This window comes from Mchenga conophoros, linkage group LG22, assembly GCF_057382185.1.
Source record: "Mchenga conophoros isolate Kocher_MC1m ecotype Shallow Benthic linkage group LG22, M_conophoros_male_GT1.1, whole genome shotgun sequence".
Classification (NCBI taxonomy): domain Eukaryota; kingdom Metazoa; phylum Chordata; class Actinopteri; order Cichliformes; family Cichlidae; genus Mchenga; species Mchenga conophoros.
In genome coordinates this window covers 27857621-28434336 of record NC_140546.1, presented here as the reverse complement: position 1 = coordinate 28434336, position 576716 = coordinate 27857621, and the positions used below count along the sequence as shown (strand labels likewise).

General features: G+C 40.9%; 5 protein-coding genes, 4 long non-coding RNA genes and 4 other non-coding genes across 20 annotated transcripts; 7 read left to right on the top strand and 6 right to left on the bottom strand.

The window, feature by feature from the left end:
* Nucleotides 1-2209: 2209 nt before the first annotated feature.
* Nucleotides 2210-6285, bottom strand: LOC146549658 (zinc finger BED domain-containing protein 4-like). The gene is made up of 3 exons (XM_085261698.1): nucleotides 6113-6285; nucleotides 2765-4149; nucleotides 2210-2628 (listed from the first exon to the last, which is right to left on the bottom strand). Exons 1-3 carry the CDS (start codon nucleotides 6283-6285, stop codon nucleotides 2210-2212), a joined length of 1977 nt encoding a protein of 658 aa, XP_085117824.1.
* A 42050-nt stretch (nucleotides 6286-48335) lies between these two features.
* LOC146549657 (uncharacterized) lies at nucleotides 48336-50353 on the top strand. Its single transcript, XR_014890411.1, has 3 exons — nucleotides 48336-48812; nucleotides 49971-50025; nucleotides 50282-50353. It is a non-coding gene; the product is annotated as an uncharacterized LOC146549657 (long non-coding RNA).
* Nucleotides 50354-152994: 102641 nt separating this feature from the next.
* Nucleotides 152995-161632, top strand: LOC146549656 (uncharacterized). Its single transcript, XR_014890572.1, has 3 exons — nucleotides 152995-153116; nucleotides 160891-160999; nucleotides 161371-161632. It is a non-coding gene; the product is annotated as an uncharacterized LOC146549656 (long non-coding RNA).
* Nucleotides 161633-166103: 4471 nt separating this feature from the next.
* On the bottom strand, nucleotides 166104-426203 carry LOC146549654 (receptor-type tyrosine-protein phosphatase U-like). Of its 6 annotated transcripts, XM_085262642.1 has the most exons (32): nucleotides 425907-426203; nucleotides 344017-344145; nucleotides 295052-295323; nucleotides 281615-281696; nucleotides 275339-275454; nucleotides 269933-270104; nucleotides 265885-266178; nucleotides 258183-258503; nucleotides 253399-253508; nucleotides 239102-239303; nucleotides 234671-234773; nucleotides 232018-232297; nucleotides 226858-226894; nucleotides 219464-219602; nucleotides 215687-215716; nucleotides 215089-215249; nucleotides 214568-214755; nucleotides 209955-210027; nucleotides 208030-208106; nucleotides 205492-205509; nucleotides 202337-202373; nucleotides 195803-195900; nucleotides 191897-192013; nucleotides 191582-191736; nucleotides 188886-189021; nucleotides 187248-187397; nucleotides 185802-186116; nucleotides 182009-182134; nucleotides 170339-170395; nucleotides 169451-169608; nucleotides 168143-168278; nucleotides 166104-167149 (listed from the first exon to the last, which is right to left on the bottom strand). In XM_085262642.1, exons 1-32 carry the CDS (start codon nucleotides 425974-425976, stop codon nucleotides 167087-167089), a joined length of 4422 nt encoding a protein of 1473 aa, XP_085118768.1. In that variant the 5' UTR covers nucleotides 425977-426203; the 3' UTR covers nucleotides 166104-167086. The 6 variants fall into 6 exon arrangements, with proteins under 6 accessions (XP_085118768.1, XP_085118763.1, XP_085118764.1 ...); XM_085262637.1 differs by lacking the exon at nucleotides 170339-170395 and having other exon boundaries at nucleotides 425907-426201; XM_085262638.1 differs by lacking the exons at nucleotides 170339-170395; nucleotides 205492-205509 and having other exon boundaries at nucleotides 425907-426201.
* Nucleotides 245190-250132, top strand: LOC146549655 (uncharacterized). Its single transcript, XR_014890446.1, has 2 exons — nucleotides 245190-246906; nucleotides 247648-250132. It is a non-coding gene; the product is annotated as an uncharacterized LOC146549655 (long non-coding RNA).
* A 30234-nt stretch (nucleotides 426204-456437) lies between the features above and the next one.
* gmeb1 (glucocorticoid modulatory element binding protein 1) lies at nucleotides 456438-473004 on the bottom strand. 2 transcript variants are annotated; one of them, XM_085262775.1, is made up of 10 exons: nucleotides 472877-473004; nucleotides 469111-469310; nucleotides 468919-468971; nucleotides 467764-467879; nucleotides 466919-467022; nucleotides 463948-464096; nucleotides 462605-462736; nucleotides 462332-462469; nucleotides 461915-462052; nucleotides 456438-458970 (listed from the first exon to the last, which is right to left on the bottom strand). In XM_085262775.1, the coding sequence occupies exons 2-10, from the start codon at nucleotides 469248-469250 to the stop codon at nucleotides 458114-458116; spliced, it is 1827 nt and encodes a 608-aa protein (XP_085118901.1). In that variant the 5' UTR covers nucleotides 469251-469310; nucleotides 472877-473004; the 3' UTR covers nucleotides 456438-458113. The 2 variants fall into 2 exon arrangements, with proteins under 2 accessions (XP_085118901.1, XP_085118902.1); XM_085262776.1 differs by having other exon boundaries at nucleotides 462605-462730.
* A 252-nt stretch (nucleotides 473005-473256) lies between these two features.
* LOC146549652 (U11 spliceosomal RNA) lies at nucleotides 473257-473389 on the bottom strand. The gene has a single exon (XR_014890594.1). It is a non-coding gene; the product is annotated as a U11 spliceosomal RNA (small nuclear RNA).
* Nucleotides 473390-474266: 877 nt separating this feature from the next.
* On the bottom strand, nucleotides 474267-481771 carry rab42a (RAB42, member RAS oncogene family a). Its single transcript, XM_085263505.1, has 2 exons — nucleotides 481450-481771; nucleotides 474267-479598 (listed from the first exon to the last, which is right to left on the bottom strand). The coding sequence occupies exons 1-2, from the start codon at nucleotides 481662-481664 to the stop codon at nucleotides 479160-479162; spliced, it is 654 nt and encodes a 217-aa protein (XP_085119631.1). The 5' UTR covers nucleotides 481665-481771; the 3' UTR covers nucleotides 474267-479159.
* A 557-nt stretch (nucleotides 481772-482328) lies between these two features.
* LOC146549647 (uncharacterized) lies at nucleotides 482329-484504 on the top strand. Its single transcript, XR_014890571.1, has 6 exons — nucleotides 482329-482430; nucleotides 483068-483118; nucleotides 483366-483424; nucleotides 483600-483643; nucleotides 483900-483968; nucleotides 484135-484504. It is a non-coding gene; the product is annotated as an uncharacterized LOC146549647 (long non-coding RNA).
* Nucleotides 483156-483293, top strand: LOC146549650 (small nucleolar RNA SNORA16B/SNORA16A family). The gene has a single exon (XR_014890579.1). It is a non-coding gene; the product is annotated as a small nucleolar RNA SNORA16B/SNORA16A family (small nucleolar RNA).
* LOC146549649 (small nucleolar RNA SNORA44) lies at nucleotides 483702-483832 on the top strand. The gene has a single exon (XR_014890587.1). It is a non-coding gene; the product is annotated as a small nucleolar RNA SNORA44 (small nucleolar RNA).
* On the top strand, nucleotides 484001-484072 carry LOC146549648 (small nucleolar RNA SNORD99). The gene has a single exon (XR_014890596.1). It is a non-coding gene; the product is annotated as a small nucleolar RNA SNORD99 (small nucleolar RNA).
* On the bottom strand, nucleotides 484497-496320 carry LOC146549646 (CTP synthase 1). 2 transcript variants are annotated; one of them, XM_085263503.1, is made up of 18 exons: nucleotides 496134-496320; nucleotides 491710-491892; nucleotides 491461-491631; nucleotides 491269-491369; nucleotides 489772-489888; nucleotides 489405-489488; nucleotides 488409-488489; nucleotides 488174-488325; nucleotides 487942-488074; nucleotides 487533-487621; nucleotides 487335-487429; nucleotides 487160-487222; nucleotides 486242-486285; nucleotides 486056-486152; nucleotides 485921-485976; nucleotides 485637-485733; nucleotides 485394-485538; nucleotides 484497-485315 (listed from the first exon to the last, which is right to left on the bottom strand). In XM_085263503.1, exons 2-18 carry the CDS (start codon nucleotides 491876-491878, stop codon nucleotides 485231-485233), a joined length of 1779 nt encoding a protein of 592 aa, XP_085119629.1. In that variant the 5' UTR covers nucleotides 491879-491892; nucleotides 496134-496320; the 3' UTR covers nucleotides 484497-485230. The 2 variants fall into 2 exon arrangements, with proteins under 2 accessions (XP_085119629.1, XP_085119630.1); XM_085263504.1 differs by lacking the exon at nucleotides 496134-496320 and adding an exon at nucleotides 491977-496077.
* Between the last annotated feature and the right edge of the window lie 80396 nt (nucleotides 496321-576716).

Below are 576716 nucleotides of genomic sequence, written 5' to 3'. Positions count from 1 at the left end.
CCTTTCCTGGACACGCTCAATGGTAACACTGGTCTGCCCTCACTGATTAGAGGTCCTCAAATGACAGTGGAGGTGATTTGGACTGGAGGTGGCCCTGCTGCAATTGACATCCTACCAGAAGAAATGAACAGATATGCAATTTGTAGCTCTGTTATAATGGCTACTCATTACACATATTGTGAGGATCACTTGAAATGCAAAATGGGGAACAAATACACATGTTCACTGCTGAAAAGGAGCTTGGTCATCATAGCATGCTTTACGAATTTTATGATTTTTATTCACTGATTTTTCTGCACTTGGATAGCCAGGAATGTGCTTAATGTTTCAGTGCAAATTAGGATAGATTTTTCTTATTTTCCAATCTTCTAAGGCAAAATGAATGTTATTTCCTCCGTCACTTTTTTTTTCTAAAGTAAACCTCACAGTCTGGTGTTTGCATGGACCGTAAAGGAAGATGTGTTGTGAGTATTTTAACAAGGTCACATTTGCATCCCTATAAATACATACACTCACTGATCATATTTACTGAACCTGAAATATTACTGCAATAATAGTATTATCTTTAAAAGGAGACAACATCCTCAGTGAATAACAAGTTAAAAGTAGATTTATGTGTGATATGTGATAGGACTAAGTGTGGATGATCAGCCACAAACAGTATATTATTTAAATGATTTAAATTTAAATAATACATTGGGAAGACTGTAAAGACTCCCCAATCATGTCCTTTAAGGTATGTATGACATCCTTGCATCCTTGATTTGGTTTTCATGCCCTTTGTGGTATCTGAGTTTGACATGGATAAGAAATTTGACAAAAATTAATATACAAGTTGGACTTTTCTATCATTTTAGTTTTGTTATTATGGAATTCTGAGAAATGTGGAACATGTACTTGGAAATATTTTACCTGAAAATCTTGGTCCTCCTCTTTGTCCAGTATTTCCACCATCCATCCTCTGCCCATGTTTACCCCCTCTTAGTCTTGCCCTCTAATTTTGTCTCCAAGCATTTAATTAATTTAATTAATTGATTTGATTTGCATTTAATTATCCAAATGTTATCAGATGTACTTAAAATATCTTGTTCAAATTAAAAGTATCATACATTTTACATTTCACTAACCCAGTTGAGTGGAACCAGTTGACATAACTGGGTGGATTAAATACAACATTTTATTTCTTAGATTGTACTGGGATTCTCCTTCTTTGTTTTTTGGTATATAAACTTATCTGCCTTCACAATCTCAACAGCATTTTACTTTTACACTTAACTGTAACACATCTTTTTTTACTGTCCTAATCTCTACATCCACAAAGACAGTGTGACTCTGACCTTCTCCAAGTGTTTCTAGGATGACTGTGATATGCAGAGCTCACTGGTGTCAGTGATTCAGGGTAGACTTGTAGTCAAGACCGCCTAATCCGAGACCAAGACAAGACCAAGACCAGAGGGTATCGAGACCAAGACAAGACCGAGACCAGAGGGTATCGAGACCAAGACCGAGACCAAGACCAAGTCGAGACGAGACCAAGACCGAGACCAAGACCGGGACAAAAAAGACTAACTTTTGTGTGCTTTTAAGGGCTGACATGATGGTACTGACTGGCCCCAAAGTGATCTGACAAAACAGCGATCACCTCCAACAACTGTAAAATATGAAATATGTAACTGGTTTCAGTTATACTTTATATATAGATAAAATTGTAACATCAAACTGAAGATTATAAACTTGAAATTGCATCATGTCCTATTGTAGTAGTACTAGCCAAATTACACTGTATGATATCAACTTCCCTAAAATTGATAAGGCCTGTCAACACAAAGTGATATGCAGATGTTATTTAAAAGTCAATGGTCACATTTATTTAGTCAAACAACACCATTTTAAGTAAAATTCTGTAATCAAACAATATAAAGACATGTGCACACCTCACATAAATCAGATGCAAACTACAAATATTACATACCAATACAAATTGTGCATTAATAAGAATAAGAACAAGTGCTTAAAAGATTCTGGCATCTTGATGTCTTCAGTGGCATGAGATTACAACACACTGGCCAATGAAATCAAGCCTGTTGTTCAGTAGGGCAGGAACAATAGAACACAGACATTATGAACAAATAACAAATATCTTATGAACAAATATATAATGAAGAAACAGCATATTTTCAGAGAGGAGGGAGAGAAAACAGTTCACATTTTAAAACAGTGATTGATTGCACTTCAAGAAAACTAAAGACTGCAACATCTTATAGCCTAGCCGTGCGCGGTGGGGTCTCATTAGAATGCCTCCTCTACTAAAAACCCTCTCAACTGGGGCAGAAGAGGCAGGGACAGAGAGGACCTTCAAGGCAACACTGTGTGGACTGGGGAAACGCTCTTTGTTTTTTGACCAAAAGGTGAGTGCATCACAGTCAGAGTCATTTATGCTGTCTAGGTACTTGCTTATTTGTGCATCAGTGCTCGAGTCCTGGCTTGTGCTGCGTTGCAACCTAAATGCCTTGTAGCGTGAAAGAAGACGTTGTTTTGGGGGTGGCGCTGAGTCACTATCTGATAATTCTGTGTGTTCTTCTGTTGGTGCTGCAGGTCCGTCTCTGTCTATTTCTGTGATCAAAAGGTCTGGAAAAGGGTGCACACACACACACAAAGACAGGATTAGACAGGATGCTTCTAATGATGCTATAAAACCAAAGACAGTGATAATAAGTGAAACAACAAAAACAACAATAACAATAAATTATTATTATACAGTCACCTATTAATGACTTTTTAAGGTCATCTCTGAACCTCTTCAGTGCTGGTCCGGTTTCACCATTTTGGACATCTAAATCTACCCAGGTCAGTCCAAACTGGGGGTCGAGCATGGTGGCAAGGAAGTAGATCCGATGGCTAAACGGCTCTTCTGGATCCTTTTCGTCCATGCAAATCTGCCTGAAAATTCCAGAGAACCGTTTCTCTAAGGATCTTTTCAGTGCCCTGACTATAGTTATGGCCTGGGGCATTTGTACTTCCATCTTTATAAGTTGATTCTTCAAGTCCAGAACAGTGGGGACCACCATGCTAATAGTCACCTGATGATCACCTTCTGTAAGGTCTGTTGCATCAGAAAAAGGCTCAAGCAAAGCACAAAGGTCTTTCAGCTGAGCCCACTCTCGGGTTGAAAACACTAAATTCTCTGTATTGCTGCACATTTCAGTGATGGCCCCGTGGTCAAGTGTGATCAGAGCCTTTAACTGTCTGTAGGTGCTATTCCAGCGGGTGTTGTTTCCTGCTGGGATGGACTTATTGGAGCCAAAGTGTGCCTCAAACAAGTCTTTGTGGTTACTACTGCTGTGCAGCAGGTTTGTAAACTTGCTGGCTTTGGCTATGGCTCTAGCTATTGCCTTTACCTCTTTCATCCCATCACTGATTACAAGTTGCAGCGAGTGGGCGAAGCAAGAAAGACGTTCACCCGTTGACCATGGATCAGAACCTTCTGCATCCTCCCACATTGTTTCATCATCGAGGTCATCACTGCTGTCACCTTCAGGGTGCTCTACTTCTGGCATCCTGACTTTAAAGGCCCGCTTCATATTGGATGCATTATCCGTCAGAATGTAGCTTATTTTATGGCCAATGCCATACTCCTCAACTATTCTGTCAAATGCTGAGGCGATTCGTTCGCCGCAGTGCTTCCCTGTGAAACGCCTACAGTCAAGCAAAAATGATTGTAAACTGTAAGAGTCCTTGTTCTTGTAGGCAGCATGAGCAGTAACTCCCAGGAAAGTACGAAGCCTCCGGTCAGACCAGAGGTCTGTTGTTATTGCTACATTTGGCTGGACTTCCAGGGCTTTGATTATGTCACCCTTCAATTTAGTGACAAGGTGAGGTATCAGCTTCTCTGTCAAGGTGGTTCTAGACACAGGAGTGTATTTGCTATCCAAGACATTCAGGAAGTGTCTAAAATGTGGATTCTCAACGATAGACAGGGGGAGAGAGCATCCAACTATAAGGTCCTGGAGGATGGACTGGGTGATGGCCTGTTGCCTGGGTGAATTTGGGGAAAATAAGTGGATGCTTGGAGCAAACAATGATAATTGAGGCTGTGTGGGATTGACCGCTATCACTGATGTTGCAGATCCTGCTTTGTACTCCAAGTACCTACAAAACAGGGAAATAGGAATCTGTAAAACATCGGTTTCTATTCAACCACAAAAACTACTGTATCTTACAAGCACAGTAATTTTAAACCTATCAATGAGGGCAGACCTTTGCATACAAAATAACCTAATCTAATCCAGTGTGACACATATAGATCATTAGGCACAACTAGTAATAATGAAAATACTGGAGTGTTCAGGGTTGCAAGACCTTAAATAACAAGAACAGAAAAACAGTTGAATGGAATCTACAAAAGACAAAATGTCTGTGCATTAACTTTGCAGGTTGCATTAAGCCTCCTCCTGCCAGTCAGCTATCAGACACAGCTGTATTGACAAGAAATGAACTACTCAATAAAGTCTGAAGTTACACCAATACAAAATAACTGTCTAATAATGCTAAAATAGCCCCTACACACTGGACTGGTTTAGTCAAGTCAAGTCAAGTCAAGTCAACTTTATTTGTCAATTCTGCCACATGTACAGGACATACACAGAATAGAAATTGCGTTACTCTCAAACCCTAGTGATTAGAAAAATGCAAATAAAATAATTAAAAAGTAAAAATTTAAATACATTTAAATAAATACAATACAATTTTACGTATAACAAAAAAAAGCTATGCAATATACAATATACAATATTCAAGTAAGAAGGCATAGTGGTGCAAAATAGGCAAATAGTGCAAATGGGGATTTAGTAGTGTACGGTAAGAGATAGTGTAACAACAAAGGCTTATGAGGTCCAATGCTTAAGCAGTCCAATGCTCCACAAAGTGACTGGAGCAGGCCAGTGAGTGCGTCAGAGAGTGAGTGTGTGTGTGTGTGTGACAGAGTTCAGTGAGACCGTGGTGGAGAAGAGGGGAGAGGGGGGCAGAATCGGGAGGGAGTTTAGCTTCCTGACAGCCTGATGGATGAAGCTGTCCTTCAGTCTGCTGGTCCTGGCCTGGAGACTCCGCAGTCTCCTCCCTGACGGCAGCAGCTTGAAGAAGCTTTGCATTGGGTGCGTGGGATCAGCCGCTATGCAAAGGGCTTTTTTAGTGAGACGGGTGCTGTAAATGTCCTGGAGGGAGGGGAGAGAGACACCAATGATCCTCTCTGCAGCTCTCACTATGCGTTGGAGGGTTCTATGGCAGGACGCATTGCAGGCTCCAAACCACACAGTGATGCAGCTCGACAGGATGCTCTCGATGGTGCCTCTGTAGAAAGTGTGCATGATGGGGGCTGGAGCTCCTGCTCTTCTTAGTTTGCGGAGAAAGAAGAGACGCTGCTGTGATTTCTTGGCCAGTGCTGTGGTGTTGTACGTCCAGGAGAGATCCTCTGTGATGTGCACACCCAAGAACTTGGTGCTGCTCACTCTCTCCACAGACGCTCCGTCTGTGGAGTAGGGCAACATAGTACAAAACACCTAAGAAAGTCATAGTCAAAGGTCCTTAAGTTCGATTTAAGAACCTTAGGACTCAGTTTTGCGATCCATGCTATCTGGACCAGAGCCATAGACCGCTCTGATCTGGGCTTCACTGTCGAGAACGCCACTGTTAGCCGAGCAATGTTATAGGGACACTCTTGAAACGCCCGTCCTTACTTACGAGTCAGCAACCACATAAATATGCCCAATAAAGTCCACAACAAACCACACCATACCAGCCCTTAGAGTGCTCACTGAAATGGTTTCGATATATTTCTGCTCAACGAATTCACCAAATTACCTAAAGTTAATGTAAATTGTTTAAGTAGCTGATAGCCACTGCTAGCGCTAGCTACCTGTACATAGCATGTAACGTAACGTTAAGTTAAAGTTAAGTCTGCAGGGACGGTTGCAAAAAAAACTGTCCCTACATAATTTATAATGTTTGAAGAACACATTATAAATAACAATATTACATAAACATGACCTGGTCATCTGAGGTTGGAAAGGTAGTTAGAAGAGTTTGAAGATGGATAGATGGTTACTGGCTAGCTTACCTTTGAGGGTGTTTGCGCTCCAGGTGCCTGGTGAAGGTTGAGGTAGTCCCGGCTGTCTCGGTCAAGGAGACTTTGCAAAACCTGCACTTTGCCGAATGCTTCTTTTTTGCATTTACCAAAAACTCTTTGTGTTCTATGAACGCAAACTTTATGACAGACGAAGTCGCTGACATTTCTGTAACTTACTGACCGGGCATACTGCTCAATCTAACGGGTTGCATTTAGTTGTGTTTGAAGGGCGCGAAAGGCGAAATAATAAAATGCCACAATGTGGAGGGATTTGAGCATGGCTGAGCCACTGTGTGTCGCTGTGTGACAGCTGAGCAGCGAAAGGAAATTAATTGAGGAGCCGGCTCTCGCTCAATGGGAGTCGACTATTCTGATTCACTACAAAGCACTCTCTAAGCACGGCTCTCAGAGCTAAAGCTTTTGCGCATGATACATTATCGAACGTTACGCTGTGTGTCATGGATACTGTTGACTCCAAATCTCCCGACCACTATGTTGACCCGAGACAGCGAGACCAAGACAAGACCGAGACCAAAGTACGTCGAGACCAAGACAAGACCGAGACAAAAGTACGTCGAGACCAAGACAAGACCGAGACAAAAGTCCGTCGAGACCAAGACGAGACCAAGACCACGTAAAAGTGGTCTCGAGACTGGTCTCAAGACCAAGACCGGTCTCGAGACATCCAACTCTAATTCAGGGAGAATCATGTTCTTGGTTGGGTGGTTACCTTGAGTTTAGCCACAATCTTTATCCTCAACTGAGTACATACATCTGTCATTGCAGGTGGATGTCCATTATCTTGTCTACCAACATAGGCTCATTACATCCATAATGCTCCCTACTGTTCCTATTGTGCTGATCTCCATCTTCAGTAGTAGCTGTCTTATATTTATCTTACTGCACTTGGGTTTTTCCTCATCCATGGTTAAGCCAACCTTAACATTATTTATTCATTCACAGCTTTTGGGGTGGAAACATTTTGGGGAGTTATTGTTTGTTTGTTTTTACTCATTTATTGATTTATTTTTGAAGTTAAATAAAGCTCCTCAGTACATAATAAGAACTAGTTGGCTGACAGGTACTAAGGGCCTTAATAATCCAAAAGACAGTGCTTACCTGATAATTACCTTTGTGTTGTGGGAATAACTGTCTTTTCAAGCTTCAAATGTTTGACTTTTACTTCTGGGACCACTCTCAGGTGCATTGGGGCCATACTGGTCCCCCCCCCCCCCCTTTCTTTTGTTTTATTTTTCTATTTCATCAAATTTCATGTTCCATTCAAAAAAAGTTAGAAAAGCAAAATAACATATTACTGCAACAACCCCAGATAGCAAGACGACATTGAATTGATGTTGATTTTTCATCCGATCCGTCGTTATGGTCAGGGTTGAAATGCCACTGATGTAACAACATTGAAATACTGTGGTAAACCGACGGTCTTACTATAGGGACATTGAAATGATGTTGATTTACCGTTGTTTTTTTGTCATTGATATTTGATCTATTTGTAGTCGACCAGGTGACAACAATAACGTCGAGAAAACGTCTATTTATAGTTGACCATCATTCGGCGCCGGTCACCATCAAAAAGCTATCGATTTGTAGTTGAGCATTAAATTGCATTGGAACTGAGCGGGTATAAAGTACCGGAGAAAGTAGATTTATTGTTTTTTTGTTATCAAAGACTTTGGTCTAGTTCACCAGCTTTAAAAAAATCGTGTCGACGTGCAATTTATGTATAGTTGACCGAAAAATTAAAGCAGCGATCAATTGGACTATTCCGCAGCACCCCTCTCACAGTGGTACATCCCTCCAGATAACCATTGTCTTGTACAGTAGAGCGGGACATTCGATTTACTCTCAGCGGAATTGACCGGAGAAGGCACCGGTTCTGACATAAACAGTAGTAACCAGACCGAAAAGCAGCGCACTGCTCGAAATGCATCCTTCATTTCCCTGAATTTTAAGGCTGTGGCAGTGTAGACTTCGTGGCCCAACATATCCCAGAATGCATAGCGCGACGGTGGGTGTGAATAATTTTGCCGAAAAAAAACGGCGGATGAGGGGCACTCGAAGAGTAAACTTTAAGTAAGTACTGAATTTTATGTCACTTATTTATGTGCAAATGTTTAATAACGAAGAACATTAAAACATTACTGTTGGCCACATGTCGGCAAAGTTATGTGACATTAGTGACGTTTGTACTAACTTGGTTTTAAAGCCTTTACTTTAAAATATACGCCGTTCAATAGCTGAGCTTAATCTTACAGAGAATGATCAAAGCTCATGTAGAAACAAACAAAGATTTTCTCCTTCATTTCTGTCAAACAAAGCTGTATGACACGTTTCCAGCTGTTAGTATCATGGTTGCTAGGCAACCTGGGCAGCGCAACGGAGGCTAGACCGTCCCATTTCACAAGCCTCACACTTCCCGCCTTAGCTGTCTTTGAGTACGCGGCCCTTGAGGATCGTTGAGGCTGCGTACTTTAAGGCTGCAGACCCTGAATTGGGATACAGCCCTACTCTCAGCGGAATTGACCGGAGAAGGCATCAGTTCATGCACTGCACTGGCCTGCACCATGATTAGTATGAGGTAAGAATAGGGATGGGTACCAGTATCCGGTGCCATTATGGCACCGGTTCTGACATAAACGGTAGTAACCAGACCGAAAAGCAGCGCACATTTTGGTGCTTTATTTCGGTGCTTTTTTTCCCTGAGATGTCACACACTTTAAAATTTAGCCAATCATTTTACCTTTCCAAGGATAGTAGGCGGGCCCAGGTACGTACGTTCTTTTAGAGCAGAGCTACAGATTAAAAATGCCCAAGGCGAAGCGGTCAAAAGTCTGGCTCTACTTCACAGCAAAAGATGCAAACTCAGCAGCCTGCAACAAGTGCTTTAAGGTGATACTGTGCAAAGGAGGTAACACCTCGACTCTGATGAAACACCTGGCGACGCATAGCGTTTTTTTAAAAGCCGAGAAATGCACCGTATTTGATAGCTTGCTGCAAGAGCTCACACCGAGCACATCTACTGCGGGTGTGGTGCCTGTTATCAGACCCGGAGTTAGCAACATCCCCCAAGAACCCGTAGATTAGACTCCTGGCCCCTAGCCCTGCCAGTGTAGCAGAAATGATGACGGATGATGATGGCAGCAGCAGCCATTCTTCTCTGGGTGAGTCCCTTAATGTTGTTCGTGTGTAATTTACGTTGAGTTGGCTAACCACGTTATTACATTAATGCATATAAGGTGAACTAGCAAACACCGTCGTAGTTACATGCGGCTGTCTTGTTGTTTGATGGCAGATACTCCCTTCACCCTGGCCAAAAAGGCTAAAATGACCAAAGAAAAAGTGGGAAACAGCTAAACATGAGAGGTTTTTGGATAAAGTTTGTGTTTTTTTCCATTGTTTAAACACTGCTTTCAGCCAAGAGTGATGCCATAAATCCCCTATAGCTGCAGAAAAGGCTAACATTGTTATCTTTTTTACAAAAAAACCGCTAAACATGAGAGGTTTTTGGACAAAGTTTGTGTTCTCCATTCTTTAAGCACCGGTTCGAGCACCGTTTAAGCACCGGCACAGTTTCAAAAGTACCGGTTTGGTACTGGTATCGGATAAAACCTAAACGATACCCATCCCTAGGTAGGAATGAATTAATTTTCTTCTATTCATTATTTCCACTGTTATGTCTGAATAATGGTAAAAAAAAACTTGTTAATGTTCAGTTTCGGACAAAATGGGAGCCCGAAATTGTGTCTACTTTCATCTTACGATCCGGCAACAAATAAACTGCACTGCGAACAAAGTCTATCAACAAAGAAAACATTTTCGTTTCATACTTTTCCGTTATATTCCCTTACAAAGCTAGCCTAACGCTTCCAGGGCCGTCGCCTCGGCGCTTGACCCAGACTTTCGCTCTGTAGTTGCTTTTTAGCATAGTACTATAAAAATTTGTAAATCTGTGATATATGATTGATAAACATAAAGGTAACTGTATAAATGTGTTCAATGACTTTGTTACTTTTAATGATTGGAGAGCACCCGCTTCAATTCGCACTCAATTCAAACTTTACGTTGCACGCTCACCTAAGTTTACATTGCACGCTCACCTACCTTGCGTTTGCACCTTTTGTCCACACGTAAACTGCGTTTTCGTTAACTGAAAACTGAGAACTGATATTTTTGAAAACTCCGTTTTAGCATTTACGTGTGGACGAGGAAAACGGAGTTGCCTATATACATTTTAAGCTATTATTTATTATTTAGTTCAGTCAATAGATCAAATTTTGTAGTGACTATGAAATATATTGTAATTATCTGTTTCCTGTTTATCCTAAACAGGGCAAAAAAGACTCCAAATTAAAAAAAAAGATAAAAATGAAAGACTGGTGCATTGTGCAGTTCAGCACTGGTGGTACAGAAATAGTCCCTAGTTCATGGATAAATGGGGAGAAATTGTCATGGCCTCCATATCCTCCGCGAGACACAGTCAGGATCCACACCGCAGTAAAGAGGAGAGTTCATCCTGGTGCAACATTCACAAACATATCTTTGATTGTTCAGAATTTATGATCTTGTTTTTTGTACATATCTGTGATGCTTGCATACAGCAATATCACCACATAATATAGTCCAAAAAGTGGAAGTTTGTAAACTTTTTAAAAATGCAAAGCCGTGTGCACTTCAAAAATTCCTTGTATACTGTACCTTCTTGCACATCTCCGTTTCCTGTGTGTGTTGTTATAAATCAAACTGTAAATTTAGGAAAAAATATGCCAAAAGCACATTTGTAATTATTTTTGACCGTTTTTAACTTCTTTCCTTTAGACCAAATCCCCTGTACACGTATACTGACTCAGAGGATGAGCAGCCCACAAAAAAACGGTTTCCCTAGGCCCCTCAAGTGACAATACCAGGTAATAAAATACTGCCTAGTGTCTGTGTACATATCTGTGCGTGACACAAGGAAACTTTTTTAACAAGTTGTCTGTATTCTTAAATACTTAAAAAAATGATCTTTGTCTAAACAGCCCTCACCACTCCGCAGTATTCCCCCCAGCCCGCAGGCATCATAATGCCCCGCCCAGCTTCCGGCACCTTTCGCCACTCCGGCAGAACACACAAAACGACACATCTTTGTGATCTCCCCAGCATGCAGAGTCTGATGTCGAGGCCTCCCTATAGATGGTATGCTTTTAAAATTGTTTTAAAGCTGAATCACAATGTCATTGTACTCTTATCTTCAAAACACCAATTCATACTCCTGAATGTCATCTTGTTGTGATTTTTTTTTTTCTGTAGATTCCAGAGACTCTGTGAGGCCACTATTACAAGGCAAGTTCGAAAATCTTGGAATTTCAGATTTTACATGGTATAAATGGTAAATGGCCTATATTTGTACAGCGTTTTAAGTCCCTAAGGACCCCAAAGCGCTTTACACATTTAGTCATCCACCCATTCACACACAATTCACACACTGGTGATGGCAAGCTACATATACAAATATCAAATATATGTGACAGGCAAAAACAAACACTTTTAGCAGTTAGAACAACTTATACTTGAATGCAGAATGTTACGCCATCACTTATGGATATATTCGTTTTTCGCCTCTCACTGCTTAAGCCATTAATCTTTCTAGAATTGTTCTTTGAAACAGATGCAACTTCACAAAAGATGTTAACTATGCTGTCTGACCGGACCAGAGCAGTTAATGAACTCCGTGAGGAGGTCAGAGCCATCCGCCATCCCTGCTGCAATGAATCGGTAGATGCTGGGGTACTGCCTCTGGATTTGCCCTTGCACAACATTGAGGAGCTAAACAATGCAGAGGCAGCTCTTCAATCACAAGAGGCAAATAAGGCAATGGTAAGTATATAAAGGTTATGTACACTTTGTAACTATAAAGTGTAATAGCTGTCAGATGTGATTTAAATACATAACGACGGCATGTTGATTATACACACAAGCACTTGCATACACATTTAAGACACGAGACACGCTAATTCCATCTCTTAAAATGTGTCTATAGGTGAGACGCTTTGCCTTGATTGGAGGGACCACACTGGAGGTGCGAGTCCGCCGTGTAATGGCTTATGCCATTACAAACGAGCTGGCCTCGGTACTCAACTGGGCAGGGAAAAAAACCAAGGACCAGACAAAGCAAAAAAGGCATTTAAAGATACAGCACTGTGCAGATGCATATTTGGTAAGTTTTACCATTTATTGTAGTTTTATGAGCCTAAAGTGAACAAAAAAGGGATCAATTCATCTGCTGGGTGTGTTTCACATTTCCTATGTCCGGTTTTTGCTATATTACTTTGTCTTTCTTAATAACAAGACTTTCATGTCCGGTTAATCTGGAGATGGAGTCTTTGGTCTTCAGCTTGTTTAGTCCTTTAGTTTGCAGATTTACGCCTGGTGACTTTCATGTTTATCAGCCTAGGAGATTACATGCTTTCTCCCCGCTGAAGACAGTTAACAAGAGCTTATTCATGTGCTCTAATTCACTTTTTTTGTTTGTGTGTGTGTGCGTGTGTGTGTATTTTTGTCCTAGATGGCCTGATGCAGCAGTTAGGGGCGAACTCTATGTCCGAGTTTGTCTTTGCACAAGCAGTCCAGAAATGGCTCCGATACTCCTCAGATCGTATGGGTGGCGCAGGATGCACATCATCCATCCCCATCCCAGAGTAAAAATTACAAACTTACATTACATGCAATGCTTTCTTATTTTAGGATATTAATATTGACATGATACATTGTGAGACATTTTTTTTAAAAGGGTGTCCAATTTGAGGAAGTACAATTATGTGTTTAGGTGGTTTAAGTATTGATGGAAACATGCAGTAGTTTAGTATTGGTTAAAATACCTATAAAGAAAGGTAGATTTCCAGTCATGATTTTACAGTTGTTTTAATAAAAAGCAACTGCGAAAGAGGTGGAAAATTAACACCATAACTCAACAGTGTTTCAATATCAGAATCTGACATTGTTTCAATGTCAACAGTATTAGAAAATATAACGCCGAATCAATGTCACGTTTCAACATTGATTCAATATCAAAACCTGACGTTGTTTCAATATTAAAAAAGGGTGCAAGAGTGACATTGACCTCAACGTTGATTCAATGACATCGCCTGATATTGACTAATTGAAACAATGTTTCCTTGCTATCTGGGACAGCACCATGGGCCCATGGGCATGAACTTCTACAAGAAATTATGCTGGAGAAAATTACATTTCCTGGCCTCCTGAAGTGAAATAACAGTTCTCTGGTCCATGGCAAGCTGAGGTGTTAAGACCTCCTACTGCATGAAAAAACAGTTCTGCCATCCAAATTGTAATGAGATCTATCATCTAAAAAAGTTTGTAATTACTAGAGATGGACCGATACCACTTTTTTATGTCCGATACCGATATCATAAATTTGGATATCTGCCGATACCGATATGAATCCGATATAGTGTTTTTTAATCAACAAAACTGTTTTTTAAATATCTTGCTGCATTTTGTATAAGTTCATACTCAAGTTTAAAACAACAACTACACTAAAGCTATTATGTTATACCTGTATGCAAAAAAAAATATTTCATAGTTCAGCAATACTGATCAATCTAATAAACTTAAACCTACACCATCCTCCCTATTCTGGTATTTTAAAGAGTACTTAGCATAAATATTAAGCAACCTAACTAATAGGGTTCCAACTCCCAGCAACAACAAAAATAAATAAATAAAAAATAGGGAACCACCCCTCACGCTCCACCTCATGATGCTTAATCGACGTAATCAACCTTAATTTGATGCAGTGTGAAAAAAAAATGCACAGAAATCAATTATTTTTCAAGAAATATTAAATAGATTCAACATCTTTCTTCAACAAAATTGCAGACTGCACAGATGGTACCTTCCCAAAGGAAAAAGTACTATAGCTTACTAGGGTATATATATTAGACTTAATAGTTACTATATACAGTAATTGACTTCTATTCATTTTACATCAAATTAAAACTTTGGGTTTAAGATTTGGATAATTATTTATTAAAAGCTAGACATTTTAAATGAGAATAAGAAAGAAAAGTATGTCTTTGTGCCCCCTTTTCCCTGTTAATCCCCTATCGGCCTCCCTGGCTAAACTTTGCTAGATCCACCCCTGCACAGTTACCAGCGTCAGCTACGTAGAAAAAGATCCTGGAGTAGAAAGTAATATTAAATACATTCTAACAATAGCTGATCAAGCTTAAACGTGCTGCTGTTGTTCAGCCGCTGGTTTCCTCTTTCTGGTGCAAAGTGGGCCAAAAGCAAACTAGAGACACAGACTCGCGACAGAAAAGCCGATCAGCTGATCGTTAAGCAGTTTCATGATTGAAGTAGCAGCAGGAGAGGCAGTCGCTCCATATATCGCTTGTTAAGCTTAACGCAGGAATGCTTTACAAACATTCAGAGATGGACTTACACACTTGCTTTACTTTTCTCGGGATAACTTTGTCGGAGATGAAATGCCGGGTTGCTAGCGAAGCTCCAAATGCTATCCAGACCACCGACAGGTCCCGCATGCCACAGCCGCTCTATCACGTGATGCATACTGCTCCGACGTGCTAACGTTCTGAGGTGAGGTACGGCGTGTTGCAAGTTTTGTGAGGTGCTTTCGTGATATTTAATGGATCGATTACATTTTTTATTTTTCTACAATATCCGATCCAGTAATTTAGGTCAGTATCGGACCGATACCGATACGTAATATCGGATCAGTCCATCTCTAGTAATTACTGGATTGGATATCGGAGCGAAATAAAAAATGTAATCCGATCCATTAAATATCAAAAAGCACCTCAAAAAAATTGCGACATGGCGTAACTCGGCTCATAACCGTAGCACATCGGAGCAGTATGCGTCACGTGATAGAGCAGTTGTGTGTATTTGGAGCCTCGCTAGCAATCCGGCATTTCATCTCCGAGGAAGTTATCCAAGAGAGAAGTAAAGCAAGTGTGTAAGTTCATCTCTGAATGTTTGTAAAGCATTCCCGCGTTGGAACATATATGGAGCGACTGCCTCTTCTCTCTCCCTCTCCTGCCGCTACTTCAATCATGAAACTGATTAATGATCAGCTGATCGGCTTTTCTGTCGCGAGTCCGCCTCTCTTGTTTGTTTATTGCCCACTTTTTAGGGGTGCAACGATACACAAAATTCACCCCTAATATATATATATATTAGGGGTGCAACGATACACAAAATTCACGGTTCGGTTCGGTTCGATACTTTGGTGTCACGGTTCGATATTTTTTCGATACAAAAAAAATGTTCATGCCTTTTTAATTTGGCATTTATTAAAATTATAAATATATATTTTAACTCAAAAGTACAGTTTTTAAATTTAACCCTAACCCTTGTGCATGTTTTTTATTTTGACAGCGAATGCGCACCTGCGGACCACTTATGTGCACCCCTGGTTATTTAGCTCGTCATATTGCAGCCACAGAAATTATTTTGTCCATGAAACCATAAAGCTGCACTTTCTTTTTGCCTTATAGTCTGATTTGTCATAACTTTTCCGTTTTGTGGTAAGCTTTTCTTTGGCTGTCACTTCTTCACCCTGACCTGTCTTATTTGGCTCAGCAGAACTGAAATATATATCCTGCTGCTTTTACACACGCACTCACATAAGCTCAGCGATTCTCTGCGCGATCAACCTCTCACAAGTTTAAGCTTGCTGTGGGAGATTTCACTTGTCATGTTTGCGTAGTAAGCTAACGATTAATAAGACAATGTCAGAGGAATTGGTGCACAAATTATCATCACTCACCAATCAGTACTGTCGCTCGGGCTCGGGCTAGCGATTTTGCGAGCCCTGTATCTGATTGAGGAATCACTCATCTTTGGAAAAGAGAGTTTATTACAGAGAAATGGCTCTTTCCAAAATAAAAGCTATACTATCAGCTTCTTCTGGGCTATATTCTCAGCAGTATATTAAACATATCAGGTCCCCATAAGGAGACTCATGTGCTAACGGCTGTCTAAATGACTCGGGTAAAGTTTGTAGCATGCATGCTTGTTGTTTTTGTCTTTGCACTAGGATGATGTTGGCGTAAATGTGCAGTCATATTCGTTGTGTTCCCAGTAGTGCTTTCAGGTTAACCTCGTTAAAATGACCTTAACGCCACAAGACGGCAAACCTCCGTTAACGACTTACCCCTGATAGCCCCGTGCATGGGGCTAGACGGCCAACACGTTAACGAGCTAACTGCGCTAACACACTAGCTCCCACCCATGTAATTGAGCATTGCGTGGCACATCCAACATACTGTTTTACTTTAGTCCATGACGCGCTTACCTTCAGGGTCATACGTCACATGAAAACCAAAATAATTCCAAACGCCAGATCTGAATGAGGGTGGGGGAGGTTCAATTTGCCATGTTGCAAGGAGAGCTTAACTTCTGTCTCGCTAGCTTGCCCTGCGCTCTTCATTCTGACTATGCTGTCTGTGTGGAGCGCTCAGTGGATCTGCGCTCGACAGTGCAGCCTAGGCGGAGTAGTCGAACGCAGATTCACTGAGCGCTCCACACAGACAGCATCGTCAGAAGGAAAGTTGATAAAATAAATTACAAATGTTGTATTGTTCGATACATATGTGTACCGAACCGAAAGCACTGTATCGAACGGTTCAATATCGATATGAATATCGTTGCACCCCTAATATACACTCAACAAAAATATAAACGCAACACCTTTGTTACTGCTCCCATTCCCCATGGGATGGACGTAGAGACCTAAAATTCATTCCAGATACACAATATAACCATCCCTCCCAAACAGTGGTCACAAATCAGTCCAAATGTGTGGTAGTGGGCACATCTGCTATATTGAGATAATCCATCCCACCTCACAGGTGTGCCACATCAGGATGCTAATCTGACATCACGAATAGTGCACAGGTGTACCTCAGACTGCCCACAACAAAAGGCCACCCTGGAATGTGCAGTTTTGTCTCACAGCAAAATGCCACAGATGCCACAAGCAATGAGGGAGCGTGCAATTGGCATGCTGACAGCAGGAATGTCAACCAGATCTGTCGCCCGTGCATTGAATGTTCATTTCTCAACCATAAGCCGTCTCCACAGGCGTTTCAGAGAATATGGCAGCACATCCAACCGGCCTCACAACCGCAGACCTCGTGTAACCACACCAGCCCAGGACCTCCACATCCAGCAGGTTCACCTCCAAGATCGTCTGAGACCAGCCACCCAGACAGCTGCTGGAACAATTGGTTTGCACAACCAAACAATTTCTGCACAAACTGTCAGAAACCGTCTCAGGGACGCTCAACTGCATGCCCGTCGTCCTCATCGGGGTCTTGACCTGACTCCAGCTCGTCGCCGTAACAGACTTGTGTGGGCAAATGCTCACATTCGATGGCGTCTGGCACGTTGGAGAGGTGTGCGCTTCACGGATGAATCATGGTTCACATTGTTCAGGGCAGATGGCAGCTGAGAATGTCCCAGTTCTTGCATGGCCAGCATACTCACCGGACATGTCACCCATTGAGCATGTTCGGGATGTGCTTGACCGGCGTATACGACAGCGTGTACCAGTTCCCACGAATATCCAACAACCTCGCACAGCCATTGAAGTGGAGTGGACCAACATTCCACAGGCCACAATTGACAATCTGATAGACTCCATGCGACGATGTGTTGCACTGCATGAGGCAAATGGTGGTCACACCAGATACTGACCGGTTCTGGGTCCCCAGACCCCCAATAGCGCAAAAAACTGCACATTCCAGGGTGGCCTTTTGTTGTGGGCAGTCTGAGGTAACACCTGTGCACTATTCATGATGTCAGATCAGCATCCTGATGTGGCACACCTGTGAGGTGGGATGGATTATCTCAATATAGCAGATGTGCCCACTACCACACATTTGGACTGATTTGTGACCACTGTTTGGGAGGGATGGTTATATTGTGTATCTGGAATGAATTTTAGGTCTCTACGTCCATCCCATGGGGAATGGGAGCAAAAACAAAAGTGTTGCATTTATATTTTTGTTGAGTGTATATATATTATATATTATATATATATATATATAGAGAGAGAGAGAGAGAGAGAGAGCAGCTGGATAGCGTAGTGGTTAGACTACACGCCTTTGGAACAGAGGATCGCAAGTTCGATTCCTGCCTGGGGCGTCTGTATCCAGTAAGGGTCCTAAGGCTAGACCCCCTATGCTAAGCAAGCCTACCGCAGACATGAGCGAGACAGATAAATATGAAGGCATGCCGGCTCGGACGTCGCCCGGATCAACAAGGTCCGCGTCAGGTGTTGAGGAACCAGGGCACCCTGACGAAAAGTGGGCTACTGGAACAAGAAGGCATCGGTGGGCAAGAGACGAAAACAGGGCGTTGTTGGAATGCTACTATGCAAGTAACCCCGGCGGAAGGGGCTACATGAATAGGATGAGGGACCTATGGATTCTTCGATACCCAACATCCACAATGACGGCGAAACAACTAGTAGCTCAGTGTTCCAACATTCGAAAGAAGGGACTGCTCTCACAGCTAGAGATTGACGAGGTACAACACAAATGCTACGGCAAGGAGGAGTCAGGACGCCAGGTCAGGGGGGAGATATCATCACCCCCACCCGAGATTGGGTACATAGCCCCAAGTGCGATAGGAGAAGGATCGTTGAGTGCCAGAGGAACTGACCTGAAAAATAGGATCATGGCCAAGCTTGAAACCTGGATCCCGCGTAGCCGGTTACCAAGATTACGTGAAGTTCCCTCAGAAGGTCTGCTAGATGATGTTAATGCAGCACTACGGGCAATACCTACAACCACGATTACCGACACTACAATACGGCAACAGTGATCAGTGAGATGCTTGGCTACAAGTTGAACAGCGACAAGGGGCAGTACCCTCCATGGAGAAGGAGGCTAGAGGGCAAGATCAAAGTAGCACGGAGGGAGGTTAGCCAACTAACGGAGTTGCAGAAAGGTGCGACAAATAAGGTGCCTAAGAAATACAGCAAGCTGTCCATACCTGAGGCCTTGGAAACTGCCAAGCAAAGACTCACAGCCTTGGCCAGCCGCTTGAGGAGGTACACCAGAGAGATAGAAGGCAGGAGAATAAACCAGCTGTTCTCCACAGAACCAGCAAAGGTGTACTCTCAGTGGCAAGGGAACAATAAGAGAACAGCACCACCAAGGCTGGAGACGGAGCAATACTGGAAGAGCATATGGGAGAAGGATGCAACCCATAACGGCAATGCTCAGTGGCTAGAGGATCTGAGGGCTGACCACAGCGACCTCCCTGAACAGGGTCCAGTAACCATCACAGTGGCAGATATCCAAGAAAGGGTCTCCAGTATGAAGAGTTGGACAGCACCAGGGCCCGACATGGTTCACGCCTACTGGCTGAAGAAGCTGACTGCACTCCACGAGCGTCTGGCAGCACAAATGAACCAGCTGCTAGTTAACGAGAGACACCCGGAATGGCTAACTGAAGGCCGGACGGTCCTGGACCCCAAGAAGGGACCGGTCCCCTCCAACTACTGACCAATAACCTGCCTCAGTACTACATGGAAGCTCCTGTCAGGCATCATATCGGCTAAGATGAACAGGCACATGGGTCAATACATGAGTGGGACACAGAAAGGAATTGGCAAGAATACCAGAGGCGCAAAACACCAGCTACTGGTAGACAGAACAATCAGCCGAGACTGCAAGACCAGACTGACCAACCTGTGCACTGCCTGGCTTGATTACAAGAAGGCCTATGACTCAATGCCCCACAGCTGGATACTGGAATGCCTAGAATTGTACAAGATCAATGGGACCCTAAGAGCCTTCATCAGGAACTCAATGGGGATGTGGCGTACAACACTAGAGGCCAACTCCAAGCCCATAGCACAAGTCACCATCAAGTGCGGGATCTACCAAGGAGATGCTCTGTCCCCACTGCTGTTCTGCATAGGCCTGAACCCCCTCAGTGAGATCATTAACAAGACTGGCTACGGATACCGACTACAGAACGGAGCAGTTGTCAGCCACCTCCTGTACATGGATGACATCAAGCTGTATGCCAAGAGTGAACGAGACATCGATTCACTGATCCACACTACCAGGCTATACAGCAATGACATTGGAATGTCGTTCGGACTGGAGAAGTGTAGTCGGATGGTAACAAAGAGAGGGAAGGTAGTCAGAACTGAGGGGATTGAACTACCAGAAGGCAACATTGCAGACATAGAGGACAGTTACAAGTACTTGGGGATCCCACAGGCGAATGGGAACCATGAAGAGGCCGCTAGAAAAGCTGCAACCACCAAGTACCTGCAGAGGGTCAGGCAAGTCCTGAGGAGTCAGCTGAATGGTAAGAACAAGATCCGGGCCATCAACACGTACGCCCTGCCCGTGATCAGGTACCCTGCTGGGGTAATAGGCTGGCCAAAGGAGGAGATAGAAGCCACTGACATAAAGACAAGAAAGCTCCTTACCATGCATGGAGGGTTTCACCCCAAGTCCAGCACCCTGAGGCTGTACGCTAAGCGGAAGGAAGGGGGCCGGGGACTGGTGAGTGTCAGCACCACAGTCCAGGATGAGACAAGGAACATCCAAGAATACATTGGGAAGATGGCCCCAACTGACCGAGTGCTCAGTGAATACCTCAGGCAGCAGAAACCCAAGAAAGAGGAGGGAGACGAGGAACCATCATGGAAGGACAGGCCCCTGCACGGTATGTACCACCGGCAGATAGAGGAGGTGGCTGATATCCAGAAATCCTACCAGTGGCTGGACAAAGCTGGACTGAAAGACAGCACAGAGGCACTAATCATGGCAGCACAAGAACAAGCTCTGAGCACAAGATCCATAGAGGCTGGGGTCTATCACACCAGGCAAGACCCCAGGTGCAGGCTGTGTAAAGATGCCCCAGAGACAATCCAGCACATAACAGCAGGGTGCAAGATGCTAGCAGGCAAGGCATACATGGAACGCCATAACCAAGTGGCCGGCATAGTGTACAGGAACATCTGTGCCGAGTATAACCTGGAAGTCCCGAGGTCAAAATGGGAGATGCCCCCAAGGGTGGTGGAGAATGACCGAGCTAAGATCCTGTGGGACTTCCAGATACAGACGGACAAAATGGTGGTGGCTAACCAACCGGACATAGTGGTGGTAGACAAACAGAAGAAGATGGCCGTAGTGATCGATGTAGCGGTTCCGAATGACAGCAATATCAGGAAGAAGGAACACGAGAAGCTGGAGAAATACCAAGGGCTCAGAGAAGAGCTCGAGAGGATGTGGAGGGTGAAGGTAACGTGGTAATCGGAGCACTAGGTGCGGTGACTCCCAAGCTAGGCGAGTGGCTCCAGCAGATCCCAGGAACAACATCGGAGATCTCTGTCCAGAAGAGCGCAGTCCTGGGAACAGCTAAGATACTGCGCAGGACCCTCAAGCTCCCAGGCCTCTGGTAGAGGACCCGAGCTTGAAGGATAAACCGCCCGCAGGGGCGTGCTGGGTGTTTTTATACATAGAGAGAGAGAGAAAGAGAGAGAGAGAGGGAGAGAGATACACACACACACACACAGTAATAAATAAATAAGTATAGTATTATTTGGTTAAATGTCCCTTGTCAGTGTTTTAATAGTGTCAGTGACACTGTCTTCATAGGACAGTGACTACAAACATAGTTTTATACAATGATGCATTACTGTAGATTAAACAGAATTTCAAGTATTTAAGATTAGCTCAAGCTAAAACATCTGCATCAGTAATATACAACTACTGAGTCTAAGTGCTTTTACTTTTAATACTCCATGAACAGTTTCCCCAAAATGCAGTTTTCTGTAGACAGAGTATATTATTGTACAACATATATTTATATATATTCCATACAATTTGTGATTTATGTGCACTGACACTCTTTTGCTGTTATTTTCTGTTGTTCAAGATCCAAAAATATTTAGTCCGAGCTCAGACTTCAAAAATCTGGTTACTTTTCTGTGTATGCTACTAGGATACTATAAATCTTAATCTATCCCTGCATTTCCATAAACATGAAGTTTTTTAGATTTTTATTCAATTCCATATAGACTCCTGCTATTCTAAATATGCATTTCAGGATCAAATATGTATTACCCCACTGAAAAAGAGTCTCAGTCAAATCTTTTTGTTTAAGAAGTATTTGCTTGCAGCTGATTAGATTCTTAACAAAATGAAAATTAAAGAAAAACTGTGTATTTAAGAACTATATTTAAAGTTGAGATTTTTTTTATTACAAATAGGTTAGTGACAGGGGATGCATACCACCATTATTGATGAATTTGATGGTATACCACAGTATTCAGAATAATATTTTTTTTCCTTTTGGGAAATGATGATCTGAACTGCTCATGTAAGATGAAAAATGCCAGAGAACTAGAGCTTGAAACATTCACAAAGCTATCATATAAGCTTTCTCTTTCAAGTAGTGGACACCAGCTGCCAGATTCCAGTCATGCAGTGACTAGTAATTAACATGGATGGCTGCATTTTAGCCTGCTAATTTTATGACAAACTAGCACATTAAAATCTCCCTGCTTCAACTAAATCCCAACATCAACCACGATAACTGAGAGAAGGTTGCAGAAAGCCATATTTCAGCAGGACTAAGACTAATTGGAAGAGATGGATGTGAGCGGAGCTTAGATGAGGCACTTCTGAAAGCATAAAAGTAAATAGCAAGACAAAATGATTCCCATGACTGCACTAAGTCTTCCTATTTAAAACTTATTGCTTGGGCTTTATTCATTACCACAAGAGTGTGTCTCTCTCACCACACATGCCCGTTTAGTTTACTTTTATTCTAGTCCAACTTTGTTGCAACATCTGCTTGTAACACTCCATTAGATTGGTATTAGGCCTTGTATCTCATCTCTTTCCTCTCAATGCTTGCTTCGGAATTAGTCTCATTTACCAGCACATCATCTGGTGATCCTAAGGATTAAATGATATCAGGCTGTAGCTGTTTGTTGTTCATCTTGCACTATACAGACAATAAAATGTAGCACAAACACAAATGTGTTTGCGTTTGAGAATTCTTCAAAAGAAATCAGTAAGCTTCCAAAAAGCCTTTTGTATCCAGCTACAGGCACAACAGTCAATACCTCCTGCTTTTCATCTAGTGGTCCATGTCTTAGGGAAATACAACAAACGCATGCCTTATACTTTATTTGGTTCTTTCTATCTAGCAGTTTGGGTTGTTTTTCTAGATTAGCTGCGAGAAACTTTTATTAAAGGGGAAGATTTTGAAGTTAAAGTTGAGACTATTCGATAGCAAGGAGGACTCTATTATCCCCGAATGACCTTTATTTTAATCAAATTGGATGTACCATAAACAACTGCACCTCCTGCTGCATGTAATTTTCTCCATTCAATTATAGTCCATTCTACCAACAGCAAAAGGAAGCTTTGGTTCTTAATTATTTTCATTTTTCTTCAATTGGAGCTGCCTACTGAATGCCAAGGAGGTCAGCATCTGAAATGGATTTCATAAAGTGATCTCTTGTAGTTCTTGTTTTTACAAGAACACCTTCACTATCTCTACTTTTATGATAAGGTTTAAAATGTTACTTTTTGATAAAGCATATAGTTAGGGCTGGATCAGGTGACCCTGAAATCTCCCTTAATTATACTGCAATAGGTGTAGACTGCTGGGGGGATTCCCATGATGTATTGAGTACTTCCTCTTCAGTCACCTTTCTCACTATGTGTTAATAGACCTCTCTTCATTGAATCATACTTGTTATTAATGTCTGGCTCTCTTCCACAGCATGTCGTTTATCTTGTCTTCCTTCTCTCTCTCCAACCAGTCGTGGCAGACGTGCATCAGAAGAGTATATCCTCTCACACACATTTAAAATAGCACATTATCCTTACGGAGCACACCTTGTTTAGGTGATCCATATGCTATACATGTCTGTGAAGATTTTCAGTCATCCAGGTCATCGTAGTCAAAGGAGCCTGCAAAGAAAAGCGTCTGGACTTCTTTAAGTTGCTTGAAGACGTTTCACCTCTCATCCGAGAAGCTTCTTCAGTTCTAAGGTCAAATGGTGGGGAGTCCCAGATTTAAACCTAGTGGGAGTCGTAAACCACCGCCTCTGTTCAAAGATGGTCGCTCACAGTGGACATAGATGGCTTCTTTCACTCTTCTTTCAAACCATCTGTCCTCTCTGTCCAAAATGTGAACATTGGCATTCTCGAAAGAGTGTCCTTTATCCTTAAGATGCAGATGGACTGCTGAGTCTTGTCCTGTGGAGGTGGCTCTTCTATGTTGTGCCATGCGCTTATGAAGTGGCTGTTTGGTCTCTCCAATGTAGCGGTCTAGGCATTCCTCGCTGCACTGTACAGCATACACCACATTGTTAAGTCTGTGTTTTGGAGTTTTGTCTTTCGGGTGAACCAGTTTTTGTCTGAGCGTGTTGCTGGGTCTGAAATGCACCGGGATGTCATGCTTGGAGAAAACTCTCCTGAGTTTTTCTGATACACTGGCTACATAGGGGATGACAATGTTGTTGCGTCTGTCTTTCTTATCCTCCCTCGCTGGTGTCTGATCCTCTTTTCTGTGCCTCTTTGCTGACTTTAAGAACGCCCATTTAGGATAGCCACACATTTTGAGTGCTTCCTTTACATGCGTGTGTTCCTTCTTTTTTCCTTCAGGCTTAGAGGGAACATGTTCTGCCCGGTGGTGTAGGGTCCTAATTACTCCAAGTTTATGTTCCAGAGGGTGATGGGAGTCAAAGAGGAGATACTGGTCCGTGTGTGTGGGCTTCCGGTAAACTTCGATGTTGAGGTTGCCATTGAGGTTGCCATTCTCTTCCATATGCACAGGAAAGGCAAACAGTTATCCTTTGTGTCTTCCCTGGTGAACTTGATGTTTTTATCCACAGCGTTAATGTGCGCAGTGAAGGATTCCACTTCTTGTGTCTTGATTTTGACCCAGGTGTCGTCTACATATCTGTACCAGTGGCTGGGTACTCTTCCTTTGAAAGAGCCAAGAGCCTTCCTTTCCACTTCCTCCATGTAAAGGTTGGCTACAATAGGTGACACGGGGGAGCCCATGGCACAGCCATGTTTTTGTTTGTAGAAGCCTTCGTTGTATTTGAAGTATGTTGTGGTAAGGCAGAGGTCTAACAGTGTGCAAATCTGATCGGGTGTGAAGTTGGTCCTGTCCTCCAAGGAGCTGTCTTCTTGTAGTCGTTTTCTGACAGTCTCCACGGCCTCCATGGTGGGTATGCAAGTGAAGAGAGAGACTACATCAAAGGACACCATCGTTTCATCTGGATCCAGGGTAAGTTTCTGGACCTTGTCAGTGAAGTCGGTGGAGTTCTTGATGTGGTGTGGGGTGTTCCCCATGAGAGGAGCAAGGATGGTAGCAAGGTGTTTTGCAATGTTATAAGTGGCTGAGTTTATGCTACTGACTATGGGTCTGAGTGGGACAGCTTCCTTGTGGATTTTAGGAAGTCCGTAAATACAGGGTATGGCATTCCATGGGTAAAGGCGGTGATATGTAAGGCGGTCAATGATTTTGTCCTTTCAAAGTCTTGAAGGCAAGCTATAACTTTCTTTTTGTAGCTGCTTGTGGGGTCTCGCTTTAAGGCTTCGTAGGTATTGTTGTCACTGGGGAGAGTAGTGATCTTTGTATGGCAATCTGTAGTGTTTAGGACCACGGTGCATCTTTCCTTATCAGCTGGAAAAACAGTGATGTTGTGGTCTTTGCTCAGAGAAGCGACGGCCTTCTTTTCTTGTATTGTGAGGTTGGATGGAGAGACTTTGGCACTGGAGAGGGTGGCTGAGACTTTCATCCTGATTTGCTCTGCTTCTGTCTGTGATAATTTATTAATCCGTATGGCGGTTTCTGTGGCTGTGATGAGGTCCACTATGGGCAACTGTTGTGGAGAAATGGCAAAATTGAGTCCTTTAGCTATTAGCATTATGCGGCTATCCTAAATGGGCGTTCTTAAAGTCAGCAAAGAGGTACAGAAAAGAAGATCAAACACCAGCGAGGGAGGATAAGAAGGACAGACGCAACAACATTGTCATCCCCTATGTAGCCAGTGTATCAGAAAAACTCGGGAGAGTTTTTTCCAAGCATGACATCCCGGTGCATTTTAGACCCAGCAACACGCTCAGACAAAAACTGGTTCACCTGAAAGACAAAACTCCAAAACGCAGACTTAACAATGTGGTGTATGCTGTACAGTGCAGCGAGGAATGCCTAGACCGCTACATTGGAGAGACCAAACAGCCACTTCACAAGCGCATGGCACAACGTAGAAGAGCCACCTCCACAGGACAAGACTCAGCTGTCCATCTGCATCTTAAGGATAAAGGACACTCTTTCAAGGATGCCAATGTTCACATTTTGGACAGAGAGGACAGATGGTTTGAAAGAAGCCATCTATGTCCACTGTGAGCGACCATCTTTGAACAGAGGCGGTGGTTTACGACACCAACTGTCTGCCATCTATAATCCAGTTTTGAGATCCCTTCCCAGACGCCTTAACGCCCACTCACATCCTGGGCCATCTGACCTCTGTTATTTTCATCACCTTTAATTCAGTTTGAAAGCAATTAAAGCATTTTTTCATCAACACTTCTTTCACATATGAATATGAATATGCACTTCAATTCTTTAACCACCAAATAAAAACTTTTTGCTGCAATTTTAAGACTTAGGTTTTTCTTAAAATCTTACTGACTTTGTAAAGAGTAATACAAAAATTTTGACCTAATGTAAAAGAGAAATTATTCATACACAAAAGGGAAAGGTGAAAAGGTGATACATGTGAATCTATATACATGAGAAAACAAAGAAAATATATATAACATGAGAACATATGACCAGTTACTGTATAATCAAGTAAAAGCACAGTGCATACATTCAGCAGCCACTTTATTAGGTTCTCTTGTTCAGCTATGTGCTTAGTGCACATATCTAATCAGCCTATCACCATTTATTTATTTAGCATTCAGACATGTTGACATGGTCAAGACAGCCTCCTAAAGTTTAAACCAAGCGTCGGAATGGGGACAAAAATGTGACAACACATTGCACCTTGATACAGCAGCAGTAGACCTCACTCCTGTCAGCTAAAAACAGGAAACTGAGGCTACATCTCGTACAAACTCGCCAAAACCTCGACAACTGCAATCGTGTCATGTTAGTCATGTTAGAACAGGAAGGGGCTATCCCCAAATTGTTCCCACAAAGTTAAAAATGTCTTGGTATGCTGAAGCATTAAGAGTTTCTTTCAGAACTTTGGGTTTGAAAATCTTCTTCATTTAACCCCTATACACAATAATCACCTTTTCCTCCCCGCCAGATTAGACTCTGAATCTGCTCTTTGGCAGAGACGAGGCCTCCATAACTTTTCTGACATGTACATAGACGGTGTCTTGGCAAGTTTTCAGGATTTGTCACACAAATTTGACCTCCCTTGGTCCAGCTTATTTAGATACTTTCAAGTTCGCCACTTTCTTCAGCATCACAACCCTGACTTTCCAAATATAACTCCATTTACTGCTGTAGATGATCTGTTGAAACTGACATTTAAGCCTAAAGGCCTTATCTCAAGACTTAGTAATTGTATAGCCTGCTTTAAGAATATAACAATACCAAAGATCAAAGCAGACTGGGATAATGAGCTGGGGGTGGACTGGGAGAGTGCTCTTTTAAGAGTAAACAACACCACTTTTTGTGCCAAATTAAACATCATACAGTTCAAGATTCTACATCGCATTCATTACTCCAAGGCAAGACTGGCTAAAATATTTCCTTTTTTTTTTTTCTCATTTTTTTAAAGACAGGACAGACATGACTGGGGGATAGGACTGGGAGAAAGAATGAAAGAAAGGGAGGGAGAGAAAGAAAAATAGAGGGGAGAGGAGATTTGGGGGGGGGGGGGGGGAGGAGAGAAAAACAAACAAAACACCTGGATCACCTGCATGGAGATAAAAAACCAGAAGAGAAAACAAACAACAAAGAGCAATATAATAAAAATAACACCATCACAATAAACTAGCTAACAATAGATAGCGGTAGATACTTTTTTAATTTCACCTGTTGAGAATGAAAAAAGAAAACAAGCAGAAGAAAACGAGAGCAATAGAATAAACAACATCAGGGTGATATATGGGTGTCACAATACGGCTGTGTGCAGGCAAGAGTAGGACCCAAACGCAAACTCCTAGAGACAAAAAGTAAACTCAAAAAACACAGCTTTATTGCTGGCGTGGAGTGGGACACAAAAAACAATACAAAACTAAACTGGGAAAACTAAAGCACAAGGAGCCACAGGGAAAAATCACACAGCTATGAGGGAGGACGCAACACTGACAAAGAGAAACATGGGGCTTAAATACACTGAAAGATAACGAGGGGGAATGATCCACAGGAGGAGAGCACAGCTGGGAGTAATTAGGCAGGACGAGACAAGGGAAGCAAAACTAGAACCATTAACATAGGACAGACTGTGAAAGTAAAACAGGAAACACACTGACGGAACTCAAGACATGTAAACCTAACAGACTGGGGAGACAGAACATAGGGACCTCAAACATGGAACAGAAAGGCACAGTAGACACAACAAATAACAATGCCACAGGGGAAGAGTAAAACAAAATGCAGGAACACAGGACCTCTTTCAAAATAAAATGGGAAACATAATGAAACGCAAATATGACAACATAAGAAACACAGACAAGAAGCACATGAAAGACAAGGGAGACTTAACAGGGGTTGGAAACACAAGGGGAATCTATTAAACAAATAAACTTAGATAACCTAATGAACAAAATAAACTCAAACTTAAAACGCTGGGTCAAAAGACCCAGGATCATGACAATGGGAATATAACTGTAAATACTAAATATTAAACATTATTGCGCAGCACATAGGATCGACAGCGCACAGTGTGGTTTGAGGTAGGATCCAAAAAGGGTGTCGTTTGTGTGTGTGAGCACCCGTGTGTACACCTGTGAGCATGAACGTGCTTGTATTTAAAAGGCTCCTTCATGTAATGATCTGCTAGAGGGTGTGGGGAGCCACAACCCCGTCCACCAGGGCATGAAGCAGGTATGGAGGAGATCAAAACTCCAGACATCCAGAGGCCCTCAGAACACAAAAGACCAAGGAAGACCAACAGAGGGGCAGCCGCGCCACTGTCCCAGAAAGAGCTGACGAGAGTCCCAGATGAGGGGTCACTCAGCAGCCGCGGAGCAGAAGCCAGGGGGGGTTGCAGTGATGTGCCCGTGAGCTCCGCTGGCAGCCAGCTGTGCCAGAGTGACCGAGCCCCAGGCCCAGAGGCCGAGGGCACCCCACCCCCGAAGTGGCCCGAGCGAGCCCCAGGGTCCAGGCCCCAATAAGCAGCCACCAAGGAGTGAGCCGGTGTGTACCTGGACGCCCATCCCCGGACACCAAGAACCAACAACGCACCGATGTCTGAGGGCGTCTGCCACTGGTAAGGGAAGTGGTGGGGGAGATAGGCCTCCATATCTTGGAGGACCTGGGATGTCCCCAGAGAGGTGGCGTCTGATACCCGACCTGACATATGGACACAGACAAACAGGCACACACAGATACAAACATTCATTCCCACCCTCATGCTCTCATATGCAATTACTCAACACTCACCCAACGTGGAGACAGACATAAAGAGACACTGTACACACACAATCACACTCCGCAACCGTACTCTAAGCCCCGGGTCTAGGTACCCTTGCCCCTGGAGGGGGAAACTGCACCCAGACCCAGGTGGTGTTACCCTTTTCCCTTTGGTGGGGAGAAGCAGACCGCCCCGACTCCACAGCAGCAGGGAAGCCACACATTCCAGACCCCAGTCGGACGGCCAACTTTTCCTCCTAGCCCCCCCGCTCCAGCAGGCCGCAGAGAACGGGGGTGTGTGAAGACTCCAAACCTCCCTCTGCCCGCTCATATGTAGTGTTGATGCATGTGTGTTCTAAGGTGCCTTTAAAACCCAGGAGGGCATGGAGCTACCTGCCCAAGCGCAGCAGGTAAGCGCATAGCCCCTCTTGCTAGCCCTCAATGTCTACATGTATTTAAAATTGAGAGGTGGGCAACGAGGCCGGGGGTGAGGCTGTACACCCTGATGGTCTTTTGGATTCCGTGTAGCGTGCCAACTCCCAAGATCCTATATGTATGTAGGGCTGGGCCATATTATACCGTTCACGGTAATACCGGTATAATGTTAGGCAACAATAGAAAAATGAAATATCGCGATAGAATATAAGTAAAACGCGCATGCGCAGTGCCTTTGTTTTCATACGCACATGGTCGATTGTTGAGTGAAACAGATGAACCAGAATTGGTTTGTAAAAATGGTGCAACTTCAGTGATGTGGAACTGGTTTGGTGTTTGTCCGTCAGATACACGACAAAGCACATTTTTTTGCAGAACATGCAAGCGGCCGTCGTTATTGTCGTTTTTTTCGGACTAAGATGCTCTTAAATCTGGGAGTAATCTGGGTCCTTAACTCCGTATGCTTCAGGTCAAACGAACACTGCAGCATCACTGAGAGTTAAAAACTGTCTAAATTCTTTCATCTTTAATAAAACGATCAGCATTGCTGCTTTACCAGGTGTAACTATGAAGTTTAACTTCGAGGCATCCATGAAAACAAAATTTATTACATTTAACGGAGTTAGAAGTTAGCGGAAGTTAGCTCGCTAGTTTCGCTAGTTACCTAAGCATGATATTGCATGTTCTGACTGAGAGATTTCTGAAAAAATTCAAACGTACAGCTCTGCTATCACTTCCAACATAAATGAAGACAGGAAACTAAACAGCAGTGACGTTTGTAGGGTTACTGAAGTTGGGCTAGCTGCTATATAATGATGTGCTACGTAATCGCTAGCAACACAGCTATGTTAGCATAACATAAACAGTGAAGCTGGAGGACGAACACTAACACTTTTCCACTTATAAAAGTTAACGTGAAGGTTCCTCATGGTTAGAGACAAATGGAATGGCATGGCAGGATGCTGTAAACGGACCAAACTTCAGTCAGGATAACAACTGAGATAATCCATCCACAATACAAGGTTAGTCATTAATATACTGCAACAACATGGGAATAGAGCAGCTGCCAGAGAATTCAACATTAATGAATCAGTGGTACAGAAGTGGAGGAAGCAAGAAGAATGAGTTTAATAAAGTTTGATTTATCTGACTGCTTTGTTTCGCTTAATGTGCCTTATAATCCTTATGGTACGAAAAATACGTATTGCACACTGCAGTTTAATGTTGCAAAGCACCTCTTTTTAACTTCAGTGGATATTATACATGGTTATGCTCAGGATATGTCAGCCCATTTCTACTGGAAATGCCTTTTGGTTAAACTTTCAGCAAGGAATTTGCATTTGCACTGTTACATTTTTATAAAGCTTTAATGTACATAAAAACCAGCTTCTTGTTTAAGTGAAAATAAATGGAAGGTTGTCTTTTTGCGCTAGTAATGTTGTGGAGTTGTATTTTGTCTCGCATCAATTATATCGTCAGTTATATCGTTATCGCAAATTTTCAAATATATATCGTGATAAATATTTTTGGCCATATCGCCATGCTCTATATGTACGTGTTATGAGAGTGTGAGTAATGTGAATGTCTAAGTTGTGAGATAAAATTGAGGCACAGGGAGCCAGAAGGAGACAGAAGGGGGATGCCTCCCCTGCACCCTGGTGACACATCTTTACCCCAAGGCCCTGCATGTGTGGGTGATTGTGATGGAGCGGGAAGAGGGAGGCAGCTGGAGATGGGGAGGGAAGGAAGGGAGGGGCAAGTGACCCCTCCCTGGGGCCAGCTCCCCCGCTGACCCCAGTAGGCACCCCATACTCTGCAACCCGCCAGGGAAAGGGGGCCCAGACCCATCTGGACCGGGGCCCAGTACAGCAGCGCCGCCCGACCCCACCTCAGAGAAAACTGCACCCACCCCGTCATCCACTCATCTTCCAGACTACACAAGACAACAGACGCCCAGGCTGAGATCTTCCTCCACCTCTCCTGTATCTCCCCCTCCTGCAGAGTGAGTTCCTGAAGAGAGGAGCGCTCCTGCAAGATGTAACAACCTCCCCCACCAGTTGAAGAGCCCCCCAGGTGGCTCGATGCACCGGCGGCACCCTGCGCCAGGACTGGGCCCCCATACACCCACCCGCCCATAACCCCAGCAACACACCAACCAGGACCCAAGCCCCCGAGGCCCAGCCAGGGCCCCAGCCCAGAGACGGAGCGCCCCAAGAGCGCCTCACGCCCGTCCCGGACCCACCCAGGGGCAGCCAGGCTACCAGGTCAGTAACCCACGTCCGTCAGCACAGACCCTCCCCTTGCCCCGCTGCACGCAGCCACGAGGAAACCGCCACCTAAGAGCCAACAGAGCCCTTAATAGGCCATGACCGCTACCCCGGGTTGAGCCCTCCAAGGAAGATGCTCCTGGGGAACCCCCCGACGCCCTAAGCCTGTCCCTACCCCCACACCAATCACAACAGCGAAGGTGGGACTAAACTATGACCCCCCACCCCCACTAGGTGATGGAGCTGATCAAAGGAACCCAGAGCAATTGATCTGATGTGGTGGCAGAGGCTGTATCAAGACTAATGTAATCTAATAGATAATTTCTTTATTGGTTGGAATTAAGATTATTATTATTTTACCAGTTCATGAGGACTGTTTTCTTGGCTATGCATAGGGCAGTGAAAACCATATGGGCTATATTCTTATCTGTAGTGACATTATCTAAGCTGCCCAACAAACACACTAAAGGGGAAGTTGGAATGTTACATTTCACACACTTTGATAAGTCTTCACATCTCGCGCCAAAACTTGGCGCGAGATGGACAGAACCAAAGAGCGTGGATATAATTGTCCGGTGAATTGGTTTGGCAGTGTGAGCAGTTGTTGGTAGACGTAAAGCGCATCTTGAACATCCGATGACCTGTTTAGTGCACTCTATGTAGTATTTTGTATTGAATTAATTGAAGACTGGGATTTCTAATTAGATGAAAGGTTTTTAAGCAAATCTGAGACCAGAAGTTTTGGTCTAAATTAACTGATAAATCCGCTTCCCATTTTGCAATAGAAAGTGATATTGATTCATCTGTTTTAGAAAGCATTCTGTATATTTTGGAAAGTAATTGGGAGTATTAAGAGTAAGAAATTGAACCACACTTGGTGGTGTTTGTAGTTCAACTTGACCCGGTTTAAATTTATTTTTTACTATGGATTTAATTCGTTGATATTCTAAAAATCTTTTCTTGTTGATCCCATATTGTGTAACTAGTCTGTCAAATGAAATAAATTCTGTTCCTTCTAATATATGTTCTAAATATTTGATTCCTTTACCACTCCAACCTGAAAAGTTTATCATATTATTGTTTTGTAATATGTCAGGGTTGTTCCAGATAGGTGTACGTTTGCATGGGATTAATGAAGACTCCGTCAATTTTAGAAACTCCCACCATGCTGTCAGAGAAGAGCTGATGTTGACGCTTTTGAAGGATTCATGTCGTTGGATGTTTAAGCTGATAAATGGTAGATCTGAAATCTCTAGATTATTGCAAAGTGCTTGTTCGACATCTAGCCAAGGTTCATCTAATAAGGTATGTTTTAGCCATCCTGAGATAAACTGAAGCCTGGCTAAGAAGTAGTGCTGAAAGTTAGGTAGTTCTAATCCTCCTTTATCCTTGGTATTTTGTAGTGTTTTTAAGCTTATTTGTGGGGGTTTATCTTTCCAAAGGAATTTGGACATATCATATCACCTCAGAGATATTGGTTTGTGAGTTTTGGAGAAAGAGTAACACATCATCCGCATAAAGGCTGATTTTATGTTCCACGTTCTTGCATTTTATGCCCTTAATTACTGAATTCTGTCTAATTGCTGCTGCTAGTGGTTCAATAAAAATTGCAAACAGTGAAAGGGAAAGTGGGCATCCCTGCCTGGTGCCCCTCAGGAGACAGAAGCTGAAGCATTTTTGGTCATTTGTTTTGACACAAGCTGTTGCAGAATTATATAATATTTTTAACCAGTTAAAGAGGATCCAAAACCAGATTTGTGTAAAGTTGCAAATAGAAATTTCCAGTTAACTCTGTCAAATGCTTTTTCTGCATCTAAAGAAAATATTGTAGTTTCAAGGTTTTTACTATATGAGTAGTCTATCAAATTAAGTAATCTACGTGTATTTGTTGATGAGTGCCTACCTTTTATGAAACCAGTTTGGTCAGGATGAATTAAGAGGGGGGTTATTTTCTCTAGTCTCTTTGAGAGAGCTTTGCAGATTATTTTAAGGTCTACATTTATAAGGGATATTGGACGATAGCTTGAGGGATATACAGGGTCTTTGCCTGGTTTTAGCAGGAGATTAATGTTTGCAGAATTCATATTTGATGAAAGTCTGCCCTTTTCTTTGATTTCCAACAACGTTCTGTAAAAAACTGGTGCTGGAATCGTCCAGAATTCTTTGTAGAATTCTGCAGGAAAGCCGTCTGGACCTGGAGCCTTATTATTGGGCATACTTATCAGGGCTTCCTGGAGTTCACCTGATGTCAGTGGCGAATCTATTGCCATTGCTTGAGTGTCTAATTTTGGAAGAGTTATGTTGTCTAAAAACTGATCAATTTCCTTTTTAGATGGGTTTATTTGTGGTGAATACAATCTTTTATAGAAATCCCTGAAAATGTTGTTTGTTTGTTTCGGGTCATATACTGTGTTCCCAGATGAATCTTGAACAGCACATATAGTTGTTTTTTCTTTATTTATTTTTAGCTGGTTTGCTAGAAATTGACCGGATTTATTACCATGTTCATAATTTTGTAAGCGTAGTCTTTGTACTAAGAATTTTGTTTTTTTATCAATTATCTCATTTAATTCTAGTTTTGTTTTGCGTATTTTGTTCAATGTTTCCTGATCTTGGTGGGACGCGTCGGCTTCTTCTAGTGATTTAATATTTTTTTCTAATTCCTGAATATTTTTGTTTTCTTCTTTCTTTTTATGTGATGAGAAAGAAATTATTTTACCTCTCATCACAGCTTTCCCTGCTTCCCATAGAACAGATGCTGAAGTTCCGGGACTGTCATTATAAATATGAAGTCCACTCTTTTTAAAAATATTTAATAAAGTCTTCATCTCCAGTTTTTACTTGGCGTAGTATTATTCTTGTGCATTAGTGTTAAAGATACAGGACCATGATCGCTGACAGCTATAGGGTGAATCTCAGTGTCTGAAATGTCGTTCAGCAGTGAGCTGCTGACCAAAAAATAATCCAGACGAGAGTAGGAGTGATGAACATGTGAGAAAAAAGTATATTCCTTACTGGTGGGGTGAAGGGAGCGCCATGCATCGCAAAGACCAAAGTCGCTCATATACTGTTTGATTATATTTGTGGACTGCCAATTGCGCTGAGTTCCCGCTGTATTGAGCCTATCCATTTCTTCGTTTAGTCCAAGGTTGAGGTCGCCTCCAAGAACAAGTGTGCCATCTTAGTGTTCAGAGAGTGTACTGAAAAAACCATGAAAGTTGAATGATTAAAAATCTGCCCTCTGGATCTATAACTGTATCGAGTACTGTGAAATTAATATTTTTGTGTATTAAAATTGCTACTCCCCTTTGTATAGAATTATAACAAGCTAAGAACACATTAGGAAACTCAGGTGTTTTAAGTTCATTTGAACCTCTAAGAGGTCTGTGGGTCTCTTGTAAAAGGACAACATCTGCCTGTAGTTTTTTGAGTTGGTTAAATATTTTTAACCTCTTTTCTCTGGAGCTAGCTCCATTTATATTCCATGTAACAAACCTTAGTGCACCCATAGATGTCTGTGTATAACTAGGGGTGTACGCTGTGTGTGTCGCTTAGACAGGTGGAGAGAATACATCACTTTTTTGTAAATAAAGAGAGAAAAAATGTGTGGCGAGATGCTCCCTGAGTTTGACTATGTGTGTGCATATTTACTAATATGAGTACGCTTGGCTTAAGTGTGTGTATCCTATAGGTCTGTGTGCACTGTCTGACTGATGCAAATGTGCTGCCGTTGAGCGCATGATTGTGCATGATCGTGCTGTGCGTATGTGTCGAAATAAAGGATGTTATTTGTGGATGAGTGTGGAAGCAGGTGATCGAAGCAGAGAAAGAAAAGAAAAAAGAAAAAAAACCAAGGACAAGGGTGAGCGGCATAAAAACAAGAGGGGGAAAAAACGAGAAGAAAAAAAACGGAAACATTCCAATTAAACGATTGGCGGAGAGTGACGGCGTAAATTTTGCTATGATATTACATTTAAGATGCGATATGATACTGGTAAGTTAAACAGATGTTAATGCAAGTTAGTGTGAGTGGATATGAAAAGTGTGTAGCAGATTCTTATCTGGTCTGAAGTTAATACACAGCAATGACAGCGCAGGAGCCCTTCTGGATGAAGCCGCTTCAGGTGGGTTTTGATTAAGCTTTTTATCCGTAGTTAGCTGAGTAAGCATTGTCTGTGAGACATTTCACCGACTCCCTTAGCGTGGCATTTTCAGCAGTGAGCGTTTCCACCTGCTGCTGGCTGAACTCCAGGGATTGTCGCAAGGATTTAAATTCCCGGTGAAGAATCTCCACCAAGGACAGCCTTGCATCGAAACTGGACAATCGTTGGTCGATTGACTCCAGTATGTCGACAATATCTTTGCCGGCTGCCAATGTTGTGCTGGGGGAATCTGCTGGGCGAAGTCTTTTCGACGACGGCGTGTCAGGTTTGGCCGGGGAAGCTGCACTCTGGGCCTTCTTCATCACGAGATCCTGGAAGCACTGATCAATGTAAACTTGGAGAGCCTCTAAACTCTCCCCATTGTTCTCCAGGGTGTTGGAGATGATTTAGACAAATGTTGTTAGTTATAAGACAATTGATAAGTGTATTTGGTAATACTGAAGCTTAAAGGAATTTGTTCAAATGTAAACTACCATTCGCTTTAAATTTCTGCCAAAATCTCTGGCATCTGACATCAGTTACAACATGAGTTGCTTACCTCGTCCGTCACTTCCGTCACTTACCTTCACTTCCGTCTCACTTCTGCACACCCATGTGTGGCTGACTAAAATATTTCCAAACATAGATGCAAGCTGTGAGAGATGTAGAAATCCCTCTGCAGATTTAACACATATGTTTTGGTCATGTCCAACTTTAAAAGCCTACTGGTCAACAATTTTCAAAACATTGTCCGAAGCATTGAATGTTGAGCTTCAACCCGATAAAGCTATGGGTATATTTGGTGTCACAGATAGAAGACATAGAACATTAAGGAAGAGTCATAAAAACATAATCGCAGTACAAGTACTGTATCTACAAATAAGAAACACCTTATCAAACAGCCAATGTTAAATTTTAAGCATTTCCTTACAAGAAACCTGTCACAAAAGCATTCCTTTAGCTGAATCAAATATAAAATGCCAAAGATGATTCTTAAATTGCAATTTGCTGCAAACTTTGCATATTTTTCATAATGATATCTGTGAAATATACTATAATAAATGACACAAGCAGGGTGATCTACCTACCACCTCAGAGATTCCAAACAGCTGTGGGTGTGCTGGCTGGATCATCTCTCAGAAAAGTCTTTGTCCTGATGACATATTGAATGCATGGTAATGAAAAAGCCTCCCCGGTGCCTTTGTGGCATCGAATGGACCATCAATAACATTGACTAACAGAGAAGGAGACGCAGAGAAGGAAATTACAGGGTCAAAAAATACAGAGGCAGTAAGCTGGTGTTTTTATTTATAATTTTTTTTTAGTCTGCATCTACATCAATAAATGGACTACTATGAGTTTATCCTCAGCCTTTTATACAAAGTTATAAACTGGGTCAGACTCTTCAAGGTATAAAAGAACATGTCTGCAATAAAATTAAATCAATATACCTGTCTCATCAGCTTGAATAGCATTGTCTGAGACACTCAAGTCTATTTAGATTTACATTCATCAATCATTCCATAGCTTTAACTTAAAGTTTTTGTAAAAAAATTTTCTCTGTCCTTACTTTAAAAACACCCCAGTCCCTTTGAAAACACACAAATGGCCGCTTCACTTGTTAAACGAGCAGAAAACAAAATGCACCTGATCAGGTCTACTCACAAATCCTCTGGGCTAAGTGCAAGGGCAAGCTGAGGGGCAGGCTTGATTTGTGACCATGCGGCCTCCACTCGGCAACGTGGTTGGAATTAGCGGCATACCCAGGTTGCTGAGTACACTGGGACGAACCCACAGAAATCCTATCCACAGCAGAAGGACCCAGAGAATTCCTCTCGGTCCATCGTCACAGGGTAAAACAGTCCATAACAGGAACGTAGACACTGCATCCACGGCTATTGTTTGACTATTCTCCTATTAGCTCTGGTATACAACCTCCTCCGGTAATGTGCCGCTGCCGACTCTCACTAGCTTAGTTAGTGTTTTTTTCTTTCGGCTCGCTTAGATCCCGCCTTCCTTACGTCTGATTGGACAATAGGTTTACATCAACCAATGGGATAAAAGAAAATACAAGATTGACAACCCAAAATGAACTTGTAAAACAACTTGCAGCAAATACAAAGTTTTTTTTTTCCCTTGTTTCACATTAGATAACAAATCTTTGGTTTACTTGTAACTTTTAACTCCATGAATGCTTAAATTATGATTGACTTCCATTTATTGTGATTTTAAACACTTTTTTAATGCTTCTGAACTCGTTTTTTAAAATACATTTATGAAATATTTACAATAAAGTCTTTACATGACAATATTTATATCCTTTTAACCTGTAGGGTCTAAAATAGATATTTGAGACCAGGCTACACGGGGAGGCTAGAGCCTATCCCTACCCTGTCTTAAGGCAAGATGCAGGTTACACCTTGTACAGGTCACCAGTCTGTCGCAGGGCTAACACATACACAGCACAGACAACCATTCACACTCACATTTATACCTATGGGCAATTTTAGAGTTTCCAATCAACCTATGCCCAATAACTGCATGTCTTTGGACTGTGGGAGCTGGGACCCTGAGTACCCTGAGAGAACCCATGCAAACACGGGGAGAACATGCAAACTCCACACAGAAACACCCCGGCCTGATGGTGGAATTGAACTCAGAACCATATTGCTGTGCAGCAACAGTGCTAACCGCTATGGTATAATGTCATCAGAAAGCGTTTGGCACAGTTATAGAAGAAATATCACAAAAGCAGTTTTACAGATGTTTTCTGAGCTTCAGGCAAAGTCTTACATGCTCTCATTTTACTCCATTATCATCACCTGACTTTAGTAGTGAATCGTACAAGGAGTGGGGCAGGGAATGGTACAACCTCCTTTTTTTGATCACAGGTCAAACATGACACCAGTGCACAAAGCAAGGTCCATAAGACCATTCAGTGGTCTTAGAGCATGCACAAACTTTTTTTGAATGAAATAATATCTAGACTTTTACAAATATGTTTTTCTATGTACAGCCAGTCAAAACTCAAATCCAGTCAAAAATCCAGGTTTTGTGGGGGTCTTTTCTCTTTTTTTTTTTTTTGTTTGGGGGGGGGGGGGGGGGGGGTTGCAGTTTTTCACAACCCATGCCTGTCACAAATGTGATATGTTTTTAGGTTTAAATGTTTAACTATGAATTGAATCAGTTCTAACTATAATACAATTGAAAGTGTTATAAAGTGCTATAGCAACAAATTGTCAATGGCTAAAAAAAAAAGAAATGAAGTGTTTGTTTTTATTGAACAGCCAGATGCAATCTTTTATTCCCCACCATAAAAAAACAAAATATAGCATTCAACTCACTCCTTGACTCAATTTGATTAAAAATGTGAGGAAAAAGTGGGGACTTCTTATGTCTCACATTTCAAATTCAGTTTATGGTAAATAGTTAAGTGTCTCAGTATTTACCATAAAGCCATGCCAAAGAGTAGCTATATTTGCTGTATTTTATTTATTTATTTTTGTTATTCTTGCTGTTGTGGATCGGGGTTCTCTGTGGACAGTCGACCAGCAGCTGAGCCTCTCAGATAAGCTTCCAGCCAGAGAGAAAGAGAGGGAACAAAAAAAGACGAGTGAAATAAAGAGCAGGCCAACAGCGCTGTATGATTGAGAAGGGCTCTGTTTCACAGTAAAAAGCAGGCGGAAGAGGGAGGAGGTCGCAGTCAACAGAATGGGAATGGCAAAATAGTTGGTGGGGGGTGGAGATAAAAGGCACAACATAGTATTAGGATATGGCCTGTGGGAGTTATTGGGGGGTGGGAGCAACTTTCGAGAGCATGTCGGTGACTGCAACCTTCAGTGCCGCACTGCAGGGAAGGCAAGTTTGGTCTTACTCTAATGGTGGTGACAGCAAGCACTGAATGCTGAGATGCTCCCTCTGTCTGTTTGACTTTCTGTCTTTCTCTCTTAGAACCACTCCAAGCCTATTTTTGTTGATGGTTTGATTGTCATGGAAACAACATATTGCACACACACACACACACGCTTACACACACATATGTGTGTGTGTAAGCACGTGTGTGTGTGTAAATTTATCATTTACTTAAACTGCAGGAATGTATTAATGAGGAAATGAAACACTAAACATAAATGCATTGTAAATGCATTTGTATAAAAATTTATAAAATTGTAAATGCAAACATTATGGAATCCTGTTCTCAAAAATGGACATAGATGTAACACTATCCTTTTAACACTGTTTCTTTAGCTTTAAGTTGTTCTATGTTGTTCTGCTAGCTGCACTTAAACGGGAGGAAACACTTGTTAGTTTTAATGTTCAGGTTTGTAAAGCACTTTATGAATGCGGACTGTGTGGAGGACAGCCTGTCTAAGTTAGGTGAGAGGTGGTTCACCTGGACCGACAAGCTGGAGTCAGAATGTGATTTTTTTTATCCCCTGGAGATCCCCTAGATTAGAACTATGATAACTTTTTCTGGTGGTATGAATCAGCGATTTTGACCATATGAGAAATTAGGAGTAAGTGAGTCAGGAAACAGTAAGTAAAGCTGCACAGATAATTCTGTGAAACACCTGAACCTAGGTTATTGCTGAACATCTTAACCAATTTCTTCTTATCTGAGGTTGACAGTTTCTTCTTTGTCTCAAAATTCTCTGACATCTCCTGAAGTGATCTTGAACACAGTATGCAGTGATCGGTCCTTCTAGACTGAAAACAGCAGAGGCTGGTAGCCCTTTCACCAGTTAAAAATATCTGGTGGATCATGAAACAAAAGATACAACATAGTAGACAAAAGCAAATGCTATAAATTGATAAGCATGGCCTCGTCCCAACTTTTTTGAGACCTGTTGCTGTCATCAATTTAAAATGAGCTAATTATTTTCTTAAAATGGCAGTAATCTTAGTTTAAACCCTTGGTATATTTTCTATAATTTATCACTGGCATCAGGACAGTATTCTGAAAGTACTCTGTATCAATATATAGCCTATGTATTGTTATCATAGCGGAAATCAGAAATAGTGCAACCCTAAAGCTTACTAGCTTACTTAAGACATAGTGGTAACAACACCCTACGGATACAGCATAAGTATGCAGGTACTTCAATGCTACTGTACTTGACAGCATCACATCAATATTTATACACTAATTTATAGTATGTGTTGTTCAAACATGCTTATTTTCTTCTTACTGTGTATAAATGACAAAGAAGAGACAACTAAAAAATGTGTTTTTCAAAATTTTGCATACTCGTATTTATCCTAATGAATAATGCATATGAACAATATATACACTGAACTTTTACAGGGTAATTGCAGCAATTTTACGCAATTCAAAAAAAAAGAATTCACATGTCTGTTAAAACCACAACTTTATTAAATACTTTAAAAAGGAATGGACTTCATATTTAGACTTTAATGACACTCCCGGAATATCTGCTTCTGTTCTATGGGAAGCAGGGAAAGCTGTGATGAGAGGTAAAATAATTTCTTTCTCATCACACAAAAAGAAAGAAGAAAACAAAAATATTCAGGAATTAGAAAAAAACATCAAATCACTAGAAGAAGCCTACGCGTCCCACCAAGATCAGGAAACATTGAACAAAATATGCAAAACAAAACTAGAATTAAATGAAACTATTAATAAAAAAACACAATTCCTTATACAAAGACTTCGCTTGCAGAATTTTGAACACAGTAACAAATCAGGTCGATTTCTAGCTAACCAGCTAAAAATAAATAAAGAAAAAACAACTATATGTGCTGCTAAAGATTTATCGGGGAACACAATATATGATCCTGGAAGAATAAACAACATTTTTAGGGATTTCTATGAAACTTTATACTCACCACAAATAAACCCATCTAAAAATGAAATTGATCTGTTTCTTGACAACGTAACTCTTCCAAAATTACTAGACAGTCAAGCAATGGAATTGGATTCGCCACTGACGCCAAGTGAACTCCAGGAAGCCCTGATAAGTATGCCCAATAATAAGGCTCCAGGTCCAGACGGCTTCCCTGCAGAATTCTACAAAGAATTCTGGACAATTTTGGCACCAGTATTCCACAGCATGTTGCAGGAAATCGAGGAAAAGGGCAGACTACCACCAAATATGAATTCTGCCAACATTAGTCTCCTGCTAAAACCAGGCAAAGACCCTTTATTTCCCTCAAGCTATCGTCCAATTTCTCTTTTAAATGTAGACCTTAAAATAATCTGCAAAGCTCTCTCAAAGAGATTAGAGAAAATGACCCCCCTCTTAATTCATCCTGACCAAACTGGTTTCATAAAAGGTCGGCACTCCTCAACAAACACTCGTAGATTACTTAATTTAATAGACTACTCATACGATAAAAACATCGAAGCCATAATATTATCTCTAGATGCAGAAAAAGCATTTGACAGAGTTAATTGGAAATTTTTATTCGCAACTTTACACAAATTTGGTTTTGGAAACTCTTTCATAAACTGGATAAGAATATTATACAATTCCCCAACGGCTCGTATCAGAACAAATGACCAGACATCCTCCAGCTTCTGTCTCCTGAGGGGCACCAGACAGGGATGCCCACTCTCCCCCTCACTTTTTGCAATTTTTATCGAACCTCTAGCAGCAGCATTTAGACAGGCTACAACAATTAAGGGCATAAAATGTAAGAACATAGAACATAAAATCAGTCTCTATGCGGATGATGTGTTGCTTTTTCTGCAAAACACACAAACCAACCTCTCTGAGGTAATTACTTTAATAAACTGGTTTTCAAGAGTTTCAGATTATTCAATTAACTGGCCAAAATCTACAGTTCTCCCCATTAACTGCTCCTTCCATAATTCTTCCTCTGCCCCACTGCAATCCGGAAATATTAAATATTTAGGTATTAATATCTCTCCTAAGCTTTCAGACTTAACTAAACTAAACCACATCCCACTTCTAAAGAAAGTAGAAGGCGATCTGACTAGATGGAAATCTTTACCCATATCACTCATGGGAAGGGTCGCCACTATAAAAATGATGGTCTTGCCAAAAATAAATTACTTATTTTTGATGATCCCTAACAAACCATCACAAGATTGGTTCAGATCTCTGGATTCATATATTTCCAAATTCCTTTGGAAAGATAAACCCCCGCGTATTAGCTTAAAAACGCTACAAAGAACCAAGGATAGAGGAGGATTAGATCTGCCTAATTTTCACCAATACTTCTTAGCCAACAGGCTTCAGTTCATCTCAGAATGGTTAAAACATACCTTCTTAGTTGAGCCCTGGCTAGATGTTGAACAGGCACTATGCAAGGATCTAGAGATTTCAGACCTACCATTTATTAGCTCAAACATCAAAAGACATGAATGCTTTAAAAGTATCAACATCAGCTTTTCTCTAACAGCATGGTGGGAGTTTCTAAAAATAACGGAGTCTTCATTAATCCCATGCAAACGTACACCTATCTGGAATAACCCTGACATATTACAAAACAATAATATGATTAATTTCCCAGAATGGAGTTGTAAAGGAATTAAATACTTAGAACATATATTAGAGGGAACAGAATTTATTCCATTTGACAGACTAGTTGAACAATATGGGATCAACAAGACAAGGTTTTTAGAATATCAACAAATTAAATCCATAGTAAAAAAGAAATTTAACCTCAGTCAAGTTGAATTACAAACACCACTAAGTGCGGCACATTTTCTTACTCTTAAATCCCCCAAATTATTATCTAAAATATACAGAACACTTTCTAAATTAGATGAATCAATATCCCTTCCTACTGCAAAGTGGGAAGCAGATTTATCAGTCAACCTAGACCAAAACTTCTGGTCTCAGATTTGCTTAAAAACTTTTAAATTAATTAAAAATCCCAGTCTGCAATTAATACAATACAAAATACTTCATAGAGTGCACTATACAGGTCATCGGATGTTCAAGATGGGCTTTACATCTTCCAACAACTGCTCACACTGTCAAGGCAATACACCAGACAATTACATCCACGCTCTTTGGTTCTGTCCACCAGTGCAAAAGTTTTGGCGCGAGATATGTGAAGACTTATCAAAATGTCTGAAATGTAACATTCCAACCTCCCCCTTAGTGTGTTTGTTGGGCAGCTTAGATAATGTCACTTCAGAAAAGAATATAGCCCATATGATCTTCACTGCCCTATGCATAGCCAAGAAAACAGTCCTCATGAACTGGAAAAATAAAAATAATCTTAATTCTAACCAATATAGAAATTATCTATTAGATTACATTAGTCTTGACACAGCCTCTGCCACCACATCAGATCAATTGCTCTGGGCCCCTTTTATCAGCTCCATCACCTAGTGGGGGTGGGGGGTCATAGTTTGGTCCCGCCTTCACTGTTGTGATTGGTGAGGGGGTAGGGACAGGCTTAGGGCGTCGGGGGGTTCCCCGGAGGCATCTTCCTTGGGGGGCTCAACCCGGGGTAGCGGTCACGTCCGGTTGAGGGCTCTGTTGGCTCTCAGGTGACTGTTTCCTCGCGGCTGCGTGCAGCGGGGCTAGGGGAGGGTCTGTGCTGACGGACGTGGGTTACTGACCTGGCAACCTGGCTGCCCCTGGGTGGGTCCGGGATGGGCGTGAGGTTCTGGGGGTGCTCCGTCTCTGGGCGGGGGCCCGGGCCGGGCCTCGGGGGCTCGGGTCCTGGTTGGTGTGTTGCCGGGGTTGTGGGCGGGTGGGTGCATGGGGGCCCGGCCCTGGAGCAGGGTGCCGCCGGTGCATCGAGCCGCCTGGGGGGCTCTTCAACTGGTGGGGGGGATGGTCACATCTGGCAGGAGCTTTCTTCTCTCAGGAACTCTCTGCAGGAGGGGGAGATACAGGAGAGGTGGAGGAAGATCTCAGCCTGGGCGTTTACCGTCTTATGTAGTCTGGAAGATGTGTGGTTGGTGGGGTGGGTGCAGTTTTCTTTGTGGTGGGGTTGGGTGGACTGTCCAGGGCTCTGTGGAGCCAGGGGGCGCTACTGCACTGGGCCCCGGTCTGATGGGCCTGGGCCCCCCTTCCCTGGCGGGTCGCGGAGGGTGGGAGTGCCTACTGGGGTCAGCGGGGGAGCTGGCCCCAGGGAGGGGTTACCTGCCCCTCCCTTCCTTCCCTCCCCATCTCCAGCTGCCTCCCTCTTCCCGCTCCTCCACAACCACCCACACATGCAGGGCCTTGGAGTGGGGGTATGTCACCAGGGTGCAGAGGAGGCTACCCCCCCCCCCCCCGTCCCCTTCTGGCTGCCTCTGCCTCAATTTTATCCCACAACTTAGACATTCACATTATTCACACTCTCATTACACATACATATAGGATCTTGGGGGTGGGCACAATCACGGAGTCCAAATCACCATCAGGGTGTATACCTCACCCCTGACGTCGTTGCCCACCTCTCAATTTTAAATACACTTAGTCATTGAGGGTTAGCAGGAGGGACTATGCGCTTACCTGCTGCTCCTTGGCAGGTAGCTCCATGCCCTCCTGGGTTTTAATTGCACCTTAGAACACATATGCATCAACACTACAATGAGCGGGTGGAGGGAGGTTTGGAGTCTTCTCCCACCCCCATTCTCTGCGGCCTGCTGGAGCGGGAGGGCTAGTAGGAGGAGTTGGCCGTCCGACTGCGGTCTGGGGTGTGGGGCCTCCCTGCTGCTGCGGAGTCGGGGTGGTCTGCCTCTCCCCACCGCAGGGAAAAGGGTAACACCACCTGGGTCTGGGTGCAATTCCCCCCTCCAGGGGCAAGGGTACCTAGACCCGGTTTGTAGAGTACGCTTGGGGAGTGTGATTGTGTGTACAGCGTCTCTTTATGTCTGTCTCCACGTTGGTTGAGTGTGGAGTGAGTGCATATGAGAGCATGAGGGTGGGAATGGATGTTTGTGTCTGTGTGTGCCTGTATGTCTGTGTCTATATGTCAGGTTGGGTATCAGACGCCACCTCTCTGGGGACACCTCAGGCCCTCCAAGGTTTGGAGGCCTATCTCCACCCACCACCACTTCCCCTGCCGGTGGCGGACTCCCTCAGGTGTCGGTGTGTTGGTGGTTCTTTGTGTCTGGGGGTGGGCGTCCGGGTACACACCGGCTCACTCCTTGGCGGCCGCTTGTCGGGGCCTGGGGCCTGGGGCTCGCTCGGGCCCCTTTGGAGGTGGGGTGCCCCCGGCCTCTCGGCCTAGGGCTCGGTCACTCAGGCGCAGCTGGGGGCCGGCGGAGCTCACGGGCGCGTCACTGCAACCCCCCCTGGCTTCTGCTCCGCGGCTGCTGAGTGAGCCCTCATCTGGGACTCTCCTCAGCTCTTACTGGAACAGTGGCGCGGCTGCCCCTCTGTTGGTCTTCCATGGTCTCTTGTGTTCTGGGGGCCTCTGGATGTCTGGAGTTTTGATCTCCTCCATACCCGCTTCACACCCTGGAGGACGGGGCTGTGGCCCCCCCACACTCCCTAGCAGATCATTACATGGAGAAACCTTTGGAATGCAAGCATGCTGATCCACACAGGTATGCACACATGGGTATTCACAGACGCGGACTAAAGCTTTCTTGGCTGCTGCCTCAAAGCACACTGTGCGCTGTCTATCTTGCGTGCTGCACAATATCGTTTATTACTTAGTAAATACTGATATCTATGACTAGCTAGTTTATTGTGATGGTGCTTTGTTTTCTCTATTATTATGTTGCTCTTTGTTGTTTGCTGTCTCCTCTGTTTGTTTGTTTGTTTGTTTGTTTGTTTTTTCTCCATACAGGTGACCCAGGAGTTTTTTTTTTTTTTTTTTTTTTTTGTCTCTCTTCCCCCCCCTTCTCACCGTCTCTTCTCCCCTTGGGTTTTCTTTCTTTCTCTCCCCCTCTCTCTCTCATTCATTCCCCCTGTCCTATTTATTAAAAAAAAAAAAAAAAAAATGACAAAGGATGAACTGAAGCTCTGCCATCACGTAATGTCGCATACTGCTGTTTCTGATGTCATTTAAAAAAAAAAAAAAAAAAAAAAAAAAAAAAAAAAAACACAACCTCAAGATTATGCATATTTAGCTTTAAATGATTTATTTAATCCCTTTTCTAGTATAGTTTGCCAAGGTTTACATTCTCAGTAACCTTGCATTCCTTCCTTATTTCTTTGTTGCACTTCAATGAATTACTCCTCTTAAATGACAACGAAAATGCAGAGAGTTGAAACAAACAATCAAGAGAGAATTTCCAGACACAACCTGAATGCAGGCGTGTTAACTGACTCATAATGGAAACTGTCGCCACTTCATTACACAATCTTGGAAAGCTAGTAAGGGACCAATACACGGCTAGTTTACAGGGACTGTTATGAGCTGAATTTAGGTCAAAAGATTTGGATTTTGAATTCACAACCAAATAACTTACTGAGTGCAGTTCAGTACTTTTATCTACACAAGGTTCAAAAAACAGCAAGGACTTGTGGCTAGTGATATCACTGGGATTTAATAAGGCTTGGTCTGGTGGCCTTGACTGTGCACTAGGGCTGCCACAAACGATTATTTTGATAGTCGACTACACTGTAATCCCTAACAGTTGTTCTAGCTCATAACTAATAAGCTCATAACACTCAAATGTCGTTTTGTAGTTGAGCAAACTATAAAGTATTGAGCTCTGTTGGCTTTTATGCAGCTTTAATTGAATAGGGCTCAATATTTTTTAGCTAAATTTTTTGGAACGCTCAAAAAGTTTAAGAAGCATATATTAGTGACGTTCTGGTGGGTGGAGTCTTGTCGCTCCCTCAGGAAAGCTTAGTCAGCCATCTTGAATTTACCTTGATACGGGGAAGTTTTGGCCAGCCCGTGTGGATTAAGAGTCCCCAACTTCAACCCACCACCTTATTTTTTTTCATCAACTGCCCTAAATTTGGTAAGTCTAACGTGTTTTTGTTTTGTTTAAATTTAATTTCGATAAACATTCTTTTTTATTTTTTACTGGAAATATATTCGTACTTTGTGCACAGTGAATGTTTGTTATAAATGAATTCGAATCCAAGTAATTGTAATTTTAGAAGTTTTCTAATGTGACAAATACGTAATGTTATTTCAAATTAGAATGATGTAACGTTTTGGCGGTTTTCCGTGGGGGACAACATTTCCCATAATGCATTGTATTCTTGCCCGGGAAGTTGACGGTGGCAGTTCTAGCTCCATGCATTTGAACTTTCTACTAAAACTTTCCACTGGTTGTCGTATTCGCCGGTAACGTACGTGCGTATTGTGAGTATACTTATTTCAATAAGTGTCCGTGTTACACAGTCAGTAGTTTACGCTGTTGAGCTGTGTGTGTGTGCTAGCATGAAGCGAACAATAATAAACAACATGAGTGTGTTATCATGATGGTAATTAGACACGTTTGTATTTTTTCGTAGTCTCAAATGTGTGGTTGTGAGATAATCTCGAAATCCTTTTAACAGTTTAGAGGGGTATTCCACTAAGCGAGCTCTACAAGTCAAGGCTTGCGGAAAAATGCATCGCCTGATTCAGCCTAACATTATACACTGGTCGAACTCGGTGCTACGAACGAAGTTCAGCTAAATTGTTCGCGCTAATTCGACAAGGCTCAACCAGCCAGACTGAGGCGCCTCCTTGACACCTTTAAGCCAGACCCTATCGATCTTTGCTAGATAAATTGAAATGAAATGAAAATAAAGAGCCGCGTTCTGCTCCCAGGCTAAGAAAGAATCATTGATGCAGACTGTGCGGATCACAAATACTCCCTAACCTGTAAGGCTGGGGTGTCCAAACTTTTTTCACTGAGGGCTACTTACTAGAAATTAGGTAAATAACCTTAACTTTAGTGTATTAAAGTGTATTAAAGATCACAAAATCACTTAAAAGTGGTCGAATATGTTATATTGTTGAATATAATTAAAGACAAAACTGCTTTCATCACAGCTTTCCATAAATGGATCTTTATTGATTCATTCAGAAAAAGCTTTGGTAGCTTATTTTCAGAACAGCAGCCTCAAATTTCTTCTTAGACAGAAGATTTACAGCACAGAGAAAAAACAATAAAAGGGAAAATAGGACGGGTAAATTTCAAGTTTGTTATTTAAGTTATTAAGCTTAGCAACACACCTATCAACATTAGTTTGAAACGGTTAACATTAACAGACTGAACTGGACTTAATAACAGGAGTGCATATAATCTTAGTAAATTATTGTGGTGAGTATCAGCTGCGCTGGGTATGTAAATCGGGCCATCCAGCTGCGGTGCTGATTCGACGTCACTCGTGCCAAAAATCCGGACAAATGTCACTTGATCAAGGAGCAGATCTGCATCAGATGAGATCAGCTGACTACTTGTGTGTGTGTGCTGTGCAAGAAATGTTTTTGAACATTAATAAGTCGTCTTTGTGCACATATTGTTTACAGATATCAGACTGCAAAGAGCGCTACAGAGAGTCAACATTTCACCAGTTGTCAGTGGGTGAGTTTTATAATTTGTGTCCCAATTTAAATAAAAAATAAATACAAAGAAACTAGAGAATTTTGCCTTGAATTATTCAAAATTTTTAGATTTTTTTTGGGTTACCCTTCTAGATTGACAGGTTTAGCCCGTTACACAAAAAGTTTGGACACCCCTGATCTATAACAATGACAATCAGAACATGGCTATCCAACACTTTGTTTTTACTCTGCATTTGTGTAAATACTATTCTAATAGATATTGTGTGTTCATCTAGGAACAGCATGATGTAAATACAAGACGGGCCCTCGTCCTTCGTGCACTTCCTGTGTACCTGCGTGAAGATGCCTCCACGTTATTCAGGACTTGTGATGTAAGTGTACTGGCCTCAGCATCAACCATATGACATTGCTCAGAACTCAAGGAGAACCAGGGTGTACAGTGGGGCAAAAAAGTATTTAGTCAGCCACCGATTGTGCAAGTTCCCCCACTTAAAAAAATGACAGAGGTCAGTAATTTGCACCAGAGGTACACTTCAACTGTGAGAGACAGAATGTGAAAAAAAATCCATGAATTCACATGGTAGGATTTGTAAAGAATTTATTCGTAAATTAGGGTGGAAAATAAGTATTTGGTCACCTCAAACAAGGAAAATCTCTGGCTCACACAGACCTGTAACGTCTTCTGTAAGAAGCTTTTCTGTCCCCCACTCGTTACCTGTATGAATGGCACCTGTTTGAACTCATCATCTGTATAAAAGAGACCTGTCCACAGCCTCAAACAGTCAGACTCCAAACTCCGCCATGGCCAAGACCAAAGAGCTTTCGAAGGACACCAGGAAAAGTATTGTAGACCTGCACCAGACTGGGAAGAGTGAATCTACAATAGGCAAGCAGCTTGGTGTGCAAAAATCAACTGTGGGAGCAATCATCAGAAAATGGAAGACATACAAGACCACTGATAATCTCCCTCGATCTGGGGCTCCACGCAAGATCTCATCCCGTGGGATCAAAATGATCATGAGAACGGGGAGCAAAGATCCCAGAACCACACAGGGGGACCTGGTGAATGACCTGCAGAGAGCTGGGACCAAAGTAACAAAGGTCACCATCAGTAACACACTACAACGGCAGGGAATCAAATCCCGCAGTGCCAGACGTGTTCCGCTGCTGAAGCCAGTGCATGTCCAGGCCCGTCTGAAGTTTGCCAGAGAGCACATGGATGATACAGCAGAGGATTGGGAGACTGTCATGTGGTCAGATGAAACCAAAGTAGAACTTTTGGGTATAAACTCAACTCGTCGTGTTTGGAGGAAGAAGAATACTGAGTTGCATCCCAAGAACACCATACCTACTGTGAAGCATGGGGGTGGAAACATCATGTTATGGGGCTGTTTTTCTGCCAAGGGGACAGGACGACTGATCTGTGTTAAGGACAGAATGAATGGGGCCATGTATCGTGAGATTTTGAGCCAAAACCTCCTTCCATCAGTGAGAACTTTGAAGATGAAACGAGGCTGGGTCTTCCAACATGACAATGATCCAAAACACACCGCCCGGGCAACAAAGGAGTGGCTCCGTAAGAAGCATTTGAAAGTCCTGGAGTGGCCTAGCCAGTCTCCAGACCTCAACCCCATAGAAAATCTGTGGCGGGAGTTGAAAGTCCGTGTTGCTCGGCGACAGCCCCAAAACATCACTGCTCTCGAGAAGATCTGCATGGAGGAATGGGCCAAAATACCAGCTACTGTGTGTGCAAACCTGGTAAAGACCTATAGTAAACGTTTGACCTCTGTTATTGCCAACAAAGGTTATGTTACAAAGTATTGAGTTGTATTTTTGTTATTGACCAAATACTTATTTTCCACCCTGATTTACGAATAAATTCTTTACAAATCCTACCATGTGGATTCATGGATTTTTTTTTCACATTCTGTCTCTCACAGTTAAAGTGTACCTCTGGTGCAAATTACTGACCTCTGTCATCATTTTAGGTGGGGGAACTTGCACAATCGGTGGCTGACTAAGGCTACGTTCACACTGCAGGCGAAAGCGCATCAAATCCGATTTTTTTTTACCCTATGCGACCCATATCCGATCATGCTATGACAGTGTGAACGGCGCAAATCCGATATTTTCAAATCCGATCTGGGTCACTTTCGTATGTGGTACTGAATCCGATACATATCCGATGTTTTAGAAAGCGACTGCTGTTTGAACGGTCAAGTCGCATTAAATCCGCCTTTTACGTCACCGACACACTGAAGCCAATTATCAGCGCCAGAGAAGCGCCCGAGAAGACATCGCGAACGCTTCCTGGCCATCCAGTGTAGATGTTAGTGAAACTGTTGGGAAGACAACGTAAACATTTTATTTGTACTGTATAATCTGCAGATTCTGACAGAAATCTGCAACTATCCTTTGAAGCACCGCTCCTCTCTTAAACAGCAATAAGGATCATTATTAGGTTAATTACATTATTATGTAAATAACAAAATAACTTAAAGCAAAAATTGGGAAACGTGAAGTCCGAAGTCTTTATATTAAGGGCCATCAGTCAAACAATACTGTTGCTCTGGGTCTAAACAGAGCGCGTTGTGTGTGACATCTTCTTTTGCGCATGCGGGCCGCTTTGAGCGTTCACACTAGAGCGCGTTTGCTGTCGCATTTTATTTGTAGTGTGAACGAGCAGACAAAAAAATCGGATTTGATCAAAAAATCGGAATTGAGCATTAAGACCTGCAGTGTGAACGTAGCCTAAATACTTTTTTGCCCCACTGTATATCAGGAAGGATGTTCAACACAGTCCTCATCTGACTTGTTTTCTCCCATATATCAACTATTGTTGAATAAGATTGCAAGAAGATTGTTACGCATAAACCAGAAAACATGAAAATAGTTGAAAGATTATTATACAAAAAAAATCTGCAGATAAAAACTATCTCCCTTTTTAAAATTCAAGTGTTCTATTTTTTTGGAGGTGCCATGTTGTGGTCAGAGAAATGTTTGGTAAACAACAAAAACAAATATCTTGGCATATATTTATTATTGAAAACATTTATTTGCACATATGTTTTGAAACCAAACCCAAATTAAGATTATTGTAATGCATCATGATGTATCGCAATATCAAATTAAATCGTTGACATTATAATCCTAAAAGAAACGTGCGACTTATGAAGATTCACACCTCTAATCAATAGCATGATTTGTGTCCTTGTGGGGCTGAACTCATTCTTGTATTATTTTTGTTTTGCAGTCAGCAGATGGTCCAGACCTCACTGACACTCCTGTGGCTCTGCTGACAGTTGTCACGGATGACACTACTGATTCGGCCCTCTTCAGTCCCGAAAGCATCTGCATTGTCGTTGAGGATGAAATACTTGTGAATGGTCCCACAAATCTGGCTGAGTCATTTCTCCTGCTCTTTGGGTACATCTATGCATTAGACCTACAATACCCAAAGAAACTTGAGCTTACATTCACATTTATCCAAAAGGTTGTGATGTGCCTTGAGGACAACAAACCACTGAAAGGGCGTCTACTGATGCTGAAGAATGATTTGTTCAATGAGTGAATCACTCAGAATGGACTACTTGTTAAGCTGAGTATTGAGGAAGCTTTTTTGTTTGTTTTTTTCCTAATCATTTGCCTCTTCTACCTCACATTTAAGATGAATGACTGTTCAGTTCACTATTCATGTTTAATGTTCTGTTGCCTAATACGTAAATGCACTGCCTTGATGTTTGTTCCCTATAAGTACAGCAGTGGAAACCAGTACTGTTTTTTTTTATGTATTTTTAAAAAAGAAAGTGAGCTGCAGCTGTCAAGGTACAGTAAGTGTTAAATGCATCAATGTTCTAATAGCTGCAATTGCTGTTAATACTGAAAATGTTATTGAATTTTAGAATTGAGATGGAGACCCTTGGAGTCTTTTTCTCTTGTTTTATTTATGAAGCACTTTTTTATGAGTGAGCTCTGTTGTTTGTGCCTTTTTAAAAGCACATTGTGTTTAATAAAAAGTTGTTAAATTGTTAGTGTTGTTACTTTCATGTTTTCTAACACTTTTAGCTGATTATAATTTACTGGGTAAACAGTTTAGAATTATTTGTAAGTGTATTTCCCACAGTATTTTAAAAAATATTGAAGATTTTAAGTGTTATTTCCCATATTATAAGTTAGAAAATATGAAAAAGTTTGAGTTTATTTCCCACATCGTATGAGTTGCAATATGTAAAATATTTTGAGTGTCTTTCCCACCTTAATTAAGTTGAAAAAATTGAACATTTTGAGTTTATTACTCCCTAATTATAAGTTGAGGAATATCAACATTTATGAGTTAACATTGAGGTAATTTAAGGCAACTGCAACTATAATTTTTATTGTAGTTAAACTTAAAACTTTTAAAAACATCACTAAAAAATTGTTGTGTAATCTGTTACACAACAATTTTTGAGTTCTGTGAACTTATTAGGTTTTACAGTGTAGTCACCGATTATTTTTGCGATTAGTCGACTAATCAGATCATCATCCATTGGACGTACAGCGTACAGCTTATTGCACCAGCAGCATCTGGTCTTATATAACTATCATTAGCTTACAGCTTGAAGTGTTTGTGCTAACTAAAAATAAAGACAAGATGGTAGTTTATTAATTTTTAATGAAATTTGCAGATTGTTTCGGTGAAGTTTAATAAACTCCTTGCTTTCTAAAATATAACAGGACACCGGAGTATATTCTCCAGCGTCTCACACTTCTGATAATCAGCTGTCTGCTTGACAGTTTTAGCTGTGCAAAAACTATAACTTTAATCTCAGCCAAACCGATTTACTCAGGAACAAATAAAATACTAAAGAAAGCCAAACAATAACATTTTTAAGTTATCTAAGTGACTTATATATATGTTTAACCTGACTAGCAAAAGACGGCGGTGGGTTTGAAAACGATTTGCCGGGAGTCCGGTGTTCTCACGGCTCTAGTTAGCCTTGCCCCCACCTAGCTAACGAGCTAGTGGGTAACAGACGTCTCCGAAAACGTCGAAGCGCTTTTGAAAATATGTGGTGTCCTGATAAACTGAGCAGATATTTGAGGTTTACACAGCTACATTCTCGCCTGAAAATATGTTAAACGTTTATTTTGTGACCCAGAAAGAATAATAAGAGTAAAGTTAAAACTAACTAGCTGCCGCCATTGTTGACAACTGCGCTGGGCTGCGCTATGAATTCTGGGACACAGCTTCTTCTTCTTCGGGGTTTAACGGCAGCTGGCATCCTTGTACATGCAGTGCTGCCATCTTCTGTTTCAGTCCGTTATTACACTCTTAAGTAAGTAAGTAAGTAAGTAAAATTTATTTATATAGCGCTTTTCACAGATAAAAATCACAAAGTGCTTTACAACACAGAAAATGGGAATATAAAACAATATAACAGTAAATAAAACAATGTAAGACAATAAAACTATAAAAACAGCATAAGAAGAAATTAATCAAATGCTTTTCTAAATAAAAATGTCTTCAGCTGTTTCTTAAAACAATCAATGGAGTCCGTGCAGCGAAGAGACAGTGGGAGAGAATTCCACAACCGTGGTGCCACAGTCTGAAAGGCCCGATCACCACGAGTTTTAAAACGAGTGCGTGGTACCACCAACAGTCTCTGATCTAATGACCTTAAAGCCCGAGAAGATGTATGTGATTTCAGCAGGTCAGATAAATATTGAGGAGCCTGACCATGCAGGGCCCTAAAGGTTAGAACTAAAATTTTAAACTGAAACCTAAAATTTACAGGCAACCAGTGAAGGGAGGCCAAGACTGGAGTGATATGCGATCTTCTCTTGGTGCCTGTTAAGAGACGTGCTGCAGCATTTTGCACAGTCTGAAGACGATTTAAGGCTGATTTGTTAAAACAAGTAAAAAGGCCATTACAATAGTCTAAACGAGAAGAAATAAAAGCATGAATAATCATCTCAAGTTCAAGCTTTGATACCATTAGTCTGAGTTTAGAAATATTCCGTAAATGATAAAAACAGTTTCGGACCAGCTGCTTAGAATGCTGCTCGAGCGACATCGAGCTGTCAAATAAGACACCGAGATTTCTAAGGCTTGATTTTACGTAAGGGTCTAAGAAGCTGATATGTTGTCTAATTTCTGGGACCATATGGTCTGGAGCAATAATTAGAGTTTCTGTTTTATCAGAGTTTAGTTGGAGAAAATTGTCATATAACCATTTGTTGATTTCTGTCAGACAATTACTTAAATTAGACAATTTATAAAACTCAGACATTTTGAAGGAACAGTATAGTTGGATGTCGTCAGCATAGAGATGATAGGAGATATATTTATAGCGCTTAATAATTTGGCCTAGGGGAAATACATAAAGTAAAAAGAGAATTGGACCCAGGACAGATCCCTGAGGTACCCCACACGGCAAAACTGTTGATTCTGATGTGACATGATTCATGCAAACAGTAAAAGATCTCTCAGACAGATATGATATAAACCATTTTAAAACAACACCAGTAATCCCAAACAAGTTCTCGAGTCTGTTTATCATGATACTGTGATCTACAGTGTCAAAAGCAGAGCTGAGATCCAGCAGGACCAGCACTGTGTATTCTCCAGAGTCTGCTGCCATCAAGATATCACTAGATACTCTAAGTAAGGCCGTTTCAGTGGAATGCAATTTACGAAAACCAGACTGGAAAGTGTCCATAACAGCATTTTTATCCAGGAAATAGTTAAGTTGTTCTAGTACTACTTTTTCTAAAATCCTACTACTCATTCCTGCGTCCTTTGTGATCTTACAAAGCTTCAAACGATGCGTCGACTATTAAATTAGTCGTCGACGATTTTAATAGTCGACATAATCGTGACTAGTCAACTAATCGTGGCAGCCCTACTGTGCACGTGGTTCTGGTCCATGGTGCAGAGCGAGCCTTTGCCCGTCTTCAAATTTGTCAACATCACCTGAGGTGATGTTTTATAAAGGAGCAGGACTGGAATCAGTGGAGGTTCGTAGCCTAAAGAAGCCTCAAAGGGAGACAATCTTGTGGCGGAGGAAGTCAAAGTGTTGTGAGCCTTGGGCCAAATATACCCAAGACAACTGAGAACTGGCCAAGTTTGACGATATAACAAAGAGAGGCTTATAATTCATGGTTCATTTTCTCTGTCTGACCACTGGTTTGAGAGTGAAAACCCCAAACTAGGTTAAACTTGAACTACAATATTTGCAGTTTTTAATCAATTACAGTGAGAATAACTTTTTTCCCATTCATGGAGGGAAGCTCCGTGACAAAGTCTAAAGTTATGTGTGACTACAGCCTGAGAGTAACAGTTAAAGGGTGACACAGTCCAGTGTGAGATCTTGAACTGCTTTTGTTTTTGGCATAAACTGTGCAAGCTGCTACATACTATCTGACATGTTGAAAGAGAAAGCCACCAGAAAAAACTCTTTAAAAAGGACACCATTCTACTCACCCCAGTTGGTGGGGCCGCCACCAGGGTCAGGCTCTCCTCAGGAGGGTTGCTCCTCAATCTTCAATGCAGGAAGGGAACAGAATGGTTTCTGGGTTTCAGTTCTCTTCTTTGGGAGCATACTGGCTGGAGAGAGCAGGTTCAAGATTACTGGAAGCAGGATGGTAACTAATGGTAACTAGACAGAGACATGCCAGCCAGAAACTTCTACCAAAAGAAGCCAGCTCATCTACAATTCGGAACAATCAACATTGGAACTCTGACTGGATGCAGCCGAGAGCTGGCCCAGGTACTCAAGAAGAGGAACATCGACGTAGCCTGTGTTCAAGAATGCAAATGGACCGGAAGCAAAGCGGCAGAGATTGGAGAGGGATATAAGCTCTTCTACTGCGGAGAGAGAGCCACTAAGAATGGAGTGGCCATCGCACTCAGCAAACACCTGCTCCAATCCCCGTATAAGATTGAGTGAACATCTGATCGATTAACGTCTATCAGAATCGAACTAGGAACAGCTGACGTTAATGTTGTGACCTTCTATGCACCACAGACTGGATGCAGCGATGAAACAATAAATGAATTTTGGGACAAGTTGGACAGGATCATACCGACCATTGCCCCAGATGAACACATTCTAATCGGAGGCGATCTGAACAGCCACGTGGGATCAAACAGGGGCGGCTACCCACAGTGCCATGGGGGACAAGGCCTCGGCGTGAAGAACGACGACAGAATACGTATCTTTGATTTTGCGGCGGCGCACAATCTGGCCGTTACCAACACATTCTTTAAGAAGCGGCCATCGCACCTAGCCACCTACACCAGCGGCAGACATGCAACTCAGATCGACTATTGGATGGTTCGGCGACCTCAAACAGGTCACGGACACCAAAGTAATTCCATATGAATCCGTGGCCGCCCAGCACCATCTATTTGTCATGGATATGAAGATTGTCAAGCCAAAGCTGCCCAGATTCCGGACAGGACCAAAACGATTCAAATGGTGGAAGGTGAAGGAGCACAAGGAGAAACTGACAACTATGCTCCTCTCACTTGCAGTAAACACTGACCAACCTGTTGAGAAGATGTGGACTGAAGTGGGGGAGCACAGCCACAACATTGCGCAGGACACCGTTAGTTCAACAAAACCGGGCAGAAAATACATTGAGAAACAGGTCTGGTGGTGGAATGGCTGGCCTTATAGCTGGCCTATAAGACTTGGTGATTGCGAGTGCATGAAGATCTCACCCGATAGCGCTCGCTGAAATCGGCAGCAAAAAGGGCAGTGGCCTCCGTGAAAAGATGACACTACCAAAATCTTTATGACCAGCTCCAAACCGCAGAGGGGGCCAATAACATCTATCGACTTGCCAAAGCCTGCCACCGCGGAAAGCAGGACTTTGATACAAACCATGTTGTCCAAATCAAAGGAGCCGATGGGCAGGTTCTGTGAGACCCCCGAGACATCCTTCAGCGCTGGTCAGATTACTTCGCTGGAATCAGTAATGACGAATAGGCGGGATAGGCGGATGGCACACACACACACACACACACACTTACACAACACACAGGCAAGGTACTCTTTGTGTGTATGTAGACGTCTTATGTTAATGAACCTAAGTATATTCATATGAGCTCAATAAAAGAACAATGTTATGGGGGAGCGGACGAGAGCAACTGGTGGCAAGCGAAGGTACGGCGCTTGTCGTGGTTCTCTCCCTCATGCATGAGTAACACGAAGAACTTTGCCTACTTGTGTCTTGCTTTTGCTGTGTAATTAAATTGTCTTGAACGTTCCAGCGAATAGGTTCAAACTACAAACCTATCATTAATTGGTCCTTCGACACCGGATCGCTAGAATTGACATTCACCGAGGAGAAAAAGAGACACGCCGAAAGACGTCAGCCAGGACTTATAGAAGTTCCTGCAGTAAAGTCCCGAGACGTGAAAATTCGTCATCGGGCCGGTGGATTAGCTGTCTGTTTTTTTCTCCTCGCTGGATGATGATTGACGGGATTCGAGATTAATGCAAGAACAACACCAAGTAAGTACTGTACAAAGAAGAGCGCTGTAGCTGCGCGGGTTCACGCGAGTACGGCCACACGGTTTGACGCGGGCCTATGCCGTGCGGTTTCACGCAGGCAGGTGCAGCTCGGTGACTGCGCGGGTACACACGAGTCCAGGAGCTCAACAGCCGTGCGGGTTCACACAGGCTGGGGAAAGTTATAGGCCTATTTTGTGTTGTTTGTGTACGTCTGTGTCAGGCACGTGGTCTGTGAGGCCAACTGTTGTTGTTATCATGGGTTCCCGAGCAAGTAAGACTGCATCACAGGGAGACCGCACATTCATGCAAGAATTCACTCCCGGCAGCGCGAAATATTTATATTCTCATACAAACCTGTGATTTTGAGGGTAAATTGGTTGCTGTAAAATGTTTAGATTCAAATGTTAGAAGTTTTCAGAAAACACAGCAGCCTTGAAGAGCGTGTGGAGAAGGCCAGCCCACATCAGCAGCAGTTAAAATATGCTCTGGTGAATGGCTTTCCCCCACCCCTTGCTGACACAAAATGTTTAGATTATTCTTTAGCTTGCCCTGATCAACAACAGCCTGTGTTCCAGACCATAGATTTAATTGAGGTGGATAATTGTTAAAAGTAATCTGCATTAAGCTTAGGGTTGCTCAAATTCGGTACAATGACATATGAGGTGAAGTGATATAGGTAAATATTTTAACTAATGACGTGCATAGAGGCACTTGACCTGTTTGAAAAACTGTCATCCTAATATGAGCCATTTCTGAGATATAGAGCATACCTATGAAAACACCTAATATGCTGAAACCTGTATGAAACAGCTGATAACTACATGATGGAGAAGCTGAATTGAATATGAAAGTGGAAGTCTTTGCCACTGTGGGGCAAAGCACGCAACCACTGTGTGAGGTTGCGTTGCGGTCTCTTCTGATGTGTAGCTCATCGCAAGCTGCACATTATTAGATCGGGAGCTGGCTGAGAACTTATCAAAGAGAGGGAAATAGAAGTATGATAACTCGAGTATGTAGCGTATCCGTGAGTTTGTCTTTCATATGCGCAGCAGTTTTCCTGGATCTTGACTTATGTGTGTAGAGTGTTCATAGCATCAGCATCATGTTTCTGTTTCTGTTTCTTGGGTTGAAAAATAACTATATAAACTTGTGGTCATACTTATAGATCACCATGGCACATATCACCAGCCATATGATTTATTTACGCAGATGAAAAAAGTGAGTGTCAATGTGCCTGACGTCGCAGTGTGTGTGTGCGTTGTGTAAACATCATTGTCTCTAATTGTGAGACCGTTGATTCTGCAGGTCACCAGCTATCGTAAAGGAAAAAAAGAGACAAAATTTACATTGTAGATGAAAAATAATCATAGGAAAAAGGTTTTGTGTTTATCAGCCAAGAACAACTACAATCTCATTTTCTGCTTTTAAGAAAGGAGAGTTCAAAAAACAGAGAGAGATGTGTGTGTTGGTTAAGCAGTGATGATAATAATGAAAATGTCTTAGTTTTGTCACTTTCAGGTGAAAAACAGACCTGAATCAATTTTCCACATGCAGCGGTCGGCAGAAAGTTATAGTTTAACATCATTGGAAACGTTCAGTCCAAGTTTCTGGCTGAATTATTTACAGCACCATGTGTCCCTCAACCTCACAAGCGAGCTCTCACTCCTCCCTGAAGACTAGGAATGCAGTTCCAAAGAGCAAAAACATGACAGATAAAGATACAGCAGCAGAGTCCTGAGCAAAGAGACCCAACAAGCAGCAGCAGTGTGGACAAACAGCATCGGAGAAGAAGAGCAAACCCATCATCCTGACTGATTGGATGAATGGCACTGTGTTTCCAGCAAACTTCAAATTCACTATGCTGTGACGAGAACTTTTGAGGAGACTGTTGGAGTTTGACATTTGCCAGTTTTGAGAGAATTCAAGAATACAGGACAAAGCTGAAAGAGAACTGCCGGCTATTGGACTGTTGAAGTGGGAGACGAGAATGGAGTGAAAGGAGCAGGTGAGAACACAGAGGAATGCTGTTGTTTAATGTGGGAAATCAAAATTTGGGTTAGCAAACCTGGGAAAAAGAAAACTGACTGCTTAAGTGGGAAAATTGTGAAGGAGTCTGAAACACTGCAAAAGGAAACATACAAAATCATACACACAAGCAGAAACGCAGCCCGTTTGCTGATGGAAAAGCACCGGGAAAAGAACAAGACAGTGCACATGGTCTTCCTGGATCTGGAAAAGGCATTCAATAGGGTCCCCCACAAGCTGATTTAGCGATCATTACGAACTCATGGTGCCCCGGAAGCCTATGTGAAATGGACTCAGCTGCTCTACCGTAATGTCACAAGCGAGGTCCGATGTTCAGCGGAAACATCACCAGCCTTCCCAATTACCGTTGGCGTCCACCAGGGCTCGGCCCTCTAGCCCCTGCTGTTCACCCTCTGTATGGACACCGCGATGGCTGATCTGCAATCACCAGCCTCCTGTATGCAGATGATGTGTGCCTATCAGAAACAGAAAACTGCCTAGCCCTGCAAACCCAAACACAAGCATGGAAAGACGGCATGCGCCTGAACATCAAGAAGACTGAGTACCTTGAATGCGGCCCCCAGACCAACAGTACTATCACTATCGACGGCGAGCCGCTGACTAAAGTTGCCCAATCCAAGTACCTCAGGTCCCTTGTCACCTCAGACTGAGAAACTCTACCAGACACCAGACTCCGTGTCAACACAGCGTGGAGGAAGTGGCATCAGGTGAGTGGAGTCTTATGTGACAAGAGAATGCCAATCTATCTTAAGGCGAAAGTCTATAAGTCGATTGTGCGCCCAGTGGCACTCTACGGGTCAGAGTGCTGGCCAGCAACGACCAAACACGAACAAGTTCTTCACACCATGGAGATGCTGAGGTGGCCTCTGGGTCTCACACGACTTGACCGAGCGAGGAACGAAGATGTCAGGAAACAATGGGGAATGACACCGATCACAGACAAGATGCGAGAGGCGAGGCTCCGATGGTACGGCCATCTTTTCCGTAGCGATAAAAATTCTATCGCAAAGACAGCCCAGCAATTAGATCTGGATGGAAACAGGCCACAAGGAAGACCAAAAAAGCGCTGGATGGACCCAGTCAAGGATGATATGAAGGCTGTGAATGTTACACCAGAAGACGCCCTTGATCGGAAGTGGAGGAAGGCATGCAAGATAGCGGACCCTGCGTCGCGGGATATAAACCGCTAGGAAGAACAAGTGATGGACAAAGACAGAGGTTCAAAGGCAGACTTATCAGTTGGAGAGGATACTTATTTTTTTCAGTTATTTGGTCAAGCCAATTTCTTTTTCCTTTTTTACTCTACAAAGGCAAATTGCGACAATAGTCAAAGAAATTTATAGACATGACATGTTGTGTGTCTCCCCTGCTGGGCCAAGCTGTACAGATATGTAGGTGGGAAGAGGAGCAACAGAAAAGAACCCTAAGCCAACACCAAACCATGAAGGGGACAAGAACTATATGAATGATCTAGGACAACAACTGTGTATAAGTGAACACATACTATCTAGTGTATGCTCAGTTAGGAGAGGCAAATGAGGGAAACAGAGGTTGGTGACTCTGCTTTTAGAAGAGAGCCAGTGCATCTGCTTTTTCCCCCCTGTTCTGTCTTGGCTTTGACAAGGAAGTTGGGGAATTGTGGTGCACAGAAGGATTACCAACCTGCTGCAAAGCAAACACATTTCTCATGAGTTGCTGTGGTGATTTGAATGCAAATTAGGATGTCTGTGTGCACTCTGAAATATACTGCCACCTGTGATATCAGCTTTGCAATGCTTTTTCATCCAACCTCTGTCCCAAAAGTGCTTCCAAATTAAATATTCAACGTGAACAAATGTGAGAACAAATGGTACATTACTTCAAGCTTTCAGATTCAAGTTTAACAATAACAGCCCTGTGAATTCTAAACCACTGTTATTGTTTTTGTTTGTCTGCAGGCAAAACTTACTAAATACATAACAGACTTTGGCACAGACATTAACCTGTTTATATTTGATAAGAAATCCATTTATCTCTTTGTCACGCGCTCTAAGTAAAAATAACAAAGTTTTGTCAGTTCACAACTACACTTCCATGTTAACAGTTGCACTGAGAAACAAAGGGAGAAATCTTATCTCTACATATGAATTAGTTTTGCATTTTAGCAAATAACGTAATCATCAAATGTTAGTCAAAGAAATTTATGTACCTGTATTTGTTTTGGAAGTCTGAGCAAATCTGTGGCACTGTTTCACAAAAACAATGGCAACTTTAATTATCTGTTATCAGCTGTCAGTTGCACTAAGAAGTTATGTTGAGCCAATCTGCACTTGTGAGATACTGCTCCAGCCAAGAAAATTAGAATATTTCACTAACGCAAACCACTAATGTTAAGGCCTTGAGCAACAGAGAAAGTATTAACATTTATGTCTTATCAAAAGATAATATAAAAGATAGTCTTGTTAAAGGCATGTTTTGATTGGTGTTTGTTTGCCTTTTTTTGGATTAAAAGTAAGAAGACATCATGATTAGTGGACAAAGGCTACATAATACAAAGAGTAGTTTTGTGTGTAAAAACGATTGAATATTGGTATGATATGTTCAAGTTTTCACTGTCAAGGCAGATTTCTTTTAACCTATTCTTTACACCTAACCTTTTCACAAGTAGGTTATGTTTTGGATTCAAAATCAAGGGCTACATTTCTTTTCCTGATGATATATTCTAAGGGCAGTATACATGTTCTGCTGAGGTAATACTTTTTTATGTAAAGCTGCTGAATTGTAATTTAATAATAGAAATGAACAAAGCTCTGCAGTAAACTCTACAGTCATAATAGAAACTTTGGAATATTACATGTTGTGATCCTTCTTGATATCCTTCTTACACTGGGACTGATTTGCACCACTGGTATTTCAGGTTAGATCATTATTACTCAACTATTATTTATTACTAAGAATAACCATTTGATACATTTCAATGAAATTTACTTTGATTAGCCACTTAACATTAAAATAATCTCCACATCTTCTTCAAAAATATTTCAGTTTAAAAATATTTATTTCTGGCTTTAGCCATGTGATGTCAATTATGTCCAACTGGTGATTTAGGTTTTGTCAAGCCAGCTGAGGCAAACATATCCTGCCTTTTGTTAGCTACACTATCTATACTGAGCCACCTATTCTTTATACAAGAGCTTTTACTGACAAAGGAGGCCATCTTTAGTTTACTTTGGGCTTCATATTTTGCCACAAAATATACACTTTTTGATGAGACTTTAATATTTTTTCCTCAGTGCTCTGTAAATTCTAATAATATGTATACTAATAAGACAAATAAAATAATAAAAATAAAACAAAACAAAAACATAAAATAGTATTAAAAATAATAATAATAATATGATAATAATAATATATTAAAAATCCTTCAAGTTGTTGAACTTAGCATTAAGTTCAATGACATTTTGAACCCCATAGATCGGGGTTCAAAATGATGAAAGGGCTGAGGGGGCAGTCAATATTTCAATGCTGTATACATTCATTTACTTTGGGTTAACCTGCCGCTGCTGTGGTGAGTATTTGTGCTAATCCAACTGCTGTCTATGTGCTCATTTTAACCTTCTAAGACCCGAATACTTCCATGGCATGCATTTTTAATTTCTCTTTGCTATTTGGGACCTGATGAATGTAAAAACAAAGAATTACCAGATTTTTATGTTGTTTTTTTTACCTGATTTTTGTTTCTTAAAAAAAAGAGATCCACATATGAGGACATTCTGTCACAGGTTGACCTTGAGGATCCACATGCAGGACTCCGGAGTTGCGAGTTAGCAATGAAAGTTTATTTACAATTTCTTCACCAAGTGTATTTACAGGCTGTGCAGGGATAGTGCTATATACAAGATGTGAGGGGGACAGGGCTCTGGGGGAAAAGGGGAATCACACACACGCTCCACTCTGACATCTCTCTCCACTAGTGACCAGTCATTCCTTCCACACACCACTTGGGGAAACACAGGGATGGGCCCAGGGAATCTAGGTACAAAGATACACACCTTAATATCTAGCACGCAGGCACGAGAAACCTAGGCTTGAACTTGGTACTGACGAGAGTTTAACAACGATCCAGCGCCGAACAGCAGATCTCTTCCCTCTTAAGTAAGAGCTGGTCTTGATGAGGTCCAGGTAACCCTAACCCACCATGAGTTCCACCGCGGCAAAACAGGAGAGACAGAGAGAGAAAGAGAGAGAAAGAGAGAGCAAGAGACAGGAACATGACGATCAGCGCCTTGCTGATTCTGCGGGTCATGACACATTCGTTTTAAATTTTGATAGAACAGTGGCCCTTGTAGAGCAAAATTTAGTATTTTGGTCTAGACAACTACAGATTATATATTTTATTTCCTAACACAACCCAAAATGTGATGTCCACATAGTGTGACTCCTCGATATATTTTGGCAGGTTATTTTTGAGCACTGTAACACAGAGCAACAAAATACAAGTTTGTATGCAAATAATAGTTATTACAATATTTGTGTATTTATTTGTCTTTTGTTGACAGGAAGAAAATGCTCTTGGTATTTAAGGCACTTAAAGAGCTAGAGATTGTTATACACCTTTGTGTTATTCACTTGTATGATGGAATTTATAGCCAAGGGCTTACAGCAAAGATTTTTTTGCTTTTCTTACGTTTTCTGATTTAATATATAAGTAAATATTCCCCTTTTGTCCCTTGCACAGAAGAATGATAAATATTTATGAAGCTCATATATCTGAGCTGTGGTCACAGAGCATGTAACCATGAAATAGAGATATGCCTACTACACACAAAATCTGTACAACAAAGGAAAGAATGAATATTAAGCATGCACTTGGTACTGCAGGTCTCTGTAACGTGAGAATGACAAGCACATCACTGAGCAATAACAGCCACCAGATTCATCCCAAGCTAGCTGGACCCTGACCGATCCACCTCTGACATTGATTCTCCATCTCTGCAGCCATCATCCAAAAGACTTACATTCACTCTTTTGAAGAGGTGTTTTAAAGGAGGTGAGGTGCACTGATGCCAGCATCCAGTTTAATTAACATGTGGGCATATACAAAAAGTCCACAGATTGTTTTTTTTTTTTTTTTTTTTTTTTTCATCATTGTTTTTATTGCAGATTTTCCTTTAACACGACAGTGTCTCGACAGTAGACACAGAACAACAAAACAGTACAAACACAAAACGTACACAACAGCTCTTAAATAAGGCATAATACAAGATACAAAATACAAAATATAACATACAAGAGGTGGTGAGTCAGTCTTACAACGCCCGGGTGGTGATCACGTGTGTAGTAGTCCTTTGAATAAGATAGCGGAAAGGTCCGGTCCAATATAGTCCAAAAAGGGGTGCCACATCCCATAGAACTGACCCACACTGTGGTGTATAACGTGTGTGAGGTATTCCAGAGGAATCAGTTCAAAAACTATTTTGCGCCAGCCACAGACAGTGGGAGTCCTATCGTTGATCCATTGTAAGAGGATATTTTTCCTGGCTGCAAATGTTAGAGTGTTATACAATCTTTTGTTGGCCGCCGCTTTCAGGCGGTCACTTGGAAGACCTAGAATCAGGGACAAAGGGTCCATCTCTATATCAACGTGGAAGATTTTCCCCAGTTCACCTGTAATGTCAGCCCAGTATTCTTGAAGCTTATAACAGGACCAAAAACAGTGAGTTAAAGTCCCTACATCAGTTTTGCACTTAAGACACACAGGGGAAAGAGAGCGGCTGAAGAGGTGTCTGCGGTGAGGGGATACGTGTAATCTGTGTAAAATCTTAAATTGGATTGCTCTTGTCCGAGTACAAATTGAAATCCTTTTTGCGAGAGACCAAACGGTATCCCACTTATCTTCATCTATGGTTACCGACAGTTCCCTCTCCCACACACCTCTAATCCCCTGCGCATCAGTGGTAGTCAAAGCATTAAGCACATGGTAAAATGAACTCAGAGACACCGTCAGCTGTTGCCCAAACAAAACCCTCTCAACATCAGATATTTCAGGGTGCTCAGCAAGGGTTGTATTGTGAGTGATATAGTGTCGTATTTGCAAAAAACGAAAGAAATCCTGTCTAGGCAAGCCGTAACTGTTGGTAAGCTGTTCAAACGACATGAGTTCACCACCCGAGAAAAGGTCACCAAGAGACTTAATATTCTTATCAGACCATCGTTGAAAGCCGGGGTCCAAAGAACCCGGAGGGAAAGCAGGGTTATTCATTATAGGGGTAAAGGTTGATGTTATTCTCGATCTTCCCTCAAGACGGCGGACAATTCGCCACGCTTTTAGGGTGTTGATTGTTACAGGATTTGTACAAAGGGCCTTAATTCCGTTAAAATCATTACAAAATAATAGATCGCTCAGTTTGCATTGTGACAGAGCTGTCTCAATATCCGACCAGATTGAGGTTTTACCCCTAACCCAGTCGCTCACAAATCTTAAATGGGCAGAAAGCTGATACAATCTAATATTAGGTAGATCCAAGCCGCCCCTGGAGCTTGGCAGATGCAACACTGCCATCTTGAGTCTGGGTCTGCGCTTGTTCCAGATGAAAGAGGTGAGCCAACCATTTATGTCCTTCAGTACTCTCTTAGAGAACAAGACGGGGATCATTTGGATAGGATACAATAGCCTGGGCAGCACATTCATTTTGATCAGGGCAATGCGTCCTAGCCAGGAGACAGGAAGTGACGCCCACCGCTCTAGGTCCTGTTTGAGTTTGCCAAATAAGGGTGTGAAGTTGGCTTTGTACAATTGGTCGAGAGACGGGGTAATAAAGATCCCCAAATACACAAATCCATTAGGAGACCATTTAAAAGGAAAGGAAGGAACAGTAGCCGGCATTGTGAAAAGAGTACCGAGAGGCATGGCCTCTGACTTAGCCAAATTGATTCTATAGCCAGAGAAATGGCTAAACCTGTCAATCACCTCAATGAGACTGGGTACGGATGTTACAGGGTTAGTCAAAAGAATCAAGATGTCGTCCGCGTATAAGGTTATTTTATGACACAGCTGTCCAATCTCTAAACTACGTATTGTGGGCGTCGCCCTTATGGCCTCAGCAAGAGGCTCTATGGCCAGAGCGAATAGAAGGGGCGATAAGGGGCAGCCCTGCATAACTCCCCTATGAGTGTTGAAGTAATCAGACCTAAGTCCATTAGTCAGGACTGCTGCCTGTGGATTATTGTAGATAACTTTGACCCATTTTATAAAATTCTCCCCTAAGCCGAATTTGCCCAGAGTATACAACAAATAAGACCACTCAATTCTGTCAAATGCTTTCTCCGCATCGAGAGAAAGCACCAGGCCGTCAATAGATTTTTGCTTGAAAGCTACAATAGCGTTCAGTAAGCGTCTAACATTGGTGGCTGAGTTTCGACCCTTTATAAAGCCTGTCTGGTCCTCCTTTATCAGCACAGGTAAAAATTTTTCTAAGCGGGTGGCCAGAATTTTAGAAAGCAGTTTCCTATCTACATTCAAGAGGGCTATAGGTCTATAGGATCCGCACAAATCAGGACACTTCCCTTTCTTTAGAATTAGGGAAATGTTGGCTTCCTTCAGTGTCTGCGGGAATTCACCCGTAATGAAGGAGTGGTTGAACATATCAAGAAGCGGTTCCACAATAATATCCCGAAACTGTTTATAAAATTCACAACAGAAGCCATCAGGCCCTGGCGACTTTCCACTTCGCAGTGATTTAATAGCCTTAAACACTTCGGTCTTAGTTATAGGGCTGTTAAGGGCAGTCTTCTGTTCCTCTGACAAATTTGGTAAGTCGAATTGGGTGAAGAAATTATGCATCAGCTGCACCCCCTCCGGGACTTGTTGAGAAGAGTACAAGGCTTCGTAGAACTTCTTAACACAGTCATTTATCAGTTTGTTTTCATATATCTTGTGGCCACCTTCATCAGATATCGCTGCAATGGTATTCGATTCTGCGCGCTTCTTAACATAGTACGCCAGACATTTACCGGCCTTATCTCCATGCTCGTAGAACCTCTGTCTGGTGTATTTAAGTTTCTTCTCTGCATCTCTGGTAAGAAGGCAATTCAGCGCTGACCTGAGTGCGGTTATTTCTTGCCATAATGGTGGTGATGGGGAGGCAATATATGTTTTCTCCTTATCCATCAATTCGCTCTCTAAAGATTTTTGTTCCTCCATCCGTTGTCGCTTCTTTGTCGCAGAATACGAAATAATTAGGCCCCTCGCATAAGCTTTGCATGTCTCCCACAAAACAGAGGCAGTAGTAGCTGAGGGGGTGTTGATATCCAAAAACGCTTTAAATTCTGCAGAGAAGTGAGAGGTAAATTCCTCATCCTTAAGAATAATGGTATTAAGCCTCCAGTGGCGGGACCTATGAAGCGCAGCTTTAAGATCGAGATCCATGATTACCCTAGCGTGATCTGAGATGATTATACTTGTTATGTCGCACGATACTACTGAACCTAAGTCAGTTTTCGGGAGAAAAAAGTAATCAATTCTAGTTTGGGACCTATGCGGAGCCGAAAAAAATGTGTATTGCTTATCGGAGGGGTGAGTATATCTCCAAGCATCCACAAGTCCAAACTCGTCGCATAGAGCATGAAGCGCTTTGGCCTGAGGAGAAGGAGTTGCAATGCTGTGTGGAAATCTGTCCATAAGCGGATTTAACATTAAGTTGAAATCACCACCAATAATAACGGTAGAGTTAGGAAGAAATGGGGCTAATTCCAGAAACATTTTGGTAAGAAAGGTAGTTGGGTGGGCAGGTGGAAAATAAACATTCAGTAATAAGATATTTTGGCCTTGCAAAATCCCTTTGACTATCACGTAGCGGCCCTTCAGATCCTTAACGCAATCAGTTACTAGAAAAGGTACATTTTTCCTAATCAACACTGCCACTCCTCTACTTCTTGTAGTGAAGGATGAAAAAAACACTTGTCCATATAATCCTTGTTGCAACTTCAAGTGTTCATTATTATCAAGATGTGTCTCTTGTAACATAGCAACATCTACACCGTCCTTTCTTAGACAAGTAAATATCTTCCTCCTCTTAATAGGGCTGTGAACCCCTCGTACATTCCAGGTGCATATTCGCAGCCTACTCATTATTAGACTTATTCATGTATCACACAAAGCATATTGAGCCAAAGGGTTCACCACACCCTGGTTGAAAAAATAAATAAATAAAATAAAAATAAAAAAGGCATGAAAGAGCTGTGTGACGGAACATTCAAAGAACAGAGATTTGGCAACAGCCCTACTAAACATGTAGGGAAAAACCAATCTCCTCCTGCCCGTCGGGAAAGCCGAAGGGCATTGCACACGCGTAACTCACGCCTACCCATAGACGAAAACACAGTCCGTCCGGTGCCCGATGGGGTGGAAGATTTCACCTGGTCGCTTATAAGCAGCGAGGACGAAAAAAAAGAGACATATATGCCTAGATTCGGCAAGTACTCACACCGGTTAATTAAGGCATAGTGTGAAGAAAAGGAGTACTCCGGTGATTACGGGGATTCAGGGCAGCGAGTCCGCGTAGGACGCAGCTGCCTCCGGTGTGTTAAATCTCTTCTCCTTGCCGTTGGCAAACAGCCTCAGTGTGGCGGGGTAGAGAAGTGCATAATCCACATTCTTCTTCCTCAGGCAGCTTTTCACCTCGTCGAAAGCCTTGCGTTTCTTGGCTACCGCCGCTGAATAATCATTAAAGAAGGAGACTTTGATCCGACTTGTTGGTTGGTTCGGCTGCGTAGCCAGGCGCCGAGCTGCGGCCATCACACGTTGTTTATCAGCAAAGTTGTGAAGCTTCATAATGATGGGTCTGGCGCGCTGGCTGGGGCCCGGCCTCGGTGCTAGAGAGCGGTGAGCGCGGTCTAGTTTGATCTTCCCATTTTTAGTTGTGAGCTCGAGATAGGAGGGGAGCCATGACTCCATGAAGGCGACAACATCATTTCCCTCCGTGCCCTCGGGAAGCCCGACCAGGCGAAGGTTACATCTGCGGCTGCGGTTCTCTAAATCGTCCATGTGGTCTGCCATGTCAGTTACTTGTTTTTCGAGTCGAGCCACTTTCGCCTGCAATACACCTGCCGTGTCTTCCACGCCTGAAATCCGTATCTCGGCGTCTCCCACCCGTGTCGCCAGAGCCTGGATCCAAGACGTCTGTTCACGGATTGCGGCCAGCACAGTATCAACTTTAACATCCAATGAAGTTGTAATGCTGTCAGTTATCTTACTCAGAGCCGCAAGGATATTCGGGTCGATATCACTCCCAGTTTCCTCAGCGTCAGCGGAGATTTCTGTGTCGCTGGCGTTAGCTTCTTCAGGCTCAGCCGCCATAGGACCCACAATGTCGCTAGCTTGCACAACCGGAGCTGTCTTTTTCTTAGACCTGACGTTAGGCATTTTAGAAAAATAGTCGTCCAGACTCATTATAGAGTTACTCCCACGCACATTTGTAACGTTTCACCAGGTGAACACGTATTTTAGACGGATAATCGGGGGACCTCACCGGAGCACAGCGAGACGGGTGTTCGCGCTACGACGCCATCTTGCCAACCGTCCACAGATTGTTTTTGAGAGCTATTAAGTTTCCTGGCTGAAAATGAAGTTCAACTTTCGACCCATGGATCCTCGGGGGCAGAGCCACCCACACGCTAAATTCCAGCGTGCAAATTAATAGGGGAGACATCTATCAAACATTAATATAAGCACACTGCAAATCCACAAACACGCTTTGCAGGTAGACAGTATGATCAAACAAGGCCTATGCAGACTATATTTAATGTGTACTATGGTGTTAATGCCCAGAGTGAGATTAATTTGCCAAAAGAAGGAAACCCAAGTAGAAAAATTATATATTTTCTACAGCTCTCAGGAAATCTGCTTATTTTTTTAGCTCTATGTGTCTGTGTTGTGTGTGTGCATATGTGCGTGTGTGTCTGTGTGTGAGTATCAGCTTGGTGTACATGTGGAAAATAACTTCATGCCATGAAAAAAGCTCTCAGAATTTTTTTTCTGCTTTGTTCATAGTTTTCTTTTTCCGTTTTGTATTGCTGACATGGTGTGATTTTTACTTAATGTATATCATTTAAGAGCTTAATGTCAGAAAAGTCTGTGGTAGTTAAAGGTGGTATAAACAAATATTAGAATTCAGTATCAAATACCAAGTGAGGGCACTCAAAGCTGTCCTGCTGAAATCCCATGAAAGCAAGTGGATTTGCTGTTTGAATAAATGTCAAGGAAATGACTTTGTTCTGACATTTTGAGAGCTCTGTTTCATTCAGACAGTGTTTTGTTGCACAAATCTCTCTTTTTTTCCCCAAGACATTTTTGTTTCTTTCTCCCCAGGAACATTCTTTTGTTTCTTGCACAAAAAATGCAGACATCAGGCAGACCTGAGAAAATCATGAATGCACAACACTGAAAATTGCCCTGAAATAAAATCCATCTTCTTATAATAGTTTAAAAAAAACAAACAAACAAAAAAACCAATGAAGCATCTAAGATGACAGAATGGTCTGTATCTGCTGTCCTATCTGTAAAACAACATCAGTCTGCAAACATCACCCACCTCCTCCATGTGTTCTCAGTTGTCATGTAGGACACCATCAATAAAGTTAAAACACTGTAATAGTTTATTGCTGCTCTGTTTATCTGTCCATCGCTTTCTTATTCAAAGAGTGATAGAGCTTCAGTGTACACAGTGACACACTTTTAGTGTGAGTATTGGAGCAACAACAGGCTGTCTGACATCACTAGATTTACTAAACCTTTGGCCTTACTTCAGGAAATGGACGAAGCAGACTCTGATGGAGGAGCGGTTTCATTTGTCCAGCAGGCCACTGATACCTCCTCAGAAGAATCTGAAAAGGAGACGGAACAAGAACCCAACATGCCTCCACGGCAGAGGCCCGTGGTACTGGAAAGCCCAGCCAGAGCCAGACGGCAAAAGATGGCACTGTGTGGGTAGAGGAGGACATTGGAATGCCCAGTGCAGTAGCAAATCGTTCGTGCTTCACTGCGCAAGCTGGACCCACAGAGTCTGCTTTGTCATTGCCATAGTAGATATGGTATTTATATAAACCCATTTAGAGTGAGGTTCATGTAAATTTACCATTCTCTATTTGTTTATCTTCCGACAGTGTAAAATTACAAGTGTGCTCCAAAGCTTCCTTTGCTTTGATATAAAATGAATCAAAGCACCCCCAAAGATTACTTTTTTGACAATATTTGCTGTTTGTGTGACACACTCCTAAAAATATAAAAAGCATACAGTACTTAATTGAGACGTAACATTTTAACAACAAAAGTATAGATAACCCCTCCCCCCTCCCAAAATGGTTTGTTCCAGCTCGGCTCTCCCCTGCTCTGGCTCTAGCGCCCTTTCTGCCAGAGCGATGGTGGCTGAGATGCAGCGGAGCGGAGGTGTAAGTGCCTGGCTTAAAACGGGACATATTAGCTGCATTTAACCTTCAGTTACTCTTTATATAGTTAGGTAGGAGTCAGACCATGTTTCTATTTAGCTGAAAAATATTACACCCAGGTAACCTGCTGTGTTGAAAATGTGTTTCCCGACTATGTTAGCTACCCTACAATCCGTCCTGCTCTGTAGTAAAATCAGCGACATTTGACCGTCCTGTTGCTCCCATTGAAATGTATACAGCCTATTTAAAGTCAAAAACTTAAAATTGTCCGTAGCCTGCTGTTGTTACCACTGTCCTGTTTGAAATGGATACTAACTAGCTAACTGACTGAATGCCCATTAACCTTATAACTCCTGTTGTGTGTGTGTGTGTGTGTGTGTGTGTGTGTGTGTGTGTGTGTGTGTGTGTGGTGTGTACACAGAGAGACAGCCAGGCTCATAATGGATATAAGGAAGTTTTTTCAAAAAAGGAGCCACATTCAGGTAAAACAGTAAGATCAAATGATCCATCAATAAAGGATAATGTTGGATCAGTGTTTCAATATCTATATCTTTTATTAGATGTACACGTGGTTATTTGCCTTTTGGTTGAAAGTACTCTGAGAGAGGACTTTTTTTATTAGTGATCTTAATAGTATTTTTTCATATTAATGTAATTTTTAAATCTAATTGAATACAATCTGTGTGTGAATGTGAGTGTGAATGGGTGGATGACTGGATATGTAAAGCGCTTTGGGGTCCTTAGGGACTAGTAAAGCGCTATATAAATACAGGCCATTTACCATTTACAATCTATTTGTGTATGATTGTCAGTCCAAAGAGGGAGAGAGGAAAGAGGAGGAGAAAGTACAAGGTCAGGGAGAACCAGGTAAGAAAACAGACAGGGAGTACTAACAGGCAAAACAGTAACTGTTAAACTGGCAAAGAAAAAACAAACAAACTACTGTAATTTTACTCATCTAATCTGGAAGTTGTGTTCTCCCTATATTAAAGCTGCTATACAGAATCTGCAAAACAAACTGGGTTGTCAGCCCTGGCACTGCATTACCATATTGAGCTTCAGTCAGAGGAAGTCATGGTTGCCAAAAACCTTTTGAAGCGCAATTGTGAGGCAGGTGCCATTCCAGATATGTTGACATTGTACAATCTTCTGGATAATCAGATCTTCCCCACACTGACAACTCTTATTCCGGTTGCCCTAACAAACCCAGTTAGCAGCTGTAGCTGTGAAAGGTCTTTTAGTGTCTTTCATCAGCTCCATACCTGGCTGAGAAGGACCATGGGTCAAAGCAGACTCCAGTACCTGGCTGTGATGTCAGTTGAGAAAGAGATGCTTGAGAGACTTGACCACCAAAATGTGATAGACAGATTTGCCAACCTCAAGGTGAGGCGACATAGGTTAAAAGAAAAGAAAAAATCTGCAGAGCCATAGTAGTATCTGCAGCAAAGATTGTTTCATGCATTGTATACATTGTACCATAGGCCAAGGTGTCTCAATTTTTCTAATTTTTTTATTAATATTTTGTACATTTGTACATTTCAAGGACTCTTCTATTTTTGGAGTGTATTTTTTGTGTATCTGTATTATATTACACATACGCATTAAAAGTGAATCTCTGTCCAAAAAATGCACTCAGTTTACTTTTTACTCATTATTCTCCCCCAGTAATTAAGGTTAGGATTTGTTTTTTGTTTTTTATTCCAATCCATTCTTCTTTGGCAGTAGTAGTCTTTAGCAGCATTTAAATAACCTTTATCAGATTTGATGGTTTTGTTACAGACTTTTCAAAAAAAGTGTTTTGCTTTTCTTTCACAAATGTGGGTATCAAATTGAGTTAAAATGTACAAAACAGTGATGTCATGTTTTGTGACGAGGACCCAGGCACAGAGAGACTTGATGAATTTAAGAATCTTATGATTTAATAAAGAAATTTGCAGACTTGCACAGAGATGGTAAAATTATGATGACTGATAACGGAGATGAAGACGACAGACGACGAAGACAGGGAGGAACAGGGGTTTAAATGCTCCAAGGAGACAGTCAGAGAGACCTCGGGACAACTGGAGACATTTAAGGATGCAGGGACAAACAGACAGGGATGACATCTCATCATGACGAGTAAAGTTTATCTTTCCTGGCTGGGCAGCTCTCAGCACCCTCAAAGCTCTGATTCTAGAATTGCCCCTGCTGTGAAATGTCTCGTTTCATTTAACCACAAGCTCATTGATCATGTCAAGTGCATAACTTTTGTAGTGAAGATGTTATGCATATCAAATTTCAAAAAAGCAAATAGGTCAGTAGGCTAACATGATTTCAGTATATGAATATATACAACATTTGATATCGCCTGCTGCTATTTTTATGTATTTACACAATTTCCAGACTGTGACTACAGGTTGTGAACACTGATTGGGCTGCCACTAAGAAATGATACTCCGTATGGAGATTTTCATCCGACTTCCATCTGACCCATTAAAACAATCCTGAATGGGCAATATTTGTAACCGATATTTGTTGAATACCAGTTTTTACATGGTTACTATGTCTCATCTCAATGTCTCATAGAGATGAAACCTATGAGACATTGTGGGACACAGTAGTACAAGATGCCCCTGGGGCAACAAACAGGCTAGTACCACCCCTGATTGCAGTCACATTATGTAAGGTGTGAGTGAGGGTTAAAATCTTTGGGAAGAGATCCAAGACTGCATTGTATGTGCTAGCTGGTGATATAAGCCAATACCTCTGTATTAGTTACTCAGAGTGCGTGTAGTAGGACATCCTCAGACAGGTGGATGTAGTTAACCAGGTAGAGCAGGTCATCTACTAATACAGTCCTGATCAAAAGTTGAAGACCACTTGAAAAATGGCAAACAATCATATTTTGCATGGTTGGATCTTAACAAGGTTCCAAGTAAAGCTTCAACATGCAACAAGAAATGGGAGTGAGTCAAAACATTTTTGAGCATGCAGTTTATTGAAAACAACGCTTAAACTGAAACAGGCTGTTCAGCTGATCAAAAGTTTTGGACCACACGCCTTTTCTTCCTCCTAGCGTTTTTCCCGCTCGGTTGCAGGGTCCGCTTTTCTGCAAAGTCGTCTCCACTTGGGTCGGTCAAGGGCGTCGGTCAGATCGGCTTCGATCGGCTTCGATCTTCTTCACGTCGTCCTTGATTCGGTCCATCCATCTCCGCTTTGGTCTGCCTCTAGGTCGACGTCCTTGGGGGCTGAGCCGCAGTGCTGTTCTAATCACTGAGTTCTCATCGCTCCGTACCACATGTCCGTACCACCGCAGCCTCGCTTCTTGCATCTTATCTGTGATTGGCGCGATTCCCATCCTCTTTCTAACGTCGGTGTTCATGACGTGGTCCCATCGTCTCAGGCCTAGGCACCATCGCAGCATCCGCATTTCCATCGTGTGAAGGGCTTGTTCGTGCTTTGCGGTGGCTGGCCAGCACTCGGATCCATAGAGGGCGACGGGGCGCACTACACTCTTGTAGATCTTTGACTTGAGGCGATTGGGCATTCTTCGGTCACACAGGACGCCGGTGACTTGGCGCCATTTCATCCACGCTGCGTTGATCCTGGCTCGTACATCTAGTAGGATATTGCCGTCATTGCTGATCATCGATCCGAGGTATTTGTTGGTGTTGAGCCTCAGGCCGAAGTCAGCTAGGCGAGTCTTCCACTGCTGCGTTTGGTATTGCAGTTCTATTCGCGATTCATCGGCCAGGAAGACATCGTCGGCGTAGAGAAGTGTCCAGGGATGGGGTGACTGGAGATCCGCCGTCGCAGTGTCCATGCAAAGGATGAAGAGCAGCCTTGGTGGACGCCCACATTGATGTTAAAGGGCGGTGATGTTCCCACTGGGCTTCTGACCACGCTGGTGACTTGTCGGTAGAGGAGCTTTGTCCAGTTGACGTAGGCTTCAGGAACTCCATGTGATCGCAGGGAGTGCCAGATGAGGTCGTGTGGGACACGGTCAAACGCCTTTTCCAAGTCGAGGAAGGCCATGTGGATGGTCTTGGACTTCTCTCGGTGCTTCTCCAAAAGCAGGCGGGCAGCATGGATGGCGTCCGTCGTGCCACGCCCCCTGATGAAGCCACATTGGTTGGGCGTTAAGTTGACGATTTCTCGCATCCTGGCGTCGATGATCCGTTCGAAAACCTTCATGGTATGGCTTAGGAGTTGGATCGGGCGGTAGTTGGAGCATTCGGCCACATCGCCTTTCCCTTTCCAGATGGGCACCGTTATGCTGGTTGACCAGGCTGCTGGGACGGTCCCGTCTCTGATGATGCTATTGAACAGGCTGGCGAGGACTAAGGCGCCTTGGCGCCCGAGCAGCTTCCAGACTTCGGCTGGTATGTCGTCTGGTCCGGTCGCTTTGCCATTCTTCATATTTTTAACGGCTGTTTCCACTTCCTTGATGGTGATTGGCGGGACAGGTCCTGGGACGGGCGGGGCACTGTGGATTGGCTGGTGAGGGAACTCCACGTTGCAGATATCGGAGAAATACTCGCTCCAGCGATTGAGGATGGCGGGCGGGTCGTGGAGGGTTTGATGGTTAGCATCCTTGATGTGTTTGACCTGGCCAAGGACCACACGCCTTTAAAAGGCCAAATCTGTGCAAAAACGAGTAATCGTTGTAATTTTCTGTCAGGTAGACACACTGTCATGCCGTTCTGATGGCAAAGGCAAAAAAACTTTCCCCTTTTGAACGTAGTCGGATTGTTGAACTGCATAAGCAGCACCAAGGTGGGACACAGAAAAACAGTGATTTGGAATTTCTTAAATGATCCTGAGGGTTATGGAACAAAAAAAGTCAAGTGGAGCCCACAAAATAATTTCCACAAAAAAATTGTCTGTTTACGCAAGACTCTTGCAACATTTGTGCAGTGGCAAATCTACAAGTGTGTGGAGAGTTTCTGTAAGTCAAAGGTTCATTAACCCTGAGCTCAGGCTCACAGATTCAAGCTGTCTCTTGCTCGATATGTAGCATCAGGTGGCATGTTACTCAGTCTTCAAGCATGACAGTAGATGACTAGCAGTACTGGTGGTTTTGCCAAAGCAAGGCAGATTCAGATAGATGAATGAATTTATCACATGCCATGATACATATTTATATTTTTTCAGTAGTTGTCATAAGTATTGGAGCTTGGTAAAAAATAAAATGTTCTCCTCAAGTAGCAACAGCTGTTCCATTCAAGGTTACTCAGAAAGCTCTTACATCCAATGTCAAAGTGGAGGTCAAGTGACAGAAAGGAGCTAGCTGAAGTAGTTAGCTAAAAAGCTCACTGTATACGATCAAGTAGAAATCTAACTAGAAGCCAACATGATGTTGTCATGGCTGTGTCCAGGCAGGCAGGATGATAGACCCAAGTGCAGGAAGCAAAAGTAAACCAAAAAAAAAAAAAACTCAACTTTTTTGCTGGCACGTGTTACGGCCCTAGCAGGGCCTCCTCCTGAAGGTGCCTGTGTGGGCGTGTCCTTCAATCTCTTCTGCCTGAGATGCCACCTTTCTCTTTTACACAGCTGACTCACATCAGTAATTAAAGGGATTTAAGCTCAGGGACAGGTGAGCTCTGGTCCAGGACCAGTTTTATGGTTATGTTCAATTATATGCGGATGCGTCGAAGGATTCAGCCAGTCAAATTACAAGCTATTGTTTGTTCAGACTTGAGAGCATCATTGCTTAGTTTACAGTGTAGTCACTCAGATGCGAGAACAGATATTCTAGCAGAAATTCGGCAGACACTATTCAGGATAAACATGATGGGTCTTACAGTTGTGTTTCTATGGATTCCAGCCATTATGGAATAATGGGGAATGAAATGGCAGACAGAGTGGCGAAGCAAGCCACAAAACATGGGACATGTCAGGCTGTTAGTTTTGGTCAAGCTGAAGTGAAGAGTATCATACGGCAAGAAATGAGGGGTAGATGGCAAAAGCAGTGGGAGGAGGAAAGGAGTGGACGGTGGTTGTATACAATACAAAGGGGGGTAGGAGAAATGAGGACCACTGGAAGGAGCAGGAGAGAGGAGGTGGTCATATTGAGATTGAGATGCAGGAGCTTTCCTCTCTTCAGGGGCTCTCTCTGCAGGAGGGGGAGATACAGGAGAGGTGGAGGAAGATCTCAGCCTGGGTGTTTATTGTCTTATGTAGTCTGGAAGATGAGTGGATGGTGGGGTGGGTGCAGTTTTCTCTGTGGTGGGGTTGGGTGGACTGTCCCGGGCTCTGTGGGGCCGGGAGGCGCTGCTGCACTGGGCCCCGGTCTGGATGGGCCTGGGCCCCCTTTCCCTGGCGGGTCGCGGAGTATGGAGGTGCCTACTGGGGTCAGCGGGGGAACTGGCCCCAGGGAGGGGTCACTTGCCCCTCCCTTCCTTCCCTCCCCATCTCCAGCTGCCTCCCTCTTCCCGCTCCACCACAACCACCCACACATGCAGGGCCTTGGAGTAGGGGTATGTCACCAGGGTGCAGAGGAGGCTACCCCCCCCGTCCCCTTCGGGCTGCCTCTGCCTCAATTTTATCCCACAACTTAGACATTCACATTACTCACACTCTCATTACACATACATATAGGATCTTGGGGGTGGGCACGATACACGGAATCCAAAGTACCATCAGGGTGTACGACCTCACCCCTGGCGTCGTTGCCCACCTCTCAATTTTAAATACACGTAGACGTTGAGGGCTAGCATGAGGGACCATGCGCTTACCTGCTGCTCTCTGGCAGGTAGCTCCATGCCCTCCTGGGTTTTAAATGCACCTTAGAACACACATGCATCAACACTACAATGAGCGGGTGGAGGGAGGTTTGGAGTCTTCTCTCACCCCCATTCTCTGCGGCCTGCTGGAGCGGGGGGGCTAGGAGGAGGAGTTGGCCGTCCGACTGCGGTCTGGAGTGTGGGGCCTCCCTGCTGCTGCGGAATCGGGGCGGTCTGCCTCTCCCCACCTCAGGGAAAAGGGTAACACCACCTGGGTCTGGGTGCAGTTCCCCCCTCCAGGGGCAAGGGTACCTAGACCCGGTTTGTAGAGTACGCTTGGGGAGTGTGATCGTGTGTACAGCGTCTCTTTATGTCTGTCTCCACGTTGGTTTAGTGTGGAGTAAGTGCATATGAGAGCATGAGGGTGGGAATGGATGTTTGTATCTGTGTGTGCCTGTATTTCTGTATCTATATGTCAGGTTGGGTGTCAGGCGCCACCTCTCTGGGGACATCTCAGGCCCTCCAAGGTTTGGAGGCCTATCTCCCCCTACCACCACTTCCCCTGCCAGTGGCGGATTCCCTCAGACATTGGTGCGTTGGTGGTTCTTTGTGTCCGGGGATGGGCGTCCAGGTACACACCGGCTCACTCCTTGGCGGCCGCTTATCGGGGCCTGGAGCCTGGGGCTCGCTCGGGCCACTTCGGAGGTGGGGTGCCCTCGGCCTCTCGGCCTGGGGCTCGGTCACTCAGGCACGGCTGGCAGCCGGCAGAGCTCACGGGCGCGTCACTGCAACTCCCCCTGGCTTCTGCTCCGCGGCTGCTGAGTGAGCCCTCATCTGGGACTCTCCTCAGCTCTTACTGGAACAGTGGCGCGGCTGCCCCTCTGTTGGTCTTCCATGGTCTCTTGTGTTCTGGGGGCCTCTGGATGTCTGGAGTTTTGATCTCCTCCATACCCGCTTCACACCCTGGAGGACGGGGCTGTGGCCCCCCCACACTCCCTAGCAGATCGTTACATGGAGAAACCTTTGGAATACAAGCGCGCTGATCCACACAGGTATGCACACGGGTGTTCACTGCTCGTAGACCCAAATTACACCTTTCTTGGCTGCTACTTCGAAGCACATCTGTCCTGCGTGCTGCACAACAACATTGAATATTTAGTATTTACTGCTGTTTACACTTAGCTAGATTAATGCGATGGTGTTGTGTTTAGTATGTTGCTTTGTTTTTTTTGCTTGTTTTCTATTCTTCTCTCAACAGGTGATCCAGGAGATTTTTATTTTTTTTCTCCCCCCCTTTCTCACTGTCCCTCTCCCCTTCTGTTTTTCCTTTCCTTCCTCTTTCTTTCTCCCTTTCCTATCCCTCACTCATGTCTGTCCCGTCTGTAACATCTGAAAATAAAATATAATAAATAATAAAAACAAAGATCGACCAAATGGACCAATACGGCAATGCCACGATGATCCATTTGGCAAAGTAAATCCATTGGGTATCCTTGTTGGTCTTCAGACAACAATTCTGATGGCTAAAGAACCAAATGGGACAGGCAAAAAAAAAAAAAAAAAAAAAAATACACAGCAGTTTGTTCACAGTTGATACCAGATATTTACATACACTTTAGGGAAAAAACGTTTTTTTTTCTGTTAAACTTGTTTTGTTTTAGATAAATAAATATTGAAATATCTTTTGAATTCCCTATACAACCGTTGCAAGAGCTTGGTTCGCATTGCCGGCAATAAGTCGGACTCGTTCCCGGTGGGTGATGGGCTCCGCCAGGGCTGCCCTTTGTCTCCGGTTCTGTTCATAATTTTTATGGACAGGATTTCTAGGCGCAGCCAAGTGGCGGAGGGCTTTCGCTTTGGTGGCCTCAGAATCTCATCTCTGATTTTTGCAGATGATGTGGTTCTGTTGGCTTCATCGGGTGAGGGCCTCCAGCTCGCACTGGAACGGTTCGCAGCCGAGTGTGAAGCAGCGGGAATGAGGATCAGCACCTCCAAATCTGAGGCCATGGTTCTCAGCCGGAAAAGGGTGGAGTGCCCACTTCGGGTCGGGGATGAGTTCCTGCCCCAAGTGGAGGAGTTCAAGTATCTCGGGGTCTTGTTCGCGAGTGATGGGAGAAGGGAGCCGGAGATCGACAGACGGATTGGGGCTGCAGCTGCAGTAATGCGGACGCTGCACCGGTCCGTCGTGGTGAAGAGGGAGCTGAGTGTAAAAGCGAAGCTCTCAATTTACCGGTCGATCTATGTCCCTACCCTCACCTATGGCCACGAGCTGTGGGTAGTGACAGAAAGAACGAGATCGCGGATACAAGCGGCAGACATGAGCTTCCTCCGAAGGCTGGCCTCTCCCTTAGAGATAGGGTGAGAAGTTCAGCCATCCGGGAGGGGCTCAGAGTAGAGCAGCTGCTGCTCCACATCGAAAGGAGCCAGCTGAGGTGGTTCGGCCATCTGACAAGGATGCCTCCTGGGCGAGGTGTTCCAGGCATGTCCCACCGGGAGGAGGCCCCGGGGCAGACCCAGGACACGCTGGAGAGATTATATCTCTCGGCTGGCCTGGGAACGTCTTGGTATTCCCCCGGATAAGCTGGAGGAGGTGGCTGGGGAGAGGGAGGTCTGGGCCTCTTTGCTTAGGCTGCTGCCCCCGCGACCCGGCCTCGGATAAAGCGGATGAAGATGGATGGATGGAATATCTTTTGAATTAGTTTTTTATATTAATCAATCTAAAAAAATAAACATTTAGTCTGATTTGATGTTACAATTAAAAAAGTGTTTGTGTTTTTATCTGAAGAGTATGTAAATATCTGGTTATCGCCTTGAGACGACTTTTGTTGTGATTTGGCGCTATATAAATAAAATTGAATTGAATTGAATATTTGATGATGTTGGTGTTTGGCTTGATTGTCAGCACAAAGAGGGAGAGAAGAAGTAACGGAAAAACTGTGGACTTTATACCAGTTTTTAAATTGTGTTGATAGGCCACGTAAAACCAGAGTTATGATAAAAAAAATATGCAATGTTTGGTTTTCTTCCTGAATATTATCGTTGTTTATATTTACTGCAGGAAGAAACGGTAAAAACTGCGTTTTATAAGGAAAACGCTTGAAAGCACTCTCTGCCTGTGAGCAAAGACGAAACCAAAGCATCCCCACCCTTTCCCATTGGTCGAAAAATGTACCATGTCGACCAATCAAAACATGGCATTTAGTTGTTAAGAAACGGGAGGAAGTTTTAGGAGTGATGCGGTGTTTTGAGATGTGAGAGATTTGCAACGTTTAGCACAAATCTTGTGTAGTTAGTGTGTAGTGTAGTCAATAGTTTTGTTGTGTGTGTCAGAACAATGAGGCGACAGTGATACATCTCCTGCTGTCAGGCCTGCAAGTATCAGGCTGTTGTTCTCCTTTATCTCATAGTGGACAGAAATTATTTTTGGAGTGGCACAAATAATTTGTTTGGCATCAGATTTGATGCAGAACAGCTGATTGTTCTGTAAATAGTTTGAAATGTTTGTTTAAAAAAAACGCCTTGGCTGCATTAAAAAAAAAAAGCTGCGAAAAATTTTGTTGTTTGCAAAACTCAGTAACTTTTTTGAACAAGTAACTATATAATTAATTGTCCAACATTGATCATTATATTCTGTATTTTGCAGACAGAGAGTTACAGACTCTCTCACAGACCACAGACTCATAATACAAGTCAGAGCTTTATTTAAAAAAAAGAAGAAGAAGAAAGTTGTGTTTTCAAAATTGGAGTTCAAGTTATTTTTACTTCCAATAGTGTTAACATGCTACACAGATCATGAACAAGATTTTTTTTTTTTAATTTTCATCGTAAGTGGGCTAAAGCAGTTAATTAAAAGTAGTCTAACAGAAATGTAAATGCTGTAATTTTATTATTTTAATAAACCATGTAACTCAGTCTTGGTCTCGTCTCGGTCTTTGTCTTGGTCTCGATACCCTCTGGTCTTGGTATTGTCTTGGTCTTGGTTTAGGCGGTCTTGACTACAAGTCTAGTATGAGTGAGAGCTCAGCTTTGTATAAAAAGGCTTGTTCAGCCAAAGTTTACTGAGACAAAAGTGAGGCCTTATTGGTGGGTAAATGGTGTTCAGAGAACATTACAATCCTGCCAGGAAATTTCTGTTGGGGAAGGAATGATATTAAGACATTGGGGTTATTTAAAGGTAATGACCAATTTCAGAAAAAGAACTGTAAGGTATACAGGGAAAAAGTTGAGTCCAAGTTGTCTAAATCAGCGGTCCCCAACCTTTTTTGCGCCACGGACCGGTTTATGCCCGACAATATTTTCACGGACCGGCCTTTAAGGTGTCGTGGATAAATACAACAAAATAAAACTAGTACCGGTACTGAAAAAAAGAAAATTTATTCATAACACACGTGAAAAGACCCAGGAAAACCGAGTAAACGATAAAATAACGCTGAAAACCGATAAAAACCCTGAAAACTATACATGTCACACCTGAGCCTCAACTCTCGCAGCCCGGTACCAAACGACTCACGGACCGATACCAGTCCGAGGCCCGGGGATTGGGGACCGCTGGTCTAAATGATCTGGGCAGCACTGCCTAAAGGCATCTGTACTCTTTTTTTTTCCTGTATCACAGGGGGGACAAGGACCAAGACCTCTGCATTCAGATTACACACCACTCAGAAGCTGCTTTATGGATGTAGTTACTGTTGGCTGCCTTTAGCTCGGCTGCTTCTCCAGAAAGCTGGACGTCTAGGACTGGATAAGCATCTGTTTTTGCATAATACGCCGATTTGACAGGTTTAATACCATCTTATCATTCAGTGTTGGATGCTTGGAAAATCTTGAAGATTTTCCGTGATCCTGACCCTAGACCTGGCCTGTGGCTTTATGAGGAACCATTGTTTCACAGTGATTTTGTTGCACGGGAGTGTTTTATGTCAACACCCACAATAAGGACCAAGTTCAGAGAAGGAGGAATCCAACCAACCACGGTTTTTCACAGTAGAGTTTATATAGGGTTTATAACAAGGGTTTTAGTCCACTGTGGCCTAATGTGAAAAGTACTTGCTGGATGAACTGTAATATTTTCTTCATAGACTTCAGATAGTTGATATGCAGTGAATATGAAAGTATCAATAAAATCCATCTAGCCTTTTTCAAACCTTCAGTGCTGTCTATCACAACTTATCCCAAATGGTGAGGCTGGACTGCGATGTGGTGAAGACTGGAGCACAGCACATTCATGCTTTAACAAGAAGGATCCCAATATCAGTGTGGTAAAATGAGTTATTAGAGTCCTAAGAACACAATCATGATATTTTTTATTAAAAACCCATAAGTTAAGCAATACAGTTCAGCCAGAGGAGAGTTTCAAACATGAACAAAGCTGAACATTAGTTAGATATGCAATCAACTACAAGTGTGACCAATCACCAACCAGTCATTGCACAATAAGACTGAGTGATTAGAGACCACGTAACATTCTCTCTATGCATTAATCATGCTAGCATAAATAAGTTTGTCAAAAACTCATTAGCCTTGATTGAATATCCATTACTTATCAGTGTTTTCATTAAAGATGTGAATGTTTATTTAAGAAATGCTTACTAACTTTTTACTCACATTCACCTTTACCCATGGTATAAAGTTTCTTGCTTTACTTTGCATGAACTCATGTTTGAGCTCAAACCAGTATAACATTTAGAATTAACCTCTCCCCCTCCTTACTGAAATTTAATATAATCAGTTATCTTCACTTAACATGATCAGTCACTGCAAATTTCAGCCAAATAGTTCAAATAGTTAATTTGATTTTAGTAACAAGTACTGTGAAAGAATAATTAATAGCCAATATAAAAGTTTGGTGGAACAAAATCAGTGTTTACCGTGTGGAATTGGAGTTTTAATAGATCCTATTTGTGATGTGGTGGAACAGCAGCCTGGCATCATGGATGTGGAGTTGATAAATCTGCAGCATTTACATAATGCTATCTTTAATTATGGACAAACATCTCTGATGAATGTTTCCAGCACCTTGGTGAATTTGTACCATGAAGAATTAATGCGGTTCAAAGGGGAAAAAAAAGACTTAACATAGTAGTAGCCAGGTTTTTTCATAAGCTTGTCCTTAAAATCACCTGTCTTAACAGATCCATTTATTATAATAATAATAATAATAATAATAATAATAATAATAATAATAATAATAATGGATTGCATTTATATAGCACTTTTCTGGGCCCTCAAAGCGCTGTACAATTCCAGACAACCAAATCAGATGTCTGAAGGACCTCATCTCGCTCCTTTCAATGTGGACAAGTAACAATTCTATGCTAAGTCCTTCTTGAATAAAAGAAGCTCAGTCTGCTGATTGTTTCCATGATCTCATTCTTTCACTAACAAATGCTCATGGCCATAGGTGAGGGTAGGAACATAGATCCACTGATAAATCAACAGCTTCATTTTCAAAGTCAGCTCTTTCTTCACCACAACAGATGGATATAACATTTACATAAACACATATGTGGCATCAATCCATCAAGCTTCCACTCCATTCCCACCTCTCTTAGGAACAAGGCCCTGAGATACTAAAATTCCTGCACTTGGGACCGCAACTTGTCCCTGCAACTGAACCAGGAAAATGCAAGCAGGTCACCTCACACAGAATGCAGCTCCAGATTTGAATAGAGCCTCAGCCCTCTCCAAAAGACTGACTATCCACTGAGATGAACCCAGCTCCATTTCCATAAGAAGAGATCACCTGGAGAAAGGCTGTAGGATTTGTGACAGGACTCCCCAGAATCAAAACATTGGTGTTGGTGAAGATAAAGACTGAGATTTGGATGGAGCTCTTACTATGGTGTCTGTGTGGTGGAGATGGGGAGGAGGCGGGCTGCACAGATGAAAATGAGAATGCCAGAGAGCACAGATTTAAACCACACAAAGTGGAGGCTCATTGGTTCAAAGAAGGTGGGAAAGAAAATGACTGGACTAGAGTGACTTGCAAGTATTGATACTGACAGCATGGAGAAGTGGTAATGATATGAAGAACAGGAAAGCACCCTAACACCTAAGAAAGCTGACAGATTATGGCTATAGATATTTCTTATTGAATTTAAGAATAATCTTCATCTAGCTGGTATTGCTCACCCCTACACACTAGAATGGACTCCTTTCCCACCAAAGAGGTGACATGCCGTGTGCCAAGAGCAAGTTTCGACAGCTGGAGATATGATTGCCAGGGCCTCCACCCTCAACTGCAATGCACCCAATGCCTATAGAGTTACCACGCTAAGGTGTTCAGTACAGTGGCGGCTAGAGACAAAGCACGTACAAACTCCAAAACTCGTGCAAACCCCAAAACACATGCAAACCCCAAAACACTTGCAAAATCCAAAACACAACGGAAGTGCTCCAGGATGCTAGGGGTAGTGTTGAGCTTTTGTTACCTAGTAACTACACAAGCCAGGAAGTACCAATGACCGGATTTGGGGTTTGCAGCCTTAAAGGCCGCATTTTAAGGCTGATTACGTCATAGCGACACGACAAAGGCTGTCCCAATTCAAACGCTGCTCGAAATGCGGCCCTCAAATGCGTCCTAAATTCCCCTGAATTTTAAGGATGGGTCGGTGTAGCCTTCATGGCCCAACATATCCCAGACTTCATAGCGCGGCGGTGATGTGGATATTTTTGCCGAAAAAACACGGCGGAAGCGGAGCGGACAAAGAGTAAACTTTCAGAAGTAAGTACTGAGGATGCTGTTTGTAGATTACAGCTCAGCATTCAATACCATCGTTCCCTCGAAGCTGGACAGGAAACTGCAGGATCTAGGACTGAGCAGCTCCCTCTGCAGCTGGATCCTTAGCTTCCTGTCTGACAGACGCCAGGTGGTCAGACTGGGCAGCATCACCTCATCCCCCATCACACTGAACACTGGTGCTCCACAGGGGTGTGTACTGAGCCCTCTCCTATACTCACTCTACACCTACGACTGCATGTCCACTAACAACTCCAACATCATTGTGAAGTTTGCGGACGACACTACAGTGGTGGGTCTTATCACCAACGGTGATGAGACAGCTTACAGGGAGGAGGTCAGCGCCCTGACCCACTGGTGTCAAGACAACCATCTCACCCTCAACGTCGCAAAGACAAAGGAGTTGATAGTGGACTTCCGGAGGTGCAGAGAAGTACACACCCCCATCACCATCAGCGGCGCTGCTGTGGAGAGAGTGAGCAGCTTCCGGTTCCTTGGCGTACATCTGGCTGAGGATCTTACGTGGTCAGTACACACAAACAAAACAGTGAAGAAGGCGCAGCAGCGCCTCTTCTTTCTCAGGAGACTGAAAAGATTCGGCATGAGCCCCCGCATCCTCAGGACCTTCTATCACTGTGCCATTGAGAGCATCCTCACTGGATGCATCACCACCTGGTATGGCAACAGCACCGCCTACAACTGCAAAGCTCTCCAGCGAGTAGTGCGGTGCTCTGAACGGATAATTGGAGGTGAGCTTCCCTCCCTCCAAGACATCTACAGGAAGCAGTGCCTGAGGAAAGCGGGGAGGATCATCAAGGACTCCAGTCACCCCAGCCATAAACTGTTCAGACTACTTCCATCAGGAAGGAGGTTCTGCAGCATCCGGTCCCGTACCAGCAGACTGAGAGACAGCTTTTTCCATCAGGCCATCAGACTGCTGAACACGTCATAGACACCTCAGCTTCACTACTGGAACTTCAACATTATGCACTCCACACTGTATATAAATGCCATTTGTTTTGCACATATTCAACTCTGTATATTTTATATATTTTATTATTATTATTATTATTATTATTATTATTATTATTATTTATTTTTATTTTTTTTATTTATTTACTTATTTATTTATTTATTTTTACTATTTAATTTGTAAAAATGTGTATACACACACACACACACACACACACACACACGTAGGAAAATATTTAGTATACACATCCAGAAATGCATACACTATTATATATTGTACATATATTTATTAGTTTCAGGTTGGCCATTCTTGTATTTTGCTCGTTTGTGTTGTTGTGTTTGCACATCTCTGTTGCTTGTGGGGTTCGCACACAAGAATTTCACTCGCATGTGCTGTGCCAGTGTGCCTGCACATGTGATGTGACAATAAAAGTGATTTGATTTGATTTGATTTGAAATATTATGTCACTTATTTATGCGCAAGTGTTTTATAATGAAGAACATTAAAACATTACTGTTGGCCACATGTCAGGAAAGTCATGTGACATTAGCGGTGTTTGTACTAACTTGGTTTTAAAGCCTTTACTTCAAAATATTCGCCGTTCAATAGTTGACTTTAATTTTACAGAGAATGTGATGATTTTATGGATAATTAAAGTCAGTCATATATCCACAAACACAACAAGCTGAAAGTCAGTGATGCTGCTCGGTTTGCAGTCCTGAATATCACGGCACAAGCAGGATTCACTACACTGTTAATGTTAGCTATGTTATATTGCTGCCTCTGTTCGGTGGTGTCGAGCCAAACGGACTTTAACGTATGTTTGAACGAGCTGACGGTTCACTCGTTAAGCTGAAAGAAAGATGCTTTAATCACAGCAGTCACACATGTGTCCACTGTACCATCTGGGAACTCTTCTTGTTGAGCACTCGTAATAACACAAACACTAAATCCTCCTTCTCTTGTGCTGTTTTGTAGCAGTGTGTACACCTGAGACTGTCACCTGTCTGTCTGTCCTGCACTCTCTCTCTCTTTCTTTCTCTCTGATTGTGTAATAAAAGTATGAACATGTATTTATAAGTTACACTTGTGTTTGAATCCTGCAGCTTATCACACATTTGATTTCCATGTGTGACAACTGCAAGTGTCCAGAGTGAGGACAGACTGAGGGACCCACTGCTGCACATCATCTGTGAGACTTTGCACCCCTGATGATCCACCAGGACAAACTCAGCAGTGCGTACCATTTCTGTCAGCTGTCAAACATTCATAATCAACATCTCTATCAGAAGACCAAATTTAAATCTCACCAGCAGTAGAATCAAATCCAGTCCATCAAGAACATAAAACCCAAGGGTGCTGTGGACACTTACTCAGTAAAATCGAATACTGGACTAAAGAAGACAGTCTAATGAAAATGTCATGGCTACTACTTGCTTCTAGCCTACTTTTAGGCTAAAGCCTAAATCTACTTCATATTATACACAAGAGCCATCCTATTGCCATCTGGTGTGAAAGATGATGTGATGCAGTTACATTAAGATGAAGCAGAACTTGAAAAACATTTTTCAGTATCCTGTGGAATCCATGACACCAAGGACTAAAGCTGTTTTGAGAGCAACAGAAATCCAACCTCTGCTATTAGTATGGTATTCCTAATAAAACTGCTATATGAATGTAAACAGTCTTTTCATCTCTGATGTTGAAAATACTCTTATACTTTGCTGATTACTGCTGCAAGATTACCTTGTCGTGGTGGCATCAGTGCCTTTGGAATTTATAGATGCCACCCAATGTGAACATACCGCTTGAAGCCACAACATTACATTCCTATCTTTTTTTAATCACATCTGGAAGGTATGTGAGAAAATTATATTTGCGTGCAGCAATCAGTGCCATGTAATTTGTTAGCCCAATGGACAGGATTATTTCGTGTGCTGTTTGCATGTGTACATGCACAATTCTCGGACTGATAAGAACAACATGCTCTGGACAAATGAGTAAAAACTTGGGGACCAACAGTGCGCAGAAAATGAAATTTTAAATTGTCTGTATGCAAGGTCCATAGATTCATGTGGGACAAATGCTTCAAGTACCACTAATTGATTTCAAGTTGATTGGAACTGTCCCTGCCATGATGAATGATGTTGGGTAATGAATTGATCACAATCAAACTATATGCAGCCATGGGTGTAGGGAACAATTTAGGATTTTGGTGGTTCTACTGTAATCCCTTATCGCCTGTGCATCCATCTGATGAAGTGCAAGGTGGTTGGTTGCCCTGTGGCCACTGTCTAATCAATCATGGCTGGGTCAAGTGTTTGAGGCTGCAGAGTGTAAGCCAGAAAGGGTCTCCAGGGGTGTTAATGTGAACCACGAAAGGCTCTGATGGAATCTGGGCACAGTGTGCACAGTGAGAGCCTCTTTTACCCCTCTTAGCTACTGTCACTGCAGGTGTTCTGTGAACTGTCTTTATTCGACCTCACAGCCTGAGCTAAACACCGTGTTTGTTTCTGAATGCTTATGTTTTTTTTCCCCCTCACAGATGCCCAAAAAAATAAAAGAAATATATATAGAGAAAAACCTATGTGCTGGGAGCGATTTGTGAAGCTCTGTACAAAAGAGGAATAAACAGCAGGTCATCTGAACTGCTAGTGTGATGAGGAAAAATAAGTTTTCTGCTTAGTTCAGCCATGACAAATTGAGACTCTCTGCTCTGTGACCCGAGTTTGACACATCAGCTCTCTTCATGTTTATATACCTATTCAGTTGTGGCCTGATGTGACCTACTATCAGTAACCTCTTAAACCTGCCACTTTACATTGGTTACAGTTGTCTGAAACTTAAAAGGAAGCTCCATTTTATGAAACATTTACATTTTTTCAGCAACCATGCTACGTTCCTTGATGTTTACTTATCCATCAGTTATTGCACTTACACCAAAGCAAACCATTGCTTCATACAATGCTCATGATTATGTGATAAGCACTGAACTTTGTGTAGTCATTGTGTTTACCTTCATATACTAGAAATGGTGATGAGCATGCATCTGTTGTATGTGAGTGGTCTGGGTCCCATTTGTGGGAAATATTTTTGCTAATGACCATACAGCATATGGTGAAGATTGGTTATTAGCATTCCTGCAAAGATTATTTTTGCATTCCAGCATTATAAATAATCACAATTCACATTTGCATGCATACTATAAACCATAAAAGCAGATGGTGTCACTATGGGTTCCCTATAGTTTGCAATTTATTTTTTACATTTTTTAAAAGAGTAGGGATAAATACATCCATGGCCTTAATAAATTAGTTAATAAACAAAATCATTCAAATACTGCATTTTATATTTACTATGTTTATTTTATTTATTCTTTCATTTGTTTCATATCAAACAATGATATGTTTGATATGAAACATAATTGTGACAAATATGCAAATAAATAAGATCAGAAAGGGGGCAGATACTTTTTCACAGGATTGTAAGTAACCATTTATTTCATCATTTAAATACAAAAAAAATCGGAAACAGAAAAAGTCATAATTAAAATAAGCAGGTCAATGTGCAGAGCAAAGGACCCTGGGAAAGGTTAGAAGAGGCCCAGACTACAAGCAGGCATAAAGTGCAGTGTTGAATGTACATTAGTATATGTGAGGGGGCAAACTCTTCAAGATGGGTGGTGACCATGGTGGCCATTTAGAAGTCGGCCATCTTGGATACAACTTTTGTTTTTTTCAATAGGAAGAGGGCCATGTGACACATCAAACTTATTGGTAATGTCACAAGAAATAAGTTAATATACGTACAATTAGAAATGTTCAACTTTGATGTCCCCTGGTGATAGCATCAAGGAACACATATTTGGTGCTTTCAGGATCCATTTGCACTAAGGCATTTTGACATCAGCCACCGACACCCTAAGAGACTAAAACACAAAGTAGTTTGTGTCTGTACTCTGTTACAGAGCTGGAGATCTGTGGGTGCGTTTAACTGAGAATATAATTTGCATATATGCTGATAGCCTTTGTTTTCTTTTTTTAAATAATTAAATGACTGGTTACAGACATGAGTCTCTCTATGAATATGATGAAACCATCACTTATAATATTCTGCTAAATCACTTCAGAGTGTGTGTGTGTGTGTGTGTGTGTGTGTGTGTGTGTGTGTGTGTGTGTGTGTGTGTGTGTGTGTGTGTGTGTGTGTCTGTCTGTCTGTCTGTCTGTCTCCACTAAGGTGGACTAACACTGTCATACTTTCTAATATCTCTCATATATGAATACTTTTCCGATGTTTTAAATTGGTACATAAAGAAAGGGAAAGGTTATAAGATGAAGTGACCTCAAACATTAGTTCTCTTTAAAATCTCTCTCAATGTCTATGTTTGTGTGTCATGCACACATACTGAAATAGGCTAAAAGGGCTAAAAAACAAACAAACAACAACCACACACACACACACAATCCTAGAGAGAAACAAGAAACAAAATTAGGGTTGCAAGTAGAGATGGACCGATCCGATATTACGTATCGGTATCGGTCCGATACTGACCTAAATTACTGGATCGGATATCGGAGAAAAATAAAAAATGTAATCGATCCATTAAATATCACGAAAGCACCTCACAAAACTTGCAACACGCCGTAACTCACCTCAGAACGTTAGCACGTCAGAGCAGTATGCATCACGTGATAGAGCGGCTGTGGCATGCAGGACCTGTCGGTGGTCTGGATAGCATTTGGAGCTTCGCTAGCAACCCGGCATTTCATCTCCGACAAAGTTATCCCCGAGAGAAGTAAAGCAAGTGTGTAATTCCATCTCTGAATGTTTGTAAAGCATTCCTGCGTTAAGCTTAACAAGCGACTGCCTCCTCTTGCTGCTACTTCAATCATGAAACTGCTTAATGATCAGCTGATCGGCTTTTCTGTTGCGAGTCCGTCTCTCTTGTTTGTTTTTGGCCCACTTTGCACCAGAAAGAGGAAACCAGCAGCTGAACAACAGCAGCACGTTTAAGCTTGATAAGCTGTTGTTAGAATTTATTTAATATTACTTTCTACTCGAGGATCTTTTTCTACGTAGCTGACGCTGGTAACTGTGCAGGGGCGGATCTAGCAAAGTTTAGCCAGGGGGGACGATAGGGCATTAACAGGGAAAAGGGGGGCACAAAGACATACTTTTCTTTCTTATTCTCATTTAAAATGTCTAGCTTTTAATAAATAATTATCCAAATCTTAAACCCAAAGTTTTAATTTGATGTAAAATGAATAGAAGTCAATTACTGTATATAGTGACTATTAAGTCTAATATATATACCCTAGTAAGCTATAGTACTTTTTCCTTTGGGAAGGTACCATCTGTGCAGTCTGCAATTTTGTTGAAGAAAGATGTTGAATGTATTTAATATTTCTTGAAAAATAATTGATTTCTATGCATTTTTTTCCACACTGCATCAAATTAAGGTTGATTACGTCGATTAAGCATCATGAGGTGGAGCGTGAGGGGTGGTTCCCTATTTTTTATTTATTTATTTTTGTTGTTGCTGGGAGTTGGAATCCTATTAGTTAGATTGCTCAATATTTACGCTAAGTACTCTTTAAAATACCAGAATAGGGAGGATGGTGTAGGTTTAAGTTTATTAGATTGATCAGTATTGCTGAACTATGAAATATATATATTTTTTTTTGCATACAGGTATAACAGAATAACTTTAGTGTAGTTGTTGTTTTAAACTTGAGTATGAACTTATACAAAATGCAGCAAGATATTAAAAAAAAAAGTTTTGTTGATTAAAAAACACTATATCGGATTCATATCGGTATCGGCAGATATCCAAATTTATGATATTGGTATCGGACATAAAAAAGTGGTATCGTGCCATCTCTAGTTACAAGGGTTACAAAGCCATTTCCTGACTGATAGAGGCTACGGGACTCTAGCCATTAAACACAATGGAGGAAACTTGGAACAGTAGTAAACCTTTCCAAAAGTGCCCAGACTACTAAAATTACTCCAAGAACAAATCAAAGACTCATCCAAGAGATCACAAAATGACCCTGAATAACACTGAAAAAAAACTAAAGGCCTCACTTGTCTTAGTTAAGATTAGTGTTCATGATTTAACAATAAGAAAAAGACTGGGCAAAAAGTGCATCCGTGTGGATGGTGAAAACCAATGCTGACCAAAAAGAACTCATTTGACAAAAGAACCATTGTGATGTTCACCAAGATATTTGGTAAAATATTCTGCGTACTGACGAGAATGTCATGATCCTGGGTCCTTTTGACCCAGCGTTTTGTGTTTTCTCTTCGTGATTGTGGTTCTGTTATTCCTCTGGTTAGTGTTTACTCTGTTCTGCCCGTGTGTTCCTGTATCTAGTCCGCGTTTCTTAGTTTGTGTCTTTTCTTGTGTAAGTTCCTGTTTTATTGTGAAGGTCTGTGTCTTATGTGAGTGTTTTCAGTTTGCCTCCCTAGTCTCGTCTTGTTAATCACTCCCAGCTGTGTTCCCACCTGTATGTAATCTCCCTGTGTTCTCTGAGTGTATTTAAGTTGTGTCTTCTGTCATAGTAATTGCTGGTTTGTCTGTGTTGTTTCCCCTCGGTCTCCCTGCGTCTCTCCGTATGTATTTCCCCGGACCTCCCTGCATCCTCGTTTCTGGTTTGTGTTATTAGCTTACCCAGTTTAGGTTTCCGGTTTCTTGTTTTTCCACCAGTGCTGTTTTGTACCCACCGTGGTAAATAAATATTCACCTGCACCAGAGCTGCCGCCTTTTGGGTCCTTTTCTACAACTCCACACGGCTTGCCCCCGGCAAACCGTGACAGAGAAGAAGGTTGAACTAAGGTTTTGGGTCCTGTTACATCAAAACTAACAACATTTCATAAAAAGAATATCATACCAACAGTGAAAAGTGGTGATAGTTTAATAGTTTGGGGTTGATTTCCTGCCAGTTATCGCAAACACGTGTTTGCAGTACTTGTGCAATCAGTTATTAGTTTTACTTGGCAATTACTTTTTCACTTAAGCTCAGGTAGGTTTGAGTAGCTTTGTTCCCTCAAATAAATCATAATATGAAAAACAGCATTTTGTATTTAAGTGGGTTGTCTTTTTCTGATTTTAAAATTGGTTTGACAATCTGAAATGTGTGACAAACATGCAAAAATCTGAGACCTTACAGCACTGTAGCTGTCCTCGTTTTGAAACAGTAATGTGTATTTTAGTACAGCACTCACTTTGAATGTTGTTGGTTATTATCAAAACACACACACACACAGCTGCAAGCCACAATTAGTGCCTGTCTGCTTGTTTGGTGTGAAGGCATCCAGATTAGTGACTGTTTTTTTAAGGTTAAGATAGACCCAAGACCCATCAGAGTAGACAGAGCTCATTAAAAACTCACATACAACTTTTAAAATCTGCTTTCATGTTGCTATCTGTTCTTTGACTTGGCTGTAGTGATGTACACTGAAACAACACTGTAGTAGTTTCTGTGCTTCTCTCAGCTTTTACATGAGAGTGCATCATTATAGAAATGTCTACCTTGTGGCTAAAGCAGGGCTTCCCAAAACTTTTCAGGTTTGTTTTAGCTCATGTTTATAGTTGTTAAATCATGAGCATTCATATTGAGAGCACATACTCAAACAATCAGCACCTGGAGCTACAAACGCATTAGTATAATGAATAAAAGGAAATCAATACTCTGAAAAAGTATTAACTCCACTACAAAAAGCAACTGCTAAAATGTACTACAGATAAAAATTAACGAAAAGCACAAAGATGAAAAACATAAAACATACAAGAAAAGAATCAGTCATATTTAATAATAAGTTTAACGAAGTGTGAATGTGAATGATGGTCCGTCTCTGTGTTACTCCTACGTTAGATTGGTCACCTGTCTGGAGTGTTCCCTGCTTCTCACCCTATGTTAGCTGGGATAGGCTCCAGCACCCCTGCGACCCTGATATGGGAAGAGAATGGATGGATAAATGGATAAGTCTGACAAGTCAAAACTGTCATGGACCGGGTGAGTGCCAGTGTTTTTCCCCAGTGTTACGCCTCCTCTGGGCAGAGATGGAGGTGTCTTTCTCAGGAGCCGCACCTGGTGACGATTTACGCTGCAGGATTTTTGGTCCAGCCGTGACAACAACTCTCAGCCAGGACATCGTCTAACCAGCGTTAGCGTCTGCCAATTCACATGTCTTGTTAGATCTCACACTATTCCTTACCTTGTCTCCTCTTGTGCCTAATTCTGTCCACGGAACACTCATTCCACCCTTCTCTCCACTCGGTCGCTGGACTTCACTGCAGCCTTCATCACCTTCCCTCCCGTATGGCCTCATTCTCTCTTCTCGCCTGCCTGCCTCCCTGCTTCCATAGTAAGATTCTCTCAGATCAGACAACTTCAACTCACCCAGATCTCCTCTGAACTTACCTCCACCTTCCATGTGCCTCTGCCTACGGACAAGTAAGCCATAAAATCAGTTTCACTTGATAGTTCCCTGCAACTTATTGATACTCCACACTGATATACCTGTCCTCTATTGCAGTCTCTCTGACCACCGCTCACGACCCGCTCAAATATCCCAGCCTGCATTCACTCTCCGCTTTGGACATCATTACCTGAAGTCATTTCACTTTAGCAATAATCAAGGGATGGGAGACAGGAGGGGAACACACCGGGAGAAATCACAGCTGACGAGACAGGGGAAACGTAAACTGAACACTCGCATAAGACAAGGACCTTCAGAATAAAACAGGAAACTAACAGACACAGAGGACCAGACAAGACACTGAACTTAACAGACAGACTCACGAGCAGACACAGTGACACCATGGACAGACAGAGGGAACATAGGCAGGCATAAAACAAAACTCTAACACATAGCAAACCTAAACAAAAGACATAACAGAATAAACAAGAACATATATAATATAACGAAACACAAAACGCTGAGTCGTCAGACTCGGGACTATGACAGAAAGCTAGTTCATGCATTTATTGCTTCTAGGCTGAACAATTGTACCTCATTACATAACTGATTATTATGTCAGACCAAAAGCTCCCTGAAAAGCATTTAGTTGATCCAGAACACTAAAATGAAAGTTCTAACTAGGACTAGAAGCAAAGACCGTATTTCTTCCATATTAGCATCTCTTCACTCAGAACTGAATTAAACGTTATTTACTTCACATACAAAATCTTGAATGATTAGGTCTCAGGTTCCATCATGTCTTAAAAACCTTATAGTACCTTATTATTTTAGGAGAGGACTAGTTTTCACGGTTATGGTTCCTACAGTTCTGTAAAGTAGAATGGGAGGCTGTAGCTGTCAGGCCGCTCTATTCTGGAAACAGACACTCAAATGTAAACTCTCCTTTTCTGATAAATCTTATAGTTAGGGCTTGGTCAGGAAACCATGAACCATGACTTAGTTCAGCTGGCAGACATCCCATGATGCAACGGTATTTCTTTTTCACTCATCATTTCACTCTCTGTGTGCTTATATGCCGTTGCTGTTTTAGATCAGTAGCAGTTATTAAACTCTGGGGCTCTCTCCTATAGTCATTCTTTTGTCCTATGTCACATTGCATTTTTCTAGAGAAGCACCTTAATGTCAACCACTTATATTTAATTTGTGTAATATACTTCCTATCTATCAGAGCTATTTTGTTATATTTGGTAACTTTGCAATATATTTTAGTATTTATTTAGTTTAGTTAGTTACTGTCCTTACTGTCTTTGAGCTACTGTAAACACCAATTATTATTATCAAAGTAGGAGAGGCACCACATCAGGTGCCACTTCTGTCAGTTTACAGGAGGAAACTGAGGCCAAATCTCACACAAACTCACCAAAATTGGACGACACTGAACTCCAGTGCCATCCACAGTCACAGCAGTCAAGTGGTGTGCTTTTGGGATGTGGTCAAAAGGGAATCTGGATGAACAGCTGACGAATCAGCCATAACTATCTGATGCTATCAGGTTAATGTGGAGAAAAATCTCATTGTAATTAATTTGCATTGCACAACTTCAGTGAGTGTTTAAAAAACACTTAGATAGCAACTAAAACAATACACAGTTGTGCAGTGAGCCAGTAACACTACAGAATGTTTGAAATGTTGATCCAAAGTAACATGCTTAAAGTCTGAAGGAAACATTTAGCCTAAGTAAAAGTCAGTCAGAAAACCAAAACTATGTTCTGCTCTTTCCGTTTCCATCCTTAAATGACAAGTCTACACAACAGACAAATATTACCTCTTTAAGTTTTTGTTTTTGGACAAATATTAACCTAAAAACACAAGAGAAATGATTAGACAGGGAGACGTGAGCACTACTGAATACTCTTGATTGAGTTGACTGCTGCATGACAGCAAACTCCCCATTTTTCCAACCAGTTAACACAGAGGTCTAAACAGAGGCACTCGTGGTGAAAGTGGCACATTTTGTTTGCAAGAGGTTCCAACTGTGCCAAAACAATTAAAATATGAAACAAAAGCAAATTTTGCTTTCAAACAATGCAACTTGTGAACAAGTGTATGAGCTCTTCCAATTAATCATTACACAATGGACAATGCAATGCAAAAATGCAAAAAGCTGTACTGCAAACCACTTATTGACAAGGTGAGAGTGATGGAATGCCACATTATCCCAGATAATGTCAAGAGTGGCATGCCAGGCCTCAACATCCGTCTCTCCTTAGGTGAGATCAGCCTCATGAAGTGCAATCAGGAATGTTATGAGGTGTTCGGCATTGTAGGGGTCAGTGGTGGGGATATAGCATGGAACACCATCATTGGAGATGGCAACACACATGGTTATGTTGGCGCCCCTCTGTCCTGAAACTGTGAAAGTGGTCCTATACCCAGTGAGGTTCTTACCATGTCTCCTCACTTTACAGAGATTGAAGCCGGCTTCATCAACATAAATGAAGACATGATGTGCTCCCTCAGCCTCAAGCGCTATTATTGTTAAAGTAAAAAAGGGCAAAATACCAATGAAAACTTTCTCCAGTTGATTCTAGATGTATGATATGACAAAGCATTACAGTAAAGTAATGTTTCCACATATTGACTTCTGGGCTCCTTCCTTTGAAATGGAACTCAGAAGAGCTGCTTCATGGCCATTGACTTTTTAGGAAGCAGTCAATGGCGGTCAGGCTCACTGTTGATGTTTCTGAAAATTCCCCGATTTGATGGAGCCTTATGACATTGTTTGCAACAATCATGCTCACAACAGCTGCCTCCTGCTCAGCACTGAAAATGTATCCTCTACACGAGAGAATGGCAGCCTTTGGGTTCTATAAAGAACACACGTAATGGGAAGGAGGAAATAATTACATAAAGTGCATCACTGATGATATTTCTGTATATACTGCATAGCAGCATTATCTGTTCTCCTGTTGAAAAATTCTGACAATGGATGCAACGGTGTTTCTGTTTAGAACAGGTTGTACTCTTTGTCCAGCCTCTCTAAGTAAAAAGCCATGTTTGGTAATGTGCTCGATAACAGTTGCCAGAATTTCTTCTCAAACTTAAGCCTTTCCATCTACACCTCCACCTCACACACAGATTCCTTTTCCTCTGACTCTTCTACCTCTTCCTCTCACTCTCATCTGCCTTAGACCTCCTGCATTCATGTTGGTAAAGAACAACACAGACGTGGCACCTTTTACGGCCTGCAAACTGATTGCCGACTGAAGATTATTGTGAAGGAGTGTCAAACAGGTGCTTCAGTGATTTCATACTGACCTAGGTAGTTTCTAATAGTCAGGAATAGATGACCTCTGTTTGGTTACCATAGCTAAAACAGTGGGCTTTGGACTGCTTGAATGACATCCGTTTAAGTTGTTTTGCAAAAGGGTGGGGAAAATGTGTCAATATAAGAAGAAAGCGTTGGCGCATTTGCAAGAGGTGTCATCTGCTCTGTAATCAAGATAAACTGAAAACCATTGTGATAAAAACGTGGACTTCGTCAGGTCAAACCATGTTGTATACTGCCACCTATTGGTACAAAGATGTTAGCTACGGTCTTCTGGTTTAGAAACCAGTTAATTTGGGGCATTTTTAAATGTCAATAACTTCTATATTTGTAGTAAAACAACAAAAGTATACATTAAGTATACATTAATTCACAAACATATGATTACACATTAGTAGGTATCATCTATCTAAATATATTATCATTACTTTTGCTGAAGAGCAGTACCAAAGTGAGAAGGATTTTTATGAAAATCCTGTGGAGGAAAAATTATCTTAGATTTAGGACGATGATAATGATGAATACGAACGAGTTTGCCCACCTTTTCACCTATCACATCATGACTGGTTGCATGCCTTGGAAACATTTCCTGAGCTCACTTTCACATCCTTCTCATTACCTGGTTTAGTGCGAGTCATATAGGAGAAACTCTGCTCATTCCCTGCTTCTGCTTATTTGAATTCAGAGCTGAATGCTGAAAATGTACTCCACCACTCAGTGCCTGAAATAATTACCCCTTGCCAGATCTCTTTTCTTTTCTGAATCATTTCATCATTTTCAGTTTCATACCTTTTTCTTCTTATTCATATGCTCAGTTAAAAAGGCAATGATGCACATTTTCAGAGAACATAAAGGGCACATAGTAGTCCCATAAAACTGCTTTTTAAAATTTTTCTTTTCACTCCAGTCTTTATACTGTTACTGAAGCCACACTTTTTGAACACTTTTCCAAGCATGAAAAAGTGTCATATTACTTGATAGCTTGAATAACTACAATCAACTTTTAATTAAAGAGATGAGGGAAACTATGATGTATATTTTAGACCTAATTAGCACACTAACTCAGGGGAGTGAAGTGATTAGATGAGTAAAGACTCCCCATGGATGCTGCAGACAAGCACATATACACATGCCTACACACGTACACACACTTGTATTCTGAAGGCGTTTGCACTTGGACTTCCATCCTAGCAGCACTTTGAGCAATATTTCAATTTGGTGTGACATTTTCATTTTCCACCATGCAGTACTAGTTTTACAATCACGCCACAGTTTCCAGCTTTTTCCAGCTTTCTTTCTTTCATCAGCTGGAGTCAAGCAAAATTATCTATTGAAAGAAGATGACAGAAAACATACTCTGGATACAACAATCAATAACAATAACATCAGAGAGCTGTTATGTGTTTAGAATAGTAGCTTTCAGAGCCATTAGTGAAGTGACTGCACAGTGAACAAAAGAACAAGAAATGGAGGTTAGCCATTAGCAAAGCTTTAGAATGAAATATTAAAGACAACAGGAAATAAAAGTAGTCCTTGTTTTTTGTTGCTGATGTCCTGCATTCAGTAGTGAGATGATACAGGGGCTTACCTTTTACGGAAATAGCCATATTGAAGTTAAATTGCTATAATCGTGTTTGAGATGACGGTTGTGCGACACATCATGAATACTGGAGCAACACTGATGTCTGTAATTAGCTGAATAAAGAAAAGTGAGAATTAAAGATCAATTAGGCTACGTTCACACTGCAGGCGAAACCGCAGCAAATCCAACTTTTTTGACCCTATGCGACCCATATCAGATCATGGTATGACAGTGTGAACAGCCCAAATCCGATATTTTCAAATCCAACCTAGGTCACTTTCGTATGTGGTACTGAATCCGTTATAATATCTGATGTTTTAGAAAGCGAATTAAATCCATCTTTTACGTCACTGACACAAGACAGACGCCAATTATCAGCGCCAGAGAAGACGAACGAGAAATCATGGCGGCCATTGTTAAAGCACGGGCTCTCTTTTTTTCTCAGTGTCCTTCTTTCTCTAATTAATTTGTCAAAATTCTGTCGGTTACGACTGTGCAGAAATTGATAGACTGCTGCAACAACACCTACTAGCTCTGTAGCTCTGTTTACCTTCCGTAAACAGAGCGAGTTGTGTGTGACGTCTTCTTTTGCGCATGCGAGCCACTTTGAGTGCCATGAACCGTTCACACTACAGCGCATTTTATTTGTAGTTTGAACAACCAGACAAAAAAAATCGTGTTTGATCAAAAAATCAGAATTGAGCAACCTCTCTGGGTACATCTCAGGCCCTCTAAAGTACGGAGGCCTATCTCCCCTCACCACACTCCCTGCCGGTGGCTGATGCCCTCAGACGTTGGTGTGTTGGTGGTCCTTGTCGTCTGGGGCTGGGCGCTCATGTATGTACCGGCTCACTCCTGGTGGCCGATTGGCGTGGCCGGGCGCCTGTGGCCCAGCTGGGCTCCTTCCGGGGGGTAGGATGCCCTCAGGCCTCTGGCCTCTGGGCCTGAAGCTCGGTCCTCTCTGGCACAGCTGGCTGCCGGCAGAGCCCGCGGGCACGCCACTGCAACCCCCTCTGGCCTCTGCTCCGTAGCTGCGGGGTGACCTCTCCTTTGGGGCTCTACTCAGCTCTTCCCAGGAGGCTGGCACGGTTCCCCCCCCCCCCCCCTTTGGTGGTCCTCCTCTGGTCCTTGTACTCTGGGGCCTGGATCTCCTCCATACCTGCTTCATACCCTGGTGGACGGGGCTATGGCTCCCCACACTCCCTAGCAGATCATTACATGGAGAAACCTTTGGAATACAAGGATGCTGATCCACACAGGTATGCACACAGGTGTACACACGGGTGTTCACAGACGCGGACTACAGCTTTCTTGGCTGCTGCCTCAAAGCACATTGTGTGCTGTCTATCTTGCGTGCTGCACAATATCGTTTATTATTTAGCATCTACTGTTATCTACTGCTAGCTAGTTTATTGTGATGGTGCCGTTTTTTTTTATTATGTTGCTCTTTGTTGTTTGCTTTCTCTTCTGTTTTTTTCTCCATACAGGTGACCCAGGTGTTTTGTTTGTTTTTCTTTCTTTTTTTTTTCTTCCCCCCCTTCTCACCGTCTCTTCTCCCCTTTGGTTTTCTTTCTCTCCCTCTCTTTCTTTCATTCTTTCACCCTGTCCATCCCCCAGTCATGTCTGTCCCGTTTGTAGCAACTGAAAATAAAATAAATTCATGATTATAATGAAGGTCAATCAAATGGACCAATATGGCAAGGCCATGATGATCCACTTGGTAAAATAAATCCGCTTGGCATCTTTCTTGGCCTCAAGACAACAATTCTGATGGCTAAAGATCCAAACGGGACACAAAAAAAGAAAAAAGAAAAAAGAGTGGACTGGGCAGGTGTGATTGATTTTGCATCGTTTGGGGCAGTTGTGGTTTGGATGCAAAACACTGAATAACAATTTTTAAAATAAAAGTATGCAAAGATTACAATAAAATAATATCATGCAAAATTTAAAACAATCAAAATCCACCAATAACATCACACAATAAAACACATGGCAAAAAAATAAAATAAAATCAGAATTGAGCAATAAGACCTGCAATGTGAACGTATCCTTAGTTCACTGGGTAGACACTCAGGTCAGGAAATCACCCAGGTGTTAATGTTCTCCTTGCTACTAACCAAAAGGCAACAAGCGTTACTAGGAAAGACAAGTACATTAATGACATCTTTGTCATGTGATTGTTGCTGGGTAACCAAAAGGTTCAGCCCACTGATCACACCAACATGGGGACTTCACATCACACTATATTTACAACACAAATGCCACACAGCTCGTTTAATAATGGCCCATGAGACAGAGATGTCACTAGTAAAAATAAATACAACACTTGTATATCCCCTCTGCCTTACTGAGGGAGCTGAAAAGGAGGGTCATCCCACAGAGAAATAACTTGTATGTATTCATACTTGTTTGGGGGATAACTACACAAAGAACCATAACTGGTATAGCATAAAGTTGGGACAATAATGCATTTTCCTGATGTTTCTGACCTTTGATAATGTGTTTATTGTCTTTTCTCTATTTCTATTGAACAATTAAAGTTTCATGGGATTAAAAGATCTGTATGACCACCTCCAAAGTGACAGATGAGCAGTGGGAGAGTAAGAGAAATGACCCACAGTTGTCATGGCCCTGGGTCATGTGACCCAGTATTCTGAGTTTCTTGGTGTTTTTGTTATTCTTTTTAGTCTAGTTTCATTTCGGTTTATCTAGTTACATTCTGCCATGTTTCATGTCCAAGTTTTCTTTGTTTGTCAAGTTCAAGTCATGTCTGTGTCTCTTTATGTTTCCTGTTTTATTTTGAAAGAGCTTTGTGTTTATTATGTTTAGTTTCACGTGTCCTGTCATTATGTTAATTGTTGTCAGCTGTTTTCCCCATGTGATTCTACTTCCTTTGATCATTCCTTATGTGTATTTAGTCTGTGTGTTCCACTCAGTCAGTGTCAGATCGTCTGTTAACCTCACCACAGTTTTCATAGGGTTACTCCATTGTTTGTCTGTGTCTTCTAGTTTATTCAGTGTTCATACACTGAACAAAAATATAAACGCAACACTTTTGTTTTTGCTCCCATTCCCCATGGGATGGACGTAGAGACCTAAAATTCATTCCAGATACACAATATAACCATCCCTCCCAAACAGTGGTCACAAATCAGTCCAAATGTGTGGTAGTGGGCACATCTGCTATATTGAGATAATCCATCCCACCTCACAGGTGTGCCACATCAGGATGCTGATCTGACACCATGAGTAGTCCACAGGTGTACCTCAGACTGCCCACAACAAAAGGCCACCCTGGAAGTTTACAGTTTTTTGTTCTATTGGGGGTCTGGGGACCCAGAACCGGTCAGTATCTGGTGTGACCACCATTTGCCTCATGCAGTGCAACACATCGTCGCATGGAGTCTATCAGATTGTCAATTGTGGCCTGTGGAATGTTGGTCCACTCCACTTCAATGGCTGTGCGAGGTTGTTGGATATTCGTGGGAACTGGTACACGCTGTCGTATACGCCGGTCAAGCACATCCCGAACATGCTCAATGGGTGACATGTCCGGTGAGTATGCTGGCCATGCAAGAACTGGGACATTCTCAGCTGCCATCTGCCCTGAACAATGTGAACCATGATTCATCCGTGAAGCGCACACCTCTCCAACGTGCCAGACGCCATCGAATGTGAGCATTTGCCCACACAAGTCTGTTACGGCGACGAGCTGGAGTCAGGTCAAGACCCCGATGAGGACGACGGGCACCCTGAGACGGTTTCTGACAGTTTGTGCAGAAATTGTTTGGTTGTGCAAACCAATTGTTCCAGCAGCTGTCTGGGTGGCTGGTCTCAGACGATCTTGGAGGTGAACCTGCTGGATGTGGAGGTCCTGGGCTGGTGTGGTTACACGAGGTCTGCGGTTGTGAGGCCGGTTGGATGTGCTGCCATATTCTCTGAAACGCCTGTGGAGACGGCTTATGGTTGAGAAATGAACATTCAATGCACGGGCGACAGATCTGGTTGACATTCCTGCTGTCAGCATGCCAATTGCACGCTCCCTCATTGCTTGTGGCATCTGTGGCATTTTGCTGTGAGACAAAACTGCACATTCCAGGGTGGCCTTTTGTTGTGGGCAGTCTGAGGTACACCTGTGCACTACTCATGATGTCAGATCAGCATCCTGATGTGGCACACCTGTGAGGTGGGATGGATTATCTCAATATAGCAGATGTGCCCACTACCACACATTTGGACTGATTTGTGACCACTGTTTGGGAGGGATGGTTATATTGTGTATCTGGAATGAATTTTAGGTCTCTAAGTCCATCCCATGGGGAATGGGAGCAAAAACAAAAGTGTTGCGTTTATATTTTTGTTGAGTGTAGTTTGTCATAGTTTTTCACTGAGTGTCACAGCCTTTTTGTTAACACAGTGTTCATAGCCTCCTTAGTTTCCCTAGTTCCTTGTTTTTCTTCTGCAATCAGCCAATAAAGGCTCGCTTTATTTTTGAAACTAAGTTTAGTCTCCACCGTGTCTGCATCTGGGTCTACCTCTTTCATCACACCGGCGCACCCCACCGTGACAACATTGGGCAACAGCCACAGAAGTGCCACTCGGCTAACAACACAAAACTGAGGCTACAATTCCCACGGACTCACCAAAATTACACAAAAGGTCATTGAAAATATAATTCCTGCTCTGATGAGTCTTAATTCCTGCTGTGACACTGAGATGACAGCATCAGGTTGCAGCAGATGGCTGCCCCTGAGCCTGTTTCTGCTACAGGTTTCTTGCTGTAAAAAGGGAGTTTTTCCTTCCCGCTGTCGACAAGTGATTGCTCAGAGGAGTCGTTTAATTATTTGGGTTTTCTCTCTGTTATTGTAGGTTCTTTAACCTATAAAATAAAGCATTTTGAGGCAACTGTTTCTGTGATTAGGCACTATACGAGCAAAATCGAACTGATCTGAAAAAATATGTAACGTATTGAGGCTAGTAACAGTATAACGATATGTTTTGCCACTCTTTGGGCCCCTTACTACCAACTAAGCGTCATTCAGAAATGAACCTTGCTGACCATGTACTCATCTTCTAAAGCTCAAATCATCTCAAACATACCGTTTTAATTAAATACGGCACCTTTGGTGGAGCAGGACATTCATATCACTGATGTATAGGATCTGTGTAAACCACTAATAATGTAGTGATTTGACATTCATCCTATTTATCTCCAACCTTTGAGTCACCAACTAGCAGTGATGTGCAGCCATATCCAACAAGAAAGTGGAACAGCACAGCAGAACTTTATGCTTTATATTTTTTTCCTGTTTAGTGCTTAGTTAAAACTCATCGATATAAACTATTGTTAAAAATAGAGAAAATCCTTTGCTGTGAGCCTTGAGAAGGCAGTCTATAGCTTCTCTGTGATGTTGACAGTCAGATATTTTGGGACTAAAATGAGAGACTTTATTAGCATACGTCTAGTTTTTAATGTGAGTTCCTAGGAGCAGTTAGTAAACACAAATATTGTCATTAAAGTATACTAAATGTTAGCCTCACAGATTTGTAACTTTGTTCAGGAGAATGCTGATATACGTTCATAGAATATACATCAGTGCTCTTATAGTGACAAGGAAAATTTCCTGGTGAGACATCATGTTTTTTGAGTTGACAGATAGACTTTTCAATCTTACATACTTTAAGGAGAAAAAGTTAAGTCTGCTCAAAGACTCCCTCTGAAGAAAAATGTTAATATTTCCATATTGTTTGTCAGTTTCATTTCATATGCTGAAAGACATATATGGAATTTCTTCTTAGAAACTAACGGTACAGTGCTACATATCAAAACCAAGGAACCAGTTCTATTTGAAGGGTGTGGCTAACTTGACAAAGAGTGTGGGAACAATGATAACTCAACATAAGCAACCTTAAGGTGGGTTAAATTAACCCACCTTATGGGATGGCTGTAGCTCAGGGGGGCAGAGCAGGTCATCTATTGATTAGAAGGTTGGTGGTCTGCAGGCTGCTCCATGTTGGATAAAGTGAGAGAGCAGAAAGACACTATATAAGAATCAGTCCATTCACCATTTACCATAACTTTAGGCATAAAAATTGATTATTTCTAAACCTCTAAATAAACTGTTTTGATGAACAGAGGGAGATCTTTGTCAATTTGATCTATTACAACTGATAAATTAACCATAACCAATTAACTATCTTTCTGTTAGTTCCCCTTACTATTTCTTCATTTGTGCAGCCCATAAAATTAATTCATTTAGGCTGTTTTGACAATGGCCTTTCCTGCAAACAACTGCAAAACTGAAGCGCCTATATGTGTTAACATTGGCATCAAGCTTTCTGTGCACTCCTTTAAACTTGCCTTCTTTTTTTTTAGTATCCAGCTCTGCTGTATACATATATGTAGAGATGTTCAAACCCAAATGCAGTAACATCGGTGAATTGCTAGTACTACTCAGCTCCATAAACCATCAATAGCCCGTTTTATACGGTCATTTCATGATAATGATGTTCAGAATACCCTTTAATTTGATGTCTTTACTTTAGGGATATACTCACTGTGAAACTCAGGGTCGATGCTTCAATTTAAAGTAAAATTTTGGGACATAACTGATTCCAGTACTGATTTTTACTCATTTATTTATTTATTTATTGTCCTATATTTCTTCCCCTTTTTGTCGCAGAAAAAACATCTAATTCTTTATGGAAGAAAAATAAATAAGCTGATTTAAAGACAATGCTATATTTAATGGTCACCTGTTCAATCATACAAATGTATGACATCCCATCAACATCCCATCCAAATGTGCATCACACACAAGACAGCAGCATCACTGAATTTATACTTAATGGGAGACATGCTGGTAGCGATGAACTATTTGACACACATCTGATGAATCTGTACCTCTTATATCTGTACTGTTTGTGTGAACTGAACCAAGCAGGTGAAATATTGTGCTTTGTGTGATTTTACATAGCATGCCAGTTTTATGAAATGAGAGACTTAAATCCATCTATCAGCTCTGAGTTTTACACAGACATCACTGCAACTCTGCTGCTACCTCCACTATAAAACGAAAATCCAATGTTTCCACCTTGTCCTGGGTAGAAGGACACAGGAAAATAAATATTATTGTAGCATTCGTGTCAGTCACTCAATATGGGCTCCAATATCAGCACATCTTTTAATTTTGGTGTGCAATTTACAAATCTCTGAATTAACACCCTGGCTTTTATTTCACAGGCGTCATTTAATTCACCTGGACTGTAAAGTTTTGCTGTATCTTTTATAACCATCTTTTACATAGCTAGTGGGCTCAAGTCTTTTGTGCTCGGCATAACTCAACATAGCAGTATTGTGGGAACCTGATTAAACTGTTCATGCATTTCTTAAAGACTTTTACAGCCTTGAAATTCCAGTGTAATAAAATCAAACATATGCTGCCTTCATACCTGCTGGATGCAGTGGATTTTTAGAGCTCTGTGTTTTTAGCAAATGTCTCATAAAGTAAAAATGCAAGTGGTGCACTGATTCTGAACAAAAGCTCTTAGCATGTGAGACATTTGCAAACATTGTTTCTGGCTTTTGGTCCTGTTTTCTAAGTGGCAGTGGAGAAGTGAATCAGGAGCACCTGCTTGCATCTGTTCAACTCCTGCAGTGCAGTGTGACTTTGCTGTGTGCAAAATAGAGCTTTAAATTCTTTCCCAGAGGACTGTTATGTGTGCTGGAGAGAGCCTAATGTCTTATGTGAGTAAAACTGTTCAACTCCATGGACAACTGACAGCTGAGAACTTTATTTGGAATTCTTGTCAAAATCTTTAGGTTTACTGGGGCAAATCTGTTACAAACTAGTAATAAATATATTCGAAACGTGTTATTTTGACATAATAGTCTCATAAGCCTTCATTAGAAAACCTTCATATCTTTACAAAAGTCAAGCAAACAACCAAAGCCCTACTGTTAAGTGAAAAACTTTAGGCACATTATGAAGAATGACATGAAGTGATTGGAGTGATAGAGTTGGCCAAAAAACTTTTGATGAGTCACTCTGATGAGTCACATTGCAAAAAGGAAACATTAAATCTAAAAGCTACAGCAAAATGTTCAAAGCATTAAGTCACGTCAACATTAACTCAATGGCTGTTAAGTGTTTGGAACTACACACTCCTTTTTACCATTTACCACAAATTTATGCTTTATCAAAAGTAATAACCTTCTCTTTTTGCTTATATTACCATGTGGTTTTCTTAAGTTAAGGGTTTACTTGAGTTATTTTGTATTTTGGGATTATTTATGAGATAATATTAAGTCTTAGTATTATTATTAATTGCCTTGAGTTGTAGTCTGGTTTAGGCCCTTTCATGTCTCCTTAGTTATGAGTCTCTTCATGTCCCCTGGTGTAAGTCTGTTCTGGTCTTCTGTGTCATGTCTGTGTGGTTTCCTGTTGTCAAGCCTGTGTCATGTCTAGGTCTCTCCTTGTTTCCTGTTTTGTAGACGTCTTGTGTTCTATGTTCATTGTTTTAGCTTCACGTTCCCTGTGGTGTCATGACATTCATTTGTGTCAGCTGTGTCCCCATGTGTTTCCACTTCCCCTAATTACCTCCTGTGTGTATTTAGTCAATGTGTGGTCATGCAGTCTTTGTCAGGATGTCTGTTCTTCTCATCTAGTCATGTACCTCGTTATAGTTCTCATAGTTTCATAGGTATCATAGCGTTCATAGTTGTTTCTCTGTTTCAGTCTCGTCACAGCTTGTCAGTTATTTAGTTTTTCCCAGTTTATGTTTAGTTTTAGTTTTGCTCCACATTGATCTTGCCTTGTATTTATGTTTCTCTTGTATCAGCCCAATAAAGGCTCCCCTTTTGTTCAAGCTCAAGTTCTTTTCTCCCGTGTCCGCATTTGGGTCCTCCACTCACGCTCCATACCGTCTGCCTGCAGACTGTGATATCACCAAGAACTCTGTGTCTGTTTTATATTGTTTTTCATTCTGATTACACAGCTAAGACATTTTTAGTGGTCAGACTACAATAAAACAACATTTTGAGGTAACAGTATGTTAAATTGTGTTGTATTTGGTGACATGCTAAGAGTAAGTAATGATCTAACATACCATTTTTTTTCAATCAGTTTTACATGATGGAAAAAGTTTTCATATTTACATATAGTCATGCAAAAAAATACTCTCTTTAATTTTTAAGGTTTTGCATATTAGGATATAAAATATCCTTTGGCCTGTTACTGGGTTCTAAAATGACTTAAAACAATCTGCTTGTCCACTTCTGCCTGGCCATCCGATTGGGGTCTGGAATGTGGGGCCTCCCTGCTGCTGCGGAGTCGGGGCGGTCTGCTTCTCTCCACCCCAGGGAAAAGGGTAATACTACCTGGGTCTGGGTGCAGTTTCCCCCTCCAGGGGCAAGGGTACCTAGACCCGGTTCTTAGAGTACGCTTGGGGAGTATGATTGTGTGTGTACAGTGTCTCTTTATGTCTGTCTCCACGTTTGGTGAGTGCTGAGTAATTGCATATGAGAGCATGAGGGTGGGAATGAATGTTTGTACCTGTGTGTGCCTGTATGTCTGTGTCTATGTCAGGTTGGGTATCAGATGCCACCTCTCTGGGGACATCTCAGGCCCTCCAAGGTATGGAGGCCTATCTCCACCCACCACCACTTCCCCTGCCAGTGGCGGACTCCCTCAGACATCGGTTCATTGGTGGTTCTTTGTGTCCGGGGATGGGCGTCCAGGTACGCACCGGCTCACTCCTGGTGGCTGCTTGTCGGGGGCCTGGAGCCTGGAGCTTGCTCGGGCTCCTTCGGGGGTGGGGTGCCCTCGGCCTCTGGGCCTGGGGCTCGGTCACTCTGGCACAGCTGGCTGCCGGCGGAGCTCACGGGCGCATCACTGCAACCCCCCCTGGCTTCTGCTCCTCCTTCTGCTGCTGAGTGAGCCCTCATCTGGGACTCTCCTCAGCTCATTCTGGGATAGTGGCGCGGCTGCCCCTCTGTTGGTCTTCCTTGGTCTCTTGTGTTCTGAGGGTCTCTGTATGTCTGATCTCCTCCATACCTGCTTCATGCCCTGGTGGACGGGGCTGTGGCTCTCACACTCCCTCTAGCAGATTATTACATGAAGGAACCTTTTAAATACAAGCGCGCTCATGCTCACAGGTGCACACATGGGTGATCACACCCACAAACTACACCCTTTTTGGCTCCTACCTCAAAGCACACTGTGCGCTGTCGATCCTGCGTGCAGCACAATAATATTAATTATTTAGTATTTACTGTTATATTCACATAGATCATCGTCATGATGTTGTTTATTATATTGCTCTCTTTTTTTGCTTGTTTTCTCTGTTTTCTTTCTCAACAGGTGATCCAGGTGATTGATATATGTATTTTTTGTCTGTTTGTTTTGTTGGTTTTTGTTTTTTGCCCTTTATCACCGTTCCTCTTCCCCGCTGTTTTTCTTTCCCTCTTTCTTTCCCCCAGTCATGTCTGTACTGTGTGTAGCAAGTGAAAATAAAATAAAATTAACTATAAAAGAAAAGGTGAATCAAATAAAACAATACGGCAAGGCCGGGATGGTCCATTTTGTAAAGTAAATCCATTGGCCATCTTTCTTTGCCTTTTAGACAATAATTCTGATGGCAAAAGAACCAAACGGGACAGGCGGAAAAAACCCCAAAACAATCTGCTTGACACAATTTCTATACACTGTTTTTATCCTCTATGTTTAGTATTTTTTAGCCCACTGAATTGTGTTCAATTAATTATTTTTTGTAAATTAAAAACATATACCTCAAACATGCTCTATGAAAAATGAACCTTGAACCTTTTTGTGTTGATTGCCATGTTTATTTTATGTATGCACTATATCTCTCATAAGTACACTCCATGCATTTATAACTTAAAAGTATTGGCAATACTGGCCCTGTATTTACTTGGCAGTAAATACAGTAAATGGCACAGTACTAGCATCCAGGTTCTGCAGCTGCAAAACAAGCCTAAATCAGCACCCCTCCACCTCTGTGCTTGAAGGCTGGCATGACATGTTGGTGCTTCTATACTGTTTGTTGCCAAAAGTGGCACTGTGCAACATGGCCCAAAATCTCTACTTTGCTCTCACCTGCTTAAGACACAATATTCTTGGAGCATTGTTTGTGTTGTTAATTTTAAGATTTTGCACTATGCTAACTGTGGAGTAACTGAAATGTAACTTATGGGCTTTATGCAGTTTTTCTAAGCATCGCACAGTCCGATTTGGAATGAATTTACTGGAGCGTCCACTCCTGGGAAGACTGGAAACTCTCTTGAATGTTTTCTACTTTTGAATAATCTTCCTCAGTGTAGACTGATGGATTTCAAATTGTCTGGAAAAGGCTTTTTAAACGTTACTAGATAAATGGTCTTCTCTCCTTGGCATTAAGCTACTCACATCTGAATGCTCCAGATCAGCAAACTGCAAAGATTTATTATATTAAAGAGTTAAGAGTCTAGTTGCTGATTATCAGTTTTTAAGTGCATTTGATTTTCAGTATCTGGTGAAACCCTTTTAATTTAATAGAAGAAGAAGGATGCACATCTTCACACACACTGTATTTGCATTCTCAATAAATGACAACATTTTTCGTATTAGGTTGTTTTCATCAAATTTTAGAACTTGGTAATGACAAGATATTTTTTATAATGTCCTGATACATAAAATCTGTGTGAATGTGCACTTTCTTTTTCACATGACTGTAGATTCTGAAGTTTATTTTACTTCTTCAAATGGATAACAATCTTTTTTTCTGACTTATGAAGCCAACTATGTTGTCTACACTGTATTTTTTAAGGATGTTCTTTGTGCCTTTGTGTGCATTCATTACTCTAGTGCAGCTATACGTAAAGACAGATCGGAATGTTTATACAGTGGGGCAAAAAAGTATTTAGTCAGCCACCGATTGTGCAAGTTCCCCCACTTAAAATGATGACAGAGGTCAGTAATTTGCACCAGAGGTACACTTCAACTGTGAGAGACAGAATGTGAAAAAAAAAAATCCATGAATCCACATGGTAGGATTTGTAAAGAATTTATTCGTAAACCAGGGTGGAAAATAAGTATTTGGTCAATAACAAAAATACAACTCAATACTTTGTAACATAACCTTTGTTGGCAATAACAGAGGTCAAACGTTTACTATAGGTCTTTACCAGGTTTGCACACACAGTAGCTGGTATTTTGGCCCATTCCTCCATGCAGATCTTCTCGAGAGCAGTGATGTTTTGGGGCTGTCGCCGAGCAACACGGACTTTCAACTCCCGCCACAGATTTTCTATGGGGTTGAGGTCTGGAGACTGGCTAGGCCACTCCAGGACTTTCAAATGCTTCTTACAGAGCCACTCCTTTGTTGCCCGGGCGGTGTGTTTTGGATCATTGTCATGTTGGAAGACCCAGCCTCGTTTCATCTTCAAAGTTCTCACTGATGGAAGGAGGTTTTGGCTCAAAATCTCACGATACATGGCCCCATTCATTCTGTCCTTAACACGGATCAGTCGTCCTGTCCCCTTGGCAGAAAAACAGCCCCATAGCATGATGTTTCCACCCCCATGCTTCACAGTAGGTATGGTGTTCTTGGGATGCAACTCAGTATTCTTCTTCCTCCAAACACGACGAGTTGAGTTTATACCAAAAAGTTCTACTTTGGTTTCATCTGACCACATGACATTCTCCCAATCCTCTGCTGTATCATCCATGTGCTCTCTGGCAAACTTCAGACGGGCCTGGACTAGAGATGGACCGATCCGATATTACGTATCGGTATCGGTCCGATACTGACCTAAATTACTGGATCGGATATCGGAGAAAAATAAAAAATGTAATCCGATCCATTAAATATCACGAAAGCACCTCACAAAACTTGCAACACACCGTAACTCACCTCAGGTTAGCACGTCGGAGCAGTATGCATCACGTGATAGAGCGGCTGTGGCATGCGGGACCTGTCAGTGGTCTGGATAGCATGTGGAGCTTCGCTAGCAACCCGGCATTTCATCTCCGACAAAGTTATCCCGAGAGAAGTAAAGCAAATGTGTAAATCCATCTCTGAATGTTTGTAAAGCATTCCTGCGTTAAGCTTAACAAGCGACTGCCTCTTCTTGCTGCTACTTCAATCATGAAACTGCTTAACGATCAGCTGATCGGCTTTTCTGTCGCGAGTCCGTGTCTCTAGTTTGCTTTTGGCCCACTTTGCACCAGAAAGAGGAAACCAGCGGCTGAACAACAGCAGCACGTTTAAGCTTGATCAGCTATTGTTAGAATGTATTTAATATTACTTTCTACTCGAGGATCTTTTTCTACAGCTGACGGCTGGTAACTGTGCAGGGGCGGATCTAGCAAAGTTTAGCCAGGGGGGCCGATAGGGCATTAACAGGGAAAAGGGGGCACAAAGACATACTTTTCTTTCTTATTCTCATTTAAAATGTCTAGCTTTTAATAAATAATTATCTGACAGCCAAAGTTTTAATTTGATGCAAAATGAATAGAAGTCCATTACTGTATATAGTAACTATTAAGTCTAATATACCCTAGTAAGCTATACTACTTTTTCCTTTGGGAAGGTACCATCTGTGCAGTCTGCAATTTTGTTGAAGAAAGATGTTGAATCTATTTAATATTTCTTGAAAAATAATTGATTTCTGTGCATTTTTTTTTCACACTGCATCAAATTAAGGTTGATTACGTCGATTAAGCATCATGAGGTGGAGCATGAGGGGTGGTTCCCTATTTTTTATTTATTTATTTTTGTTGTTGCTGGGAGTTGGAACCCTATTAGTTAGGTTGCTTAATATTTATGCTAAGTACTCTTTAAAATACCAGAATAGGGAGGATGGTGTAGGTTTAAGTTTATTAGATTGATCAGTATTGCTGTACTATGAAATATTTTTTTTTGCATACAGGTATAACAGAATAGCTTTAGTGTAGTTGTTGTTTTAAACTTGAGTATGAACTTATACAAAATGCAGCAAGATATTTAAAAAAAAACAGTTTTGTTGATTAAAAAACACCATATCGGATTCATATCGGTATCGGCAGATATCCAAATTTATGATATCGGTATCGGTATCGGACATAAAAAAGTGGTATCGTGCCATCTCTAGCCTGGACATGCACTGGCTTCAGCAGCGGAACACGTCTGGCACTGCGGGATTTGATTCCCTGCCGTTGTAGTGTGTTACTGATGGTGACCTTTGTTACTTTGGTCCCAGCTCTCTGCAGGTCATTCACCAGGTCCCCCCGTGTGGTTCTGGGATCTTTACTCACCGTTCTCATGATCATTTTGACCCCACGGGACGAGATCTTGCGTGGAGCCCCAGATCGAGGGAGATTATCAGTGGTCTTGTATGTCTTCCATTTTCTGATGATTGCTCCCACAGTTGATTTTTTCACACCAAGCTGCTTGCCTATTGTAGATTCACTCTTCCCAGTCTGGTGCAGGTCTACAATACTTTTCCTGGTGTCCTTCGAAAGCCCTTTGGTCTTGGCCATGGCGGAGTTTGGAGTCTGACTGTTTGAGGCTGTGGACAGGTGTCTTTTATACAGATGATGAGTTCAAACAGGTGCCATTCATACAGGTAACGAGTGGGGGACAGAAAAGCTTCTTACAGAAGACGTTACAGGTCTGTGAGAGCCAGAGATTTTCCTTGTTTGAGGTGACCAAATACTTATTTTCCACCCTGATTTACGAATAAATTCTTTACAAATCCTACCATGTGAATTCATGGATTTTTTTTTCACATTCTGTCTCTCACAGTTGAAGTGTACCTCTGGTGCAAATTACTGACCTCTGTCATCATTTTAAGTGGGGGAACTTGCACAATCGGTGGCTGACTAAATACTTTTTTGCCCCACTGTACATCGCATGCTCTGATTTTGGTTATATAATGGGGAAAAAGCAAAAACATAATCAAGAACTTCATTTCACCAGGTACATAGAGACAGCAATGCTTTAATCATTTTGCACTTACATCTCTCCCACTTTTTCTGATCTTCTCTCTGTGAATCTGAATAACCCTTTGAATTCACTATGAGAAGCTTCTTCAGTAGTCCAGAGTCAGAACATTACTGAGTATGTTTTTGGAAATGCAAACATGAGCATTTACAAACATGTAAAAGCTCATGTTTGGGAAGCTCATGTTTCAGAAGTGTAAGCTCTGTCTCACAGTGAAATGATTTTTGCCAGTGTTGTAGCTGACTGCCACACAAACAGTTTCAAAGGCATCATAGAGTTTTTGACCCCTAATTATCTTTTGGCACAGTGATCTCCATATGCATATTTTTATATTTTACACTGCAGCGCCACATCTCTTTTGCACTATTACGCAGTGAGTGATTCACTGAGCGTTATGGTCCCTGTGCCTAATCGGTTGGCCTGACAAGGCTTCATGTGTTTTTGTTTTGTTCTCGCTCTCTCTTGCTCTCTCTCTCGCTTGCCCTTGGCCCATGCACGTGCGACTAATCCTTGATCCAGTGTTGCGCAGCTAGGATGAAAACACCTCTCACCAAGAGCAATTCCATGTCAGTGTCCAGTCCCCCTCTAGGAGACTGGTTCCAGAGGCCTGGCGTTCATTCTGTTAATGTCAGTCCGGCTATATCGAGCCAGTATCTGTCAAGCTCACGCACTAGCTTAAGTTCCTTTCCGCTAGAGAGGTGGTCCCAATAGCCAACCTCGATAGCTGGGGATCTAACCGCTAGGGGTTCCATCCCTGAGCACTACCTGAAATCCATTGCATCCAAACACTACGGCGCCCCCTGCAGACAGTGGGCATACAGGAAGGCAGGCCAACATCGTCTCTTCAGGTTGTGCCTGGCTGGGCCTCTATTGGCTAAGCCCCAGCCACAAGATGTTCTCCCTTGATTTCCCTCACAAGTTTGGCTCCAGTATGGAGTCCCAGTAACCCAAACAGGGTAGACTTGTCCTTTGAATTAATTTCTTTCATAGAGTTCGATTATGATGTTTTATGAATATACAGTGGGGCAAAAAAGTATTTAGTCAGCCACCGATTGTGCAAGTTCCCCCACTTAAAATGATGACAGAGGTCAGTAATTTGCACCAGAGGTACACTTCAACTGTGAGAGACAGAATGTGAAAAAAAAGTCCATGAATTCACATGGTAGGATTTGTAAAGAATTTATTCGTAAATTAGGGTGGAAAATAAGTATTTGGTCACCTCAAACAAGGAAAATCTCTGGCTCTCACAGACCTGTAACGTCTTCTGTAAGAAGCTTTTCTGTCCCCCACTCGTTACCTGTATGAATGGCACCTGTTTGAACTCATCATCTGTATAAAAGACACCTGTCCACAGCCTCAAACAGTCAGACTCCAAACTCCGCCATGGCCAAGACCAAAGAGCTTTGGAAGGACACCAGGAAAAGTATTGTAGACCTGCACCAGACTGGGAAGAGTGAATCTACAATAGGCAAGCAGCTTGGTGTGAAAAAATCAACTGTGGGAGCAATCATCAGAAAATGGAAGACATACAAGACCACTGATAATCTCCCTCGATCTGGGGCTCCACGCAAGATCTCATCCCGTGGGGTCAAAATGATCATGAGAACGGTGAGCAAAGATCCCAGAACCACACGGGGGGACCTGGTGAATGACCTGCAGAGAGCTGGGACCAAAGTAACAAAGGTCACCATCAGTAACACACTACAACGGCAGGGAATCAAATCCCGCAGTGCCAGACGTGTTCCGCTGCTGAAGCCAGTGCATGTCCAGGCCCGTCTGAAGTTTGCCAGAGAGCACATGGATGATACAGCAGAGGATTGGGAGAATGTCATGTGGTCAGATGAAACCAAAGTAGAACTTTTTGGTATAAACTCAACTCGTCATGTTTGGAGGAAGAAGAATACTGAGTTGCATCCCAAGAACACCATACCTACTGTGAAGCATGGGGGTGGAAACATCATGCTATGGGGCTGTTTTTCTGCCAAGGGGACAGGACGACTGATCCGTGTTAAGGACAGAATGAATGGGGCCATGTATCGTGAGATTTTGAGCCAAAACCTCCTTCCATCAGTGAGAATTTTGAAGATGAAACGAGGCTGGGTCTTCCAACATGACAATGATCCAAAACACACCGCCCGGGCAACAAAGGAGTGGCTCCGTAAGAAGCATTTGAAAGTCCTGGAGTGGCCTCGCCAGTCTCCAGACCTCAACCCCATAGAAAATCTGTGGCGGGAGTTGAAAGTCCGTGTTGCTCGGCGACAGCCCCAAAACATCACTGCTCTCGAGAAGATCTGCATGGAGGAATGGGCCAAAATACCAGCTGCTGTGTGTGCAAACCTGGTAAAGACCTATAGTAAACGTTTGACCTCTGTTATTGCCAACAAAGGTTATGTTACAAAGTATTTAGTTGTATTTTTGTTATTGACCAAATACTTATTTTCCACCCTGATTTACAAATAAATTCTTTACAAATCCTACCATGTGGATTCATGGATTTTTTTTTCACATTCTGTCTCTCACAGTTGAAGTGTACCTCTGGTGCAAATTACTGACCTCTGTCATCATTTTAAGTGGGGGAACTTGCACAATCGGTGGCTGACTAAATACTTTTTTGCCCCACTGTAAAATCATTAAATTTATGAATGGAATGAGTTTGAGTGTTTCACATTAGTGGAACCACTGAGAAATTATTCATATTTAATTCTATAATATCAAATAGAAATTGTTTCAGCGTGTACTTTTACACATTTTACTTAATATGAGATTTAAATTTTCTACAGTCAATGATTTAAATAGACATGTAGATAAGCAGTATTTCAAATAGATATGGAAATAATTGTGATCTTTAAAGTTCCAGTGCCTCAGTAAATTAAAAGTACAGACTGTTTCAGGAAGCTTAGCCAAACTGTTTTCAAAGGGGTTTTTTTTTTGGTTGACCAGTTAGGTCTTTCTGAAAAGGTAACAAGGAAGTCTTTGGGAAGAGAACAGAATCTCCTTTTAATAAGCCTTAAGTAAAGTGATTATAATTCAGCACTACTGAGTTTAGTGTGAATGGCATTTAATGTGAAGACTGAAATAAACACTTTTACTGGGATGACAGGTACAGTACCAGTTTCAAATTATGAATGAATTTGATTGGGGGTCTTTTAATATTTAGATTCCAATGAGCCAGCCTTTGTTGGAATTTTAAAAGTAGTCTATGTTTTTGTAGCTCTCTTTGGATTGCTTTCTCACTCATTTTCAGAGGAATTTTTCTTTAGATATTTTGTTATTAACAGCCTGTTGCAAAAGCGCATTATTCGTTCACACTTCAGCTGATCCATCTACTTCTTGCCAAAGCTTCATCTGAAATGGTCTCAGTAGAGGGGTGGCTGTCATAAGTATCTACCATCATCTCGAGACACTCACTGTCTTTCATGGTTCTGAGGTGCCACACACACACACACACACACACACACACACACACACACACACACACACTGGAATACTATCAGACATGGACTGGCCTTCCCAGAGCCCAGGTCTCAGCATTACTGATGGAGTGTGGGATCATCTTGACAGAGAATCCAGAGGATTCATCCAAAGAAGAGCTTTGAATGTCCTTCAAAAAGTCTATTCCAGAAGAATACTTTTAAAAAATTATAAGAATGCTTGTTTAAGAGAGTTCAGGCTATGTTATGCAAGTAATCATACCAATGTACAAATTCTGATACTTATGCTGTATTTCTGTGTATGTTTGCAGATGTTTCTTAACCATTGCACCCATTTCCCTATTTCTCATTTTTAGCTTTATAAATATTAGTAACTGTTTCCCTTTGCAATGCTTAGATTTTCACTTTTTACATTTTTCCTTTACTTGTATTTGCTATTTTTCATATTTTGTTAACATGTTTAATTTTTTTGCAAGTTTTTTAAATAGTAGTTTTATGCAAATCTATCATCATAATCAAAGCCATGAAGTGCTGTCGTGCCATGTGCTGTGAACCATGATATGAAGCTGAGGTGACAATGCATGGTAAACATTTGCCAAGAATAAATCATGCGAATGAGCAATAAAGGCTTTTTCAGCTGTGTATAATAGCGCTCAGGCTTCCTGTTTGGCACCTTAAAAATGTTTGTATATTTGCAGCTTTAGGACAAAAATGAACATAATGTCACACCAACCTCCAGCAACATGGCTGGAGATGGGCCCATGCAAATGAATGCTATCAGAGACAAAGTGTGATAAATGTGGTGTCAATAGAGATAGTGCGGTGCCACATCACCCTCCCCATCACAGCTCAGCAGAGCCAAAAGAACTCTCAGAGGCCCTCACAAGCAGCTTCACACATCATCAAGTGCATGAAATGATGTGGTTCTGCAGCTCTCTGATAAACTCTATTATTTCAAGGTTTTGATTACATTATTCTATGCCTCAAAGATTTTGCCTTGTGTCTTTGCGGTCACTCTGTAGTAGCATCAAGTTTTAAGACCTACTTTTAAAATTCCCCTTGCCTTCCTAAAAATGCAGCATAGCTGGGGTTTCTGCTCTGAAATCACCGAGTACAAAGGCTTTTGACACAGTCCTAAATTATCAGTGAAATAGTCTGTCATCTTTTCTGAATAGGCTGTGATGGCAGACAATAACATACCTACCACTCAAGTGCTGCAATGTGCTATTAATTTTCTTGCCAGATCAATCCCACTTAAGCCTGCATAATGTCCCATTTTCAGCCACAGTCTGCAGAGATCTAAAAAAAAGAGAGAGAGAAAGGGAATGCTGAACGTGCCCGTTCGGAGTTGTTGCTTGATTCTTTTGCCATTCACTCGCGTCCCTTCATCGTAGGGGCCGTCAAATATTCCCACAGAGCTGGTTTCAATGCCGTTCCCTGATGACTGAAATTATTTCACTTCTCTGACGTGATTACTATTTATGACCAGCTTCTCAAGATGGGTTGCTGATTGCTTAGGTTTTTGAGGATGCAACAACAATAGGAAACTTGCTGCTGCAAATTTTAAGGTTTAAGGGGTGCACATGCACAAGATTATTTTGAAAGTGATGTGCAGTTTAAGTGGGAAAGATTGTCCACTAATTTCAGGCTTACCGGTAGTTGCATATGATGAATTTTCCTCAGGGTGGACAAAAAAACGTCAAAAAGAAACAATGAAACAATGAAATTGAATCTGGATGTGCAACACAATAAATAACTTTAAAGTATTGATGGTTTTTTTACTTTAATAACAGTAGTCTGCATTGGTGGAAAAGACGGTTTATAACCATACACTAACCAGATTAGCTGCTGTTGTTCTTTTTCTTTGTTTTTTTAAAGACAAATGCATTTTCCTCCATTTTTGCAATAATCTCATGCATATTTCTCACTTTCTAAGAGGAGGGCAAGCCACTCGTTCAAGAAAATTACAACAGAATGGGCTTAACCTACCTATTATTATGGCTCAAATCCCTAGGATACAAATGATGCCAAATATAAACCAAATATTTTGTCAAGGCAGCCTGTTGCAGTTTTTCTTTTTGTTCAAAACGCTCACTTTTCTTTTTCATTGTGTTTAATGCCAACATGAAAGGGCTACTTTTTCTTTCACAATCCTTGAAACGCCAGGTGTTACAAATCTAAGAAGAAATACAAAAGAATATTCAGGTGTTTGAACAATAATAAACTTAAAACACAGGGAGCACTGTGAGTGTAGTTTGATGTCCTTCATAAAACTCTGCAAGAAGACGTTACCACATTCACACTTCTCAGACCACAGTGTGACTGTACTTAGCGTTCTGACCTTGTGGGTGTGCAGAGACCTTCATCTGAGATGTAAGAAGTGTGAAGGCATTTTCCTATTTGTGAGTGAAAAAAAGTATAATGCTGGACATGTTGACAGAAGATGTTTCTGTGCCCTAAATATTGAAGTGCTAGCCGCTGGAATGTGTCCATATAACTTGTGTTACTGTTGGAGTCCAGTTTGGATCAACACAGTGTTTGGAATCCTTCATCAGCGTGTGCAGAAGTCATCCGAGTGACTGTAGCTGTGGTGACTTAGTGGAGCCTGACTACCTGCTGCACCCCTTCCTGGCCTTGCAGGCAAACACTTTCTCAAACATATTTTTAGTTCCACTTCTATAAGCACAATTTTAAAAAAAAAATCTTTACACCCTCATACCAGAATGCCAGCATTCTCTTTAGAGTTAAGCTCCTCAGTAATTGTTTTTATTTGACCTCTTCCTTTAGTGTAGTCTTCTAGCTTCCCAAGTTATTTTATTTTGCATACATTTAAATAAGGTTTTTAGCTGCTGTAACACAGTCTTCCCCCAACTTTGTAATAAATAAAAAATAAAATAAGAAAAAATAAAGTATTATTTTCTCATTCTCATTTTTGCTTTGCATTGCTTTTTGCTTCCACTATTTAGAATCTGTAAGAAAATAATAGCCTTGCTTGTGGTGCATGGTGGTGAATGGTATTTCTGAGATTTAAAATGTATCAGTTTTTGCCATTTTAAATTCCCATGAATAATCTACTATGTGGGCAGAAGCGCTGCCTAACAGCAGAATATTATCTGTTTAAACTCAAGGAATCCACAGCATTGTCCATAGAGCAGGAATATAAAACTATTTCAGCTTTCTAAAAGTTGCATGAGGAAAACAAATTTCATGAACGACATTCTTGTTAATCCCTAAGGATTTGTGGGACATTTCAGCCTAGAAGTCCTTGTCTGCAAAGCAATACGCTAGAGTCTGACCCTGAAAATTATGCAGTCATCTCTTTATTTATGATTTCATTTTTACTGTAGTTTTCTGGACCTTTAATTCACCCCATCAGCAGCAGAGATCATCAACAAAGGGTACTGGTGGCACTTCTTGACTCATGAAGGAAACTGTATGTAAATTACTTTAAATGTTGCCTCCCTTCTCACAATACAGGGCACATTCTGCAATCTGAATGTAATGGGTTGGCCAGCTGGAACATGTGTACTTCTTAGGGCTACATTTCTCAGTGAAATGCCCTCTGGTGTGTAGTAAAAGCTTGGTTATTCAACTGATAATGCATGTCAGTCAAGGCACGGGGGTGGGGGTCACTTGAAAGAAAGAGCTTGACGTGCTGGCAATCTGCTTCCTTGCACTGTTTGTTAATCTTTTCAATCCCGCCCGAGAGATATAAGATATTATATTAGATTGTTCAGAGGATCCTGCTGAGAAAACAAATCGCTGGTTAATGATCTGAAGAGGAAGGAGGATAACAGTTATGACAGGACAAAAGGGACACAACCATGACTTGATAGGCCACTGCAGAGATGTTTTATTAAAGAAATGTAATTGTTCCTTTTAACATTTGCTCTTAAATTCTAAGCACAAAGTTCCCTTCTGTTTTACAATGAGCAGTTTTTCACAAGATTACCATCCAACAGCTTTCCGTCCCATTTGTCTACTGTGCCGTCATGAGGTATTAAACTGGAGCAGCTTCTATTACATGAGGTCAGTGCTGCTAAATGATCCCCTTTCAACTAACTCATTCTCTTCCTTTACATATCTTACTTCCAAAAGAACACAACAGGCTACTTTCCATTTCAAGAAATCTGACTTTTACTTGTTGGCTACCACCACATCTAGCTAGTGACTCTTCCTTGTCACTGAGCAGTGTCAGAAGCCAATTGTCACACTTCAGAAAGCTTCGAGTTTCATTCCAGCATCCTTTCATAACACCTCGGTAACCACAGCCAATATTGTGTCTATCTTCTTCTATTTATGGATTGAGAAGCACAAGAAGTAAATGATGGGGAAATGCACTGTGCCACACACAGAAACTGAAACACAATCTCACATAACCCTGCACAGAGGTACATATCTATTGTAGTGGATCTGTATATCAATATGGACTATTGATGAATAGCCACAGATTTTAGACCAGTGGCGGCACGCTCCACAACCAACATTAAAGCAGCAAATCTCTGAATCAGTGCCTAGATGCATTCTCACTTGATCATCCAAGACTTTGCTAAGATACTTTATGTTGGTGTTTTCCTGAATTTGTGATCCATCTATAGTTTAACATAAAGAATCACACACCTGCATATAAACATTGTCATCTTCTCCATGCTTGCTATATTACTATAGACATCCTTTGTACGGGATTCTGGCAAGACAACTGAAGATGACTATGGTGCATAGTATGGATAGTTTGCGGTTTGTAATTTTGGAGTTTTATGTGGCTTCACTGATTTCTGATCCCTACACTCTCTCATTATGGTTGTAAGTTCACAGTTTTCTGTTGTGAAGCAGACATTTCTCTTTACATAGCAAGCAAATGGCTCCTTGGCATCAACAGTAAAGAACCCAAATATTTCCACACAGATGCTGAGTGCAAAGTACTGGTCAGACACCATCACAGACTGTATATTTTGAAGTGAAAAGATATTAAACTTTGAATAGCTTTTATTTGTGAAAAAAAATTCTAATAAAATCTGTCAGCCCTCGCACTCGTGCACTATCCATAATATTCAGAGAGGAGATATTGTGCCGCATATAGTATTCTTACCTGGCTTGCAAGACCTGTAGATATGAACAGAAGCAACATTTTTTCAAAGCGTAGTCTGAGTTTTCTTTCATATTTTGTGTTATTTAGTTTCAATATAACATTATCAAGCCCATTCACATTGAGCCTACTGGTTAAAGAGTTCTGATGGAAGCACATGAAATCCATGCTGAAAGGCCCCGAGAGTATTTCATTTTGTTTTAACTCTTCAGAACAGCATTACACAGTCAGCAGAATGAAACGATAAGGGACAGATGAGTGGGTGGCATAAAATGATTCATCATGGTCTAATTTCACTTTTTTGGTCACTCTGAATCCTAATGTTTTGGAGCAATTTATGCCATCCCTTGGATATATTGACTGTAGCCCTCAACTTCAGTCTAAGCACTCAAACATTCAAATGCACCACTGGCTTGCTGTCAGAGTACTACATCCCAGTGTCTCCACAGAGGTTCCTTAGCATCACTGCAAACTCAGACAAACATGTGCCCAGCAGAGTCAGTACAACAGAAGAGTCCAGAATTTTGCCTCGGGGCGAGCTTTCATGTATTAACTTAAACTCAGTCATGCCAGATGACTACTGGCTACTCCAAGCGAGGGCCAGTGCTTTGATAAAGCATTCCAGACCTGTGGGATGTCTGAGATATGGGTTTAGCAATCTGATAAATATTGAAGTTAAAAGTTCAGCACAGTTCACTGCTCTACAGTGATGGCTAGTTCTAAAGTAAGTTTGTTTGGGTTGGATGTTCATCGGCTCATTCCACCTGGCCAGAGATGAAAAATCGGAGACATCTGTAATTGTCTGGCAATCTTGCACATTTCCCCCTCGCTGCCGGTTTCCACAGAAACTCATACTTTTTTTTATCCTCTTTGTGGCTTGTTTCTCTCTCACCCTGTATAATATCATAGCTCAGCAATAATGATATAAACTGTTAATATTTCAGTGGGGGGGAAACCTCACTTTATTCCAAAATTCTAGGGCTACCAACTGCCAAACACTGACAGAATGTGGCTAAAAACCTGCCTATAGTGCTACTGAGAGATGTCAAAAGGCTGTGTAGGGGGAGATTTTCATTTGACAGTCACCAAAAGGCTCGACACTTATTTTCCTGGACTTCCTTACTGTGTGCCTCAACACACTCACTAAAAAATAGATAAAATAAATAATAATAATATTAATAATAGGCTCACATGCTGAGGTCAAATGGGTAGATCACAGAATGGGAGAACTGCTAAATGTTCCCAATTAGGATTTAAAAAAAACAAAAAAAAAACTAGTTAGGTGTTTGTCTCAATTCTGAGCCTTACAATTATTAAGAGTTATCATGTGAGATCTGCTGTACTCAAAACCTAAAATCCACTGAAGAAACAATGGATGAACACAAGATTTATGATGGAAATAATGCACCCGAGGGTAAATTCCTCTAAGCTTGGTAAACTACCAAGACTACCCATGGTAAATGCAACATTTCTATAATCTCTAGTCTATTTGTAACAAGGTTTTAACCTTTGCCACAGAATCTACAGCCTCTCATTAGGAAATGGGATGTGTTTGAGCAGCTAAACAAAAGGAAGTCAAGAGTAAAATGATCCCTAACTGCTGAAAGTGTTTTTCACTGAATCTGACAATTTGCTCAGCAGTACCATCTCCAATTACTATACTACATACCTCAGGCTGCAAAACATTATTTTCAGCTTTGATTAATAAGCTGATTGCTGTCAAAGCTAAAAAATAAAAAAATAGAAAATAAAAAGTCTACAGGCATGTTATCTCCAGCCAGGAGTCTAAAACTGTTCAATGTACTCCTGGAAGATTGAAACGATTGCATTGTTGACATTTCTTTTGACCTCAGTTTTGAAGCCTCATCATTGGCAATGATTGGAACAAAAAAGGGTTTTGTTTTTTTTTTGTTGTTGTTCTTCAAAGCTAGAAATGGGAGTGCAGAGCCAGGATGTGACAAGCTAACATTAGGTATGGATAGCTCAGCTGATTAACAAGGTGCATTTAAGGTTTAGTATATTAGTAGTGAAAAACAGTTTTAAAACCAAATGTTTTTGCCTGGGAAACAAAATGACTCTTAAAGCAGAGCTTGTCAAAGTTGCCAATTTAGGGAGAACATTAGTACACTGGATGCACTTTGTCTCCTCAGACGATTCTAGTATTTTATGTTGCCTTGAGATACAGTCATGAGTAAAAGTATAAAAGTATATCTTTATTGCTTCCATAGGAATTAAGAGCAGTCAGCAATGCTGGTAATCACATGTATTTGATTATCAGCACTGATTGTTGATCATGTGCAGTCCTTTTGGGTATTTAAGGAGCTATAATAAACTATTTAATATCAGACAAACATCAAAATATGGGTATAAAAGAATCTCCTGTAGATCGTCCTGCTCAGCTGCAGGGAAGGGGTGGTGCAGTGGGTTCAGGGGTGGTGCCAGGGGAGGTGGGTGGACACAGCTGAAAGCGATGCTGCCTCCTGTATTTTAGTAGCACGGCAGAACCCGAGGGAAGAGAGTGGTCCGAGAGCTGACGCTGGGCAGGATGGCTGGAGTCACACAATAGCCTACAGGCAAACTGTGTAAACAAGTTCCACTTTGTAAATAAAGACACTTAAACACATCAGTTGCGCCAGTCTGCATGTGCTGGACTCCATAACCAGGATAAGTGTTACAACCCCTTTTTATTCTAAGGTTTTTTAGGTTTAAGTACACCAACTGTGTAATGCTATCATATCCATATGACCAAAGGAAATGTAACAAGTAACTTTATTCCTTCTTTTACAACTGTTCTGTCAACACAACATTTACATTTAACAGCTTACAACAACTTCAGAAAAGTCCAAATCTTATGTCTTAAGATTATGTTATGTCATACAGTGCAACTTCTTCATCACATTTACACTAAATTACATTTGAAATTCCACATAGCTTTTCAAGCCCTCAGGATCTGAGACGATATTCGCAAAACATCCTGAGGCAAAAAGAGGCTCCCCATTTTTTTGGGTGTTGCATGAGCCCAAAGTGCTAAATGATCTCCAAAGTCTGACAGACAGAGGCAGTCCAGAGGGCTTCCAATCACTACAGACTAATCAACATAAAGTCATTTTTATAAGGGTCTTCTATCACTCACTTGTCTCATGCTTTAATTTCTTTATCACATGTATATGATCCCCCTACATGTTTTTTTTTTTCATGTTCTCTTTCTATTTTTTCCATCTTAGGTGGTACTTACATAAGCAGGATCACAACACACAGCTGTTTGTGTAATTTGTCACTTAAAAATGTTGGTTTTGGTGATGATCAATAACATACAAGCAATTTGGCTCACCTTCAGAAACTGCTGCTGACTCAGGATTCTGAGAACAGCTGTTTGTGTGAAATGAATGGCCCAAAAACCTCTGTGGAGCTGCTAATTAGCTTAAGAACCTAAGTACTGCAAAGTATCATTTGATCACAATTTTACAAAAAACACATTAATAAGCTTTTTAAAAACTTACTGTACAGCCTGGTAAGAATTACTGGTGTTGGTGCATATTTTGTCTGATAGGCTTCACAGTAGAATCGAATGCTTTGGATAGGCCTACAGAGGGAATGGTGATCACATGATCTGTCGAGCAGAATCACTATGAATCATTTTTCCAAACTCTCAGGACATGTGTCAGAACAGCCGTGCAGACAGTTGTGTCAAGTGCTGTCTTTACTGTAAAGTGCAGACTATTCTGAAATATACTGCTGACAAGTTAACAAACTAGCTTTCCAGTGGCACCACTGAATTATATTTACAGCAACCACACCTGCAAGTAGTTGGAATAGTTGACCAACTGGCCATCCAGATTTTGAGCATATAACAATCTCAATCCTTGGGTGACTAGCTTTGATCACAAGACAATGCACAAATCATCTGGTCGGAGGCAACCCGTCTCGAAGCAATCACTGACTCTAGTCACTCAGGCTGTTTAATTTCATTTCTAAACGCAGGCAAATTGCCAACACACTGCAATCAATATGAATCAGTCTGAACTAATGAGCACAACAAATCTGTAACATATGTCTTTGCAATATGGGGCTCAACTCAGTTTGTTGAAAAATGGTTGTAATAATAATAATAATAATAATAATAATAATAATAATAATAATAATAATAATAATAATAATAATGCATTTTATTTGAGGGCGCCTTTCAGAAACCCAAGGTCACCTTACAAAGAACAAAATTAATAAGATTAACAGTAGTCATAAAATACATAAAATAAGTTAAAATTGCAAAACAGAGCTTGACAACAGATAAAATCAGCACTAGAGCGAATAAGCCAGTTTAAACAGATGTGTTTTGAGCTGTGTCTTAAATACGGAAAGGGAGTCGATATTTCTTATGACTGGAGGAAGAGAGTTCCAGAGCCGAGGAGCAGAGCGACTGAAAGCTCTGTTCCCCATAGTGATAAGGTGTGAGGACAGAACAGTAAGATGAATAGCAGATGATGATCTGAGAGGGTGGGAAACAGTAGTGATATGGAGCAGGTCACACAAATATGAAGGAGCAGATTTATGGATGCACTTGTATGTAAGAAGTAAGATTTTAAAATTTAGCCTGGCTTCTATTGGCAACCAGTGAAGCTGCTGAAGAACTGGGGTAATATGAGCACTTAACAGAGTACGAGTTATGACCCGAGCTGCAGAATTTTAAAGAAGCTGGAGTTTATGAAGGGACCTTTTAGGGAGACCCAATAGGAGGTAATTGCAGTAATCAATATGGGATGCAATAAGACTATGGACAAGGATGGCAGCAGCATGGGGAGTAAGGAAGGGACGGAGTCGGTTAATATTACGTAAGTGGAAGTAAGCAGATCGGGTTATGTAATTAATGTGAGACTGGAATGAAAGAGTATTATCAAGAATGACACCCAAACTCTTAACCTGAGGGGAGGGAAGGGTGGGAGAATTTTCCATGTTAATGGAAAAACTGTGGGATTTGGTTAAGATAGATGGTGTACCAACAAGTAAAACCTCAGTTTTATTACTGTTAGGTTTGTGAAAATTGGAGGAGAACCAGGATCTAATCTCAATAAGACAGTTTGAGAGGGAGGGAGGTGAGAGAGATGAATTGGGTTTAGAAGAAATGTAGAGCTGGGTGTCATCAGCATAACAGTGAAAATGTATACTATATTTTTGGAATATATGACCAAGAGGGAGCATATAAATAATGAATAAGAGGCCCTAATACTGAACCCTGGGGCACACCAGCAGAAACAGGATAGAGACTTGAAGAATGGGATTTAAGTTGGATAAACTGAGTGTGGTCTGAGAGATAGGAGGTGAACCAGGCAAGGGGGGTATGACTAATGCCAATGGATGCTAACCGGTTCAGGAGAATATTGTGAGAAATGGTATCAAACGCCGTACTAAGATCAAGAAGGATGAGGATTCAATTCAATTCAATTTTATTTATATAGCGCCAAATCACAACATAAGTCGCCTCAGGGCGCTTCATAGATACAGAGAAAAACCCAACAATCATATGACCCCCTATGAGCAAGCACTTTGGCAACAGTGGGAAGGAAAAACTCCCTTTTAACAGGAAGAAACCTCCGGCAGAACCAGGCTCAGGGAGGGGCGGCCATCTGCTGTGACCGGTTAGGGTGAGAGAAGGAAGACAGGATAAAAGACATGCTGTGGAAGAGAGACAGAGGTTAATAACAGATATGATTCAATGCAGAGAGGTCTGTTAATACATAGTGAGCGAGAAAGGTGACTGGAAAGGAAAAACTCAATGCATCATGGGAATCCCCCGGCAGCCTACGTCTATTGCAGCATAACTAAGGGAGGATTCAGGGTCACCTGGTCCAGCCCTAACTATATGCTTTAGCAAAAAGGAAAGTTTTAAGCCTAATCTTGAAAGTAGAGATAGTGTCTGTCTCCCGAATCCAAACTGGAAGCTGGTTCCACAGAAGAGGGGCCTGAAAACTGAAGGCTCTCCCCTCCCATTCTACTTTTAAATACTCTAGGAACAACAAGTAGGCCTGCAGAGCGAGAGCGAAGTGCTCTAATAGGGTGATATGGTACTACAAGGTCATTAAGATAAGATGGGGCCTGATTATTTAAGACCTTGTATGTGAGGAGCAGGATTTTGAATTCAATTCTGGATTTAACAGGAAGCCAATGAAGGGAAGCCAAAAGGAGAAATATGCTCTCTCTTTCTAGTCCCTGTCAGCACTCTTGCTGCAGCATTTTGGATTAGCTGAAGGCTTTTCAGTGAGTTTTTTGGACATCCTGATAATAATGAATTGCAGTAGTCCAGCCTGGAAGTAATAAATACATGAACTAGTTTTTCAGCGTCACTCTGAGACAGGATATTTCTAATTTTAGAGATGTTGCGCAAATGGAAGAAAGCAGTCTTACATATTTGTTTAATATGTGCATTGAAGGACATATCCTGGTCAAAAATGACTCCAAGGTTCCTCACAGCATTACTGGAGGTCAAGGTAATGCCATCCAGAGTAAGAGTCTGGTTAGATACCATATTTCTAAGATTTTCAGGGCCGAGTGCAATAACCTCAGTTTTATCTGAATTAAGAAGCAGAAAGTTAGCGGCCATCCAGGTCTTTATGTCTTTAAGACATTCCTGCAGTTTAACTAATTGGTGTGTGTTATCTGGCTTCATGGACAGATAGAGTTGGGTGTCATCTGCATAGCAGTGAAAATGTATGCTATTGTAACACACGATACTTTACCACTACTGAATGTAGAGAAAGTTAGGATCTTAGGCTTATGGTCTCTAGGAATCGACTAAGGAGCGAATGACACACAGCTCAAAGAACAGTCAACATTTATTCAAAACAAAACCAAAAACAGTCATTCAACAGTTCACAACAGTTCCAATTGTCCATATTTGTCAGTCTGTGTATTCAGTTTTAGAGTTCAGAGTTCAGTGTTCAGAGTTCTTTTCAGTCTTTTCAGTTCAGGTGTGTGAGTGTGTGTGTATAGTGTTAATGTTAGTACTACTACCCGGGTAGTGTATTGTTCTGAGATCTCATAAGCTTATCTGTCAAGAAGCAACGCAGTTGTCACTTCTAAGTAGGCTGGAAATCTTTCCTGCATCGCAGCTGGGGATCCGGAATCCTGGCTCGCAACTTTAGACTCCAACAAAAAAAACAACCTGCACAGGGCAGTGAACATATTTTACATGAATATCATATAACAACTTAATCAACACTAGTGACCAAATGTCTCTCACTCTTTGTATATAACGACTTAATGCAATCAATAATAAAATTAATCAAAGAACCTTAAAACAATTTCCACATCATACAAATTTAACTCAAATCTCATATTTTGTGAACAGCAGTCACATCAATCCAATGAATTGAGAGAATGTACATTACTGATGCACGAGGAAAGTGCAAAACGTGGTCGCAGTACTATTTAGCCAAAGACTGCTCATATTTATCATCTCATTACAATAAATAAAACTTACCTACTAGCTTCCAAAGAAATATTTCCGATTGGCTTAAAACATTCACAAGTGAAGAAATAAAAAGATAATACAGCACTTAAAAGGAACACATGAAATTTACATTATACTGAGCTAACGATCAGAGGTGGGACCAAGTCATTGTTTTGCAAGTCTCAAGTAAGTCTCAAGTCTTTATCCTCAAGTCTCAAGTCAAGTCTCAAGTAATGTCAGGCAAGTCAGAGTCGAGTCTCAAGTCACTGGTGTAAAAGTCCGAGTAAAGTCACAAGTCTGAAACTTTGAATTTCAAGTCCTTTCGAGTCTTTAAAAAAAAAAACGAAAAAAAGCATGTTGCAGTTATGCTAAATGTAAATATTAGACCATGTAATTTTTTAATCTGTGTTTTTCTCAACACATGACAAAATAGTGAACTTAGAAAATATACACAAATTGTGAAATTGCACCTCTTTAAAATGCAGCTCAATTAAACCTAGCTCCAAGAATAATTTTCACCGACAGTTCTGAGATAAGCTGCATGTTATTCTTGGATGCGGTTGTAGGACCGGCTTTGAAATCGCATGACAAAAATATCATACACATTAAAAAGAACTGCATCACCAACGTAGCCTGGACAACATTTGCTAGTTAGATGAAGTCAGCTATCTCATCGTAGCATATTTATATGCATATTTATAATCATACGGTTCTTGGAGTGAGTGCATACACTCATGAAGTTTAGTAACTTCAGGTCACTGCAACAAGCCCAGGTACAGTTTACCGACGGATGGGTGCAGGACCTTGAAATGCACCGTGTAGAAAGTAAAGACCATCGTACGTATCATAAGTTTACCAGTCTCACAAATCGTCGTTATAAATACACATTCCTTAACCGTTTATTAATAGGACCTTTGAGCTCAACGGTAATTAATTAGTAGTGGAAATAATTTCTGGTAGCATCACAGAAATGTAGCAGTGACAATAATACTGTATGCTGTAATCGTACTGGACAATTAGTGATACAAAAAACCTGTTTTATCCTGTGAATAAAAGTATATGTTTTTGTCAATGTACCATAATAACAGAAGCGAAACGCAATATTGTGTCAGGACAATTCACTATTTATGCACAATAAACAAAGGAGCATAGCGCGACCATTTCTGTTCAGCGCCAGACTTGCTTGTAACCTATATCACCAATTATGTTATGAAAATGACGTATTAACTACAACAGCAGACTGACCTTTGTGTAAATGCTTGGAGCAGACTAACCTGTGAGCTGGAGGGTTCTGGGACGTTATATTTGATCTTTGAATGGCTGCAATCCAGTCGCCTCTTTGTTACTTCGGAAACATGGCTCGAACAATTTCTCTTCAACGACGTAATCCGATAACAACCGATCTCTTTACCCGTCGGCTTCCCGTGGCTGTCATGCGACCGGCTATTGCAGTTAATAATACAACAGCTTCTTGACATTTTTGTGTTTCTTTTTATCGCTGTGTGACTGATTTTAATTGAAAGCCTGCGTGCGCTAGTACCGCTTGCCACGAGTTCCCAGAATCCTTTGCGGTTCTACCCGTGAATGACGTCACATTTTCAATCTCTATATAATATGCATGTTAAATTTTATATTTGGGGTAAAATATCAAGTCTTTTCAAGTAAACCGGTTCAAGTCCAATTCAAGTCCCAAGTCACTGGTGTAAAAGTCCAAGTCAAGTCACAAGTCTTACAACATTTTTTCAAGTCAAGTCTAAAGTCATAAAATTAATGACTCGAGTCTGACTCGAGTCCAAGTCATGTGACTCGAGTCTACACCTCTGCTAACGATTAGCTTGCTATGCTAGCACAGTTAGTCAACTCACCGGAAATGAACAAAAAACACAAAAACAGAGGTACATCAGCATCAACAAAAAGTGTCCGTGTTTCCCAACAAGCGGAAAAGTAAAATCCAATTTGTGTCTTCACACACAATCCTTGTTCAAGAAAAAGGTTAAGGAAAAACTCTGTGAGTAGCTCCGACCAGCATACGTAGCCTTAGCGCTATTCTCCTTCTCTATAGTTCTCAACTCAAGTTCACAAGCACTAAACAATCTCATAGTGCCACCTACTGACATTCTTGGGGAACAGCAGTTCATTTTCATGAGGCAGATTTTAGGTGGGTTACATCCCTCCCCCCCTAAATGGGCATGCATCCCTGCATGACAGCAGTCACTTTAAATGGTTTTTACTCTACCAACACATGGGGAAGGGTTTGAGTCAAGGGCATGTGAAAAAACCTGATCAAGACTGTTTAAAAGAGAATGCATCACTAATGTTAAGGGATTTCCCAAGGTGTTGTAGGTTAGTCTGCTAGGTTCAGTCCTGTTCCTAGTTGACCGCCTGATTTCTCTTGTTTCTGGAGGTTTTTCATCTTTAGCAACTTCTGCCTCCAATCCATATCTATCACTCCCCTCTTTTCCATCCGACAACCCGGTTGTTTCAGTTTGTTACTGCTCCTGAGTTACGTCAATAACCTTTTCCAAAGGTTCAACATCATTTTCTGTAGCTGGATCTATATCAGCACATGAATCATGAACAGATGAATATTCCTCATTAACAATAACACCTGTTTCTTTCATTGGAGGGTCATTTCCAATGTCATTTCCACTAGAACCTTGAAGTGAACCATCGCCCTCATCCAGCTCCACGGGTGCAGAATGAAACTCCTTTACTGCAGGGTTTAGATCAGACTCGTCCCGGTCCACACTTTGTTCTGACACAGACTCAGTTGCTTTGGGGATTTCACTGACAGTAATGAAAGCCGGGTAATTGACTTCTTCGTAAACTACTGGAAAGTCATAATCCACAATGTCATTATCACCCAGATAATGATAGTCTCCTTCAACTTCAGAAAATGGATTCTCTTTGGAGGTGTCGCCTTTGGGTGTCTCTTTCTCTTGGCTTCCATGACTGGGTTCGATTGGCGCTGAGCATGACAGAAACCCACACGGTAACAGTAAGTCTCTATGCAGTGTCCTCTCAGGCCCATCTGACTTGAGTGGAGCAACAACATATACAGGAGAGTCATTGAGCTGTTTTACAACTTTGTAGACCGTCTGACTCCATCTGTCAGCTAGTTTGTGTTTCCCTCGTATTCCAACATTCTTGACAAGAACACGATCTCCAACCTCCAAGGTGGATTCTCTCACTTTTAGATCATATCTTGACTTATTGCGTAGGGCAGCTTTCTCGCTATGTTCCACAGCAAGTTTATAACTTTCCTGTAGGCTTTCCCTGAGCTTCTTCACATATTCACTGTGAGTTACACTGTCCTGCCTACTCACATTAAGTCCAAAAGCCACATCAATTGGAAGATTTGGCTGTCTCCCAAACATGAGCTGATAGGGTGAATACCCAGTTGTGTCATTTTTTCTGCAATTGTAGGCGTGAGCCAATGGCTGCACATGATCACGCCATTTTAGTTTGTCGTCTTCTTGGAGTGTTCCAAGCATCCCTAGCAGTGTACGGTTAAACCGTTCTACTGGATTACCACGGGGATGATAGGGGGTTGTTCTTGATTTTTTTATGCCTAACATTTGGCATAAGTTTTTGATGACTGCAGATTCAAAATTACGGCCCTGATCACTATGCAACCGCTCTGGTATGCCATAGTGAATGATGAATTTGTCCCACAGGGCCTTGGCAATGGTCTTTTCCTTCTGGTCTGGAGTTGGCACTGCAACAGCAAACTTCGTAAAGTGATCCGTTATCACCAGAATATTCTTTGTTCCTCGGCTATCAGGTTCTAGAGACAAATAGTCCATGCACACCAACTCAAGTGGTCGACTGGTTTTAATATTTACCAGTGGGGCAGATTTCTCAGCTCTAGCCTTGCGGCGGATGCACCTTTCACATGTTCTGATTTTCATTTCAACATCTAGGAACATTCGGGGCCAAAAGAAACGTGTTCTCACAAGGTCAACAGTTCTTTCCAATCCCATGTGACCTACTGCATCATGAAGACTTTCAAGAGCTACTTCCCTGTACTCCTTCGGAAGCACTAGTTGAAAAAGAGTCTGGCCCTGGCTCACTCGTTTCCGGTACAAGACATTATCTATTAGGGACAACTGATCCTGTACTCTTAACATAATAATAATAATAATAATGGATACTTTATTGATCCCCATGGGGAAATTACTTGTTTTTCTCTGCATTTGACCCATTCACTCAGTGAAGCAGTGGGCAGCCCACTAAGCAGGCGCCCGGGGAGCAGTGTGTTGGGACGGTACCTTGCTCAGGGGTACCTCAGGGTAGCCGTTAAGTGGATTCGAACCGCCGACCTTCCGATCATGGGGCGACCACTTTACCTACTGAGCTATCCCTGCATGAGTTGGACTTCCCTTTCCTCCTTTTGCCTAAGACGATAGGAAAGGCGTTTTCCTGTATGGACAAGGTCTATGACTCTGCTTATTATAGGGTCACGCCTTTGTTCTGCAGCCCAATCTTGTTGGGAGAGTTGAGGAAGAGTGCTAGTACCAGTCAGAATGTCGGCTTGAACAAACTCGTCAGGTATCGCACTTGCATCCACTGCCAAACACTCCACTGCAGCAGGTAAGTAGTGGCAGTAGTGGTAAGTAGTGTCAGGAGATATGTGTACTTGGTGCTTCTCGCATACAGCTTTTAGAGCATCCTTTGGAAATGTTGCACTATTTCCCTCTTCCGTAAACTTTGCAATGAATTGCTTTACTCTCTCATCCTCAGCAGTTGTACTGTCATCAGTTTCAACAGAAACATGCGGCCGTCTCGATAATCCATCCGCATCCTGATTTCTTTTTCCGGCTCTGTACTGTATGTTGAAATTGAAATTCGACAAAGCAGCAAGCCATCGATGTCCAGTTGCATCAAGTTTAGCAGATGTTAACACGTAGGTCAGTGGGTTATTGTCAGTCATGACAGTGAAGTCAGCTCCATACAAATAATCAGCAAACTTGTCAGTAACTGCCCACTTCAACGCAAGAAATTCAAGTTTGTGAGTGGGGTACCTTCTTTCACAGTTAGACAGCCCTCTGCTAGCATAGGCAATGACTCTTAACCGACCATCTTCTTCCTGGTATAGGGCTGCACCAAGTCCATGTGAACTGGCATCGGTGTGTAAAACATAGGCTTTTCTGGGGTCAGCAAACCCAAGCACTGGTGCAGATGTCAACTTCTCAATGAGGGTCGTGAAAGCTTCCTCACATGAGGGAGTCCATTTCTCATTAAAAGGACTGTTCAAGTCGCCGTTTGACGGTGATTCGTGGTGTTTCAGCTTCCTGGCAGGGACATAACCAGCTGTCAAATCATTCAATGGCCAACTCAAGTTCACAAGCACTAAACAATCTCATAGTGCCACCTACTGACATTCTTGGGGAACAGCAGTTCATTTTCATGAGGCAGATTTTAGGTGGGTTACACTATGTCTTCTAATGATGCTGCCTAGGGGAAGCATGTATAATGTAAACAGAATTGGTCCTAGCACTGAACCCTGTGGAACTCCATAATTAACCTCAGTGTGTGAAGAGGACTCTCCATTTACATGCACAAACTGGAGTCTATTAGATAAATATGATACAAACCACTGCAGTGCAGTACCTGTAATACCTACAGCATGTTCTAATCGCTCTAATAGGATATTATGGTCGACAGTATCGAACGCTGCACTGAGGTCTAGCAGGACAAGCACAGAGATGAGTCCACTGTCAGAGGCCATAAGAAGATCATTTGTAACCTTCACTAAAGCTGTTTCTGTGCTGTGATGAGCTCTGAAACCTGACTGAAATTCTTCAAATAAGCCATTCCTCTGCAGATGATCTGTTAGCTGTTTGACAACTACTCTTTCAAGGATTTTTGATATGAAAGGAAGGTTGGAGATTGGCCTATAATTAGCTAAGACTGCTGGGTCTAGAGATGGCTTTTTGAGTAAAGGTTTAACTACAGCTAGCTTGAAGGCCTGTGGTACATAGCCGATCATTAGAGATAGGTTGATCATATTTAAGATCGAAGAATTAATTAATGGCAGGACTTCTTTGAGCAGTTTTGTAGGAATGGGGTCTAAAAGACATGTTGATGGCTTGGAGGAAGTAATTATTGAAGTTAACTCAGAAAGATCAATTAGAGAAAAAGAGTCTAACTTAACATCGATGGTACTAAGAGTAGCTGTAGATAATATTACATCTGTGGGATGATTACTGGTAATTTTTTCTCTAATGATAAAAATTTTATTTGTGAAGAAGTTCATGAAGTCATTACTAGTTAACGTTAAAGGGATTGTTGGCTCAAAAGAGCTCTGACTTTTTGTCAGCCTGGCTACAGTGCTGAAGAGAAACCTGGGGTTGTTCTTATTTTCTTCAATCAGTGATGAATAGTAAGATGTTCTGGCTTTGCGGAGGGCTTTCTTATAAAGCAGCAAACTATTTCTCCAGGCTAAATGATAATCCTCTAAATTTGTGACACGCCATTTCCTCTCCAGATTACGAGTCATCTGCTTTAGGGTACGTGTTTGAGAATTATACCACGGAGTCAGGTACTTCTGATTAGAGACCTTAGTTTTCACAGGAGCTACAGTATCCAGAGTCGTACGTAGTGAGGAGGTGAAATTATTAACAAGATAATCGACCTCTGTTGGGGTAGCGTTCAGATAGCTGCTCTGCTCTGTGTTGGTACAGGGCATTGAAGATGATAACAGTGGGTGGATTATAGTCTTAAACTTAGTTACAGCGCTTTCAGAAAGACATCTACTTTGATGTGTAATCAATTATTGTAAATGTAAATGTTATCAGGAAATGATCAGACAGGAGAGGGTTTTCAGGAAACACTGTTAAATGTTCAGTTTCTACGCCATATGTTAAAACAAGATCTAAAGTGTGATTAAAGTGGTGGGTGGGTTCTTTTACATTTTGAGAGAAACCAATTGAGTCTAATAACAGATTAAATGCCATGTTGAGGCTGTCATTTTTAGCATCTACATGGATGTTAAAATCACCCACAATAATTATTTTATCTGAGCTCAGAACTAAATCAGACAGAAACTCTGTGTAAGGCCCAGGTGGACGATAGATGATAACAAGTAAGACTGGTTTCTGAGTTTTACAGCTGGGGTGGACGAGACTAAGCATCAGGCTTTCAAATGAATTAAAAGTCTGTCTTGGTCTTTCATTAATTAATAGGCTGGTGTGAAAAATTGCTGCCACACCGCCCCCTCGGCCTGTGCTTCGAGATTTCTGGTAGTTAGAATGACTCGGGGGTGTTGATTCATTTAAACTAACATAATCATCCTGCTGCAACCAGGTTTCTGTAAGGCAGAGTAAATCAATTTGTTGATCAATTATTAAGTCATGTACTAACAGAGACTTGGAGGAGAGAGACCTAATATTTAATAATCCACATTTCACTGTTTTACTCTTTGGTTCAGATGTGGATACTGCATTGTTCTTTCTTTGTAATTGTTTATGTTTAAGTTGTTTGTTGCTGGTTTTTAGTTTGTTTTTTGTCTGTTTGGGAGCTGACACAGTCTCTATGGAGATGGGTTTTTTGGGGGGGTAGCAGGAGGAGAGAAGCTGCAGAGAGACGTGTAAGACTGCAACTCTGCTTCCTGGTCCCAACTCTGGATAGTCATATTTTGGGGGGTTTAATAAATTTGTCCATATTTCTAGAAATGAGAGCTGCTCCATCCAAAGTGGGATGGATGCCGTCTCTCCTAACAAGACCAGGTTTCCTCCAGAAGGTTTGCCAATTATCTATGAAGCCCACATCGTTTCTGGGACACCACTCAGACAGCCAGCAATTTAAGGAGAACATGCGGCTAAACATGGGGAGGGGACCAGAGAAAACTACAGAGTCCGACATTGTTTTGGCAAAGTTGCACACTGATTCAATATTGATTTTAGTGACCTCCGATTGGCGTAACCGGGTGTCATTACTGCCGACATGAATTATGATCTTACTGAATTTACGTTTACCCTTAGCCAGCAGTTTTAAATTTCCTTCAATGTCGCCTGCACTGGTCCCTGGAAGACAATTGACTATGGTTGCCGGTGTCTCTAGCTTCACATGTCTGAGAACAGAATCACCAATTACCAGAGTTTGACCCCCGGCGGGTGTGCCGCCGAGTGGGGAAAAACGGTTAGACACATGAACAGGTTGGTGGTGTACCTGGGGCTTCTGTTTAGGACTATGCTTCCTCCTCACCGTCACCCAGCCGCCCTCTTTCCCCAGCTGCTTGGGGTCTGCCGGGGAACAGCTACGCTATCTTCGGCTGCACCAGCTACAGGGGCCTGGCTAGCCATGGGTGAATGAAGGGTGCGAAGCCGAGTCTCTAATTCAGTAATCCTGGCCTCCAGAGCTGCAAATATGCTACATTTGTTACAGATATCATTACTGGTAAAGGAGGCCGAGGAGTAACTAAACATCTGACACAATGAGCAAGAAAGTGCAGGAGGGACAGGTGAAGTAGCCATGGTGCTAACGAGTCGGCTACGAGCTAAGCTAAGCTAGCGAAACAGTACAGAGACAGTGAGTGAATACTTTGGCTATAAATTAGGTAGTGAGTACACAGAAAGTGTGCTTCGGATGAAGCACGTGAAGATTATACTATGAAAAAGAATGTATTTAAAAGTTGTTAATTAAATTGCTAAGCAAATAAGCTACTCAGAAACACCACTGTGTTTGAGCAAGAACAGGAAGTGATACTCTACCGCAGAGCGAGCGAACACCAAGTGACAGCGCCATGGATAGGAGATCAGAATCAGCTGCCATCAGAAGGTCATTGGTAATCCTTAACAGAGCAGTTGTATTCTTGTTATACTCTGTTTCAACAAAGAAACAAGGTTGTGGAGCACCTATGTCATTTGGCAGTTATTTGTGAAGGAATTTCTGGATTTCTTGTTCAAAACTGTGAGGTTCTGTCTAGATTGTGGCTGTAAATAGATAATGTGAATTTTCCTGCATGCAGACAGGAACAGATTTGCAACGTTCAAAAATTTATCACAGTTAATTACGATATTATCACAAACAGACTGCATGCAATTGGCAACCTGACCCCCTCTTATTCCAAACTGAAAGCTGACAAATAGATTGAGTTTGCCATTTTATCAGTCTTAAAACATACTAAAGTCCCTTTGAAGAGGACAACAGATTGAAAGTGGTTGCAGACCCTTTCAACATCTTCAAGGCCACTAGATCAAAGATTCACTGCATATAGTCACAGTGATTTTGGTGCTGTGGTTTCAACCACTCTTTTCCCTAGTGTGACTACAGGGCGAGCAGAATTATTAGGCAAGTTGTATTTTTGAGGAATAATTTTATTATTGAACAACAACCATGTTCTCAATGAACCCAAAAAACTCATTAATATCAAAGCTGAATGTTTTTGGAAGTAGTTTTTAGTTTTAGCTATTTTAGGGGGATATCTGTGTGTGCAGGTGACTATTACTGTGCATCAACATTGCGTGCAGCAGCAACCACAGCCTCCCAGACACTGTTCAGAGAGGTGTACTGTTTTCCCTCCTTGTAAATCTCACATTTGATGATGGACCACAGGTTCTCAATGGGGTTCAGATCAGGTGAACAAGGTGGCCATGTCATTAGTTTTTCTTCTTTTATACCCTTTCTTGCCAGCCATGCTGTGGAGTACTTGGACGCGTGTGATGGAGCATTGTCCTGCATGAAAATCATGTTTTTCTTGAAGGATGCAGACTTCTTCCTGTACCACTGCTTGAAGAAGGTGTCTTCCAGGAACTGGCAGTAGGACTGGGAGTTTTGAGCTTGACTCCATCCTCAACCCAAAAAGGCCCCACAAGCTCATCTTTGATGATACCAGCCCAAACCAGTACTCCACCTCCACCTTGCTGGCGTCTGAGTCGGACTGGAGCTCTCTGCCCTTTACCAATCCAGCCACGGGCCCATCCATCTGGCCCATCAAGACTCACTCTCATTTCATCAGTCCATAAAACCTTAGAAAAACCAGTATTGAGATATTTCTTGGCCCAGTCTTGACGTTTCAGCTTGTGTGTCTTGTTCAGTGGTGGTCGTCTTTCAGCCTTTCTTACCTTGGCCATGTCTCTGAGTATTGCACACCTTGTGCTTTTGGGCACTCCAGTGATGTTGCAGCTCTGAAATATGGCCAAACTGGTGGCAAGTGGCATCTTGGCAGCTGCACGCTTGACTTTTCTCAGTTCATGGGCAGTTATTTTGCACCTTGGTTTTTCCACACACTTCTTGCGACCCTGTTGACTATTTTGAATGAAACGCTTGATTGTTCGATGATCACGCTTCAGAAGCTTTGCAATTTTGAGACTGCTGCATCCCTCTGCAAGATATCTCACTATTTTTGACTTTTCTGAGCCTGTCAAGTCCTTCTTTTGACCCATTTTGCCAAAGGAAAGGACGTTGCCTAACAATTATGCACACCTGATATAGGGTGTTGATGTCATTAGACCACACCCCTTCTCATTACAGAGATGCACATCACCTAATATGCTTAATTGGTAGTAGGCTTTCGAGCCTATACAGCTTGGAGTAAGACAACATGCATGAAGAGGATGATGTGGACAAAATACTCATTTGCCTAATAATTCTGCACTCCCTGTATAGCATAAAGTACAATGGTCGTATGCTGGATTTTAAAAAAAGTGTTCAGTCAGTGTCTAAATTAAACAGAACCATCCACGACTAGGGCAGAAATAAATAAATAAAGATAAGACAAAAACAAAATGTTTTCACAATATTTTGGCTTTAGAATAGTCTTATCTAGTGTAGAACGGTGCAGGATTACTCAATCAAAAAAGAAGAAGAAGAAAAATTGGTCTATCTATTCCATGCAGCTAAGTTTGCTTTATGAGCTGCTGTGTATAAATAAATCTTTCAAGTTACATTTTCCAGTTGGTTAACTTATATTTTTCATTCACTGGAAGTTTCCCTCAGGCGCTTTGGGAAAATATATCAACAAGAGTTTTAACAATTTCAGAATGTTCTTGCATGAAAAAGTGAATGCCAGGCAAGGAGATGACCATTCATTTATGCAGAGTATCTTTTAATCACTTTTTGGAGACCTTGCAGAGATCCTATGATTTTTTTTTAAGTATTTTTAAACATTTATGTTATTTCTGTGCATCCTGATTTGGTAACACAAGCACAACATTCAGGCACTAATTTAAAAATATGTATAAAAACAACAGTCCCTGTAATCCATAAGTGGATTCTTACATGAACCGAATAATAATTGGAAATATATTTTGCTGGAACCTTTGGCATCCTTGCTCTGCTTGGAGCTTGGTTGAGGTAAACAACTTTTTATAATTTGGGAAGATACAATTATTCTGCATATAACTAAAAAAAAAACAAACCTACCCACCACCCAGCCCCATTCATCCATTGACATGCTACTGAAACAACATTCAGAGGGAAGCCAAGAGGATACTGTATTCATGTTGAGAAAACCTAATATTTATTGGCATAATTTCTGGAAGCTGTTTATGTATTCCATACACAATGAAGCTGCTTCTGTGCGTGATGCCATGCTACACGCATTTGCCACTGTAGCTCAAGGTGGCACGGTGTTGCATGAACACAGAATACATTTGCTGTAACCAAGTAAAATTTCAAAAAGGTTGGAAAAAATAAAGGAGTCTTTTACTTAAAGTGCCAAATCAACCTACAAGATGTCTCTTGTTGCTTTTTTGAATCTCAAATATTGGTGTTGGGATGCTTAAACAAAGGTTATTTTATTTTATTAAATTAAATTTCAAATTGGAGGAAGTATTTTAACGTTAGCATTAATTATAAAGGTTATATTTATTCATTTATAAAAGGGGATGGTTAGCTCGCATGTTGGTAAAGTAATGTGTGATTAAAATACAGTTACTGAGAGGAAGGCTGTCCTGATTTTGATGTTGAATTTTAGTACATGTTTGGATTTCATCCTTATTCTGGTCTCCCCAGTGTTCCCTCATTATGTGATCAGTCCCCTGTGTAGATGCCAAATCACCTGTTTATGTTCCTTGTGGTGCTTCCTTGTTTGTGGTTAAATGCTTGTTCTTCATGCCTGCTTTGGACATCACATAGCATTTTGATCTTGACCCTGAACTCTGTTTTGTGGACTGTTTGCATCAGCTTGCTTTTTGTTTAATCCATTTTCCTTCCTGCATTTAGGTCCTCTTTATTCCATCCAACCTCCACGGATGATACTTCAGATCCCAGTTAATGTCAAAAAATACTGGATCATGCATAAGTATGATGCTGCACATCCACTGTCTTCCACATATTTTTCATTTATGGAATTATTTTCTATGCATTGATTTAACATAATCAGTTGCTTTCAAATAATTTATTTTTTTAGATGAGGATGAGCAGTAATGACTATACTAACAAAATTACCATGTAATTTTGCCAATTTAGGGATTGAGGAGCATTTAAATATCTGATCCTTGAACCTGATCCTTTTTATTGTAGAGCATATACAATAGCAGCTGCATAGGAAGCAAAATAGGTGTTACAGCTGTTCCTACTGTTTACTGCTCAGTTGTGTGAGTAAAACTCTCATCTTTGCTAAGAGCCCCAGACCCTTCAGGAGGACAGTATCTAGCCGAAACAGAAACTAATTGGTGTTGTGGAGGGCAAGTCCATAGCGTATGACTCATTAAGTTTAGTTTTAATGAACTAGTGCAGTGCATGATTAGGAGTGCAGGACAAAGACCCTCTGCCCTGGCACATTAGTGTGCTTTATAGTCTGACAAGTTGGGAAGCACTTTCTGATGCTATGCATACATTTTTAGAGAACCTGAGTAGAGCGAGAAAACTTATGTTCCAGGTTAGTTTAATGACAAGCTCCAATGCCCACTTCATTATCAAATAAATCAACAGCTGAGGGTAACAAATAATGATAAAGTTTACAAATGATTTGAAGCAAAGTAAAAAGAGATAGAAAAAACAGCTAGATTTTATGCTAATATGCAGATGTTAGCACTGGTTTATGTCCCAGGAGTTGTGTGTATGATACTCTCCAATCATTATACAAAACACATACATGTTTTTACTCAGCTTACATGCACATTTCAACATTGTATTTTAGTAGATGTTGCAATGTGGTTGCTAGGCAATGAGTGGTTCAGTTCTAAAAAGAAAACAAAGATTTACTGGCAATTAGTTGGAAATGAACATGCTGGCATTGATTTCCCTCCCAGATCTACTTTAATTATGGAGTGTAATGTTAGTGTTGCAGTTCTCTGTAAAAAGATAGCTGACTGATTCCCTCCCAGAGCACCTTGAAGTCACTTTCACGTACTGCTGAAACCTCAGATAAGCAAATTAAACCACTCAGATCAGCAGGATCGGAGGAGGTTGCTGGGAACACTGAACTTGAGATACTGGGACACCACTGGTGATCTAGTTTAGCCAATGTTTGAGGTGAAGATTCACAAATCCCCAGATAAAGCCTCTTAATCTCTATCTTGCTTCTTCTTGGTTTCTATCTGCCTTTCCTATCTATCTATTCCTCTGCAGGGAGTAGAAAGCATTTGAGCCCATTACATCAGCCAATGCAGGTTGGGGGTTGTGCTTTAATCAGATAAAGACAGTAAAAAAAAAAAAAAAAAAAAAAGAATGCATGGGATAGTTTAATAAAAAACAAAAAAACTATCCTAACAGCAAATAATTAATTCAACAAAATTAAAAGAAATAAATATGCCAGGAACATATTTCAAAAATACCAGTAACTGACTTGTCCCACAGATGAAGCCAGAGTCGTTGGGTAATGCTTGATGACTACAAAAAAAAAACCTGCCAACAAGGGAGCAGTTGCCCGCTGGCTGATTTCTTGTTATTTTGCATTTCTCACACTTGCATATTTCAGATCATCAAACACATTTTATGATTACAAAATCAAGTATTTACAAGCTTGATTCTGTAAATACAAAGTCAAGTTTTTTAAATGATGGTGTCACATCGTAAGAGGCAAAAAGCAATCCAAAACCATCCTATGCTTTAAGTAATTGCCCTCTTAACCTAATAAGAGGTTGTGCCACTTTGGTGCTCTCTTTTTTGTGGAATTGTTTTAATTTAGCCACATTGGTGGGTTATTAAGCATGATTGGCTGTTTAAGGTCCTCCCAAAGCATCTCAAATAGATTTAAGACTTGAATTAGGATACTCTAGGATACTCTGAAACCTTCATTTTGTCTTTTTTTAAGCCAGAGGTGAACTTGGTAATGTGTTTCAGATCACTGTCCTGATGCATATTGTTATGTATGTCCTAAAGCAGCAAAACAGTCCCAGAACATCACACTGCCACTACGTTTAAATGCTGGTGTGATGATATGTTAGATTATATGAAAATAAAATACGACACATATGACGATACTACAAATATCTCCTTTTAGGGCTTTGACACCACATTTCTGAGATGACAATAGCTGAGGCAAAGCAGAGAAACTTAAAAACCAACCAATGTTGAATACACTTATCCTGACAAAGCTAACCCCCAATTCAAAGCCACCTAAAAATATTACACAACACATCACTTTATGTCCAAAGACTTGCATCCACAGTATTGTGGAAAACAAGAATTTATGTTACACTCTGAGGCCACACTCAGTGTGTAACTCAGGTAAGTGATGTTTTTGCAATATTTTTTAGCGGACACAGCTGTAGCCAGGCTTCACAGAGAGGTTAAGTGTAAATCTGAGGTAGAGCTGGGCGATAGAACGATAACGATATGTATCGCGATATAACTTTTACTCGATAGAGAAATTAAGCTATCGCGATAGACCTCGCCGCTCTTGTCCTCTTAAAAAAAAAAAAAAAAAAAAAAGATCAGCCAATCCAAATTAAGTAGCGCAGAGCCGAACCAATCACAGCCACAGCGTCACGTCGCGTGACTTGTAACGTACAGCACAAGTGCCAAGCCGCACGTGTGTTTGTTTGGGAAGCAGCCAGCGGGTAATGGAGGAAATGAGTGTGCCGACTAGAAAAATCAACCGAGCGTGACCGAAGAGAAAACAGATGATGGTTCCAATGCCGGAGAAATTGTCGAACGGAAGAGCCATAGAAGTTCCGTAGTGTGAAGGTATTTCGGCTATTTCAAGTCTGACAAAAAACAGAGTAGCGTGCACTGTAAATTGTGCCGAAAGCAAGTCTGGAAATACAATAAACTGGTGCATGCGTCACACTGTGCGCCACGTTATTGTTTCGGTGAAATGAATTTCTACAATACTGTTACTGTTAATTCTACTCTCTGCAGTGTTTAAATGCTTACATATACACACAGTTACTGTCCGTCCACACATACGACTCGGTTCTGCTTCTATGCCCCAGCTTTGTTTACTTTTTCCCACCGAGGCTTCTAGACTTCTGATTGGCCAACATTTCTGCACGGTTAGGAATCTAGCGCCACCTGCTGCTTTGGCATGTTCATAGCAGCGTTTTCCTTCATTTCTGCCTTTATGTGTGGACGGGATTATTTTTTAAAACGAAAACGGAAAATCTCCGTTTTCAAAAATACCTGTGTACGTGTGGACGTAGCCTCAGTCTCTGACTGGAAGCGCTAATTCGTCATTCGGCTTTTGTCAGACTAAAGTAACTGTTAAAACTGTTTGAAAAGCTAAGCTATACAACAAGGAGAGATTGAGAATTTCCTTTTAGTTCTCAGTTTAATTGATATTGACAAAAGTTAGTCAGTTTTGTCTGATCTTCTGTAAAACAAACTAAGATTTATTTTTAGAATTAATATTTTGTTTCTAAGTGGAATTGACAATTTAGTCTGTTTCGTTTGTTCTATTTTGAAACTTAAACGCTTTAGCGGCTGCCTTTTGTGTAGTTTGCAATATTTGCCTTTATTTATCTGAAAAAGTCTCATGTTCCTTAAGTACATCTACCCTGTTGAACTTATTATGGGAAATAAATATTTAAATAAAAACAAGCTGCTGATTATTTCACATTTTACTTGTGAGCAACGGCACATTTAAATCTTACAAATATAGTTATTTGGCTTATATTGTGATAGATATCGTTATCGCCTGAAATGAAAAAAACATATCGTGATATGAAAAAATCTCATATCGCCCAGCTCTAATCTGAGGAAGGATTGAATACAGGAAAGAATGCAGTAAAGATTGCATTAACTTATAATATGTACATGTGACAGGCTGGGGATTTATATGAATACAGTTAGTGACTACAGCTCTATATCTCACTTAACTTAACTGGCAACTGTTCTTTCAACACCTGTATTAGTACAGAAGTACAGAAGCCACTTTATATTGGAAATATACAATATAGACCCTACAGACCCTACAATGAAACAATCAGGTGACTCCAAGGTAATGGCATCCAGAGTAAGTATCATGTTAAATGCAATGGTTCTAAGGTTTTAGGGTGTAGTACAATAACCTCAGTTTTATCTGAATTTAAAAGTAGGAAATTAAAGGTCAACCAGGTCTTTAATAGGTCTTTAATTGGTGTGAGTCATCTGGCTTAATGGATAGACAAACCTGTGTTTCTCCGAAGTTTTTTAGAGGGTGGGTTATGGTGTAGAGTCCTTTTTGAGTTCTTTCCACTTCAGCATGCAATTTCCCAACTTTGTGGGAACAGTTTGGGGAAAACCCCCGCCTGCTTCAACTGGAATATGTGCAAAGTAAGGTCCATAAAGACATGGATGAGCAAGTTTGATGTGAAAGAACTTGACTGGCCTGCACTGTCTTGACCTCAACCCAACAGAAGAGCTTTAGGATGAATTGGAGCAGAGACTGCAACCCAGGCCTTCTCATTCGACATCAGTGTCAATCTCACAAATGTGCTTCTGTAAGAATGATCAAAAATTTCCATAAACACATTCATAAACCTTGTGGAAAGCCTTCCCTGAAGAGTTGAAACATTTTGTAGCTGCAAATGGTCGGCTGAGATCATGATGAAACCTATGGATTAAGAATGGGATGTCACTTAAGTTCATATGCATGTGAAGGCATACGAGTGAATACATTTGGCAATATAGTGTAGCAACAACATATCTCCTTTTTAAGAGTTTTCTGTGTTTTCCTGAACAGATGGTTAATAATGATCCTGTGTAGCAGGTGAAATGACCATGTTACACTCAGTATCCGCAGACTAGTGGAGTGTGTGATACACTGAGCGAGAATAACAATAGTAAAAACCCAGCCTTTGCTATTTCTTCTCTGCTTTTATCTCAGTGCTAACCCACGTCCACAGTTTCAAAGTGAAGCCTACAGCACCAAGATGCAGAGTGCTTTCATACATCTGGCATAAAAGTGAAAGAAACCATTGATCATACTACTGTGTGCCATTATTCACTATCGTTCCCTCAGGTCCATCTCACGGGCACTGAAATTTCTTGAAATTGTACACACATATAAACACACACACATACACACACACATATTAAAAGTTCAATGAAGATAGTAATAAAGACATCTTTCCAACAAATAACTGATACTTTTGATCATAACTTAGTTAACTATACATGTGTACCAATTCTCGTCTCTGCTCAGAGAGATAATTTATGCTCCTTAATAATAATGTATACTTTATTGATCCCCGTGGGGAAATTCCTCTCTGCATTTAACCCATTCACTCAGTGAAGCAGTGAGTAGCCACTATGTAGGGATGGTACCTTGCTCAGGGTACCTCAGGGTAGCCGTTTAGTGGAGTCAAACCCCCGACCTTCCGATCATGTGGCCACCACTCTACCTGCTGAGCTATCACTGCCTTCTGTGTAGACCACCGGTCCTTGGGTTTTGTCTAACAGTGAGTCAGAGGAGAAAACCAGGACCAGTAGTGTGAAGGAACTTATTAACTACACTTCATGGGCTGTCGTGTTTAAACACAACACCGCATCAGTGTGTGAAATCGATGCAATAGCTCAATAGTTCAATAATCATTTCAGAGGTGTAATGATATGTAGCACATTACTATAGAGGTATTGACTGCAAGACTTTCTCCAGTATTACTCAGTAAAATGGCTGTCCAGCATTAATGTTACATAGGCTACACACAGATACTGTGTACTCTCTACCTCAGCTATTCAGGAGCACTAAAGATACTGAAGCAAGGTAAGACTGGAGCTCAGTGTGTTTAATGAATAGTGATGCAGCATTAGTATTCACCGTGTGCAGACAAACTGGCTTCTTTGTAGGCTCTCTTCCCTCTCCATTTGAATGACACAGAGAAATCAAAAGAGCACCGGAGAGGCACAGAGGCCTTTCATCTGCCACCGAGCAAAAGCAAGTGAAAGAACAGGGCAGAGAGTTAGAGGAACCAAGTCGCTGCTTCTTCTCTAGATTATCATTTTTGCTGTGCGCCAAAAATCTTCTATGGTGTCGCGTTTGCTTTCTCACTCTAGTCATCTGCCAGACTCTGTTTGCACAAAAAAATGGAAGGTCTTCAGAGGGTGATGACATCAAGCTGAGTTCAGATTTGGAGTTTAAGTCACATACCCTCTAGAATGACTGTTTTCTAAAACTGAGTCGTTTTCAAGGGGTCACCTTACACTGATAAGTTGAAATGTTTGCCTACTGCTTTAATAATAGAAAATTTATACCCCTTATCTAGTAAGGTGGGATTAAGAGAGAGACTGAAGACCCCCGAACATACTTCTCAGACTTCTGAGAGAGGGTAAAAGGTCTTAATGTCCAGCCTTTTATGTTTAAAATAATACAGAGTGCTATAACAGAGCTTGTCTATATGTGCTATTGCTAATAGTAAATTATCTTCATTCTTAATCTGTGATATAAAGCAAAATATAAGCCTGAATAATATGTTAAATGAGAAATTAGATGAGTAATGGAAATGTTTTTCCAAGGAGCCACTAATCTAAAAGAATGTCAGACTTTTTAAATGTACGATTTAATAAAATAAATTGTATTGAGGGTGATCAGCAAAACCAGAGTTTTAAAGAGAAGAAGAAAAATAAAGTACTCTTACACAACTGGATTAAAAGGAGATTATATACAAAATAGATGCTCATGTGAGAATGAACTGAGGATAAATCTAACCAATGATAAATTGTATGAGCTGAATGAAACAGGAAGTGAAGTATATTCATATGTGACTAAATGTTCATATGTAATGGAATTGTCTATGTTAAGAATAACATAAAATAAAAAAGAACATGTAATGAAGTGCTTTTGAGGTTTAATGTGGTTTCAACATACAATTTAAAACGTCAGATAGCTACAGAGAGGTTGATAAGGTGTGGCTAAACATCAGGTGATTAGATGCTAACACATGATTGGATGAGATGACGTCTGGCCTCACTAATGGTAACAGGTGATGTGACAGCCAGTAATAAATTAGGGAGAAAGGATGACCAGGTATAAAAGTGGTTCTCCCCTTTAACTTCTGCAAGATGAGCAGGTCAGAATTACAGCAGAGACACCAGAAGAATCAACTACGGCTCAAACTGTGAACCTGCAAACTGGTAGTTTTCTGCTTTTTTTCTGCTTATTTGTGTCATGTTATATTATAGAATCAAGAGGATTTGGATTTTCTCACAGTAGGTTAATGAGATAAGCATAGTTCAGGTGATTTTAAAATTTTATATTAATTTTATAATTATTATTATTATTTGATTCAGCTGCTTAATAAAATAACCTGCAATTAATGTCTAAATTGTGAACATTCCCTTTTTAACCCTTTTGTGAAACAGTAAAAATAAAAATCCAAGGTTACTCAAGCCCTTTAAAAAGTAAGTCTTGGAAATAAGGAAGTAAGCCTGAGGTCTAAGTGCTCTAATACGGTGATATGGTACTATGAGGTCTTTAAGATTGGGCTTCATTAGATGTGGGGAATTATCTTAAATTTGATTCTGGATTCAACAGAGACCCAATGAAGAGAAGCCAATATGGGATAAACATGCCCTCTCTCTTTCTAGTCTCTGTCAGTGGTCGCTGCAGTATTCAGGATCAACTGAAGGCTTTTTTAGGGAGCTTTTAGGACAACCTGCTAATGATGAATTACAATAATCCAGTCTTGAAGTAATAAATGCATGAACAAGTTTTTTACCGTCACTCTGAGACAGGATGTTTCTAATTTTAGAGACAATGGGTAAATGCAAGAAAGCATTTCTGTATATTTGTTTAGCATGCGCATTGAAGGGCATATTCTAAAGCTATATTTTAGACAAATGCAAATGCAAAACTGACTGTTTTTGTAAATTACTTTAGATATTTATCACATTTTCTTTTTTCCCGATTGAGAAGACTTGGTAGGACAATTGTTCAAATAATTACCAAATTTCTTATACGAATTTCCTAACCAAAAGTTTAATGATGAATGGACTGGATGGATGAATACATTAGTGGATTGTTTTCTTCATATAACCATTTTACCACAAAAGACTTTAGCTACTTATAGAAATAAAAATCAAAAGATATAGTTGACATTATTAGTTGAAAAGAGAGTGCTCTGCACCGCAGTCATTGCCTTTTTTTTTGTACGCTTTCAAGCTCACTTTTCAGCCAGTCAGTATTCTTCCTACACAGCCTTATTCCTTTTGGACTATGTGCTGTCGATTTTGTCGAGCACAGCACTGAAGGATGTCTGCATAGGTTGCATACACAAAATGAGGTGAGCCACAATGAGCCACAAATACAGTACTCAAAAGTAATTCCAAATTTAAAAGTTCTTTTGAGATTGAAGTCAAAATACAATTTTGAGAATAAAGTCTTAGAGGTCCTTATACTGATCACGTGTATATCTGTGCTAAAAGAGAAATTATTTCCTTGTTAATGAAACAGATTGTGGAGTACAATTTCACTAACTTCACCTGTTGGCACAACCAGGTAGTGCAACAAATACAGAATACATTATATTGCCAGTTAATTTATATTTGGTGAAATTAATGGCACTTAATCAAATAAGAATATTTGTCACCAGCAACCAATGTTCCCTCTAAGCTGCGCACGTGTGCAATTGCGCACTGTTGGCACGGTCTCTGCGCACAGAAAATCTGCGTTGCGCACACAAAAAAATTCTAACCTGAATTGAAATTAAAGTAAATATGTGCCAACACCGGTGTTTTAGCTAGCAAAGCGGCATGGCTGATGTGGAGTGAAGCCACATTAATGACAACGTGTACAACCTATGGAGATGTGAGCAGGACAGACGGAAGAAGTAACGGAAAAACTGTGGACTTTATACCAGTTTTTAAATTGTGTTGATAGGCCACGTAAAACTAGAGTTATGATAAAAAAAAAATGCAATGTTTGGTTTTCTTCCTGAATATTATCGTTGTTTATATTTACTGCAGGAAGAAACGGTAAAAACGGCGTTTTATAAGGAAAACGCTTGAAAGAACTCTCTGCCTGTGAGCAAAGACGAAACCAAAGCACCCCCACCCTTTCCCATTGGTCGAAAAATGTACCATGTCGACCAATCAAAACATGGCATTTAGTTGTTAAGAAACGGGAGGACGTTTTAGGAGTGGTGCGGTGTTTTGAGATGTGAGAGATTTGCAACGTTTAGCACAAATCTTGTGTAGTTAGTGTGTAGTGTAGTCAATAGTTTTGTTGTGTGTGTCAGAACAATGAGGCGACAGTGATACATCTCCTGCTGTCAGGCCTGCAAGTATCAGGCTGTTGTTCTCCTTTATCTCATAGTGGACAGAAATTATTTTTTGGAGTGGCACAAATAATTTGTTTGGCATCAGATTTGATGCAGACCAGCTGATTGTTCTGAAAATAGTTTTAAATGTTTATTTTAAAAAAACGCCTTGGCTGCATTTTTAGGTAAACAGCTGCAAAAAACTTTGTTGTTTGCAAAACTGAGTTACTTTTTTGAACAAGTAACTATATAATTAATTGCCCAACATTGGTCATTATATTCTGTATTTTGCAGACAGAGTTACAGGACCCTCTCCCAGACCACAGACTCATAATACAAGTCAGAGCTTTATTTAAAAAAAAAAAAAAGAAGAAGAAGAAAGTTGTGTTTTCAAAATTGGAGTTCAAGTTATTTTTACTTCCAATAGTGTTAACATGCTACACAGATCATGAACAAGATTTTTTTTTTAAATTTTCATTGTAAATGGGCTAAAGCAGTTAACTAAAAGTAGTCTACAACAGAAATGTAAATGCTGTAATTTTATTATTTTAATAAACCATGTAACTTGGATGGATTCGACGCTGGCGTGACCACAGTGCACACGTCTGCTGTCGCTCACATGGGTCCACGAGATCGCTCAGGGAGTTTGTGTGTTCACTCAGACACATGAAAAATTAGAGGGAACATTGCCAGCAACTTAATTGATATTGACTTGTAATATAACTGCTGATTTTAAGGTTCAACTGAAATAAGTGGAGAAATGATAACTAAACGTAAATCGAGAGAAAATGACTCCTGAAATAAGTAAGTTAGTAAGTTACTCTGGTGTTGTTGAAACTCCTGAAACACTTCAGCATTGATAGAGTGCCGCTCCCTCATTCCTTGTGCATGCACAGAGAACTTTAACAAGACAACAGAAAGATTAATGCGAGCCTGTTATCAAGTTACCCACAGAATGAGCATTAATTAGTAACAGCTGATATGAGCCACCACTGGTAGCATTTGCCATTTTAATCAGTGAAAGCGACGATTAGAGACAGATGAATGTGGTAAGCTGCTGTCAATGTTCCATACACTGATCTTTGATAATGATAAGTAGCAGCACTGTTTAGAGAATATATTTGCAAGCCTGAAGATCAAAACTCACCTATGCATCCCAAAAAATTTCCATAATCAAACTTCAATTACAGCTTGTATGCAGTGAAATGCTTGCAGCATAAAGCTCAGCAAGGGTAAAGGATAGTGTTTCAACACCAGCAGCCTAACTTGAATGAAATTACAACAGAGAAAGAATCAGATTTTAATCATCTTAATTTTAGACCATACTGATCCATTAAGATAAGCTAGGATCTGCCCTTACACTGGTAATTTTATACATTGCACCAATCATTCCTTGGTTACCACAGGCCAGCTCCAAGCAAAGATGCACATCAGCTGAATATATCTTGCAAGATGTTACATTTAAACCACTTTGTGTATTTAAAATTGTTTAGAAAGTAATTTTTCTACATTCTATGATTGTGCTCAGCTTGAACAAATTCAGTGGACCACAGATGCTCCCACAATCAACCACTGGTGTGGGACATTTTAATACTTTGAAAGGTTTGTGCTGGATTTTTGTTTTTCTCAATGGCAAAAGGTTCATTTCAAAGAGATGGCTTAGGCCTAAGTAACCTAAGCAAGGCTGATTAGCAACCTGAAAGACTGAAACACAAACGTCTTATGAACCAGGCAAAGAAATTTTTATTGATTAAATAATTCCATTTAAATTTTCCAAAAGGCACCAACAGAATAAACAAGTTGGAGAGATCAGTCAGTTAAGTTAATCAAATTAGCAGAGGTGAGAAAGCAAAGAGCTAATGGCACTAAGTGGCCACATCTCTAATTCCAGTAATCACAACAGATGTGTTTCATTTAAAAAAAACAAAGAAAAACCAACAAAATCAAATGGTTTCTTCACTTGAGACACTTTGCTAGGTATTTTCAGCATCGACTTTAAGTTGAAGATTGTTTGTGTGTCGTTGTTGATTTGGTCGCTCCTAAAGCTCTTGCTGTCTCTGCTAGGTTTGTTTGTTTTTTGTTTTGTTTGAAACCTGGTCTTATTAGGAGGATGGATACCATCTCTGGTACTCCTACTGGAGTTGTTTAGGACCATGGTGTCCTTTAAAGCACATATTAAACAAATATGTAGAACTGCTTTCTTTGATTTCCACAATATCTCTAAAATTAGAAATATCCTGTTTCAGAGTGACGCTGAAAAACTAGTTCATGCATTTATTACTTCTAGGCTGTACTATTGTAATTCATTTTTATCAGGGTGTCCTAAAAACTCCCTGAAAAGTCTTCAGTTGATCCAAAATGCCGTAACAAAAGTACTGCCCGGTACTTCATTGGCTCCCTGTTAAATCCATAAACGAATTTCAAATCTTGCTCCTCACATATAAGGTCTTGAATAATCAGGCCCCATCTTATCTTTATGACCCTATAGTTCCATATCATCCCATTAAAAATCTCCACTCTCACATTGCGGGCTTGCTTGCAGTTCCTAGGGTATTTAAAAGCAGAATGGGAGCTTTCAGGCCCCTCTTCTGTGGAATCAACTTCCAGTTTGGAACTGGGAGATAGATGAGGCTTAAAACGTTCCTTTTCAAAAGGGTATATAGTAAGGTTGGATCAGGTCACCCTGAGTCCTCACTTATCATTAGCAATTAAAAAGCTTCAGTGATTTATCTTCGTAACCTTTTGCTGCTTTCCTTTTGCTCACCAACATGTGTGATGTAAAGAAAATGGAATATGTAAAAGATGTTAATAACCCCTTCTGTACATTACCAAGCAACGCTTGGACAATAATGCTGAGGGGACTGTAATTCTGACCATGTCTGGTCTAATAAAACACCCAGTTATTAAGGTGCAGTCCCTGCCAGAGCTTTCAGATGTTTGACTGAATGTAATGAGTTGAAAACACTTCACCTTCATTTTTTATTGTTTTCATTCCCCCTGTAGATATTGACAGTAAACAATGTCACACACTGCTTAAACCTTTCAGTTGATTTTTTTGTTATTAATATATTTTAATATGCTTTTTCTTTTTAATTAATATGGAATCTTGTGTTTCTTAGCCCATGAAAAACTGTTTTCAGTTTTTTCACACAGGTCAGCCACTACAAACGTTTGGCTTATAGATTATGATGCTGAACATTAAACAAAATATGAAGTATTTAAAATGCGCTCAACCTTAAACATATGCAGCAGTAATATTAATCCGTTTAATGCTGATGGGGAACGTTTTTCTGCAGAATAGTCATTTTTACTTTTGATATTGTATGCACAATTTTCCAGTAATACAATTTTAGGAGCAGTGAGGTGTCTTCCATTGTGCTTTATTGCTTCTTCTCCTGAAAGAAAATTTCCTCCACCACTTGTCAAAGTCCACTAATAATAAATACTTTATGGTAATATAGTAGATATTTATTTAACTATAGAAGTAATAATATGCAGACAAGCAGCACAAATGTTTCAATCTGATCCAATTTATCATATTAAATTGTTAAATATTGGAGGAAGATCTCTTTGTCTGAGAAAGAAAGCTAATTCACAATGGCCTTATTGTTTGTGTGAGAAAAAAAAACTGTTGATTGGCAGTTACTCAGACCTTGGCCACCATCATCTCTAGGGTTTACAGAGAACAGTCAGAACACATCCAGGGAGTGGCAGTGCTCTGGTTGAAAATACCTTGTTGATGCCAGGGGTCAGAGGAGAATGGCCAGAGAGCTTTGAGCTGATAAGAAAGAAACAGGCACTCTAAATAACCACTCATTATAACTGAAATATGCAGAAAAGCATCTTTGAATGCACAGCCTGCACAGATGAGCAGCATATGACCACACCAGCTCTAATTCCTGTAAGCTAAGAACAAGAAACTGAGGCAACCCTTCATACAGAAGCACCAAAATTGAACAACAGAATACTGGAAAAACATTTGCTGGTCTGATAAGACTCGATTTCTGATGCAATTTTTGCATGGTAGGGTCAGAATTTGGCTCTAATAAAACATGAAAACTTGGATCCATTCTGTCTCGTATTAACAGTTCTTCTTGACAGTGGTGGTTTGATGGTATGGGGGATATTTTCTTTGCAGTACCACCTGAGCATCATTTAAATGCCACAGTCTACCTAAGTATTGTTGCCAACTTTGTCCATTCCTTCCTATGTTCATCTTCTGATGCCCGCTTGTATCAGAATGTGGCATTGCTGATCATCTCAGACTGTTTTTTCTTTTTTAAGATGAATTTGAGTTAACTGTGCTCAAATGGCCTCTACTCACCAGATCTCACATTAATAAACGTACTATTTGTAAACTGGCATTGAGTGTGATACTCTGGTTTCCCATTTCAGTTGATTGTGCAGCTCTTATATGTTTAATCTTCTCTGAATTCTTTCTAAATGTGATTAATGCCTCCCCATCTGACGTGTGTTCTATTATGTTTTTTCACAAGATCATAAAAAGAAATTATCACTTCACTTTTTCACCTGCTGACGACTAAAAGAATGTGATGTTTGCACTAATTAAGCACGCAAAGTTTAAAAACTACACTGAACACCTGCATACAAGTGATGACTGATCTTGTTGATGTAAGCATCAAAACATGTCTATCAGGAAACCATGTATCAAAAGGTTTTATAGACTGTGAATGTAGGAAACGAGTGTTCACACTGTGTATATTTATTGGGCCTCAAGGTCTTCTTGTTGTTTCAGTTTCTGCAGTCAGACTTTCTCTGCTTTGTTGCCTTGGTGGTGCACGCTTCTCTCTTACAGCATTCAGTATTTTCTCTGCTTCACCACAAGATATGGGATAACACAACATGTTTCCTTGTAGAAAGACATAGGGGATAATATGCTGACTGCACAGCCTTGTTAATTTAAAATGATTCAGATTCACTAACATTCAAAAGATGGTAATAACAAAATCAGCTAGTGTGCACTTTTCATGAACCTTTTAGTAATTTTGCATGTGCGCATATTTAAAGGTAAGAGCATTTCTGCACATATTCTGAGACATTCAGAAAGTTGTCCCAGGCGTAGCCAGTATAAAAGATGGATGTAGCCACCCATTAGTTAGTAACTATCTGTTACGAAGCCAAGAGGTAAGTCATCATGGATCACTGATAATCCTTCTTTCTCACTTATAAATTGACCAAAATATCCTTTCGAATTCAATTTTAAACTAGTGATTGAGTAATGAATAGCATGTAATGAGGTCTTCTATACAACTGGGAGTATTTTTGAAGTCATATGAATATCCAGCTGCTGACAATTAAAAACAATGTAGGATGAAGGCATGTCCACATCGGCTTTATTTTTCAGATCCAGAAGCTGTGTCCATCTTTTATACTCCCAGGCTATGGTGGGTCACCAGACTGTTACATGTGTCAGTTTTGCAAGTCTCTCACAGATTCTTTCACATCGGTCATCTTTCATCTGGATCAGTGCAAAATCTCAGTGTATACTCACCTAATAGTGATTGTGGCAGGGGTGTGGTCTCTGACTCTGCTGCAATGGAGGGATGGTCGGGTGAGCTCACAGGGCTGCCCCGGGAGAATGAAGGGGACAGGTGAGAGGGATTACAACTAATGAACTCTGCCCTTTTTAGTGCCTGGAGTCAGGAAGGGAAGGAGCTGGAAAGATGGCTTCCCGTGGAATATATACAGTGTCGGAGCAGTGGGAAATGCTGTATTTAAACATAAAGGTACTTTATAAAGGTAAAGAGTTTAAATTAATGAAGCACAAATACAGTAAATCATTGTGATGTCAGATTCGTATGTAACTATATAACTATGCATGATTATGATGGTACAAAATGGTATAAGTGTACCAAAACCCCTGTTTCTCTATACCAGAACATGTTATGCTTTCATGTTAAAACAGAGTTTAAAAATGAATGGCCTTGTGTTTTTATAATGCAGTTCTATTCTTACTGACCAGTGAAAGTGGGGGTTTTTTGTTTTGTTTTTTACAACAAGCTATGTTCAAATACATTCATATAGCACTTTATTCTTTGTGCTTTAAGTGCTTTGTAATCTGTCATGTATGCTTTCACATTCTAATGGTTTCATTTCAATTTGGTTTTCAGTGTCTTGCCCAGGGTCACTGTGATATGTAGACTGGGTGGACCCAGGATCTAATTCTGGAAAATACAGCAGCTGTAGCTAGCAGACACAGTGTGTGACAAACAGTTGTGTGTTTGATGATATTTGTTGAGCTGATGGAAATGTTTAATTTAAAATGACCTTCCACATTAAAGTGTTATGCTGAAGTACACTGACCGCAGTTCATGGGCATCTGCACAGAAAACACTGTTCCAAATGGTTCTGGCTCACTTTAACCCCTCTGTATAGCACAATAAAAGATTTTGTAAAATTATGTTGTTTTTCCTCTCTTAGTATGCAAATAAGTCTTGGTGATGGACACACCAATAAGATGGTCCTTTCTGCATTACCTCCACTTGTGCTCAAATCCAGTTGATTTTTGAAGGGTCAGTGACATGAAGTTAACAAGCTTGTTTTGAAAATGTAAGGAGCAGAAAGTACAGCCGTTTCTGTTAAAACATATAAGTGTTCAGAAAACATAAAAAGAACTTGTTACTGAATAGTATTTGTAGTACTTGTGCTCTGTCTGTGAAGGTTCTCAGTCGTCCAGGTCGTCGTAGTCCAAGGAGCTTGGAAAGAAAAGCGTCTGGACTTCTTTAAGTTGCTTGAAGACGTTTCACCTCTCATCCGAGAAGAAGAGCCACCTCGACGGGACAAGACTTGGCTGTCCATCTGCATCTAAAGGGCAAAGGTCACTCTTTCGAGGATGCCAACGTTCACATGACAGAAGAATAGCAGCAAGAACGAGAAGCTTTACAAGATAGAAGTCTTGACAATAGCCCTGCTTTGATGTATGGTCTGCATTAACAAAAAGACAGGAGGTGGAGGTAGCAGAGTTGAAGAGTGAACATGATTAGAAATGAACACGTTAGTGGGATAGCTCAGATTGAGTGGTTTCTTTGACTGTATGTATAGTGCTTTACAGTGCAGGGCATGGAACTGTGACAGTTGTGGCGTTATCAGAACTGAGGTCTATGTGCAGGTCAGTGTGTGCAGAAGTGCTCATATGAGTCTCGTGTGACCAGGTCACGCAACCTCTGACAGCACCAGCCTCTCTGGGAGCTTATTGTTCCACAGAGAGCTGAGGATGAAGATGCACGTCCTATGCACTGTGAGCCACTGGGATAAAGCAAGTTCATTATTGACTCGCCCTCGGCCATCGCTTCACATCTTCCCTCCCCCTCTGAGGATGGGGGAACAGTCTCATCAGTTTTGCCCTGCACTGCCACAGGCTACCCTGACTGATGTAGTATCTTCTTACCAAACGACATATTTGCCGACCTTCATAGACATTCTGTTATCCTCACCTGACATAATCAATGATTACCACACTGAATAAGACATTGTAAAATACACACACACACACGCACACACAAACACACCAGCTTTTTAGCATTGGCAAACCTAGCATCTTGAAGTATGTTGCACAGACCTTTTTTCTAATGTATAGACAGAGCTTTGGGTCCATTTCCTTGTCTAATCTAATTTAATATACTGTAATGTAACATTGTGTCCAGCATAAGATGAATCTATGTTATGGATTTGGGGATAAAGCAAACTCAGATGGAATCTCCCAGTAGAGAGCAGAGCATACATCTCCAGTCACCCTCTCTCTCCGTGATCAATCTGCCAAAAAAACTGAAAACAATATTAATTAATTCATGTGGCTTCACATCCCATGGCTTTAACCTTAACAGAAAGCCAGCAGGGGGGATGAGATGGATCTTTTGTGTTTGTGTTTGCACAGCTTGCCTTCTGCAGATTCGTGATGCCAGGGTGCCAGGGTGTGCTACCCTCCAAACAGCCCCTCCTGCCGGCTCATTTGGCTCTTGGAAAACAAAATGCCATTTGATTACAGAAATGTAAAAGCTATGGACCTAACACAGCGTGAGATAAGGAAAAAAGCCAGCTCTACAAATCCTGATGAACTTATCCAAAGATGAGCTGTAAGCCACCGCCATCAGATCAGTCATGGAAATCAGCCTGGCATTATTTGTTATTGGCTTAGAGCATGCAACAGCGGCTCAATGTGTCTGCACTTTAATGTGGATATAAATAACTTATGAGTGAGAATTTGAACAGTCAGAAGGCTTGTATGAGCCTGTTGTCATCGCTGTTAGCACGAGGGTGTGATGATGAAAAAAGCAAAACAATATAAAAAATACTAAACTATGTTATTAATGTGGCTAGCTTTAGTCATTACTGCAGGTAATTCAGGTTTAAACCTTAGTCCGCTCCCTTTACATAACAAGCTGATAATCTGCCCGAGAACAGTTTCCTGTAACTATATGTGTAAAAAAGCCCCGAGATGACTCAAAACCTCAAGATAAGCAGCTCCACATATCTACAGAGCCTCCTTTTTAATTGAGTTCCACCACTTGAACACAGCCTTTCAGTGTGAGACAATGGCTCCTATAGTAATTACAGTAAACGCTGCTGCAACAATGAGTCTCGCACTGTTCTCTGAATCAGATCAGTGGTAAAAAGAAAAAAGGCAATAGCAGTGGAGGTAAATAAGGAAAAAAAACACACATTTCCAGGTTTGTGAATTGTAATCTGACATAAACAGATGCTTTGAGGAGCGCGTCATCCCCATCCTTTTGTGTGCTGCACACAATGGCAACTGTGTTTTTCATCCAACATGCATTATGCAGCTTTTCATCATTTTTAAATGCAGGGAAGGCAGATAGATTCATTTGAAAACACAAGCAGCGAATGCAATTGAACAAGGAACACAAAATAAGGACAGGCCAACCAGACAGCTCAGTGTGACCTCTGACCTGTGTTCACATTTTTTCACTGTTTCTGGAGTTCATGCACCTGCTGTGTTAGAAATCCTGTCAGTGTCCTTCCTCTCCTTTCAAGGCGCAGTGGGAGTACAGTATATTGAGCTTGGAGGGTAGCAGAGGGTCAAACAGTGAATCAGTGAAGCTTTTTTATCCACTCATTTAGAGGGAAAAAAAGGAAAAACTAGATGTGACATCACATGTGAAGCGCCACATGCAGATTAAGTGTGCCGGGCCCTTGATCAATAGGATCATCAGGACTCTCCAATTAAAGAGGTGGTTTAATACTAGAGGGTCTGTTTGGTGGTAGTGATAAAAAAAAAGTCCATTAAAGTTGCTAATTAAATGATAAGCGTAAATTAAAACACAGGTCAAGAGAGTGAACTGTCTGGTGCTTTTTTGTTAGCACCAATATCTCTTGGATGTATGAGGCGGGGCTAGTGAGGGATTTTTTTCTGGTGCTGCTGGTTGGGGGAGGCGACAATCTTGTTTGTTTTTTTTTAAATCACAAATGCAAAAGTGTTTAAAAATGCCTTTTTGGACTTAAGCGTCTGCCGCACATCCATGTAGGACTCCGTGGGGGAGGGGAACTGGGGCATGAAATGAGAAGGCGGGTGTGTAAAAATGTGTTGAAGCTCAAGTTTTCTTCTTTGCAGTAATAAATCTGCATTATTATTAATTCAAGATGTAAAAACCGAATATTGTGATACAATATTAATGAGAAATTCCTATTTGTGGCTCAAGATAGCCTCCAGTCCTGGACACATTAACAGCCACTGGGTTGTGTACACAGCCAGATATGCAAAGGACACCCCCCATTCTAATTCTGTTTGCACTTGTTTTATGCGTCTTTATAGTCATGTTGTTGTCAGTTTGCATCTTATTGTGGTTGTTTATAGTCTGTGGCTTCTCTAAGTTTCTCTGTAGTTTTTTGTGTTTCTTTGTAGTCATGATTGTCATGGTCCGGGTGAATACGGGGTGTTTCCACTCTGCTGGGCTCCACCTTCAGACGGAGACTCCAATCAGCTTCCACACCTGGTTCCAATCAAGTCACCTGCATATAAGACCAGCGTTCACGACAGACCCCTGCCAGATCTTCTGCTAACACATGTTAGTGCTAGGCCGCCAAGCCCTTGCGAGAACTCTGGATTACTGTTTTTTCTCCTCACCGTGTTTTCTTTCCTTTTTCGCCATAGGACCCATCTGCCTGCCTCCCTGCTCAGCTCCCCACTCCAAGCCTATTCTGGATCTGCTTTGGACACTCCTCACCCGGAACCCCCTGGACACTCCCTCCTCGATTGACACTTCAAATCTGCAACGCGTAAGCCCAAACCACCATAGCCTAATCCTCCAGCTGTGATTCATTGAGACTACCACTGACTACTTTCCTCCTCTCATCATAGTGACTTCACACCTCCCTCCAAGCCGCTGCCCCCTTTCTCCATTCCCCGGATCCCTCTGTGGAATCCAGCCCTCAGAGTTTCTCGTTCACAGTTTTGCCTCACAGTTTTCCGCTCATAGCTTTCACAGTTCATAGCATGTAACTTCGCTCAGCTCTGTAAATAAACTCTGTGCTCACGCCCGTTTTGCCTCCCTCTGTGTCTGCATTTGAGTCCACACCCACTGCCTGGCCCTCTCGGCCGTAACACATGATCACTTTGCATCTCTTTGTGATTGTTTTGAATGTCTTTGTAGTTACGCTGTCGACAGTTTACCTTCCTCTTTGGGATTTTGTAACTCATCTTACTGCACGGCATGGATGTGTCCAGTTGATGGGTGGAGCTTACACATTGCGTAACATATCCGTGATGCTAACAAGAGAATCCGTTTTTTCATTCTGGAAGTGTAGGTCATAGAGGATGCCAAGATTCAGCCCGAGTTGTTCTGCTTGCGTCTGTGAAATGCACTAATAAAAACCTCTTCAAAAAGTGTGGCTATGAGGCAACAGCATATTTTATTTCATTTCCTCTTTTATACACTATTTTGAAAAGAAAACACATTGAATAAATACAAATTTAGAAAGCAACAGATTTTCACTGTATTCTCACAGCAACACATGGTTACTTTTATGGAGCTCTCTCAGGACTAGCAGAGGGATTCGTTTTTGCAGAACCCACCCTAAAGCAGACTTGAGCCACACACTGCAATGGAACACTTAAGACTGGGCATGCAGATGTTGAACCCTACCCCTTTTACAGACACAGAGAGAATGGATTGGCACACTGAGAGACGTTAAGAACATCTAGAAACACCCGAGGGAAGGAAAAGAAATATCTATATACACAAAGAATAAATAAAGAGAAATTAGGTCCAACACAACTTCACTGTACAGATATGTCCACTGGATGTGACCAACCTCTTTCCAGCTCAGCCTCACGTAACCCTTTGACCATCAGCCCCACCCACGATAAATTCAAATATAATATAGTACAACATGGGATGTTCACCAACAGCAGATTGCACCATTTACAATGTTACAAACAAACACAAAATATCATCCAGTGCCTGGCCTATCAGTGTTCAGCGTTCATAGTAAGGCAGGATACAGCAGAGATCTTTGTATCCAGTCAGTGAGTTGTACAACAGGTAGTCCGGCTTGCGTTGACAGTGGTTTTATAAAGTAAACTCCACTCCTGTAGTGTTCAACATTTTGGCAGATGTAAAGTGGCAAAAAAAAGAGTACGGGTTGGATCAGAGCGCAGAGGAAAAGCCAAGAAGGGTGTCAGTAGTATATTACAAATTTTCCCGGGAACTTTCTCTATCAGCCTTTATGGCCGATGTTTCATCCAGGCGTTGCGAACGAGAAAAACAGAGCTGCTTACACGGACTAAGGAGGCAGGAGCAAAGATCCAAGATGCAGGGTCCAGGATCTGGACCGTCTACTTGAGGATTGACGAGATGAAAGGGATAGATGCTATCTGACTTCCAAACAGTCCAGGTACTCCTGGGCCAGGTCATAGCAGAACCGGTACTGTTCCTGGAAACAAAACAGAGGCTTGTTTTTTCATATCATGATTATTAAATATTGTTATGCAATTAAAGTGGTTACATCTAGACTATTTTCTTGCACTGAATGAGATAAACAGTGCTTGGCCATGTCAAACATACAGTAATGTGATAACTCAATAACGTGTTATTCTTATCATATTTCTCTGTAAACATACTGTTTGAAAAGTTATTTTACAAACAAATTAGCTGAAACAAGTTGGGAATGTATGCATTTCCAATCAACTCAGACTACGTTCAACTTGAGATAGGCACGTGCATGAGTAGACAAAGTAAGTCATCATCAATGACACTGTGATTTACCACAGTAACATGTAAATAAAAACCAGACTGGCCAATATAATCCAGTGATCATGAAAAACAGGAGAGATTTTAATCAGTTTGGTCCACTCTGTCATCATTAAAGAGAGAATAAAATTTTGATATAAAATATACATATTTTTATACTGTTTTTAGTTATCATTTAGGGTTAGGGTTGAATTTTGAATTGAAAGCTATGATCCAATAGGAACAACATGTAGGCGACGGAAACAGAAGATAAAAATCAGGAGAAACAGATCAGACAAAGTTTATTTATAAATCTGTGGTTTTAGTTACCAGAGTGAACCTGCCACAAAGACATTTTTAAATTCAAACGCGTTTATGTTTTTTCTTTATAATTCTTCAGTAGAAATCTAAAGTACTGATGGTAATGTAGTAACCTAATGTTTTTCTTTCTTTTCCAATACGAAATGTCATTATTTCTTCCCTCACTGGTTAAAAATGCTTTTAGCCCCAACCCCCCACCGATGCCCATCAACAGGTTTTCTTTATAGAGTCTGTTACCCCGGTAACAGAGAGAGTTTAAGTGAACTCTTTCCAGAACAGAAAAGTAGGAGTTTCCCCTCATCTCAGGGTTAACAAAATCAGAGCTATTAGCTAAACCTTCCTAGAATAGTCCCAAAGTCTCCTCCTTGTTGCTTACCATTGTCTCCACCATGTTTGGCTTAGAGTTGCGCAGCGTTTTGGCAGCAAAGAACACATCCACAATGCTGTGGTGTCGAATCATTTCCAGGATCATGGTGCAAGCACAGAAAGTACCGCTTCGACCGCCGCCATTCCTACTCCAGAAGGAATGAACAAAGACACACACAGAAAATAGAAGCATAAAGACATGAGTGACCTAATAAAGATGTGGTAGAGCAGCTCACACAGCCTCTCAGAGGGGGAGCTACAGAGTGAAATGTCACAGTTTGACTGACCGCAGATCAAGCATGCTGCCAGAAAAAGGCCAGCCGGCAGTCATGCAAGATGAATATCTGAGTAAAGTTCTCATTAAAATACAGGAGCTGGGATTTAATCAGATATTAAATGTCTTACACATAGCCTGATCTCCAGAGAACAAAGGCCCTGACATGAGGATAGGGGACAGTAATTATGCGGCGCTGCTGCCATATTTATTGGATAATATTTCTTCAGCAAAACTGAAATTTAACTGTTAAGAAAAGAACTTTCTGTAACCATTTAAAGAAAAAGTAGCAAGGCGAACAATGTGAATGTAAGCTGTCATTACTCGCAGTACGGACTACTTAAGGTCAAACATTCAGAAATTGAGCCTTCAACAGAGTCTGAAAGAGACTGAGAACCTCAGCCTTTTAGACATGAAAACTTAGACCTGCTGTACTCATAATGCGAATGCTTGAATCCAGTAAATACTTTAAAAGTGCATAGACAAATAAATGAAGTAAAATTTCCTTTTGCATGATGCAAATTACATGCACAGCACTGTGAAAAAGTGTTCACCCTCTCCCTAATTTATTTCATTTAATTTTTGTAAATTTTTTGTAATAAAACAAATGCAATATTAGATTTAAATTAAAAAAAATTAAATTAAAAAGAATTACTCCCTGTTTGTGACAATGAGTCTTTCACATTGCAAGTGATCCAGGTCCTAAAGCAGGTACTCACATGGTGCCTTTATTTAGCGCTTTGCTAGTCATTGTACATATATTCAGAGCGTACTGTGTACTCTACATCCATGGCCAATTTAAAATTAGTTAACCTAACATGCGTATCTTTGGACTATGGGAGGAAGCTAAAGCACCTGCATGGTGAACATACAAACTTCACACAGCAGGCGTTTTAACCAGGAACTGTGGTGCTGTGATGCAACCTTCACTATCTTTCTACCCAGTGCTGGTACAAAGCAAACAACCCCAAGTGCTTATTGTAGCAATGATAGCTAAATTAAAGAAACAGAATGGATGGTGCAGGTGTATGTAAGCAGACTCACAGGCAATGAACAATGGTGCGTCCTTCCCCACACTCCCTCTGCCAGTTGTGAACCTGAGCCAAAAGGCTAAGGAAGGCTTTCTTGGAGTCGGGCACATCACGGTATGGAGACCAGCGCAGGAACTGGAAGTGACGCACAACAAGCTGGCCCTCCTGAAGCTGCACAGGAGAGAAGCAGAAAAAGGAAAAAGCTTCATCATGCATGCTTCACACACTACAAACCCATTCAGAAACATATGTGCTTATCAGCCAGAGGCAATTCTGTCAGCTCTCAGACCTGTTCTGCTTCTGTACTTTTCTATTAGGAGGTTGTTAAAAACACATCAAACTCAGTTATCAACAAAAATGTAAACATAGTTTAGAAGCCATCAGATTTCATATATTCAATACATTCCTACCAAGCAGCACTAACCAAATCTTTTGAATTTAAAGTTACATTTGCACCTAAATAAAATATGCAAACGTTTTTGGTTTTAATTATCTCTGAGGCTGTTAGTAAAATCACAAACGGTCACTTGATCCATTAATATAAAAATATTGATTGGTGCAGCTTTAAAAGCATATTTTATTAGCGTATTTGATGGCTACTTGAATGTTTGACCTCACCAAAGCCCAGGCTATGTCCAAAAATACAGTTTCAACATTTCAGGGTCAAAGGTGTGTTTAACTGAAATTGTACACAACCTTTTTTTAAAAATTAAAGAAAATGTAGAGGATACTAAAACATTGCTTTATAGTGTTTTTAGTGAAGAAGAACTCCATAAGGAACCTTAAATTTTAAGGAATGCAAGAAGTAACGATGCCTCTGTTGTGAGGTAGAAGCGCATCACAAATAAGATCATGTTTGGTAACATGTAGGACCTGTGCTATCTACTGGACAATAGAATACCTTCTTAGGACAGAGTTTAATGGTGTCTTGCTCTGGTGTTTCTGTCTTCTCCGGATCCTGTGGAGCACATGTGGGAACAGTTTCTGACATGATGTTAAGATAATTGAGGGGCCGAGTGGGATACTGAAGTAACAGGGGAGGTTAACACTACTGTGAGCTAAAGACAAGAGACACATCTGCTTCTGAAAGCACCTACAGAGGATTGTTGAGGATCTACTGAGGTCAAAGGTGCAACTGCTGCTACAGGTCATGCTAAGCTACTCAGACAACACTCATGCACATGAGCAAACACAAAGACTCACTACTGGTAACACAAATATTTCATTCATACTCAAATGTTGGATATGGTCAAAATAAAAATAAAAAACTTTTTTAAAGTAATATTTGATATTGTATAATTGCTCAAATAAAACAAAAACTGCTTATTAAATAGGTCTCAGGACCACATGCAGCAAATTACTCCGACCGCTGAGAAGAACAAAATCAAGCTGGGACCTAGGTCACCGTTCAGAATTATTATGTGTGTGTCAGGCTTCAGTTATCCTCTTGAAAATAAATGAATTGATTGGGTGCCAGGAACTACAGCTGCAAAAAAAGTTGTCTGCTGAGGTAGGGCTGGATCAAGTGTTTTTGTCCATGTTCAATGTTAAAGTAAAAACATGTCATTTGATAAGAAAATTAGATGTTTAAACAGCAATTTTAGAAATTAAGTCTGTCAAAATGACATATCAAGGGAACCGAGAGACATGCAGGGTTTACACTTGGATCTTAATGTTTCTGATTCTGTACAGGAAAGAAAACGGAGGGAAAGCAATTAAACCCATTCATTAAGTCAAGTCAGAGAAAATAGTTTGGACACTGGGGAGAAGTTAAATAGTTTGGAATTGTAGGAACCAGCAGTATCTCTCCATTCTGTTGCTGCCTTGTCATGGTAATTCATGACATACAAAATAACAGAAACATATTTGAAATCTCAAACCCAAAAACCTTTAGAGATTTATGTAAGGCCTGCCTGATGCCACTCAGTTGTGTGCATGTAGAAATACAGGGCTTATAGGAAAGGTGGGCTGCCTGAGTGGAAATTCTAAGTCTTTCTCAAGATAATAAAATGCAGGTTTTTTACTCTAATGATCGACACATATACCTAATCTAACCTAATATATCTATAAGTCTTGATTCTATAATGTAGTGACTGAAGAAAACCACTGGCATTTAGCCTCATTGTGGACTTCTAGAAGAACCAAAACAGGAGGACAGTTGTTGATTTGCAATATCAGGTATATATCTGTAGCTTTCCCCGTGTTTCTCTGTTACCTCCACCTGCATCTCATTCTCACTCTGTTTGTCACTCCCAGTGTATGTAAACTCTAGTCCTGTGTTCCACTTTGTAAACTCATCCGTTGTATATTCCTTACTCAGGGCCCTATTCCAAGAAGTAGGTTTAACTAACAGCTCCAAGCTTGGTGACCCCAAATGAGGAGAACTTTGAATTTTCTGTTCCTGAAAGAGAGTTAAGCTTAGTGGAGTACATGCTGTGAACCCTGTACTAGTGATTTCAACATGCCCAGAGTATGTTTCTTTATCTGGATTCACTTAACATAACACTGGTGTTTATTAGGATAAGTGGTCACACAAACCTGGTGACCAGCTCACTATGTTAACCCAGGGTTCCCCCTATGCTTAGCTATCCCAGACTGTGTGAATGGCATCGCTCTAAAAGCTCTACAGCTGTGGAAAACCTACCACAAAGCCTCTACAACAGTTGTCCACATCCAAACTCATGACTTAAAATATCATTAATCAGAGACCCTCAAAAAAGACTTGTGGGCCTTCTATGGCCACTTGAAAGCAGCGTATCATCTGTTTGCTGACACCCCCCTATTAGTGTTGTGAAGTTCAGCTGTCTGTGTGAGTTTCACATCTGGCTTAAGGGCTTCTGCAGGAATAATGACATCCCCTTTGTGGACAACTTCACATCATTCCTCAACCTACGTGAACCTTTTAAAGCAAAATGATCTTCACCCAAATGACGGGGATTCAAGTATTCTGACCACAAATATTGATCTAAGCCTTCACTTGTGACTTCTACAGCATGACGGTGGAAGACTCCTGCTAACCCCTGCTCCATTACAGGTACAGTTATTTTCTTACCATTAATATTAGATAGATTTTCACCAGATAAATTGCACATCTGCTGTTCTACCACTACAACACCAAGTTTTTAGGTCTCAAGGTCAGCCACTTCAACTTCACCAATGCCTGTGATTATAAGGCACAGATGGAAAAACCCACATTGACCATATTTCTACAGCCAGGTTTAATAATCTTACTGTACCATGTAAGTGTCAGCCACTGAAGCTCGTCTCTCCTGCAGTTATCGGTTTTTGTAAAAATAGATATCTTAACTAGTAAATCATTTGTTTATAATGGGTTTGTGGCCTGCAGTATCTGTTTCAGTTGGTTTAAACCAGGGCCCTGCTGGTTTCAGGGAATTTTAGTCACCCAACTACAAATTCTTGAATTCTTGATTCTGAGACTGTCAGGCAAACTAATGCTCTTGTAAACTAAGAGCATTAGTTTACAAGAATAATTTAAACTGTATTTAATTTTACTCATGATTCATTTCACACTTGCCAAGTCACTGCTTTTCAAAATTCAGTGTGAATATCCATTTTGCCTTATTGTTATCTACCAAACTCTTAAATCTGGTAATATTTCTGAATTAATTCTCTAATCTGCTTGCATCTGTTGCTGTTAAATTTAAGAAAAATATATTTTGTTAGGTGTGATTAATTTACACATTGATGATCCCTGTAACTGCACTGCCAGAGATTTTCTCAATATTTGTTGAGCTAGTTAATAGGTATGCCCTCGTTGTCATCTGTTGTGATTTTATTTTGAAAGGATGCTTCCTGTTATGCTGCAGAGTGCACGTGAGAGTTCAATAATAAAAACTAAGTGTTGTTCCGGTGAAAAGCCGATGCCCCACGTGTGATTATTCCTCCGTCTAGACAATATAAGTATCTTCAATATTCATGCAGATTCCGCTGGAAGACCCGTCTCTGCTAACAGGTTATGGGCCCAGGAAAACATTGAAGCTACGCCAGGGGAAAGTTTACCACCAGAAAAGTCGCAAAGTACAGCGTGTTCGGTGAGGGCTAGCGTGCTAAGTTAGCACCATGAATAAGCGTGCTGGTGAACCCAGTGGCCGATGGGCAAGGTTGGTTTTTGACGGAGATGAGAAGAATTATGAACTGTGGGAGACAAAATTTTTGGGACATCTTAGATTACAAGGTCTAAAAGACACAATATTGAAAAGTGATGACGACGATGAGGACGACGAAGATAAGAATGCCCAGGCCTATGCAGAGTTAATACAGTTCCTGGATGATAAGAGTTTATCGCTCGTGATGAGAGAAGCTGCCGATGATGGACGCGAGGCACTGAAAATTTTAAGAGACTATTATGCAGGAAAAGGTAAACCAAGAATTATCAGCCTTTATACCGAACTGACTTCTCTGAAGAAAGCAAGCAGTGAGAGCGTCACGGAGTACATCATACGCGCAGAGACATTTATTACAGCCCTGAGAAATGCTGGAGAGACACTTAGTGATGGTCTGCTTGTAGCGATGGTGTTAAAAGGTTTACCAGAAACATTTAAACCTTTTTCCGTTCACATTACGCAAAGTGAATCAGAAATCAAGTTTGCGGAATTTAAAACGAAACTCCGCAGCTATGAGGACACTGAGAAAATGCGCTTAATGGAACAAGAGGATAACATCATGAAGGCGAGAGTGCAACCCAGCGTGAGACCCGCAGCAGCTGCTAATGACCACAGGAGAGACATGTCAGACATAGTCTGTTTTAAGTGTGGCCAACGGGGACACAAGGCCAGAGCATGCCGCTACAGACAGTGGTGCGGTCACTGTAGGAGCAACACCCCTCGAGAGTCGACTTGCAGGAGACGACAACGGAATGATGAAGCACGCATAGCCTCGGAGGAGGGCGACAACGCAGAGAGCGACGACACCTATGTCTTCCGGATGAGCGATGACTACGCGGCACCTCAACAGCCACAAGACATCAGGACCAAAGGCCTAATGGTGGATACTGGCGCAACATCACACATCCTGAATGATAAAACAGCGTTCAAGAAATTTAATGACGACTTCCAGCCGGGAACGCACTGTGTGGAATTAGCTGATGGCACCAGGTGTAAAGGAGTGGCTGAAGGCAGAGGAGATGCAGAGGTGTGCTTGATTGACAGCAGAGGGAGACAGTGTAAAACAACACTGAAAGACGCCCTATGCATTCCCTCATTTCCACAGAATATCTTCTCTGTGAGAGCGGCCACCACGAACGGAGCCACTATCATCTTTAAGAAAGGAAGGAACGTCCTTCAACACAGAGACGGTACAAAGTTTCACATCCATGAGCACAACAGACTTTATTACCTTGAGACTGTAAGTGAGTACGATGATAAGTGTAATAATTGTTTTGATGTGCAGACATGGCATGAAATTTTGGGACATTGCAATCATAGTGACATTCTGAAGCTACAAAATGTGGTTGAAGGTATGAAAATCAAAGGGAAAACTGACAAAGAAAGTTTGAACTGTGAGGTGTGTATTCAGGGAAAATTTGTCCAGACTAGGAATAGAAACCCTGACAGGAGAGCTGAGAAACCTCTCGAGCTGGTACATACGGATCTAGCAGGGCCGATAGATCCAGAATCACGAGATGGACACAGATATGCATTATTGTTTACCGATGACTTTTCCGGTGCAGTATTTGTATATTTTCTCAAAAACAAAAGTGAAACAATGCAAGCAACTGAAATCTTTTTGGCCGATACAGCCCCACTCGGGAAGGTAAAGTGTATCAGGTCAGACAACGGCACAGAGTTCATGGCAAAGAGTTACCAGGTATTGTTAAACAAACATGGAATAAGACATGAAACTTCAGCCCCATATTCCCCTCACCAGAATGGTACAGCAGAACGTGGCTGGAGAACACTTTTTGATATGGGGAGGTGCATGCTTATTGAGAGTGCCATACCAAAGGAATTATGGACGTATGCAGTTCAAACAGCGGCTATCGTGAGAAACAGATGCTTTAACAACCGGACAGGGCAGACACCTTACTTTTTGCTGACTGGGCGGAAGCCCAATCTATCCAGAATGCGAAAGTTTGGGTGTGAGTGTTATGCTTACAAGCAAAACAAGGGTAAGCTGGATTCTAAGTGTACAAAAGGGATTTTTGTAGGCTACGACAAAAACAGTCCAGCATACAAGGTTTATTTCCCAGACAGCGCCAAAGTGCAAAAGTTTAGGCTGGTTAAGTTTGTAACCAAACACAATGAGGAAAAGCAAACACAAACTGATACGACATCTGAGGATGAAGACATACAGGTGAGGGAGAGACCAAACGTGAACAGGGAAAGCCCCAGTACCAGTTCACAGGAACCAGATACTGACAACCAACCAGAAGTGAACAGTCAGATCCCACTTAGTGATGAGACTGAAAACTCCAGAAGGTATCCTTCTAGAACAAGAAAGAAACCAGATTATCTAAATGAATATGAGTCAGGAGAAGACATTGATGATCAAGTGCTGACTAATATAGACTACTGTTACAGACTGATAAGTAACTCACCCGTGACATTCAGTGAAGCTGCAAGGTCACCCAACTCTAGAGAGTGGAAAGCAGCTATGGATGAAGAAATGCAATCCTTAAAAGAGAACAACACCTTTACCCTAACAATCTTACCTGAGGGAAAGAAAGCAGTGGGGGGTAGATGGGTATATGTGAAGAAAAACAGTGGTGATGGATCAGAAAAATATAAAGCACGGTACGTAGCTAAAGGTTACAACCAGTGTTTTGGGATAGACTATGATGAAACTTTTTCTCCGACTGCTAACCTGACAAGCATAAGAGTATTGATGCAGTGTGCAATACAAGAAAACCTGATTTTGCATCAGATGGATGTAAAAACCGCATACTTGCATGCACCAATAGATTTTGAAGTGTATGTTGAGCAGCCAGAAGGCTATGAAGTAAAAGGAAAAACAGATGAGAAACTGGTCTACAAGCTGGAAAAGTCACTTTATGGGCTTAAACAGTCAGGCCGAAACTGGAACAGGACATTACATGACTATTTGATAGAGAACGGTTTCATGCAGAGTCCTGTAGATCATTGTGTTTACACAAGGAAAACAGGAAAAGAAAAAGTGATCATGATCATATGGGTTGATGATATTATTATTGCAGCCAGTGATGAAAGGGTTTTGAAAACTGTGAAGGAAATGCTAACTGCAAGATTCAAAATGAAAGATATGGGGAAACTCAAACATTTTCTTGGTATTGATTTTGAGCAAACCCAAGATTGTGTAAAAATGTTACAAGAGAGATATGTAGAAAACATACTGGAAAGATTTCAAATGCAAGACTGTAAACCAAGATCAACTCCTTGTGAACAAAGGTTGAACTACAATGATGATGCTGAGAAAATGAACAATGTCAGAATGTACAGAGAGGCAGTAGGTAGCCTTATTTACTTGACCTCTTGCACACGACCAGATTTGAGTTTTGTTGTAAGTAAGCTGTCACAGCACTTCAAAGAACCAGCTGTGGAACATTGGACTACTGTGAAACATGTTCTAAGGTACCTGAAACAATCAAAAGACAAGACATTGTGCTACAGGAAAAGTGACAAAGATTTGAGAGTACAAGGTCACAGTGACTCAGACTGGGCTGCGGATGTGACTGACAGGAGGAGTACTACAGGTTACTGCGTAAGCCTGAATGAAGGAGGTACTTTGGTGTCATGGCGAACAAAGAAGCAGCCAACTGTTGCCTTGTCAACTTGTGAAGCAGAGTACATAGCTTTGGCAGCAACAACACAAGAATGTTTGTACTTGACACAACTGTTGCAAAGCATGTATGAGCATCAAAAGAGACCGCCAAAGATTTTTGAGGACAATCAAGGGACTATTGCATTGGCAAAGAATCCTGTTAACAGACAGAGGTGTAAGCATATCGATATCAAATATCATTTTGTGAGATCAACAGTTAATGCTGGAAATTTGATATTGGAGTATTGTCCGACAGGTCTGATGGTGGCCGATGTTATGACAAAGCCAGCAACAAAGGGGAAGTTATTGAAGTTTGAGAAATATATGTTTGGAGTGTAAACAAATAGTAAAGAAAAACTGTTTCTTTTGGAATGCATGTAAAGCTGACAACGTGAGTGCAAGTGGGGGTGTTGAGCTAGTTAATAGGTATGCCCTCGTTGTCATCTGTTGTGATTTTATTTTGAAAGGATGCTTCCTGTTATGCTGCAGAGTGCACGCGAGAGTTCAATAATAAAAACTAAGTGTTGTTCCGGTGAAAAGCCGATGCCCCACGTGTGATTATTCCTCCGTCTAGACAATATAAGTATCTTCAATATTCATGCAGATTCCGCTGGAAGACCCGTCTCTGCTAACAATATTTCAAAGTCATTTAACTTAGCACATCAGTTAAATGACTAATAAGGACATAATGGTGGACGTACACTGGATCTGGTCTTTACTCTCATTATATCAATAAACTCCCTGAGAGTGTCTGAATCATTGTCTGATCACAAATGTATAATTTCTGACACTTTTACAGTCAGTCTTGTCTTCCCAGAACATTTTGCTACAGGGAGTGCAGAATTATTAGGCAAATGAGTATTTTGTCCACATCATCCTCTTCATGCATGTTGTCTTACTCCAAGCTGTATAGGCTCGAAAGCCTACTACCAATTAAGCATATTAGGTGATGTGCATCTCTGTAATGAGAAGGGGTGTGGTCTAATGACATCAACACCCTATATCAGGTGTGCATAATTATTAGGCAACGTCCTTTCCTTTGGCAAAATGGGTCAAAAGAAGGACTTGACAGGCTCAGAAAAGTCAAAAATAGTGAGATATCTTGCAGAGGGATGCAGCAGTCTCAAAATTGCAAAGCTTCTGAAGCGTGATCATCGAACAATCAAGAGTTTCATTCAAAATAGTCAACAGGGTCGCAAGAAGTGTGTGGAAAAACCAAGGCGCCAAATAACTGCCCATGAACTGAGAAAAGTCAAGCGTGCAGCTGCCAAGATGCCACTTGCCACCAGTTTGGCCATATTTCAGAGCTGCAACATCACTGGAGTGCCCAAAAGCACAAGGTGTGCAATACTCAGAGACATGGCCAAGGTAAGAAAGGCTGAAAGACGACCACCACAGAACAAGACACACAAGCTGAAACGTCAAGACTGGGCCAAGAAATATCTCAAGACTGATTTTTCTAAGGTTTTATGGACTGATGAAATGAGAGTGAGTCTTGATGGGCCAGATGGATGGGCCCGTGGCTGGATTGGTAAAGGGCAGAGAGCTCCAGTCCGACTCAGACGCCAGCAAGGTGGAGGTGGAGTACTGGTTTGGGCTGGTATCATCAAAGATGAGCTTGTGGGGCCTTTTCGGGTTGAGGATGGAGTCAAGCTCAACTCCCAGTCCTACTGCCAGTTTCTGGAAGACACCTTCTTCAAGCAGTGGTACAGGAAGAAGTCTGCATCCTTCAAGAAAAACATGATTTTCATGCAGGACAATGCTCCATCACACGCGTCCAAGTACTCCACAGCGTGGCTGGCAAGAAAGGGTATAAAAGAAGAAAAACTAATGACATGGCCACCTTGTTCACCTGATCTGAACCCCATTGAGAACCTGTGGTCCATCATCAAATGTGAGATTTACAAGGAGGGAAAACAGTACACCTCTCTGAACAGTGTCTGGGAGGCTGTGGTTGCTGCTGCACGCAATGTTGATGGTGAACAGATCAAAACACTGACAGAATCCATGGATGGCAGGCTTTTGAGTGTCCTTGCAAAGAAAGGTGGCTATATTGGTCGCTGATTTGTTTTTGTTTTGTTTTTGAATGTCAGAAATGTATATTTGTGAATGTGGAGATGTTATATTGGTTTCACTGGTAAAAATAAATAATTGAAATGGGTATATATTTGTTTTTTGTTAAGTTGCCTAATAATTGTGCACAGTAATAGTCACCTGCACACACAGATATCCCCCTAAAATAGCTCAAACTAAAAACAAACTAAAAACTACTTCCAAAAACATTCAGCTTTGATATTAATGAGTTTTTTGGGTTCATTGAGAACATGGTTGTTGTTCAATAATAAAATTATTCCTCAAAAATACAACTTGCCTAATAATTCTGCACTCCCTGTAGTTTGATTAACAATAATATGCACAATCCAAGGTTCTTGTTCAACACAATGACACATTTTTATATTTTCTATCTATGAAAAAAAATTCTGAACGTTTTTGTTACCAAGATTAACTGTAGCAAGTCACAGTTTAGTTCTGTTTTTGTGCAACCTGCCCAACAGTTACCCACTACCCACTTCTGTTTTTCAGGTTTTATCTGATTTTCACAACAGATCTCATTGATATAGTCACACACATGCACACTTCTTCCGGCCCAGCTGACATTATCCCTCCTAAATTGATTAAAGAGGTTTTACCTGTCATCTCCGCTTGACTTCTCTCTATTATAAACAATTCCCTTTTATCTGGCTGCAATCCAGACTACTTTAACCCTGCCAGTGTCTTCCCTCTGCTTAAAAAACCCTTCATAGACGCCACTAATTTACAGATTTACAGGCCCATTTCCAAACTGCCATGTTTTTCAGAAATGTTTGTGAAAGTTGAGGCTCATCAGCTTCTTCAGCTGGTTCAGGGAAACAACATTCATTTCATTGATAGCACAATTAGCGTAGAATTAGCTTATGCACAAATTGAATATATAGCATCCACAATTACAATGTACGCGACCACTTTTAAGATCACATACTAAAGAATATAAAAATTGCTTCAAAGGTTGCTGCAGCTGCTTTTTAAAAACATAAAAAAAAAAAAAATCAGTAGGCGGTGATTTCATACCCACTGATCTCTTACCTCAAAATTAACCTGCTCCAAAGCAGGTTTGGTGTGGAGTGTAAGTTACCATGGTAATGCAACCTGGTAAGAAGTGAGCCACCCTGATACTGACCCAGAAATAAACCTGAACTTGAAAAGTGAGTATATGCATCCCTGTGTGTGGGATTTTTGTCATGATGGAACAGGATGTTACAGAACAGCTTTGCACTGACTATCAGATATAGGCCTTTGGAAGTTGAACAAAACAAACTGTACTGGTATACTGGATTCTTGTCATCAGTAAATGGCTCTCGACACAAAGGTGGTTGTTAGAGATTCTTGAAAACTTCAACATGGTCCCTCCAACCCACATAGCAAAATTGTTATGGCTCGGATCTGGCCAACACAATGTGCTTACACATGGCCCACATACCGCAAAGAATGACGGCCCTTTGGTGGTCCAGATCTGGTTTGCCAGGGTTGGCCCACACATGGGCCAGCACAAGGCCAGTTGCAGACACACTGACGGCCCTGTGCTGGCCCAGAACAGTTTCAGCTCTGGCCCCAAATGTCAGCCTAATGTGTACCACACATATAATAACAACATGTGCTGGAACAAAATAGTGCAAAAGTAACATGACAAATCTCCCTTGAGACAGTGAATGGACTGATTCTAATGTAGTGCTTTTCTACTCTCCTGGATTACTCACAGTGCTCTATACAACATGCCACATTCACCCAATCTCACACTTTCTCTAAACTGAGCGCTTCCTAACTACATTCACATTCAGTCACACTCTTGACATGCAGATTGGAGGAGCCAGGGATCGAACTAGCTAACCTTCCAATCAGTAGGTGACCTGCTCTACTTCCTGAGCTACAGCCACCCAGTGGTAAACATGACTAAACCTTCACGAGGTTTTGGATAAAGTGTACACTCACAAACCTGTCAAACCTGCATTTGAAACGTTGGCTACTATAGCAGTATAGTATTGCAACATGGCATTTGGATCTTCTAACTAAAACAGGAAAATAGGAACATAAATAGTGCCATCATTGCCAGACCTGGCCCACATCTGGTTGACACACACCCTGCCATGACACCAGTCAGTCAGAAGTGCCAGCTTGGGCAGGCCTGTTTTCTATGAGCCTGGGCCACATAAACCAAAGCACAATTGGGCCAGATGTGGCATGCCATCACATAGACAGTGCCATTTATGCCAGGCCTGGCCCATATCTGGATGACATACCACTTACCATGCCAGAAGTCAGCCAGCAGTGCCGGCTTGACACCAGATCCGGGCCAGACCTTACTGCTATGTGGGAATAGTGCATGTAATGCAAGTCCTAACATCAACTTATGGAATGTGGCTCCCATTGTTGTGCATTACTGTGTCATGTTTGCTCATGTAAAGCAGGAACAATATCAGAACTCCTATAATTGTAGAAGAGCAGAAATGTGCTCCTCAAACTAAATATTAATATACTGACTTTATAGCAGTTTCCCAGGTAAGAAGCTGAAATTGGTCTAAAATGTTAAGATTCTTTTTTTCCTAAGCTGATTTGCAAAACTGTTGCAAACACAGTTTGCTGTCTCCACGTTATTGATTTTTCATAGCTAGACTTAGTTTTCTTAGTATAATCTGTCTCCTGATTCACCATACTCATTCAAATATCACCGAGTAGGCCTGGGCATCACTATGATGTTTTTTGTTATGGTGGTTCCACCTACCCGAGTTATATTCTGAACCCGGAAGAGACGGATTATAACATCATCGTCAGCTGTCCTGGACAGAAGCTCCACGGTCATGGGTCCAAACTGCTGCAGCCCAGGTTCAGGCCAGTACTGCAGACAAGGCTGAGACGAGAAAGGAGGCAAGAAGAGAAGGGAGCAGGTCATTAGCCCACACTTGCTTGAGGCAGTGCAAATAATTATGTCAGCACCCAGTGATGGTGAAGCCAGTAACAAGACACCTGAGTATTGACAGGAGAGACAATTAGCCTAAATGACAATGATTATCTACAAATGGCAACTGTGAATTAAATGAGCAAAAAAACAAACCACTCGTCAGCGGGAACAATCCTTCACATAAGCAGCGGTCACCTAGCTTGAATTATTCATGAGTCCCAATCATTACCATTAGTACATTATAAATTAATGGAGTAAGAGACCTTGGCTGTGCTCGGGAGAGATAAACAGGAAGTTAGCTGAGAGGTTGGACGCTCACAAAAGACAAGGTCTCCTATCACTGCCACTTCAAAAGCGCATCCCCTGGCCAAGTGGGAGTGGAGGGGGGGCACACACAGGGGAGCAAGCGCTGTCATATGGACGTATTCTGCAGTGACTTTGGGGTTGAGCAGATCCTTAGAGTAGGAAGTGATAACGGCATTTCACACTGACAGAAGGGTATTAACCGGTGACATTGGGCAGGAGGGGCGATAAATATTTATACATCCAGGCAGGAGACAGGCAGCTCCAAGTTAAGAGGACAAATTGAGTGAGTGTGTGTTGGAGGGTCAAACTGTTAATCCACTGGTAGTGAGACAAGGAGGAAGACGAAGAAGAAGAAGAGAGTGACAGAGAAAAAAGGACAGGTTGCAGCTGACAGGCATAGTGGAAATGGTGAGCAGGAACAAGACATGACACGGTGACAGAGGAGCGATAGCGAGACAGCAGAACAAACCCACGCATGAGCAAACATGGGCCCAAATGATAAGAACGTGTTAATGCAGTGACGGGCTGTGTAAATGAATTGGATGGCATGAACAGAGGATTGAAGCTTTGTGCAGATGACCTCTCCAAACTGTGTGTGACTCACATTCATATCTTCTTTTAAAGGAAAAGAGGATAAGAATGACATGTTGACGCTGTTAGTGTCCATGCACTATATTAAAAAGAAAGCCTTGTAAGCAGTAATCTTTGTTTTGCTAAGATTTTTAAATACAGGCTTCCCAGCTGTGACTACAAGTAGTGCTGGAGCCTGTTTTATGGATACATGTTCTTTTTATTTATTAGCTGACAATATAAGGAGTGTCAGCATGGCAAATGACAAACACTCTATTTCTGTGATTTCAGTTTTAGCAGTGCTCATTTTTAAACAGTAAAAAAAATCATTATATTCGATATAAGCAATCATCGAGTTTTAGTTTGTGATGTCATTTCCAAATGGAATTGATAGAGCTGATTGCAGCATTCCTGTTTATTGTATTTATCTGAATGCTACTCAGATAGAATATTTTGTCTTTCTTTTGACTGGTGACTTTATTGTTTTTTATCTATTTATTCATTTTATTTCAAAGTGACACATTATACCATTAAACGAATGAGCTATGGCCAGCAGTTTTTCAGGTCCGCTCAGAAGGAAATACAAAAGAGTAGGAAAAACTAAAAGGTCCTGAAAGAGGTCTGAAAAGGGGCACTTCCTGCAATTCATGCTCCCCTGATGCTACACTCCGAATTTCCTCCGCAAATCATAATATCAGTGCTGTGGGACTGATTTAACTGCAAAATGACACAGGCAGCAGGCAACCTCGCTTTCACTGGAAAACAAAAATCTGGCAACCAGTTGAGTCAAGTCTGCTGCTGCAAAGAGACGTGTTGCAGATGAGTTGTACTCATCAGTGCAGATGAACTCAGAATGACTGCAGTCTGTCTGCATTTCTAAACTAGATGATAATTATTTGCAAACCTGCTTGAAAGTAATTTCAGTCAGTCAAGTTGGATTCTTTAGAGTCAGACGGCCTCCCACCAGGTAAACTGTGCAGTTACCTTACAATCGAAAATGGTTGCCCAGAGTTTGAGCGGGCAAAACCCTCCATATCTGGACACTGCAACTACTTGCAATTGGTCTCTGACAGCAAAGAAATTCAGTGTAACAACCAATTGTTTCTAGATGCACATTCTATTTTTTTCTAGTGTTACTGAGCCATTGATCAAACAGTTTTTTCCTCAGCTTGTCTTATATTGCATTGGGGGGAACCTGCTCTTAACCTCCTAGGACCTGGCGTCCACATATGTGGACATCACATTTTGGGTTGTCTAGACCAAAATACTAAATTTTGCTCTACAAGGGCCTGATATCCACTTACAAGGACAATATTCTGCCACTGTTCTATCAAAATTTAAAATGAATGTTCTTATATGTGGATCTAATTTTTCTCAGAAACAAAAATCAGGTAAAAGAAAATAATCAGGTAATTCTTTGTTTTTACATTCATCAGGTCCAAATCAGCCCAAATAGCAAAGAAAAATTAAAAATACATGCCATGAAAGGGTTTGGGTCTTAGAACGTTAAGACTGGAAACCCTTTGAGAAACAATTCATCCACTTTCTTATCTAATTCAGGGTCACAGGGGGCTGTAGCCTATCCTTGTTGTCGTATGGTGAACCTAATATAGGCACAGCACAGAGCAGAAACGTCTTGCATACTACTTCAAAGGCCACCCTAAAAGTTTCTAAACCCCACGAGCACTAATTTCTTTGTAGGGTAAAATGATCTCTTCAAAAGCTCCCAGCGGAAAGAAACTGGATGTGCTGCTCCAATCTCCAGGATACCTCAGGTTGTTTTAGCTCTACACGTAGCTTTTTATTCATGGTGTGATCAGCTTTAAATACAATTGATGACATTACAGTGACATGAAAGAGTTTAAAAATTTTTTACGGCAGCCTTGGCTCGCTAAAAAGCCCAATCCAATAAAATTGGGAATGACAGTTTGCATGCACTTGCTGGACACTGCTATGCTTGAATTTTGACAAGAGTGTCTGTTAGAATTATTTATCAAAGCAAAAATGCTTTTCACAACCCAAATTAAGTTCATCCATTGCTTTATTTTTCTGAATGATGTAAATGTTTTAAATTTTGATGCATCTTTTAAACATTTTGTTTGGAAAACAAGGTCACCAAGGTCCTTGAACTGCAGTATCTGAAATAGAAATGTTTCTCTCTTATATATAACAGTAAAAGTGCTCCTCATCTCTGCTGCTTGATTTCTGAGGTTGGAGGAAATGCTCCTTGCAAGCAGACTTAAAAGGGAGCTTGACAGCGCTTTAGTTATGTTGCTTTTTTCTGTTCTTTTTCTCTGCTCTTCAACTTAGTGCTTGCCTTGCAGTGCTTGGAAGTGGTAGAAAATTGGTCCTGGCATTCTTCTGACCCTGCATCTTCTTTAGATAATAAATACATTTCACAGGGTAAAAGCTGCACTGGTGGCAGCAGTTAAACCTGACTGTGCTGAATAACAGAAAACATAAGATAAATTATATAGATACAAAATAAAGCCAAATGCCTCTGTTTTTGGACATAAAGGGGTTTTTTTGTATTCAGGTAAAAAGAAAATTCAGTATTGGAGTAATATGTATATTTGAGAGTATGCAACTGTATGGATTAATCAAAATCCTGCTGTATTGCAGATGTTCTCAGATAGTGAGACTTAATCGCCCATGGCTGAATTATAAGTTGTAAGCTGATGAGTTAGATATTAGAACTTAAGTTAATAATAAAATTCAGTCTCAGTCCCTTTTCTCTTACCCAGGCTGAGTTGGACTGGTTGAGCTGATTGAGCATCACCACAGAGGTGCAGCCGTAGTCATACACGAGCCTCCAGAAGTCGGTGGTTGTGCCGGGCAGTGGGTGTGGCGTCACCACAAAGGCAGCAGGCCGGAGGAAGCTGTCTGCGAGCGCTGCATTGATGTAGTTGCTGCTCTCTCCTTCTGTGGTGACGAGAAAGGCCAGCGAGCGGTCCGGGGGCAGCACATCCATGCTGCGGTTCTTCTCACGGTTTCGGGGCATCAGGGAGATGCTGCACTCCTCCACATCCAGGTGAGGAGTCACAGAGTTCAGAGTCTGGGGAGGAGGAGGAGGAGGAGGAGGACCGGGGAAGGTAAAGGAGAAAGGAGTGTGCAGAGAAGATAATTAGAAAGACGGGCGTGTGTTTGAGAATGTTTCCACATTCTAGATTGGGAGATAAAATGAAACACTAAGAATAAAGATTGTGATAAGAGGAGACAGACGCAGCAAAACAGAAATGGGATCAAAGAGGGATTGACAGAGGCAATGAAAATGTTCTCTGCTCAAGCAGCTTCACTGTCAATACCTGACAAGCATACCTATCTTAGAAAACTTTAAAACACATTCATTATCAGTTTAAACCCCCACAGGGTTTAATAGATAAAAACACATTTATTGCAATCTAATACACTACAAAAAGCATATTATCAAGGGATTGGAAATTGAAAGGGAACGATTATCTAAGCTGCCAGATAGCATTGTGAATGATGCCCCATTGGTTTAGATAAAATGAACAGAACTTGTAACCATAATATTGCATTTGGGGAACAAGTTGCCGTTATGAGCGGGGAGCCGCTACACAAAGGTCACCAATCAATAACACATGTATAAAGAAAAGCAACAATACTACATAAAGAACAAATACACAATGTGGATTTCAATCTCTAACGTAAAGCTTCTAGTGATGACTGAGTGATTTCGCGCATCAACATGACGTCCAGATGAACAGAACTGACTTTCTGGGATTCCCTCACCTGGACGATCGAGGATGCATACGAGCTGTTTGTTCGACTGATACAAAAATCAAGTGTTTTCTGTTTGGGAATGTGGTAGTGAGTGTTCAGACACCTCCATTGGAGTTTGTGATACTTTTAACTTTTAATAAGTAATTTAAAGTGCGAAGATCCTCAGGCAAGTTCAGAAGTGTCTTTTTTTCCAACTTCTAAGTGGGTTTAAATCTTTATGGGTGTTTTTTTTTTCCTTTTGAATATTCATTTGCTGAACCGATTTAGGTGAGAAAAGGATCCAGAACACAGATTCAACAAATATGTGCCTCTGTAGACAACAAAAAAGTAAAAAGTGCTGATTTGCTGTGATTCAGCTGATTTCACAACATGCATAACATGTGAATTTTTAACTCTACCCCAGTTTGAAATGAAAAACGACGTCATCGTCTCTCAGTATTACCTGAAACTCCTCCTTCAGCTGCGAACTGTTGCTCTGTGAGTCGACCTTTAGCATTTCTTTGTAAGTGAGAGCAAACTCAGTCACAGGGATGGCAGTCTCTCCACACAGACAAGCCTCCAGAATGGCATCGTGGATGAAAACATACTGTTCCTGAAACACACACAGAGGGTAACGCATTCCCACTTTTCCCAAGTCACATAAAACCCCTCCGTCTCACCAAAGAGCGGCCTCACTGTTAATTGCCCACTCGTCAAAAACAATGCTGAATTTAATTAATGCTGTTGACTAACAATCAGAGCTGTTCAATACTCTTCACATTACCATGCCGACACTCGGGTATTGTTTCCAAGCAGAAAAAAGTGTCCATAAAATGGGGTAAAAAAGTCCAGCAAACACACATCAGAGGAGCTAAACACTGCCCACACGCACCATTTAAAAAAGTCACGAGCTGTGCAATTAACGAGGAAACTAGGAAATATGTTTTGATGTTCAACAAAACAACAGATCAAAGAGCTGAGGATACATTCATAATTACAGACATAAAACTGTCCCTCTTCCAACTTATTTATCATTTTTAATATGCTCTATAATTGTACTCATATTTAACTGGTAGACAACCTGCAGCTAAGAGAAGAGATGAAATTAAAGGGAAATAAATACTATTGTTTGTGTATTTACTGTGCCGTCTCCTATTCCCGACTTATTAAGAAAAGAATGACGTTCCAACTTTTAATAGTTTTATTTATTACGGTAATTAATGTCTTTCTCCCGCTTATTTATTTGAAGATTGTGAGTTCACTCTAAGCACACTTTGAATAAAAAAAACTGTGAGTTGTGAGTTTATTTATACAATTAAAGCAAGGATTTTATCAAATGAATGAATGATATTTGTCTTTAATAAAAGAAGTCTGACACTGGTCTTCTACACTAATGTAGCTGCTTCTTTGCTAATTCAACATAATTACATTTTTAAATATATATTCAGTGTAGAATCGTTTTTGCATGAAACAGTTACAGATAATATAATTAGTTAAAGACAATATTGTACATTTACATAATTAAATACATGTATAAACAGATGGGTGTATATGTGTATACATCATTTCCCTACATTTGGCTCCGTCAAAAGTTGGATAGACAGTATTTTATAGAAATAAATCAGAGCTATAATATATATACAGCAATGCCTTGAAGGTGGCTTTTTACTTACTTTACTTCTTCATATTAACAATCATTTACATTTTTTCTTTCTTCTTTAAAAACTAATTCTTCCCCATATTTTTATAAAAGTCAGACAGCACGATTAATCACTTAATTTGAGGTGTTTCAATGACTGAAAACACCTGAATTCAAAGATTAAAACCCATGACCCATCGCCTTTATCCATGCTACTTTTTTTGTCAGTTTGGCCTCAATCAGCACTATTGTAGAAAAAAAAAAAGGAAATGAAATGAAAAAACTATTTGTAATTTGTAAAGTTAGGCAGCTTTACAATGTTCTATCAATAACTAATACTACAGTTGAAACAAAAATGATTTATGTTTATGAACTAATACCTGCTGTTAAGGCTAAACCTGTGAGCTTCTGTTAAAGCCATCAGCATGGCATCTCTAACCACATTTCCACTCTCCCACTCACCTCAGTCTGGATCATGTTGATGCGACGTGAGCAGAGGGTCTTAACACAGTTGTAGATGTCCACCACTCCTTCACACTCAGCCATATCCAACATGACATCTAGAACGATGTAGCAGCCGGTCCTGCCTGCCCCCATGCTGTCACAGAGGAGAGGGGAGATGGATTAGAAGGCCTGAATATAACACTGAAAAGAAAAAAAACTCAATGGGGATCCTTTCATTAATAAATGAGATTCTTTAACTCGTGTACAAATGGAGCTTTTGTCCTGCAAATAAAGACAGTAGATACACGAACCTTCTATCTTCTATCATAGCTTGAAGTTTCTCTGCTCTGGCCTATGCTTTGCTTTAACACTGCTGTAAAGATGTTCAGATGTCTGTGAATGCTTCAGCTCTTTCTAGGTAAGGCTTAGTTACTTTAAAACTGCCTGCACTGGGATATCCTATAACGCTGGGATATCTTATACCCAAAGAAATATTTGTCTTCATATAGCCATTGCTCTTCCACTGAAAGGAAAAAACACTCTCAGCGGTGCGCCAGTGTTGTTAAAAAAGTATCACTTATGATAAAACAGAAAAGCATCACAGCTTGATCAGAATCTGAAATCCAAGAGAGGGTGTACACTGGCAGACTGGGCTGAAATAAAAACAAACACCAAGAACAGATCTCAGCATGTTGGTGATTATTACAAATCCAAAGTGACTCAGTGATATTTACCCCTGCTTATATTTCTCACAGTTGACCTACTATACGGTGCTGCTATTTTGACAGTTGAGTTTTTTGGACTGACTTGGTGCCATATAATACACAGTACGATCAGGTTATAAAAGGCAGACAGCACAAAAATAAAAGTAGCTGTTTTTCCATATTATTGAACCAATCACAAACTCTTGCATTTAAATCTGCTGCAATGACCCGGTTACTGCGTTCACCAGATATCAACACAATTTCGATCTGCTCCTCACGTGTTAACCTCTTCAACATGTCAATGGCTGTGAACAAAGAGAAACTTGTAAATAAGTCATGAAAGAATAAAGTTAGGTTGAAACCAAGCACACCATTGTTTTTCTTGTGACATTACCAATAAGTTTGATGTGTCACATGGCCCTCTTTCTATTGAAAAAACAAAAGTTGTATCCAAGATGGCCGACTTCTAAATGCCCGCCATGGTCACACCCATCTTGAGGAGTTTGCCCCCTCACATATACTAATGTGCCACAAACAGGACTTTAATATCACCAACCATTCCCATTTTATTACGGTGTATCCATATAAATGGCCCACCCTGTATTTACAAAAAGAGTGCAATGAAAAGTTTGTGTGCAGTGGAAACTCAGAGATTTTTGTGACTGACCCTGTTGCATCGACATTTCTCTCAGTTCCTGAAGGGGCAAAATATAGTGTGAATTTTTATTGTATAAATAATATTTAAAACCACCTTATTACCCAAATATGATCACTTGAGGTTAAAGAAGAACTAAGATGTGATGGTCAAAACACTAACATTAGGCTTTAAAACATTCATTCATTTCATTTGTGTTTCTCATTAGTTTTTCTGTTGTGAGTGATTACATACGGCAGCTACTTGTGTACACACACTGGATTTTTGCATTCAGACTTGTTTGTTGTAAAGCTGTTTGTTACTCAAACTGGCATTTAATTGATTCATATGACATTTTTTTGACTTTCATCCAGCATCTTAAGCACTTTAGGGATCCCAGGTGTTGAAATAAAATAAATTTCACTGGAGCACAGCAAGTCATGCTCCACTTTAAAGTGAAGGCTGTAGGAACAGTTATCCTGCACATCATTGTATGTTATGACAAAGAGGTAGAGACAGAATGAAATAAATGCATTTTCAAACTTGGTTTCGCTGTGAAGTGTTGGCACAGGTTTGCTGTTGTCAAGTTCTCTAATGGACTTAATAAGCTGACAGGGTGTTACCATAGTTACCAAATGATTTGCACGAACAGAAGCTATGTCACTTATACAGATGGCTTATTATAAGATGCACCAGAGTTGTCTGTGAAGGTTCTCAGTCATCCAGGTCATCGTAGTCTAAGGAGCTTGGAAAGAAAAGCGTCTGGGATACAGACGCTTTTCTTTCCAAGCTCCTTAGAATGCACCAGAGTTCAATTCACAGCTTTCACAGCAGCCCTAACAAACTGTTGGCAGTGTTACATTAGCAATTTCTCTACAGTAGAAGTAAGTTAATCGTGATTGTAGCATGAAAACTTGTTCTATATTTCTTTCTATATTTTCTATGTTGAAAAAAATGCCCAAATGGATCAAAAAGAAATCTGTGAGCAAAAGCTTCTGCTGCAGGTCTAATAACAATTATTAGTCAACAGACAGCTTAAAAAAATTCTTCCCTGAAAAGCCAGACGCTGTCCTTGCCCGTTGTGAAAAATCCTACCACCTGCGTCTTTGTGAATGTTTTCTGGGTATGTGTGAAGCATTTTATTTTATCAACACTTTTGTGCTCTCCACAACACAAACACAGAACAGAGAACAGAGAAGCTGACAGTTATTTTGAGAAATGCAGAAAAACACAAACTGAAGCTAAAAAAACGCAGTGCTAAGTGCTATCTAAGCGCACTGGAACATGTTGAACATGGCGTATTTATAGGAGGGAGTATTTACAGCCACCATATCTGTTAGGCAATTTGCTTATTATCAGGACAGAAGGGATGTTACCTGCAGTGGACCACCACAGGTCCAGCATCAGGAGGAGTCGAGGCCTTGACCCGGCGCAGGAAAGCCAACAGGCCCGTAGCGTGGTACGGCACGCCGTGCTCAGGCCAAGAGGTGAAGTGGAACTGGCACACTTCGTGTTTGGCAGGGTAACCTCTCTAAAACAAACAATGAGTCAGGTGTAATGTGAAGTGATGATTATAAGAAGTGAAATAGCTGAAATAAAAAAGACATGAGAGCTGAGCTGCTGGGTACAAATGACGCACACCGGCCACGCTCACAGGTTTGATATAAAAATAATGCAAGAGTATGACTCACCCTCTCCATGGCAAAGGTGCGCACAGTGTACTCTGCAAGTGTTTCAGTCTTCAGCAGTGTTATCTTGATGTCACCGTAGAGCTCTGTGTCATCGGGCCAATACTTACAGCACTTCATCTGAACAAAGAAAGTTCAGTTACAGGTTAAATACAGTTAATGTATGGCTGAATTAATATAACCAGGTATTAATTCAGCTCAGCTCAGTTATAATCACGTCACAGTGCTTTATATCATAAGGTAAGGAAGCTACAGTGACAGTGAAAATCTTAATAATCAGACGACGTCCTCTATGAATGAACACTTGGCGAAAGTGGGAAGAAAAACCTCCGTTCTTACAGGAAGAAACCTCCAGCAGAATCAGGAAAGACAGGGGCGGCCATCTGCTGTGACCGATGGGGGCGTTGCCCTCTACATCATCAATGTGATTTTATTTCTTAAAAAAACACTAAATAAATAGCACAATTAGGGCTGGGCCATATTATACCGTTCACGGTAATACCGGTATAATGTTAGGCAACGATAGGAAAATGAAATATCGCGATAGAATGGGAGTAAAACGCGCATGCGCAGTGCCTTTGTTTTCATACGCACATGGCCGATTGTTGAGTGAAACAGATGAACCAGAATTGGTTTGTAAAAATGGTGCAACTTCAGTGATGTGGAACTGGTTTGGTGTTTGTCCGTCAGATACACAACAAAGCACATTTTTTTGCAGAACATGCAAGCGGCCGTTGTTATTGTCGTATTTGTCGGACTAAGATGCTCTTAAATCTGGGAGTAATCTGGGTCCTAAACTCCGTATGTTTCAGGTCAAACAACACTGCAGCATCACTTAGAATTAAAAACTGTCTAAATTCTTTCATCTTTAATAAAACGATCAGCATTGCTGCTTTACCAGGTGTAACTATAAAGTTTAACTTCCAGGCATCCATGAAAACAAAATGTATTACATTTAACGGAGTTAGAAGTTAGCAGGAAGCTAGCAGAAGTTAGCTCGCTAGTTTCGCTAGTTACCTAAGCATGATATTGCATGTTCTGACGGAGAGATTTCTGAAAAAATTCAAACGTACAGCTCTGCTATCACTTCCAACATAAATGAAGACAGGAAACTAAACAGCAGTGACGTTTGTAGGGTTACTGAAATTGGGCTAGCTGGTATATAATGATGTGCTACGTGATCGCTAGCGACACAGCTATGTTAGCATAACATAAACAGTGAAGCTGGAGGACGAACACTAACACTTTTCCACTTATAAAAGTTAACGTGAAGGTTCTTCATGGTTAGAGACAAATGCAATCGCATGGCAGGATACTGTAAACGGACCAAACTTCAGTCAGGAGAAAAACTGAGATAATCCATCCACAATACGAGGTTAGTTATTAATATACTGCAACAACATGGGAATAGAGCAGCTGCCAGAGAATTCAACATTAATGAATCAATGGTACAGAAGTGGAGGAAGCAAGAAGAATGAGTTTAATAAAGTTTGATTTATCTGACTGCTTTGTTTCGCTTAATGTGCCTTATAATCCCGTGCACCTTATGGTCCGAAAAATGCGTACTGCACACTGCAGTTTAATGTTGCAAAGCACCTCTTTTTAACTTCAGTGGATATTATACATGGTTATGCTCAGGATATGTCAGCCCATTTCTACTGGAAATGCCTTTTGGTTAAACTTTCAGCAAGGAATTTGCATTTGCACTGTTACATTTTTATAAAGCTTTAATGTACATAAAAACCAGCTTCTTGTTTAAGTGAAAATAAATGGAAGGTTGTCTTTTTGCGCTAGTAATGTTGTGGAGTTGTATTTTGTCTCGCATCAATTATATCGTCGGTTATATCGTTATCGCAAATTTTCAAATATATATCGTGATAAATATTTTTGGCCATATCGCCCTGCTCTAAGCACAATGTATTTTGAATTGTACAAAAGTGCTGGATGTAGAACAAGTTCTTAAAATAAAAATCACATTTATATTTCTTAATTCTTTTAATTGACAGAAGGTTTCATAAAAGAAATTTAAAATTGATTAATTATTTCACAGTTCAGGCTTTTATATTTTTTTGTCCCTGTTAATATGTGACCCTGGCCGACACTTGCTTCGACGTGTGATTGGAAAGTTATTTGAATTTCACAAAAAGAGATGCCGTTCCATGCTTTATGTTTCATTTATGCTTCTGGAAGGGAAACAACTGCTAAACTGTAACTTCTATTCTAAAAGCCTGCTTGAAATGTATTGCAGTTTAAAATGAGTGAGAAGCAATCTGTGGAGAAGATTGTGAGGTGCAGGCCTTTCATTTATTTTCATGATTCAAAGCATTATTTCCAGTAATCTGTCATGCCAACAGTCTATTGAAATGTACACATTACTAAACACAGCTAATTTAACTAACAAAACTTGCTAGCTAATTTAGAATCCAGAGACTGTAAAGTTAAGAAAAAATGAAAACTTAAATACGATCACTAACCTGAGCTGACACAAGATTTTTGTTTACTATGTACTGAAGTAAAACATTACACTAAAGCAATGTCAATCTAAATGTTCGTTTTAACTAAGCATAGTAAGATTTGCTACAGACTCAATCATATTTAGGGTGAAATACATATTAATATAAAATAGTTACACACAAAATATTTAACAACCGCAAACAGTCAATTACTTTACTGGTTAAGATATTTCTTAGGTTTCATTAGAGCAACCCAAGAAACTACTTAGAAAACTACCTAAAAGCTCAGTCACATGAGAGTAAAAATGGGATGGCTACCTCCCTGCAATTAGGGACAAATTGCTGCCCAGAAATTGCATTGATTTTTTTCACATTCAGCAAACAATTGCAAGTAATTTCTGTGACCAAACGGTTGCCCAAAGCCTGAGCATGCGGCACCCTCAACTTCTGGGTAACCACTTTCGATTGCAAGGTGAGTGACAGTGCTACTTGCAGTGCCACTTGGACTGCCTTCTAATTTATAAAATCAGACAAACCAGTCTGAGCCAGTCTCTGCTGATCACTGCAACATTAAAATTGGGGACTCAACTTAACTGGTTGCCAGCTGTTTGTATTCTGGTCGCATTCCTATATAAAGGCAAAGTTGTGGAGCAACTGTCTGCACTTATGCCATTTTGCAGTTGTCCTGCAGCAAGTGTGTCATTCTTTGTGGAAGAGTTTCTGAAGTTCTCTCTCAACTGTATGAGCTTCTGAATGTATACAGTTAATGTGAATTTCTGTGTAGATTGCAACATGTTTGCAACAGATGCCAAATTATTACAGTTCACTGTTGTATTACAACAAACCAAATTGCATGTAATCAGCAATTTGTTCTCATTCAACTGCAAACCGACATGTCCTCATGCACCAAAGCTGCTCTGAAGATGTAGATCATGTGCCCGAGGAACCGTTTCAAAGGCAAAGAGATCACTGCAAACATTTTGCAGTAAGTTTGGTTGTGTTGTGGGCTGTTTTTGCTGGTGTGACTGTAGTATAACAGTTTGTGGTATCCCAACAGTATGCCCTTTTCTGTTCACTACCAATAATGCTTCCCTAACTGAGGTATATTTCTTAGTTATGATATTTTAGGAATTGTACAGTTGCTTTTGTATACATTTTGAGTACAAACTGTAGCTTTCTGCATTCAGCAGATAGGAAGAGTATAAGCGTCTACTGTATTCCAGTACTTCACCATAGGCCTTCATCAAATTCAAAGCTCTGACCTTGGACCACAGCCACCAAAGTAAAAGGTGATCCCTCATGATCAGACAGCTGCTGCCATTTCCTCCCACAAAAACAGAGTGGAGCAGCTCTTCTAATATATAGGCCCCTGATAAAGGGAACTTCAGAATCCATCTCTCCATTCATCTTCACAGGCGGCTAAAGAGGTCACAGGACAAAGGCGAGGGAAACCTACCCTGCCCACCTCCACCAGCTTGGTGATCATGACAATGCTGAAGCAGTTCTCCTGCCAAACCATCCGCCAGAAATCGTAGATCATCTCTTGCTTGGGGCCTGTGGAGGAGGAGATACACAACAGAGTTACAAGTGGAAGAGTGGAAACAGGGAGGAAGAGGAAGAGAAGTTACAGAAGGAGAGAGGACGATATGGAAGGAAGAGAGATGATAATAAGTCAGAGAAAATAGCAGCAATAACCATCAATGTACAGGCAGTGTGTAATCCATGCCAGGGAATAGAGTAACAATGTGTCATTCTTGAACTATTGCCCGCTCTCTGTTCTAATACTACGGAGAAATGTCATTTCAATACACCCACAAATCCTCCGCCATTGTGCAAATAAGCTTCTGTGTTGCCTTTCCCAGGCACCAGTGGCTGACACAAATCACAGCTTCCAGGAGAAGATGACACTTTCATTGATTTCATTACACTGTTGTGTTAATAATATCACAAGGTCCTCCTTCATACTGACTTCTCTGCCAAACGCACTACATGTATTTCAGCGAACGAAGTATGGATTCATTTCAGCCCACACAGTTTGTCTAACAGAAATATCATCTTCTTTCATGTAACTGCTCTAAATGTCTTTGTATGCAAAAACATCCACATAGTAATTTTTCCTGTGTAAATCTGGGCCCGAGATCACAACTGAACCTCACAGACACTTAAATCATCAGGCTGATGATATTTGACATTTTCTGTACGAAATGAAGAGTCACTACTACTAAGCTATGACTGCATAATCAGATTCTTACACATCTTAGTCCTCTTTGCATGGAGCTTCACTGCTGTCCAGAAAATGTTACAAAACATGAGTGGGCCACACTTTGGCAGCGGTTAACAAAAAAACCACAAACTACACACTGCTTGAAATTCTCTTTAAAGCAGCAAATACATTTTTTAAAAAAAAGCTACCGGAAATACCCTTAAAATGCAATTATTTCCTTGATAAAGTTGTCATGATCCTGGGCCATGTTGGCCCAGCATTCTTAGTTTCATGTATATTTGTATTTTGTTCCTTATTTGACTTCCCCTTGTGACTTTTACCCCCTGTGTGCCCCTCTGTGTATCTGTGAGCCCTCGTTTCCCCCGTGTTTTATTCCATGTTTTCCCCCAGCCCGTTATGTCTGTGCTCTCCCCGTGCTCCCTCTCTCCTCCTGTCTGCGCCTCTGTGTACTTCCTGTTTTACTTTGACAGTCTCCCGTCAGTATGCGTCATGTTGTGTTGCTCCTGCCCTGTCTCGTTACGATTATCTGTGTCAGCTGTATACATATTATTAAGCTGTAATATGTGTACATACATATTAAGTACATATTATTCAAATCTTGAGATATATGTAGGAAAGAACAAGCACACACGAGGTGAAAAAAAATCCTCTCAAAGCTGGGACTAACACAAAAACTTCCACTGAGGCACATATGATAATGGACTTCAAGATTGTGTGTGATGCTCTTAACTTTGTACTACCCACTTTCTGCCGTGGCCAAACAAATTTCCCACGTGTGGGACTAACAAAGGTTTATCTTATATTATTTTATCTTCTCTAATATCTTATCTTATCTGACCTTCCAGTCTGTCCGTGCAAACTCACTGGCCACAGTTCACCAGTGTTTGTCTCAGCAGATTCACAGATTTACTGGGAAATAGAAATATAGATGCACTGTACGTGCGGGTGGTCAGAAATTAACTTTCTGTAATGGTCATATTGATTAAGCCTCCAAATCCTTTTAATAAACTCCTGCAAACGAATTCAAATATTCCCCTTTGACTGTGATCTCCAAACGTAGATATGTCAGGTAGTTTCATGTCCTGACACTGAGATTAAAAAGAGCAGCCTGACTGTTTAAAAGTCAACTGTGTGAGAAACAACAGTGTGTGATGTGAAAAAACATTGATCACTTAATCGCTTGCTTAGAATGCAATGTTCTGGTTGGAAGCCTTGGGTCCTGGTATTCCTGCAAGCATAATTCCATACAACCCTCCCACCTGAGCTCCACCCCCTGGATCAATGACTTGTCGGCAGCAGAACCCTCCCAGCAGAGCAATGTGCCCCTCACATAGTGGAGAAACTGCTGAGGTAGAGTTCAAGGAACACAGTGAAGTTTTTTCCACAAACTTCAAGAAGTCCAGTGACCCTTAAAGTTTATATCTGAAAGAGCTGAAACAATGAATGCTTGTACACACTGGCTACCAAAAAGGCACTTCAAAAGTCTGTCCTGCCAAAGGAAGAGAGAGGGCAGAGAGCTTCAGGTGTTTTTCTTTTTTTTTAATAACTCTAATTTGTGTAAAAATTAAATGAGAAAGGCAATACAGGGTTTCTGAGGCTTTGTGTTTCAACAGATAGATAAATAAATAAATAAATAGAAAGAGATATAAAGCAGTGCTTGTTTTCACAGCTTTTATTTGCACAGTTGTGGAATCAAAAAGCATGCCTTTGACTACATGCCCCAGGGCAAACATGCAAAGACAACAGGAGGAGGAACAGCGTTACTTGCCTGTTAAAATCAGAGCATGACAAGAGCTCTGGCTTTCGTAACAGCCGTGTACTGGTCTGTATTGATTCCAGTCAACCCAAGGTGAGTCAGCTCCAGCCTGAGTACGTTTTAAAGTGCGCACGTGGGCAGCTACTTTAACCACTGTTTTTCCTCCTCCTTACGGGTTATTCATGGCTCGCCCCCCTGTTAGCGATTGCTGCAGTCTTATTTTATGTGTATTAGATATGCGAGATGATAATTTTTCAGCAGTAGGAGAAGCGCACTAATACATCACCAGAGGGAGGGGACAGTCAGGCGAGAGATGGATCATGTTTGATCCCAGCAGCTGGGTAAATCTGTATGCACGGCATAACTTACTGCCCCTGTGGACCGGAGTTTGTGGAGTACACTTAGCATTTCTCCTCCCTGTCTGCCTCTCCTATCACCCGTCTCCTCCCGCTCCCCTGGACATAATAGAGAGCTAGCCCAAAGCACCTGCTGCAAGAGCTCAGCTGTCTTACGACTCATCTAAGATACAACAAATCAAACCCAACACATCGCCACAGCTGACCACCCGGGGCTCACGGCACACGTATGCACAGCATGATGCTAGGAGTGTGCAGAGTGTGAGGGGCAAATTGCAGCTTTAATGATGAGTCACTGTACGTACACTCTACAGCAGCGGTCCCCAACCTTTTTTGCGCCACGGACCGGTTTATGCCCGGCAATATTTTCACGGACCGGCCTTTAAGGTGTCGCGGATAAATACAACAAAATAAAACTAGTACCGGTACCGAAAAGACCCAGGAAAACCGAGTAAACGATAAAAACGATAACAAAATAACGCTGAAAACTGATAAAAACCCTGAAAACTATACATTTCACACCTGAGCCTCAACTCTCGCGGCCCGGTACCAAACGACTCACGGACCGGTCCGAGGCCCGGGGGTTGGGGACCGCTGCTCTGCAGTACATGAGTCTCACAGCTAAAGTAATGCTGTTACCTCCTCAACTATAACTTATTTCCATAGTGTTATTTATAATTTCAGCTACATATTAATGAATTGATTATGATCGTTGATGGCATTTTTTTAGTAGAAAAAGGCTTAAACATGAATTGAGCTGCGGTTTGGGGAAGGCCTCGGAGGGGACTGGCGGCAGTTCCCTATGTACTAATGAGAAGTGAATGAATTGATAAAGGGGAGGAAGGGTAGGGCCCAAAAACAAGAGCGAACAGCTTGTAGAATAAGGGGGGTAAGGGGGGGTGTCATATATAGATAAGAACCGGAAGGGGCGTGTTTGGAGGCGTGGTCCTGCTCCTGAAATTCAGATAGATTCAGATCTCCAAAAAATCAAATATATGGTAACTTAGGAACCCAAACTCATGAATATATTAGACTGCAATTGAAAACGGAGATAAAATAGACTTTCAGCAAACAGCAAATAAAGCAGCAACCTTCTGATCATTAAAGAGCAAATGTGTTTCAGAACTGAGTCCCCACTGAGTGATGCTGAAAGTGTCCAGGAAACAAAACTTTAAGACCTGCTTAAAAAAAAAAGTGTTGATGTCTATCGCTAATTTCTTTCTTCATGCCTTCATCACAACTCTATAGGAGAAGAGAAAAACAATAAGAAATTGTATTTTTATATAACAACCATTTAAATTGAATTATTGCTTGAAGTTATGCATGATTAAACTTAGTTCCACTAAGTTAATAGTGACACAGGCAATTATAGCAGCTAGTTTTCATTAAACTTATATTTAATATATTCAAAAAGTAATTTTCTCAACAAAAATATGTCTCGCTTTGTGCTGTAAGTTGCATTTAACAACTTACAATGTAAAGCGCTGATAAAGTCTGAGGTAAAGATAAAGTCTAAGGTTGTCAGACCTAAGGCTGGATATCAGAGAATAATCAGTTATTTTCCATTTTAAATTAATTAATTGAATTTGAGCATCAACTACAGAGTTTGGAGCTATTTTTTTATTTCTCCATCAATGACAACAGAAAAAAAAAGAATTTTAAAAGTGCATCATATTTGTGCGAGACTGGAAAGTCAAATTAACTCATGTTAGGTTAGAGCAGGGAAACAAATAAGAGCTGATCATAGTTTAATGGATTCAATTGAGCTTAATAATGTTTTTGAAAAAATGGCTCGATTATTCTTTTTACTGCTTTTTTCCACAAGATAGAACAGTTATGTGTTAAACCAGTGTTGCAAAGATGCTCCGACAAACTAGTTTTATCTGTTGTGGCTCACTACTTGCAGAGCTGCAGTGTAAGTCAAGTCAAGGTGAAGACACAGAAACAGTTACAGGTAAGAGTGAGAGTCCTGATCTGTGTATGAGGCAGAGGGCGACACAACCTTATCTATGCGGGACAGAGTTTTGATAATATCCTGTACCAAAGTACATTTAATTCAATTTCAATTCAGTTTTATTTGTACAGTCCCAAATCACAACAACAGTTGCCTCATTACATCACTACTCTCTATTCTCTGGATCAACAGGAGTTGGTGGAAAATGTCCTTTTGTTAACATGTCAGGATTGTAACAGTCCTGACAGAACCATCCTTCTACTGAACAGAAAACTCAGAGCAGAAAATATTTCCGAGTCCAAAATCGCTCCCAAAATGCTACGTAAAGACAGCTGTGTATTTACTGCCTTATAGACATTTATAACACTATAGGAGTGCCCAATTTTAGGGTACATTTATCAGGATTATTAATATTATTCTATAGTGTCTTCAAAAATTCTACATTGGAACAAAAAGTTCTTTCTAAGAATAATACAACATGTAGCTCCACATTTTTCAGCAGTCACGACAAATCTCATTTTCTGGTCAACATTCAGTGAAATGTGAACTGTCCCGTATTCAGCACAGGGAGTGGTAAATGTGTGACTTTGGAGATGCTGTACATTTGACTTGGTTTAAAAAAGGAAAGCCCACTGAACTGGCTATGATTATATTTGGCAATTCCTGGGATTTTGTTGTGACATGATGCCCCTGTGAGGGGAATTGCAGTGAAAAACTCTGCATATTTGCATCTGTAAAGTGAAAGTGTTAAAGTAAAGGTGCTTATTGGTCTGCCCAGCTGTTTTAATAAACTCATAGTTGTTTTAAAAGATTTATTTTGGGGCATTTAGCTTTGATTTTACAGCAGGACAGTAGAGCAGACTTGAACGGAGGGAGAGTGGGTGAATGGACACACAGGAAATGAGCACGGAGCATTCATTTCCAAAATAAAGGAACTCCTCTGTCTCATTCTTCAATTCATTCTCATTTTGTGAACTGATTTTCAACCACATCTTAACCCAAAGTAAATTTTTACTTCTACTTGAAAGTCACACTGGCACCTCTTCCACCTCCCGCCTGCGCCCGTGTGTGCACGAAGAGCAAAATGTTAAAGAAAGAGAAGGAGAGAAATTTTCAGAGGTTACTTTTGAGAAGCGGCAGAACTGAGAGCAAAGTGAAAGATGGGAAGAAATCAGAGGGGGATTACAGAGTGAAAAACACATTCAGTGAATAAACAGGATCAGAGTCGGCAGAGAACAGAGAAAACGTCTTGCTCTCTCGCTCAGTGCATGTCTCTCTTTCATTCTGTCTCGCTCTGAGTGAGGGTGTGCCTGAGTGTGCCGCTTGGGAAATGCAGCCTATATAGTGAATCAAAACTACATCAGAGAGATGTTGTGCCACACATGCAGATGGCAGGGAGGAGAGAGACGGAAGCAGAACTTCAGACACAGCGACACTCAGCAGTTTACAGTGTCGGCTGACTGACGGGTACAGTCGGCTGCTCCGAGAGCGTTTCTCACAGATGGAGGAAAAGGCTTGTTTGTGGTGGAAATCCAGATGTGAACGTGATGCAACACGGGCTCCTTGTTGTTTACACATTATTAATTCAGCTAACTCATTTTCATATTGTCAGCTGGGCTGCTGTTGTGCAAAGTGCGCTGCAAACAATCTGAAATACCAGCGGTGACACACTGCTGCTGGGTTTCGTGCCGTACACTCACCTTGAGTGGCAATGAAGTGGTTTGATCGCTGGTAGCCCTGTGGGACAGAGAGTGGAGATAAGAAAAAACGAAATCAGACAGAGGGTTAATAATTACAGGGATACATGATAACGTGAACTCTGGGACCAGCTCGGGCCTTGGTGGGACGCGGTATGCTCCACCTTTGACTGAAGATCTTTCTGAGAACTAATCTGTATGTGTGTGTTTGACCAGCCAAAGATTCTTTGGACTGTTTTTGGGCCCTAGCTCTGGGTGAAGAATCTCACTTGAATTATAATGCAGGAAGAAATGGCATTAATTCAAGTTTCTCTCTGCCTGTCTCCGAGCCAGGTCATTCATTCCAGAGCAAGGGAGCTGCATTTCAAAGGCAGCCTAGTGTGTGCTGCTTTGCATGCAGCCTGGGCTGCTGATCAAAGGTAGATTGACAAGTGAGCGATCTTCAGCTCTGGGAGTAATTCTACCTGAGTGACACTGACTGATCTGGCTGTCTCCTTTCTGCTCTGCTTGGCATTAGTGCAGTTATGATACAGTGTGCACGGCCTGGAAGGCTATTAGTGGCGTTCTGGCCCTCCACCAGGCAAAGACCTGTGTGCTGAATGCAAAGTAGTCGAGCATGATAGATCCCCAGAATTAAGATTAGTGCGCTCTCTCATGAATCGCAGGTAAAGTGATTGCAGCCGCTGTATTCAGTAAACATTTGTAAAAATACTGTACAGACACACACAGAGCGCAGTCCCTGTAGCCCCTCGAGCTCATATACATGTATGCACTACTGAGCAAGCAGGAACACAAATTACATTCCATAACTGTCATGCTGGAGAGCAATGCCGAGATGGATGGTCATCGCTACGAAAGACTGCAGCGAACCCATTCCCATGAGCCTCTGTTGCCGAGTTTCCCCTGAGCTGACCGGTTTCCTGTCTGTCACCTTGGCAACCACAGTTTCCAACAGCAGGCAAGCAGAAAAACACGAAGCGATGTGAATTCACAATGGATTGAAAAGAAAAAGTAAAGACATGCAGACGTGGAACGCGTATCAATTCCATCACAATAAGACGAAAAAACGATTCTCAGTTTGTTTTGCTTTGACAAATTTGGCTCGTTCCAACTACAACCTGTGACAAGGAAAACCAGGCCTTCGTGAAATGAACTCATACTCATCATGCATCTCAGAACTGCATATCAGAATCCCGTAGGAACTTTAATCATCCTCGCTGATAGCAGTCAAGGACGTCAGAGACATTTTTGTGTCCTCCTTGCAAAACAGTGAGAATAAGCAATTCAGCCGAGAACCACGGCCTGCATTTGTAAAGCAGTTGCATGAGAAACAAAATAACAGCGGGTGTACGACGAGCTACTTAATCATAAAAAAAAGGCTAAGTATATATTTTAGCAAATCTTACTCATATTATATTCAATACTTTGCTATTGTATTTTAGATTCTAGGGGACACAAATTATTCCTGTTTGAAAGAAAACCAGAGAGAAACATCCTGTGGAGTTCTTTGTGTAAATGGAACAATTACAGTACATCCCACTCAAAAGCTGCTACAAGATGTTTGCACCAATCTTATTATTATCTTTAAAAAAGAAACAGCTCCTAATATGTACACTCCTGTTAAAATCATTTTCCTCATGCTGGTATTGGTAAATAGAAAGCCTTTCCTAGAAAATCTATTTCTTTTTACTCGAATCATGTAGGAAGCAGCAAAATGTGAATCGCTTTGTTGGAAGTCATCTCCTACTGTTGCATGTGTGTCCTGCTCTCAGTAGTACTTCGAACAGCAAAACAGCATCTGCCCATCAATTCATGCAGAGCTTTCATACATGGTTGAAAATTTGGACAGAACTGCCCTTATTAACTGCAGACTATCATAACATTGATGATATATATATATATATATATATATATATATATGATGACTGAATTTCGGGGTGAGGAGTCTAAAATTGGATCAAACTATAATGTTGCCCATCTGTTCTATCTGTCCTGACTCCACTGAAGTATCTTCTCCACTGCAATAAATTCTCTAAATAAATACTTTAAAAAGCAGTTCTCTGCTGCTTTCAGGTAAAAACTGCCTGCAAAATGTAATTCAGATAAGTTCTCGTCACCACTTCAGCGAACTCATTGTTCTGTCAGCGTTTGATTTGACAGACGTGTCATTTAGCGTTTTGATTTCTGAAGACGTGCAGCTTCAGATGCTTTTGTAGCTATACTTCAGGTATAGTTCAGGAAGTAAACTGTTTGCTTATTGCCATGAAATAGATTTGACATTTAGCTAATATGGATGATTTAAGACTACTTGACACAACACACACAACTGTCAAATAACATTTTCACATCTTTAATTACAATATTCATCTTTTTTCTTCTCCTGTGTGATTAATTAACCCAAAGATGACCTGCTGTGATATGAAACAAGGTCGCAGCAGTCAGATATCGTAAATTAACAAAAGTCTGAGATTTTATATAGAAACGGGTCAGAGCCCAGAGCCAGACAGCCCGCGAGGCTGCGACAGCAGAGATGCATCAAGCTCAGCTGTTTCATCAACATGTGCATATCTATGACAGGCAGTTAGAAAGCTTGTTATTTTGGTGTGCTTTTGTGGCTTACTACCAGGTTAGCTTTTAGTCGAGCCGACGATGACATGTATTTTGTGAAGATAATTGTGTTTTTTTGTTTTCTAGTGTGATCTTGCACCTACTATCTTACGCTGAGATGCCTGATAAATATGGGCTCTCATACCACTGGAAAAGCAGGGTTTTCTTTACTTTTCACTGTCACTGTATATATTTACAATGCCTCCTGTCATACTGTGTGTGTATAAACATGAGCTTTGACCTCGTCTTTTTTCCTCTGTAGTATTCTATCAGCCATTTTATACAAAAAAACTGAGACTGATGTTAAGCAAAAACTCCAGGTGAGCATTTGATTATGGATGAGACTGCTACGGTCAGTTTGGGAGAAAAAAGTTAAAACTCAGAGGAACAGTGAGGGCTAAAAGTGGAAAGGCTCAGCAGCTCAGAGAGGAAAAGCAAAGGAGGATCTGCCAGAAAAGAAGAAGAAAAGCCGTGGAGGGCTGGCAGGGAGAGCCAGAGGAGGCGGCATGAAAAGAAGAAGATGGAAAGCAGAAGAGAAGCAAGATACTTACTTCCCTGTTTATCCGAATCTAAGAGATGCCAAAAGGTTGAAAACAAGGGAGGGTGGGGAACAGAGAGAGATATAGAAGGAAAGTAGGGGAGGAAATAAGAGCTAGTTAATGTGATTAAAGACCAGAAGAAAAGGGTTATGAAATGGTTAGAAAGCAGTTTGCACTGGAAACCTGTGGAGAGAATAATGTCCAGAAATCTTTCATTTCCATGTTTTTGCGATAAAGGCCAACTCTTGTTATATAGCAACCGCAGTCCTTTAGTCATTTGTCTTGCAGGAAGAGAATGGGAAGTTCAATCATATGTCTTTACTTAGATTGTTAAAGACGGGCAAAAAAGATAAAAGAGTGCAGCAGCAGGTCATCATCCGAGAGCAGTAAAAACCCAGCATTATCCAAGCTCTTAATAACATCAATGACACTTTAATAGGTTCTGCAGAGAAGGAGGGAACATGGTGCCTTAGGAACTACACAATGTTACTCAATACATGCTATGAATTGTTCATAAAATTGCAGTGAATTTAGAGATTCCATAGAAGTTATGTCCAGTCTGGATAAATTCTTATTTAAAATTTGTGTGAGAAAACAAATGAAGAGGGTGGAGTGGTATATATACCATAACCACAGTTTTGCCTTAAATTAATAAAATTGTGTTGACTTTTTGACAGTCTAACGTAACAAAGATACCAGGTTTTTTAAGGCAGAAAATAGTTTCTGTGTTAATTTTATGGTGAACTAAGCTGAGATCTGGGAACACAGAGACACTGCAAAAAAAGTTTGAGCAACAAAACTAGTCTGAAAGTCACAGTTTATAATAAAACTAAGCATTTGGCCAAAATAATCTTTACAGGTTAAAAATATCATTTTGATTAAAGGGCTTGTGCATACTGGTGGATTAACCATTGCAGAAATATTAAATAATAGTAATTACCAATATTATTAATTTTGGGCAACTGTTCCATAAACCGTACATTGGATGGTGGTTTTAATACATTTGCTAAACACTGCATGTACTGTGTTACTATTTGCAGCTTTATTGCAAATCGAGAAAGCCAAAAACTAAATTACATTCTAAATGCAGCTGAAAGTTGAATAAACTAAGCTGATGAAACTGGAATTGTTCTTTAATGGTGCTTTGAGTACCATGCAAAATAATCTTGGTCAGATTGCCTTCCCCAGGTGACACACAGTGACAAGCGAGACAATGATAAATATGGTATATTGAGCTTTTTGCTAAACCAGAATTTTATCTCGAGCTTTTTGATTGGTTTGCTCAGTCATTCTCAAACTTCCATTTAATCGAAAGCGACCAACTGTAACTGGCATCACTTCCCGAGTGCCTAACAGAATATCAAAGTCCGCTGAAATTTAATTGCATCTTTTGGAGTTACATCTGTCAGCCTAGATGGCAAAAACAAGGTTCATCTAAAGATTTTACAAAATAATGTCATGTCTTGCTACCCCTGCAAAATGAAAGACATGCAAATGTGCACGTGAATGAGTGAGAAGACTACTAAACTTTTCAGTTTAACCTTTAAAAAAAGCAATGTTCCATTATTCCAGCCTTGGCCTCCTCCATGAATCATTTGGAATCATTTCACTGCAGTATTTTGAGCCAAGGGTCTTGGCATGACATGCAAGTGGTGCTGTAGCCTGCACAGTTAATGGCACAAAGGTCCTTGGAGCACTCGTTCTAATGGAGCCATCATGGAGCACTAAAGGGGATGAAGTGGCCACACACAGTTCTACCCGATGGGACTCGCGTATGCTGAGTCAGGCGACCACAACCACAAATCTGCCCCTTACGTTTTCTTTTGTTCACAAAACAATTGCTAAAACAAAGGGTGCGACAGAGCAATCAGCCTATTATACGGGCTCATATTAAACCTGAGATTAATACTTCAGCAGACTACATGAAGGGAAGACTGTGGAGAGCTTTTTCAGAGTCCCCTTGAAGTGACCCTTCTATTTATGAGTGAGCGGCAGAGCTCACAGCCTGACCTGCGCTGAAGGAAAAGTCCTTCAGACACTGTTGCTCCATCTAATGCAAAGCTGCAGAGATTGCATCTCAAGGGAGAGCAAACTGCTGCTGGGACTGGAGAGGCTCCCTGAGACACTCATTCGAGCTGAACTGTAGGTGAGATCACAAAATCTGAAAGTATATGAAAGGATCAACTGAGTTATATTGGGTCCAATTTCAATGGTCAATATTGCCTTACAAAAGCACTTGGGCAAGGCCTGCTGCTCAGAGCTTATAGGCTCTTGCTGGAACTTTAGAGATATAGCGATAAAATCTCATTTCAAAGCCTACATGTACTAACACACATAGATATTATGGTACGCTGTGGATGTAGTCATTAAATGATAGTTCGGATTTAGCTGACAGCATGGGGAGGTGACTGCTGGTCAAGCGCCAGGTTAACAAAAACAATAAAAGACAACTAATATGAGCTCTTAAGGCAGAGCTGTATGATCAGCAAGGCCAGAGATGTGGGAGTATGAGGTGACGCAGAAGGAAAAATAAAAGTAAAGGTAACTTACGTCTATGTAGTTGGCATTGACATAATCGGAGCTGGGATCTGCAAGGAGGGAGTGGAGCTTGACTCGATGACGGTCATCTACAACGCATAAAACATCACTTATCAGTATGTAGAGGTATTTGCATCCAGTATATATATAAGTATTTTAGTGTTTGATTATTATCTCAGTCTGTCCATTTCCAAAATACTAGAGTACTGATTCTCCACCTGAAGGAAGGGAGGGTGTTTATTGGTTCGTCTGACTGTCTGTTTGCATGTTTGCTAGCAGCCTAACATCCAGAGTTTTTGTCATTTCCAAAGTTAGTGTGATGGTAGAAACCAAATTCAAGTCAAAGGTCGAGATCACACCAAATGTGAAAATCAGTAAAAACTTTATATTACCCACATTTTTTTATGGATCACCTTCAAACTTCAGAGCAATATACCAGGCCTTGGGAGGCATGAGTCTGTAGGCTGGGTAAGCATTTGACCTTGACCTTCATTGTTAGCACTCAAGGTCCAAGGTGACCTTCAAAAAAAAAATGTCAAGAAACTATATCTGGTAATATACCATATCAAATGGCACGGAGAGAGCTGTAGAACAAACTTATTTTCAGTATGATCCCCTATGAGCCAGTAACACCATAGCAAGCTGACGTCATCATGTTCTAAATTTGAGCATTCCTTGCTTGTTATTCATAGTACATTCATCCTTTTTGAACAATGATTTATACAATTAATAAACTGTCGGGGTTCAGATTTACCTTTGCTGGGTCAAACAAGCCACTGGTGTTGGGTATCGGTTAGCTAATAATAAAGGTATTAATAACTTTATTTCTATAGCATTTTTAAAACACACAGTTACAGTTAAGCGAGCATATTCTTACATCCAAACACATGGCCTAATTCATTCCTGCCTACACACCTGTACACACATATTAGAAGAACAAAAGACCAACAAATAATGCGTGAAAGATTAAGAGAAGCCAAACTATAGATATAGGGCGTCAGCAGTCAACAGCCAACCGAGCCTGAGTCGAAGAGAAGCTGGAGAGGCCGCCTACAATTATAAGCTCTCAGTAGCTCAGCTATATATATGCAGGACTCTGGCCATGTAGGGCACAGACATTTGGACAAATATTAAACAGTTAAAGATTAATAACTGATTCAACAACAACAGTGGTAATTACTGTTTTAGGACCGATTGATGATCAAATGCTCTGCATATATTTTTCTGGACTACTTTCCCATTCCCCATGATTACATTTGCATTGCCTGGTAATATATTTTGACTCATCTGCCATAGTGAGATAGAGATGCTGCTGCTGTGCTCACAGTGAGTCGCTGTGTACTCTTTCTTTCACAAAGAGGAACAATATGCAGTATGCCTCCTTTACCTGAACTATTGTTTTAACAGAACTAAACTCTACCACTAAAGCAATGGTTTACCTGGATCAGGCGGATTCTGAAAACGATTGAAAAATAACAGAGAAGGATTAGGAGGAAAAGCAAAAGCAGTCGTGACTCCTGCAGATTGCAGTTTCCTCCATTGAAAAGCTTTATGACACAAAAGTAATTTCTGACACTTTTGTATAAGGGCTCTGAAAAATACAATAAGTAAGGCATTTAGTATTCCTCCTATAGAGGCAAACATTTCAAAAACATCATTAAACACACGGTTAAACAATCAATTTTAATTAATCATACCTTAATCACATATTTAACAAGAATCAACAGCCATTCCATTGGGAGTAAAAGCAATTACTGGGCACCTCTGGCTCACAGGATACAGGCAGTGGCATTGTAAAATGGTGATTTACTTTACAGTGTGCATATAAAAAGAAATGGTAAGGTATGCTGTAACTTACAGTAAGGAAAAAAAGTGGAACACACCCAAGCCACGGCGCAAACACAACTCAACACATGGCTCAGTACACAAATACTCACGGCTTAGCAGGCTATCGTGCCTCCCTTTGGTCTTGTCCTTCTTTTTTGTGACATCCCAGCCGTCGAAAAAACTCTGCAGATTAAAGAGAACCAAAAAGTTTTCAGAAACAGAAACAACAGGCAGGGACGATGCGTCTTTTGTGCTTCTTGACACTCAGAATGGGAACAACTTTGCTAATGCACTCCAAAGTGTTACCCTAAGGTCGTCTTAGTAGCTTCAGTGTTATAGCATCTTGCCAAGTCATCAAGAGACATCTGCCACAACATAGCGGGGAGCGACTGAGGCTGAGAGACGACATGCAGACGGCGCTGAGAGATGGCTGCGGCCTTGGAAAGGAGAAGGTGGCCCTCTGCAGTCATTCTCATTCTGAACACAGTGTGGGACTCGCTGCTTGCAGAAGCGGTTGCTATATAATACCTCGGTGTTAAACTGCCAAACTTGTGACAGCTGTTTATGACACCCATCGACTAAATCTGTTGGTGCAGTGAGATGAGTCATTGAATCTGAATCAATACTATAAGCGAGCAAGATGAAAAAAAATAAATAAATAAAGCATGGGCCTGACATAAGTGGTGTCGTATTCTTTTGCAGTTTAAAAACCAGCCTGATCTCTCTGCTGTATCGGTGGGCACATCCAGGCTCTCATACTGAGGCACGCTGTCGCTCGTCTACAGCAGACCAATCTCTCCCGGGCAACGGGTGTTGAATTGGTACCACCTGACATCCGAGGCGAGCAGGAGAAGGAAAGATAATCGGAGGATTATATCAGTCACTGACATCAGCGCTGGTAATGCCTGATTTAATCCTTCTTAACAAACCTGTATTTGTCCAAAACTCCTTGTCGATTTTGGAAACAACATTCTGTTGACCTTCGTGGAGATTTATTCATTTCTGAAAGTATTCGTTTGGGACATTAAGGATTCTGGACTAAAGAAAAAAAAAAGATAATGCTCGGAAATGCCATTATATCAGTTTTCACTGACTCTGCCAGCGCAACAAGCGCAAATGACTCTAATCTTCCATGTAATTTTCAATAAAATATATATTTTGAAAAACTGCAAAAAGACATTAAAGGACAGACTTGGGATTAAACCTCCTGTTACTAACCCATAATCTCATGGCACTGTATGGCAACTACGTGGGAAATGGGAGCCTTTCTTCCTTGAAAGTAGTTTCCCCTGACTATATGAGTTCTGGAAATAAACTGAAAAGTTCCTTCAAAATGGAAACATTTTGGGTTTCCACGTTAAAAACCAATAAACCTCCAACAGTGAAAGATAAGTGAGACATCCTGCTGCAGTATTTCTTTCATCTTCTGATTCTCATATGAGTTTACTTTATCTCCAGTAGTTAGAAGTTCCTGTCAAAACTTTTGGCAATATTTAATGTACATTTATTTGGGTATATATGATGACAGGAAAGTGAAGGGTGAGAGTGGGTGGATGGCTTGATGTAAATGATGAACTCAAACCCAGGCCTCTGCAAACAGCCTTTAGCACCGAGCGTACCATATGACACACAAGTACACAAGATTAATCCATACTTGTTGTTTAAGATTGAACAACTAAGTATGTTTGTGTCATTTTAGATTCATCATGAATAGTTTTTAAATATTAGATGGGGGATAAAACAATGACCTGTCAAACAGAATTATTCTCACTGTATCTTTAGTTTTTTTCTTTTTTTTTACTTATCTGTACGTAGGACACACACTCTTTGTTCCACCTATGGAGTTATTCTATTTATTTATTTACCTGTAATCCTGACACTTTGAATTTCCTTGAAATGGAACTACAGCCGTGAAAGTTTTCACAGGACTTTCTGCAGTCTAAACAACTAAGTTCACCCAAAGATGCAATAGCTTGTAGTGCCACCTTTAGCAACAGAACTTGAAGTAACTGTTTTTGTATGGCTTTATCAGTCTCTCACATTGTGAGCAGAGGTCGCTGAGGTTTGCGGGCCTTCATTTAATATATACAGCTCTCTCAGGTTCACTAGTCTTCCAAGAGATAACAAAATGACACAACATCACTTTTAAGTAGCCACATCCTGGTGAAGGGGCAGAGGTTCTATCCTCTAGTGTATTCACTGACTCTTGCTCCAGATGTTGACTTTCACAACACATACTGTACCCCACCTACCCCAGGGCCTGACTCATTCATAACCCCCCCACAATGCCTTGCAACATGTCTGATCAATGGCAGCAGCAGTGTGACCCTGTGGGAAATAAGGGTTATGAAGTCTGACAGCAGAGTGCAGGCTGATCCCCTTCATCTTGTTTATTTCTCCAGGCGATGAGGAGCCAGACTGAGGAGTGAAAAAGCAACCCATATATTGATTTTGGAGGAGGGGGGGGATTTGTTGGCCCCTCAGGTGATAGCTTAATGAATTGAAAAAGTGCATCTGGCTTCCTGCAGCTGTAGGTGCAGATAAAAAAAATTCCTATCACGACTGGATGATGTTGAGAATTTTATATTATATTAACCAGAACTCTGAGTGGCGTAACTTTGGAAATAGTAATTAGTGCTCTTATAAGAAGAATGTTCAGTATATATGCATTAACTCTGTAATGCAAATGAAGTCAAAAACATATTTTACTGCTCATGCTCATGAATATTCAAGACCCCTTTTAAAATGCTTCAAAACAGACAGCACTGGTCTGGAATATTATACAGATGGGTCTGTACACTGTAACATATTGGGAATTTTGACTTGATGCTATCTGACAAATGATTCACCTATTTTTTCAGCTACAAAGAAATAAATGAAATTTCACGGGTATGAGGCCCTTAGGTGTAATGTTCTTTAAAGAGGTGTGTTGACCAGTGACTTTTGCTCTGTGCAGGTTCTTCAACTTCAAGCTAACAAAATCAATTTGTCATGGAACTGGCTTTGTATACTAGAAGTTGACAGCAAACCAATAAAACAAATACAGAAGCATAATATGATTCAACACTTTGAAAGACTGTAACTTTGTCAAATCAAAAAAGAAAAAACCAAACAAAAACAGCCAAGACCAAAGGTACATATGGCTTGGCAGCTAGCACCAGGACTAGCGACAGGTTACAGCAAACGGTAGCTAGAGAGCATCTGGCAAAAATAGCTCAACTAATTAAAACAAACAAAAAAAACACAAACTTGAATACAGAACTGAGTAGTTTGGAACTAATTTAATAGAGTAATAATTAGATGTAAAGTAATAATTAGATGCATGAGAGCAAACTAATGATTGGGCTAGCTAGCAGTAGAAATTTTCTAGCTAGTAGAATAAATAATCAAAACTACATAAGTAATTTCTAACGTCTGAATAAACCATTGAATTTGATAGCTAATTTTCTAGAATATAAGATAAACTCTTAAAATACCTGTCAAAAATGATCAACATTTTACTTACTTCAAAAGTGAACTACAACATTTTCCATGTCTTGCTAGTAGGCCCATTTTGTGAACTTGTCAAGTCCTTGACCAAACATAATACTAAAGTCTTATAGGTAAAGATGACAGCAAACCAGACATGAATATCAGACTACGACAAACACAGGCAATGTCATTGCCCCCCCAAGAAAAACCCCTAACTTTAGGCTAGTTGGCTAATAGTCACAGAATTTTGCATTAACATTTCATTTACAAATTTCGTGGTAGGACTTCCCCTCTAGTTACATAAAAAAGTCTTGTGCTACCCCTCATTCTTACATTGCTTTTTGAGGGACAACCCTCTTCTTTGATCTTTTGTGTCTATAAGGCCGATCCATAACTGATAGAGTTCCAATCTTTGTTTTTTTATCCAGTGACTTTTACTCCATTGGGATGAATATCATACTGAAAGATGAAGCCAATCAAATGCTTTCCAGATGGTATTACCATGGTAGATCAAAATCTGACAGTATTTTTTGGCAATTTTAATTCCATTAATTTTGACAAGGTCCCCAACACCTCGGCTCAAATGCAGCCAAAAAACATGACTGCGTCGCCACCATGTTTTACAGACGGTTGTTGACACTCACTGTTGCACCTTATTCCTGACATTTCCATATATACTGACAACAATTTTATCTCAAAATGTCACTTTTGGATTCATCATCGAATTGTTGCCACTGATTTTCAGTCAAGTTCTTGTGTAATGTGCCAATCTAACAGGACTGAATATAAAAAAGCCAAAGTCCAAAGAAAAACTTTGAAAGACCTTGAGAAACCCGGAAGAACCACAAGATCACTTTAAAATTTTATAAGGTCTGGCTTTTTGGAAGGAAAATATGAATAAATGAGGGGTAGTTTCAAACCTTTGCATAACACTGTATGCTTAGAGAGACAAGTATACAGAGTTGCACACTATATACCTTTGACTGTTAAATACTGGAAAACTGACATACTCGTGGCTTATATTGTGTAGTCATATTTGTTAGTGTGGGTGTACATACTCAAAACAGGGATTGAGACACATTGGACTATGTGGATACCATTAAGCTAACAAAGTGGATTAACAATTTAAATAACTACATACATTTACAGATAGACAATTAAAATTGCAACATAACAAAAAACTAAATTTTTAGCTAAACCTAATGGAAAAAAAAGCACAAATGAAATTGTGTGTTTTTCATACATGCCTTACCTCATACTCTTGTTTGAAACCATATCCCTCAGCTGTCTTCATCTGGTTGATGTGCTGGAGGAGGTCAGCCACCCTTACAGCAGGATGGAGCTGACCCGTGTGATATGGCGAGCTTTTCCTCCGACAGTGACGTTGGGGTGAGCCTCCCAGTAAACTGCTAGACTCATTGACAGAGCTACGCTGCTCATCTGGGAACACAAACAGATACAGTTCAAGGCATCCAGCTGACACTGAGGATTCTGCGGCACATGCTCTGTTCTTTTTTATTAATGTAAAAAAGTCTAGGGGGCAGCTTAAAGGAAAAAGTCAGCATTTCTGCAGAGATGTGAGTGCTGACTGGTGCTGCAGAATATTCAAACAGACAAGAGCCTTTCAGGAGATTTCTCTGTCCAAAGCATCTTACGTTTTGACAGGACAGATTGGATATATGTTTGCAAACATGGCTGAAGGTCAGAAAGCAGGAAGCTGCATTCTCTCTAGACACTTTCTCAAAAGTACTCATGTGGTCCTTGCTGCCTTACTTCGAGCATTGCAGCCGTGGGCATCCATGAAGGAGTGGGCCATCCTCTCATCTTGCTGGAGAGTGCTCTGCTCTGTCATGCTGCAATCCAGAGAGCTCAGCTTCCGACTCTTCTCCTGCCTGTAGGACATGGCTGCCTTGTTTATGGCCACCTTCTTCCTACTGTAGAGAGGCAGGAAGAGAGGTGGGAGGATAGAGAAAGGCAGGGAGCAAATACAGACAGAGGATGGCAGAGAAGGTGAGAAGTGAGAGAAAGACAGGCAAAGAGATAAGGAATAAAGGAAAGGAGGGTGGGTGAGGAGATGAGAAATTGGAGTAAAAGGGAAATATAAGGGCCACAAGATTGAAACTGGACGAGGGGAAAAGTGAGATCTGGTGATAGCAAGAGTGTGTCATGGGTTGCAGTAAGGTTCTGCTGAAGTGGTGTGTGTGTATATGTGCTTGTTTGTGTATGTGTGTGTGTGTTTGGTGGTGGGGTGAGGGGTTGATTTGAGAATGTGGTGGAGATAGCAATGCTTATTTCCACTCTAGTAATCCTGGGTCTACAAAGGAAGGGGAAAATGGCATCAGGGTGGAAGATGGAGAAAGGAGTAACTTACGGGTAGTAAGGGTAAGAATAGAAGTCCCTTCTGATTAGCATGAAGGAGGAGGAAAGGAGAGAGACAGAGAGTGAGGAGAAAAAAAAGAGAGGTGACTATGGTTTATCAAGATGGACATCAGAAAGATAAATGAAGATGCTCAGTGTGTTGGAATGTTCCTGGCTGGCCATCGTGAGGCAGAAGACAGGCTCACCTCATAACAAAACTCACATTGGGACCAACAAAAGATTTTTAAAAATTTCAACTAAGGGAGGTCTAAGAACAAAATCATCATAAATAAAACTGATAGTATAGAGGTGTGTGTGCATCTTTCATTTGGATTAATCTTATTAAATACATTGAAGGTGCCTTATGTTTGCCGTTTGGGAACATTTTAGGGAACTAAGAGGGTTTTTTTTCTAAAGGAAAGATTAATCATATCACATTTTAAAAATCAACAAAGCTAGCTTTAAAAAAAATCTGTATTCCATCACTGCTTTGTTAATCACAGGATTTCCTTTGCGGGTCTGTGTTGTGTTTATAAGCAGACCCAGTGCTTTGGGTTTACTTTGTGTTTTCGGAGTCTTATTTATTTGTTATGTTCTCTGTGTATTTTATATTTCCTAGTTTAGTTTGCTTACACCCTTGACTTTATTCAGTGTTTCTAGTTCAGGATGTCTTGGTTGTTATTTGGTTCCATTCATGTCTCCGTGTCCTTCCCTCAGCATTCCCCCAGTTAGGTCTTCATGATCGTCCAATCATGTCTGTGTGGGTGTGTCTGGTTTTTCTCACCCTTTCTCGTCATTTGTCCCTTTTGTCCCTCACTCTCTCTTTCCTCCCTCTGTTCTCTGGGTTCCGTCAGTCTGCGTCTCAGTGTGTGTGCTCCCTGTACTTCCTGTTTTACTTTGATAGTCTCCTGTCTGGTGGCCATCATGTTCAGTTTCGCTTCGTGTGTTAGATTGTTGATTTGATTGATTTGTTTTAGTTCGTGTGAAACTGATCTAACAGTTAAGTAGTGTTGCAAAAAACAAAATATAAAATTTGAACCCCAAGAACCGAATGACTCATTTTCCATGAAGTTACAATAAGAAGAATCACAACTATCCAAAAACAACTGACTTAATCTATGAGATATAAAAAGCAAGTAGTGTGTATTTTAAATTGTATGCTCAAAAAACATGTAATCTAATCTAATCTACCTGACTGTGGCATCTAAATCTATCAAGACTTTAACATTTTTCATATATTTTAGCTTAATATTTAAGTTGATTTCATCCTTAAATGATGGATTCATTTTTTTAACACTTGTTTATTTTGCTCTTAGGTTCATTAGCTTTGAGTGAGCCTGATGAAACATAATAAGCTGTTGACTCCTCCACCTTCACGTCGCAAGTGTTCCCATTAATTAGGGGTGCAACGATATTCGTATCGATATTGAACCGTTCGATACAGTGCTTTCGGTTCGGTACGCATATGTATCGAACAATACAACATTTGTAATTTATTTTATCAACTTTCCTTCCGACGATGCTGTCTGTGTTGAGCGCTCAGTGAATCTGCGTTCGACTACTCCGCCTAGGCTGCACTGTCGAGCACAGATCCACTGAGCGCTCAACACAGACAGCATAGTCAGAAGGAAGAGCGCAGGGCAAGCTAGCAAGACACATGGACCTCCCCCACCCTCATTCAGATCTGGCGTTTGGAATTATTTTGGTTTTCATGTGACGTATGACCCTGAAGGTAAGCGAGTCATGGACTAAAGTAAAACAGTATGTTGGATGTGCCATGCAATGCTCAATTACATGGGTGGGAGCTAGTGTGTTAGCGCAGTTAGCTCGTTAACGTGTTGGCTGTCTAGCCCCACACACGGGGCGATCGGCGGTAGCTCGTTAACGGAGATTTGCCGTGTTGTGGCGTTAAGGTCATTTCAACGAGATTAACCTGAAAGCACTAGTGGGAACACAACGAATATATCGCTAGCCCGACGTCCCGGAGCTAGCGATTTTTTTCAGTCGGGCTACCAAAATCTATCTCTGCCCTGCCCGTTGGGCTATTGTAGGAAGGAAAAATATATGTCAATGCTTTTGCATTCTTTCAGAAATGTAGCTGGGTAATTATGTCATTGGCATCTGTGAGCCACTGTCAATATGTGACATATTGAAATCGCGTTTGAATTTGCGCTTGTTTTTTTGCTTTCACTTTGCAATCGTGCGAACTGTGTATAGAGAGCGACAGCACTGATCTGTGAGTGATGATAATTTGCGCACCAATTCCTCTGACATCGTCTTATTAATCTTTAGCTTACTATGCAAACATGACAAGTGAAATCTCCCACAGCAAGCTTAAACATGTGAGAGGTTGATTGCGCAGAGAATCGCTGAGCTTATGTGAGTGCGTGTGTAAAAGCAGCAGGATATATATATTTTAGTTCTGCTGAGCCAAATAAGACAGGTCAGGGTGAAGAAGTGACAGCCAAAGAAAAGCTTACCACAAAACGGAGAAGTTATGACAAATCAGACTATAAGGCAAAAAGAAAGTGCAGCTTTGTGGTTTCATGGACAAAATAATTTCTGTGGCTGCAATATGACGAACTATATAACCAGGGCTGCACATAAGTGGTCCGCAGGTGCGCATTCGCTGTCAAAATAAAAAACACGCACAAGGGTTAGGGTTAAATTTAAAAACTGTACTTTTGAGTTAAAATATATATTTATAATTTTAATAAATGAAAAATTAAAAAGGCATGAACATTTTTTTTGTATCGAAAAAATATCGAACCGTGACACCAAAGTATCGAACCGAACCGAACCGTGAATTTTGTGTATCGTTGCACCCCTACCATTAATATCACAAAGTTTAAAGTTGGTTTAAAGCTGAAATTTGGCATGCAGCAAGCACATCCTTTGTTTTTCACTCCTGTCTGCAATTAACTAGCACCCTCCTGAATATTCCACTATGCAGGGATCTCTGATATTCCGAATGATAACTGAAAACATTAATGTATACAGTCTCTCTTTGTACATGCAGAGAGATAATATCGTGTGCCTAAATATAAACAGGTCTGCTCCCATTGCACCCGTGCGGCTGTCTAGTTTCTATTGTGGTGGCTAGATTGGCCCAGTGAATCTTATCAGTCACCGCCTTCCTCCAGACATCCCCATTCATTCTCCCTCTATTCACAGCAAAGAAAATTCCTCAGGGCTCTGAGGAGCCCACCCCTACCCACTGCCTCAACAAAAAAAAGCAAAAAAACAACCTTCCTAACCAATTACTAGCCGATCCACTGGCACCTCACAGCTGCTTGCCTCATGTAATTGAGTGGGCAATGGAATAACATGCCCCTTGATGAAATATTTCACACTCAGATGAGTGTTCCACTATTGCCCAGCGAGCAAAGGAAGAATACACTGCAGGTGCGATCGACGACAGAGGTAATTTGCAGGTGGAAAGCAGCCAGCGATTCCAGTGCGAACAGGCTGCATTTGAATGTGTTCAGCCAACACGCAGACCTTGAAATTAAAAGATGAGATGAGAAACACAAAAGCTCGGCTGAGGCAGCAGTGGGAGAGTTTAGGATTAATGCTCTACCATTCCACTAACTCTGGTTGTAATTCACTCTCACTGCCAAATGCTTTCCTCAATAGACCCTAGCTGCCAAGTGGGATAGAGATAAATTTACTCCTCTGGATGGCCTATGCAGGAACAATAAGACTTCAAACCATAAATGTTTAACCGTGAAAAGCTCTAACCCATCTCATGTCGACTGGCCAGCAGACAAACATTTTCGCAGCCACTCACCCCTTCTTGACGATAATGACGATGGCCCCCAGCAGTAGAATGAGGACCACGAGGCCGCCGGCGCAGGCTCCCAGGATCAGACCCATGTCCTCAGCATGCTGGGATACCTCCAGAGCCCTCTTCGAATCCTTACAAGCAGCTGCAAATTAGTCGTGATGGACAGGTGAGGAAGCGAGAAAGTTACAAAGACAGCCTCCACTATCAATGATTATTCATTTCTAAATGCAAACTCCACGCGCAACAGTTAGTAATTCAGTGTCAATAAAGGATCGATTTTGGATCATTACCATAAACAAACAAAACTGTAAACACAATTGGCTTTCTCAATCTGCTGGAATCTTGTATTGATTTTTGGCACACCACAGGATTATTATCACAAACAGAACGTAAATGTTGACTCACCGCAATGACCAAGAAAACATAATTTACTCATACAACTCAAGCTTGAAATGACTGATTTATAACAGCAGAAGGATGGAGTGGACTGTTCTGGCTCTGAGCTCAAATTTGCTACAAATCTGGAAGTGATAAGTAAAGTATCTCGCAGAGCCTACAGGGAGATGTTGGGGTGGTGGAGGGGTTATGACAACACAGAGTGAGGGAGGGATGGGAAATGAAGGTGTGTGGTACATGACGTTGTATAGCTAAAGTCGCGGAGTAGCAGATTTCTGTTCATGAGATGGAAATATTAGATTTTTAACTTTTTAATTTTTTTCTTGGATTTTGAAAAGATAACATTTTACAGGATAACATTAATGCTTCAGAGGTGGAAAGGGAGCACATACTGCGGAGGTCCATTTATTTGTATTTCCCTGTTTTGACGTTGTGACAAAACAGGTAATAATTTTTGAGTGCATGCGCTGCGGTATGCTGACATAAGAAGCGATCGTGCACTTAATGTTGCTGTTGATCTTTTTGCTCCATATCTTTATAAAAGCTTTCTCTTTTCTGTGTATTAGTTAGGGTGATGGAGTTGTTCTTGAAAATGTCATGCTATCAAATATGACGCTCAGAAGATTCAAATAACAGAGAGATGGATTCCTTAGGGTCTTTCTCACTCGACAGCTTCTGAAAAACATCACATACGGATAATATTCCCGCCCCTGCAATTAACTTGAGTTGACACATTTTTTGTGCCATTGTTTGATTTAAAATTCAACAGTACGTCTTCTATAGGTGAAAGAGTACATTTGAGTAAACAAAGTCGTCACTCTTTATTGAATCTAGATTAATGACTGGGGTAGTGTTTCACATAAAAAAAAATCATCTAATTATGGAGGGTTGCTAGAGGGAAATGCAAAGCAAGATTTACCTGATATGGCATCCTATCCTAATTGTATGCATTTCAGATTAATTTTGGTTGAGCAGCCTGCTGAGAACAGCTTCAAAGAATCTGCATTAAATGCTTCAAAGATGGCCCAATATGAACTAATTCATATAATATGTTCAGTTATGTATTCAAACATTATGGCCATGCTAGAAAGATTAAAGAAACTATTCGAAAGGCTGATATAAGCAAAGCTGAGTATTGAGGGAAGTTCAAAGTTATGCAAGACTGTCTCGGGCTAACATGCACGGTCGTAAACAAGCAAGCCAGTGTCTCACCATTCAAATGACTTGTTGTACTTAATCGCTAGAGGCTGCCCAAAAATAAAGCCCTTACTAGAAGATATTTGGAAAGGCTTGAACAGCGTTCTCATGCGCTGACATCAGTGTCGTGAATACTCAGCTTCTCTACAAAGAGAAGCTAAACATACTTGGCTTGGGAGAAAGGATGCGGGGTCGGTTATCTCACTGAGCTGATGCAAGCTCTCAATCAGGCTGCTATTTCCTTCCAAGCCATATGTCACATTCACATGTCTGTCTGTGCTGCCATCTGAGCTAGACAACAGAGCGGGATTCTTCTCTCTCCGTGAATCAGCAGAGCTCCCTGTGGTGTTTTATCAAAAGGTGAAATATTGTTATTAACTATCAATGAATTAAAGAAGTATTATTGCACTCGTGACAGCAAGCTCATTATTAACAAGCCACCTCTTGCTGATGAGAAAACAAATAGAGTTGGGAATGAGAGAAAATACAGAGAAATGTAATCATCACGGGGTCCTGGGCCTGTCTCAGCGTGCTTGGCAGAGCAGGATAAAGGCTCAACAAAGCAAAGATGTTTCAAATTGAAGTTAGTGCCTTCTACCGAAAAGACTTGTGTGTATGCGTGTGTGGAGTGCGGTGGGGGTGTTTGCAGCGAGGCAGGATTCTGAGTTTGGCTTGATAAGCTGTGGATTGGTGGTGACTATAGCTCCTGGCAGAGAATACAGCAGCCTGACAGACTTGCCATAATCACGCAAATCACACTGGGTGAGTCATTCTGTCTTTAGAGGCATATTTAGAAAATGGCTAGCATGGTTGAATTCATGGCAGTGGTCATCAACAGAAAACCATGGGTGCAGTAAATGGCACGTCTCGCCATCATTTCTAATTTCCTTGTGTCGGTTTACTGTTTATCAGGAAGGACGCATTTGGCTAGGATTTAGTATGCACATAATGTAAATCCAACAAACTGGAAAAAGACTGCAATGGACTATAGCGTGCAGGTAAATTCAGTACAACAGCAAATGTCACAGTCTCCACTTTTTGCAAAGACGCTTTCATAAAATTCGTTGCTATTCTCCTTCGCTGAACTATCCAAACTCTTGTGCTTTGCTCTGTTTTCAGTCAATGTTAAGACACAGTCAAGGAAATTCTTCTTTTGTAACTTACATTATTTGTCGGAAATAAGTTATGAAACAAAAATGTAACAAAAAGTGCAGAAACAAATTTAAGAAGAAGCACTCAGGGTGCAAACCTGTGCCAAGGCAGCTCACTTCCGTTAACATACTGGGCAGCTAACGAGGCACATCATTCATCATTCTGCACATCAGCGGTCAAATGTGACAATCTATAACGTGATATTTAGAATCCTCATATACCATTATCATTTCCTAAATGCTGCCAATACAAAGACAGGCAGCAGAACTTTAAGCGTTGTGTTAAAGATAAGAGACAGTTTATCAAATTTGTTTCCTCATTTGACCCTAAAGAGGATGTCAGAGGCCCAAAGTAACTTGATATTTAAGCTCTCCATATACCATTCTCCATATGTTGCCAATAAAAACAATGGCATTAAGGAAAAATATCTTTATATAGCATATCTTAAGATCAATCTGTTGACCTTAAAGGAGAGGTCAAAGGTCAGATGTGACATGTTGTTTAAAATCTTTGTACTGCACTTTCTATATGTTGACAATAACCACCACACTTGTAAGAATATAAGTCAAGTTTAAATGGATTGTTACCATGACTCCACTCTACAGCCACTACAATTTTTTATCAGAATTCAACTAAAACTTTCTGAAGACAGACAGAATGACACTGTCTGACACTACCTAAAACATAACCCTTGGAGGCGGTGACTAGAAAACATCACAACAGTACAACAGTACCAACCTTCCAATTAGTGGGAAAAAACATAATTGCAAAATGAACCGCAACCAGTTAGTAAGAACTTTTATCTCCAGGAGATAAACTCAGAGAGGGAACGAAAAGCACTTATGCATAGTGTCAACACACTGTATTGCCTTAATACAGACTGGAAGAAAATTCAGCATAGAACAAATTGGAATAAGTTAGCCAATAAGAAGCCAGAGCAGAAGAATGACAAATGTTATTAGACTGAATGCTGAAGCAGATCATCAGGAGATGTAGGAAGTGTCGACTCTGCATTAACAGCAAAACAACATCAGCAGCAGCTTAAAAAGGGAGAAAATCAGAGACCCTCATGTGACAAAATACACACTTTCCTGGTCACATATTACTTGAAGCTGCCAGATAAAAAAAAAAAAGAAGAAGTTGTTTTTAAAAAAAGATCTGCGTCTCTCGATACCTGCGGTAAATAAGAAAAAAAGTTATTTAAGAATTTATGGTGTGATGTGATTCCATTCTAAATGTAAGATTCATGCCTTTCTTGTGGCTGAGCTGAGGTGAATAAACACCTCCTCTTGTCACAGAATAAGGTGTCTTCTTGAGACAACTTGATGTTTAATGAAAATGTTATTGTTCTGTACAGTTGGCCAATGGCATATTTCTGGGGACAAAAAAAGAAGAGAAAAGCACCAAAACACCAGGAGGTAAAAAAAAACACACACACCCTATAATTGGTGTCTTGGTGACATAAGAACCTGCAGAAATGGTCTTACAGGGACCTCCAAGAGAGGTTTAGTAATATCAGCAGGTTCTCTACCACAGTCATATATGCACAAATACAGTACAAAATATGCCTCCAACCCACCTCTTCTGTGGCAAGCTGGCAGACAATAGTATGGCAGAATTCTTTGATGTCTTAATGTCACTTCTCATATGAAAGAGTTCACAGGGAAGATAATGCAATTTAACTGCCACCGTTCTCTAGAGCATTACTAACTTGAAGCATAATTCAGCAGGGAAGAAGGCTGGAAAAAGTTAATTTCACCTGCTGTATCTCTCCCATCCCCTGATTGTTTGAACTGAAAGGCTTCTATCAGTGTCTGCCTGTCAAGCAAACACTCCTGGTCGCTTCCTCTCTCAGGCACAAGGGGCGGGTGGGGGGAGGGAACCTTGTTGCACTGTGGATTTCAAAGCCGTCAAAGCCCAAGGAGAGGGGGGGTAGCCAAAATGTCAGTGTCAGTGATTCAAGAGGTACTGAGTGAGAACAATGATGCATGTTTGCCTTCACCTTTTCTCCACTGTCTCGGGGCTGCGGGCAGATTGGCAAGAGAGCTTCCTCCCTGCAACACCCAAAGCAACACTAAGGCCGTGTCAAATACCCTAAGCCTGATCCAGAACAACTGACAAACTCCCTGACATGCACCCTGCACCACTGAAGCACAAAGGATGTAGTGGTAGTAGTGGTTACGTTTACCTAGAGATTTACTTTGACTTATTCAACATTATGGTGATAAGAAAAAGATGACTGGCACCCTCTGAGTCCCCTCAGTGGTGCTGCTAATGTTTATATAAACTGCTTCTGATATAATTTTCCGCTTTAACTTTTACTGCTTATAGTCATAATGATGAATTCCACAAATAACTGTGTATGTGTGAGCAAATAAAGAGCAACATAAATACATAAATAGTGTATTTGCAAATATTAATAATTTAATAATAATAATAATAATAATTAATTTCCTTTACATGGTTTGGCTTCAACTTGATATAAATTTGTACAAAAGCTGACACACTGAAGTAGAAAAACAAGGTTTTCAGATGATTTGCTGAATTCTTCAATACAAATAGGTACAACTGCTCGCTGACACAAATATCAGCCAATTATAAGACAGCAAATCAACATGTTCAGGCATGTATACATGATCACGATCATGGTGGGGAAGAAAAGCGATTTAAGTGAATCTGAATGTATGCAGCCTGACACCAGACACAGTGGCTTGAATGTTGTGGACCAGTCTGTCTATTAGACCACTAGATCAGCAATCACACTAGATATTACTGATCTACTGGAATTTTTTGCAGAAAGAGAACGTATCCAGTGAGCAGCAATTCTCTAGGAGGAGACAAGGACAATGGCCATACCGCTTTGAGCAGATAGGAAAGCAACAGTAACTCAAATAACCGCTCATTATAACCAAGGTTAAAAAATAAAAAAAAAAGCACCTGAGTGCATAGCAAGCCAAACCCTGAAGCTGATCAGTACAGCAGCAGACTGTACGGGGTGTTGCTGCAATTTGGCTCACGAAATTTGGGAGAGAGAAGATTGCAAAAACGTTGCCTAATCTGATGACTCTTGGTGTCTGCACGGGTGCAGAAATGTTTTCATATGGAGGCCACTAAAAATGGTGGCACACCAAAAACAGAATTTCCCATTTTATTTTACTATTTTGCTGTCAAATATAGATTACTTGAAAAGTATGACAAAAAAGAGAGAAAGAAAAGAATGATATGACTAGTTAATTTCCTGATATTAAAATTGATATCACTGAAAACAGATACATATGACAACCAAATAAGATTTTGAAATCAATAATAATCTTTCTTTAAAGTGACTGATTGATTCAATGGAGGGGCCGGCAACTTTAGGGGGTGGTCAGCAACAATTCCTATGTAATATATAACGTAGTACCCAAGACAAACTTTGAGATCTTGTCCTAAAGTATTTGTCAATTCGTTTCACACATAAATAAGAGGGAAAACATTTCTTGAAGGAAAGAAACAAACTCATATGTACAAGTTTTATTGTGACCTGTAGAGGTCCACGTCTAGAATGAGCTCATTAAAAAAATCTTTCTCTGTCTTCAGGAACAGCTGAACAGGAACTCTACATGGCTGGCATTTTCAAAATCTACTATAGTGTCACATGTAAAGTATACTTTCTAATTTATTCACAATACGATTTCCATGTGTCAGTGTCTTGATTAGTATTATTGTACTGTAAGATCTTTAAACTAATTTTAGGACATTTTTGAGAACGTACAGTATTATAATGATGTTTGAAATGATACATTTGTATTTTTAAGTGTTTTATCTGATATTTGTAATTATTGGACAGCTTGAAATTACATTTTAATTGATTTGTAAATAACCTTAAACTGAACTGCAAGTGATGTCCATCTCTTCATCACCACATCACCCATCTTCTAATGGCTGCTTCCAACAGCATGACATGGTATGTCACAAAGCTTTAATCATCTCATACTGGTTTCTTGAACATTCAGCTCAATTATATTTATACAGCGCCAAAGCACAACAACAGTCACTCAAGGTGCTTTATATTGTAAGGTAGACCCTACAACAATACATACATAGAAAACCCCAACAATCATATGACCCCCTATGAGCAAGCGCTTTGGTGACAGTGGGAAGGAGAAACTCCCTTTTAAAAGGAAGAAACCTCTGGCAGAACCAGGCTCAGGGAGGGGCGGGGCCATCTGCCGCGACCGGTTGGGGTTGACATGACAATTAGTTACGCTTATCTGTACTCTAGTGGCCTCCACAAACACCAGATCTCAATTGAATAGAGCATCTTTGGGATGTGGCAGAACAGAAGATTAAAGTTATTGATGTGCAGCTGATGATTATGATGTGCTGGTGAAATGGGAAGTGAGTATATTAGCACTGCTGCGTAACATATGGATGGCCTTAAAGTGGCTACATGCACTTATTATCGATCTCTAGGAACCACGGATGTCGTCATAGAAAGAGCCAGAGGCTCACCAAAGTCTTTAGAGGTCAACCACTGGGACCATGTATGTCATGGAGTACATCAAACAGCATTTATGGCTGTAAATAATTATTTCTTTATTTAAGTAATTCTGAAGTGATAACTAATGTGTGATATTATAGCTTATTTGATGTGAAAATGTAAGTTTTACCTTTGCGAGCAATCCGAATGCAGTTTATTCTGGTCTCCTGTGGATAAAGAAAAAGCTGAGTAAATCATAAAGACACACACTCACACACATCACATTGCTTCTTTATTATGAGTCATTCTGTTAAAAACAACCACCTTGTGTAAAATGTAAAACACATGCAGCCCAAACCACTGCTGTGTGGAGAAAAGAATTGAAATTTCCAAGTGCATGACAGCTCCCTGTGATGTGAGCAACCTCTGCTCCCCTTCACAATGTGAAGCCACTCCTTCCCAAAACAGCCATCTCTGTCCCAGAGACAGAGGCGCAAGTTTCCAAATTAAGATTTAAGGAAGCTAAATTAGCCTTTATGGGCAATTATGCTAATCTGTGCTCCAAGATTGGATTCTGACCCTTTCACCTAAAACGTTTGCCAAATTGCCTTTTATAATTGGAAATTTGTTTCAAGTGGATTCTCATCTTCTTCCATCTTTTATAGTGACAGATAAGTTATATTTACTTCCTCCCAGGGGTTATTAAAGCAGCGAAAGGTAGTATGTCATGAGTTAGCCTATCCTCTGTCAAGATGGGATGTAGGTCTTCTGAAACAAAAATGCAAACAACATGCAAGCAAAGTAATTGATTGATATGAGCTCTAAGTCATCATGTGCGATGACCCTGACCCTAACACTTTTTCTTCATACTTAGTGGACAAAAAACATGTATTTGGCTTGCAAGATACAAGTATTCTGCCAAGTTAGCCATGTTATTAATAACATATCATTAACATAAAGAAAACTCTGGAGCATACTAAACTCAGTGTCAGCTGGTGGTCTTGTGGTATAATGGGAGAGCAATGCAGACTCTGTATATGCATTTATACACTGGCGTTGGCCTCCTGCATATCTTAATCTGCATAGGTTAAGTCCAATCTTAACCTACTCTGAGATTAAAAGCAAATAAATCCATCCAGTTTTAGCCTGATATATCTCAATATCTACTCTCCATTTAGTTCTCGATTTGTTTCTTTAGCCATTATATGCTTCCCTGTGTTCATAGGATAGTTGTTACTTTTGTTTTCTATAACATTTGAACTTTGCACACTGATTTATTTATTTATTAATGCATTAATTTTTATAATCTCTTTATTAATTTATTAAATCTCTTAACTGAAAACAGATGCCTGATGCTAAACACATGGTGCTGAATGTTGATCCTAAAACCCAAAAAATAAGCATAAAGGTGCTAAAGGCTTTAACGGTTGAAAGAAAATTATATTAGTTACAAGCTCCCACGGGTTGTTTACTGTGGATAATAACTCTCATATGACTTATTAGTAGTACTTAATAATGTGTTAAAATCAAGAATGAAATAGAGGATTATTTCAGTTTTAACAGCATAATTAATAGTACTAAAACTGCAATAACAAAATGATGGCAGTCAAAGAGTGGCGTCACAGAGGTTCCTTGACAGTGCATGACTTTTGGAACAGACTGGTTAGCAGGCAAGTTACATATAGAGCTAATGAGTAATAGCTTGCATAAACTGGAGACACGTATAGTTGACATTTAACCAAGAAACTGAAGTCAGCACCGTCTAGAAAAGAAAGGCTCCCAACCTTTCTTTTGCGCAATAATATTTGCTGAAGTGATCAAAAGTGATAATAAAAATGTAAAAAGAAATACATCCTTTAGCTTAGCAATGCTAGCTATTTTTTTTAATTTTTTGAATGTATTTATTTAAAAGGGACATATTAGTTAACATATATCCATGTAAATATGCCAGATTAAGCCAGAAGGCTACATCTGTCCATATAAATATCAGTATAAGTGAAACGTAACCCCACATAAACACATTTAACAGGGGGAGATTTCGTTGTACATGACCATAAACGGCTATTCTATTCTACTCCATTCTATTCTATTCTGAGATCTCAGCATGCTGATGTTTTCATGTTTCAAGTCACAGATATTTTGGCAGTAATCAAGATTTTTCTAAAGTGGCTCCTACAAAAATAACAGACGGGGAAAAAACACTTGGAAAAGTGTGTTTGTTTCCTGGTTATGTGTTTCGCAATAAACTGGCAACACCAGTCATGCATCTTTCAAGCCCCACTGACAGCATATCTGCCAAAGCAATTACAGTTTCAATTCAATGGCAGCTCATGGTCCACAGTATGCCCCGTACATCTAATTTATCCAGAGTAATTGTCAAAATAATTAGGTTTTTTCCCTCTTTCTCTCAGAGCTGCCCAAACACAGCTACAATTTAGAAAACAGACTTGAGATATATATTTATTTTGCAGGACAAAAAAGAAAAGTGCAAAGATGAATTATAATATTCGGATTTCTAAAAGCTGCTGTGCCAAAAGACCAGCTAACTGTTGACATCAGTGATTTCACTTGGACAGGCAACATCTTGTTTTTCACCAGGACCAGACACTGACTGTATTCATTTATTCTTTTAAGCTCTTGAGGTCCACCCAATGAGACAAACACTGGTTGCATCCTGTGAGGACTGAGATAGCTGGACAAGCGTATAGCTGAGATGGTGGAGACAGGTGGGCATGCATAACAGCCATATGTGCCTAATGATTTAAAGAGCATTTGCTTTCAGTGTTTCTGTGGCTGCTGTCCAGCACTTTCCTTGTTAATGCTTCAGTAATTTTTTCAATAGCTTGAGGAATTTCTTTTCCGATCACTTTAAGTCTGGGGGAGAGTGTTTGACTTTTTTTCCCCACAGAAAATTGACTTTTAAAGAGCTTAAATATGAGGCAATCTGGCAACTGAAAGATTACTAATGACAAGAAAAGGTGCAAACTCTATTCCACAAGTAATTATCTTGTAAAAAAATTCAGCCACTTTGCTCATGTAATGTCTTTAAGTGTTTTAGGCAGAAAAAGGTTTGCCTTTCCATTTTCAATGAGAAATAATGTAAGATTAACAAGTCTAAAAATAGGGGCTAATTTAGGCTTTCTAAAAAGCAGATCATACAGTAATGTGCCAAATTCTTGAGTCACCCCTCTTTATATTCTGCTTCCAAACTTTATTTACATTTTTAAAGTACTTTTGAGCAATAGTTTTCTAGTCTTTCTGAATATCTTTCAAATTTTTCCTTTCAACACTGTCTGCTTTTCATTCAGTTTTAGTCCAATCCTTGCTTTATGCACTATATTTCCAAAAGTATTTGTTCATCTGCCTGCACACACATATAAACTTGAGTGCATTCAATTCTTAATCCATTGGGTTTAATGTGATCATGGCCCACCTTTTGCAGCTATATCAGCTTCAACTCTTCTGGAAAGGCTTTCCACAAGGTTTAAGAGCATGATTATGGGAATTTTTTGACCTCTCTTTCGGAGAAATATTTGTGATATTGGACAAGAAGGCCTGTCTTGCAGTCTCCGCTCTAATTCGTCCCAAAAGTGTTCTTTTAGGTTGAGGTCAGGACTCAAGGCCAGTCAAGTTCTTCCACACTGGAGTCGCTCATCCATGTCTTTATGGACCTTGCTTTGTGGACTGGTCGTCATTGCACGAGGAAGCGGCCATTCCCAAACTTCTCCCACTAAGCCAGGAGCTTAAAATTGTCTAAATATCTTCTTATCTAGAATTATCAAGAGTTCTTTTAATTTTAATTAAGGCAGAGGCCAACTTCTCAAAAAGCAACCGCACACCATAAGCCCCCTCCTCCAGAAAACTTCAGACTTGGCACAATGCTGTGAGACAAGTACTGTTTGCCTGACAACAGCCAAACCCAGACTCATCCATCAGATTGCCAGATAGAGATGCATAGACAAGAACATCTCCACTTCTCTAGAGTCCAGTTTCGGTGTGCTTTACACTAGTGCCTTACATTGCACTTGGTGATGTAAGGCTTGGATGCAGCTCTCTACGTTGCTCTCACTGTTCTTATGCTAATCTGAAGGCCACGTGAGGTTTGGAAGTCTATAGCGACTGACCTCTGCAGAAGGTTGGCAACTACTCACTATGTTCCTCAGCATCCTCTGACCCTGCTGTGAGTTGATGTTGTTCTTAATCACTTGCTCTTTGTTACAATACCAATAACAGTTGACGGCGGAATATTCAATGGGCTGCCACACGTTCTTGCTCCCAAAGCATAATATTTTACGGTAGGTGATAAATCGTCAACATATTACGCTTCCAGGCACCCAACACGTCCCTAAATGACGAGATTGGAAAAACGAGGAAACGTGAGAACCGTTTGGAATTAATCTACACATGTTCATTCATTTTACTTTAATTGCTTTGGAAAACACTATTTTACGTTGTTAAAGAGCTGGTTACGGTTAGGGATAGGGACATGGTTAGGGTTCGGGCTGGAATACATGGCTGGAACTATGGCTGGGCCACATTATACCGTTCACGGTAATACCGGTATAATGTTGGGCAACGATAAGAAAATGAAATATCGCGATAGAATATGGGTAAAACGCGCATGCGCAGTGCTTTTGTTTTCATACGCACATGGCGGAAAAACCACGGCAGCGACGGAGAATGAGAAGGGCGAGAGTGGATCGTTGAAGGAAACAGATGAACCAGAATTGGTTTGTAAAAATGCTGCAACTTCAGTGGTGTGGCACTGGTTTAGCTTTCGTCCGCCAGATACACAACAAAGCACTATTTTTGGTACAGCATGCTAGCGGGCCGTCATTATTACCGTGTTTGTTGGAATTATATCGTCAGTTATATCGTTATCGCAAATTTTCAAATGCATATCGTGATAAATATTTTTGGTCATATCGCCCTGCTCTAGCTGGAACATGTATTACCGCGGGACCGTCATTCTACTAGATTTCACCCATAACCCGGCACGCAGCATAAAAACGCGAAAGGTCACCTTTTGCGTTTCTCAGGAATGCCGTGGGACATGACAAATCGTTGGGATGTTACGTGTTACGCATTGGGAGTGAGAACAGGCTGGAATCTTTGGTAGCGAGGAAATTTCATGGCTTATTGCGCAGGTGGCTATCACTGTACCATGCTGGAATTGACAGAGCTCCTGAAAGCAACAAATTCTTTCACAAATATTTGTAGATGGAGTCTACATGTAGCCATGGAAGGGATTGAAACACCTGAATTCAATGATTTGGATAGGTGAGTGAATATTTTTTGCAAAATAGTGTCCGAGTAGCAGAGGAAAAAAAGACATTGTAATGGTTCTTACCCCTCTGAAGTTGCTGGTGGCCTGGAAGTAGATGAGGTAGTTCTTGGTTGGGTCCAAAGGACTGTTCCAGTAGCCATTGTAGGTGTGATTATCACCCACTGTGAAAGGCGTGGCCTCCGGCAGACTGCTGGGAGCCAGCTCAGCTGTGTAGTAATGTGGAGCCCCTTTGGCCTGAGCCTCGTTGTGGGAATTTGGAGTAGGGAAACAGTCCACGGTACCCAGCTCCCTCCTCTTCACATGACGGGACCCATCCTCTTCCACCACCACTACCTGGTAGGCACTGGGACAGGACAATGTGGACCTTAGTGCCCCAAAAACCTATCATTTAAATATCATTCTAATAGTATATAATATCGCTGTCAATAGTCATAATGCCAGGAACATACCATTCAGATCACACTGTGTTTGTTGCCCTTGTCCTTAAATTGTAGCATCATCATCATATATCCAGTCGGAAAAGTAATATTACTCCAGAGTTTTCGATACATAAAATGGATTAACTTTGGAATGATCTGGCTGAGGAGATTCAGGCCCACAGAGCCAGTGACCTTTAAATTCCTTCTTAAAACAAGTTTTTATAAATTGACTTTTACCTGATATTACTTCATGTTATGTTTCCTTTTGAAATCCTGTAATGTGTGGCCATTGTTTTCAGTTGTCTTGTTTAATATTTCTGGTTTCTTTGTTAATTATTTCATTGGCATTGTTTACTTTTTGTAATTTACCTCCAATAAATTGTTGCTTTTAACTCATTAATGTTGAACTTCATATACACACAGATTTGACTATGCCATCTACAGTGTTCATGATTTATTTTTTTAAATTAAACAGTTTGGACTACAGTGTTCATTTGAAGATTTCACCCAACTGAAACCCAAATTCATAAATTATATCAAAATACAAGAAAAACTCGCTATTATTGAATTTCAGCTATTTTTTATTATAATTGATCTTTATTGGATATGTATATTTATTGAATAACACCACTTCTAATTATGTGATGTTTTGTTTTAACAATTTTCATCAATGTTTTTTTATGTTTTTCATCCGCGCTCTGCCAGTTAACTCTTTCCAAATCAGCCTACCAGGTGAAAGTAAAGAAAGTACAAGCAGTAATTATATGCAAAAGTAGCATGATTAGTCATCCAGAGAACTCATGCTAAACTTTAAAAAGACTGCATGGTAAGTAGGTATCATATGCAGGTCTGTAAGGCTCCAAACGCAAGTGTTTATTTAGAGTAAAAGGATTACTTTAGTTGCTGTTGCTTTAGCTAACAGGTGCTAACTAGATCCTTTGAGTAGCTCATAAGCTAGTGAAAGCGCATGAGCATGTGACTCCCCAACCCTGGTTCCAAAAAAGTCTGACTACTGTGTAAAGTATGGCTGTAGCTCAGGCGGTAGAGCAGGTCATCTACTGATTGGAAGGTTGGTGGTTCGATTCTTGGTTTCCCTCAATGCCAAATATTCTTGGGCAAGATATTAACCCCAAATTGCTCTCCGATGCATCCATCGGGGTGTGAATGCTACTTAAAAAGCACTTAGAACAATGGGTGAATGCACAAGTTGTGTAAAGTGCTTTCAGTGATCAGAAGAGTAGAAAAGCGCTATATAAGAACAAGTCCATTTACTCCAGACAGGAAAATGAATGAATTTTGGCTGATAGCCGCCCCTCCCTGAGCCTGTTTCTGCCAGAGGTTCTTCCTGTTAAAAGGGAGTTTTTCCTTCCCACTGTCACCAAGGTGCTTACTCATAGGGGCTCATATGATTGTTGGGGTTTTCTCTGTATGTATTATTGTAGGGTCTACCTTACAATATAAAGCACATTGAGGTGACTGTTGTTGTGATTTGGCGCTATATAAATACAATTGAATTGAAAGATATGTCCCAAATTGTATATCAGCAGTCACCATTTACCAAACTGTGTTTGTTTGATTATTAATTTCAGTTATGAAAAAATGTTTTTACTACTCATGGCCACAATGAAGAAGCAATATTGTCACGACATTCTCTTGCTTGGCTTTAACAGAACCTCACCATGTGATGAATATTTTTCTATTGCACTGTTATATCTCTCCCAGAGACATGCACTCCATGAAGGATTGGATGCGCTTTTCTAGTTGAAAGCCTGGTGCTTCAATTTTTTCTCAAAACCTGAGAAAACCTCAGGTTTTGAGAAAAAATTGAAATTGGACCGGGGGCAGGGGCAAGGGCCTATTATGGTGACACAATGTCTAACAGTCAGCATACGATAGGTTGACATGGTGCGTCATTCTAAAGCTGTGTGAAATGGTGAATTAGGCTTCAGGACGGAATAACGGCCCATTTTTTATTCCCTTTTTCCTGTTGCTACTGCCAACACATCATAACGTTCCGATGTCCTTGACCACTGGGCAAACATTAATGAGGAAACCTAATATTAATGGCTTGCATTTAATTTTGAACGCTTTGTGAACTTTGCAAAATCATCATGTTTCTGTGAAGACCCACTTTCTGGGACTTCATGCATTTTACTTGAAATGGTGTCTGCTATGCTTCAAGACTAAAGAACAATTTTCTAGTGCTTCACAGAGCTCGCTTTTACTGCAGCTATAAATATCAGAGCCTGGAAGAGCACCAAATGAATGTCGGTGTAGGAGTGAAGCATGCATTGTACCTGACAGGAGCCCCTCTCCCCAGGGCTGGGCGCAGCAGCACGGTGATGGTGCTCTCCGACTCACTCAGTGGAGAAGGGATGTCTTCATAGTCAAACACCGGAGCTGAGGGCAGAAAGAAAAGTGGGAAAAAAATGTGTCAAAAAAGGGCTAACATGTGTAGAAAAAGAGCAGGACGATTTTCCGTACTCTTTTTGCAAAGATGAAATATACTTTGCTTAGATTTGGGAGCTTCAACAGACACGTGGCTCCACTGCTCGATATTTTAGTAATGTTTTCTCCCCTACATTAAAAGATAAGAGTGTACCATCTTGTCCCCAGCGTACTAGTGTGTGCAGGCCTCCCACACAGTGCCATTGACTGATGATGACTAGTAACAGCAGCCAACTACAGAGAAAATAAGAGGCTCTTATAATATAATTAGGACAGATCTCAATGCTGCACAACCTCAGCAAAGCTCTGGGGACAAAGGGGTTGAGTGTTCCCATCTCTGTTTACTACAGGGAGTGAATTAATTGGAGTACGTAGTGAAGCAAATGGTTATCCTGGTACAACAGATAAGCCAAAACAAAAAGGTTTCTGTAATGGAAGTGGAAAATGTTTCTGCTGAGGCAAGGCATTAATGCCCGTCGTAAAAACCTGCTTGTGTAACCTGTCATCCGAAAAAACACACACTCATGCTTGCACGCAAACATCTGAGGTCTGCATTATATGCAGTCGTGCTCAGGAGTGTTTGAGCCAGTGTGTGTTAGGTGGTTAAAGCCAATGAATAATGAAAAAACTAACGAGTACAGCATTACACTTGCATGTGTGGTACTAAACTGGAACAGGAGCTGGCTGCCCAGAGCTCGTGACAGCGCAGCCAGGTGGGAGCATGTGATACTATAGATTTAATTGTACACTCTGACATCTGCAAGCCCACATAAGCCACTTTCTAAACCGAATGGAACAGGTACAGATAATAGAGATGGATGCTGTATTACATACAGTGTGGGGGTCAAAGAATTCTCCTGGAATATAAAAAGCACCAAGATCCAGCAGAACCAAAAGGTATTTTTATTAAGACAATAACGTTTACAATCCACCAATCTCCCTGTTCGGCATCAGAAAACACTAGACTAAAATCAAAATGTTCAATATATTCTGCGTGCCTAGGGATAAAGTTATGTCATTGTCTGCTTTAGGAGACAGTAATAATAAATAGACATGAAACAAGCACACTTGAATCAGAGGAGAAATGAAAAGGAAAAGAAGCAACAACTTTAAAAAGAGAAACTGCTGTAAACCATTAAACCATAAAAGAACTAATTAATAAAACTTTAAAAATGAGCATTTTTTTATATTTTACTTGAATGCACTGATTCTATTACTTTAATGTATAATATTTAATGTTTTTAATGTAAAGGAGTTACATTCAAAATTTGAATGCATGTCTTTTATCCTGTCTTCCTTCTCTCACCCCAACCGGTCGCAGCAGATGGCCCCGCCCCTCCCTGAGCCTGGTTCTTCTGGAGGTTTCTTCCTGTTAAAAGGGAGTTTTTCCTTCCCACTGTCGCCAAAGTGCTTGCTCATAGGGGGTCATATGATTGTTGGGTTTTTCTCTGTATCTATGAAGCGCCTTAAGGCAACTTTTGTTGTGATTTGGCGCTATATAAATAAAATTGAATTGAATTGAATTGAAAGTGCACTGCAATAGCTCAAGGTTGGATCTAGAGTGACTTTTTCACAAATACGGGACACCTATACCGCACTAGACAATCCAAAAGTCATTCAGTCTTCCTGAAAATGTGCGCCTTTAACCCCAAAATTAAACAGTAATGTGTCCCCTCAAAAGCAGGTTTTCGACTCTGCATTAGGCTGTTCAGAACAACCATAAACATGTTTGACTTTCCCAAATTCTGAAGTTAACAAGAAGCACTCAGAGAGCGCAACCCTCCGCAAGGCAACTCACTCTCTGGGCAGTAGTGACTTTAAAGGAATAGTGTTGTATTTTGTATAGTTTCATTTTATTTTCTTTGTTCTTTTTAAGAAAATACTTTAAGGAGTTTGTAGTGGAGTAAAAAGTACAAAAAGCAGGCTTTTTAACTTAATTTTGAGTGTATATGGATACATTCGTGTTCTCTTGACAGTACTGTTTTTTAAAGATATGACATATTTTGGGGTCAACTTGCAACAAAGTCATGTAAAAGTGAAATGTTACATTTATATTTGATATTTGGATGCAAACTAAGAGAGGTGCAGTAAATATAATGGCACGTCTCGCCATTATTTATAATTTCCTTGTGGTTTATCAAGCAGGACACGTTTGGGTAGGATTTGGTAGGATTTAGAATGCACATAATGTAAGTGCAACAAACTGGAAAAAGACTGCAATGGACTATAGTATGCAGAAAAGTTCAGTACAACAGCGAATGTCACAATTTCCACTTTTTGCAAAGACTGTTTCATAAAATTCGTTGCTATACTCCTTCGCTGAACAATCCAAACTCTTATGCTTTGCTCTGTTTTCAGTGTAATGTTAAGACACAGTCAAGGAAATTAATCTTTTGTAACTTACATTTGTTTGTTTGAAATAAGTTATGAAACACAAATGTAACAAAAAGTGCAGAAACAAATTCAAGAAGAAACACTCAGAATGCAAACCTGTGCCAAGGCCGCTCGCTGTCTTTTACATGCTGGCAGCTAACGAGGCACATCGTTCTCTTTGTTTTGACAATACTTTCTTTTAGATACAACGTATTTTGGGGTCAACTTGAAAGGAAGGCAGATGTGAAATATTAAATTGACATCAGAGGTCAAATGTGACAAACTGTAACGTGATATTTAGAATCCTCCTATACCGTTATCATTTCCTAAATGTTGACAATTCTAAGCAGTTTTAAAGATAAAAGACATTTAATAAAATGTTGACCTTATTTGATCTTGAAGGAGAGGTCAGAGGTAAATGAGACATATTTTAAATCTGTATGCAGTATTTTATTTTGACTATACACAATCACACTTGTAAGAATCATAGTTAGTTAAGTTATGAGGTTTTTTGCCAGTTTTTGACCAATGAATCATTAAGTTGACCTTGAAGACCTCAGTGCATGCAAGCCAAATTTTAATGAATTGTTAACATGACCCCACTCTACACCCCTACAAAGTTTTATCAGAATTCTTTCAAAAACTTTGAATGACACACGTGCAAACACTGCCAAAAACATATTCTCCTTGGCAGAGGTGGAAAAATGTGGCAAAAATAAGGGTGACAAAAAAATAGAAGTTAAAGCACTTTCTAATAACCTAAACAATATGTCCAGTTCAGACTTTGTGTGCTGCCAGGACCTGCGGGGGTGCAGTTTTCCATCTCTGGATAAAGATCCTGCATAGATCAGTTTGTTCTGGAACATTTCTAACCATCCTGTTGTTGGACCATGATCTGTCGTGAGGTCCCATCGCTGACCGCTGCAGCCCTCAAGCTGTTTCAGAAATACTACCTAATTATCTGACTTGCTACCTAGACCTTGAAATACACTGCTGTCACACAAAAAGTCAACATCATTAGCTAAACAGTCTTGTTTAGTTCTAGATTTGGCACACAGTTAATTGTTTTTAGGAGCTCAATATGTAATTTGACAGAAGAAAATGTCTTTTTGTTTTGCTGTTCGGATTAACATAATCAGATCATTTTAACAAGAAGAAGCCTGAAACATTATTAAAGCCTGCATCAGGAGATTTTATACAGATACATCTCCAGAAAGAAGGAAAACGCAATAACTGCAGACCTTTTGAGGAAGCTTTATTTCCTTTAACTGCTTTTGTGTGGATTCCTGAATGAATCTAAATCATCCACACACTCCATTTACCCCCCACGTGCTGTATGAGGGAGACACAACAATAGCAAGTGATGTTTCATCAGAGTAAACACCATTAGTGAAAATGGCCTGCAGACACCAATCAGGGGGGGGAGTGTTTCACAATCCCCACAGACAGAACAGAATCTTGAGATCCATAGCGGTAACCTCTTCCCTGACAAACACCGCTTCTCTAATTTCTGAACAGCTGCGTGTCCTTTGAATGGAAAACGCAGGCCGTGGTGATGTGAACAAAGCTGTTTTCACCCAAACCATTCAAGCTGAACATTTGTACTGGGCTATAATTTGCGCTGCTGTTATTCTATCAAACTAAGCCAGTGTGCATCTGAAAGGTGTACAGAATGAAAATAATTTGTACAGTTTAAAATTAAATGTGCAATTCAACCAAAGCTCTTCAAAGGGAGGGAATTACATATCATGACATAGTCTCCTATCATTAAAAAAAACATGTTTTTTTTTCTTTAGACTTGTCCTGTTACAGCCACTGAAAATCTGAATTTATCATTAAATACCAGTCAAGAGAAAATCTCTTACGCACATGTAGACACACATACAGCAGTCAGTGCAAAGACTCACCAGAAATGTTGGTGGTGATCTCAGTGAGTGCAGTCTGGCCAAAGCCCTTGGCAGTTCTGGCCCGGACAGACACCAGGTAGGTGGTTCCAGGATGGAGGCCGGAGAACATGTGGTAGGTCTCATTTCTCAGCTTGGACACTGTACGGCGAGGACCTGGCACATTAATACCTGGATCTGATGACTCAATACTCTGGTAACTGATCTGAAAATAGAGTAAATGAAGATACTGTATTAAAATGGTCCAAACCTTATCTAATCTAATCCAGACCTGTGCAAGTCTGTTCTTGCTTTTCTACCAGAAAGGTTCAGGCTCTTTTTGATCTTTTTAACAGGATATGATGTTCTTTTCATGCTTTATCCCCCTTGTGACCCTGAACTGGATAAGCAATTAAGAGAAGGGATAATAATGTAAGCATATTAATATACCACTATGACAACTCATAGCAATTAAGACGGAGCATGTAAGCCTGGGGGAAAATGGTGTGATCGATCCACTATCAAGTAATTTCACCTAAAAATAGAAGTGATGACAAATAAAGCTTAGTTGATCACAAAACCCACTAAGCTTGTCATTTTGTGGTTTCCATCAGTGAATCGCAAACTATGAAACTTCTTAGATACACTAATATGCAAAAGTCTTGAGACACCCCTCATTTTGTTATATGAGACTTTTTCGTCTTGATGCATGCTCAATCATCCAGGTAAGTAAATCTCCAAAAGTTGATTCTGTTCATCTGGACGTAGCGTTTTGTGGGAGAAACGTTTCGTCACTCATCCAAGTGACTTCTTCAGTCTCAGCTGACTGCAGGTTTCCCCAATCCTATAAACAGTACATTTGCATAATGACTGAAACCAGCCCACTGAAGGAACAATGGGCTGGGAGGTCAGTTCATTAATCTTAATTATGCAAATTCTCATGACCACTGATCAACAACCACTGATCAAAGACCACTGATCAATGGCCACGAGTACCATTCACAGAGAGTTGGGGAATGGCTGCAATCACAGCATTGTAAGATGGCGAAAGATGTACCCTTAGGCCCCTTCCTCGATTCAGAGATGGTCTTTCCCTTTTCACGTAAATGGCCTCCTTGACTCCGCGCTCAAACCAGCGTTCCTCCCTGTCCAGGATGTGTACATCCTCATCCTTGAAAGAGTGTCCACTGGCCTGTAGGTGTAAATAGACTGCAGAGTCCTGGCCTGACGAGGTAGCTCTTCTGTGTTGTGCCATCCGCTTCACCAGAGGTTGTTTGGTTTCCCCGATGTATAAATCCTGGCAATCCTCCTGGCACTTAACAGCGTACACTATGTTACTCTGTTTGTGTCGGGGACCCGATCCTTGGGGTGGACCAATTTTTGGCGCAGCGTGTTTTGGGGTTTAAAAGCCACAGAGACCCGGTGTTTAGAAAAAATGCGTCTCAACTGCTCCGATACTCCTGACACATACGGGATCACTACAGGTTTTCGCTTAGGCAGCAGTTGTCCTTCTCTGCTGGATTGGCTGGAGCTTTCTTTTGGCGCCATCCCAGCTTTGACAAACGTCCAGCTGGGATAACCACTCCCCCATTACTGATGGAAATCGCACAGTCTAAGAAGGCCAACTTGCCATTTTTCATATCCTCCCTGGTGAACGTGATGTGTTGGTCCACCGAGTTAATGTGATCCGTAAAATGTGGAACGTCCTGAGACCTGATTTTCACCCAGGTGTCATCCACATATCTGAACCAATGGCTTGGTGGTGTTCCAGGGTAGGATAGCAAAGCCCTCTTTTCTACTTCTTCCATGTACAAATTGGCCACGATGGGTGAAACTGGGGAGCCCATGGCACACCCATGTTTCTGCCTGTAGAACTGACCCTTGTATGAGAAGTAGGTGGAATGAAGACACAGCTCCAAAAGCAAACACACTTGGTCGATGCTGAAAGTGGTCCTGTTGTTGAGGTTGGTGTCATCCTGTAATCTCTTACGCACTACCTCCAACGCTTGGGATGCAAGTGAAGAGAGATGTAACGTCATATGAGACCATGGTTTCATCTGCTTCCATAATGACGTCTCTCACCTTCTCAACAAAATCCAAAGTGTTCTGGACGTGGTGTTCAGAGCTGCCTACCTGGTAGAGGATTGAAGCCAAAAACTCGGAGATGTTATAGGTGACGGAATTGATCATGCAGACAATCGGTCTTAAAGGTGCACCCTGTTTATGTATCTTCAGTAAACCATACAGACTTTGTGTAGACTCCCCTGAGTACAGCCTGTGGTATGAGGTCCGGTCAATAGCCTTGTCTTGGTCTAACTGCTTCAGACCAGACAATCTATCACCCTCTTCCTGTAACCACCTCCTGGGTCTCCTTTCAGGGGCTCATAAGCATTTTCATCCCTGAGTAGTGACAAAACCAGCCTTCAGTGGGTTGGTTTCGGTCATTATGCAAATCTACTGTTTAGAATATTGGAGAACCTGCAGTCAGCAGAGACTGAAGAAGTCACTTGGATGAGTGATGTAGCGTTTCTCCCACAAAATGCTACATCCAGATGAACAGAATCAACTTTTGGAGATGAGACTTTTTCATTTTTTTCAAGTGGTCTTGAGAAACTTTTTTCCAGGCCTTTAGAAAGTCTTTCTCAGAGGAAAGACTTCAGAGGAATGTTCTTTTAAAAAAAAATTGTTCAGCCTCTTAATATCGACCTATGTATCATTCAAGCATTAAAAATGCACCTAATTCAAAGGATGAACTAGTACAGTCAATACAGACAACTTAGAAAAGAACCACTTTTACATTTTGACACATTTTGTTACAAATCCTTTCCCACAAAAACACATAATTTGTTCCAATTTCTTTAGAGACATCTATGAAAAATGCCAAAGATAACACAGTGTGACAGGCATACAATAGTATTTTTGTCCCAATAAGATGATTCCCAAAGAGCTGTTAGCCAAACTCCAGTGTGCCCTTAAAAAAACTGAGGAAACAGAACAAGTGGAGGACAAAAGAAGAAGGGGCTGTACCTACAGCAGGCAAACGTGAAAGCCATGACCTTAAGAAGAAGGAACAAAACAGCAAAGACCCAACACAGGACCTGATGCATGTATCTGTTCGCTGTCAGGCTGTGCGTGATTATACAAAACACAGATTTTCAAGCTCAAAAACCTTTTTTTGCTGGGCCCCCCTTTGTTTTACAAGAAAAATGTTCGCGCACTAACACATCTTCCAACCACACACCCATATTTTGCTCCATTGCCGTTTATTTCACACCTCAAACATTTAGTAAACAAGTAAGTAAATACAAGTAATCTGCAATAAATTACAGGTAGTAAGAAAATAAACTACTAACTTTTTTACACTACCTGCACACCTACAGGGGTATTTTTGAAAACGCAGCTGTTTCATCCACATGTAAACGGCATTTGCAATCACCGAAAACGGAGATTTTTTAAAACTCCTTTTTTGTGTTTATGTGTGGGCGAGGAATACAGAGTTCGTCACACGTCAAAGGTATGTGCCTATTTTTATGTCACGCTGTGCGCCACGTTATTGTTTATGTGAGATGAATTGTAGAATGGCAGATATTCAGATTAGCAGTATTTTGTCTCTATCTTCAGGTTTTACACGCTTATATACACACACACTTACTGTCCCTCTATTTAGAAAGGCAGAGGCGTCACGGTGTGATTATTTTACGTGTTTTTTTTTTTCCTGTGTAATAATATTCAACATTGCTATCAATACATTTTTCAAAAAATGCCTCTCTGTGGAAATTGGTTTAAAAACATAAACAGCTGTGGGATACTGTTTGTCCGGGATTTGAACCGGGGGAACAAATCGTGGCAGGATCAGCCTGATGTTATTTGTATCCCACTGTAACTTTACTGTATAAAGAGCTAACATCTCCAAAATGTCAGGAGTAGTTAGTCATTACAAGAAGTGTTTGTGAACTAAAAAGAATGTGGGATACTGTTTGTCTGTGATTTGGAGAGCCCAGCGCTGCTCCCGACGCAGGGAAGTCCAATTCTGTAGGGGAGACCTACCTCGGCACTTGTGCAGGTGAAGCCAAAGGGAAGATATGCTTCACCATATTTTCTAGTCTTTGGCTTAGAATGAAGTTGGTTTGGAAACATATTCAGCGATGCTTCATCTCCTGCTTTGCGTTTGTGTGGGATCCCTGTAAAAAAAACCTGTCCATTATGCTGCCAGTGTCTAAGCTTGTTTTTTTGCTTTTTTTCCCCTTTTCATACCGCGCCCCCCTGCAATGGGGGAGCGGCCCCACACTTTGGGAAGGTCTGCATGTATGTTTGCACATGTTTCAATAAACTGCTCTATTGCCCATTTTCCTAGCAACATGCAAAGAAATGTGGAGTGGCAGAAGAATTAACTACTAAGTACTGTAATTCCCATGATATTTGAAAACTCTGATGTGCCAGAGAAACACTCGAGAAATAAGAAGCGTTATAAGTTAGCTAGTTAAAGTTAGTTTTAAGCCTCTAGGGAGCATGAATATCTAATGTCTGGAACACAGGAAAGATTTATAGACCCACATACTGTTGGATGCAAAATTAAAAATGAATGTGACACATAACAGCTTTGCAGTTATGACATTTACATAACATTTTTACATAACAGTTGGATTTTTAGCTGCTGTTAAGCAAGTGTTCATATAAGGGAAAAGCGGTGTGGCAGTGATAACATTCCTAGGTCAGACCAGATCAGACCGTATAAGCTCATACAGCTTGTCTGATATTCTTTACAGAATCCTTAGCTTGTTACTCACACGGGTAAAAGATTAAATTTAGATGGCATTTTATTTGAAATCCTTCTCACAGAAATGCCTCTCAATTAATCTTAAGGCTACAGCAAAAAGATGTCGACTCACGGTGCAGGTCTAATAAATCTTGTGCTAAAGTTAGCCACAGATAATCAGGTAGACTTAGTGTCATATCTACGTTCTATAGCACTCGCAGGCTGATTTTACACAGCATTCAGGATTAGGGTAAAAACCAGAGAAAAATAACACATACTAAAGATGACAAGTATGAATTAAAAGCAGTATGAGGTTGTTTCCTTGTTGCTGTTTGATGAATGTGTGTAAGTCTGTAAATCAAGAGACATAAAACTGAGGAACTCAGGTTGGCTGTAAAAGAGCCTCTTCCTTCTACCTGACAGTATCTTGACACTGAAATGTTAACACTTTACCTCGGGGCAGTTGGCAGTGCAACCCAAAGCTCTAGTGATGTGTCGGTCACGAACGAAATGGCTCTTAGAGCCAGATCTTTGACGTTAACGCAGTGTTGGAAACTCCTCAGTAAGGAAAATCGCTATTGGCTGTCCTAAAAGTCGCTAGAAGTCGCTAAATGATGTCATTGCCTAATTTGCATAATTGGTCATGCTAATATAATTGTAACCTACGTTGTTGGAGAGAGAAATAACATTGTGGAAGAGACATAAAGTGAGTAAAAAACGTCCTAAATGCAGTTAGAGTTTATTTAGAACTACAAATAAAATTTATTTTAGCAGTTATTGTTTTTTTTAATGTCACAATTCCAACCCTGCTCCTTTATCCAGGCTTGGACCAGCAAAAGTGACCCGAAATAGGCACTCTGGTGGAGTTACTTTGTGTGTGAGAGTGTGTGTTTATAAGTAGTTTTGTGATCCACAAAACAGCATAACAGTAAAAGAAGAACTGACTACGTTACAGTCAGTGCAGGAGCAGCGGCTTTGCTCATGCGCGATTCATTTGCAGTTGTGACGCATAGGTGTGAACATCTGCTGCCCTGATAGCAGCTGGGGGAGGACTATCCTCCACCCGTGAGCGCTTTGGAACGGGCGAGGTACCCACGGCAGCACCCGCTGCTTGTTGAGAGTAAAAGCGATACCTGCTTTCACGTCAAAAAGTCGTCATAAATAAGTCTCCCATAACACCAGAAAAAGTCGCCGGATTTGTCGCTAGTCGTTTTTTAGAAAAAAAAGGTCGCTAAGGGGGTCTGAAAACTCGCTAAATATAGCGACAAAGTCGCTAAGTTGGCAACACTGCGTGAACGGCACGAGCCAGCTCCTTATCGCGAGCCGTTTTTTAAAAAAACTTCAATGAGTATTGTTAGGTATTTTGATACCATAGTAGCATTTACAGGATATTGTTTTATACAGGAAAACTGTTACTCAATAAGGCCCAACTACTAGTTGTTTTTCTCTTTCTCTGTGACCCAAGAATTAATGTGTAGGACTCACAAGCTGGTACCCCAAGGTCGAAAACACCACAGAGATGAGACCACTTCCTTACTCCCATCCTCCCTTTTTCTTTATCTCCTGGAAAAGGCTCGTTAAAGGCTAGGTGGTTTGTTTCAGAATTCACTAATGAAAGAACTCTGTATTTTATGTCTAGGAGTGTATTTTGCTGGGATGATCATAAATTGTAGCTGAGCTGATAAACTACACACAGGATACTTCTTTGCTCACAAGGCAGGAAGACGTTTCCTTATTTGGTCTGTACCGGTTTGAACTGGGAAAGCTGACACACGAACCTTTTTTTCATCTATATAAACTGCTGTGTATCAAATAAACCTTTGAGTCGATTTGGGAAGACAACCTGAAGCAGTCTGTGTTTCCTTGTTCTCCCAAGCTGCTCCCGACGTCGTAACTAACCCAGCTGAATGGCATACCTGAGTGTTACTTTAAATAATTAGGAATCTTAGAAGGAAAGGACAGAACTCTGCTTATCGCTCACGCCACGGAGGAAACCCGGGAAGGCAATTTCCTTCAATTTTGGTGTCAGAAGTGGGATCCTGACAGAAGGTAAATATGTGTCTTTCATATTTATATAGAGACCATATTATACCTCTCTCAGTGATCGATCCATAAAAAAACGGGATATGCTGACGAAGTTTCACTTAGTGATCCAGAGAGATACACTGACTGACTTCCTCAGTCCCCGAATAAAGTAAATTAACCCTTGTGTGGTGTTGGTGGACACAGGAAGTTGCCTGTTGTCTTGAATATTTTAATTTTGTTTAAAAAATAATAATAATAATAATAATTAATTGTTTAATTAAACGTACGTTAAAAAGTGAGAAGTTGCTCACTCAGAAAAAGTGACACAGAAAGTTGCCTGTTGTCTTAAATACTTCTCGTTAAGTGAGAAGTTGCTCATCAAAGAGTGACACAGGGAGTTGCCTGTTATCTTGAAACGTACGTTAAAAAGTGAGAAGTTGCTCACTCACAGAAAGCTAGTAAATAATTAAATTTAATTTTGTTAAAAAAAAAAAACGAAAGAAAACTGAAAACGGGTCTCACAGACCCGATTACCATACAAGGGTTAAAAGCAGTAAATTAAAAGCAGAAAGACACAGGAAGTTGCCTGTTGTTTTACGAGAAGTTGCTCGTTAAGCGAGAAGTTGCTCGCTAAGTGAGAGTTGCTCACACAAACAAAAAATTGCTAGCAATAAATTTAAAGTGACCTCAGCTGTGCCGCAGCGAAAATACTAACATAAATCCTCCTAGCGTGTAAACCCCTCTGGAAATCACTGAACATGAGTCAGAATTATTCAAAGACCACAGACAGGTCCGATAAAAAATCTAAAGTACCTGTAAAACCAAAAATTAATAAAATACAAAATAAAGTCTCAAATAACGGCTCAGTATAACTCCCATTTCCGGTTACGTGTAACCTACGTCCGCGAATCGGTGAAGACGTCCATGATCACGTATCCAGAACATGCGGGAGTGCTTATGTGACTGACTTTGTTTACAACTTAAGAAGTTCAATGCATTCTAATTTATTTCCGGAGCCTTATCCCGAACGATTATCGCCAGAAAACAGGTCAGTAGAAATGTTGAATATTATTTGTGATAAGAAAAGTAGTCTGCTTAAAAAGTCCTGTAGAAAATATATGATAGAATGCCGCGACGTGATGCATCAAATGTTACCGCTATGGACAAAGAGGGGTAATAGGGGCAATAAAATCAAGATTTGTAATTGAGAAAACATCACATGCAGTAAAAAGCATATTAGCAACCTGTCTAACATGTGCACGAACTAATGTAGGAAAATCAAAAGCGAAACATCAGCATTTACCACAACCAGATTTTCCATTTCATACATTACAAATTGATTTTACACATATGCCAGCACAAGGAAGCATCAAGTACTTACTGGTAATAGTGGATCAATTTAGTAAATGGGTAGAAGCTTATCCAACCTCAAAAGAAACTGCAGAAGTAGTCTATCAAAAGTTGAGCAATGAAATAATACCCAGATTCGGAATACCTCACCAGATTAACAGTGATAGAGGATCTTCATTCACATTAGAAGTAATTCAAAAGTGTGCTAAAACTTTAATGACCTGGGTCAAATTACTTCCTCAAGTCCTCTGTGAGATTGGAATGACTCAATCTGCAGTAACCAAATTATCTCCATTTGAAATAAGATTATTTCCAACACCATGGTCAGCTTCCAGAGGGGCACCGCTAGTAGAAGGTGATGTATATTGCATTGTCCACTGATGTTCACAACCTGATAGAAAAACTGAATAATAACTATCAGAAAGTTTGTCTCTCTCAGCCTTTCCCCTCCACAGTTCCACCAGTGGAGACAAGGAGATGCATGTTGGAGAAGCCACTAAAACCAAGGACTCTCTGGGAGGCCGCGCGTGTTCCAGCCCCAGACTGTACTGGCAGTGACGAAGAACCAGCATCCTCACAGACGGACAACCTCAGTGGATTCATGCCAGCAGGGTTAAGACCAGCCCAATCGGACCATCTCAGGCGTCGGATCAAGCAGACGACATCTCCGGCGAGCCAGCGCCCGGAACTAGAGCAAATAAACACACACGGGTAGATGACATCTCCGGCGAGCCAGCGCCCGGATCCAGTGCACACACGCAATCACTGATTAACACACAACGTCTGAAAGAACAACGACAAGGTACTCAAACATCCAGCAGGAACAGAAAGCCAAAAGTACCACATGATGTCTAACCTGATAAAGCTAGACTCACTCCATCCTGATAATGGAAAAAATGAAATGCCCATTGTCATCATACGACGCTTATTCTGTGTCTCTCGAACCTGGGACCAGGCCAGGAGACGACTGAAGAACTGTTTTTCTTATATACTTTCTTATATATTTAGGTTATTTATCATATCTATCGCATTAACCTTAGGATTTCTCTTTGCTATTTTGTATTGTAAACTGCAACCATGTTCACATTTCTGCAGGTCATATTTTGCTGACTATACCTCATGCTCCATTTTGCAAGACACCTACTTAATGCACTCCTCACGTTCCCTAAAATCAGTAAATAGCAACATAGACGCCACTAATAAACCATCTTATGCGCCCTCTAGAACAGGAGCTAACGCCTGGTATGAAAATGCCAGAACAGCCGCTCGTGATTTAGGAAACAGTAACTGTTATGTCTGTTCAAAGGCTAATCCAGAACAGGTAATAGTAGGATACCCCATATCCGGTTTCCCCCTCACTGAGGGACTAGAGAAAATCAGCGGAAATAATGCTCTCTTTAAAGACGCTTTACAGTTGACTCTGAGCCCTCTCGACTGCTTACTTAGACACACACACACACCAACTAACCCTGAGACTCCATTAGGCGAATTATTGAAGTTATCTGATGACACCGCAGGGACCTGCGCCCCAATGAAACGCCCTAAGAATAGGTTAAAACCCTCACTGCCCTTAGGACAGATCCCTCTCCATTTTAATACTAGTATGATATGTCTGCGCAGACTAAAGTTAACTGGCCCAGACACACACATAGATTATACAAAGGATAACTATACATTCTTCTCTGACTCCCCAGGTGCACGCTGTAATGAGACATGGCTAGCTGTCTCTATGGCTGAAGTGTTATCATATCTGGAGGAACACACACACAGTTCAAGTTCGAGCAGAGACTCGATCATTGTTCCCCCAGACGGTGTATTAAATGACACTGACTGGGGGGAGTTAGTTAAATCACACATGGTCACGCGCCTGACCAGACCAATCCCACATGCTTATTGGTTGTGCAATAATACCCTTAGATTAGCTTTACCTGTTAATTGGACCGGTACCTGTGGTCTAGTAACCGTTGATGTATGCTGTACTTTCATTCCCAATAATACCGCTCCTAACGGTTCATTCACACAAGCTATGAATAAACTTGAAGCATTGCAGATAGAACTAATTGCCAATACAGGTCACGGTCAGTGGCTACATAAGTGGCTACAGGACACGTTTGGAAGATGGAAGGAACTAATTGTAGCCTTTGTAACCGTTGCAGCATGTTTTTGATGATTATTGTCTGTTGTGTGGTACCCTGTGTACGTTCAATGATAACCCGTATAGCTACTAGTACAGCTACTTCAATGTATTTGCAATTGGCACAAATTGACCCAGATTATGTGTCAGATGTTACCAATGATGTTCCTGATGTGTATATTGAACATTAGGTTGTGAACTATTACATTTTATGATTTGCTTTTTATATTATGTTATTACATTTGTGATTTTTCCTTTCTATTTGAGTTATTATTTTTAAAAATAATAAAAGAGGGGAACTGTTAGGTATTTTGATACCATAGTAGCATTTACAGGATATTGTTTTATACAGGAAAACTGTTACTCAATAAGGCCCAACTACTAGTTGTTTTTCTCTTTCTCTGTGACCCAAGAATTAATGTGTAGGACTCACAAGCTGGTACCCCAAGGTCGAAAACACCACAGAGATGAGACCACTTCCTTACTCCCATCCTCCCTTTTTCTTTATCTCCTGGAAAAGGCTCGTTAAAGGCTAGGTGGTTTGTTTCAGAATTCACTAATGAAAGAACTCTGTATTTTATGTCTAGGAGTGTATTTTGCTGGGATGATCATAAATTGTAGCTGAGCTGATAAACTACACACAGGATACTTCTTTGCTCACAAGGCAGGAAGACGTTTCCTTATTTGGTCTGTACCGGTTTGAACTGGGAAAGCTGACACACGAACCTTTTTTTCATCTATATAAACTGCTGTGTATCAAATAAACCTTTGAGTCGATTTGGGAAGACAACCTGAAGCAGTCTGTGTTTCCTTGTTCTCCCAAGCTGCTCCCGACGTCGTAACTAACCCAGCTGAATGGCATACCTGAGTGTTACTTTAAATAATTAGGAATCTTAGAAGGAAAGGACAGAACTCTGCTTATCGCTCACGCCACGGAGGAAACCCGGGAAGGCAATTTCCTTCAAGTATTATAGTCTCTTTTCATGCTGTCTGTACGGACTGTATCTGTGGTTCTGAATTGCGGTTAAAATCAGAAAATTAGCAACAGTGCCCTCATAATAGGAAACATCTTATTGAACTAAATGTGTTTTTCTGAATTACATGTTTTTGCTAAAGCCATGCTTACGTGTTTATAGGAATTTTAATGCAACCAAGACTTTGTGGATATATAAGCAGTCGGAGCTAGAAAAAAGATATACAATTTCTTTTGGGAGAAATACCGTATTTCCCGGACTACAAAGCGCACCTGAATATTAGCCGCACAAGCTAAAATCAGGGGAAAATCCTGTTTTGTACATACATTAGCCGCACCTGACTAAAAGCCGCAGGTGTTTCAATGTTGACTTATCATATGTAAGAGAATATGCACAAAGGGAATTGTCAGGAAAGAGATGGCTGTTTGGAGACACACCCCTTTTATTAATATTTTGAAAAACAAGTTATGGGTACATATTTGCACAACTTTTTAGGTATATGTACAAGTAGCGGTAATTACAAGTACGAAACATGTACTGTGCTTCATAAATGAGTAACAAATGTAGTACATAACAATAACCTACAGCACACCAGAAAAATAGATTCGGACTACCTTTTAGGCTCAGGTGCAGTGACACGGCTTCAACAAGAAGAAAAGTCAGTCATTCACCACCATCTTTCTCTTCTTCCTGCGCACTAAAACCACCAAAGTCCTCTTCTCCAGTGTCGGAAACGAACAGGCTCAGGGTGGCTTCGTCATCCACTCTCAGCTTCTTTCCTTCGTTGTCACTTACAAAACCAAAGAAATCCTCGTTGTCAGTGTCGGAGTCGAACACCCTCAGAAGGGCCGTGGCGGTGTCCTCCTCTTCATCATGCAGCAGTCCAGCCCTTCGAAATCCGTTGGTGATCGTGGATGTTTTCACACTTTTCCACGCTGTCAGAATCCACCGGTGGAGTTGAGCACAACTTGCTTTTCGCAAGTTTATTGCCGCACATCATCCACGACTCCCGCTGAATGTGTAGCGCTACTTTGAAGTTTGTTTTTCGCGCTACTTGTACGGCACTATGTTGCCTGGCGGATGGACATGTGACCAACATACCACTCTTGAACCCCGATACTGTGTGTCTGATCACATGCCCTTCCGCCAGGCAACGTAGTGCCGTACAACAGCGGAACAAACAAAACAAATCGTCTTACGATATGACGAAAATCATGGATAATCCATAGAAAAGCTGCACCTGACTAAAAGCCGCAGGGTTCAAAGATTGTGCAAAAAGTAGCGGCTTATAGCCCGACAATTACGGTAAATCAACTACTTTAGACCTCTCTACATTGAATTATACTGGTTATTAATCGCTGGCTCTCTTCCACAGCATGCCTTTCATCCCGTCTTCCTTCTCTCTCCATAACCGGTCGCGGCAGATGGCCCCGCCCCTCCCTGAGCCTGGTTCTTCTGGAGGTTTCTTCCTGTTAAAAGGGAGTTTTCCCTTCCCACTGTTGCCAAAGTGCTTACTGATAGGGGGTCATATGATTGTTGGATGTTGTTGTAGGGTCTACCTTACAATATAAAGCGCCTTGAGGTGACTGTTGTTGTGATTTGGCGCTGTATAAATGAAACTGAATTGAACCAAATCCCTCTCAAGTAAGCTCAAAAACAGTTAACATACTAGTCTCTGTGTGCATAAAGCAAGAATGAGAGAAGGCAAAGTTAAAATTAAAAACAAAACAAAAAAATACTTTTATTGATGAAAGAAAAAAGAAGTTCAATTTGCATGGATGCAAAAAGCAAATTACAGGCTTGAGGCAGTTCCATACAAAGTCACTGAATATAACCGATGACTTTTACATCACCGGATGGTATAAATGGACATTTCTGGAGGAATTTCTGCTTATTCTGTTGCTTTACGATAGTGCTTCAAAGATACAGAGATAAGAGAAATAATAAGAGTGACTGGGTGGAAATAACAGATGTGCTTCGTTTGAATGGCTAAAGTCTGCACAGATGGTGCACTGGCTGTTTGGGGAAAATTCACAAGGACTGAAAAACATTCCTGTGGTCAAATCTTCAGAAAAATTCATTTTACTGTTCAACGTTCCTTTGACAAAAAATACAAAAACAAATATTGCTAGCAGTTATTTCTGAGTAAACCGCAGAGGTTTTTATTGATTTTTAGAGGGCGAGACTTCTGTGGAATCACCGAATACAATGTGAAATTCAGAACGTTAAAGGCAGCAAGAAGCAACAGTAAAGGCAGGCATTTATTGTTCTCATTTGGAGCTTTCTTATCACAAAATAAGCAATTTCTAAGCAACTGTGTAACAGCAAACAAATATATTGTTTTCACATTTTGGTTTCAGCCTCATAAATCCAGAAGTTTAAATTCACTGCACTAGCAGTTTGGAGGTTTGGGGCGAAGGCGAATCATCTGTATGCACACCAAGGTTACCGCAGCACTCGATTCTCTGCCTGGCTCCTCACTTTTCAGGCCTCTGCTTGTGAAAAGAAACTCGTTTTCTCTCCCTGACCGGTGACCATGTGTTAAGCCACAGTGGGTCTTCACATGTACTTACACAAAAAAAGCTCCGAAGCCTGTGCTACAAAGGTCTGTAGTTGATATGGGGCCATCAATAATTAATTAGAAACATTTAAAGTTGCCCCCTTGTGGAGGCATCTCTTAGGCAAATAAGTAATTAGAATGGTTGTCCCCCATGTAATTACAGCCTGAAGTCTGGGCCGCAGCTTCATTACCATATGAACACGTACAGTAAATCCTATGAACTGTGAAAAGTGAGTCCTACCTACTCCAGAAACTCAGCCTCGTGTGTGCTATCGGGGTTTAGGCAAGACACACAAAAACAGGCCTGGAGGAAATCAAAGAGGGGGAGCAGTGGAGTCTTTAAAGCCCACAGAAGAGACTTCTCATTGATCTGAGTCATTTTGCTGAAGGAGGACGAATAAAACTAGATATATACAAGGCAAAAATAACATCCGACCCCCAGTGAGGATAAGTGTGTGTTATGTGAATTCAGTTGTTGTCATTGTTGTGGACTTTTTTGCGTTAGTAATGAGGTTAGCTTACCTCATACTGTGTGATGAGACCGTTTGGCTCTATGGGTTCCTCCCACTTGAGGAATATCATGTCGTCGAGCGGGGTGAAGGTCAGGGACTCTGGAGCGATGCCGCCAGGAACTACGGCAGGAGAGAAAACAACCTTCTTTGAAACAAACAGTCCACTCGGGTCTCGAGTTAATAGACTCCTGGGCAGGCATGCCGGGGGCTAAAAAACACCTTTGACAGAGTGAAAAGGCACAGGGCCAAGGAGGGATGGAGGAGGAGGACAGAGAAGGGAACACAGAGACAGAGCAGAAGGGGGTGATGAAAAGAAAACTCTGAAGCAGCTTGCTCCCAGCCCTCAGGATGAATTGAGATTCTGGCTAATACTGTCTGATAACAGAGCACCGTGTCTCAGAGGATGACAGCAGATTTTTCTTCTTTAGCACCGTACCGACAGAGAAACAGTAAAGTAATCCAACTGCCTGAGTACCCCTCTGCATGTTGTGGTTTAATGAGATGCATCTACATCTATATGTATCTTTTTTATTTATTTTTTGTGCTATATAGATATTTTTTAGGCAGGTGTTGAGCTGGCCAGTTTAGGTTCTGAGAATAAATGAATGTCCAAAGAAACCCTTTGGCATTGACAGCCACTAAAAGGGTGCTTGCTGAAAGAGTAAAGTCACATCTAGAAGTGAAAAAAAATATTCAGCACTGTGCTTTCTGGTTCTGCAGTCAGTGATGTTGAAATAGGTGATGAGAGAGCTTTAAAGAAGAACCTCTCTGCACCTACTTCCTCTGTGAGGTTAGCATTTGCTAAATGCTAAAGCTACAGTGGCAGATCTGAAAACTGCTGTTCACAAACGCTTTCCATCTAATCTGACTGAGCTGGAGCTGTTTTGCAAAGAAGAATGGGCAAAGATTTCAGGCTCTAGATGTGCAAAGCTGGTAGAGACAGACCCTAAAAGACTGGCTGCTGTAATTGCAGCAAAAGGTGGTTCTACAAAGTATTAACTCAGGGGGCTGAATAATTACACACACCCCACTTTGCAGTTATTCATTTGTAAAAAAATATTTGGAATCATGTATGATTTTCGTTCCACTTCTCACGTGTACACCACTTTGTATTGGTCTGTCAATTCCAATAAAATTGATTCATGTTTGTGGCTGTAATGTGACAAAATGTGGGACAGTTCAAGGGGGCCGAATACTTTTGCAAGCCACTGTATGTCCTTGTTTGTATTGGCAACATTTAGGAAATGATACTGTTATATGGGGATTGAAAAGATCACATCATAGTTTGAATCCAAAGATCATGTCAGATTTGACCTCTAAGCTGACGTTTAAATTTCACATCTACGTTTCTTTCTAATTGACCCCAAAATGCTTTATTTTTACTGCACTAAAACTTTTTAAAGTACATTTAAAGAAGAAAAAACAACAGAATGAATGTGCACAAAATGCTGTTCCCTTTAAAGTAAATGCTGCCCAGAGTGATCTGTCTTGGCGGGGGTCTGCTTTCTCAGAGTGCTTCTTGTTTCTTTTTAAAGTTATTTGGTAGAATGACTTTTACGCTCAGGGTTATTTTCTTGGTGCATGCCTTATTTGCTCTTCAGATTCAGTCAGCTGTCAGAAGGCTTGATGATTTGCTCGTATAATTTTAAATTCATTGGTCCATCTATGGCAGCAGGCCATCGTATTTCAAATGCAGTAAAACTTGACCAAAGTATGAAACTATCACTGTCATGTTTCACAGATGGCATCAAGTTCTAATGCTTCATCCAAAAACGTGTGTTTGGTCTCATTAAAGAACAAAAAAACAAAAACATTACTCCAACTGGATTCTCCATCAGAGGTTTAGTGAAGTGCAGATGGTCAGCAGTGTTCTCTGCAGAGAGAAGCGCTTTCCTCTCGTAAGGCTGGCATGAGTGCCATTGTTGTTACCCAGTGACTGAGCACAGTACTACACGCCTCACCCTGGAGTGATGTGATAGATTAACAGTAAAGAACCTATTAAGTCTTTTAATAAGTATAAATATAAGCTAAGTACATTTTTACTATTGTTTAAAAATCTTGTGTTTTTGGTAATGACATATGAAAGACCCACTTGACAACAACTGAAACACCACTACTATCATTTTACAGAACTCAAAACTTCAGTTATTTTTTTGTGAAAAATCTCACATTACTTTCAATAACAATAAAGTATAAGTTCTGTTTCTATCAGTTATGATGAAAATACATTTTCCCCTCCAAAAAGACAGCAGAGGAAAATAAGCTATCACAAAATAAACAATTACCTAATCCATTTTATATTGAAGGCTCAAAATAGTCATTTATTGTTTAGACCTCTCAGTGTGCCCCTGAGAGACCAAAACAATTGCTCATTATCCAAAGTTATGGCTAGTATCACAGCACAAGCACTCTACCGATTTAATTGTGTACTCCTGCAAAACTGTCAGAGTAATGACTGAGTTTATGTTAAAAATAATAATAACGTAGGCAGAGAGAGAAGCTGATTATGGTGCTAAGCCAATCTGTTGTCTGGCCCCAGGTGACACCCACACCTTTATAAAGTAAAATCATTTTATTGTTGCTTTAGGAGGTACGAGGTTTCTGTCCCATGCGTTGTTCTACACAGTGTCAAATCTCCAGGCGCTACTTCGTTATTGCGGGGTGAAGTTGAGGGTGCTTCCACGCTTTAAGCCAAAAGACCCATTCTGGTTGACATCAGTGTGAATGTCTTGCTGAAAGCGACTCAAGTTCAGATGTTGAAATGTACTTTAAATGAGCTCTAGCAAAATCAGGAAGGTACAAGGGTGCATGGGGTTAGAGGTTAGCGTTGGGATCATCACCAGTGATGACTTAGACTTCACGGGTGTGGAACTTCTCAGGATTTTAACATGAACTACAGATTATTTTGTATTTAAAATGATGCGGCACTACTCCTAACTAGTACAGAAAGAGAAAAATTGTTATACCTGTGCAAACTTCCCTGCAATGGCTTCCCGACAAATACAGGATGGATTTGAATGTCTTTGTTATTTGTCTATAAAGCCATGCCTGGGTTGGCACCTGGGAACATATCAGAGCTTCTATGCTCCTACTGCACCACTGGGACTCTTAGATCCTCAGAATAACTGCTTTAACTGTTTCACGATTGAGGTTAGGGGGTAAAGAATACTGTGCTTTAGCAGCTGTGCCTCTAAAGTCCTCTCACAATAACATGTTCAGCCTCTTCTGGCACTTCAGAGAAAAAAAGAGAGATGTACATTCTTTCATTGGTCTTTCTTTGCCCTTCATGGTCTTGACATTTGAGCATTAGGTAGTTATTTTATTTTATCATTTAATCTTAGGCCTTTTTATCCTGTTATCACTTGCTTATCTGTATTTGTGTTGATCCGAAAAAGTGCTTCAGAGGTAAATGCGATTTAATGCAATTTGATAAAAGGTTCTCAGAAATGGCTTCTTCTGTTTGTGCATCAGCTATGACTGAATTACCGAAAGCAATTCTGCAGCAATATCAAACTTCTTCGAGCTGTCTGTTTCCCTGAGAGAAAAAGCTGAAGCCGAGGAAGGCGAAGCACCACACATGAAATTCCTGCTGTATCTCTGACAGGAAAATCTCCTTCCTCCGAGCGGCAGAGACGCAGTGCGAGAAAAGCGCTACGCCAGCGTTTGATTGTCGAGCCCAACAGGAAACAGGCAGGAGGAATTGTCACCAGCTGTGGCTCAATTACTGTAGTTGTGGAGGGTGATGGCAGCTCGGGGGATGACAAGGGGATTGGGGACTGTCACACTGTCAGTCTGCCATTCAGTGGCTCAAAAGCAAAACTTTCCATTGGTGCTGGCATTCAAAATATCAAGTAAAGTATGAAGAAAAAAACCCTCTAAAACAATCATAGCTTGTTTTTTCTGACACGCGTGTTTTAACTTGTCACTTTGAAACCAGTCAAATCCCACAAACAAAATCACAACACCATGCTCCTGTCTGTACGTTTTTTCTTCATTTATGTAAATGCATTTCCTCCTGCCTTCGAGAAGCAACGTGTAGGAGTCGGTAATTAGGAGCGCCGTCTGTTTGCTTCATATCTCCTCAAACGCTTTGTGTTTTTAGGTGCTGATATAATAAAGTAATGCAAATCAATAGTACATTTTACAGGCTGCTTAAATGCATTTTTAAGATGCATTAAGAAAATCCTGCCAGTTGCTCATCATCCCCTCTTACTCTCTCCACAGGGTCAAAGCTATCCCTGAGTGGCTTTCTATTACACTGAAAATCTTGCTTTCACTCCATAACAATGCGTGTTTGACCTTCTGTACTTCTACCAGCAATTTGCATTAGAATATACTTAATCTGCTGATGTACACAGGAAAATATTAATACAAAGATAAGCAAAATCATTTTACCATTTTTTCTGCCGGCCATGGCTCAAGCTGATTAATGTTCCACTGGTCTCCATTTAAAAGGCTGATCCTCCATTTACTTATGCTGATCCAGCCTATTCTGTGAGTCAGTATGTGTGTGTGTGTGTGTTTCTGTTGTTTGTTGTTACTGAATGACTAAAGGCATACATTTGTGTAAGAAGTGCACAATAATTATCTGAGCATGAAGGAGCAACTGCACATTCAAGAGGTTCTGAAGCCAGAGCTAAGTAACAATGACAATAAAGAGCTTCAGTGCATGCATAAAAAAGCATCACTGTCTCCCATAATGATGGTGCAGTTAACAAATGCAAGCCATTTCAGCAAAGCCCTGCATATGTGAGTGCGAGCATTCACAAGGCAAAAATGAAGCTGCCCACTCACTGTCTTCTTCAGTCTGAAAGGTGACCTCTCTGCTCTCCTTCTTGCCCTCTGGGTTGGCGAGCGCTAGCCGAACGTGTACCGCACGAAAGGGTGGCAGGTCTCTCAGGGTAAAGTGAGAAGTGTTGCGATCCACAGACAGGCATTCCCTGACGGTCGCGTTGTTTCCTCCACTGCCCCCTGTTGGCATTGAGTAGCGGTAGCACAGCGACAAGGTGTAGGTGTGACAGCGGGTGAGGTTGTATCCCAGTGGCTCCCACTGGAGGGTCAGCTGCCGGGGCTGGATCTCTGTGGCTGTCAGACCACGCAAGGCACGCATGGGCTCTGAAAGTGGTAAGGAGAAGGAAGTTAAAAAGCCAACACTGTGGTCACATTTACCAGTTTAAAACCCAAAAGCACAATGAAGCATTTTTTAAGTGATAGAACCAGCTGGACTAGATCTTATATTTCACATTTCTACTCTAACTGACCAGTGTGCTATGCTCATAGCTTCCCCTTGATAAACGTGTTTCATTGTGTGTAAATCATCTTCTTTTCTGTCTTTATTGTTAGGTTTTGTATTTAGCTTTCCCTGCTCATGCTTCGTAACTTTACTTCCCACCCTTGTTCCTCTTTTATAATTGCCTGCCCCAGCCCTGTTGCTTTCAGTTGTGATCATTAGCTCCACCTGTTCCTCCCAGTTTACTTACAATGCACTCCTTTAACATAAGAGTTATAGCCCACTATATATTTTCCACGTGGTTCCTCGAACCATGGCATGCTGTGGTTATATATATATATATATATATATATATATATATGTATAAAAACAAAAAACACCCAGCACGCCCCTGCGGGCGGTTTATCCTTCAAGCTCGGGTCCTCTACCAGAGGCCTGGGAGCTTGAGGGTCCTGCGCAGTATCTTAGCTGTTCCCAGGACTGCGCTCTTCTGGACAGAGATCTCCGATGTTGTTCCCGGGATCTGCTGGAGCCACTCGCCTAGCTTGGGAGTCACCGCACCTAGTGCTCCGATTACCACGGGGACCACGGTATCAATATTGAACCGTTCGATACAGTGCTTTCGGTTCGGTACGCATATGTATCGAACAATACAACATTTGTAATTTATTTTATCAACTTTCCTTCCGACGATGCTGTCTGTGTTGAGCGCCCAGTGAATCTGCGTTCGACTACTCCGCCTAGGCTGCACTGTCGAGCGCAGATCCACTGAGCGCTCAACACAGACAGCATAGTCAGAAGGAAGAGCGCAGGGCAAGCTAGCAAGACACATGGACCTCCCCCACCCTCATTCAGATCTGGCGTTTGGAACTATTTTGGTTTTCATGTGACGTATGACCCTGAAGGTAAGCGAGTCATGGACTAAAGTAAAACAGTATGTTGGATGTGCCATGCAATGCTCAATTACATGGGTGGGAACTAGTGTGTTAGCGCAGTTAGCTCGTTAACGTGTTGGCCGTCTAGCCCCATGCACGGAGCGATCGGCGGTAGCTCGTTAACGGAGATTTGCCGTGTTGTGGCGTTAAGGTCATTTCAACGAGATTAACCTGAAAGCACTAGTGGGAACACAACGAATATGACTGCACATTTACGCCGACATCATCCTAGTGCAAAGACAAGTGGAAGCAGACAAAAAAAAGCAAGCATGCTACTAACTTTAGCCGAGTCATTTAGACAGCTGTTAGCACATGATTCTCCTTATGCTGCTGAGAATATAGCCCAGAAGAAGCGGATAGTATAGCTTTTATTTTGGAAAGAGACATTTCTCTGTAATAAACTCTCTTTTCCAAAGATGAGTGATTCCTCAATCAGATACAGGGCTTGCAATATCGCTAGCCCGACGTCCTGGAGCTAGCGATTTTTTTCAGTCGGGCTACCAAAATCTATCTCTGCCCTGCCCGTCGGGCTATTGTAGGAAGGAAAAATATATGTCAATGCTTTTGCATTCTTTCAGAAATGTAGCTGGGTAATTATGTCATTGGCATCGGTGAGCCACTGTCAATATGTGACATATTGAAGTCGCGTTTGAATTTGCGCTTGTTTTTTTGCTTTCACTTTGCAATCGCGCGAACTGTGTATAGAGAGCGACAGCACTGATCTGTGAGTGACGATAATTTGTGCACCAATTCCTCTGACATCGTCTTATTAATCGTTAGCTTACTATGCAAACATGACAAGTGAAATCTCCCGCAGCTTAAACATGTGAGAGGTTGATCGCGCAGAGAATCGCTGAGCTTATGTGAGTGCGTGTGTAAAAGCATTTCAGTTCTGCTGAGCCAAATAAGACAGGTCAGGGTGAAGAAGTGACAGCCAAAGAAAAGCTTACCACAAAACGGAGAAGTTATGACAAATCAGACTATAAGGCAAAAAGAAAGTGCAGCTTTATGGTTTCATGGACAAAAGAATTTCTGTGGCTGCAATATGACGAGCTATATAACCAGGGCTGCACATAAGTGGTCCGCAGGTGCACATTCGGTGTCAAAATAAAAAACACGCACAAGGGTTAGGGTTAAATTTAAAAACTGTACTTTTGAGTTAAAATATATATTTATAATTTTAATAAATGACAAATTAAAAAGGCATGAACATTTTTTTTGTATCGAAAAAATATCGAACCGTGACACCAAAGTATCGAACCGAACCGAACCGTCAGTTTCACATCAATCTTCTCCTTCAGTCATCAGTTTTGACCCAAGGAAGTTCACAGGTGTAAGTCAGTCAAGACTAGTATTTTTTTAACTCACATAGCCTCAGGGATGTGATGGGGACACATGGATGTAAATTTGTCTGATTTACGCTGGTGCTTTTCCACACAGTGGGAAAAAGTCAGAACCAGACTCTTAACGTGAACTCTAAAGTTGATGGGGAGCCAGTGTAACTGAATAAGCAAGAGTTTGAAATGAATAAACTTCGGAGACTTAGTCAGAAGCCTCAGCATTCTGAAGAACCTGGAGACACTACAGGGATGTTTTATTAAGACAGGTGAACAATGAATTAGAATAATCCAGACGTGATGAAATAGATGCAAGAATAATAATTTAGAGTATGACACGATGGCACTCAACTTGAGAATATTTTTAAGTCATAAAAGAAAGAGCAAACCAAAGATTAAACATGAGCGTGAGTGAGTGAACGCTGCATCAGAAGTCACCTCAAGGTTCCTGACAGAAGACGATTTAGCAAATGTGGAAATGGGACCTAGAATTTCCATTATCTAAGGTACAAATCTGTCAGGGGCAAAAAACAGGACTTCTGTTCTCTCTTCATTAAGATGGAGAAAATTGTCAGTCATCCAACTTTTACCAGAGTCTAAGCATTTATGTAGGATGTGTAGCTAAAAGAATCTTGGGGCTTAAAAGAGATATACAATTGAATTTCATCTGCAATGCAGTGATAAAAATGTATTTAAAAGTTCTGACGAGGGAACAAATATAACAGAAACAGTATATGCCCCAAAACAGAACCCTGATGCATACCATAGGGAAGAAACGTGAAAGATGGCCTAGAAGCAGCCACGCAAAATCATCATTTGGATAATTTAGAACCACTCCAAGAAGAATTCACATAAGAAGAATAGTGTTTGTTAAATGGAGACAGCAACATTTGCTGCTGACTTTTCAAACTTACACTAAAAGGTTAGTGAAACAATGGAAGGAAAATGTAGCTGCCTTAAGAAGAAGCTTGCAAAACAACTCCGCATCGCTTGTAACACAAATGAGGTTCAGCCCTTGCAGAGAATCACATAAGAACGATAAAGCCTAATTACTGCTGTCATGTGTGAACACTGTGATTGCAGTTCTTCTCGTCCCTGTGACGCAGAACGTCCAGTTTCAAGCACAAAGAGGTTATTTCTGTCTCCAAGGTTGGCCTGAATCTCCAAGTGTACCGCTGAGACGTTAGATAAACCAAGATGAGGGCAATGCCCTCAGCACATAGTGGCAAGGCAGTACAGAGCTGCAGACAGGGGAAGTAACAGCTATAGCCCTGCTGCTGCTGCTTCACTAAACATAGATCAGAAGCTGAGACGTAAAAGAATAACCAATGTCACAGAGGAGACATCAGCTTTGAGGGGACAGAAACAAGACAGAGAAGGAAAACTCCTGAGAGACCTTGCGATTTAAAAGATGTTCTTCCCAAAAGGGCAAAATGTACCGAGTTAGATTGCTTTGTTCTCTGACAGCTGATATAAGCTAAAACGTCCCCATAGAATAGCAACAATCAATCATAACAAAGAAATTTAAATCCAAAAATATGTATCAGGCCCGTCATATCAAGGGTGGCTGAGTATAACTGGATTGATAGATTTTTTTTAACAATATCAGCCCCGTGTAGCAGCCCAATCCTGTTAAAACCACGTCTGCCACCAGCAGCTCACTGACTGAATGTTCACCTTCTGCTCCAGACACCATTACTCATCATTAGAGCATCACCACAGCAGTCACTGTCCTGTCCTCTCCACCCGCCTGTCCTCAGCCAATCCTGCCCCAAATCGACATTCTGCTTGATTAGTCTAATCAGAGGGATTAGCCAGAGGCAGAGGGAGTGATGGAGGGATTGAGGGGCTGGACAAGAGATGAGCACTGGAAGAGGAAATGATGAATGGGGGAGAGTCCCAGTGGATCTGCACATTTCATGCCATTGTCCTCATCTTTAACAGCTGCCTCTGTGAGCTGCCACTGAGGTCTGTCCCTCTTCCCGGCAGCTATGTTAAAATTATGATGGACTATCAGTTAACACCCTCGTACTTAACAGTGAAACCACATGAGCTTTAGACTGCTGACATCTTTGAATGGTTTCTATAGACGTTGGCATCTAGAAATCTAACTACTGATATTTAAAGTGCATTGATGTTCTATAGCTTCATGACAGCTTGTTGATGTTTTGCAAAAAAAAATATATAAAAAATGTGGGTAATGGAGTGTAGGTCATAAAAATACTGCCATTACTGGTAAAATGACTTATTTGAAAAGCCATCAAACAGCTAAAAATTTAAAAGATGTGAATAAAATTTACCTTTGGAACCCATTTGCGACACTCTTATTTCAACACTTATATGATAATAGCTTTGGCCATCATATTTATTAGTTATGATAACACTAGACTCCAGATAACATATATTTGTGTAAGAAGGGGCAAAAGGTTATTGATGACAGTAAGTGCATCCTTTTCCAGAAGCCCGCTCTCTCTGATGCTGGCTCTGATTGTTCTGTGTACATTTTATATGCTTTTGTTGAATTGCATGAATGGTAAAAAATAACACACTATTTTGGAAGAATCCTTGTAGAGGACGTGTTACATCTGTTTTTACATACACAGGTGTCTGCGCTGCTAGACAATCACTGTGGCAGATGAAGTGGAGGGAGGATTTTCTTTTGTAGATGAAGACCCCAGAATTCCAAGTTGGATTAGAAAGCTTTGGGTGATCTGACAAACACTTTATTTTAGGCATTTGAGATGTATCAGCTAGAAGCAATGTACTCCATCAAGTATTAATAGGTTAATCTCTTTCTCCCAAAGATAAAACTTGAACATATGCTGCCTTAAACAAGAAAAGGAAAGAAGATATTAATGCTGGAGTACATGGCACATCTGCATTCATGCCAAGATCTCCCTTCTGCAGCCATACAGGACACATTTAGACCTGAAGCTAAAGCAGATGGGCACATCATTCACTTAGCATTTGAACTGGAGGTCTGTGTGGTCAGCAATTCTGAACAATAGCCCCATGGGATTTTAATACTCTGCACCAGCAAGGATGGAATTGACCAGTGTCCAAAAACGAAATGCTCTCTGCTAAAAAGAAATGACTCCCGGAGACACATTAGGAAGAAAAATTCATCCAGAGTTTGGTGTCACCGGGCCTCTGCTGTCTGCCGCTTTCTCCCTGGGGATAAAGCTTCAGATGTGAGCAATGGGAGCCGACAGGAGGTGGGCAAGTGAAAGACAGTGACAAGAGCGGATCAAAGAGTGTGGCAGGTGACAGGGACGTCATGCCATCTACTTGACAGAGCAGCAGGGTGTCTTTTTCACCAAGATGAGCAGCACTGCAGTTAAAACACAGATGAGAGGGAGAGAAAAGTCTCTGCCCTCTGCTTTGCATGGCGTAACATGAAAAAAATGGAGAACCTTTATACTACACAACCACTTGTGCTACACTGTAGTTGACGGCTGGGCGTAGACCGGTCCTAAACCAAAGAATCTGGTGCTTCAGCCTGATTTCTGTACACATCATCCCCTTCTCACTGAACTCTAATCATGCACAGTACTGATGAAAGCATGGCTAGATCCTCATTTACATTTGTGTTTTCATTATGAGCCACAGTTAAGTAGAAAGCATCTGACACCTTCTATAACAACAGAAACACCTTTAGTTCTTTTGTGGCTGCAGGCGAAGTACAAGTTAAGTGATACAGTATGTCATATTACCACAGAAGCTTGTGAAAGCATCAGCACAAGAAAGTCTTTTGTTTTCTGTATGTGTCATAGCAACTCATCAGCTGTCAGATGTGTAGTTACAGTTCCTCAACCTCTAGCATTTTATTAGATATGGCACATAGTCACAAATGCTAACAAGCTAATCCTAAGCATGTGTAATAGTTACCATGATCAGCATTTCAGTGTGCTAACAATAGCTAATCACAGCAAAGTTCAAGATGATGTGGGTTAATTCTGCAGGTACTATGGTACTAGGTTTTAGATGTGTCCTTGAGCCAACACAGCTAATTTAAATGGCTCAATGACCTCCTCAACATGTCTCCAGAGGCCTGGTAACAAACTAATCATTTGATTCAGGTGGGCTGACCCAGGGTGAGCTGTGGCTGTGCATTGTTTCAAAACTTTATCTTCCACCAGAAAAATGCCACGATGATGCTAACGTCCCAAAAATGCTTGCCAAAAAAGTGCAGAATTGAGTGGGTGAGTGTATACCTATGTTGCTTTATATTCTAACAAATCTCAACTCATGCTACATTAGCTTTTAGCATTTCCTCTTTGCACTGTGACCTTGGATATTCAATAATTATGAGATTATGTATCAGAATTTCAGGAGCAGGACCACTCCTCCAAACACGCTCCTTCCGGTTGTCATCTATATAGGTTCCCCTAGTTCTGCAAGCTGATCATTCTCGTTTACGTGCCCCACCCTTCCTCCTTCTTCTCCATTCTTCAACTTCTTCATTTCTATTTAGTACACGGGGATCTGCCAGGCCCTTGAGCCATCGCCAGTCCCCTTCGAGGCCTTCCCCAAACCGCAGCTCAATTCATGTCAAAGCATTCACTTTTACCTACTAAAACGCTGTCAAACTTAGATGAGGATGTGGGCCCAGCTAGTGAAATGGACATTATGTAAGAGGAAGTAATGCTGCACCAATAAGTGTTAGGTTTTACCTGACAGACAAAAAGAAGCATAGTCTTTTGATTCAAGGTCATATTTTGAGCATTTCCCATTATCAAAAGTGTAAGAATTTGCTGCTCTTTTCAGCTGCGTAAATTTAATGTCTAAATTTAATGTCCATTATTTCTATCAACCACACATTCTAAAATGTAAGGGTCTTAATATATATTGTCCCACCTATTGAGGTTTATTTTAACTAATGAGATAATCTCTTGATGCCAGAGCGGCTTTCTTTCTGTCTGAAATTGAAGCCTAATTAACTTTGATGTTGTGTACTCTTTTTTGAGGACACTGTGACCTTTAAAGTGACTTACCTGCACACTTTGTCCTGCTGATCAGTGGGGGCCCGGGTGCTCCGGTGCCTCCTTCCCCAGGCCGGGTTAGCAGGACACTGATGTGATACTCTGTGTCTGGCTCCAGGTGCCAGACCTTGTATGTAAGCGAACCCACACCATGAGTCTCTGTCCAAGTGGACTGGCTAGCCCGGTACTGGATTTCCCGCCGAATGACCGGTCCATCCCCCACGATGGAGTTAGTGTTGAGCTGGATGATCAGATAGGTGGGACCTGCCCGCAAAAGCTGGGGGGGTGCAATCGGTGTTGGTGGCACTGAAAGGCAGAAACCAAAATAATTTCCTGTGCATTTTTTTAAAGTACTAATTATTTTAAATTCATATTAGAATCAGGTTTTGGAGGCAAAATTAGAAACAGGAAAAACTCAATTAAAAAATGCGAGTGCGTCTGATGGAAAACAAGTTTCATTTTTTTCAGCAGAAAGGAAAAGTCGAAAAATAGGAAAGGAGAAGTGAAGGATCTCTGACATGGATTTTCTCTTTTTATTTTACAGTTTCAATAACATTATTTCTGCTCTACTGGAGCATTTAGTCATAAAAATCTTTTAATCACATCAGTACTAGGAGAAAGATAGATAGAGCAAGAGTGTGAGAGGCTCTTGAATGCTGAAAAATCTTAATTTTCACTCTAATGATGCTGAATAAGAGCTTATTTGCATGAATAATTGCATAACTAATTCAGTACTCTATGCGCATAAAAACCAACAGCCTTGATAGATAATATGACCCTCATCAACCAGGCGAACATCAAATTAATTCATCACACGATGGTGTGGGTGAGGAACTGGGTGTGCAGTGATTCTGACTGACATATCGCAAGGTTATAACACCTGCCTAAAGATGTTTTATGACGTGACATATTGGGGCGTAAAGAACGAGACGGTGTTTCAACAAACAATTCCGCACCTTTCAAAACACACCTATTTTATGTTGACAGACAGTGTCAATGATGTTTCTGTTCTGCTCACTCATTAGCAAATGTCAGTGACAATGAAAGTGTAAAATAACCGTTATTTTGGAAAGACTTGTTATTTTGCTCCATCATGTGTAGATCTGTGCAGCTGAATTCACCCAACACTGAAAAAGCTTGTTGAAAAGGTGACCATGTCAGATGTTGAACACTGAAAATCGTAAAAGGTAAGAAGGCTAGAAAACGATAAATACATGTGTTTCAATTTTGTCAAAAAGGAAACTAAAGCACAAAACCTCTGCAAACTCTACAGAGACCAGCAGATTTGAAGCCAGGCTCTTCTTGTTTCTTGCAAGGCAGCACCGCTTACCACTTTAAATAACAGCCACACAGAAAGACCAGTCTGTGGGTCAGAGTGGACACTGCGTGACGGTCTGATCACAACCACTTAACAACAAAATTCAATGTCAGTAAACAGATAAAATTAGATCAAACCATTTTAGGGTATTTTCCCCAAATCCTCTAAAGGATCTCTAAACCTTTTTCTTCTGAACCAGATTTAGATCTGACATCTTCAAAGGCTACGACTGAGCTCTGACTGGCCAGCACATTTACCCACATCAACAACATCTGTGGATGTATAGTGCTGGCTGGGGCACATCTAGGTAATCAGAATCCAAGGTAATCCAAAATCATAGCTTTTTTTAAGGTATGACTTTGGTCTAGCTTATTAATTGGGACAAAAATGCTTCACAGCTGCTATATGGCAATAGCACATTTTGTGGTTGCCAGTTACAGCATTGAGATTCAATACTGCACTGTTTCCAGAGTAAGAGAGATTTTTCCACTGACAGGCTCAATAGTTCTGTGACTTAGGACAAAAAATTGAAATTAAGAAACCTGGCACATCTCTCCATTTGGGATACTTGGTAGCTGAATTCATACAATTGACATAATAAGTGACATATTTATAATATCACACTCATCTCCGCAGTTCAGTTTGTCTACAGACGGACTTTCAACAAATCAGTAGTTACATGTAATGGCAGATGTGGACCATGACAAGGATGCTGTCAGTCTTTTCAGCTTGATGATCACTGCTATTTATTTGAGTGCACAGACAAGGAGCTAAATGAAAGAGAAGCTGGGACTCAGTGGGTGAAGGAAGAGAAAGAAAGACCATTTCTCAGGAAGCTGGAAGTGCTTCTGCATTCATTTCTCTGCTGCTCAGTGAGAAAGAAAATTCTCTCTGCAAAGAGTGGGACCTGTAGATACCAGGTATGAAAAATTTCCATGTGTCAACTGATGAGAGAAATCCCTGCTGTGCAACTCCAAGAATCCATGGCTTGAATAAAAATTGCCCTCCTGGAGATGGTGTTTCACCTGCACAAAATCAACCAGAAGACAAGACCAAGACTGATGGCGTTGCTCTAAATATGGGAACGCTGCATGTTGTCATCTTATTTGTGCAGGGGGGAACTTGCAAACTCAAACTATTTCATCTGGTGTGCTGCTACGTCTCCAGTAAAAAGACAAGCTGAACAGAGGGCTACCCACGGTCAACAAAGCAAAATAAGCAAAAGAACATGTCAGCGATTGGGTCAGCCAGCAGGTATCCTTGAGATCTGTGCCAGGCAGCTACTTTACATTCAGTTATACAACAATCTACAGCTTCTCGGTAGAAATACACACAAAACACTTTTACTTTGACACATTCAATTGCCCAGCTGGATTACACTCGAGTTTTTTTGCAGCTGCCGGTAAGTAAGTAAAATTTATTTATATAGCGCTTTTCACAGATAAAAATCACAAAGTGCTTTACAACACAGAATAATAGTGTCCTCACACAGTACTGGACTGACAAAGCTTTCCTTCCCCATTAATAATTTAGACCCCACAAGATGGGAAAAAAATACCAAAGTTTCCTTTTAGTTTCCTCCCAGCTTTCTTAAGAGCTCAGAGAACAAATCTAATGATTTATGCCCATCTGGACAGGCAAATGTGTTGAATAAATGAGAGAAATAAGTAACACACTCAGAACAGCTGATTTTGCAGAGACAAAACTATGATATCAGAAATAGATGAAGCAGCTAAACACATAATGCACAGTGAAAGTAACACAACTGCTGCAGAAAAACCGAGGAGACCCAACAGAACCAAACTCTTTGTTTATTTCTCTTAAAAATCCACTCAAAGCATTGTATTTCATCCTCGGATATTTCCCATTATTGTGGCTATTGCAGCTGTTTGGATTGCACAAGTGAGCATTTGCTGGAGAAAAAAGGATAATCTACGTGTAGCTTCAACATTTTTCTGGCTGAATGTGAACAGAAATACCATATACTATATGTGTGTATGTATATATATATATATATATATATATATATATATATATATATATATATATATATATGTTCTTCCTCTACACCCCCCCCCCCCCCCCCCAATTTTTGCACATGTCGAGGAGCGTGTCAGGCTACATTTCACTGTGTGTTATACTTGTATAACTATGCATGTGACAAATAATAAAGAACCTTGAACCTTGAACCTTGAAATGGGAGGCGAATGCTGATTTTTGCTGTCTGAAGTATGGATCTCTGTTGCAGACACTTTCTTTAATTTCAATTTTATATACATGACACCATATAACAAAAAAACAGTCTTCTTAAGCCACTTTATATTACAAAGTAAATACCCTACAGTTCTCACTGACCTAATCCCAGTGCGTTAGGTGACCCATCTGAGGTTGTGGATGTCTTTCTATTTAGCATGTGTTGTTGCTGCAGAGCTTATGATGAGACATCCATCACATAAATTGCTCTTACCAGAGACACAAGGAAGACATACGGCCCTCTTCTTAACAGCAAAGATGAAGGCAAAGTAAAACTAAAAAGCTCATTAAAAACTTATTTTGAGGCAAAGTCAGCAAATCTCATATACTGTACATAAACGATGGCCATAGCCACAGGATATCAAACGTGTTTGGATTCTGATTCTGCCGGAGGTTTGTTCCTGTTTAAAGGAAGTTATCACTTTCTACTGTCATCAAGTTGTTGTGGTTTTCCCTGTATTATTGTGCATGAAAATGTTTACAGTTTACCTCTGACGATTAGTTCTCCAAAGTTGGACACGGCGGCACCTCTGGGGGACAGGGTGATGCAGCGGTAGAGGTCCTGCTCTCCACGCTGTGCCTCCACCTGGAAAGTCGCCATCAGCCGCTTGTGACTCAACCGAGTCAGCATGGACGTGTCCAGCAGCACGCCGTTTCTCCGCTGACAACCAGAAAAGGTCCACAGAGAGAGAGAGAGAGAGAGCATTGAGTGCACCGACCCAACCGTATGTGTTTACCTGCATCTGTCCAAGTCATTAAAAATAGGTAAGCATCTGAGAAGCAGACAGGAAGACAAAACAGGGCTGGAATTAACCACATGGGAGGGCAAGATAATAAATGTGATAAATGTCACTGGTCACAATCGTTTGTTCGCTTTCAAGACCAGTGACACAGGCCTCCCGGGTTGCTGTTGTTTCCAGCACCGGGGCTCGAGCTGACGTCTCCTACCATGCTAATGTGTCAGTGCTCCAGGCATACTGGAAATTGGCTTAAGCGGTGGAACAGGAAATCAGAGGCCAGCACTCGGAATGAGCTGTTCCAGGTGCGAGATACAATATATACAGCCTCTCGCACAGTATAAGTAGATTATTATGTAAGCTGTCGCCTGCTTACACTTTTCACCAGTAAGTGGGTTTGACATCCGCATGTTTGAATTGGTTTAGGAGGATGGGGGGAAAATACACTGCTGTTAGAAAATATGAAATTAGATATATAGTGCCAGAGTACTGCCTACAGCTACAGATTATACTTCAATTTAACTTTAGCCTTGGTATCAATAAAATCTGCAATCTTCTTTTATGTAATCTCTGTTTAAATTTGTTTCCTACTTTTTTGGTTTAAAAAAAAAAACACCCTTTTTCATCAGTTTAACATGACTTTTTAATGTAGAGCATACATGCAGTTTATTTTGTTGTTGTTTGTTTGCTTGCTTTTTATGTAAACTTTAAATCCCACCTGCAGGCTTTTAAAGCAAAAATGCTTCTGTTTGCCAAGTGTGCTGCCATTCTTCCTGTCTGGCAGCAAGCCCTGCGTCATAATGCAATTAAGAGTTTGTATAATGACTAACTCAGGTTTGGATTCGGCACATGTTGATATTAAATAAATAGCATCTGAGAGTGCCGTCTGCGATTTTTGGGCTCATGGACAGCAGAGGAAATATGATGTAAATGGATTAAGAAACATTATGCTAACAATTTGTTTGGACTAGCTAAACAGAAGAAAGAGTGGAGGAGAGCAGCTCCAGATTGGTCCAGAGAGGACCTCTGCATTGGCAGGGAGATCAAAGAGAAAACAGCAATTAGCAGTCTCGGTGCTGACGATCAAACAGGCCCTGAACAACAAATGGAGGAACAGAAGGTGGTAATGGCTTATGATATATCTCCACTCTCTGTTGTTACCAGTTTTTGGGTTTGTTTCCACTAAATGAGAGGAGCAGGGAGGAGTGTAACATGTGCTGACATGGGCTGAGAAGTTGCAGCACTTTGTCAAATTACAGAAGACAAGCCTTCTATTGTTTGAATTTTCACATGTGTGTATAGCTCAGTCAACAAATTTGCAAAGTCTGAAAGTGATTTAAAAAAATGGCTCTTTCATACACCGATGATCTTCAAAGGCTTCGATACAGAGAAGAGAGGGTGGGGGTGAAATAAAATTGAGTGGAAACACAGGGGATGGATCACCAAGTATACAGAGATCTCATTTGCAAAGTGTCTTCTCCCTGCTGCTATCATTTCAAAAGCATTTAGATGTGCAGGCTTCAAGGCCAAAAAGAAGGAGTGGAGGCATTCAAGGATGGATTTATGAAGACTAATATTAGCTCATATTCAAACTATGAAAACTATTTTCAGTTGCATGAGAGAAATGACTTTAGGGGCTTTTGTAAACTAAATGCCATCCCAATCAAAAAGCTAGAAAAGCAGAGGCACAAACTGTCAAACGGCTCTGCGCACAACACAAGCATTAAAAGGCAAAAACTCTGAATCACAAACTTTTTGAATTATGTAAGAATGCTAAATCGCACTACTATTACTGACATAAAATATAATGGCTCCCATTTTCTTTAACGACTACTGCACAGTTAATTACGAGGTCAGAAGAGGTGGCTTCACGTCTTTGCCACCAGGTAATTCTGCGATTGACAATTAAGAGACCTTCCATGAAGTTAGAGGACTTGAAATTTTAAAGCAAAAAAATTTGCATTTGTTAGCATTTTTCTTTCTTAGAGCTCCAAAGCAGGGATACTGCATAAGAGAACTTCAGACGCCAATGAGTTTTGGACACGGGAGGATTCTGTGCAAAAGCCTGACAAAGTTTGACGAGAGCCATATGCTTATGGCTAGACGCCTCGGTCAGAGCACGTCTGCTCCTGTAAGGTGCAGCAGTGGCAAGTACATGCTGGCAGTGAAATGTGGACGAATCAAAAACTAGCAACAGGGTGCTGGGCCGCTTGCGTCACAGTGGCTTCGCCATCTCTTATAAAATCTGCTGCTAACTTCTTGATGCCAGATACTAAGGGCACCTTCAGAAGTCCTGCAGAGTCCGTGCAACGCCAGGCCAGAGAAGTTTTGGTAGGATGCAAATGACTAACCACATATTTTGCAGGGGTACTTTTAATGTTGTGTCAGATCAATCAAGTTTGAAAAATCTATTTAAAATTTCAAGCGGTTTTGGTTTGAAGTCTTCTGAAGTGATGAGCTGAATTCATATACTGAATATACTGTTGGGAGTTCAATAAACTTAATAATCAAGCCTCTGGAGGGTGATGATTTTAACAGGCTTCCAAGCATGTGGTGTTTGATGGTTAAGACTCTTGAGACCCTTCTGTAGTTTGAAGTAAACAGATATGATGAAGAAAACTGGCTGTGCGAACAGATGTGATATGGTTAAAAAGGAAATAAATAAATAAACAAATAAGTAAGTAAGTAAGTAAATAAATAAATAAATAAATAAAAACTGCATTTCTTTTCTGCAGTATCTTCAGAAAAGAAATATATATTTGTACTGTACCCTACAAAATACCCGATTCCAGTTTCATAACCACCCATCCATTACCATTGTTTCATATTAGACATTAAAATGGCTAAATAGACTGTGTTGACAGACTGCTGGTTCAGAACTATCTGTCCAAAATCTGCAATATAAGTAACATCTGTGGCCACAGTCATCAAATATTAATACAGATATCAATATCTTATATTTAAAAAAATGCTAAACTAATAGCATGTAAAGGGGCCAAAAGTCTATTATTTATTCATTATCAGTAAACGCTCCAAATTTATTTTAAGCACCAATAAATAATTTGCAAACATGGGATTCAATCATTGCAGCACTAAGAGCAGTCTCCATGATGATCATCTCTCTGATCCACTTAGCAGTATTGAGCTGTATCAGTACTAAAACATAAGATTGTATATCTGTACTTTGGGGCTCAATGATAGTCAAAATGGTACACACGCTTTAAGTTTAAGTTTATTTAACTTCCATCCATTCGTTTATCCCTTTTTCAGGGTCGCAGGGAGGCTGGAGCCTATCCCAGCTATCTTAGGGGGAGAGGCAGGCTACACCATGGACAGGTCGCCAGTCTGTCACAGGGCTAACACACAGACACAGAAAACGATTCACACTTTTGGACAATTTAGACTTTCCAATTAACCTATCCCCACTAACTACATGTCTTTAGACTGTGGGAGGAAGCCAGAGTACCTGGTGAGAACCCAACACACCGTGCTAACTGTATAAGTTGCATTTTCACGTCATTAGAGAAAGTTGGACACAGTTCATCTCAGTCACCTGCTGTGATGTAACACAACAGGTTTTAAATGTTTAAAACCTTGTGGACACTTAAGTCATTCAAGTTCAACACCCCTCTACCACATCCAGACTTTAATTGAAAATCCAGGATTGCTATTGCTTCTGATTAGAAATGATGTTTGATGTTCTTCAGCTAAGGGTGAAAATGTGGTTGTGTTTGTTAAGCTGTGTTGTGTCAATCTGAAAATAGGCCCGCCATTGGAACACAATAAGTGGTGATTAAATACCCAATATGTCAATCTCATGATACAAAGCCCCTGTCCACTTGAAAAGCTAGTATGGTGTGTAAATAAAAATAATTTTCCCTTAAAAGTCCCAAACTATCCCTGACCTAGACTAATTTCCCCTTTAAAGTCATCTCCTTGTGCATCCTTACATCTGTTTCTTTGCAGGTTCTATTATTAGATTTCTCATTGGAAGTCCCACAGATTGTGCTGGTGTGTTTTCAGTGTGTTGTATGCTGGCACACGATCACACAATGAAATTCAGATTGACAATCTGGCAATTGGAGCAGTTTGAAAGATTGAAAAATTGCTGCATTTGGGAGAATTAATTGACATTTTTTTAGGCTCTGGTTTGTATTCTGCTATGTTTGAAAGCCAAATCACAAACAAATCTCTAAATCTGAAACAATCACCATATTGAAAAGGAACAATGATACAGTCTACACTGCACTGCAGTCCTCAGTATCCCTAAATTCACTGTGAGCAAATGTTTAATGGTGCGTTTCAAAACTCCACATCAACCCAATTGGAAAAAATCTCATTCACTTCTTTCAAGGTTTTGTGCTCTGGTGGACTGAACTAATATAAATGCCAATGCACAACTGGAATAATGAAGGATAATCACAGATACCACTGTTTTGTCCCTGCTTGCAGCTAGGGCATCGAGTCTCAAGACTTTTCGGTAACACATAGATTTACATTAAATCACAACAACATTTGTGAAATTTTCATACATCATCACAATTCATTTAAAAAGACAACCCTACTTATATCATATATCTTAAATCTAGATACTCTCTAGTTTTTGTTAAAGAAAAACAACTATTCAATAAAAAGTGTAGATTTAATTGGAGAAAATTATGTATCAGAATTTCAGGAGGAGGTGGGCCTCATTTTAGGTGTTATGTAGAAGCTTAGCTGTGGCCTTGACTAGGGATGGGTATCGTTTAGGTTTTATCCGATACCGGTGCCAAATCGGTACTTTTGAAACGGTGCGCAAACCGGTGCTTAAAGAATGGAGAACACAAACTTTGTCCAAAAACCTCTCATGTTCAGCTGTTTTTTGTAAAAAGATAACAATGTTAGCCTTTTCTGCAGCTATGGGGCATATATGGTATCACTCTTGGCTGGAAGCAGTGCTTAAACAATGGAAAAAACACAAACTTTGTCCAAAATCCTCTCATGTTTAACTGTTTCCCACTTTTTCTTTGGTCATTTTAGCCTTTTTGTCCAGGGTGAAGGGAGTATCTGCCATCAAACAAGAGGACAGCCGCATGTAGCTATGATGATGTTTGCGAGCGAAGATAATTAATACAAAGAAAACACAAACACGCTAATGTGCACAATCCCTCGGTCTCACCTCCAGCAGGAAGGGCTCAGCCTCAGAAACTTTTCCCGTGGCGACACACTGGAACGAGGCATTCTGCCCGGCATTCACCTCCACGTCACCCAGCCGAGAGAAATGAGCCACCTTGTCTGTGGTAGGAGGACAAAACACACACACAGAGATACACAGTGATGAAAGTGCCACATCTGGAGCTGAGCTTTGCTGTCTAAATATACTGAAAACACAGATGCTAAGTGCAATTTATTTAGAGCCTGTACATTAAATATACACCTAGATATAGATAGAGGCTCACAAACATCACTGCTGGCTTCTGTTCACTTTTCTAAACAACTATAAATGGTTCACATGAGCATTGTCCAAAGCACTTTTCAAAAATATTTAACCACAAAAACAACAAAAGCTCCGTTGATCCGTTTGGAATGGACATCACAGCTGTGACATGGCAGTTATGTGGCAAAAACATGAAATAGGTGAAAGAAAACGATCCATGTGTCCCTGGAAAAATATGAAAAATGCTTTTGTACCATTGGGTTTTAGAAAAAAACAAAATGATGGGCTTTACTTTTATGGACTGCCATTGCCACCATGTCAGCATTTGAGAGCATAAAGGATGCAGCTAAGACTGAAGGCAAACCATTTTTGAAAAGCTGTATTTCTGCGAGATCAAATGTTTTTGCTACTTCCTTAACTTCAACTGCTCTTTTTAACGCCAAATTAAGAATAATGGTAGTAATAACCTAATAATATTCAATGGAATAAAGTAAAATGCAAAACAGTAAAGCCAAATTTCAAAAACAAGGCTTTTCTTACCTGCTGCTGTTTACATGGTTACATGAAGGAATTCATAAGAGGCAGTTTGAAAAGCGTCTGCATTGTGCTGTACACCTACGGTCAGTCACAGTACTCTCTGCCAGTATATAAAACACAAGTATGTCCGTTCACTATAATGTGTGGAACATTGCATCTGCATATTGCTAATACATCTATACTGCCTTCTGCTATTTTGAACCACATTTTCAGGTCCTTTCTTTAAGCTACCTTGTATATTTATGAAAGAAAATGCATTTGGTGTTTCTGTAACAGAGGTTCACCGCAATCTTTCTCATAAAAATTAATTCAAAAATGATAACTGAATTGTTTTTTATCAATATTTCCATCTGTTGACACTTTGTTGACAACTGCAAGTTCAAATCCTGATGAATAAATAAAGAAAAGAATAAATATTGATGCACAATCAAAATAGGCATTTTATTAAAAATGTTTCAGTTTAAACATTTGATGTTTTTTTATTTCAGGAAATATATTTATGGGAAATATATAATTTTTAAAACTGACTTTAAACTCTTTCTGCAATAGCTTAGTAGTGGTAGAGAAAGGAAACAGGCACTGATGTAACATTTCTTTGTTTTGGTGACTTTCTAATATGCTCTACACATTAGATTAATGCAACAGGTGAGTTATAGTTTATTAGATAAACCTAACTTAACTAAACACTGTTTAACACAAGAGTTCTGCTACTCCTGGATCATTTTGAAGGCTCAAGTTTGAAATGCTGTGTGTTACTGATTGCTGATTTTTTTTTTTAAAAAGTATTTGACCAATTTGACTTCATAATGGTGAATAGTGAGGTCCATCACCTCATTTGATGCAGTATGTTGATAATTTTGGACCAAAGCTGAGCGTAATCATGAAGTAAAAGTGTCTAAATGATCATTAATGAATTAAAAGAGCCTCTTGTTAACTGAATTTAATATAACTACAACAACAGTTTGTGGTTCCAATGGTTCCCAGCCTCTTCGTGGTTCCCATTTGCCTATGGGATTCCCCAGCTACTTGTAGCTGTCCTCAGTGTCTGTAATGTTGCCTTCTGGTTCGATCCCGTCAGTTCTGACTACTTTCCCTCTCTTTGTTACCAGCCGACACTTCTTCAGCCCGAATCACATTCCTATGTCCTTGCTGTATATCCTGGTGCTGTGGATCAGTGAATCAATGTCCCATTCACTCTTGGCATACAGCTTGATGCCATCTATAGAATGACATCTGTTGATCTCATATAGTTCTAGGCATTAGAGGATCCACGTGTGGGGCATCGAGTCATAGGCCTTCTTGTTGTCCAGACCTTCCCCTAGGGGGGGCGCAGAGCCATTGCAGGGGGGGCGCAGTATGAAAAGGGAAAAAAAACCAAAAAAACAATGCTTGGACACTGCTAGCACAGGGATCCCACACAAACGCAAAGCAGGAGATGAAGCATCGCTGAATATGTTTCCAAACCAACTTCATTCTAAGCCAAAGACTAGAAAATATGGTGAAGCATATCTTCCCTTTGGTTTCACCTGCACAAGTGCAGAGGTAGGTCTCCCCTGCATACTGTAATTGGCTTTCCCTTTGTTGGGAGCACATACTGGGCTGTTCAAATCACAGACAAACAGTATCCTACAGGTGTGGGCGTAGCGTAAAAGAGTTAGTAGTTTATTTTCTTACTACCTGTAATTTATTTGAGATTGCTTGTATTTGCTTATTGTTTACTAAATGTTTGAGGTGTGAAATAAATTGCAATGGAGCAAAATATGGGTGTGTGTGGTTGGAGGATGTGTTTGCGCAAACATTTTTCTTGTAAAACAAAGGGGGGCCTAGCAAAAAAAGTTTGGGAACCGCTGTTGTAGTCAATCCAGGCGGTGCACAGGTTAGTCAGTCTGCTCTTGCAGTCTTGGGCGACTGCACTGTCTACTGGCTGGTGTTTCGCTCCTCTGGTATTCCTGCTCTTTCTGCGCCCCGCTCATGTACTGAGCCATACATGAGTTGATCTTAGCCGCAAAGATGCTGAACAGTGGCATATTTCAACATTTGCATAGATTGGTGCATTTCCATTACAGGAAATACAATATAGTATCTTAAAAATACTATTAAAAATACGCAATATATCACAGACCCACCCAACAGCCAATCTAATTTCTCTTTGCTTGTTTCTGCAGGCTGTTAGAATAGAGTGCTGGAAACATTTCTAGACTAATTTTGGCCTGAGCAAGCATTCATTTAGGTTTTCACGCTTCCAAACACTCTTTAAACAATGAGAATGGGTAACATAGCTACCCCCTTAAAACAACACTAATGAACAACATTCTGAATATAATGAGAAAATAATAACCTACATTATATAAGACACAGAGCATACTGAGAGATTCCTTCTGTGGCGTTAGCAGGATATGTACTGTGGGAATTATTTCTACTGGCTAACCAATGTGATGGGCAAAATGTAATTCAGACACTTTCATGCCTGGTTTCCACGGCAACTAACAGCAACATCTGCAGAGAATGGGATGATAGAAACTGCATCGAAAATTTTACCTTTTTGCTCATGTTTCTCTTTCCTTCTCTGGGCCTTTTGGTGCTCCGTCCATTCAATCAGCATAGTAACAGTAAGTAATTTCAGGTGCATATCTCAAACCACAACTAGCTCATTTCACACCATAAGTGATAAATTGGGAAGATGGCTAATGTGGCATTAAAAGAATGAAAAATTAACAGAATGGATACCCAATGGACTTTTGTTGTTGTGCCCCCCTGAGTATTTTGTATGGAGAAAACAAGCCAACTTTAAAGTCTTCTCTAAAAGACTAACAGTCTCAGGGCCAATTATAGAAGGAGTCATTTGAGGATGAGGCAGTTGCATTAATAGTGACAGAGAAAATTAAATTTAAATCTAAAAGCCTAGTAGGTTGGATATGTGACTTGGTGAGCCTTAATTAATAGTGTTAAACATAAAAAGAGCCAAGGTAAATTGAGTCTCAAATGTATTCTGTCTGTCTGAAATGCTGGCTTTTTAAATTAGTGATGCTGCCTCTGCCTCCATGATGCAGGAGAGATTGGTTTGACTGAAACACGTGTTTAGAATAAAGGCACGGACTCCAGGGGAAAACAAGACAAATGTCAAATGAGTGGGAATGTAAACTGAGTAGCGGTTGCTTTTGAGCTGAAGCTTTCCTAAAGGGGCATACTATTATTCTTGTTGCCTGCAGGGAAATTTGCACTGCCTTACTAATGTTTACTTACATCTTTGTTTGAGTGTGTGTGTGTGCATTTGCTGTTGCAGCTATACACCAAGTGCAAAACTCTGCACGTGTATGCGTTTTTCTGTTCTAGATTTATGTGTGTGTGTGGATATGCTTGGTTGAGCACAGATGAAACGCATGAATCATGTGCTTCATGATTCATGTGTTTATGCTGCACATATAATATGTTGCAGTGCCTTGCAGGGACATTGTCCCCTAATGTGAGCTTAGAGGCATGTTGAGGATCCAAACGCCACCATCTGCACGAAGGCTAAACTCAGCCTGGCTCACATATTGAGGGGCCTTGGCAAAGGCACCTACCACCACTCCATCACTAATCACCATGGACAAGTATCCTACTCCTCTCAGGACAGGGTCACAGAGGGCAAGTGCTAAAGTCTGAGCAGAGCTTCGATTTGGAAAAAAAAAAGAATCTGCATGCTGGTTTAAGAAAGGGTTTTAGCTCCTCTGTCGGTTTCCCAGTGTGGATTCAATGAATTATATAATGTGGCCTCGCTGATTTTTAGCAGTGCCAGTAGCCCTAGAAAACGAGATCTGAATTTCATGAGCTCATAAATACTCCACATTATCATTCATTAGCATTTTCCCACATTTAAGCAGCTAAAAACAATATTTCCATTCTCGCTCCCTTCTTACTGAAAGCCAGACTGGATGTTAGTTATAAAGATTGGAATACAGAAGTACTTGGTTTCTGAACAGTACGAATGGCGGTATTTCGGGGTCGTTCAAGCATGACTTGACTATTCTATTTAAAGCCGCATGAAGAGATTTTTGACCACAAGGGGGCAGTGAAACAGTCTAGAACAGCGGTCCCCAACCTTATATGCGCCACGGACTGGTTTATGCCCGGCAATATTTTCACGGCCTTTAAGGTGTCGCGGATAAATACAACAAAATATAACCAGTACCGGTACCGAAAAAAAGAAAATTTATTCATAACACACGTGAAAAGACCCAGGAAAACCGAGTAAACGATAAAAACGATAACAAAATAACGCTGAAAACCGAAAAAAACCCTGAAAACTATACATTTCACACCTGAGCCTCAACTCTCGCGGCCGGTACCAAACGACTCACAGACACCGGTCCGAGGCCCGGGGGTTGGGGACCGCTGATCTAGAATACAACACATTACAGCGCATCTGGTAATATCATTAAGGGCTTTGTCTTTTTGCTTCTCTGAACAGGGTTACTGGTAGACAAGTAGCCAACTACAGTCTCATCAAAAGAATGGAGTTTGATGGCAGTAAATGAGATATTAGTGAAATACAAAACAATTATGCTTTAAAATTTAGCACTAGTTTTATATTTTCATTCACTGAAAAGCTACTGTAACTGAATAAGTTGAAGAATAAGCGCACTTAACTGCCAACAATTAGTCATATAATATTTATATATGCTTGATTTAGTTTAAAGATATACCAACACCCAGTGCAGAAATGGCTTATAACAGAGTAATTATGTAATCTAACACTCTGCATCATATCACAACTGGCCAATAATAATTGGTCGAAATTACAGCATTTAAATGACTGAAACAATTATTTAATAAAACACTAACACCGAGCCCATTATCAGTTGATTCTCAGTACTTGCTGTTTTGGCTCCACGTTATCTGTTCTGGAAGTCAGCATGCCTTATTGAAGCTTTTGCAATGACCTCTGCTTCCAGGCAGACCACTCAGTTCACATTAAGCTTTTGTCTATGATGCCCAATAGAGCTAATCATCTTGGTAATGGCACAGCTGTGAAGAAAAAGGTCTCATATGATGGATCCAACATCAACTACTGTACACACTAAAACACAGTCAGGGAGTGTAATAGTAATTTAACAGAACATAACAGAATTTTCAATAACACCCGTAAACCACCAGCCTCCCGATATCCCAGTGATGCCAAAGAAAAAAACATCTCCCAGAGAGGATCAAAGTACAAACACTAGCTGTCCTTTTCCTGCCTGTAACATCACATTAGCTTTAAAAGCACCCGGCTGGGAGCATAGCGATCAGTGGAAAAGGTCGGCTGTTCTTCCAGGACAAAAGGGACACCTCCCGCTGTTTTATTGTGGGTCTGACATTTGGGCATGTACCAGGTATGTGTGCCGCGGTTGCCCCCCTGTCACCAGAATGGTTTCATAGTCTTCAATCACTTTTCAGAAGCTGTTGAGTTCTGTGGCCTGGACCACCATTGTTATGAGTTGTAGAGAAGTGGGTACTTACAACAGGGGTAATTGAGCAGCACTATGTCGTCCAAGGCAATATAACCCTGCCGCTCTTCAGAAACAGTCGCTTCAAAGATGACCTGTGAAGACAAAGGGTAAAGTAAATGACTACACCCCGCTGCATGCTGAATGGCAAATAGATTGGGTAAAATTAATATCTAAACGCCTGGCAAGAACAGAAAATTCACATGTTTTGTTTCACTTACTACAAATTTAAAGGGGAATCTTAATTGTAAAGTTTTACCCTGGCATTACACCATAATCAAGAATGTTTCATATCCGTTGTGTGGTATTTTTCAAAAGCAGCAATTTAATCACAGCTAAATTAGCATTAGTTATTAGCAGAACCTTTTCATCTCTTTAAAACACCAACAGGGAAATGTCAGGCTTTAGTGTAAGCCCTTCAGAATAAAGACGCCAGAGCCCTCTAGAGCCTCTTTTTGTATTAAAAGGTCAAACAAGCGGCAAAGATATCCATTTGAGACCTAAACACTTCTGAATGTAAGGCAGCTACAAAACAGCTTTTTGCAGAGATACAATATCTATGCCTAAAAGTATTATGTAGGGTCTACCTTACAATGTGAAGCACCTTGAGGCGACTGTTGTTGTGATTTGGCGCTGTATAAATAAAAATTAATTAAATTGAATGAAATGTATGTATATATGCCTAATGTACAATGCAGAGCACTGCTACTGGTAGCCACTTGATTTTTTTAAACATAAACATGCATGTTGTCACTTATAATGTATGCTACTATCTTTATAGAACATGTTGCATGGTGTCATCATATAGTAGCTTGTCCAGCAGAGTGGTTCTGGCACCCGGTGGTGGTGAAGTCATGGGGATATAATGGTTTACAATAAACACACAAATGCTGCATCTCCAGTGCCCATTTTATTAATCTGCTGTCTTGGACAGAGCTTTGGAACATGCTCCTGTTGTTGGAAACTGCCAAAGCACGTGCCTCCAGATAAAAAACAACAAACAAAAAAGGTAAATGACGTTGAAAATCCTGAAAAGCAACAAGTGGATCTCTGAGTTAGGATTTCTCTGTCACAAACAAAAGGTAGCCAGCACTACAGAACAGGTGGAGGGGGGGACTTAGCCACTAATAGCTGTCATTCTGAATAATAGTAATGCCAGAAGTAGGAACTGCTCATGTACATGTACCTACAAACATTCCACCATAAATGCAAAGTTAACGCAATCTTGCTGCCTTAAAATCTAAATGACAGACGTCAAAACACTTTTGTTTAGCAAAATGCATCACCATGTCTCCTCTGTTGTCATATACTGGTGAGCAGGTACATTTACTTGATTACTGTTAAGACGACACAGCAATTTGTGATCTACTAAGCCCAAACGTTCAAGGTTCAGGTGCTGTACAATTTGATATGTTATAAATGTAGACAAAACCCCCCATGAATCCTTATATGACTAAAGATCTCTTTCCGTTCCCCGTTGGCCCTTTTATTAAATCATCTGCAGGAGTTCTTAAACACAGCCTAAATATTCAGTCAGTCATCTAAATGAGCCAGCCACACGCAGCGACTCGGAGTGAACGTGCAGGCCTCCCAGCATGCAACAAAGTCATTCTAGGTTTCCGAGTAGTAATTACAGTCAACAGATCACAAATCATTCCCGCCGCAAGCAACTCTTCACTTTGTACTACAGTATGACAAACTCTGAACTTGGGGACTGAGTGCATTAACACCTGGTAAGATGAAAGATGTAGCTGTGCCCTGATTCAGACATTCACCCACACTTAATACTGCTAGTTGTCTATGCTAAAGTCCGGTGGAAGTCAGACTGTGACCGTGTACTTAGACAGGCAATAGAGTGCAATGTTGACAATACATCAGGCTTTAAGTGCCTGAGGCAAATCAATAGCACAAAAGGCTTTGGCAGATGGATACAGACTAAGGCTTTCTTTCCACTAATTTATTTTTATTTTTCATTCCTATGTCAGGCCATTAGAGACGTCTGACCGATTAACTCTACAATTCATCACGCGTCAACACACCCACCACCATCGATTCACTCAGCCCCATGCTTTGAGCCATCATTAAGCCCCTCCACATCTGCCCTCACTTATAGACGAGTGTGTTTCGCTATGACTGTGTCAGACGCTGAGGAATAATGTTGGCATACAGTAGCTATGCATATTCACACAAGTCATTATACAAACGTTACAGTAGAATCCCCTTGCACTATTTACAAATAATATAATAATACCAATGATAAGGACTGACAGAGAAACACTACAGCTGGCCAGAAGCTTGGCGCCACTATCAAAGCTATAAACAAACATGTTAAAAAAATAAAATAAAATATATCAAAACTGAAGCAGACTGTATGAAAATCAAAATTTGTGCCATTGCCAAATCTATCTATCTATCTATCTATCTATCTATCTATCTAATTTAGACCTGCGATGCATTGCATCGGGTTTTATATACGATTGCAAATATTATGTATAAGCTACTCTATGTAAGCTGTATTAAAAGACAGAAACAATGCATAGAGAGAAAACATATAATACTCATATATGTATGCACAAAGCAAAATCTATTTCAACAAGCAGTATAAAAGATGGATTTGTCCAACTGAAAATCTCAAATTCAAGGTCATTCTCCAGCCTTCTCTCAGCTTCGTTTCTGTCGTCTTTGTTATGACAAAAACAGGCCATGGCCACCCACCCCCACCCCCCCAAAAAACACAAAACAACCAAAAACTAACGCTGCAAACACACCTGTGATGTGTGAATAAAGGTTTGGTGCACTGCAAGCAGCAGGGTGCCATCTCTCAGGAAGGAGCCCTGTGTCATTGTCAGCAACCAAAGGAAATGACATGAGAAGCACATCCAAATCAGAAAGCAAGCTCAGCTACAAGCCAGTGGAGACAGTTGAGAACAGTGCTGCACAAGGGCAGTTACATTTGAGGTAAAAAATCATGCAAGAATTTTAATATGCACCTCCTGTGGCATCGTGTTTGGCTCATAAAATTCAATGCTAGAGAATTGATAGCAGACTAACAAATAACACATTGATAGTAGACTAACAAAATCCATACAACGTCCCATTAGGCCTTCGCTATGAATACATAAAATGAAGAGTGGAAGCTGTAAACTAGATTGCAATAAAAACAAGATTTGCACAGTAATTAATATTTTTAGCTTTTAGTTTTTATTGCAGAATTGCAGGAAACATTTTTGGGTGCACACTAATAAAGAAGCTATCATTTGACACAGACACCAACATTCTTCATGAATTTATTTAATTTAACCAGTTATTAGAATTTTTGATGAATGTGTTGAATAAAAATGAGAAGGATCTCCTGTTAATTGACTTCTTCAAGTAAACTTAAACTAACACTACTGATCTATATTGGCTTTGTCGCATTAAAACATAAATATATGAGAAGCAAGTGGCCCTGCCACGTTCCTTTAACAGGCTGAGGATGAGTACAGTGCCTCCACTGCAGTGTGATATAAAGGACCAGACAGCATATGCTGAAGGCTTTCTTTCCTTCTGTGTGTGTACTTAAATGTGTTTATGCAGTCACATTGAAGGGACTTGAAGGGACACAAAGAAAGAACCCACGATATAAATCATGAAATTTTAAAGGGAAAACTTTGTTTAATGTTAAAGTAAGGTTACTGTTAGGTTCAGGTAAGTCTATGTTCTTTTGAAATGATGAAAATTGAACTGTGCGTGTGTTACATTTTCCAAATATTTAGTCTTCAAAAATCTAATCATTCTACTTTTCAGAACAAACTGATAAAAACTGAAAATGTTCCACACGGTTTGGTGCATAATAATTTGGACAGTAACATTATTGTCACAATGGGAATCACCAACTGCTCTGTCTCACCCTGAGATACTTTTTGAGACCCAGGCAGTCGCTTCTTGTGGCTGATTGTTTGTAGATCATTCTACCTTCAGTTTTGTCTTCAGTAAATGGAATGCACATCTAGTTAGGCTCTATCCATCTAGAAGTCCTAGAACTGCTTTTGTGGCATATTCTGGGTCATTATTCACTAGCAGTACATGCTCATGCTGAAATATAGTTTGGTCTGTTTTTCCTGTTGGCTGAGAAATGAAATGAAAATTACAGTGCTTTTAAAAAGTGTTGTAGGTGCAAAAATGCCAAAAGACGCTGCAAAAACTGTAAAAACATATTTTAGCCCATTGCTAGGTGGTTACTAGGCGACAAGACTGTGTAGTCATATATCATGTATAGCTCAACTTTTGAACACATAAATAAGATATGATGATTAAAACAATGGGATCCTTTCATAAGGCATTGTAGGTGCATAAATGCAAAAAATTGGTCATTTTAACATCATTAACATAAACCTTCAGAGTGAACTGTTGTAAAATGGCACTATATGAATAAAACTTGTGTGAGCTGAATAATTTTGTAATTACATGAATATAATTCTACAGATAACTAGAAGAGAAATTCTTACTTAACCTCTTACTTAACCTCTTATATGTCAGATATGAATTAATACAGTCAAGTTAACAATGTCTGTTGCTGTTAATGCTAACTGCAGTTGCAGTTGTATCAGTTCTTTGCAGTAATACAAGTTTCAGGAGGATGCTTATAATATGAAAAAGAAGCAATATGGTGCTCTGTTTCAGTCAGCATTAAATGAATAAAGCTTTGATACGCTGGGGAATGTGGAGCTGTTATCAGTGAGATAAAATTGTGCTGGGCTAGATTTGGAGTGGATCCCTCATGCTTAGGTAAGCAATCCGATGGCAGACCTTGCCACTACCAATAAAAACAACTATGAGAGGTAATAGCTTAATGCAAATACATTGAATGACTATTGCAGAAATAAAGAAATGTTGGAAAGACAATTCTTGTCTGGTCTGTTTTCTTTTCTTTTTAAAAAAAAAATCCAATTTACATAAGCTCTTCTATAAACTGGCTTTAGAACATCAAGACATTTTTCCAGGAGTCCAACTTTTACAAATTTTGTTTTAAAAGTGTCTAAAACAAAACAACAAAAATTGAGAGGGTGACCTTTTGCAGCTACTAAGTAAGAGAAGTAAGTAACGAAGGAGAGAAGGAAATTTATAGGGGTATGGTAAGGGTGTAATACTGAGATACATTCAGGATTAAGGCAATGTGATCAAGAGGACAAAGAGTAAAAAAAATAAAGGGTGAATTTTTTTAAAGAGTGTTACAAAGAAAAAACTTTTTTTTTTCAAAGAGCACCAAGATGACAGAGAATGAGTGAACCTGTCTGAACTCATTTCCTCTCTGTCCCTCAAAGTCCACTCTCAAACAGCAAGTCTCTTCACCAGAGCCAAGCAGAGTCAGGCAGAGGGTCATGAACTCAGTCAAATGACACCTAATGATTTAATCAGAGACTCAGCAGTGCAGGTTTATCTTCCATTACAGGTGCAATGAACTCTTGTGAAACACGGCTATAGTCTTCATCTTTTAAGCTGCAAGAGGAAGGACCTGTTATTAATGGATATTAATTGACTGATAAGGCTGCATGTTTAGGACACCTGAGTGTTAAAAAAAAACTATATACAAAGTCTGAATTAAACAAAATATACACAGAATTAGTGACAAAGGGCAAAAGTCCAATTTATTCTCAGCAATGAGGACCAAGATCTGGCAACGGTTGTACGGGGACCAGACACCTCACAGCAACAAGACAGATACCCCATACTCCAGAAGGAGCTTCCACAGGACACCCTGAGGGACGAGGTTCAATACCTACTGTACAGTTTACACGTGTAGACTTGTTGGGCAAACCCTGATACACCTTCAAATACCCTTGAGGGAATACTCCAGTGTTCCATGACCAGGACAAAAACCACAATGTTCCTTCAGAATCTGAGGTTTCAACTAACAGACACACTCACCTCCTCCTGGCATGGGCCTACCCAGTAAAGCTGAGAAACCCCTGAAGTTTGAACACACTCGCCAGCCCCCCTTCATGAAAAGAGGAAGTAGAACCACAGTCTGCTAATCCAGAGGCCCTGTCACCGACTAACACACAGTGTTGTAGAGTGGTGTCAGCCACAACAGCATCACGATATCCAGGGCCCTAATAAACTCAGAGAGAATCTCACCCACCCAAGAAGATCTGCCACTAAGGAGCTGATTATTTACCTCAGTGACCTCACCCCGAGTGATTTGTTCCTATGCTCTCTGTCGACTATAGAAGGCATGTCAGGGGGATTGAGGAGCTCTTCAAAGTAGTTCTTCTATCATGTCCTCAGTTCAGCAGAGGTCAGCAGAGTCCCATCAGCCCTCCTTGCTTTGGCTACTGCCAGAGTTGCAGTAACCTTACTGCATGGTAGCAATCGCCCTTATAGGGGTGTTTTGTCCATAAAATGTTTGTAAAGCACATTTAGCCTGGCCCTTCACCTAGAACACATTTACCTTGGGAGACCCTACAGGGCCAACGACAACACTGCTTCTAGTATCACCAGGGTACACCAATCCCTCTGCAAGATAAGGTGGTGATTCATTCTATTTCAAATGAAAGGATACAATAGAAATAAAAATAGATATAAAAAAGACATAAAAGCACACACAGCAATTATTATTGTTTCATGCATTACTGGGCTAGTCTGTTTCCTGCTTCTGGACGAGTGGTTGAAGAATCACTTCTTAATATGAGAAACAAAGTACTTCTAAAATGTATGTGTGCTCATGATGCAGAAGAATATATTTTAGACTCTCCAGGACTCTAAGTACTTGTCTCCTAGACTCCTTAATTACAATATTTGATTAAACATACTTTCACAGTTTGAATTAAAACTGGATCTTTTTTATTGTCATTTTTGATATAGTCTTTTTTAATGTGGCTGTGCCCTTATCCAAAATAATAAAACAAAGCCATGCTAACTTAAACCTTGATTTTTATATAAGAAACTGTTGGTATGGAGCACAAAAGATTATCATACAGTTTCCTAGATTGATTTTTTTTTTCTAAAACTACATTTCCTCTACTACAGCTACTTTAGCCCACAGAGTTGGACAGCTCATAGTTTGGATAAGTTGTCCTGTCTCTAAATAGATGTGTATCATCTTCTAAGAGGACTTCCTGCCAAAAAGTTGGATACATCAGAAAATATCCTATTTTCAAGGACAAAATATGTTAACATTATATTAACAATGGACATGTAGAATCCGGAACTATTGGCCACGAAATTTAAAATCTTATATCAGTAAAAGCCTAAATGCTGAAGGCCAAGAGCACCTCAGATCATGATCCAACATATCTCTGAAGCAGCCTGTCTTCCCTCAGGAGGTGTTGACACCCAATGTTTATTGAGTATGCTTTGAATTTAATCTATTTAATCTCCACCACCAGTACCACCAGCAGCTGCTTAGGGACGCACTTTCTCCCCCGAGTCCTCTGATATGGTGGTCCTACCCCTGTGTGGAGCTGCTGCTCTGTGGCCTGCTGTGGCTAATCTGTTGGCTGGCAGTGCTGGACAGTGATCTTTATCAATAGCACTGAGCAGATGGATGTGTGGACCCCTGTGGGGCCTCTGGAGAATACTAAAAAGAGGCACAGAGCCTCTCTCTAGGCTCAGCCCTTCGCGCAACAGATAGACACACTTGGTTCCTTTGTTTAAGCCTCTTCACTCTTCTGCACACATTTACCTGCTCCATTACCTGGTGCCAATCATCCAGGTTTATAGGACAAATAAAGCAATCTGTCCTGTGTCTACATGCCTGGTGGAAGGACTTTAGAGAGCAGTGCCTTCTCATCACTCACACATCTTGAACATACGTCACCGAGGTAGTAGATTACATTGCTTATGCATGCCTGCATGAATGGTAAACACTGCAGTGCTAAGCAAACTCCCCATCTGGTCTCACTTGTCTGATTGTTCTCGTTAGCTCCCCCCTCCTGCCTCCACCTTCCCCTTTGCTACAGTCCGTGGCATGCAAACTTCTAACATCCATAGAGAAAGGAAGAAAATCATTACTTTAAATCATTTTGGCTGTTGTGAGAGTCGCTCAGGACAGAAGAGCTGAGGATGGTAAAGCTCAGGCTGTCCTCATTGATCTGTGCAACCCTCTAATCTCATTAACTGGCTCTTGATTTATTGAGATGGGGCTCAGAGTGCATCAAGGTTATGGAAGCAAACACCCGGACTGCTCCCCCGCGCTGAGGGTCGCATGGAATTGAGGTCAATTGACTATTCGCTGCACCCACGCTCCCACAATCCCTTACACCAGCTATTGCCTTCTCATTAACGGCAATTTGGGGGTGGGGCGAGGTGAATGGTGTTGGAGGCGACAGGCTTAGTGGGAAGAAAGAGAGCATTAGGGGATAAATTATCAGCCCTAATGAGGTGAGGCAGGACTGGATCCAGTCATCAGAATCTTACAAGCTACACAACAGTGCTAATAATGCAGCACCGACAATACAGGCATCAAACAGAGCTATTGATTACACTGCAGCACACAGGTAAATTGACCAATAAATAAAGATACAACCCAAACACACACCCACTGTAATTATACAGCTATTGAGCCACTGTGATATATGACAGAGGCAATTTGCTATTTGTTGCATATGGTTTGAGTAATTGGGAGCGCGATAATAATGCTGTTACAACTGACAGCAGCCATGTTTTAATAGCTACAGCGCAGGTGTGAATGTGTGCGTGAATGGTTGTCAGTTTCTCTATGTTAGCCCTATGATAGACCAGGGAGTCCAGGGAGTACCCCTTGCCCTATGACCTCTAAGATAGGGTCCAACACCTCCATGGTTGAATGGATGGATGGAGGGAGGGATGGATGAGAAATTGGCTTAAAAGACTAAAGCTGAAGACGAGCTGATAATGCCAAAGGCTGACAAAACCTCACCTTGTTTCCACTGACATCCTAAGGAAGGAAAGAAAACCTTATGACTAAATAAATACGCTAAAACTAATCTGCACTGGAAAACACAGTGTATATATGACATCAGTGTTAAAAAATATTGATATAACTGCCACTAAAAAAATGCAAAATGGGGCATGAAAAACAAACTGTGTGTATCTATTCCTGAAACTGTTTTTATTATATTAGTACGTGTGATATTTGTCCAAAAGTTGATTCTGTTCATCTGGACGTAGCGTTTTCAGTGGGAGAAACGGTTCATTCAAGGGACTTCTTCAAGTCACTTCCTTCCTCTATGGATGTTAAAAGCCACAGAGACAGAGACTAAGCGAAAACCTGTAGTGATCCCGTATGTGTCCGGAGTATCGGAAAAGTTGAGACGCATTTTTCCTAAACACCAGGTCTCTGTGGCTTTTAAACCCCAAAACACGCTGCGCCAAAAATTGGTCCACCCCAAGGATCGGGTCCCCCGACACAGAGTAACATAGTGTACGCTGTTAGGTGCCAGGAGGATTGCCAGGATTTATACATCGGGGAAACCAAACAACCTCTGGCAAAGCGGATGGCACAACACAGAAGAGCTACCTCGTCAGGCCAGGACTCTGCAGTCTATTTACACCTACAGGCCAGTGGACACTCTTTCAAGGATGAGGATGTACACATCCTGGACAGGGAGGAACGCTGGTTTGAGCGCGGAGTCAAGGAGGCCATTTACGTGAAAAGGGAAAGACCATCTCTGAATCGAGGAGGGGCCTAAGGGTACATCTTTCACCATCTTACAATGCTGTGATTGCAGCCATTCCCCAACTCTCTGTGAATGGTACTCGTGGCCATTGATCAGTCGTCTTTGATCAGTGGTTGTTGATCAATGGTCATGAGAATTTGCATAATTAAGATTAATGAACTGACCTCCCAGCCCATTGTTCCTTCAGTGGGCTAGTTTCAGTCATTATGCAAATGTACTGTTTATAAGATTGGGGAAACCTGCAGTCAGCTGAGACTGAAGAAGTCACTTGGATGAGTGACGAAACGTTTCTCCCATAAAACGCTACGTCCAGATGAACAGAATCAACTTTTGGAGATTTACTTTCCTGGATGATTGAGAATGCATCAAGAAGTGTGATATTTGTATTTAACATCAGTGCCACTCACGGGAATACAGTGGTTCTATTTTGTACATCCATAAAGTCAGAGTAACAGGAAACCACAGAAGAGAACTGCAGCAGCCTTGAAGAGCTGAGCTTCATGGTAAAATCAGATCTGCAACGCTTTAACAAAAAGTGAGTCACAGCTCTGTGAGGTGCTCCTGTGTTTATGTCAAATTTACATTTATTTACATGGATTACCTAGAGGCACAACATTGCTAGATTGAACCAGCTTCAAGCTTAAATGTTGCTCCCCTTCCATGTATTAAAATGCATCAAAAAACAGTCGGGGCTCTTGGCGGTGTTTTTACACTAACAGTTTTTGACTCCTGTAAAAATGTGGTTGGTAAATGCGGACATCTCCATTGTTAGGCTCCAACTTGCTAATTTTTTTGTTCTTTTTCCAAGCAGAATACGGCAGGAATACAAATCATCTTTTTTATAGTCACATATTACTAAGATCAAATGAATTATCGCTCCTGCAAATATGACTTTATGTTTAAAGCCATTATGTTCACCTGCTTCTGCTTCGTGATAAGAGATTTTTGATTGAGAGCAGCCAGGCATACTAGGACAAGAGACGCAGTCATCGTATTTAATTCAAGAGATTAATGAATTCTGATTGGTGCAGGTAAGTAAGTAACATCACAAATAAGGGAATTCACATCTGTAAAACAAGCTAAACTTTTTCATTGTAGCAAAACCGATGATGAGTTGATGGAGAAGCTAATTTTAGATGGAAGTCCAATTCTGACCAGTTACACTGTTTACTGTCATTTAACCTCAAATCAGAAAGAATACTCTTTTAAACCAACTCAAATTTAGTATGGAGAATCGCCACTGCTAATGAGAGCTGGGGCTCTTTCCACAGCTAAGCAATCTTCAGCAGTTTTAGGGAAGGCACAGCATCAATGGAGGAGTCAGGCAAAGGCCATGTTTGCCTTTGTGTTTTTTTCCCAACATGTATCAGCTGTGCCGTGTGCATTTTTCAACCCTGGTTGTAACTTTCAAAATTAAGGTTTTTCCTGTGTCATTTGGGGCAAGCAATTTGAAGTGCGTGATAGTGCCATCCGATGCTGATTCTAAATGCATTGAAAACACGAGAGATTTCTGGACACACAAACATAATCTCTTCTCACCACTTGGACCACTTGCTAGATTCGGCTCCCTGCAGTTTTGTGTACTTCTCAAAGATCAAATGTGGAAGGACTTTTGGTTTAACAGAACAGGGAGCTTTAAAAGTACAAGGGGTAGCAATGGAGCCACCGAGAAGATAAAGATACAGGGTGTGCTGAAATTCATCCAAATGCTGATTTTTGCTCATTTTCCACCATGTTTAGAATGAATTAGGGAAAAACTATAGATTAGAGTTTAATTCTGTTTTCTGCATGAGCAAAATTTATTCCATTCAAACTTTTCATTAAGCCAAAAAGTTCATATAGAAGTGAAGTAGAAATGAACTGGATGAACTTTGCCTACAAATTAGAACCTGCAATAGAACATGTAACAGACCTGGGTCATTTTCACATATCAACTGTATGCTGCTGATCTCTACAAAGATCTGCAGATGTGGGTGATGCACAGTCTGACACGAAAGCAGACTGTTTTCTAAATTTGTCATGTAGGAATCTACTATAGTAGAATATTTATTTGTTGTTGTTTTTTTTCCATTATAATTGACATACTTATATTAAATACTGAGGTTATATGGCACATTTAGCTAAATAGCATGAGTGGGAGGGGGATTTCAGTATTGTGTGTTATTGAAATTGGTGATTGCGACTATTTGCAATGACTGGGCAACCACTGATATTTTCTAGTCACGAGTTCTATTTTTACTGTTTTGCGACTCAGCCATTAATGTCAGAACTGTTCTGCCGTAAAACATCTCACCAAGACTGTAGCTGAGCAGCCCCTTGACAAACTGCATTAATCAGCCTTCCATGGTTGCATATGGCTGACTGTGGTTGCATATGACATATGCGGACGTATGAATTTCCTCATTCCAGATATGATCTAGAACAGGGAATACAAACTGTAACTGTTCAACAGGATACGATGAATATGATAGACTGAAGGAGTCTTGTGTAGTTGTAGTTCATAAAATAATCCCAAATAAAATGTAAATGAATATGATTGCATATTGTACTATTTTGTTGCTGTAATGGTATGTTAAATGTATGGTACATGTATGTACTGTACGTTACATATTTATTATTTAGTTGTGCTTAAATATTTTTGTTTCTTGTGCCCAGTCTTCCCTGGCCCAGACAAGACAATATCTCATCATCATCATCATCATCATCATCGTAATAACTGTAATCATCACCACTAGTGGTTGGCACTCACCACATCATACCACAAGTCCTGCAGTTTTGCTCATATTCAGTTGTCTGACCATGAAAAATGTCCTTTGTTATCAAAGCTGACGTTCACAGGTGGGGTTGTTCATGTTTAGTCAACCTGACAGTTAAACACTACCAGAAATACGAGAATATGAAAAAGAAAAAGAAAAAAGCAACAGCTCTCCTCTCTCTTTGATGGGAAGTTGTAAACAAGCAAGACAGAACAGAAGACTGCACCTCAAACCAGCTCGGTTCAGAAGTATTTTTAACTACAAAAGTACTTTGTTCATGGAAGGGCAGTGAAGTCCCAGAACATACTTGGAAAACATAAGAAAGCCAGAGCACACCGGCTTTTTACAGAGAACGGAAGACAAAGCAGCAAAAAGCGTCCAGGCAATACCTGGGGGCGATCGTGGCGTGAGTTGGGCGTTTGTCTTGTAATCGGAAGGTTGCCGGTTCAAGCCCCGGCTCCGACAGTCTCGGTCGTTGTGTCCTTGGGCAAGACACTTCACCCGTTGCCTACTGGTGGTGGTCAGAGGGCCCGGTGGCGCCAGTGTCCGGCAGCCTCGCCTCTGTCAGTGCGCCCCAGGGCGGCTGTAGCTACAATGTAGCTTGCCATCACCAATGTGTGGATGTGTGGATGATTGTGTATAGTGTAAAGTGCTTTGGGGTCTTTAGGACCAAGTAAAGTGCTATACAAATACAGGCCATTTACCTGGACGGACATCAGCCACAATATATTTGCCATTTATGAAACATGTTTAACCACAGCAAAAAAAACTGTGGCCAAGCTTTCTGAATGCTTTCGCATTTTAAAGTAGTCAGCGAATCTCTTTTTTCTTCTCCCATTTCACTAATTAGGAAATTAGTGGGTAGAATCACCAAGAATTTTTACAAGATTGAATATTAGAAATTTCCAGTTAGCTACCATCTTATATAAATTTATAAAATATCCAAACATAATTCACCTCAGCTGACAGCTGTCAGGACTCTTTGGCTCATTGTTGTATTTAACAACATAACTACTGAAACCTCATGTGTTTATGTGTTTGTTACCAGTTTCTTACCTGGTATTCACTGGGCCAGAAAGTGCTCACAGCAAGCTCCACCTGGTGCCACTGGCGACCCTGGGAGCCTGAGATATTCCAAACTGCACTGCCCTTGGGACCCGAGTTTACCCGGACATAGACTTGGAGGTCCCCGGGGCTGTGGCCATCACGGCTGTATAGGAAGTAGCTGAACTGGATGCAATGAGTGTCGTTCTCACTGAGCGGGAGCAGAAGGAGCTGAGCCCTTTGGCCACCATAATGCTGCGAAGAATTCACCATCATGAAGGACCCTGGTATGAAAAAAAGAAAATTAACACTGATTAGAGAATAGCCTATTTTCTCTTAACTTTAGTTCTCGGTATCACAAAAGACTGCACTCATAGTTTTCATTTACTATCGGCAGAGTCTCGCAGGGAGCCTACCGAGAGCACTTGGACAGAGAAAGGGAAGTTTGAAAGTTTAGCGCTGATAAAACTAAACGACCTTGCCAAGCAGATTCATCTTCTAAACAAGTGGCAGCTACACCTACACCCACTTTACAAACAGCAGCCATTTCAGCATTTTCACCTGCCATATTGAGCTAACTAACCTGAAATATAAAAAAATAACAAGATCCAAGTCTTTGGGCTTCACCTGTAACACCTCAGCCACGGATAGATATGTCAACCCTAGATATGTTAGTTTTGAACCGCTGAAGAATGTCTGCCTTCTTCTTATTTTTAAACTGCCAAAAAAGAACCTGAGAGCTAAAGTTGACAGGTTCAAGGTTGTTACTAGGAATATCTGTGAAATCCTCTCTGGCTATTTGTCTGTATTTGGTCTGTCTCTGCTACCAGCTTTCACAGGGCCATCAGTTTTGCAGCACTGTCTCAGATCTGGTGTGTTCAAAAGGACAGAGTGGATGTCAGATTGGACTTTCATTTTGGACTGAGGTTCACAGAGTCACTGCTGGCTCTCTCATCCCGGCAGCACACCAGAGATTCCCTGGCCATGAGAAGAGCATCACATTATACAGTGGGGAAAATAAAGGGTGAGGCTTGCCTTTGACTGTGGCCTTCAAAACAGTATAAAGTCAGTTTAAAGTGGGAGAAAATGGAATGGAAAATACAATCTTTATTTATTTATTTTTTTACCCGTGTTTTCTGCCACAAGCAGATGCCTATTCAGTATTCAAAAACAGCAACATTTCAACATGACATCTTAATACTTCTACGGCCAACATTTTTTAACAAGCCCAACCCTATATATCAAAACAAAAACAGTCAAAAACTCACTTTAGAATGAATGATGATGAAATATTATATGGAGGACAAATAGCTTTGAGTTTGAAATTTCCATTGAAAGAAAGTAATTAAAATAACATTTAGGGATGAGTGTGGATATGGAGTATATAGATACAGGAAGGTCTAGCTTATGTGGCAAGAGTGGTTTTATAAACATGTTCTGTAAACAGGTAACCATGGAATTTAAAATCAGTAAATTGAAATTTTGAAATATTTGGTCATTCTTGGTATGCATAAAACCCATTTCATGTTTGAGCTGCAGCGGTAGTTTAAGACCCTCTAAAAAGCTGTTCATCCTGTAAGAGCTGATTATAAGATGGATAGGCAGTGGCATTTGGGCTCAATAAATGTTCAAATTACACAAAAAATCAGTCATAAGCAGTTTGCAATGTTGCTTTTAGATGTCTTGAGTAATTTCTAAAGCTCTTCTTTTATCAGAATTGTTGAGCTGAACTTGTTTTTGTATTACTTCTAGAACCTTGCCAGTTTATTATTGGGCTGATATATGTATCAGTATCTGCATTTCTAACATATAAACAGATACTTAATAACTAATGTTAAATAAATTTGTTTGTTTTGATATTGTAATATCATATTTTTAAATCAGTTGAAATTATAGGTCCCAAGGTCAGTGCACTTAGAATATCTCGCTTAGAATCTTATTTCATGAATTACTTATTATTATACTATCACCATGAAAAACAATACCAAGCTCTTTCACTGGTGGAAAATCGTTGGAGATACAGAGAAACCTAGAATCTGAAGAAAAGAATGACAGCTATACAGTACAGTGGGAAATATAATTATTTGATCCTCTGTTTCGAAGTTTGCTGACGTACAAAGAACAGTCTCTATTTTTTGTGGCGGTTAATCTGTTCCTCTAGCAGAAAAGCAACCCCAAAGCATAATGTTTCATACTTGATTGTGGGGCCGATGTTCATTGGGTCATACTCTGCATTTCTCTTTTACCAAACATGGCGGGCCCAGTTGATGCAAGATAGCTTAATTTTAAATCTGACCCCAGAACTTTCTACCAATCCTCCTCAGAATCATTTAGAGGGAAAAACGTAAGATGGGCCTCTACATGTGCCTTCTTAAGCAGAGGGACCTTGCAAGATTTAAAACCATTATGGCGTAGCGTGTTACCAGTGGTGTTCTTAGTGACTGTCCCCCCAACTGCCTTCAGATCATTAACAAGCTTTTCTCATGTAGTTTCAGGCTCATCCACCACCTTTCTTTCTTTCCTTTCATGCTCCAGATCAAGAATGGCTTTGTAATCCTTTTCAGCTTTACACCGATCTATCATCTTGTCCCTGACATCATTTGACAGCTCTTTGGTCTTGCCAATGGCGGTGGAGATGCTGGAAGACATTGATTCTGTGGACAGCTGTACTTTACACACATAAAATACTTATTCCGCTCACTGGCGTGCCAATCAACTTTTATCTAACTTGTTTTTCCAGATCTTTGGTTGATATTTTTTTCTATTTCCATTAAAATGAAACTAACCTAAAATTACATTTTTATGTTTGTTTTTTGAAAGTGAGCAGACTTATGAATTCAGCAGGAGATCAAATAATCTAAATGGAAATGTACAGCTTAGGACAGTGGTTCCCAAACTTTTTTTGCTAGGCCCCCTTTGTTTTACAAGAAAAATGTTCGCGCCAATGTCAAAGGTATGTGCCTTTTTTCACGTCACGCTGTGCAGCAAGTTATTGTTTACATTAGATGAATTGCAGAATGGCAGATAGTCAGATTACCAGTATTTTGTCTCTATCTGTAGTATTTACAGGCTTACATATAAACACGCAGTTACTGTCCCTCTATTTACAAAGGCAGAGGCGTCACGGTGTGATTATTTTACGTGTAGTTGTTTTTTTCCTGTGTAATAATATTCAACATTGCTATCAATACATTTTTCAAAAAATGTCTCTCGGTGCAAAATGGGTTTAAAAACATGAACAGCTGTGGGATACTGTTTGTCCGTGATTTAGACAGGGGGAACAAATCGTGGCAGGATCAGCCTGATGTTATTTGTATCCCACTGTAACTGTACTGTATAAAGAGCTAACATCTCCAAAATGTCAGGAGTAGTTAGTCATTACAACAAGTGTTTGTGAACTAAAAATCAAGAATGTGGGATACTGTTTGTCTGTGATATGAAGAGCCCAGCGCTGCTCCTGACGCAGGGAAAGCCAATTATGCAGGGGAGACCTACCTCGGCACTTGTGCAGGTGAAGCCAAAGGGAAGATATGCTTCACCATATTTTCTAGTCTTTGGCTTAGAATGATGTTGGTTTGGAAACATATTCAGCGATGCTTCATCTCCTGCTTTGCGTTTGTGTAGGCGCCCCGTGCTAGCAGTGTCCAAGCATTGTTTTTGTTTTTTTTCCCTTTTCATACCGCGCCCCCCTGCAATGGCTTTGCGCCCCCCCTAGGGGGCAGGCCCCACACTTTGGGAAGGTCTTGCTTAGGAGATGAGGTGTGTCAATCAGTGGGGAAAAAATGATAGAAAAGAGCAGAAAAGAGCTATCAGCAGGTTGTGATGTTTCTGTCAAGATCTTGAAAATATTCAAATCAGACATTCTTTAAAAAAACTTTTAGAATAGCCCCTAGAGTCCCATGAAAAGCTGTGAGGACATTCTTAAACATGCTGGTTTAGATGAGGAAACTGGAGTGATCTTCAAAGAAAAGTACATATATATATATATATATATATACATACATATACATATGTATGTATATATATATATATATATATATATATATATATATATATATATATATATATATATATATATACTAGGGGTGCAACGATATTCGTATCGATATTGAACCGTTCGATACAGTGCTTTCGGTTCGGTACGCATATGTATCGAACAATACAACATTTGTAATTTATATTATCAACTTTCCTTCTGACGATGCTGTCTGTGTTGAGCGCTCAGTGAATCTGCGTTCGACTACTCCGCCTAGGCTGCACTGTCCAGCGCAGATCCACTGAGCGCTCAACACAGACAGCATAGTCAGAAGGAAGAGCGCAGGGCAAGCTAGCAAGACAGAAGTTAAGCTCTCCTTGCAACATGGACCTCCCCCACCCTCATTCAGATCTGGCGTTTGGAATTATTTTGGTTTTCATGTGACGTATGACCCTGAAGGTAAGCGAGTCATGGACTAAAGTAAAACAGTATGTTGGATGTGCCATGCAATGCTCAATTACATGGGTGGGAGCTAGTGTGTTAGCGCAGTTAGCTCGTTAACGTGTTGGCCGTCTAGCCCCATGCACGGGGCGATCGGCGGGAGATTTGCCGTGTTGTGGCGTTAAGGTCATTTCAACGAGATTAACCTGAAAGCACTAGTGGGAACACAACGAATATGACTGCACATTTACGCCGACATCATCCTAGTGCAAAGACCAAAACAACAAGCAAGCATGCTACTAACTTTAGCCGAGTCATTTAGACAGCTGTTAGCACATGATTCTCCTTATGCTGCTGAGAATATAGCCCAGAAGAAGCGGATAGTATAGCTTTTATTTTGGAAAGAGACATTTCTCTGTAATAAACTCTCTTTTCCAAAGATGAGTGATTCCTCAATCAGATACAGGGCTTGCAATATCTGCGCTCGACAGTGCAGCCTAGGCGGAGTAGTCGAACGCAGATTCACTGAGCGCTCAACACAGACAGCATCGTCAGAAGGAAAGTTGATAAAATAAATTACAAATGTTGTATTGTTCGATACATATGCGTACCGAACCGAAAGCACTGTATCGAACGGTTCAATATCGATACGAATATCGTTGCACCCCTAATATATATAGATGTGTGTGTGTGTAGATAAATTATCACTAATTATAAGTTTTTTAAACCATTAATGACTACATTGACTTTCAAAATGATGTTTTATTAAAGAAATGTTGAAAAGATAGGAAGACAAAGCGAAAAAAGACACATACAGATAATGCAGAAAGTAAGAATTGCTACCTTGCAGTGCTAAAAGTGGCTTTAAAGATCAAATAGTTTCCTCTTTAATTTCTAATCTTTCAGTCATCATCAACATCAGATGGACTCTTTGATGTCGCCCACAGGAGGGTGAAAGCATGCTAATTGAACGGATAACCTTCACATATGGCACCTTGTGGCGGGTGATGCTACTTGACATGGCCAGGGAAGACAAGCACATGGGTAGTGTAGTTGCTTAGGTACTGTAGTTTAGGGAGAGTGCAATCAGAGGCCTGCCTCCTGCCATTAATCATACTGACATAGTTATTAGGCCATAATGGCAACCGAGGGAATGCTTAAACCGGAGAGATGGCTGTAATATTTGCACGCTGACGTGTAGGACACATATCAGCACACACACTCCTCGCTGAAACACACATAGTTTACAGCATCAGAAGCAGACCTGGGGCCTAGTCACACTGACCTTCCCTTGAGAAAAGTGGCTTCTTCTTTTAACTTTTCAGCAGTCCTTCTACTTTCTTTTGCCAGCTTACATTCTTATTCTTTTATATTTTAAGCCAGATCTATATTTTAATTTCCCCAAATACATGCAGTATTAAAAAAAGAACAAACGACAAGGTGGTTCATATATTCAGATAACATTCACCATCTGTTTTAAGGTAAAAAAACAAAACAAAATCACATCATTGGCACGTCATGAACGGACTCCATTCCATTAAAAAAGGAGACATTTTTCAGAATGCAGTAGGTATTCTTTCAGACTTTAGAATGCAGTGTGCTGATAAAGTAGAGACAATCTATTTACACTTTAATGCGCTCTGAATGAAGAAATCTTCGACTGAGTGCAGTTATTTATTTAGGCAAAGGCAAATGTGAAATGAACTCAATTACACTAAGTGTAGTTTGTGTTATCAAGTAATTTTCCATGTCTCACCCATGATACAGTGGCATCATTTGGAATTCAAAATCATATTACCAGGAGTCTGATATAATGCGTAGCCTTGAGTGTGCTCAGCCTGCTCAGTCAGGGGCTTTTAATTCCATTTATCAGCTGCTTTCTTTCGAGAAATATAAAAATGAAACAGGTCAAAGGGTGAGACAGATGCATGGACAACCTGGATATCTTTGAGATTTAACATGCATGTCACAAAGCATTGTCGACCAATGTACATTCCCTCCCTTGGCTCCTCTTCTCTGCCCCCAGAGCACGGATAAGACGTCAAACTGCCAGAAATATCCTGTGATAACAAGCAGCTGCTCTCCTTTGAGAACTCATGGTATTCTTGGACGACACTGAAATTCTATTCTGCTTCACCTGCTTGCAGGCGAAGGCCGGGCAGGCTCTGGCTAAGCCCTCGCCGCTGCTGCTGCTTTGATGTGCGAGTTCTCCAGGCGGGGCTCTTTGGCTAAATTGCTTTTTCTTCAGCTATGAGAGCTGGAGCCTGTCATTGTTGGAGGGCAAGTCTCCAACTGTCCTTATGACAGGATTGCACTGGGAAGTGTGGGCGCTCGGAAATTACATAGGAAGCAGCTACAAGCAACGCTCTGTCTCTCATTTTACGGAAATATCTTTAAGCAACTTGTCTCCTTTGTTACTGAAGCTCCAGCCTCCATTTGATTGTACTGAAGCCATCTGGTGGTTAAAAGAGTGAAGGACACAATAAGTCCTTCAACCTGAACAAACTAGGTTAGGTCTTAGTTTTTGGACAAAGAAATATATATTTTTTTAAATTTTGCCTTTGTGCTCCACCACAGTGCACTTTAAATCAAACAATAAAGGTATGATTTAAGTGAAGACTTTAATTTGAGTGGGTTAACAAAGGCATTGCATTCATTGTTAGAGAATTATGACCAAATCTATACACATTCCAACACTTTCAGAGACTATATTTGGACAGTTATCTGAGAAATAGTTTCACGGTTCAGTAAAACCGGTTGCCTTGTTATTTCATGACAAATTAAGCAGATAAAATACACTATATTGCAAAAGGTATTCACTCACCCATCTAAATGGTTAAATTCAGGTGTTTCAATCACCTCCATGGACACAGGTTTAAGCCTAGGCATGCAGACTACTTCTACAAACATTTGTGAAAGAAAAAGTCACCCAGGAGCTGGTGAATTCCATCGTGATACTGTGACAGGATGCTACCAGTGCAACAAGTCCAGTCGTGAGCCTTCCCAGAGAAGTGTAAGCTGTTGTAGCTGCAAAGACTGAACTCACATATATTAAAATTATTAAACACTTTAGAATCTGATGTCACTCAAGTTCATAGGTGTCTGAAAGCAGACAAACAATTACTTTTGGTAATATAGTGTATCTGCTGTTTATGTCAAGCACTGAATTTGCATTTCATAGCTGTTCAGTGTGCTCTCAATATGAGTTCCAAAGAGATTTTAAATTCAGTTCAGTTCAATTCACTTTATTTATATAGCAATAAAATCAAAACCTAAGTGGCCTCAAGGCACTTTTAGTGTAAGGTAAAGACCCTACAATAATATAAAGAAAACAGAGAAAACCCCAAAAATCATATGACCACCCGTTAAGCAAGCGCTTTGGTGACAGTGCGAAGAAAAAACTCCCTTTTAAGAGGAAGAAACCTCCAGTAGAACCAGACTCAGGGAGGGGCGGCCATCGCCCACGACCGGTTAGAGTGAGTGGAGGAAAACAGGACAAAAACATGGAAGACAGCCAGAGAGTAATAGTAAATAATAATCAAAAGCAGAATGGTGTATAAACACATAGTGAGGGGAAAAAAAGGTGACTGAAGAAGAAACACTCAGCGTAAATCTGAATTTAGAAGCAGAAAATTTGAGGCCATCCAGGTCTGTAAGTCGTTATATGTCTTCTTGAATAGAAGTCATTTGCATTTGTCATTTGCATAGTAGTTCAAATCTATGCTCTGCCTTCTTATGATACTGCCTAAGGCAGGGGTCAGCAACCTTTAAAGACCTAATAAAATATCAGCAGTAAAGGAAGCAAGCTCCTGAAGGTTAGTACACTAGCACAAATTTCTCAAAAGCATTCATCGCACCTCTTTTCAATTTAGGTTGATGGAGTAGGTCAGCATGATTGATGCAGTAATTAGAAATTTGATAAAACTCATGAAGATATTAAAATCTCAGATAACCTTACTCAACATCCTTGAGGACACAGACATCAATAGAGACACAGTGTATAAGCACAGACAAGCTTCTGTAAAAAAAAACAACAAAAAAAAACAACACCCAATGCAGAGAAATTCTCCGTAAATCCATAGAAGCTGATAAGGCTCCATCTATTTCTCCCCTGACCCTGCCAAGGGCAAGGGAACATGCATTAAGAGATTAGGGGACGGCCTCGGTTCCCTGAATTCATATCAGAATGTGGGGTGGAAACCTGAGTCATAGGTCTGGCCGCTTTTATCACACTTACACCAAGAAAAACACGAGAGGAGCTGAAAGTGGAAGGGACGAGCGAGAGAGTACGGCAAGAAAAGAAGGAGCGATAGCGGGGTGCTTTTATCTTTATGTTTGTCTCTGTCATTTTTGGTTAGCATCCCTCTGCTGCCATCAATAACTCTTTGTACAACTCAGGCAGGCCTATTCCACACAATGACAACACCATCATTTCTTGAAAAAGGCCAAGCAAAACCTGATGCATTTTAATCAAATTGTTATCTAACATTTTCTGCCTCCTTGTGCCTCCACGTAGACTCGCTGTGAATGCCGGTTTATAGCCTGCTTTCTCGTCATTTTGACTGTGTGATTGATGAGAGCAAGCCCGAGGAGGATCTTCATTAACCCTCCCTCCTCCAGGACACCTGCAGAAGGTCATTCAAGATTTTCAATTTGGACTCTGAATTTGGTCTTTCAGATCTCCATTTGCTTTCTGCCTTTTATTCTTTTTTTTCTGATATTGCAACTTGGAGCTACTCTGACCACAGATGATATTGCACACCCAAGAGGAGTGAAGTGCAGCCAGTGTAGATGATTAGGAGGGCGCAGATTGGTCTCGCTGTTTGCTGCTCTTTGTATCTCTGGAGGTGGTGTGTGAACTGCTCGGCTGGCGGGGACAGAGGAGCTGGGGCTTGTTTACTGGAGCCAAAAGACAATGCAGATTTTACCACTTACAAAGTCACACAGTGCTTGCTGCGTACAAATGGGAAATCTGCAAACCAACAGCAGCTGGTCATGAATGCGACACTGGCAGAGCCTAAACACCCTGCAAACAATACAACTCTGAGTGCAGCTGACGGCTCCAGGTAATGAATTCTACAGGTGAGAGTCGAGAGCCAGGCAGACAACCTGGAGACCGCTGACAACAACAGAGTAATTACTGTGTTTCTACGCTGACACTTCCAAGATGCGCTGATTAGCACCACATACTGAGTGAAATGTGCCAACAATGCGTGCTTTCATTAGACTATGCAAATGCTGCATCGCATCACATGTAGCTGCATCACCTGATCTACTAGCAGATTAAAAAGATGCACAAGTCAAATTCATTAGTGTTCGGTTGCTTCTCCAATGCAGTTGATTAATAAATAATTAAGTCAGCTAATTTTACTTTTTTTAGTGCCTCTAAAATAATATCTGGCCTTTTCAGCTGCTAAAACTGACTAATCGCTAAGTGTGTCTATCTACCATTTTGCTGCTCAGCAGGTAGTGCGTAGAGGGATATGAGAGATTTTTTTGTTAGAAAACAGATGCCTGCTGTGGCAGAAAATGGCGCTATGAGTGGAAAGAGTGAAGCAGAACAGTGAAATTGGGAGTCAGAAAGCTAAGCAGACAAACAAATAAACAAAAAAAAAAAACACCCACAAAGCCCCGTAATGCTTAGGAAAGCTACAGATCCTCTGATAGTCTCTATAGGTGCTCCACTATGAGACACCTATTTCATACTAGTGTCATTTTGTTATTAAAACATGTATCGATGTACTATTTAGGATCTTTGTGGTAGAGATTTAGGAAAAACACTTTTCATGAAATTGAGCCAGGGGTGCACACTTAAGACCACCAAGTCCGCCAGACCTTATAGTTTACATTTTTACATTTTTTGGAGCATTTCAAGTTGCTATACATCAATACAACTGCTATATCCCAAGTTTTAATAATATGTATTCATTAAGTCCATAGTAACTCCACAAATTGAAAAAAATGCAATAAACTACAAAAAAAATCATGTTTTGTTTTGTTTTGTTTTTTACACATATTTCTAGTTTTTCCTCAAAATTGTAAATGCAAAAAAGTTGCACAAAATAGTTTCTAAACACAGGAAATTTATTTCGAGTGTCTTACGTTTTGAGATTTTTTAGACTTTTATAAGCTGCAGGAAAAATGAAAAAAAATATTGTTGTGCACAATTTGCAACAAAACAACATGTGCATCAAAATAAACTATTTCCAACAGTGCAATTTAAGCTCTAAGCATCCCAGAAACTATACAAACATAAAGTCAAAGCATAAAGTCAAACATGACTTTCAAAAACGCCAGTAAATCTTTGAAAGACCCTGTAGGGAAAACAAAACTACTTTTCCCACGAAAAATGACATCACTTCCAATTTTTGCAGGTAGTTTATGCGATAGTTCACACTAACAACGTGATGACTTTTATTCCAACATAGGAACTGCTATGAACAGTGTTTCTGGGTTGTAATGTTTTTGTTGTCACCAGCACTTTTTACAAAGCCATTTGTGAAAGGAAACCATAACCTGGGAAAAGTTGAATGCATAAAATGTAAGTAACGCAATGTATTTATCAAGTGTCTGTATTAAGGGTGCACTGTAACAATAGAAGGGTAAATAAGATTTACCCAAGCTGTCCAAACTAGGATTTGAATAAAAAAGAAAACACTGTTGATGTAAAGTTTTCTGACATTCTTGGTATACTTGTCATGATTTTATACCCAGCTCAAAGTCAACATCACACTCAACAATAAGTCCAATGAGGCATTTGAGAAATGCACAGCCAAGTTGTAAACACCCCACCAAACTTAGTGAGCTGAATTTGCCTAAACAAGGCAGAGTTTTGGATAGTAGTGAGAATGCATCTGCAGGATTCCCCTGACATTTTCTTTGTGCAAACAGCCTTAATAAAACCAGTATATTGTGGATGATTGATACGGTGACGCCACTCAGCTTTTGCTACAATTAAAGCTCCACAGCAGCTCAAGAACCATTTTCATCCCAGAGTATTTCTTAGGAGGAGACTTCTATCAGCAAACAAGGTCTTCTGAAGGTTTTCTGACATGGGCCACTGAACTATTTCGTTCAGTGGCCCATGCAACATGTAATTCATTAAATGTAGGAATTCTGCTGTTCTAGTACACAGTTCTTTTCAATACATGCATGACATATGGCTCCAGTACTATATGAGCAGCCCTTATTAATGCCAATACAAAGTATGAGTGTAGTTTAGCTTATAAAGATGTTCCAACAGCGTGGGATGAGGGTAGTGATATGGAATTTTAAAAATGACACTGAATAACCTCTGTTGGAGGAAATTTAGCATGGAATTCAGCAGTGGCATCAAGTAAAGAAAGAACAAAGCATTCATCATTTTGCAGGCACTGTTTTTGAGGCAATTATATCTGCAGCCTCAAAAGAAAACATGTTTTCAAAATTTAAATATGAAAAGCTGCAATCAAGATTTTGTTTATTTCATCCTTGCATGGCTCAACTACTATTCAGAAAATGTAATAGCAGCATTGTTTCAGCAGCAGATCAAGGAAGCCTGACGCCAATGACCACTCTGGTTCCAACTTCTCAAACATAAAAGCTCATGGGCCACCCACATGTCAGTGTACTCTCCCTAGAAGAGGTGCTTAAGTTATAAGAGATGGACTTCTTGCAGTCATTGGGAGCGTGGATTTATTGCTTCCGCCAAGAATAAATCCTGATCCTAAACTCAACCCTAAACATTGGTCCTAAGTCAGCCAGAGTTCAGGACATCTGACAATGACATGAGTTAATGGAAGTGGACTTGCGATGCAGGGGAATCTTCTCAGTGGCAGAAATCAATAGTGCATTAGCAGCCGCCCAGCAACAACGTGTGGGCTGACTATCCTTTCTCATATACAACTACCAGCTCTCCACCCCTCTGCTGCATCTTGATATATCCCACCCGCCCTCAGCGTCTTCATCTAACTCCTGTGATCTACTGTTTGTTTCATCTCGGCATACTGAAGGCCTTTGGGGGAGCTGCTGCTGTTCTGCTCTGCTCTCTATGCCAGTATTCCTCACGCTCTCTGCCCTATTTCTTCTAGGTTTCTCTGGCCATTTACTAAGCAGAGCGTGTCATCTCCCAGGCTCAGTCTCTCACTTGTGCTACAGGATCAGGGCTCAGAGCAGGGAAATGGTGGACTAACAGATTCAGCAGCAGGGAGCTCTCCCATGGGGCGAAGAATGATGTATACTCGCTGAGAACATTCATCACCATACATGGAGTTTGACAAGGCTGCAGCTAATGTAATATGTGGAATCATGTCTTTTCTCTCACAGTCATCGAAATCCCCCCACCTCTATCGAAGATGCATTTGATAGCACAAAAGGCAAAGGTGACATAGGACAAATCTTATGGCGAGACTAAAAGAACTGTGGTTTCAATCAACATACAACATATATACATTTATTTGGGGGATTATAAGAGATTACAATGATTCTAATACAAAGTGTTCCCCTTTTCTTTCTCCTTTTTTCCTGTGAAATACTCGAGAGCAGCAGTGTAGTGGTGCGTATACATAGATATACGATGTATACCCACTTCGACACAGGGGAGCTGTTTTCTGTATACTTACCTAAAAATAGGCACAGACACATCAGTGCACATCTTGCAAAGCAAGGCTGCACTCAATCATGTTACGGTCTATGCAATATGTGGTGTTTTCTGTGCAAAGAGACGTCCTTCTTAGCTTTAACCTTTAGAAAAATACCTCCTAAATAGCTAAACTGTTGAAGTTATGTGATACACGGTGACAATATTGCTTTACACTGGGAGCAATATGGGTACAATTTCATGTGGAAAAATCCAGCACAATCAGTACATATCCTCCTGTTTTTAATCAGTCTGGATGTGTAGTTGTAGGAACTTAGAATTTATGATAATATATGCTGTTTTTACTCATCACAAAACTGAACTATTCACTAGAAAGCATATCTTGTCTTTACACCTTTGTGCCTTGGTTATTTTATGTTTCCTTGTCTGGTGCTTCTTGTTAAGTGTTAGTATTCATGTTGTGTTAGTCTCTATTGGTTATTTCCTGTGTCTTGTGTTAGCTTTGCTTTCTGTCTGTCCTTTCCTGGTTTCCTGATTACCTATCTTTCATTTCTCACCTGTTTGGCCTTCCTATTCAGGTCTCAGTACATTTACAGTCTTTTTCTTGTCCTTTGTCATGATATCTCTGTACTTTTATGTGTGTCCAATCCTTTCCTTTTGGATTTTGGGATTTTAAATTTCAGTTTTCTTTGCCTTTGGAGCATTTTTTGTATCAGCAAATAAAAGCTCACTTTGAAATCATCCTTGACTTTCTCATGTCTGCGTTTGATCCTCAATATGACACATATTGAAGGTATTATCAAATGTACAACAAGTGTATAATTGTTCTTTTTGTATTAAAAAATGTACTCACCACTTTTGGATTTAAATGAAATAACAAGTATATGAAGCCTAGCTGCTCCCTTACTGAGTTGTAAAAAAAGAAACTGTTATTCAAACATTAACAATATCAAAAATTAATGTGGGTGCTAGGCATCCAATGATACATGTGTAATAATAATAATATATTATAAATGTTGTTGTTTGTACTTTACTAGTCTTTATATATAAAATACAGACAGATGCTCGTATTTGATTCTGTTTTGATTTTTACACCGGATGTTGGATGTCCATTCATCCTTTTGAATGTCAAAGAAATGTCAGTATGTTGTATTCAAGCTATGAAACATTTATTAAACGTCAATTTTGTGAAATCCTAGCACGTGATAGCCATCTGTTATGTTATATCATTAGACACAACTTCCTGAAAAGCGTTAACACAACTTTTTATGAACCATGTGATATATGGATTGTGTTTAACCTAATTCACCAACCCTGATAGACACATTTTAACGTCGTAGTTAAAACACTAACTCTCTGCCAATGAAAATGAAAATAAATAAGAGAAAAGGCTTAAAGGGGAAAATGGAGAAAACACACTGTCTGAGCCTATGCATTTCTTTTATATGCCTTGGCATGCCACATAATTACTTTCTTTATAAAACTAATGGATACAACTAAGGTGAGAAAGGTGAGAAAAGCCTATCCTTTAGAAAGAAAGCATATGCTTCAGTCTATTATCACTTTCTTGATGAGTATAATAGGGTTTGTAGAGGTGCAGAAAATAGACACAGGTCTAGGAGGCTACGATATGAGAGGCTTCATCTCAGACTAGAAGCTGAAATCTCTCAAACATCAAAGAAGGAAAGAGGAGACTTACAACATCCCCTAAGTGCAAGGTACATTACACAATGCAACATGAGAGTGAGTTCTCAGGTAGAGTAACCTGAGGTAAAGGGAAGGAAGAAGCCAATCGATAAAACTGGGTTCTGTGCCGGATCTGTCTGAAGTTCTCAGCATTTCTTGATGCTTGGCAAAGACAAACAAGGCTTTCTGTTCCCTGAACCTATCCTCTCAAGATAAACCATTTCCTTGGCTGTATTTGCCCTTCACTGATAGGGACGGTGAGAAGTGGGAGGGAACTTTAAGCCTGAAATCTGATTTTCATCAGTTGGTGCACTGCAGAGCTGCAGCATCTGTGTAGAGGAGGAGATGGAGGGGTTATCTGCCAGGTTGGATCAAAGCCCACTGCAAGTCCCACTGCCCACCTACCTCTACTACCCACCTCCACACTCAGAGCTGCTGTGATAAGACCCTATCAGTTACAGTCCTACAGTGTGCCAGCAGTAGATATGGCAAGGTAAAGTGCATCTGGAGGAGAGAGGCTACCATCTGGTCCAAATCACCTTCAAGCTGCAAGGACCAATCATGTCTTTCTCTGCACCTGTCACCTTCCATAGCCCAGCCACAAAGCCCTGACCCCAGCAACATACTGTCAGCCATGGTTAGCGTGGGCAGGAAAGTGCTGAAATACTGAATGTGGGACAGCGGCAGCAAAGCCAAGGAAATTGAAAGAAGCAGTTTTGCACAATACAAGGTTTTGAAGTCAAGCACAGATACAAATGTTTTTTGACTGAAACTGCTGACAGCTGTGAGTGTGTGTCACACACAAAAACTCTTTGACTTCACAAAAATCCCAAATGAAATATTTCAACAAGAATTTTCTTCATTCATTGATACACAGAACCAAAGAATGAAATAAAAAGCTGTAGGAAATGAAATGTTACATGAATGACAGACTATAATTTATAACCAAATAATAATAACGACATTATTTTAACACAGAATCGAGGAAATATCTAAGAGTATCTAAAATAGTCTACACTTGTGAGATAAGAAGTTTGTAGTGATTTTTATTCTTATTATCATTATTTTATTCTAGATCTTGAAGAGCTAACATTAGATGCATGGTGTGTACAGTGAGTGCTATTTAAAGGCTGTGCAATATACAGCACTGTAGTTACTATTAAACCACTATTCACACTGAACATACGCAAAAATTCAATAACCCGCCATTTACTGCATTAAAAGAAAAAATGACACTCTGGCAGTAGGGGGCACACTAATGCTGGCATCCAACATTCACTTGAGGCTCTAAAAACAACAATGAGTGCATGTGTCCCTAATCTCGAGCCAAAAGACATGGAAGCCTGTTGACTTGGGAAAAAAAAACAAAAAGCGGGGTGTTTTAAATTTTAAATGTGTCAGTGAAAGGCAGACCGTTAACTGTCAGGAACCCTTTCAAATCCCTTTTGGGACTGAAGCAACGGACTAACGGCTTAGCATACCCCACACAATGGTGTGCCTGTGAGTTATTCAAAATCTCCCACACTTCAACCCAGTTGGCTGCAAGAAGACACAAAACCAGCCAATAGACCCGCTGCAGGATTCAAATGAGCCAAACAAAAAGCAGCCAGCACTTTCAGTTCATTTGTTCTCACAGATGAGCACACCACTCACTGTTGTTCATTCAGAGGTCATTGCTCTGCCAGACACAATTGAAAGGCATTTGTAATCCACAGGATCTTAATTCATATCCTGCGAAGCTGCAGTTTTAATGGTACAGTTTCCAGCAAATACGGGGATGGAAATTTAAATCAATAGTAATAAATCAGCATAATAAGCACCTCAGCTGAAGTTGGAGGGAAAACGCATACTGTTCTTAAATTTATCATTTGACATTTATGAGGGGAAGTCTTAATCCTCAAATCCACTAACTGTCGGAGCAGAGCCGTCCAACAGACTACAAATCGTAGCCATTGACGTCCATAAAAGGGGAAGCAAACCCTGACCCTGCATCAGCAGTAGCCTCAGGTCTGTAATTAGAAGCAAACACAGAAATGAAATCCTCTGATGAAGGTTCACACGATGAAAATATCCACACAAAGTTACATTAAAAGTCCCGCAAGTAATTTTGGGGGGTTATTTAACAGAAAAAAAATATGGCACTCATAAATATACATTGATTAGTGTGTTTTTACTTCTCCCAACAAGCCCATAAACGTAATTAATCCATTAAAAATACATAGGAGGGAGTGCTGGTTAATGGAAACCACCATTTCACCACAATAAAGACAGTGGCCACGATGGGCATCGGCATTCCACCTACCCGTGTCTAGTGACTGGACACAATTATAGTACGTCTGATAATTTGGTTTTAATTCAAAGTTCACAAGTAGCTCTTTAACATTTAACATTTGTACGTGTATATTTTCATCATCTGTTTCTCATTATGTCTTTCTCTTTCTCCTCTTAATCTGTCTCCTTCACTGCTGCTTTCTCATCCCTCATTTCATCCCCATCCTTTTCTTCCTTAACCCCCATCTCCTGACCTGAAGTCAGGGCTCTAAAACATGAAGAAGTGCCCAAACATCCCTATTCGTCCCGATATTGTCACACTTACTTACTGTCAGAATATTAGATGTGCGACACAACACTTTGATAAATAGTTTGATTACATTTTCACATCAAATGGGAGTTAATTCATTAAATCTTCAACAATGTTGGGAACTCTTCAAAGGAAGGTTCACCTATCACCAGCTGACTCTATGAAAGTAGAGTCCTTAATGCATCACTAGCACAATATTTATTCTATTTTCTGTTCCCAACAACATCACTACAGCATGTTGGGTAAAGCCTCATCAGCCAGAAATTCTGACTTAATCCGGAATGCACTCTAGAAAAACAGAATTCAGTTGACTGCGATGTGCAATCTATTGACATATAAACACCTTTTAATACCTTTAAATTCATTATTTTGCCCTGAGATCACAGTGTGTTGGGTGCAAGTCCATGAGCTCCAAACACAGAGAATATTTTAGCATGATCACTATACAAAAAGCATTGGAGACAACCCAAGACAGCTCTCTTATCACTTTTATTACAGCGAACCAGACTTTGGTGACAGAGGGGAGATGTGTTTTCAGCCTTACAGTCTGGGTAATTCCTTGTCTCTTCATCTGTTGCGCACTACAGATGAACTTAACACCAACAGCCCTCCAGTGTGGTCCCAAAATGCCACAGAACAATAGCTGTGGTGGCGACTGCATTGTGTGTGTGCGTGTGTGTATCAGAGTTCAGCAGGGACTCCGGCTTTGTTTGCCGGCTCTTGCCCTCCTATGGGAAGAGGGGGGGTGGGGGTGGGGGGTGGGGGGTGGCAAGGAGACAAAGGTTCCTAACAGATTGGAAATGAGGTAGCTACTGACATATTAAATCCTCTACACACATTTGATGACACTGTCTCTCTGTCTCCCTTGCACACACACACACACACACACACACACACACACACACACACACACACTATTATACACAATCTCATGACAGTTCCCAAGTGGAGCACGACGAGAAAGAGGAGAGCAAACTGGAACTGGGTCAAAAATCCAATTAATCCATGACAGGAGAGATGGTTTGAAAGATACCCAGATAGATGGTGGAGGAAAGCCACAAGAGATAGGAAACAATACACCACTGCCCCTTGACCTGTGTGTGTGTGTGTGTGTGTGTGTGTGTGTGTGTGTGTGTGTGTGTGTGTGTGTGTGTGTGTGTGTGGTTGTGTGGTTGTGTGTGTGTGTTTGATCAAAGACAGACTGTGTTATGTAGAACAGAAGGGCTACAGTAGAACTGGAGATAATGTACTAGAACTGTTGGTATTTTCCATTCTACCCCAAACTGTTCATAAAAAAGCAGCTCTGACTTTCAGTGTTTTGTTTAGCTGATTGACTGAGTTGCAGAGATCATTATTTCTCCTACCACAGCCACATTCTCTAACGGTCTTTTCTAATCCTTCCAAAGCTTTACACAAATCCCACCCCCAAAGCATTGGGAGGCCATGGCTGCGGAACTTTTGAGGCTGTTCACACTGGGTGAAACCGTTAGGGGAAAGTGCATGTTTGGGTCCCCAGGGGGATCTAGACATGTTAATGTGGGACGAATGGGTTGCAGCAGTTGGGTGACAGCAGGGATGTCAGCAGGACTGCGGAGCAGTCACTATGGGTGATAGGTGTCAGCTGGGAAGATAAATAATGTAATGTCTGTGGAATGTAATAGCAGCTGTATGATTCAAGCCAGTGGCACTCCTGGGGAATGTTGCATTCTAATGGAAGACAAATTCACACCCGTCAGCTGCTGCTTCCAGAGTCAGTAGCCCACAGAGACAAAAATGAAGGAGAACAGAAAAGGAAAAAGGAAGAAGAAGAAAGAGATCGAAAGGCACACATCAACATTTAGCAGATAGTTTAGCATTAAAAGAGTAGATCTACACTGAATGCTGGAAATTATGCTGTTTCTAGTCAGCCCAGCTCCCCATGTAAAATGAAATGTGTAGCTTTTTGGGATTCAGTATAGATTTAACCTTAAAGCCTATGACCAGGAACACGATGATGCTGGTGACCCGTTCACTGGGATTATTTTGTCAGCTGTCACAAAGAAACGTGTCCCCGCCACTCCCCGGTGACAGTCAGTCTATCACTCAATCATCTTGGAGTCTTGTGTCACTCAACAACACTCAAATACTTTGTTACGTATGGCATAAATGACAACCTAAACTAAACCATGAGGAGCAATATCATTATCAGTAGGTAATGCTAAAAAGTAGACAAACCGTAATAAGTTTAAAGACCCTGGTCAGGTTACCAATCAACAAACTTGATATGCTGTTTTATAACTATTGTTCTGTGTTTACCTAACATATCCTGTTTGACACCACACCCTCTCTGTGGAGGTAAACCCTAAATTTTCTGTGAGCTCTAAATTGTTTTTCCAATTGAGTGAGATACAAATGAGTATCACTATTATCTACTGCATGTTTAAATGTTATGTCTACACTGGTTTGGTGAAGTTATCCTGTTATCCTGTATAACTGTTGCAACATCTTATTCTGTATAGTCTGTGAATATCTAAGCTTCTGTGCTGATAGAAAAATAGCAATAAAAGTTGCACAATATCGCAGGTTACAAAAATCAAGAGGTGCACAAATGGTGGCTTGTGATATTTGTCACCAGACGCTCTAAGACTGTATGTTACTGATCAGAAAGCACCACTGTCTGTTCTATCACATTGCTGGAGACCCTATTTATATCAGGGATAATATGATAACCTCTATGGCCAAAATCTGGGCTTGCCCCTCTTGTTCAGACCACCATGAAGGTTATTTTAAAGAAAGATAAATAGTTCCTTCAATCTATTTACCAGCAATCTGTGCTCAGAGAAGCATAGAGCATACTGAATGACTTATCCTTTGTCCTAATTCAGTAGCTTTTACATCTTGACCTTACCCTTGTTGGTAAAGATGGATTGGTTGTGCAATGAGTTGCCTTATAAAGCTTTTAAATGTCATTTGAAGCTTTTACTAATGGCACTAGATGGTATGTATATATAAATGATCATAGTTGTTTGAGAATTGCAAATTGTGTCATATCATATCATATACCTTCTTTTCCATAATGGAATAATTCCATTCAATTTGGTTCAATTAATTTTATTTATATATCACCAATTCACAAAAACAGGCACCTCACAGTGCGTTATATTGAAGGGTAAAGACCCTACAATATTAGAAAGGAACCCCAATAATCAGACTCCCCCATGAGTGGCAACAGTGGGAAGGGAAAAAGCTACCTTTTACCAGGATGAAACCTCTGAGAGAACCAGGCTCAGGTAAGGGCAGCCATTCGCCATTAATCCTTTGCCTTCTCTCCTGTTTCTCTATGCTCTCTTCTCTCTCACTTCTTTAAACTTTGTTACAGCACTTTCAGAAAGACATCTACTGTAATGACATTTTTTGTAGGGCTATGTAGTCCATTATTGTAAAACTGAATATTATCAAATGATGGTAAGACAAAACAGGGTTTTAAGGAGATACTGTTCAGTTCAGTTTGTATGCCATATGTCAAGACAATATTGAGAGTGTGATTAAAATGAAGACCACATACATTTTAAGAGAAGCCAATTGACTCGAAAAAAAAATGTTGCCAAGGGTAAGTCTTTTAAATTAATTAAAACTCTGTCTAGGTTTTTGGCTGACTGATAAGAACGAATGAAAGATGGCTGCAATTCCTCTTCCTCAGCCTGTGCTCCCAGGATTTTGACAGTTCGTATTATTCATGGGTGTTGATTCCTTTAAGCTAAGATTTAGCCCCCTATAATAATATTTCTCTGAGGCAGAATAAACCAATCTGCTGATTAATTATTAAAACATTTACTAAGAGGAACAGACATCATGTTTAATAGTCCACATCTAATTGATTTACTCTTTGGTACCATTGAAGGTAATAGATTGTGTTTTCTTTGCCAATTCTTACACTTCAAGATGTTTTTGTCTTTTGGTTGTCTGGGAGCAGACATTGTGTCTATGAGGGTGAGGTCTTGGGGGAATGACAGTTTAAGGGAAGTTGCAAAGAGGTGTGTAAGACTGTAATGCTGCTTCCTAGTCTCAACTCTGTGTAGTTGTGTTTTGGGGTTTTAATAAATTCAGCAAAATTTCTAGAAGCTCTGAGTTCTAGAAATGAGAGCTACACTAGCTAAACTGAGACGGATGCCGTCAGTCTTGACAAGACCAGGTTTTCCCCAGAAAGTTCCCAATTTGCTATAAAGCCGACATCATCTTCTAGACACGACCTACACCGTCAGCGGTTTAAGGACAATATGTGGTCATGCATGTCATCACTACTCAGACCGGCGAAGAAAAGTGACCACCGAAGCAACTGAGTGTCATTACTGTCAATGTGGGTTACAATATTACCAAATCAATCTTGCAGAATCTATGTGTATCCTTAGCATGCAGATTTAAATTTGCCTCGGTGTCACCTGCTCTGGCCTCTGGAATATGTTTGACTTTCCTCGGCTGTATAACATAGACAACATTTGCAGCAAACTCAGGAATGAGTCTGGCAAAAATCTATAAAAATTTTGAAGGTATTAACTTTCTAAACATACATGAACAAAGTGAAAGAATAAACAGGACAAAATAAAAAATAAGTACATTAAAGCCTGACAAAATGAAGAAAGCAGGAGGTGACTAAAAGACAGAAAGGTGAATAAGATGATATGCCAGTATGGCTTGCTTGAGAGGTGGGGAGTGGAAAAGAAAGAAACCAAATGGGTGAACGAGAGATTAATCTAAGGAGCAGAAGGACATGTGGAGTGAGACAATGAAAGAGAGAGAACAATTTTTGAGAGGGTGCAGCCTCTAGTGACACTCATTTCTGGTGTCGTCTGCCTTAATCAAAACTCTGAGGCATCTACGGGTGCAGCAGAAGGCACCAGGAATGTCTGCAGAAGGGTGATCAATCAGAGCTAGTGGTCGCCACACAGATGCTCTGTTACACTGTAACTAACACACACACACACACACACACACACACACACACACACACACACACACACACACACAAAACCCCTAAAAGTGACAGTGATGAATTAGGAAACGCTCAGACAGTTTAGGAGTCACTGGCTTTCCTCATCTGCATAATAAACTGTCGCATGATCTCATCTTGCTTTGTCCCCCCTTTTCTCCTTTTCTCTTCTTCTAACCTTTGTCTGTTAGGTTCCCCCTGATTTAACTATACTCTTTGTGTTTTAGAGGCTAGCTTGAGTTTCAATTTGTCTTTTTTTTATTTACTTTTATATACATATATTTTAGAACAGTTAGAAAATATAGCTTGGTAGGTATAGGTAAATGTGAAAAATGGAGACAGTTTTCTCAATCTGCATCAAAAATTAGTTAAAATAAAGTCATATATTTTACCTAAACATTACACTAAACATTTAAATCTCCAATAAAAAAAATAAATAGAATGCACTTTAGGTGGTTTCTGAGAATATTCTTACTGTGGCACTTTTCTTTGTCCCCAGCTAAGCAGAAAAATGCTGCTCTTCCTGCTACTGTGGAACCAGGGCACCTTGAAAATAATGAGATCCAGTTGGCGAGAGAACGCCTTCTCATGACATCCCACTCAAGTTTAGTTGATACACAACGAGGTCTAAAAACAAGCACAACTCCTCAATAACAAAATGAGTGGGAGGAGAACAGGAGGATTTAATACATACGCAGTTACAGAGCTACTGTCAGACACAGGCACAGTAGTGAGTGTATCTAAAAACTCTTGCATACTTGTTATTTGAAGGTGAACTTAGGCTGAAAAGTGGTACAAGTTTAACCATCTAAGAAGCTAGTGAGAGGTAAAAACAGCACATATTTGTGATTTATTTGTATTTTTGCACTTCTTTCCAGCCATGACAAAGATTACATTTACAAACATACTAACCCTATAATTACCCAGGAAACCAGACTCAGCAGGCCCTACGACCCCAAATCTTAAGGCAATTTGAATAAGTGCCAATTTATTTCAAAATAGGAACTTAAAATGCACTAGGATCAAGGAGTCGGCAACTTCTGATTATATTTCTGTGTAACCTTTATATTTTCCAGAGGACGTTCCCAAAATAACTGGTATACCAATTTGGTGTGATAAGGGCTAAATAGTAGGGGTGCAACAATACTCGTATCGATATTGAACCGTTCGATACAGTGCTTTCGGTTCGGTACGCATATGTATCGAACAATACAACATTTTTAATTTATTTTATCAACTTTTCTTCTGACGATGCTGTCTGTGTTGGACTACTCTGCCTAGGCTGCACTGTCGAGCGCAGATCCACTGAGCGCAGCGCAAGCTAGCAAGACAGAAGCTAAGCTCGTTGCAACATGGCAAATTGAACCTCCCCCATCCTCATTCAGATCTGTCGTTTGGAACTATTTTGGTCTTCATGTGAAGCATGACCCTGAAGGTAAGCGCGTAATGGACAAAAGTAAAACAGTATGTTGGATGTGCCACGCAATGCTCAATTACATTGGTGGGAACTAGTGCGTTAGCGCAGCTTGCTCGTTAACGTGTTGGCCGTCCAGCCCCACGCACGGGGCGATCCGCGGTAGCTCGTTAACGGAGATTTGCCATGTTGTGGCGTTAACATCATTTCAACGAGATTAACGCTGACAGCACTAATGGGAACACAACGAATATGACTGCACATTTACTCCGACATCATCCTAGTGCAAAGACAAGTGGAAGCAGACAAAAACAACAAGCACGCATGCTACAAATTTTACCCGAGTCATTTAGGCAGCCGTTAGCACATGATTCTCCTTATGGGGACCTGATATGTTTAATATGCTGCTGAGAATATAGCCCAGAAGAAGCGGATAGTATAGCTTTTATTTTGGAAAGAGCCATTTCTCTGCAATAAACTCTCTTTTCCAAAGATGAGTGATTTCTCGATCAGATAGTTTAATTATTATCCCTTTGTTGTTTCAGCAACATTAAATTTAAAAACTGTACTTTTGAGTTAAAATATATATTTATAATTTTAATAAATGATAAATTAAAAAGGCATGAACATTTTTTTGTATCGAAAAAATATCAAACCGTGACACCAAAGTATCTTTTTACATTTATATGTAAATATTACAAAACAATTGGTTATATTCCTTTCCAAATTTGTATCCAACATAAAAATCCATTGTGAATTTTTTTATATGCTTCAATCAAACAATGATAATGGTACAGGATATTTAATTGACAGCAAATTATTCAAATTATATGAGAGAGGTAATTGCCCAGTAATTTATAGTTTAATTTCACAAAAAAAAAATGCTTGAATGGTTTCACGTGACCATATTAACATTGTTAAAAGAAGCCAGTCTAATACAGGCTCACGTAAAACTGTAAAATTGTTTTCAAGGTGACTGATAATCTTACAATAAAGTAATCTTGCAATGGTCGCAATAAGGAGCAGTGTAATGTTGGTTTTAATAATTTAAAGTCACCATCTCTCCTCTATACAGTACGCTAAATAAGAAACAGTATCTGATTGTGGAAAAAAAACAACATTCTTGAAGAGAGTTGCATGTGAAGTGAGATTCAGTCAATCTGAAGTAAATCTGAAGTCTGAAGCAGCAGATGGAGAATTTGGAGGGAAAAAAAGAAACATTTTACAGGCTTTAAACAAGGCGTATTTCATCACTTCTGGATGGGTTTTGCTACAACGGAGCTTCCTTACCTTACACTAAGTATTTAGTAGTTTCCTGATCTTTCTGGCCCTTACCCCAATTAAATGAGAGGCAGCAAGGAAAATGAGAACCTGCACAAATTAAATACTAATTCATTATAATTCCTTTACAGATACGGCTAATGTGGCATTCAAAGACCACTCGCAGGCAGAAATTACTCAAAAAACTAATTCAATGTGCAGCGCCGAGAGAAACTTTCTTGAATTTTAATTACTTTATCGCTCTCATTTCCTCTATCTTTACAGTATTTCAGTGTGAACCAGAGAAAGGAAAATGAGATAGACCAAGAGCAAGAAATCAAAGGAGGAAAAGTGAATGGGTCGAGGTGATCTATTTTGGAGTTGTGGACTATTCTCATTCTCTTCTATGACTTTTTGGCCCCAGGAATAGGGTTGTTTTGGATTGCAGAAAACTGGATTACACAACCCTCTCTTGTCCAATTAATTATCCACCTGTTTGGGGAATAAACCCTTCTTATCTCCCTATGCCCTCGCTGTGGAACTATTCACCTTTTTCTGACGGCTGGAGAGTTTCAAATCCAGCTCTAGAGAATATTGGAGAGCAGATGAAAAGACCTCCACCAACTCCAACACGGTCTAATCAGAAGGGATTGTTCCACATCCAATTAAAACTGTACAGAATAAATTACCAAGCTTGGATTCATCTAAGCTATTGTTGAAAAGTGATAACGCAGGCCTAATTGGTTTCGTGAGGAATTTTAGAGATTTCTCTTGACCATCTCTACAGTTTAATGAAGTGGTGTACTGGCAAATAGTGCAAATGGAGATTTAGTAGTGTACGGTAAGAGATAGTGTAACAGCAAAGTCTTATGAGGGACTGCCATTACCTCATAAGACTTTGCTGTTACACTATCTCTTACCGTACACTACTAAATCTCCATTTGCACTATTTGCCTATTTTGCACCACTATGCCTTCTTACTTGAATATTGTATATTGTATATTGCATAGCTTTTTTTTGTTATACGTAAAATTGTATTGTATTTATTTAAATTTTTACTTTTTAATTATTTTATTTGCATTTTTCTAATCACTAGGGTTTGAGAGTAACGCAATTTCTATTCTGTGTATGTCCTGTACATGTGGCAGAATTGACAAATAAAGTTGACTTGACTTGACTTGTTTTTTTTTCTGTTTGAGATTTTGGGGTTTTTCTTTTTGCAGCAACTCTTTGAGGCCTTTGTTCTCCTCACAGAGCACAGAGAGTGCAGAAAACAAAACTCGGTGCTTATCTAAGCCGAAGGCAATTTTCAAGGTCACAACCTTCTATTCGTTGCTTCACTCTAGCTCGCGGCATAAACTGCACACCAACAGCTATAATACAGCTAAACCCCCAGGTCTTGCCAAAAAATTTGCACTAGTGTGGGCAGTCAAATCAAAGTCTTCCATGCTTCTCCGTGAGAGCTGCAGTCCCCAGTTAAAGCAAGCAGTCTGCCATAGTGAATCCCTGAGTCTGAATTAGGGCTGCCAAGTACAATTCAAACATTAGTTCCAGTAGCTGCCTGCATATTTCCAGTAGTTGTTAAACTACTGTACCTTTGCTTTCCTTATTTTAAATGTATCTACTCTCACCACTCCTAGCACAAAACCTTAAATAATTGTAAATATTAATGACCATAATAATAAATCAAATTTTTCATTATTTCTATAGAAAAACAGCAAAGAAGCATAAGCAATTCTCAAAAGAATCCACTTAATTACCACTGTAGCAACACAGTGTTAACCTTAACTTTAAAATTATTACAAGCAAAAGTTCTTCAAATGCTACTTCACTGGCTGTTTTTCTTTTGGCAATGACCAAAAAACTCAGCACAAGCTTCATTATAATATAGTAATATATTAGTAATATAATAGTCCAAATGGGTAAGATCACTGGTTTTCCTTCCACCACCGTTACACACACTGACTTAACCATATAATATAAAGATAGGTAACACGGCATTGCCATAGCTTCCTATATTTCCTCACAGTCCTGAATATAAACTTGCAGGATTATCTCACTCCTGAATCCCCATCTTCCATCTAACTTTGTACTGTTCAGTGTTTTTTGCATCAGTGTAATAAAAATAAAAAAGGATAATCTCTGAAAATTATGGACATCAAATTGGTGCACAAAAAGTTCATCTTTTTTCTCAGCCATCGCAAACTGTCCATCAGAGTGTTTCTGACATATAGGATTGTTTTACAGTTTCAAGGGCTACAGGATCTACATGGTGGTATGATGTTGGTACAGATACCCTTGCTGATTAAACTGGGTTTGAAGTCTTTTTTTCACTCAGTGTTTTCTTTCTCGGTTTTTGTTTGGTTTAGTCACCAGACAGCTTGTTTTTACAGGTTACCAGGGGACCCAACCCATCGTAGCAGATAGCCCCGCCCCTCCCTGAGCCTGGTTCTGCCTGAGGTTTCTTCCTGTTAAAGGAGAGTTTTTCCTTCCCACTGTCACCAAAGTGCTTGCACATAGGGGGTCATATGATTGTTGGGTTTTTCTCTGTATGTATTATTGAAGGGTCTACCTTACAATATAAAGGCGCCTTGAGGCGACTGTTGTTGTGATTTGGCACTGTATAAATAAAATTGGAAAAAAGAAGAAGAAGAAAATATTGGTAATCTTGCTGCATTTATAAATTAAACAGCAATTATTTGCAAACCTTTGACAATGCCTCCTATCCTGTAACCTGCGTGATCAAAAGTGGTCATGAATGTGCAACACTCTCAAGCTCTGGGCAACCACTTAGTTTCATTTGTAGAATGTGAAAAAAATCAATACAATCAGCAGGCAGCCATCTTTCATCTTTTTATTTTTAATTTCGTTTTTGTGGATGCAAGGAGGTTGATGTCCTATTTTTACTCATGTGACTGAGCCATTAGTTTGATTTGAATTAGGAGATAGCTTTGTCAACCTAAGTGTGTCCAGTGTTGGGTAGTTTTTTTATTTGAGCCGATTTAATATACGTTTGCTTGAGAGGGAGTGCTCATCAGTCAGCAGAAGGCAAGAAGATGACAACAACGGTGAGCAAAAGAAGAAGCCTATTACCCTTGTGGGGAAGCCGATTGTAGGGAACTGATGCGCATGGGCTGCCTGTTCTGCCTGTGTCTGATAACCCCCCCCCATATCACTCTGTGTCAAGCTGTATTCTATCTAGCACTTTGGGCTTGGAGGGAAAAGACAGTCACAGCAAAGGCAGCAACAACCTGTGGCAAAAGAGAGTCGAGAGCCTCAGCCAAGAATTAAGAGAGTCAGGCAACCACAGGGTAACCAATATGCAACACATGAGCTGAAAGGACATGGAGTAGTGGGAATTACTATGTGTGTGAGATTAATCGCACACAATTTGCTATGAGAAAGCAGGACTGCAGGGAACAAATGTTACAGGCATTAAGAATCTGGCCTTTACCACTATAATGGTTTTGTTGTTTGTCAATCAGCAAGGTTATAACTTTCTGAGTTATTATTTCTGAAATGAAATGCAAACATTTGCTGAATATACTTGTCTTAACAGGATAACATTTCTTGTGCCATGGCAGCCAAACCAAAAATTATGAGCTTCATCTAAAAGGCCAACACTGAAGAAAACATGCAGCCTCAATTACAAACTTTTATCTCATTGCTGTTTCAAATAAAAATGCAAAAGATGAAAAGAAAGAGAATATTTAATTATTTAATATTTAATTTCATATTTAATTTAATATTTAATTATATTTAATTACTCCAGAGTAATTAAACTGCTGACGAGCTGATTATTTACCTCCAAAAATCCTTCCAACATTTTGGTGGTATGGTGTAATGGCTGTACAGTACATGTAATATCTGTTGGGAAGGTGGCGCTCCAGAGGGTTTTGGTATAAAAGAATAAAAATTTTAGCTTGCCCCAGTACAGTGTAATGCCATTTAGACAAGCTCGGCATTGACTGCTGGCATGAAATCCACACTGAAATGAACACAAAAAAATCAAGTGTACCTTTGTAGCTTTAAGCTGATCTAATGTGTCAAAATGCTAAATAGTAAATAGACTCATAGTTACATAGCACCTTTATACTATATTTGAGTACTCAAAGTGCATTATACCTTGAAGAATAGTACATTGTACAATATAAAAGATAATACCATCACCAGACTGTCTCCATTTGATCTAATTTACATACCCAGGTTTTTTTGCACTATGGTATAATGGCTGTGTTCCAACATCAGGTCACTTACTAACCGGAAGGTTGATGGTTCGATCCCAGTCTGCTCCAGTTTGCATGCCAAGTATCCTTTGGTAAGATACTAATTCTCTGATGCATCCATCAGAGTATGAATGTGTGTCTATATAAGAGCACTATATAAGAACCAGTCCATTTACCAACCTAAGTATAAGCTTGGTTAACAGAATATATAGTGCAACTATTTCTAGACTATGCAGCCTGGAAAAGAGAAAATGAAAAATAAAGGAGTAGGTTAACTAATGAATGACAAATCATTGCTTGTCCGGTATATGTGGAGTTTTCTTAATACCAATACTGGGCTGTACAGATCTTGTAGTTATCAATATTGACACTGTTACTGGTCTGACGTTGCTCCCTGAAAGGCCCCCCAAAAATGGGGATGGATCACCCTTTTGCAGCAGAATCTGCTCTCATAGCAATCCGTTCTTAGTGACAACTCCTGAGTGAAAGAACCACATACAGAAAATAAACACATTCACATTCCATACAAATGAAATGACTTTTTCAACTTTTTCAAAACTTTTTAGAAACAGAATGCCAGAGTTAGTGGGGGTCAGAAGTTCATCGTTCTGACCAGTGTGGCTCCTTGCATTATTCTGCTAGATACCTATTTTGAATCTGAACAAAAGCTAATGTGTAGAGCGCTCACGCTGATCTGCTATGATCGCCACGCCTGAAATGAGTTGGTCCTCTCATACACAGTGCATTCCCACAAAGACTGTATGAATCAAAGTGTTTTTCGTGGAACAGTCCCCACTGTGAACAAGGGGGCCAGAAGAGACAGTAACACACAAGACACCCATTTATTGGATAGGTCTGAATTTCTGTGGAGGCAGCACAGGCAGATATGAATATCAGAGTTTGAGGATCAGGAGAATGCAAAGAGGAGGGGGAAGCTCCCACAGTGTCACACAAAGCATCTAAATGAGATAGCACTCATGGAATCTTAGTCAGTGACATGGTAGGAACACAGAATACCCTAAGTGAGTGTCAGAGGAAATTCGAGGCTTAGGTGAATAAAGCCCTGCTGTGTAATAGCTGATAGGCTAGCGGTAGCCGTGGGAATAGCTGAGCAGACTGAATCAGAGTTAACAAAACTCAAAATAAAGACGCTTCTCTGTTTAATTACCAGACAGTGTCAACATTAAATCACACACACTCCCACCCTGCAGACATGTAGTCTGAGCCCAAGTGCAATGCAATTAAAATCATGCTATTGGTGCTAAAACATGACTTTTACAGTACATTAAATGCCATAGTGCTTTGGCAAAGGTATTTGTTTTGTCTGATTTAATTTCTGTTAGAGAAAAACACACAGTGTGAGATGAACAGTGGGCGACTGAGCATGAGACGCTGCAGCTTTGGAAGAAGCTGGCAACCTTATTGAATTCGAAAACCTGCTATGGAAAAAAACATAATCATTTTAGAGCTCATTGTTGTTGTAGCCTAAAATATAAACTGGCAGAGTACAAAATACATGTGGCAGCTGATGTGGGCCACAAATACCATAATCACATTCGAGGGCTTACGTCAGTCATCCAACTGCAAATTTTACTTGTACTTTCTACTAATAAAAAAGTTTACGATGCAGTTAACTTCCATTAGAGCCTTAAACATTTACTCAAAAAAAGTTCCTCAAAAGTTTTGCTAGTTTTAAATGTGTCAGACCCTTTTGGACCACAGGCCAGACCCTGTGGTCTCAGCAGGCGCTAGTTACAGGAGTTACAGAGTTGGCAAAGTTCTCTGAAAGATTTTGACTTTGTTCTGGAGTTCAGTGGAGCTGTGCATTTCCTGTGTGCTTTCTTTTTGCAAGCTACAGAGCTCCTGAGGTTTTGATCTGGCTGGAAAATATCACTTATTGTGCATTATTTAAATGGTCATTAGTCCTGGGAGCCTCATCTTTCCTGCACGCGGCTCTGGGCTTTCATTATTACATCAGTTATCAACCCATTATATGACTCATGCTAACTGTGGAACGTATAATATATAATGCATCAATTACACTGATGGCAAGACGTTAGCAGTGAGGGGATATGGAAATATTTCCTAAAGATAGCCTGCCAGCACCTGAAGGATGAGAGGAAAGGGAGGGCTAAAAAGGCGATGGGAGGAAAAAAGGAAATGTTGAAAAATCAGAGCTTTGCAAATAAGATTAAGTTAAGTCCAGAAATATTTGGAAAATAATAAGTTTCATGATTTTTGGCTTTTTAATCAAATATCTGACAGAAGTTCAGATTTCTAGACTGTTTATAAAAACTCTCAATATGAGGAGGAGGAGACCATCAGTAATCTGGAAAAAAAAAAAAACACAAAGCAACCAGAAAAAGAGAAAAAAAAAACACTTCACAAATTGCCAAATTACTAATCGGGTAGATTCTCATAAAAACGTCATGACCTGGACAATTCAGCAACACCAAAAGACCCAAAAGAGATGATAAAAGCTGGGATAAGGGAAGAAATAATTAGGAATAAATATATTAGTGTTTTATCTTTTTTTTCTAATTTTAGTAATGTTCTCTTGAAATATTTTCTCTTCTACTGTAAAGCATGAGTTGCACTTGCTTTGTGAACTGTCTTGCATAAATAAATGTATCAGAATTATCATTACTTTGACCCATAGCAGCACCTTTTCAAAATTATGAAAAATAATAATAATAGAGCCATTCTCATTGCATTGTAAGAAAAAAAAAATGCTAAACTACATACACAAATATTAATATATGGTACAGCAACAAGTCTTACAATTTAAATGGGATAATTACTATAATTATAACTGTACAAAATGAAAATGTGTAATACATTGTTTCATTTCAATGATTTTCCACAGAGAATAAAAGTAAAATGTAATCATGAATGGCAAAATGTCAAATAGTTAAAGTCAAATTATGCAAATGACCCATTCTTTCTTTCAGAACTACCCTTATCCATTATAGACATTATAGTGTGTTGTGAACACAACACACTATAATGTCTTTTTTAAATAGCCTGTGTAAATAATATATCAAAGGTGAAATATGAATTAATGTATCAGTTCAGGTATACAGGGATATGGGTGGTCAGGATATGAAAATGTTTGCAAATTATCAGCTTAACCTGAGAAAGAATATGAGCCATAAGCCGTAACGCTGTGCAAAAGCCTGAGTACTCAAAGCTCCTGATTTATGCCACATAGCGATCCATTTGTATGTATACTGTACTCTTAGCTTCAGAACATTGTTGCCATAAATAAACCTAGAATGATGCAGGATGTGGAAAAATATCTGGTGAGCATCAACTTCCTCCACCTGGAATTTAGTTCAACAACAAGCCTACGTAGTTTGTATTTTTGGATTGACATACATATCTAGCTTCAAATTTTTTTCAGCTGCTGTTTTCAGGATCTTTCATGTGTGACTCTCTTGGCTGTTTACATTAGTTAAATAATGAAAGCAACTACAAACACTCAGTGGTAGCTTACATGCATCTGTGGGTGTATGTGGCAGTGCGTGAACGGAAGTGCAAGAACAGAGATAAAGCAGTCAGAGAAAGACGACAGCAGGGAGTATGAGCAGCCATATAATAACCAGTGGTAGTAATAGAGAAAAGAGGCTGATTTGAAGAAGTGGGACCTGTTTGTAGGAAGAATTGCTTGCACTGCAACGTGCTGTTAATACCAGGTATTAAAAGCTCAAGCAAATATTGAAGGGCATAGGCACAGGCTAATAAATAATGCAAATCCACTTTAAATGCCTTTCATAAACTGCAGAGAGCTCAGACAGGGCATAGCCAATGACCTCCTTGTTAGCATATAGGACTCACGAGCCATATTTGAAGGCATAAGCTAAAGAATAAAAAACAAAAATTTTTGCTAAGGACACAAGGACACTGATTACCATTTTGGAGGTCTTTTGGTCATGGAAAACTTTCTATGATTATAGGCATTATCTAAGTGTCAAGAGACTATTTTACTTTGAACTAAGTCATTAATAGCATGTCTAAAAAATTCTTTTTGTACATCTTAAGTTATACAATTGCTAACTCTCTCCATATTAGCTTGCTTATTGTGCAGTAATGTGAACTTATTATATTTAACAGACCTAATCATTAGCAAAACAGAAAAAAGACAACAATTTCAGGAAAAATATTAAATTAAAACTTTTGCTTGTTTATGTTTAAAAAGTGCAAAATTATGCCATATTTCATCAAGGTAGGCTAGCAAACCAAAATAAAACAACTTAAGGATGGCTATCGTGTGACAAAACATTTAATGTGACATGACATGAACGTGTATGACAGCTCCTTTGTTTAAGGTAGAGAGATGCATGTTTGTACTTTATTGTCCTGGCAAAACTTGATTATGTGTATAAAATAAATGATAGATAATGAAAAATTAATGAAGCTGCCACTGTTATGTGGAGTACACTAATATCATTTTGGGTACACTTTAGGGAACCCTAAAGCGTCATTAGCCGTTTCTGTGTCCGAACTCCGCTTCAAGTCCCAAAGTCAAAGGAACACTGTGGCATCACTGAGAGTTACAAACTGTCTAAATTTAATCTTTAATGTTTTAGTAAAGTGTGTGGCTGCTCTACCAGATGTAACAATTAAGTTTAACATGCAGGCAGTTAGAAGTTAGCAGGGAGTTAGCTTGCTAGTTTCCACCTAAACATAATATACCATGTTCTGACTGAGGAATTTCTGAAAAAAATCAAAACATGCAGCTTTGCTATCACTTCTGACATAAGACAGGAAAACTAAACAGTAATGACAATTGTAGGATTATTGAAGTTGGACTAGCTGGTATTTAATGATGTGCTGCGTGGTCGCTAGCTACACAGCTATGGTTAGCATAATCTAAACACATTAGCACAGTGAACCTGGAGGATGAATGCTAGCTTTTTTCTACTCAATAAAAGTTAACGTGAGGGTTCCCGGTGGTTAGGGACAAACACAATTGCATGGCAGGATGCTTTAAACTGACCAAACTTCAGTCAGGAGAACAACTGAGATAACCCATCCACAATACGAGGTTAGTTATTTGTTTATTGCTGCATGAGCTGAGCTGTCGATACATTGTAAGGTTTTAAAACTGAGCTTTAAAACGAACAATGTTTTAAAGCTCAGTTTAAATAAAAACCGAGAGAGGTCGACAGTGATCACTGCCTTTTTTAGGGACTTGTTCAGATTAAACGGAACAAGATATCATGCATTAAAGCATGTTAAAAAGATAACAGCCTTATTTTACCGCCGCGTAGTTTGGACCCGGAAGCAGGTTTTATCAGGTCATCACTTAAAGACCGGATGGTTGTGGAAGTACTAAGAATATTTGTATTGTAAATCCAGCAGCTGCTTCCTCCTTGTCAAAATGGCAAAATAGCAAGTGGGTGTTTAAAGCTACTGTATGCAAGACAAAATTTTGTGTTGTGTTTGGTATAAAGACAATATTAAACTAACTGAAGGTAAATGCACGTGTCACACACCTGAAGCTTGAGAGTTGCAAACTGCATATAGTGTTACTGTTTATTAGAATACGAATCATCATCTTAATATTTGTGACAGCTGGGATAGGCTCTAACCCCTTGCAACAGATGAATCAGATGATTGAAAAAGAAATGACTGCATAGATGGATCTAAATATTACCAGTGAATCACATGATTTTCTGGAAAATCAAATGAGAAAATCTGTTTTTGGTTAAGCTATAAATTCTATATATATTTATTCCGAAAAAAGCCATTTCCTGTACACTGGCTATGTATGTCACCATGTTGCACTACAACAGCTTTCTGAAATAACATACCTGCTCTAATCCAACACGTGGGGTCCATCTGAACACCAGAGACAAATGAGAGAGGGCTGACATCCCACTTCAAATTGTCTTCACACTAACAAAATAATGGCCAAGCCATTGGAGCAAAAAGGGATGTTCTAATGTTGTGGCCAGTTTCACACTGGCGTCTATTTACAGGCCTATCACTACAGTTATGATAATTACAGAGCAACAGAGTTATTATCGTACCTGCTGCTGAGATAAAGTAATCGCCTGTATATGTGAGGACAAAATAGACACCTTAATTTAAAATGCTAACCCATGCCTGAGATTGAACACGGCATGGTGTTCTATGGAGGGAGGACAAAAAAAAGAAATAATTTGCTCAGCACACAGTCAGTAGCTGTCATTGTCAAGACCAAACTATCTAACATATACAGCTGCAGTGTGACTCTGTGGAATTTAGCAGAATGAATCTCATTTGGTATATGAATTTACCAAAGATGGGCACTTTTGGAAAGAATGATTCAACTGCAAATAATCATTACATTTTTGCCACACATATTAATCACTTCAAAGGATAGTTGTGTTACGGCATGTGCCACTGGAAAAACCTGGGTCAGAATCAGCCGATTATGGTGGTCAGCTTTAAATAAACAATGTTGAATCAGATGGAAGCAGCCTAATCACATCTCTGTCTAGGCGCATAATAAGACAATCAAAAAGCACCATCAACATAATTTCTCGAATCATGCCACTGATTCACAAGTCTAAAAATTCCTTTACCACTTGATGACATGATGTAGTGCACAGGACCGGTGGCTTAGGGACAGACGACAAGGCTTTTAGAGGGCTTTGTTATCTTCAGTATTCTTCTACCACAAAGTGCAATTTCACTGTTTGTCCTGAACCTTTATCATTTGATGTACCACAAGAGGATAAGACCGAGTAACCGGTAAAAAGTTCCACTTGGAAAAATCTTACCGTGTTCCTTGACTGAGTCTATCCACCCCACCACCCATCACCCTTTTTCCTCCTACTTTCATTTCTCAACTCTGTCTATGGTTTGTTTGTCATATTTATGGGTCTCCGTCTCTCTCATCAATGATAGAGACACGCAAGATTGAGTTTGATCAAAAGAAGCGGATTTAGAACTTCAGAGCGAGCAACAAGTGCAAAGTGTAACTATTCAAAGGAGGCTAAAAAGGTCAAGAGTTCTATGCTGAATAATCAGAAATGTGTTCCTCAGAAAATATGCAGCAGAGCGTGACACTAATTCATAAGAGGCTAAATCTGATGTAACCACCACATTTTTTTTAGAAGCAGAGCTTAAAATATTCTTTGATGAAATTATCTTCCAAAGAAGCATGAAATGGGTTTTGACTATCACTAGTACAAAAACTTCACGGATGTTATGACACCAATATCAATGACCAATTATGGCCAAGTCCCAAAGAAACTCCAGAAACCAAGAATCTTGCAGATTATCTTAACCAACAGTGTAGCTTTCCATATTAATAAGATAACAAAGAAAATTAATTTGATTCAGTTCCACTTCAGAAAGAATTCATACTCAAAATGAATAAGCTGTCCTAACTTCGCCATCTTTAGTAAACTCTGCTTAGTTCTGGGAACTAATTAGATTTTACAGTGTGGCAACAGAAGCCGGTAATAACAGTTTTTCAGTTGCTAATGTCTGATTAACTTATATCTGATTGGTAGAACCATTACTGTACCTCCACAGCATCATTTGTCAGACTCTGACAAATGCAGATAAATTCAAATAAGTAACAGGATCAAGAGAAACTGCTTTCTGTTAATGCTCCATTTAAATGCAAAGAGTCATTCCGCCTCCCCTAGTTAGTGTTACTACTTTGCACACTGGATCATCAAAGCAAGCAGAGCCAGAAGAAAACCCGGCAGAGCGGAGATAGGGAAGAGGGCAGAGGGAGGAAAAGCCCTAAGAGGAGGGTTTCAAATCAGAAGAGCCACAGAAGTCTGCTTAGTTTTACTTGATTTTTCCCAAGTTGTCTTCATAATGGACTATGTTTTGCAAAGGCATTCATATTCTCAAACATGATATATCCTGCATCGAGGTTGCTTCTAACTGAGCGACTGTTTTACATCTGCCTAAAAAGGCTGGGGTTTTAAGGAATCTAAAATCAGATGCATTCTCAGAATAGACGCCTGTGCTTTTACGGCCCCCATTTACTGTGACAAGGTTTACTCTGCTCAACACTTATGTGTTTCCAGAAGCATTTCAAAGTTGATGCAAATAAAAAATATATAAACATGTCCTCTTTCATATTTATTTTGAAAGCTGTAACTACTGAACAACAGTATCTGTCAAACTGCCAACACTCAATTAATGTGTTCTTGAAGTCTAGGTGATTACCCTCATTGGTCTCTGTTACAAAAATTATGTAGCACAGTGGGGCGTGTCTGACTTTGATTTACAGGTGTGGCTGTACTTCTTCAAGCACAAGAAGATTGTCCCAATGAGATGAGGTAATTAAGTGTACTGTTATGAAAAACAGACTAGCTGCCAACTTGGTGTGGTTCATTAAACTGTAATTAAATTACCTGACAAAAGCTTGTCATTTCAAAAACACACTCAAGATGCTGCACGATACAGATGATGCACAAAAATCAAGTAATTACTAATGGGGTCAGCACCCGTAGCTGTACCAGTTACTACAGATGGATATTTTATATTAAATATAAGGAATCCAATGAACAATTTTGAACAATTTCTCTGCTACCAACCTGAAATAAAGGAAGTGTCTTTTTTGATTTCTAGTAAGATTTATGAATATTTATCACAAAGGACATTAGAACTATGAAAAAGGAAAAGGTAGGTAACAAAAAGTTTCACGTCCAGCTGTGTGGATTACCCTGGTTTATGGCTCAAAAAGGAGTCCACTTTACTCTTGACCAAGAAATATCTTCCGGTTACCTGTAGAACAACTGGCATTTATACCTCACACAGCATTTTTAACTCTCGCATCTCTTGTTGTGTTGCCAGGTCTCAAAGGAGGCACACAGCCACTCAAACTTATTTTGACAACATAAAGAACATTTAAGCATTTTGTATAAGAGTTAAACTAAATTTAAACTGCAGATGTCACCTTATTATATAAACAACAGCAGAAACTCTCTCATACACACCAATCACATCCCCTTTTCTACATAGCTCCAACACTGAGTCTTGGGATCTCACTTCCTGCATTACAATGATTCTGGAAGGTTCAGAAGAAACACCATCCTGAAAAAAACCGCAAAGCTGAAGGGCGTAACGTGTTCCTTTTTAGCTGCAATGTTTCATGTCATTGGTATTCTACTGGCTGGTGGGCACAAATCAATACTATTGAGCTGCTGGTGCCCAATAAACTAAGTTGTTGTCTCAATTGCAGTCTCTTTAACATCTCTGAGAGACTTTAAAGCCCTTGGAAAAATTCAAGGTAAAATGTCTATCTGCAGGGTTATCACACAAGGTGTCTTGACAAATGCTATACCTGTGCATAATTACCCTGGGCTTCAGAATGGACCAGAGGGTTTGACAGGCAGATGGTTTTCTACTGATGCATCAAAACAACAGCCAAAACCCACAACACAACCCAGACAAACATGTTTTTACTTTAACAGACTGCCTGACAGCCAGCTTGACAGCAAATCTATTCCACTTCCTGTGTTACATAATGATGCTTTGTTAAAAAAAAAAAAGGCTGATGAAGGCTAATGCAGGAATGTAGCTCTATGTATTCTAACTTTTATTTTCATTGAGCTTAATTAAATTATTTTATATATTTTATAAGATATTGTATGGGAAACTTTCCTTAGAAATGTTTCTCTTTGGAATGGTTGTTGATTGGTGTTTTTAATGGCTGCTAGTGCTGGTGATGCCGATGTTGCAGTGGTAAAAATACATTAATAAAAAGTTCTGCATTAATAATATGTGTCAAATAAAAGCGGTTATTGCTATTAAAATGCAAGTTAAAGTAAATGCTCCCTCATTTTCTGTCATACATGTACTGGGACTGGTGTATGTTCATATTCAACAATGCCACAGTTTCAAATAATGAGCGTGCAGAGTGATCCTAAAGCTCAGGGCTCAGACTGTTTTAAACACTCAAACAGTATCTTCTCTGTTTGCTGTGCACATTACCGGGGTTGATTGTAAAGGAAAGTTACATTTATTTGGTTTTCCTAAACAAGAAGACACAAGAAGTGTGGGAGTTCAATTTTTGGCCAACAAGGTATGCTAAAAAGGTACTGCTGCATCTATAAAAGGCATTGTTAAGGACTCAGAGCCACAAGCATCACTGAAATGTTTGTTTAGTGTTGAAAATCACACCAAATGGCTTGTGAGTACAGTTTTACTCAAGATAATCTACATGTATAATGTAGCTAGGCTGTTTCTTCAGAAGTTTACACACTCTTGCAATCTGTTTCTATGTGTGTGTAAGAGTGATTAAAATTAATTGTAGCCCAATGAGGCTTCATAAAACCTACTTAGCAGTTTTTTGTTTGTTTGTTTGTTTGTTTGCTTAACTAATGGATGATTTATCAAAGTAGAAGGGGGTGCAGTGAAGTAACTCCAAGAGAAAGAGGTGATTCTGACAAGCACCAGTTTGTGTCAGTGGTAAACAGGAAAGGGGCAACCAGTCAGAAGAATGTGGGCTTTCAGGGAGGGATGCCTGGAAGAGCTAAGAGGATGAACACAGGGCCTGCAGAATGGGCTAGTAATATATATAGGTTAATAACATAAATGTGGATAACAGTATATCATGCAAAGCTATTCTAGTGGAAATTAGCATATTAGGTTGCCTTTAAGTATCAAAAGAACCACCATTAGATGCATTATGCCGTAATTCAATAATTTCAAAAGAAATTGTGCAATAAGTAAAGTAAAGAAAAATTTTAGCTGTCCGTTTTCTTCTGCTCATTCAAATAAGTTTATCCAATCCCAGCTGTCATAGGACGAGGGGCAGGGTACAAACCCGACAGGTCACCAACCTGCCGCAGGAGCTTTAAGAGGAATATATGTTAAATCCTGAACTGACAGTAAAGTTAAGAACAGAACTTCAAAAGTATGATATTTAACTTTGCTTTCTTCTGTTATGACCAAGTACCAGTATGACAAGTGAGACCTGGAACACTACAGTATGGAGGTTGTGAGTAAATGTACTTACACTGCACCACTTACTCTGGTTGCGATTACAAGGGCTTGTGCTGGAAAGGCTATTTTTGATTAGTATGCAGCATTTAAAAATGAAGTGTTCCTTTGAAATTCACATTGAACTTTTGTTCCAGGAATACATTAACTCACTGTACCACTTTCTACCAGATAACAAACAAGTGACTGAACAGAGGCAAGGCTGGAACGCAAGAAAACAAATTTATATTACATATATGAACTCAATAGCCACTTTTTTGGGCATACTCGCTAGGTCTGTGTTGGATGCCCTTTTGCCTTAACTGTTTCAATACCATTCCGCAGGTATTTTGAAGTACATTGACGCGACAGCATCATAGGGTTGCTGTAGAGTTGTTGGCTGTTGGCTATGTCTGCTACACTCTCAAAAATAACATTATTTGCTTGGTTACTGCTATTCTACATTGTAAGGCAACAGTCCTTAACGCAGTGCATTTTTTTATGCATGACCTCCAGAAGTGGGCTCACAACAGGGTCCTCTAACAGGATCTCACACAGCTTTATATCAACTCTTCATCTTTTATCTAGCAGAGGAACATTCAACTCATTCGAGCATGTCCTCATCCCGTCTGAAATCGACCTTCTCTAATGGGTCAAAGGAAGATGAAAAGCGAGTTTTGTGACGCTGCTGCCCCCTGAGGAACACCAGGAAGTGTAATCAGCAATGACCCATGCTAGACTCCTCCAATCCCAGGGAGTTCGTTAACATACCCATTCTGGCCCAGGGGAGGTATGCCCGGAACACCGGAACAAGCACTTGACAACAGCAAATGAATTATTAAATCCCGGACATCTGCCAGCTCCTTTCACAAATCGCCAACAACCGACCACTTTAAGTCAGCAGCCTATAACAGGCACCACAAGTTTTCCTCTTACATGTGTGCTTTTACTACGAGTTCCAAAAGATAAGTCCCCCTTAAATGAACATATATGTGAAGAGAGATAAGAGCCCCGGCCACCGGGGCTGACATGTGACAAACTTGAGCAATAGAAGCAACAAGAGACTGAACAAACTGTCAGTAGGTTGATGATTGCAGCAGGTTAATCAGATTGTTTTGCATAAATCACTGAGGAAACCTAGTGAGCAATCAACTGGCCTTGTCTGTCAGTCCAAGCATTCCTTCAGACCTGTCTCAATACTGGCGAGAATGATTAGTTTTTCTGCAAGGTGATCACTGCGCAATAACTCAGCTTCTAGGGTGATCTTGCTTAAATAGCTTAAACATTAAATAGTTGAGGTGACTGCTGTGATTTGGTGCAATATAAATAAAAATGAGACAAAAGGTTATCTCTATAATGTTTTTTCTTTTTATTCTAAGGGTGAAAAATCCCAGAGTAAGATTAAGATTATTTATTTGTCACTGCAGAAAGATAGAATGAATGATTTGGTGGCTATTTTTAGTGTTTTTGTTTTGTAAATGCACAAAAATAGCGGTAATAACAAAAATAACTATTCAAGAAAATAGCAATAAAATAATTATATATAAATATTTAGGAGGCATAATATTTTTTTTTAATTGTTGTTTCCCAAAACACTAAGTTTTTTTCCTTAGGCCCCTGTAGCACAGGCCTAGAGACTGGTTGGCAACTGTTGTTAAACACCGAAGGCTTGTGAGTTTTTGCTGGAGGTTGCTGATAGTCACTGTGTAGTCAACCTCTAAAGCTCCAATCATGAAGGCCTGGTAGTCACCAGTCACAAAGGAAAAATGCATTGTAGTTGATGGAGCTTGTTACCAACGACTCACTAAAAGACAGTGGAAAATTGCAGCACACACTGAAAACAGAGACCGCTTGCCTTCAAAGTAAAATGTGTACCTTTTGGTTTCAGGGTAAGGCGCAACTTTAACACAGAGTGTTCTGTTCATTAGGCCTGTGTAACTTGTTACATGTTAGTCCTTAAAAAGCTTCTTTTTGAGATTCTGATTGCTACACTGCATAATAGTCATTAAAGAGGTTTAGAGTGACTTATTTTTCTATACGTCAGAGAGAAAATTGCCTTCATAAAACAGAGGTAAAACAAGAAATTACAGACTATGTTCAAAAACACATATTTTGGTGCATCTTTGCTCTCTTTTCTTTATCAACCTGTCAGCAAACTATTTCATTAAAAGTCCTAGAGATCAACAAACTCTAGGTGCCACTTTAGCTCAGTGACCTGCAGCCCTCTACTTCCTGCCTATGTTCACCGCTCCACAATGTAATGAAGCTAAAAATGCTCCAAAACTAATAATAAATAAAACCTCAACAAGTTCTCTGTTGGCAAATGTGAGGCGAGCCTTTTGTTCTTTTGGGTCATTGGTAACTTTCACCTTAGAACTCTCCCATGGATGCCATTTTTGCCCAGTCCCTTTCTAATTGCTAAATCATGAACACTGGCAAGTCAAGCCTGCAGTTCTTTAGACGTTTCTCTGGGTTTTTTGTGAACTCCAGGATGAGTCGTTGATGTGCTCGTGGTGTAATTTTGGTAGGATGGCCACTCCTGGGAAGGTACATACATTGTTCGGTGGATAATGACTCTAAGTGTGGTTTGCTAGAGTCCCAAAGCCTTAGAAATGGCTTTGTAACCTTTTAGAAGCGAATGACTTTGATTTTCATCTGTTCTGGAGTCTCTTTAGATTGTGGCATGTTTTGCTTTTTAAGATATTTTAGCTCACTTCACTTTGTCCTTAGGTTCTAGTCAAGTCATTTCTTGATTCAACAGGTCTGAGGCAGTAATCAGGCCTCAGTATGGCTAGTGAATCTGTAATCAGCTTTCCAAAAGTTGTGGTTAACCACAATAATTTCATGATTCATCAAGGGAGATGATTACGATTACTTTTTCTCTTGGTGCCAGTGAAATTTAGAATTTTTTGGATAGCTGTTTACCCTTAATACATGCTGTCTTTGACTAATGAAACATTTAAGCGTGACAAATATGAAAAAATATAAGAAAGTGGACAAATACTTTTTATAGCATCGTGCATAGAGCAACATTAATGGTAATATTCTACAGTTTCCATGGGAACTATTTGCTGGCTTCCACTTGCTTGTAGTAAGTATTGTCTGGACTGTTGTTGTCTCACAAAATTTGTCTATAGATAGCAAAATATTATCAAAAGAAAGGGAAAACAAAAAGCATAAAATGCTGTGGGAGGAAATTGCTCTGAAAGTCAATTTAAGAAGCTCGTTTATGTGGTCGAAGAGTCCAGAAACACTTAAATTGTCTGTTCTGGATACAAAGGCATCCCAATAAATAAGAGCTTCACAAATCTGTTAAAAATCGAATATAAATTTTAATGTACATCTTGGTTGATTATCTGGAAACATTTTGGTCGTGCCCACTCCTCTAAGGTATTCTAAGGAAAGATTTTTCCAAAATCTTTTTACTAAATATACAGTGCGTAAGATGTCAGTGCAGATTGCAGTTAGCTGAAGTTTTAGTCAGGCAAGAAAGAGCAAGAACATTCAATTGTTTTTAATTTGTTTGATCTGAAAATTTTTTTTTATATCCTCTATATTTTAAAACATTTAAATAATATCAACACACGCAACGAATCAGGAACAACAAACACATATGTGTCAATTCAATATCTTGTGTTTTTGGGGGTTTTTTTTTTTTCGTTTTTCCTTTGAGTCCCTTCAAAAACTCAAATTCAACTTTAGTAGTTGTACTCAGACAGCAAAGTTATTCTGGACTGGATTTGCCCTGCAGTTTGTCACTCTCTAGGTAGACTGTCAGTCACTGTTTACCTCGGTAAGGTGAGTCGTTGAGGATATCCTGAACCTTTCATTAGTAAGATTCAGCGTTGCCTTTTTTCTTTTTTGTTAGCTGCTGTTAGCCAGAGTGACTGATCCATCATTGAAGTGGATCTAAATTGTTGGAATCTTTATCACAGGGAAAGCGTGATTTTAATGTTAGGTTCGGGACTCAAGTCTAACATCACCCGACATAACTGAAAACCAGCAGCAGTTCTTGTTTAGTCAGCAGTCTGAAGATGTTTGTTGCTAAAGACTCCTAGTGTTTTTGTTTGGAAACACCTGCCTGCTACTGAAAACAGGGCGAATAAGACCTACAACACTGAACCAAACTGTACATTTACCAAAACAGTAAGCTCAATAAGCTGAAATTATTTCACCTAAATCAAGTGAAGAAGAAGAAGAGTGGGCGATTGTTACGGCCCTAGCAGGGCCTCCTCCTGAAGGTGCCTGTGTGGGCGTGTCACACTACCTCTTCTGCCTGAGGTGCCACCTTTCCCTTTTGTGCAGCTGACTCTCGTCAGTAATCAAGGCGATTTAAGCCCAGGGAAAGGTGAGCTCTGGGCCAGAGTGCCATTTGTGTGGTTTACAGCTAGTGAGCTGAGTGTTTTTGTGGTGTTTCCAGCTGGTGAGCTGTGTTTTGTGGTTGTCAGCTAGTGAGCTGCGTTTTCCTTTTGACTTTTTGCCTTACTGACCGACGCCTGAGTTTTTGTTTGTTTCTTTTATGGTGATAACGGCTTGTCCGTCTCTTTTAGTTGAATTACTTCAATAAAACTGTTTTATTTAACTGTTTTGCCTCCCTGACTCCTTTTTCTGACCCGGTCACTTTTGTTACTTCCCCCTCCCCGCCTAGACCCCTCAGGGGAACGTAACAGCGATAATTTTCTGTGTGAGCGCAACCTTGCTCACATTACAAAATGACAAAAACCTTGTGAAAATCAGTTTGAATTTAGAGCCACAGTCAGAAATGCTCATTTAATGTTCTGCAGCATATCTAAGAACCTCTATTCTTCACACCAAGGGGCATTTTGGGTATTTCATTCAAAAGTGAATAGCTTTCAATAAAGGTGTGAAAGAAGCGAGAATACAAGAATTCATTGGGTCCCTATTCCTCACAGCACATTTGAATGGCATACAGTAAAATCAAATTTCTTCCTAACTGACTTGCAAAACTAGGTAGTGCACTGTGTGTATAAGGCAGTCAAAACACACTATTTGCCATACAGCTCACAGAAGGTGATGAAGGTCACTGATCCCCGAGTTATCATTTGCAGCAGCCTATCTGAATATCGTTTGCAGCGGCATGGCCAAGCACAAATTCTGCTTTTCTGCTTAACAGCATCAAAGGTTTGCGGCTTATGATTTAAATCAACTGCTGCTACTGGTTTACTTGTTGTTTCTGCTGCATTTCAATCAAACTCTGACCATGGATAACCATGTTAATCTAATTATTTTTTCCTTTTGCCCTTGTTGGACTGCCATGCTTGACAGCTGGTATAAGGTGTTTGTGAGGTGTTGAGGTTCGTATGAGGTGTTGTTGCTAAATGTGGTGCTGTGCATTAGGACTATTTCTCCACTTATGTCCAATCAGTCCAAAGGAAATGTTTCCAAAAGTGTTGTGGTTTGTTCATCCTGTCATGCTGTTCTTTTTAGAGGAAATAACTTTGTCCTGGCAAACCTTCCAAATAAGCAGTATTTGTTCAGTTCTCTTGTAATTGCATTGGATGTTTATTCTGAAATGTAGCTCTTGGGCTTTTTGCAATTTCTCCTATGTTTGACTCTCATTGCACAGTCTGACCTTAGGATGACTTTGACATGAAGTCCACTTATAGGAAGACTGTGACATTTTGTTAACACACCTGAATGTTCTAGACCAGAAAACTACCAGAAAGAAGCTCTGGTTTTATCGGGTGGTTGCACTTGCAGATGATCAGTTAATCGAGTGGACAAGATTAGAAGCACCTGGCTGCTACTTACCATCACATTTCCTCATGAAGCACTGAGGGCATATTAAGTTTTTCAGAGGACTTAAGCCATAAGATGTCATATAAGGTTTCTAAAATACTGCAGTACTGTACTATATCAGAAATCTTTCTGATATAAGCCTCGTACACATCAAATAGCTAAATCTCCAGCTGCCAGATATTTGGCAGCTGAAGATTTAGCTATTTGATGTGAGCTTTGCAACCTGTTTTATACCAAACTGACAGCTTGAAAAGTCTGGAAATACAAAATATTTGGCAATATTTGCCACATAACATAACTTTGAAGTAATAAACATTGTAGACAAATACACATTAAAATATATATTTTGTTTATTCAATTCTAGAACTACATTTACTTGCAAAATCTTGTGGTTGTTTTTGGCAAAACATTTGAAAATATCTGTCATAAAACTAGCAGCAACATCAGTGTAGCTCCCTTTTCTTCACACCCTCCCCAGTTGAGAAACCATTGAGTTATCCTGTCAGGATTGCTCCGAAATGGATTAAGATTTGAGTTTTGGACCTGAAGTTCCCCTCCAGAAGACAGAATGCCTCAAACTAATTCGTGGGAAATTTGTTTTCATTAAATACGTCATTATTTTAGTGTGAACATCCACAGAGTATAATGAACCATCTGGAAAATAACACAGCACATAAAAGCAGTGGCAAGCCAGCTTTATAGCTGAATGGTGGGTTATTCTGCATTGTGTGTTTTTGCACAACAACAGTACTGTTTATAACTTGGTATCTGGGCTAGATGGTAAATGCCTCCCAATGTGAGCCTTGTGGGGCTCACATTGGGTTTTGCAAAATAAATAACTCAAGTATCAAGAACGAGACTGCAAAGCTAAGTAGGTTGATTGATGCTTTTCCATGAGATTGGAGTTTTAAATGTGGGTGCTGTACTTATAGCCATTTCCTTCATAGCATTTCCTTTTTCGTTAGTATATACTATATTCTTCCAACCGTGATTCACTTTACTTTGATGGTTTCACATTTTTTGTGGTTGTGTACAGCACAGACAAACATTTTTCTCAAGGCTTATGGCACAGAGGTGTGCCAAAAATAAGACTAATGAGAGGCCAGAGGAGTGCACGTCCATGCTGAAGCCAGAAATCTTTCAGCGACTAAGCTAATGGTGAATAAGAGACTGGCAGTGGAAGCTGGAAGACCTGCAGGGATCACCTGCAGCTTTTCACCTACTTGGTTCAAATACTCATTAATTACCTCAGCAGCCTTTGGGATATATATAACACATGTTGCAAGGAACTGCAGATTATCATTCCTACTGATGAGCAATAATTTTATCTCTTAACATCAGTGCACCTCTGGGGTCGGGTTTAAGGGCAGAGTTTGGGTTTGTCATAGATTTTTCACATATTCAGAACATCCAAATGAAAAAGCTTCTAACAGAAAAAAGATAGAATCTAAGAAAGTTATGAGACTTTACTTTTGATAACATACTATGTAGAATGTGTCTAAAACACATTGTTTAACCATTTTACCCAATCGCATTAGATCTATTATGTGACACCACACTGCATTAGAACCCTTATATACCCTTACCTCCAAAGAACCCGAATTTTTTCTGATTTTTTAAGTGGTCTGGAGGAATAGTTCTCAGGCTGGTCCCTGAATCAGCAGTTTAAGTCATCTGTGTCTTACCACCTGCATCTGCTTTGTAGTTTTTCTTCAAAAAAATGTCAGTTACAAGAATTTAGGATTAACTGAAAATGAGTGAAAAAGCAACCAATGTCCTGAGGATTTTTTCATAACTATAACACTGAGCTATTAGTAATTTAAGTGTAAAAGAAAAAGCCACCTCGCTCAACGAAACCTTGTGATCAGCAGGTCTTCTTCACCAACAAGTTGCCGTAAGGTAGGGTTTAACTGGGAAGCAAAACTGAAGCAAAAAAGAAAAAAATGTTTAAAGCATTATTAAGCTGCATGGCTCGCTGTGGCTGTAAGGCAGTAAGTAAAGCCAGCAATGGACTGTCAGCACTTCCAGGCTTTGGAGACAGCTGCCATTAAAATGACAGAAAGGAACCTCCAGCGGGTTAGGCTTGTTAATTTTAAGAATACTTCTGTTGGTTTATGAAGCCGTTTAGGACCTAAATACACTTCTGAAGTGCATTAAGAAACATCTCCAGTGGTCTGGGACAGATCTGCCTACTGTGTCCTATCTCACTCAGCTGTTATAAACTGGGTTGAAATGTAAACTTGTGTTCTTATCTGTTATATTATTGTTAGTCCGTTAATTATAGTCAGCTACACGTTTCTCTTTCTTGTTTCTTATACACAATTTTCAGCTTTTCAGCCTTTTCTGTCTCTGCTGAACTACTTTGAATTGCTTATTGCTTTAGAGAGGATCTACAGACAAATACACTTCCCTTAAGTAGTAAAAAGCCACGCCAATGATGTCTAAATGAATTCTACCAACCTCAAACCTGGTATACAAAAACATCCTGCTGCTTTCCTCTGCCCATTGCTCACTTACAAATTGGTATGCTGTATATTTGCAGCAGAAATAATACAATTCTTTTTTAGAAGAGCTCAAAGTACTCGGTGTAGAGCAGATGTTCTTTTCCAGCTGCTGCTTTTCACACATGAGAGCTACCCAGTGTGAGCACACTCTATAACTGGTCTGGACTGAGCTGCTCCACTGCGGCAGGTGTGCAATAAAATTGTGATCAGTGACACAGAGACACTAACACAACTACACTCCTGCCTGTCAATGGAGTTTTTGGGGTCAGTCTAAAGCTGGATTTATGCCACTGTACTGCGGTAAATGTTGTATTCACAGTTTTACAATTCTGTTAAAACACACTACATGTGTCAATAAGAAGACTGCAACAGGTTTGGCTTGCTGCAACAATCTGCCTGTACACACCAGCGGTTGTAAGACCTGAATTTTTGCATTGTCCAAAGGTCCACGAAACGTTTCTCTGTCATGTTGGGAGAAGTACTGCATAAAAGGGTGTTTCTTTTGTTTTTAGTTTGTTTGTTGGAACTGTGTGAGGGAAGACGAGTATGTTCATGTTTTTAAATCACCGCCTGAATGTGTGAACAGACTTGTGGAAATTGTGTTGCTGTCAATGACTTTAACTCTGACACCTGCAGAAGCCTACCTCGCAAAAGATCTGGAGTTGGGTGTGGCCAGTTGTAGGTCCTGATCAGCTGCCAGTCAAAGTCATCTTCTTGGCCCTGTCGATATTCGCACAGCCCAGGGTCCGAGTCCTCATCAAAGGTGCAGCCAGCTACAGCAAGGGGCAGAAAAAAAGCAAACTGTTTCACAGGAAGTAAAAAGTATGAAACTCGTAGCTATCAGCAATGTGCCTTTGCAACTTGCTACCAGAAGAAAACTGGTGAAGGAATGCATTACAGTCTCCATTGTTAGTTATATCACCACAGGCCCATTGTAAATGTCTAAATGCATCAGCTCCTGTAGAAGCTCTGCAGCAGTAAACTAAATTGCAGCTAATGCTTGGCACCAGGCGGTCACAGCATGAAATGCCTATCTCATCTTTTCCCTCAAAATCTATCACCATTTGGTGCAATTAGCCCTGTGGTGTGAAAATGACACAGTAGCCACAGGTCACCCAAAGCCACAAATAATGGGCAACAGTGCCACAGCAGCGAAAGGGATTCTTCAGCTGATGGAGGACAACAAGCCCAGCTCTCAGCCTGTGAAGGTGACCTAACCCTAGCTGCCATCTAATGGTCACATTTACCATTGTGCCATTATCACACAAACCACAGGCTTTTAGAGGCACATGTTCTAGTTTAACTGGTCAGAAAACACAGGTGCACATGAGAAAATGTAAAAATGAATACTCTGGACTTGGGAGGACCAATTTGCGATCATACATGCGTGTTAGCCATAAAGAGTCACAACTAACAATTATCTTTTTTATTTCTCTCTAGATTATTCTATCAATTCTTTATTCAGTAAACGGCATCACAATTTCCCAGAGACTCTGTGAGATTGCTTGTGGTACCCAAATAGCAGTCTAAATAGCGAGATAGTTTCAAAAGACAGAAAACTCACAACAGAGAGGCCAGAAAATGTTTGCTGCCAATGTAATGACTTAATTATCAGAATTGTTTCTGTGGGTCGACTCGTGGATGAATCACTTGCAGAAAAGCATTGGTTTCATTTCATTTCATTATGTAGCCATTGGTTGTCTCCAATATGGAAACAATGGTTGAGTAATTGCTCAGATCTTCATCATTAACTGTGGCTCCTTGGGGGTAGAGGAATGATGAAGAAACAAGAATTCTCGAGTGCAGCACAGGTATGAAGATTCACATAAACAAGAAAGCAGAATAAAACAGAGAGCGTTAGGATAAAAAAAAGATTTTAGATGTGCACGCTTCCAGTTTCCTTGTGCTACAAATAATTGGTACTAGCAATGACCTTTGCTTTTAGCTTCAAAAAAAGAGAAAGCTAATTGGGCTAAATTTGATTTTTCATGACCTACCTTGAGCCGTTTGCTTGTGCCCAGTTGCCCAGGCAATGTCGTTATGTTTTGAAATTTTCAATTCCACGTTATTTATAATGGCATCGTAATCAATAGGGCATATAAATGGAGCAATAACAAAAAACCTAACTTGGAATAATCCACAGCTTTCCTAAGGTAACTTTGTCAACAAGGTCCTTGTTTCTGCAGCCCGAGCAGTCAAATTCAGCACAAATGGAAAAAGCAGGAATGAATCTAACCAGTGCTTCTACAGACTCAAATGAGTCTCCTCAGGTTAAAAACAAAGTGTGATCTGTGCAGCTCCACCTGCCCAGAGAGTAGTAGCATGGGACCTGCTGCCAGAGGGTAGCTTAGAAATAATGGTGTGGGATGCAGGGGAGATACTCATTTATAAGACATACGGTGCAGCACCAGCCTGTCACCAATCCTCTGAAATAGCCATTTCTCAGTCTGGCCCTGGCTTAAAGACAGGCCTAACGCTGTTCTGTCTAACTACAAACACCCTGAGCTCACTGCGGTCCCAGGACCCTCTTCACTAACAGATCGTATTAAGGCTTGGCAGCCATGCTGCTGGTGCTAAAGAGCTACTCTGACTCTGTGCCAGCTTCAGCTTAATAGCATCCCGTTTGGCTTGCTCCCTCAATACTGCTTTTGTCTTGTGCGTAGAAGCTCCATCTGTTTTCTGTAGTAATGTATATGTTTTGAAGTCAGAGGAAGTATTGGATGTTGCATTAAACTAGCAAGGCAGCTAATTTTGGACCGCTGTTTTCTCTGTTCCTGCTGACAAACAAATATCACCACCACACCACCAGTGAACTTCCCCACTGCCCCGGCCTTCTTCCCCTCTGCCTGCAGCCAAGCAAGTGTTTCCGGGTGTGTAAGCATATCAGAGCCTTAATTGCCTCCTGAGTACGGGCTGCTTGTTGTGCTGCGTCGTGCCCGGTTATCTGAGGATGAGAGGGCTGGGCAGTGGAGCGGGGTCTGCAGTTGAGGCCTGCTTTTCATTGAAAGCCCTCCAGCTCCAGGAAGAAACGTCACCATCAGACACGTTTCACTGACTCCCCTCATTAAGGCTCATCCTTCCAAGTCTCCTTTACTTTTTAGCACACGCGTTCCCCTCAATGCCCAAATGAGCTTCTCTGGCAGCAGGAGGGAGAGCCCATGTAATTAGAAAAGCCACATGCGTTCTGTTGAATTCATAGTGATGTGTCTGTGTGTGGACCGCACACGTCAGACACACGCATTAGCTGGGTGCGTTGGCTGTTTTGATGTTTACTTAAAAAATGAATAAAATTATAATGAATCTGTCAATGTCCCACAGGCTGAAGCTGTAACATCAATGGGAATTATTTGTGTTCATCACAGCAATGGTGAATATGGCCAAAGTGAGTGCATGATTGCTGCTTTTTACAAATAATAATTTGAATATGAGAGAAAAAAAAACAGCCTTTAGAATGCTAATTGCTTATCAGAGGTGAGCGCAGCTCTTTTAGGCACAGTCCCAGAGCAACGTAGGACCTTGCAGAGCACCAATAACACCCAGAGATGTGGGCCCTGAGGTAACTTTGTGAAGAATTGCCACATCTGACAAGCTCCTCAAGGGGAGAACAATAAAAAGGAAAAATGAATAAAATATGCAAGAATAAGGCAGTTGCCTTTTTAAAAGGTAGGAGAGGTAAACACGACCTGAGCTTGTTCAAAGATACAAAACAGAGAATATGTTATCTGTCTGGGTTTCCCTTAGAAAAGGTATTCAGGGACACCCAACGTAACTATGGACTGTTATAACCCTATTAAAGCAGACATTTAAATTATCAAGTCATCCATTATCCAAAGCTGGAGGTTCATTTTGAAGTCGCTCCTTTGCTCCAGGCTTAAATAGATTGCAGTGTTTCATCAGATCCCACGTTGGCAAGCCATGAAATGTGTTTTCTTACTAGTTTTGTATGAGACTGATGCTCAGAGAAATCCTCCTAGTGTTGTATGGTATGATTTTGCCTGAATTCCAATAAAAGTAATCCTTCTTATGTGTTTTTAAATGTGTTAATAAATATCATGTTCAGGCTTCTTTCTGTTTAGGTGGCGGTTTAGAAAAACAGTCGTGCGTTGTAGTTTTTACCAAATGTTGGCAATGGTACACTTTGTCTAGGGACTGTTTTCAGTAGTGGATTAATACTCTGCTGTTTTTGTAGCTTTATGTGACAAAAGAATACACAAGAAATCCATATGGTTTTTTTTTTCATCTTACCATGAGGTTTGCTTACAATAGCAGGAGTATAAAGTATCACCTGTTTCAAAATTTGAAAACCTATTTAATGTAATGATTTTCAAACATTGTCATTATTTTACATTGGTTGAATGCAATAACCTACAGTAAGCCATTATGTGTGTGTAAAGCAAACTAATATGCACAGAATGTCAGTAAAATAAAATATGTAATTCACCTGTGGTTTCATATGATTTAGCATTGCTTCAGAAGCAGGACATAGTAATCACAATGCCATCACGTTGAATATTCACAACAAGCAGCCAGGGAAGGTTCACCTTGTGCTGCCCAAAAACGTTCTGACCTGTGGACACCTGTCTAGCACCAGTTTAATTGGCAGCAGATCCTTTGCGTTGCCAGTGGGGCCTCCGCGGATTTGACTTGTTACAGTGAATCCTGTTAACCTGGCCTCCAAACTCCCCTGATCTAAAGGGCTTGTGCTCTTAACCTGGCAACAGAAGTGAGATAAGTTGTACCTGAGGCGTTTTGTTGAGATGATTGTCTTGAGGGAGGAGGCTGCTCAGCAACAATGAATACCATGTCCCAAATGTTAGTAGAAAAACATTGCATTGTAACAAGATGATTAGTATTCAGTTCACTGGGTTTTAATACTAGAAAAAATGTAAAAAAAAAAAAAAAAAAGATTTTATTCATCAAACAGTGAATTTTGGGGTGTGTATTTATTTATGCTAGAACCACCAAACAGGTGGTAAAATAAAATAAAATCTCTTATTATCTGCTTAGTTTTTTCTTTGTTTTTGTCATTTATTGTAGCTTCATTTCCTGATGTTTTCCATGATTTTATTCTCATTTTTGACTGTGTTTGCTATCAGAATTTGTAATTATAGTTATTCTTTAAAGTTTATTACCTGAGCTTCAATTTTCTTGTCCTTGTGTGTCTGTTTTGCCTTTCTGTGTTAGATGCTCCCATGTTTAGTTTCCTGATTTATTTTGCTAGTCTCTTGTCTCGTGTGTGATCTGTGTAAATGTGATTCCCTTGGCTAGTCAGTGAAAAGGGGCCAGATGTGATGAATTTTCAATATTCTACTTTTAAATGATTTATTAAAGTGTGTTTCATATTTTTTTTTGTCAATTGTGAAGTCATTTTTTAAAAGTATGTGATGACGTCTTCAATCTGAGTTAAGCTCTATTTTTACACCTTTTTTACTGACACGTTATCGAAAATTCATATTTTACTTTTACATCTGTTCTTCTTTGTTTTCAACCTATATTCAATTAAATACACTACAAGGAAAATATATCTCTCATTTTGAATTTGATGCCTGCAACACGTTCCAAAAAATAAAGCTGGGACAAGGCAGCACAAGACTGAGAAAGTTGAGGAATGTTCAAAAAACACCTGTTTTCAACATTCCACTGGTGAAAATTTTGATTGGAAATAGTTTGCCATGATTGGGTATAAAAGAATCATCCCCAAATGGCCCAGTCGTTCACAAGCAAGGATGGGGCCCGAGCTCATCTGAGATGGACTGACTGAAAAGTGTGCTGTGGTCTCACGAGTCCATATTTCAAATTGTTTTTGGAAATCATGGACTTTGTGTCTTCCAGACAAAAGAGGAAAAGGACCAGATTGTTTGCAGATTGTTATTACAGCAAAGTTTAAAAGCCAGCATCTGTGATGGTATGGGGTGTGTTAGTGCCCATGGCATTGGTAACTTGCACATCTGTGAAGGCACATACATGCTGAACGGTACATACAGGTTTTGGAGCAACATATGCTGCCATCCAAGCGACGTCTTTTTCAGGGACAGCCCCGCTTGTCCCTTCAGCAGTACAATGCAAAGCCATATTCTGCATGTGTTACAACAAAGTGGCTTCATAGTAAAAGATTGTGGGTACTAAAATGGCCTGCCAGTAGTGCAGACCTATCTCCCATTGAAAATGTGTGGCGCAATATAGAATAGAATAGAATAGAATTCAACTTTATTGTCATTGCACATGCACAGGTACAGGGCAACGAAATGCAGTTTGCATCCATCCAGAAGTGCTTTAGTGATATAGATATATTACAATATATATTAGCAATAATATAGACATGTGAGTATATTACAGAAATGGGTCTATTATGGTATGTTATAATGTACACGGTATGAAGTATGTTGTGAATATTCTATAACTATAAGTATGTACAGGCTGTAGTGAGTACAAGCTATGTACAGGCTATGAACAGGATATAAATATGAAAAACTATACAGAATATGAAATAAATAACTTTACAGAATCTGAGATATACAGCTATACAGAAATGGGAACTATGCAAGTTGTAAACAGTTGTAGGATTAAAGATTATCGAATGTACAGAATGATTATTTACACAGAGCTATACAGTAGTGCAGTTAAGATAAATGAGGGTGTAGATAGTTTCTACAGAGGCTATATAAAGTGCTAGTGGTTGTGAGTGGTGGTTCAGTCCATGTTATTATTGTGTGTTCGAGGGTACAGTTGTCCATTGTGTGTGTGTGTGTGTGTGTGTGTGTGTGTGTGTGGGTGGTTGTGGGTGTGTGTATGTCCAGTCCATGTGTTAACGTGGGTCAGATGTCAGGAGGCAGAGTTCAGGAGTCTGACAGCTGTGGGGAAGAAGCTGTTCCGGTACCTGGTGGTCTTAGTCCGGAGGCTCCTGTGGCGCCTCCCAGAGGGCAGGAGGGTGATGGGTGACTGGGGTCTTTGATGATTTTCCCAGCCCTTTTCAGACACCGCTCCCTGTAGATGTCTTTTATGGCAGGAAGTGGTGCTCCGGCGATGCGCTGGGCAGTTTTCACGACCCTCTGCAACGCCTTCCGGTCCGAGGCAGAGCAGTTCCCATACCAGACTGTTATACAGTTGGTCAGGATGCTCTCGATGGTGCAGCGATAGAAGTTCACCAGGATGTCTGAGGACAGGTGGTTCTTCCTCAGAGTCCTCAAGAAGAAGAGGCGCTGGTGAGCCTTCTTGACCAGCTTGGAGCAGTTGGTCGTCCAGGTGAGATCCTCGGAGATGTGGACTCCCAGGAACTTGAAGCTGCTCACACGCTCCACAGCCGTCCCCTTAATGTGGATGGGTGGATGTGGGTCAGCATTCCTCCTGTAGTCCACGATGAGCTCCTTGGTCTTCTCGGTGTTAAGCAGCAGGTTGTTTGTGTCGCACCACTCAGCCAGACAATCCACCTCCTCCCTGTAGGCGGCCTCATCGTTGTCACTGATGAGGCCAATCACCGTGGTGTCATCTGCAAACTTAATGATGGTGTTGGAATCATCAGCAGGTCTGCAGTCGTGGGTGAAGAGGGAGTAGAGGAAAGGGCTCATCACACAGCCTTGTGGTACACCGGTGTTCATCGTGATTGTAGATGAGCAGTGGTTATCCAGCCGGACATGTTGGGGGCGGTTGGTCAGGAAGTCCAGTAACCATTTGCAGATGAGGGAACTGATGCCCATGTCTGTCAGTTTCCTGATGAGTTGTGAGGGGTGGATTGTATTGAACGCTGAACTGAAGTCTATAAACAGCATTCTGGCGTAGGTGTTGTTGTTGTCCAGGTGTGAGAGGACAGAGTGCAGTGCGATGGAGACTGCATCCTCTGTGCTCCTGTTCTGGCGGTATGCGAATTGGTGGGGGTCCAGGGTGGGGGGGAGACAGGATTTGAAGTGTGCTAGGACCAGCTGCTCTAAGCACTTAGTGATGATGGGGGTGAGTGCTACTGGGCGGTAATCATTGAGGCAAGATGGGTTGGAGTTTTTGGGTATCGGGACGATGGAGGTGGATTTGAAGCAGGCCGGTACCGCAGCGTGGGACAAGGACAGATTGAATATGTCTGTGAGCACTCCTGCAAGCTCCCCAGAACACGCTCTGAGAACACGCCCGGGGATGCCATCAGGGCCTGCAGCCTTGTGGACATTGATCCTGCTCAGCACCGCTCCTACATCGGTGGGGGAGAGAGTCAGAGGTTGGTGGTCTGGCGTCATGTCTGCTTTGGTTGTGGTTGTGGGTTTCCCTCGCTCAAAACGAGCATAAAAGTTGTTGAGCTCATTGAGGAAGGAGACATCAGAGGTGCAAAATATGACAATGGAGGCCCCGGACTGTTGAGCAACTGAAGTTGTAGATCAAGCAAGAATGGGAAAGAATTCCACCTACACAGCTTCAACAATTAGTGTCCTGAGTTTCCAAACACTTATTGAGTGTTGTTAAAAGGAAAGGAGATATAGCACAGTGGTAAATATGCCCCCGTCCCAGCTTTTTTGGAACATGCTACAGGCATCAAATTCAAAATGAGTGAAAGTTTTCAAAACAACAATAACATTTATCAGTTTGAACATTAGATATCTTGTCTTTGTAGTGTATTTAATTGAATATAGATTGAAACTGATTTTTATTTATGTTTTACATGCCGTCCTAAATTTATTGGAATTGAGGTTGTACAATCAAGGTAATAAGCTGCATTAACTGTATGGATGTTGGGACTATGACCAGTAAAGGCAGAGAGCTGGCTTATTTGATGGTGAGGAAGAAACTTGTAACTTGAAGGAAGAATATGTAAATTGTGTTGTGGAGGTGAGGAGTGTCAACATCATAACTTTGAAGGTGGAAATTGAAGGGGGGATGTCCAAAGTTTTCAGTCATACCACAGGTTGGCAGTCAGAAGAAAGAGTGAGTTCTGGAGTAAGCTGAAGTAGGGGAACCTCTGGGTGTCCCCAGGGGGAATGTGATTGGTGATTCGAGCAGACTTTAATTGGCATGTAGGTGAAGGGAACACAGGTGACAAGAAGGCATGGTTTTAAGGAGGTTTTAAGGAGAGAAATACATACGGACAGATGGTAGTGAAATTTGCAAAAAACAGTTGATATAATGAACACATACTTTAAGAAGAGAGAAGAACATATAGTGACATATAATAGTGGCGAAACCTTAACTCGTCTTAGATAGGAGACTGCAAAGTGATGTCAGTGCAGAATGAAGATAGCCAGCATCTTGGAGGCAAAGAAGTGACAAAGGGAAAGGCTTATGGTAAACGAAAGAAGGAAATTCACACTTTTTTCTATCCTGAAAATAGACTTCTAGACACTGGGTGCTGTGTTTTTTGGTATTATCATCATGTTGATTAAACAGCTGACAAAGATGGTTGTATGTCTGTCATACTGCATACTTTAAGGTTTTTTGTCACTTTTGCACTGGACACTAATGGAAAAATAGGTCTTGTTTTGATTTGCTAGGCAGAGAGCTGGACAAGATGTGTAGCAAGTTTGGGTGGAAAGGCAGTCACCTCAGATGACAAATCTGTGGAGGTATAGAGACGTGCAGGAGAGCGAGCAGTGAAGTTTCTGACCAGACTGTTTAACACAGTCTTGGAGAGGAATGGAGTAGAAGTGTATTGGCACCAGTTTTAAAGAGAAAGGGCGATGTGCAGAGCTGTAGCAACTGCACGGGGATAAAGCTGATGAGCCATAACATGAAGATATGCGAAAGGGTTGTTGAAGCTAGGCTGAGAAAAGAGATGACGATCAGTGAGCAGCAGTGTGGCTTCATGCCAAGGGAGTACTACAGATTGATTTGAGAGGGTTGGGGAAGTATAGAGAAGGTCAGAAGAAGGTTCACTGTGTCTTTGTGGCTCTAGAGAAGGTACGTGAATGGGTGCCATGACTTTCTCGTGCCGTATGTGAGGCTGGGGCAGGACATGTATTCAGTTAAATTCAATTTTATTTATACGGCGCCAAATCACAACAACATGGCTCAAGATTTGGGAGTTCGCCTTGTAATCGGAAGGTTGCCGGTTCGAGCCCCAGCTTGGACAGTCTCGGTCGTTGTGTCCTTGGGCAAGACACTTCACCCATTGCCTACTGGTGGTAGTCAGAGGGCCCGGTGATGCCAGTGTCGGCAGCCTCGCCTCTGTCAGTGCGCCCCAGGGTGGCTGTGGCTACAACGTAGCTTGCCATCACCAGTGTGTGAATGGGTGGATGACTGGATGTGTAAAGCGCTTTGGGGTCCTTAGGGACTAGTAAAGTGCTATACAAATACAGGCCATTTACCATACAGAGAAAAACACAATAATCATATGACTCCCTATGAGCAAGAACTTTGGCGACAGTGGGAAGGAAAAACTCCCTTTTAACAGGAAGAAACCTCCGGCAGAACCAGGCTCAGGGAGGGGCGGGGCCATCTGCCGTGACCGGTTGGGGTGAGAGAAGGAAGACAGGACAAAAGAAATGCTGTGGAAGAGAGCCAGAGATTAATAACAAGTATGATTCAATGCAGAGAGGTCTATTAACACATAGTGAGTGAGAAAGGTGACTGAAGAAGAAACACTCAATGCATCATGGGAATCCCCCAGCAGCAAGACACAGGTTGGAATGAGGACAGTGAGACAGTGGGGAGTTGTATGGTAGGAGTGACAGATATTTTTTCCTTTACATGAAATAACATGAAATAATCTAAATGATTTGAAAACTGGTGCACCCATAAAACTTGATCTAAAATTTTGGTTTGTCAAATCTAGCTCTTAATTAGAAAACATTGGGGTAAAATTATCAGCATGACTGATAACTGAATGACTTTGTCATTCTGGCCATTGTTGCAGATAAGGGGGTCAAAATCACACCCTCTTTTCCTGTTTTATTTGCATCTTTTCTTTCAGTACTTGAAGGTTCTGCCAGCATCTCGATGGAGGTGAATGAGAAACTTTTTAATCAGAGCAATAAGGTAGCAAATAGGACACTCTTTTGGGGCAATGGCTACCCTAAAAGACGAATAATGTGTTTTGGATTTACTATGCTTTTAGCATCCACAGAAAGTGTTAACTGAATTAGCAGGCATGTGTAGGGTTAATGTCAGGAAGTAACAGGAGGCGCATAACTCTGAGTTGAGCTCTGAGTTGCAGTGAGACAGCTAGGAGAGGCAGTGTAGCGAGATTAATGGAGGAAGGTGCAAACCAGAGTGGCTGTGAAGGACCCCGGGTATGACTGTCCAACTTAGCACACTTCTACAGTGAACACACGACCCTGACTAATAGCCCACACAGCAGGCCCATCATAAATACGTTGTGATGGAGCGGGAGGAAAACACAAGCCTCTTACACAGTATTTATCCTGGAGAGGGAGAAATAAATTAGAGGGGCGAGACAGAAAACGTGAGCTGGGTGAAGAGCCCTCAAACTGAAAGAGGAGAGGGAAAGAGCAAAGCCAAAGAGGGGTGAGGATAATGAGAACAAATCAGATGTGGTGCACAGCATGTAGAACAAGAGGATTCATGGAAAACAAGACGTTTCTTCATCTCAGATGCCGTACGGTATAAAACGCCAAGAGGTAATCAAAGAAATCTGAAATGTGGAAGGTTTTCGATTGATCACACTGTTCCAAGCTGTGCAGTTCTCAGACTTAAATCATCTATATACAGATTTAACAAGGACATTCATTTGCAATTACTCTTACATGGATAACAATGATTACACAGCACAGGGCAGAGTGGCGACTTTTTCTCACCAACATAAATCCCAGCTAGTATGGATGGCTGCCAAACTGTGAGATTGCCCTTCACTGCTCGTTTGAAGAACATGAACTTTAAATAGAACTGAAACCCCCATTAAAACAACACTGTTGCCTCCGTCTTTCCAGATTAACTGAATTGCTGCTCTTTTTTCAGTTTCAAGGAACTGAAACTGAAAAAAAGGATCCGCTATTGTTGTCATCTGGACTAGTTCAGCCTGACCAAAACAATCATTCTGATCATTCAAAACTATCAGATCAAGCTATGCCACTGCTCTGCCACTTCCATTTAAGCATTTGTAGGCAATGTATCAGACCTGACAAGTTTAGTGGGGGGACAGGGGCAATACAGCTCATCAATACTCATCCAGCAGGAGACTCTTACAAGCACTGCAACTGCATTCTCACAGGCCTCAACGAGGAAGATTGGAGGCAGTGCAAGAGAGGGCCAAAGAAAACGAAAGCACACAGTATGACAGACACACAATCATCTTTGTCAGCTGTTTGATCGACATAGGTTTCTGACAACAATGCCAAAGAACATGGCACCCAATATGTGTAAATCTGTTATACCTTTTCATAGAACTTTGTTTCTGTGTCGTCTTATTAAATGTTAAATATCATGAATTGTTCACTTGGAGCTGCTTTTTTTTCTCAGCTTTTCTGTAACGTGATGTCTTTTTACACACTAGCAATGCCAGATTTTTATTAATGCTACCTGCATGCTGTAACGTCCATTCTTGTGCATGAGCCAAAGAAAACTAAACATTTGATAATAAAGCTGGTAATTAGAAACACTGCATGATACCTTTAACTAGAATATTTCACATATACACATGGTATTCTCCAATAAACTGGTGTTACTGTAGTAAAGGGGAAATGAAGTGTGTGAGAGACACAATCCAGAAAGAAAGCATTGTTTTAGAATCGAACTGTGTTGGCTGTTTTACACAGTCAGCCCATGACATTCAATATTACCTGGGAAAAGAACAACCTTTGTGCCAGTTTTAAAACACTAAAAAGCTAGGGGGAATAAAACACATTAACAATAAAGATATTTTTTGTGCTATTTCTTCTTTTTTCCTCTTTGTTTTGTTGCCTTTGAGTGTTTTTGTACCTCTGTGTCAGCCCTTTCCATCCTACTTTTTGTAAATATGATTTATCAGACAATGCTTGGAAGGGATATAATTACATTTGGCACAATTGTCCTCTTGCGCTCAAGGATGGTCAAAGATTAAGGTCACTGCGACCTGTTTTTGGCCAGAATTTGAGAGTGAATAATTTAATTATGACAAATGGCTCAGAGAACAAAATGGTTTCATTTTATGTCCAGAACGGTAATGATCAAATCTGTATTTGTAAATTCAACAGTTTCTGGGATTTTTGTACACTCAGTACACTTTACCAGGAAGATTTACCAGCTTAAATAAATAAAAATCTAGCAAGGGCAGCATATAAATTCACTTTAACCAAGGTTTTTTATACTTAAATGACGACAATAGTTTCAGTGCATAACAGCCTGAGCACACACCCACCCACATGCACATTCAACCTTTTTGAAAACAGAATTAAATTAACAAGTGATCCCACTTAAAAAAAATTCTTATGTCTCAATCCAGGGGTCGTGAATACGCAGCTCTTTGGCGTATCTCTTGTGACTTCCTTTGAGTTCGACAAATAAATTATAAGAATATCAGTACGGACGGGATTTTTTAGAAATGATTTTTTCCTGCAGTTGTAAAAATGTGTAACCTAAATGGTCAACTAAATTGTGTATTATAGCCGTAAACATGGGCTAAATAGCTGTCCAGCTATGGGTTTCAAACCCAAGAAAAAAAAAGATGGCAGTGGAAAACAATGCTGCTAGCTGGAGTGATGGTGAGAAATTTCCAGAACAAGCACACTGCATTTGCCTGTGATGAGTCAATGGACCTGAATGATACTGAACAGACAGCACTGCTGTGCAAAGATGTGAACTATGATGTGCAGCGGATGTATGGGGACAGGACATTTGTGAGGCTGTTTAAAAGCCAAAGGAATAAACACCAGCCACATGGTGTCAATAGCTGCAGATGGGGCAGCCACTATAAAGGAACACAGAAGGGTTTATTGCTTTATTGCAGAAGTCACTGGCTCAAAAACTGCTCACGTTTCATTGTGTCTTACACCAAGAAGCCCTGTGTGTGCAAACATCCCGTCCAGAGTGTGGAGGTGATGAGCCTCATCATCCAGATTGTGAATAAAATAATGGTTTACACCACCATCAGTTGTGCCCATTGCTAGATGGCCCAACAATATGTATTTAGATCTGCTGCTGCACATTAAGTCTAGTAGCTGTCTAGACAGCTCAAAACTTTTATGCATAGCAAAGCACTGACCTACATGCATCAACAACCAGCAACTAAGGGATCCAACTTGTCTGAAAAAAAACAAGCTTCACAGTGGACATGAGGAGTTATCTAAACACACCGAACACACAGAACAAACGTCTCCGGAGAAAAGGAAAAATAGCTCTGCAGATGCTGAAAGATGTGTTAGCGTTTGAGCATAAGTTGACAGTGTTCACCAAAGATGTACAGAGAGGCAAGCTCTTGCACTTCCCCTCCCTGAGAGAGTTCAAAGAGGACACAGTCACAGTTTTAGTTGTTTTCAAAGTGCCACCATTGGAATTTAAACTGCATGTGTTTCGCTGACATACCTCTGGATGATGACCCATCCTTGTTAGAGATGTCACTGTATGCCTGTATTTAAAGGAGACCTTGAAATTGAACTGCCTGACAAATACTTCTGAGTGTCGAAGTTCAAAAGTCTGACAGCGGAGCTTGAAGAGATTGCATCTCAGAAAGCCACAAGTAGAGCAATATTAAAAAACTATAAACCTGACGATCTTGTGTTTGAAACATGGAATATTAATTACGACAGTTAAATGATCACGTAGAAGTATGCATTTGGTGTCTTGTATATCTTCAGGTCAACTTGTCCCAGCATGTTTTCTCAAGCATAAACTATATGAAATCCACCAATCGGTCCCACCTTATTCTCCTGTGTCTAGATGAAAAGTTGCACGTTACAGTCCTGGTATTAAGATAATCTTTAATTCCATGACAATGAGTCATTTACAGCTTTGCGAGTTCATTGCTGTGTGATGTGTTGAATGTTGAACGCATTCAGGGCCCCAAGTGTTAAGATTCAGATGAGTTAGCATTTTGTTTTTAAGATTTTATTTTATGTTTCTAAATTGTTGATTGAAAAATTTACACTTTACTTTTTTGGCAATTTGTAGCTGCAACAAAATGCAGCTACAACATTTAGTTAATACTGTATGACCACTGGCATAAAGTCCTTCTGCATACATATTATAATTTTTGTGGTTAGACCCGTCAGTCTCCATATAATTGGACAAGTCCAAAATTCTAAAAACACCATACATTTTTCAAAGACATCTGTTCCTCCTACTGAAAAGAAAAATAATGGATCAGTCTTGCAAGCCCACTGATGTAGCACATTTGTCCTCAGGAAACTAATACGGAGGACAAATGAGAAAGAACTGAGTTTGATTAGAGAATATGGAGTGAAAAAAATGTAACCACATAGCTACTTTTCCACATTTCCTGACTGTGGTACCTACGTATAATAAATATGGAACAGAGATTATATGGCTAAACATTAACTTATTATGATGGATGCAGCTTTCAGGCCACAAAAGTCAAGCCAATGCATTAGTGTATTAAAGCACCTACAGCCAGCAGTGCCTATTCTGGTTGCAACAAGTGAGATTTTCTATAACAAAACAAACCCTCTGGCTCCACTGATTTATGATCTCAGCAAACACTTTCCTGATGTGTTTAATGTCTCAATCACTTGTTGTTGTCACGGTCCTGGGTCTCCTGACCCAGCGTTTTTAGTTCTTTGTGATTTTCGTATTATTGTACTTGTGTGATTTATTCTATGGCTTCTAGTTTTGATCCCTTGCCCTTCATGTCTCCCTGTGTGCCCCTCTATGTATTTATGAGCCCTCGTCCCCTTTCGTGTTTATTCCGTGTCTCCCCTGCCTGTTATGTTGGTGTTTTACTCGTGCTCTCTCTCCTCCTGTACTTCCTGTTTCACCTCTCCCGTCAGTGTTCAGTTCACCCCGCCCTGTCTCGTCATGATTATCAGTGTCACCTGTGTTCCCCGTGTGTTCCCACTTCCCTCGTTAACCCTCTGTGTATTTCTGTCTGCGTCTCCCTCTGTTCAGTGTGACGTCGTCCCTCATGCCGTGTGTGGATCTCCCTGTGCCTCTCTGTGAATTCTTGGTTTGTGATTTCCCCCGTGTTTCCTGGTGAGCCTTATGTTAGTTTTTCCCAGTCTAGTTTTGTATCGCCTATCATCTTCTGTTACGCAATAAAGCTGCCTTTTGAGTTTATTCCCTCGTGCCTGTGAGTCCTGCATTTTGGGTCCTACTCCTGCCTGCCGCACAGCGCTCCGTGACAGTACGACGTCACCAGATATGGACCCAGCAGACTTACCCGGGGAGAGCGATCTGATACGTGTCCAACGCCTAGTCGAGTGGATAACTCACACTTCCAATACAAGGGCCAAGATTGTGGGGATAAATGCTATCGAAGCAATCCTCAAAGGAAATTCTCATCTCCGCCAGGTCAGTGGATGTTTGGACCTATTGGCCAATTTGAATAACGCCCGGGAGGCGGCGCGAACTCGGGAAATATCAGACTTGGCCCAGCAGCAACAGACAACAGCCACCCTGGAGCAGCCGCGTCAGTTTCACCGGCCGGATGTGGTTTTTCCCGGCCCTTTGGAGCCATCTGCGGGGAAAAAGAAACGGCATTCACGCCGCCGACGCGCCACCCCACAGCCGGACATTCAGCCTTCTAATTCACCTGTTGTGCTACCAGAAGCTCAGTCGGCTCCCTCGCAGCCCGTCCCAGCTCAGTTAGCTCCCTCGCAGCCCGTCCCAGCTCAGCCAGCTCCCTCGCAGCCCGTCCCAGCTCAGCCAGCTCCCTCGCAGCCCGTCCCAGCTCAGCCAGCTCCCTCGCAGCCCGTCCCAGCTCAGCCAGCTCCCTCGCAGCCCGTCCCAGCTCCGTTAGCTCCCTCGCAGCCCTTCACAGCTCCGTTAGCTCTCTCGCAGCCCTTCACAGCTCCGTTAGCTCCCTCGCAGCCCTTCACAGCTCCGTTAGCTCCCTCGCAGTCCTTCACAGCTCCGTTAGCTCCCTCGCAGTCCTTCACAGCTCCGTTAGCTCCCTCGCAGCCACCCTCAGTTCAGTCTCCTGTGTCCCCGTTAGCTCAGCCATTAACTCCACCACAAGCTCCATTTTCACCTCTACCATCGCTTCAGTCATCAGTTCGGTCTGCCACTCAGTCGCCCTTAGCTCCATCATCCACACTGCCACCTGTTTCTCTTCCACCACAACCGTCACTACACCCAGCCACTCAGGCTGCTACTCAGCCAGTCATTCAACCCATAGCCCTGCCGTTGCCATACCCTGTAGCTGAGCCACTAGCCGTCCGACCCACAGCCACTTCAGCCACTCCTTCACCCGTTACACCTCCACTACAACCATCAGTGCAGTCTCCAGTGTCCCCAGTGCAGTCTCCGGTGTCCCCAGTGCAGTCTCCGGTGTCCCCAGTGCAGTCTCCGGTGTCCCCAGTGCAGTCTCCGGTGTCCCCAGTGCAGCCTCCTTTAGCACAGTCACCCACTCAACCACCAGCACCACAACCGTCACTACCTCTAGTTCATTCCCCTGTGAAGTCATTAACTCCACCACCTACTCCACCCTCACCACCACCGTTACTACAGACATCAGTTCAGTCCCCTGTGCAGTCATTTACTTCTCCACCGTTAGCAGCTCAGGTCCCCGTGTGTCCAGCAGCTCAGGTCCCCGTGTGTCCAGCAGCTCAGGTCCCCGTGTGTCCAGCAGCTCAGCTCGCACCTGAACCTTTGGCCCAGTTCCCCGTAGCAGTGCGGTTTTCTAGCCAGCTTAACATTGAGCCCGGGGTCCCAATCCTCTCTGGCTCTACTTCAGCTCCTGCTGGAAGCTCGGATGAGCTCATCCAGGACTCCGCGGCTCCCACGCCGCCATCTACCTCGTCCGCTGGGGGTTCCAGTGAGCCCGGCCAGCACCTCCCTGTCTCCGCTGGAGGGTCCGAGAGGCCCGTTCAGCCTCCTGTCTCCGCTGGAGGGTCCGAGAGGCCCGTTCAGCCTCCTGTCTCCGCTGGAGGGTCCGAGGGGCCCGTTCAGCCTCCTGTCTCCGCTGGAGGGTCCGAGGGGCCCGTTCAGCCTCCTGTCTCCGCTGGAGGGTCCGAGGGGCCCGTTCAGCCTCACGCCGCATCAGCTGGAGGGCCCGAGGAGCCTGTCCAGCCGCCATCTGCGACCGCCTCGTCATCACCTGGCCCGGCTACATCCGCCTGTGCTTCTGCTACGCCTGGCCCGGCCTCAGCCTCTGCAACCTCGCCTGGCCCGGCCTCAGCCTCTGCAACCTCGCCTGGCCCGGCCTCAGCCTCTGCAACCTCGCCTGGCCCGGCCTCCGAGCCTTCGTCTGCCGCAGCCTCCTCTTCAGAGCCTTCGTCTGCCGCGGCCTCCTCTTCAGAGCCTTCGTCTGCCGCGGCCTCCTCTTCAGAGCCTTCGTCTGCCGCGGCCTCCTCTTCAGAGCCTTCGTCTGCCGCGGCCTCCTCTTCAGAGCCTTCGTCTGCCGCGGCCTCCTCTTCAGAGCCTTCGTCTGCCGCGGCCTCCTCTTCAGAGCCTTCGTCTGCCGCGGCCTCCTCTTCAGAGCCTTCGTCTGCCGCGGCCTCCTCTTCAGAGCCTTCGTCTGCCGCGGCCTCCTCTTCAGAGCCTTCGTCTGCCGCGGCCTCCTCTTCAGAGCCTTCGTCTGCCGCGGCCTCCTCTTCAGAGCCTTCGTCTGCCCCGGCCTCCTCTTCAGAGCCTTCGTCTGCCCCGGCCTCCTCTTCAGAGCCTTCGTCTGCCCCGGCCTCCTCTTCAGAGCCTTCGTCTGCCCCGGCCTCCTCTTCAGAGCCTTCGTCTGCCCCGGCATCCTCATCAGCTGCCTCGTCTGGCCCGGCATCCTCATCAGCTGCCTCGTCTGGCCCGGCATCCTCATCAGCTGCCTCGTCTGGCCCGGCATCCTCATCAGCTGCCTCGTCTGGTCCGGCCTCCGCTTCTGCCTCGTCTGGCCCTGCGCCCACCGGGCCATGGCCGGCACGCCTGGGACTGGAGGGCCGCCGCTGCCTTCCGCGCGGTCGGCCTCCTGAACTGCTCCGTCGTCTCCTTCGCCGCCGCCGTTGCCTTGCGCACGGCCGGCCTCCTGAACTGTTTCCGCGTCGCCGCCGTTGCCTTGCGCACGGCCGGCCTCCTGAACTGTTTCCGCGTCGCCGCCGTTGCCTTGCGCACGGTCGGCCTCCTGAACTGTTTCCGCGTCTCCGCCGTTGCCTTCCGCACGGTCGGCCCCCTGAACTGCTCTGTGTTTTGGGTTGTTTTCTTGGGCTCCGGTGTTTTCTGTGCTCTTTGTTTTCTGTTCCGAGCCCTCCGTCCTGGGCCCCCGCCGCCCGCCCTGGGTTGTTTTCTGTTTGGTTTTGTTTTTCTGTGTTTGGGCTGTCTGGAGCCAGCCCTTGAGGGGGGGGTACTGTCACGGTCCTGGGTCTCCTGACCCAGCGTTTTTAGTTCTTTGTGATTTTCGTATTATTGTACTTGTGTGATTTATTCTATGGCTTCTAGTTTTGATCCCTTGCCCTTCATGTCTCCCTGTGTGCCCCTCTATGTATTTATGAGCCCTCGTCCCCTTTCGTGTTTATTCCGTGTCTCCCCTGCCTGTTATGTTGGTGTTTTACTCGTGCTCTCTCTCCTCCTGTCTGAACCTCTGTGCTCCCTGTTTCACCTCTCCCGTCAGTGTTCAGTTCACCCCGCCCTGTCTCGTTATGGCTATCAGTGTCACCTGTGTTCCCCGTGTGTTCCCACTCCCCTCGTTAACCCTCTGTGTATTTCTGTCTGCGTCTCCCTCTGTTCAGCGTGACGTCGTCCCTCTTGCTGTGTGGATCTCCCTGTGTGTCTCTCTGTGAGTTCTTAGTTTGTGGTTTCCTAGTTTAGTTCAAGTTTATATGTTTGTTCTGCCAGCGAATAAAGCTGAGTTTTGAGTTCATTCCCTCGTGCCTGTGAGTCCTGCATTTTGGGTCCTACTCCTGCCTGCCGCACAGCGCTCCGTGACAGTTGTAAGTGTTACTGAATACAACATTTTATTCATTTTGCAATCAAGGTCCCTGTTAAAGTCAAAAAGGATAATAAAGCACTCATTACTTGGTATCTATGTTCGTTTCTCAGACAGATTGAGCTTAAGCTCATCACTCCTTTTTCAAAACCTTAAGAAAGCAGTGACATCGTGGGTGATGATCTGGACCATGGCATCACTGACCTCCTGGACAGTCTGAGCTGCAACCTGGCAGCATCACAGAGACCAAAACAGCATGGGGGCTCCTATAAATGTCTGTGTGTCCCTCCATGAATACCACCACTGACCTACAGCCAAACCGGTCAACATTCTCAACAACTTCTCCAGACACTTTCACGTCTGTTGCATGTGTTCAGGGTGAACATACTCACATATGTGAAAAGCACAGGGCACCAGTGGTGGACCAGCTAATTCTGTAGCAAATATGTTGCCCTGGTGCCTGGCACTGAGCACAGGGCCCATTAGAGGCCCATTAGAGTCACACTAGTGCCTGCTGGAGGTACATTTGTAGGGCTCTGGCAGTGCTCAGCATGTTCCTCCTTGCACAAAGGAGCAGATACCGGTCCTGCTTCTGGCAATGGCAAAAATTGATGAGCCATCCTGCGGGAGTAGAACTATTTGTCCAGTCTCTGTAGGCTGTAGTGACACTGTCCCTGACCAAATGCAGAGTTAAAAAAAACTGTCAAAAAAGTATTACCTTAATTCGTAGAGAAAGGAGCTTGCAAAGAAAAGCCTCTGGACTTCTTTAAGTTGCTTGAAGACGTTTCACCTCTCATCCGAGAAGCTTCTTCAGTTCTAAGGTCAAATGGTGGAGAGTCCCAGATATGAACCTAGTGGGAGAGACCCACCACAGAGGGACAAAAGGACCCCCTGATGATCCTCTAATCGCCTGAGCCATCATCAGGGGGTCCTTTTGTCCCTCTGTGGTGGGTCTCTCCCACTAGGTTCATATCTGGGACTCTCCACCATTTGACCTTAGAACTGAAGAAGCTTCTCGGATGAGAGGTGAAACGTCTTCAAGCAACTTAAAGAAGTCCAGACGCTTTTCTTTGCAAGCTCCTTTGACTACGATGACCTGGATGACTGAGAAACTTCACAGACACTTAATTCGTAGAGTGTACAGGGCCCATTATCATCACTATAACGATGACGAAGTTGATGATGACTGACTTATCACTGCCATTTATGGTTTTCAAGTAATCTAATAAAGAATTAAAAGGCAAATCACACAAATACAACACAGTGAAATCATTTTTCTTTGCCTTTCCACCCCCTAACAGATCTAAAGACTTGTGTAGCTGTATTGACATGCAAATAAGTCACTAAGGGTGTGTCAATGTATATTAACTAAAAGCATACATGTGGCAGAATCAAGTGGGTGACTTCTTTAGAGCACAAAGCTGTATAAAGCTGCATATGAGAGAAGAGATCAATCAAAATATACTTGAGGAAGCTACAGGTGCATTTATCATCATTTATCATGATGGAGGCATCGACTAGTGGCATCCAATCACGTTATGACTGATGAGCTAAACCGCTGCGCTCTTGTGACCTTTACAAGACAGTAAATGTAGAGCAAATTATCTGGTAATGGTGATATGGCTGCCCAGCCTGAGACAAACCAGGCCAGAAGTCTCCATTAAATGAGGACCACCCATGTCTCTTCGATGCCGCGTCCACATTTCTTAAGCACTTCATCATCCATATTTTGCTAAAGTTCTTCTTCCAACCTAACATATTATGACTCACAGCACTGGACTGAAGTCACGATGAGCAAAGCAATGAATGGCAAAAATCTAATTTCCCTCTAACTGAGTGCTGCACTTTTCCTGCTTGGGTTGGGAGCGGATGGCAAGATTGGCACTGCAGGGCATATGCTGTTGTGTGAAATTGTTTCATTGCTGGTCCATGATGGGTCCGGTCACTAACTGCAACACAGAGAAGCCAAGGCTTTCTTAGATCATCTAATATCTTTGAGAAGGTAATGGCTATTTTTTTGAACCCCATAGCACAAAGTAAGAATAGTCTGCCTGCAAGGACTGAAGGAGCTGTTGATACACACAGCTCAGTGATTTGCACAAAAGAACTGCAGCTCCTGTTAAAGGTTGATAAAGGACATTGATTACCTAATGTGCTTTAAATTTGGCTAAATTCCTGGGCAGAAAAAGAAGAATAATGTTTCCACCGTTTTGTTCCTGAAGAATCACTCTAACCTGAACTGACACTGCAGCACAGACGAAACGGCCCGTGCACTGCGAGATTAAAGGAATGGCCCCATGATGCACCAACAACCGACTAGAAAAACAGATAGATAGAGAGGGAGAAACGGTTGTGGCTGGGAGATATACAACATCCTTTGTCAGCATGGAGAAGCTGTATAAATTTTCTGCCAACAGTTTATTTAGGAGAAGAGAGTGACAAAGCACAGACTGTGGACAAAGCAGATACTTTTCATTAGGCCAGGCACTCCTTTCATTTCTTATTTAATCCGTCCTTCTCCTCCACACTCTCCACAGAGACATCAGTTACAGAACTCCATCTCCTGCAATCTGAAGCTGCGCCCTAAAACCTATCGGAACTGCTTAGTCTGTTAATGCCATTGTTAGAGATGACATGAGGAGAGGGTTGCATGAATAGAGGTTGATGAATAAAAACAGACCTTGTCCGATGAGGCTCAAATCGCGCTAATTAAGAAGACGGAGGGCTTATACTTCAGCACCTGCATTACAGCGCTGGCTCGTTTAAACTGATGGAGAAAGGGAGGAAAATGACACATACTCTCATCTACTGTTACATATGAAAATTTAATCTGGAGCGCTGGAGGAGACACTGTTTCCCCTTCGAGTGTAAAGCTGCTTTAAGTGGTAATGTCAAATCTTTTTCGTGCCCCGCACCAAGAATATTCATTTAAAGAGCGACCTAAATGCATTCGTTGAATGCTTTACATATCTGTGTATTAGTGATGTGTTCCTGCTTTGTGCTTGGATTCTTCCACGCCAATTAGAAGGTGCATTTTAATCAATGGTAAGAATGTAACACTGTTCAGAGAAGGCGTGGCTCCACTTGAGAATCAAACCCATCTAATCTTTAAGACTTCAACTGCAGTGGCTGCAAACATAGCCTGCATCTATCCGCTGAATGCTGTTTGCACTTATGTCATCACATGCATAGATTTATTTACACAAGATGGTGCACGATGTTACAACAGCCAACCGCCCGACGGCTCCGATGTTGATTTCCATACAATCAAATGATAAAAATAAACACTCGCACCGGTTTTGAGGAGGGTGAACTCAGTCATGTGAAACGACAAATGAACAAAGATTTCTACTGCACCAGCACTGATTTGGAAGATTATTTTTTGGCAGGTTGCTTTTTTTAATACTGGCTGCAGAATATTTTATGCGCCCAGGCCTGCTAATCACAGCGGGTGGTTGGCCACAATAGCAGGATTTTTTTTTTTTTTTACTATTTATTTATTTATTAAACACTGTACCCAAAAAAGAAAAATAAAGTAGAAAAGGAAATGTGCCCAGAATACCAAGCGAAGAAATGCAGGGATTTAGATGACAACTCCCCCCTCCTCCTCCTCTCTCTTCAGAGATCCACAGGCCCCAATGCCACTGCTGCAGATCGTCCCGTGGGCTCTACAAGCAGCTGCAGGGCCCTGACCCCAATTACTAAAACAGGGCCCGCACTGCACAGGCTCTCTGCCATCTCTGTCCCAATAGGCACATGGCTAGACAATACACCTGAGCACACCTCTTTCCATTTATACAAACAGTATGCTCCCACAAGTAATTTCGCATATCAGGTCCAAAGAGTGTTGACGCTCCTTAAAAATTGAAGACCTTACAAAAAAAACTTCTGCACCAGCATTTTCACAGATTACTTTTACAGTTCATTAAGGTGATCAGTGGAGGAGGAAATATTAAGAATTCAAACCCTTTTCTTAAGTATAAGCAATATTTACTGTGCGGCCCACACTAGTAAAACTGTTAGCAAAAAGTCAGAGTCAACAATGAATATTATGACATTATTGTGTGTAAGTACTTTGTGACAAAAAAAGCAGATTTTTTTATTCAATGTGACACAAGAGTTCATAAATTCACAGAGCTCATAAATTCAGCTGGGAAGGATTTAAAGAGGTAAAGTCAGAAATGTGTTTTTAAATGGACTTCGATAACACCTCTTTTTGCAACCACTGCTATTGCCTGATGGCCTTCAATTAGAAATCAGATTTAAGGCACTTCTGCATTGGTTCAATTTTTCTGACCTGTAAGCTATGTCAGTTTTTTTGTCCTGTTTATAATTTCCATGGACATTCAGAGGGTGTGACAGGATATGCTCCCTCCCAATCCTCAATTCTCCGCCACCCTTGTAGCGTCAAAAGAGCACAGCACCACTTGACATTAATCAAAGAAGCCCACTAATCACTGACATGTATAAAAATGGCTGTAATTTTTAAACAGTTCCTGCAAAATTGCCTTAAAGCTCTTTGAAATAAAGCTGAAAGCATGTACTTGAATCTCAAATTGATTGCTTGATTTACAATCCACTGTGGTGGTGTACAGAGAAAATGTAGCACAATGTAGCCACAATGTAGCTAAATGGGGTAGCTAGCAGATCATCTGTTTTCGCAACTGTGGTAAAGTTAGCTAATATTAGCCAAAGGAATTATTTAGAACACTACACCCAACTACACAAGTGAAGGCTTTCTGGACAAATCTCAACATGCCCAAAGTTATAACAACTACAACACCAGCAAGGCATTTGATTTTTGGAGAGAACTGGAAGGAGATTTGGTTTGTCATGATGAAACTCAACACCAAGTTGCCTTTTTATTGCCAGGGTTACATTATGCTAGCTTAAATGCTAACTCGAACAAGCTACAAGCTAGATGGAAATGCACCCATTACTAATACATTTGTGTGATGCATTGTGTTTTTACTGGCCAATCAAATTCATATTTCTAACAAGTTAATGTGTATTGTATTGGAAATAATTTCAAACAATTACCAGCCCTATCCCTTTTGTACAATGTGTATGTGTTACTAATGCCAGAAGGAATCATGAATAGGAGGATTTGAGTAGGGCACTTCCAGGACTCTGTTGAATCTAGGCCAAATAATTCAGCCTTGATTACAGATCAAAAAACACCTGGCACCATTGTCAGGTTAAAATGATCACAAATATGCAGAAATGCTGCTGTGCTAAAAAAAACAACAACTGTTAAATCGTTAAGGAAAATATACAAGCCCCCCAAAAAAGCTGTTGTAACAATAGCACATGATAAAAAAAAATCCACAGATACACTCATTTGCACACACAAACAATATGCTAAACTGACATAATAGCAACCACAGCGATGAGAGCCTCTTTATGAAAGAGATCAGTGCTCCTCAGAGATAGTCGCACTGTCTTTTGCGTCGACTTAATTACAGCTCACACCTCCCCTCTCACTATGCAGAGGAGAGAAAAGAGGGCTTTGATTCTGATGCCCTGTGGAACACTTGATCCTTTCCTTCCGGTAGCATCATTTAGTCACTTTTCTAAGCAGTTTTGTCTTTGCACTCACGTTCTACTTTTTTTTTTTTTTCACGCTTTACCAAGGATGTATCAAGCATCTTTCTTGTAGCGGCAAAAGGTTATGCCATTCAGCTGCAGATGTAAGAACTCTAAGACATGGGAACAGAAAATGTTATGGAGTAACAAGAAGCTTTACATGACATTATAAGGAGCGCTTCCTTTAGCACATACACATTTAAATGAGCACTTGTAATAAGAGGCTTAGCCATAAGAATGCTGTCCTTTATTATGATAGGAAAATCCTACCCAAACGTCCAAAATGTACAAATAGCTGCTCTTGAGTTTTTAGAAGTATTTTATCAGCTCTGTCAGCTAGTTGCATCCACCAAAAGCAAAAAGTGCCTGCAGTTTGTCAGAGTAACTTTGAATTCTGTGCATAAGGTAGAAGTAGAAACTTTTCTTTCTCATGAAAAAGCATCTAAATGCTGCACATTATTCAACAAGAGCCTGTTACTCAGCCACAGACTGCATATGGACATACTCACCATGATATCAATCACTGGCTAGAAAATGTAATCTTTGAAGTCTTGTGCTGAGCATTTTTGCCACTGACAAACCTAACCGTGAAGCAGGGATGCAGAATACTCACAGGGTAGCAACTTGTCCCAGCCTGTATATCTAAACTATATATGAATTAAATATCATTAAACACTAGTTTCATGCCTTTTGCTCTGAAAACCTTTCACTTGGAGTATTTTAACATAGACAACTGTGTTGACAAGTAACTATGGAATCATTACAAAATCACCAGCAGCACAAGTCAATTAAATGCCTCACACAGCAATATTTTTCATATACTCACCATAAGCTTTAGGTCAAATCAGACTAAAAGGCCGTCAAACTGGCTGAGCAACGGTGTTATTTATTGCATTTCTTTTCAGTCGCAAGCAGAGCTTCTTCTTCTTTCACAAGTTGTTTTATTTGGGTTTGACACTGGAGGAAAAATACAGATTTCACCGAGGTGAAAATGTTCTCTTCAACACAAGGAGGTGGGTCGCACAAAGGCAGCATCATATAACTGCTCTAAAAACATGGGGAAAACAGGAGAGGTTCGAAAGTTGAGGCTACAAGATTGTATTGAGCAGGGAAGGTCAGGATGGGCAGAATATCTGTGGTATTGTGCAAAGCAGCCACTATGTATTGGCCACGAGCTCAATAAAGAAAGGAGAAGGTGTGTAAAATTACAGTCCCCAGATTTTTTTCAAGTTTCAAGCTTTCCCACAATGACAGTCCACACTGACGTGAGAAGGATCAAATCATGGTCCTGTACCTAGAATGATGGTTCAAAGGCCTAATGTAATTTCTGAAACTGGAAAATATGAAATCCGCTCTAACACGATTGTAGCAAGTAAACTAATAACTGCCCAATAACACAGAATTTCATCAGAACTGGATGCTTATATACGGCGCTTATGCAGCTCAGTGTAAAAGCTTCTGTTTGAGCATTTTTATCCAACACTATGTGGAAACTGTAAAACGATTACACAAAGCACACTAGCTAATACAAGCTAGTGCAAGATAGCTTTATTGCACCTTTCGAAAAACACAACAGTTCACATTAAACTATTCTACACAGAGATATTCTATAAAGAGCCTCATCTAGGACTGATGATGATAGTTCAACACAATGGTAAATCTATAACACACCAACAAAGAAGAGGTAGCTAATTTCACTTTAAATGGATCATCAAATCAGTAGAAAACAGACTGCAGTCTGCTGGTTTGCGTTTACCTTGGAAATAATTTTTTTCAGCTGATGCTTGGGCAAGAAAAAAAACATCCATTACCCATACAACTCCACATGGTCACAATAAATCCGTCACGTTGTACAGAAATTGAGAAACTAAAATATTTAGGATGACATTTTGAAAAAATAAATAAATAAAAAGGCGTTCTGGTTCTGAACCCTCTGGTATCTTGACAAAGTGTGTAGCAGTGTGAAGCAGTCATTTTAAGCATCTCATTGCTCAAGAGCCACAAAAGAAATACACTGATCGGTAACACTATCTAAAATATGGATCATCTCTTTATAATGCAAAGCTCCAAGAACACCAAGGCACTGAACCAGTTTCCAAAATTCTCTGATCAGTTCCAGCTGAGCATCTTTGGGTGTGGCGTGGTTGGCAGTACGAGGTAGTGCTGCACAGTGGTTTCATTGTTGATACTATTATTGCACCTTTCTACTTTAACTAAAGTACTTTTTACCATATTGACCCATTCATATAGTGCTTTGATTGAGTTCTTTGAACAATCCTACACACACAGTCAGATCCACACCTCAGGGACAATTTAGAGGTCAATATGTGACCGAGGACATGGGGACTAGAGGAGCCATGGATCAAACCACAGCCTCCCCATATTCTGGTGTAAATGTTCAAAATTAGCTTGCATGTTACTTAAAGCCTGAAACATCCAAATATTACAAACATTCGTGCTAAATTACTTAATATTTTTAACTCTCATGTTCCCTTCCAGGCAGCATCATAACCCCTTTTTAGCACTACATAGATTGCAGCCAGGCTCCAGACACACACAAACGGAACAAAATAAAAGAAAACTATGTCTCAGATATAGCTTCTGTAGCAGGGCCTGTAATTACCACAGCCAGGGGCCAGCTCGACTTCCTCTCTTGTGTTCAGTGGGCTGGCCTTGACACCTTCACAAGGGCCCTCAGAAACCACAACAGCAAAACGACAATGTCAGCACTGCCCCTTTTCTGGCGTGCTGCACAACCCTCCCGTATGGCAGATAATAGCCTCCATCAGGGGGCAGTATAAGCTGATAATTAGGTGCTTAACTCATGCAAAAGTGCAGATCTGATATATAGGCCTGTCAGGTCACTGGGGAAGAGTTAAATGAGTGTAGAGCAAGGGTAAAGTATTACAAGGGATGGGAATTAGTGTTGCATATTAATAGTGGACAATATAGAAACCAGTGCCCCCAGCCCACATGGCCATCTGGGCTGAGCTATAGAGAGCAACTGGGACTTGGTGGAGGCTAACTAGAACCCGTGTGTGTGTGTGTGTGTGTGTGTGTGTGTGTGTGTGTGTGTACACCTTTATGTGGATGGGGATATAGTACACATTGGCAACCATGTGCATAGGCCTATGCCTAATGTCTTTGGAACATTAAGCAAGGAATGCAATCTTGTGATGTGTTAATGGCCATTATGACACTTAAGTCGCTGTTCAGATAATATTTTAAAGCTCTCTCTCTCCCGGTGAGACCCCCTGACAGCCCAGATCCATTCTTCATTTAACATCGCTCTCAAACAGCTGTCAGTACTTTACATTGCATCCAGGCAAGGTGGCCAAGAAGACATTTCGTTTTGCTCTTTAAAATGTACAATTTGGCATCTGACCTTTTCAACACGAGATACTTTCACATAACAAAGTGAGAAAACAGAAGAAAAACGGTGTAAGCTTAAGCTAATCTTCAATCACAGCATGTTCACACCACATAACCTTTAGTTCTGGGGTCAACAGACCGCAATAATTTGTTTGAAAGTGAGGTTATTGTGTGGTTCAGGCTTCCAGAGAACGTCGCTTGCTGCCAGTGGCCGTTTAATGTCATCAAACTGTAATGATTTTATAGAGTTATCATTTCAAGTTTGTCACAACTGATAAAAAAAATTGGGTCATGATACATCAGCTGATACTGGTGCGCATTTGAAGACACTGCGTCCTTTCAAGGTGAGGTAGTGGGCGTGCTGCCAGCAAACTCCCTCAGCAGGCAGTATAAGAAAAATGTCATGAACTGAAAAATCCATATGTCTTCCACTGATCAGGCCAGCTATGTCAGCAGGCAGAACACAGAGAGAATAACTCTCATACTCCATACAGAGTATTAACATTGTATCAAGCTAACGACTAAGAAAACATTCGCTTTATAGTGGTAATTACAACTACGGTGTGAAGATGGATAGATACATTTGCTGATAATGCCATCATCTGAGTAATTGTGTGGGACCACACAGAAAATGTTTTGGGGATTTGGGTGCATTGACCATTGCTTTGGCCTCTCTTGTAGGTAGCAACTCATTTTATCTAGTTGACTGAATGAGGTGCGACATGTAAAACATATTACATGTCAGTTTTACAGATACCACTGCTTTCCCTGATTGCTTCAATCCCAGTGACACAAGCTGAAATCAGTTTTGTCTCCCAAACCAAGTCTCAGTTGATGCATGGTTTGTTTGCCTGGGTCCAAATTTTTAAATTAGTCCACTCCCCTCGTTGCCTTTTTCATCTGGCTTTGTGACACAAAGCAGCGCTCTCTTAAATGAAAAAGCAATTAGTCCAATGACGGCCTAAAGGGCCCATTATACTCAATGTCAAATTCCAGTTAAAAAATAATCCATATTTTTCTTATTCTGAGCCTTTGTCCACTGTGTGTAACACACTGTTTTAGCTCTTCCTCCATTAAGGCCATGCCTCTTTAAGCCAACTTGATTCTCTTTTGCTGCTCCTTACAATCATGGGGTTTCAACAGAAGGCAGGTGAGGCTGCTGTGTTCACAGCCAGAGCTGCGTGTTTGAAGTAATCATCGTAAAGAGTACAAAAAAAATTTGGGAGCTGATCTTTTAGTGGAGTCTGTGGCCTGAGCTTCTGGCTCATCAAGATTACTGCACTGTAAACAAACGCTCAAACTACTTTTCTACTTGAGACAACAGAACTGTTTTTTATCAAACATTTTCTTCCATTTGAGTAAGTTCAACTTTTTATTTTTGATCAACTTCAACTATTTTGAATATTAAGTACCAGCTAATTAAATTGATTTTACTCATTTAATTTTACTCATATATTTAAATTATGTGGCAGACATGTTTAGAAGGTTTTGATTCCTGAAAATAAAAAATACTATTGTTCATTTAAAAAATCTGCATAAGCTGTAAGTTTTAATGACAGTCAACTGACCTTTTTATCTAGATTTTAATAGTTTTTTTTCTTCTAATAAAGACTTCATTATTGAGGTCATTTCCTGATAAATATGGACGCCTGCCCACTTCTCTGCAGTTGTTTGGTTTTGAAATGTGACCGGGACTGAAGACTCATTAAAAAGAGAGAAACACCGGGTGTAAGGTGTCACTGTAGACTGTTACCAGCATTGCCTGTATCAGAGTAAGTATTCTAATTTTCTTTAGATTTCCCATTTTTCAAGTCATTTTAGTGAAATGTCAACAAAGCAATTCTCCTTCAGTGGTACTGTTAGCTAACAGTTTATAAGCTAGCAGCTAATAAGCGGCGTTCACCTCGGTACCTGAGACAGACTGCTATGTTCTTAAACTACAGACAGTGTGTTATTCTGAGATATTTGATTTTTTTTGCCTTTTTTTGATACAATGCTTTGAATTGTAGAGACAATATGACAAAGTCTTTCTCATTTAAAAGGGATGACGTTAATGAAGATTTCAGAACTGATGAAAAAAGAAAGGATTAATTGTTGGGTAAGTGACATGAGCTGGTAGAAGCGAAGACCATGTGTCATAGGATCATGTAGAAAAATGGTTGAACCTTTTGAGATGAATATGTTGCTGTACGTCAGCCTTTTGAAAGTTAGAATAAAACATCTAATATTACTAGAAACAAATGTCAGTGTATGGAGAAGAGCCATAATTATCACTTCATTATACTTCAATTAAATTAGAACTGACCATGAGCAGTTTTGCTGTATTGAACTCTTTATTTCTCCCTCCCAAATGTAGGAGTACTCAGAGTTTCAACCTCCAACAGAGCACGACCAGCACATTCTACGTCAAATTTGACAGCTGTCTTATTCAACTGATTACTTTTTTTAAGTACAAGGCTCCCAATACAGATAAGACAGCAAAGGTTTTGGCTCAAATGTAAAACTTGGGAATAGAAAGTGATTCAACATGAATGTCACACTGTGATTTTCAATTCTAGAACTAGCCCACTTGGTTTAAAATGATTGCTTTCCTCCTTCTTTTCTCTTGCCGTTCAACTCAATGTTAAGCATCCTTTGTCCACTATATCCACTATCCCTCCTCTGCACATAACCATCTCTCTATTGGTCACTTGGGTTCAGTAGCCTCAGAACTAGCTATTGTCTAGAACACATATTATCAGGTATACCCATATGTAGTTTGCACTCAGAACAGCTACAAAGATACAGAGTTGTAACTAAAATAATCCAAGCTTTCAAACATAACAAACATAATTCCTACACATCAAAAATTGTTGGGTGACGGTTAAAGAGATAAAAGTATTATATGACAATTTCCAGAACCAGAACTAGTATAAACCGCCTTTCTGTTGAAGATAATGATGATGAATTGGGGAGATGATTTGTCATAAAATCATCTTGTGAGTTAGTGGATTAGTTTGTGATCACTCTGTCTCGTTCATTCAGGAAAAGTCTGTTTAACCAGATCTGAGCTGAGGCAGCGACTCTGGTTATAGCAATCCATGACAACGACCCAGTTCATTACCAGCCTGTGAAACCTCTGTGGAGGTCTCCCAAAAACTGCTGATGAGCGTTTTGGTAATGTTTGAGTGATCTATGCACTACATGTACTACTGCAGTTAATACCAAGAGACTGAATAACACTGTATTCATTCACAGTACAGTAGTCTGGATGCTGGTAGAATCAGGAGTCTGAGTCACTGTATAAAAGCACAGTATCTTGTTTTGTTTTTTGTTGTTATTTTATTGAATTTTTTGGTTGCAATAACTGGATTAAAAGACATTTTTGATTATCTATTATTTCTTATTATTTCTGATTATTATTTTCAATATAAATGTTAAAAATACCAAGCAAATGACAGAACCAGTGCTATATGTACATTTAAGAAATTTACAGTGTAATTAATCAAATCTGCTATTGAGATATTCAAAAGTACAAATCACGCTGGGCATTTGATATTCTTTTTAAAATGATTTATTTTAATATTTCTTGAATATTGACAGTGCAGTATGTTATTGATGGAGGCCACGAAAATACTGCTGAACTAAAGAAATGTACTTCTTTTCAAATGTAGCCGTACTTAATTTTTTTAAGTTTTGGGAGAAATGTTTTTGAGTTTTCAAATTTGATGTTTGACTTTTGTTAAGTTAATTGTCATTTGAAACTTTGTCCATGTTTAGCGTTAGTATCTGTGATGATAAAAATCTAATCATATATGAAATAAGGTCAAACAAAATCTGTTGCCTTTATCAGTGAACCTAATTGACAACAAGTTTGATCCGCACTAAGCTAAATTCAGGGTATGTCCAAAACAAATTGATTCATGAAACTCATTAACCAAATTTTCCTATACTACTTTAGCTTTGTATAGTAGATACTTGCTACTGTGACAACAAAAATAATATAGCTGAGGAAAATGATAACACTATTATCCGCTTGCTTTAACAGCATCAGCTAACATCAATAACTTAAGCCATTACATGTCATTGTCCTGAAAACACATCAATGTGTATGGGTTTTGTTTTGTTTTTTTCAGAAAGAGCTGCGCATCATCAGAAAAGCTCCAGGGAACTTCGGAGTCAGAGAAGCTATGAGAACCAAGCATTACTGAAACACTGATGCATGGAGATGGTTAGAAAGGACTCACGAAACCCTGCGGAGCACTCATGGGCGATAATGACCATCAGCTCTCTGTGTGGTAGAGTGTGGCTTCAAGAGCAGATCATGGGGAGGACAAGCAGCCAGGCACGCTGAACCATTGAAGGAGTGAGCTAGGGTGAAAAGGAACTGGGTAGCTTTCAACATTGCTTTGGTCCTGGGTTCTACGAAAAATAACTCCAAGTCTTTCCACTACTCCTGTCTCCCCCCGGTGTTCATAATCACCATTGGTGGTGTTTAGCTTTTCCTTCAATAGCAGATTCCCTTGTTTCCTTCTTTCTTCCACGAATTTCATCTTCATTATCCACATTATCCTGCTTGGTGTCTTGCTAATCTCTCAGTGAGTGCCCAAAGGCATAAACTCATGGCAGTCAAATATGGCATAAGTGAGTGTGTCCACAGTGTGAAGAGAGGCCTCTATTGTATTTGCAAATGAACGGGTGACACATGGGACAAGAAACACGTGTGCTTGGAGAAGAGCTGCTTTAGATAATCTTGGAGAGTAATGAAAAAGCACATTAGCACAAAGGCTAATCAGCCCACCAACCCTCCCAGCAGTGGTTCCACTGAAGCCATTGACCGTGTTCTTGGCTTCATTCAAAAGCAAAGGGGATGGAAAAAAGAGCGGTTTTGTAAAAGCGAGTTTCTGTACAAATAGGCATGAAAAGAGAACAAGGAAGTGTTTACTTTATCAGCCTTTCTTTGCACTTCTCACATCTGACTCTGTGCAAGTGAAAATACTTTGAACTTCCATTTTTGTGGAAAATGATGCAGTAACATAATGGATGGAGTGAGATAAACATAAGCCTCCAGGCTGTTCTTTATATTCTTTCCTCATATCAGCACAATCTGTCTTCTGATTGTGAAAACAATCATTAACTGCTTTCCCCCCCCTCTCTGGGCTGCTATTAAATGACATTAAATGGCAAATTGAATGAGCACAGGAAAGACAGAATTGAAGTAGGATACTTGCTGCAAATATAAACAGAAATAAATGCATTTCAGCTGGCAAACATGCAGCGGTATTCCAAAAAGTGCTGAAACTTTCGTCTAGCTCAAGAGCAAAAGAGCAATACTTTGGAATAATCCATTTAACTGGATTTCTCCACATCATATTGGTGATGGTCTCAGTACATATGTCTGTCACTTGATCCCATTAAAGACAAAATACTTGTGATTTTAAAATTATAATGCACTCCTGTCTGATCACAGCCGTTTTGCATGAGCAGGCTCTTTCAAAGGCATTTCTCATTTCAGGATAAAATGTCCTGTGATGAGATTTACAGAGCAAAGCTCTCTGCTCTCCCAAGACAAAATGAAATGTTTTGACTGGGAAGTGTAGGGGGAATTGCCATTTACTTTTCTACCAGTCATGTAATTGATATAGAACCTGTCGTCCCCTGTGGATAATTCAGGCCGACCGACATACTGGTATCGAAGTAGATTAGTCTCTAAATTTCAAGACTTCTTAATAGAGAAAGATCAAAGATTTAGCCTCGGAGATAACATAAACTCTGTGTTTTCATTACAGCATAGAGTTTAGTAGAGTGAAGAGGGTTTTTTTTATTTCCAAATCTTTCTAAAATTTACTGCTCATTACATATTTTGATAAATGAAATAATGGACTTATTTTAATACCATAAACCAGTGTAGGACGGTTAGCATTAGCCAACCAATCTGGTCATGTCATATTCTGTATTATATCATATTAAAATAGATGTTATTGAAAAAAATAAGTCCAGAGAACCCAGGCTCCATAGTGTAAATTAGGCAGGTGATGTTTCATGTTCACCTTAAGCTCTCCTGTTTAAATAGGAGAGCTTAATAAGACATTGCTTGAGTCTTATATAATGCAATGCTACGTGTTTTATTTTGCTCTACACAATTGCACGGGACTCAAAGTATTTTCCCCAGACAGTCATTAGTGTCTACCAGGCCAAAGCCTTGCTCTGCCAGGCAGCACCTGTGCATTGATCTAAGAACACAGCAGGTGCTGACTGTGTAGCAGCAGCACTATAAAGCTGCGCAGCCCTTTGGAGAGTAAAAGAATGCAGCAGACACTTTGGAGGAAAATAAAGAAAGGAGGATGAGATCAAATGAAACATTCATTATTGCCCTGAGGAAACTGAATTGTTGCAGTAACAAAATACCAAAGGAATGAAACAAAAAACAGAATGGAAAAGAATGATGGGGAATTGATGTATGGTTGAGCATGGGGTAAACAGGGAAGATTTAATCATCCTGGAGCCAACAGTCTGGCTGTGTTACGTTATGATGAAATGTATGGCATCACGTCAGGAGCTGTGCCGAGAAATGCAATGCAAACAGTGTTATAAACAGTGCAAATGCTACATTCAAAGCACTGTAATTAAAACGCTAACAATAATTAAAATCCTATTAGTTTTTCTTTAACAAAGATATTCTACTTAATTGTTGTCGCTCATTAAAAGCACAAGGAAAGCGCTATCCTTTACCATTTAATTTTTTAATAAAGTTCAATTTAACTGTTTTTCCACAAGAAAATTGAGTATAATTGGACATTCAGCGTTTCTTTTCATTTTTAACTTCTAATACCACGTCCAGCTGTTTGAAACTGTGCAGATAAAAACAAATAGCAAAGTAGCCACCCTGTAGTCTGAAAGGTGAAACACAGGTCAAGAAAATTGTTCAAATTACATAATTGCTATCAGTGCGGGAATCACTAAAAGGATCCTATATTTTATCAGCTACTTGCTTCTTACCTGAATAATTATGGTTGAGGTAAATGGGCATGTCGTCCGCATTCCATTAAGCATTAGGCCCTTAAATCTGCCCATTATTTCAACTGACTGGTCTATAAGACATAACAAAATTGTGTATGTCACCAGTTGCAATTTCCCAGAGTCCATGAATAGCTCTTTAGGTAAGGTCAGCACACACTGGTCACTTACAAGACTCACTCAACAGTGAGACCTCATTGCTGTAGCATACATACATATGCAATGACTCAGCATCTGTCTGGCCGTTCAGAGGTCCTCTGTACTAAGTTTAGGAGAAAAGCAACATGCCTTCTCTACCAGCTACATACTTGATATCTTGTATTTATGACCGAATAGAGTTGGGATGTTTAGTAGTTTTTACCAATATTAGTAGATTTCTGAATACCTACTGTAATTCAATATCAAAACAAAATGATAACCCTGTGTAATTATACACAGTGTGTTGATATTACACAGACTGAATGAATGAATGGTTAGAATGGTTGTTGAGCAGCCTACTGATGTTACTATTAAGTATAATGTTTGCTATTTTAGAGTAGCTTAAACATTTTCATTACATTAGCCATTACAAACATCTTAGCCAATGAAACGTTGTTGGTTTTTTCTCAAACAAAATAGTAACTTGTATTTCAGAACACATCAGATGCTGTTGAGCCAAACTAAAACTCCTTCACCTTGAATTCTTTGTGAATCAATTAGCTACTATCTTGCTAACCAATGAGCCAGGTATAGTTATTCATTGTGGGTGGGTATCATTTTTCGTCTTCTTTTTCTTCTTAAACAAATAAAAATGGGTAGAAAGCTTGAAGAACTGCAGTGTGTGCCGTATTTAAAACAAAAGTAAAAGTAAAAAACTGTACTGTCATGAATTCAGAATTGTAGTATTGAAAGGTATAGCAAGCATCACTTCTGGTGACACTGCTGGCATAGAAAGGAATGTATTTCTGTATGGTTTTCAGAGTGGATAGTGTATGATCCTATATCCCTGCTATATGTATTTTTCTGATTGAGCCAGCTGTGCTATTGTGTATCATTTTCAAGTTTTCAAATTTGTCATATGCAGGTAACAATGGCACATCACTCCCAGCAATGACATCCTTAGGCTCTGAGCTCCCCTAAATATCACATGTAAAAGAAAGCAAAAATGCACATAAGTAATACTTTGAAAATAAAATAAACAAAGTATATATTTATGAAAAAGAGTGGAATAAATTGATACAGATTATTAAAAATACTGTAGTGGCTGTAGTGCAGAGGTAATGCCATATACATGTACTGCACAGTGTTCTTCCTCCCTGAGAAGATCTCCTTTTTATGCCCAAATGACAGTTTGTCTTCCAGTATGCATGTTGCATACATGCAGTCACTTACTAAACAAATAGACACCTGAATACTAAAGTGTTACTAAGGAAAGGCCCATATTTATATAGTAAATGTAGCTAGATATATGTAATTATTATATACTTATTATATTTCTATTGTTTAATCAGCCATAACTTTTGCAGTAAAAAATTTCACATCCATCACGACATTCACATTGGACATGTGTTGTGTGGATTGGGCTTCTCCTGGTGCAAAACATGGGATCCAGGGAATATGGAGGCTTTGTCATTTCCCTGAAATCCTTGTCCTATTCTTTCGGCCATATTTGGCAATATAGTGGCATAGAGTCTGTACCATCAATCTGAAAAGGTGGTCAGACCACAGTCAGACTTCAACTTATTCCAACATATGTATTCTGATCGGTCAAAATGCTACTTCAGTCAATCACTTGAGAGCACGGTGATATTATGTACAGGAGAATTTGTACATAAGAAGAAGAAACAGTTTCTGTGAGCCAAACCCAAGACGGATTCGCTCATGTAGGAAATAAACAAGATGCAGGTCTGTCAATATATGATGATGTATGATTTAAAGGAGGACTGGATTCATTATCTGTGCAGATGATAAAAACACTCTCAGACCATCATACATACATACACACTCACACACATGGAGAGGGGAGTGCGAATGTATAACAGGCTAGATAGGTGCTCAAGAGAGCTTACGACAGGAAGGCTCGAGTGAGCTTAAGAGGCGAGAATGTCTGAGGTGAGAAATGAGACAGGGGGAGAAGAGGGGAAGTGAAGAAAGAAACATAGCTAAGCTGCATTCATGTGGGAATCTCTGTTGGAAAGGCCTGATTGTTAAAAACAACACCACAAAAGTGTTTAAGTGTGTTTGTAGTGTTCCAAAGCCACCGAGTGAAGGGTTCTCTAGAGCTTGCTTGCCCAGTTTTTTAACATTTCACTTCTGAAGTGGCATATGCAAGTTCTAGTTCAGCTTTTAGAGCAGCTCTGTCACATAAAACACAACACTCTGTGAGCAGAGTAGGTGGCAATATAATGCACCATGGTGCTTATGCACATTTAAACACCTCGTTCAGCAGGAAAAGTGAAAACACCTGGTGGTTTTTTAGATGCTATAAAGTAAAACTCTCTCAGCAAAAAAAAAAAGAAAAAAAAAGAGAAAACACCTGCCGGTCACATTTCTCTCATTTTTCTCTTTTATCCTTTGTTCCCAGCAGTTTTTACAGCCCTGCAGATGCTGAGAGTCAAAGCTTATTTGAAGGCTATTAAAAAATTACAGATTGTCAAATAGGTGAAACTACAATTAGTCAGCTCAGTTTAATAACAGGGAATGGGTGAAACATCCTGGTGTAAAAATACAGAGATACAAATCAGTACTGATTAGGTGTTGGGGTAATTTTCAACCAAATATGCTCAAGATTTCTTGCTCCAGAAATTTTATATACCGTAATTGTCGGGCTATAAGCCGCTACTTTTTGCACAAGCTTTGAACCCTGCGGCTTTTAGTCAGGTGCGGCTTTTCTATGGATTTTCCATGATTTTTGTGATATCGTAAGACGATTTGTTTTGTTTGTTCCGCTGTTGTACGGCACTACGTTGCCTGGCGGAAGGATCGGGGTTCAAGAGTGGTATGTTAGTCACATGTCCGTCCGCCAGGCAACGTAGTGCCGTATGAAGTAGCTCGAAAAACAAACTTCAAAGTAGCGCTACGCATTCAGCGGGAGGCGTGGATGACGAGCGGCGATAAACTTGCGAAAAGCAAGTTATGCCCAACTCCACCGGTGGATTCTGACAGCGTGGAAAAGTGCGAAAACATCCACGATCACCAACGGATTTTGAAGGGCTGGACTGCTGCATGATGGAGAGGAGGACACCGCCACGGCCCTTCTGAGGGTGTTCGACTCTGACACTGACAACGAGGATTTCTTTGGTTTTGAAAGTGACAACGAAGGAGAGAAGCTGAGAGTGGATGACGAAGCCATCCTGAGCCTGTTTGTTTCCGACACTGGAGGAGAGGACTTTGGTGGTTTTAGAGCGCAGGAAGAAGAGAAAGATGGTGAATGACTGACTTTTCTTCTTGTTAAAGCCGTGTCACTGCACCTGAGCCTAAAAGGTAGTCCGAATCTATTTTTCTGGTGTGCTGTAGGTTACTGTTATGTACTACATGTGCAAATATGTACCCATAACTTGTTTTTCAAAATATTAATAAAAGGGGTGTGTCTCCAAACAGCCATCTCTTTCCCTTTGTGCATATTCTCTTACATATGATAAGTCAACATTGAAACACCTGCGGCTTTTAGTCAGGTGCGGCTAATGTATGTACAAAACAGGATTTTCCCCTGATTTTAGCTTGTGCGGCTAATATTCAGGTGCGCTTTGTAGTCCGGGAAATACGGTATAACATATAGAACAATGGCCCTGCGACAGACTGGCGACCTGTCCAGGGTGTACCCTGCCTCTCGCCCTATGACAGCTGGGATAGGCTCCAGCGCCCCCCGCGACCCTGAAAAAGATAAGCGGACGCGAATGGGTGGATGGATGGATATAGAACAATGATATGACAACTAAATAAACTGTGTAATTCACTGCAAGACAATTCTGCACAATATATCACAATATGCATGCAAAGTCAAAACATACCAGCATGAAAACTGCAGGAACATAAACTGAGGTGTTGATGTACTGCTGTATTAACAGTGCTTAATGTAATTTAAATCATATGTTTACCCTTTGTGTCTTCTCCTTCACCTTCATTCAATAAGAGCCACCACAAGGAGTGAAGAAGCAGCAACTGTTTATAAACAATCTGTTTATATCATATTATATTATATTATATTATATTATGTCTGAGTTTGATTAATATAGCAACCTATTATATTTCTACCATATTTGTTTGAGCTGCAACTCATGACACTTGATATTTTTAATATATTTCTTAACACATTTGGATTAATCTGGATAATAAATCATCATTAGATTCACATAAGAGAGGTGGTGTGGTAGAATCACTAACAAATGTTTAGTTTAACTTAATTTACTTTTAATGAACAATGGTATTTGATCCATTTGGAATGAGAATGTTGTCATCAATTAGTAAAAATCAGAGCAACAATTGTTATCATGTGTCAAACATGTAATCAGACAGAAAGTAATGATGTGTTTTCCATAACACCATCACAAACTAGTAATCTATTACAGAACTTAAAAATATAAATTCATTCTAATGACTTGTAAACATCAGTAAAATTTCAATTCACTAACTACTAAAATACTAACTAATTACTTATCAATTTACAATTTATTAACTCTGAATATTATAAATTATTATCATGGTAAAAAAAAAAAGAACATAATTACTGAAGAACATGCAGCTTTTCTTTTTCCTGCCTGCAAATTTAATCATTTGTCAGGATATTGGACTGTTGGTTGGGGAAAAAGCAGGAAATCTGGAGGCATCACTTTGGGACCTGGACGACTGTAATAGTTTGCTTTTCTTCAGCAGATAAATTGATACACATGAGCTGCAGGCCTACTTTTGGGGTAAGTTATATTTATGCATTAGATTGGAAAGACAAACTGCACAACCCTGCACTCATTGCTAAGCTGGCACTTCTTTTAATTAGAAACTAACATCGAGCAGAAAATTAAAGAGTATTAGTAATTTGCCTCAACAAAACACTGCTTATGTTTTAGAAGCTGCCATTTCCTGCGTCCTCTAAACACAGCATTATTCGTTCTTCTGAGGTTTTCTGTTCTTGCCTGCTTTTTTGCTCTCGCAGGAGTTCACACTTCCCCTGCTGGAGGAGACGCGTCCTTACTTACTCCTTATCGTCACTGCAGCATTCGTCTAAGTCACAAGTGGTAATTAGTCATGTGACAAGTTGAAAAAGCAGCCCCACAAGGATGCAGGTGTTTGCTTCACAGGCTTATTTGCATTTGCACTGCTATCATTTAAGTTACAATTCTCGGTGGCGAACACCACATTTCATCACATGTGCGAGGGAATAGAAGGATGAAGGGGAGGAGCAGCCTCTGATGATTCAGCACCCCCTCTGCGCCTCCAAAAGTCTCTAATTATCTCCATTTACCCCCCACAAATCCCTGTAGGCCTAGCAGAGGCTTCCTTTCCCTTGTACCCCCCACAGTGGAAGAATTATCCAAACCATCTCCCATCCCAACTGTAAAACAGCGCATCTAGACAACACCCAGCCACCCACTTTCTTCTTCCGGATTTCATCACCCTGCATCCAAGCAGAACAAGGGAAGATTAAAAAAAAAAAAAAAAACAGGAAAAGATAGGAGTGAGGATGAGCATCAGAGATGTCGGAAAGAGTGATGAAACCTGAGATGTTTTTCATGCAATGGCGCGCCGCATCTTTGTGTACAAAAGGCAATTTAGCCTGAATGGAGCAGCGGGCGCTGAGATTTGGAGGGTATGCAATTTCAGCAGGTAGGGCCGCGAGGGGAGGCAATGGGGCTTTTGATGTACTCTGCTTTGACGTGTATGGAGAGCAATTTGAAAAAGCATGCATTTATCCAAACGCAGAGACAGATGGAATCACACAGCAACACTTCTGCACAGCAAAAATGTGAGAGCGTGCGCTGTTTATTGGCACATATGTGCACATCATCACCTAGGCAAGAGTGTTCATACACCTTCATGGAGAGACTGAAAATACTCGGCAGCTAATATGCGCACTGACACATAAATACAAGCAGTAATCCACAGTATTTTATGTGTTCATAACTGTGTCGCGGTATCACACAAAATTATACAACAGTGTCTGGCAGCCTCAGATGGCAAGAGGATGTTCAAACTGTGCAACTATTGATCTGTCTGATGATACTTTGAAAAGGTTTCCAAATGAAGCAAACAATCCATAGCTGTAGTTACTGTGTCAAGTCATTTCCAGAAAGCGCGGAGGGGAAAAAAACAAACTAAAAGAGCAGCCTGTGTCCAAACATTAATGGAGCTCAATAAAAACCTGGGTGAGCCACATCAAGGCGGGTTTAGATTGCTCACAGCGGGTTCATTAAGGTAACAATGCTGCTCTGTATAAAAAACAAACAAACACTTGGCTTCTGGCTGCTTTTTCCTGGGAAAATTCTCTGTTCCAAAGGAAGCGGTGTATTTTAATTCATGTTTAAAATAAATAGATCTCGGTAAATACCCAGGGCCCAGAGATTTAAGGAGGATTCTGCTCCATTATAATTCTGCTCGTGTTCTTATCCAGAGGTAGGAGGAAGTCATTGTTGTGCCAATCCCAGCTCTTGGACATGATATGCGGTGCCCAGTGAGTTACGGTAACCAACTCATGCCTAATTTATCACTACCTGCTAATGACATCTAGGATGTAAACTTACATTTACTCTACAGCTCATTTTTCACAATGCACATAACAGTTTGGGGATAATTGGAACACGTGACATAGTTTTCTTTGTGCACTCCAGCAGATACTCACATGCCTCTCCTAATTTTACGTTTCATGCAAAATATATCAAAATCTGGGTTGTGATTTGAATACATATCATCCATATAATAGATGGATGTCGCCATTTTTTCTAAAGAGGCAGCACAAAAAAAATGAACCTGCTCCTCAGTAATCACTTTTCTGATTAGTTTATTGTCTCAGTAGTAGTTTCACTTCTCACTGATTAAAGCATTATGTTCATTTTGTAAGTTACGGGCATATTTACAGTAAAACAGACAATAAAGCAGGGCATGATACAGTGTAGCTCTCTTATAATTTGCAAGTCACCATCATATGTCTTCTCAGTTGCTCATCAAGTTGAAACAATACAAAAGCGCAACGCTCAACACAAAGTTGAGAAGTGACAACTGTCACTTTAATATTCCAGCATTAATTAAGGCTCAGTTGGAGATGGGATCAGAGATGACCTCACAGGACATAATGTAAGGGGTTTTCTTTTGTTTTGGGAACACAGACACAACTACATTACAAAAACATTATGAGCTTTCCCAATATGCAGTAAATTCTTAGGCGTGTTTGCTGCTTTGTGCCTAATATATAGCATGTGTTCCGCTTGAAACATGTACTACGCCTATTTAATCACCTTTACTGTTACATGATTACTGATTACTGTCACATGCAGTATGCTGACTCGGCTTTTGATACAGCTGCAGTTACATGTGTGCGTGTTTATTCAGTTTAGCTGTAGATGTTAATCGGGAACGATAATGTGAGCTATTGTGTGAAACCACACAGGGTAGAATCAAAACAAGCAATTCCCAAGCATCAAGGTCATCAAATCATCAAGTCCCAGGACAAGGCAATAGTAAAGACTAACATCCAGATCTGCAGGGTCTACAATACAAATGTGTTGTGCTCTAATTCCTGAACACATGACCAAGTTAAGTGACGTTACTGCAGTGGACAGTATTGTTGTCAAACTTTGGAGCATTGCTTGTGTGGAATACCAAACATTTATGCATTTCAGTCCAACTTCCTCAACATATTGAACTAGCAATTAAAGCTACAGAAGAGAGGAAGGTTTAGTTTTTCATCACACATGTAATAAGATCAAGAAAACATCTAGGACTCCAACAACAGAGGCTCCTGCCCCCACATCGCCTTAATTCAACCTGGCATTACATGAAAAGGGCAATGACACCGGTTGTGGCAAGATCTCCAGTACCTTTTTTCCACAGTTGGTGGTGGTGGTGCCAGTGCAGAGCCTGTTCTGCCTTATGCCACAGTCACACTAGGGAAAAGATTGGCTGGAGACTAATGCCAATGTCTTTGAAATAGCTGCTCATAAGACAACGACCGGGTATGCAACCACTAACAGTCAGCTGCCACCTTCAAAGGAACTTTGGTCCATCGAGACATAAAAATGGCAAAATGCTAAAATCAACCTGCTGTCAGTGTGCTACAATAAAAGGTAATTATTTGCTAACTTTCTCCAAAAGTGTTTGTAGTTAGTCTGGAATTGGTTGAAGCAATTAATTTTAAATCAGAGTGCTTAACTGAAAAATCTCTGATTATCAGTGATTTATCTGTGAAATTGGTGATTGCACACAGAACAATTGCAGATGATTGCTTTGAGACAGGTATCACTCCTCGTGAAATTGAGGGTTTTGCATGCTCAACCACGGGCCAACTAGTTGGTCTCCACAACTACCTGATGAAAAAAATCACTACAATCAATTTTTTGTAATCACCAGGAGGTTGGTGGCCTATTTTTACTTTAGTGTGACTAAACCTGTCCACAAGTTTGAGAGGTCTGAGAAGGATGTGTTAGGAAGGATGTGAGGACATGGAAGTTGAAGGAATTTTCTTGGAAGTAAATACAGAATGCAAATAATCTTTAACTTAATTTTAGTGGTTCCATGTTTGCAACCTGAAATTGTGTGGTGGTATTAAGTAAGACATTTGAAGAGATCTTTACCACTAATAAAGATTGTTTTTTCTTTTGCATTTCTGCATCACATTGGCAAAATTCAGACTGATTCTCTTTCTTCATTTATGCTTTGGCAATGCATAAGGCACAAGTCAAAACCTAAGTTGTACTAAATATAAAACCGCCTACAAGAGAAAATCAAAGGAAGAGAAAAAAACGATTACACAACTGAACGCTGATCTCAGGGAACTGCAGTCAAAAATAATGTAAATTGAAAAAAAGAAGAAGAAGTCTTGAGCATTATTGCTGTAAGAGGAGTACTGTGAATCTTCAAGACTAAAACCACACAGTGTGTGCACTGTGGAAGGAAGGTATTCAGAAATGAGCCAGTGACTGAAAATCACCGGTCCAATCATGAGTGTCCTGCATGCTTTGTGCCCACATACAACAAAACAGACCCAATATACGAAAAGTGGTTGAAATCACGCATTTGTACCAGCCAGACAGGTTAACATTAGCAGATGGGGACAGTCCAAAGCAGCTGAAGATTTGAAAAACAAATGACAGCTAGAGTCTTCATCGCAATGTGTCGTTAGCCATCTGTTCCATTCTTAAATTCAGCACTTCCCTGCAAAGTGTCGTCTAGATGTCCTAACGCAGTTTTGGCCTTTGCTTTAAAAACAAAAATGAAAAGCGCCCAGGAAAAAAAATGACAGTGCCATGCAATCAAGGCTGCCTCCGTCTGTGGAAAAGACTGTCAAATCTTCAAATCAACTTGAGTGAAGGTAAACACCAATCCTTGCCCTATCCCACATTTCAGACCTTACAGCAGAACAGCAGCAGTTTCTCTTAAATCCCTGCGGTTCATAAAATATTAACCTGTTACTATTGGGAAGGTGGCTGGGCATCGCCAGGTTATTTGAGGGTGGAGGCAGAGGCCCCCCACTGAGGCCCCGCGAATGCACAAAGTCACACGACCTCAATTAATCTCTGTCAGTCCTTGGACAATGTGACCTATACCTGTCCCACCTCATGATGGAGTTTAATGGGTGTAGGTGGCTTTGCTGTGGTTGCCATCATCCACTCAATTTATGGATATCCTATAGCAGGCTGCAGTGCTGAGCCTGAAGGTGGAGCAAAGTATTGATTTAGCCTTCAGAAATACATGCATTACATCAGCCATTCACAGAATTAGTTTAAAAGTCTATTACTCTGCTGCTTCGCTGTCTCTTCTCTGCCAAGGATGAAAAGGAGAGCTGAAATAATGTTTGAAATAATTTAATAACCCGACATTTTTTTCTTCTCTTCATCTCCCTGAGCCTCAAAGCAGGCACGTCCACCCTCTGAGAGACATTAGCACGAGATGCCGTGCGATACTACCACCCCGCCATCGTTAAAGTGGCCTTATAAACAGCTGGAAAAACACAAATAAGCTCAAGACACGAGGTCACTGAATTAAAGGAAGCCCATGTTGTTCTTACATTTTCTAATGCCGTCTGAATATCTTCAGCTCAGCCCATGCTTTAACAAAAACAAGACAGCTTACCTTTTAAAATATTTTGCATGTTTTATGGTACGCATTGGCAATTATTTAGTAATGAATATTCCTTTCCTTGTGTGTGGAAGGTATACTACAGCTCTAAACTAATTCACACATCACATAGACCCTTGGGAGCTCAGTGGAAACTCAGCCAAGGACAAACAGAGGACACTTCACTCACACATTTCAGCAGTGTAGCGACATATCAATACAAAGTCCTTTCTTCAAATGGAAATACAACACAAAGTAGAATTTAGTCATGTTTGTGACTTGAGGAATGCTTAGGACAGCATCACATCCCACTAATGGTCAGCCTGTACAAAAGGCCACAAGGCAGGCAGCATAACTATGGCAAAGAAAAAAATAATTATTATATATTTAAAAAATGGAGGCAACACACAACGCTCTTCCTGTCTATGGATTGTGCTCTCTCCTGGTGCCTTGCTCGAGGTTGCGCCCACTGTCCATGTTTGCACAGTTGGTGCTGCGCCACCCTGCAGAGGGCAAGCCACACTTCATCTCGTGTTACCATCACAGCAACATTTAAACAAGAGGCATAGCTGGGCAAAGCCATCATCGATGCAAGTGCAGAATAATGTTCCAGCATGTGGGTCCCTTCGTGCTTATGCGGGTACTCACAGCTCATGTTTGGTGTGCGTTAAAGAAAGAGAAGCAGGGACGTGCAGTTTTTGTAAAACAGACAGTCGATTCTGTATGTGTGAGTTTTCTAATCCACTTATGTTTGCACCCTTAGGCTATCACAGAGTGAAGTTCCAGAAGGGAGCACTGAATTAGGCTAACCTGCCAGCTAATGCTTTATTCAGGCAGAGAGCACTGACACAACAAAATGAATCATTCATTCTGGGAGAGGTGGAACACATAAATACATCTTGACCAACCATGGCTCTAACAAGATTGGTCACAGTGTTGAAATCCATAGGTTCAAGGATGAGGAGGAAATAAAAGGAGATGACTTTAGCTGCAGGATGTCCAGCAGCTGCTTCACCTCAAGCAAGGTTCTGTAGCCACAGACTAAATTAACTACCTGTTAACTGCTCCATCTGGCCAAAAGCCCCAAAGAGCAGCAAGATCATTGATAGATTCATACTTGCAGCTAAATCTGAGAGGTGATTTATGACACTCCCTGACGCTGTTGACACAAGCCGTGTATCCCATTTGAAGATGGGCAGCATCTTTTCTGTCCAGGCTAAGTGGAGAATAATTCATTTCTAATTCAATGAACATGGGAGTCACTTTCTGGAGAGCAAGACATTAGCATTACACTTTCACTTACACAAGCACAATTCTTCAAAGACAGGTTGGGAGTGCGTCGTCAGAGCTTATTAGCTGAACTTTTGGCTGCCAGATCTGCTTGGGTGTGCAGGTTAAAGGTCACCCCACAATGGACTGAGAAGAATGTGGTCCAGTTACACCACACACTTATACACACATTAGGGGTGCAACGATACACAAAATTCACGGTTTGGTTCGATACTTTGGTGTCACAGTTTGATATTTTTTCGATACAAAAAAATGTTCATGCCTTTTTAATTTGTCATTTATTAAAATTATAAATATATATTTTAAGTCAAAAGTAAAGTTTTTAAATTTAATGTTGCTGAAACAACAAAGTAAAAAAAATAAATAAACCTATCTGATCGAGAAAAGAGAGTTTATTACGGAGAAATGTCTCTTTCCAAAATAAAAGCTATACTATCCGCTTCTTCTGGGCTATATTCTCAGCAGCATATTAAACATATCAGGTCCCCATAAGGAGAATCATGTGCTAACGGCTGTCTAAATGACTCGTGTAAAGTTTGTAGCATGCGTGCTTGTTGTTTTGTCTGCTCCCACTTGTCTTTGCACTCGGATGATGTCGGAGTAAATGTGCAGTCATATTCGTTGTGTTCCCACTAGTGCTGTCATATATATATATATATATATATATATATATATATATATATATATATATATATATATATATATATACATACATGTGTGTGTGTGTGTGTGTGTGTGTGTGTGTGTGTGTGTGTGTGTGTGTGTAAAAATAAAAAGTGTTGTTCATGAGCAAGAACCCACTGGGTCCAACTGAAGGTCAAAAGGTCTTCAAGAATCCAGGAGGTAATGCCACTTATTTGCTACCGGTGATCACACCTGATCACCGGTAGCAAATAAGTGGCATTACCTCCTGGATTACCTCCTGCGTCTGTCATCGCTGAACAAAAGTGAGACCAGGGACACATAAAGCTAAGAAGAGCCCAGTCTGGTGATAGGGGCTATAAAGCCTTCTGCAGCCCTCAGGCTAGATTCTCTAGTAGGGAGAATTAGGGCCTCTTAATCTCTTTTGTCACTGTTCCACTGAACTCAGCCAAGAGACAATGACTATTTCAGAGAAAAAAGGGACTGATTTTCCACATTAAATACAATAATGGTACTCCATGGTTTGATTATTTTGGGCCCTAAATGATAGAAAAATGAACCAGTGTCAAAGCTGGCAAGGAGGACACAGGATAAAATGTTCTCACATATCCTGCAGTATATGCTTATTAAAGGGTACGTTTGAATGTAAGTGGGCAGATCTGTCATTTAATCTAAACATGCATAAACATGACCAAAGCTTTTAGATTTATTCTGCAGCAACATTAGGAGTGAATGTAAAAGCACCAAATCGAATCCTTTTTTTTTTTACTTTTATTGCCGATATACAATAGTGTGCAAAAGTATTGAGCCACCCCTCATAGGCTTGTATTTTTGCTTCCAAAAAGTCAGACTTTTTAAAGTGCTCCAGGTGTATTTCTTTAGATACTGCCCTCATTTTCAATCACTTGCAGTCTAATTCTTGTACCTGATGATTTTCAGAGGAATTTTTTTGTGAAGCCTCTTAACACTGACCTATGAATCATTCAAGCAAAAAAAAAAAAGGCAGCCAACTTCAGGCATGAACCAGTTTGTGTTTACACATAATAGACAACTTAGCAAAGACTCATTTTTACATTGTATATTTAGGCCCAAGCAGCCTGTCACAAAAATCACACAATTTGTTTCCATTTCTTTGGTTGAATGTGTGAAAAATACCAAAGAAAACAGAGTCTGACAGGCATAAAATAGTATTTTTGCACCAACAATGTGATTCCCAAAGAGCTATTAGAGGAAACCTTGGCACATCTGTCCAGCGTGTCCTTAAAAAAGTTGAGGTAACTGGAGAAGTGGAGGGCAAAAGAAAAATGGACGGCCGAGAGAAAAAACTACCTACAGCAGATGAAAAGTATCAGAAAATAACTTTCTGAAGAAATAGGAAAAAAATGCAACAAAAGACCTGAGAGATGTATTTGGCCCTTTGCTTGATCCATCTACTGTACACTGAAGCCTCATCAAAAATGGTTTCAGTAGAAGGGTGGTTGTCAAAAATCAGATATTAAGGCAGGGAAACTGGAAGAAAAGGCTGAGGTACATCTGCAGCAACAGCTTTCATGGGGTGATGAATCCTAATGTAAACTTTCATGTTAAAATCACTGTCAGTATGAACATTGGAGGCTGTTTTCAGCCAGCAGTGTTGGACATCTTATCAAAACTGATGGCATTTCAAATGTAGGGAAGTGTATCACCTTCTGATCCTCCCTGCTGTTTCAGCTAGAAAGCATCTAATTGGCATGGCTTCATTTTTAAGCATGACAACGATGCTACACACACTTGACTAATAATGGAAGACAATCAGTCGTGGATTGGCCTCCCCAGAGCCCGGACCGTTATTGGACATTTTTGAAGCAGTGTGGGATCATTGAAAGAAAATGGAACAAAAGGGAAGAAAATTCCAATGACAAGCTTTGGAATATCCTCCAAGAAGCCTGGAGACTGCGTCAAGAAATTAACAGAAAGCTTGCCTAAGAGTTTAAGAGAGTGTTGAAGAACAATGGTGATCTTGCCAAATATTGGCCTTCGAGGATGTTAGAATTTAGCCTCATATATTATATTTTTATTTGTTTTTTGGGCATGTTTTAATTAATCGCTGCAAAATATTTTCCTCGCAAAATGTAAAGAAAAGAGGGGTGGCTCAAGGCTTTTACACAGCGCTGTGAGAAGACTGTACATTTGTAAGCATTACTACAATCTCTAGACACAGTGTTTTGCAGATGCTGTGTCTCAGCAGTGATTAGCATGTAGCACTAGGCGGGCAACTTGGAGACGCACCAAACCGCAGTCCATAGGGAATGAATGGATGCGATCTCCGTAATCCCGGATCATCCAGGCCCTGATTGAGGTAAGAGCCAGCCGTGTCTCTGTGCATCGCCCATCCTGTTTAGCTACCCAGACGCATTAATGCCAGTCATGCATGAGAATCAATCAGGGCCCATGGACATAATCCTTACCCGAAGCTGTGTAAATAACTCAGCTCGGCTCAGAGGGGGGCTACTACGGCAAAGTCACATACCGAGTGAGGGGGATACAGTTTTGGCATTCATGAATCCTTGTGTTAGGCTTTGCAGAAAAAAGCTATTGAAAGTCACTCAATATGCATCAGTGAGAAAGTGTTTTGAAATGATCCATTTATAATGCAAACAGTTGTGTGTTTGCTGCTCTTATATGTATACGTGTGTGTGGGAAGGTACATATTGCTTGGGTGTCTGTATGTTTAAGGGTATTTGTACTTTTTCCCACTCTGTCAACACTTTGGTATGACAGCGCTGCTAGTGAAAGGACAGGGCAATCTTACTTGCTGTTTGTTTGGCGCATTTCTCCCTGTCGCTCTGTCACTCTGATTCAGCATCAGAGCCTCTGACTGAGATGCTCTGACAGCTCCTCTGTCACATCGGCAGAACAGCAGGAAGGCTGACTGATGGCCAAAACAGGTAAGAGGTGTGGGCTGGTGAGTGGGTAAGAAGCAAAGCTGAGCAGAGAAACCCCCCACGTATTTGTCAATGTGTGCATTAGAAAGCACAGAGAGGAAAGAAAAAAGTCTTTGTAGAAGCACAGCGATTGTGCATGTAAGGGAGGAAGAGAGATGCCTTTAGCTATTCCTGTTTGTCTGCTTCTGTGGCTCATAGTTCTGAGACTTCATGAGATTCGAATCATGTTGCAACTTCAGCCAGATTTCCAAAAAAACAAAAAACAAAACCCAGATATGGTTTCAGGGAGACATGGTCATCCAGGCCCCTGAACAATTAGCAGTAACACACTTCTAATGAGCAGCTGAACCTTGAGGAAACTGGCTGCAGAGGGCCGTGCGTGGGATACAGCACAGCCAGCACTGAGTTCATGTGTTTTTCATACATACAGGGCACTAGCACTTCATATTTGCTGGATTTGTATGTGTGAAAAAGAATATATTGCACTTTTCAAAACTAAAAAGCGCTTATACATTAGGTTTTACAGCCACTCTGTACAAGAGTTTGATAGTTGAAAGACTCAAAGTCAAGCAAGGAAAGTGTGTCTCTAGGTACTATTAGTCCAGTAACAATGTAACAATATGTTCCCTAACTAGTTTTGGCTGAGATTAAATAAAAAGAAATCATCTCATTTAAGAGTATATATTGAAAATACTGGGATAAATACTGTGATACAATTCTGAGCTTTAAGAACAAGAAATTTAACCTTCATGACTGAATCTCACACATAACACAATCAATGCTGGAGGAGCTGTGAAGAGTTAAGCTTGGCTACTTTGATTTTTTTCCCCTGCTTTTTCTGAAATTATTGAACAAAAAAAGGCATTGGATTAATTGCTGAAAACCTTTGATACGATCCCGCCTGGATTACGACTCTGACATCGGACACTGGACTAAAAACAGTAGCGGAGCTCACTGCCCACCAGTCAAAAAGCAGTTAACAGTTGGCAGAACAGACAGCTGACCAGTTAACAGCTGACTAAATTTGCTTACCAGTGAAAACAAGTTGCGTGCATGGAGCCAAAGAGGATTCCAACAGCTGAGGAAGTTGAAGACATTAAAAAGTCACTGGAATTCCAAGCAGAAGAAATGTCTGCTATCATGCTACAGCAGAAAAGTATCCTGGACATTGTCAGTGCTATATGTGTTAATTCTTAACAAAAAACTCAGCTTGGTTCGTTTACAGTGAGGGTTACAGGGATCATACAGTACATACTGACTATTCCTAAATCTTGAAATATAGAAATTTACACATCCAGGGAATTTCCAAAAAGCACAAATAAACTATAGGACATATTCAAAGCAAGTTTTTGGTAAGAGGGGAAATTATAATTTAAGGGGTTTTTGCAACTTCAAAACTGTTAATAATGTGCATATTCAGAGGAACAGGTTTGGTGTGTGGAGTGAAATTGTGGAATAGTTTAAGAGTGGGGCTGAAGTACAAACGTAAAGCAATTCAAAAAGAGGAATAAAGAAGAAACAAAGATATTACATTTTGATGAATTTCTCTCTTTATTTGTTATTTTATGTATATTAAAGTTCTGCAACCCACATTCTACAATTGGAGGTACTTGTCTTTGATGAGTGCATGTAAAGATTTATAAAGAGTTTATGACTTATGGAGAAAGGGTGAGATAAAATAAGTGTGTGCTTCTTCCCACTCCTTTTCAGGTATGGGAACTAAATCAACAAATGTGCAGCAATATTGTAGTATACTTAGCTTCATGTTATATACTCTTTCATCTTTTTTTAATCGCTCCTAAATGAGTTTGTGAATACTGCTTACATGTTCAAAATAAGTCACTGCTATTAGCAGTAAGAGAGTTTGTGGCACCTTAATCCTGTTAGAGTAAAATAATCTAGCTCCTAAAAATATATACAAATTCAGCTTTTTACAATAGAGCTGAAAAATGTTGAGGTTTTTTTGGCTTTGTATGTATTATCTTATACACCTTACTTTAGCTCATTTGAATATAAGCATGCCCCCTTTTTTATTTGTGAACTATGAGGCTCTAGACTATGTAAGCCTTTTACGTTATTTCATTTATATTTTACTATAATATTGTTATTATAATTAAGTGTTGAGCAGAGACTAATGCAAGTATCCATGGATGTATCCGTTAAGGGTTTTCTTTGTTTGCCAAAAAGGAGTAAATCAAAGCATCCAGCTGTGTGTGCTACACGCAGAATAAACTACTACTGCTACTAAACTCAGCTACTATTGCTGGGCCCCTGAATTTGACCATTTTTATTACTTTTATCATTTCCCTAAACACTTGAACCGAACTAACACACTGAATTCTAAATTGGCAACAAAGAAAATATTTGTTCGACACAATATGACAACATGAAGTTTACCTTTGAATCACTTGAAACACAGAAACACAATATAGCAACACAAACTTTACAATAAATGACCTAAAAGAAGGTAACATTTTGACACTGAGACCATTTACAAGTGGAAACGTAGGACCAATCGATACCTGTGCAGACCATGTGACACAAATCAAATCTGGGACTTCCCGGCTCCTGGGGTTGGATTCAGTGCATGTATGTTTTTGGTGGGGGTTTTTGCATATCATATTCAATAACATTTTGCAGACCTTTACAATGAGGTTAAGACACGGCAAGGATATATATTTTGTAAACAGCACATTTAAAATGTAGCTAAATGTTACACTATGACCCTTACCTGACAAGCATTAAACAGTTTATAAAATGAAATATGATGTGTCATTGCAGCAGCTTGAACTGTATGACGGATATGTCACTCAGTGTCAGTGGTATATCCACTGGAGAGTTGTCCTTTTTAATCTCATGTATCTCATGCTCAACAACTTTTATTCACAGGCAGAAAAACAGTTGTCAGTTTCAATTTTCTGTATGAATTTTCTGTCCTTTTCCATGAAACTATAGATCCCTTAAATTTTTAAGTAAATGTATCTCCTGAAGCAACCTGTTTTATTTACTATTTGATTGTTTACTTATTTTTGTTTGTATTATTTCCAAACATTCCCTGGCCTCTGGTTTGAACGTCATCTGTCCACATGTTTTCATTGAGTCTACGTGTCGTCTCTTCAGTTCCTCCAGCTTCATCCCACAGCTCGAAGCCGTGTATTACGCTAACTGGTGATTCTACAGTGAATGCGAGGGTGAACTGTAATCTGTCTCTGTCTTGACCTCTTCAGAGTGTTACCCGCCTCTCAACCTACGGCAGCCGTGTCAGCTCTGAATGGCTTTTCATCAATAGATGGAAAATAGATACTTGATTATTTTTTTAATGGGCCCATTTACATTTATAATGAACTGAAAATAATATTTTTACTGCACTGAAGCATTAATTTCATTCTTTGCACATTCTTCATGTTTCATAATTTCTTTTATGTTACTTGTTAATTAGTAGTTAAACAGATTTTCACAGATTAAAAAAAAAGATTACAGAATAAACCAACATATTTTAATTCCTGTATACCAACATGTCTGTGATGAAGCTGACCTGGTGGGCAGGTCAGTGTACCCATCAGGTTCTAACTTATATCATCCAATATCCACCAACGGGATGAATCTTATTGTATTTTATTTATTAATGTTTTGAAATGGGATTTTCTGAAACATCCACAGAGTGTGAATGCCATCTCAGTGCCAGGAACATGCACTGCTTACAGACAAAAAGATAGACGTGTACACTCACATCCTTTCTCATCTAAAAAGACAGGAGAGTCTAAACCCTGAGGATAATGGGCAGACAGTGCTGTGTGTCTTCTTTCGCGTTGGCAGTAAGAAGAAATGAGAGTTAAGACACTCTGGAGACACATTCTTCAAGTAGACAGATTGCTTCTACAAATACACCAGTCTCCCTGTGGAGGAGCATGTTCCTCAGAGGAGGAGCTACTCTAAAGATATTCAGCTGAATTTACTTGAAGATCAGAGGGAGTAACACCCCCCCCCCTCCCCATAAACCTGTCTTTACTTTAAAGTACTGACTAGAATAAATCGAATAAAGCGAACAATGCATAGTGCCTCTAGAGCAACAGGCAACATTCACTGATGAAGAGTCTAAGGACATTTCTCAGCAAAGCCAACCCACTTAGCCATATAACACATTTCTCTGAACCCTTGAGAATGATTATAATCATAGTCTATTGTATATGAGTCTTCAGGAAAGTGGGTAATTTATTTCTAAGACGGATGATATGCTAACTTTTCCTGTAACCTCTTCTAACAGAAGCCTTGATCATTGGTTTGTTAATGAGGCATCAATGATTGCTAGTGCAAATTTTATGATTTTTAGGGGAATACAATCTGCTGTTTGGAACTAAACACCATCAATTTTCTTATTTTGTACTCTCCACTCAATAAAGCAAAGTCTATATTACATCAAAGCAGCGTTATCAGCATTAAGATCCATTTCAACACAAGTCTAGAAACTTGGCAATCAGCAGCACATGACATGAAGCATCACAGCCAAGAATTATATCGTCTCCAACAAAAGCAGTTTTACAAGTTTTCAGTAATAACTCTTATTCATGGCCGAGGGTCTTTGCAATCAGCGCTGCTTGTGGTAACTGGCTTCAGCAATCAAGCCTATTGCACCGTGATCAGCAGAGTCTGGTTAGTGACACAGCAGCAGGTATGATGGAAAATCTACAGGAAAAAAAACGTCCTGTGCTGGCCAAGTGAAACACAGCAAAACCTGTGAAAATGAACAAAGCTATAAAAGGTTTGGTTGATTCAAAAGAATGGGAACCTGAGACATCAGCGCTCTGATTTAGAAGCATTTGTGTAGCAGACGTTGCCATGGAACTGCCAGCAACCTTTTTGTCTATATTTACGGTAAATCCAATCTGACACGTATGCAACATAAACCTGTCTGATATATTTTCAGCCTCCTGCTCATATATAATGCACGAGGCTGTCAGTTGTGACAGCTCACATTTATTCCATGTGCACACAGACTGGCATCAAAGACACAATGGAAGCAGTCATTGAGTGGTATGGAATGGTGGCTACATCTGGTATGGCATGAGTTTCTACTTCCTGCTAAATTATCAGAGTATTCAAACCCTGAAAAAACTCTGCATCTATTCACTGCTGTTCATCATTTCACAATTTCACCATCTATTAACCACTGACTAGAGCGGCTGCCACTAGATCTGATTATATCTGTCGTTATAAGTGCAATCTGTTAACTACAATGGCTAAACAAATTAAAAACACCACTGGGTAGTAAGTCTAAGGGGAGTTTAAGAGTTAGATAAAAAGACCAATATATAGCTGTAAATAGACTGTGGTTTAATTGGCTAACTAACATCAATGAGCTGACCACACTTATTTCTTTCATGAGAAGGTTCAAGTCAAGCTACTAGGATGGAAATATAATAAAGTATCTCATGAAAAATGAGATTTAAACAAACTACGGTGAACCTACGGTACAACGATTTTGTTAGGACCGTAAAATTCTTTAAGTATGGCTTTTCTCTTCAAAACAAACAACAGCAGAATTTAATATACACCTCTCTATGAAATAAATTAGGTTAAAAAGGGACTTTGAAAGGATGCAGACCTAAAAGAGATTTGACACTGGATTGAGATTTGCATTGAATTGCATCCAGGATGCCACAAGAGACACTAGCTCTCTAATATACTTTTAATAACAGGTATGTATAAGCGAGCCAATTCATCACCCTAATAGTTGCTGCATGTCACCCTTCATTGCATCTAGTGAAAGTGGAAGCAACAGATCACATCCACAGACCATCAATCAGTCTGGAGTTGGGTAGCTTCTTCACGTTCGACCCAAGGTCAGGATGTACATGAGGACACACTCCTCGAGTTTGTACATTCATCATCTCCAACCCTGTAACAGGCAGGCAGACAGCCCCGTGAAACAGCCCAACTGTTGCATCATTTCCACAGTTAAAACTGACTTTTGGCACACTGCTATTTGAAGGACAATACTTTAGTGAAGATGCCCCAGAAAGCTGCTGAGCTCATCCCCAAGTAGGAGTGTTGTTAACTGCATTTTCAGCTACAGATAGAGTCTGTTACACCACATGAACTGCTCCCTGTCTCTTACACCTGCTTTACAAAAATGAAGATTCTCCCTTGGGTTTTTCGCACTTTTGAAAGAAGGCCAGGAGAACAAATATACCAAGTTTGATGTTCTGTGTGTCTATGTAAATGCACTCAGTGTGACTATTTTCCACAAGGGAAATTGTCCCAGTCCCAGTTTTAAACTATCAGTGGACTGACTTTGCATCAAGTGTAGCGCAACGGAGAAGACGAATAAGGCGTAATCCCTGCACTATCTTGATAAACGAGCAGTTCTTAGCAGGACGTAATGGTCTCCAAAATGAGCCTTGTGCCATTGTGCACATTAATGAGAAACCTCTTTCTGTGTGTGTGCGTTTGTGTGTGAGCTTGTTTGTTTGGATACGGCGTCCCAGAAATGGAGCTCCGCCACAGGGCCCATGCAGCTGCAAACAGGGGCTCTGCTGTGTTCAAACAGTGGACAACAGGCTCTCTATCCTTTCCACTGACAGCCCTCTCACATTCCTCCTTTCTTAACCTCTTTTACTCTTTCCTGACATTCTGCTCTCAGTCTTTTTCTATCATTTTGACTCTTTGTTCTTTCAGTTTTTATTCCGGAGCCTTTTCTCTCCATCCATCCCCAATGTTGCAGTTTCCTGTAGACTCTGATAATGAGTGTATGGTTTTGCTTCCCTGCTCTCATTTTCTCTGTGAGTTGCATGCTGTTATGCCATCGCAAAAGTGGTTTAAATCCTCCGGCAGGGCCCGCCAGCGCTGCTGCAGCTGCCCACTGGGCCGGAATAAATCCAGGAGCCTCCAGTCTCGCCTCTGAATGGGTCCACACCCCTGAAACCGAGCCCAGAACAAAACATCCACCCGCATCAATCCGACAGCAATGAACCCAAAAGGCCTTCCTTTGGGAGGTTATGCTTCCCTCCCTCACTTCCCAATCATGCTTTCACAAAGGATGATTTCAGCTGCCTAATCAACTAGAAAAAAACTTGTGCCCTCTTTCCAGTTCCTGCTACAACCACTTCCCCCCGTCTTCCCCTCCCTTCCTCCTTTACCACGCAAATTTCACATGCCAGTGATTTTGTTTTTCATTACATGAAGGGAGAGGGCGATTGCTCTGAACCACATTTTCTCCCAAGCATATTTGAAATGCCAACATCATTAAGACCAACTGTCAAAGTCAGTGACAGTGAAAGGGCCTCTACCTACCCAATCATTACAACCTTATGCCAGGTCTTTTTTTAAAAAAATCTGGAGAAAAAGGTTGTTTTTTTTCTGTCAAAGCTCTGCAGGCTTACATCCCCTCCTCCACCTGCAAGGGCTCAAACACCTGTGGTAATGATCTCGGTGACAGAATCAGGCAATTACTGGACAATTTTATTCACGCCCCTGGCTAGGTCAGAACTCACACGCGCACATACACCCACACGTTTGCAGATTCCCTTTTCTTTTCGGCAGGAGATACGAGATTTTGGGCAGAGCGTACAGCCGCGGCGCCCTCGGGCAAACCCAATCGCCAAAATCCCCCTGAGCCCAGCAGTTTTGTGTTGCGCCAGCAAAACTTAGAGGTCAGGCCTGAATCAGGTGTTCAGTACCCCTGTCAACTCGGTGGCGTTGACAGGACTTTATAGCTAGGGTCAAAGCTGAGGGAAGCCACAGGGGTGTTAACACAGCAGCACACACTTTTATATAAAGTTGTGGCCTCAAACTATGGTTAGAAAGGTACAGTAGCATGCAAACGTTTTTTTCAAAATTTCTGCTACTACAAATATGGCCTGATTTCATAAAGGAATAAAGTTAAAGATGCCACAGTTCTTTGCAATTCTTCCATTTATTACAGACTTAACATTTTAAAAAGGATTAGGCTCACTGCAATGTCAGGTTAGGTAGTAACACCCTCTTTGGTAAGTTTCAGTTCTTAAAGATATTTTGCCCGTTCCTTTAGTTCTGCAATATTTTAGGCACTCTTTCGTTTGAGGTTTCATATTTTCAAAGATATGTATATTCTGGGACTACGAAAGCCTACACCTCCTGTGGTTTTTGAGGTGAAGTCATCCTCTTTACAGCATTTTAACAGATGCTGTAATTAAGCTAATTCTTGGCTCAATCAGTGAAATGATTCCTGTATTGCTGGTAGCAGCTAGAGCCCGACCAATATTATCAGCTGATATTAGATACGTCAATATCGGCTGATAATTTCATTTATCAGCCAACAAATGAAAATAAAGCTAAGCAAGTAAAGCAGGGATGGAAGAAACACCCTTCAACCATGTTGAACCATGAGTGTTGATGTTGAATAGGTTGTCTACAAAGGACCTATTTGGGAAGTGCCTCAGTAGGTTGCCAGGTTTAGCTAACATCTCTGAGTTTGTTAACCCTGGATTGTCTGTTCCCAAAACAGAGTTAACTTCTTTTCTCAGCAGTAACCAGGGTAACCGACTCAGTGAACTACACTGGCAACAGTTTCTCTACGACTCCTCCTCTCCTGCCACTAATTTCCACGTTTATTCAGTTACATTTTTACAAACACTGAAATGCCAGTTAAATATTGGTTTCCTATTTTTTGCACCTTACATGGGAAAGATGGAGATTATGTAACAGACATAAAATGAGCTCAGAATAAAACCTATATTCTCCATCTTTCTTACTCTGTGATTCTGTGGACAGCGATGCACCTGTCAGCCTGTCAGCTGAAAGCTACACTGCAAACAGTTACTAGATATCACAGTTTAAATAAAGACAAAAATTATTTTAATTACTATTTAAATAAAAATGATCTGTGTGGAGCTTTAGACACAGAACACAGTGACCAATCAGCTGTCGTGCTGTAATCAATCACACAGATGACAGAATGTCTGTCACAACCAGAGTAATCCGATTACTTTTTTCAAGTAACAAGTAAAGTAAGGGATTACTATTGCAAAAACGGTAATTAGATTACCGTTACTTTCCCGTAGGAACGCTGCGTTACTGCGTTACTAAAACCGTGATTTTTTGCAAGAATGTCTCATGACAGTGACGTAAGCGAGTACGACGTTCGTGACAACAGCTGTGTGCAGATCAACAATGGATCATATATCGATTGTGGGAGAGAGTATGAGCGTGCAGCGTTTAAAGCGTGGAAGTACTGACCTTACTTTGAGTTTGATTCCATAAAAAGTGACAAACACATTAGTGTCCGTTGTGCGTGGGAAGAAAACTTCTTTTTACAGCGAAAAAAACCCCTAAACTTCCGAGCAAGCACCGAGTGCGCTATGACGTAATGGGAAACTCACAGAGAAACTCGCGGATTCTTCCACTGACCGCTGCGGCACACCTGCACCAGGGTAAACCTCCGCCTGCCCTACTTCTGCTTTACAGGTGAAAATAGAGCAACAGGACCGCTGAGTCTTTGACTTTATTTATTTTCTGCTGTGTTTTACTTGCATCTATTTGAAAGACTGAGTGTAAACACAAAAAATATTTTATTTTATGAGCTGGAATGTGCAGAAAATAGGTTTAAATGTTAAACTAATTTATTCAAGTCAGAGAATGTTGCATATAATTACATTTTTGCTTGATGCATAAAGTTAAAAGATTAAAACTGATAAAACAAGTTTTAAAAAGAGACTTTTCCATTTGATTACATTTTGTATGATGGATTATGCAGAAAAAGTAGAATTGGGCTGAAAGACCTATCACTTTATCACCTATTCAGATTGTAAATCGTGTTTTTAAAAAGTAACTAAGTAACTAAGTAATTAATTACTTATGAAAATAAGTAATCAGTAAAGTAACGGGATTATTTTTTTGGGGAAGTAATCAGTAATTAGTTACTGATTACTTTTTTCAAGTAACTTGACCAATACTGGTCACAACTGACATTTTGCAGATGTTTGAGTGAAGATGAGTAAAAAATCCCTGCTATGGCTGTAAGAGAGCAATCATGTATCAGTAAAGGCTGAGATTAATCAGATTAAAATGTTTAAAGTGGAATATTAAAGCAGAGTTTTTCCGTAAATGTCATTAAGGATTTTTATTCAGTAATGGCAGTAATAACCTCTATAAAAAATAAGATTGTTACATTCCACATCATTAGATTACATTTTAAGTGAATAATTATTCAAGCAATGAAATGATCATAAACTGTAGCAAAAACACATTTTATTTAATAAAAAACTCTCTTGAGGGCAGATCCGCTCCGGGTTTATTGCTGTCTGGGTGACTGATATCACGGGGCCATCGGTAAACTGTGTCTGATCTCTACAATTTCATCTTCAGCTCATGTTGCCACATTTTTTACCTCATTTTTGTTTTTTGAGAAAAATGAGATCCACACATGAGGACATTTGTTTCAAATTTTGATAGAACAGTGGCAGTATAACGTCCTCGTAAGTGGATATCAGGCCCTTGTAGAGAAAAATTAAGTATTTTGGTCTAGACGTCCCAAAACGTGATGTCCACATATGTGGACGCCAGGTCCTAGGAGGTTAAACATGAAAATAGCTTCGTCTATTAAAAATTCAAGTTGAGTAAATGATGACAGGAGACTCTCATGGCCGTGACTCTTGGTTTGGAGTTTTCTGTTTATTATTTCTTTTGGATTTTCTGAAGTGATACATGTTCAAGTTTGGAGGGAGGGGTTTGCTGCCTTTTTGTATTTTGCTTATTATCTGAAGTCCTTCAGATAATATTTCTTGATTAGCCAGTATTTAGTTTCCTGGTTAGGTCTTGTCCTCATGCGTTTACAAGTCTTGTTTATTTTATAAAGGTTTTACTAATCCTATCCCCTTTAGTTTGGTTTATTTTCCTTTTTGTGTTTCCCTTCAGTTTCTGTATTGACTTGTCTTTCCAGGTTTCCCTGTGTCAGGTTAATCCTTGTTTCTGCCGTTCCTGTTTTATTTGGTAATGGTTGTTCTCTGTGTTTTGTGTTGAGTTTACTTCCCCGTCTCATTATGTCTGTTGTCTCCAGCCATCCCATCTGTTTTCTCTCTCCATGATATAATGTGAGTGTGTATATTGTCTTGGCCTCCCCTTGTTCATTGTCCCACATAACTGTTTGAACTTTGTGTTCTCCTGCTCCCAGTTTACCTGTTAATCCACTTCCTGGTCATTTCTAGCATTTTGGAATTCCTCGATCAGTTCCCTGTTTGTTCCTGCTCACACAGACATTATTAAAAACAATTATATATTTTCTATCAAAATGTGTTCAGCCTGTGATGATGGCAGGGTGGCACAGCTAATTAAAATGACTCATCTTCCCCCGCTCCTTTATTTCCACATTAAATATCATGGCCAGCAGTGAGACATGCTCATATTCCTCGGTCCACTGGATTAAAATGGAGGCTCTGGTCCTTATTTGCCACAACGAATCCTGGTGCTTTTCTTTCCTTTCTTTTATTCTGAACACTTCACTAACAGGAATTTCAATCACAGGCACCCAAATTTTCCATCTTAATCTATTTATGGCAAAAATATGAAACAGTGTTTTAAATTAACTGAAGACTTAATAACACAAAAGTCCCCCTGTTGTTGACTGATTACTGATAGTAAACATGAGTAGCACTGTCAGCAGCATTATCAACTGTAGCCTTAGCATAGTTATACCAACCTGAACCTTTTTACTTTTTCATAAATAAGAAATTGTAAATATTATTTTTTGATTCTTCTTTTGAATTACTCTTAGTTTCAGTGCAGAAAATATTGCTTGCTAATGAAATAATTTCTGAAGCCAAAATAATGATAAAAGTGTCATAAAGAGTTAGTGGAAGTGGTAGTGAAGATTTTCTGGATTTGTCCTTAAGGGAACAAAGCAGAATCAATCTGTTAGAGAAGGTGCTCATCTGACTCACTACAAGTTGAGGAGCTAAACCCAATGCTACGCACAGAGCAGACCACCGCAAAGCACACTGCATTTGCCCCAACAGACTGATAGAAAAGCTCCAAGATTTTTCTCGACTTCCTTTGAAAACAAAGCCTGCTTATCCCTTTCTTAGATACAGCCTGTGTGTTGTCTTCCTGTTCAGCCTCCTGTCAATGTGGGGACCCGGCTATCTGTACTATTCCAAGATAGACACGGGCCATGTTATTCTGAAGTCCATGACCATCCCTTTAGTCTTACTTACATTCAGAAACAGAATATTTTCCCCAGACCACTCAACAATATCACACTTTAGTTTTCCCGTCCTTCTACCCAAACACAGCAGAATTGTTTATGTAGATGTCAGGATCACGGGCTATACTGAAATTCTCAGGTGTACCAGGTGAGCAGGAATAGGGACAGAACAGTCAACAAAGACAGAGCACTGCCCAATCTCACAAAAACAAGAAAGCAAAACAAAGACAATTGGCTGCTGTTTATGGCTTTCATATAACACTAAAAAATAAATGTTGTATAAACTGCTGGATTTTGCACGTTTAGTTGATGCCAGCTTTGGTTCAGCAAAGCTGTGATGGGAATTTCTTCCTCTTTTTACACTGATCCATTACATCCCTTGACAGATTAGTTGTAAGCAACAGCTGAAACATTAGTTAAAGCTGAGACTATTTGGCAGCATTGAAAGCAGCTTTACTGCTAAGCAGTAGTAGCATTAGGTAACATATATTTGTTGGAGCAGTAGCAATGGTGTCAATGCTTTGTGTCAGCAGTAATAAAGCAAATTAGTGCAATTAAGTCATTAGCAGCAGCAGCAGCAGCAGCATTGCAATAACTATTACTAAAAGCACGTATTCCTTCTGCTTGTCAATAGTAGTAATAGTCACAGTGCACATATGTAGCAGGAGTAGTAATAGACTTTGTATTTAGGCCTAAAAAGTGAAAAGTGAGAAAATGTTTATTGTGTGACATGTCGAAAGGACACATTTTAAACATGTCTATCCCCATTTGTTCCTGAGAGGGCAGTATTGTTGAAGGCCATTCTCACATGTGTGCTACATTAAGCAGTCCAGTAGGTGAGCTATTCAAGCATGCCTCTAACCTAGTTGAATACAAACAAATCAACAGAATTAGACAGGGGACTTAAGTAAGGATTTGCATGCTGGTCTACCCATGTAAAGCACAAACTTGTTAGGCTTCAGTCACACAGGAAAGGATGTCTGCAATACTAACCCAAACCAAACCCAACACCATCAATTCTGTGCCCAGCCAACCAGCCACACTAAACCTTCTATTAGTGAATCGACTTAAGGCTCTCATTTCTTCGCCTTCACAGATTCACCCTGCCTTGTACTGTAATCCCTCTCCAGCGGATTTTTAATTAAACACAGACAACACATGTGGGTCAAAGACAGCTGCCAGGCAAGGACATAGAGGCAAAAGGAGACTTGTACCTATGTCAAAGTAAACAGAGCTCATTAGCCAAAATGTATGCCTTTCTCTTTAAACGGGCTAAAAATGAGACGTCACTTCTGACAGGAGTCCTGATCTGCACCCTCTGTTAATTGTTCCACCCTCCCAAAACACACTCGTGCCTTCATACACAATCACTTTTTAAGTGAACTGTTACCATCCTTGACCACGACCTCTAAAAGTAGTCAGCGCTATAAAACAATCTTAGGAAAAGTGAGGGACTCTCCATTTCCTCTTCCTCCCCAGTTCTCACTTTATGTCACTATGATTGGCAGCTTTAATTAACAATCTAGTGTCCTCGCTGAAAGTGGGTGACAGAGTTTGGGGGAGGGGGGGGGAGGGGGGTCAAAATATGAAAACAATGCATAGCCTACTTTTGTGTGCATATAATTAGAGATGTCTGGGGCTTGCTGTAGAACCCAGTGGGCGTGGTACAGACTCAAGCAGGAGCAAATTATGTCCAAATCATCTCTTAGGAATGACAATGAACAATGAACATGTCACACATTGTTCTACATGAGTGTCCCTCCACTCAGCTAACCACACGGGGGTCTCTGTAGTTCTTCCCTGCACTTCAGCAACAAGTTAAAATTGTAGAGACCAGGGCACATGGTATGTAAAGAATTGTAAAAACATTTTTTTTTTAAATTGAAAAGATAATTTTTTCTGGTAGCTGTATCTGAACAATCTACTAATCTCCTGCTTCAAGGCTAAAGCAAAGCTTTTGCATTCCATGTATAACAAAGCTTGATACAACAGTAAAGCACCAAGCTTTATTTACTAGCTCTGTGACTGCAAAAACATTACTATCTTGAACTACCCTAATAGTATGTGAATACTTTTGACATAAATCATCAGTTTGAGCAACATATTAGCTTCTCACCTTAAAGAATTAACTGTGGTTAACGTTTTCTTTGTTCTCTAAATTAAGAAAAAATGTATTTACCTTAAAGGGATTTACTCAAGGCTGAACTTTCAACTTTGGAATTGAAGCTGAATGGACCAGTAACAATCTGTCCTAAATGAGCGAGTCATCTTCAAAAGACCCATATCAGCTAAACTTCACGAGTAACCTATTTCCTGCACAGAGCCAGTGCTCCACCCTTGGCAGAGATTCTTCTTTAGTTTCATAATACATCAACACTAGCACAGAACTTCCACATGAAACAGAAAAAAATCACCCAGTGAAGCTTTTTGAAGGCAAGCGTTCTGCTATTCTCATCACTTTTCTAGGTCAGCGTACAGGATGCTGTGTTTAAACCAACTCACAAACAACATATGTCAACTGTTGCCTTATGCAAGGGCAAACAAAGTAGATCTGTTTTTAATGTCTACTCGGGTCATCCCTGAATTATCCCTCTAGTGTCTGGGCCAGCGCTATCATCCTCAAATGCCCTATTATTATTGTGTATGGGCTCAGTGACCCCAGCTACAGAGCCATCTGCTCAGAGTCTACTGATGCTCAGATTAGGGGTGCAGGCCAGAGGAGGGTAAGGGGACACACATGTTTAGTTGCTGAGATGCCTCTTCTAGGCGCTGCTCTGTTAGATCAGGTGGTAGGAAGATGAAAGCTAATACGCAAAGTTTTGACACAGACAGAAATCCAACCACCAGCTGATTTCCATGCTGTTTTCCCCCATACAGCTTCTACCAGTGTAATCAATACCCCCTTCCTGTACTCCACACGCTCCTCTCCTCTCCCACTTCCTTCACTTCACTGTCTGGTTCATTTTCCACCACCTCCACCTGAGATGCAGTACCAACACTTGACGGCCTTGCTTACTGAATCGATGATTCGGGGCCTCCTGGAACGGCAAGCTTATAAAACCCACAACACCGCACTCTGTGTGCTGGCAGCGAAACATCCTCATAAAACAGAATGAGGATTTTAGAGGTATATGCTTCCAATCATCCTTGGCTTTAGTAACATGTTCTTCTGTGAATGTAAAGATGCTTTAGCTTGCTCATTTCCATGCAGAGCATGAATGTAATCCTTTATGTTTATCTCTCTGAGTTCGGAGGTCACGGGGGGGCTGCAGCCCACTGTACTTGCTACTGATGCATACGCCATTTGAAAGGCACACGCAGCAGATGCTGGCCCAGGTGCAATTATTTCTTATAACTGCCAAACTACGGCTGTTGCCTGAATCATTGCCAAGGTGTCCCAAAGTGTCAGAGGGACAATAGAAACAAAAGACCGAGAATTTTTAAAGAAATATGCATGCCAAGTTATTTATCATGGCATTAGAAGTAGAACAGATGGATTGGGAGACGAGAAGGCCAAGATGCATTAATACTGCCAGGTTCACAGGGCTGATTATCAGTGGGAACGCCTACACTGGAAGTGTTTATTCCTTTCTCTTTGAAACTTGTTTATCCAGGAAAATTCATCTTTGTCACACATCACGCTGAAAACTCAGACTGAACTACTACTTTTGAAAGTACTACTGAAACTGACTGAAACTTAATATGCATCAAGCATCTTGGCCAGTTCATGATCCACAATTTCATTTCAAAAACATTATAAACGGACTGTTTTCTCTGCCACGCACACTGCGAGTCATATATTACTTGACCGCACACGCAACAGGCGGCTTGAAATTCATATTGCAGCCATGAATGCTTCCCACGTAGGGATTTAGACACTTTGAGACTCTGGTCTCATAACATGACATACAAACTAGCAGCCATATAGGAGCTATGCAGAAAAGTCTGGTTTTATGAAGCATGTGAGGCGTACCTGGATTTGAATGGTAAAGCATTACCTTGACCTGCACTTTGAGGGTCTCACGCGTCATGTGCAACAGGAGGAAAGATGTATGGAAAACAGCAACACCGAGACACAACGTGGCAACGCTAAAGCTTTACTGACAGAGAAGGAAATAAGAAGCTGGTGACCAAGACGTCCCGCAGTGATAGCAGGTGCACAGGTGTTGCTGCTCATACTGCATAACCTCCCATGCTGTGCACAGGAACCCTGACAGGGGTGAGCAGGCATTGCCACAATGCCCTTGTTTGCTCCAGTGAGGGCATGTTATATTATTTATTTAATAATTTGACTTTTTTTTCCTTACAAGTTTCCTTTCAACTTTTAATATCTCTCATGTGCCACAGGGACACTGGGAGGCCCACCAGTTTGATAACTTTAAATGCCTACTTTTTAAAGTGTAATATCTACAGCTACCTTGGGACCTTGCTCCATATCAGTGATTTTCTTTTTTCTTTTTTGCTATCTTACAAAAAGTGAGGGGTAAGATATAAGAAGAAGTGAGTTTGTGGTTTGGCAGTTAATCTAACTTGAGTTTATCAGCGCTGTGGTTTACTATATTAACGACACGGAGGACTAAACATGTGAGCCCGAGAGGGAAAACTGTGGGAGATAAGGAGCTGGAGGAGAAGGTAGCCGAGCTGAAAAGAAATAGCTTTTGGCATCATGTGGTTATTTTTCTCCAGAAGCTTCAGAAAGGAAAGGAAGCATGAGGAATGCCATTCCTGCAGTTTGCCCTCAGATGTCATTTCAATCTAAAGTGACATTTGCTGATAGCACAGACACAAAATCATCCTGCAGCCGAACTCTGACCCCGTCTGCTGAATCTGCTGTTCGGTCATCTCGCGCTGCAGCGATAACCGAGCGACAGTTTCCACTCTGCTGCCAGCACCACCGCTGGCATCGACCTGTCATCAGACTTGACAGTTCCAACCAGAGGTTTCATGGCCGGGGAATAGCTTGGACAATTGGTTCAGCCGCAGAGAGTAAACACACTGTCAGCTAGGCAGAACAAGTGACAGAGGAATATTCATAAAGATTATTCATGGCTGGCTGTCAGCAGCGGTGACAAATCTGGGAGGTAATGGCAGCAGCAGCCAAATCTGACGGAGAGCAGGACTGGACTAAATGGACAGGCAGCCATCACTGCAGAACAGTCATGCTCCTGCATATCTCTTCTCTGTGTGCACCTCATCCCTAATACATGTGCCCAGTCGTAGCAACAACTGCATCATCAGTCTCAACTGCCATTCCCAACAAGTTGGCCACGTCTGTGTGCTGAGAGCAAATGCTTCCAGAACCAGGGGGTAAATTATCCTTGAAAGGAAAAAAAATCCTCCCTCAAATTCTCCACAATGTTATCACCATCAATCTGTGATGGTGAGAGCGTTCTAGTGTTTAACTTTTGACGAAGTGCTCTAATTTACTTTTCTGCTATACCCACTTTCCCTCACATTTGTTTTTTACTTCCTCTTTGTAGGGCTGGGTATTGCTTGGAATTCTGGGACGAATATCAAAGTTTAAAGCTGAAATTTAAAAAAAAAAACAAAAAACAATTGTGCTCTTGTTTATAATTTCCATCCAGGTCTGCTGAGTAGATTGATGTGCTTTAAAACCTGTGCTCACCTCTATAATATCATAATATGTACATTTTTTACTTTAAAGAATGTTCTCTCAAGTTTTGACATTCAACAGACAAGAAATATTATAACTGACCTATAAAAAAATAATAATTATTGAGTTAATTGAAATATTTTTTTCTTGAAAATATATGGCTAAGGCTACTTCTTAATTTTTTTTTGCGTTTTTTATTGAGTCAATCATCATCTGTATAATTTAGATTTTTTTTTAGAGCTCCACCAATTGCAAGATTCTTGGGTGATTCCAATTTACAATTATTTAAGTGTGACCTGACGATACGGAGTTTTTTCTCTGACAGCGTTTAAAAACAAAACTGAACTTTTCTTCAATGCTATAATTTCATTTTCAGAACAAAATAAATAACATTACAATTTGTTACTACAGCGAGTTACAGGATCTTCTTTTACTTAACCGAAAAAGTTCTCTAGTACTGGAAAGATGTCAAAATAATAACCTGAAAATTGGCACCCACCCATCACTGGTTATACTTAACTTGCATGGCCCAATTCCATTTCGTATCACAAAAGCAATAATATAAAAAAGCCTCACCATCAAGGGATACCCAACAGTGTTTAAAAGGTTTCAAGTGTTCGAGGCTCACTCGTCACTTTTGACGAGGTAAGTGTCGCTGCCTGGCGTGATGTTTCCTTTCTGAAGGCTGTTTGAGGAATTAAGAGACACTTTTGCTGACATAAAATGTAGTCAAGTTTTCTTCACTCTCAATGCTTAGTGGACAATTTGAGACATGATCTGTGGCAAATGACGAGCTCTCAGCCTCTCAGGAGAAAAGAGGGGTTGGAGGAGTGCAGAGAAATTATCCTCAGTGCTTGGAACTTCCCAAAATTTGGCAAACAAACAAACTGACGTCTATCATCTGAAGGTAAGAAAGTCAGGATGCTTTACGCTTCTTGGCTTTTGTTGCCCCAGGCAACAGTTCAGTCTCCTGAGACTCAATAATTGTACAATTAACATCACTTTACATACCTGTGACACACAACAGCCTCCAATATCCACGTTCCACCCACAGCTGAGGTGTTCATGCTATGCGGATTTATTATCTTCAACCTTTTACTGATTTCACAAAACATTTCATCTGGCGCATCATTATATAGATGCAGTAAAATGAGTCACTGAGGAAAAACTGAGCAACGGCAATCAGAAACCCAGCAGCTTCCTTTGAAGTCATCTAAAGTGAACTCCAATGCAGGCATTCATTACTGACATAGAAAAGTAAGCAAATTAACTTCAGCGTCTAAACATGTTTAGAGATCAGCTTGACAGACAGCATGGTGCCTGCTGGCATTCCTTCATCTGCTCAATAATGATTTGTTGTAGATGGGGAAAAAACTCAACACAACTGTAACACCTGGGCCCTATTTCAGGAAGCCGGTTTAGTGCAAACTTTGAGTAAGTATACCCTGAGTTAACGAAAACTCTGGGTTTTCGGTTTCACAAAGCGAGTTTAGATTAATCCTGAGTGAGTTACTATGACGACACACTCCGTGAAGCTAACCTGCCCCCTAGCAGGTTTACTTCAACTAACCCTGACTTTCTCCGCCTCTTTGTCGGAAACCTGACTGTAGGAAGTGTCAGACATGGCGTGCTCCTTCCTTGAAGAGCCAGTAGATGTTGAAGCCCAAATTCTCCGCAGAGCTCTCCGCCGGGAGAGAGTGATTAGAGCGCGTTCGGACATTTTATCATTTCCTGATGATTTCCTGTGTGAACGTTACCGTTTTTCAGCACAATCTATAAGTTATTTGAATAACATCCTCAGGCCTAATATTGCTCATGTGACACATCGCGGACATTCTCTCAGTTCTGTACATATTATTTGTATTGCACTTCGGTTTTTTGCAAACGGGAGCTTTCTGTATAATATTGGTGACGCTGAGCACGTTTCCAAGGCTACCGTCTGTCGGGCAGTCAGGAATGTTACAGTTGCACTGAAACGTCTCCTGCACTCGTTTGTGGTGTTCCCCGGTCATAGACCCACAAGATTTATCAAAGAGGGATGCCACAAAATTGCAGGTATCAGGATGACCAAAACTTAATTCATGATGTGGTGATATTTGAACTACTACTTAAATTTTACATTTATTCTCACGGTTCCCAGGCGTGATTGGCTGTATAGATGGCACTCACATTCCAATCATTGCTCCTTCAGTAAATGAAGGAGACTATGTGAACAGGAAGTCTTTCCACAGCATTAATGTGCAGGTACATAGTTCCCTGTAGCATTTCAAACTAACAAATTATTTCATTATAGTAATGGATGCTAATTTGTGTTCTCTGCACTGTGAAGATCATATGTGATGCTGCCAACATTATCACAAATGTGGAAGCCAACTGCTCAGCCTCTGTGAGTGGTGGTGGTGGAGGACCTCCACCTGTTTTTCGGGCCTCCGCTTTTTTTTCTATTGGCTATAACGGGTCACATTTGAGCACACAGAGTAAGCAAATATGTACTTGTAATGTGCTCAGATAATTTCAATAAGTGCTTACAGAGGGGAAATTAATGTAGCCTCTAACTGCAATTGGTTTACAAACAGACCAAGCACTATGGCTCATAATACAATTACACCTTACCTGTTTGGACTATATTTTTATATTTCATTTTTACTTGCTGCCAGGAACGTTTGGGGCCTGTTGGGTTGCACCTGCGCTCACATCACATCACAAAATAAAATGTATGAAATAAAAAATAAAATAAAATGTAATAAAATAACGTGTTAAATGGGTGGAAATCCCTAGATCAATGTTTAAATTAACACTCAGGCATTGACTCTGTCGGCTATGTTTTGCCATGCATGCTCCCTTTCTTTTGCAGCTGTGGCTGTGTTACTTTTTTTCCGCGGAATTTGCATGTTATCGGCATATGCTGCCATCAGAATTTCGGCCTCAAGCGCTGTAAAATACATTGACCGCGCCTTCTTTCCCTCCGTCTCCATGGTGACTCGCTTAATCTGTGCTCCACTGATCAGGGCTTTATGTATCCTCGTGTGCGCGTTTAACTTGGGGTTAAAGCAACTCCGCGTTGACTGAACTAATTGTTATCAGCCTTTCTGAAACCGAATATTCCGAGTTGGACAGTTCGGGGTTACTCAACCCTGAGTATCGTTTTTCACTCTGAGTTTTCTAAACCGGCTTCCTGAAATAGGGCCCTGGAGAGTCGAAGTTGGCCTCGTATCTCTCCACAATGACGCCTCCCAGGTCCAGTCTAAGGCCGGCTGGTAGCAGTATCAGCTTCAATAATAACATGCAGGAGTTACCGGCATGAGCCAGCTTATTGTAGGTTGTTGTCTTAAGGGTTTCTGCAACAGCCAATAATATTTCCATGGTCTACATACCACCAATGAACCATATTTAACAAAAACGATACCCTGTGTTGTGAAATGTGCTTAAAAGTGTGTTTGAAAATCTACAGGGTTACTGTACAGATTCATTACTAGCAAAGGCAGTTGCCCATTACATTGACATAAAACAACCCTGCCTGATTATATATTTTAAAAAAAAGCTAGGTTGGTATGAGACTGCACAGGTAGTTCTCTGCAATAAATAAAGGCAAACATGCTGGAGCCTGTCATAGGGCAAGAGGCAGGGTACACCCTGGACAGGTCGCCAGTCTGTCGCAGGGCTAACATACAGAGACAGACAACCATTTGCGCTCACATTCACTCGCACATTCAGACCTATGGACAATTTGGATTAATCAGTTAACCTATCCCCACAAACTGCATGTCTTTGGACTGTGGGAGGAAGCCGGAGTACCCGGAGGGAACCCACGCAAACACGGGGAGAACATGCAAACTCCACACAGAAAGACCCCGGCCTGATGGTGGAATTGAACTCAGGACCTTCTTGCTGTGCGGGAACAGTGCTAACCACCGTGCCACCGAGCTGCTAATATTATCATTATTATTATTATTATTATTATTATTATTGTTGTTATTGTTGTTGTTGTTTACTTAAGATTTCTAGGATACCTTCGTGCTTGCATCTGATTTATGCAGTGTCACTGGATATATTGCGGAGTCACTACTATTGCACTATAGTGCTGCTGCTGGCACTTTGATGCAATAGAGTCACACTTTGAATTAGGTAGTGTGTCACCACTGACAGTAGTTGATTGGAAAAGAAGGAATGAAAAGAGACATGCTGCTGCCTACAAGGTGCAATCATTGATAAAATGTCATCCCCTTATTTTTCAATATTGTCATAAATACAATTATTTCAAATTTCTTGAAATATTTTAATATAATTTTGACGCTATTCATATGTAATGCAAAATAAGGTATGTGTGAGATGATCACTGTAAAGTAAGGTATGTGTAAATGGAGATCATCTATCTGTCAACAACCTAACATGAAGGTAAATGAAACCTGACCCAAACAACATCCACAAAAATTCAAACCTGCTGCTGCCAGATAACTGTTTGTATTGCGTATTTATTTACCATGAGTCTGCGCTCATTAACACAAGTTACAAACTTTTCCATTCTTGACATCATTGATTTAATCTTGATATTTTTACATTCTCTAACATTTATGTTTTAGTTGGCTTTACTTTCATCTTTTTTAATTTCTCTTTTGTTTTATAAATAATTACCTCTTTGTAAAATAACTCATCTTGAACTGTGGGCAGTGACATACTTATGTCAATCATGTTTATGAAAAGTGTTACACGACCCCGTGATTACACATTAGTTTTTACACTTCGTATTCAGTCATTGTGTTTTGTTTTTAACGCTTTGGTTTGGTTTAAGCAGCAAAACTAATTAAAATAGTTTTGGGTTCAAACCACAGACAGTATAAAAAGGCAACTATTGCCAGCATGATGTCCCATGATTGTGAAGTTCTATTATGAAAGCTTAAACTAGCATTTTCACCATTGCAATCTGGGTGTCCTAAAAGTGGACATGATGAGTACAGGGGAGTGACTATGACACAGTATGGACACCCCACACTGATTGTCAAGCTTGACTTGTGATTGATAGCTACATAGCCAATGCACTACCCCTGGATAATCCTTCTCTCTGAGTCTAATGATGACCATCATTTCCAAAAGGAACTTTGCGTGACCAGAAAGCAGCAACTGAGACCAAAAGTACAGCAGGAAAGTTTTTACTGTGTGTACAGAGAAAGGGAGCAGGTGGACATTTTCCCACAGACGTCAACCTGGAGTTCACCCCCAGGTGAACTTGAAAGGTAAATCCATTTTCCATGTATTTTTGCTAGAGAGTGAAAACATTTTTTTTTTTAACTTAAAAAAACAACAACAAAATTTAGGACAGTAGAAAAAACTTGTTATTTAAAAAACTACTAAACAACAGGGCTGGGAAATATGAAATTTGTTTTAACAATGCTACATTCATTGCATGGGAATCAACATTGGATTTAGAGCAGGGCGATATGACCAAAAATATTTATCACGATATACATTTGAAAATTTGCGATAACGATATAACTGACGATATAATTGACACTAGACAAAATACTTTACAACTCCACAACTTTATTAGTGCAAAAAAAAAAACATCACTGTATTTTCACTTAAACAAGCAGCTGTTTGTTTATGTGCATTAAAGTTATATAAAAACGTAACAGTGCAAATTCCTTGCTGACAATTTAACCAAAAGGCATTTCCAGTGGAAATTGGCTGTCATATCCTTAGCATAACCATGTATAATATCCACAAAACTTAAAAAGAGGTTATACACACACAATACGGTAATATTTTGTGGAAGCACAGTACGTATCACTCCGCGAGGCTCCTGTCTACGTTAGCCGTAACGCTCCGACAATACATCAAGCGGTGCGGGTTCGTAGCTTAGTCGTACTAAAACAGTTGACAGATTTTCGAGCGCCGTGTACCACATAACATCGTTTCGAGGTCGGTAAACACAACCAGAATTCATACATAAGGCACACGGGATTATAAGGGGCACCGTCGACTTTCAGAAAAATCAAAGGATTGATTTTAAGTGTGTTGTATTTTCCAACAAACACGGTAATAACGACGGCCCGCTAGCATGCTGTACCAAAAATAGTGCTTTGTTGTGTATCTGACGGACGAAAGCTAAACCAGTTCCACACCACTGAAGTTGCAGCATTTTTACAAACCAATTCTGATTCATCTGTTTCATTCAACGATCCGCTTTCACCCTTCTCATTCTCCGTCGCCGCCATGCTTTTTCCGCCATGTGCGTATGAAAACAAAGGCACTGCACATGCGCGTTTTACCCATATTCTATTGCGATATTTCATTTTCTTATCGTTGCCCAACATTATACCGGTGTTACCGTGAACGGTATGATATGGCCCAGCCCTAGTTGGATTTAGATTCATCTGCATAGTGAGTCTGCAGCAATTCTGCCAACTAATAGCAATTCTAATGAATTGGAGGGTGATGTGAACGCTTTATCCAACTTAGTTAATATGTAGGGGTGCAACGATATTCGTATCGATATTGAACCGTTCGATACAGTGCTTTCGGTTCGGTACGCATATGTATCGAACAATACAACATTTGTAATTTATTTTATCAACTTTCCTTCTGACGATGCTGTCTGTGTTGAGCGCTCAGTGAATTTGTGTTCGACTACTCTGCCTAGGCTGCACTGTCCAGCGCAGATCCACTGAGCGCTCAACACAGACAGTATCATCAGAAGGAAGAGCGCAGGGCAAGCTAGCGAGACAGAAGTTAAGCTCTCCTTTTAACATGGACCTCCCCCACTCTCATTCAGATCTGGCGTTTGGAATTATTTTGGTTTTCATGTGACGTATGACCCTGAAGGTAAGCGAGTCATGGACTAAAGTAAAACAGTATGTTGGATGTGCCATGCAATGCTCAATTACATTGGTGTGAACTAGTGTGTTAGCGCAGTTAGCTCGTTAACGTGTTGGCCGTCTAGCCCCATGCACGGAGCGATCGGCGGTAGCTCGTTAACGGAGATTTGCCGTGTTGTGGCGTTATGGTCATTTCAACGAGATTAACCTGAAAGCACTAGTGGGAACACAACGAATATGACTGCACATTTACGCCGACATCATCCTAGTGCAAAGACAAGTGGAAGCAGACAAAAAAAAGCAAGCATGCTACTAACTTTAGCCGAGTCATTTAGACAGCTGTTAGCACATGATTCTCCTTATGCTGCTGAGAATATAGCCCAGAAGAAGCGGATAGTATAGCTTTTATTTTGGAAAGAGCCATTTCTCTGTAATAAACTCTCTTTTCCAAAGATGAGTGATTCCTCAATCAGATACAGGGCTTGCAATATCGCTAGCCCGACGTCCCGGAGCTAGCGATTTTTTCAGTCGGGCTACCAAAATCTATCTCTTCCCTGCCCGTCGGGCTATTGTAGGAAAAATATATGTCAATGCTTTTGCATTCTTTCGGAAATGTAGCTGGGTAATTATGTCATTGGCATCGGTGAGCCACTGTCAATATGTGACATATTGAAGTCGCGTTTGAATTTGCGCTTGTTTTTTTGCTTTCACTTTGCAATCGTGCGAACTGTGTATAGAGAGCGACAGCACTGATCTGTGAGTGATGATAATTTGTGCACCAATTCCTCTGACATCGTCTTATTAATCGTTAGCTTACTATGCAAACATGACAAGTGAAATCTCCCGCAGCTTAAACATGTGAGAGGTTGATCGCGCAGAGAATCGCTGAGCTTATGTGAGTGAGTGTGTAAAAGCATTTCAGTTCTGCTGAGCCAAATAAGACAGGTCAGGGTGAAGAAGTGACAGCCAAAGAAAAGCTTACCACAAAACGGAGAAGTTATGACAAATCAGACTATAAGGCAAAAAGAAAGTGCAGCTTTATGGTTTCATGGACAAAATAATTTCTGTGGCTGCAATATGACGAGCTATATAACCAGGGCTGCACATAAGTGGTCCGCAGGTGCGCATTCGCTGTCAAAATAAAAAACACGCACAAGGGTTAGGGTTAAATTTAAAAACTGTACTTTTGAGTTAAAATATATATATTTATAATTTTAATAAATGACAAATTAAAAATGCTTGAACATTTTTTTGTATCGAAAAAATATCGAACCGTGACACCAAAGTATCGAACCGAACCGAACCGTGAATTTTGTGTATCGTTGCACCCCTATTAATATGTTAACAGCTCAAACATTCACCAAGAGTAGTCCGGTGTTAAAACAGAAAGCAAAGTGGCAAAAGACTAAAATACTGTATACAACTGATGACTACTGAAGATACATCATACTGAAAGATAGATGGAGCACAAGAACTCGGAGTTCAACCGAGATGGGCACAATGAAGTTTGTTGACGGCGAAACTGCATTTTATCAACTCCAATTCCATAGAGAAAATTGCCTTCAGTACCACAGCAGCAGGCCTGACTTCTCCCTTCATGATAAGAGGAAATCATTTTGAGATAAACTGAAGTAATCATGCTGCAGTTATATATGTATAAAAAAACCACTGAAGTTTGTGAACTCGGTCTGCCATTCGCAGGTCTGAGAACTTCCAAAAAGCCCATGAAGTCTTCACACTGTGATGATTACAACTAAAATTTTAATTTGGTGAAACACCTTTACAAGTTTGCTTTCGCCACGCTGCCAATGAAAGTCTGAGAGACGAACAGCATGAGTGACAACTAACAGCCAAGGCAATTAAAATTTCTCAAAAGCCATCAAAGTGGAGGATTGCACTGACTTCCACCTCATTCAGGGCTCCTTAGCTAGCACTCATTTGTCTGTCAGCCTGCTACTGACTGTCTGAATATGTCTACACATCTGATGCTTGACCTATCCATTTGAATGGAAAAGAAGCCCTCATGTGTTCTGTAATATTTATCCCACTTAATGCTATAGTGCTCATCAGAAAGGTTAAGAGTGAAACATTGGCTGTGCTTTATCATTTCAAATTGATCTTTTTTGCCATTGTATCCATTTTATTCAGCCAAACACATAATTAAAGTCAAACTATCTAACGGTCATAATTGAAAAGGCTTCTAAATGTCCAGTAGAATATGCGGATGGGTTATACTAAATCTATACCCTACATTCATTGGGTTTTTCTTCTTCAGTTTGAAACAGCACTTGCTCTTTTGTCATCTCATTATTGCAAGCTGCAATTATGCTGTACTCATTTTCTTTAAAAACGTGCAGCTATTATGGAATTCACAACTTTTGTATTAAAAAATCTTTTGTTATTTCCCCCAGTAAAAAATCACATCTCATTATTGCTTTTTGTGTGAACACACACGCCATTTTCTCTATTTACAGCCCTCACATTTGCCCCAGGAGAGCTGTGTGTGTGTGTTGGACTATTTTAGCACTGAGCTGGATTCACGCCACTACACACCAAGAACTCCCCTCTTTACATCCTCCCAACAGACCATGAAAGCGCACCTTCTCGTGTCAGCGCTCACTTTCGTTGCGATCTTTTCCAGCTTACTTCCTCCAATATCAGAATCCTTGGAGCCGCATGTCAGCGCTGCTTAGTGTCGGAGCTCACTCACGTGGTTTCGTTTCAAGATTAAATTACATTCTTGCTTTTATTCCTCAGAGCCCCCGCTAACAGGGGGCCGGGCACCTTTAAACAACACGCCAGGTGTCACCTCAGCGATCACACATTCTCTAGGCCAGACTTTGGAGCTGAGGTGCAAACACAGCTACACTCGGCAGAATTATAAAGTGGTGCTGCCACTGCACCTTCTTGTGTTTTTGCTCCGATCAACATTAAAGCTGCATGACACAACTTCTTGGCAGCCTCAAAAAGGCAGCAAAAGGGATATGTTAAAACTTCAGTACCTGCAAATCCGACAACAAACTGCCAGGCTCAGTCTTTGATGATTTATTCCAAGAGCTGTGTGGGGAACCTTAAGTACCAACCAAAAGTGTTCTTAGCATCACATAACTACAATTGGCAAAAGTTTGCAGTGACAGCTTGGTCAGATGAATGACAAACGAACTCTGTAAAACACACAATATCAAGGAGGCATAAATAGAAACAATCTGATTTATATGTAAATCTCAATGTGTACCCACAAGTGGTAACCGTGATGATGCATTACAGTCCTATTTCCAAACGTTAAAGCATTAGTGTCTTAGCAACACATAGGCAGCCTGTCACGCAGACACCTAATCTTTAGGTCACTGTTGTCACTGAGAGATTAAGTTGCTGACCCCAAACTATAACGGCTCTTAACTTGAATCCAGCTGGGGAATTAATTCACAGTCTTTCACTCCCCTCGAGTCTTAAGCATAAAATACTCCAAAATACATTTCAAAATGAACAGGCATGTTACCAAGTTCGCTTTACTTCTGCTTGCATTTCATTCAGTTCAATTCAGCTTTCTACCTCAATATACTTACAATATTAGAAAGAAAATTCAACAATCACATGGCCCACTATGAGCAAGCACTTGGTGACAGTTGGAGGAACAACTCCCTTTTAACAGGAAGAAACCTCTAGCAGGACCGAGCTCAGGGAGGGGCGGCCATCTGCCACGACTAGTTGGGGATGAAGGGAAAGAGAAGAAAGCAAAGAAAGATGGGACAAAACAGGCAAACTGTGGAAGAGAGAGTCTGCATTTAAGAATTCCTAATGATTAAATGCAGTAGTGGTGTATAAACACACAGAGAGCAAAAAGAGATGAGGGAAAAATGAATGCTCAGTGTATCATGGCAAGTCCCCCAGCAGCCTAAGCCTATTGCAGCATAACTAACGTCAGGGTCACCTGATCCAGCCCTAACCATACGCTTTATCAAAAGGAAAGTTTTAAGCCTCATCTTGAAAGCAGAGACAGAGTCTGTCTCCTGAATATAAACTTGGAGCTGTTTCCAGAGTAGAGGGCCCTGACACCTGTTCTAATTTTGAAAACTCTAGGAACCAAAAGTAAGCCTGCAGTCTGACTCTGAAGCCCTCTTTTAGGATGATTAGATACTATGAGGTTGTTAAGTTATGACAGAGCCTGATTATTCAAGATTTTCTACTTAAGGATAAAGATTTTAAAACCAATGAGGAGAAGAAGCTAATATGGGGGAAAAAATGGTCTCTCAAGCCAGTCCCAGTCTAACTTTTCAGCATCACTCTGACACGTGATGTTGGTAATTTTTGATTTATTGCACGAATGGATGAAAACAGTCCAACATATTTGTTTAATGAGCACTTTGAAGGACATATCTTGGACAAAAATGACTTCTGAATTCTTCACAGTGTTACTGGAGGCCAGCAGTACATTAACCGTAGTTTAGTGTGAATCTAGAATTGGAAAAGTAGAGGTCATCCAGGTCTTTATGTCTTTATTACTTTTCTGCAGTTTAACTAATTGGTGCAGTTATCTGGCTTCATGGATACATAAAGATGCGTCTCATCTGCACTGCAATGAAAATGTATGCAGTGTTTTCTAATACTATTGTTGACAACTTTAAACAACATGTAGAGGTCTTTATTTCTGATGCTATTCAACATGCTAAGGTTGCTGCTACCGTGATTTTTGTATCAATAGAAAAAAACAGCAAAATTTGCGACAATCATTTGATTATCTGATCCAAAGATAACTAATCGGTGAATATCATGGGTGGTGAGCTGTCTTTAGCAGTGAAACAACATGAGCAGTATCTCAAGTTATGATGCAGTAGTGCGAAATGCTTTAACGAGGTTATAAACACATGGAAAAAATGTTGGCAAGTAATGATAAGATTTAAAATTCCAGCACCCAATCAGAAGGTCTAAGAGTGCATGAGAATGACTTAAACAAGGGACATCAAGGATTTGCAAACAATCTGGACAGAAGCAAGAAGTAGGTACTCTTTCTGATATACATCCATATATAGATATTCAAAATGTTGGATTTTTAAAAAAAGATTTATCCGCATTTGGTGATGGCATTCCAAATACGAACGCTGTCGACAGAGAATCTGCTCAGTGCCCTCTGGTGGACAAACCACTACTCATAACGTATAACTTTTTACATTTTTCATGTATCAACTGTTATTAAAGCCGATAGATCAGCAAATAACTGATATTGTTCGATATATGGGTCCAATCATCTTTGGGGTTTGGAAGTGAACTGACATTTGAAGAAAATGTATTGAGCTGTAGAAAATCACGTTGGACATTTTTTGCAATTTTATGACAAAGTCACACCATAGAAATTCACAAATTCATCTATACTGCATTGCAGTTTTGCAATGACAGCGTTCTTTGACGGATATACTTAAAAGAGAAGCAGCAGGTGAAAATGCACTTAGCAGAATCTGATTTAAATGTGAATTTACACACTTTTTCACTCCTACTGTGTGACAACAGCCTTCAGTCTGTCACAGAAAGGACCGAGGTCCACCGCAATGACCCAAGACATATGCAATTAGAACTAGCTTTGACTTTCTCCATGGAAATCAGTGTCTAATCTTGGTGATATGAATAAAAAGAATGTGAATCAGTGGTGTTGAAACATTTTGTCTGCTATTTCATGCGAGATCAGAAGACAGGTGGCTTGTTACAATAAATCTTGCCCACAGAATCCACTCGATCCTAGAGAGCAGGGAGTGGCTCGGTGCACGGCTGTTCAGCAACTGGCTCTGGTGATCGTGTAACTGATACCTACATACCAAAGTATTTATATCGCACTGCCAACATTCACACAAGCTGAAGAGCATTTGAGAAAAGTCAACTTGCACTTTCACATGAGACAAACTTGATAAGGGGCTGACTGCGGGCTGTTTTTTTTCTCTTTCTAATCTTATTCCACAAAATTCTTTAAAAGATAACGTCCCACGGCCTTTAGGAGTCTTCACACACTACTTCAGCCATTTAAGTGTTAAACTAGCCACAGGCAAAATGAAAAGGATTTGAACTCACAGCTCAGACAGGCTCTGTGGCTTTCAGGTAATATAGCTTCAAAATGTGTTTTCCTCTCTGAGAACACTTCAAAACTGTCTATCAAGAGTTTGACTGATCCACACAGAGAATATCTGGACCAGCTGTCAGTGCGGTTATTCCGAGCACAAACACTGACATTACTAATTCATCTCTATGGTTGCTGCTTTGTAGCAGCAGGCAACACACTCCAAAACAGCTCTGAGGGATGACTGTGTTACAAAGTGAACAAATCACCCGATGCATCCGCAACATAATCATGCAAGATGTTCCATCAGAGCTATTAACACACAAGAAAGTTAAACATCTGCAATATAAGATCCAATGAGGGATGACTTATTACTGAGAGGAGATTTACTTTCTGTGAGATGACACATTGGTTTAGAAAAAAAAAACACCCAATGAAGCCTGAACAACTGGAAAAATAGCAGTAAACGTCAAACGCAGGCAGACACTGCTGAATCCTCTTTCGTTTTCGAGCTTTTTGACTTTTTATATTTGATCTTGAAAACACACACACACACACACACACACACCACTGAGCACTGTCATAAAATGATGCTGTGAGGATGCAGGCAATGTCACGTTTAATGTCCAGTGAAATATTAACGTGCCACTGTTTACACAAAGGACAAAGTTCACAGCACCGAAAGCGAGACGGGAGCGCGTTTAAACAGTTGAACGCGCACTCAGAGGCAACTTTTTTTTCAAGTTAGGGAACCACAGTCGGAGCAGAAGACAATTTGACTTCAGCATAAATCTGTAAATTGCAGGGACATGGCGGTTTTAACCCCTCACAGTCAACTTTAAGACTGTAACTCTTGCCTTCGGACTATGCCTCGCCATACCCAAACTAAGTATTTCTCTTTTCTCTTCTTTTACCTGTTGGTCCCTCCATGCTATCTGCGTAGATCCTGATGGCCAGCATCAGTAGCAATGCTGCTGAATACATGTTGGCAGAAGAAGTAAAGTCCAGCTCGTCACAAGAAGCAAATCCTAGAGGAAACTCCAGCAGCAGGAGCAACAACAGCGGCAGGACTGGAGAGAAGTTGCGCGCTCAGCTCCATTCATCGCCGCCTGCACTGATCCCTCCACATCCCGCACAGGGAGCATCTGATTTCAAGCTAAAGCGTTCAAAAGAGCCCCCCTTTCCTGTAACGGCTCCGCTACTTTTTTTTTCTGTGTGCACTGCGAGCAAGCGGGACGCAGGAATGCGGGTCTGCGGCGCCTCCATGTGGCGAGGAAGGGGAGCTCACGGCCGGAGAGCCACACGAAGCCAAGCGCTTGGTTTTAATTGCGCGGAGGCAGTCAGTTTCTTCAAGAATCACGTTTAACTCAATAAAAGAATGCAAAAATAAGGAGATAAGCCATGAAGAAAACAAAGAAAATAAAGTCATGATGTTTTTATATATAATATTATAAAAGGCAGAATTCATTTTTAGGAATCCCAGATGATGAAATGATAAGATAAATACTAGAAATATCAGATTTAAAAGTCATGAGCTAGTGTAAATGAAAATAAATTCAATTTTCGATTAAATCTGAATTCTGAATAAGAAAATTTTCAGGTAATGGAAAATGATTATTTGAGATTAAAAAGTGAAATGAAATCTGAAGCTACAATGGCCATTTAGTCAAACAGGAGAGAACAGCTGGTCAAGGGAGTCAGGGTTTGTCCAGGTGTCCAAGTTTAAAAATATAAAAAGAGTTTATACATAAGTTATTGTTTAAAATATTAAATAATAATTCCAGCTCTTACTGCAGTTTTGAATATGACTTTCTTTTCTTTTCTTTTTTTTTTTTAAAAAAAGCATAGCCTCCAAAGTTTGTGGGGGCGAGCTGTATCAGCACAATATTAAACATACATTTCAGGGGGATATTTTTCCTCAGTCTTCCCTTTAAGTGCATTTTTGGCTTCCAAGCAGCTTTATTCCAGCTTGGCCCTTGCTCTCCATTATTATGCTAAAAAGCAACAGATTAAATTCTGACTCACTTGTGGTGAGATATTTAAGCACTAACACCTTGCCAAAGGCTGCCCGAGCACTGTCTGCTCTCTGCGGTTGTATATATTGTGTATTAATATGATGTGGAAGAGCTGTTCTCTCTGTCAATATCTAGCATGCTGCTTTGTGGCAGCAGGGTGGCGATGTGATGAAGTGAGTGTGTTGTACCTGGACAGCTTGGTTTCAAGCCACCGATGAAAAGCCGATGGCAAAGTCAGCTGCTGATTCTCATTTTCCAGCTCCAGCAGTGCCATTCTGCAGGTGACCTCTGACTTTGCCTCTGGGGTTTGTTTTAATTAATGTTTGCTTAGCAGACATCACCGGCTTCTTGTTTGAAATATTTTTGAAATATTAGATACAAATAAATGATCATTCTTTATGAATGCATTCTGCTTCTTGTCTTTTTGGTCTTGATGATTTGATCCAGTCTCACTTTTCAGATTTAAGTCAACTTAAGTCAGAAACAACAACTCTTAACCCAAACAATGAGTTCCTCAGTTTTTGAGAAGCATTTTTGTGGTATGGTTTTGGTCCACTTGTGCCATTTGATGGCAAGGGTCACTGGAAATTAGGCCAGTAGTTCTGAAGTTTGTCCTATAAGGCAAGATTTCTACCCACTTTGGAGTGATCCATTGGAGGATGATAGCGCTGTCACAGTAATCAGATCTTGATAGTGTTGACAAGTGAGATTTAAACCACTGCCATCAGCAAAACACCAAATGAGGGACTGCCTTTTGGAGAGCAAATGATTATTGCCTTTAGCAGCATTTTAGAGTCTTGTAGAAAGAAGTGTACTGAAAATGTTCTGACACGTTTTTTTTCTTGAAACTGTCATTCATCTACATTATGACTTTTAAGATAGAAAGAGCTGGAGGTACAGATTTAAAGATGGTTTGATTTTCACTCGGCATGACCAGGATTAGAAACAAGTATATCAGGTGGGCAGCTCAGGTTGAGCAGTTTTCAGGCAAAGTTGAGATGATTTGTGTGCAGAGGTGAAAAAATGGTGACTATGAAGCTGCCAGGAGGGAGGAAAAGAGGAAGACCAACTAGAAGGTGAATGGATGTAGTGAATGAGGACATGTAGGGGCTCGATGTGACAGAGGAGGATGCTAGGTAGATGGATGATCAACTGTGGCAATACCTAAAGGGACCTGTCAGAAAAAGAAGAAGAAGAAGAAGAAGAAGTAGAGATATGGCAATTCATTTTTTCACAAGTATCCAATGGAAGGGGAGGGGGGACACTCATTCCAATATTTTGTGCATATAGCTTTCAGCGAGCAACATACAAAGCTTGATATATGATTTGGACAATCAGATTTAAAACAGCAATTCATGTCAAGATAAGTAATTTATCTAACTGCTGAACTACCTGTGACCCTTTCCATTGAGTGAAAGAAAAAATCAGACAGGCTTTTATGCTCTGCAAGCCAACAGAACAAAACAGGTGAAAACTGCTGAAGTAGACGTAATATCAGCTGGAATAATACCCAGATTTTGAGGCAGGGTCACTCTGTGAGATGGAGCTTTAGATGAACCTGGCAAAAAAAAAAAAACCCAGTGGTGATAGCTGACATGCCGTTTTAGCCTACAGGTTGTTTGGGAGGGTTCCCTTTTCTTTTTTGATGTACACGGAGGATTCAATTCCCGAAGTGTGACAGACTATAATCCTTTCATTTAGTTACCAAGTACATGAAAACTTCTCCCTTTGTTCACTCTAGTTTAGGAGGAAAGACCAACAGGGCTACTGGAAGAGTCTGTAGACCTTTCTTGCAGCCCTAGAGTTCTTCAAGCTGAAGCTAGCATTTAGAGGCCACAAAGCTAAAAATGGGCACATGGCTCTGAAGGCTGCTCTCAAAATAAGTTCACCACAGTTATTTTATTGTGAATAATCCTACTACGGTTTCTAATATAATATTACGTTTTTCTATATATGACTTTTCTGATTTATAAATTATTTTAAAAAATAGAATACAGACTAAAACATCTAAAGTGTATACATAGAAGTAAAATGTGAATAATATAATAGCTTGGAAACCACAACTTGCTATTTTAATTCAGCACATCACAGTCCATAAGTCTCTGAGACAAACTCTGAAAACCTGCTCACAGGAGCATCGTGGATCACCAATAAAGCCAGCACCGAGATTTACCAACAGTGTTAAGTAGAACCACACAAATGAGTTAGAAAAAACACTCACATTACCTGGTGTTGTACCACCCTTGTAGCAACATCAAGAAAATGATCCCAATATACAGCATACAATATAATACCTGCTTGTCTTCACATTTTTTGGTCTGAAAGTGAAATGGACTGTTGGTCCTTTTATTGATTTGAGCTCGGGTAAAGTAGTCCTAAGCCCTTACAGCTAGAAAGGCTGAGTAGTAATGCAATGACCCAGACTGTGAAAGGTACTTTTATCCTCTGGTCTTTGATTCTCTGCAGGACCATTCCAAAGTGACAGGGCCATAGTTTGGGAGTCGGTGGATAAATAGCCATGCAAACTCTGTGATGGTCACTCAGCCTTTTATTTTGAAAAATTACCAACCAACTGCAGGCCGAAGTGCAGCCAACTCTTCCCTATACCTGTTAGATTTGTGCACTGGCCCATATCCACTTGGCTGTAGCTTCAGATGGTAGTGAGCCATGTTGCTGCTCCAAAGACAGGAAAAGCAGGATCAAGACTCTTTATTACCCCTGCCTATGAAAAATTGATTTTGTGGCCTCAAGGCTTTTAACTTGTGTCTAGGAGATATTTATTTTAAGACGAGAGTAGGAGAAGGGAGGACGGGGGAGCTGCTTCATTTGCTAGGCTGTAATAATTCAATATAATTTTTTATACTATTGGGAGAGATTGATATATTGGTGTGAGTGATATAGTGGTCCACATGCCCTTCAAGTCTAATAACTTCCTCCATGTTCATGTTAACAGCTCGCCAATAAAGTACTTATATTACATGTTATATAACCAGTTAATTTGTTCACAGTAATTCTGCTATATTTCATGTCAGCTGTGTCACCTGTATTGTAGCTTGGAAACTATAAAGGCGGTAAGCTCAGAGCCCCAGCTGGTGATCATGATTAGGCAAACACCCACCAGCAGAAATAGCAATTTGTTACATCTGCAGAGAAGCACAGAGTTATTCTTCTTACATGGCCCAAAGTACCTATTTTTAGGGTTTGCATCACTTTCTTTCTTCCGGCCTGTTGCAGTCTCATGTCGGGCTTAAACATGAATTGATTTTAATTTGAACTTTTCTTCTATCAGAGAGAATTGTCTACTTGTTACAGAGTATTCCCAGTCATTCCCAGACATTGTCTCCACTTTAATTTCTGTGGGGAAGAGTATGTGATTTCCCCTAACCACTGACTAAAGCTTGTAAACAACTTGATGACACTGTTGGTCCCAAACATTGTGTTGACTGGCTAATTGTTTGTCTTCCTACGGCACTCGCTGGACTTGGGTATCGTGTTTAGACAAATTATTCAACTCAGTAAAGTAGATGGAGTCTAAGGGATGATTTTTGAAAACAGTTTCTGTGACTCTGCAGCATTTTTGTGCATAATATTTGATTTTCAAAGAGTGGATAAAACCATCTTTGAATATGCATGAACACCTTGAGTTGGTGCTTGACTACACATTCTCTTAATTTTAAGATTTTACATATCAGTACATAATATGTTTCCAGTCCTTACCTACATTTTGGTTTGGTTTAGATTTTTACTAAACCTCTGAATAGAGTTTTAAAGGGGAAAATTTTGTGCTTTCTATATTATTGTTGCAGTTTTCAAGTCAACTAAAGCGTAAAACAAAAAAAAGCTAACGGCTACTTTCTTGATGTTTGAGAACTAATGTGTGTTGGCATCAGTCCAAAACAGGAGGTCAGCAGGTCAGTTAGTGCAAAGCTTTGCCATAGTGAGTCTGGGCAGGGTCAAACTGACGGTTTTTATTGTCAGTTTTACAGTTTATGGTTTATAAGGAAATATTGTTGCACCATAGGATACTTGTGTCACTTGTTGCTTACAACAACCTGCTACACTGTGGCTTAAATATTGCTGAGCTACCAGGAGTGTTCCGTTCACTGTCTACACTATGCTGTAGAAATTTCAATTGGAATCTGAAGGCTTGCGAAATCGGTTTAACTTTATTTTACTCTGTTTGGTTGACCACTCATCTCACAGGTGTGGGTGGGGCATTTCAAAAGTAAAAGTGGCTTCAAGTCCTCATTCTCCAAAGGTCTTCAGGCAGGAGCGTGGGACAGACACAAAGTTTAAGTTCTGTGTCCTGAGTGAGGACGTTAAATGGTTATCAGGCACATACGAGGAACACAGCTGAGTAACAGCAGATCAGGATGGATAAAAAATGAACCGTGCTGATATGAGCAGAAGAAGACGTTGCCAAAAGATATTCCTGATCAAAGGGGTGACATTTTCTGGAGCAGCAATCAAAACCACTGTTTTGCCCGCAATGTGATGTAAGAAATTCTTCTAATAGCACTAAGGCAGTCAAGTGTAGCCTATAGGCCTCATTAGGAAAAATATAGCTGGCTGTCATGGCAAATATAAAAGGAATAAAGGTTTGGCTCCAGAACCAAAACAGTGAGAATGTCTTCAGTAGAGATGGAAAGCATCTGTTATATAACATTTAAATATTTTACTGTGATGATCATCGGTGCCAAAAGCAGACCTGACTGAACACCAGAATCCTCAGAGGGGTGCTTTCAATACAGAGGATCATTTACAGTGGTGGTGACCTACTAATCATAAGTCATAATTAAGACACAAAACTAATGATCAACAGGAACATCTTTCTTCCTCTACATCAACATTTTATTGACCTATCCATTGACCCTGACCTTCTTGAAGGCAAACATATTTTTGAGGCAATTTGTGAAATAACTGATGATGTCTGCTAAGACCAGTAGAGGTCACTTAATAAAATGTAACTATGGGTTGGTTCATGTAAGATATTCTTTTTCATTTTTTATGGAGAGCCATTAGGGACAGCTATTAACTCATTCACTGCCAGCAATTTTCAAATGGCTGGCAGTGAAACAAAACAAGACTTGCACCACATTTTTGTCTCACTGCGCAATCCCTTACGTGCGCAAACCCTGCACCTCCTTGCAGGTCTACTTTTACTGCTGGTGGGCTTCAGTTCAACGTAAGTTTTTCAATTGACGTCTATAGACGTCAATGGCAGTGAATGAGTTAACACCGTTTCTACCTGACATGCTCAGGCTACACATTTCAGAAGTTTCTTTTTAGCTATATATACTCTTACAGGTGCAAGCTTTAATATGTTAGCTGGTGAAGAGAAACTTTAATTTCAATTCAATTCAATTTTACAATTTCATTTTTTAATAAATAAAGTATTTAATAATGCAATTTTATTTCTCTTGCACCAAATCACAGCATCACTTACCTCAAGGTGCTTTATATAGTTAGGTAAAGACCCACCAATAATACAGAGAAAACCTTAACAATCAGATGATTCAATATGAGCAAGTGCTGTGGCAACAGTGGGAAAGAAATACTCTCTTTAAACAGGACGGAAACCTCTGGCAGAACCAGGCTTGGACAAAGACCTGCTGCGGAAGAGAGCCATAAATTAATAATAACCAATGATTAAATGCAGAGTCGTGTATAAACAAGTAGTGAGTGAAAAACTGTGAATAAGGAAGAAACACTCAGTCCGTCATGAGAAGCCCCCAGAAACCTAGGCCTATTGCAGCATAAAGAAGATAACTGCCTTCATGGATAGATAAAGTTGGGTATCATCTGTAAAGAAGTGAAAATGTATGCCATGCCTTCTAATGATACTAAGGCAAGCATGTATAATGTAAAGAGAAGTGGTCCTGGCACTGAACCCTGTGGAGCTCCATATGTGGAACTCTCCATTTACATGAACAAATTGGAGTCTACACAGATATGATTCAAACCACTGCAGCGTAGTACCTTTAATACCTACAACATGCACTGATCACAGGTGGTCAACAGTACTGAAGGCTGCACTGAGGTTAAGAATGACAAGCACAGAGATAAGTCTACTGTCAGGGGCCATAATAGAATAGAATAGAATAGAATAGAATAGAATTCAACTTTATTGTCATTGCACATGCACAGGTACAGGGCAACGAAATGCAGTTTGCATCCATCCAGAAGTGCTTTAGTGATATAGATATATTACAATATATATTAGCAATAATATAGATATGTAAGTATATTACAGAAATGGGTCTATTATGTTATAATGTACACGGTATGAGGTATGTTGTGAATATTCTATAACTCTAGGTATGTACAGACTGTAGTGAGTACAAGCTATGTACAGGCTATGAACAGGATATAAATATGAAAAACTATACAGAATATGAAATAAATAACTTTACAGAATCTGAGATATACAGTTATACAGAAATGGGAACTATGCAAGTTGTAAACAGTTGTAGGATTAAAGATTATCGAATGTACAGAATGATTATTTACACAGAGCTATACAGTAGTGCAGTTAAGATAAGTGAGATATAATTCCTACAGAGGCTATATAAAGTGCTAGAAGATCATTTGTAACCTTCACTGTTTTTGTTCTGTGACAAGCTCTGAAACCTGTCAGAAACTCTTCAGATAAGCCATTTCTCTGCAGATGATCATGTAGTTGTTTTGTGACTACTCTAAGAATTTATGAAATAAAAGGAAGGTGACTTTAATACCACACAGCAACATATGTGCATGCAATTTACTACTTTGGTTATCGTGGCAATATTATTTTAAGTTGATATAGAAAATTCTCCCAGGAGAACACTTACATACTATTATGCCAGAGCAAAATATTCTTTTAAAATCCTGTTTTTTGTCAATTAGTTCTAAATAATAAGTAATCAAAACAAACACCAAGGATCGTCTGTATATACTGAATTCTTGGCCAGTTTTCCTATAATTTTACTTAAACACCGGACTATATTACACAGATTAAATCCTATCGTACATCGAGACCAGTGCACTCCTGGTGTATGGTGTTCTAGTTTGGGTGCACAAAGCTACGGACACCCTACCAGGAGTGCACTGCTGCTGCTGTTGTGGTGTTTGTGTTACATTTGAAGTGATTTAATATGAATGGAAAGGTAAACGAAGGGTTGCAGAGGAAGCTTTTGAGCAAGCGGATGCTAAGCTGCTGCGGTAGCACTTTTTATCACACGCTTCCTGAGTCAGACCTTTAGCTGTGGTCTTATTATTCACAATATGTTCTGTATACAAGTAGCTCAGTAGATATAAGTCACTGGTCAACATGAGGTCTCGGCTGTTTCATAATTTATCTGAGCAGCAGAGCAGATAGCCTGTGTTTCCACTTGTTACTGCGCTGCATAAATTACATCTAACGTTTTAGTATAAACAGCCTGTTTTTAATGTTAGGGTGGCCTATTTTTAATCAGCCATGTGGTCAAATATTCACACCAGATTGTGCTTTCCTCCACAGCCAACAGATTTTTTATTTAGAGCGGCCTGCTTGACAAATCTGAATTGGTACAGAACACACCACAAAAACAGTACTTACTTTCATGCATTTAAAAAGTTTGACCACTCATTTGTCACAGTTATTATAGTGCATGGTGACAAATTATAGGCTCAGTTATGTAAGCGCTGGGTATTCAGCACAGTTCTGCATGCACCTGTTTTTAGCGAGTAATGCGGGTGGGCGGGAAATACCAATGCAAATGCCTGGGGTGGTATGCAGGGAAGTAAAGTTTGGAGCGTTAACTGCAGTCACATCACAGTGTCTACAGTGGGTTGACATTTTAACCGCTGTTCTGCTAATGGAATGTAAGCAACACCTGCAACATTTACAAAATGTGTATGCAATACTCTCTACGCATTGGTTAATGTGCTCAATAAAAAAAAAAAGAGAGAGAGAAAGAGTGTCATGGTCCCCGTGTCTCGCCGGCTGACCCCACGCTAGGTGACATGTTTTGTTTTCTGCTCCCTGTCTCTCTCTCCTCTGCTGGGGCAGTGCTCATTACTGGCTCCCGCCCATGGCCCAAGCCCCTTTGTTCAGTCACCACACCTGCTGATGATCCCCAGTACTCCTAAGTCCTACTTAATAATAATAATAACTTTATTTATAAAGCGCTTTTAAACAAAGTGCTGTACAGCTATTTGAAACTAAAAAGAGGAATAAATAAAAGGGATAAATAGCAGTACAAGTAAAAACACAATACAAGTTAAAAACAAAAAGAATTTGAAAACTAAAAGACGTAGAATTAAGACATGTAAGACAGGGTGAACAGATGTGTCTTCAACTTAGTTTTAAAAGCCTCCACAGAACATGCCTGCCTAATATTTTGAGGGAGGTTGTTCCACAAGAATGGGGCACGAAAAGAAAAAGCACGCTCTCCAACTGTCTTTTTTCTGGCTCTAGGAACCTCTAGAAGGCCAGAGTCCTGAGATCGTAGAGCACGGGATGGAACATAAAGGTGTAAAAGGTCGGAGAGGTATGAAGGTGCCAATCCATTTAAAGCCTTGTAGGTGAGCAGCAGGACCTTAAAATCTGCTCGAACCTGAGTGAAGAGATCTCAGAACAGGTGATGTGCCCAATACTGACCACAACTTCTTTATAGCCCAGGCTGGTAGAGGATCCAAAGAACAGGTTGTACATCGAGCTGCTTTTACAACCTTAGTTAATACGGACAGGGAAACAACCTTGAAGTCAGAGAACAGTTCATCAGTACCAACAGGCAAAGCAGCTGAGTAGTCTGACGAACAGCTTGAGGAGGGAGTAATCTGAGTCCTAACTGTTTCAGCCCTGTTTCTGAAAAACATAAGAAAGTCGTGAGCTGTCAAATTAGAGCAGCAGAGAGTTGACTTACTCTCTGCAAGTTGTGACACTGTGTTGAATAAGAGTTTTGAGTTATGCTTATGACTCATGATGAGATTTGAGAAATAATTTCAATTCAATTTAATTCAATTTTATTTATATAGCACCAAATCACAACAAAAGTCGCCTCAAGGTGCTTCATAGATACAATTTGCTGTCATTACTTAAAACAGTGGTCCTACGCTACTCATCGCTGGATCATTGAGCAATCTGCATCTTTCCTGGATCTGTCCCTGCAAACCTGCAAACCCTACCCTGTGCGCGAGAGGCTGCAGAGGAGAGTGGAGTGGGGGGGGAGGCAGAGTATAGCTGGACAGGTCACCAGTCTATCGCAGGGCTAACACAGACACAGACAACCATTCACATTCACACTTATGGGCAATTTAGTTTCCCCAATTATTACTTTCCCCAACTTTATTTTTTATTTTTCTTTATTTTCAGTTATTACAGTCAGAACTGACAGGAAAGAGAAAGCAAGAGAGGTTAGAAAGAGAGTCAACAGAAAATTGATCCATGCTGTAAAAACTGAGGTGGTTGAAAAAGCTTTGAAAACAGTTTCCAAAATCTTTTATTCTTAAGGAAAAGAATAGGAAACCTCAAAGGTGTAGTCTTAGTTGAGCAGTATTAGCTTTGGCTACATGAAGGCAGCAAACAAACCTATAAACACAATGACAAATTTTGTTGAGCCTATCAAAAGGCAACAGTAAAGAAGTAAAATATAAAAATAAGAATTAAAAACAAAACAAAACATAAAAATGCCAAAAACAGTTTCAAAAGCAGTTTCTCAATTTCCCATATCAGGCAGGTCAATAACCACAAACTGGTCCTAGTGAATTCATTTTCATCACTACAAGCATTCTGACAATTTCATCAAGTTAGTGTCAGACAGACACAATTTATCTTTTGTAATAAAAGCAGCAGTTTCCAAGGCCCAATTTACAGGCCTTTAAAATCCTAATATTCCCTGCAGTAAAAAAAACAAACACAAAACACCCTTAAAATACAGTCGTCCACTTATTTATTTTGAATGTAGCACTTACCCAGCACAAATAATAAGGGCTGATAGAGTTTAGCGCTTGATATTAAACAGTATAATCTGTTTTCCATTTTCATGGCCACTGCGTCACCCGGCTCCTCCATTTCTCCAGCTGAGCAACAATGACCAGTCAAGAGACCCACATGATTTCCCGTATATAAACAGCTTATTTCTTTGTCGTGTTGTGCAGCATGGCCTTCAGCTACATTAGCATCAGCCTTCAGTGCCTGAAAACAACAACAGTGAAAGTGTTTCTTATGTGTTGAATTTTCCATAGAACCCAATTACAAAATGTCTCATTCATGTTCTCAGTCTGTGATTTGGTAACTTCTCTTGTTGCTCGTTTTTAATTGTAACAACAACAACATAGAAGAGTCGGCATTCTGGCAAAGGCAAACTTGGCATACATTAAAAGAACCTCTGTTTAACATACAAATCTTTATAGTTAGACTACAAACAAACTCGTGGGGACAAAACGTCTGTCTCCACGAGTGACTGTTGGTGCCCACAAGTATAGTGACATGCCAATTTTCTGTCCTCACAAAAATGTCTAAACATGTACGTACACACACACACACACACACACACACACACACACACTAAAACAACAGCCATGTTTAAAGATCAACACTTCTCTGAGGATCCAGCATCTATACTATATGCTATTATCATCCTAATGATACAGTAAAACAAGTTAAACATAACATGCTTTAAAGGTAGTCAGCTTGTTCTTTGCTTTTCTTTTGTTGTCAAAGATGCAAAAAGATGGAACATGTTTGCTGTTAAAATAATTCAGATGAATAAACCCAAGTTAGTATTGATTTATGAAAAAAAAATTGCGTTTTGCTATTATAATCTTTTGCCTTGCTGGCTTTGCAACAGTCACACTACGGAAAAACAATGGTTGCAGATTTTGGCAAAACCAAAATTATTGCAGCTATGTGCAAAAAAGTTGCAGTCTCGGTCTCATTGCCTCTGAAATGGTTTCTTTGCAGGACAAGTCTGCAACTACTTACAGTCAGTTGAGGTCTTCAAAGCGACTTTAGTCCAATAAGATGAAGTCTGCCTGTGATCAGTCTGCTATGAGTTTGGAATTGAATGGGATCAAGTTGACAAATGTATACAATCTGTTTATGATAAAATGTTGATATATTAGCAAAAATTGCTAATTTGGTGCAGTTTTTTTGCAAATACGTTGCTGTCAACACACACAAAAATACACTTTAAATATAAATTCAGAAATTTGAATGAAATTGTGAAATATCTCCACAAATAGTGACGGTAAACAGAGGCCCGGCAGATGACTTGGGATCATCTGCACATAGTGGCATTGATTACAACGTACTGGCAATCTCTCTGCATTTTTAAATTAGACGCTAATTACCTGCAAACATTAGTCAATCTGTCTGAGAGTGATTGCACTCAGTATGTGTTTGAATACAGGTAGTACAAATACACAAGTTACATATTCCAAACGGATGTGGTGACTCAAAACTCTTTAAACAGTACAAAGTCTCAATGGATAAACAGTCTGGTGAATTGTTAAGCCTTAATGTGTATATAAGTCATAGCAAATGACCACATGAGTCCAGATGTAAACGGGCCTACATAAACAAGTCAAAAGTCACATCCATTGGTTAGATTCTGAAATATGTTATACAGATAATTTTTGGTTTTTTATGTTTTTATAGTAGCAGAGTGTGTACGTTCAATAGCTGTTGCACTAAACCTGTGTTATCATACTCAACACAGTCTACTGTAGCCCTCAGAATACATGCTTGTAGTTTGATCTTTTACATCAAAAATGTTTGATTTTTCTCCAGCAAAGCTCTTAAAGTTCCAAATACAACTGACATCTCTGAGCTGACCTTTCGCTCAGCCTTCAGTTCAGATCACGGCTAAGTCAAGAGGACATTTAAAAGTAAGTAGTAGAGGTTTTTTTGAGTGTGGCACAATTCCAACCTTTTGTCGTGTAGTTCAGTTAGTGAGAAGTAAAAAAAAGCCTCTCATTACTCTGTTGTATTGATTCAACACTGTAATTATGGAGCATTTGGTGGACAACGTTTTTTATTCCCATGCATCAATTTTCCAATTAACCTGACAGAGATTTGAGGGGGAATTTATTCTGTGTCAAGAAAAAAAAAATGGAACTGCTGTGCCAGGAAACAAACGCGGTGGGAATGACGCGTTAAAGGCAGTCACTGTGAGAAGAGTACTGATGCTTATTGGTGCTTGAGTAAAGCAGGCGTTGCACATGTCAGGGTGTATAGGGGTGATCTGAGTGACACATTTTGAAAGAATGAACAAAACCAGTCAATAAAATATTTACTGCATGCACAGTTGTTATCCTAATCTCTGCAGTTAGCTCATGGGTGCGCTATCCTGGTGTCTAATTGTTGCTAAATCAATGGTGAAAAATGTGGTACACTGTTGCCTCACACTAAGAAGCTTTTCCCTGTTCCCACATTTTCTGTTGGCTGCATTTGTACACTCCCACAGTAGGGAGGACTCTGGCTCTCTGGCCCACCCACAGGTGGCGTCGCTCCTGCCTCCTGGTCCAGCCTCCTGGTCCAGCCAGCTCACCTGTTATCCATTAGCTCAACATCTCTCAGGATTTAAAATCCCCATTCTTTGGCAGGTTGTTGTCACCCTTGTGGTGGTAATTAGGTTCCTTATATGTGGCCAAGTACTCAAGTGAAACTGCACCAACCAGTCCTCTGGTGCCCCACTGTTCAGTGTCTGTGCTGAAAAGCCTCACAGCTTATACTTACCTAAATCCCAGGCACTCTTTTCCTGATTTTTAGTTCTTTTCGTCAAGTAATTATGACATTTAAAACCCAAACAAATATTTCTAGATGCTAAACCAACCAACCAGTAACAGAAAAGCAAAGGTTAAACCAGGGGTATTGGAAAAAGATACAATCATACATGCACTAAAGTATGATAAAAGTTTTACCATATTGCAATGAGGAATTGGCAACAATTGTCAGGATACATTTAAGCACAATATGCAGTAAAATCAGGATAATACCCTTCAGCAGTCCAATTTAACTGCATTAGCAACGAGCAGGAGAGACTCCCAAGAAGAATGCAAATTTTCCAACCAGGATTCATAATGAGACATGATAAAACATACATTTTTGTTATGCCTACGTCACAATTTTAGATACTGGAAATTTTGTTTGGGAGTTTTTTGACATTCAGCACTCATTACAGATATTGGAATGCACCAGGTAGCAATCCAAAGATAGCATGAGTCCTGAAAGAAGTGCAGTGCTGTCAAAGAAAAGGACCTTGTAGTGACCAGTAACTTTAAACCCACTATTTTCTCTACATAAGTGAATTTGATCTCACTTTGAATGATTAACCACATAAACACAATCGTCATAAAACAGCTACTTTAAAGAAGTCTAAAAAAAAAAGCAAACTATGAAATGGTGTCTTTTGATTGGAAATAAACTTGCAAGTAGTAATAAAAATAATCATAATAATCATAATAATCATAATGATAATGTTAAAGCAATCCACTGACCTACGTATTCATTCACCCATGTGTATGTACTAACACGAACCGCAAATAACTAAGTCAGCATGCTTTCAATGAAACAATCTTGATAAACCATAAATAAATATAAGCAAAAATACAAATCAAAAGTAAAGTACAGTGCTTCTCTGTATCTGACTTCATAAGATAATGCATTTTGTTAAAATAGTTCAGTTTCTGCTGATACAAAGGCTAAACAGTGTTCTTGTTTTTAAATGTGATATTTACTGTATCACTGGTTAACAGCAGAATTGGATTGTGAACTAGTAGCATAACTTTATGTTTTACATAAATACTACCAGGGGTCAACAAAATTTCAAGGGGATGTTAAGGAAGCTAGCAGGCAGTGTGCCGCTTAAAATATTCCATAATATTCAAATGCTGAGGTCACATAGAAAAAAACATCACTCTCATGCAAAGACAGCCTTAAAGCAAAAGCGACAGATGTCAGATGAAAATGCTATTACTGACCAAAACAAAGATGGACTGAAGCTTCACAGGGAGGCAAAGCCACCATGAGGCCGAAAATCAGCAGTTGTCAAAGTGGAATACTAGGGACATGTTGCCTTGGCTCTGAGCCTCGTCTGCCCTGGCCTCAGCTCTGATCCAAGAACCAGTCACCTCCCCCCAGGAGGGAGCAACTTTTGGGGGGGGACACTGAAGCTGAATAGGAAGGCTGAGACGTAGGGCTGCGTCATGCATCTCAATGCAAACCAGGCGCGTCGGCCTGTCAGCCCAGAGAGCTATTTCTCTTCCCTGCCCGACATCCCAGTGTCTCAGCCAGTTCAACACTCGTCAGCATTTATTTTCATAAGCAGAGGAGCGCCAAGCTGTCACCGTCCTGGCGAGAGCGCCCCTCGCATTTCTCCTTATGTGTGTAAAGCTCTCACACAAACACACGGGACACAGGAAGTTCCACTTTGAAAGTTTGCTACCTTTATTGTCTTGTTAATGCTACACTGCCACAGAACACATGCACATACAACTGTAAGCTTTGGTAACTTTAACATAAAAGGCTTCAAATGTCAGATATTCACCTCAATCATCCACAGACAGAGGATTAGCAGCTTAAAAACTCTTTATCCCCAAGAGTTTTTAAGAGTTTGACTTTGTCGTCTTTCAGCCGTGGCTCAGCTCAGCAGGAGGAGGTAAGGCCATAGACTTTCTCCCACCATGTCGCACTGTTAGTTTCTTTATATTCACTGTTTTTTTGTTTTTGTTTTTTTAGCTGCACTTCCATGGGCATAATTGTGGTATGAGATGGTTCTCTGAGCCAGGGCTGTTCTCATCAGCACTGAGCAATTACGTGTCCCCCTCGGGGTGTTGATAAAAACACACGCTGAGAATCAACTCTACAATGCCAGGTGATGGCGGGGAGACTACAGCAGGCCCATATTAAACAGAAGCGGCCACAGCAACGTCGAGGTGAATACAGATCACTTCCAGACAGGCAGAGGCAGCCCACACAAGCCACAGCAAGCAGACAGTTCCCCAGTTCCAGACCGGGACACTGGGTTTTGTCAGTCTGCTGACCTATGAAAGGAATCAGTCTCCATCTCCCTCGCCTCATTATAGTGGCCAGCCAAGCTGATCGAATAGCATGACTAAAAATATCAATTGCTTGTGGCAGTGTATGTGTATGTATGTGTGTGGAGGGAACACCAGGTGTATGTCTTTCTCACATAATACACGAATAATCACTCATAATACACAGATGTGGATTATATTGTGGGGTTGAAGTGATTTGTTTAATTTCACCTCCACCTTAAATCTCTGTCAATTTTTCATTTTAAGATGAAGTGTTTGACACTTTCCTGGTAAATATAAAACAAGATCACAATTACTGCAGCTCCTTTAAATCTGCAGTACTGTTAAAGCTGCAGCTTGTGGCCCATGTGTCAGTCATGGACTTGGTGTGACTTAAATATGCTTCTCTTAGGAATACACCAAACATGGCTGTGCTGTCCTCAGATGCCAGTGCAGAACTGGAGCTGGCATAAAACTGCATGCATCACATGGTTTTTACAGATACATCACAGAATTGTCTGTGCATTTCGTGTTGTTAAAATGTCTCAGGATAACATTTTTTTGGAAGCCACACCAGATTTTATAGAGCAAATGAAAAGGGACACTATAGAGAATCAGGTCGATTTTCAGTACAAAAGATCTCCTGCTCTGTGTCTGGTGTAATCCCAGAGTTAATGGTACTGGCAGTTATTTCTAATGTACACAAGATTAGAGCAGGGCGATATGACCAAAAATATTTATCACGATATACATTTGAAAATTTGCGATAACGATATAACTGATGATGTAATTGACACTAGACAAATTACTTTACTTTACAACTTTACAAACAAGCAGCTATTTTTTATGTGCATTAAAGTTATGTAAAAATTTTACAGTGCAAATGCAAATTCCTTGCTGACAGTTTAACCAAAAGTTTCCAGTGGAAATTGGCCAACATATCCTCAGCTGACTGAGCCCAATTCATAACTAAAAATCTATAGGTAGTACATCAAGAAGCTAAAGGAAACTGTCTTGTGTGAAACAGTTTCTAAGTAAACAAGGTAACAAGGTGAAACTGTTTCACACTACCCAGTAATGTAAGGTTATGCTTTTGAGATAAAATAAGATGGGAGAAAAATAAAAATTCTGCTATTAAACTGCCAGGAAGTTTGTGGGCAATAAACAACAACAAAAAAAAAGGACTGGATGGAGACTTTGAAGATTAAAACTAAGAGCTATAATACACCAAATACTACTTGTTGGCATTTGAGGCATATGTATTAACAGCCACCTCGACACTCAGCTGGGAAAAGGTGAGTCTAACTGCCCACCTGTGGCTTTAGTGGGCAGTGTCGACAAAGACAGAAAGTATTCATTGGCCAGTGTTGTGCCCAGGTGAGCAGCAGGGAAAAACTCCCATTTGTGTTTTGTGATGGAGATGGCATGAAGCATGCAACAAGAACACAAGTACCCTGTGGACCTGGGTAAATGCCATCTCAGCTAAAACATGATGCACATTGGCCCACAGGTAAAAACAGTATCTGTGTGTGTTTTGCAGTGTTGCACTGCTCACAGCTAGGCTGTAGAGAGACGGGGCAGTGGTCAAGAGGAGAGAGGTTTATTTTGACATAGCCATGGACCAAAAGAAAAAAAAAACTTTCTGGAAGACAGTGTGCAAAGACACTCGTTTTAGTTTCCCGTCAAAAACCTCTCTTCTAACTAATTGGTTGTCCAGTCATTCAGGCAGCCTGTCATCATCCCTCTGTCCTCAGCATGCTGGCTCACCGTTTTCTGTGTGTTTCACTCCTCTCAGCAGTCTCTCTCTCCTCTACCATGTGTGTGTGTGTTGGTTTTGGTTCAGAAGCAGGGCCTTCCACTGGTTCCCATCTTCTGCTTCCACGCACTTTGTGCAATCACACACCTGTTCCCGATATTCTCATTTGTGGTAACTACGGGCAGACCTTCAGTCTTCCCTGGATCATTGTGGTTAAAAACAGTGAGTGTGGCTCTTTTATCTCTGTGTATGTGCTTCTTGTCTTACCTGTTGTTTCCTTCTGCTGAAGAGACCCTGACCAAAGAATACTGAGTTGTTTTGTGTTCTTGGGAGTGAACCATTGGATCTGTGTGGATTTGTGGATGACTCTATCATGCAGAAATCCCAGGACCTTCACTAGTGTTGATCTTCTGTTTGAAGTGTTTTTCCACTGTAAATAAAAGCACTCAACTGAGTGAGTTTTGCATTTGAATCCTATGTTTGGTTTCAGACCTATGATGCTTTACTCCTTTCTAATATGACCCACTATTCAAACACATTCTATTTTCTATTTAGAATGCCTTCCATTTAGTTCCTCATAACTTTAATTGATTATCCCTATCTTGTTTTTTCTTTTTAATCAAACTAATGTAAGGTTTAAGCTTGCACTTCTATAATTTATTCATCTCAAACTGTAAAGCCTACTTATTTGATAGTTACTTTCTGCTCACGCAATATTTCAGATCAAAACTTTTCACATCTTTACAAATTCTGATCTTTATGATCTGGCCCATATAATTACATATTTAAATTAGCTAAACCATTACCTAATTCCTATATTAGGCCTACTGTATTCAGTAGCGAGACTCAGGTTGCAGAGTTTAAAAAGCAGAGTTGGTATGTTCTGAGGGTCTTGGGAACATGAAAAGTAATTTTATACATATTTGTAAATTCGTTTGTAAAAGAGCCAAATTACAGCATCATTAGTGACTACTACAGGCCAATCAAGCTTTTTACCACCATCACATTTTCCGTAGTCTGCAGTCATAGCATTTTCTATCATTCTGAGCAAAAACGTTCTAAATGTCACATTTAAAACATGATCACATGACTCGATTTTTATAGACCCATTTTAAATTGAGAACACTGACTGACCAGGTGGCAAATGTAATAGTAACTGAAAGCAACTTTACGGAGAAATTGGCAATGGTAATTTTACTTCTGCTAGTTGTGAAAAGAAGCTGATAAAGACAATACTGTACCTGGTAAGCTCCACTATAGCGTTTTTGTTTCTTATACAAGGATATTGTTAACTCCTGTACCTTCCTTACAATCAATAGTTCTTGAACAACAGGTCACATCCTTGTTTTAAAGTCAGCCAGACATTAACAGTTTTTTATATTTTACATGTCAAAGTTCAATCTTGAGTTGAGGCTAGATCAATTCATGCTTTGAAATGCCATACTAAAATTATGGTACATTCACTTGCACTTTGAAGATTTTAAACTACCACCAGCACAGGTTTATATCAGTGGGGGGTGGGGCAGACTTTTAACATTATACCTACCTCTAAGCTAGTGGCACTATTTTATTTGATTTTAATTATTTTGGAAGGTAGAGTTCTTTGACTGGAGCAGTAGGAAGCTGGTTCGTGGTGTGTATTGTCAGCCACAGCGGCTGGAATTCCATTCAAGTCACTGTCATGTTCTGTGTGAGGAGAGCGTTTCCTACTGATCACCACATACCAATGTTTCACTAAATGAAAGTGGACAGGATTCTCTATTTCAGGCCCAACAACATTCATTGTGCTCAAACATCAGGCAGCACATCAGGGTGTCAGGCAGTAAATCATATCTTTTCCACTTAAAACAGCACATCATTTTATATTTCACGTATCTGACAAATGACTGACATTGACGTTGGTTTTGATGGATGCACCTGGTTTAGACCTGACATGCTCAAAGTCACTGTGGAAGTTTTTGAAAACATGGAAGAGTGGTAGAGAAGCATCCAACCCGTGTGACCATTGTTCTTCTCAATCTCAGTTTCCCTTCTCAAAATCAACTTTCCTTTTGTTCCATTCCGCGTTACAGCATCGATGGGGAAACACCAAATATTAGTAGGAGGCCATAATGAAAACTATATCCGTAAATAAGTACAAGTAGTAAAAGGCATACATCTTTTTTGTTGACTCAGACTCTAAATCCATGTCCAGTAGAAATAAATTATGTAGGTGCCTCTCATGGTTGCTACTTTTGTGTTCATCATAGCACTGTAGCACTGTAGTTCACAGAGTTGGGGATGGAGAGCTTATGCATTGTGTAGGTTTGAAATAGAGATTTGTCTTTAAAAGTTTGTCTCTAACATCACGTCTTGATGCATTCTCAATCATCCAGGAAAGTAAATCTTGATTCTGTTCATCTGGACGTAGCGTTTTGTGGGAGAAACGTTTCGTCACTCATCCAAGTGACTTCTTCAGTCTCAGCTGACTGCAGGTTTCCCCAATCCTATAAACAGGACATTTGCATAATGACTGAAACCAGCCCACTGAAGGAACAATGGGCTGGGAGGTCAGTTCCTTAATCGTAATTATGCAAATCCTCATGACTATTGATCAACAACCAGTGGTCAGTGGTTGTTGATCAATGGTCATGAGAATTTGCATTATGTGGCTCCAGAAATCCCACGTTAGCATTTTTAGCAAATTTGTTTTACCATGCTGTTGTTTGCATTCGCTCCAAGCCACATGTACAATCTCAGAGGTGCAAGCGTTGCTGTCTCTAGAGTTTGAACACCTGGAGTTTGGCACATTACATTTGTCTGCTTTGCTGAATCTGTCAGAATGCAACATGCTGAACGATTTGCTGTTTGTGTCCTGCTTTCCTAACGAGAATCAATACAGCTTCTCTTCATGTTTGAAAAAGACATAAAATTGATTTTTTATTTTTATTTTTACTGAGTTTTAGTCAGTAAGACATACGAAGGTATGTATCTAACTCAGTCTTTGCTTCTGTTTTTAAATTCTTTTTAAGTGACAGCAAAATAATAGGTGTATGCTGTTAGTGATATACAGGCAAGCTGCGATATTTGTTTGAGTAGTTTCATAGTGACGAACCAGCACCTGTGAAACGCAAACAAAACAAGCTCGACTGCACACTCTTCTTGTTCTCTGCTTTCTGCATTGTGTTGCTGTCTTATCTTTTGACACTATGTGCACACAAACACGCACACAGCTTTTCAATTTCAAATGGGAAGTCCCACTCTGTGGTTGACAACATTTTTTCTTGTGTTTCTTTTAATGGACAAATAAGAGGGAAAATCCTCAGCAACTTTGCAAAATCCTCATCTTTCTCTACTCAACACTTTCCTCCTCTACTTTTTGCTTCCTACAATAGCAGTCATCAATTTATGAAAATGTTCACCTCCTGGGACTACTCTTCTCTCCTCTCTCTGCTGCTCTCGCTCCCTCAGTCCTTGAAATTTATATCTAGAGTAGCTGTCCATCACTAAAATGGCACATCCGCACAGCCTCTTCATGTCCTCAGGCTTTTTGAACTCTTCTCATGCAGTGTGCGCTTCATTACTCTTGTGTGCTTCCTTCCTGTAGAGCTTTATTTGTCATTCATTTTAACCTGCCCGGCGTACTTCTTGCAGATGATATCACTCTCCCTGAGTGGCCATGTTGAATCTGACAAATAGCTGTATATGTTAATTGGACAAGAAAAGCATACTGTCAATGTCCTTTCACTTTTGCTGATGTTCAACATTGAAATAAATGCTCCATAGAATTTTTGAATCAGACAAATATCTGTGATCCCACAAGTTTTGTCGTTCATGTCGTTGCTGTTGATTATTTTTGTAATCTCACAATGCACAATGGGCACACGGGAACAAAGGGTCATGGTCGGCTAAAACATGTGGTAATGAACCAAATGTGAAAACAATCCACGAGTTGAAAGGAGCTGAGCGGACTGGACAGAAAAATAACAGGAAAAACAGCAATGGTATGGCTAAGGGAAATAATTTATGGTGATGAAGCTACATCAGGTCTCTGCAGCTGAGTTGCTGGCTGTCTCACAGCGAGATAAGAGGAGGCAGATAGGCTCTTTCACTGACAGACAAGGTGACAATCCGGCCTCAGTTTGTGTAAACAAGAACGCCACTATCTCTCCCTGCATGACCACGGAGTTAACACCTCTGTCCATCAGCCGGGCACCCATCATCGCTCACCGGGGCCCTCCCGTCTCACCCGTCTACTCGTCGAGAGAAGAGAAGTCGCACCCTGTGCTGAAGGCGTGTGCCAACCAGAGTGAAACGATGTGGCAGAACAGGCTGCCACAGTTTTATTAGTTCCCCCGACTCCAAAAAAAGATTCAGACGAGGTTTCTTATGTTCCAGTAACACATAAAGAGAATTCAGAGCGGCTATGGCTGAAACTTAAATCCCAGCTGTAAAAAAAAGTGGACCTGCTTAAGACCTACATCAGGATTTAGATATTTCTTTGGGGGGGTTATGGTGGTTGAGGATGTCTTAAACTTTCAGTAAGTGCTGCTATTTTTGCTGCTGATAATCACTGTTAGTGAAATTTTCTTTGAAGTGGAGGACTTGGATGCTTAGTAAATAAACTGTCATAAGATGTGAGACTATAATCAAACTGTTTATCAGATTTTTAGAACTCTTGATTAATTTAAATTTGCCTCTATGGCACGTAAACACTACCTAGACTTGTTACTGGTTCAAATACATAAAACGTAATTAGGCAGAACGGTGATGTCCATCTTGGCCACAATACATTTATGATGGCAGGTTTCACAGACCCGCACCCACTCCTATGTATTTCTAATAGATTAAATCGAAGTTTATGAGAATGCATCAGTTTCTGGGACGACATAATTACACACTAATCAATGTATATTTGTGAGTACAATAAAAACTGACTGACTGTACCTTTAAGCTTTTGTTTTCTCCTAAGGCGGGTTACATTCTTCAACAGTATTTTTTTCGTGCTCAAATTGTCCAGGAAAAGGCTCCAATAGCCAGCTATGAGGTCGCCCAACTCATCGCAAGACATGGCAAGCCTTTTTCAGATGGAGACCTCGTTAAAGTCACCGAAATAATGTGCCCGGTGCAGGACTTCAACAAGGTCAGCATGTCCAGAGATACAGTTGTGCGACGCACTGAAGACTTGTCAGCCAACATTAAACTGCAACTGTCTGATAAAGCTGTGCTTTCGATTTTTACTCCATCGCATGCGATGTGTTAATAAGCATGCATGTGCAGGTACACATGCTTCAAATATCAATAATGCGCATCAATTATGTCACTAACCTGCTTTTTCGCACCACTTTCTTTATATGCACAGCGCACGCACACGTAGTCAGCTGATCTCATCTGATGCAGATCTGCTCCTTGATCAAGTGACATTTGTCTGGATTTTTGCCACGAGTGGCGATCAGCACCGCAGCTGGATGGCCCGATTTACATACCCAGCGCAGCTGATACTCACCAGAATAATTTACTAAAATTATATGGACTCCTGTTATTAAGTCCAGTTCAGGCTGTTAATCAGAATCAGAATCAGAATCAGAATCGTGTTTATTGGCCAAGTATATGTGCAGACACATACAGGGAATTTGGTTCCGGTAGATGGTGGCTCTCAAGCACAGCAATGTAAATCACACACACACACACACACACACACACACACACACACACACACGTTTTTATATACACACATTACACATGCATACACATACATAGGGGAGACCGGGGATAGTTGTAACATTTTTGACATTTCTGTCTGTAAATTGGAGCTCTTTTAAGGTAGTGGATTCAAAATGTAATGCAAAGTATTTACATGTCTCTGCTATTAAATAGTGCAACTATTTTCTCTGCAGCACAATTACCCATTGCATGGTATGGTCTCAAACACGAAGAGTGAAATGTTACAATTAACCCCATAGTCTGGGTTAGTTGTAACATATCCTGGGGTAAAATGTAACACAATGAAATAAGGGTACTAACAAAACATTAACATGTAATCTTTGTTTATTCAACACATGAATGCACTTAGAGCCATTTATGTAGCGCTGTGTGTGTGTGACAGAATGCAGAAATCTAGCTTTTGAACATATTCCAACCCCCCCCCCCCCCCCCCCCCCCCCCCAAAAAAGACAAATTATGGAATTTTCTGCAACTGAATATTTCATTAATTTTGGTTGGTCTTCCTTGAGTTTGGCCTCATTGGCTCAGTGGGCATTATAACCTACAACTCTTGCACCAATTTTGAACATAACAATGAAGCTGAAAAAATGTAGTTGTTCACCAGCATCGCAATTCCATTACTTTTTATCATGGCTTACCTTGGTGTGGTTTGCAAAGTGCTTCAGAAAGATGAGGAAATCTGTTTCTTGCACCCATCCTGATTTATTTCCACTACCAGTACTTCCTACTGGTCCATCTCTGACACAGTGGTCTGCATAATATATGTGTGGGAACACAAACAGTGGAGGAATTGTGTTGCCAATGGCATTAACCACATATACAAATGTGACCAGTGAACCTCTCTCTGCTGATGTCGTTGCCCCAACTTGTTTAATATAAGTTAAAGTAATAGTGTGGTAAGTTTTAACATCTGCATTATTGTTACAACTAACCCAGACTGTTGCTGTTACAACTGACCCAGACTCCTATAGCCATGAACTAGCTAACATTACAGCCAACGGCTAAAACATTAGCACTAAAGACCTACACAGAATATATCCCCATAGACATACAAATAACATAATTTAAGTTTGATGAGTTTAACTGCAAAGCAGATAATGCTATTAGAAATTGAAATAAAGTAGAAAAACTTACTTTTTGGCATACAAATTGCTTTTTTTCGTGTTAAATTGTCTGTGTTTGACAAAATGTGCTGATTTTTCACATGTGATAGCAGAACTGAATTGGGCATGCACAGGATGAGTCACATCATTTGAAACTTAGCCCTGATTGGAGAAATTGGAAGTGTTACAACTGACCCATGTTACAACTATCCCCGGTCTCCCCTACACAAAGCTGTGTAAACCAACTATAAATAACGAATCTAAACTTATATACATAAAATACAGAAATGAATGAGGTGGAATGAATACTACAAAATGTACATAAGGTGCAGCTGCAGTCTGGCAGTGGGAGCAGTGTGACAGGTCAACTGTTTAGGAGGGAGATGGCGAGGGGAAAGAAACTGTTCCTGTGTTGGGTGGTCCTGGTCTGCAGGCTTCTGTACCGTCTGCCAGAGGGCAGCAGATCAAAAAGTCTGTGTCCAGGGTGTGAGGGGTCTGTGATGATTTTCCCTGCCCATTTCCTGGTTCTTGAGAGGTACAGATCCTGGATGGAGGGCAGGGGTGTGCCGATGATCCTTTCTGCTGCCCGTACAGTCCGCTGCAGTCTGCTCCTGTCCTGTTTAGTGGCTGCTCCATACCAGACTGTGATGGAGGAGCACAGGACAGACTCAATGACCGCAGTGTAGAACTGGATCAGCAGCTCCTGTGGGAGACTGTACTTCCCCAGTTGTCTCAGGAAGTACATCCTCTGCTGGGTCTTTTTGAGGATGGAGTTGATGTTGGTCTCCCACTTCAGGTCCTGGGAGATGGTGGTACCAAGGAACTTGAAGATCTTCACAGTCAACACAGGGCTATCTGATATTGTGAGGGGGAGCAGAGTTGAGGGATGTCTCCTGAAGTCCACTGTCATCTCTACAGTTTTAAGAGTGTTCAGCTCCAGATTGTGCTGACTGCACCAGCCGCTCAACTTCCTGCAGACTCATCACCATCTTGAATGAGGCCAATGACAGTGGTGTCATCTGCAAACTTCAGGAGTTTAACAGCCGAGTTCTTGGAGGTGCAATCGTTAGTGTAGAGGGAGAACAGTAGTGGCGAGAGGACACATCCATGAGGGGCACCAATACTGAGGGACCGAGTTTCAGAGGTGCTCTCCCCCAGTCTCACTTGTTGCTTTCTATCTGTCAGGTAGCTGGTGACATGCTGAGCTGGGAGAGTTTGGAGGAGAGAAGTTCAGGCACAATGGTGTTAAAAGCCGAACTAAAGTCCACAAACAGGACCCTGGCATACGTTCCCGGGCGGTCAAGGTGTTGCAGGATGTAATGCGGCCCCATGTTCACTGCATCATCCACTGACCTGTTTGCCCGGTAGGCAAACTGCAGAGGGTCCAGCTGGTGGCCTGTAATGTCTTTCAGATGGGCTAACACCAGTCGTTCGAAGGATTTCATGACCACAGACGTCAAGGCGACAGGTCTGTAGTCATTCAGTCCTGTGATGGTGGATTTCTTGGGAACAGGGATGATGGTGGAGCGTTTGAAGCAGGAGGGAACTTCACACAGCTCCAGGGATCTGTTGAAGATGCGAGTAAAGATGGGAGCCAGCTGTTCAGCACAGGTTTTGAGGCAGGAGGGTGAGACGCCGTCTGGTCCGGGGGCTTTCCTGGGCTTCTGTTTCTGGAATAGTCGGCTCACATCCTCAGTGTGTATTCTGAGTTTCAGGGAGGAGGAAAAGGGGGTGAGAGGTGTGGTGGAGTCTAATGTTGATAATTGTTTCAAACGGACGTTAATAGATGTTTTGCTAAGCCTAATAACTTAAATAACAAGCTTGAAATGTACTCGTCCCATTTTCCCCTTTATTGTTTTTTCTCTGTAAATCTTCTAAGAAGAAATCTGAGGCTGCTGTTCTGAGAATGAGCAACCAAAGCTTTTTCTGAATAAATCAATAAAGATCCATTTATGGAAAGCTGTGATGAAGGCAGTTTTGTCTTTAATTATATTCAACAATATAACACATTTGACCACTTTTAAGTGATTTTTCTAACTTTAATACAGTAAAGTTAAGGTTATATACCTAATTTCTAGTAAGTGGCCCAGCCCCTCCTATATTTTTATGTAAGTTTGGACACCCCTGGTGTAAGCAATGCATTTACAAGACACTGCAGCAATCTGCATCAACCAAGACAATAGCAAGGAGATTTTGGGTACAGCATGCTTGATCAGGATTCGTTTTAGAATACAGAGCACTTCATCATCTAAAGCTTGGTTCAGATATGAATTTTTAACTCTTGAGATTCTTGTGACACTCGCCTCACCTTACCCCCAGAGCTGTACCTGGCTGTCCTGAAAGGCCGATCCTCATGAGGATTTTTTTAAAATATGTCACTCAGAAAACATAGAGCTAATGTGACATTATTAAATTGTATACTACAAGCAGCAAAAGTAGGGGTGAAGATGCTCTGTCAAGTCTTTTGGCAGCAGCAACAGCCATCACTTCGTCTGCATAATTGCCACTTGAGGCTGATAAGGGAGGTTTAAATCCTGCTTAGTTAAGCTTTAAAGTGCTGCTTAAGAAGGCCGAGGCTGCGAGCCACAATGCTCAATTTGTAGGCTTTAAATGAGAGCTGCAACTAATTATTTTTGTTAAATTCTCAGTTTGAAGATTAGTTTTCAATTAATCATGTAAATGTTTTCCTTTAAAACATTAGCAAACTGCAAAAATACCCACAGAAAGTTCACACAGCCCTAGGTGATGTCTTCTTATTTCTTTTTTGTCTAAATAAACAATAAAGTATGATAAATAAAATAGCATTCAATAAAATATCAATCACAACAACCCAACAGAGGATCTTGACACTGAGGGATGGTACAAGGCTCAGAATACCTCTGTAAATGTTGAAAATTGGTTTCATACATGAAATTGGTGCCTGAATGCAAAACAATATTTGCATCTGGATTATTTAGTCATATTTATTTTTGAAAACATCAAGAAAGTGCCTCCCATTTGTTCTTTTTCCAATGTGATGTGTTTTGTTTTAATCAAGATATAACATATCTAAATAAGGTAATGAATAAATATTTCTGGTTCAGATCTGGATTGACTCCAAATGTTTGTCACTTGTAAGCAATAGTTAAAGTGGTAATTACTAATTTGGGGGTTCTAAGATCCTGTCTAGCAATGCGGTGTTGGAAAATTACTAGTTTAGAAATAAGTCACAATATATTTTTACAAAATAATGAAAAATGATTGTCCGTTAGATATTTTGTTGAGATTTGCTGTTGCTGGCTCTGAGGTTGACTTCTCTTTGTGGGTTTACATTCTACTGTATGTTAACCTGCTGTAGCTAGCAAGCTAGTACAATGATAAATATAGCAAGTGAGACTAGAGACCATTATCACTGCAGCTTGTCCTACACCAGTACAGCAGACTCCATTGCTGTGAACTTTACTACAGTACTGCTAGCAACACAATTTAGCCTGCACTTGCTGTCCAGTAATCCCACATAACCTTGGAATAACAGAAATTTGCTTTTCAAAGATGACCAGATAACTACAACACTGTGAAAAGATCCAGTGGAAAGAGAAATGGAAACACTTCCTGTAACCTTAAAATTTCTAGTTGGTCAAGTTTTGCTTGTGGAAAAAAAATAACTCTTGTTGGAAAAGAATCTGGTAGAGACGTTTAGATACAATTACAGCCTATTAAACTTGTTTCACCTTGTATTTACCTAAATAAATAGGTAAATACTTGATCTCAGTGGAGCCTTTGATACCATTGAACATAACATTGTGCTTAACAGTCTTACGGTTTTAGCTGGTATCGCTGGCTCTACGTTAGATTGGTTTTCTTACTTATCTGGTAGGATTTTATCTGTTAGAACAAGCAAGTTCGCCTCCAACCCTTTAACCTGTGGGGTTCCACAAGGTTCTGTCTTGGGTTCATTATTATTTTCTTTCTATATGCTTCCTTTATCTGGCATCATTCCTTCTTTGAATGCCATTTTTTATCATTTCTATGGTGAAGACATTCAGCTGTATATGTCTTTTAAGCCTCAGGCGGATAGGTTATCTGCCCTAGCCCACTATTTTCACCCAAGTTAGTAACTGGCTCTCTAGCAATACCTATTGTTACTTGGTGTAATATTTGATATTTCTCTGGGTCTCACTTGTGTGTCTTTTATTAAAGGAACATTTCTATATTGTGATATATGGTCTCCTCAACTGAACTGGAAAAAATTACTCATACATTTGTGTCATTGCGTCTAGATTATTGCAGTGCTGTATTTACTGTGTTGGACAAATCGTCTCTTTTACGCCTCTAAGCTATAGAAAATGCTGCAGCCAGACAATTAAAACATTCTAGCAAGTGAGCTCAAATCACTTCTATTTTCTACTTCTACTTGTTATAATTTTCCCCCGATATATTTTAGTTTTAGAATTCTTGTATTAACATACTAAATGGCCAGGCTTTAGCTTCTTACAAAACAGTACTACCACTTTGTTGACTCTGTGGACTCTCCTAAAAAATTGTTTAAAACATTTTTTTAAACAGGCTTCCTGGTGAGAATCTTACAGATTTTTGGGGGGCTATTATGGCTTAAGTGTACTTTTCCAGTATAACTGATTCTCATTCTCGAGTGTCAGCTTCTTTTTAACATGTAAACACAGACTGCGCAACGTAGGCTCAAGGCAGTAATGACCTCTGATCTATTGATTCTTATCCTGGAACATGATTTTTCATCTCTCTGGTCTCATGCGTACTGATTTGTGTCCATGTAATTCAGATTTTCTTTTACAGGGCGAGAAAGCTGACATTTGGAGGTCTGAAGGACGGTTTAGTGGTGGGGTTATTCAATTTGCCACTTAACCCAGAGACCCAGGTTTGGATAACACATGTCACACTTCAGTTCAGTCACTTTTTCAATACTTTACGAATTAATGTATTTTTTTCAAGATCTCAATGTATCTTTCCCCTTTTCTGGTCAAAATATGTGCTGATGGTGTGAAATATATTGAATTACATCAGTTACATATTTGTTACAAATTCCTGTTCATGACTAAGAACACATATAAATAAATTTTTACAAAATTCCAAGTCCAATATGTTCTGGCAGATTTTTCCTCCCCTGGTGTTATAGATATAGCTTGAAGCCACCTTGCCTGTAGGGCACACTGACTACCAGATGTCAAGTTCAAGGATTTATTCTCAGCTAAAGCTGTTAAGGCCGAGGTGATACCGACAACATGTCAGCCGTGGTAACCTCTCTTTTAACAACCTTTTATCGCCTCCAGAGACGTTAAGACATTTCAGACATGCAACTGATGCCTGCGCTCAGCCTGATTTCTTTGTCTTGTGCAAAACATGCAACGCAGTCTGTTGAACACTTCATGATTATTCCTTTTCCACACCACACAGTGTTTATACTGTTTCAGTGTCTCAGCCTTTTAGCATTAACCGGGCCCCCCAGCTGCTCGACAATCAAACCACTGATGCCTTTTCTCTTTTTGTACTCCACATATAATAAGTTCGTCTAGGTCTTTCTCAGCCTCGTGGTTGTGTATTTGTCTGTCTTTGCGCTCAACCAAAATCCTCACGCCTTCCCCTTATGTAGCCTGTTGGAGAGCGTTAAGGGCTACAAGAGCAGCGAAACGTAATAACCAGTGAAGCCCTGTCAGCACGACTCATCCTCCAGAAGGCCTGCACATCAGTCCATAGCAGCCCAGATTAAGTCATGCTCCACAATAAGTCTGACACATGGAGTTGGAGATTATAGCAGCAGACCATTTCCACCATCTACTAATGCAGATCGTCTAAAGCCCGTAGTGGAGTGATCAAACAGCGCACTCTGGTGGTGAAATAAAAAAAAAATACTACTTATCTTTTTTTGGTTTGTTTTAATCTGATATTAAAACACATTACAAAGTCAGTATGCAAATACTCTTATCTTTTTAAATTAAATTATTGGAAAAAGCACAAGTCATGAACAGGTTTTTGTTGATGTGAGCTTTAACCAAGAGCTCAAATGAACCCATATCTGCTCCTTAAACTTCAGTTTTGAAAGCTAATAAATAAAATACCACTTGACAAGTGTAAAATACAGGCAAGTCTGACATTGAGTATATTATGTTCTTTTATATCCTCAGTTGAACAATCAGTCCAGTAGCTCACACTATCCAAGATACGGAAAAAAAGCAACAGGTGTTCACAATAAATGAAGAGTGGAGAAGATTTATCAGGCAGCATGAAACTGATGAGAATACAGTATGTGGATAAATGATACCGCTCCAGTAAGGAGTTCAGTCTGTTTCCTCTGAAGTGTTGAGAGCGAGAGCAGGCATCACTGCCAACATCCTCCTATAGTCCCATGAGGATGTCACACAGTGCAAAAACAAAAACAGTTTGCAAAACTACCACGCAAAACAGAGTGCAATTCCTCCTAGCCTCAGGTAACACCAACACTGTTACTGGTAACGAGTCTGATGAACAGAAGGGACTTGCAGACTGCCGCTGCCCAATCTGACTGATCATCAGCACCTTTTCTAAAGCCGTCCATGTTGACTTTACTGTTACAGTGCTTTCTCCTGACCTCAGGTTGTTCGCAGAGGCTTGAAGTAAAATTATAGTTCATAAAGACATGATCCCATTTGTATACTTTTGGCCATTATTTTCCTTATTATTAGACCCCCAGGGACCATCAGTCCATCAGCAGAAAATTGAATAAATATATTTATAATTCAGGTCATTTTCAAGTAAAACATCCAAGTATTCTCTTATCTTATCTGTCAGGATTTGAAATATTTAACTTTTCTTTTTACTGAGGAAAAACAATGTTTGATGGATATTTTACTGTGCCTGTCTGGTTAATCGGGAAAAAAGAGACATGAAGACATTGTGTGAAACAGTTTGATGTGAACTGGACTGATGGTGTGGAACAGCTCATAAACAAAACATGTGCACCGATTTAAGATCAAAGTATGTGCTGTCCCAAACTCTATGTAGACATTGTAATCAAAGTAAAAGCGGGGATTTCGCACAGCATTTGCTTCACTTCAACATCATCTAACACATGCAGGCGTCATGTTTTGCTGTGTGTGTTAAGCTTCTAAGCATTTATCTTTAACTTCATAATTATCACATCAAAAATTTGTGGATTTTAAAGCGTACAAGTTTCTTTGAAGTCACAGTCCCAGTGTTCCCAGATTTCAGTAGCAGTTACTTTGGTGAGTACAGGGTTAAAATAAAAAAAAGAACAGAAATAATGGCCAAAACTATAAATTTTAGAGCCAAGTCATTATATGCTCGAACCTTCAACTGGAAAACAAACATAAGCATTTCATATATTGCAGATCCCTCTTTGCTTCAATAAAAATGAACAAGCTTAGCGGAGCATGTACAAAGACACAAAAAAGGAAAAATGGCTACCCTAAAGCTTGGTTTTAGTCCAAGGCAATTTGTGGATTTGGAAATCCTGTGTATTTACAGTTTGTCGAGTCCGTGATGGCTCAGTCCATGAGTTCATACCTGCTGTGCTGGATAAAGATGGTTGTGTCTTATTTGACCTTGTTTTCTTCCTGAGTGTTTTCTCCTATCACCACTATCTGTACGTGCGACAGGTGTCCGCTAGCATCCAGTTGCACCTCCTGAACCCTTTCAGTGTGTGCCTCCTGCAGCTGGTGCTGAGTCTCCTCCTCCGTCTCTGCCGACATGGTCATCTCCACCCCACTCTGGACCACCATGGTGGCCCCTTCTCTGCCTGACTCCCCGGTCAGCTGGAGCTCCATCACTCCCACTGCCTGCTCCACAGGAGTTGGATTGATCTCAATGACCGTGTGTTCCTGGCTGCCCTCCACTTCCCCCTGCATCACCTCCTGTTGCACTAGCATGGTGCCGTCTACCACTTGGCCTTCTATGGGCACCACCTCTGCACCGCTGGCCTGCTGGCTTAGCTGCACCAGCTCCATGGGGCTCATTACTGTGCCCAGTTGGCTGGAGTCCTGCAAAGCGGTGGTGCCAACCAGTGTCAAACCTGAGGACGGATGCAGGGTGATGGTTTCTGTCTTACCATCTCCAGCCACCATGTAGCGGGTGAAGACCTGCGAGCCGGCAGGGAGTAATGTGACTGTGTTGGAGGACTGGGACAGCGAGGCAATAGGTAGGCCTGCCACGGTGAATGGCTGCCCCACTGAGGACAGCGAGATGGGTGAAAGAACGGTGAACTGCTGAGGCTGCAGAGTGGCTTGCTGGTTTATAGGGGTGGTCAGGAGGGTGGTGGTGGAGGCAGGTCTCTGGAGTCGAGGCCGCTTGGTCGGGCGTTTAGTGGAAGTTTTGTTTTTGGCAGGCTGGGGGCAGGTGAGAAGAGCTCGTACTTGCTGCTGCTTCTTCTGTTCTTCCAGCTGCACCTCCAGGTCTGCAGAGACATGACAGGACTGACAGTGAGGGCTGAGTCAACCACAAGAATGCATTCATTTTCAGCCGGGCAGATTTTTACAAGATTACAACGTGCACGTTCTTATATTGATCTCTAATATCAATATTCGTCAGACAGGCTAGGCATGTATAATCCAGCAAATGTCAAATCTAATTTCACAACATAAACCCTAACTCAATAAAAACATCATTCTTCATTTTAAGTATTCAAAAACAGTTTTGAGTAACATGATAGATGTGAGTGAAATAAAAATATATTCACACGGAAATTTTGACTGTTATGAGTCAAAAGTCATGAACTATCTGTTAGGATTCTGAATTGATTTACGACGTTACGCACCAGAGCTGTTATTTGTTAACTTTGACTGGCAACAGAAAGTATTTAGTGTAAACTTTGTCACATTGGGTGACACAGTGGTGTAGTGGTTAACACTGTTGCCTCACAGCATGAAGGTACTGGGTTCTAATCCACCAGCTAGTCGCGGACTTTCTGTGTGGATGTTCCCTCCATGTCTGCTGGGACTTTGGCTTCCTCACACAGTCCAAAGAGAACATATGGAGTTGGGTTACCTGGTGATTCTAAAGTGACTAATATTAACCAGATATCCAAACCTCTTATGTGTTCTCTGGATCCTTTATACAAACTGTGTCTGCGTCTTTCTGCATTCACGTAATTATTATTTTTTCCTTATTTTCTATGTAGCCAGTTAACTCTCCATCAGTGTTCAGCATAAAAGCAAAGCTTCCATTTGCTTCCCTCTGGGTTCAAGGAGCGCCAACCGAGACCATCACTGTCTTGGTTCAGGCAAATGATAAATCTAATTTAATTTCTATACAGCGATGATCCTACCTTGTTTGTAAAAAAAAAAAAAAAAAAAAAAAAAACTAAAACAAATACCCCTAAATTCTCCGTAAACTTGGTCCATAATTGACAAATAAAAAATGACTTGGAGGGAGGTTGGACACAGAGGTAAATAAATAAAAAAATAAGAACCCAAAAATGATATCCAGTCATGGAGGAAGCAAGACTGTACACCATCTGGGAAAATGATCTTGACTGTTATTACCTCGGATGGGAGCAGTGGGAGTCATCACTCTTTTTCATTATCAATATAGTCAGACTCAAAGCACAGCTGCTGTCACTGACCTGTGTCACTGCTCATTTTATCAGAAAAATGTGTAAAGAGAACAGTTATAGTGTGACTGTGGCTGCATTTTATTTTTTAAAATGATATAGTGATAATAATGATGATCTGCAGCACACAACCTTTTAATTATTGCTGGGTAATGGTGTAGTGCAGCGGTCTCCAACCTTTTTTGGGCCACGGACCGGTTTATGCCCGACAATATTTTCACGGACCGGCCTTTAAGGTGTCGCGGATAAATACAACAAAATAAAACTAGTACCGGTACTGAAAAATAGAAGAGTTGTTCATAACACACGTGAAAAGACCCAGGAAAACCGAGTTAACGATAAAAAGGATAACAAAATAACGCTGAAAACCGATAAAAACCCTGAAAACTATACATTTCACACCTGAGCATCAACTCTCGCGGCCCGGTACCAAACGACTCACGGACCGGTACCGGTCCGAGGCCCGGGGGTTGGGGACCGCTGGTGTAGTGCATTTGGGAGCAAAAGCCTCACAATCAGGAACTGAAAGATTGCAAATTAGAACAACTGTCTGAAGAATTTTGCTTAATCAAAGAGTGGAACTCAAGATGGACTGAAACCAAATTTTGATTCTCTATTTTTGTCTTTTTCTTTTAAACCTCATGTCTCTCACCAATAACAAACAAAAGTAACTTGTTTTCCCACATATATGTAACAATAAAGCCATTGACTTTTGGCTTTTTGCCTTTTTGAGGAGTAGACAGGAAAAATGGGGAGCGTGCGCATGGGGAGACATGCAGCAAGGGGCTGCAGGTTGGACTCAAACCCAAGCTGCTAGATTTGATGCATGAAACATGCCTAAACAACTATTTACTATGATTGGCATTATCTTGACCTTCAATAGCACTGTCAGGAGCCTTGGAGTCATCTTTGATTGGGTTTTTCTTTAACTGACACATTAAACAGACATCTAGGATTACCTTCACTTATCTCTGCACTATGACAACATCCTGACTCAGAGGGATGCTAGTTCATGCATTTGTTACATAGAGGTTGGACTAGTGTAACTACTGATTATCAGGGTGCTCTAAAAGGTCCCTGAAAAGGCTACAATTCATCCAGGACACCAGCACAAGTGTACCATATGACCACATGTCTTCCAACCAGAAATTACTTCAAGATCATTCTCATTGGCATGTGCAAAGTCCTAAAAGATTGTCCTTAAATATCCCGAAGACCTCACAGTACCAGTTTATCCCAGTACAACACTTACACTTCCTAATTTCCAAAAGTAGAATGAAAGGCAGAGCCTTCAGCTGTTAAGCCCCTCCCTGTGGAACCAGCTGCCAGTTTGGATTCAGGAGACAAATTCAATCTTTCGATGGTTTTGAATTTAGCCTCAAACCTCAACTGTCACTTAACCATCACTTAGTTATGCTACTTTGGGCTCAGGCTGCTAGGGGATTTCCTAGGATCCACTAAGCATGTCTTCTATAAGCTATTCAGGGTCACTCTCTGTGCTCTTTCTTTTTTTTTGCCTTCTTCCTCTCCTCAATCCCCATCAGCAGAAGGCTGCCCCTCCTTTCCTGTTAAAAGAGAAATCTTCCTTCCCACTCTTGCAAAAGTGCTTGCTAACTGAGACTCACATGATTACTGCAGTTTAATTCAATTTCCCTTTACTTTATTACGTAAAGCCATGATTGTTTTTAACAATTGGCTCTATAAAAATGATTTAAATAAAATTCGTATGAATTTAGCGGCTCTATGTGGCAGCTCCTGAAGTAGAGCCTTGTTTGTGTTCTGTACTCACTGGTGAGCATGCTGAGCACCTGCTCCTGACTGGGATCCGTCTGCTGCTTTCTCCTCTCCACAATCTTCTTGACCACATCGAGCAGATCGAAGACCTGGGCGAGGTTACTGAGCACGGCCACCTCTACCAGACAGGAATCTGGGATCAGTGCAGCAAGCAATCAAAAAAAATTACTTGGTCAGTCAGAAAGGAGGAACAGATTCAGCTGTTTGCACAGTAAATCAGTGTGGTATTACTCTAAAAGAAGCTTTTCTAAAAAGCTTTCTGCTGTTGGACAGTCATTTTCAGTTTCCAACAGCAGCTGAATTTGCTCTTTCTTTCCATGCATTTCTTATTCACATAGGTCAGAGTGTGTCCCACACAACGCCTCTGTTTTGGCGATGCAGTTTCCCAGTGCATGTTGGCGTCGTTCTGCACCTGTGTCCTGTAGGCTGGCCGGATCCATGCGCTGCTGCACGCTGTTTAACAGCTCCACAAGCTCCGTGTTGATGTTGGTCACCACTTCACCCAACAAACCCACATCTGCAATGCCCTTCCAAAAGTTCAGTGTGTCCTCTGCGGACAAACAGACAACACAGAGCAATCTTACTCACACACAGTGTTACATATATCCATGCTGTTGGAGATGATTTCCATCTCCGTGCTGTTATTATACTCTTAATCTGTGTTTGGATGTGTGCTCAGTGTTACCAGAGATCTCAGCTGATCCCTTTTTGTCTGCAGACTCCGATGAACTTGAGCTCCAGTCCAACTTCCCGCTCAGGACCTTTGCTCGGTCTTCTGCAGCTGCCCCACCATTACCCAGGATCACCTGACCTGTAACTTGTACAAGACAACAGACATGACTGAGGAGAAGAATTTTAAATGCAATTCTGGATTTAAGAGGGAGCCAAACTTCAGTGTCACATTCCCCCACCACACTTCTTTATCTTTAGTGATCTTTTTTTTGTTGTTGTTAATTTTACCTTATATCCTGCTGGGAAGCTTTCATCATGTCTCACAGTTAATTAGCAGTTTTCTGTATCATATCATTTCTCTGTGTGGGCTGAATAATTATCACCTAAAGCATTAAATGATATGCAGTGTATTAAACACCCAGCAGTAGTTTGCAGGAAATTATAAAAACTTAGAAGATCAAGCCAAACTAAATAAGCAATTTGTCTGCAGACAGACAGATTTTCTTTTTTTAATTATTCTTTCATTCAGCTGCGCTGTCACTGTAAAACATGTCAGTGTTGGATGAAAGCAGGTGAAAATATTGCTTTTCTTCACCACTAAGCTTGTTGAACAGGTGGTTTGATAATACTGCTGTTGGCTCTGTAGCCATGAAGGTAACAGCAATGAGCCCCGTTGCTATCAACTCTAGAAGGACGCTATCGTTTTCTCCAGCTGGGTTCAATGTCTCGATTTTGTGCTGTTTGTGTCAGACAGAGAGGAGAGGCTGCGCTGTAAATTACACCACTAATGACAATGTCATCTTCACTGTTGTTGTGTTATCAGATTTTTGTTTAGAAAAGCAGAAGCAGCTTTTGTTGACTCTTATAATAGTTTACATGAGCACAGGTGCACCTAAACACATTGTGCAGTTTGCACACATTTATTTTCAGTCTAGAGAAACGCTTGTATTGTGGAGAGCTCCACCACCAGCATCATCCTCCTGCTTTGTTTTCCATGACACTAAAAAACCTCCACATTCTTTCAGCAAGCTCATATGTTTCTTTTCTGTAAAAACGCAGACCGCATAAAGGACTTTTAAATAAGGGTTTAGAAGTAAACTTGTAACTGTGCCTAGTAGAAACAGTCAGTGGCCCTTATGTTAAACCTATCTTTTGACTGAAAAACACAACAAATATAACAAAATACTCAGTTATGGACTATAACATCACTGCTGTTTAAATGAGCAAATCTGGACTCACTGCACCTTCTAGTCAGTTCAATTCAAATGTATTTATACAGCATGAAATCACAACAACAGTTGCCTCAAGGCGCTTTATATTGTAAGGCACAATAATACACTATATTCAGATTTTTACCTTGAGAGGATGTAGGTGTGGTAAGTCCGGTGCCATCAGGAGGGAAGCGTGTGTTGTTTATTAAAAGGTCAAACTTGGTGCTGCGACATGTGTTAGTGCACAGAGTGCTGTGCTGGTAGAAGTCCAGCTGACCGGAATCCATCATTTTTCTGGAGAACAGAAATGAGGAAATATATAAAAAAGGGGAAAACATGTTTGTTTGACCAGAGATGCTATCATCGTTGTCAAAAACATTTGCATCTTTTAGAAGTGAAGATCCAGTGCAGTGCCTTTCTTTCAGTACACTTATTCTGTTTGGAACTAATAACCACAGGAGCAACTGTGTAAAGTGCAACAACTAAGTCGTGTCTGAGAGTTGCCCACACAGATATCCTGGAGAGAATATTAGAAGAGGTTTACATAAAATGTGCAACAGACTTAAGCAGTGCGTCTGCAATACATGCAATATCTGTATGCATTTAAATCAAGTTTTGCTTACAGCAGTCCTTTCCATACTGGCAGGGCAAAATCCACAGTTGGTGTTCTGTGCAAACCTGTATTCTAGAGTTACTGTGCAGCTGATAGAAGCTTTAGAAGGTGCATGTTTTAAAGCTGCTGCTTTTTAGTGTGACAGTCTCTCTGTCTTTGTGTATCTCTCAAAAGTATTTCCTGGTTGAACGACAACAGTTCAAAAAAAAAAAAAAAAGGGAGTTTTATGCCCACTGCTTTAAGACACTTCATAAAATGTGTCCCAACTATTTTGTCTCATGCCAAGAACATGAGACAAGAACATGAGACAAGAACATGAAAAATGTTGGTCTTGGTTTAAGTGTGTGCATATTCCTGCATTTATTTCCACTTTCTTATTTTAACATTGCTGCAGGGCTATTCCACATGTTAATTTAATGCTGTGTTTTAGTGCTGATTGTTGCCAGTTTTGCTGGACTGCATTATTTCACTGATCTACAGCCAAAACAGTTGTAAATCAACAAGCACTGCGAGAGCACAACCCTCTACCAAGGCAGCTCACTCTCTGTATTTACTTAATATAATGAAATCTTATTTTGGTATTATTTCGAATGTGTAGCTTTCATTTCATTGTTTAGTAAATTTATTTAAATGTTCAATAAAAAAACCCAAATAAAAAAAAAAGGTTTTGATCACAAGTTTATCCCCCCCCCCAAAAAAACAAACAAAACAAAACAATACTCAACAAGGAATATTATACACATGTTTTATATTTCAGTGGTTATCTAACCTGTTACTGTAATGTTATAATAAAATAATGTGTTTTATATCATATATTTATATTTCCTATATACATACATCTTGTCAGTACACACAGTGGCAGTAAGAATGAGTTTAAATAGCTCTATGTAGTGTAACTATCACTTTGACCTTCAGATTAACATTTTGCTCTTGAACCAGAGGCGAAAGGTCAAATGTAAAATCATATTTTAAATCCTTATAAATGACATATTTACTGTCATATACACTTCAGCGTCTGGCACGTGTTACTTTAGCCTAAGCTGTTGTTGTGATGAAGGTAGAAACATTTATCTGGATTGTTTCTGCTCTCCTCCGGTACATGAGGAAAAATATCTTCACTCCTAAATGTTTAAGACGTTCTTCAGAGTTAGCCTTCTCACATGCAGCAAATAATGTACAGCTTTAGCTTTGGACATCTGCCATTTCTGGAACCAAGGTTGAGACAAATAGTTCGTTTGGATCAGAAAACAACAGGTCCCCTGAAATGTGTACAGGGCTTAAAGTAAGGGTAATTTCTTTATGGATGTCTATTTTGGGATTATTTTTAGTAAACAATTTATTATTAACTATATTATAGAAGCTATATTACTTCTCAAACACTTCAAACCTAGAAAAAAAAAAAAGAATCTGTTGGCTCACAGCTTTCTTGCTTTTGAGACTTAGGATCACCCAGTGCTACTACCTTCTGGCTCTGACTGCCTGCAGTGCGTCCACATGACAGGAGATGCTGTGCCATTGCCAGTAACCATATAAGAGTCACTGGTCAGAAGGAGACACTGTTGCATCTATGTAAAGCTGCAGTTTTTTTTTTTTGGATAGTCAAAATCCTCTGCTTCTCCTGTGCTTTTAATTAGAGGCGCATATACAGATGTTCTACCCAGTAAAGAGAATCTTAACCCTGCACATTGTTGGTGACAGACTAGTAACCTTTAGACTGCAAGAGAGATTGAAAATAGCTGTGACACAATTCATCAATTTGAAATAGAAAACTCAATGTGAAAAAACCCCACTTTGCTCATTCTTTCACTGCTAGAAACCAACAACTAATTTTATCCAAGTCCAGACACAAATGTCAAAGGCATGAAAATGATTCAATATCTGTCAAACTGAGTTGATCACTACACAAGATGTAAAGCATAGATGAAATATTGTTGTCAAATGATGTCAAATAAATCCAAGAAACTGAAAAGTGTGTATAATAACGCAAACTGTATTATTTGCAGTGCAGTCTTCCAAAAGCCATGTGATCACTGAAGCAATATACGGCTAAGCCACAGCACACACAGAGGGTTTTTTACATTAATAAAATAAGTCTACTTTACTCATCCAAACGGTAGTGTATCCCTGAAACTAAATAATTATCCATGAATTTATCTGCAAGACACAATGATCACAGTCAGGTTTTCCACTACAGGCAACATACATTTCATTGTAATACTGATTAGCGCAGCTTAAACGTGATATAGAAAAATCTATTTCGACCAGTCAAAGAGACAGGAAGGCCCGTGGTTTATCGTTATCATCTCACTCACACTCAGAAGTGAGGCAACAGTGGCTTGTTAGTTTCCTGTCACAGAGCCACAGAAGAACATTTGAATATTTATTCTAGATGGATGAGTCACATCTCAGCTCATTACCATGTGGTGCAGCGCAACCAACCAGCACTTGCTCATCTAAGGGCCATAGAATGTCAGTGTTCTGTCTCAAAAATAAATCCCCTCACCTCAGCATGACTCCCCCCATCCTGATGGCTCTCTTCCAGTCTTTCAGAGTAGCTTTTCCAGAAATGTGCACAAACTGCTTGGGACTGATCAACTGGTCTTCATACTAGTGGAGAGATTGCCAGTTTAGTAAATATGTTCAATAAGTGCAATGATGAAACAACAGAAATAACTAAAAGCAACACATTACAGTATCATATGTCTTGTCTTTGGCCTTTAATATGAAAATGTAATAGATATGCTGTGGTTCTAGAATCATGGTAGACTTCTAACCATGAGCAATTGTAGCAGCTAGAATAGCGAAATATTTTTTTACTGTGTTATATCAGGAGAAAAAAATATAAAATATGCATAAGTTTTCTCAACTTTAAATAATAATTTTCATGTGATGTACTGAATTCTGTTTTTTCAGTGCTACACTTCCTATTTAATGGAAGTGTATGCTCGATGCTCACAAGACAACAAAGAATTTCAATTGGATCAGAAGATTGAATGGACTTAGTAGTTCATTACAAATACAGTCTGACCTATGTAATTCAACTCATAACACTGCGATCAAAAAATGAGCATTGTTGTGAAAGCATGAACGAGAACATTTATCTCATAACTGCTCGGTCGTTTCATCCATGTCTGCTTGGAGCATGGTTATTTGAAACCCGCTACTTGCAGTGAGAAGAAATGAACTGGATGACTCTGTAGATATAGTGGGACACTTGTCAGTGCTACATGTTTATTTCCTGCTCAGAGTCTATTGAATGACCTAGTTGTCACGTTGCTATATTTGGCAATGTTTTAATGACTTGTCATTTTACTCCATGTGAGCCAAAAGAAAAAAAGGGATACTAACCTTCACACATTTCACATTGATTCCTGGGCACACAAACTTTTTCACTAGCAACACAGCTTTACAGTCACCACACGTTATAGGGCAGCCAATTTCAACGTCGTCTCCCTCAGTTTGCTCTACAGGGAATAAATGTATGCAACATTTACCAACAAGCTTTATGTAATGCAATCTGCAAAACTCATGGATCGTTACATCCCTCAAGTTGTCTGAATCATTGTGACAACTAGGGCTGGGACATATCATACCGTTCACGGTAACACCGGTATAATGTTGGGCAACGATAGGAAAATGAAATATCGCAATAGAATATGGGTAAAACGCGCATGTGCAGTGATTTTGTTTTCATACGCACATGGAGGAAAAAGCAGAATGAGGAGGGCGAAAGCGGATCGTTGAAGGAAATGAACCAGAATTTGTTTGTAAAAATGCTGCAACTTCAGTGGTGTGGAACAGGTTTAGCTTTCGTCCGTCAGATACACAACAAAGCACTATTTTTGGTACAGCATGCTAGCGGGCCGTCGTTATTACCGTGTTTGTTGGAAAATACGGTACACTTGAAATCAATCCTTTGATTTTTCTGAAAATCGACAGTTCCCCTTATAATCCCGTGTGCCTTATGTATGAATTCTGGTTGTTTACCGACCTCGAAACGATTTTATGTCGTACACGGCGCTCGAAAATCTGTCAAATGTTTTAGTACGACTTTGCTAAGCTACGAACCCGCACCGCTTGATGGATTGTCGGAGCATTACAGCTATTGTAGGCAGGCGCCTCGCAGAGTGATACGTACTGTGCTTCAACATAATATTACCGTATTGTGTGTGTATAACCTCTTTTTAAGTGTTGTGGATATTATACATGGTTATGCTGAGGATATGTCGGCCAGTTTCCACTGGAAATGTCTTTTGGTTAAACTGTCAGCAAGGAATTTGCACTGTTACGTCTTTATATAACTTTAATGCACATAAAAACAGCTGCTTGTTTATGTGAAAATACAGTGATGTTTTTTTTTTGCACTAATAAAGTTGTGGAGTTGTAAAGTATTTTGTCTAGTGTCAATTATATCGTCAGTTATATCGTTATCGCAAATTTTCAAATGTATATTGTGATAAATATTTTTGGTCACATCTCCCTGCTCTAGTGACAACCACTTACCTGAATGAGATTCAACAGCCATGACAGCCGCATCTGTTTCAGCAGACTCGTCTCTGAAAGGATAGATAGTTGGGACATTTTCTCCTGGTACAGCAGAGTAAGCATGGGAAATGACTGACCATCTGGAATCTCTGTAGCTCTGATTGTGGTGTTATACAACTTTGAAGTGAATTGTAGTTTCTCAGTACATACCCAGTGGTGATTGGCTGGAGCTGGAGGATGACCTGAGTCTTATTAGGGTCATCGGGGTCACCTTCACCACTGTCGTCCTTTACCATCACCACTTCCCCCATAGGTACAGTGACCTCATCAGTGGTCGCCATCACACTCATTGAAGTAGACTAGAGGGAGGGGGCCACTTCTGTGCAACAGCTACCTAGGGGTTTGTTCATCTGAAAAGCCATAAATATATTAAAAAGAAAGGCAGATGATGGTTATAAAAGGCTGTACATTTTTCTGATTGTTTGCATTTCAGTTCAAACTGAAATTAAGAAAAAAATGCTTCACCTACAAATAGCTGAATATCTGAGTCCTTAACTCATCTTTAAAAGCCCACCATAGGTATTATTAGTTAACTTCTGCTAGCTAACATTGGGTGAGCTAACTGACTTGTATAACATTATAAGAAAGAGACATGACACTCCAAAAATACTAAGATGCAATTTATAGCAGAATTCCAAAAAAAGCTCAAAGAGGGTGGGAGCAAAATAACCTCAAGGGGATAAAATATTTTAAAGCTTTTTTTGAGCTAAAGTCAGAAAACTTTGATAACCCATCTTGAAGTATCTCTAGGCATCCCAAGATGACTGATGAGTTAGCGAACTTTGTCCTCAAAGGACAAAGAAAAAGCCTGAATATTTAGTGAGCCTCTGCACTGATTACATTCAATTCATTGAGGCGTTCCAGCTGAGATAAGAATGTAAGTGCACACGTGCCTACAAATAAAGACTAGTTATGTGACATTTATTGGCATCAGCTGGATTTACTCAGATTTAGTCAGCTGTATTGGCTAAAACAGCAGAAGTTGTACCTGAAGATTTGGACTACCTTTATTTATTTTGACAGGAACTGTGGGGCCTTCATTGTTCTTTCCATAAAACTTTACCACTGTGCTTGGAGAACAGGAAACGCCTGATGAAGTTTGACCCAACTAAAAAGATTTTCTTAGTTACTACAATCGACTTCTTTACTGTGGCTGACTACTGTGTAAGGCCAGATCCTAATAAGCTTTTGTCAGTCATCACTTTCAGCTGTGTTTTTGTATTGTAGTGGCTTAGATAAAAGAAATCCTGGTAAGTTTCAAATATTTATTAGAGATGGACTGATCCGATATTACGTATCGGTCCGATACTGACCTAAATTACTGGATCGGATATCGGAGAGAAATAAAAAATGTAATCTGATCCACTCAAAAGCACCTCACAAAACCTGCGACATAGCGTAACCCAGCTCATAACCTTAGCACGTCGGAGGAGTATGCGTTGTGATAGAGCGGCTATGGCATGCGAGACCTGTCGGTGGTCTGGCTGAGGATTTGGAGCCTCGCTACCAAACCGGAATTTAATCTCCGAGAAAGTTATCCCAGATGAGTAAAGCATGTGTGTAAGTTCATCTCTGAATGTTTGTGAAGCATTCCCAGCGAATGCTGGGAGCGACTGCCTCTCATTCTCTCCCTCTCCTGCTGCTACTTCAATCATGAAACTGATCAATGATCAGCTGATCGGCTTTTCTGTCGCGAGTCCGTCTCTCTTGTTAGTGTATCGCCCACTTTGCGCCACAAAGACAAGCTGTTGTTAGAATTTATTTAATATTACTTTCTACACCAGGATCCTTTTCTACGTAGCTGACGGCTGGTAACTGTGCAGGGGCGGGTCTAGCAAAGTTTTGCCAGGGGGGCCAGGTAGGGCATTAACAGGGAAAAGGAGGGCACAAAGACATACTTTTCTTTCTTATTGTCATGTCTAGCTTTTAATAAATAATTATCTGAATCTTACAACCAAAGTTTTCATCTGATGTAAAATGTATAGAAATCCATTATTAACTATAAAGTCAAATTTATAACCTACTAAGCTATAGTACTTTTTCCTTTGGGAAGGTACCATCTGTGCAGTCTGCAATTCTGCTGAAGGAGGATGTTGAATCTATTTAATTATTATAGAAAAATTATTGATTTCTGTGCGTTTTCTTTTACATGTGCATTAAATTAGAGTTGATTATATCAATTAAGCATTATAGGGCAGAGGGTGGGGGGTGGTTCCCTATTTTTTTTTTTCCTTTTTTGTTCGGAGTTGGCAACCTTATTAGTTAGGTTGCTTAATATTTCCACTAAGTACTCTTTAAAATACCAGAATAGGGAGGATGGTGTGGGTTTAAGTTTATTAGATTGATCAGTATTGCTGATCTATGACATATTTGGGGTACAGTGTATTTTTTGCATACAGGTATAACAGAATAGCTTTAGTTTTGTTTTGTTTTTTTAAACTTGAGTATGAACTTATACAAAATGCAACAAGATATTTAAAAAAAACATTTTATTGATTATAAAATATGCTATATCGGATTTATATCGGGATCGCAGATATCCAAATTTAGGGTATAGTATCGGACATAAAAAAAAAGTGGTATCGTGCCATCTCTAATATTTCTGCAGCTATATACAAGCTGATTAAAAAATAAACAACAAAAACAACCTAACACTATTTGTTTCACCCTGTATATATTATCCAGACAATTGTAGCCTGCTTCAAAATCTGACAATTGTGCCCCAAGGAATACTCATAAGATGAGTAATGTGAAATTTTCAAATCCTGTTATTATTATTATTAATAACTCTTTGTTTAAATGTAAATATTTGATGCAATTTAAAAACTAAATTACACAAAACTACTCGTTTCCTTTTACTTCATTGTTAGTGACTTCTTAGAGACCACTTCTTGAAGGAGAGCTCCTGGCTTCATGGCCCACTCTTTGCGAAACTCTGCTATTGACATTAGTTGAACTCATGTTACTTTAAATTGGATTGGAAAAATATCTGCCAAGATTAAAATATAAATCTTATTTCAATGTTGAGGTGCTGTTTCCAAGTAAGGTGAGCTTAGCTAATTCAAACCAAAGAATGCCGCGTTTTGTAAATGGCCTGACTGGTCCACTTGTTTGAGACTAATATTAACTGGATTAATATAAGTCATTTTTACGTAACGGTTTGCTAGTGTGCACGTAAGGGTTACACGCGAGATTATATAGGCTAGTAAATTTTCAGAAGCTGTGTTTTGCCGAAATGTGAAACCACGATAGCCAGAAAAGCAAGCTTTTATTTTTTTAAACGGATACATTTTCTTAGTAGAATACAGCAAGAGTGGGTTTTTCCCACGCGCATTAGGCATTAGAAACCGCAGTTTTACGTGTTTTGGGGGCTACTAACCAACAAGTGGCTACAAAACCATTCGCAGCTCAATTAAAACTACACCTGCAGATAAATTACTTTTACTAAGTTGGCTTGGTTATCGCTACCGCTGTAGCCAGCTGACTACTTTTCGCTGTCGGAGCTCCTCAGACCAGGCTCGACGGTAGCCATTACGGCTAACACAAGGGCGTAACTTGATGTGTGGGAATCCAAACAATAGCGTGAACTCCACTGCCCGAGACGGGTAAAGCTTTGCATTTACAGTGTGACGGCTACGTGCCGCTTGTCTATGAACCGTACGTCCCTTCGTAACTCTGCATTTTAACTCTCCGCTCCCCCTCAAAATGACGTCTCCCTGTGCGGCGGCACGTACAGCAAACAACGGCACGGCGACGGCGTTGCCCCTCCATTCAGTTCGAGCCTGGCTGACTGAACCCCCTCCGCAATGTACCCAAACCACCCCGCTAAAACTACAGCTTGTGTGGCGAGAGCGGTCGCTATTTTACAGTTGTGTATATTTAAAAACACACAGTAAAAAAAATAGCTCGTTCTTACCGTTTTAAGAAGCCAAACGCATCCCTAGATAGAGGAGAGCTGCGGAGCATGCGCACTCAGTAGCTATAGTTCGACTTCCTGCTGAACAGCGCTCGCCCTGTTTTCACTCTCGTGTAAACCGCAGGTTTTTAACCACCACTGTGACTCCTTATTAGCGAACCTATATATGCAGGCGAGAATAAGTGGGTATTACCTTGATATATGTTTTATCTGGTCATATCTCAAATAATTGTATGTTAATTTATGACAGTGTGTACTCTACATAGATCATTTTGGTACTATTATACTTGCATTAAACTTAAGAAGACAAATGCTTATTTCTGCAACGCAGGAGTTATGTGTATTCCGACATGGCTGGTCTTTTTGTTGACAATAGAAATTAGGGCGCCAAGATATGTGATCATCGGCAGCCCAAGAAGTAAAAATTATGCTTCCGAAATCTCTTGATGGCGATTCCGCAAGAGAAGCGGAGACCCCACCTCTCCTGTGCCAAGCATGGCAGAAGCCCTTTTTACCATGTACGCCGGACATCCTGCAACCTGACCAGAGGTAACCTGTTCTTCACTCAGGGTTCATGATGTATAAACCTCAAGTCGGCACAGAAAAGTTTCACAGTATTTTGTATAACTAAATACGGCAAATCAACCCTTTATCTTTCATTTATATATTTATATAGTCAACGGGAATAAAAACTTGACCGTATTTGGCTATTTAGTTTTGGACACCGAAAAGCATGATGGGTAAAGAGGGCGGGGCAATTGACATTGAATGCTGCCATTGGATGCTACATGCACTCGAATTAATGTTGCATTCAGGCAATGTGGGAAAGTCGAATACATGGTTACAATCGTAATCGTGAGATTCTGTGAGATTCTTTAAGAGCGATTACAGAATCTTGATAGTTTTTCGACCTCTCCCTGAGCCTTACATAGATTACCGAATTTAATTGAAAAATAAAACTTTGTTATATTTAATTTTATTATATACTGTTTACGCTGAATTAAAAGTGAATTACACATCAATAGAAAGATCATAATACTGTGGTGTGTGTGTGCGGTGTTCGTGTTCTCTGTTGCTCAGATTCCCAGGCGCAACTTGAGGACATTTACTAAGTTATCTGAATAGTAGCATATACGATCATATACATTTAAGTATTGCAATGATCTTTTATGATGTTCTCATAGCTGAAGAAAATCAGTAATATTCTAAAGCTAACCTAGTGTAATACAGGTCCTAATTCTTGGTTTGGATCGGCCTCACCAACAACATTTGTCCAAATTTTTACCTAACTACCATAAATCAATCAAATCCAGGCAACGATTATGTTTCTTAAATCTGTCAGAAGAGGGCGCCAAATCTTTGTTAAGAAGACCATCCAGTCCAAACAATATTCAACGTACATCTATTTATTCATTTAATAACCAATATCCCTTATACATAACATAAAAATAAATAACATTTATTCAGTAATACTGTGGAACATGACCATCGGGGGATCAGAAGCTGTACTGTTGATGTTACATGGTAGAGAAACCCTACCTGTGATTATTTTGATCAGTTCACTGGATATGACACTATTAATTACATGGGTGATTTGTTTCTTTTTTCTTTCTTTTTTTAAATGTTCTTATTTGTTTTCTTTCTAAGACTGATGAGAGATAATTGGTATCAATAGCTGCTTTTCCACAACAGGAACAACAGTGACTATGACCTTTGGATGGACTCGCTATGCTGTCAAAGTAAGGAAAAGGGAAGAATTATTTGACCGACCAAAAAGTCCATACACAGAGGCATGTAAAAAGCTTTGGTAGTACTTTTCAAAGTTTCAGTGGGCTACAAGGGGGTCGGGCTTTTAGAGCAGGACATTTCTGATTGGTTAAATAGAATATTTGGAGCATATCATGCTGTTAATCACCTCTGGCTCCTCTTGGCAATAGATGTTTGTTTATTATGTTCCACGGAAATAGTTGGTTACAGATTCTAAAGCCCAGTTTGAGGGACGAGAGAGAGAAAGCAGCAGTGGTTAAGTCAGTTAGAAGAAAAAGTGTATACTGGAGAAAAAAAGGTTATTTTCTTTTTACCTTTTCTTTCTACAGGTGTTAAAATCTAAAGCACAGATATACACATTCTCTGTGGTCAGTAAAGAGATTGAACTGCCATGCTGTTAGCTCAAAAAGGTACTCTTTATATTGTATTCCAAAAAGCTGCTCACAAACTAAAATATAAAAATGTTAGGTTTTGGCTTGATTGACCAAAAAATAGTTCCAGAATGATAACTCCACTTACATATACAAACTGAAACATTTACATATTGGTGAACTTTATGAAGCTAAATTATTGGGCCAGAATTGAATAATGATCTTTTACTATTTATGTTCCTATATAGAAAAATTAAACAGAATTTTGGTGATATGTTTAAAACATAAAAATAATTTGTGGAAAGTAAACAGGAGTTAAACAGCACAGCCAAGGGTATGCACAGTTTGTAAAGCAAGACAAACTAGTAACACAGGTTTTGATAAACTGAATAGAGCTACCGTTTTCCTTTTTGCATTAAAAAAGATGCTAGAATAGCTTTGGATTTCGGTTTATTATATCATACAAATAATGCTGAAGCTGAATCCAAGTGTAATATAGTAAAAAGTGATACTAAACCAATAAACTAGTGATGCTTAAGGAACGATAGGAAGTATATTTTTTACAGCAAAGCTACATTTAAATCATACGTTCAACAAAACTGGCAGAGTGAAATATATCTATTTGAAGATAGAATAATTAAAGATTATTTGTCTACATGTGTATCCCCTGGAACACGTTAGGTTGGCACCAAAAGTCCAATATTTAAATCATTTTTCGGGGTTTGGAAAAAGTCAAAGACAAAAATTAAGATTTTGTAAACTAAGTGCATGTCTGCTACACGATTCAGCTTAATGTCTTCAAACTATGAAGTCTGTTTGCTCAGAAGTGTTCGCTGCTTGGTGTTTTTGCAGTTCATTTGTTGAAATAAGTCAGATGGAGGCAGTCCTTATCCTAAGCTATGCTAACTGCCTCCTGACTCCAGAACACTAGAAGATAATGTCGCATCAGTCTTGTCATCTCACTGGGAAAGAGAGATTGGAAAGAAAGCAAATAAGAATATTTCCACAAATTGTTTTCAAAGAACACAGAGAGAAGCTAGAGTTGGACTGAAAGTTAGTCATTCACCTTCATTGTAGTAATATTACTACTTACAGTCACTGCAGATGTATTGGTATAGCTTGTAAGATTACAAATAAGATGGAAATGAATCATATTTTTTGTGCTGTTGTTGATTGATGTATATATAAGTTTTCAATTGGTCTTTTTATCCCATAGATTCAATCTTTCAAAATAATACTTCTTCCTGTCTTTCCAGTGTTTTCCTCCCGACTACATGAGTCTGTAGTCGTCAGTAACGCTCACAGCACAGTGCTAACACACAGTATCATACAATACAATGTAACCCTTAGAGGCAAAAGTGAGAAAGGTAGTTGTACAGACTTGTTAGTTTTCATTCAGCACGTTTTCAAGGCTTGCCACCCCAACACTGTATTCCTCACCTATACCAAGAACTCAAAATGATAACATTTGATTGTCAAACAAACACAGACTTTCACCAGGGGAAAAAATGCAGTTTGAATTAGTGCAAAACAATAAATGAAAAACGAAAAGGGATTGCAGAAATGAGTTAGAATACATTCCTTGTCAAATACTAAGCTGCAACCACATGATGTACATTTTATTAACTGGTTCAGACAAATGAAAAAAAAGTGTCAGACTGGTCACATGAATGCTAAGTAAAAACATTAGAATGCATATTTTCTTACTGTTTACAGTGTAGTGTGTGTTGTAGAAGCCCCAGGGAAAGCAAACTGTACGCAACAAGATCCAGGCTTGCAAGCAGCAAATTATTAGCCTCTAGAGCCTTAAAGGAATTCATGATCCTCTTTGTTAAAGGTATTCACTGCAGGTTTTGGAAGTCATGTGTGCAGACACCCAATCATTCTCCATTACAGCTGAATAAAATCTACAGTACATTAGTTAGTTAACAAACAATGTGAGAAAGATTAACTTGCACTTCTTAACTATATATAGGTTGGTAAAAATTCTGCTTTTGAACACTGATAAAAGGGATTTCTTCTGTTATACTTATATAACAGGTCTAAAATACAATAGCCTACTACTGTAGCCCTTAAAAAAAACAAAAAACATTTAATATTCTTTAGGATTTTGCTGAAAAGATACTGATATGTGGGGGCCAAAGAGGCAAACTAGGCTAACTCAGCATGAAGACTGGAAGCAGGAGTGACAGCTATCACAATAGCTAGCGATACTAGCGCCTCTAAAATGCACAGCTTATCTTCCTTGTTGAATCTGTGGTTTAAAAAAGTCTAAATCATTTTTCTTATTAATAATTCAGCAGGGATTCTGGAGAGAGTTTTTGAGTGTCTCCAGCCAGCAAAGAAAAACTAAAGTCACAACAAAGATTTTATCACATTTGTTAGCTAACAAGGGATTTTAGTGACTTTGGGTGTAGGTATATTGCAGCTCCAAACTGTTGTTTTAGAATTATATTTATGTGCGTAAAATCAGCGTGAGAAAATTAATAATGGGAAATTCCTTTGTCACATTTATATAACAGGTCTAAAAACATCATAAAAAACACAATAACAACAGAACACTTACATTAGTGACTTTGGAAAACAGTTGCGTATTAACAACTTAACTGGTTGAGTGCCTCCAGCTGTTGAAGAGTAATAGATAAACTTGGTAACTACAGGTTTTAGTGGCTTTTCAGACATGGTTTAAACAAGAAAGTGCCAGTTTAGGGAACCAGTAGGCAAGTGATACAGGTACAGGAAAAATACACACAAACCCTTTTAGTTGGTGTTCAGAGGGAGGGGTTATAAGTTGTTAATTGCAATTTTGTCTGTTACATTTTTTGACAACTGTAACTGTGTTTTATAAAGCTGTCCAGAACAAAAACAGACAACAAATGCTCCCTTTGTTTGATTCTGTTTTGATCCAGCTACAGAACATTACCAAGGGCCACCACTGTCCCACAGGCCGCACTTTGGCAACCATGAATGTAAACATAAAATTAATTTGCTTAAACATGTTACTACTCTCAATTCTTTATGCTAAGCTAAGCTGGAGCTTTTCTCTAATTCTCTAAGCACTTTTAAGGCCCTACAAAGAATTTTATCAGGTTCATTTGTACAGCAAAAAGAAAATGAAAGCAAAAAAGGCAGAAAATGCAGCTAAATCCTTTGTCATGGTTTCATGACATGACATTTGTTGGGCTGATGGCCCGGATAAGATGAATTAAAGCCAGTTTAGAGGCCTGCAATAAACATATCAAAGCTCATTAGGTTTTGCTGTGCATATCATCTATGTCTATATCAATGGGGCATATTTAGACCTTAAACTTCCTTTTCTCACATTGCCACTTACTGCTATTGTGAATGTTGTATGTTACACTTAGTCTAATTACAATAATCTATGTTTATGTATACACTTTTACTACAAATAATCTCTACTTTTTTACAAAAAAAAAACCACATTATTAATCTATTCACAGAATGGTCAAAGGTCAATTTGGCATAAGTGCACACACAGCTTACAGTAGCAGGAGGAGCACATTGATTTAATATGGTGACACTTATTGCAGAGTGCACTGTTCACACTATGAATTAAATAGCTTTCAGTCACCTTTAGCTCTCATCTTTATAGATTTAACTATTATTTACAATGTTACAGCCACTTAAGACTGCAGGCAAAGCATTGCACAAACTTTTGACAAGTAGAAACCCATAATAGTACCATATGAAATGTGGATGATGCCAGACCATAATAGTCCATTTGTACTTTCGTATGCTCAGTAGTCCTTTAGCTCCATTGCTATGAAAAGGAGTACTGGCTACACTTTAAGCAACAACACCTGATCACATTGGCATGCTTTCTTTTTTTTTTCTTGAGCAAGATGAGGCTCAAAACAGCTCGACTCATGCTACATCATATCAAATTAACAATACAATACTTTCCCAACAGGTACACATTGGTATTTACTCTCGCATCCTGATTGAAAATAATCCCAGTGGTCTGAAAAATCAACACAGAAAGGTCACAAAACACAAGGTGAGGAAGTGATGGATGGTGATATCACAGGGTGCTAAGCCTCAGTGATTTGGTTTTGATGATCGGCTGTGAGACAAAGTGAGCTCTTGGTGTGATAGGATAGTGTTGGAACACAAAGACTTCTCAGTCAGCAGTGGCAGCTTTTTTCAGCTGATGGAGGGGCCAACTCTTCATCCTCTGCAGAGTAGAGAACCTTGGCAGTCAGGCCGCTCTTCACGCCATCCCACCCATCACGGGTGACGATCTCCCCCATCTTCATCAGCTCGTAGATGTCCCTGGTCAGCAGCTCAAAGGCCCGGTCCACATTGCTGTTGCACTTGGCTGATGTCTCCACATAGCGAATGCCCAGCTCAGCAGCCAGCTGCTCTGCCTCATCCCTGCTCACCTTCCGGTCCTTGTTGAGATCACTTTTATGGCCGATGAGGATGTAGACCATGTGGTGAGGCAGGATGTGCTCACTCACCTCCTTGTGCCATTCCCTCACATGGTCGAAGGTTTTACGATTGGTGAGATCAAAGACAAGCAGGCCACCTACAGAGTTGCGGTAATATGATGTTGTGATAGACCTGGTGGAAAGACACATTACTGGTGTTAGAAACCAAAGACAAACATCTCTAGACTTATAACTTCTAAATGTCTTGGACAGCTCTATGAACTTGGATGGTTCCTACCAGTTCACTACCCTTATACTGCTGTTTGTAACATCACAATATGAGTTTAATTTTTGTGGTGGAAAATTCATATCACTTGAGGTAAGTCCAAGTCCTCTCTGCCAAAGCAAGTCAAGTCAAACCCTGAGTCAAATCAAGTCTTTGAAGAAAAGGGGTGGCTGTAGCTCAGGAGGTAGAGCAGGTCTTCCAGTCTCCATGTCAAAGTATTGTTGAGCAAGATACTGTACCCAACTTGCCTGATGCGTTTTTCGGTGTGTGAGTGTGTGTAGGTGAATGGGACATGTATAAAAAAGCGCTTTGAGTGCTCAGTTACAATAGAAGAGTAGTCATAGTTCCCATTAATCAGTTTATAGAAAACAAACTTAAATATTATAGCCAAAGTGAAGCTCAAATGTCAAGACAGCGGAAACTAAGATAAGATCAAGTCCCATTTGACACAATCCCAAATCAATTTTCACACTGTTTTCCAAGTCAGTCAAGGAATGTGGTTGCATGCTCTCTTTTAAGTCTTTCAACTGTCTATTTGCAAGCTAACCACTTAAATGACACAAGAATTTCCTTTCAAAGCTGTGTTACTGGTGTTTTACATTAGTAAGACTCATGGAGTTACATCTGTGCTTTAGCTGGCCTTGCCATTCAGATGAAACTACTTATTGAGACAGTGTGCTCAATATGAGGGGAGTTAAATATGTTAAAACTGAAGCATACTTAATAAATTGTGTAAATTGTGTACTTAAGTGAATTGTGTCAGGACCTCATTTATGATGGTAATATATCACTGAATGGCATAATACATAATTTGATAATAAAGTTGGACCTCACCCAACATTTGGGACTTTTTTGTGATCAAAGTCTGTGAAATGTACAGGTCTAATAAATATATTCAAGTCATATTGCTATGGAAGGTCTGTCTCTCTTGGCTTCTTAAAACAATTTCTGTAATTTTATGAAGTCAAAACTTGCAATGCGAATGCTTTTTTTTTTTAACGTTTCATACATTAATGTGCTTAATTAAATGGAAACTAAACAATGCCATCAAGTGAAATAAAATACAAAAACACAAAGGATCCTTTGGGTCATAACATCTGGTGCATGATACTATTCTATTTATAAAAATATATGCACATACAGACTCTGATCTCTGCATTTGATGCTTTAAAAACCACAGATTCTACAGGCAGATAGGCAGAAGTGAAAGACAAGTGAAGTGAAGCCTGGAGGAAAACACCCTCAGAGGCTTCAAACGGGAAAGCAGATCTAAGAGCTTCTCCAGACACAGGAGTTCTTTAAAGGAAATGATCCGTGACAGTGGGCATGAAAAGCAGAGCAAGCAACAGGATAGATGAATGAAAACAACAACAAATAGATTTGGATCGGGACTTGTCATCCCCGCGAAGGCCTGGAAATTGTATATGAGGGAATCAAACTGGGGCCTAAATATGAGGAGGCTGCCCATCATCCATGAAAGCATGATGTAAGTCGCCGTGTCCTGTTGTTATACAGGTCAGGACATCGTAATATCTTCTATTGGCCTCCTTTCTCCGCTGTCTAAACTCATTTCATTACATGCTAACGAGACGGGGAAATGGCCCATATTCAATTTAAAGGGACTGAGAATAGTAGCCAAACACGACATTAAACCGAGGGCTCGCAATTATTTATTTAAAAATCTCTTTGAAGGACTATGGTTGTATACATATTTAGCTCAGATAGATTCTATATAAGATACATTTCACCTCACTATACCTGAATCGTTCCTGGCCAGCCGTATCCCAGAGCTGGAGCTTTATTTTCACCCCGGGTTCGATGTCAAGCGAGCGGGCATAAAAATCTACCCCGACCGTCGGGTCCGCCACATCGCTGTAAATTCCATCCGTGAAACGCTTCAACAGCGAGGACTTGCCCACTGTGGAATCCCCGAGTAGAATGATTCGAAACTGATATTGCCACAAAATATCCATGGCATGACTAGAGGGAAGATACCTGCGGAGTGAGTGTGTGTGAAACAAAGCCCTGCGCGCGGCGTGTTTACATGGAGCCCCAGCTGCTGCTACTGCCTTCTGTTCAGGAAGAGACGCGGAGCACAGAGCGGCCGCAGCAGTCATGTGATAGATTTACCTATGCTCTACTAGTCGAATATCACTCCAATAAACCCGCTACAACCTCATCTGGCCTGTGTATGTTGTAAAAGAATCATATAGGGGGTTTAAAAGCAGCAAAAACAGAACAATATATCTATATGAGGTCCGTCTTGGGCATGTTTTGCACAGAGTTTCCTTAACCACCCCCATTTATTTAATATATCGTCCGCTATTGATATCACAAAACCTAAAACACGCAGTGTGTTGCTGTCCGTGGTTCTGAAGTAGCCTATATTCACTTCCGACGATGGTCTGGATTTATAGCATATTTCTTTAATTGCACACCGTTTATTCTGTGCCGTTGTACTCTGTGAAAAATGCGTGGCTAGTTAAGTGTAAAACCCTATTGCCTGAGTCTCAGTAAACTTCAATAAATACAGCAGGCATTGCTTAAAAAAACAGAAGAAGGAGGAGGAGTGTGATACTACATATCCCACTATTCAACCGGTCCGCGTGAGTAACGCGAGCCAATCAGCGCACCGCTGCCGGACATCAGAGTGAGTATATAAGAACAGCGGGCCTTGCCGCTTTCTCTCTTCTTCCTGCAGTCTTCCATGTGAGCTGAAGTCCCCAAGAAAGAGCTATGGTAAGCTTTATGCTGGTGTTGTCGATTACTAAGGTCATGTGTCCAGGTATTTACATTAATTATGCGCAGCTTTTAAATCCAGTCCACCTTGACACAGAACTCATTATTTTTGTTTTAACATTAATATAGCGCTTTTAGCGTAAGTGAGTGAACGACCTTACGTTAGCTTGTATCTACAGCCATAATGCTTGACTAGTTAATACTTTGGGGTATGTAGTATAGTCTTGTTTTTATAATCAACACTTCTTGCTGACTTGTCATATAACTGGGAACTCGACAGTAGATATACCTAGGCTTTAGTGACCATGCTAAGGGTTAGCTATAGCTTAGCTTGCTGATAGCTTAGCTTGGACGCTAATGGGTTTGTACCACGTGGCCAGGGGTGGATCTTGAGAAATTTTCTTAGGGTGGCATGGAAATCAGACTAGGTGGTAAAATCAAAGCCATTTATGCTAGCTCATTTTAATAAACATTAGCCTTTAAGGCCTCTGACGTTAATAGCATTGATGTCATTGTAACAAACTTAAACTACCTTTAGAATCAAAATTAGACTAAATGCAGTTTGTTATAAAAGGTGATGGCACAGGCAACTGTTTTCAACATAACTAATCTTTAATCTTCTTTATTTTGTCTCTAGGGTCTATTTGAAATGGCAGTTCAACCTTGCTTCCCAATATGCAGAATGCAGGTGAGTCTTTAAATTAAAACTAGCTGTCCCATCGTGAAAAGGCTCCTATCGAAGCCGTTCATGCTCCCATGTAGCAGTGAACGGTCAAAAGGAAGCCGACATGAAGACTTTCACCGACGGTCGCTGTTCGGTTTTGAAAATGACTGCTACAGCAACATTTAGGGGAAGGACATTGATCAGTGAGCTATCCCAGGATTAAATGCAAACTTTCAAAGAAATGTAAGTGATTTGCCTTGTCTTCCAATAGGTACTGGGTGACACCAAAGGTGCAAGACCAAAACCATCAAATGAGAACACAACATGCAGGTAACTCTTCAAAATAATTCAGACAATCCTGGCTGTGATGACAAACTTGCCCTCACTGATCTAGTCTTGATTGAGACTTATTCTTCCTGAGCCACATTTATTAAAACTTGATGGGATTGACTGACTTTAATCAATGTTTGTTGGGGCAAAACGACTAACCAAATTTTCTTGTTAGGTGAATGGAGATCTGTCATTTGTAAATGAAAACTGCTCATTCAGGTAAGAGTTCACTTTTTTTTTTTTTAAAAATATTAAAAGGCCACTTATGTCCCTGTTCCAGCATGCTATCCTAAGGGTCGGTGCTTGTTTGTAGCTCCATGCTCTCCAAGTGCATGCAAGAAAACAGGGTGGTCTTTGACTGCTGTGGCCACTCTGTGCCATCAGCAGCCACTCAGCTGTCCAACAGACATCTGCTAGAAAAATAGACTAAGCTAACATGCAACTTGTGATCTCACTTTTTTTTATTAAATTTTAGGCGTCTATCCGCTTGACCTCTTGGTGTTGCAGAGCTGTAACAAAGTACATTCACATCTGTAATTTACAGGTATGTTGATGCTGAAATTGGTCAGTGGTTATTTTGATCTATGATGACCTTAATACATTGTTGACTTCTGGATGAAGCTTGCGGATATGGGACTGAGATCAGTGCATAATGAGAATGTTTACAAAAAGTTTCTGAATTTGGCTAACCTGAGGTGTTTATTTTTCAGGTATGGTGCTACGTTGGGAGTGACGTGACATTTCCATGAGAGAATTGCTGCCAACTTTCCGGCTAGGCACAAACACTACTGAAGAAAACCAACTTGGATCGGAGCTTTCTTGCAGCTGTGAAATGCATGAATGAGTTGACCTGGCTCTTTAACCTCCTAAGACCTGAACTCTTCCATGGCATGCGTTTTTTTTTTTTTGTTGTTGTTTTTTTTTTTTTTTTTTTTTTTTTTTTTTAAAATGGTCTAAATAAGCCAAAAATGTGAAATCCACATATGTGGACGCCAGGTCCTAAGAGGTTAAGGGCTGAACCTAAGAAAATGAACCCTGTGTGTGACAATTGCAGATTGTAATAAAACTGACTTGACTACCTCTGGAAACTTGTCTGTAACATGATCAAAAGAATGGAGACATTGAACTATGCTACAAACTGTTTGTAGCACATTTATTTACATTAAGGCCACAACAGTACTGTGGTGGTAGAGTGGCATCAGAAACAAAAGTAACAGTTTCTTTACAACAGTATGCCACAGGTGACAAACCCTGTGAGAGTCAATGAAGCAGGAGTAGAAAGCTAATCACACACCATGTTGTATGCCTGCAGTAGGTGACCTAATCGGAGACCTCTCGACTTTGCGTTGTACAAAAAGCAAAATAGGTAGACTAAAGTCACAATTATTGCTTGCTTGTTGCAATAAATGTGACGACGTTAAGCTAAACTTCAGCTATGACCCATTAAAGTAAACTTACAAGATAATCTGGAAACCCATAACTCCCATGTTAAACCAGTTTCTAAAGTGCTGTTGTAGAAATGAGTGACAACTGAAGTTAACCACTCCAATTCATAGTTCTGTAACATTTATAGGAAGAGCAAAATGAATAGTAACAGTTTAAATTTTATTTAAACACTATGGTTTTCAGTGGTGTTTGTTTCATGAGCGTAGTTTAGAGCTGAAAGTCCCATAACTTAATCCGCAGCTGCCTGTAGTCACTTCTGTACTCTAGGAAATGCCAGCCCTATCTGTGAACAGTACAGTTTTCCAACACTTGAGACAACTGATGGTAGGACACTTAATTAAGATATCTTCCACAGATGGGTCATTCATTGGAGAGTGAAGGAAGTTTCAGTTCTGATATCTCGGAGTCTGGTGTGCTGCTGCCGCTCCGATCGCTGTATGTGTCCCTGTGTGGCACAGAAGCAGTCTCAATTAGTATGCATACCTTTAGAAAATGAGTAAACTGAGACATACACTCTATTTACCGTGGAGATAGACGGCAGCCTTTCTGTAAGTAGCTCTGCAGCTTCCCCGCAGCAGCAAGCAACAAACCAAGGTAGGGGGGTGATGGCTTGATGGGACGTGAAGTGAACTCAGGATGGTACTGCACACCAATAAAATATGGGTGATCTGGAAGTGGAGAAAACAATTTTAAACAGTCTGTTGAAGGTTTCACAGAAAAGGTTGATATATTAAAACTGAAAATAATTCTGTTTGCTTTTCTGTACCATCAAGCTCAATGACCTCCATCCTCTCTCCTTCCACATCCTGACCTACGAACCGGAAGCCCTTCTCATCAAAGTGGCTCTTAAGCTCAGGGTTGACCTGTTCACAAAAACAAGGTATACATTTGGATCACAGGTTGAGCAGGTGACCAAGATTAAATGCGGCGCTTTGGGTTCAACCCCGGATTGGCCCTTTGCTTATACGTCTGTCCCCCACTAACTCTCTATCCAATTTCCTGTTTCTGCACTGAACACTTAATGATGATGAAATATTAGTTCAGCATTACCTCAAATCGATGTCTGTGCCTTTCATCCACATACTCTGCATCTCCATAGAGCTTTCCTGGAATACAGAAGAGCTGTAAGCACAGAGCAACAGTTCATCACCGGCTGGTCCAGGTTGAACTAAAAGCTTTTCTTACGCAGTGTGCTGTTGGTGGTTTGGAAAATGGTCCGTCTTTTCCCAAGCCTCATGGTGCCACCCATCTGTCCGGGGTTGTGTTCTGGCATATCAATCACCTGCAAAGATTAAAATGAAAGGATGGATTTTAATATACAGTTACAGTGCATGCAGGAGTCAGGTTGTTTGTGCAATGCATAAAACTTACCACAGGATGCTTTGTTTCCGGGTCAAATTCAGTCGAGTTGGCATCTAAGTATGAAACGGAACAATATGCCATTAGTTATTTTAATCAACAGTCAGCCACCAGTGCCCACCTTTTATGAGTAGGAGATGCATTTCAAGCTGAAAACTGACTATGCTTTGAAGAAAGCTCCCATTCCCACACCTCTCTCAAATAACTATGCTGTAACAAACACGTTTTGACAGACTATCTTCTGTATTTTCAAGGTTCAATGTTAGCATTACGGCTGCTGCAAAGTTGACAAGAAGGCGGACACTGGCTGGAACCAGTGTTTATGGCGTGAGTTTATTAATTTATTGAAGTTAGCAGTAACGTTTTTGAAGATCAGAAGGCTAGGTTTAAGTATTATAGGAACCGCCTTTACAAAACTAAATGTACAAGAACTGGACTGATGCACAGCGGGAACAGACATCTGAACCTTTGCTGGTTAAGCTGCTAAAGAAACAAGTACTTGTTTCCCCCCCCAAATACATTTCCAGGCACAACTGGCACAAAAAATTTGCCCAATTCCAGGCGAACCTTAACAATTGAGATCGAGGGTATTGCAGGAAAATCGGGACTTTTGACTGAAAAACGAAGTAGGCAATGTGGTTCTTTTTTATTCCTCCACACACAAGGACACACAATCAGATTATAATGGTCCTCTTTGGATCTACCTATACGTACCCACAAACAATCTCAATGATGAAACTTAGCATAGATATAGATCCTATGTTCATTACCTATCCATCCAAAATTATTGTATACATGGAACAATATACACTTTTCATCTATGAAATTTCAATCATTTATTAATTACCTACATCACTCAGCATTCACATTAAAAGGTAATGCTGCTTTGTTTCTTCTTCTTTACTGTGAAGATAATATCAAAAACATTACCTGTCCAGCCGAGCACGTTCCTGGCAAACTCGCATACAGCCAGCTGCATTCCAAGACACACACCTGCAGAAATATGAACACCAGTCAAGTAGTGTTTCTGATGCTGCTACTTACTGACATTAAATATGGAGTAAGATAATAAAACATGTAATGTGATCCACAGAAACTCTTGTACCGAGGAAGGGTTTTTTCTGTTTCCTGGCCCAGTTGATGGCATGAATCTTTCCTTCAGTTCCCCTCACACCAAAACCTCCAGGAACCAGGATGCCACTGAGGACAGTGGAAACATTGTCATGTTGATAAAAGTTCCATTTTAATATTCAGGCTAGATTATCTAGTGAGACAGGACATTGTGCTCCTATAGGGCACTCACTCAGAGCTGCAGAGTTTTTGCCACGCCTCGTGGTATTTCACTGGGTCCTCCTGCAGAGTGCTTGGCTCCAAATTAGCAGAGTCTATATACTGAGAAGAAGAGATGTTCACAGCTTACATGATTGGTCTAAAGGCACAAGTCAAGTTGTTTAAAACAACCCCCCCCCTCCCAAAAACAAACAAACAACCAAACAAAAACCCCAAACTAAAATCAACTATTTAATCACTAATCATAACTATCAACACTTTCCCCTACTCTAGAGCCGTAATACCTTTAAACTTCAGGGTACTGCAAAGACTGTCATAGCCATGGAATACAATGAGGAAGGACTAAATCTAGGAGGAGCTGGCTTCACTTTGAACCATGTCTAGATCATTTGAGACTAAAGACTATGATTCTGTGTACATACCTTAACCTCCAACTTGTGGCTGATGGCGAGTGCAGAGTGTTCGAGAGCCTTTATAACAGAAGCATAGGAGTCTGAGAACTTTGTGTACTTCCCCACCAGTGCGATAGAGCAGTGCTCTAGCAGTCTGTCTGACCTGTGAGGAAAAATATGGGCATCCATTTATTTCTCGGTCTTCTCTGGAGGACAATGACTTCTCATGGGAAAGGTTCAACCCACAAAGGTGCTCACTCACCTGTCAGACATCTCCTTCCATTTAGTCAGCATCTTCCTTGGTCTGGTCTCTATTGGCATATTCAGTCTCCTGCTCAAGTAGCTCACCACACCCTGATCTTCCAGCAGTAATGGCACTCTGTAGATAGATGACACATCGTGCACACAGATGACCTGGAAGAAGACAGGTAATCAATTTTAGATGTTTATGGAGAGAGCTTTATGGCTTAATCGAGCCTGACAGGTGCTTCACCTACCTGCTGAGGCTCCACGTGGCAGAACATTGAGATCTTTTCCTTGACAGAGTTCTCCAGCGCAGTTGTACAGCGGCACATGATCTGCCAGTGAAAAACAAACAATCAGAAAAACCTTTAAAAATCCAATTCCGAGTTTGTCCAAATTTGAACTTCGCCACATGTAGCACACATGAGGCTGGGTTCAAGTAAGAAAATATGTGTCCTCTTGCATGACTTCTCTTTTTAAATTTATAGAAATCTGTGTGAGCACCTTTCTTAATCTTACAGTCCTGATTATGTGCAAGCTGGCAATGGCCTCCATCTCCATTCTGACTAAATTTCTCTTTTTTGTACTGTGACTTGTAGGCAAAGAGGCTTTAATTTTTCCTTGATTTAATGTTTCAGCAGGATCATGTCCATTCTGTTTCAGAAAAGCTTCCCAGGAAGTTAAAACCATCATATCATCAATGCAGAGTACCAGCATGAACGCATCACCCCACTATACCAGTGATCTAATAGTCTTGCTTTATCCTTTAACGGGGTCATGTTTTAGTGCAAATACATCATGTACAAACACAAAACTGCTTGCAATATTATCAGAATGCTAGCACTCCAATTACTAATCACAGTTAAGGGTCCGTGGTTGGTTGATGGTGACTGTACAAAGAGTTTGCACAATTTTTCCATACAGCGGTAATAAATGGTTAATCCATTTTTCATTTGAAGAAGCAGATTGGAGCAGCATTTAAAGTTCAGGCACCTGAAGTGTGTCAAATATGCAAAAAACAAAACAAAAAACCCCAGATAATCAGGAAAGAGGGCAAATACTTTCATGGCACTCCAATCCCTGGTTGCCTATAGTGAAATTATGAATTAGGAGTCAAAGAATCTTTTGCACATAAAACATCTGGGTTTCAACATGTAAAATATGCCACTCAAAAATCCATTTTAATTCAGAAATGTAATTTAAATGCAAATGAGGCATCAAACATGTTTATGTAATAGCAACTCACTCACCAGATCAGGAGACAAGCCTAGGCCTCTCAGCTCTCTCACACTGTTCTGTGTCGGTTTGGTCTTTTGCTCTCCTGTTGCGCTGGGCTGGACCACAACCATGCAAACAACAAACCGGTACATAATGAGACAGTCTACAACAATCACCCTCTAAAAGCTAGTTTCATTTCTTAGAAGTATCTAAGCAACACCTCATTAAAGCAGAACAAAAATCTGGGCACAACTTTCAGTATTTTTCTTACTAAATACTCACCTTTTTTGAACAGGGCTGAATAAGAGTGCATATTTGCATTAAAGCCACATTCAGGTATGCAGCAGTTTCACATGTTCGTTAAATGTAAGGTGAGATATAAAAGTATGGCTGTCTTACCTGTGGTATCAAACTGACATGAATGTTACAGAAATTCTCCCTCTTCACTTTAAACTGGAACTGCCTGAAGGCCTCGATGAATGGCATGCTCTCTATGTCTCCGACAGTCCCTCCCAGCTACAAACACACAAACACTGGCAGTGACCATCAAGGCGGGGGGGGGGGGGGGGGGGGGGGGGGGGGGGGTTACACAAAATAATAGAGCTAGACCCTAATGACATTTAATCAAAATACAGGGAATCTCTGGTGATCAATGACAGTTATTCAGCCCTTAACAGCCTATTGATATTACGCTTTATGGCATACCACACTCCTGAAAATGTACCAAGTGAGACACTATAACAGAGCAGGTTATCCTACCACACTCATGAGTTTTCCCTCCTGCAGACCGATGGTGTGGACTATAATTGGCTTTCAATACTGAATAGTAAGGGTGGTTTTTTTTATGCTCACAGTGTGATCCCTGACGCATATGTCGTGCACCTCTCGATTTTTGAAACCTGGCACATTTGGCTGGAGCTGTCGTAGCTGGGCTGAAGACACGAATGTATTATCATGCCAGTTTTTACTGCCATTTTAATTACATTCCAGCACAGAAGCTCAGAGATATACAGAGGGAGATTGCGTAACTATTTGAAACCCCCCCCAACCACCTGAGCAAGTTGCATTCCCACAATCCATCCCTCTGTATAGCCAAACAGTTATGTAAACAAACACCAAGCAACATAAAGTCTGATTGATGCGTCACGGCTACTATTTTCTCTTCTTGGACGTTCTGTAGCAGACGAGGTCTTCCCAGCTGTTAACCCTAAAATACACTGGATGTTGTTGTGGTGGTTTTATACTCAGAAGTAGGGCTGAGCTATATCATACCGTTCACGGTAATACCGGTGTAATTTTGGGCAATGATAGGAAAATGAAATATCGCGATAGAATATGGGTAAAATGCGCATGCGCAGTGCCTTTGTTTACATACGCACGCAGAATGAGAAGAGTGAAAGCGGATCGTTGAATGAAACGGATGAACCAGAATTGGTTTGTAAAAATGCTGCAGCTTCAGTGGTGTGGAACTGGTTTAGCTTTCACGTGCAAACGTGAAAGACCAACACCCCTTTGTATTGGTCTTTCACGTGCAAACGTGAAAGACCAACACCCCTTTGTATTGGTCTTTCACGTGCAAACGTGAAAGACCAACACCACTTTGTATTGGTCTTTCACGTGGAATTCCAATAAAATTGATTCATGTTTATGGCTGTAATGTGACAAAATGTGGGAAAGCTCAAGGGGGCCGAATACTTTTGCAAGCCACTGTATTTCACGGGTTATCCTACCTGGCTAGCTAGCATTACCCACCACGCCATTCTAACGTGTAATTATGCAAATGTAATAATACATGTTATTGAAAAGAAACCTGTTTTTAGGATTAAGAAATCAAATCAGCATAGAAAAAAAATGCTTTTTTCATATAATCATACTTCATTCAAGCAGCCAGCCTACCTCAATTACACACACTTGAGGTTCTATATCGTCATCATCAACTGGCACTTGTGCCTGTTTCATAACCCATTCCTGGATTGCATCTGTGATGTGTGGCACCACTGGAAAAGAGCAAAGCATAAAATGCGTGTTCGGTTAATGACTCATCTTTGACATTACCATCCTTCTCTAAATGACCTGACCGTTGCATACCCTGCACAGTCTTGCCCAAGTAGTCTCCCCTCCTCTCCTTGTTGATGACTGACTGGTAGATCTTGCCCGTGGTTAGGTTGTTGTCTCTTGTCAGCCGGATGTCGAGGAAGCGTTCATAATTCCCCAGATCCAAATCAACCTCGCCCCCATCATCCAGCACAAATACTTCACCTGGACAGAGTGAGGGGTAAACAATTAGATGACAAGCCTGCACGTGTTCATTTATACTGAATATCTCTGCTGACATACCGTGCTCATAGGGCGAAAAAGTGCCTGCATCTATGTTGATGTAAGGGTCAATCTTAATTGCAGTCACATGCAGGCCACATGACTTGAGGATCGTGCCCACACTGCTTGCAATGATGCCTTTGCCGATACCTGAGATGACTCCTCCAGTTACTAGGATGTACTTCATCATTGTTGCTCTGATACCTGGAGGTAAATGAGTGATTAGAAAGCAACAGAAACCACTAATAACTAGTCAGACATTTAAAATAGTCATTTTCAGAAGCTTACCTGCAGTAACTTATTGGCCCACATTAAATGTGAATTAATAATTCTTTGTTTGTGATAACATATTTGTTCAGTTGTAGTTGCTGTTCACTTTTCTCCAGGCACTTTGGTCTTATTGATGCATTCACTGACCATTGTTCCTCTTAAGACCTTATCAAAGTAAAGGTTCCTAGATAGGCTATTATCATATCATGCGATAAGATGAAATACCAGAATTGCCAGACAAAAACAAAGATAAGATACGATTATAACAATGTATGGGATGGAGCTGGACTCCCTCAAGGTGGTGTCAGAGAGGCGGATGCTGTCCAAGATAAAGACAATGTTGGATAACACCTCCCACCCACTCCATGACATGTTGGTCAGTCACAGGAGCTCGTTCAGTGAGAGACTCAGATTACCGAAAAGCACCACTGAACGACACAGGAAATCATTCCTGCCTGTGGCCATCTCCCTGTACAACGCATCCACTTAACACACTGTTTGCTGCTACAGCTACACATGTTTCTTTTCCAACTATTTATTTATAAGTGACTTATGTATGTATGTATGTATATATATGTATATATTGTACTATTCTTAGTTAGCATATTGTCTGTCTTGTCTTAATGTTGGTTTAAAATGGAGCACTGTAACAAAAAATAATTTCCCCCAGGGATCAATAAAGTATTCTGATTCTGATGTAGCGTATTAGCATATATTGGCTTCAACCTCTAGTTGCGGTTAGCCATTACTTTTGAGCAGAGGTGTGGACTCGAGCCACATGACTTGGACTCGAGTCAGACTCGAGTCATTAATTTTATGACTTTAGACTTGACTTGAAAAAATGTTCTAAGACTTGTGACTTGACTTGGACTTTTACACCAATGACTTGGGACTTGAATTGGACTTGAACCGGTTTACTTGAAAAGACTTGATATTTTACCCCAAATATAAAATTTAACATGCATATTATATAGAGATTGAAAATGTGACGTCATTCACGGGTAGAACCGCAAAGGATTCTGGGAACTCGTGGCAAGAGGTACTAGCGCACACAGACTTTCAATTGAAATCAGTTATACAGCGATAAAAAGAAACACAAAAATGGCAAGAAGCTGTTGTATTATTAACTGCAATAGCCGGTCGCATGACAGCCACGGGAAGCCGACGGGTAAAGAGATCGGTTGTTATCGGATTACGTCGTTGAAGAGAAATTGTTCGAGCCATGTTTCCGAAGTAACAAAGACGCGACGGATGGCCTGGATTGCAGCCATTCAAAGATCAAATATAACATCCCAGAACACTCCAGCTCACAGGTTAATCTGCTCCAAGCATTTCCACACAGGTCAGTCTGCTGTTGTAGTTAATGCGTCATTTTTCTTAACATAATTGGTGATATAGGTTACAAGCAAGTCTGGCGCTGAACAGAAATTGTCGCGCTATGCTCCTTTATTTATTGTGCATAAATAGTGAATTGTCCTGACACAATATTGCGTTTCGCTTCTGTTATTATGGTACACTGACAAAAACACATACTTTTATTCACAGGATAAAACAGGTTTTTGTATCACTAATTGTCCAGTACGATTACAGCATACAATATTATTGTCACTGCTACATTTCTGTGATGCTACCAGAAATTATTTCCACTACTAATTAATTATCGTTGAGCTCAAAGGTCCTATTAATAAACGGTTAAGGAATGTATATTTATGACGACGATTTGTGAGACTGGTAAACTTATGATACGTATGATGGTCTTTCGTTCTACACGGTGCATTTCAAGGTCCTGCACCCATCCGTCGGTAAACTGTACCTGGGCTTGTTGCAGTGACCTGAAGTTACTAAACTTCATGAGTGTGTGCACTCACTCCAAGAACCGTATAATTATAAATATGCATATAAATATGCTACGATGAGATAGCTGACTTCATCTAACTAGCAAATGTTGTCCAGGCTACGTTGGTGATGCAGTTTTTTTTTAATGTGTATGATATTTTTGTCATGCGATTTTAAAGCCGGTCCTACAACCGCATCCAAGAATAACATGCAGCTTATCTCAGAACTGTCGGTGAAAATTATTCTTGGAGCTAGGTTTAATTGAGCTGCATTTTAAAGAGGTGCAATTTCACAATTTGTGTATATTTTCTACGTTCACTATTTTGTCATGTGTTGAGAAAAACACAGATTTAAAAATTACATGGTCTAATATTTACATTTAGCATATAACTGCAACATGCTTTTTTTTCGTTTTTTTGAATGACTCGAAAGGACTTGAAATTCAAAGTTTCAGACTTGTGACTTGACTTGGACTTTTACACCAGTGACTTGAGACTCGACTCTGACTTGCCTGACATTACTTGAGACTTGACTTGAGACTTGAGGATAAAGACTTGAGACTTACTTGAGACTTGCAAAACAATGACTTGGTCCCACCTCTGCTTTTGAGCATGAGTGACTACAATCTTGTTTCCCTTAAACAGTTATCATGTGACCAAGCCAAATTCTCCTTTGTTCAGTCTATGACCAAAAACAAAAAAATCACTGAGTGTCTTCACTTGTGTGCGTGCGTCTGTGTGGCTTCTTTGTAGAATAACTTTAGCATACCAAATAAAGTGAAGCAAATTGCTACCTTCCTCCTAGGGCTGTGTTGTATCATATTGTACAAATTTTTATGCTATATAACAATGTTGTATTGAAAAATTATTGCTATAGCAAAATCATCAATCACACATAAAGTGCAACCAGGCAGCAAAGTCTGGGATGCTAGTAGCTGGTGTATTATAATTGTAACCCCATTGTAAACAAATGACTCCACTGGGAGTCGCTGAAGCACTTGTTACATTACATACCACATGCAGAGCAAAATGGATGAAAATAACTGATGTCACTTCCATATTGCAAGTTAATGGCAAAATCCTTTTTGTTTTCTTCCTCAACTTGAGTCTTAATACAGTGGGATATATGACAGTGAATAATCTAATGGTACCATTTTAATGTTTTTGATATATAAGACCAGTTGTGTGTCTGTGTTCTAATAATTTAGTGGAAAAAAAAGGTTTTGTCTTTTTAGGTAAACTTTAACCATGTGGGACATGTGGCTGGTCAAAACAAGATACATTGCTAAAAATAAGAACTATTTTAAAACATTTTCTTCATTTTCATACCAAACTCTACTTGATTGTGAAGGAAAGGCCAACTTGCTAAAGAATGAAGTAGTTAAAAGCTTTGGAATTTGGTGAACCTCGAGTTAGAAAGTTTTGCGGCCATTATCATACATTGTCATACTGCCTATTGAGCTGCGTTACATTGCAATATACGTATGATGTGCAAATGTTTAACAGGAAAGCTAAATATGAACAAATCAGTATTCAGCAAAGAAAAACTCAGTAAAGTTAACAGACCAGACCACGTATGTCCTCCTCCTTGTACAAAAAAATGGACCCCACACTAACACACTTTTGTTGTTTTCAGGTAAATAGAACTTAAGTAAAAATAAAAGTAACGTTACATAGGCTCGAAGGTCGACAACTAAATGTGTTTCAAAGTATGTCTAAAAACATACTGTGTCGTATTACAACCCTGAAAAACTTCGGGTTTTTTTTATACATGAAGCATGGCTCTTAGGGAGCACGAGCAGACCGCGCGGCACAGTTGCAAATTGAAGAAAACCAGCCGGTACAACTAGCTTTTAGCTAATGGTCAACATCGTTACGGGAGTTATTTTCAGCTACAGCAGACCAAGGCGGTCGTTAGTATCTAAAATAGACAAAGGAGATGCTTAAGATTAGCTAAACAAGGTACCAATTTCGTTAGTTTCTTTAACTACAAAGGGTGGCTAATGTTCCATTTCTATCAAGCCTGCCAAATTGTTACGATACCCAACAAGGCTTTCAAAATAAAAGCGAAGTTGGGTATTTAAAAACGCGCACATAACAATTTATATTCTCAAATTTCTAAACGTTGCCATCCAAGTCTAAACTAAGCCCTATGTTTCTTGTTACGAGAATGTGAGTCGTAATATAACCAATCATTTCTACAATAATATTAAGAAGAAATTCCGAGTAGAATTTTATTTTGTTTTATTCTTACCGGAAGCGAGACGTATTCGTTTACCTTGACATAATTTTCTACCTAGCCAACCACAACCTCTGTATCTCTATCAAATTTCAACTCACCGAAATATTCCGCAACCAAAGACTCCTCTGTAAAAGGATCGTCAGCGACGCAAACAGTTAGCAGGACCTTTCGAAATTTCGAATTTTGGTACTGTGATTCCCTAAAATCCTATCTATCCACAAACTAGCCCCACACGTGTATGAAGCACGACTGAGGGCTGTTCTACGTCATTCAACACACTTACGACAACGATGTTACCTTCAGGTACGCCTCGGAAACTACTGCGGCCTTCGGGGGAGTTTTTGGTTTCCACGAGGTTGACCAAATAAAAGCCTGTATGCATCCCTGTATGCAGTTCAGCACAGAGGAATCTGACTAGCTGACAAAAGACAAACACCTATTATCATAGAAAAATGCTGATACTTAAATAAAAAAGAAAAATAAACAGAAAACCTACCTGATGCAAATTAATTAATAAAATGGGGACTTTATTTCTGAGAGGCCAGACAGAATAATTGTTAATCACATTGTCTATAGAACCACTTTTTTGTCGTTTTTTTTGTGCGATTAAAAAAATGTATTTATGTTTATTAAGTCCAATTCCTCAGATTTACAATGACCTTTTTGTTCTTTGTTGTTGTTTTATATCATTGGCCCTTGAAGGCAACACCGTTTGTATTTTTAGATCAGCAGGGGGAGCTCATGTTTCATGGTTAATGGGCGGAGAGGGAAAAGATGGCACCCCCACCCCCCTCACACACACCAGGCATCTATCTGCCTTATATCATCTTGCTTGGAGTCCCCTTGCATTGTGCATATTTTAAGTAGCTGAGAATCTCAATGTCTTGCACAATTTATGTGAAAACAAATTTGTTCACACCGCATTCATTCTTTTAAGTGCACACTACACCAGAATAAGTACAGCACAATCATTGTTCAATAATAGAATAAGCTATGGTGTCCTGACAATAGACGTAACAGTGTATCAGTGTGAATCCAGTGATAATGGATGTTTCACAGAAGCAACAAAGCAAAGCTCAATTGGTCCTGGAGCAGAAACACATAAATGGCTCGAGGCAGAGTTGAGGTTACAGCACACCAGCTCCCCCTTCTCCCACTGACACAGAATGAGACTTTATACAATAAATGACCAGAGTGCAAAGTGGTTAGTTACAGTGTGCTGCAGAAAGGTCAACGATCTTGTGGTGTAAATCGTGGTGTATAATCTTCATTGTGCTCAATGAGATATGAAGTCTCAATTTTGCCACACTGTGACTCACTCAGGTTGAACAACAAGATGTCCACAGCTTGTTTGGATCATCCACAACTAGGTTCATTGGGTGCACTGTGTGGGTGAGTGCTGCAAATTAAAATAACAAAAATGAGGGACTTAGTGACTGATGGCTGACTCACAGACAGATAGCTCCAGAGCTGACTGATGCTTCTGTGTAACACCCAAATCATACTTGTGAGCCTTAGCAGCCAGCTTAGTCTCTGGAATACAGGAGGGGGGCTTAATGAGAGTTTTAATTCATTTTTGACCAGCGCTGTGATTGAATTAAACTCCCACAGAAGGGCTGGATCCTCTCCTCACCACAAGCCATTTCCTCCTATTAGAGATGTAACAGAAGCAGCAGGCAGGGAGGCAGGTCAGTCTGATATGACTGTATTTTTTGGGGGGTAGTGTTTTATGGAAACATATAACAGGGCTTACGTGTCTGCTGCTAGCTTCACCTTGTGGTCTGCTAATGTGTTGATGCAGCTGCATGGTGTTCTGTTGTACATTTTTAAGGAACCTTTTCATTATGCGGGAAAAGAAATGACCAATGTTTTCATCACAAATATTATATTAAATATACAATACTGTCCAAAAGTCTAAAACCACCTCTCATATCTTCATGTTTGACAATAGCAATAGTTCTCTGGGCTTTCTAAAGGTCTTTTAATCTTTAATCTTGTAATTTTTTAAAAGATTAAATATTTTAATTTTGTCCCTCTTTTTTGAGCTTTTAATATTTTCTCAATATGCCTTATAATTTGCATTTCAAATCACAAAAATACTGAAGATTATACTCTTTTACAGGCAGAAAATAATATTTTTGTACCAACAAAGTTACTGTCAAAGAGCTGTTAGCCTATAACTTGGCATGTCTTAGCATGGTTTGGAGTTGTATTTCAGTCAGTTCTGTCTTTCCAAACATGTTTCCAAAACTGATGGAATTATGAGCATAGAGAAGTACCATCAGAGTTTGATTCACCACGCAATACCATCTGGAAAGAATGTGATGGGCAACAACTTAAGTTGTCAGCATGAAAATGATCCAAAACTCACTGGAAATATAGTAAAACCACACCTAGCTAGCATAACATACAATGGGAGACTATCAGTCATGGACTGGCCTCCTCGAGACTCCAGACCTCAAAATGAGAGATAGCTAAAGATTTTTGCACAGTGCTGTAATATTTAGTTCGCCCCACATGTATCACTGAACCTCTGTCAAAATATTGCCCAGGTTAGCCCAGGTTAGCTTAACCAGAATTAGCTTCAATAGCGTCATGCTATTGCTCTCAGGTACAATTAAATGTGGTTGAAATTAAATAAATACAACCAGTAACATAATTAGGGCAGAACAGATACATAGATTTTAAAACCATTTAGATTTTTTTCTCCAAGACCAGGAGGTCATGTTTCTACTGAAAGAGAGCTGACCTGTGTCTTCTTGTTTCACATTCTTAATGTCTAACAGCTACTCTGATTTGCCCAAAGCCCAAAGCATTGCATTTAAAATGTGCTTTCAGTTGTATTTTGTAGTCCAACATAGTCAGACTAGCTGTTCACATTTCTCTAGGCTAGCCTCAACACAAACTCCAACTCTGTACTCTCTTTAGTGCTCCATGTATATAGTCACACTTATTCTATGATGGTGGATATTAAGGTTTAGCTTGCTATTTTTTGTGACTTCCATCCGTTCTTGGAGCAATTTTGCACCAAGAAGGAAATATATATTTTTATGTTATACAAGCAGTAATTACATAACATAAAGAGTAGAAGAAGGGGCAAGCAACCTTGCTTTGTGCAAAGTGAAAATGTATATCACATTGAAGATCACTAATTACTGTGTGTTTTCTTTGCTTAACCTTCATGTGTGACCTAAACAGATGTCTAGTCAAAACTACGTGGCTATGTATGACCTTTAATTTTAAAGTTGTGATTCCTACAACTGTGTACTTATACCTGAGAGGGATATTTCTTCTGCTGACAAATTTGAGTGTGGGAATATTAGACAAAATTTCTTCACTAAAAGTATTAAGTCATACTGAATCTGCTGTAAAACTAGGGTCTGTGGTGAAAAAAAATATAAAAATCTATACTACTTTGTTTCATAGAAGGTTGACACACCTTTATTTTTGCTCCACTGCTGAATTTTTCCATGTCCACTTTCATTTCTTCCATATAGCAATATTATCGGGTATCTCAAATAAGGTCAGCCGTAATCATTATCCTTTCAAAATCTGTCATGTTTTATTAACTTACTGCTTTTCGGCACACAAGAATATTTCTCCTACTTCATATCTTCCTGCTGCTCCGCTTCCTGCTTTGCTTAAGAAACTCATGAGCATCTTAAGAGCCTTCCAACCAGTTTTACTTCAGAAAAGAAGAATCATTAGTTAAAATGCTAATTAAAAACCATTCTATGACTAGTTCAACAATGGGGGGAAAAAATCTGATGTAACAAATAAAAAACACTTGCGTGTAATAGATTATTACCTCAAATATATCCAATTACAGGTCACTTCATTGGGTACACCAGATCATTTGCATGTTAATGGAAATATCTGATCAGCCAGTCACATTGCAGCAACTCCAAGCCTTTAGAAATATAGACATGGTCAAGATGAGCTGCTGAAATTCAATCCAAGCCTTAGAATAATGGAAAATTCTTATTTAAGTGACTTGTTTTTTGATGTCAGCTGGACTGGACTGAATATTTGAGAAACTGCTGATGTATTGGGTTTTTCCTGCGCAACCATCTTTAGGGCTTACAGAGAGTGGTTCAAAAAAGTGAAAATATTCAGTAAACAGCAGTTAATTGGGGGAAAAAATGCATTGTTGATGTCAGGAGTCAGAGGAGTATGGTCAAACTACTTCAAGCTGATAGAATGACAACAATAACTCCAATAACTACTTGTTACAAAGTATGTAGAAATGTATTTCATAATGCAAAACACATTGAACATTAAACCATATGGGCTACACAACAGTCAGCTAAAACAGGAAACATTGGCCATAATTCACACATCCTCATCAAATTAGATAACAGAAAATTATAAAATGTTGCCAGTCCTTTAAATTTCTGCTGCAACATTCGGATGGTTGGGGTAGAATTTGGTAACATGAAAACATGGACTGATCCTGCCTTGTATCAATGGTTCAAGCTGGTAGTGATGGTGTAATGGCGTGGGAAATATTTTCTTGGGACATTTTGAACTGTTTAAGCCTCAACTATACTTTCAGCATCGATAACTCTGCTTGGATGTGCCCATGTCTGAGTGGCTTAAATTTTGCCATCAGGCAGTGAGTGTGACGATCTGTGCGGACATCCATGTATCTGGCCTTTTTTTTTTTTTTGACTGCACAGACCAGACTTGTCCACCAAGAATTTACATTGCAGTGTACCAACTGAGCATGCACTCCAGATGGCAGTCTAACAGGAATGATTATTTGGTCATCAGGTAAGTCCAGCTTTCTATGTCTGCAGTGGAGCATAATCAAGGCTTTAGTATAATCGAGGCTTTGCGCATCTTTTAAATACCACAACCTACCTGAGTATTGTTGCTGACCGTGTCCATCCCTTTGTTATTACAGTGTACACATCTTCTGATGGGTGCTTCCAGGGTGATAATGTATCTTGTCACAAGTTCCAGTCATCTTAAACTGGCTTCTGGAACATAACAAAAGTAACTTCATTGCATTCAAATGGCCTCTGCAATCATCAGTTCTCAATCCATCAGAACAACTTTGAGTTTGTGGTGGAACAGTAGAGTCACCTCATATGCAGCCAACATAACTACAGCAACTGCGCGATGCTATGATATCAATATGGACCTGTGTCTCTGAGGAAGCTTTCCAGCACCTTGCCGAATCTATGCCATGAGGAATTAAGGGAGTTCTCAAGGCAAAATAGGGGCCAACACAGCACTAGCAACTTATGCCCATGAAGTGAGTGTATACTTAAAAAGTGATTTATTAAGGTTAACAAGACTAATAGTAAATTTGCAGTATTTATTTATTTAATGCAATTTGTCACCATCACATTGAGTAAACATTAATTATCAAAATAATTTACTGCTTTAGGTGCAGTGGAGACTTGCTGTGGAGGCTGTTTCCAAGCCAGTTTGTGTACACTGCAGAGATCAGTGTTCCATTGTACTGTTTTGAATTGTTTGCAAAGACATGTTGCCAATTAGAATACACTGAATTTTAAACTGTATATTGATTGCTGACTTGTTTCCCAGGCATTGTCCACTGAGGCACAAAGAACATAACATTTTTTCATAACAAAATCAATAACATTTAATCAGATATTTACCGCCAATTTAAAATACTGATCACATGTTTTGTGTGTTGTACTGTGTTATATTGTGGAGTGTCTCTGAATTATCTATGAAGACCAACCTTTTCTATTCTGCTATTTGCAGTGGTTAAGCAGTTTTCTGTGGTTGTTCTGTCTTGGTTGCATTTACAGCTTATAATTTCATACCAGTTAATTGATATTTAGCAATTACCCAGTTACTTTGAGTCAATTTAACAAAGAGTTTAATGTAAAACATTTTGTCTGCAAATTTTTTAATACTTATTGTGTATATTTTAACATACTATCGATACTTTCCTTGTTGGTCCTACACTTTTCTCTCTTATTATTAGGGTTTGCACATAACTGATTTCTAATTTAAATATGTACAATCAATCTGATACAGTATATCACAAAAATTAGTACAGCCCTCACATTTTTGTGCACATTTCGTTATAAGGGCAAGATCAAAGTAGCATGGAGGGAGGTTAGCCATCTATCAGAGTTGCAGAAAGGTGCGACAAAGAAGGTGCATAACAAATACAGCAAGCTGTCCATACCTGAGGCACGTCGGGATGTCATTCCGACTGGAGAAATGTAGTCGGATGATAACAAAGATATATATATATATATATATATATATATATATATATATATATATATATATATATATATATATATATATATATATATATATATACACATACATATATATATATATATATATATATACACATACATATATATATATATATATATATATATATATATATATATATATATATATATATATACATATATATATGTACTGACCAGTGATTTAAATACCTCTCTGATTTCTGATTCAGCCACGACATCAAAAAAGGCCTGGTCAGACGTCGAGGGTGCTGCCAATCTATTGTATCCAAACATAGCGTAGTGGTTAGACTACACGCCTTTGGAACAGAGGATCGCAAGTTCGATTCCTGCCTGGGGCGTCTGTATCCAGTAAGGGCGTTGTTGGAATGCTACTACGCAAGTAACCCCGGCGGAAGGGGCTACATGAATAGGATGAGGGACCTATGGATTCTTCGATACCCAACATCCACAATGACGGCGAAACAACTAGTAGCTCAGTGTTCCAACATTCGAAAGAAGGGACTGCTCTCACAGCTAGAGATTGACGAGGTACAACACAAATGCTACGGCAAGGAGGAGTCAGGACGCCAGGTCAGGGGGGAGATATCATCACCCCCACCCGAGATTGGGTACATAGCCCCAAGTGTGATAGGAGAAGGATCGTTGAGTGCGAGAGGAACTGACCTGAAAAATAGGATCATGGCCAAGCTTGAAACCTGGATCCCCCGTAGCCGGTTACCAAGATTACGTGAAGTACCCTCAGAAGGTCTGCTAGATGATGTTAATGCAGCACTACGGGCAATACCTACAACCACGATTACCGACACTAACAAGCTGATCTACAATACGGCAGCAGTGATCAGTGAGATGCTTGGCTACAAGTTGAACAGCCACAAGGGGCAGTACCCTCCATGGAGAAGGAGGCTAGAGGGCAAGATCAAAGTAGCACGGAGAGAGGTTAGCCAACTAACGGAGTTGCAGAAAGGTGCGACGAATAAGGTGCCTAAGAAATACAGCAAGCTGTCCATACCTGAGGCCTTGGAAACTGCCAAGCAAAGACTCACAGCCTTGGCCAGCCGCTTGAGGAGGTACACAAGAGAGATAGAAGGCAGGAGAATAAACCAGCTGTTCTCCACAGAACCAGCAAAGGTGTACTCTCAGTGGCAAGGGAACAATAAGAGAACAGCACCACCAAGGCTGGAGACGGAGCAATACTGGAAGAGCATATGGGAGAAGGATGCAACCCATAACGGCAATGCTCAGTGGCTAGAGGATCTGAGGGCAGACCACAGCGACCTCCCTGAACAGGGTCCAGTAACCATCACAGTGGCAGATATCCAAGAAAGGGTCTCCAGTATGAAGAGTTGGACAGCACCAGGGCCCGACATGGTTCACGCCTACTGGCTGAAGAAGCTAACTGCACTCCACGAGCGTCTGGCAGCACAAATGAACCAGCTGCTAGTTAACGAGAGACACCCGGAATGGCTAACTGAAGGCCGGACGGTCCTGATCCCCAAGGACCCCAAGAAGGGACCGGTCCCCTCCAACTACCGACCAATAACCTGCCTCAGTACTACATGGAAGCTCCTGTCAGGCATCATATCGGCTAAGATGAACAGGCACATGGGTCAATACATGAGCGGGACACAGAAAGGAATTGGCAAGAATACCAGAGGCGCAAAACACCAGCTACTGGTAGACAGAACAATCAGCCGAGACTGCAAGACCAGACTGACCAACCTGTGCACTGCCTGGATTGATTACAAGAAGGCCTATGACTCAATGCCCCACAGCTGGATACTGGAATGCCTAGAATTGTACAAGATCAATGGGACCCTAAGAGCCTTCATCAGGAACTCAATGGGGATGTGGCGTACAACACTAGAGGCCAACTCCAAGCCCATAGCACAAGTCACCATCAAGTGCGGGATCTACCAAGGAGATGCTCTGTCCCCACTGCTGTTCTGCATAGGCCTGAACCCCCTCAGTGAGATCATTAACAAGACTGGCTACGGATACCGACTACGGAACGGAGCAGTTGTCAGCCACCTCCTGTACATGGATGACATCAAGCTGTATGCCAAGAGTGAACGAGACATCGATTCACTGATCCACACTACCAGGCTATACAGCAATGACATTGGAATGTCGTTCGGACTGGAGAAGTGTAGTCGGATGGTATCAAAGAGAGGGAAGGTAGTCAGAACTGAGGGGATTGAACTACCAGAAGGCAACATTGCAGACATAGAGGACAGTTACAAGTACTTGGGGATCCCGCAGGCGAATGGGAACCATGAAGAGGCCGCTAGAAAAGCTGCAACCACCAAGTACCTGCAGAGGGTCAGGCAAGTCCTGAGGAGTCAGCTGAATGGTAAGAACAAGATCCGGGCCATCAACACGTACGCCCTGCCCGTGATCAGGTACCCTGCTGGGGTAATAGGCTGGCCAAAGGAGGAGATAGAAGCCACTGACATAAAGACAAGAAAGCTCCTTACCATGCATGGAGGGTTTCACCCCAAGTCCAGCACCCTGAGGCTGTACGCTAAGCGGAAGGAAGGGGGCCGGGGACTGGTGAGTGTCAGCACCACAGTCCAGGATGAGACAACGAACATCCAAGAATACATTGGGAAGATGGCCCCAACTGACCGAGTGCTCAGTGAATACCTCAGGCAGCAGAAACCCAAGAAAGAGGAGGGAGACGAGGAACCATCATGGAAGGACAGAGCCCTGCACGGTATGTACCACCGGCAGATAGAGGAGGTGGCTGATATCCAGAAATCCTACCAGTGGCTGGACAAAGCTGGACTGAAAGACAGCACAGAGGCACTAATCATGGCAGCACAAGAACAAGCTCTGAGCACAAGATCCATAGAGGCTGGGGTCTATCACACCAGGCAAGACCCCAGGTGCAGGCTGTGTAAAGATGCCCCAGAGACAATCCAGCACATAACAGCAGGGTGCAAGATGCTAGCAGGCAAGGCATACATGGAACGCCATAACCAAGTGGCCGGCATAGTGTACAGGAACATCTGTGCGGAGTATAACCTGGAAGTCCCGAGGTCAAAATGGGAGATGCCCCCAAGGGTGGTGGAGAATGACCGAGCTAAGATCCTGTGGGACTTCCAGATACAGACGGACAAAATGGTGGTGGCTAACCAACCGGACATAGTGGTGGTAGACAAACAGAAGAAGACGGCCGTAGTGATCGATGTAGCGGTTCCGAATGACAGCAATATCAGGAAGAAGGAACACGAGAAGCTGGAGAAATACCAAGGGCTCAGAGAAGAGCTCGAGAGGATGTGGAGGGTGAAGGTAACGGTGGTCCCCGTGGTAATCGGAGCACTAGGTGCGGTGACTCCCAAGATAGGCGAGTGGCTCCAGCAGATCCCGGGAACAACATCGGAGATCTCTGTCCAGAAGAGCGCAGTCCTGGGAACAGCTAAGATACTGCGCAGGACCCTCAAGCTCCCAGGCCTCTGGTAGAGGATCCGAGCTTGAAGGATAAACCGCCCGCAGGGGCGTGCTGGGTGTTTTTTATATATATATATATAGCGAGACAGAAGTTAAGCTCTCCTTGCAACATGGCAAATTGAACCTCCCCCATCCTCATTCAGATCTGGCGTTTGGAATTATTTTGGTTTTCATGTGACGTATGACCCTGAAGGTAAGCGCGTCATGGACTAAAGTAAAGCAGTATGTTGGATGTGCCATACAATGCTCAATTACATGGGTGGGAGCTAGTGTGTTAGCGCAGTTAGCTCGTTAACGTGTTGGCCGTCCAGCCCCACGCTCAGGGCGATCCGCGGTAGCTCGTTAACGGAGATTTGCCGTGTTGTGGCGTTAACGTCATTTCAACGAGATTTACGCTGACAGCACTAGGGGGAACACAACGAATATGACTGCACATTTACTCCGACATCATCCTAGTGCAAAGACAAAAACAGCAAGCATGCTACAAACTTTAGCCGAGTCATTTAGACAGCCGTTAGCACATGATCCTCCTTATGGGGACCTGATATGTTTAATATGCTGCTGAGAATATAGCTCAGAAGAAGCGTATAGTATAGCTTTTATTTTGGAAAGAGACATTTCTCTGTAATAAACTCTCTTTTCCAAAGATGAGTGATTCCTCAATCAGATACAGGGCTCGCAAATTTTTTCCAGTCGGGCTACCAAAATCTATCTCTGCCCTGCCCGTCGGCCTATCGTAGGAAGGAAAAATATATGTCAATGCTTTTGCATTCTTTCAGAAATGTAGCTGGGTAATTATGTCATTGGCATCGGTGAGCCACTGTCAATATGTGACATATTGAAATCGCGTTTGAATTTGCACTTGTTTTTTTGCTTTCACTTTGCAATCGTGCGAACTGTGTATAGAGAGTGACAGCACTGATTGGTGAGTGACGATCATTTGCGCACCAATTCCTCTGACATCGTCTTATCAATCGTTAGCTTACTATGCAAACATGACAAGTGAAATCTCCGGCAGCTTAAACATGTGAGAGGTTGATCGCGCAGAGAATCGCTGAGCATTATGTGAGTGAGTGTGTAAAAGCAGCAGGATATATATTTTAGTTCTGCTGAGCCAAATAAGACAGGTCAGGGTGAAGAAGTGACAGCCAAAGAAAAGCTTACCACAAAACAGAAAAGTTATGACAAATCAGACTATAAGGCAAAAAGAAAGTGCAGCTTTGTGGTTTCATGGACAAAAGAATTTCTGTGGCTGCAATATGACGAGCTATATAACCGGGGCTGCACATAAGTGGTCCGCAGGTGCGCATTCGCTGTCAAAATAAAAAATGCGCACAAGATAAGAAGTTGCAACGCGTGTTTGCGTACATAAGATTTTCAGGAGGAGGACAGACATTTGTTCAGAACTCTTAAAGATGTCGAAGAAGCTCCTTTAAGCAATTACTTTGGTGTTCCTCCACCTCCAAAGAAATGTTAGAAGGAGTCCGAACCACAAAAGAAGCACGTATTCTCGGAAAAGTAGTTGCAGGAGGTGAGCTGGCTTCAAACAAATGATGAACGCACAGAGATGTGGTGCGGAATGTGCCGTGAAAATTTAATAAATGACAAATTAAAAAGGCATGAACATTTTTTTTTGTATCGAAAAAATATCGAACCGTGACACCAGAGTATCGAACCGAACCGAACCGTGAATTTTGTGTATCGTTGCACCCCTACTATCTATCTATCTATATAAAATCACGGTTTCATTGCTATGTAAAGAAACAGTTGTGATTACATTTATCAGCTGTTAAAGTTCTCAGAGTTTATTCATTCTGGTTATTTCAAATTGGAAGACAATCCACTGTTATATCTAAACTAGTGTGAAAGTTAAACCTAGAAACGTTGAGCTTAAAAGTCACAATAATTCTATACTGTCTATGAGAATAAAATTCAGTCATTCCACTAGATTTATTTATGCTATTTTGTGGTGTAGCTACACGTGGGCTTGCAGTGTCCGTCTCATAGCTTGCACCTTCATGTTTGTGTCAGCTTTAATTTATTTAAGTACTGTAAATGAAACGGTGACCAGAGTCATGGTAAAAGGAGATATAGATGTTCTTCTTCCTCCATCCCTGTCTTTAATATGCGCATAATCTGTGGAGCTGCTCTAGCAGAGATGTAACAGAATATATTTGTACCACGAAAACACAAGCCCAGCCACAGAGCAGCACCACACTGATGCAGTTGTTGCCCTTTAAGGCTTATTGCTTCTCTTTCACATTTATCTCATTTAATTATGCTGAGAGGATGACATCAGAGTGGGACATTAGTACACACTGAGATATAGCTCTGTCGTGTGGGAACATCAGTGGGCAACGATACCCCCCTCTCATGCAGACTGATCTTTCTCCATCTTCCTCCGTTCATTCACTTGTTAATTACATTACTCATCTCTCTCCTGGCCTCAGCTGTGTCAATGAAACAGCTGGGGTTGTTCCTAGAGCACCAATCCTAGGAATCATAAATCAAAACCTCTCCTGCTGCCATCAACTAAGACCCAGGGAAGGGAAAAGTGAGCACTCCTCTTGTTATCTTTTCTTATATTTTAGGACCTCAAAGAAATTGAGAGAATAGTTAACAAGTCATACATGCTGTCCTTGATTGTCTTATTACTTTTTTTTTTTTTTTTTAACTTGGCTTAGAGAAGGGTTAGTGTCTATTAATCACATCTCATTTTGATTCTCCTGACTGTGACCATTTTATACTACATTTGGTCATATCATTGTTTAGACAACAAAGGTACCAGATCCAGCACAGCACTCAGGGCTGGACTGATAATCTGGCATACCGAGCAATTTTCTGGTGGGTTGACACACTTTTGGACTGACGGGCCAGCCTGAAGGGCCACTGCAAACGGGGTGTGCAAGCACTGACAGCAGCCCCTTCATTCATTTTCATGACTGATGCTGGATTTCCCAATCAGATCTCTTAATGAGATTGGCCCCTACCCTATCTTTGTTGTGCGTCATGTAGATTGGGGAAAAAGTTTAGTGTGGAAGAAGTGGTGAAAAGGTGGAGCTGGAAAGCTGAGAGAAAGCAATAAAAAGAAACTAATAATAGATGTAGCAAAATGTACAAAATTAACCGACAGGTTAGCTGTCAGTGCTCCTGCACTGTGAACAGTAGTACCAGCAGCAATTAGTAACCGGGCCTCCCAGTCACAGGAGGCTGTTGCTGCTGGCACCAGCTGCGGAGAAGAGAGGAAGAAACTAAGAAGGGGAAATTCACTTGGTAAGAAAATACAAGTACAAGAAGTAATTAGGAAGTCACAAATTCAAGGATTCAGGTAAAATGAATAGCTGCTTTGACCATGATCCAGTGATGATAGCAAAAGTTTAGCTTTTAATATTCGTCAAATGCTACACTAAAGATTAACCCATCAGCGACTACCAACCTGATTAAAACCTGTTTGCTTGTCTGTTTGGTGGATTGTTTGTCCTAGTCCAGCCCTGACAACACCTGACAAGAACTGTTATTTACTTATGAATGCGAACTTTTTAATTTGTCTCACAAAATTGGATCAGTCTTGTTCATCAATTACAATAAAGTCTTGTGGCATAAATTGTGCCTTTTATATCTTTTTACACAATGCTTGGTCAGAAAACCAGCAGTCTTTATTCTATGAACTGCCCTTATGACTTTCTTAGTAGCCAGTGCATGAATTGAGCACATACACATATGTACACCTGGCTTAGGCATAACCGAAAAAAGTAAAATTCAAGAATTTTGTCATCAAGTATTATAGTTGTGAGGACAGGAATGACGATGACCATGGTATGCCAATCAGAATAAGATCAGTACCATTTGAGCTGTTGAGCTATGTTCCCACTTGTTAGCATCATAGCGTGCTGAGAAAGCAATGGGAAGATACTCAGTGTAGTGTTCAGTGCCAGCATTATTGACCATTAAAAAGCAAAAGCCAGAAATCATCAAGCCATATTCCATAAACCACTGTTTATTAGCTCAATCCAAGTCATTTACGGAAAAACAGGACTTTCTTGTATGTAGCAGCACACACAGGTCTTCCATGTAATAAAAAGACAAGTTGGCAAAGGTGTAGAGATTTTTACTGGTTCAGAATAAACTGTATTGTTTTAAAGGATATTAGATACTTTCTTCTTGGCAAATTCACACTTCAGTTAGGACTCTGGATGTTGAGAAAATATTTACACTTCAGAGCATAAACTTGCACATCAGTAAGCCCAGAGTGTATAAAGTGACCAGGTGTCAGGTGTTCCCCAGGTAAGTGAGTCACACGCACCCATTTTTCCTGCTTCTAACACATCTACTTGGAGAAAAAAAAACAGTTTGTAAAGATGAGACTTTGTTGAAAAAACGAATTCTTTGCTTCTGGACTTCTTCTTTTCCTCCTGTACCCTTGCTGATGTGGAGGTTTTGTCTGGGTGTCAACACCTATCATTCAGGAGAAAAGTGCAGCAGGTGCCTGCTGATATCACAAGTGATGCGGCAGGTATAATCGGGCCCTTGTTTAACACACTGAGTTGTTCTTCCTGCTGCTGCAGACCACCTAAGTGCCTGTTTGTTATATTTTCCCTGGGAGACATAGCCCTGTGGTCACATAGCTTGGTGGTTTTGAGAGATTGGGGGAGGGAAGCAGAGGGGAAAATCACATGGTCCCTGGAATGTTCGGCTCTGTTGTGGATGAGCAGCAGGAAGCACATAGCCATTAGAATAAAGGAGAGGAGCTCAGTTAAGCTGAGGCTGAAAAAAAGGGATAATGTTGCTGAACTTTTCACTATGCTTAAAAATAAGCCGCCAATGCAGCAACATTTGTGTCTTGATAATATACTGTATTGTCTTTGACTCACTGATGATAGGTTTACAGTCTGCTAAGAATGAACAGACTTTAGCATAGTTAATGAAGTCATGCAAATTTTACACTCATACTATTACTCTTAAGAAATTGATTTAAATATATATATATCATTTGAGACCATATTATTTTGAAATATACAAGGGCTAGCTAAGTGAAAACTACATCAAAGTCATGCTCGATGCAAATAACCTATTACAGCAAACTTCAAGTAATGTGATGATTACCTGGAAACACAAGTGGTGGTTCCAGTGTAATAACAGGAATCAGGGCTGACAAATGCAAAACTGCCTTTCCGATCTGAAGCCATCCTAAAAATAATCTTAAATGTGTTCAAGACAGATCGGAGCAGATTAAAACGTACCATTTTGTGCTGCTTGTGTGTTAGTCCTTTATCTTCTACACCTTTTTAAACTCCTTCCTGACTATGACGAGTAGTAGAGGAATAATAAAATAATGCTTTAGCAAAAGTGCCAGTAAATCATTTTGAAAAGACCCCACTAATTTTACATAAATCAATAAAACAAAAAGTAATTATTATGAAAAAAATGTTCTCCGCCAGTGTTAAGTCGATTAATATTACTGCTGTAGGTGTTTAAGGTTGAGCTTATTTAAAATACTATATATTTTAACTAAGCTCCCATACCAATAAGAGGTATGGGGTCTTCACACACCCCAGTTCTCTGCTGGCCATCGGGGCGGGGGGGCTGGGAGGAGGTGTTGGCCGTCCGATTGGGATCTGGGATGCGGGGCCTCCCTTCTGCTGTGGAGCCAGGGCGGTCTGCTTGCCTCCACCCCGGGGGAAAGGGTAACATCTCCTGGGTCTAGGTGCCGTTTCCCCCTCTGGAGGAGAGGATAACTGGACCCGGGGTATAGAGTATGTTTGGGGAGCGTGATTGTGTGTACAATGTCCATTTGTGTCTATCTTTACGTTGGGTGAGTGCTGAGTATTTGTATATGTGTGCATGAGGGTGGGAATGCATGTTTGTGTCTGTGTGTGCCTGTTTGTATGTGTCTATATGTCAGGTCGGGTCTTAGACTCCACCTCTCTGGGAACTCCCAGGCCCTCCAAAGTACGGAGGCCTATCTCCCCTCACCACACTCCCTGCCGGTGGCTGATGCCCTCAGGGGTCGGTGCGTTTGTGGTTCTTGGTGTCCAGGGCTGGGCGCTCATGTATGTACCAGCTCACTCCCGGTGGCTACTTGGCAGGGCCTGGCGCCTGTTGCTCAGTCAGGCTTCCCAGGAGGGTGGCACGGATGCCCCTCCGGGGGTCCTCCTTGGGCTCTCGCACTCTGGGGCCTCTGGATGTCTGGGGCCTGGATCTCCTCCATGCCTGCTTCATGCCCTGGGGGACGGGGAAATCATTATGCCCATATGACAGAGAATATGCATCTTCTTTTTGTTTTCATATTTTAATTTATATTTATATTTATGCGGCCGCAAGGTGGTTGGTGCCTGCCGTGGTGGTAATCCCCAAACCAAATGGTGGACACCAGAGGTGAAGGGAGCCACCAAGCTGAAGAAGGCGTCCTATCGGGCTTGGTTAGCCTGTGGGACTCCGGAGGCAGCCGACAGGTATCGACAGGCCAAGCGAAATGCGGCTCGGGCAGTGGCTGAAGCAAAAACTCGGGTGTGGGAGGAGTTCGGAGAGGCCATGGAAAAAGACTTTCGGACTGCCTCGAAAAGATTCTGGCAAACCGTCAGGCGTCTCAGGAGGGGAAAGCGGTGCTCTACCTGCACTGTGTATAGTGCTGGCGGAGCGCTGCTGACGTCGACTGAGAAAATTGTCAGGTGGTGGAAGGAATACTTCGAGGACCTCCTTAATCCCACTGACACGTCTTCCGAGGAGGAAGCAGAGTCTGGGGATGAGGGGAATGACCCGCCAATTTCCGGGGGCGAGGTCACTGAGGCAGTTAAACAACTCCTTGGTGGCAGAGCCCCTGGTGTTGATGAGGTCCGCCCCGAGTTCCTGAAGGCTCTGGACGTTGTAGGGCTGTCCTGGTTGACACGCCTCTGCAATGTTGCGTGGAGATCAGGGGCAGTACCTGTGGACTGGCAGACCGGGGTGGTGGTCCCCATCTTTAAGAAGGGGGACCGGAGGGTGTGTTCCAACTACAGGGGGATCACACTCCTCAGCCTCCCTGGGAAAGTCTATGCCAGGGTGCTGGAAAGGAGAGTTCGTCCGCTAGTCGAACCTCGGATACAGGAGGAACAATGCGGTTTTCGTCCTGGTTGCGGAACACTGGACCACCTCTTTATCCTCTCGAGGATACTTGAGGGTGCATGGGAGTTTGCCCAACCAGTCTACATGTGTTTTGTGGACTTGGAGAAGGCATTCGACCGTGTCCCTCGGGGTGTCCTGTGGGAAGTGTTGCGGGAGTATGGGGTATCTGGCCCATTACTACGGGCCATTCGATCCCTATACAACCATTGTAAGAGCTTGGTTCGCATTGCCGGCAATAAGTCGGACTCGTTCCCGGTGGGTGATGGGCTCCGCCAGGGCTGCCCTTTGTCTCTGGTTCTGTTCATAATTTTTATGGACAGGATTTCTAGGTGCAGCCAAGTGGCAGAGGGCTTTCGCTTTGGTGGCCTCAGAATCTCATCTCTGATTTTTGCGGATGATGTGGTTCTGTTGGCTTCATCGGGTGAGGGCCTCCAGCTCACACTGGAATGGTTCGCAGCCGAGTGTGAAGCAGCGGGACTGAGGATCAGCACCTCCAAATCTGAGACCATGGTTCTCAGTCGGAAAAGGGTGGAGTGCCCACTCCGGGTCGGGGATGAGTTCCTGCCCCAAGTGGAGGAGTTCAAATATCTCGGGGTCTTGTTCGCGAGTGATGGGAGAAGGGAGCCGGAGATCGACAGACGGATTGGGGCTGCAGCTGCAGTAATGCAGACGCTGCACCGGTCCGTCGTGGTGAAGAGGGAGCTGAGTGTAAAAGTGAAGCTCTCAATTTACCGGTCGATCTACGTCCCTACCCTCACCTATGGCCACGAGCTGTGGGTAGTGACCGAAAGAACGAGATTGCGGATACAAGCGGCAGAAATGAGCTTCCTCCGAAGGGTGGCTGGCCTCTCCCTTAGAGATAGGGTGAGAAGTTCGGCCATCCGGGAGGGGCTCAGAGTAGAGCAGCTGCTGCTCCAAATCGAAAGGAGCCAGCTGAGGTGGTTCGGGCATCTGACAAGGATGCCTCCTGGGCGCCTCCTGGGTGAGGTGTTCCAGGCATGTCCCACCGGGAGGAGGCCCCGGGGCAGACCCAGGACACGCTGGAGAGATTATATCTCTCGGCTGGCCTGGGAACGCCTTGGTGTTCCCCCGGATAAGCTGGAGGAGGTGGCTGGGGAGAGGGAGGTCTGGGCCTCTTTGCTTAGGCTGCTGCCCCCGCGACCCGGCCTCGGATAAAGCGGATGAAGATGGATGGATGGATGGAATTTATATTTAATTGTGTTGTGGTTTGCAGTGTTTTGTGTTGTTTCACTTTAAATTTGTTTAAAAGGAAAAAGCTGAAAATTTAAATAGTTAAAAGTTGAAATGTGAATAGTTGGTTTTTGTATTATATGATTTATTTATTACATTTTATGTGGAGTGAATAAATAAAAGTATATTTACGGTGGCCCCTAGAGACAAAGCACGTACAAACTCCAAAACACAACAGAAGTGCTCCAGGATGCTAGGGCGCAGTGTTGAGCTTTTGTTACCTAGTGGCTACACAAGCCAGCAAGTACCAACGACCAGATTTGGTGTGTGGTAGTAACAGGTAAATGAACATTTTTTTTAAATTATTTGAATATATATGAGTGCTTGTGTATAAATACACAAACAATACACATATGCTTTCAGTTGTGTAATTTAAGTGATCTAGGTAGCTCTGTTTTGGAAGTTCAGTTAACTCTAGGAATGTGTTTTGGAGTTTGTACGTGCTTTGTCTCTAGGGGCCACCGCATATGTTTATATATAAGCATATATAAATAAAACCACGTCTTTTTTTTACATTACTGATTCCTTTTGTGCATAATTTTATATTATTGTTAATAATAAATTAATTAAAGCAACAAAACAACCTGAAGAGCCGGCTCTTTTTAGTGAGCCGAGCCGAAAGAGCCGGTTTTCTAAAAAGAGCCGGAAATCCCATCACTAATCCATTGGGTATCCTTGTTGGCCTTCAGACAACAATTCTGACGGCTAAAGAACCAAATGGGACAGGCAAAAAAAACAAACAAAAAAACCCCCCAAAACTATATATTATGTTTAATCTACAATTATATTCTCTAAAATCATATGTTATTAGTGTTGTTGTTTGTGAGATTCATACATATTGCAAAATAATTCAATTCAATTCAATTTTATTTATATAGCGTCAAATCACAACAAAAGTCGCCTCAAGGCGCTTCATAGATACAGAGGAAAACCCAACAATCATATGACCCCTTTTAAGCAAGCACTTTGGCGACAGTGGGAAGGAAAAACTCCCTTTTAACAGGAAGAAACCTCCGGCAGAACCAGGCTCAGGGAGGGGCGGCAATCTGCTAGGATCGCTTGGGGTGATAGAAGGAAGACAGGATAAAAGACATGCTGTGGAAGAGAGACAGAGGTTAATAACAGATATGATTCAATGCGCTCCCTCCCATTCTATTTTTAAATACTCTAGGAACAATAAGTAGTTCTGCAGAGCGAGAGCGAAGTGCTCTAATAGGGCGATATGGTACTACAAGGTCATTAAGATAAGATGGGGCCTGATTATTTAAGACCTTGTATGTGAGGAGCAGGATTTTGAATTCAATTCTGAATTTAACAGGAAGCCAATGAAGGGAAGCCAAAACAGGAGAAATATGCTCTCTCTTTCTAGTCCCTGTCAGGACTCTTGCTGCAGCATTTTGGATTAGCTGAAGGCTTTTCAGTGAGTTTTTTGGACATCCTGATAATAATGAATTGCAGTAGTCCAGCCTGGAAGTAATAAATGCATGAACTAGTTTTTCAGCATCACTCTGAGACTGCTAATATTTCTAATTTTAGAGATGTTGCGCAAATGGAAGAAAGCAGTCTTACAAATTTGTTTAATATGTGCGTTGAAGGACATATCCTGGTCAAAAATGACTCCAAGGTTCCTCACAGCGTTACTGGAGGCCAAGGTAATGCCATCCAGAGTAAGAATCTGATTAGATACCATATTTCTAAGATTTTCAGGGCCGAATACAATAACCTCAGTTTTATCTGAATTAAGAAGCAGTAAGTTAGCGGCCATTCAGGTCTTTATGTCTTTAAGACATTCCTGCAGTTTAACTAATTGGTGTGTGTTATCTGGCTTCATGGACAGATAGAGCTGCGTGTCATCTGCATAGCAGTGAAAATGTATGCTATGTCTTCTAATGATGCTGCCTAGGGGAAGCATGTATAGTGTAAACAGAATTGGTCCTAGCACTGAACCCTGTGGAACTCCATAATTAACTTTAGTGGGTGAAGATGAATCTCCATTTACATGTACAAATTGGAGTCTATTAGATAGATATGATACAAACCACTGCAGCACAGTACCTGTAATACCTACAGCATGTTCTAATCGCTCTAATAGGATATTATGGTCGACAGTATCGAACGCTGCACTGAGGTCTAGCAGGACAAGCACAGAGATGAGTCCACTGTCAGAGGCCATAAGAAGATCATTTGTAACCTTCACTAAAGCTGTTTCTGTGCTGTGATGAGCTCTGAAACCTGACTGAAACTCTTCAAATAAACCATTCCTCTGCAGATGATCAGTTAGCTGTTTGATAAACAAATAAACAGCTTTTATGCTCAAAACTGAAACAAAATGTAGCTGTCAATGTGAATGGATAGCTGAATTAGACATTATCCGACTCCATGTGTTAGCCTTTAAGATATTGGTGACCTGTATGTATCCTGCTATGTATCTTGATTTCTTGATATTGATTCTTGATTATTTTTTAACCCTTGGTTAATATCGATACAATGTGGAAATTCATGCAAAGATCAACTGGACAGTAATGTTTTTACTGATATAAAAAATAGCAAAATGCTAATATTAATTGAAATATTGTACTTGTTTATCCACAGCAAGATGAATAATGATACTGATTATAACATATCAAATCTTACCATAAAACAACAGGCTGTAACTACACATCAGTTAAAAACACAAGGTTATTCCAGAGCTTGTGACCATAGGTCAGGGCAGGAACATACATCAACCAGTAAATTGAAAGCTTTGCTTTAATGCTCAGCTCTCCTTTTACCACAACAGACTGATGCAGCTCCATTTTTCTCTCCTCACTCATGTACAGACCCCTGACCTGGAGTAGGCCCTCCACATTTTCCCTGAAGTGGAAGCCTTCTTCCACCTGGCTACCTGGCCTGTGAAGTGCGATCGCTCGGTAGTTGGAATAAACCTCCAGCACCTCTTCTTAAAGAGCAAACAGGTGACCTCACCCCACTGATGGGCAAGCTGCCCCCCTCGTCCCTAGATCCTGTTTCCTCTACAGAAGATGTGTCAGTGGGATTCAGAAGGGAACATCCGCATAGTTAGCCAAATCAGCCCTCGTGATCAATTGAGTGACAGATGTTGTACCCAGATCGCCCTGGCATCCAACAGAGGTCCTTGAAGTATTCCTTACACTGAATAACTATGTCACCTATCTGCTCCCACACCACAGTTTTTGCTTTAACTACCACCAGGGCTGCATAGTGCTTGGCCTCGTGGTACACATCAGCTGCTTTCAAAGTACAACAGGCCAAAGAAGCTGGAAAGGACACCTTCTTCAGCTTGATATCTCCCTTCAACTCCCTGTTCAGGGATTAACACTATAACAGGCACCAACCACCTTGCAGCTGCAGCTTCTTGCAGCAGCTTTAGCAATGGAGATGTGAAACATGGTCCATTTGGACTCAATGTCCCAAGCCTCTCTTGGAATGCTGTTGAAGCCCTGTCATGGTGGGAGATAAAGATCTAACTGACCAGGGCCTCTGCCAGGCATTCACAGCGCATAGTCAGAATACATTTAGATGTGCCAGGTCTATCCAGTATCTTCTCCTATCAAATGATTCAACACTTAACCAGGCGGTGATCAGTTGATAGCTCAGCTCCTGTATGCACTTGAGGGTCCAGAACATAACATATGGCTGCAGATCATTTTTATTGATCATTATTATTATTGTAGGGTCTACCTTACAATATAAAGCACCTTGAGGCGACTGTTGTTGTGATTTGGCGCTGGATAAATAAAATAGAAATGGGTTGCATAGATCACCTGATATGACTACAAAATCGATCTCTGACCTGTGATATAGGGTCTCCTGGTGCAACATGCACTTGGTCAAGTTACTTGAAAAAAGTAATCAGTAACTAATTACTGATTACTTCCCCCAAAAAGTAATCCCGTTACTTTACTGATTACTTATTTTCAAAAGTAATTAATTACTTAGTTACTTAGTTACTTTTTAAAAACACGATTTACAACCTGAAGAGGTGATAAAGCGATAGATCTTTCAGCCCAATTCTACTTTTTCTACATAATCCATCATACAAAATGTAATCAAATGGAAAAGTCTCTTTTTTTTAACTTGTTTTATCAGTTTTAATCTTTTAACTTTATGCATCAAGCAAAAATTTAATTATATGCAACATTCTCTGAGTTGAATAAATGAGTTTAACATTTAAACCTATTTTCTGCACATTCCAGCACATAAAATAAAATATTTTTTTGTTTACACTCACTCTTTCAAATAGATGCAAGTAAAAAACAGCAGAACATAAATAAAGTCAAAGACTCAGCGGTCCTGTTGCTCTATTTTCACCTGTAAAGCAGGACTGCGGTAGGCGGAGGTTTACCCTGGTGCAGGTGTGCAGCGGTCAGTGGAAGGATACGGCAGTGTCTCTGTGAGTTTCCCATTACGTCGTTGCGCACTCGGTGCTTGCTTGGAAGTTTAGGGGTTTTTTTCGCTGTAAAAAGAAGTTTTCTTCCCACGCACGATGGACGCTAATGTTTTTGTCACTTTTTATGGAATCAAACTCAAAGTAAGGTCAGTACTTCCACGCTGCACGCTCATACTCTCTCCCACAATCGATATGTGATCCATTGTTGATCTGCACACAGCTGTTGTCACTAACGGCGCACTCGCTTACGTCACTGTCGTGAGCCATTCTCGCAAAATTACGGTTTTAGTAACGCAGTAACGCAGCGTTCCTATGGGAAAGTAACGGTAATCTAATTACCGTTTTTGCAATAGTAATCCCTTACTTTACTCGTTACTCGAAAAAAGTAATCAGATTACAGTAACGCGTTACTGCCCATCTCTGCTTATGAATATCCTTATATTCGAACATGGCATTTGTTATTGATAAGTTGTTTTGCACAGAAGTCCAATAGTAGAACACCACTTCAGATCAGGCAGGCCGTTATTCCCAATCCAGTCTCTCCAGGTCTTCAGAGGGTCATCAACACAGCCCAGAAGATCACTGGCTGCTCTCTGCCCAGCCTGGAGGTCACTGCAAACTCTCGGTACCTCAGCAGAGCTGGCAATATCATCAAGGACCACTCTCACCCCAGCAACCAACTGTTTGAACTATTACCGTCAGGCCGACGGTACAGGTCACATAAAACCAGGACAAACAGATTCAGGGATAGCTTCTTTCCCAGAGCTATCACCGTAGTAAATAAGCACAAAAACAACTGAACCTATTCCATACCGTCACTGTCATTATATTATGCTGCTATTCATACTGTCATCATATTAATGCTGCTATCCTGTATATATTGTACATACTATTGTTTGAGTACTTACGATTGTTTTTTTTGTACTTTTTATATTTTACATTTATATTTATTATTGAAACTTGCACCAAGGGAGTGGCACTCCAATTTCGTTGTACTCTGTACAATGACAATAAAAGGCTATTCTATTCCTGTTATTGCCCACATGAGCACTGAAGTGTTCCAGAAGAAGTCACTAAATGGAGCACCCTTGAGCACCACACTGAATGACTTCAAGAAGGCTGGGTACTCTGAACATGATTTTTCATGATTAGACATACAAGTCCAATATAGGGCAGCACAGTGATATAGTGGTTAGCACTGTTACATCACAGCAAGAAGGTCCTGAGTGCAACTCCACCATCTGGGATGGAGGAACAGGAACAGTTTTCAAAAGGAACAGTTTTACATGTTCTTCCTGTGTTTGAGTGTGTTCTCTCCAGGTACTTCGGCTTCCTCCCACAATCCAAAGTAGTGCAGTTAGTGGAGTCAGGTAAATTAGTGACTCTAAATGGACCATAAGTGTGAATGCTTGTCTGTGTTTCTCTTGTTAATCCTGTGTCAGATTGCCGACCAGACTGGTGACCTTTCAATTTATGGCAGCTTGGATAGGCTACAGCAGTAGCTTCAGATCACCAGTGTGTTTTTTATGGTGTAACTACAGAGGCTGCATTTGATTGTTTACATGGTTTGGATCTATTAATTACATACGTTTACTTTATTCAGCAGCTAAATGCCAAAAGTGGAGGTGGCTGGGTGCCTTGGTGGTGGGATCTTCCGTGTGTCAATGGTTTACACCCCCGGTTTGAGCGGCACCTTAATATGAGTGTATTTAAAGGTGAGCTGCAGATGAGAATTGGTGATTCTCTGGACTTGTCTTCCTTTTTGGCATATATTTTAACAGTATATGTGCAATTAAATTACAGAGTCTTCTATTTGATGTATGTTTTATATATCACGTCTCTGTCTCAAGTATACCAGACTTGAGTGCCTTCTTGGTAATTAGCATAGTTTTAAACTAGATATTATCTGGGTGAAATTCCCAGGGTGACATTGTTGGGTTTTCCTTGTAATTGAAAAGCTCCCAATCAACACACTACAATCTTTGCATGTGTGACATCATCCTTGGTTCCCCTTTCTGTTTTCCTCATCATTTCCCCCATTTGTGTTGCCACACTCACAAAAATGTTCTAAACAATGGAGAGAGCTGGCATTCACAATATCTAATATGGAATTTCTTTTAACCATCTTTTGCAGTAATGACAGCATCCCACACACTGCTTAAAACAATATGGGTTGATGTCTACTATACTTGACTTTCTCAGTCTTTAATCAGTAAGGTCAGGCAACTGTGGTAGAAAGTCTATGACATCTGTATATGTCTGAAATAAAGATACAATAATAGTAGTTCTTGCTTGGTTCTGAGGTCTAATAGACTTATTATTGTTACTCCGTATGAATCATTCTGTACAAAATATGCAGCACACAGGGTGGAGCATGTCTCTGAAGAATTCCAGCAAACATTAACAAGTTGGATAACCACTGCCTAAATGGTAAATCAAAATATCAAAATTATGATTTAATATTATTTGAAAATGTAAGTTGTACCACTGTCAAGGGCAATCGGTTGAACGAACTTGAAGGTTCTAACGAGTGGGAGAAATAATCTTTTCTTATCAAGCAAATTGATCATTCCACAGGTTAAAAAATATATACAGACCCTCTGACAGTCCCTTGTCTTCTGAGTCAGATGGCCTCCACTTCCAACTTCGCTAGTCTGTCCTGCTTGAACATCACAGAGACCATTTCCGGCTGTACCTCATGGGTAGAGCAGGTCATCCACTAATTGGAAGGTTTGGTGGTTCGATCCCTGGCTATTTCAGCCTGCATGCCAAAATATCCTTTGGGCAAGATGCTAATCCTAAGATTCCTCTCCAGTGCCACACTTCTGCCCTTTTGAAAAGTTTTGTTGTTGCTGGCCTCTAGCCAAGCCTCTTGAGGGGATCCCATCCCCTCTGTCAATGCTGGCTGCCAACCAAGTCTTCGGAGAAACTCTGCCTCCTTTGCCTCTGCTCACCTTGTAAGCATCCACTACTGGCTTTAAGGTAAGCCTCTGGAAGGATCCAATCTTCTATTAACTGCCACCTTTCTGGCCCCCAGAAGGGGGTCAATGTCCTTTGTTACTGGCCAGCCTCCTTCATCATTGCCTGCTTCCTACACCTCTAAGCATTGAGAGCCAACTCTCCTCTCGGGGAATACTGAGGCATTCCCAAGTCAGCTAAGACACATAAACGCTCCTTTGTCAAGGGTCCGTACCAACTCCTTACCTTAAGACATTCAAGGCATTCAAGAGGCATCTTGATCAGATGCCTGAACCACCTTAACTGGTTTTTTTTGTAGCTGTTATCGTCCCTCCTGAATGACTGAGTTCCTCACTCTATCACTAAGGTGAGCCAGGACCCCTTTACAAGATACAAGAAGCAATTTGTAATCTTATTATTCTGGTCACTACCCACATCTCTTGATCATATGTAAGGCTAGGAATGTAAAGTAGTCAGCTTCACCTTCAGTTGGTTTTCTCTTCATCACAAAAGAGCAGCAAACACAAGCGCAGAAACAGTGGTCAAGGGTGGCAAGGCAAATTCCCCTGCAATAAGCTTTTATGTTTTCAGAATCAGAATCAGAATCAGAATACTTTATTGATCCCTGGGGGAAATTATTTTTTGTTACAGTGCTCCATTTTAAACCAACATTAAGACAAGACAGACAATACACTAACTAAGAATAGTACAATATATACATATATATACATACATACATACATACATAAGTCACTCATAAATAAATAGTTGGAAAATAAACATGTGTAGTTGTAGCAGCAAACAGTGTGTTAAGTGGATGCGTTGTACAGGGAGATGGCCACAGGCAGGAATGATTTCCTGTGTCGTTCAGTGGTGCTTTTCGGTAATCTCAGTCTCTCACTGAACGAGCTCCTGTGACTGACCAGCATGTCATGGAGTGGGTGGGAGGTGTTATCCAACATTGTCTTTATCTTGGACAGCATCCGCCTCTCTGACACCACCTTGAGGGAGTCCAGCTCCATCCCCACAACATTGCTGGCCTTACGGATTAGTTTATTAAGTCTGTTGGCATCTGCGACCCTCAGCCTGCTCCCCCAGCATGCAAAAGCATAGAGGATCGCACTGGCCACAACAGACTCATAGAAAATCCTCAGCATTTTCTGGCAGATGTTGAAGGACCTCAGTCGCCTCAAAAAATAGAGACGACTCTGGCCCTTCCTGTAAAGTGCTGTGGTGTTTTTAGCCCAGTCCAGTTTATTGTCAATGTGTACTCCAAGGTATTTATAGTCCTCCACAATGTCAACACTGACCCCCTGAATTGAAACAGGGGTCAAGTGTTTCCTGGTCTTCCTGAAGTCCACGATCAGTTCCTTGGTCTTTGCCACGTTGAGCTGCAGATGATTCTGCTCACACCACGTGACAAAGGAGTCGACCACAGCCCGGTACTCTGTCTCATCATCCCTGCTGATGCATCCAACCACCGCAGAGTCATCAGAAAACTTCTGAAGATGGCATGTCTCTGTGCAGTGGCTGAAGTCTGTGGTGTAGAGGGTGAAGAGGAAGGGGGAGAGGACAGTCCCCTGTGGTGCCCCTGTGTTGCTGATCACCTTGTCAGACACACACTGTGGGAGACGTACATATTGTGGTCTTCCTGTCAGGTAATCAACAATCCAGGACACCAGAGAAGCATCCACCTGCATCGCTGCTAACTTATCACCCAGGAGGGTCGGCCTGATGGTGTTGAAAGCACTGGAAAAGTCAAAAAACATGACCCTCACAGTGCTCGCCGGCTGGTCCAGATGGGTGTAGACACGATTGAGCAGGTAGATGATGGCGTCCTCAGTTCCGAGACGAGGCTGATAAGCGAACTGAAGGGGATCCAGGTGTGGTCTTACTATGGGTCGCAGCTGGTCCAGGATGAGCCTTTCCAGGGTCTTCATGATGTGGGAGGTCAATGCCACGGGCCTGTAATCCTGGGGGCCACTGGGACGTGGCGTCTTTGGTACAGGGACGAGGCATGATGTCTTCCACATCACCGGGACCCTCTGCAGACTCAGACTCAGCATAAACAGTTTATGAAAGACTCCACACAGCTGGGGGGCACAGGTCTTGAGGACAAGGGGACTCACTCCGTCTGGTCCAGCAGACTTGCCTGAGTGAAGTCTCCTCATTTGCATCTCAACCTGGTATTGAGTGAAGGTGATGGGTGGGGGAGGGGTGTCAGGAATCTCACAGGAGGCAACAGCGCCATGTGAAGAGAGAGGCTGGCACAGTGGTGTGGTTCTGGATTCCAGGCTGACTACAGGTGAGGTTGTGGGGGTGGGAGCAGACACTGTGGTGTCGAATCTATTGAAAAACAGATTCAACTCGTCGGCTCTATTCTCACCTCCCTCAGTTCCCCTGCTGTTGGTTGGCCTGAATCCAGTGATGGTCTTCATGCCCCTCCACACCTCTCTCATGCTGTTCTGCTGGAGTTTCCACTCCAGCTTCCTCCTGTAATTGTCCTTAGCCTCTCTGATCTTGTCCTTTAGTAACACCTGGATCTTCCTCACCTCCTCTTTGTTGCCCCCTCTGAAAGCCCTCTTCTTGTTGTTGATGTCCTCGGCGTGAGGCTCACAGAGTGTTTCCCAGTCGGTCACCTCCAAACAGCCCTGTAGTTCTGCTAAGGCCTCCTCTGACCACCTCCTGACAGTCCTGGTGGTCACAGGTTCCCTCCTCACAATTGGCACATAGCGGGGGGTGAGGTGAATCAGGTTATGATCTGACCTACCAAGTGGGGGGAGGGAGGAGGAGCTGTATGCATCCTTGACGTTAGCATACAGTAAGTCTAAAGTTTTCTCTCCCCTGGTGGGACAGGTTTTGACCTATACTTTATTTCAAAAAGCACAAAAGAGCTTTTCACCCTCAGGGTTAGGTTCCTATGTACATGGAGTAACCTAAGACTGCTACATTTTATAAAATATAATCACATGTAAACTCTTTTTAGAGTCAATTTATATGTATAAAGACGCAAAAGGTTAACCCTTTAAAACCGGTCAGAGCGGGCACGCTCCGTTTTGCGCAACTACTTTTAAATCCCGGTAGCGCTGCAACCACGTAAGCTAGCGCAATAATTTTTTTTGCATATGAAACCGGAGAAGTTGTACTTACATCTTATGCCATCAGCTTGTCCTAGGTCACGGTTTCCTTCCACATATAGCTTTGCAAAAACTGCATAAAAAGCACTTGCAGCAACAAAAACATAATATTCCAGAAACACGCTTTGCCAATCCAATCAGCTGTTCATAACACTTCCTACGTTGGAATAGAAGTCAGCGCGAACTATCGCATGTCCGCCATTACCTGCCTGGAACCGTAAGTGACGTCATTTTCGCGGAAATGTAGTTTTTTACCAACAGGGCCTCATGAGCCTATAGATAAAAATTGGTGTATTTCAAAAATAAAACTATGAAGACACTTAAAATAAATTTCCTGTGGTGGGAAACTATTTTGTGCAACTTTTTTGTATTCACAGTTTTGAGGGTAAGCCTCTTAAATTTCTCTAACTAGAAATATATGTTAAAAAAACAAAAACGATTTTCAATTTTTTTGTAGTTTATTGCACTTTTTTGCAATTTATGTAATTACTATGCACTTAATGCATATATATTATTGAAATTTAGGCTGTAATGGTTGTATTGATGTATAGCAACTTGAAATGCTCCCAAAAATGGCACCGCAACATGTAAAAATATAATATAAGCTCTGGCGGACTTGGTTCTATAGTAGGTCTTAAAGGGTTAATAAAAAAAATAAGTATATTATCATTTAATCTGCACAGGTGGATGATATCACTTGGGCGATAATTACCTATACATTGACATTTCCTCTACAGTGATAACTTTGTATTCACTGAAAAAGATTGTCTAATCTTCAGCTTGTAGAGTTTCAGCTCATATACAGAATGAGAAAAGGCCCTCCGTGATCGTCATATATACAAGAAGTTTGCTATTGCCTCTGGCTTATCAAATTCCCTCTAGTCACAACAGGAAGAAAATCCTAATTGACAATTTCACACTGGTTCATTCCCTCCCCCATTTTTCATTTACTATCATTAGTGCTTGATGGGTCTTAACTGTATTCCGTCTCTTTATTAAAATTACTTACACATTTTCTCCTCTTCCCCATATCGCCAGCGCTTTGCTTACTGCTATGCTTGGAGTGCCCTTGTGAGGCTAGTCTTTGAGAAGTGCTGAATTGGTTGTGTAATTGTCTGTTATGTAACTGGGTGAATTAGGCAGGAGATATGTTTAAAATGAGGGCATGGATTGGTGGCAGTGAAGAATACTGTGTTCTAGCTTTTTGCCTCACAGTATAAAGGGGGTGGAAGGTTAGTCCATAAATGTGTGTGTTTGTGTTTGAACACATACACACATACACTGTCAATGTGCGTGTGTGTGAGAGAGACAATAGCAGAGAAGGATGGGGAGGGAAAGGCAGAAACAGATAAAGCGGAGTGCAGCAGAGGCATAGATGCGTAGGCATGGTGTAACAGCATGAGTCATCACAACTTAGCTGATGGACGTGTGGCCTGAATCTGAAGAGGCCCCTCTCCCTCAAACCGACTGCGTATCTGAACCTTTTACTGTTAAACTGTTTAAAGTGGTAATCCTAGATTTTTTTTAATCCTTAAAGATCACTTGTCAGTCAAAGTAGCTGTAGGATTGTGTACTGCATACTGGAGTTTTTATTACTCATGCTGTAATTTAGTGTATGTTCATGAGGCACAGGGGCTCAAAAAGACTGTATGTTAAATGTGCTGTTCCTCAAATTTGCTATTCCTCGTTCAAATCAATTCAATTTTATTTATAAAGTGCCAAATCAGAACAACAGTCACCTCAAGGCGCTTTATACTGTAAGGCAGAGCCTAAAATAATACATACAGAGAAAAACCCAACAATCTTACAAACCCCATATGAGCAAGCCCTTTGGCAACAGTGGGAAGGAAAAACTCCGTAGTAACAGGAAGAAACCTCTTCAACTGCTTGCTAAGCAAACTTCTTAATCCGATTATTTTTTTCAAGTAACAAGTAAAGTAAGGTATTACTATTGCAAAAAAAGTAATTAGATTACTGTTACTTTCCCATAAGAACGCTGCGTTATTTTGTTTGTGAGAGTGTCTCATGACAATGATGTACAAGGGTGTGACGTCTGTGGCAGCAGCAGACGTGTGTAGATCAATAATGGATAATATGGAGTGTGGGATGATATGGCTCATAAATCTTCCATTTGTAAAGTCTGTAATCTCTAACAGTAAGCAGGAAAAGTATTACACAATTTAACATTACAATAATTTAAATAAAGTTCAAAGAGCGACCAGTATAAGGTTGGTAGTGCTTCTCACTGAAGAAAATGTCTGTATTTAAAAAAAATAAACCAATATATTTAGATAATTGCTGCTTTAGTTTCAATATGCCTCTCAAAATTCAGAAATTCATTCATGTGAACTCCCCCCCAGAATTTCTTTTTTGCAAATTTTACTCACTTAATAACCTAAACAGTTATGTGGATACTTACATGTGCATCATTTTTCTAGTTTCTGTTAGAGGGAAATATAATTAAATCTGTTTTTCTAACATCCATCCATTTTCCTCCGCTTATCTGGGGCTAGGTCGTCGGAGAAGCAGCCTAAGCAGAGAAGCCCAGACCTCTCTCTTCCTGGCCACCTCCTCCAGCATGTCCTGCCTCGGGGCCTTGTCCTGGTAGGACATGCATGGAACACAGCCAAGACGTATCCTTGTCAGATGCCCAAACCACCTCAGCTGGCTCCTTTTGATGTGGAGTAGCGACTCTACTCTGAGCCGCTCCCGGATGACCCAACTACTCAACCAGCAGCTACCATTTGGAGAAAGCTCACTTCCAACAGTTGTATCCACAATCTCGTTCTTTCGGTCACAAACCAAAGACTGTCACTATAGTTGAGGGTAGGGATGTAGATTGACCAGTAAATTAAGAGCTTTGCTTATACGCTTTGCTTTTTGGTCTAATTTTGAGCGCACGTAAAAAAAAAATTTGCAGGTGCAAGTGTTGCATTTTGAGGAGAAATTTATTTTCAGCGAAGAAAAGCTAAATTTGAGTGAACAAAATTCATTGCTGCGTGCAAAAAATATATTTCAGTGTTTGCTATTATCGATACACACACACAATAGGAGCCCCTCTCGCTCAGTTTTTGCATTTGCGCTCGCTCGCAATGTGTCATTTCGTGCTAATTGGAGACCAAAACAGCCAATCAGATTTTTTTGCATCCAAGTCTGTGATTGGCTGGTTTTGTGGCACAAATATAACAGTGTACAGAAAGAGTTGAATGCGCACTTGCACCTGCAATTTTTTTTTTTACGTGCGCTCAAAATATTTTGACGTGTGCTCAGAATAGTGGCACAAAAACGCCATATCGGTACAGTGTCTGCATTACCGCAGCTGAAGCACCACTCCATCTGTCGATCTCCCGGTCCACTCTCTCTTCTCTCATGAACAAGACCCCAAGATACAGAAGGGCAGGGATAGCTCAGTAGGTAGCGTGATGGCCCCCCATGATCAGAAGGTCGGGGGTTCGATTCCCCTGAACAGCTACCCTGAGGTACCCTGAGCAAGGTACTGTCCCTACACACTGCTCCCCGGGCGCCCAAAGGCTGCCCACTGCTTCACTGAGTGAATGGGTTAAATGCAGAGAGGAATTTCCCCACGGGGATCAATAAAGTATACATAAATTAAGTTGTAAAGTAATGTGAGAATTTTAGTTGCCACTTACTAATGTGAGACCTGTCAGTGAAGAGTTGGGATGCTTCATCCTGATTGTATACTGATTGCAAAGTACTAGAGGAAGATCAGTAAGTGCTCTTCATGGTCTAATCAGGACTAAGCATGGGTTTTGTCATACAACTTACCTTAATAGAGGAGTACATCTAATGAGTAAAGGAACTCTTTCAGGCTGCTGGAAGATTGCACTTCAAACACACAATTTCTGCTTGTAACCTCGAAGGACCTGACACAGCCCAGAATGCTCACTTTTGGCTCTTTATTTTATTCACAATGACTGTGTTGTCAGTTTTTCATTTCACTTTTCTCATTGACACTTTGCAGTGCTTACTGCTCCCGTTCTCTGCTGCAGCCACTCTGTCCTCCTCTCCGGCTTGGCCGCTACTGAAATAGGGGTTCGATGATCAGATTAGATCGTTCTGCCTTGCTCCACATCAAAGAGTCTATGGAACATCTTTATGATGACTGGGACAGTTATAGAAAAACTTTCCCCCCACCATTTGTGCACTCTTCCACCTCACCGGATTACTTCTTGCTACCGGCGAAACGTGCCCTAAGCAATTCCAAGAAGAAATCGAGGAAAAGAGGCTGTAGGGCCGACATCCAGGTACACATCAGACGAGCCTACAGATCGGAGATCTCCCGACTCGTCTGGAGGTGTTCCCGGTTTCTGCTGCCAGTTACCCTTCCGGATTTGATTGGAAACATGTACTTGCAGCCACTACAGCGTGGATCCTGCCCATCTGATGCTCTGGATTTTGCAGATTATCTCCCCACCGCTGCGCCCTCACAGCCCGCATCGCACAACCGGTGGTTGGCCCCGCTGGTTCCGTGGTGCTGCTGGAGATCTCGCGTGCGGACACGGTGTTTGCTGTCAATTCCACTCCGACAAGCTGATGGGAAACCTGCGCTGCCAGCTTTTAATTGGATTGCACTCTTGAATGCCCGCTCCATCGCAAACAAATCCTTCTCTCTGAATGAGCTCTTCGCAAGGAAAAGCCTGGACTTTCTGTTTCTCACCGAAACATGGCAGAGGGATGGCAAATTTATTCACCTAAACGAATTGCGTCCTGCAGACTGCTCTTACTTGGGCGCCCCCCGTTTAGGTCGCCGTGGTGGAGGTCTTGCTGTTGTCTTTAAGGACAGTTTCACCTGCAGAGGTATGCAAACTGAAAACTATTCTTCCTTTGAGTTGCAAACAATTAAGGTGGGTTCTACGAACATCTTTTATTATGTTTTAGTCTATCGCCCTCCTGGCCCTGCTACTGAGTTCTTAAAGGATTTTATGGACTTCTTATCTTCTATTATCAAGTTGGAGAAAGTTTTAATTCTTGGCCATACCTTGGACCTTGTTTTTTCCTTGGGCCTCAACATTGGCAATGTGTTTGCTGAGGATGTACATTTGAGTGATCATAACTGTATCTTTGTTGAACTTAATTTTAGCTCTAAACAGATGCCTGTGAAGTTAAAAACTCATAGACGCATAATAACTGAGACTACTGCTGAGAGGTTCTCCATTATGTTTGACAGGTCTCCACTTTTTACTGGAAACGATGTAAATGTTCTTATTCAGTCTTTTAATAGGGAATGCACATCCATTTTGGATCAAGTGGCACCTATTAAAACAAGCTCGGCTTTACAAAAGAAGACATGCCCTTGAATAAATGAGTCTATCTTAAACTTAAGGAGAATATGCTGCAAAATAGAACGACTATGGAAGAAAACCAAACTTGAAGTACACAGGCTCCATCTTCGAGATCTCATGCTCTCCTTAAATGGCACGGTGAAAACTGTTAGATCTGAAAATTTTTCTAGACTCATAACAAAAAACAAGAGAAATCCCAAGTTTCTTTTTGACAAAGTTAGTGCTATTGTCTCCCCAGATGTGGTACCTTTAGATGTACACTCTAAAGTAGATAGTAATAAACTCCTCCGATTTTTTGTTGATAAGATTAATGACATCAATGCTAAAATCTCCCCAAAGCTTTCTTGTTCTCCGAGTCAGGCACTCCCTTTGTACTCCTGGTCGACTTTTGCAACTGTAACATATGATGAAATAGCAGCCCTGGTTGACAAAATGAAGCCGTCCTCAAGCCCCTCAGACATTATCCCCACTAAGCTTTTTATTAATGCCTTTGACACCATTGGTCCTTGGGTTGTGAACCTTTTTAATGTTTCTCTTCAGACTGGGGTGTGTTACGACCCGGCTCAAAAGCCGCAACATAAGAAAAAGGAGACGAATAACAGAGTGTGGGTGAGATGAGGTTTCATCCTAAAATGGAAAACCAGGTTGGCTAAAATGGCTGGTGCCACCAAGGCAAAGACTAGTGCACTCCGGAAAGCTTGCCTCAGGTATGCTTTTATCCACACCTGACTAGGTGTGGCCAATTAGCACCAGCTGAAAACACTGAGACGATTAGAAGCTGCAGAGGGACGTAACACCTCCTCCCTTAAAAGGGTTCCTCTAGGACCCTTAAATTTATTAAAAGCCCCTCTGAAGCCTTCAGTTCCTTGACCCACAAACCTGGAATAAAAGTTAAAGCTAACAGAAGCACAGTATTCACGTTATAGTTGGCATCTCTAAGCATGGATGGGCATGAGGATTTGAAGTTGCCACACTGAACAGACAAAAAGTAACATGTGACCAACACAAAGGAGCACAACAGTCACAAACCCAAAATGATTACCTGATCTGCTACAACACAAAACCAAATGTAGCAACAAATAATCACAAGTGATCTGTTGTCTCCACCACACAAACAGTCACATACAAGTGGCCCTATACCACAACAAGTTACTTTAATCCAAAAAGTTCAGTAAATCAAGCATACTAGTGACCAACCACAAAATGGAGAGCTATGGCCACACAATGATCACATCAAGGGTGGCTCAGCACCCCACAGTGTTATTGCCATCACCTGGCCAACAACACTCACAAGTGATCCAACAAAATAGCCATATTCCCCACAACACTAAAGGTCACAGCACAAAACACTCACCTCACAAGGATCTCATTAGTATCCATCCACACTGACATATGCACACACAGGGTGTGCACACAATGCCAACTTAAAAACAGCCTACCTGCCTCAGCTACAGACCATAATCATGAATAGTCTCAAACCTCCTACCAAGTTTGGTGCCACTGATTTACTATGTGCAACTCCCAGCCTAAAACACTAAAAACATCAAAACCCTTACTTTTCCTACCCTAGTCTTCAGTGGTGTACCAGGCTCGAGGCAACTTTAAACGCGAACTCGAGAGCAGGCAGCAGACCAGAGATACAGTCTCCTACCAAACTCTGAAGCGTACCCCCCACCCAGGATAGCCACCAAACACAATAAACTAAAACAATAAAGCAAAACAACAAACAAGTGCTTCGATGGAAGGGCAGCACAGCCACCCAGCTGAAACACACTTACTAAAGGGAGTTTGCACAATTACAGTGACCACCATCACTCACCCACTTAAAAGCAAAACAAACTGACATTCAGTCTCCACTAAAATGTCCAAAGATCCCGGACGAGCCCCCACTTATGTTACGACCCGGCTCAAAAGCCGCAACATAAGAAAAAGGAGACGAATAACAGCTTTTAAAAACATGCCATTGTGGAACCAAGGCTCAAAAAACCCAACCTGGACCCAACACTACTTCAAAATTTAAGACCTATCTCCAAACTCCCATTTATGTCAAAACTCCTTGAGAAGGCAGTAGCTGTCCACCTTACGGCATACTTGGAGACTTAAGACTGAGAGCATCCTTCTAGGCATCTCCAATGGCATCCAGTCCTTAGATGGCACTACTCGGTCCTTTACAGCAGATTTCTACCGCATAAAAAAAACCCAACAGCCAGGATATTCTTCACAGAATATATTAACTCCGTGGCTCAGCATGTTACAGGACTGAAAGTTCCACAACAGCTTTGCACACCTTGAGCAGTGCTATGGTGTATTTACGGTACATGGGAAAACTCAACACTTAACAAAACAGTAACACTAAAATAAATGTTAAAATAAAATACCATTGGCAATAAAATAACCATGGGTTACACAGGCGTACCTTTAGGGGTGCTCCAGCAGATGGATTGCTAGTTTCAGAATAAAATGGCTCAAACCGAGGAAGAGCAGAAGGTAGCTTTATCTCATCAGGTTTGGCAACAATGGGTGTACTCATCCTATCCCCAGATGTAACATCAGGATGAGCAGGAGCTTCTGCAGCAGAGGTGGTAGCAGCTTCTTCATTTTCCCTTTCCAGAGAGAGCACTCCTTTTTCAGTCAACCCCTTTAACACAACAGATTTAAGTTCTATTTTGGGCAATTATTTCAACATAAGAATTTTATAATGAGCAGCAATTGCACAGAAATCATCCTTCCCACAAACATTAACCTGTTCTTTGGCAGGATTCACAACAAAATTCCCCAAATTAAACTCTGCCATGTTCAATAGAACAATCTTGGATAAGCCCCCGCTTACGTTAAAACCCTTAGTGTGGAAGTCTAAGAGGTACAAGGTGTGACAGAAAATCTATAAAGTAAATCTAGCAACCCACAACTTCAATCTACTGAACAAAATCCAGCTCAGCATTGTCTGATTAAAAAAATAAAAACAATTCTTATCCCACAAAGCAAAAGTACAATGCCCTAACTAGGAGAAAACTAGTTTAAAGAAAATGACAGAGAGTCCCTACCAAACTGCCCATCTAAAACAGAATATCCCAACACAGATCACCAAAAAAACAAACAAAAATAACCACAGAATTACACTGGGTACACAGTAGGCCTCCGAAAAAACGAGATGAGAAAAGAAAAAACTCCATTGTAGTAAATAGTGCACCCAGAGGTCAATGGCTGGCTTTGGAGCTGACTGGTACACACAAACCATTGCATCAAAAACACCTTTAATACCAACACAAAAGACAAAGGCATGACCCACTGCAATGAATGGAAAAAGATCCTTCTTGTGATGCCTATAAAAAGAAAATCTGGTTCCTGAAGGCAGGAGGGTTTTCTTACTGAGCCTAGACTGGCGCAACTCAGGTGCTTCCTTTGGCAGACCTAAATCTAATACTAAGTCTTTTAACTCTGGCTGAGTAAATTATTGGGGGCCCCAGAACCAATTGAAGATGGCTCTTCAAAGTCCTGATCACTAGAACATTGTGCATCTGGAGATAAAACATCATCAGACTGTTCGCTATCATCAGCTAAGCCAGGAAAAGGTAGCATTTCACTATTTCACTTCTGGAACTGTATCCAGAAATACTGACTAAATAGTGACATGAAGTGTCATCAATGTTATTCTGTGGCTCCCTCAATACCACTGAAATACCCAAGAGCCCAAGCTCTTTCTCTTTGTCCATGCTTTAGATGAATTCAGGAAACTTATAATAATAATGGATTGCATTTATATAGCGCTTTTCGGGACCCCTCAAAGCGCTTTACAATTCCACTATTCATTCACTCTCACATTCATACACTGGTGAAGGCAGCTACAGTTGTAGCCACAGCTGCCTTGGGGCAGACTGACAGAAGCGAGGCTGCCATATTGTGCCATCGGCCCCTCTGGCCATCACCAGTAGGCAGTAGGTGAAGTGTCTTGCCCAAGGACACAACAACCGAGACTGTCCGAGTCGGGGCTCGAACCGGCAACCTTCCAATTACAAGACAAACACCCAACTCTTGAGCCACGATCGCCCCGTATTATGGGTTATCTTGGTTGCCCAATTTCATAACAAAATGAGCAAATGTGTTTTGTTTTGCTGCTGCTTGGATGTAGAAAAGCATTCACAGGTATAGCAAAAAACATCTGGACACATCATGTTTACAGCTGGTAGAGCAAAACGGGTATTATTTCTGAAATCAGCAAGCCCATATTACTAAAGAGCAAATGATGCAGTGTGGTGATGTAACCCTATCACCAGATGTGTGAGTGTTCTGTTGACTCATCTGTTCTACTTCTGGCTGTCTTGTTGGGGGAATAATAATGATGATGATGCTGTAGCTAATAGTTGTTGTAAATGAGCCCAGAATGTTTAATTTCCCCAGCAGAACTGAATGCATACTTAAACCAAAGGAAGAGAAGATTTCCCTCATAGAAAACTAATTGATTGTATAATTCTCATAGAAAAATGATTTCTTATGTCTGCTGATACAATTCAAGCTATTGTTCATCACTTTTGTATTTAAGGAGTGAAAATAATTGAAAATACTACTAATACGATCCAGAAAAAACTCCCTGAAATCTATGTTTTCAAATTATTTTCACGTTTTAAAGCAATTTATTTAATTCAGTTTCATTTATATAGTGCAGATTCACAAAAACAGTTGCATCCACCAGTTTTTTAGCCCGTGAAACACACACACACACACACATGCACACACACACACATGCGCGCGCGCGCACACACACACACAAACACACACAAACACGGACGCACCAGCGACTTTATTAGGTTCATTTGCTCAGCAGTTCATTAATGGAAATATCAAACCATGCATCAAAATGGGGAAGATCAATGCCAGACAGACTTGAGTATTTCAGAAACTGCTGATGAGTATATGGGTAATTGCTGATCTACTGGGACTTTCCCACACAACCATGTCTAGGGAGAGAATGGTTCAGAAAAGTAAAGTGAAAATATCTAGTGAGTGGCAGTTCACTAGGTGAAAATGCTTTATTAATCCCAGAAGTTAGAGAAGACTGACCACACTGGTTTGAACTGACAGAAAAGGCCAGTAGCTCAAATGCCCAATCGTTATACCCAAGAACATTTCCAAACAAAAATCGAAATAGTAAAAGTAATACTTTTATATAAAGCAGGTTACAGACATCATTTTACAATTACAGGCCTCTTTTTTTATTTCACTCTGTCTTGAGAGAGAGCCAAGATACTGGAAAAGAGTCATATAAGATGACTTAATTAAAAAAACAACAACTGCTCACTGTCAGCCAGGAAGGATTTAGAAAACCTTCAGCTTTTACTGGAATTAATTGCTGAAATCTAACACTGTTGAGGCAAAAAAAAAAAAAAAAAAGGTATGCAAGCAAAACTATTTATAGATCTAAGAAACTTTTGACATTGTTGATCATAAATCACTATTCAACAATTTGGAAAGGTATAGTATCAGAGGGGTGAACTGAATTGGCTGATGAGCTAATTAAGAAACAGGCAGCAATTTCATATTATTTATATTATTTACATTATTTGCTGATGTCACAAATATCTTTTGTTCTGGTTAAACTGGTTAAACTGACCTCACAGCCCATTTTTTAGTCATTAGCTGTGTCCAAATTGTAGGCTGATTATGTCACAGCGACGTGACGAAGGCTGTCCAAATTCAAAGTCTCCTCCAAATGCAGCCGATAACTGCGTCCTCCTTTTCTCCAGATTTGATGGATGGGTCGGGTGTATCCTTTGTGGCCCAACCTATTCCAGAATTCATAGCACGGCCCAGCCAATTCCAGTTTCCAACTATGGCGGCAGCTACCTAGTTTTAATATTACTCTTTCTGGGTTACAAAAGAAACTTTTTCAAGTTTTCAAGCAAGATTGTAGCTGTGTAAACTTCAAATATCTGCTCGATTTATCAAGACATCACCACATATTTGCAAAAGTGCTTCCATGTTTTTGGAGACGTCTGTTACCCACCAGCTCGATAGCTGGCTGGGAGATCAAGGCTCACTAGAGCCGGTTAGAACAGCGAACTCCTAGCACATTGTTTTCAACCCCCCCCCCACAGTCTTTCGCTACTCAGGTTAAACATGATAAATAAGTCACTTAGATAACTTAAAAATATTGTTTGGCTTTTCTCAGTGTTTTATTTGTTCCTGAGTAAATCGGTTGGGCTGAGATTACAGCTGAATAAACGTCAAACAGAAAACTGATTAAACAGAAGTGTGAGATGGTAGAGAATTTACTCCAGTGTCCTGTTATATTTTAGATAGCACAGAGCAGACGGCTGAGTTTATTAAACTCCACTGAGACAGCTGGTGACGCAAATCTGAAGGCTAGACCGTCTAATTTCACAGTCTCGCACTTCTGGCCTTCGTGGTCTTCGGAGAACCCAGCCCATGTGGAGAACACGAAGGCCGGGTCCTCCAAAGGATGCAGTCCCTGAATTGTGACACAGCTATTGAGTCTGAAAAACATTTTTAATGCACAAAATATTTGCATAGATTTTACACATTAATGTTAATGGTATTTCATGTGGCCTGTAGTTTTTTTTTGCTAGCTTATTGATAAGATTAGGTTTGTTAGTTCCCTTTTATGATCCAACACTGTTTCCCTAGCCTTTTCTCCTTGGTTGTCTTTCCGCATCATGTTTGGATCCCAGGAATTTTATTATTTGTTGTCCTGTTTCCTGTTTAGCTACTTCCTGTGTTACTTTGGTGGTCATTTGTCTCTTGTGCTTTGTATTTAGTGTAACTTCCTTTGTCTTGTTATCCCTGATTTGTTTGTACTGTTTATAAGTGTAGCCAAGTGAATTAATACTACGCATGGAAAGGGTTTAAAAAGAGGGGATTTTTTTTTTTTTTACTGGTCGCCTGTCTACCACAGGTCTTTTGTAGAGTTGCCATGGTGATAACTAGACCTCGTGTTTTGGGGGTATACTGTCCCTTTAAGAGCCACCGTAAGCCAGAGTACGCATGCACTCAAGTTTGCGTCACACACTGAGCGCTGTGAGCGGGAGCACTGCAAAAGATTCTGTGGCTAGCTACACACGAGGTAAATGTGCTAAAAAGTGTAGCATACTGCAAAATATTGTCACCAGTGTTGTAGTAGACTGTAATTAGCTAAGTTTCTTTAGCGATGACTCCATGTTTGTGACCATTTCTGTAGAGTTCTTAAGGTTCTTAGGGTGTATGTTTAATGGTCACGTGCTGTGAAAGGGACTGAAGAACGGGTTGGTGTGAGTAGTGACAGTGTCCTAACAGATTTCAAAGTTGTTAAGTTTATACTGTTATTCACTTTGCATAACTCTGTATGTTTCTGTTTGATTCAGAGTGGAGATCACTTGCTGTGTGATTCCTGCGTGTGTACTTGTCCTAGCACAGTAGTTGTGTGGAGAAACCAAAGTGAGTTCATGATGTTCTCCCATAGAAATGTATGTTTAAAGGAGAGTTTACAGTGCACTTTATTGCCAGTTGAACTGTGAAGTTGTGGGATGTAAACAATGTGTTTATTTGTTTTGTTTTCTCTTTTTTTTGTATTTGTTTCTTAACAGGTCACTACTGTTGTCTATACTGTTTGAATTTAACGTGTACATATGATAGTTACAGTTGTCTCAGACCCTGAAATACAGTTTTAGGCTGAGCCAGTGGAATAGTTAAATTTTGCCGTTTCAATTAAAACTGTGCTCCTCCAAGTACAGTCGGAGAATAAAAAAGCCCACAGAAGAGTATTTCCTGTGTCCTGTCTCATTCCCTATGACTGGGCGACATAAGTTTGGGGAAACCTGAAGGAGTCACTTGATATCGTTTCATCACTTGATAAGTGATGAAACGTTTCTCCCATTGAAAACACTACGTCCAGATGGAGAGAACCAAATATTTGGCATAAAACAAATTTTAAGTTTAATTAAGAGTTAGGGCATCAGAGGAGCATCTCTAAATCAAACCTTGAGCAAGACAGACTGAAGCAACCAGAGACCACATAGTGGGCCACTCCAGACAGCTGAGAACATAGACAGCATAAAAGATGGACATGTAATATCTCTCACCCGTTTTCTACTGTTGCCATCTTGGTAGCAAACAACTGCATATCAAGCTTAATTTTTTTTTAAATTCAACTTCTTAACCTTGATTCATATAACAAATTTAACCAGCAGCCTAACTCAGCTATGGTGCTGTTTAAGTTTTCTTTTTTCCTCCCAAAACCAAATCCACTCATTGCCGTCATTTTATTAAAATTTGACAAAGAATTTGAGCATTTTAAATGCTGATTAAAAAAACAACAACTGAGCTTTGTTCTATTAGCACAAAATTAGGATGTTCCTGCCTTATTACTACATTGGCATTTACAGTTTAAACTGCTCTAGATCAGACCAACATCAGATTTATGGCTTCTTTTGACCATTATGTACTAGAGATAACCCATAGCTCTGTGATTTTAAACATGATGTGATCTAGTTGTCCACTTATAATTAGGGATGCGCTCACAGCAGTCCAGTTCCTTGGAATCGTTAGTCTACCTGCCTATCTGCTTATTGTTCTTACACTCTCGCTACAGTCAGCTGATTTCAGTTTGTTGCCGGAGGAGGAAAATACTGGCGCAGTCTGCAGTGTGGATATGGACGCTGTTGCACAAAAGATCATGAGCATGATGATAAAGTCAAGACTGCTCAGGGACAGAAACAACTGCATCATACTGTTAACACAACTCAGCTCTTCGCAAGCACAGACAGCAAGCTAACACTAAGCAAGCCAAGAACCCAGAGTGATGCTAAACCTGAATAAATGCTGACACCAGCCCAGCATCGTAATAAAGAGCCCTCATTTGTGGTGAAGTCAGCTGCCGCTGAACTTCAACAGGTAACAAACCGATGAGCAGTCAGACCGAAGCCTCCATTTCTACCATTTCAAGCAGAATCACCACGTTAAAGTCTCTTTGCACTGGTTTTCACCTTTGCTTTGTGTTATCAACTTTGTGCTCATACCTAAAGACTAAGAGAAAGATCATGTGTGTCCTCATTAGGATAGGGATTTGTGTTGGTGTGTGGGGCTGTAGCTTCAGGTTTATATTGTTAAAAGGTAATTATGAGACAGTGTGTTTCAGATCATTTTACAGAGTAACATGAAAGTAACATAACAAGTAGTATAACAAATGTCTTTCTCCTGGTTGTAATTAAGTAACATATTGCATTACTTTTAAGAAAAGTGTTCTGTGTAATATGTGTAATAATTACTTTATTTGAGTAATGACCCCAACACTGATCACAAGAAAGAGGGGAAATTCCTCCAACATGCACAAACATTTGATGCATCTAATTATTTTGCATGAATGTGATGTCTTGGATATGCTGCTTAGGGTGGTGACTCTCAAAGAAGAGCCAATGAGAATGAATAGGGGAATTGATAACGGGATCGGAATCGCTAAATTCTTATCAATTCCCATCCTTACTTATAAGGATCTCTTTCATATCAGAATCACTGTGGTTATTGCACATAACAAATTCTCCTGAGAACATTTGTTCATGTGCTGGATGCATTTTGTATCAAGACAATGACATGTACTGCTGATAGAAGATAAACAGAGTTGTCTGATGCCTTATAGTACATCTTATCAATGAAACTAGCTTCTGATTGGCCAGTAGTTACAAGTGAAAGGCCTGACATCTCTGTAACTGAATATGAATGAGATAATAGTTTACAGTAAACTAAGTGGGGAGCTGAACTGACTCATCACTGGTTTTCCTTGGAGCATGTCTGACTGCTTGTTTGACAAAATCATTTTAAGTTCAAGTGAGGACAATCCTCATCAAAGGCTCAGTAACTAAAGCACAAACAAAAACTGGTCAAGACTGCTTCTGGCATGCCACATGTGAATTATTAAAAGGTCACCATTAGCTTGATATGGGCAGACAGATCTATTGGTTCCAAATCTACTTTGTGTACCAAACGATGACAAGTTGTTTCTCCCAACATGACTCTGTAGAACAAAATGTTTCATTAACTTGGAACACACAGAGCCTGCTGATAAAGCTTTGGGTTTGCATGTAAAAACACTCATTATGCTGTTGTATTCCTTTTCTACTTCCGATACAAATTCCTGTAAATCTTGTGTCATCAAAATAGGGGAAAACAACTACACAGCATGAGAGCAGCAGAGAAAAACACACTCCTCCGCCTGAGGAGAGTTCCAGTGAGTTGTGAAATGTAATATCTAAGCTTTTTTTTGTTTAATAAAAAGCCTAGTCTTTTCTTTTTATTTTATTACAATAGAACAATACAGAATGCATAAAACTAGTAAATAAAAGATATGTAAATATATTATGAACAAAAAAGGGGGGAAAAGAATTACATGGTTTAATTTGAATGCTGTGTCCTCCTCTGTTCTGTTTCCTGTGTTTCCAATTGGCTTCTGCCCTCCTTTGCATTATATTTTGTTTTCTACTGTGAGTTACCAGAAATAAAAGCTGAGTTTTGAGTTCACATTCTGTCCCCCAAGAACTGTATCTGGACCCAGTCCTGCCTACTGTATGATACAATGAGACAAGAAGAAAAATAAAACTGTAGAGAAACTATCATGAGTGAGACCATGTAGACACATAAATGAACTTAAGCTAGGGAAATTGACAGGAAACACTGAGGGAACAAAACAAGCACTAAAACTAGGATTGGGTTATATCAATAACTGAAGTCACTAAAATGCTGACTAAAACAAACATCAATAAACAAAACAACGAACACCAAACACAGAATACAATGCAAAAGGCTCAAAAACCCTGGTAATTGACCCTCCAGTCCCTGTCATGATGACAGGGACACTAGTGAATACCAGTGGTGAAGGAGCCTGTCAAACTGAAGAAGGATACTTTCCAGGCTTGGTGGGCTTGGACAAAAGGGGCAAAAGGGCTGGGGTTTTACCAGTTAGAGAAGCAAAAAGCTGGGTGTGAGAGACGTTTGGGAAGGCATCAAAGAAGTTATGGCAAGGCATCCAGCAACTCAAAAAGGAAAAGCAGGGTATTGCTCTGATTGTGCTCGGTTTGGGAGGAGAAATACTGATTTAGAGTCGGGATACTTTTGGGGAAAGAGCACTTTGGAACCCCTAAGCCTGACCAAAGCATCCTATGTGAAGACGACAGAGCCTGAATACTTGAGGTAACTCCCACCATGGACCACTAGTCATTCAACATCCCAACGCTCATCTATGGTGAAGAGTAACATATGAAAGAGTAACCTTTGAATGCAAGCAGCCAAAATTAGTTTCCTGTGTAGGGTTGATGGGCTCAGCCCAGGAGACACATGGTGTGAAGCTTAGACATCTGGAATGATCTTGAAGTAGATACTCTTTCTTCTGTGAGCCAGCTCTTTTAGCTATCTGGTTAAATGCCTCCTGGGGACACCTTGAAAACAAGTGAATACTAGTAATGTCTTGACTTCTTTATCTAACTTTCCTGACTAAATACCTGCAGATCCAGTGATGTTCCAGTCACCCTCAGCTGTATTTGAGTTCTGTGCTAATTAACAAATGTTAGCAAGTTAACATGCTAGAAGACAGTAACTGACAAAGAAAAATTGCTCAACTATTATCGTGTTGACAATTGTTGAGATGGTGACCTTAGGTTTTGCAAATAATGCAGAGATACCAAATGTAGCGTGACTGCTACATTTGGACGAGATTACCATTACAGGGCAAGAGTTATTTTTTAAAATGTAGTATGTTATAAACAAGGCCATTCAAAAATAAAAAGTTTTACAAAAAAAATAGTATTATCTTTTTCTGGAAAATGACTGTACCAGCATGTCGAAGCAATAATTTGCATCTGCACCTGGCTGCACTCTGCAGAACTGTGGGACTTTGTTTTTGATTGCTTTCCAATTTGTGACCCAGTTTTGGGTGTAATGACGCACCTGCTGAGAAAAGCCTGGGTTGATAAATGTCTAGGATTCAAGATAAATACTGACTGGAGATAATGGTTTACCCACCTTTGACTTAACAGTGCATCGTTGCTTAATGTCACAATCTTAAATGATCCTTTAAAATGCTCTTTTCCTCCCAATTTCCCCTCTCTCTCTTTGGTTCCCATTTGCGTCAGTGATCAGACATAATTGGTTCTGATTCACAATAAGCCGACGGCTTGAATGTGCTGTGCAGGGAGCAGTTGAGTTGTTAGAATGCTGACTAAGAATGAGTTGCTCTCAGGTCCAGAACGCTGGTGTTTATTTCTGCAAAGAATACGAAACACTTTAATACATACTCACACATTTATCCTTCCCACCCTGACAAATGTTGTAACATTGTAGCTCAGTGTCTTCCTCCTCCTCACTGTGTTTGCTTTAGATGATATTGTTTTTAGTGATACATTAGGAGGTTTTTATTGTTATAAAAATATCAGTCAGAACCAGTTTAGGGCTACTGCAGGGACAGACACCCCTACTTGATTGTGTTTTCTGGGGATACAAAAAGACATATGGAAAAGTAGTCTTGATTCTCTATGACCTCAGTAGAATCTCCTAATGAATTTATGAGCTCAGTCACTATTTTCACAATTTTAAGAGTAGAGGCTAAAGATGTGAAATAAAGATGGAGTTTGGTAGTTTGTTCCCTGGCTGCTCCAGTCAGCATGCCAAATATTCTTGGGGAAGATACACAACAAAATCTCCAGTGTTAAATTAACACTAGAGAGTGTCTATATGGGTCCACACCTCTGAGTGTTAAATACAACACTGTTGAGTGTTAAATTAACACTTTTGACAGTGTTATATGTTTAAAAGTAACCCAGTCAGTTTTGAAGATTAACAAAGACTAACACTGAGCAGTGCTGATTTTCTAACACTGGAAAATAACTCAAAATGTTAGAAATATTCCAGCAGCCGTTCTTCTCTGCGTGAGTAGCTTAATGTTGTTCGTGTGTAATTTACGTTGAGTAGGCTAACCACGTTATTACATTAATGCATGTAAGGTGAACTAGCAAACATCATCATAGCTACATGCTGCTGTCTTCTTGTTTGATGGCGGATACTCCCTTCACCTTGGCCAAAAAGGCTAAAATGACCAAAGAAAAAGTGGAAAACAGTTAAACATGAGAGGTTTTTGGACAAAGTTTGTGTTCTCCATTCTTTAAGCACCGGTTTGAGCACCGTTTAAGCACCGGCACCGTTTCAAAAGTACCGGTTTGGCACCGGTATCGGATAAAACCTAAACGATACCCATCCCTACTCATATCTGGTCTTGCCTGACTTGACTTCTGCTATTGTAGCCTATTCAACTCATAAGAATGTATGCAAACGCTCCTACTGAAATGGTGTGTAAAACTTGGTTTGTAGTTTAAAGTAGTTTGTAGTGTGTTGTGTATCAACACACTAATCTTTAAACTAATGCATTCAACAAGATGCACATACAAACAATCTCTTACAGTTTAAGGATGTCTTTACTATCATTATACAGTAGCAACAAAAATTAACTTGCTACTTTTGGGCAGTGCAACTGCAATTGTAATTTTCCACATGTCAAGAAATGAAATTATTAAATTATGCATGGAATCCTAATTTGTAAACAGATATTTATTTTTTCAAATGAGTGTGAAAGTATCAGTATTCAGTAAAGCAGTAAATCAGTAAAGCCATCCTGGTCCAACTATAATTTCCACTCAACAACAGCAATATATCTGTAAGTGCTCTTCTCAGTCTCACCCATCACACCCCCGCATATGATAAAAAAACACACAGTTCACATTCGCAAGCTTCGCAAGAGAACAGAAGCATATTCCTGGGTCCCTGTGGGAGCAGATGTCACCAGCACAAACAAGCGACAGATTGCCTCAGCCCATGGACAGGCTGAAGGTGCTCTGCAGAGCAGAGGGAGGTCATTACTGCTGGGCTGCACAAGAGGAGGAATCATAGAGTGAGTGGTGGGCAGGGGCATAGAGGCTACAGGGGTTTCACACAGTACTTCTTCTCTGGTAGCCCCTTTCCTCTGTTAAAACCACTTATTGAGAGTTTTTTTTTAACCTGCAGCAGATCAACTGTGAGGCCATTTAGTTGCTGAGGCATAAAATAACATAGACAGAAAACTCAGGGGGGAAATATTTGCAAACTGGAGAGAAGATGACCAGCTTGACCTGTGCTCTAAATGCCTCTGAAAGATTGCAAATGAAATACGCTAATGCAGATCCTATGCGGGACCACTGTGTGTGTATGCTTTACTACAATAAACTAAGTATCTTGCTATTTCTACTATATTTATCAGTGAAGAGTCCACAGGATAATGTTTAGATTTTCAATGTGAGCTTTGGGGTTTTGGAGGCCAAATTACAGTTACAAGTGGGGCTTTATTATTATCGCACCTTGTGCACACTGTACAGTTTGAAAAAGACACAAAAGATGGTTTGTTCAGAAGGGTTGCCAAGAGAAAGTTTTCTTTCTCTAACAAGAACATGGTATGGCTTAGATTTGCACAGTTGCAGAGTACAATTGACCAAACCAAAAAACAAACACAACTTACAAATACCTCATACGAGCTGTTAAGGTGGAGAAGTGACGATTTGGGCTTGTTTTGTGACCACAAGACCTTGGTACCTTGCAGTCACTGAGTCAGCCGTGAATTCCTCTGTATAATTAAATATTGTAAATTCTGAGGCCATCTTCCTGACAGCTAAAGCTTGACTGAAATTGGGTCAAACCTTAGCTTGATTAATGATCATCCTGTTGATCAATGATCCGAAGCACACCAGGAAATCTAACTATCAAACTGTTACAGACCTAGAGATTTCATTAATATTTACTTTCTGTTTTCTTTTCCTTTTTTTGGATTTCCACTTTCATGTCAACAGTGTGGAGTTTGCATGTTCTCCATATGTCTGTGTGGATTCTCTTTGGGTACTCTGGCCTCCTGTCTCAGGTAAAAACAAAGCAAAAACAAAACAAAAAACCAACAACTTTGAAGTAGTTCCTGCTGTTGCATCCATCTAAATTGATCATACATATAAGCAAAGAATGATGACAGTCATGCTAAAAGCTGCAGATGTGACACTGAATTAGTGATCTTCTCATCAAAAAAGACCCTGAAAAAAACAAACAAACAAACAAACAAAAAAAAAGTGTAAAAGTAGGTCAAATACACAAACAAATCCAGAGAGCTAAAGGGAGTAGGTCGCAGTCAAAAGGAAAGAGAACAGAATAAGAACTAGAAATGCAACAAATAAAAAGGACAGGGATACAATGACCAATCTTTGCTAGCTGATATTTCAATTCTCAGTCTGGCAAGGTTTAGATTGATTGATAGTTGGAATACTTGTAAATGTAAATACTAAAAATACTCAATAATTGCATTTTAGTTGTTGTAAGTTTAAAAGTTTCTCTAATTATACTGTAGCTCATCCATATATGTAAGTGTGTTCTCACCAGTATATTTTAATGTTTTTGAATTTAACACTGATAGTCCAGCAGTCAGAGCAAAAATTATTAACTTCAACAGAGCAAATAAAAAAAACAACATTTAAGAAAAACAACCAGAGGGACTATTTGTCTGCAGTTGAGAATTTTTCTCTCAAACTTATGTTTAAGTGACTGTGGGTTTAATAAAATATATTTAATTTTTCTTGTCACTAGAGCCACAGCTGCAGTCTAGTGGCAGCCTAGCAGGACATGCTCCACTGCCTCTAAGTTTTCCCAGCATCAAACATTATATAGTTTAAAAGATGGTAATATTTAATGACAAGCCACATTTTCCCTCTCCATAAGGAAAACTTTCAACTACAGGATAAATGGCAATGAGTGGTGCTTTCAGAACATTTAATGTGGTGATGTAGTTTGTCTCACACTCAGAAGGTCAAACAAACATTTCAGATCACTAAATGAAACATTATCTCTCCTAAGTTCATCAGGTCAATCCTTATGTTGCTTGGCACTATGTTGTGTGGCAGCTATATGCAGTTGTTTTTGATTTGTTTTAATTTTAATGTCCATCTCATTACTCTGACTTTTCTTGCTCACTCTGATTAATGTGAAGACAGAAATGATTACTTTTTGTTTTTGTGTAAGTCTTATAAGGACATGTTTTACAAATCAGCTAGTAGTTTTTCATCAGCAGTGGTTATCGTTCTCTTGATATTGGAGAATCTTCATCAGCACTGATAGTTCTACTGCCTGGTTTGAGGTCTGTAATCCCAGGCGAGCTGCAGAGGAGAGAGACTAAGAGACTTTACACTCTGTTAAAGAATAAAGGTGGTCATACCAAATATCAACTTATAGGAACTTTGTTTTCCAATGAATCACCAGCTATTTCCCATTTTCCAAGCAAAAATAGAGTGGTTTCTCAAGACTTTTACACAGTACTGTACACTGATCAGACATAACATTTTGTCCACCTCAATAATATAGTGTTGGAAGCTGTACTGCTGTCATAACAGCACCAACACATTAGCAACAAATCCTCTAGGTCCTGCAAGTTGTGAGGTGGGGCCTCCATGGATAGGACCTGTTTGTCTAGCATATCCCACAGAGGCACCCTGACTGGTCTACTGCTATGGATCCCCATATGAAGCAAACTATGCACTATGTGTTCTGGCATCTTTCTATCAGGACCAATAGCAATTTGAGCTACAGTAGCTCGTCTGTTGGCTCAGACCACACAGGCCAGCCTTTGCTTTGCTCCCTATGCATCAGTGAGCCTTGGTGGCCCACTCATTTGTCACTGTTCCTTCCTTGGATCACTTTTATCCGATACTGAGCACTGCAAATCAGATACATCCCACATAAGCTGCATATTTGGCCCTTATCAAATTCACTCAAATCCTTACTCATTTTTCTTACTTCTGACACATAAAATTTCAGGACCTCTCTCAGACTTCATATATTGACAACTATAGACCAGGTGCCTTGACTGATCAATGGCACATCAAGGTGACATCAATGATAGATCAGACCACAATAATCTAATAATAAAATGTGTAAGTGATATTAAAATAAAAAAGACTTTTTATGTTATTCTGAAATAGGACAGCACGGTGGTTAGCACTGTTGCCGCACAGCAAGAAGGTCCTGAGTTCAATTCCACCATCAGGCCGGGGTCTTTCTGTGTGGAGTTTGCATGTTCTCCCCGTGTTTGCGTGGGTTCTCTCCGGGTACTCCGGCTTCCCCCCACCGTCCAAAGACATGCAGCTTGTGGGGATAGGTTAATTGATTAATCCAAATTGTCACTAGGTGTGAATGTGCGAGTGAATGTGAGTGTGAATGGTTGTCTGTCCCTGTGTGTTAGCCCTGCGACAGACTGGCGACCTGTCCATGGTGTACCCCGCCTTTCGCCCTATGACAGCTGGGATAGGCTCCAGCGCCCCCCGCGACCCTGAAAAGGATAAGCGGAAGCGAATGGATGGATGGAGGACATACAGCTTCATTTTGTTGTGGTTTTCCATGGTGTTTATTAAGTTGTTATTCTGGTTTCATCTTCAATGAAGATGTGCTGGAAGGAACATTCCGGTAGAGGGGGGTAGATTTTGTCTTAGGGTGTAGCATTTATTCTGTGGTCTTGGAGAGCTGAATCATGGTTGTCCAACTCTAGATGCTGGCTTGTTAACTTGGTTCAGACACAGCCAGGTGGAAACCTTTTGAGAGCCATCGGTTTCTGGTCCAGTAGGGCACAGTCCCTCTCGTAGACCAGGTATTCAAGTCAAGGATGTCAAGGGCCATGGAGCCTGTGATTACAGGCTCCATGGCCCTTCTTCATCAGGTCTTTGTCTGCTATCAGGGGAGCTCCACCGGTGCAGTTTGGTCATACAGTACCAATGCACCTGACACCCAAGGAGGTGTGCAAGTTCTGGCCCAAGCTGAAACTTGTGAAGAGCTGAGGTTCTTTTGTGGGGTTGCATAGTGTGTTTTTTTGTTTTGTTTTTTACAACTTTGGCCCCTAGAGGTAGCTTCTGTTCCTTTTCACTGTGGGGAGCATTGAAGAATGTCAATCCCCCTTGATACAGCAGTAAGTCGTGGATGATGCCAGATGAACTTGCTTGGCTGAACAATTTAAAGCCCCACTCATCTGGTTTGTTGGCAATATACTGATGGAGAGTGCCAGCCCTTGTGGCTTCATATGAAACCATGACCTCAAACACAATGTGGTTGAAGGTGGATGGTATCATGAGTATCATGACACAGGACCATGTGATTTTTAGCCATATAATTGTTTAGCATCCATACTTGTTAAACATGAAATTATAATATAATTTTGTCAACTTACTAATATTAATTTACCAGCTACTGTAATTTGATTAAAAGGTAATCAGTTGTAATATTTGTGATTTCCACATGTTATTCTTGATTTTTACAATATTTACTAATATTAACTCAGAAAGTTACAAAAATGACGTACTGAGGAACTGATTTCAGCATATTCTTGCTGTGCTAACATTTAATGTGATTTATCAACAGCAATGGATAAACAAAATGGGTCTAGTGGTCTGATTCTATGGCAAATAATCAATTTTAATAACATTTAGGTTATGTTAGCAGAAGCACCATAAAGTGACAAATCAACCGTTTGGTTGACCACTTTTTAAAAAAATTATTAAACATTTAATTTCACTTTTTTAATGCTGTCAAGTGACATACATAGCCCTGAAATACTAGAATGAATATTATAATATTATTTATATATTATTTTTATATTTTTACATTATTTTATGTCATATACTATTTAGCACTATAATACATTTTCAGGGCTGAAGGCTATTCCAGTTCCCAAGTCCAGGCTGGTCCATCACAAAAATAAATATTGATCACCAACAACTTCACATTCTGTGCAGGTATGTGCAATGTTGTGGTTGTTAAAGTTGCTAAAGTTGTTGTTAAGTTGTTCTTCTATTGAAACACTATTCATCTTGACTGTCTCCTGTCATGCCATTGACACAAACAAGTAGCATTACATTGATATATTTCATTGTTTATTATTTGACTGCAAAACCAGATTATTAGAAGCAACACATTTTCTCTCAACTTTACACAAACTCACCAAGTCATGCATACAGATCAAAGACAGTGAGTACAGTAGCCTCAGACCCAGATAGTGCTCCTTCTCAACCAATGGTGATGTTACATAATTTGTCTGAACCCAAGAACAGAGGCCTGTTCATCTGCTTTACCAAGCCACAGTAGGGAGTGGGATGCTTTCTGTGGAAAAAAGGAAAATCAAAGAAAGTGGTAGTGGTGCCGGTTCAGGCACTGCTGAAGACTAGAGAGATGGACACGTACAGTTTTAAATAGCTGTAGTCCCACCCCCCATCCTTGCACATGCAATCAGCCACTTTCCTGCCACGGGGCTCTGACTGACAGTGAGCTATCAGGCATCCACAGATACTCTCTGCTCTTCTATGGTGTGTGGGTAGGGAGCAGTATCTGGACATGCACAGCTGTGTGCGTCAGGTGGTTAAAAGATGTTGGTGTGACGTGAATGTTTAGTCTATCTCAGTGGGGATGCTGGGACTTAAAAGTGAAGGACATATTAATGACCTTGTGCTGTGATAAAGCCAAGAAATATGGCTGTTGTGGTACAGATTCTCTCTCTGGCTTTATTTGAATGATGTTAACTTAAAAAAAAAATCAGCAATTAAAAAAAAAAAAAGACAAGGTTATTGTATGGCCATCTGCTACTTTCATGCAAGTAACCTTATGCATATCCAAATTTTGTATTCCTTTAATATTCCCTACACAACGACACTAACACAGAGGCCAGTGGAAAATGTTTACAGCGTTTGCTCATCCATTTCCCTGCCTGCCTTCACCTGTCCATCACATTATCACTGCCTCTGTTCTCTTTCTCCTTCTCTTCTCCTTTCATTCATTTCTTTTCTCCAAGGTAGCCATCACCTCCTCTCATTGTTCCCCACTCTTTTGTCGTCCTATTCCACAAAAGAAAAGACTTAAAACTGTAATGTGTGTGTATGGTTTCATATAACAGTGGTGCTTCATTTCCTTCAGACTTGCTGCCCAGATATAGTAGCTGGTCTTCGACTGGCTGTCTATGTGTTTATGTGGAATTAGCACACTGTCTCTTTAAGTCAAGAGTGTGACAGCTTGCAGCTATGCTCGATCCTTGCCCCCTGCCATTACATCCACACAGTGCTGTTTGTTGTAACACACACGCACACAGTTTGAATGCCGTGTCTCATGCACAATGACACACAGACAAACAAAACCACCAAGAGTGTTTTACATTTGTTATTAACATATTTTTAGTGGCTTTTTAAAATGTTTTTTTTTCTGCACTTTGCACAGTTTTCAGTATGTGGTAACTGCATGACTGTCTGGAAAAAATGATAGTTTTTTACATTTAACCATAGAGCTTAACAGTCGTTTAGCCTGCCCAATACAGGCTAAATCAAATAAATGTAGTCTGTGATCCAGAGGTGTGGACTCGAGTCACATGACTTGGACTCGAGTCAGACTCGAGTCATTAATTTTATGACTTTAGACTTGACTTGAAAAAATGTTCTAAGACTTGTGACTTGACTTGGACTTTTACACCAATGACCTGGGACTTGAATTGGACTTGAACCGGTTTACTTGAAAAGACTTGATATTTCACCCCAAATATAAAATTTAACACGCATATTATATAGAAAGTGTGCACCATTAATTCAATTCATTCATTCATTTATTCAAACCACACTCTGTACGTATGTGTGCGTGAGCTGTAGCACAGCCAATCAAATTAACCAGATTTTTTTTAAAAATAAAAAAAAACACTCAAAAATGCTGCAAGGAGTTATTTTTTTCAGATACATAAACTATGAAGTAGTCAATAAAAAAGCAAAATGCAATATGCAAAACATGCAAGAAGAGAATCACAGACAGAGATGGAACAACTTCCAACTTTCTCCGACAGTTGAAGTTGCATAAAGAACAGTAGGTGGTGCTTCTCTTTTGCTACAATGAGATAGCTGACTTCATCTAACTAGCAAATCTTGTCCAGGTTCCGTTGGCGATACAGTTTTTTTTTTTAACGTGTATGATATTTTTGTCCTGCGATTTTAAAGCCGGTCCTACAAGCGCATCCAAGAATAACATGCAGCTTATCTCAGAACTGTCGGTGAAAATTATTCTTGGAGCTAAGTTTAATTGAGCTGGGTTTTATAGAGGTGCAATTTCATAATTTGTGTATATTTCGTCATGTGTTGAGAAAAACACAGATTTAAAAATCACATGGTCTAATATTTACATTTAGCATAACTGCAACATTGTTCTTTTTTTTTTTAAGACTCGAAAGGACTTGAGATTCAAAGTTTCAGACTTGTGACTTTACTCGGACTTTTACACCAGTGACTTGAGACTCGACTCTGACTTGCCTGACATTACTTGAGACTTGACTTGAGACTTGAGGATAAAGACTTGAGACTTACTTGAGACTTGCAAAACAATGAAGCAAAACAAAACCGGAGCACCAGAAGGCCAAAAGACAAAAACAAAAAACGAGCCCAAACCCAAAAGAAACGAAGCACACCAGAACAAAGGAAAAACAGAGTCCAAAATAGAAGAGTCCAGGGGGCCGGCCAGGGCCCGACAGCACAGGAGTCCAAACAGTGCAGGGGGCCGGCCAGGGGGCCGACAGCACAGGAGTCCAAACAGTTCGGGGGGCCGACCGTGCGGACGGCAACGGCAGCCACTCAGGCGATGGCGGTCCGGGGGCCGGCCGTGCGGACGGCAACGGCGGCCACTCAGGCGATGGCGGTCCGGGGGCCGGCCGTGCGGAAGGCAACGGCGGCCACTCAGGCGAAGAGGGTCCGGGGGCCGGCCGTGCGGAAGGCAACGGCGGCGACTCAGGCGATGGCGATCCGGACCAGGCGAGGCTACAGAGGCTGGACTAGGCGAAGCACAGGCCGGACCAGGCGAAGCACAGGCCGGACCAGGCGAAGCACGGAGGCAGAGGCCGGACCAGGCGAAGCACGGAGGCAGAGGCCGGACCAGGCGAAGCACGGAGGCGGAGGCCGGACCAGGCGAAGCACGGAGGCGGAGGCCGGGCCAGGCGAGGCTGAAGGCACGGAGGCCGGGCCAGGCGAGGCTGAAGACACGGAGGCTGGGCCAGGCGAGGCTGAAGACACGGAGGCTGCAGCAGGCGAGGATGATGATGGAGCTACAGCAGGCGGCTGGACGGGCTGAACGGGCCCCTCGGACCCTCCAGCGAAGGCAGGAGGCTGAACGGGCCCCTCGGACCCTCCAGCGGAGACAGGAGACGAAGGCCGGAGCGGTCCCTCGGACCCTCCAGCGGAGACTAGAGACGAAGGCCGGAGCGGTCCTACAGACCCTCCAGCAGAAGTCACCACTAAGCCAGCAGTCATGGAGTCCTCTGGCAAACACGAAGGCAACTGGCGATGCACTGAGCACTGGCTCTGCCCAGGCAACGCTGACATGGTGCAGTTCTCAGGTGGCTGCATAGACTTCAGGGGTCCAGAATCAGCCGGGGACTGAGACCTAGCCTCTGGGGAAGCCCTGGAGCAGCAAACTGTGCCAATGGCGGCTGAACCATGAAAAGCACCTTGAGGTGAAATTAGACTTTCTCCCTGCATGGAGTGAATGAGTGAAACCGGTGATACTGGAGCCAGAGCTACGGGTAGCGGGGGCACTGGAGCTACTGGGGCCTGCGCTACAGGCGGCACTGGAGCTACTGGGGCCTGTGCTACAGGCGGCACTGGAGCCTGAACTGAAGGGGACACTGGAGACTGAACTGAAGGGGACACTGGAGACTGAACTGAAGGGGACACGGGAGACTGAACTGAAGGGGACACGGGAGACTGAACTGAAGGGGACACGGGAGACTGAACTGAAGGGGACACGGGAGACTGAACTGAAGGAGGCACTGGAGACTGAACTGAAGGAGGCACTGGAGACTGAACTGAAGGAGGCACTGGAGACTGAACTGAAGGAGGCACTGGAGACTGAACTGAAGGAGGCACAGGAGACTGAACTGAAGGAGGCACAGGAGACTGAACTGAAGGAGGCACAGGAGACTGAACTGAAGGAGGCACAGGAGACTGAGCTGAGAGGAGCACTGGCTGCGGGGGAGCTAACTGAGCTGAGAGTGGCTGCGGGGGAGCTAACTGAGCTGAGAGTGGCTGCACAGGCGATAAGCAGCTCGCGTTGACATCCGCCACACAAAACGCAGCCCCTGCATGAACAGTCATGCAGTCCGAAAATGAAAAAGAGTCCTCACTCACCACAGCTGGCGATTTAGAAGCCCGAACGTCCAGCTGTGGGGTGGCGCGCTTGCGGCGCGATCGGCGTTTCCTCCCCGCAGACGGCTCCGACGGGCCGGGCAAGATCACATCCGGCGAGTCGGGCAGCGAGGCAGGAGTGGCTGAGAGAAGGTGCGGTGTGAGCCGGAGAAAAGCCTGCATGGTCGGAGGAAGCGACTGCAGAAGCCATGGCAGGCCAGAAAAGAGCCGTTGTAGCCGACTTTCCACGGCACGACGAAGCTCCTCTGGAGGGTTCTCCAGCCATAGCCCGAGGAGAATCTCCACATTGTACGCAATGTCGTCCTGGAGCTCCTCGGACGGATTCACTGCCGCTGGGTCCATGGTGGCTGGTTCGTACTGTCACGGTTTGCCGGGGCAAGCCGTGTGGAATATGAAATAGGACCCAAAATGCGGCAGCTCTGGTGCAGATGAGTGTTTATTTGACAACCGAAAATACAAACAGCAATGGTGTGGGTACCATGAAACAGGAAAACCTAAACTGGGTAGAACTAATAACACAAACCAGAAACGAGGATGCAGGGAGGTCCGGGGAACTACATACGGGAAGACGCAGGGAGACCGAGGGGAAACAACACAGACGAACCAGCGATTACTAAGACAGAAAATACAACTTAAATACACTCAGAACACAGGGAGATTACACACAGGTGGGAGACACAGCTGGGAGTGATTAACATGACGAGACCAGGGAGGCAAACTGAAAACACTCACATAAGACGCAGACCTTCACAATAAAACAGGAACACACGGGGGGTAACAGGGTAAATACCAATTAGAGAACAGAACCAAAATCGCGAAGAGAAAACACAAAACGCTGGGTCAAAAGGACCCAGGATCATGACACCTTCAGTTCAATGAATAGCAGTTGGAGGGATTCAGTACATGAATGAGTCTTAATTTGGAGTATTCTGAATCATCACTATCACTAACTGAATCAATAGGTTTTTTTCACTGAAGCTTCTCTCAGCTGCGACTGAAAGCTCAACACTTAAAAAAATTCTACACAGTTGTACAGTCAGGGAAAATATGTATTTCAACCCCTGTAGATTTTGTAAGTTTGTCCACTGACAGAAAAATGTTCCATCTATAATTTCAGTGGTAGGTTTATTTGAACAGTGAGAGACAGAAAAATAACCAAAAATCCAGAAAAATACATTCCAAAAAAGTAAGAAATTAATTTGCATTTTCATGAAGAAAATAGGTATTTGATCCCCTATCAGTCAGCAAGATTTCTGGCTCCCATGTGTCTTTTATATAGGTAACCAGCAGATATTGGGAGCCTTCTCAACTTGTTACCTGCATTAAAGAGAGCTGTCTACAAAAGCAATCAAACTATTCAGATTTCACACTCTGCACCATGGCCAAGACCAATGAGCTTTCCAAGGATGGCCGGGATGACATTGTGGACCTACACAAGGCTGGAATGGGCTACAAGACTATCTGCAAGCAGCTGGATTTGAAGGTGACAACAGTTGGTGCAATTATTTGCAAATGGAAGAACCATAAAATATCTGGCGATCTCCAGTGGTCTGGAGCTCCAAGCAAGATCCCACCTCGTGGAGTTTCAATCATAATGAGAATAGTGTGAAACCAGAACTACTTGGGAGGAACTTCTCTTTTTTTTTTCTTTTTTTTTTTTTAATGACATCAGAAACAGCAGTATGCGACATTACGTGATGGCAGAGCTTCAGTTCATCCTTTGTCCTTTTTTTTTTTTTTTTTAATAAATAGGACAGGGGGAATGAATGAGAGAAAGAGGGGGAGAGAAGGAAAGAAAACCAAAGGGGAGAAGAGACGGTGAGAAGGGGGGGGGAAGAGAGAAAAAAAAAAAAAGAACTCCTGGGTCACCTGTATGGAGAAAAAACAAAAAAACAAAAAAAACAAACAGAGGAGACAGCAAACAACAAAGAGCAACATAATAATAGAGAAAACAAAGCACCATCACAATAAACTAGCTAGTCATAGATATCAATATTTACTAAATAATAAACGATATTGTGCAGCACGCAAGATAGACAGCGCACAGTGTGCTTTGAGGCAGCAGCCAAGAAAGCTTTAGTCCGCGTCTGTGAATACCCATGTGTGCATACCTGTGTGGATCAGCATGCTTGCATTCCAAAGGTTTCTCCATGTAATGATCTGCTAGGGAGTGTGGGGGGGCCACAGCCCCGTCCTCCAGGGTGTGAAGTGGGTATGGAGGAGATCAAAACTCCAGACATCCAGAGGCCCCCAGAATACAAGAGACCATGGAAGACCAACAGAGGGGCAGCCGCGCCACTGTTCCAGTAAGAGCTGAGGAGAGTCCCAGATGAGGGCTCGCCCAGCAGCCGCGGAGCGGAAGTCAGGGGGAGTTGCAGTGACGCGCCCGTGAGCTCCGCCGGCCCCCAGCTGTGCCTGAGTGACCGAGCCCCAGGCCGAGAGGCCGGGGGCACCCCACCTCCAAAGGGGCCCGAGCGAGCCCCAGGCCCCAGGCCCCGACAAGCGGCCGCCAAGGAGTGAGCCGGTGTGTACCCGGACGCCCACCCCCAGATACAAAGAACCACCAACACACCGACACCTGAGGGAGTCCGCCACCGGCAGGGGAAGTGGTGGTGGGTGGAGATAGGCCTCCAAACCTTGGAGGGCCTGAGGTGTCCCCAGAGAGGTGGCGTCTGATACCCAACCTGACATATAGACACAGACATACGGGCACACACAGACACAAACATCCATTCCCACCCTCATGCTCTCATATGCACTCACTCCACACTCAACCAACGTGGAGACAGACATAAAGAGACGCTGTACACACAATCACACTCCCCAAGCGTACTCTACAAACCGGGTCTAGGTACCCTTGCCCCTGGAGGGGGGAATTGCACCCAGACCCAGGTGGTGTTACCCTTTTCCCTGCGGTGGGGAGAGGCAGACCACCCCGACTCCGCAGCAGCAGGGAGGCCCCACACCCCAGACCGCAGTCGGACGGCCAACTCCTCCTACTAGCCCTCCCGCTCCAGCAGAGGAACTTCTCAATGATCTTAGGCACAACATTATTATTCCACAGATGTTTGACTGGATTGAGATTTCTGAAATTTAGAAGCCAAATCAACACATCAATCCACTAAAAAAGATTTCTAAGTCTGCTATGATGATACCTTTATCCTTCTTCCTCCAGAATGTCGTCTGCTGCATGTCTAGCATCGTGTTACCACTGCAATCACTACTGCTGTCTGGGTGCATCCTACAAGCCATTTCTACAGAATATCCTGACCTTAATAACAGACTCTTTACTTACTTTGTTAGAGCTTGAGATGTTTATTAAGGGTTCATGAATTTAAGGTTTACATTTCCATCATATGGTAGTTGTAAAGTCACTTCAGTTATTGGTCCATGTGATGGCTGCATCCCATGCACCAATACTTGCACGCCACATTTTAGGTGTTTTTTTTTCTCTTTCTAAGGATTTGTGTTAAATTAAACATTTCCAAACTACATGTTTACACACCAACCCTTCTCCTCCTGGCATATTAAATTATATCCAGCTAGTCACTAAAGACATCTCTGATTTTCCTTTTTCTGGAGGGTGTAAAAGGGTGTTAAAAATGATATATATACACTCATGCCTTTCGATATTCTTGTGGTGCTGCAACTAAACAGATTATTTGATTAGTGTCTTCAAGATGCAATAAAATAAAGCAGACTTTGTTCTGTGTTCCATCTTTCTCACTGCCATCCCTCCTCCTTCTCAAGAATATGGTTAATGATTCATAGACTGAATGCACTTGCTATTTTGACTGTAGCATTATTATGTGGATGTACAGAGAACAACATACCACTTTCATTAAGGGCTCAACTGCTAAGGGTTTGTCAACCCATTGGTTGGCATTAACTAATACTATGTGATCAATACACGATTCTGTCACGAATCGCTGTGCGGCAGGCAGGAGTAGGACCCAAAATGCAGGACTCACAGGCACGAGGGAATAAACTCAAAAGGCAGCTTTATTGCGTAACAGAAGATGATAGGCGATACAAAACCAGACTGGGAAAAACTAACATAAAGCTCACCAGGAAACACGGGGGAATCACACACAGCATGAGGGTACGACGCGACACTGACACAGAGAAACACAGGGCTTAAATACACAGACGGCAGTAATCAAGGGATGAGAGACAGGAGGGGAACACACCTGGGAGAAATCACAGCTGACGAGACTGAGCACACTCACATATGACACAAACCTTCACAATAAAACAGGAAACTCAGACACATGGAACCAGACAAGACATTGAACTAAACAGACAGATTCACAAACAGATGGGGTGACACCATAGACAGAGACAGACTCAAAGGCAGACCAAATATAACACACAGAACTCAAACAATAATAATCATCATCATCATCATAAACTAGAAAATGATAACTAAAAGCGCTGGGTCACCGACCCAGGACCATGACAGTACCCCCCCCTCAAGGGCGGGCTCCAGACCGCCCAACAGAAGCACAAAAAACAGCCAAAAACAGAAAACAACCCCACCAGGGCGTGCGGCGGGGGACCAGGAAGGAGGGACAGAGCCCAGAAAGACCCAGAAGGTCAAGTTCAGGGGGCCGACCCGGAGGCCGACAGCGCAGGAGGCCAAAACGGTTCAGTTCTGGGGGCCGACCGTGTGGACGGCAACTGCGACGACGGGCAAACAGTTCTGGGGGCCGGCCGTGCGCAAGGCAACGGCGGCGGCGAAGGAGGCGACGTGGAAACAGTTCAGGAGGCCGGCCGTGCGCAAGGCAACGGCGGCGGCGACGGAGACGACGGAGCAGTTCAGGAGGCCGACCGCGCGGAAGGCGGCGGCGACGGAGACGACGGAGCAGTTCAGGAGGCCGACCGCGCGGAAGGCGGCGGCGACGGAGACGACGGAGCAGTTCAGGAGGCCGACCGCGCGGAAGGCAGTGGCGGCCCTCCAGTCCCAGGCGTGCTGGCCATGGCCTGGTGGGCACAGGACCAGACGAGGCAGGACCAGACGAGGCAGGACCTGGTGGGCACAGGACCAGACGAGGCAGGACCAGACGAGGCAGGACCAGACGAGGCTGGACCAGACGAGGCTGGACCAGACGAGGCTGGACCAGACGGGGATGACGAGGATGCAGAGGCTGGACCAGACGGGGATGACGAGGATGCAGAGGCTGGACCAGACGGGGATGACGAGGATGCAGAGGCCGGACCAGGCAAAGCAGCTGATGAGGATGCTGAAGCTGGACCAGGCAAAGCAGCTGATGAGGAAGCTGAAGAGGAGGCCACTGCAGGTGATGCGGAGGCTGGACCAGGCGAGGATAAAGACACGGAGGCTGGACCAGGTGAAGCGGATGAAGCCGAAGCATGCGCTGGACCAGGCGACGCTGAGGATGCTGAATCCGGACCAGGCGACGGCGTGGAGGATGCAGCAGAGGCCGGGCCAGGCAACGGCGTGGAGGATGCAGACGGAGGCGCTGCAGCAGGTGGCGGCATGGATGAAACCGCTGCTGCAAGCGCGGATGAGGCTGCTGGTGGAGCAGCTGGAGGCTGGACGGGCTCCTCGGGCCCCCCAGCAAAAACAGTCTCAGAACCAGTGGGCACTGGAGCCCCTGGCACACACAGAACAGAACCAGCAGGTGCGGGGGCCTCTGGCAGGAACGCAACAGAACCAGCAGGCGCGGGGGCCTCTGGCAGGAACGCAACAGAACCAGCAGGCGCGGGGGCCTCTGGCAAACACATGGCAGACTGCAGCTGCACAGAGCATTGAGTCTGCTCAGGCAGCAGCGGCCGGGTGCGGTCCTCAGCTGGCTTCTTAACCGCCAGGGGTCCAGAGTCTGCTGGGGGCTGAAACCCAGCCTCTGGGGAGGCCCTGGAGTGAATCTCAGAGCTGGCCAGCTTTTGAGGACTGATAACAATATTGTTTGGTTTGTCTCTCTGATTAGAATTCAAGGTTGTGGAACAGTTCTGTAAGGGTTGGATAGACATAGCTTGCTGTACCGGAGGTGTAGGTGAAGATGATGGCTGTATAGGTGGCTGAGCTGAGGGCAACTGAGGAAAAGGTCGGGAAAATGATGGTTGTGAAGTTTGAAACCGAGCTGACGATAAGGCTGATGATTCCTCTACCAACTGAGCTATTGACTGGGCTAAGGATTGAAATAAGGTTTGTAGTAAGTCAGGCTGTGGATGTGACTGTGCTATGGGAAGCGAGGCTGAATGTGGTGGAGGTGGCGACTGAGCTTCGGGCCGGGCGGCTAACAGAGCTTCGGGCCGGGCGGCTAACAGAGCTTCGGGCCGGGCGGCTAACAGAGCTTGGGGCGAAAATGGTGGTGGTGGAGTTGGTGTCTGGGCTACAGGCGGCTTCTGAGCAGGGAACACAGGACACTGAGCTACAGGTGGCTGCTGAGCAGGTGACACTGGAGACTGAGCTACAGACGGCTGCTGAGCAGGGGACTGAGCTGAAAGCGGACGGGCAGCTGACTGAATAAACATAGCTCCAGAATAAACAGTTCCAGATGAAACAGTCTTAACTCCTGGGTCCGAGGGAGCATCAGAAGCACAGTCTTTTGAACCAAAGTGGAAACGATCGCTCTCAAAATGAATACTGTCATTTTCTGGAACAGGAGGAATAGAGGATCTAGAGTTCATGAAGCTGACGTTAGCGGCCTTGGGGGAAACGGTACGTTTATCCCTCAACACAGAAGGCGAATGTAGGGGGACTTTGTCACTCACCCTAGGCGGTTGGTCGAGAAGAGTCCCAGGCTCCTGCCGGAGCCGTGAGTGCTGGCGGCACGTTCGCCGCTTCCAAGTTGAGGAGGGAGAAGGGCTGGCTGAAGGTGATGTGGGAAAACTCGGCTGCAGTTGCTCCTGCTGCGGTGTGGAAATGTTGGGTGCACTGGGGGGAACAATGATAATCCCCAGCATTTTATAAAATGCCTGTGCTGGCGTGAGCTGATTGCTTGCAGGCTCGTAGTAATCCTCCCGGGGCCGGCTGGAGCGTTTTCTGCGAGACCTGGGCGTCCGCGGAGAGGAAGCAGGTGAGTGGACCGAAGGGTAAGCAGCTAGTGAGGAACGGCAGCACGGAGGCCCTCCAAGCGCTAGCCGAGTCCCGTCAAAACGGGAGCTGCGCTTCCACGGTGAGTCCGCTGGATCCATTACTGGTCGCGTCGTTCTGTCACGAATCGCTGTGCGGCAGGCAGGAGTAGGACCCAAAATGCAGGACTCACAGGCACGAGGGAATAAACTCAAAAGGCAGCTTTATTGCGTAACAGAAGATGATAGGCGATACAAAACCAGACTGGGAAAAACTAACATAAAGCTCACCAGGAAACACGGGGGAATCACACACAGCATGAGGGTACGACGCGACACTGACACAGAGAAACACAGGGCTTAAATACACAGACGGCAGTAATCAAGGGATGAGAGACAGGAGGGGAACACACCTGGGAGAAATCACAGCTGACGAGACTGAGCACACTCACATATGACACAAACCTTCACAATAAAACAGGAAACTCAGACACATGGAACCAGACAAGACATTGAACTAAACAGACAGATTCACAAACAGATGGGGTGACACCATAGACAGAGACAGACTCAAAGGCAGACCAAATATAACACACAGAACTCAAACAATAATAATCATCATCATCATCATAAACTAGAAAATGATAACTAAAAGCGCTGGGTCACCGACCCAGGACCATGACAGATTCCCCCTAAAGAAAATGTAAATTCTTATTAAATTAATTATTAGAACAATCTGAAAGCTAACTAAATCCTACTTTTGTAATATGGTATAATGCCCTGAGTGGGATTAATTTCTGGAGAGATCAGTACAGGGAGTGCAGAATTATTAGGCAAGTTGTATTTCTGAGGAATAATTTTATTATTGAACAACAACCATGTTCTCAATGAACCCAAAAAATTCATTAATATCAAAGCTGAATGTTTTTGGAAGTAGTTTTTAGTTTGTTTTTAGTTTTAGCTATTTTAGGGGGATATCTGTGTGTGCAGGTGACTATTACTGTGCATGATTATTAGGCAACTTAACAAAAAACAAATATATACCCATTTCAATTATTTATTTTTACCAGTGACACCAATATAACATCTCCACATTCACAAATATACATTTCTGACATTCAAAAACAAAACAAAAACAAATCAGTGACCAATATAGCCACCTTTCTTTGCAAGGACACTCAAAAGCCTGCCATCCATGGATTCTGTCAGTGTTTTGATCTGTTCACCATCAACATTGCGTGCAGCAGCAACCACAGCCTCCCAGACACTGTTCAGAGAGGTGTACTGTTTTCCCTCCTTGTAAATCTCACATTTGATGATGGACCACAGGTTCTCAATGGGGTTCAGATCAGGTGAACAAGGTGGCCATGTCATTAGTTTTTCTTCTTTTATACCCTTTCTTGCCAGCCACGCTGTGGAGTACTTGGACACGTGTGATGGAGCATTGTCCTGCATGAAAATCATGTTTTTCTTGAAGGATGCAGACTTCTTCCTGTACCACTGCTTGAAGAAGGTGTCTTCCAGAAACTGGCAGTAGGACTGGGAGTTGAGCTTGACTCCATCCTCAACCCGAAAAGGCCCCACAAGCTCATCTTTGATGATACCAGCCCAAACCAGTACTCCACCTCCACCTTGCTGGCGTCTGAGTCGTACTGGAGCTCTCTGCCCTTTACCAATCCAGCCACGGGCCCATCCATCTGGCCCATCAAGACTCACTCTCATTTCATCAGTCCATAAAACCTTAGAAAAACCAGTCTTGAGATATTTCTTGGCCCAGTCTTGACGTTTCAGCTTGTGTGTCTTGTTCAGTGGTGGTCGTCTTTCAGCCTTTCTTACCTTGGCCATGTCTCTGAGTATTGCACACCTTGTGCTTTTGGGCACTCCAGTGATGTTGCAGCTCTGAAATATGGCCAAACTGGTGGCAAGTGGCATCTTGGCAGCTGCACGCTTGACTTTTCTCAGTTCATGGGCAGTTATTTTGCGCCTTGGTTTTTCCACACGCTTCTTGCGACCCTGTTGACTATTTTGAATGAAACGCTTGATTGTTCGATGATCACGCTTCAGAAGCTTTGCAGTTTTGAGACTGCTGCATCCCTCTGCAAGATATCTCACTATTTTTGACTTTTCTGAGCCTGTCAAGTCCTTCTTTTGACCCATTTTGCCAAAGGAAAGGATGTTGCCTAATAATTATGCACACCTGATATAGGGTGTTGATGTCATTAGACCACACCCCTTCTCATTACAGAGATGCACATCACCTAATATGCTTAATTGGTAGTAGGCTTTCGAGCCTATACAGCTTGGAGTAAGACAACATGCATGAAGAGGATGATGTGGACAAAATACTCATTTGCCTAATAATTCTGCACTCCCTGTATTAGTACAGACATGATATACTCATCAATTTGAGCAAGACTTGCATGGTTAAGATTTGCATGTAATTATATGTGTGAAATGTAATCATTGATTTAGAGCCAATCCTCAAGTCTAGCCAGAGTTTTGCTAAGCATCTCTTTTTGTTCTAGTTTCTCATTGTCATTTAAACCCAGTCAGATAATTTTCTCTGGCTCTTCCTCAGATGCTCTCTCTCCCTCTATGCTTGCATTTTACTCTTTTAATCTTGTTCTCTTTCTAAACTTAACACCCAAGGGATCCACCTCTTCTTAGGTTACAAACTTCCCAGCTGCCGTGCCTTCATTTGCTAATATAACCAAAGAAGAAAAGAAAGCTGTCTATAAGCCTTCTTAAAGTATCTCTGCTTAACAGACACCTACAAGGGAACAAAAGGAAATGGAATCTTTCTCCAGCAAATCTTTCCATCAACTGGGAATAACGATAAGAAGCTCATATCCAACAGTCTCTCAAATACTTTCTTTTCTCTCAGGCAGTGGACTACCTACTACAATACACAATATCTTATCCATAGGCTGCTGACATTGTTCCCACTCCTTGTATTTGTGAGAAGAACACTTGCTGGGAATAAAATTAAAAGAATTTGCCATGAACTTAATTGTGGCACCAATTCAGCCTTAGAAATTGCATTTAGAACATACATAGCTCAACCAGTGGATCTGTTGTGTATTCATGACATTTCAATATCTCAGATTCTTTGAATGTTTCATTTTGAATTTGAGTAAACCAAGATTCTCACTGTATAAATTCAGCTTATGTGTAAGTTCAAAAAGGAAGCTCTGTAATCACTCATTGGCCTAATAGTCTGTTCTTTACATCACTACCACTTTCCCAAACTGTTAAACTAAATACTGACACAATCATACTAGTCTAATCATTCTTTTACACCAATCAGCTTGTGCTCTGCATAGTTAAAAACCCTTCTGTTCTCCCCTCTGTATATAGCCCACACTTCTTCACCGTCACTGTATATAACCCTCATGTTTGCTGTAAATAAACTAATTTCACGTGATTTAGTGTTCACGTTGAATCTGTCCTTGGATCTCATGTCTGACAGCGTTTGCAGTGATACTGATTGTCCTGTCCTGTCTCCTGATGGTAATAAGGGCAAAAAAAAGACACACCTTTTTCTGTTTTTGGGAGTCAGTTGGATATTCATCCCCCACATATTATCTACTTGTTGACTGTGAAAGGAGTGCTGGAGCCAATTCCATCTGCCGAAGATGGTGAGAAGCAGGGTACACCCTGAACGGGTTGCCAGTCTGTCACAGACAGGGGTCTGTAACTGTAAGTTGCTAAATCAACAGAGGTGTCGCTCAATAATGCAGTATATAGTGTGCGTATGGGTGAATTCCACAGACACAAATATCTGCCATTCCATGTGAGATAAGCCTGCCAGGATAATTAATCACAGAGTAAGCCACATCATATTCTTTGTCAGGAAGTTACATTAATGATGCTCCAAAAAACTCCAGCACCACAGACATGGACAAGCAATCCAGTTAACCATCCTGATGTCGTTAAACCTACTCACTGAATGAAGTTGTCTAATAATGACAACTGTGAGCCTAGACAGAATTTTAAAAGGCATTTAAAAGTCTTGTTTGCTATGGTAATGGACAGGATAACAGAGGAAGACAGGAGGAAGTCTCAGTGGACTATGATGCCTACAGATAATATTGCGATCTGTGGTGAGATTAGCGAGCAGGTGGAAGAGAGTCAGGAGACCTGGAGGTACACACTGGAGAAAAGAGGGATGAAGGTCAGAAGCAAGACAGAATATATGTGTGTGAATGAGATGGAGGCAGGTAGGAAGGTAAACATGCAAGAAATAGAAACAGAGAAGGTAGATGAGGTCAGTCATCCAAAGCAATGGACAGTGCACACGAGCAGGGAAGAAGAGAGTTCAGGCAGGATGGAGTGGATAGAGACAAATATCAGGGGTTATTTGTGACAGAAGGATAGCAGCAAGAGTAAAAGGAAGGTTTACGAGTTGGTCCTGAGAGCTGCGATGATCTATGGTTTGGAGCAGGGGCGGAGCGTGGGGGTGGCTTACGGGGCTTAAGCCCGGGTTGTTTTGTCAGAAGCCCGGGGTATTTTGGAGTGTAATTTTTTCATAGTTAGATGCCTGGCTGACAACTGTATAAAACAAAAAGTACACACAATATTCGAAGCACATAGTGCACACTGTGGGAATTTACGACTGTGCGTGAATCCCCCCTGATATTGGTATGATCCAAGCTCAGGCACTAAGCGACTGAGCGAGGGGGCGGGGGGAGCTGCTGCCCGTGAGTGCGCTGTTGGAGAGACGGAGCCAGCCATACTAAGGAGAGCTTAAGTTTGAGCAGGTACCAAAGCAAATCATTCGTACCGTACAAATAATGTAAATATGACGGTGCATCACGAAAGATTGATATGAAACTGATCACTTGACCAATATTATTTTACTTGGTCTTCAAGTGAATCAACAAATGGCGAAATGAAAAGCCGAACAAATGCTATTTTTTAGAGAGTCTTAGCTTACGTGTGTTTATTTCATATTTTCAGTTCTTACCCTCCCCGACTAATTCGGTTTCAGTTATGTACTGAAATATAAGAATGGACATTAGAGGGTTCTTTCAAAGAAAAAACTCAGGTAAATGTTATTTTATATATTATGCTTTGTATGTTGTTCAGTATATTTCTATGCAAAACAAGAGGGGTTTCAGTACACAGCAGGATATTCACATTTGTAACCAGATATTTACATACACTTTAGGGAGAAAACATAAAACATTTTTACTGTACAACATCAATTTAGAGTAACCTTTTGTTTTAGATAAATATTGAAATATATTTTGAATTAGTTAAATGTCAGAATAAAGAGAGAGAGATCGGTCTATTTTTTATCACTTTCATCAAATTTAGGAGTACATGTACACTAAGTTTGTTAATTAATAAGAAAACTCCAGACGATTCCATTCTGAGCTGAAGAAGCTTCTGATAGGTTAGTAGAGTCCATGTGAGTAAATTGGTGGCACAGCTGTGGATGCATATAAGGCAAAACACAGAGGCTGTTTCTTTGACATGAGAAAATTAAGAGATGTCAACCAAAACACCAGGAAAAGAATCGTGGAGCTCCATAAGTGTGGCTCAGTTTGAATACAATTTGGTGCCATTTGCAATTAAAAAACACAGACAGTTTCTCTCTTTACTCTTAAAGTTAACAAATATGTTTTTATATTTATCAATCTAAAAAAAATAAACATTTAGTCTGATTTGATGTTACAATTAAAAAAGTGTTTGTGTTTTGATCTGAAGAGTTTGTAAATATCTGGTTTCAACTGTATATTTGATGATTGTCAGCACAAAGAGGGAGAGAGAGGAGCAGAGATTGAGATGGAGAGTGAGGACAGAACAGAGATGAACAAGAGCAGGTGAGACACACATGTTAGTCAAATGGTTGCTTACTAAAAGTATCACCGTATCATAGGTACTCATGTATCTCGTACCTAGTGTTTCTTTTTAGGTTTGCTATTTTTCAAATTCTATATTTATTAAGTTCTGCAGGCTTGTTTGCACAACAAGGCTAAATAATTACATAAACTTTTCTCAATCTAAATATTGTACTTTGGTAGAATTAAATAAATAAGTGTAGTGCAGGTCTATGATGATTTTTAGTGCTACTATCATCTAGTTCTGATTGTGGTTATGTCTTGGTTAAGTCCTCAGTAATCCTGCTTTTGAACTGTTGTAGTCCTGTTTTAATTCTGGATCAGTTCTGCGTCTGGTTGAATTGGGGTTTAGTCCCTGTGTCTTGATACAGCCCCGACTTCGTTCTGTCTTGCTGCTTAATTAAAAAACTAGTTTAAGGTGTCCTGCATGTGTGATATATATATTTCCCTATATGAAGTCATTCTTTTTTGAACAAAACTCAAAACAGAGCCTATTAATCTTTCAGTCATTTCTACACCCCCCCCCCCCCCCCCCTCAAAAAAAAAAAAAAAATCCCACATGCATACTACCCTTTAGGGCTAAGCCCCGGGTGTTTCAAATGTCTGGCTCCTCCTCTGGTTTGGAGACAGTGGCACTGATAAAGACAGGAGGAAGTCAGAAGTAGTAGATGGAAGTAGGAGAGTAGATGGTTGGTTTGAAAGAAGATGCTAGGGATAGGGTGAGATAGAAGGACTTGATCTGCTGTGGCAGTACCTAAAGTGACCAGCCAAAAGAAAAATAGGAAGATTTATTTCAGCTTGCAGAGAGTTAGGGAGATTGGAGTTTGTGGATATTGGCACACTCAAGTTATTCTTACTTTAGTATTGAGCAAACCTCAAACTTTGCTATTTGGTTGTAGACACATTAAACACGACTTTTTAAATCCCAATAAGAACAAGTTCAATTAAATAAAGGTAATAAATGTGTTGTCACTCCGACTGAATAGAGAAGGGAGCACGAGATTGACAGACAGATTGGTGCTGTGGCTGCAGTGCACTCTCTCTCATGGTGAAGAGGGAGCTAAGTGTAAAAGCAAAGCTCTCAATTTACCGGTCGATCTACATCCCTACCCTCACCTATGGTCACAAGCTGTTTGTAGTGACCACAAGAACAAAATGAGCTTCCTGGCTGGGTGGCTGGCCTCGCCCTTACAGATAAGGTGAGAAGTTTAGTCATGCGAGAGGGTCTCAGAGTAGAGCTGCTGCTCCTCCACATCGAAAGGAGCCCGTTGTGTCATGGTCTGTGTGGCAGACCATGGGTGTGGGGGGAAGGACGACCCAAGATGCAGGACTCAAATGATGCAAACAGTGCGTTTATTTACGGTGTAGTAAATAGTACACAATAAATTCCCCGTGTGTCTCCAACTCCCGTGCTGTGTCTCCCTCTCAGTGCCCGTGCTCCACGTCTCTGCTCCTGTGAAACTTGTGCTCGCTGCTCTCCCGTTCCCGCACTCCTGCTGGAAAACCACAAAGGCAGCCGTTAACCCACAACTCAACAGCGATAGACTTTAGCATGCACTGACTTTGCTGGAAATACTGACGGGTAGTTAGTTACTCAACGATCCAGCGTCAAGGAGCTCTCACCCACACTGCTTTGTAGCTCCTCCGACGAGGCTTGATCAGCGCCAGGTGTGTGTGAAGATCCTTGGGTGTGACCGGTCAGGTGGCAGGGCCACACCCACCAGGCCTGAAGGTGCCTGTCATGACCGCACCCACACACACACACACACACACACACACACACCTGCCAATACACAACCATGGAACACACGACAGCAGCAGCACAGAACACATACATATAATATAATAAGTCCACAACTGTTCAGGGACTCTAGGTCACTCAGACCCAGATCCCTGACAAGTTGAGGTGGTTCAGGCATCTGACAAGGATGGGGCAGACCCAGGACCTGCTGGGGAGATTATATCTCTCGGCTGGCCTGGGAAGGACTTAGTGTTCAACCAGATAAGCTGAAGTAGGTGGCTGGGGAGAGGGAGGTCTGGGCTCTCTGCTTAGGCTGCTGCCCCAGCGACCTGGCCTCGGATAAGTGGAAGAAGATGGATGTATCGATAAATGTAGTGTCTGACAAAGGCTTCATCAACAACAGTGTGCCAACATGAATAAACAATGGGGTCTACATAGAATAATAGATTACAGTTCTTCCTGCTGAATCAGTGTTTCATTCTCTGAGATTGGACCTTTAGGCAATAGATTTAAGGTTATGACTATAGATGTATATTATGACCAGTGTTGGTCAAGTTACTTGAAAAAAGTAATCAGTAACTAATTACTGATTACTTCCCCAAAAAAGTAATCCCGTTAGTTTACTGATTACTTATTTTCAAAAGTAATTAATTACTTAGTTACTTAGTTACTTTTTAAAAGCACGTTTTACAACCTGAATAGGTGATAAAGCGATAGATCTTTCAGCCCAATTCTACTTTTTCATACATACAAAATGCAATCAAATGGAAAAGTCTCTTTTTTAAACTTGTTTTATCAGTTTTAATCTTTTAACTTTATGCATCAAGTAAAAATTAAATTATATGCACCATTCTCTGACTTGAAGAAATTAGTTTAACATTTAAAGCTATTTTCTGCACATTCCAGCACATAAAATAAAATATTTTTTGTGTTTACACTCACTCGTTCAAATAGATGCAAGTGAAACACAGCAGAAAATAAATTAAGTCAAAGACTAGCGGTCCTTTTGCTCTAGTTTCACCTGTAAAGCAGGAGTGGGGTAGGCGGAGGTTTGCCTGGTGCAGGTGTGCCGCAGCGGTCAGTGGAAGAATCCGCGAGTTTCTCTGTGAGTTTCCCATTACATTGTTTAGGGGTTTTTTTTCAGTGTAAAAAGAAGTTTTCTTCCCACGCACAATGGACACTAATGTTTTTGTATCTCTTTATGGAATCAAATTCAAAATAAGGTCAGTACTTCCACGCTTTAAACGCTGCACGCTTATACTCTCTCCCGCACTCGATATATGATCCATTTTTGATCTGCACACAGCTGTTGTCACGAACGTCGCACTCGCTTACGTCACTGTCATGAGACATTCTCGCAAAAAAAAAAAATCACGGTTTTAGTAACGCAGTAACGCAGCGTTCCTATGGGAAAGTAACGGTAATCTAATTACCGTTTTTGCCAAAAGTAATCCCTTACTTTACTCGTTACTTAAAAAAGTAATCATATTACAGTAACGTGTCACAAGTAACGCATTACTGCCCATCTCTGATTATGACCATAAATGCTGTTTCATCGATGCAGCAGATCTTGTCATTTAAAATTTCGAGCTTCTCCCATAGGTTCTTTGTTCCAAAAAGATCATTTAAAGGAAATCGATCTGCAGTTGAAATTGAGTTGAATGCCCAATCACACAATAGGACCAAAAAAAAAAAAAAAACCCCAGAATATTTTGTGAGTGATGAAACTCAGATCTCAGTGCAAAATCTCAGCTTTAGTTTCTAATGACTAACAACATTCTTGCTGGTTTAACTGAAGACAATTGACTTTCTGCTGTCAAATTAGATTAACTATTGTTACAGTGGCAGTACAGGAAAAAAGGCTAACTGCAATAAACCGATTTTTAAAATTTGGGTCAAGCCAACTCTTGCAGTCAGAGGAGTTGAGGTTGATCACTAAAGACCACCTGCTGCCTGACCTGGCGCCTGCTACCAACAGATGATGTGGAAGAGACTGTGTGTGGCTGAAGGGCTCTCAAAGAAACACAGAGACTCCATAAGAAAGGAGAGACTGTCTGAAACTTCTGTTTTTGACAGGGCTTTTATTCAGCAGCATCTGCTCTATCCCTTCTGTCTGTTTCCAGCCAGATTCAATTGGCTGGCAAGAAAACAAACCCTTCCATTATGGTTTAGTCAATAAACTTGTTCAAATGGCAATGACTTAATTTGAGTACTGTGACTTTGTAGGGTATGACATGATAACTTCACTTTTCTAGAATAAATGGTGTGTCATGTTACTGCAGAAGCTTAGGGGATATTAAGAAGCAGGCAGGCTAGGTTTTAAGAGGTTAGTTTATAGGAAGCAAAACAAAAAACAATTCAAACCATTATAACTTGTAATTTTTGGAAGAAAAGTTCAGTGTTCAGTGAGATGTCAACAGGAGCTCACTGGATAAGTGAAAAACTATCAGAAGCTAAGAATTGCTTTCTGAGGGTTACGAGAAATCTGTATAATGTATAATGTAGCTATACTCCCCCAGAGGTAGGTATCATAAAAAATGAATTGATTAATTTTAAAAAATGGCACAAAAGAGGCAGCTAAAAGGTTCCTATTTTCCTTTTTTAGTTAGAAAACCCAAATCCCATGTTGCAATACTATACTGCTAAGGTAAGCAATGTTAATCTTAATCATTAAACTATCTATACTTGATAAAAAGCTATGTATTGCAAGTGTATATGGTCCAAATGTTGATGATCCCTCATTCTTTCACGGTTTTTTCAGTGCACTCTCTGAACACTTAGATGGCACACTTGTTCTTGGAGGCAACCTCAACCTTGGACTAAATGAAGACATGGATAGGCTCAATTTGGACTTCATATTTGGACTATAATGACACTCCCGAAACATCAGCTTCTGTTCTATGGGAAGCAGGGAAAGCTGTGATGAGAGGTAAAATAATTTCTTTCTCATCACATAAAAAGAAAAAAGTAAAGAAAAATATTCAGGAATTAGAAAAAAACATCAAATCACTAGAAGAAGCCTACGCGTGCGACCAAGATCAGGAAACATTGAACAAAATACGCAAAACAAAACTAGAATTAAATGAGATAATTGATAAAAAACAAAAACAAAATTCTTAGTACAAAGACTACGCTTACAAAATTATGAACATGGTAATAAATCCGGTCAATTTCTAGCAAACCAGCTAAAAATAAATAAAGAAAAAACAACTATATGTGCTGTTCAAGATTCATCTGGGAACACAATATATGAACCGCTACAAATAAACAACATTTTCAGGGATTTCTATAAAAGATTGTATTCACCACAAATAAACCCATCTAAAGAAGAAATTGATTAGTTTTTGGACAACATAACTCTTCCAAAATTATTAGACACTCAAGCAATGGCACTGGATTCACCACTGACACCAGGTGAACTCCAGGAAGCCCTGATAAGTATGCACAATAATAAGGCTCCAGGTCCAGATGGCTTTCCTGCAGAATTCTACAAAGAATTCTGGTCGATTCTAGCACCAGTTTTCTACAGAACGTTGTTGGAAATTAAAGAAAAGAGCAGACTTCCATCAAATATGAAATCTGCAAACATTAATCTCCTGCTAAAATCAGGCAAAGACCCTGTATATCCCTCAAGCTATCGTCCAATATCCCTTATAAATGTAGACCTTAAAATAATCTGCTCTCTCAAAGAGACTGGAGAAAATAACCCCCCTCTTTATTCATCCTGACCAAACTGGTTTCATAAAAGGTAGGCACTCATCAACAAATACACATAGATTAATTAATTTGATAGACTACTCATACAGTAAAAACCTAGAAACTACAATATTCTCTTTAGACGCAGAAAAAGCATTTGACAGAGTTAACTGGAAATTTCTATTTGCAACTTTACACAAATTTGGTTTTGGATCCTCTTTCATAAACTGGTTAAAATAGTATATAATTCCCCAACAGCTTGTGTCAGAAAAAATGACCAGACATCCTCCAGCTTCTGTCTCTTGAGGGGCACCAGGCAGGGATGCCCACTCTCCCCTTCACTGTTTGCAATTTTTATTGAGCCACTAGCAGCAGCAATTAGACAGAATTCAGTAATTAAGGGCATAAAATGCAAGAACGTGGAACATAAAATCAGCCTTTATGCGGATGATGTGTTACTCTTTCTCCAAAATTCACAAACCAATATCTCTGAGGTGATTGAATTGATAAACTCTTTTGCAAGAATATCAGATTACTCAATTAACTGGTCAAAATCTACAGTCCTTCTGATTAATTGCTCCCTCCATAATTCCTCTTCTACACCACTGCAATCGGGAAATATAAAATATTTAGGTATTAATGTTTCTCCCAAGCTTGCAGATCTAACTAAATTAAACCATATCCCACTTTTAAAGAAGGTAGAAGATGATCTGGCTAGATGGAAATGTCTACCCATATCACTCATAGGAAGGGTTGCCGCTATAAAAATGATGGTCTTACCAAAAAGAAACTATTTATTCTCAATGATCCCAACTAAACCGCCACAAGATTGGTTCAGGTCTCTAGATTCATGTATGTCCAAATTCCTTTGGAAAAATAAACTCCCACATATAAGCTTAAAAACACTACAAAAGACCAAGGATAAAGGAGGACTAGAACTGCCTAACTTTCAGCACTACTTCGTAGCCAACAGGCTTCAGTTTATCTCAGGATGGCTAAAACATACCCTCTTAGATGAACCTTGGCTAGATGTAGAACAAGCACTTTGCAATAATCTAGAGATCTCAGACCTACCATTTATCAGCTCAAACATCCAACGACATGAATGCTTTAAAAGCATCAACATCAGGGCCCTATTTCAGGAAGCCGGTTTAGAAAACTCAGAGTGAAAAACGATACTCAGGGTTGAGTAACCCCGAACTGTCCAACTCGGAATATTCGGTTTCAGAAAGGCTGATAACAAGTAGTTCAATCAACGCGGAGTTGCTTTAACCCCAAGTTAAGCACGCGCACGAGGATACATAAAGCCCTGATTAGTGGAGCACAGATTAAGCGAGTCACCATGGAGACGGAGGAAAAGAAGGCGCGGTCAATGTATTTTACAGCGCTTGACGCCGAAATTCTGATGGCAGCATATGCCGATAACATGCAAATCTTGCAGAAAAAAAGTAACACAGCCTCAGCTGCAAAAAAAAGGGAGCATGCATGGCAAAACATAGCTGACAGAGTCAATGCGTGAGTGTTAATTTAAACATTGATCTAGGGATCTCCACCCATTTAACACGTTATTTTATCATATGTTATTTTATTTGTTATTTTATACATTTTATTTTGTGATGTGATTTGAGCGCAGGTGCAACCCAACAGGCCCCAAACGTGCCTGGCAGCAAGTAAAAATGAAATATAAAAATATAGTCCAAACAGGTAAGGTACAATTGTATTATGAGCCATAGTGCTTGGTCAGTTTGTCCCATGTAAATCAATTGCAGTTAGAGGCTACATTAATTTTCTTTCTGTAAGCACTTATTGAAATTATCTGAGCACATTACAAGTACATATTTGCTTACTCTGTATGCTCAAATGTGGCCCGTTATAGCCAACAGAAAAAAAGCGGAGGCCCGAAAAACAGGTGGGGGTCCTCCACCACCACCACTCACAGAGGCTGAGCAGTTTGCCCTCAGCCAAAACAGTGGGCGCCCTGTGGCCGAAGGCATCTCTGCGGGGACATCCTCTGAGTCAATAACCCCGCAAGACACAAGTGCCGACATAAGGGGTAAATTCAAAATAATACATGATGTGCATACATCCTTTCTTCACAGTCACCTTTGCAGTGCCACTCATTCATCTGATAAACTCTTTACCATAATGGATTATTTTGTAGTGAAGTAATTTTCCGACTGATTTTGCCTTCCCTCAGTCTTGGTTGTCTTTGAGAGCATAATGACAATGAAGTGTAAGGTGCTTGGTATGTTTGTTAATTGCCATTTGGTCCCTTGTAAGTTATAAGTGACCTGTATAAACCTCATATTCTATCAGTTGATGGTGGTGGTGTACTGCATCTGGTGCAGCCTCCTGTTGAGCCAGACCAACATGCAGTTGTGAGTAATACTCCACAGATTATATGAGTGTACAGTAGAACAGCAATGTTGTTTATTTCTTTACTACAGGAAAATAATGAAGAAACATTGACAGCTGTTACAGAGGAGGAAGCAACAGAGACACTTTATGAGGTGTACATCTTTTAATACTTTGTGTACAGGAAATACAGGCGACCAATAAAGCCAGTTGAACAAAAAATCTGTTTATTCTTCTTTCAACATGTTGAGGTGATGGGTCAAAAGAAATGATTGTGACATATGGTGTCTCTGACTGCGCTTCCATCTTGTATGTCCGTGGGAGGGTCAGGATGTTCATGGTTTGGATCACTGCTGATGTCTGGTTCAGAAGGACAGTGTTCTCCTCTAATTGTGGCAATGTTGTGAAGAATCACACATGCCACAATAATGTCACATGCCCTTTCTGGGGTGACCCTGAGTCTTTGCAGGCACTGGAACCGGGCCTTAAGCATTCCGATAGTCATTTCAATTCTGGCTCTTGTCCTGCAATTAGCCAGATTATATCGCTGCTGTGGGCCCGGTTCAGGGTCAGAGTAAGGGGTAAGCAAATAGGGTAAACATGGATACCCCCTATCACCAAGCAAGTAGCCAGTGAACTCTCCTGAGACAGAAGGATACACTTCAGTTCAAATGTCCCTGAAGCAATTGGTCTTTATATATTTTAAAGTATTCTCAACTCACCATGTCCAAATTTTGTGCTCAGTGTACATTCACGGAATATTTGTGAGTCATGGACAGAGCCTGGCCACTTGGCTTCCACATTTGTGATAATGTTGGCAGCATCACATATGATCTACACAGTGCAGAGAACACAAATTAGCATCCATTACTATAATGAAATAATTTGTTAGTTTGAAATGCTACAGGGAACTATGTACCTGTACATTAATGCTGTGGAAAGACTTCCTGTTAACATAGTCTCCTTCATTTACTGAAGGAGCAATGATTGGAATGTGAGTGCCATCTGTACAGCCAATCACGCCTGGGAACCGTAAAAATAAATGTAAAATTTAAGTAGTAGTCCAAGTATCACCACATCATAAATTAAGTTTTGGTGATCCTGATACCTGCAATTTTGTGGCATCCCTCTTTGATGAATCTTGTGGGTCTATGACCGGGGAACACCACAAACGAGTACAGGAGACGTTTCAGTGCAACTGTAACATTCCTGACTGCCCGACAGACGGTAGCCTTGGAAACGTGCTCAGCGTCACCAATATTATACAGAAAGCTCCCGTTTGCAAAAAACCGAAGTGCAATACAAATAATATGTACAGAACTGAGAGCATGTCCGCGATGTGTCACATGCGTAATATATGGCCTGAGGATGTTATCCAAATAACTTATAGATTGTGCTGAGAAACGGTAACGTTCGCACAGGAAATCATCAGGAAATTATAAAATGTCCAAACGCGCTCTGATCACTCTCTCCCGGCGGAGAGCTCTGCGGAGAATTTGGGCTTCACGATCTACTGGCTCTTCAAGGAAGTGGCACGCCATGTCTGACACTTCCTACTGTCAGGTTTCCGACAAAGGGGCGGAGACAGTCAGGGTTAGTTGTAGTAAACCTGCTAGGGGGCAGGTTAGCTTCACGGAGTGTGTCGTCATGGTGACTCACTGTGGCTTCATCTGAACTCGCTTTGTGAAACCGAAAACCCAGAGTTTTCGTTAACTCAGGGTATACTTACTCAGTTTTTCCACTAAACCGGCTTCCTGAAACAGGGCCCAGCTCTTCTCTGACAGCATGGTGGGAGTTTCTAAAATTGACGGCGTCTTCATTAATCCCATGCAAACGTACACCTATCTGGAACAACCCTGACATATTACAAAACAATAATATGATAAACTTTTCAGATTGGAGTGGTAAAGGAATCAAATATTTAGAACATATACTAGAAGGAACAGAATTTATTTCATTTGATGGACTAGTTACACAATATGGGATCAACAAGAAAAGATTTTTAGAATATCAACAAATTAAATCCATAGTAAAAAAGAAATTTAAACCGGGTCAAGTTGAACTACAAACACCACCAAGTGTGGTTCAATTTCTCACTCTTAAAACCCCCAAATTACTATCCAAAATATACAGAATGCTTTCTAAAACAGATGAATCAATATCACTTCCTATTGCAAAATGGGAAGCGGATTTATCAGTTAACTTAGACCTAAACTTCTGGTCTCAGATTTGCTTAAAAACCTTTCATCTAATCAGAAATCCCAGTCTTCAATTAATTCAATACAAAATATTACATAGAGTACACTATACAGGTCATCGGATGTTCAAGATGGGCTTTACGTCTACCAACAACTGCTCACACTGCCAAACCAATTCACCGGACAATTATATCCACGCTCTTTGGTTCTGTCCACCAGTTCAGAAGTTTTGGCGCGAGATATGTGAAGACTTATCGAAGTGTCTGAAATGTAACATTCCAACTTCCCCCTTAGTGTGTTTTTTGGGCAGCTTAGATAATGTCACTTCAGAAAAGAATATAGCCCATATGGTTTTCACTGCCCTATGCATAGCCAAGAAAACAGTCCTCATGAACTGGAAAAATAAAAATAATCTTAATTCTAACCAATATAGAAATTATCTATTAGATTACATTAGTCTTGATACAGCCTCTGCCACCACATCAGATCAATTGCTCTGGGTTCCTTTGATCAGCTCCATCACCTAGTGGGGGGTCATAGTTTGGTCCCGCCTTCACTGTTGTGATTGGTGTGGGGGTAGGGACAGGCTTAGGGCGTCGGGGGGTTCCCCGGAGGCATCTTCCTTGGGGGGCTCAACCCGGGGTAGCGGTCATGTCCGGTTAGGGGCTCTGTTGGCTCTCCGGTGACTGTTTCCTCGCGGCTGTGTGCAGCGGG

Coding starts and splice junctions, on each gene's coding strand:
- LOC146549658 (XM_085261698.1), bottom strand. CDS start 6,285: ATGTCAGCGACTTCGTCTGTCATAAAGTTTGCGTTCATAGAACACAAA. Junction 4,150..6,112: donor GAGCGCAAACACCCTCAAAG/GTAAGCTAGCCA, acceptor CCTGTTTTGTAG/GTACTTGGAGTACAAAGCAG. Junction 2,629..2,764: donor CCTTAAAAAGTCATTAATAG/GTGACTGTATAA, acceptor ACCCTTTTCCAG/ACCTTTTGATCACAGAAATA.
- LOC146549654 (XM_085262642.1), bottom strand. CDS start 425,976: ATGTATTCAGCAGCATTGCTACTGATGCTGGCCATCAGGATCTACGCA. Junction 234,774..239,101: donor GATCACCACCAACATTTCTG/GTGAGTCTTTGC, acceptor TTCTGCCCTCAG/CTCCGGTGTTTGACTATGAA. Junction 214,756..215,088: donor CCACGGCTGCAATGCTCGAA/GTAAGGCAGCAA, acceptor TTGTGTTCCCAG/ATGAGCAGCGTAGCTCTGTC.
- gmeb1 (XM_085262775.1), bottom strand. CDS start 469,250: ATGAGTGTGATGGCGACCACTGATGAGGTCACTGTACCTATGGGGGAA. Junction 462,737..463,947: donor CACACCTACATCCTCTCAAG/GTAAAAATCTGA, acceptor GTCTTGTACAAG/TTACAGGTCAGGTGATCCTG. Junction 462,053..462,331: donor GGCCAGCCTACAGGACACAG/GTGCAGAACGAC, acceptor CACTGATCCCAG/ATTCCTGTCTGGTAGAGGTG.
- rab42a (XM_085263505.1), bottom strand. CDS start 481,664: ATGGATATTTTGTGGCAATATCAGTTTCGAATCATTCTACTCGGGGAT. Junction 479,599..481,449: donor GCTGGCCAGGAACGATTCAG/GTATAGTGAGGT, acceptor TCTTTCCACCAG/GTCTATCACAACATCATATT.
- LOC146549646 (XM_085263503.1), bottom strand. CDS start 491,878: ATGATGAAGTACATCCTAGTAACTGGAGGAGTCATCTCAGGTATCGGC. Junction 486,286..487,159: donor GAACGTGCTCGGCTGGACAG/GTAATGTTTTTG, acceptor TTTCATACTTAG/ATGCCAACTCGACTGAATTT. Junction 485,734..485,920: donor GGCACAGACATCGATTTGAG/GTAATGCTGAAC, acceptor TTTTGTGAACAG/GTCAACCCTGAGCTTAAGAG.